This window comes from Oryctolagus cuniculus, chromosome 1 (genome assembly GCF_051225735.1).
Source record: "Oryctolagus cuniculus isolate XC-2025 breed Fujian yellow rabbit chromosome 1, ASM5122573v1, whole genome shotgun sequence".
NCBI classification, from domain to species: Eukaryota; Metazoa; Chordata; class Mammalia; order Lagomorpha; family Leporidae; genus Oryctolagus; species Oryctolagus cuniculus.
In genome coordinates this window covers 29735402-30197262 of record NC_142867.1, presented here as the reverse complement: position 1 = coordinate 30197262, position 461861 = coordinate 29735402, and the positions used below count along the sequence as shown (strand labels likewise).

Here is a 461861-nt window from a genome sequence, read left to right as displayed (position 1 = left end):
CTAAGGACCCCACCTGGGAATTCTTATTAAATCCCTTCTGCTGCAGGGGAAACAGGCCAACGGGGGCACAGAGCAAATAGGAGAGAAGGTAGCAGAGCTGGAGTTTAGCCTAACACAGATCTGTCTGCCTCCAAAACCCAAGCTACTATTTTATTTTGCTGATTGATCTTCTTGTCCCAGTCAGCAAAGAGACCCCTTTGCTCTGGTCAAACCTGTGGACTCCCCTACCCCAAACACACCCCTCTGCCTCCCTCCTCCCCTCCTCTCTTCAGGCAACGGCCCCTGCGCAGAAGGGCCTTGGCTGTTCTCTCCAACCACTGGAAATTCTTTCCTTCCTCGTAAGCCCACCTCTAGCTTCTGATTCTGTCCATGAAATGCACCAAGTCTGCCACCCAGAGCAAGCTCTCAGCTGGGCCTCTCTTTCCTTTTTCAATGTTGGGTTAACAAGTGCTACTGTGTATTTGTATAAGAGATGGTCCATGTTGCAGCACACATACTCAGCGTAAACTGAGCGTGCCCGGCAACCGGCCTTCCCCTGGTGTTTGGAGCCCCCCAGCGCCTCTCATCCAGCTCTTTATACAGAACAGACGACATTGCTATGAAGTGCTGTCACCCCACTGTGCTGCGGATCACCACAGTGAACTCCTGACTGCATCATTCCTGCCCTACACAAGGTCATGGCTTTCCTGCGGGTTTTAACTTATCTGCATTTAACTCTTGTCATTGACCATTAGATCTTCCTTGGACCCATTTCTGGCTGGTACATCTCGCTGTCTCAAGGAATGAGATCTGACACTGGGGGGACTTCGTCCCTTCCAGGAGCCACTTCCTGTAGTTCCTTGTTCCCCTATGCTCTGTGAGCCAAACTGGGCATCCCCTCCGCTCCCCAGCCCCAGCCCTGCCCCGCTCCACCCCCCATGGCTCCACTCCATAGGGTTTACATCCTCTCTACCTTGGCTTGGGCCATGTCCTCTGTCTGGAGTGCATTGTGTCTATCCAGTAGCAGCAATTTTTGCTTGTGTTTTAGCTCCTTCAATGCCTGTGGACTCTATGCTGCCAATGCCCAAGTCACACCCCACAGCACCTGGCACAGTGCCTAGCCCATAGGAAGTAGTCAACGAATGTTTGTGGAATGACTAAATGAATGAATTTTCCTCTAAGTAGACTGCAGTTGGATGTACTCTCAGGACCAAGGGAAAAAATTATCCATGGGGCAGGTGTTTGGCCTGATACTTGTGATGTTGGGTAGCACCTGCACCCCTCATATCAGGGTGCCTGGCTTCAATACTCATCTCCAGCTCCTGATTCCAGCTTCCTGCTGATGCAGACACTGGGAGGCAGCAGGGATGACTCAAGTATTTGGGTTCCTGCCACCTACATAGGAGACCTGGATTGAGAGTTCCTGGCTCCTCGCTTTACCCTTGGGCCAGCCCTGGCCATTGTGAGCATTTGTGGGGGTGAGCCAACAGGTGAGAACACACTCTCTCTCTCCCTCCCTCCCTCTCTCTCTCTCAAATAGGTAAATAATTGTGGGGAGCAACTCGGACTATACTGTTACTGGAATTAAGACTTATTCTATGCATCTGCTCTCCCACAATATGGCGCTGGGAGAGGAGAAAACAGCTTCTACACAGCTGCCTCCAGTTCAGCCAATAAACTGTAGGACTCGCTCCTGATTGGAGGAGAGCAGCGTGCTCGGCGTGTGGGCAGCCGAGTTGGGATTGGCGGAGGAGGACTATATAGGAGGAGAGAGATGGCATGGTGGTGTGGGTTGGTTGGAGAGTGCGTTGGAGAGTTCGCGGGGAAGTTCGTTACTTCGTTCTTTCTCATTTCTCTCTACTCATTCTTGCTTTGGGAGTTTGCTGTTTACTTATTCTTACTTTACTATAGAAAGGACTTGTAAAAAAAGGGGAACAACAAGCACCCGGTCCGGTGCGGCTCCTCCGCGTGCGGAGGAGCAGCAAATAATAATATATTTTTAAAAAATTCAAGCACTTCTTTGGAATGCATCTTCCAACAAAATTGGAAAAATTGTAAATTTTACAATCCTGCAAAGTAGAATTTTACATTTGGTGAGCCTCACACTGTTTTAAGCTATTTACATGACTATTGGTCTCTCATGCATTTTAAATCTCTCATGTATTTTAATTTTGGTGCCTGACCACAGACAGTGTTGTAAAGCCTAACATTTTTTTTTTCTACAATCAGTAGCACTGATAATGAAACCCAGAGTGTGCAACTCCACCACCCCTCCCCACCACCACCACCACACATCCAAAGGCTCAGGTCGGGCTCGGGCAGGCTCCCTGCTCCTGCACTTTCAGGGTTAAATTCAGATAGATGGTCTGGCCTGGAGATGGAGAGTCCTCATGGATAATTGAAATCTACAGACACCTCCATTGCACTTGACAGCTTTGACCTTCTCTCCTGATCAAGTGTTAATAAGTCAGAAATAGAGGACACTGAAGTGTGTCCCCTCTGCCTGCCTCAACCCCAGCCAGCCAGAGTTGTGGAATGTGGAATATACCCAAAAGGCACGGGAAGACAAAACAAAGCTTTCACCCACCCACCCCTCCCCTGTTACATACACACCCCAGAGTTAGAATAATAATACTTGTAAATGATCCACACTTTATGAAAACCTACCTGCAGAGACAGTGTTGCCCAATGATGGGTACAGGCACTAGAACAAGCTGACCTGGAGTCAAGTGCAGGCTCTACCACTAACAAGTGGGAGGTTCCTGAGCCTCTCAGAGCCGTAGTTGCGCCATCTGTAAAATCCCACATTGTGTGAGTTTGGACCAAAGTCATAACTGCAAAGATGCTTCATGAACAGTAGCTCTTCACATCTGCACAGGCTCTGGCCCTCCTCCCACTGGACTCCCGTCCTGCAGGCAGGATGTGCGCACCACTCTCTCCTACCCCACCTTCCGACAGAGAGAGAAATGGCAACACAGACAGCTGCCCCCTACACTGGACTTCTCTCTCCTCCTCTCGGCCCTGCAGGCTGACTGTCCTGTTGTACATGCCTCCCAGATGACTCTCACTTCCCTGGAGGCGCTGTAGAGGAACAGCTCAGCTCCTGGGCTTTGGAGACACATCGCAGGGGTTTAATTCTGGCTCTGTCTAGGATGTCCAACCACCTTGCTCGCCCTGGTAGACTCAGGTTTAGCATGGGAAGTCCTGGGGCCTGAGCAGGGAGTGACATTGGTCACCCTTGCCCCAGTCCATCATGGGCTGTGATCCTGGCTAATTTCTCCTCTCTGGACCTTGGAGATTCTAGCAATTCCATAGTCATCCTTGGTCATTGGAATGAAAGAAGCAAGTGTATGGGACATACTGTCCCAGAGATTCAGCCAACTTTGAGTGTCTACCTTAAGCTCATACCCACACCCAGGAGCCTCCATTCTCAGGTTGACCTGCCTTTAAGAAGCTGTTGGGTGCCTGGTATCAAGATCACCTTTTCCCTTAGGGTGGGACCGCCATTGATGAGTGCTCAGCTGACACCCTCCCATTAAATCTTGACTCTCCCCAAGCCAGAATGAATCCAAGGACATAGGATGGCCAAGGAGTTGGAGGAAATGGGCAGTGGTAGGGGCTGAAGGTAAGGGGAAGGTGAACAGATATGGGGCAGCTACTTCCTGTTCATGAGAGCAGGGCTGTTGTCTTTCCCAGGACCACATCCACAGCACTAATGAACCTGGAAAGCAGTCCTCTTGTTGTGTAGGGGGTTGGGCCAGGTCAGCAGCAGCCCTGGCTTTCTAATGCCACAGCCCACAGGGAGCCTTGCAATGGCCCCTCCAGATCCACATTAGCCTGTGAGGTGCAGTCACCACCTGCTGTGCCCACTGACTTGTCCCAGGATGGCCTTCTGCTTTTACTGCTCTGCAATTTACAGCTTGCTGGGTGTTTGGGATCTTGAAACTATTCTTCTAGGTGAGCAGTACCAATATCTCCATTTGCCAGATGAAAAAAAAAATCTAGGCCTGGAAGTCAAAGAGATTTTCACAGCTAGTTTAAAGGGAGTGATTGAGAACAGTGATCTTCAAACTCTCCTATCTCAGAGTCCTATCAGAAAAGTGATTCTGTCCAATGTATAGGTATGATTTGTTTATAAATCATAACTATGGTTAATGTATTAATATGGCATAAAACATAAAAGTAAAGTTTATAAAGAGTGAGACTACACATATAAACTCAATGTTCAACGTTTGCTTATTTCACCCCAGTAGATCACCTTGTACTGTTAATGAAGTGGACACTTTGGAGACACAAGCCCAAATGCCTACTAGGACCAAACAGGCAACATAAAAACATGGAGTGGGCTGAGGGTAAAAGATCCAATAGTCCAGGCAGGATAAGGAATGGCAACTTTAGAACTGGGGGCAATAGAGAGTGAGGGGGACTGTGGCCACAATGAGAGCAAATCTCCATCCGAAGTGGGTGGCTATTACTCAGCTTCGATCAATCATTGCAACACAAGAACGAAGACTGGGATGGGAGGGGTTTGGCACAGGGGGTAAGTCACCACTTGGGATACCCACATCCCACGTTGAGTCCCATCTCTGTTTCCCATTTCAACTTCCTGCTAATATAGGCCCTGAGATGCGACAGATGATGACACACGTACCCATGTAGGAGACCTGGGTTGGGCTCCTGGCTCCTGACTTAAGCATGGTCCAACCCCAGCAGTTATAGCCATGTGTGGAGTAAATTAGTAGATGGGAGATCTTGCTACATCTGTCTGTCCATCTCTGTCTTCCTGCCTTAAAAAAAAAATTAAAATTAAAAAAAAAGAAAAGGAAGGTAAGTTCCCGGATTTCCAATCTTTCAATTTTTCAATGGAAGTTAGATATCTAGATTTTTATGTGAGATTACACAATCTTATGATGTTGGCCATTGATTTAATTTTTTTATAAAATTCTTTAGGTCCAAGTGAGTCAAAATCCGTTTATTGACCCCCAAAAGACAGCATGTGCTCAGCCTTTGCAGCTAGAAGGTCCTCATTGTAGATCAGATTTCTATCTTTAACAGGTAATTTAACATCTGGTGTGTCAGTTTTCAGGCCAGTAAAACCAAAAATAATAGGCTGCTTATTAAATGCATATAAAACATTTAACACAGTACTATAGTTTGAATATGAGTTTAGGTGTTCCCCCAAGGCCCGTTGGTAGGGGTTTTGTCTCCATGGTCTTCAGATAGTAGTTAATGCTTTAATGTTCATGATTAATGGATTAACAGTGTAGACTTAATCCACCTGTGATGTCTGAAGGTGAGATCTTTGGGAAGTGACAAATGGATTAAGTTCTTAGGATCCCCATGACCTATAAAGAGAGATGCAGGGACTTGGGAAGAGAGCATACTTCCGTCTCTCTGATCCCTGGCTCACCATATGATCCTTCTTCTGTACATGTTCCATCCTCCTTCCTCATCAGACACAATTCTCATCAGGCCACCAAATCTTGGACTGTGAACCTCCAAAACCATGGGCTGAATTGAACCTTTTCTTTTCTTCCCTCGTGGTTATCATGATGAAAAGCTGCTACACACACAGTGTCTGGCACACAGCAGAGGCGGGTCTCACACTCAGCCCTGATGACTGCCAATCCAGGTCTCTTTCCACTCCAAATGTATTCAAGAGAAATCCTACCCCCATTCCTGGGACACAGCTTCCAGTCCTTTGCTTTGCAGAACTCACTTGTCTTTCCCACTCTGGTCTCTTCATTCCCAAGAAGAATCCTGAAACAACGATTGGGCTTTCCTCTAGGAGGCTGATGTGGGGGGGCGGCAGGGGACAAGGAATGAGTACTGGAGTGGTAAGAAGATCACCCAAGCCTGAGCCCTGGCTTTGCCATGTGAACTTGGACAAGTGACTGAACTACTCTGGGCCTTTTATAAAGTGGACGCAATAATATCCAGTTCAAAGAGTAACCTGTAAAGTTGTACATTGGACTAGATATTCTCCATCTGCCTCCTACCTCAGACCCTCTTCCCACCTTTATAGAAAAAACAGTTTTCCTCTATAGTCACACCCAAACCAGGACAATTCCATGACCATCTAGGGCTGGGTGGGGGAGATTTCCCACACCAAACAGCTCTCCACTTCTTGGTGGACACAAACTGTCCTGCAATTCAACTCAGTTCTGACACTGTGTACCTGGAGACAGTGTGAAATCCCACAGGTTCAGAGCTGGACCTCGGGTGCCAAATGCACCACCAGCTTGTCCCCCTGTGCTTCTGACTGACTGGATACAGATGGGAGGTTCCTGTGACCCCCACCTATATTGGATCATTTGCTAGAAGAGCTCACAAACTCAGATAAACAGTTTACTTATTTGGTTACCCCTGTATTAGCCTCATAAAAGAACAAAACCCAAGACCAAGCCAATGGAAGAAATGCACAGAGCTACATACGGAGGAGGGTGTGAAGCTGCCATGCCCTCTCCACATGTGTCACCCTCCCAGCACCAGCCTGTGTTCATCTACCTGGAAGCTCTCTTGCCCCTTCCGTTTGGGTTTCTATGCAGGCTTCATTCCATGAACATAATTTGTTAAATCGTTGCTACTGGTGATCAAGTCAACTCCTGGTCCCTCTCCCCTCCCCAGAGGTCAAAGGTGATGTTCAAAGTTCTAAGCTCAAATTACAATCAGTCCTCTCATCCTTAGGGGATTTCCAAAAATCGCCTCACTTAATAAGCTCAGGTGCAGTGGGAGGGACATGTCATGAGTAGTGAGAGACACTCCATTCACCTTTCCCACTCCCACCACTTGGGAAATTGAAGACCAAATCGATACTTCTCAGTGCAGGACTGCATCACTCTCTCCTCCCCACTCTGTGCCCTGGAGTTCGATCTCGTTAAGGTTGTGAAAATGAGCCCCCAAAGGCTGGTGCCTTGACCCACCGAGAGGCCTCACCCCCTGCCTTAGAACCAGGGTCCCTCTGACTTCCCTTTGCTTCTCCCCCTCTCAGCACAGGAAAAGGGTTTCTGCACCCTTCCCATCTCTGCCTGACCAAATCTGCCAAGAGGAGCACAGTCTTCTTACTGAAATTTCATTAACCGACAAAACTAAGATCACAGGAAAAATGACTGACGTCAGTCAACACACCTGGCCAAATCATTGTCCGCTGGTTCAGTCCCAGAGAGGATCATTTGCAAACTGTAGTCCAACCTATCGGCCAAAAACACTGTGTCCCAGGCCACTGGGTGTTCTCGAAAGCTGCTGAGTTCCCCCAAATATCATTTCCTATTCCTCTAAAAATGTCCTACACCTCCACCCATAGCAAAGGAGAGACATAGGCTTCCACATCCTGGATCACGAGTAGTTAACACTACGTGCAGGTAACAAATGTGCATGCCTTTTCTCCAGTTCAATCTCTTTATCAGTTAATTCCAGCAAATCTCCAGAGGGCAGAGGAGAAAGCACTCTTCGCCCATGCAGTCTAAATGGACTGCATAAATGGGGCTCTTCCCTTCCGGTGTCCAGCAAATGAAATGCAGCAGCAGGTGACCAGTGGGTGGGAGCCCAAAGAGGTGAGCATTCCTATCCCACAGCTCCCTCTGGGCTGGGCCACTGCTGGCAGTGCTGTGCCTGCCCGGGGCCTACAGCTCCAGTTCCAGGCCATGGTCCAGTTGTACTAATAGTTTTTCTTATTAGATCAGTTTCCTCCCCTTACCCTTTCTACCCCGAGGTGGTAACAGCACCCCAGTTTTACTAGCCCCAGGGGACTTCACACCCCATATTGGCTTCCTTTAACCCTGCCACACCCTTGGAAATAGCCCCCTTACTAAGCCCTCTTCAATTACCCTGGTAGTGCTGTCTGTTTCCGGTGGGACCCTGACCACCACACAAGTAGCTTCTGCTTTTTGTCTTTTTAACCTTGGACATGGAAACCACTCAAGCAGTGTTTTTGGAATCAATTCGAAATCATAAACTTTTCTGCTTCTCCCTCAGGCTCCTGGAATATTCAATTAACCTAAACCCTCCTTCCCCGGGTGCCCAGTCCACTGAGGCCCAAACACCATGGGAGATCTGTTCACACCTCTATCATGTACCAGGTCCTGAACATCCATGTGAGATCAAGCAATGTTTGAGTCCTCTTGAAATTTTGTGTCCCATGGACATGGGAAATGCGCCCAAGGGGCATCCTCTTTGTAGGTCATCCTGACACCACTGATTGGTCAGAATTCCCAAAGCTATGTGAGCCCAAGGTGCTGCCACGGACTTTTGTGCATTTATGGTTACTGCTGGCGGCCACCACCAGAGCTGTCCTTCCTCCCATCCAGAGTTACTCGCCGCCTTCCAGCTGGGTGGCCATGGGGCACAGTTCCAGCCAATGAGACTTAAGCATAAATCTCCAGCTTGGGGCTTCCAGCCAATGAGACGTAAGCATAAATCTTCAGTTTGGGGCTTCCAGCCAATGAGATGTAAGCATAAATCTTCAGCTTGGGGCTTCCAGCCAATGAGACACAAGCATAAATCTCCAGCCTGGGGCTTCTGTTATGACTTGAGACAGACACCACTGCTATAAACTTTCATCTCTTTTTCCCTTTCCCTGCTTAGACAAAGTAGTGATGCTTGGTAGCTCAGTGACCATCCTATGACTGAGACTGAGACACAATAAGGCAAAATTCTAAGGGTGATAAAGCTGAAAGACAGGAAGGGCTTGGGTCTTAGAGTTCACTGAGCTGCACATCAGCTCTGGACTGTGTAAGTCTGGACTTGGATAAGATAAATAGAGCCTGGGCCAGCGCTACGGCGTAGCAGGTAAAGCCGCCACCTGTAGTGCCAGCATCCCATATGGGTGCCGGTTTGAGTCCTGGCTACTCTACCTCCAATCCAGCTCTCTGCTATGACCTGGTAAAGCAGTAGAAGATGGCCCAAATCCATGGGCCCCTACATTTGCGTGGGAGACCCAGAAGAATCTCCTGGCTCCTGGTTTCGGATTGGCCCAGTTCTAGCTGTTGCAACCATTTGAGGAGTAAACCAGAGAATGAAAGACTCTCTCTCTCTCTCTCTCTCTCTCTCTCTCTCTGCCTCTGCCCCTCTGTAACTCTGCCTTCCAAATAAATAAATAAATCTTAAAAAAAAAAAAGCTAGAGCCCTGTCTGTTTAAGTAGGGAGTGATTCTGTTACATATTTTTAAGAGAACTCCTATGTGGAAGGAACCCTAAAAATCATCTGGCCCAACTTTTTCTTTTTCATATGAGAAAACTGAGGCTCACAGAGGGAAAGAATGTGCCCCCAAATCACAAAGCCCAACTAGAGTGCCTGCCTTCCTGCCAGCCCTCGTCTATGTTGACGCCTCCTACAGCCCTGAGGATGGGTGAGCTCTGTGTGGCTCAGCTGTTTGGAAACAGAATTTGTCTTTCTCACTCCTGCCTGGTCTCCTAAAACAGCCCAATGGAGTGCTCACGCAGTAATCCTATGGAGGTCCAGCCTGGTTAACTCTGCTCTGGGATATTTCAGATCTCCAAAGAAATTCTTAGTGCCTCCCAAACGCATTTTTGAGAACGAATTAAGGACAATAGAGGTTATTGGTTGAACTCTTTAATTAACACACAATTATTCTTAGGTGTTTAAATTTAACTGAAAATTGATCCCTGTTAAAAATAAGAGTGGGAATAAGAGAGGGAGGAGATGCACAGTTCGGTACACATTCACTCAGACTTACCCCTAAATGGTAGAGCTAGAAATGCACCATGGGACTCCAAATCCCATTAAGTTAGCATGTACCAATGCCATCTTACTAGTTAAAGTGATCAGTTTAAATTCATAATTGATCATAAAGATAGGATTAAGTTCAAAGGGTTCACACAAACAAGACCAGTTGTCTGCTAATAATAACTGAGAGAATTAAAAAAGAGAGAACGATCCTCCATGGAAAGCAGGATACACAGCAGACTTACAGAATGGCAAATGCCCTAAATAGCACTCTGGCCTCAGAATCAGCCCTTGAGTCATTTGGATCTGGCTAAAAAGCCCATGAGAGTTTCTCAGTCGTGGAAAGCCAAGACACTGTGGCAAAAATAAATGACCTAAATGAAAGATCTCTGTGAGTGAGACCCCAGTGGAAAGAACGGGCCATCAAAGAAGGAGGTACCTTTCTCTGAAAGGAGGAGAGAACTTCCGCTTTGACTATGGCCTTGTCTAAATAAGGTCAGAGTTTGTGAACTCAAGAGGCTTCCATAGCCTTAGCAGCTCATGACAAGAGCCTCAGGTGATTGCTGATGTCATAAATAAGAGTGTCAATTGTTAAATCAACAACGGGAGTCACTGTGCACTTACTCTCTATGAAGGATCTCTGTCCTTAATGTGTTGTACTATGTGAATTATTAGTAAAACTACTACTCAAACTGTACTTTATACTTTGTGTGTTTGTGTGGGTGCAATCTGTTGAAATCTTTACTTAGTATATATACTAAGTTGATCTTCTGTATATAAAGATAATTAAAAATGGATCTTAATTAAGAATGGGATGGGAGAGGGAGTAGGAGATGGGATGGTTTGCAGGTGGGAGGGTGGTTATGGGGGGAAAAACCACTATCATCCAAAATATGTACTTTCAAAATTTATATTTATTAAATAAAAGTTTAAAAAAAGAACAATAGAGGTGGGGCTGGTGCTGTGGCATAGCTATCTGCAGTTCCAGCATCTCTTATGAGTGCCAGTTTGAGTCCCGGCTGCTCCACTTCCAATCCAGCTCTTGGCTATGGCCTGGGAAAGCAGTGGAAGGTGGCCCAGATATTTGGACCCCTGCACACACATGGGAGACCCGGAGGAGGCTCTTGGCTCCTGGCTTCAGCTCGGCACAGATCCAGTCATTGTGGGCATCTGAGGAGTGAACCAGCAGATGGAAGACCTCTATCTCTCTGTTTCTCTCTCTCTTCTCTTTCTCTCTCTCTCTCTCTCTGCCTCTGCCTCTCTGTAACGCTGCCTTTCAAATAAATTAAAACAAACAAACAAAAGAACAATAGAGGCTCTCTGTTTTTCTTTCCTGTCTCAGGGCAGACAAGATTTTTGTGGACTGTGCTTAATCCCATCTCTGAAGCTCCTTACCTTGAAGTTCACAATTCTCCAGGTGCCCCTGATAGAGATCTGGCATTTAGGGAGTGAACCAGAGGCTGGAGGAGCTCTCTCTGACCACCCCTCTTTCCCTCTCCCTCACTTCTCTCCCTCTCCCCCCCACTTTGTGAATAAAATGAAAACCACATATACTAGATAACTATGTAAGACATTTGTTATTCTCTTCCTTCCTGGCAGGCTGGCTTCCAGCCAAGCCTCGTGGCTCTGGGCCTCCATAAAGTTTCCCTTTCAGTTGAGGAGGGGAGAAAATAAACATAGAAAGAATGAGTAAAAATGAAAGAGAGAAATTGAATGGAATGCAATTAATTGAATAGAATGAAAGGAAACTGAACATGAAAGCCCCATGCAAGAGAGAAGTCAAAACAACCCGTTTTCATGGTGTCACAAAGTCCTTTGTTCTTACTTCCAGTGTTTAACCTAGCAGTCAATCACGTTATTTTCTGGAAGCTAATTAGGCAACTCAGAACATTTAGAGGGACTGTCTCCCAAGCTGTCATCCATGGATTCAAAATACAGGATCCTAGACCCTTGCAAAGGTCTCCCCCACTTATCTTTCTCACCTGCAGCTGAAACCCCCAAGTAAAGGTGCACCCCCACGACCTCACCAGGCAAATAATGGAGAAGCTAATATGCAAATAGATCCATTTTTTGTGGATAAAGAAATTCAGACTATTTGAATACAAAAAAAGGAAGGTGGTAATGTATCAAGTAAGCTGCGCCCTTCAACCTGGGTTCTCTGTGCTCCTGAGTTCATGCCCCCTTGAGCCCTACAGGCAGCTACTGCAATTGCAAGCAAGGAAGAAAACAGAAGCAACATTTTAAAAAAATTCAACAGTGACTTTAGTGAATTCAAGACACGCGGCTTCCCCTTTGGGGAATCAAACCCCAATCTCCAGCAGGCGGGATCCAGAGCCCCACTCTCCAAGGGCGTCACTGACTCCTTCTTGGTTCAGGTGCTGTGCATTGGTATGACTCCTCCCAGCAAACATGCAGAGGGATGCCCATCTCTCTACCGACACCGAAACTGAGTCATCACAGCCGGCGCACCGCGCTGATCCGATGGCAGGAGCCAGGAGCCAGGTGCTTTTCCTGGTCTCCCATGGGGTGCAGGGCCCAAGCACCTGGGCCATCCTCCACTGCACTCCCTGGCCACAGCAGAGGGCTGGTCTGGAAGAGGGGCAACCAGGACAGAATCCGGCGCCCCGACCGGGACTAGAACCTGGTGTGCCGGCGCCGCTAGGCGGAGGATTAGCCTAGTGAGCCGCGGCGCTGGCCACGTCTCTGGATTTTAACTACCCTGCCTGCTCTAGTCTCATTAGTCAGGCAATCTTGATTGATTGCCTTCTGGGCACTAAGAACTGTGCCTTGCCCAGTGGCTCCCAGAGAAGGGCAAGTGAACAATGATGATGATATAATTTATATGGTGAAAAAGCAACTCGTAAGGGGTGTCTCTCTCAAATTGAGTCACTTGTTCACTATTGAATAAATTGTAATTTGAAAAGCTGGTAAAAGTGCCTTCTTTCTGTGAGCCAAGCCAATCAATACATGCGGCTTTAAATTCTTTCTGCCTCGGTCCTGTGCAGAACAGAGTGGAGAAAAGGCTTAGATTACTGGGCTAGATTTCTTAATGGAGTGATTTTTTTGAGTGGTTTGATTCTAAAGAATAGGCGGCTTAGGCTGGCTGAGTGGACACTCTCCTGGATAGTTGAAGACACTTCCTGGGCTTGCTTGTTGTCTGGTCACTGGGGAGATGAGCAGTAGGTTGGGAAGTGGGAGGAGCAGCTCTTGTAGACATCTCCTATGACAGCCAGCCACTGTGACTGGCCCTAGGGACCCATCCTAGCAGCTGTCATCAATATTGATCAGCAACAAAAGGAGATGCTAGGACAGAAGATCTATTGTTATAGGATGCATGTACAATGGCACCTCAAAAAGTTCATGGAAAACTAGAATTGAAAAATGAGTCAGGGCCAGTGCTGTGGCATAGCAGATAAAGCTTCCACCTGCAGTGCCGGCATCCCATATGGGTGCCAGCTCAGGTCCCAGCTGCTCCACTTCTGATCCAGCTCTCTGCTACGGCCTGGGAAAGCAGTAGAAGATGGCCCAAGTCTTTGAGCCCCTGCACCTTCGTGGGAGACCTGGAGGAGGCTCCTGGCTCCTGGCTTCAGATTGGCGCAGCTCCAGCCATTGCAGCCATCTGGGGAATGAATCAATGGATGGAAGACCTCTCTCTCTCTCTCTCTCTCTCTCTCTCTCTCTGCCTCTGCTCTCTGTATCTCTGCCTTTCAAACAAATAAATAAATAAATTTTTTTACAAGAAAAATGAGTCTATGTTGAGTATTTAGCCTATGGGGTTATGAAGTAGGTGTCTTAACATTCTATATCAGAGTGTCTAGGTTTGATTCCAAGTTTTGGGCTCCTGACTCTAGCTTCAAATGCCCACACTGGAAGGCAGCAGGTGATGGCTCAAGTAATTGGGTTCTTGCTACCCATAGAGGAGACTGGATTGAGTTCTGACGGAACAAGGACATAGCCTCTGCATTTTTAGGCTGGCTTGGTCCTACACCCTGTATTCTTCTCCCTCTGTATTCTTTTGGTCTGTTTGCATGTTTTTGGTTTTTGTTTTGTTTTGTTTTTGACAGGCAGAGTGGACAGTGAGAGAGAGACAGAGAGAAAGGTCTTCCTTTTCCGCTGGTTCACCCCCGCCATGGCGGAAGCAGCCAGCACGCTGTGGCCAGTGCACCACGCTGATCTGAAGCCAGGAGTCAGGTGCTTCTCCTGATCTCCCATGTAGGTGCAGGGCCCAAGCACTTGGGCCATCCTCCACTGCCCTCCCAGGCCACAGCAGAGAGCTGGACTGGAAGAGGAGCGACCGGGACAGAATCTGGCGCCCCAACCGGGACTAGAACCCCGTGTGCCGGCGCCGCAGGTGGAGGATTAGCCTATTGAGCCACGGCGCCGGCCATCCCTCTGTATTGTTTTCCAATTAACTGGCCCACAGAGAGGAAAGCTGACTGAGTTTTAAAAGGCCAGCTCCCAGCCGGCGCCGCGGCTCACTAGGCTAATCCTCCGCCTTGCAGCGCCGGCACACCGGGTTCTAGTCCCGGTCGGGGTGCCAGATTCTGTCCCGGTTGCCCCTCTTCCAGGCCAGCTCTCTGCTGTGGCCAGGGAGTGCAGTGGAGGATGGCCCAAATATTTGGGCCCTGCACCCCATGGGAGACCAGGAGAAGTACCTGCCATCGGATCAGCCTGGTGCGCTGGCCGCAGCGCGGCGGCCATTGGAGGGTGAACCAAAGGCAAAGGAAGACCTTTCTCTCTGTCTCTCTCACTGTCCACTCTGCCTGTCAAAAAAAAAAAAAGCCCAGCTCCCTGTTAATACACCTAGGAAAGCAACGGAAACTGTGGGACACCTGGAAGAAGCTCTTGACTCCTGGTTTTGGTCTAGTCCAGCTCTGGCCATTGTGGCCATCTGAGGAGTGAACCAGCAGATGGAAAACCTCCCTCTCTGTCTCTCCCTCTCTCTGTAACTCTGCCTTTCAAATAAATAAGAAAATAAATAAATAAATTTTTCAAAAGCGAAAAGCTAGCTCAGCTCTACCACTGTGCCCCACCCGACCCCCACCCCCACCTTCTCCCCCTCCATGGCTCTTACCTGGCTTATGCCATATAAACTCCACCTGTAGGGGCTGGTGCTTTGGCATAGTGGGTTAAGCCTCTGCCTGCAGCTCAGGCATCCCATATGGGTGCTAGTTCAAGTCTCAGCTGCTTCTCTTCTGATCCAGCTCTCTGCTTATGGCCTGGGAAAGCATTGGAAGATGGCTCAAGTGCTTGGGCTCCAGCATCCACATGGGAGAATCAGAAGAACCTCCTGGCTCCTGGCTCCTGGCTTCAGATCAGCCCAGCTCCGGCTCTTGCAGGCATTTGGGGAGGGAACCAGCAGATGGAGGACCTCTCTCTCTGTCTCCCTCTCTCTGTAACTCTACCTTTCAAATAAATAAATATTTACAAAAACAAAAAAAACCAGCCTGCAGCTAAATCCTTGCTCTCTGCCTTGTGTTCATTCTGTGCGCACAGCAGCAGGTAGCCACCTCTGGGAATTTATTTTCCCTTGAATAAATTCATTTTGGCTGTGAGTCTGTGTGCTGTCTCCTCTTTGTTCTGCCCCTCTTTCCTTAGAGGTTCTCAGCTCCTGACTTCAATGCATCCCAGCCCTGGCAGCTGTGGGCATTTGGGGAATGAACCAGCAAATGGGAGCCTTTTCTGTCTCTGTCTCTCTGCCTCAGAAATAAAAAAATTAAATTTGAAAGATAAATCTGTTTTAGCAAAACCATTTTTGAAATCCGTGCACAGCTTGTGCATAATATGCATTTCCCATGAACCTTTTGAAGACCCTTTATATGCATGCCTCTCAAATGTTTTGTACCAACATAAACTTACCTTTCATTCCATCTGTCCATGAACTTTTTGCAGTCCCCTCATATTCACATATGAAATGTGGAAACTTTTGCTCTGAGATCTTGAAAGGGGTTGTCTCTGCCTGGTGAGAGTAGGCGTGGCTGCTTTTCCTTCTTGCTTCTCTGCGAGCCCTCATTTGGCTTCTCTGGACCTGGATCAGCAGCAGGTGTCAGTGGGCTTCTCCGCACTCTCTCCGCCCTGTGTTACCCTTTCTGTTCCCCTTACAAAGCGGAGATTTTTTGTTGAAGTCCTGCCTTCCTGCTCTCCTCCTCGAGTTAAGGGGAAAAGTCTCCCTCTGCCCTCTCCACAGGAGCATGAGAGGACTTTCTCCTGTCCTTTGCCGCAGGCCTGCCAGCCACATTCCTCTCGATGTTCCACCTGGCGAGGAACCAAGTGTCCACTACCCAGGCAAGGGCAGATTGCAGGCACAAGCGTGGCCCGCAATCCATCCTGCACACTTTCCTCTTCCCGAGCTCCAGGACGCGTGGGGCGGGGCCCAGCAGTGGGCCTCGGATCCAGAGTGCCTTCTGAGGCTCAGAGGTGTTCTGGACTTGCTGGTTTCCTCCTTTGTCAAATGGAGAGACCGCTGCCTTGTGCCCCACAGGTCTGCAATAAGGACCAGACGGAGTAATGGACACGAAGTGTTCCAAAAGGTCGCAAGCCCTGCACAAAGACTGGCTGGCTTCCGTCTCTTCTGCACTCCTGCCCCTCTGGCTCTCCTCGCAGCACCCCTGCTCTCCTCTGGTCCCCACCGGCCCTTCCCCTGCTCGCTGGCTCCCCCCCCCCTTCCTTTCCTCAGTGCCAGGCGTCCCTGAATGCCCAGCACGCGCTCGCGCTCTCTCTCTCTCTCTCTCTCTCTCTCTCTCAAATGCTCTGCAAACTTCCAGAGTCTTCTCCGTTACCACGACCACAGCAAGATGCTTAGCCTGGTGTAGGAGGCAGGATTCTGAGACCACCCTTCTGACGCTCAGCCTGGTATAATCCGCTGCCCTCTGGAGTGGGTGGGACCTGTTCACAGGCTGAGCCCGAATAAGGAGAGGATCCAGCTGGGCCTAACTTAATCAGGAGCCCTTTGAGCATAGAGGGTTTTCTTGAGCTGATAGGAGAAGAGGAACTCAGCAACTAGAAGCACCAGGCGGATTCAACAAGAGCCAGCAAGGAAATAAGGCCCTCAGACCTGCAACCACAAGGAGCTGCATCTGGCTGACAACCTGAGTGAGCCTGGAAGCTGGTTTCTTCCCCAGCAGTCCCACTTCTGGCTGTTGATACAATGAGACAAGAACTCATGGTATCAAAGAGATACCTGCACCACCATGTTTATAGCCGCACTGTTCCTAGTAACCAAAATAGGGGATCAACTAAGTTGTCCATCATCAGATGAATGGAGAAAGAAAATGTGGTATTTTATACATAATGGAATGAAACTCAACTATGAAAGAATACAATCCTGTCATTTGTGACAAAATAATGGAACTGGAGGCCATCATGTTGAGTGAAATAAGCCAGACACAGAAAGACAAATGCCACCTGTTCCCCCTTACATATGGAAGCTAGAAGAAAAGAAACAAGGAAGGGAGAAAGAAAAGAGAAAGAAAGAAAGAAAGAAAGAAAGAAAGAAAGAAAGAAAGAAAGAAAGAAAGAAAGAAAGAAAGAAAGAAAGAAAGAAAGAAAGAAAGAAAGAAAGAAAGAAAGAAAGAAAGAAAATACCATTATTGTGGCTTAATGGGTTAAGCCATCGCCTGTAATGCTGGCATCCCATATGGGCAACAGTTCAATCCCGGCTTCTCCACTTCTGATCCAGCTCCCTGCTAATGTGCCTCAAAAAGTAGTGAAGGATGGTCCAAGTCCATGGGCTCCTGCACCCACGTGGGAGACCAGAACAAAGCTCCTGGCTCCTGGCTTCAGCCTGGCCCAGCTCTGGCAGTTGCAGCCATCTGGGGAGTGAACCAGCAGATAGAAGATCTCTCTATGTCTCCTTCTCTCTGTACTCTGCCTTTCAAATAAATCTAAATCTGAATACTCAATGTTGATTACTAAAGGCTGGGTGGGGTGGGAGTGATAAAAGAAGTTTGGATAAAAAAGAAACAGGGGAAGCTGCCTGTGGTTCATTAATGGTAACAAAGGTGACAGATCCCAATATGATCTATTAATAGGGAAATGAATGAAGAGTATAGGGGAGCCCTCTGTATTACAACTCCACAGTTTATTTTTTAATAAATGTAAAACCATTGATGGGCATTTAGGTTGGTTCCAGGTCTTAGCTATTGTAAATTGAGCTGCAATAAACATTAGGGTGCAGACCTCTTTTTTGTTTGCCAATTTAAATTCCTTTGGGTAAAGTCCAAGGAGTGGGATGGCTGGGTCGAACGGTAGGGTTATCTTCAGGTTTCTGAGGAATCTCCAGACTGACTTCCATAGTGGCTTGACCAGTTTGCATTCCCACCAACAGTGGGTTAGTGTCCCTTTTTCCCCACATCCTCGCCAGCATCTGTTGTTGGTAGATTTCTGCATGTGAGCCATTCTAACTGGGGTGAGGTGAAACCTCATTGTGCTTTTGATTTGCATTTCCCTGAATGCTAATGACCTTGAACATTTTTTCATGTGCCTGTTGGCCATTTGGGTTTCCTCTTTTGAAAAGTGTCTATTGAGGTCCTTGGCCCATCTCTTAATTGGGTTGTTGGTTTTGTTTTTGTGGAGTTTCTTGATCTCTTTGTAGATTCTGGTTATTAACCCTTTATCTGTTGCATAGTTTGCAAATATTTTTTCCCATTCTGTCGGTTGTCTCTTCACTCTCCTGACTGTTTCTTTTGCAGTACAGAAACTTCTCAATTTGATGCAATCCCAATAGTTGATTTTGGCTTTGACTGCCTGTGCCTCCCGGGTCTTTTCCAGAAATTCTTTGCCTGTGCCAATATCTTGAAGGGTTTCTCCAATGTTCTCTAGTAACTTGATGGTGTCAGGTCGTAGATTTAGGTCTTTAATCCACGTTGATTGGATTTTTGTGTAAGGTGTAAGGTAGGGGTCTTGCTTCATGCTTCTGCACGTGGAAATCCAATTTTCCCAGCACCATTTATTGAATAGACTGTCCTTGCTCCAGGAATTAGTTTTAGATCCTTGATCAAATATAAGTTGGCTATAGATGTTTGGGTTGATTTCTGGTGTTTCAATTCTGTTCCATTGGTCTATCCATCTGTTTCTGTACCAGTACCATGCTGTTTTGATTACAACTGCCCTGTAGTATGTCCTGAAATCTGGTATTGTGATGCCTCCGGCTTTGTTTTTGTTGTACAAGATTGCTTTAGCTATTCGAGGTCTCTTGTGCCTCCATATGAATTTCAGCACCATTTTTTCCAGATCTGAGAAGAAGGTCTTCGGTATCTTGATTGGTATTGCATTGAATCTATAAATTGCTTTTGGGAGAATGGACATTTTGATGACATTGATTCTTCCAATCCATGAGCATGGAAGATTTTTCCATTTCTTGGTATCCTCTTCTATTTCTTTAAGGTTTTGTAATTTTCATCGTAGAGATCTTTAACGTCCTTGGTTAAGTTTATTCCAAGGTATTTGATTGTTTTTGTAGCTATTGTGAATGGGATTGATCTTAGAAGTTCTTCCTCAGCCATGGCATTGTCTGTGTATACAAAGGCTGTTGATTTTTGTGCATTGATTTTATACCCTGCTACTTTGCCAAACTCTTCTATGAGTTCCAATAACCTAAATGCCCATCAACGGTAGACTGGATAAAGAAATTATGGGATATGTACTCTTTAGAATACTATACTGCAGTAAGAAACAACGAAATCCAGTCATTTGCAACAAAATGGAGGAATCTGAAACACATCATGCTGAGTGAAGTAAGCCAGTCCCAAAGGGACAAATACCATATGTTCTCCCTGATCGGTGACAACTGACTGAACACCAAAAAAAGGAAACCTCCTGAAGTGAAATGGACACTATGAGAAACAGTGACTTGATCAGCATGGCCCTGACTGTTGGTGGGCAACTTGGTACATTGTCCCTCTTGGTAGTTTTTTTGTCTGTTCTGCTTGGTATGACTGGTTTAATTCTGTAGTTAATACACAGTTATTCTTAAGTGTTGAAAATTAACTGAAATGTGATCCCTGTTAAACATAAGAGTGGGAATAAGAGAGGGAAGAGATGTATAATTTGGGACATGCTCAAGCTGACTTGCCCCAAATGGTAGAGTTAGAAACATACCAGGGGATTCCAATTCAATCCCATCAAGGTGGCATGTACCAATGCCATCTCACTATTCCAAGTGATCAATTTCAGTTCACAATTGATCATAATGAAAGGACTAAGAGTCAAAGGGAGCACATAAACAAGTCTAATACTTGCTAACACTAACCGATAGAATAAATAAAGGGGAGAGTGATCCAACATGGGAAGTGAGATACTCAGCAGACTCATAGAATGGCAGATGTCCTAAATAGCACTCTGGCCTCAGAATCAGCCCTAAAGGCATTCGGATCTGGCTGATAAGCCCATGAGAGTATTTCAGGCATGGAAAGCCAAGACACTCTGGCAAAAGATCTCTGTGAGTGAGATCCCAGTGGAAAGAACAGGTCTTCAAAGAAGGAGGTACCTGTCTCTGAAGGGAGGAGAGAACCTCCACTTTGACTATGACCTTGTCTAAACAAGATAAGAGTCGGAGAACTCAGAGGGCTTCCATAGCCTTGGAAACTCATGACCGGAGCATAGGAAGATTACTGATGCCATAGACAGGAGTGTCAATTTGTAAAGTCAACAACAGGAGTCACTGTGCACTTACTCCTCATGTAGGATCTCTGTCCTTAATGTGCAGTGCATTGAGATTTAATGCTATAATGAGTACTCAAACAATTAATTCACTTTGTGTTTCTATGGGGGTGCAAACTGTTGAAATCTTTACTTAATGCATACTAAACTGATCCTCTGTAAAAAAAAAAAAAAAAAAGAAGAAGAAAAGAAAAGAAAAGAAATTATCAATTCCCAACTTGACTCTCACTGGGATTAAACATGACAATAGGTCTGCTCTGATTTCATCATCATTTAAAAAAAATCATCTATTATTTTTCACTTTATGTTTCTGTGTGGGAGCAAACTGTTGAAATCCTTACTTAATGTATACTAAGCTGATCTTCTGTATATTAAGATAATCAAAAATGAATCTTGATGTGAATGGAAGGGGAGAGGGAGTGGGAAAGGGGAGGGTTGCAGGTGGTAGGGACGTTATGGGGGGGAAGCCATTGTAATCCATAAGTTGTACTTTGGAAATTTATATTCATTAAATAAAAGTTTTAAAAAAATGTAAAACCATTTTGAAATAAAATGTTAAAAAGGAAAAAAATGGCTGTTAGACATAATTGGGACAAATCTACAGATGTCTGAGGCAGGAAATAAATATTCCCACCACTGTTACTATGTTGGTGTATTTTCTTAGTCTTATTTTTGTATATGTGTGAGTATATATACATACATATCTATGTAAACAGTTGCCTTTCTGAGCATAACTCTGCATCCTAGTCTGCTCCAGGCATCTATCTGCCTGAGAAGCGATTAGCGTATGTTCACAGAAAGAATCCAAAGGGAAAGGACAATGCAATGTTTAGCTCTAGTCTCATAAAATAGGATTATGCAGAAAACCAGGGTATTAAGAGATGTTCTAGCCAAAGTTCCTGTATTAGTTTCCAATTGGTGCTGTAACAAATTACCATAAATTTACTGGCTTAACACAATACAAATTGATCCTCTTCTGGCTCTGGGAGGCAGACTTCTGCAATGAGTCTTACAGGGCCCATGGTGCTGCTGGGATTCCTTCCGGGGACCCAGGGGAGACCCCTGCTTTCCTCTTCCGGCTTCCAGAGGCTGCCCTCATCCCTTGCCTCATGGCTGCATCCCTCTGGTCTCCGCCTCCGTCATCGCGTTGCCTCCTAGCCTGGACCCTCTGCCTCCCTCTCACTTGGCTCCTCCTAGTTCCCTTGGACCCACCAGGATAATTCAGGGCACTCTCTCCAGGTCAGGGGCATCAGGGTTCTCTACTGCTCAGTGTCACGGGACCAAGTCAGCTTGCAAAGGGGAAGATTTCAGAGCTGTACAGTGCGGTGGAGAGGAGTTCCTTAAGGCTGCTGTGAGGAGCCATGGTGTTTGGAGGGAGCCCAAGAACAGGAAGCTGCTAGGGAAGCAGTTCTCAAACATTATTATAGCAACAGCTGTCATTTATGGAGCTTCCACGTGCCAGGAGCTATAGTGAACCCTCTTTTAGAACAGTTGCTAGGAAAAACAACATCGAAATAGTCACAATCTAAAATAAAAATGGTCCACACTGCAATCACCTAATTAAATCATTTTAAAAAGTTACTTGTTTGTTTGTTTAATTATTTAAAAAGCCAAACGACAGAGGGAGAGACAGAGATCTTCCATGCGCTGTTTTACTCCCCAGATACCTGTAACAGCAAAGGATGAGCCAGGCTGAAGCTGGGAGTTTTGCAACTCCATTCGGGTCTCCTAGAGGGGTGGCAGGGGCCCAAGTACTTGAGCCATCATCTATTGCCTCCCAGGTGCATTAGCAGGAACCTGGATCTGAAACAAAGGAGCCGGGGCTAGAACCAGCACTCCAATATGGAATGCCAGTGTCCCAAGCAGTGGCTTAACCCACTGTACAACAATGCCCACCCTAAATCAACACTTTCATTTTCCACACACACACATACATTTTTCCATGTTCATTATGATATAAAGATTTATGGATATAAACTAGGATGTTAGTTTCTTTATTCTCATTTTTAATTTTTGCCGTAATTAATATTTCCAACTTGCAGAATGTCACAGTTCATCTCCCTCTCCTTTGTTTCACTTCCACTACCCTGGAACCAGGATTCACAAGCTGAAGACATGTCCATGTCTATTTGCTTACAACAATAATAATAACAATGAACATTACTGAGTGCTGTAACAAGGAGGCGTTGCTTTCACCTCAATACTTCCTCCTGGCATTCACTTAACCCTCACAGCAACCTTAGGAGGAAAATACTGTTGTCATTGTCAACTTACACATAAAGAAACCAAGGTTGGACAAATATACAAAATATTCAAAAATGTAAGCAAATCTGTAGACACAAATAAAGGTGTTTTTTTTTTTTTTGGTCATCTAAAAAATGTATACAGAAAAAGATGAGCACAGTAGTTTTGAAGTATAGTTTATCTTGCCATCTCTCAAGGGTAATAGATCCGGCTCTAACTCATTTTGAAAGAGCAATACAAGTCCCCATTGTCTGAATATATCATCATTTATTGGACCTATTGATAAACACTTATGTTGTTTCCATTTTTCTTTGGCACTATACATGATGGTACAATAAATGCCTCAGGATATAAATTCTTGGGTGCTAATGCTTTTATTTCTACTGGGTAGATCCTGTAGATGTTAGAGCTGAATTTGGAACCTTCCATGGGAAATAATAAGCACAGCCAAAAGCTGAGCCAAAGCAAAAGGCTCTCCTGAAATATGTGAGCTCCACCTAGGTCAGGGAGGGAAGATACATCATGTCCAAGGCCAAGGGTTCAGCAGCCAAAGAAGACACAATGAAGGTGGCCCTGAGCTGACACAGGAGGAGTCCCAGCCTCTGTGCACAGCCCAATCAATTACATGAGTTCCTTAGACATCTCTGGAGCAGGTAGAGTTGCAGCAACTGTGCTGCCCCAGTTCCAAAGTATCCATCTTCCACTTTCAGTGCACTCATTCCAAAGAAAGAAAGAAAGAAAAATGAAATCACTCATTTTCCCTTTCTGCTGGGTTTATGTTGCGACAAGCCACAGACTGGGTAATTTATAAAGAAGAGAAATTCATTTAACTCATGATTCTGAAGATTGGAACAGTCCAAGAACATGGCATTGTCACCTCGTAAGGGCCTTCTTGCCACATCCTCATGTGGTAGTGGCCATTGCGTGGTGAGATGGGGCAAGTGTGCCAGGGAGCACTTGCTTCTACACCAAGCCACTTCCTCAACAGCCCATGACTCCAGGAATGCATTGATCCATTCGTTAGGGCACAGCTCCATGGCCCATTCACTTCCCAACAGTCCCACCTCTCAACATTGCTGCATTGAGGGCCACATGTCCAACGATTGTGGGACGATTTCAATCTGGAACACATCCCTGGGGAACTCTTGTGTCTAAGAACCCACAATAGATGGTGCATCAGAACTTCCTTTTTCAATAGTTGAATCACTGCATGAAGTTTTTATTGATTTATTTTTATTTGAAAGGCAGAGAGGGTGAGACAGACAGAGATCTTCCATCTGCTGGTTCACTCCCTAAATGCCTGCAGCAGCCAGGGCTGGGCCAGGGTAAAGCCAGGAGCCTGGAACTCAATGCAGATCTCCCACATGGGTGACAGGAACACAAGCACGTGAGCCATCAACTGCTGCCTTCCAGAATGCCTATTAACAGGAAGCTGAATTGGCAGCAGCCAGGACTTGAATCAGGTATTCAGATAGGGGGTGCAGGCAGCCCAAGCAGCATGTTAATTGCTACACTAAATGCCTGATAAAGATAACATCATGTTAGGAAAAAAAAAAAATGGAAGAATATATAACAGATAGTTGAGGAGAAGGAAGGTGACAGAGTTTTGAAAGAAAGAATAAACATTATTTTGGTTTGTTTTTTAAATATGTATTTATTTGAAAGGCAGAGACAGAGAGAGACAGAAAGATCTTCCATCCACTGGTTCACTTGCCAGATGGCTGCAAAAGCTGGGGCTGGGTCAGGCTGAAGCCAAGAGCCTGGAACTCCATCTGGGTCACCCACATGGGTGGCAAGGACCCAAGCACTTGGGCCATCTTCCACTGCTTTCCCAGGTGCATTAGCAGGGGGTTGGATTGGAAGTGTAGCAGCCAGGACTCTAATCAGTACTCATATGGGATATCTGCATTGCAGGCAGTGGCTTAACTTGCTGTACCACAATACTGACCCCAGAATCAATGTTGTTGACTTTCCTGGTAGAAGAGAAAATAGTTAAAGAAATATTTACAATAGTTTGATATGTAGAAAACCAGATGTATGTATTCATGTAGGAAAATATTTTCAGGTTACAAAAACAAATTGAATACTGTAAGTCTCAGGGTTTATTTTTCTTACATGACAAGAAGTCCAGACATAGGCATCTGTTGGTTCAACAGCTTGGCAATATCAAGTCCAGGATCCATATGATGAAAGGGAAGATGCATTAATACTCTTGCTAGGCGTTCCCAAATCCCCCTACCTGGGGCAGGGGGGATTGTCACATAATTTTGAATTATCTGAAATGTAACATACATGCCCTGAAGACTCACATTCCTAATGGAGAAAGAGCTTGTAAAAACTGAGAACACCAACATCCCTAAGGAAAAGTAGGCAGAGTATGTAATCAATGCATAGGGGGAAATGTAAAAGGCCATTAAGTATATGGTAAACTCAACTTCCTCAAAATACGAAAGTGCAAGTTCAAACAATACTGAGATATGATATCATTTCTCACAATCAGGTTGGCAAAACCCCAAAGTCTGAGACCGTGCTCTGTTGATAAGGTAGTTGAAAAAGTGAGTTCTATTGTAAGTTGGTAGAGGAGACGCCAAAGGTCAGAACCTTTAGGGAGAGGAATTTGGACCATCCAGCAAATCACAAATTTCTTTGACACAGCAATCCCACTTTTAGGAATTGACCTCAAAAACAGACTTGTAAAAACACAAAATGACATCTGCACAAAAATATGTTATCAGTCATTTTAGTAGTAAAATAATAAACACAATCCAATGTCCATTGTTAGGGGATCAGTTGAACAAACTATGGTGCATCCGTACAACGACATGTTATAGAGCCATAAAAATGAAGAAGGACATCTAAACACTATGTAAAACAATTTCCAGGACATATTGTTAACTTGGAAAAGCACAGTGTTTTCAGTACGCTCTCTTTTGTTTAAGTAGAGGGATTATATGAAAGTATAAATACATTTGCTTATATTACCAAAAAGTAATATTGAAGGGATAAACCAAGAAATAGCCAAAATAGAGACCCATAAGGACAGGGAATGAGCAGAGTAGATGGAAAGGTATAGACCCTAGATTCACCTGAAAGTAATTTGTGGTGTGAGGATCCTTCAAAATTCATGAGAAAATCCCATTAAAAGCTGTTTTATTTGGTGCAAAAAAGTTTTGAAACACACACATATGGAAAGCCAAGACTCTGTGGCAAAAAATATCCTACACGGAGGATACCTGTGAGGCTTCAGTGGAAAGAAGGGGCCATCAAAGAAGGATACACTCTTCTCTGAAGGGAGGAGAACACCCACTTTGCTTATGGCCGTGTCCAAATACCGATGGAGTCTATGGTCACAGAAGGCTTCCATAGCCTTGGCAGCCCATGGCATGAGCCTTGGGTGATCACTGATGTCATAAATAAGAGTGTTAATTGTTAAAGGAACAACAGAAGTCACTGTGCACTTACTCCCCATATAGGACCTCCGTCCCTAATGAGTTGTACTATGAGAATTGACTGCAAATTTTGTTTCCAAATTGTACTCTATATGTTGCGTGTGTGTGTGGGTGCAAACTTTTGAAGTCTATGCTTAGCATGAAGTTGGTCCTTTGTATATAAAGTCAAACTAAAAATGAACCATAATGAAGAAGGAGATGGGAGAGGGAGGTGGGATGGAAGTTGGAGGTGGGGAGGGTGGTATGGGTAAAGAACCACTATATTCCTTAAGTTTTATCTATTAAAAATGCATTAATTAAATAAAAACTTAAAAATAGAACCACATGCATAGTTTTTTCATGATATGCACTTTCTATTAAATTTTTCAAGACCCCTTACATACACGATTTCAATTTTTTTGTACCAGAATAAATTTATTTTTTGATTCCATTTTCCATGAATGTTTTGAAGTACCTTCATATATTCTGATTAAAGATGCAAATAAGAATTTATAAACGTTGGGAAAATGGCAACAAATGACAAAAATTGTATATTAAGTTGGTGATTTAGCCACACAAAGAAGAATTTTTGCAAATGACTCTATTCAGTAGTATTTTGAATATTTTAAATATATCTTAAGGACCAAAATGAACCATGAAGAAATCTTAAGTTATGAACACTGGTTCAAATATCAACTGCTCCATTTTCAATCCAGCTCCTTGCTAATGCAACTGGAAAAGCAGTGAAAGATGGCCCAAATGCTTGGGCCCCTGCCACCCATGTGGGAGACCTGGATGGAATCTCCTGGCTTCTGCCTGACCCAGCACCAAGTTTCACAGTCACGGACATTTGAGGAGTGAACCAGCAGATGAAGATCTCCCACTCCTCCCCACCCTGCCCCAGAATTCTTCTTTTCAAATAAATAAGTAAATCCATAAATGGAGAGTTACAGAGAGAGAGGAAGACACACACACACACAGAGAGAGAGAGAGAGAGAGAGAATCATCCTTCTGCTGGTTCACTCCCGAGATGGCCACAATGGCTGGGGCTGGGCCAGACAGAAACCAGGAGCCAGGAGCTTCATCTGGGTCTCCCACATGGGTGGCAGGAGCCCGAGTATTTGGGTCATCTTATGCTGCTTTCCTAGGCCCATTAGCAGGGGGAGCTGAATAGGAAGTAGATCAGCTGGGACTCAAACCTGCATGCACATGGGATGCTGGCATCACAGGAGGTGTCTTTACCCACTAAGCCACAATGTTGGCCCCATAAATCTTTTTTAAAAAAGAAATCTTAAGTTGCATTCAGTTGTATCTAAAACAACCTAGGTATGCTAGGTTATAGTAACAAATAAACCTGAATCATGGCTCCTCTGACGGCAGAAGCGTCTTCCCTCCCTTAATACTTGCTTATTGTGTGATGGTGATTTTAAAAGTTCGTGGAAAATGCACATAATCTTTTAAATCTGTTCTAGCCATGAATTTGTTGAAATCTGTTATACGTTGACTGAGTTTCTGATCCATTTTCTCTTCTCTCTGTGACTCAGGCTGGGGGAGGTATCTCTGGTATATTTTACCAGCCACGAAGGAAGAAAGAAAAGATACTTAGGCTCTTTACATCTTCCTGGAAATGACCAACATCGCTCGTATCCACTCTCGTTTTCTTGGAAGAAAGTCACATAGCCTGAGTTCAAAAGGTCAGGGATGTATAATTCTCTGCAGAGACTGGCACCAAATATGGGTGAGTAATAACACAATCTAACATGGAGAGTAGCACTATTGATATTACCATTTTGAAATCCTCCTGTGTATATCACAGAATTGCCAAATAAGCACTTTCCTTAATATAATTCTGAACCAAGACTCTTTAGTATAAAAGACAAGAGATATAAGTGAAACCCAAATCAGTGCCAGCATCATGGTGTAGCAGGTAAAGCTGCCACATGTGATGCCAGCATCCCATATGGGCACTAGTTGGAGTCCTGTATGCTGCACTCTGATCTAGCTCCCCGCTAATGCAGCTGGAAAAGCGATGGAAGATGGTCCAAGAGCTTGGGGGCCCTGCCATTCACATAGGAGACCTGGGAAAAGCTCATAGCTCGTGGCTCCTGGCTTCAGCTTTATTCGGCTTCCAATCTACCCTCCTGCGAATGTATTGTGGAAGACAGCCAATAATGGTTCAAATGCTAGAGCCCCTGCCATCCATGCAGGAGACCTGGATGGCATCCTAGAATCCTGGTTTTAGCCTAGCACAGCCCTAGCTGTTAAAGATATTTGGAGAACAAACCAGCAGATGGTAGCGCGCGCTCTCTCTCTCTCGCTCTCTCTCTCTCTCTCTCTCTCTCGTGCAAGTATGCACATGTATCCTCCCCTGCCCTTCTACTTTCTGCCATGGGATGGTGCATCATAAAAGTCCTCATCAGATGCCAGCCCCATACTGTTGGACTCCTTGCATCCGGACCCGTGAGTCAAATGAACATCTGCTGGCTACAAATCACCCAGTCTCAGGTGCTCGGTTATAGCAGCACAAAATGGACTAAGACAATGGTGGAAGCACTGAATAAGATCAGGAGCAAGGAAGTCTGGGGGAAAGGTCAGTGACTAGACCTGTGGAAGTGGGCAGAAAGCATGCAGTTGGTGTCTGCAAGCCTCTCTTGTTGCCCCAACAATGCTTGCAGGGTCCAAGAACAAGGCAGCCATGAGGCAGGAATGGGCCCCCAGCCGTAGACTCCTCTACATCACAGCTGTGCTAGCTTTGGGAGTGAACGCTCAGCCTACGAGCAGTAGACACTGATCATGGGCACTCATTATGGTACCATTTTGAGGGTTACTAGCTAGCAGCCAGGTGTCAAGTAGATTGTCAGGCTCCTTTCATTTTGGAGAGGAAAGAAATTCTTCCTCATCAAAATCAGTGTGTACTAGAGATATGGGTTTGTTGTCGCTTCCTACAATGTCACTACCAACACCACCATCCTGGGTTTGACAGGATGCTTGACCTATTGGCAACTTATCCTATACCACATGATCACACATTAGAGGGAATAGTTTACTACTGACTAGGTATGACACAATAGACTAAGCCACAAGACACAGTAGTCTTCCATGTATCTCATCACACAGGTAAAATAAATAGTAGAATGGCTTCATGAACTCTTAGCTAAGGGGATCAGTTCAGGGACTCCTTGCAGGGTCGCTACACCACTACACTGAACCAGATCCAACATACAGTGCTGAAACGCATGGGTCCAGAAACCAAGTGGTGAGAGTAGAATTGACCTTCCCACTATCACTCCCAGTACTTCCATCTTTTGTTTGTGCCACTGTAGTCTCTGTTGGATTAGAGATCTTGGTACCTAGACAACAAGACTTTCACAAGGGTATGTGGTAAGGATTCCATGAACTGGAAGCTACAGAGCTAAAATGGGCAGAGGAGGAGTGAGATGATGTATACTAATTCTGATCACGAGACAAGCAGATGTGGCTTTGTTTGCTAAGTTTTTTGGATTTTTGAGCAAATTTCTACTGACCATCACCTGAAAAAAAAAAACTAGACTTGCACTTTCCCACTAAGGTAAGAAGTGTGGATAATTTGTTCTCAATCTTGTAAGCACATCTGAGGGTCTGAGATGCAGATGGAGAGGATGTACCAGACCCAGTTAACGCACTACCCCAGGTCTGCTTGGATCATTTATACCAGTGGGCCACGGCCACTTGCCTTGCTTCCTGGCCACCATTGCCTTAGCAACAGCTGACACTCATCTCAGTGTAAAGCTATGTTCTTGACCCCTTGCACCAGCACACACTGAGGAGCCCCCGTGCATAGCAGTGAGTGCTAAGACAGACACCCTGGGTACACACACTGCTGGGCTGGCCAGGTGGAGACTCTGGCTTCCCATACAACTGTGCTGGGAACTGAGAAACATAACTCAGAGATGCAGAGCAGGGAACAGCATGTGAGACAGCACCAGGCAGACCGCTCTCTCTGGGATGCAGCTGCTTCATAACTCCTGTCTCAAGAGGCTCTCGGCAGCCAAGCAATTGGCTGTGTTTATGTGAAGCTGTGGTAGCCCGGCAACGCCTCCCCTTATGTTTTGTCTCCACCCCAGCCTGGCCTCCTTGGGTTTGTACTCTCCTCAGTGAAGGGACAGCTGCAGTCTAAGAACCTGTTTTCTAGAGGACCTGAGCCAAGACCGGGGCTAATTCCTGCTCTGAAGAAAAGTGGTACACAAGATGAGCTTGGGTCCCTGTGCCAGAAAGCCAAGGAAATGATCAAATATTAATGATGTTAAGTCAAAAGGACACAGCAGCCAGCTCAAAAGGGCTCCCACTGGCCAAAGATGGGACAATTTGGCATCAAAAGAAATATTGACTGCGATGGATTTCAAGGCATCAAATGCATTTTTAAATTATGAATTCCTAAAGTACTAAGTAAATACCATTGGTAAGCAATCTTGCCAACTTAGTATTCTGGAAAAAGACTTATGTATCTAATTTTTTTATTTTTTTACTAAATAGTAGGTGAGACAAAGTTCTTTCTAGAAACATTTTATTTAATAAATGCAGAAGGAATGATAGATTTGGAAAATAAGCATCTTGCAAATCTGAATGAAATAATAAACTTGGCAATGATCAACAAACACTAACCGTTAGATGAAAAGCTAGTAGAGAACTTGATATTGGCAAGTTCAAGCCAATATCTCTGATGCTATTGACCATTCCCCACACTCCAGAAAATGGGAGAAGATACATTGCTTCTGGAAAGTGATTCAGGAGAAGGCATCACACATGAACCTAACCAAGCCTTTAAATCTACCAACTACTTTACAGGAAACTCAGGGGACAGGAGGACAAGTTCAACAAAAAGATGATGATGCAATCCATCAATTGATGCTGTCAGCCAAATCCAGAATGTATGAAATTCTGTAAGAGGACGAATGACCCAGGTTTTACAAAAATAAATGGCATATACAAACGTTGCTTGTCTCCTGATTAGAGCTAAATCAATTGCTAAATCAGTTGACATGTTTGAGGCACAGGGAAATTTAGAAATGGGCCAGCACAGGATGTTATTGAAAATTTTTAAAATTTTCATTGGATATGATAAGGGAACTGTTGTATTAGTCTTTCATATCTATTATGGTTGCACACTGAACCATGTGCGCAAACAATGTGATTTCTGAGATTTCCTTTCAAATACTCCAGAAACAATGGGGGAGAAAGAGGTGACACAAGAATGGGGAGCCTTTGGTGACTGTGGAAGTTGGGTGTTGGCCACACCAAGAGTTGTTACTGCCCTCTCTACTTCTGAGCCTGCTGGTTACTCTGTTTTGCCCCTAGATCCATTCTCCGCTCTTCTTGCCTTGTCCTGTATCCTTGGAGGCCAAACTTCCCGAATCGAATCACCCAGATAATCTGGTTGACTTGGTTCTGGCTGTGCTTGGTCAGGGAGAGACAGAACAATCAGGGGGGTTGTTCCCCCAGGGTGCTCTCTGCCATCCTGCCGTTGTAACAGTAGCTCCGTCCCCCTGGAGCAGCTGTGCTCATTTTCAAGAGTGCCGTCACAAAGCACCACAGCCTATGTGACTAAAGCACCACAGACTATGTGACTAAACAACAGAAGTTTATTTTCTGGTTCTGGAGCCTGCAAAGCAACCCAAGATCAAGGTGTCAGCAGGCTCCGTGTCTTCCAAGGCCTTCTGCTTGGCATTTCGATGGCCATCTTCTCCACGTGTCTTCCCATGGTCTATCCTCTGTGCGCTGTGTCCTACATTCCTATCTTTCTAAGGACACTGGTCATATTGAATTAGACTCCCCCTATGGCTTTTTTAAAATTATTTATTTATTTGAAAGTCAGAGTTACACAGAGAGAGGAGAGGCAGAGAGAGAGAGGTCCTCCATCCGATGGTTCACTCCCCAGATGGCCGCAACAGCCAGAGCTGCACTGATCCGAAGCCAGGAGCCAGGAGCCTCTTCCCAGTCTCCCACGTGGGTGCAGGAGCCCAAGGACTTGGGCCATCTTCCACTGCTATCCCAGGCCATAGCAGAGCTGGACAGGAAGTGGAGCAGCCAGGTCTCAAACCGGCGCCCATATGGGATGCCAGCGCTTCTGGCCAGGGCATTAACCCACTGCACCACAGCACCGCCCCGCCCCCCCCCCCCCGCCCCCCCGCCATGGCTTCTTTTTAACTGCATTCTTTCTTTTATCTCCTTTAAGATTGTATCTTCAAAGACAGTCCTGGTCTGAGGTTAGACTTCCATGTATAGATTTGGAGAGAAAAATAATTCAGCCCATAAGAGCTATGGTCAGCAAACTTGTTCTGCAAAAGGCCAGAGAATGGGCTGTGTGGGCAACAGTCTCCGTCACCATCACTCTCTGCGGTTGCACCTCAGAGCGCTGCAGCTGTGATGTAATGTATGTCATGTGAATGAGTGTGGCCGTGTTCCAATAAAGCTTTATTTACAAAACAGGCAGCAGGCCCTGCATCCGACAGGAGCTCCTTTCTCTGCGTTCACTTCTCGGTGGTCTCTGCCCCTTCAGGCAGAGTTGGTAACGGCTGCTCACTGCTGCTGTTCCCCGGGCATCACTCATTCCTACTCCGCTCCACTCACCCTGACGACACCTGGCTTGGTCCCTGCATTCCGTTCTCAGTGCCTTTTGAGCGTTTCGGTGTCTGTGGCTAGTTAGACCGCTGACGGATATTACGTGTGTTTGAAATCAAATGGTCGACAGAGTTCACGCATGCTTGGACTTTCCTTCAAAGAAAGCTAATGAGAATAAAGGAAAGATTTGCAAGGCAACAATGATACGACCTGGCTCTTGGCTCTGCAGTGGCTAACATGACAGTGGCTAACATGACAGGTGCCTCCAAGTGAGAGCCAAGATGGCGCTGGCCAGGCCAGGAGAACACCCAGGACCCGAGTCAATCGAGAGAGGAACCGAACCACAGAGTGCACCAACCACAGGCTTCCGTAGCTGCCCCTTGGGAGCCAGCCTCAGTAGATCCCAGCAAGGGGCACGCCAGACCAGCCATCTTGCAGGGGTGACCAGTAAGGACCCAGAGGCCACCCCCTCCCCCTGCCACTGTGCACCCCTGCCCCCCAGACAAGCAGGAGAGAAACCTAAGGGAGTGGGAGGCTTTTTTGTTTCTTTTTTTTTTTTTTTTAAAGAGACTAACACGACTTCTAAAAACTTGCATTAAACAGCAGCTGGGGGCCAATGCAGAAAAGCAGAGTGGTCTGGCCTCAGAATCAGCCCTAAAGGCATTCGGATCCGGCTGAAAAGCCCATGAGAGTATTTCAGGCATGGAAAGCCAAGACACTCTGGCAAAAAAAAAAAAAAAAAAAAACCACCACCACCTAAATGAAAGATCTCTGTGAGTGAGATCCCAGTGGAAAGAACAGGTCTTCAAAGAAGGAGGTACCTTTCTCTGAAGGAAGGAGAGAACTTCCACTTTGACTATGACCTTGTCTAAATAAGGTAAGAGTCGGAGAACTCAAAAGGCTTCCATAGCCTTGGCAACTCATGACTGGAGCATAGGGAGATTACTGATGCCATAGACAGGAGTGTCAATTGGTAAAGTCAACAACAGGAGTCACTGTGCACTTACTCCTCATGTAGGATCTCTGTCCTTAATGTGCTGTACATTGAGATTTAATGGTATAACGAGTACTCAAACAGTATATTTCACTTTGTGTTTCTATGTGGGTGCAAACTGTTGAAATCTTTACTTAATGTATGCTAAACTGATCTTCTGTATATATAGAAAATTGAAAATGAATCTTGATGTGAATGGAAGGGGAGAGAGAGCGGGAAAGGGGAGGATTGCGGGTGGGAGGGAAGTCATGGGGGAGGGGGAAGCCAATGTAGTCCATAAGTTGTACTTTGGAAATCTATATTCATTAAATAAAAGTTAAAAAAAAAAAAAAGAAAAGCAGAGTGGTTACAAAGAAAGAAATGATACTTCCTCGGCACCCCAGGAGAACACCGGCTACAGCTGTGTCTTCCCCGGCTCAGCCTCAAGAGGGAAAGAGGAGGCGGAGCTTCCAGGGCAGGAAAAGGAGATCAAAGGGCCTTCAGCTGCAAACGCGCTCTTGGGGAGAGCGCTGGGACCCGCGGGAGCTGAGCCAAGCCTGGCCGGAAGGGAGAGACAGTTCTGCGAGCGGCCAGCCCCTGGAGCCAGTCCTCAGGTCTCGCCCAGGCCGCTTCCAGGCAGAGGGCCTGGGAGGAGCTCTCCTCCGTCACACGTCACTCGTCCCCAGGAAATGCAGCCAGCGGCTGCCAGGCTGCCTCGGCCCTCCTCCTTCCTCTGCTTTATGAGGCTCGCTCTCCTCTGTGTTTCTCAGGAAATTGCACCGATTTCCCGTGCCTGACAGGACAGCTGTTGGCCCGCTCACCTGCCACCTGTGGCCGCTGGGGGTGGGAATGAGGAGACAGCCAGTAGAAGGGGATGCAAGGCCAGGGCGAGGGCAGAGCCAAGGGCATGGGCATTGGGCAAAGCCAGGATGGTTGTGGTTTTTGGTTAATTTGAGAGGCAGAGGGTGGGGAGAGGGTTGGGGGTAGGGAGCGGGAACTCGGGACGGGGGCTGGGGTGGGACTTGCATCTCCAATTTGCTAGTTTACTCCCTAAATACCAGCAATATACCCCACCCCCATTCCCACCCCCAGGGAACTCAATCCAGGTCTCCCACTTGAGTGGCGGGAACCCAATTAATTGAGCCATTACGGTGGCCTCCCAACGGCCGCATTAGCCGGAAGCTGGATTCAGGAGCCGCTGCCAGGAACGGAACCCAGGCATGCCGACGTGTGACGCAGGTGTCTTAGCCACTAGGTCATTCTCCCGCCCCTAGTTATTTAGATTTGATGGTGGGCCTCTTCCCTCTTGAGGGTTTCCCAATCCCAGATGTGTTTATAAATCTGTAGCCAAACTGCTTTTGTTCATCCGGAACAATCCGGTGGGGAGAGCACTGTCCTGGCTGGGCAGGTAAGGGTTTGCAAAAGAAATCACCCAAAACCACTGACATCTTTTCACTCATTCAGCCGGGACTGGCAGCGTTCCTGATTGGAGCGGGTGCCTGTTTTAGGAACTGAAGGTAGGATGATGAAACAACAGGCTGGGAGCAAGACATAACCTCAGGAGTGCGTGCGGTTAACTAAACACGAACCTGTGGGTGAGCACGTAGCTAGTGTGCGCAAGGCGTCCTCAACAAGTTCATGGAAAAGCTTCATCACGGAAAACCTATGCATGCTTTGAAAAAACTGCACCAAGATAAACTTCTAAGTTCCTTTTTCTTTTCTTTTCTTTCTTTCTTTTTTTTTTTTTTTTTTTTTTTGGTGGACTTTTTGAACTCTGTCCTGATTACTCCACTTTCTGGGGCTATGGAGATTCTTTCTTTCTTTCTTTCTTTCTTTCTTTCTTTCTTTCTTTCTTTCTTTCTCTCTCTCTCTCTCTCTCTCTTTCTCTCCCTTTCTCTCTCTCTCTCTCTCTCTCTCTCTCTCCCTTTCTCTCTCTCTCTCTTTCTCTCTCTCTCTCTTTCTTTCTTTTTGACAGGCAGAGTTACACGGTGAGAGAGAGAGAGAGAGAAAGGTCTTCCTTCCGTTGGTTCACTCCCCAAATGGCTGCTATGGACGGCGCACTGCACCGATCCAAAGCCAGGAGCCAGGTGCTTCTCCTGGTCTCCCATGCAGGTGCAGGGCCGAAGCACTTGGGCCATTATGGAGATTATTTCACACAAACACACCCACAACCCGCTGTGCTTCTGTTTCCTTAACTACAAAACGGGAATGGACAGAGTCCCCACTCCCAGGGATTGCTGGAGGATGACGTGGAATGACATCTGTAAGGTGTTTGACCACAAGTAGGCACTTAGGGCTGCTGCTGTTGGGGTACTCAGACCTCCGCTTGCAAGTTGGCAGGTGACAAAGGGCTCGCGGGTCTCCTGTCCTGCCCTGCCGCGGCTCCCCAGCTGTGGAGCCCTTTCCCTGCCGCCCAGTCCTTGTATCAAGAGAGCCCCCACCCTCAGGCTGAGCGAGCTGAGCAGAAGTAGCCCCTTAGAGGAGAAGGCAGACCCTCCCTCAGCATGGGCCTCCTTTGTCTTGTGTAATCCTGTGCCCCCGGATCACGGAGGAGGAGCACCCCATCTCCCCACAACACCGTGGATACACCTTGATGCCGCACAGACGGGGAGCGCTTGGCTGAGGAAGAGGCAGGCCAAATGGCCTGGAGGCGAGGGGCAGGCCACGAGATGCCTTTCTGAACCTTCCCTGCTGACCTTCCCCTCGCTCCATCAAAAGCTGCCACCCTTGGGACTCCTAACCTCACAATAAGAATAACAAGAAAAGCCAATGCAAGAGAGGGAAGAGCTCAGCGAACGTTTACATTGAAGCAAGGTTTGAACTCCATAGCGGGAGGCCCAGTCTCGGTGCCTTTGTCAGGCCCATTAATAGACCCTTTGAAGATTTATTGCATTCTGGTTAGGGCAGGGGATATAGAAGCTGGAGAAAACTGAAGCTCAAGGCATTTATACGTCTAGTAATATCCTCCTATTGAGATCATAAATATATTTCTTAAATCAGAAAAAAATGCTGTCACATACGTCATGAATTTAGCACCATAAATAGTTACCTGACCTCCCTTCCGGTCCACTAGCCTCAAGCTAGAAGAGATATTTAGAGAGAGTGGGGAAGGCCAATAGAAGCAGAATATTAAGAAGTAATAATTCCAACTGATATGGGGGAGAAAGTTAAAAAAGGGTTATTCGCATGGATATATTGCACATTCACCCAATCACAATTTAAAATTTGCCAAACCTAACCCGTTTTCCATAAATCCATTTACTGGCGTCTAGAAACCCCACTGAGAAATCTATTTCTGATCTCCTTTTGAAGAGTTATTTAATTCCCAGGGAGCATGGCCCAGTGGCAAGATATTTCCAAGAAAAGGGAGGGGAATCTAATTCTCTATTTGGTTTAATTTTGTTCTGGAACACTTGCGAAGGCTCAAATCCAAGGGGAGAAAAAATACCCTCCTACTTCAGGCAGCACAGCAAGGACATAAAGAGAAAGCAAAAATTTTCCTGTAAAAGGAAGCAGGCACAAGCTTGCCCATATTTGCACCACCTTATGAACTTACAATTTGCTTGCACTGGAAGGAAAACAGGATTTCCAAGGGCCAAGGTTAGGTGAAGAAGGTGGAACAAATGAATGTTTCCATGCTGCAAAGGTTTGTGAGGAAATACACTTTTTTTATTTTTTTTGACAGGCAAAGTGGACTGTGAGAGAGAGAGACGCAGAGAAAGGTCTTCCTTTGCTGTTGGTTCACCCTCCAATGGCCGCCGCGGCCGGCGCACTGTGGCCGGTGCACCGCGCTGATCCGAAGCCAGGAGCCAGGTGCTTCTCCTGGTCTCCAATGGCGTACAGGGCCCAAGCACTTGGGCCATCCTCCACTGTGCTCCCAGGCCACAGCAGAGAGCTGGACTGGAAGAGGGACAACTGGGACAGAATCCAGCGCCTAGAACTAGAACCCGGTGTGCCGGCACCACAAGGTGGAGGATTAGCCTACTGAGCCACGGTGCCGACCGGAAATACACTTTTTAAAAAGATTTTATTTATTTATTTGAGAAATAGAGTTGCAGACAGTGAGAGAGAGACAGAGAGAGAGGTCTTCCATCCGCTGGTTTACTCCCCAAATGGCTGCAATGGCCAGAGCTGTGCTGATCTGAAGCCAGGAGCCAGCAGCTTCTTCAGGGTCTCCCACGCGGGGCCCAAGGACTTGGGCCATCTTCTACTGCTTTCCCAGGCCATAGCAGAGAGCTGGATTGAAAGTGGAGCAGCCAGGACTAGAACTGGTGCCCATATGGGATGTCAACACTGCAGGCAGAGGATTAACCTACTGTGCCATAGCACTGGTCCCAGAGGGAATATACTTTAACAATGACTGATGGATGGACAGATGGAAGGATGAATGTCAGGAGGGAGAGGGGTTTATTAGTGAGCAAACAGAAAAGCAAGCGAATGTGTGGTTGTATTTGTGGATGAGTGGCTAGGAAGGTGGATGCATGAATGGATGGACAGGAGGGTGGATGTGTACACAGGTAGATGGAAAGGTGGATGAGTGTGTAAGGGAGCTAGGTAACTAGCTAAATCCTGCTCTTGCTTGAGTTTAGCTCAACCTGAATGGTCTGTTGAAAACATTTGAATTAATTGCTCTTATCTACAGCACAGAAAAAAATTACCTAAAAACCAGACTTCTGATTTCTCTTGAAAACTCAGGAAATCCAGCAAAACTGGGACCACATTTCAGCCAACAGCTGATCAGTACTGAGTAATGGCTGTCCCCTTTGGACAGGGCATGCATGCCTCAGTGCACAGAGTCCCTGCCACTCTACATTAGCTCTAGCACCTGCTAACGTCACTTTTTCACATCATCTGCCTGCCCGGTGGGAGTTTGATAACACAATAAAGGTCCTAATAAACACAGGTCCTGTCTGAGTTGGTTGAGGCTGCTGTGACAAATGACCTTAGACGGGGTGATGTATGAATAATAGAAGTGCCTGGTTCGCCGTGTTTGAGGGCTGGGAAATCCACAGTTGAGGGCAGCAGCAGATTCTGCCTCTGGTGAGGGCTCACTCTCTGCTTCTTGCTGTATCCTCAGAGCCTGGAAAGCACCAGGAAGCTTCCTTCAATCTCTTTCATGGGACCACTCGTTGCCTGCAGGAGGTCCCTGCCCTGGTGACTTATGCACCCCCTAAACACTCCACCTCTTCATCGTACCACAGTAGGGGCTGGATTTCACCATGCAGATCTCGGTGGGACACATTCACACCACAGCAGAACTTTCAGTAGGAAGACCCCCAGCAAGTAGTTCATTCACTGTGACCTTGGATCCCTAAAAAGCCTCCCTGTGTCTCTCCTCATCAATTGTGCTGTCACAGTCCAAGTACTAGTGGATGGAGATGGAGGTTTCTCTGTGGTTACCTAAGACTTACATCCTTGCCTCTTCCTACACCTCTTCAGGGCCCAAGTTCCTACAGAGCCATCCAACCCTGCACATCAGCTACATTCTATCCACTGCCAATTAAAATAGTGTAACGGACTTTCCTGGTAGGCAGGGCAGGAACCAGCAGCTCTTTGCCTTTGTTTGTGCTGTTTCCTCTGCCAGGAACAGGCCCTCCCAACACTTGTGGTCTGTCTGGTGAACTCTTCCTCCTTTAAGCTTCAGCTCAAGCCTTCCCTCTGTCTTGGAGCCTTCCCTGACCACCCTCTGCAGACGCAGTGAAACAGTCCCTTCTCTCCGCCTCACCCCGGTTGGACAACTACACAAACACAGTGGCACATGACTGACTGTCTCCCCCAGGAGCCACAGCACCGTGCCTGGATCCTCAGGGCCCTGCCCTGTTCTTGGCATGTGGTTGGTCTCCATACATGTTTGTTACCACCTGCTCTTCGAGACATGAAGGAAATGCTTTACTGCTGTGTTCACTCAGGTTATGCATGGAGCCCCCCTGGGTCATGTACTACACAGCAGCATGGGTGACCTGCCCATAGCCTATCCTGGCCCTAGAGAATGTGGTTCTTCCTCCTAACAACACCTGGAGACTCTTTCCTTCTCTTCGCCGATGTTACCCAGCCCAGAGGCCCTCACGGAGCCAAAGGGATGTTCTCCAGTTAATGTATTCCACACAGAGCTTCCTGCCTCTCCCTCTCATCCTTTGTACTGGGACTTAGCTCCTGATATCCTGTTGGGTGATTATCTGCAAGTTTTAATTTTTTTTTCAGATTTACTTATTTATTTGAGAGGTAGAGTTATAGACAGATAGACAGAGAGAAAGGTCTTCCATCTGCTGGTTTACTCCCCAAATGGCTACAATGACCAGAGCTGGGCTGATCTGAAGCCAGGAGCCCAGAGCTTCTTCCGGGTCTCCCAGTGGATGCAGGGGCTTCCAGTGCTTTCCCGGATCTCCCACTGCTTTCCCAGATCATAGTAGAGAGCTGGATCAGAAGAAGAGCAGCTGAGACACAAACCAGTGCCCGTACGGGATGCCAGGGCTGCAGGCAGAGGCTTAACCCGCTGTGCCGCAGTGCTGGCCCCTCTGTGAATTCTTTTCAACTTGATTACAAAGGTGGAGCTTGCCAAATTATTTTCCATACCCACCCCCAATCCTGCCTTCCTTACTCATTCCTAAAGCTGAAGGTTACATCTCTCCCATCCTCAGTTTACCCATTGTCACAAGGATTTGGACCTACAGTTAGTGGGATTTTCTGCACGGAAAGAAAACAGCTTTTCTTCCACAGGAGTTTCCAATTAGAGTGACATAGCCTAGAGCTTACATAATTTGAGACAAGTCCGCCCTCCCCTTCCTCCTTTTTGCCACTGGATTACATCAAGACATTTACTGAGAGAATCAGAGTTTGGAGATGAAAAGAGAAAAAGATGTCAGAGAGAACCTGAGCGGAGCCAGCATTGTGGTATACCGGGTTAGTTGCCACTTACAACAATGGCAGCCCATGGCAGAGAGCCAGTTTGAGTCCCTGCTACTCTGCTTTAGATCCAGCTCCCTGCTAATGCCTGGGAGAGCAGCAGAAGGCGGCCCAAGAACTTGGGTCCCTGCCACTCATATGGGAGACGCAGATGGAGTTCCTGGCCCTACTTTCAGACTGGCCCAGACCTGGCCGTTGTGAACATTTTGGGGGATGAACCAGCAGGTGGAAGCTCTCTCTTTCTCTCTCCATCTCTTCCCTCCACTCTGAGGTCATTAAGGAAAAAATATATAGGAGCAAAAGTGAGGGAGAAGAGTGGGGATGGGTTGAGAGGGTTGCAGAAGGAAAGCGGACATCCTACAAGATCGAGAAGATTCTCGCAACCAGAAATCCCTTTGCCTCCTCTCATCCAGCTGCAGCTATGCTGTGTTCTCTGTGTGTGAAACTTTAGCTCCTGCCCCAAGCACTCAAGCCCCCAGGTTTTGAGGTCAAGTTCTCCCTGTGGAGAAATGCAAATGGCCCAGACATTTTCCCATGTCCCTGTTGGACTCAGTCTTTGTGCAAGATGCCTCACAGGTTGGCAATCAGTGAATGGATTGGCTGTACTTGGGCCAGGGAATCAATTCCCCTGTGTGCAGGGAGATGCGAGTCACAAGGTGCCACCTGGGAAGCTTAGAAGAAACCCCCATAAAGGAGGCTGAGTGGGGCAGGCAATTGGAACAGTGCCCATCCAGGTCCACCTGCCATCCGAAATTGGATTTTTTAATATTTAATATCTATTGATTAATGGGCAGAAAATACTGAGTTGTTTATTTGTAACTAACTCATACAGAGTCCCCAAAATTAAATAAAAGGGAACTAGGCACATGAGAAGCAAAAAGCAATTTCCTCAAAAAAATTTAATTTGTTTTGTTCTCTGCATCTGATTTCCTTTGGGTTGGTCCTGGTCTCCCAAGACCAGGACCTCGCAACCCGAGACTCCGCTCAGTGCTGGATCTGAGGCAGGGTGAGGGCCATTTCTCCAGCCAAGAACAGGGAGCCTGGCTCGACAGTGAGGTCTCCCTGGGATACAGTGAGCTCTCTCAGAGTGCAAAAGATGATCAGCTGTTAGATTAAGTCCTCATAAAATATCACTTAGGCCAGTGCAGGTTAGCTAAGTACATGGTCTTAAGCATTAGACAGAGCTTCCCTTTGGGCTCACAGGGAGAGCAGAAAGGCAGAGCAGCAGGGGTGGACTCATGCGGGGGCCTTCAGAGTCGCTCCCTGGCCAGCTGCCTTACTCGAGGGTGACGCTAATGCAATGAGAGGACTGAGGTCTCCCCATCCCCACCGCTGAACTAACTAACCTTGCAGGTTCCTCCAGCTTGGGTGGATGTCGCTCCCCCACTTGCGGAGGAATGACACCGGACCCTGCACTATTCTCTTTCCCCAGCCCTTCCCAGGTTTGCTGCCGCTCCCCACCCCCCACCCCCACCTCTGCAGAGGGGCTGCACCCCCGCCGCTTACCCGGCTTCCGCGGAGGAGCGGCACACCGCTGTCCGGCTCTCTCAGAGGTTCCTCAGATGTTCCTCCTGCATGTTGTCTCTCTCCTCCTTTATAGTCCTCTTCCACCAATCCCAACTCTGCTGGCGTTCTCTCCCCACGCGCGCTGAGCACGCTGCTCTCCTCCAATCAGGGGCAGGGTCAGCTCCTGCAGCTTGTTAGTCAAATTGGTGAGGCAGCTGTGTGGAAGTTGTTTACTCCCTCCCAGCGCTATATGGTGGGAGATCAGATGCATAGTGTTAGTTTTAGCAGTTCCAGTAGTTTAGTCTAGTCTCGGTAATCTCAGTACTTATTTGTCTCCCAGGCGCCAGGTCCTGCCATGTTACGGGAGACGGGCCCTGCTCCCCACAGGTGGACATCAGCAGAAACCTACAGGGCCCCTCCTTCTTCCCTAGGGACAAAACCCAGCCTCCAGTCTCTGTAGACTTGGTGAAAGACGTCGGGAGCGTGGAGTATGGAGAAACATGGAGTGTGGTGAAGACGTTTGACAGAAGTAAGACAGCAACGTTTGTTTGGCCTTGAGAATGCACAGACATTTATGTTGCCACAGAAGGAAGTGTGCTAGTCAGTGCTGTCCCCACATGGCCTTGGCTCTCCCTGTGCTGGTTTCCCCAATATTCGTGGAACACACCTGATACCCCCACCTCAGGGCCTTTGCACTGGCTGCTGCTTCTGCCTGGAATGCATCCCCTTCCCCTTGATAACTATGTGTTTTGTTCCCTCACTTCCTTTAGGCCTTTACACTAGGCTGCCATGAGGCTCGCTCTGGTCACTCTGTCCAAGGACTCAGCCACTCCAAACTGCTGCTCTTCACTTTGCCTGCTTTATTTTTTCCTCCTTAGCCCTAATCAGTTCTTACAATTGAGGCACATCGCTGTTTGGCTTGTCTGATGCATTCCCTCTGGTTGAACAGAAGCGTCACGCAGTCAGGTTGTCTTGTCCATTTCATCCACTGTCATACCTTCAGCAATCAGCACAGTGCCTGGCACATAGTAGGTGCCTCATAGACAGTTGCTGAATTCACGAAGACATTGAAGGCAGCCAGTGTTTGCAATCAGATCTGGGTTTAGATGTGTGCCGGGGCAGTTTCAAAGCACAAGGCACAGGTGCATTGCTTCACTTCTCAGAGTCTCTGTGTCCTTATCTAAAATCAGGTGTCAGGTCTATGCTATGGGATTACGGGAAATGTCAGTAACACCTAGGAAGCGCGTAACCCCACGTGGGGCTGGGAATCCAGGCGCTCACTGCTCTGTCACTGTCGCAGGAAGAGTATGCGGTTGCAACCACTGCGATGCTTGAGAACAGTTCAACAGAAAGGCAAATAAATACCTCCACCTCTGCCTGGTTTAGGGACAGGGACAAAGAGCTTCATGTGCAGAGACAACTGGGTCCGTGAACATCTGTGTGTGGGCATGCACATGTGGGTCCCAGGCAGGTAGAAGTCACTCTTCACATCCCACTGCAGTTATTCCAAGCTCTACATTTGAGTATTTTTTTTAAGATTTATTTTATTTGAAAGACAGAGCTACAGAGAGAGGTAAAGCCAGAGAGAGAGGTCTTCCATTCACTGGTTCCCTCCCCAAGTGACCGTAGTGACTGGAGCTGTGCTGATCCGAAACCAGGAGCCAGGAGCCTCCTCCGGGTCTCTCACATGGGTGCAGGGGCCCAAGGACTTGGGCCATCTTCTACTGCTTTCCCAGGCCACAGCAGAGAGCCGGATCAGAAGTGGAGCAGCCGGGACTTGAACCGTAGCCCATATGGGATGCCAGTGCTACAGGCCAAGGATTTAACCCGCTGCGCCACAGCACTGGCCCCTACATTTAAATTTTTTATTTTTTTTTTTTATTTTTTGACAGGCAGAGTGGACAGAGAGAGACAGAGACAGAGAGAAAGGTCTTCCTTTGCCATTGGTTCACCCTCCAATGGCCACCGTGGCCGGCGCGCTGCGGCCGGTGCACCACGCTGGTCCGATGGCAGGAGCCAAGTACCTATCCTGGTCTCCCATGGGGTGCGGGGCCCAAGCACTTGGGCCATCCTCCACTGCACACCCTGGCCACAGCAGAGAGCTGGCCTGGAAGAAGGGCAACCGGGACAGAATCCGGCACCCCAACTGGGACTAGAACCCGGTGTGCCAGTGCCGCAAGGTGGAGGATTAGCCTAGTGAGCCGTGGTGCCAGCCATATTTAAATTTCTAAGTGTACACAAGTCTTGTGACCACTACACACAGACACACACACACACACACGTGTGTGCATATGAATATACTTGCACACATATGTGCATGTATGAGCACACGTGTCCCTTCACCTCCACCCCCGAGGGAAAGGCTCTGTAGTAGGGTAGCTACTTCACTATTCCTGCTTGGAGGACGTGGGGAGAAATTTCACCCTTATAGCCGTGGCTGCATTTGAGCTTCTTCCTAGACACTGTCCTGGTCCCAGCACGGCGTTCTTTCTCCTCTGTGACCCTCTTGGCACCCCAGACTGCACACCTCCTGAATCTTTTGAAAGGACTCCTCCCTAAAGCCCGAGAGCCCCTCTAGTGGTCTGGCTGCCAAGGAGAGAGGGAGAGCCCCTGGTAGACACGTGTCAGCCCCAGGCCCAGATGTCGTCGGGAGAAGCCATCAAGCAGAGGTGCAGAACCACAGAGGTGAGGCCCTCTGAAGTCCAGGCCGGGAGGCAGCTTGGGTGGAGCTGGCACCTGCTGCGGACAGCTGTGTGAGCCAGCAGGCCCCACTCAGAGCCCCCATTCCACCCTGCCCCGCCCTCCCTGCCACAGGGAAAGGAGCATCTTGGTCCGAGCACCAGGTTTAGAACCCGGCAGTTTGTGGGTTGGAATCCCAGCTCCAACACCTGCCAGCTGTGAAAACCTCAGCAAGTGACTGAGCCTCCCTGAGCCAGAGTTTTTATCATCCACTAAGGATCAGAACCCTTCTATGGGACGGAGGGGAAGAAATTACCTGAACTCCCTGGTAGACTATTGAGAAGACTGAAGCAGGGGTCGGTGTGGAGTTCTGCTCAGACTGCACCTGGCCCAGTTCTGGGGGCCATCGCTAAAATGGGCTCCCAAGCCTAGGACAACGCTCGGATTGGTCAGGACCCAGCCTGCACCAGCTTAGGTCATAAGACAGCTGTGAGAGAATGGACTTAAAGCACCTGCTACAAGGCCCAGCACTCATCAAGTGCTGAATAATTGGTATTCACAGGCAGGCTTATTCATCCCACTTTATTCTGGAAGAGTACCCACGTAGCCATTGCTGACACATGATGTCTCGGAGGAAGTCATAGCCATGGGACTACACGAGGCGGGTGCCGAGGTCTGATGTGATAAGGGAATAGATCTTCCCTGTTTTCTTCATGGAACCCAGAGTTGAAAAGGTTTCTCCTGGCTGTCTACCTGCTGGGCATTTTCTCGCTGAGCAATGAGCTGTCTTGCAGTGGCAGGATATGGATTCTCAGAATCATTTAGTCTTAATGAGGCGAGAGTTTATTTAAATGGAGTATAATTGTCCTTATCCATTCGAATAACGCTTTTAAAAACTAAAACAACGTAAAAAGCCCCTTTAAATATGGTCGACTTATAAAAAGGAGCCTCATCTCCAACCTCGACTCTCCCTAGTCTTGCCAACTGCCCTTTCTCTACCCTGGCTTTCCGATGAGGCCAACTGGTGGGAGTCCAGGGGGCACACCTGAGGGGGATGGGTGAGATGCCTACTAAACACAGGCTTGGTGCCACCAAAAATGCCAGACCTTAAGTAAGCACACTGCCCATACCTGGGTCCTACAAAACTTGGAGAGAGACTCAACCCACTCCACCGCAGGCAAGAATCCCAAGGGTTTTAATGAGCTTAGAAAGTTGGCTTTAAAATACGAACAGCTGGAAGTTCCAAGTGAAACAGCCAGCTCCCTCCCCACATGCCTAAAGTGAAATGCAGTAGCTGGCACCACACCAACAAGCAGAGAACTTCTGGTCAGCTGCTTAGAGCCCTACTCCGAGATGTCCATCCAATAGTAAAGGACAGAATTTGACATGGCAAGGGAGACTAAAAACAACTTCCAGGGAGAGTGAGATCGAGAAAAAGAAAGAGAGAGAAGAAAGGGAGAAAGGGAAGGAGGGAGGGAGGAAGGAAATATCTAACTGAGAAAATTAGTGCAATGCAGGGAGAAAAATAACACTTTCCAACAAGTTTATAATCAATAGCCATAAGAAGAAAAGACACTACAGCCATATTGGGGCAGGCACCGTGGCATAGTGGGTTAAGTCGCCGCCTGCAGCGCTGGCATCCCATATAGGCACCCGTTCGAGTCCCGGCTGCTGCACTTCTGATCCAGTTCTCTGCTAATGTGCCTGGGAAAGCAGTGGAAGATGGTGCAAGTGCTTAGGCCCCTGCACCCACGTGGGAGACCTGGAAGAAGCTCCTGGCTCCTGGCTTCAAACTGGCCCAGCTCTAGCCGTTTGGGGACTGAACCAACAGATGGAAGATTCTCTCTCTCTCTCTCTCTTCTCTCTGCCTCTGCCCTTCCCTCTCTGCAACTCCACCTTTCAAGTAAAAATAAATAATTTTTTTAAAAAAGATACTACAGGAGAAGGACCACAAGAAAAAAACATAGGAAAATTGAAAATGCGGGAGCAGAATTAAAAAAAAAAAAAGCAATAGATGGAGGAGAAGATATAACTGAGGACATCCCCCCAGAAACCTTGCAATAGACAGAAAAATGAGAGAGAAGCAATTTGTATGGAGATCCAGAGTCTAAATAATCAAGAGAGAAAATTGAAGAAGGGAAGTGTCAAAGAAATAATATAATGTTTTCTAGAATGGAAGGATGTAAGCTTCCAGATTGAGGGGCATTGCAAAGAGCCTAGCATGATGAAAGAATTCTCACATCAGTGCTGCTGTCCTAAAACTTCCAATCACCAGAAATGCAGACCATCAGGGAGGAATAGAGAATAGAGATTAGAGTGCCACCACATAAGTCTAACAGGAGAAAAAAGACTTCCAACCTTGAATTCTATCTTCTCATACTCTCAATAAGGTATGAGTATAGACTAGAGACATTTCTAGAAATGTAGCTCTTCAAATTTTACTTCTCATATTCCTTTCTTTAAAAAAAAAAAGATTCATTTGAAAGGCAGGGTTTCAGAGAGAGAGAGAGAGAGAGAAAGAAAATGAGAAAATCTTCCATCTGTTCCTTTACTCCCCAGATGGCTGCAATAGCCAGGGTTGTGCCAAGCCAAGGCCAAGAGCCTGGAGCTTCATCCAGGTCTCCCATGTGGATGCAAGGACCCAGCACTTGGGCTATCCTCCTCTGCTTTCTCAGGCATATTAGCAGAGAGCTGAATTGGAAGTGGAGCAGCTGAGACTCGAACTGGTACCCATGTGAAATGCCGACATTGCAGGTGGCAGCTTACCCCATCACACCACAACTCGGGCCTCACACATGTACCTTTCTAAAGAAGTTACTGAAGGGTGTGCACCATCAAAACCAGGCACGCGCTGAGGAAGATGGAATAATGAGATAAACAGCACAGGAGAGAGGAGAAAAGGAATTTCTGAAAGAATGGGAAAGAGAAGACCTGCAAAACAGCTGACAGCCATTCAAGAGGAAAACTGATCCAGAGTAGAATAGGAGAAGAGAGGTGTCGAGGCCTGCGCTGCAGCTCACTAGGCTAATCCTCTGCCTTGCGGCGCCGGCACACCGGGTTCTAGTCCTGGTCGGGGCGCCGGATTCTGTCCCGGTTGCCCCTCTTCCAGGCCAGCTCTCTGCTGTGGCCTGGGAGTGCAGTGGAGGATGGCCCAAGTGCTTGGGCCCTGCACCCCATGGGAGACCAGGATAAGTACCTGGCTCCTGCCATCGGATCAGCACAGTGCGCCGGCCGCAGCGTGCCGGCAGCGGCGGCCATTGGAGGGTGAACCAACGGCAAAGGAAGACCTTTCTCTCTGTCTCTCTCTCACACTGTCCACTCTGCCTGTCCAAAAAAAAAAAAAAAAAAAAAAAAAAAAAGAGAGGTGTCGAGGCAGGTGCCTCTAGAGGTAGAAAAACAAAAGTGGCAGATAATTGTACTAAAGATTTCACCAGAAATTTAAAGAACACCAGACAATATTTTTTTAAAAAGCAACTAAACACAACAAAAATAATGCTGTACAATTACCTCATACAAGGACTGTTAAAATGTTCTCTTCGGGGCCGGCACCATGGCACACTAGGTTAATCCTCCGCCTGTGGCGCCGGCATCCCATATGGGCGCTGGGTTCTAGTCCCGGTTGCTCCTCTTCCAGTCCAGCTCTCTGCTGTGGCCCGGGAGGGCAGTGGAGGATGGCCCAAGTGCTTGGGCCCTGCACCCGCATGGGAGACCAGGAGGAAGCACCTGGTTCCTGGCTTCAGATCGGCGCAGTTCCAGCCGTAGCGGCCATTTGGGGAATGAACCAATGGAAGGAAGACCTCTCTCTCTCTCTCTCTCTCACTGTCTGTAACTCTACCTGTCAAATAAATAAAATCTTTAAAAAAAAATCTCTTCATAATAGCTCGTGAAAAATTAGAACTCTTTTCAGACAACTATTATCTGTCTTTCACTTTATTTTTATTTCGGGGCTAACAAATTTTCATACAGAAGCACAATAAGTATTTGCAGAAAGGAAAATATTGGGAAAGTGGAGCTACTTGCTGTTTTGGGTGAGCCCAGTGTACTTTGCTCTGCCAGGTGCACCCAACAGACCTTCTGCAGCGTTCAGTGCATTGGGTGCCCATGCTGATGCCATTGTTTTGAAGTGTGCTCGTATTTAGTCTTAAAGGTGTATCTCCATGCCTTAATTATATTTTCAAGTGCAGCTTGAGTAAAAGACAACCCAAGCTGAGCCCAAAATATTGGTGAAGAACCTCTTCCAACATTGCACACACATTTGCTCTTTCTCCTTTGGGGAAAAAAATAAGCCTTCCTTATATTACCTTACCTACGTTGACCGTGCCTATTTCCTGCTATTTACTTTCAACTTGCTGTGTATTATGAACTTAACCTTATTTTTATTGCTCAATTGCTATCCGTTTCTATCTGTGAGGATTATTTAGGTCTCTCAGGTTGGGCTGGGATGTATCAGTACTTTCCCCACTAAAGGTAATGGATTTTTTTTCCATTTAACAATGTTTCAGTTAGTGGCAGGGTTTCCAGGGTCCAATTTAAATTCTTAGAACTTACAGGTGCTTAGGTACAGAAGTGTAAACACGCTACCTGGCCCAGCAGTGCACAGCTTGCACCCTGGGAGGCAGCAGCGAGAGCTTAACTAATTGTGTGCAATGCTCCTGGTCAACATCATTGTTTGAATGGATGCATTTCCCCTCTTAACGTGTGTTGAGTTGGGGTTCTGTCACAGGCGAGTGAGCACCTATGTTATTGATGTATACTCAGCATCAAATATTTCAAGCAAAACACAAAGGTATAAAGTGAAAATTAAATCTTTTCCCTTCTCATCCCCTAAACGCGCAGTGCAAACACCCTGGAGATAGATGATCCCCTCCACACAGTCACTTAAACATGCTTCCAAAATGTGTCTGTGCATCTGCAAATATCTCCATTTTGAAATACACCAACAGGACCATGCTATGTATACCATCCAGCACGCTGTGTCTCCTACACCACCATGCCTCACCCACATGTAGACATTTCACATTGCTGTTTTCTATCGAAGGGTCATTTGTAGTCTAGCCAGTCCTTTACGGATGGCTGCTTGGGCTTCCTCCGGTTTTTGCTCTTAGAAAGCAGTTTCAAAGAGCATCCTCCTGCTTTATGCGATGAATCCACAAAGCTGAAGAAATTCATGCTTCTCGTCCCTCTCGCTCAGACCCCTCCCAAGGGGATGCATTTAGTTCGCTTTTGTGGGGGTGGGGGCTGGAGTATGCTAACTGCACAGTGTAAGAGGGGCTTCCAGAACCACTCCTAACTCCCCTTGTGCCAACTCACAGGAGTCAAGACACAAGGTTGCAGGGCCACGGGTCACCTCCCACTATAAACATTGTCTGAGCACAGCAGGTGCAGAATTGTGTGGGAATGGAAAGGAAATGTTTTGAAATGCACAGAACCAGAAGCTGGTCTGCAGAACATTCTTTCAATTGTCAGAAGTATGAAAAGGGTTTTGATTCTCATAAAGTCTGCCAGAAACAGACTTGATAATGCAGCATATACAACTACAAATGTCCCATACAGGGTTTTTTTTTATGGGAACCATGGAGAACAGAATTTCTCTCTTTGTAGCAGTACTGCAAACAGCAAGTATATGTCTGTACAAAGCGGCGTGTTTTATGCATTGCAGTTACCAATAATCAAAAACAAATTTTGATTTACCATGCCATAGGAAAGACTGAACTCTCTTCCTACTCTTTTTATATAAAAAAGGTATTTCAAAATTGCTGTTACATGAATAAGAAGCAATCAAACAGTATGCGGCCCAGAAAGTGTAGCAAAAGAAGTATTATCAAAGCACATCAGACTGTAAATTAATAAAAACATCATGTTAATTTTCTGAATTTTGTGATGCTTTGTGGCTTTTGTGCTTCTTCAGATTTGTAATTTAGGGAGTGCATTTTCTCATTGTAATTAAATATTTATTTTTGTGCCTCACTTGTATTCTTCATGTTGTGTTCTTTAAGAGAGTGTCTAAAATCTTATGAGCATCAGGCTCTACAAAACTTGCTTCTGTGCCTACAAAGTGGCTGAATACACAGGGCCTGGAGCAAGACCACACAGCTTCAAACCTCAGCTGGGCCACCTACAGACTGTGTGAGGCTGGGGGTGGGGGTTGCTTTGCCTCTCTGTACCTGCATTTCCTCCTCTATGAAGTGATGATGATAAGCTCAGCAGGTCATAGTGAGGACTAAATGAGTTAATACATGAAAAGAACCTTGAACTTGGCCATCCATAGTAGCCAACATCAGGTATGTTTGTCTCCCATGCACTTGGCATGGTTACTTCAGCAGGATGGTTTCCTAGAAAAGCCAAGTGCCCTCCAGAAAGCTGCACCAACTTATCTTCCCACCATTACATGGTGCTGGCCAGAAAGTCCACCACCAGGAGCTCCAGGTTTTTGCGTTTTACCCCATTCCCAACTAGCCTACTTCCGTGAACCTGCCCAGGCCAACTGGATTTGGTAGTTCACTGAGATTGGGCGTCCTGTCCCATGAATCCAATGAGAAGCCGTATATTTTAGTGACCACTCTTGGCCCTGTAAGGTTAGGCAGGCCAGGCCAGGGGTTATTAACATATGGAAGCAGAGACTGTGGCCGAGGAAGGGGCTGTGTCAAGGTTACGCCAGCAGGTAACAGTAGGGAGAGGAGAAAGAATCCTAATGCGTTTCACACAAATACCTTGCGGCCTCTCAAAAAAAGAAAAATCTTCATATTAAAATAAAACCGTATGGTTTAAAACGAAGTACATTCACAATGAAATATATTCTTGTCTCCCGGTTAGTTGTGAAGAGTAGGTATTAAGACTATATTATACACTCAGAGGGCACTTCTTAGAAAAATAAATTTAATTGCAGCCTCTTGATTCAAATCAAATCCACTCCGTTCTAAACTTTCAATTATGGTAAGATATAGCTGTAGAGAGTGTGCTTTCCATCCTAATTTGAGACCTCAAATGGCAGCTGCTTTTGTACTTCTATCTTTAAAAACCTGCCTCCCCCAGCCCCCAATCTTGTTATCTTCTCTCTGACTTGCCAAACAAATCTAGTCCAAAAAATAGAACTGATTAAATGCCTACAGGAAGGAAGAGAAGAGCTCAGATCGGTGGAGTCTGTTCCCACATGTTCAGGCTAATTTAACTTTTCTCACATGACAAATTAGAAAAGGAAAAGAAAAATTTGCATAGAAGGACAATTAAGAATAAACCAGCAGTGTCATTTGTCCCAAATTAGGACCGGATCTCATAATTTGCTTTTTCATGGATGGAGTAGGTTTCTGGCAAGCAGGAATAATGCGTGGATGCTTTTGTTCTCCCGTGTCAGCCAGCAAGTGGGAGCTTAATCACAGAGTGAGGATTAGCCCACACTGAGCCGTGCCTGGGGCCTTCCAACAGTTGTGTGAGTGCATTTGTCCCTGTGCTGTTTAGTTTGTGTAAGATGTAAAACTGGCCAGGGCCTATGGAAGTTCATTCAGCTCTGGTGATTAATAGAAGATAGAAAGAGATAGATAGATAGATAGATAGATAGATAACAAGTAGGTAGGTAGGTAGGTAGATAGATAGATAGATAGATAGAGGGATTTAGTGGGGGATGCAATACAGTAGCCCCCAGGACACCTTCTGGCCAACCAACTTTGATAATTTTCAAAGACTATGTCTGTCCTCAAAGCTCTGGGAATACTCAAGGGACCTGCGTGGCAAGTGTGGCTATAGGGGTACATTTTTAACCCACAGGACTTGGTATTCCATAGCCATTTCCTGTTCCAGCAACCATAGAAAGTTTCTCTCTCTCCTTGGAAAGAAAAGGTGCATACGCATGGAGATGTTGCTTTCTACAGTATTGAATTATCTGGAGATTCACCTTGTAAAATGAGCTGAACAAGACTTCAAAGGTCCGTGAAACCAAAATAAGAGCTGGAAATTCTCCATCCCCTTCAAGGTGGACCAGAAGTAAAAATACACAGAGTGGAGTCTGACTTTGAGCATCTGGTTGGGTATCAGGAAGAGTTCACTTGGTCGCCTTCTTAAGAAGTAATAGAAAGGGACTCTGGGTAGTTTAATAAAAACAAAATGCAGGGATTGATGGAAAGGATACATGACAGCAGAGAAGTCTAGGAAACACTAAACCTAAGGACTTCATCAACAGTAGGAACCCCGGTGGCTCTGAGAATCTGTATAAGAAAAGCACACAGGTCAAAGATCTGCCTTCCAGAAAATTTGATGGCAAATCTTTTTCCCATCATGTGATTCCACCTGATGCACATTGCTGGGTGAGAGCATCAGATTAGCTCAAACTTGGCTCCGGCAGGGGATATAAGACACAGAATAAGAAGACAGAAGCCTGTATCCAGTGGCACGGGAGTGATTCCCCAAAGAGCAGCTGCTATTAGGTCTCTATTTTGAAAATGGCTAGAGGTGGGCATTGTGATGCAGTTGATGAAGCCACCGCTTGAGATGCCTGCATCCCATATCAGAGCACTGCTTGAGTCCCGGCTGTTCTGCTTCTAATCCAGCTTCCTGCTAATGCACACCCTGGAAGGCGGCAGATGATGGCTGAAATCCTCGGGCACCTGCCACCCACATGGGAGGCTCAGGTGGCATTCCAGGCTCCTGGCTTTGGCTTGGCCCAGCCAGTGCTGTTGTAGGCATTTGAAAAGTGCTCCATCCAGTGGATGGAGCATCTCCCTCAACTTCTCCCTACCCTTCAATCAAATAAATAAATCTTTTTTGTAAAAAAATGTCCAAATGAATGCAAACAAGCAAAGGCCACTCATATCTTTTATGAGTTAGTTTCTGCTATAACCCAAAGAAAGGGCTAAGTTTTCCCACTTGAAGTGTGTCCTTCTACATGTGTCCAGTCCAAAGCATGAAATACCCAGTATACCATTTTTAGAAACTAAGGATTCCCCATCCTTATCATGGGGCATCAGGCACAAGCTCATGCATTAGGCACAAGCTCACCTAAGCCTTCAAAGGAGATAAGGGGTAGGAGGCATGGACAAATGACCATGCCAAGCACAAAACAGTACCATAATAGCTATGATGGGGAAGAGCAGATACTGTGGGAACACAGAGCAGGTGCACTGGCCTGATCTTGACTTAGGGAGAGTCAAGCAGATGTTTAGTGTGAGCGCGGAGTCAACAGTCTAAAAAGAAGATGCCTGAAGGAGCACGTGATACCTGGGAGGAGCTGCAAGTGGGCTGTTGGCCAAGAGCACAAGGGCTTGGGGTAAACTATTGGTCCAATTCTGCACCACCCTCTGCAGCTTCAGTCATGCTATGGCCAGGGTGTTGAGAACTTTCCTCCTTGACTTTGGCCTTTGGCTTGGCCATGAGATGTGAGAGATAATGCTGGTGTGCCAAGCCTTAGAAGTATTTTAAGAGCCTGAATCTTAGGCTTCAAGCATTCCACGTGCCTTCAGGAGCCACTTGCTTGGGAAGAACATGTCCCAGACAGCCTGTTGACCCCGGGAAAGTGAGAGACACATGGAGAAGAGCCTTCAGGTCACTCCTAGAGGTGCATCTAGAAGATGAATCTAGAGGTACATCCAGCCACCCCACTCTAGACCACCCAGCCACCTGCCATCCAGGGCCTGTGCATCTGCTAACCTGCACTTTCTCCTAAGGGCAATGGATTCTGCTGAAAGGTTTGGGAAGTCACATCAGAGTCACGTCCTAAAAGCTCACTCTGGGTATTCTGTAGCAGGGGGAGTGGAGAACAGATTCTTTGCAGCTCCCAACCTTACTTTTTTAATGCTTACATGCCTTTCTGAGGATATAAGATCATCCTTTTATTATGAAACAAAAGAATCCACATTGTCTATTTATTATGAATTCAATTGCATGCACAGAAAAATATGAAACAAATGTGAATAGAAAAAATATGCCTGAAGATTCCCAGTGATTATCTCTGAATGGGATTGTGGACGATTATTATTTTCCTCTTGATATGATTTTCAACACAGTCACGTGACATTTTTAGTATTGTAAAATAAAATATTGCCTCCATTTACTGGACATTTATGACACTTTGTGTATTCACATTTAATTCTTACTCCCGCTTTTCCAGCTGAGAAGAGTGCCTTCTAAGGAGAACACTTTGTTTCCCCAAGATCAGCCCACAGATAGCGGCAGAGTCAGAACTTGAACCTAAGTGTATCTGACACCAAAGTCTGCGATTTTTGTTTTTCTGTTACGTGTTCTGAGGAAATGCTCAGACCTGAGGTTCAGTTTGTTAAGTTTTAACAAGGGTAGATAATAAGTAACCTACATCCCTAGCAAGACACAGAGCATTTCTGGTTTTTGTTTTTGTTTTGTTTTGTTTTTTTTTTTTGACAGGCAGAGTTAGACAGTGAGAGAGAGAGACAGAGAGAAAGGTCTTCCTTCCGTTGGTTCACCCCCAAATGGCCACTACGGCCAGCACACTGTGCCAATCTGAAGCCAGGAGCCAGGTGCTTCCTCTTGGTCTCCCATGCGGGTGCAGGGCCCAAGCACTTGGGCCATCCTCCACTGCCTTCCTGGGCCACAGCAGAGAGCTGGACTGGAAGAGGAACAACTGGGACAGAATCCAGCGCCCCAACCGGGACTAGAATCTGGGTACCAGTGCCACAGGTGGAGGATTAGCCTAGTGAGCTGCGACACCGGCAACACAGAGCATTTCTATGACACAAAATTTCCTCTTCCCAGTAGGTCTTTACCCTCAACCTGGAGTTACACCATTGTGATTTCTTTATATACAAAATTATATAGAAATACACTCTTTGGATTCCATTTTCTTTCATTTGGCACTATATTTGACATTCTTATGTGTATTTATTTTCTTGTTTATTATTGAGCAGTATTCCAATTACCCGAATGTACTGGAATTTGCTCATTCATTCTCCTATTGATGGACATTTGGATTGTTTCCTTTTTAGGGCTATTGTGAAAGAAACTACCATAAACGTCATACATGCATATCTTCGTGTAGGTATGTGTTTTTACTTCTCTTGGGTAAACATCTAAGGGTGGAAATGCTCGATCATAGAGCAGATGTTTATTTAATTTTGTAAAAACCTGTGGAGGCCATCTTTGTGACATAGTGGGTTAAGCCACTCCCTAAGATGCCGACATCCCATGCAGGTGCTGGTTCTTGCCCTGGCTGTTCCACTTCTGATCCAGCTGCCTGTTAATGGCTTGGAAAACAGTGGAAGATGGCCCAGGTTCTCAGGCTTCTGCATCCATGTGGGAGACCCAGAAGAAGCTCCTGGCTCCTGGCTTCAGCTTGGCCAGCCCTGGCTGTTGCAGTCACTGTTGTGGGCATGAACCAGCAGACTGAAGAACAATCAGCCGATCTCTCTCTCTCTCTCTCTTTCTCTCTCCACCCTCCCCCCTTGCCTTCTGTCTGTAACTCTGCCTTTCAAATAAAAATAAATGAGTCTTCTTTTAAAAAATCCTGTGGGTGTGGACATACTGTGCAGGAGTTAAGATGCTGCTTAGCACACCTGCACCCTGTATTGGGGTACCTGGATTCAAGTCTCGACTCTAGCTTCCTGTGAAGCCACTTTGGGAGGCAGCAGTGAGGACACGAGCACTTGGGTCCCTTCCAGGCATGTGGGGCACTTGGATTAGGCTCGCAGCTCCCGGCTTTGGTTTGGCCCAGCCACAGCTGGGGAGTGAACCAGCAAGTGAAAGATACTTTCTCTCTCTCTCTCTCTCTCTCTCTCTCTCTCCCCTCCTCTCCCCCTCTCTCTCCCCCTCTCCATTTTAAAATAATTTTTGAAAAATTAACTGTGGAGCTGGCACTGTGGCGTAGCAGGTAAAGCCACCACCGGCAATGCTGGCATCCCATATGGGCACTAGTTCAACTCAGCTGCTCCACTTCCAGTCCAGTTCGCTGCTAATGTGCCTGGGCCCCTGCACCCATATGGGAGACCCAGAGGAAGCTCCTGGCTCCTGACTTCTGCCTGGCCCAGGTCAAGTTATTGCAGCAATAGCTCAGGAGTGAGCCCAGTTCCATGGGACAGAAACACCTGCTCTTGCGACAATTCTGGAGCTCGCCCTGGGCTGCTTTCCCTCAGTCTATCTCCGAATCCTTTATCATGTCCTCTATCATCAACTAGTAAACATAACCAAGTGCTTCTCTGAGTCATTCCAGCAAATGTAGAAGCTAAGGGTTGGGCTGTGGGAGCCTCCCTCGCGGAGCCAGCTGGTCAGAAGCACAGACGACAAGCCGAGACTTGTCTTCAGGAGCAACTGGGGTCTGGAGTAGGGGCAGTCTCCTCCTCGGCCACAGTCCTCGCCCTGTGGGGTCTCGGGCTAACTCTGAGTCAGAAGCTATTTACATTATAGCACCCCCAGTTGGGATCTGGAAAGTTAGAGAATTTTTGTTGGGTGGAAAAAATCCATAGATTTGGTGTTAGAAGTGAAGCATTGTGAGAATGCAGAAAAACAAGTTAATTTTTTTTTCTCCTTCACTGTTTTCCGAAGTGTTTATACCACTCCACACGATCACCTGCAAGGTCTGAGAGTTCCACACACATTCCACAGCTCCCCAGCACACAGTGTTGTCAGCCTTTCTGATTTCAGGCCTTCTGGCGGCTGGGTCCTTGTTTCTCATGATGGCTTTAATTGACTGTTTCTTGACAGTGATGTTGAGACCCTGTTCACGGGCTCGCTGGCTAGTCCTGTATCTTTGAGGAGTAACTGCTCAAGTCTGGTCATTATTTGTATTTGATTATCTTCTTTTTGAGTTGTAGGAGCTCTTTATAGGAGGAATCTTCAGAAAGTCATGGAAATGCATATTCTGAACAAATTTATGAATGGATTTCAGAACTTTTTTTTAAGCAAACTAAACTGATCTTTTTATTACATTTTCCATGAACGCATGAACGCTGTAAGGTGCCCACAGGTGTTCTGGATTCTTTGTCAAGTCTGTGTATGTAAATATTTTCTCCCAGGGTATGTATTTCCCACTGACTTTTTAAATGATATATTTAATGAGCAAAAGTTTTCATTTTTAAAAGATCTGATTTATTAAATTTTCATTTTAAGGCCAGAGCTCTGTGTTTTCTAAGAAATGCTTACCTTTCTCAAATTAGGACTTATATTCTTGTATGTTGCTTCTGGGAACTTTATAGTTTTAGCTTTTAAGTTTAGATCTATGGTCTATACTAAACTAATTTTAAAATATGATTTATAGGGAGGCCAAGATTCCTTTATTTCCACATATGGACATCCAGTCATTCCTACACTTTAAAAACTTGTTTTACCTTTTTCAATGAATTGCCTCAGCTTTAATATAAAAACCCAATTGACCATATATTTTTAAATCTATTTTCAGATCCTGTACTCTGTTCTATTGATCTATTTATTTTCACACCAATACCACACTGTCTTGATTACTGTAGATTTATAGAAATATTTGAATATGGCCTATAAATCATCTAACTATGTACTTTTTCAAGATCATTTGATTCCTTTAGAACTTTGTGCTTCCACATAATGGAAGAATGAGCTTGTCAGTTTCTACAAAAGGAAAAAAGGACTGCTGGATGGTAATTGCAACGTTACGATAGATTAATTTGGGGAGAAGTGACATCTTAACCGTGTTGAATTTTTCCATCCTTGAATATGAAATATGGATTTATTTAGCTATCTAATATTTCTCAACAGTGTTTGTGCTGTTAAAAATGGGTTCTTAAATCCCTTTCATTATCTTTGTCCTAAGTATTTCATTTGGAGGATAGTGTGGTAAATGATAATGAGTTTTTCATTTCATTTTCCAACTGTTTGTTGCTCTTTGCTATAAATACAATTGATTTTTGTATACTGCCCTAATATCCTGCACATTTTCTGATGTTAAATCTTACATAACTGGGGTAAACACTATTTGGTAATAATGTATTATCTCCTTTTGAAATATTCATTTCCTTTAACAGTGTGTAAAGAAATGTTGCATCTAGACACAAAAGGGGTATTGGTGTGTAATTCTCTTCTTGTAATGTCCTTAGTAGAAAGGTTATGCCTAACTCACAAAATGAATTGGAAAATGCTCCTTCTCCCACTGTTTTCTGAAAATGTTTGTGTAAAATTGGTATTATGTCTTCCTTAAATGTTTGACGGAATTTACTGTGGAAATCGTATGGCCTGAGAGTTTTCCTATGGCAAGTCCATTAGTTACAATTTTAATTTTGTCAGCAAACGATAGACTTCTTTTATTAAAAATTATTCGTCTTAATTTTTTATTTATTTTATTTGAAAAACAGAGACAGAGAGAAAGGGACAGAGAGAGGAGAGAAAGAGAGCAAGATTCTGTCTACCAGTTCACTCCCCAAATGCCCACTGCAGCCAGGGCTGGTCTGGGCCAAAGCTGGGAGTTGGTAACTCACTCTAAATTTCTCACGTAAGTGGCGGAAGTCCAACTAAGTGAGCTGTCACTGCCGCCCCCAAGGGTTTGTATTGGCAGGAAGTTGAAGTTAGCAGCCAGAGCTGGGTATCAAATTCAGGTACTCTGATGCTGGATACTGGTGACCAAAAAGTATTATCTTAATCACTTGCCCAAATGCTTGACCCTCCTTTTTTTCTAAGTGTTTAAAAAATTAATTAATTAATTTGAGAGACAGAGAGAATGTCACAGTTTCTTATCCATTCTTCCACAAATGGTTGCTTTGGTTGGTTTTATATCTTGGCTATTGTGAATAATGCTCCCTGACCATGGGAGTACAGACCTATCTTTGACATACTGATTTCTTTTTTAAAAAAGATTTATTGGGCCGGCGCCGCAGCTCACTAGGCTAATCCTCCGCCTAGCGGCGCCGGCACACCGGGTTCTAGTCCCGGTCGGGGCGCCGGATTCTGTCCCGGTTGCCCCTCTTCCAGGCCAGCCCTCTGCTGTGGCCAGGGAGTGCAGTGGAGGATGGCCCAGGTGCTTGGGCCCTGCACCCCATGGGAGACCAGGAAAAGCACCTGGATCCTGGCTCCTGCCATCGGATCAGCGCGGTGCGCCGGCTGCAGCGCGCCGGCCGCGGCGGCCATTGGAGGGTGAACCAACGGCAAAGGAAGACCTTTCTCTCTGTCTCTCTCTCTCACTGTCCACTCTGCCTGTCAAAAAAAAAAAAAAAAAGATTTATTTACTTACTTATTTGAAAGTCATAGTTACACAGAGAAAAGAAACAGGGGCTGGGAGTCTTCCATCCACTGGGTCACTCCCCGTTGGCCACAACGGCCAGGGCTGGGCCAGGCCAAAGTGAGGAGCCACGAGCTTCATCTGGGTCTCCCACTTGGGCCATCTTCCACTGCTTTCCCAGGCACATTAGCAGGGAGTTGGATGGGAAATGGAGCAGCCGGGTCTCAACCGTCACCCATATGGGATGTCAGCTTCACAAAAGGCAGTAACCACTATGCCACAATGCCAGCCCTGCTGTCATACTGATTTCATTTCCTTTGGAGATTTCCTTTGGAGATATGTAGGATTTGGGGATCACAGGCTAGTACTATTTCTTTAATTTTTAATTTATTTATTTTATTGGTTTGAATAGCAGAGAGAAAGAAAGACAGAGACAAATAGAGATCTCCCACCTGCTGGTCCACTCCCCAAACACCTGCAAAATCTGGCCCTGGACCAGGGTACAGCCAGGAGCTGGGAACTCAATCACAGTTTCCCCACAGGGGTGACAGGGACCCAACTCATCAAGCCTTCATCTGCTGCCTCCCATGGTGTGCATTAGCAAGAAGCTGGAAGTGGGAACGAGCCAGGACGCAAACCCAGGCACTCATGTATGGGACACTGGCACCTCTAGCAGAAGCTTTGATCACTGTGTGAAACACCAGCCAAGAAAGTCCTATTTCAACTGTGGGAGTAGTACTCACACTGCTTTCCATAATGACAGAATGTTGCTGCCAACAGTGTACAGTTTCCTTTCTTCTACATCTTCACCAGCACTGAACATCTTTCAACTTTTTTATAACAGCCATTCTAACAGACATGAGCTGATCTCTCATTGTGGTTTCAATTTCCATTCCCCTGACTAATGGTGTCGAGCATTTTTCATATACTTGTTGATCATTTGTATGTTTTTTTAAAGATTTATTTTATTTATTTGAAAGACAGTTACAGAGAGAGGTACAGAGAGAGAGGTCTTCCATCCTCTAGTTCACTCCCCTGATGGCCACAGCAGCCTGAGCTGTGCCGAACAGAAGCCAGGAGCCGGGAGCTTCTTCCAGCTCTCCCATGTGGGTGCAGAGGCCCAAAGACTTGGGCCATCTTCTACTGCTTTCCCAGGCCATAGCAGAGAGCTGGATTGAAAGAGGAACAGCTGGGACTAGAACCGGCGCCCATATGGGATGCTGGCATTTCAGGCCAGAGGTTTAACCCACTGCGCCACATTTCAGAAATGTCTATTCAACTTATTTGTTCATCTTTTAAATCAGCTTATTTGTTTTCTTGGTAATGAGTTGTTTGGATTTCTTACATAACTTGGATATTAACACCTTATCAGATGCACTGCTTGCACGTGTTTTCTCCCATTCCGTTGATGGTCTCTTCACGCGGCTAATTGCTTCCCTCACTGTACGGAAGCTTTTCAGGTTGATGCAAGCCATTGTCTGTGCTTTTGAGCCAGTGCTTTTGGGGTCATATCCCCCCAAAAATCATTGCCCAGACCTGTATTTAGAAGATATTTCTCTATGTTTTCTTCTAGTAGTTTTACACTTGCAAGTCTTATGTTTAATTCTTTAATTCATACTGATTTGATTTTTGTATGTAGTGTGGGATGAGCAGACAATCTCACTCTTCTGCATATTGAATACACTGTCCTCTCGCCCACTGTATGCTTTTGGCACTATTGTTGAAAAATCAGTTCATTATTAATGCATAGATTTTTCTCTTCAAGCATTCTCCTTTTTTATACAAACATTAAAGCCATAACTTTTACTCTAAATCCTTCTGTGAAACCACACATTTAGCTTAATAGCTAAAATGCCTCTGCTCCACATCAGAGCACCTGGCTTCGATTCCCTCCCAGTACAGACCCTGGAAAGCAGCGGTGATGGCTCAAGTAATGGGGTTCTTGCCACCATTATGGGTGACCCACGGTGCATTCTTAGCTTCTGGGTTGGGCTCTAGCCCAGTCCCAGCATTGCAAGCATTCCGGAAGTGAACAACCCACCACCAGATAGGAGCTCTTTCTCTCTCTGTCCTTCTGTCTTTCTCTCTGTTTCAATCTCTGTCTCTTTCCTCTGTCTCTCTGCCTCTCAAGTAAATTTAAGAAAATATTTTTCAGCCAAATCTCACAAATATGTGTATGTTATGGTTTTTTATCAGGTCAAAATATTTTCTGATTTTTCATGCTGTCTTTGATTAATGGGATATTTAGAGGTGTGGTTTAACTTCAGTGCATTCATAGTTGCCAAAGATATTTTTGTTCTTTATTTTTTATCAAAAATATACTCTTTAAAAATTTTTACAAAATTTTAAGCTACCACATGAAAATTATACATATTTGGGGCCAGTGTTGTGGCATAGCAGGTTAAGCCCCTGCCTGTGACACCAGCATCCCATATGGGCTCCTGTTCTAGTACTGGCTGTTCCACTTTCTATCCACCTCCTTGCTAACAGCCTGGGAAAACAGCAGAAGATGGCCCAAGTGCTTGGGCCCCTGCATCCACATGGGAGACTTGGAAGAAGCTCCTGGCTCCTGGCTCCTGGCTTCGGTCTGGCCCAGCCCTGGCTGCTGCAGCCATTTGGGAAGTGAACCAACAGATGGAAGATTTCTCTCTCTCTCTCTCCCTTTCTAGTTCTGCCTTTCAAATAATTAAATAAATCTTTTTTTTTTCCTGTAGGAACTGGTGTTTATTTTCCATCAAGCTCATTTCCATCTTTGCTTCAGAGACCATGAAGAACAGCTTAAGACCTCTCAGTGGCCGGTCTTTCCTACCCACTCGGTGGCCTGAGCCGTGGGAGCTGCAGCCCAGTCTTCAGTGGTGGGCTCAGCACTGCGGGCTTCACTGGGCTACTGCTGACTGGGCACAGAGGGCACCTGTGCGCCTTCAGATCAGTCGGCAACCTCAGGGTGAGCAGCAGTGAACTCAGGAGCTGGGGCCGTCCATCCCCCCTGAAATCCCTCCTTGGTCACAGCTTTTTCAGCCGCGGCCTGCTCTTCGTTCTCCATCAGGTGTGATCTAGTATGACTTCCCACGGCTGTTCACGGGAGATGGTACCAGGCGTGTGCAGAACCTCCTGGGCCAGCATCCACCACATCAGACCCACTGAGTGGGCTCCCTTGCTGTTGCATGGATGGCAACATCCACAGAGCACAGAGGAGAGTCTGAGTCGCACAGAGCTGTGGCCAGCAGGTTCACATAAGATGCCTCTGTGAGAGGCTGTGGTCAGCCTTGGGATAGGGAACCACCAGAAGCCGTGGTTCCCGGGAGGCTGCCTGAATCTGGTTGTGAAGGTTCCAGGCGTGAAGTGGCCAGCAACAGGAGCAGCTCCAGGGGCAGCAGCAAACTTCAGCACAGCCCTGAGGCCAGTGATTCTGGAGGCTATCACACCGACATCAGCAGGGTTTTCAGTGGCCGCAATGGCACAAACCACTGACAGAAGTTCTCCCAGGTCCTGTTCAGATTGATGATGGCGCTGCCGTCGCTTTTCCTTATGTGGATACACTATTCCATTTGGAAGCCAAGGTCGGTGTCACCTTTGTGGGCTCCTGCTGCAAGAAACGTGAGAACCTCCTCCTCCTTCATTTGCAGGACATCAAGGGTCCTGCATATTGTGACAGCTTCCCTTTAAGTTACGCCAGGAATCAAGAACAACAACGTATGCCCCCTTCGCCAGGCACTGCAGAAAGGAATAAACCTTTTAAAAAATTGTATGTATTTATACATATTTGTGGGGTACCATGTGATATTTGATACATATATACATTTCATAATGTTCCATTGGGGTAAATATTTAACCTTTCTTTATTGTGGAAACATTCAAAATCCCTTCTCCCGGTTCTTTCTATAGTAAGCTACACAGTATGCTATCATCATCTGTAGTCCCCCTTCCCTGCAATAGACCACCAGAACTTCTAACTCCTATCTAACTAACAAGGACCTAGTAATCAACCTTTTCCCATCTCTCCCTCTCCACTTCTTTATCCAGCCTCTGGTAATGACCATTGTGTTTTTAACTTCTTCAGTGTTGCTGCAAATGACAAGATTCCATCGTTTTTACAGATGAGTAGTATTCCATTGTGTGTATGCGTTGCATTTTCTTTGTCCATGTTAGACCCCCGGAGTGAGGATGCTAACACATCGAGAGGCACACCCCAGAGACTCAGACTCCACACTGATGCAAAAGCAAGAGGATTTATTCGGCGTCTGCGCAGATGGGCCTCCTGAACTCGGGAGTCCAGAGAGCGCCCCCAGTACAAGCCACACGGTTTATATACCCGCAGCAACCAATCAAAAGCACTATAGAGTCCATGCACACAGCAGTCCAATCCGTGAGCTGATCATGTGAAGGGCATGCGTCTTCTATCCAATCAGCTACGAGATCACATGGGAAGCATGCCCCTCGTCGCCATTTTGTTGTTTACTTCTTTAGTATACCTTTCCCTGCCAACGCCATCTTGTTCACCCTGAGGGGGGACGACTTCTCGCTCCCTTTGTTCCCCTGGTGGGAGAGCGGCGTCCCGCTTCCCACACCGTTATTTGAGTATTAGGAGACATACAAACTGGGTTAGGTCTTAGCACAGCCAGGCACAAGTATCGCAGCTAGCTAAGCATAGCATCCCTTATTTTATAGCTGCACCTAATTTTAGCTTTGGGGGAAAAAATTTAGGGCTGTAATTTTAAACTTTAATTTTTATTTGGGGCAAAGGTGACTTCTTGTTTTTAATGGTATTGGCTTAGGTCACCCCATCTTGGTTTGATTTTTAAGGTTCTTCAATCCATTTATCAGTTGTTGGACACCTAGGCTGCTTCCATTTCTTGGATATTATGAATAGGGCTGCAATAAACATGGGAGTGCAGATGTTTTTGATGGAATTTAAATTTTTCCTGTGGCTATATATCCAGTAGTGGGATTAAGGGATCCTACAGTAGTTCTGTTTTTAGCTGTTTTAGGATCCCCTGTTTTCCACGATGGCTGTACTAATTTCTATTCCCACACCACAGTGTGTGTTGGTTTCCTTCTGCTTTTGTTTCCTCAGCTTTTAGTGTCTGATCCAAAAAAATCTTTGCCCGTTCCAATATCCCCAAGAGTTTCCCTCTGTTTTCTTGTGGGAGTATCAATGTTTCAGGTCGTACGTTAGGTTTTTGTCCATTTTCCAGTTGATGTTTGTACATGGTGAGTTATAGACTAGTTGCATTCTTCTGCCTGTGATTATCCAGTTTTCCCACCCTCATTCATTGAAATGCCGTCCTGTGTTAAAGATCAGATGGCTACAGATGTGTGAGCTTACTTCTAGTGTCTCTATTGTGTTCCACTGATATATGTATCTGTTTTAACAGTAAGAGTTTCCATGGCGTGATGGCTAACACTCAGAACTCTAAAATAGGTTGTGCCATATTTTAAAGTCACATCGTGTAATGCCTCCTGCTTTGTTCTTTCTGCTCAAGATTGTTTTGCCTATTTGGGGGGCTTTCATGGTTCTATACAATTTTTAGTAGCGGTTTTTCTACTCCTAGGAAAAATATCATAGATATTTTGACAGGGATTGCATTGAATCTATAAGTCACTTTGGGTAGTTTGGACGTGTTAATGATATTGATTCTTCCAATCAGGAACATGAGCTGTCTTTCCTTTTTTTAATGTGCTCTTCCATTTCTTTCATCAATGCTTTACAGTTTTCATCATAGAGATCTCTCACCTCCTTGGTTTAAATTATTTCTAGGTGGAGTTCTTTGGTAAGTATTGGAAATATATTGACTTCTTGACTTATTTTTCAGATAATTCATTATTGCTATGTAACAATACTACTGGTTTTTGTATGTTGACTTTGTATCCTGCAACTTTCCTGAAATCATTTACTAGTTCTAATAATTTTTTGTTGGAGAAGTTGTGGTTTTCTAAATATGGGATTACGTCATTTGCAAGCAATCACAATTTAATTTCCTCCTTTCCAATTTGGATGTTTTTTATTTCTTTGTCTTGCCTAATTTCTTTGGCTAGGACTTCCAGTTCTATGTTGAATTGTGGTGAAAGCGGGCATCCTTGTCTTATGTCACATCTTAGAAAGCCTTAAGGTTTTCCCCATTCAAGATATTGTTAGCTATTGGCTTGTCATATATGACCTTTAGTATTTTGAGGCACATTCCTTCAATACCTAGTTTGTTCAGGGTTTTTATCATGGAAAGATGTTGAATTTTACCTATGCCTTTTATACCACCATTGAGGTGATTATGTGATTCCTTTGACTTTCAGTCTGTTGATGCGTATCATGTTCATTGATTAGCCTATGTTGAACAATCTTTGAAGCCATGATATGAGTCTTCACTTGATTATGATGAATAATCTTTTTAAATGTGATATCAGATTCTATTGGCTAGGATTTTGGCATATATGTTAATCAAAGATATTATCCTGTAGCTTTCCTTTTTATTGTGCAATTAAGGTATTAGGATTAGTTTTTGCAGAATTCCCTCCTCATCTGTTTTCTGATCATATTTAAGTAGAATTGATGTCAATTCTTTTTCACATGTTTACTGGAATTTACCTGTGAAGCCACTTGATCCTGAATGTTTCTTTTTTGGGAGACTTATTGTTACTGATTTATTCTTGCTTTCGTTACTGGCCTGATTAAGCATTTTGTTCTTCATGATTCAGTCTTGGTAAGGTGTATGTTTCCAGGAATTTGTCCATTTCTCTAAATTAACAAATGTGTTGCCCTGTAATTATTTGTAGTAATCTCTAGCAATCTTTTGCATTTCCATGGTGTCAGTTGTGATGTCTCCCTTTTCATATCTCATTTCATTTGTTTAAAACTTTCCCCTTTTTTTTCTCTTATTCTAGCTCAGAGTTTGCCAATTGTATGTTTTCAAAAAAACAGTTCTTCATTTCATTGATTGTTTTTCATTTCTATTTCACTTATTTATGCTCTAACTTTATTATTTCTTTCTTTTTCCTCACATGAGTTGGACTGTTCTTGTTTTTCTAGTTCCTTGAAGTATGATAAGTACAGTTGTTTATTTGAGCACTTTCTGCTTTTTGATATATAGGCATTTTTTGCTATAAACTTTCCCCCTTAGCATTGCTTCTGCTGTATTCCATAGGTTTTGGTATGTTCTCTTTCCATTTTCATTCACTTCAAGAAATTTTAAGGAGCCGGTTCTGTGGTGTACTGGATAAAGCCACCCCCTACAACACCAGCATCCCATATGGGCACCAATTTGAGACCCAGTTGCTCTATTTTCAGTCCAGCTCCCTGATCATGCTCCTGGGAAAGCAGCAGCAGATGCTCCCAAGTGCTCGGGCCCCTGCACCTACACGGGAGCCCTGGAATAGGCTCCTGGCTCCTGAGTTCAGCCGGGCATAGCCCCAGCCACTGTGGCCATTTGGGGAGTGAACCAGCAAATCGAATCTCTTTCTCTCTCTCTCTGTTTCTCCCTTTCTTCCTGTAATTCTGTATTCCAAACAAATAAATACATTTTTTAAGATGGTGGCTTTTAAAAAATATTTATTTATTTGAAAGACAGAATTACAGAGAGGCAGAAACAGAGAGAGAAAGAAAGAAAGAGAGAGAGAGATCTTCCATCTGCTGGTTCACTCCCCAAATGGCTGCAACAGCCAGAGCTGGGTCCATCTGAAGCCAGGAGCCAGGAGCTTTTTCCTAGTCTCCCACGTGGGTACAGGGACCCAAGGAGTTGGACCATCTCCTACTGCTTTCCCAGGTGCATTAGCAGGGAGCTGGATCAGAAGTGGAACAGCTGGGAATTGAACCATTGCCCATATGGGATGCTGACACTGCAGGCAGCAGCTTTACCCACTATACCACAGCACTGATCCCAAATAAATCTTTTTTTTTTAATGAATTTTGAAATTTTCTTCTTAATTTCTTCCTTGTTATGTTGGTTGTTCAATAATACATTGCTTTACTTCATGTATTTATTTGGTATTAAGGTAATAGAATTAGATTGAAGAATTCCCTCATTATCTATTTTTTATAATATTTAAGTAGAATTTATATCAATCCTGTTTTTTTAAGATTTATTTTATTTATTTGAAAGTCAGAGTTACAGAGAGGAGAGGCAAAGAGAGAGAGAGGTCTTCCATCCAATGGTTCACTCCCCAGTTGACCGAAACAGCTGGAGCAGCATCAATCCAAAGCCAGGAGCCAGGAGCTTCTTCTGGGTCTCCCACATGGGTGTGGGGGCCCAAGGACTTGGACCATCTTCCACTGCTTTCGCAGGCCATAGCAGAGAGCTGGATCAGAAGTAGAGCAGCCGGGTCTTGAACTGGCGCCCATATGGGATGCCGGCCCTTCAGGCCAGGGTGTTAACTTGCTGCACCACAGCACTGGCCCCTCAACCCATTTTTAAACGTTTAGTAGAACTTACCAGTGAAGGCATCTGGTCTTGGATTTTTCTTGTTATCAATTTCTAGTTTAACTGTGTTATGGTAGGAAAAGGTATACGATATGATTTCTATTTTTAAAAATTAATGGAGACTTGCTTTGTGACGTAGTATATGATCCATCCTGGAGAATGTTCCGGGTGCTGTTGAGAAAAATATTATTCTCCTGCTGTTGGATGGAATATTCTGCAGATGTGTGTTTGGTCCAATTGATCATGGGTGCAATTTAGTTCTGCTGTTTCCTTGTTGACTTTCTATCTAGACCACCTGCCCATTTCAGAGGGTGAGATGCTGAAGACCCCCTGCTATTATTGTATTGAAATCTCTCTCTCTTTTCAGGCTTATTAGTATTTATTCTGTGTATTTGGGTTATCCAATATTGGATGCATACGTATTTACAGGTGTTATTTCCTCTTGCTGGATTGAATCCTTTATCATTATGTAATGGCTTTCCTTTTTACTTCTTTTTACTGCTTTTGATTTAAAAATCTATTTTATTTGGTAGAGGTATGACTTCTCCTACTTTATCTGAGGTTCAATTTACAGATGGAATATCTGATTCCAGTCTTTCACTTTCACTCTGTGCATGTCCTTAGAGGTGAAGTGAGTATCTTCTAAGCAGCATATACATGAGTCTTGCGTTTTATCCATTTAGTCATTTTATGTCTTTTAATGGAGGAGTTAAGCCCATTTGCATTTAAGATAATTATTGGCAGGTAAGTACTCACTACTTTCATTTTAAAGCTTGCTTTCTAGTTTTTGTTGTGGTGCCTTTGTTTCTTTCTCTCTGTCTTACAATCTTTGTGATTTTTTTCTCTGTTAGTATGTTTTGGTTTCTTGCTCATCGTGTTTTGTATCTCTACTATAGATTTTTGCTTTGTGGTTACCATGATGCTTACAAAAGGAATCTTTTTGTTATAACAAAGTATTTTTTTATAAAGATTTATTTATTTATTTGAAAGACAGTGTTACAGAGAGGCAGAGGCAGAGAGAAAGAGGTCTTCCATTCGGTGGTTCACTTCTCCAAATGGCCACAATGGTTGGAGCTGCGCCAATACGAAGCCAAGAGCCAGGAGCTTCTTCCAGGTCTCCCACGTGGGTGCAGGGGCCCAAGGACTTGGGCCATCTTCTATTGCTTTCTCAGGCCATAGCAGAGAGCTGGATCAGAAGTGGAGCAGCTGGGACTCGAACCAGCACCCATATGAGAGGCTGGCACTGCAGGCTGAGGCTTTACCTGCTACAACACAGCACCGGCCCCAATACAACAAGGTATTTCAAAATGGTAGCAACTATACATAGCTTATAAAGAAAAGAAAAGAAACAAAAAGAAAGAGATAAGTAATACTGATAAAGCAATTTACATTTGCACTCCATTGCTCCTCATGCTTCTAATTTTTGAATTTTCATTTTACTTCTTTCTTTATTACCTCTTAAACATATTTGTATAATTACTACTTTGTGTAATTGTTTCTTAATCTTCAGACTAGAGATGGATGTTTTATGCAGCAGATAAATGCTTTATGCAGCTTCATCTGTGACTGATCTTCCAGAAATTCTAAGCAGTCTGCTCATTTGTTCTCCATTTGTGGTCACTTCCGCTATTTCAGCACTAGATGGCACCCTACATTATTTGCCACAAATCTATTGTTGGTATGTTTTCATTGCCTCAGTCCTAGAAAGCAGCTCAAGCTCATATTTGTCCTAAGTCCACAGCTGGTGTGTTGCTCACATGAACCTGGGGGCAGTGCCTACAAAAGGGTAATCCATGCCTGTGAGCATCTTTCCTGGTGTTTGAGTGGGCCCCAATACCTAGCCCTATGGCCACCTACACTGTAATGCTAAATTACATTCAGACCCCCAAGTCCACAGTGCTATGATCTCTCTGCTGCTCAGGTACACTCACAGCCTGAGGGCCCTCCTACCAACCATGGGTGACACTGGATGGGATGTAGGACCAATTGACTGGGGCCACAGGTCCCTACTGCCTGGGGAACAGGGACCATTAGCATCTGCCCAGTGGTAGGCTTTATCAATCAAGTACTAAGTTTCAAGTCACAATCTTTGCACTCTGCACAAGGGTGGAGGGTGAATGATGGAGGCAGCCACTCAGCTGCCCAGTTAGGCACAAGTTGGGTCACACCTGGGTCTCACACCCATCAGGCTCTGCACAATCTCAGGGGTGCACACCTGGCCCATGTGAGACCAATGGTAATGCAAATCAAAATGAGTTCTCCCCTCGGGACCACAGGTCTCTGCCTGCTGCCAGGACAAGTCTAAATTCTCCCTCTGGGATAGTGACCTGGAGACAGAGGCCTTTAAAGCCTTACTGGGGGCTGGATCTCATAGCAGCAGGTCCAAGGCCAGGTCCTGTGGTCCTTTCCTGGCCCTACTCTGGTGGCTAGAGTTGCTCCACTGTCTGTTGGAGGTTGGGGTAGGGATGGTAGAGGCAGTCTCTTGACTGCCTGGCTAAGAAGAGCCAAAGACTCATTCTGCAGATACAGACCTGGGGGCAGGAGCCATGGAGTGTTCCTGGTACTTAGATTCAAGTCTACATTCTGGACTTAATTCCCTCTCCCTCTGGCATGTGGAAGACTATTGGTCTCTGCATACTGTACTACTTGGAGCTGGGGTAAGGGTGATGTGGGCAACTCCCTCCTGCTTTCTTCAATGCATGTGGTCCTACTATCACCCTAAAACCAGGCACGGGGACTTCTCACCTGGCTTCCACAGCTCTTCTGAAGATGACCTTGTACAGGTGTCTCTGTGGAAAGAGGAGCACCAGGACACCTTACTCAGCTGCCACCTTGCTCCACCTTTTCGGCGTATGCTTTTTCAATCCTCAGAAATTGATTAAGGTATGTTTTATGAACCACCATAAGGTTTGTTTTTGTGAATGTTCCACATACATCTGAAAATAATGTGTTTTCTGCCAATGTTGATTAGAGTTTGATAAAAATATCAATTAGTTTTTTTGTTCAGAGTACTTCAAACGCTCAATATCTTTTCTAATTCTTTGTTTATAAATCCATCAATTACTGAGAGACAAGGGTGAACTTCAATTCTTATTGTGGGTTTGTCTAATTCTTTCAATTCTGTCATGTTACATTCCTGCATTTTTAAGCTTCTTAATAAATGCACATTCAGGAATTGTCTTTTCAATGAACTGGTTATTCAGTGTCCCTCTTTATTCCTGGTATTATCTTTGTCTTTGTATGGTATTATACCTATTCCTTTGTTTTTACAGTTAATCATTACCTGCTATCTTTTTCTACATTTTTTTACATTTAATATGTATGTGTCTTCATATTTAAATAATGTTTCTTACAAATATCATTTAATTGAATTTCACTTTAAAAATTCATTCTCTTTGAAATCTATTCTAATCTCTATTTAAATGTATTCTAAAGCTGATGCTCTTTTCAGGTTTCTTTTTTTTTTTTTTTTTTTTTTGTAAAATATTTGGTCAGTTTAAATGGAATGTAATTCGTGATTTGGTGTGGTTTTATTCTACCATCGCGCTATTTGTTTTCTCTTCATTTATTTCTTACGTTCCTGTTTTCCTTTCTTCTCTTGGAAGCAAGTGAGTATTTTCTAATATTTCACTGCTAGCTTTTAAGCTATGCCTTTTTGTTGTAAAGTTTAGTGGGGATTTTAGCATATTTTATCACAGTCTACCTTGAATTAAGTTTATATCATTTCACAAAAAAGGTAAAAATTTTATAACAGTATGTTTACATTTACTCCGTTTAAGTTGTGCTATGGCCAGAGATTTTGCCTCTACATCCGTAACACTCCTCACAATAGTTTGCTACTATTTTTGATGTAAGTAGTCAAATGTCTTTTAAAGAAACTAAGAAATAAGAAGTACCTTTTATATTTATGTCCCAGGAATTTTCCATTTCTAGTATTCTTGTTTATAGAGATCTGATATCATATAAAATTATTTTCTTTTTGCCAGGAGAACTTTAACATTTCTTGGGATGCACGTGTGTTTATGATTAATGCAGTTTTTGCTTTTCTAAAAATGTCCTTATCTCATTTTTACTTTTTAAGCCTTTTTACAAGATATAAATTTTTATTTTTTAAAGATTTATTTATTTTTATTTGAAAGTCAGAGTTACACAGAAAGATGAGAGGCAGAGAGAGAGAGAGAGAGAGAGAGAGGGTGAGAGGGAGAGGGAGAAAGGTCTTTCATCTGCTGGTTCACTCTCCAATTGGCCACATTGGCCACAACAGTTGGAGCTGCGCCGATCTGAAACCAGGATCCAGGAGCTTCTTCCGGGTCTCCCATGCGAGTGCAGGGGCTCAAGGACTTGGGCCATCTTCTACTGCTTTCCCAGGCCATAGCAAAGAGCTGGATCAGAAGTGGAGCAGCCAGGACTTGGGATGCCAGCCACAGCGCTGGCCCCAAATAAAATTTTTAGATTGCCTAGAGTTTTGTTGCAGTTTTGTAATATTTATTCATTTCAAAGATGTTGCCCCATTATCTTCTGACTAGTTTTATGTCTGACAAAAAATTAACAATTAGCAGAATTTTTAATCCCTTGTACGAAATCGGTCTTTTTTTCTCCTGGTGACTTTTGAAATATTCCTTATCTATAGTTTTCAGCAGTCTGATTAACTTGTCTAGCTGTGTTTTCTCTTGTATTTATCTTAAATGAGTTTCATTTAGTTTATTGGATCAGTACACAGACAACTTTTCATCAAATTTGGGGAAATATTGGCCATTATATTTTCAATTTTTTTTCTACCTCATTTTCCTTCCTCTATCCATTGTGACTCCTCTTCCACATGTATTATACTGCTCAATGTTTCCACAATAGGTTACTGAATCTTGGTTCTTTAAACCCTTTTTTTTTAATTTCTGTTTTGTTTTAATACTCCCTCCTAGCCTGTTTTCTTCTGCATTGTCCAGTCCAAAGTTAGATTCTTGAACTTCCTTGTAATGGCCTTTGTATGTTACTGCCATGTCTGTGTCATCTGTGGATCTGTTGCTGCTGATTTTGTTCTTTGTTCTCAGTAGGTCACATTGCATTGCTACTTTGTATGTCTGGTAATTTCTTATTCAATGCTGGACATTATCCATATACAATGTTGAGTTTGGCTTCCTTTGTTTCCCTTTAGAAGACTGACTATTGCTTTGGCCAGCATTCACATATTGTTCAGTTTAATCCTGTTAAGACTTGGTTTTCAGTTTTTCTAAGGTGGGCCAAGAATATGCCCATCTGCTGAGGCTGGAGTAGTCCAATTCTAAGTATTGGCCTTTCTGGTGTCTCAAGTGGAAATCCAGAGGGTTCAGGAATATAGCTAAACAGTGACTGGACAGAAATCTAACATCTGCCAAAACTATGTGGCCTCAAGAGTCTGATTCCAGGACCAGTGCTGTGGCGAAGCAGGTAAAGCCACTGCCTGCAGTGCCGGCGTCCCATATGGGTGCCGTTTTGAGTCCTGGCTGCTCCACTTCTGATCCAGCTCTCTGCTATGGCCTGAGAAAGCAATAGAAGATGACCCAACTGCTTGGACTTCTGAACCCATGTGGGAGACCCGGAAGAAGCTCCTGGCTCCTGGCTTCGGATCAGCACAGCTCCAGCTGTTGCAGCCAGTTGGAGAGTGAACCAGCATATGGAGGACCTCTCTCTCTCTCTCTCTTTGCCTCTCTTTCTCTCTCTGTGTAACTCTGATTGTCAAATAAATAAATAAACCTTAAAAAAAAAGTCTGAATCCAGCTCACAGTATTCTCTGCTAGGCTATGCAGGGTCTTGTTACACACATGCAACTTTGCTTGTGGCCAAACACTGAAGATTCCTGGGGCAATGTCTCTGTCCAGCATTTCTTCTTGGACACATTGCCCCACAAACTCCAGCCACCTCACGGCCTGGCTCTGATTCCATCCAATGAGACCACTGCTGTCTGTATGGCTCTGCTTCCCTGTGTTGCTGTTTGAAAAGTTTAGGGACCAGCATTGTGGCATAGCAGGTAAAGCCATTGTCTGTGATGCTGGCATCCCATATGGGCACTGGTTTGAATCCTGGCTGCTCTACTTCCCATCCAGCTCCCTGCTAATGTGTCTAGGAAAGCAGCAGAAGGCAGCCTACATGCTTTGTCCCCTATACCCACATGGGAGACCTGGAAGAAGCTCTTGGCTCCTGGCTTTGGCTGGCCCAGCCCTGCCCATTGCAGCCATTCAGGGAGTGAACCAGCAGATGGAAGATTCTCTCTCTCTCTCTCTCTCTCTCTCTCTCTTCTCTTTCTGTAACTCTGACTTTCAAATAAATAAATAAATCTTAATAAACAAAAAATGAAAACTGTCCCTGGCAGGAGCTCACCTCATGAGTTTCACTGGCCACATTTTCAAATCTTTTGGCATACCTGTGAAGTAGATACTTAGTAAGGAGAGTGTGTGATGAATTTGACTCACTGTAAGTCATTCTTCTGGAAATACCCACACAGCTATTCAAATGGTCTATCTAGAGAACCAGTCTCCGTCTCCTCCCCCACTCCCAGCTCCCCACTCAGGGGTAACCAATGTGCTTGTCACAAGCCGGCGAGCAAGATTTTTTTTTCTTTTGTGCATTTGGGTTTTCCAAGCTGTAAAGCTTTAGGCATGTAGAGAATAATCGGAACGACACTCATCCACCGTTCAAGATGCACACTGTTTTCTTGGGGATTTGATATTCTTTTCCCAAATCAGCTAAGCACTTTCTGCAAGAATTATTGGTGGGGGGGGGAGTCTGTGAACATCTTAGCATAAATCACCAGTCAGAATGCATCCTAGGGGCCCTGTGTACAGTTTCTCATGCTACCAAGCAAAGAGCTTTGGAAGCTGCTCAAAGAGCGAGGAAGAAGGCAGCTCCAGGGAGTGCCCTCGGAGGGGAAGGCTCAAGATGGAGGAACTTGGGTGAAAGACATCCCCAGCAGACACCTCCTGGATCCTCCCCTTCACTTCCAGCACCCTAGGCAGCCTTATCTGTCCGGGCCCCATTTTCTGGCCCAGTGAACCAAGTGAAAGACGGCCCACTTGCTTCTGTTTTCATCTTGACTGGAAAGAGCAAGTCTCCAAAGGAAGGATTATTTTAAGCCTGCTCTGGAGATGAGGTTTTGGATTCTTCACACTTTGCCATGATCTATGGCCTCACCCCCACCACTGCCACACGCACACACACTCACAGCGCCTCCTCCGTGTCTCCTCTCCTCTGTGAACCACGTGTCACTGGCTGCATGGCCCACTGATCCCATTCTTGCTTCGAGGCAATTGGAGTCCAGGATTCCTGTAGTGTAGCTGCTGGAACTTGCCCTCCCACCAATATTTCCTGTTCATCCACGAGCACGTTCCTCTCCATGCTTGTGTTTTGGTTGAAAAGCAAGAGACAAACAAGAGATTGAAAAGAGTAAATGTGCGAGAGTTTTAATTTTGCTCTGGGGGAAAAGACAACAAGTTATAATTTTCTTCCAAGCAAACAAAGTGTTTCCCATATGCCTGCAAGAGGACATTGAGTTTCTGTTATTCTGCACGTTCCATGGATAATTCCAGTGGGGAGAGCCCAGGAAGCAGCCTGCTTGCTTATGTTGCAGGAGAAATGTGTTTTCCAACTCAGTCTCTAAGCTCTAGCAATTGCCTTTAGGGGGCCCGCTCCAGCTCCACCTCTGAAAAGGAGCCAGAGAAAGTGGAGGAGCCAAGTTTATTTTCTGTGAGCTTTGAGGGTTGCTAGGCGGGAGCCCAAGGAGGCCTGGCCCCACGTTCTGAGCCGGCTGCTGATGCATGCTCCTCCTGCCCCTGCCCCTGCCCCAAAATAGAGTGCCGGCCCCTCCTCAAGGGATGCAGCTGGAGGACTGTGCATCCTGCAGAAACATGGTGCAGAAACCATCTCTGGGTGTTGCCTTCCAGATGCCGGCTCCTGGGGCACATCCAACCTTGGATGGGGAGCCTGGGATGGCCCTTCACATCCTCGCCGGGACAGCAAAGGCTTCAGCACCCGATCTTGTCCTTACCCTACTTCAAAACCTTCAGTGACTTCCCACTGCTTTTTTTTTTTTTTAGGAAAAATTCCATTTTCCCCAGATTTTCTCAAAGTAGGTTCTTAACAACCAGACTCAGACAGCTCACCACCCCTGCTACTTTTGTCTGCAGCCCATTGAATGCAGCTTGGGGTGTTGGGGGCCAGAACAATGCACTCAAGCACATCATGCAAAGTCCAGCAGAGGACTGCTTCCTCCAGGAAGTCTTCCCTCCAGGCTGGCTTGGCCATCCCTCCTACTCACTACTGTAGGTCACCATGCTTACCTCACTACACTATTCATTTACAATACGAAGTCTTTGGTATACAGTGGGAAGGAAGAGTAACTAACAAAGTCAAACAAATAAATAAATGAGGAAATATGATTTCTGGTGAGTACTGGAGAAGGTACAGATCTGGAGAAGGGAAATGAGGTTAAAAAAGCTACTTTATCCCCATTACACAGCAAACTCTCCCCATTATACAGCAAACTCCTCCAGAGTGGAGACTTGCATTAATCGTCTCTTTCTTTTAAAACATCATTGATGTGGTTGAAAGGCAAACAGATAGATGAAGAAATCTCCCATCTGCGGGTTCACCCTCCAAATGTCTGCAGCAACTAGGGGTGGGCAAGCCCAAATACAGAAGCTGGGAACTCAGTTCAGGTCTCCCATATGAGTGGCAGGAACCAAATTCCTTGAGCCATAACTGTTACCCTCTGGGTCTGCACTGGGGCCAGGAGCCAGAGCTGGGATCAAACCCACATTCTCCAACATGGGATGTGGGCATCTCAACCACCCACTAGGGTCAATGTCCACTCCCTCGCCTCTTTGTTTCTAAGGTGCCACGTAGGACACAGTGTATAGAACCATTTCATCGGTTGGCACCACGGCTCACTAGGCTAATCCTTCGCCTGCGGTGCCGGCACCCTGGGTTCTAGTCTGGTCGGGGTGCCGGATTCTGTCCCAGTTGCCCCTCTTCCAGTCCAGCTCTCTGCTGTGCCCCAGGAGTGCAGTGGAGGATGGCCCAAGTCCTTGGACCCTGCACCCCATGGGAGACCAGGAGAAACACCTGGCTTCTGGCTTCCGATTAGTGTGGTGTGCCGGCTGCAGCACGCTGGCCGCGGTGGCCATTGGGAGGTGAACCAATGGCAAAAGGAAGACCTTTCTCTGTGTCTCTCTCTCTCACTGTCTAACTCTGCCTGTCAAAAAAAAAAAAAGAACCATTTCATCAGAGTTGGTAGTATGAACCATAACCAGTTCCTGCTCTATTTCTGGGCCTATTTTCAACTTTTCTGGGAATTGGAAACTTTCAGTCTCTCTCCAGGAGGGACCATCTGGGTCATTAAAGGGACAGAGAAAAAAGACACTGGCCCCTTTGGGAATCAGCCTGCTTCCCCAGTCTGCAGTGTATGAGGAGACTTCAAAGCGCTTGTGGGAAAATGGAATTAAAGAGTAATTAACATTGGTGCATAAAGTTTTGAAATCTATACATTTTTTTTCATGATATGCACTTTCCATGAACTCTTTGAAGACTTCACTATTGGTATGGTGATATGGTGATTTTAAAAGATGCCCTTAATGGGGTCAGTACTGTGGCGTAGCAGGCAAAGCCAACACCTGCAGTGCCAGCATCCCATATCAGGCACCAAATCAAGTCCCAGCTGTTTTATTTCCAATCCAGCTCCCTGCGATTACCTGGGAAAGCAGTGGAAGATGGCCCTTGTCCTTGGGCCCCTGCATCTGTATGGGAGTCCTGGAAAAAGCTCCTAGCTCCTAGCTTCAGATCAACCCAGCTCTGGCCCTTGCGGCCATTTGGGGAGTGAACCAGCACATGGAAGACCTCTCCTTCCATCTCTGCCTCTCTATCACTCTGCCTTTCAAATAAATAAATAATTTTTTTTTTGACAGGCAGAGTGGACAGTGAGAGAGAGAGACAGAGAGAAAGGTCTTCCTTTGCCGTTGGTTCACCCTCCAATGGCCGCCGCGGCCGGCGCACCGCGCTGATCTGAAGGCAGGAGCCAGGTACTTATCCTGGTCTCCCATGGGGTGCAGGGCCCAAGCCACAGCAGAGAGCTGGCCTGGAAGAGGAGCAACCAGGACAGAATCCGGCGCCCTGACCAGGACTAGAACCCGGTGTGCCGGCACCGCAAGGTGGAGGATTAGCCTAGTGAGCCACGGCGCCGGCCAATAAATAAATTTTTTTAAAAATGTCCTCAAATTCTATGACAACATTCCCTCAAAGGACACAGCCTAATTCTCCTCCCCTTGAGCCTGAGCTGGTCTGGATATCCAGCTTCCGATGAGCAGGATATTGCAGAAATGAATGATGTGCTCATTCTGAGATAAGATGATGAAAGACAGTGTATCATAGCCTTCATCTCGGTTTCCCATCCCGCTCTGTGGGCAGCCAGCTGCCGTGCTGTGAGGACAGTGCGGTAGCCTACAGAGAGCTCCACTTGGTAAGGAAATGGGGCTTCCTGCCAGCACACAGTGAGTGACTGTATTGGGCACAGCACCATTAGCCCCATCAAGCCTTCAAATGTCCGAAGCCCCAGCCAAGACCTTGGCTGCAAGCTCAGGAGAGATTCGCAGCCGCGGCCTCGCAATCGGCCTGCTCCCAGACTCCCAGTGCGTAGAAATCTGCAGATAATAAATGCTTGTTTAAACCACTAAGTTTGTGGAGTAATTTATTATGTGGCAGTAGATAATTAACATAATTTGTCTGCACACTTGAGTTTATACAGCAGCTGGGGCTCCTCTGGGACAAAAGGCACTTGAATGTCCTCAGCTCAGAAGGGCAGTGCAGTGAGCTACATGGTTGTGCCCGCCTCCCAAAATTCGTAAGTTGAAATCTGATCCCCAATTTGATAGTCTTTGGAGGTGGGGCTTTTGGGAGATGATTAGGTCATGATAGGGAGATCTTACCAATGAGACTGTTGTCTTTATCAAAGGGACCCCAGAGAGCTTTCTTGAAGATACCAGGAATGGTGGACAGTCTGGCAACTGATTCTCACCAGCAGCAACCAACAAAACATGTTGGCACCCAGGTCTAGGATTTGCAGTCTCCAGTACCGCAAGAAATAAAGTTCTGCTGCTTTTAAGCCACCCAGTATGTGGCACTTTGTTAGAGCCGCCAAAATGAACTGAGTGATCACTTTCTATCAATACACTTGATCTTAGCCAAAAGGCCAAGAAGCGAATTTCTATCACTCCAAAGGGAGACCGGACCAGCCGTGGGATCCTGAGTTTCCAGCCCTTTCCGAAGCATTTCCTGTGACTCTCAATGACTTGTGAACATAAGCAGCATGTAATTGGTCACATGCTTCTTGAAAACTTACTGAGTGCTCAGCACAGTTCTCAAGGGCTTTGCATATGACTGATATAATGTGCATATACATATATATATATATATACTTAATTTATTTGACAGAGTTAGACAGTGAGAGAGAGAGACAAAGAGAAAGGTCTTCCTTCCGTTGGTTCACTCCCCAAATGGCTGCCATGGCTGGAGCTACACCGATCCGAAGCCAGGAGCCAGGTGTTTCCCCCCCCGCCCCTGGTCTCCCATGCAGGTGCAGGGGCCCAAGCACTTGGGTCATCCTCCACTGCCCTCCCAGGCCACAGCAGAGAGCTGGACTGGAAGAGGAGCAACTGGGACTAGAACCTGGCACCCACATGGGATGCTAGCGCCGCAGGCGGAGGATTAACCTAGTGAGCCATAGTGCCGGCCCCTATAATGTGCATATTATAACTCATTCAAGCCTCACCTCCACCCTGTGAGACACTAACATTGTCCCCACTTTACAAACGAGGAAACTGACGCGCTGAGCTGTTAAAAAACTTACCAAGCAGGTTTCTGATATTGGAAACGATAAATAATCTATATCATAACCATTTTAGCAGACACTTTCATCTTATTTCACTTAATCCAAAATCCAAACCTGCAAGGAATAGCTCAAAACTTCTTCTTTTAAAGATAACAAAACTGAGCCCCAGGGAAGTTTAAGTGGCTTGCCCATGGGCACACAGGAAGTGGCAGGTGCAGGATGAAAATGTCCAGGTCAGCCACTTCCAAAGCTGTTTTTTCATAGCACCCAGCTGCCTCCCTGTTCCCACTACCACCTCCTGCTCTCAGCCTCAAATGCGTGTTTGGCAAATCCAGAAAGATCATCCAGATGACTGCCAGTTGCCTAAATGAGTGATGAGGTGACAGCCATGAATTCACACTTCTCCAGGTACCCTCACAGCTGTTTCCTGTACCCACCTCTATGCCAATGCACTTGACTGCAAGCCTTGGGTGAGAGATGAGAGAGCAAAGCTGGCAGGAAAAGAACAAGATAAACAGGGTACATAAACCCCAGTTGATTTCTCTTGGAGCCAAGAATTCCGTAAATCCAGAGACACCTGCGCCTGTGACATTTCTGAGGCTGAACCTGCCTCCTGGCTTGGCTCTGCTTCCTAGGATGCAGCAGGAATTCAGAGGGCATGGAAAGAACAGACGTCTTCTGACTGTAGCATGGGGGAAGGACACCCTTCTAGAAAGCCCGACAGGCCAGCCTCAGAAGTGGGGCAATGGCAGACATTTGCTCTGTGAGTCTGTCCATCTGCCTGCCTGTCTCATCCGCGTGGGGGGAGCACCTGCTTCCTGGCACACAGCAGGCATTCACTCCTCCGTGTTAACTCCTTGCCTTCCTCCTTCGCTCCCTCCTTCTTCCCCAGTGATTGAGGAACTCATAGGCTTATGTGGAAGCCAAACGGGCTTTCTCGTGAGCTAGAAACTGCTAGCTCTCTTGGCGTTTCTCTAAGGCATGGTTGGAACCTCTTTCTGGGATGACAGAGTTTGGCCATAATGCAAGAGGAAGGGAGCTGTGTGGCTCAAACCTTGGGAGCTTACAGATCACCGGGAGAGCTTGTAACAAACCCAGACTCCTGTGTCTCCATGAACCTGTGTTTGTAAGCTGTGTGCTGGCCGGTCTTAGAGAGCTCTGGATTAACAAGTGTTCCAGACAGAGCCAAGCAAACCATCTCAGATCCATCTCCTGCTGAAAAATTGTCAAAGCCCTGGTCACGGTGGTTATCATAAGGAATAGGTGAGAGGGGGCTCTTGAGGTGCTGGTTACCCATGTGTCCAATATGATAAGATGCACCAAGTTCCACATTTATGACTTGCAAATTCCTCTATCTATGTATATTACATTATATATTTTAACATTTATAAGAAAAGATTATAAAAGATCAATTCCTGGAGGACAGATTAATAAGACTACATTAAGACTCATGACTTTTAAATAACAGAACCACACTAAAGGGGGCAAAGAACTTGGAAAATGGGGATCTGCTTATATACTGAAAAAGACAAGGGCAGAAAGATTGGCATAGAAATATTGAATCACAGCGAAGTAAAATGCATTTCATAAAGGACACGGGTTATTCTGAAACCATCTGTTGTGTATATCAGGTTTGAACAAACAAATAATAATTGTAGATGCCAATAGCCAGGCTTTCCACTAACAAAATGAGGGAAGTAGGAGGGATCAAAGGCATTCATGTGGTGCTGGATTAGAATCTGTATGATCAGTATAAATTCCTGGCTTTTAATATGCACTCACCAAGAAGGCATAGGTATAGAAACACCAATGGGAGTGCATGTGTTCTTCACATAAATGTGTACCTCCTAGCTCTTTTCAAGGAGACACCTAGAGGCAATGGGTGCACCTCCCTAGAGGTGCTTCACCCCGGGAGCAGTGAGTACACCTAGCACCCAGACCTTGTTCTCTAAACACCACCCTGCAATAAAAGGAGCCAGGGATGCTTGGGAAAGAGATTGGCTCTAGCGTGTGGATAGGGAAAGCATAAGATAAGCCTGGAGCATCTTGTGAACCCAAAATACGGTAGGGGATGTGGAAAGGCATCTACCCAAAAGAACAACTAATGCTTAAACCTGGGACAATTTGAACAAAAAATAAACATTAAAGAAGTGGGTTATTAACCACAAAATAAAATAAATATTTGTGAATCCATTATTGATATAATTGCATAAATAAATGGGGGACAAAAGGACAGAAGTTCATCACAGCAGACTTCAAGTTAATAAATGTGGGAGGAATTATAGAAACAGAAAATCACCATTAGACAAACAACAGGTTGATAATTACTCCAACCCAGAATTATCAAGGGATGCTAAAACTAATGGGTGAACATCTAATGAGAAACAGGATATATGTCTAATCTCAGGTAACTCCCTACAGGATATTTATTAGAAACAAAGGCAAACATAGTAACTCCTGTGGAGCTCTGGCACACAGGACCTTAATCATCAGATCGAAATAAACCTGATTGGTAATAATCTTATAACATAGACTGTTTGATATGATGCACTGAGAAACTCTTTCCAAAAAGCATAACCCAATCTAATCATTAAAAAAAACTGACAATATCAAGTGCTGGCAAGGATGTGGAGCAACTAGAACTCTTCTGTAACATTGGTGAGAATGCAAAATGGCGCAGTCACTTTGAAAAATATTTAGTAATAATACACATAGTTAAACATACACTTAACCATATAATCCAGCAACTCCAAGCTGGTATTTACCACATATAAATGAAAGCTTGCATCCACACAAAGACTTCTATACAATGTATGGTGGTCTTATTTGTCATTGCTAGAAACAACCCAAATGCCCACCAACTGGTGAATGGCTAACCAAATTGTGAAACACCCATAGAGTAGAATACTATTTAGTGATCAAAAAGAATATATCACCAGTAGAATGAAATCAATGTATCTCCAATGCATTATGCTAGGTGACAGACATCAGATTGAAAAGACGCTAAGCTATGCAATACATAAATGGAAATGCTTGAAAAATCAAAGCTATAGGAATTTTAAACAGATAAGTAGTTGCCTGAGGTTGGGGTGAGGCAAGAGCTTGATTACAAAAGGACAGGAGTTGAAGAACTGTTTTGTATGTTGACTATGAGAGCATAAATGTTTGTCAGCATTTAGAGCAGTACACTATAACGGGTGAACTCTACTGCATGTGGATTATAAATTATATCTCAAAAGCCTGACCAAATAAAAGACCCGGTAAGCCAACACTTCATAAATAGCCCAGGCCATTGGTGATTGATGAGAAAACATCAGACATGCCCATACTGAGGGACAGTCTACAAAATAGCTCTTCAAAAATGTCAAGGACTTAAAAGACAAAGAAGGCTTAAGGAACCATCTCCAGTTGGAGGAAACTAAGTATATGTAGTAGTTTAAAGCATCCTAGATATCAAAAACAAAATGTCAAAAACTGTCAAAAACAACAATACCATTAGGGAACAATTGGCAAAATGAGAATAAGGTCTGTAGATTGGTTAATTGTGTTGCGACAATGTTAGCTTTCTGACTACAATAATTGTACTATGGTTATGTCATATGTTACTCTCAGGAAAAGCTGAGTGAAAGGTATACAGGAATTCTCTATTGTTTTTGTTAGTCTAAAGTTTTTGTGAGCTAAAATTATTTCAAATTAAAAAGTTTTAATACATTGACAATTTCTGCTTATCAAGACATTTCATGAGAGTTGGGTGTTTGGCACAGCAGTTAAAATACCACTTGGAGGGCTGGCGCCATGGCACAGCTAGTAAAGCTGCCGCCTGCAGTGCCGGCATCCCATATGGGTGCTGGTTCGAGTCCCAGCAGCTGCACTTCTGATCCAGCTCTCTGCTATGGCCTTGGAAAGCAGTAGAAGATGGTCTAAGTCCTTGGGCCCCTGCACCCACGTGGGTGACCCAGAGGATGCTCCTGGCTTTTGGCTCCCAACTTTGGATCAGCACAGCTCCAGCCATTGCAGCCATCTTGAGAGTGAACCAGCAGATGGAAGACCTCTCTCTCTCTCTCTCTCTCTGCCTCTCTGTAACTCTGCCTTTCAAATAAATAAATAAATCTTTAAAAAAATATTTGGGATGCTTGCATCATATATAGAAGTGCCTGGTTCAAGTCCTGGCTCTGATCCCAATCCAAGATTGCCGCTAATGCGTGCCCTGAGAGGTTGTAAGTGTTGGCTCAAGCACTTGGATCCCTGCTACCCATACAGGAGATGTGGATCGAGTTCCGAGTTCCAAGTTCCTGGCTTTGGCCTGGCCCAAGTCCAGCTGTTGCAGGCATTTGGAGAGTGAACCTGTGGATGGAAAATCTGTTTCTCTCTCTCTCTCTCTCTTTCAAATAAGTAAATAAAATTTTTAGAAAGATAACATGAGAATGTCAAAAGGAAATCCACAGCATTCATAGCATCACAGTGTTTGTAGCATCGATATCCAACAAAGAACTCATTTCTGTAATTTATCAAGAAGTTGTACAAATTAATAAGATATATATAACAGTCAAGGGGAAAAGCACTTCATAGAAGAGGGTGGCCAAGTGCCAATAAACATAAAAGGTATGCAATGTCATTAGTCATCCGGAATATACACAATGAAACTCCAACGAGATGCTGTTATACACTTAGCAGAATTGCTAATTAAAATCCAGTAATACTAAGTGCTGGCCAGGATTTGCATTAGTACAACAATTTCATACCCTTTTGAGGAAAGTGTAAATTGGGTCAATCTACCAATGGTGAACATACGTATACCCTAACTTCCAACACTGCTGCTTCTACCTCTATGTAACTAAGACTAAGAAAAACACAGTTAACCATTCACCAAAGGACTAGAATGTGATAGCACTATTTGCAGTAGCCCCAGACAGACACAAACCAAGTGGTCACCACCATAACGTGTAGTGTAGTCATAGAATTAGTATGAAACAGTGAAAAGGAGAAACCATCACTATATTTGACAACACAGATTCATCAAACAAGCAGAATGTTGAGCAAGACGCACATTCGTCTTGTTGATAGAAGTCAGAATGCTGGTTACCTTAGGGAAGAGACAGGAAGTGACAGGGTGGGGCGCAGTGAGATGACCCATTACACAGATGTGTCCACTTTCGAGAAGTGCATTGAGCTGTGTTTCTGCATATCTGTTACACTTACAAAAAGGTTTGATTTTAAAAATCTTTGGAAGGTGAAGGACAGAGGAATAAATAGACATGTTTTATTGAAAACACTGAGAAGTCATCTTTTTATAAAGAAAATCTAGTTATTCTGCCTAAAATACTTTCCTCTATGAGTGAAGAAAAACATCTAAGATAGCCATTTTAAGTATAGGTATTGGGGTTCAGTGTTGTGGGGCAGTGGGTTAAGCCACCACCAGTGAGGCTGGCATATCAGAGTGCCAACTACTCTGCTTCCAATCCTGCTCCCTGCTAATACACCTGGGAAGGCAGCAGAAAATAGCCCAAATACTTGGACCTCTGCACCCACATGGGAGACCTGGATGAATTTCCTGGCTCCTGGCTTTGGCCTGGCCCAGACCTGGCTGTCGTGGTCATTTGTGGCATGAACTAGTGGATGGAAGATATCGCTCATCCCCCACTCTGCCACCCCCGGTTGCTCTACCTTTCAGACAAATAAATCTTTTTAAAAAAGTAGATAAGTGTAGGTATTATGCAAAACCCGGAAAGTCTATAGGCTGCAACAGCAGCAGCAACATGAACACACACCAAAAGCAAGTGAACAGAAAATCAGAGACAAAAGCACCCGTACACATCTGGAGAACTGAAGGCAAACGAAAAAAAAAAAAAAAAAAAAAAGAAAATTAGCTTTCAAGCAATCAAACTGTAGAAGTGAAAATAGCATGTTTTATAGACTAATCGAGCCACCATGCCCAAGGTGATTCCGGGTGAGAACCACGGGTTCCTTTTGGGGGCAAGGATATAGAACAAAAAGACGCACCGCGTAAAGAAAGGGCATCCGAATGAAAGAAGATAATTCCCTTGGACATGAAATGCAATCAAGTCAAGACCCATATTTTATCTCCGCTGGAGGCATTCTTATTTGTTAGTAAAGTGCTGGCATAATCAGCCATTGTTCTCCCTGCCAAGACTGTCAAAGCAAATACAAGCTGCTCTGCTCCGTGCTAAAAATGGCTGCGCCTTTGGAGAACAGCTGGGCAGAAAGCAATCTTGTTCAATTTCAGCACATTTTTCCCCAAGTATTAGGCTGTCCGAATGCAACCGACATCAAAGCAGCGCAGGCACCCACTGCAGGGACAGACCTGTCATGAGAACACAGCCCATCAAACTGGAGCAAGCAGGACGCACAATGAAACCACTTTAAACTTGTCCAACTCCCTGTCTAGAGGAGCAAGGACTTTGAAGCACACAAAAAAAACCCCTATCCTGAACAGATAATTCCTTTGAGGTGCTTTTTATAAATATAAAAAAAAAATGTTGCTGCACTTGCAAAACACGATGTATTGCTAACACCCTGAGAACATGAGAGATGATTTATGATCTCTTGGCTTCCCAAGTCAACGTTGCTTAAGGGAGAGCCTCTCATAAACGTCTGCAGGATTGTCCTCCCCGCTGTTAAGTCAGCTCTCACTAAAGCGTGTCTTATTTGCGGCTTTGTGTTTGGTGTTAATTGGGAGGTATGTCAATTAGCATGTTTGGGCATACAAGTAACTAAAAATCACAAACCAACTGTCTGAAGCAATCAGATCTTTTCTTTTAGCAAACAACAAGAACCTCAGAGGTAAAGCAGTCTGCAATGGGTTAACCCAGTTGCTCGAACAATGTCCTGGAGGCCTCAAGTTCTTTCCATCTTAGTGCTTTTCCATTCCCAGGCTACAGCCGCTCATGGTCGTAGATGACTGCCACGGGTCCGGACATAACACACAGATACTAAAGTGTCTAGAATAAGAGGACCCATCCTGTGAGTCTCTTTTTATCAGTGAGTTGTTCTTTTTTTTTTTTTTTTTAACAAAACCTCTCAACAGATTCCCCATCCCATTCCATGGGCCAGAATTGTATCACAGGCCTGCATCTAGGCCAATCCCCAGAAAGGCAAATAGGATGACAATGCAGCAATCAGAATAATTTACTTCTAAGCACAGAGCTGGAATCACCTTTCTATGGCTGAAGTGATGGTGGGGTAGACACCCAAATAAACATGGAGACCAGGGGCCAGCGCTGTGGCTCAGCCAGTTGAAGCTGCCACCTGCAGGGCTGGCATCCCGTATGGGCACCAGTTTTAAGTTCCAGCTGTTCCGCTTCTGATCCAGTTCCCAATAATGTGCCTGGGAAAGCAGTGGAAGACAGTTCAAGTACTTGGGCCCCTGCACCCACGTGGGAGATATGGAAGACACTCTGGGCTCCTGGCTTTGGATTGGCCTAGCTCCAGCCATTGGGGGAGTGAAGCAGCGAACTAGAGATCACTCTCTCTCTCTCTCTCTCTTTCTCTCTCTCTGTCTCTCCATTTGTAACTCAGAGTCACACAGGGAGAGAGAGACAGAGAGAGAGGTCTTCCATCCGATGGTTCACTCCCCAGATGGCCGCAACGGTCGGAGCTGCACCCATCCGAAGCCAGGAGCCAGGAGCTTCCTCCAGGATTCCCATGTAGGTGCAGGGGTCCAAGGACTTGGGCCATCTTCTACTGCTATCCCAGGCCATAGAAGAGAGCTGGATCGGAAGAGGAGCAGCCAGGACTTGAACCGGCACCCATATGGGATGCTGGCGCTTCTGGCCAGGGCATTAACCCGCTGCACCACAGCGCCGGCCCCAATAAATAAATCTTTTTTTTAAAATGTGGAGTCCTGCCAGTTAAGGGGAACAAGCTGCTAGGCAGGGTACTGTCTGTGTCTGCTACAATTGGAAAGCAGAATGAAGTAAGTTTGGGGTTAACGGAATTTTTTAGCTTAACCTTGGAATATGCAAAATCTGTGATCCTGGCTACTGAAAATCACTCTGCTATGTGTTCATACGCTTTCCCCTTGCTATGTGATATGGAATGCCACCCTTGGTGTGTTGGCCCCTAGTGCAATGCTCTGGCGTCAGCGCTGTGTTCTCTTTCTTTATCCCCATTCTCAGGATTGTAGGAGTAAGCCTCCAGCAGTCATGGCGGGACCTCCCGGGCCATAGGTGAGCAGAGCAGAGGAGTGCAGGAGGTGCTTGCTGGGTCTGTCAGCGCCTGTTCTTTAGGTGTCTGCAGTGGGCGCAGTGGCTAGTGGCATCAGATGTTGATGGAACCTGTCCCATAACCTCTAATCTTGCTGGGCAGTTGTTTCATGCCATTTGGGCTGTGAAAAAAAAAAAAAAAAGTGTGTTTGGGGAAGCAAAAATGAAACAGATACAAAGGAACTTCTGAAAGTTCATGAAAAATGTGATCAAAAGATAAGTGTAGTTGGGTGAAAACACTTTCAAAATCCATGCATAGCTCTTCCAGAATACGTGTGTTCCATGAAGAGTTTGAAGAGCCTTCCTGTGGGGAGAAGTAGAGACAAATTTGGCCCTGAAAGCCCTGCTCAGCCCCCACACGTCCAAGTCCATATCCAGGCCAGCTTGAGGTAGTTGATGTCACTTGGAACCAAAACTCCTAACCAAACAGGACACAGTGTCCCTTCTCAGGGATGACTGGGGGCCCAGCTTAATGTCAGGGTCATTGCTACAAAGTTATTCAGAACTGGGCGTGTGGAAAACTGGAATCCGTGAGTCACACCTGTCTTCAGCTTACCCCAGGGCTTGCTACACAAGTCGCCTTGGTTTGATGTAAGCTTCCACTGTTAGTTCAGTTGCTGATGTATTAATCCTTTACCCTATTAAGCATTCAGCAAACAATCAACAATAACAATAGCAAATAACTGGGTACTATGTTTGAGGCCTGTGTTGTGGGATTGGAGGAGAAGACAAAGGAACTAATATGCACTCCATTCCAGCTATTTGCTTCGCTTATATTGTTACTTTAATACTTACCAATGCTATGTGGTAATCCTTCTAAAATATAGTTTTAAATTTAATTATTAGTTTTCATTTTATCTAAAAGAGAGACAGAGAGCTCTTCCATCTGCCGGGGCACTCCCTAAATGCCTGCAACAAACAGGGCTGGGTCAGGCTGATGTCAGGAGCCTGGGACTCCATCCAGGTCTCCCATAGGATTGGCAGGGGCCCAAACAGTTGGGCCATCTTCCACTGCCTTCCCAGGCACATTAGCAGGGAGCTGGAGCAGAAATGGAGCAGCCAGGACTCAAACCAGCACACCAACATGGGATGCTGGTGTGGCAAGTGGCAGCTGAATCCATTGCACCACACGCCGGCCCTGAGAATAGCAATTTTTTTATCAGCTTATTTCTAAAGGTGGGAAAAAAAAAAAAAAAAAAAAAAAAAAAGAAGAAGAAAAACCAGGGAAGTTGAGTGAGGACACAGGATCGTCAAGTGGCGCCCCCTGGCGCTCGCTGGCCCAGTAGGTGGACATTCTGAAGCTCTGAGGTTTCTTGACTAATTCACTGAGATTGGGGTTTGAGAGTCTGGCTTTGTTTTTGCCTCTCTCCGTCCTTCACAGCCTCCAGCTCATGCACCGTCTGCTGGCTGCACTAATGTGGGAGAAGATGTAGCTCTGCCTATAACCAGCCTAGATACCCCCTTGTCAGAATGAGATGAGTGAGATCCAGGCCAAACCATTGTACCCCGGTGTGGTTGGTTCCGAGCAAAACACTCCAGCAACTATTTAAATTAAACTTTCCCAATGTCTCAGAAGTGACACAGCCACATAAAACTGTCTGTCTGGGCTGTGCTGCAAATCAGAACCAAACTTTCTATCCTTTTCTGCAGCTGTTCTGTAGGCCGGTTCATTCTTGTCCACATTGTTTTATTTAGATTTAAAGAAAACATACACAGTTGAATTGTTTTTGTTTACTACTCAACGATTTACATACTTATTTCGATACAGTCCAACATTACAAATGTAGGATGCAGCAATGGGAAAATTTAGATTTAAGTTTTGGGGTATTTTATGTTTTGAAGGGTAACTTATTTGTATTTATTTGAGAGGCAGCGTGACCCACACGCACACACACAGAGCTCAGAGAGAGAGAGAAAGAGGGAGAGAGATCCTCCATGTGCTGGTTCACTCCAATGCCTGCAACTACAGGGGCTGCACCAGGCTGAAGCCAGGAGCCCAGAATTGGATTAGAGTTCTTTATGTTGTCAGTAGCCCTTCCTATAAACTTTGTCAATGTCGGGACTATCTTAAAGAATGTAAATGACAGGAAAACTCCAATTAGTCAAAGTGTCCAGGGAATAGGAGACCCCAGGTTATCTCAAAGCTAACCAGAACATCCTTTCCACACCAACTCCTGACGTTGGAGCTGAGTTTCCTGCTTTAAGAGGCACAGTTTGCTCCAGGACAAATTGGGTGTTTGATAGCTCAGGGTCAGGCTGACTCTCCTCGACCCCAATTCCCACTGTCCAGACAAAACAAAACAGAACTGGAGTCTGGGTGGGATTTGCACTTGACCCTAAGACATGTTTCGAGGCTCTTGAAATGTATTATATTTTGTTTCTTTCTCCTTGTATCTCTGTGTGTATTTGCTAAACTTGGAGTTTTGCCTAAACAAATCCCATTTAAATCAAGATTCTCCCATATTTAACTTTTTTCATTTAGTCCTTATGGAGGATGTAACTGATGCCGTGGCCATCAGCAGCTGGGAGCCGTCCTTCTGCACTCGGCCTAGTGTCCAGTACAGGGGATTTGGAGAAATGAGTCCCTCCCCTAGCCACCCCCTACTTGCTCCCTCACCAGAGCAATGCGGGTCTTGCACCTGATTGCTTCTGCCAATCTCTTTCACTGTTTGGATCAGGGACACTCAACCTGGGCAGGACTGAGACTTTGGGTTGGCTAATTGTTCTGTTGTAGTAGGAGGCGGTTCTGTGCTCTGTGGGACGCTTAGTGACACGTCTGGCCCCTGCCCACCAGAGGCCAGCACAGCTCTCTCCCCACGTCCTCAGCTGTGACAACCAGACATGTCTCCAGACACTGCAAAATGCTCCCCAGGGGGCAAAATTGCCCCCCAGTTGGAAATTACTGGTCTAGACGGAAGCACAATTATTCTTATTTTCTCCCTCTTGTCGAGGTTAGGTGTTTCCTTGACCTTGGCAAGTAATTTCATAACATATTTCCTGCTATTTCGTGGAAGAACAAAAATAATTTTCTGATGAAAGTAATATTTGGACTTGAATTGTATGAGGCAAGCCTTGTTAAAATATGGCCATGGGTTCTGCGTTGTTTTCGGAAGGAAGTACATTTGTTTTCGGCATCAATCCTGATCTCGATTTTAAATACCGAATTTTCATACTTGTAGAGATTTCCCTTGAGGTCATTGTCATTAGAGACATCAAGTCGGTACCCGAGTTGCGGCCCTTGGTGTTGTGCTGTCATCCTCAATTTCACTTCCGCATCTGTCTCAGAAGCATGTTCTCTGCCTTTGCTGCTTTCTGAGCTTAATACGTTTTCACCCAATGTGTGTGTGTGTGTTTTAAGAAATCCGTTATCATTCTCTCCAGTGGATTAAGTTGTTTAAATTTGTTGTTATCGAAGAATAGTTTGTATCTATCTTTAAAATATGCTAAATTGGTTAAATTTGGTTAGTTCAGAGCCCCAATTTTAAGCCAATGGTGGAAAGTCTGCTATTAAAAGGGGTAGAAGCTAAAGTGATTTCGAATAAGCAGATTCTGTGATTAGGAGAGTTACAAACACGTGTTGATTATCAAATTTCAAGCAATTAAATTACTATGTTCTGGCATAATATAATAATGTACTGTATACATATACCATTTTTCAGGTTCACCAGATTTTCTGTCATATGTTTATTTAACCTGTCAAAAAAAACCAGAATACAAAACTATAAGTGCTATTAGACTCTATGGAAAATTTCCACAAACAGACAAAGCCTAGATGATAAAAATTGTAATAGTTGTATTGATTATAGCTGATTCTTTTCCCTAACCAAATTTTCTATGGATTATTGCTTACATACATTTAAGGTAGCTTATATTTTTCTGATCTTAAAAGTAACATGTCCACAGGAAGTTCACTGGAAATACAAAAAAGCACAATGAAAACCTGCTGTGTCATCACCTCCCAGAGACAATTCCTATAAACATTCGGGAAATGTTTCCTTCCATCCTTTTTTTCCTCTTACAAAACTTAGATCACCCTGAATAAGCAAATCTTTATCCTGATAGGTTTTTTTTTTTTTTTTTTTTTTTTTTACAGGCAGAGTGGACAGTGAGAGAGAGAGACAGAGAGAAAGGTCTTCCTTTGCCATTAGTTCACCCTCCAATGGCCGCCGCGGTCAGCGCGCTGCGGCCGGTGCACCGCGCTGATCCGATGGCAGGAGCCAGGTGCTTCTCCTGGTCTCCCATGGGGTGTAGGACCCAAGCACTTGGGCCATCCTCCACTGCACTCCCTGGCCACAGCAGAGCTGGCCTGGAAGAGGGGCAACCGGGACAGAATCCAGTGCCCCGACCGGGACTAGAACCCAGTGTGCCAGCGCCGCAAGGCGGAGGATTAGCCTAGTGAGCTGCGGCGCCGGCTGGTTTTTAATCATAGTTAACATGGATAGAAATGCATGGTTGGCTCTGGGTATCCGTGGGGGCATTGGTGCCAATACACCCCTCCCCACTCCAACAGATTCCGAAATCCTTGGATGTTCAAGTCCCTTATATAAAATAGCAGTATTTGCATGTAGCCTACTCACATTTTCCTGGATAATTTAAATCATCTTTAGATTACTTGTAATACCTAGTACACTACAAGTGTTATGTAAATAGTTGTCAGACTGCATTGTTTAGGAAAAAGGAAAAATGCTGGTCCATGTTCAGCACAGTTGCAACTGCTGTAGGCCTGACTGTATTTTTCGTCTGAGATTGGCTAAATCCATATGGAGCCCATGGATGGGGTCCAACTGTAACTAAAATAGTTAAACTGTCCCACCGGGGCAGAGGTTAAGCTGCTGCCTGGGACACCCACATCCTATATCCAAGTATGGAGGTCTGAGTATTGGCTCTGATTCCAGCTTCCTGTTCATGCTCATCCTGAGAGCAGTGGTAACAGCTCAAGTACTTGGATCTCTGCTATCCATGTGGGGAACCTGGGTGGAGTTCCTGGATCCTGGCTTTGGCCTGGCCTTGCACCACCTGCTGTGGACATTTGAGGAGGGAACCAGCAGGTGGAAAAATCTGTCTCTCTGTCTCTCTCTGTCTCTGTGCCTGTCAAGCAAATATAAAAATAAAATTAAAACTGCCCTACAGTGTGGGACTTCAGTGTGAGCTCCTGTTCTCCAGCACACAGCAGTGAAGATCTCAATGCATAAATCTTTGCAGACATGTCTGTGTAGCACTTGCAGCTAAAACTTGAAAAGACAAGTACAGGGTCAAGAGGTAGGAATTGCTAAGACTCCATTCATATCGCCAAATTACCTCCAGAAGGCTGTGCCCATTTTCAGTCTTTCTTTATTGGCAATCCCCCTGAAGGGCTTCCATCTCATTCTGTCAGCCTCCAGGCTCATGAAGACATTTCCCCAGGGACATTCTTCAGCTATGTCAATGTAATGAGATCCATCTCGAGATATCTGTCAACAGCCTCCCTGGACCCATCTCAGAACCATCTGTCAATGGCAACTCTAATATATTTTGGGAAGATGCTGATGCCGTTGTCAAAAACAAGTTTGCAGTTGAATCAGGTTTTCCAATCAGCTAGGTTGCAGAACTGAACTGTGTTATCCGTATGTGACTATGTTCGTGGGATATCCGAAGCCACCATGTAGGATCATGTCCTTGTAAATCTAAGGGCAAGTTGCGAGATAGGGGATGCGGATGACCTTTCATGTGGATTCTGTACGGCTCACACCATCCCAACCATGTCAAACATTTGGCAGCAGCAACTGAGTGCCAAGCCTTAGCTCCAGGCAATACTGAGGTGGAAAACACCACTCAGACGCAGGGCTGTGTTACTTAGAGAGGCACAGTGGCTTCGTCTGATTATGACACATGCCATGGATTTAAATTCCACGCCACTTAAGGATCTTTCAGCAAGACCAACCAATGTGATGTTATATGTGGTTCCAGGAAATATAAAGGGTCGGCTTCCTCCACTACATGAAAAAAATTCTGTGACTTGCAAAACATCATACGCAACCATACATATGTATGTGAATGTATATGTGTGTATCACTGTCAACATGGTATTATAGGCTGGCGCCACGGCTCAATAGGCTAATCCTCTGCCTGCAGCACTGGCACACCGGGTTCTAGTCCTGGTTGGGGCGCCGGCTTCTGTCCTGGTTGCTCCTCTTCCAGTCCAGCTCTCTGCTGTGGCCCAGGGGGCAGTGGAGGATGGCCCAAGTCCTTGGGCCCTGCACCCGCATCGGAGACCAGGAGAAGCACCTGGCTGCTGGCTTCGGATCAGCACGGTGCGCCGGCTGTAGCGGCCATTGTGGGGTGAACCAACAGAAAAGGAAGGCCTTTCTCTCTGTCTCTCTCTCTCACTGTCCACTCTGCCTTTCAAAAAAAAAAAATGGTGTTATTAAAGTTCTCAACTGACTTAAAATTGCAAGTGCCAGCGATTGCCTGATCTCATCCCCTTTCAGACCGTCCCTGGACACTTGACCTCCACAAAGAACGATGGACCCCAAATCACCGAATCAGTCTACCTTTCAAGGGGAAGTTGCAGGTTCCCACCAGTTGGATGACCAGAGAGGTCTCTGCCCTCAAAAGGATGATGGGATCACAGGTCTCTTTCCTCTGTACCATTCACAAATTGAGTCACTTTCTGAAGGGTCACAGATAGCATGAAGTCCTCAGTATCCAGAATGTTCCTTCCCCAGCTGGACCCCATCATTTCCTTGGCATTGGTCTAAATGAATCAAACCACCACAGCCAGAGTGAACAGGGAGCCCGAGGAACAGACAAAAGTCAGGTGCCTCTCCCCCTTGCCGATACGGCAGCCTGGAAAGGCAGGCCTGACCTGAAGCTCCTGTCGCTGTGAGTAGCTTCAGTAGGAATGAGTTGTACCCAGCCACCCCCAGTGCGAGCTCCAAGCTGTGCTAGTGTGTCTCCTGCATGTGTCTTGTGGGGGATGATGGGAGTGGCCTACACTTGATGTCATCACCCTGCAGCCAGCTCTCGCCCCAATGACATTCTCATGGAACGGAGGCCAGAAACCAGATGATTTCTTCTGCGTGTGTTTTGGAAGTATTCCTGACCTGAGTGTAGGACGAGAGAATGGAGATTAAAAGCACCAATGTTTTGAAAGTCCTGTTAGCTGTTCGATCACATGTGCTTGACCACCAGTTCTGTGAGCCAGGGCTTGTCTCTCTTGGAGAGAAGAAGACACTGGGCCCTCAGAGGTTAAGTGCTTCCCCGTACATCACACAGGAAAGAAATGGCAAAGCCAGGAAGTAAACCTCAGGCTGCCTGATGGAACGGGCTCTTCTCTCCATCACAGCACAGCCTGACTCTCAAGTAAAAATGCTCCTCCTGGACTGACTTCTGGCATGAACTTGGGGCCTACAGATGCACCATCCTGTCCCGCTGCCTTGGCGTTGCCATTGAACTGTTGGCAGAGCAAATCCCAGGGAGATCTGAATCCAAACAAGGCCTTAGATTTCATCACTTTGATGAAAAAATTACCATTAGAAGCCACGGTATAGTGCTTATAAATCAGTGTGATTTTTATGTGTCAATTTTTCTATCTGAATGAACCCAATGCATCCTATGCCAATGTTACAAATTTGCATATCTGGGACAGGCATATGGTGTAGCGGTGAAGACGCCCACATCCCATATCTGTGCACCTGGGTTTCAGTCCTGGCTCTGTTCCCATCTAGTTTCCTGCTAATGCACACCCTAGGAGGCAGTAAGTGATGGCTCAAGTAGTTGGATCCCTGTCTCCCACATGGGAGACTTGGATTGAGGTTCTGATTCCTGGCTTTGATCTGGTCCAGCCTTGAAGTATGTTTGGGGAGTAAACCAGCAGATGGGTGCTCTCTCTTAGTCTGTCTATCTCTGTATCTCTCTGCCTCTTAAATAAATAAAAACATTTTCAAACTTGCATATCTGATTACAAGTTTTTTTCCATCTCCCATTCCTCAGACATGGGAGCCCTGCCCATCATGATACACCTAGGCTTCAGAACTGCCTCTCCTCTTGCTTCAATCCTGATTTGCTGTGGATTTCAAGGTCAGTGTGGACGACTCAGGAGAGGATGGTTACGGCAGAAGCAGGCTGCCCATCCAGGGCCACAATTCCCAGTCCCCTCTGTGCCTAGTGGGACCCATGTGCCCAGAAATAGCCCACACACTGGGATATCATTTCCACTCCAATGTGGTTAAGAAACAGGGGTGCGGCCGGCACTGCAACTCACTAGGCTAATCCTCCACCTGCGGTGCAGGCACACCAGGTTCTAGTCCCGACTGGGGCACCGGATTCTGTCCCGGTTGCTCCTCTTCCAGTCCAGCTCTCTGCTGTGGCCCAGGAAGGCAGTGGAGGATGGCCCAAGTGCTTGGGCTCCTGCACCCGCATGGGAGACCAGGAAGAAGCACCTGGCTCCTGGCTTCGGATCAGCGCAGTGCGCCTGCCGTAGCAGCCATTTGGGGGGTGAACCAATGGAAAAAGGAAGATCTTTCTCTCTGTCTCTCTCTCTCACTGTCTAACTTTGCCTGTCCAAAAAAAAAAAAAAAAAAAAAAAAAAAAAAAGAAAAGAAAAGAAACGAAACGAAACAGGGGTGCTCCTTCACACTTCCTCTTTTCCCTTCCTTCTGGAGGCAACAGAACTTTGGGATAGTAGGGTAGTAGTTCTCAAACTGGGACACACCTCAGAAACTTCTGGAAGGCTGTGAAAACACAGATTTCGGGGCTCCATCCCCCAAGTCCTTATTCAGTAGATCTGGGTGGGACCTGAGAATTTGCATCCCACAAGATTTCAGATGTTGGGGATGCAGTGGTCTGGGGACCACACACTGGGGAGCCACTGCCCTAAGCCAATGTCTTCTTGAGGTACCGGCTGCACTTTGGACTCCTCTGGGGCTGTTTTAAACATTTGGATGCTCAAGATGCGACTCAATCCAATAAACTCAGAATCTCTTGGCTGTGGGCCCATGCATTAGCATAACGCTCCTCGTGTAATTACAAAGTGCAGTTAAAGTTGAACATCGCTGCCTTAAGGTGGAGCCTTGAGATGGGAGAAATCTGGGTTCTTAAATCACTGAGCGCAGGAAATCAGCCTGCCAGTGAGAAATGCCCACTTTGGCTTGTTATACGAACGGGAGATAAACTTTTATTGTGTTAGGCTGCAGAAATTTTAGAGATGATTTGCTGTTGTAGCCAGCGTTATCCTAACTAATCCTATAATGTTGACTATTGAGAATGAGCTTTCAAACATTCTCGGGCTTCTCCTCTTACCTTCTGCTTTGTTCTTCTCTGAGAGTATTGATCTGATTGGCTGGATGCCAAGACACTCATTGGCCCACATTGTTCGGAAATGGGACTTCCAACATAAACAAGGATACGTTAGCACGTGAAACACGGGCATAGTCTCTCTTGTTCTGTCTTCCTCTTTGTGGCCGCAAAGGCAGGGCAGCCCTAGTTCATTTTTCCCCCTCTCTCCACTCCTTCACTTTCTCTCTCCTGGGATGCGTGTTAATCCTTCCACCTGCCGGCAAATTCAGAGTTCTCCACCACACCTGAAAGGACCTGGCTGTGCTGTTCTGCAAACAGTCCAGGCCAAGATGCCACGAGGCTGTCCTCTCCTTCCCTGATGGATGTGGAAAAGTAAACATCGGTACCAAAAGAGCCACAACAGAAACTCTGACCCAATTCACATCACCCAGTGCCAGGGGATGCAGAACTGGAAATCCCCGAGGATTGGGTTGAACAGCAAAAGCAGAGAACCATGACAGTCGCTCTTGAGTTTGTCTTTCGGTTTTGCACCAAAGCTCCCTTTTCTGAAAACACAGCTCTCCTTACTGCTGCTAGGGAAACACTGCTGAGAGATGGACTTAGTAAACCTAAGGCCAGATTCAGGTATTTCTGGGTCCCTTCACCAAATATCCTCACACATCACCCTCCAGCTAGAGACGCGATTGAGATGAGCTAGGCATTTAAAAGGCATCGTCACCAAAACCAGATATGCATAACTGTTTGCATTTCTTTTTAGAACGTTTATTAATATAAACAGAACAGAGTTCATGTATTTCATGGGTACAGTTTTTTTTTTTTTTTTAACAGAGTGGACAGTGAGAGAGAGAGGCAGAGAGAAAGGTTTTCCTTTTTGCCGTTGGTTCACCCTCCAATGGCCGCCGAGGCCGGTGTGTTGCGGCCCGCACAGCGCTGATCCGAAGGCAGGAGCCAGGTGCTTCTCCTGGTCTCCCATGGGGTGCAGGGCCCAAGGACTTGGGTCATCCTCCACTGCACTCCCTGGCCACAGCAGAGTGCTGGCCTGGAAGAGGGGCAACCGGGACAGAATCCGGTGCCCCAACTGGGACTAGACATGGGTACAGTTTTTAAGAAAACAACCATACTTCTCCCCCTCTCCTCCCTCCTGCAATCCCTCTCCTTCCTTCCTTTTTTCCTTCAATTTTTGCAAAAACTTCAATTCAATCCACCCCGTAATCACAGGCTTAGTGTACCACTAACCATAATACTCAACAAGTAAAAAGTAAAAAGACCACAGTTGCACAGGAGTACAAACAAGGGCTGAAAGCAACACGGGATCAGCCTGTGCCTGTGTTCACTTTAAGGCAGACTGAGCCATCACTTGATATAATAAACTGGACGGGGTGCCCCTCCCCATGGAAATGTCAGTTTTAGATGGAAGGGAATGGAAAAGCTAATGGCTCTGAAAGCGTACGGCTTTGCAGGTTCTGCCTTTTTGTGATAACGTAGGGGGACACGTGGCCTCCGAGGAGAATCCCTTTCCTGGAGGAAGAGCTCTGAGCCGACCCGTCTCAGCTGCTGTTGCTTCTTGCCACTTCCCCTCAACTTTCCCTCCCGGGTAACAGATAACACCTTCGGGTGCAAGAAACAGAGAAGTCAACCCCAAAGGGTGCGCAAACTTATTGGATCATGCAAATGAGTGTCTGAAAGCAGACAATGATGGAGTCAGGAGCTCAAGCAGTGTCCCCAAGACCCAGGGTCTCTCCTGTCCTCTTTCTGGCTTAGCGTAGTCTCATGCCCACCTCTCTCACTGGTAGCAAGACAGCTGCAGCTGCTCCGACCTCGCCTCTTACCTCTCTTGCCCAGCAAGGGCACAGTGAGAATCTCCTGCCCAGACTTCCTCGTGCAAATCTCATTGCTTCTCTAATTGGCTCTAATTAATCACAGGGTTATCAAACAGCCAATCACTGCAGGCCAAGAGAATGCAATGTCTTGATTGGCTTAGGCCTAAAGAACACACCCTGCTCCAGAGACAGTGCTGTGATTCAAGTAGAATCAGATAGCCAGTGTGGGCAATTGGTCCAGTGGTTAAGACACGGCTTGAGATGCCCAGATGTCCACATCAGACTCTTTCCGGTCCTGGCTCCTCTGCTTCTGAGCCAGCTTCCTGCTGATGCACACCCTGGGAGGAAGGAGGTGATGCCTCAAGTATTCGGGTATCTGTCATCCAATGGGAGACCTGGATTGTGTTCTGGGCTTCTGGCTTCAGGCTGGCCTAGTCCCAGCTGTTGCAGGCATTTGGGAAGTGATCCAGCATATGGAAGATCTCATCTGTCTCTGTCCCTTTGCTTTTCAAATGAAATGAAAATAAAGAAATAGAAATTAGAATCAGATGACCATGAAAGAGGAAGTGATTGTGGAATTGGCAAAAGAAAAGAATTAGATCATGGACAGCCCAAAACCCCCGGAAATCTGCATAGTATCCCTAACTTGCAGGATCAAGGCCAGAAAATTCCTCCACTGTCACCCACCGAGAGGCAGCTCAGCAGGCAGCCCTGATTCCTTACACAGCTTTTCCAACCAGCCACAGGACAGGGGGAAGAAGGAGGCAAGAATAAGCTGAAAAGGGGACAGAACCCCGAAGCAGAGATCTCCAGGGAAGGGAGGAAGAAGACTGCCGGAATGGGGACTGGGTTATCCCATCTGGACAGCAGCATTTCGCCTGGCAGAGCAGCCCACGCGCACAGGAACTGGATCCCCGGTGTGGGTGGTACCCTCTTTCTAATGGAGCCCGCCAGGCCCTGCTTCCTGCTGTCCTCTTACGATGCTCCACGGAAGCCAGAGATGGAACGAAGCAAAAGTGCGGTCAGAGGCACCATTGTTCTCCCCAGTAAGATACCCGACCCCTTGTTAATCTGTTGCCAGCCTTACATTTCTCCCAGACAGATCCCCCTTGAACAGAGGCTGCAGACAGGAAACCTGAACCCCTCAGTCATCCTTTGAGTTCCTTCTTGTTCCTGGGCAGCTGCAGGGTATTCGCTATCACAGAACTCGTGCTTGAGTCCCAGTGCAGACAGGAGCAGATTACACTGCTGAGAGAGAGAGAGAGAGAGAGAGAGAGAGAGAGAGAGAGAGAGCATTCAGAGCAGAACACGCACTTCTTCAAAGGGAATGCAGAAATGAGGCTCAGAGATGAGTGAAGAGGCACTCCTAATAGGTGACAGATTGCAAGGAAGGTGAAATAACTTGGTTTTATTTCATGTACAATCAGCAGGTGCACACACTGCAGCCATAGGAAAGTGTAACATTTTCTTCAATGCCTAAGTCCAGCTGGAGATGGACTTTTAATATTGACAATATGGGCACTTTAGGGTAATAAGAAGCCCATTTCAAAGCAAGACATACTCAGAACTACTTCTAGAAGTGGCTTATGCCAGGCTCAAAGGATGCCTCCTTACAAAGATGATGCCATGCCAGTGTTAAGGCCTGGAATCCAGATTGCCCAAGCATGAATCCCAACTCTGATACTCATTAGTTGTGGCAGTTTGGGAACTTACCTAACCATTCTCTGCCTCAATTTCCTCGTGGAGGAAAACAGTGGCTTCTACCTCATTGAGTTATTGTGAACCTTGTGTAAGTAACTATGCAGAAAGTGCTTAGAAAAATGACTAATATATAGAAAGTAACCCTATCACTCGAGACTCCCTTCCTGTCCAGGGCACAAGGAACCTTCTGCATAGCAGGCGAGGGCTGAGCCCATCACTAGATCAGTTCTTTATCAAGTCCATATTTCCCTAGGGACCTGAGATATCTACCCACACACTCACCTCACCCCGGACTCCTCACCTTCATCCCCTTGTCTGATCTGCCTGTTACCAGTCTGATTAACAACTGGATTAGCTCTGAAACCTTTCCCACAGGACTATGGTCTCAGCCTCTAACATCAGGAGGTTCATTATGAAGGAACACAATGGCCAAATGCCAGAATGGTTTTCAAAATCTGGTGATCCTCCTTCCTTGAGAATGAAATCTCTTTGCAGGTGGGGCTCTGTGCATTTTGTTCACCACTGTATCTCTGTCTAGAACTGGAAGGCACTAGATTTGCTTGTTGAGTGGATAAATGGTTAAAAGCAGCCTTAACTTTCACCCACATGGAGCACCAACCTTTTAGTGTGGATTGGGTTTGTCCAGTTGACTTCCTTAGAGATGCCTGGGGTGGGGAAAGCTTAGACCTACTGGTCCTTTCCATAGCCTGCCTGGTCTCTGCTCTACGACTCCTGAAAGCTACCTCCTCACATGTCTGAACAACAAAGAGTAGCCTAAATCAGTTCAGAGAAGCCTACATCAGTTTGGGGAAACCGAAAAGTAAAATAAACCAAGATTGCCTGGGAAACAGGCCCTTTAGCAAATGAAACATTTCTCACTGTAGAGAAGGACTTTGAAATGGACCCAATCAATTACTGAGCACATTCAACGAAAATCTTAAGTGTTGTCTTGAGCATCATTTTAGGTTATTGAATTCCGAGGGATCTGGGCACTTTCCATGGCCCTGAGCGGTTTTATAACTGTCAGTTACAGCTAGCTGATTCATAGCAATATAAATGCTTCTTTTCTACAAAACATGAACACCAACATACTTCCAAAACTTCATAGAAAATGGAATTTAAAAAATAAGCTTGTTTTGGTGCAAAAAAAATCTAAAATCCATGCTTTTTTATAAAACGCCTTTTGCACAAAGTTTCTGAGGAATTCTTATATCAATTTTCCTCTTGGACTAGCAGCTAAATAAAATATAGTTTTAGGGGCTAGCACTGTGGTGTACTGGGTAAAGCCACTGCCTGAGCTTCCGGTATCCCATATGGGTACCAGTTCCAGTCCCGGCTGCTCCACTTCCAATCCAGCTCTCTGCTATGGCCTGGGAAAGCAGTAGAAGATGGCCCAAGTGCTTGGGCCCCTGCACCTACGTGGGAGACCCAGAGGAAGCTCCTGGCTCCTGGCTTCGGATCAGTGCAGCTCCGGCCATTGCAGCCATCTAGGGAGTGAACCAGCGGATGGAAGACCTCTCTCTCTCTCTCTCTCTGCCTAAAAAAAACCATAGCTTTGTTCTCTTACTTTCTGTGGGTCAGGAATCCCAGTGCAGGCTAAGTGCGTCTCCGGCTCAGGGTCACAGCAGGTTGAAACCAAGGCATCCATCTGGACTCCCTACTTATTTGTGCCTGGGGACTCCCTTCCATGCCTGCTGTTGGCAGACCTCATCTTGCAGTTGGAGGCCCGAGGCCCCTCTCCCTGGCTGGCCATCAGGGTGGGCTGCACTCAGCTTCTAGAAACTGCCTGGCCTTCCCTCCCCGTGGCCCTGTCTGCAACTTAGCAGTTTGCTTCTCAAACACCAAGGAAAGCGTTCCCATTTCAAATCTTTTCCTTTTGGGATTTGCTTGATTAGATCATGCCTGTGCGGGACTTTTCTTTTGATGAAGGTATCTCGAGATTTCATTGCACCTGTAAAATCCCTTCCCCTTTGTCCTCTGGTGTAACCTGATCATGCGAGTGAGATCCATCAGACTCACAAAAGGAGGGCAGCCTACAGGGTTCGCATCCTCGGAATCTCAGAATTCTGCTGTGCACAGCATGCAAATGAATTTTGAAAATTGTCCCCACTACCCTTCCCCCTTCCAGTTCTGCAGCTGTTGGGTAACTGTAGTTCAGTGTCCTTGATTGCCTGTGTGGGTGCTACCTGCTCTTTAAACTCTCCCTTGAACCTGCTGTAACATTTCCCTGCTTCTCTCATTAATCAAGGTGTTAAATAAAATCTTTGGTGTATATCCGTTTTATATTTGTGTGTCATAATTTTACTTTTAAAAGTATTATTCGTTGGCCAGCGCCGAGGCTCAATAGGCTAATCCTCCGCCTGCAGCGCCAGCACACGGGGTTCTAGTCCCGGTCAGGGCGCCGGATTCTGTCCCGGTTGCCCCTCTTCCAGGCCAGCTCTCTGCTGTGGCCGGGGAGTGCAGTGGAGGATGGCCCAGGTCCTTGGGCCCTGCACCTGCATGGGAGACCAGGAGAGGCGCCTGGCTCCTGCCTTCGGATCAGCGCGGTGCGCCGGCCATTGGGGGGGGGGGGGTGAACCAATGGAAAAAGAAGACCTTTCTCTCTGTCTCTCTCTCTCACTGTCCACTCTGCCTATCAAAAAATAAAATTAAATTAAAAAATTTTTTTTAAAAAGTATTATTTGTGGGAGCCTGAGCTGTGGCTTAGTGGGTAAAGCTGCTGCCTGCAGTACTGGCATCCCATATGGGTGCCCATTTGAGTCCCAGATGTTCCACTTCTGATCCAGCTCTCTGCTGTGGCCTGGGAAAGCAACAGAAGATTGCCCAAGTCCTTGGGCCCCTGCACCCACATGGGAAACCTGGAAGAAGCTCCTGGTTCCTGGCTTCAGATCAGCGCAGCTCTGGCCATCGCAGCCGTTGGAGAGTAACCAGCGGATGGATAGACCTCTCTCTCTCTCTCTCTCTCTCTCTTTTTCCTTCTTTCTCTCTCTCTCAGCCTCTGACTCTCTGTCTGTAACTCTGCCTTTCAAATAAATATATAAATCTTTTTTAAAAAGTGTTATTCATTAACATAAGCTTTTATATTTATATTTATTTCCCAGTTTTTCTTAAAACCCAATGGATGCATTGCTTATATCACATGTACAATTAAAGCACTTTTTATTTCCTTCCAGAAATTACCCCAAAGAAGGACTCAGCCTCTAGCTCTGGAGAGCTGATGTTATGCTGGTTTGACAGGACGATGTTTCTGGCTTATGCTGTTATGTTGTTAGCAGTCAGCAGCCAGTCCTGGCACCCAGGAACTCCACCACCATCGCCTTAGCATCAGGGGAAGGCAGACAGCACCCCCACCTCACCACTCCTAGGTGAATTCCATTTGTTACAAACAAAACCAAGAGCCCTGCTGACACTTTCTCTTGGAATCCCAGGCAGGTTCAGGATTTTGTTGTGGGATTTTCTTCTCTCTGTGATCAAAATAATGCACTTCCTGACCACTCACATGTCTTGGGGGAAATAAATGTCAGTAAAATGAGCTGTTAGCTACCTCGGCCTAGCACGGTGCCTGGTGGCTGAAGCAGGTACACAGCACAGGGTAGCCCTCTGCATCCTTTCTGGCCTTGTTACTGGATGCCAGGAGAGAAGAGAGAAGGCATGAAGATTTATTTATTTATTTGAGAGGTAGAGTTACAGACCCTGAGAGGGAGAGCTGGATTGGAAGATGAACATCGAGGACTCGAACCGGCGCCCATACAGGATGCCGGCCCCGCAGTTGGAGGAATAACCTACTACGCCACTGTGCCACAGCACCGGCCTGGATCAAGGTCTTAGAAGGCGGGGCTAATTTTTCTCAGTGAAGACAACTCTTCCACAGCCCACTTCTGACCACTTTCCTAAGCAAAGCAAAATCTGGCTCCTACCTCAGCCACAAACGAAAGCTGAATCCCAGTTAAATAATACATAATGGTGAGAACATTAACCTCGCTTCCCAGTCAGCTGACTTCGCAAGGTGCAGACACGGATGGATCACACAACATCAAGTGGCTTGAAGCATCATAAAGCAGAGGAGTGCTTCCTATTGCTCAGTGGGGCAGCACCACAGCCACAGGAACTGCGTTTTGCTTCTCTTCTCTAATAAGGAGTCCAGCTGCCCTACTGGACCCTCATCACAGAGCAAGTTTTCTGTCCAAGTTCAAAAGCCATCCATCCAATCTTTATAACTTGTTCCCCCGTTCACCTCCTATGCGACCCCCCCATCGAGTCCCCCTGTTCCCCCCTTCTCTCTCTCTCTCTCTCCCCCTTCAAAAGCAGGGGCCACATCATCACGGCTTTTGCCTCCAAAGCCATTACCAAATATTGCACAAAGCGTGTCCTAGAGAGAAATCCCGCTTGACTGCCTTTATCCATTTTTCATTAGTATGTGGTAAGCATAGAACAGCAAATTAATTTAGAAAAAGCATTGAAGAGGAGGCTGAAGATGAGGAAGGAGGTATGGTCTGCAAGTTTGCAACATAAAAAAGAAGGCATTCAAGTGTGTGCAATGCAAATCTTTGAAATTGCTTCCGAGTCCACTATTATGGGTTACATTGCCAGCTAACTGTATTGATTATTTTTATGTAATTTATTTGTTCCACTTTCTGCTAATGGACACTTCAGGACTATCTTTTGCATTTAATGTATCTAACACTCATTGATCAGGTCATTGGCTTATTGGTTATCTCCTTTCCTGCCAAATGATTCTCTGTGGTTGCTTTTTTCATTATACCTTTTTATTCCAGGAGCAGCTTCTATTGTGTCCCATTAACTAATGGAAATTATTGAATGGAAATTACCAGGCACTGAGTTTGCGAAATCTGTGATGCATGATCACATCGCATTTCTTCAAGCTGGAGGTGTTCTTGTATAATTAGCAGTAAATATTGACATGCTGGTGAAATTAGTGAATTTAATTCAAAGCAAAAGAACAAGAAACATCTGCAGAAAAAGGAAACTCCAAATATTTTGCAAATACGGAGATTTTGGTAAAAAATAGATACAGTGAGTTTGGTGTTTATGTTTAACACTTTGTATTGAACATTGTTTGGTATTCCAAGCTAAACCCAAGAGTGTTTCTGAGCATATTTATTGTAAGCATGTCCATGTTATAACGACGTTAGCCCAGGTGACTGGTATCTGTGTTATGTTGCCCAATGTTAGCCACTAGCCACATGTAACCGTTGAACTCTTGAAATGTGGTTAGCCTAAAATGAGACATGTTGTAATTATAAGACACACATCAAATTTTGAGCTTAATATGAAAAATAAGGTAAAATATCTCATTAACATTGTTATTGATCATATGTTGAGATGATACTATTTTGAAGTCAATAATAAAGTAGTATTGAAATTAGTTTCACATATTTCTTCCTCCTTTATTCTAATGTGACCACCAGAAAAACTTAAATGACACATATGGTTCACATTATATTTCTATTGGACACCACTGGTTGAGCACAGTTGTAACTGGGTAGTATGTGGCATTTCACCATCCAGTGTGATAGCAACTAGCCACATGTAAAAATACATTTAAATGCAAATTTTTTAAATTAAATACCCTATAAAATTCAGTGACTCAGCGTACTAGTCAGATTTCAAATTGCAACAGTTTGGGCATCCCTAATCCCAAAATCCAAAATGCAAAATTCTCCAAACTCTGAAACTTTTCAAATGCCAATAGTATGCTCCCAGTAGAAAACTGCACACCTGATCTCACGGGATAGGTTGCAGTCAAAACACAGGTGCATGAAAAATATTGTATGAAATTACCTTCAGGCTATGTGTATAATGTATATATGAAACATAAATGAATTTTGTGTTCTGATTTGGATCCTATCCCTAAGATATCTCCTTATGTTTATGCAAAGACTCCAAGCCTCCCAGCCTCGCCCCAAAATGTGAATCTGAAACACTTCTGGCTGTAACCATTTCGGATAAGGAGTATGCAATCTGTGTTGCCATATGTGGCTGGTTAGCTACCATCCTTGGCAACACAGATGCAGAAGACTGACATCATTCCAGAACATTCTATGGGAAAGTGCTGGTCTTGCACCTCACTAAGCAAGCATTAAGATTAAGAATTCCTCTCTGCTAAGCCGTTGTCCAGTGAGACTATAATGAAATGACATGAAAATAAATGTGCCACACTAAAGGTAGAACTGTGCAAATAGTGATAGCATGTGGTTGACAGTGATGGTTATTAAAATAGGCATTTGCCCTTGGAAATCTTAATCTCTAAGTGCTGCTCAAAATACAGCTTCGACGGTGATATTTATTGATACATTGAGGTGCCTTTAACAGAATAAAAAGATGCACAGCAGGCAGAAAGAACTGGAAACACTTGTGGCGTTTTAATGAGCTGTACAGAACAGGAACTTCTATTTCAGCTCTCATCCTCCCTTTGGAGAGTTCTAGAGAAGTTAGGTGACGGGGCCGGTGCTGTGGCATAGGGGATAAAGCCACCACCTGCAGTGCCCGCACCCCATCTGGGCATCAGTTCGAGTCCCAGCTGCTCCACTTCCGGTCCAGCTGCCTGCTGGCGTGCCTGGGAGAGCAGTGGAGGATGGCCCAAGGTCTTGGGCCCCTGAATCCACTTGAGAGACCCAGAGGAGGCTTAGGGCTCCTGGAATTCGGATCAGCCCAGCTCTGGTAGTTGTATCCATTTGGGGAGTGAACCAGCAGATGGAAGATCTCTCTCTCTCTCTCTCTCTCTCTCTCTTTCTCTGCCTCTCTGTAACTCTGCCTTTAATAAAAAATAAAAATACAAAAAGAAGTCAGGTGGTGAACCAGGACCTGTGGTCCTAACAGCCAGACAATGCCTGTATTTGTTTCTCTGGGCCTTGTTGCCTCAAGGTTAAGAGTGATGAGGATTGTGTGTTTGTTTAGGGGTCAGGGGCCTGAGGTGAATCTAAAGTTATCACTTAAGCAGAACTTTCTGTGAAGCCAGGAGTCTAGATTATTCTTAAACCTATATTCTTAGAATCACAACCCAAGGGCAGGAGTGAGCCCAGTGGTGAAGACAGCCCAGTCCCACATCGGAGTGTCTGGGGCTCATGCCCGGCTCCAGCCTCTGGTCCAATCAAGCCCCTCCCTGACCTGACCCCTACCCATCTCCCCACTAACTATGTACCCGGCTCCAGCTCCACACCAATCAGGAACAAGGACTATTTAGACCCTACCCATGAAAGACCCTTCCTGCCCTATTGGGATCTTCCCCAGTGGTACTCATGCCCAGAATAGCCCAACGTGGCCCTCCCAGGGTGGCACTAGTGAGCAACACTGCCATTTTGAGTGTGGCATGTGCCCCCCAAAAAAACAACACCTGAGTAGAATACCAAGCCCAGTGCAAAGTGAAGTGTCCTGTGCCGAGGGGCAGGGGCCAGATCTGCAGGCCAAGTGCAGATAGAAGTGTCACATGCCAAGGAGAAACCACCACACCTCCTCAAGCCCGGAGAAGCACCTGTCAGAATGCCAGGCCTCTGGACTGTCTCCCTCACTCTGCCATAAACCTCCAGTAAACCTTTCCTAGGATGCGTGTTGACCTCTTGTCAATTTCAATTTCCAAGTGAGCCAAAGAACCCGGGGACACAGGACAGCTGCCTGCCAGTGCAGACCCTGGGATGCAGCAGCTGGGTCCTTGCCACCCTCATGGGGACCTTAATTGTGTTCTCAGCTCCTGGCTCCTGGCTTTGGCCCCGCCCAACCCTGGTCCTTCTGGGGACTTGGGAGGTGAACCAGTAGGTGGGAGATCTCGCTCTCTCTCTCTCTCTCTCTCTCTCTGTTCCTCTGGATCTCAAATCCATACATACATCATACATACACCCATCACCAAGTAAAAATAATCACAAACCAAAATTAAGTCTTCGGTTTTTCTTTGCTATCAGCTGTGGCCTTCTCTCCCCGACAGCGACAGAAGGCGCAGGTGTTGTCAGAGAAAGTTCAGGGATTAAGTGAACTGGAGTTCCTCAGTGGCTTCCACCTATTTGAGTTAATTTGAGTATTAGGCGAAATTTGAATGTATAGGTGATGGAAGTCCTCTACCATTTCGTACCATTCATTCCATCAAGGACATTATGCCTCACCAGGGGCCTGCGTGTTCCTGTCCCCAGTAGCTAGTGCTAGTGTCCAGGTGGCTAGGTCTATTGCTCAAGGTCACAAGTAAGGAAGAGGAGTTAACCCAGGTCTCCCTCCAGCCACACTCTGCATTACATCCCAATAGCTCTCCCGGGCACCCTTGGGTAGGCCCCGCGGGATTGCCGGCTGCCCGCATTAACGTGGCTATAAATGAGCTAATGCCTATATTGCTTCCAAGGCGCAGGATTTCGCCTGCGAGGGTCTCCGTGGACTCTGAGCACAGAGGCTGAGGATCTTCGTTGTGTCGCTGATAAATGATCTGCAGCCTCTTAATCCCGATTCCGTCTTCCTCATTTGTGAAGCTGCTGGCACGTTTGCACCGAACAGATCGTTCTCGCGGCCGGCTTAGCTTCACGTGGCAGTTCGAGATAAGTTTCTTTTTCTCTTTAAGATTTCATGAAGCTGAGTGTAAAATGAGAGTGTTTTCATAAACGCTTAAGCATCTTTCGGGAAACTAATTTATACAGTGCAAATGTTCCTCTCCGGCGGTGTAAACCCGAAGTCCTCCGCGGTGGGGGGTTGGGCCCCACAAACAGGGAACTGATCCGGTTCATTGTTGCTGCTCAACGATAAAAAATTAAACGGCCTAAAAAGTGCAAGTCAGAGAGAATTTTTTCAATTCCAGCCTCTAAATTTGAGCGATGGTGCTGAAGACAAAAATTGGCTGCTTCTCTTCCCCTCGCCTCCTCCTCTGCCCGCCCCAGCCCGGGACCTGGCAGCCACGCCCTGTACCTCCGGGGTGACTCAGCCGCATGAGCTTAGTCAGCTCTGCCACCCCCTTGCCTCCCAGCCCTTCCCTGGGGCGTGCGCTGTGGCAATGGCAGTGGCGTGACCGGGGGTGAAGAAGCCGGATTTTGCGATCTAGCTGGTTGGTGCAACCTTGCTGGCTGCCATCTTGCACAATGTGCTAGAGAGCGTAGCACTCAGCCAACGTCTACAGGAAGGTTCCCATGGCAAGACTTTTTTTTTTTTTTGAGCTACTTTCTACTTCTATTTTATATCCCCATCCTTATTTTAGCATCTGTTTTTGTTTCCAAATGATGAGACAGCATGAAGTCTGCCTTCTGTGTTCTCATATGGAATCTGGCAGCATAGAAATAAGTAGGTATTTAATGCTGCATCAGAAGGGAAGGGCTTTCTCCTCCCTTCTTATCTGTGGCTCTAGGACCTCAACATCCTCCTTTTGCCCTTTGTTCACCAACCCTACCCACACCCAAAAGATATTCAGTCTTCTCCGGATGGTCTGATTCTGTTTTGTTTTAATTGCATACAGCTGACACCATCCCAGCCTTCAGGTTACAAGAGTGTGCACTGTATATTTTTATAGAAAGCTTTTATTTAATAAATATAAAATTTGTAAGTACAACTTTTAGATTATAGTGGTTCCTCCCTCCATACCTGTCCTCCTACCCCCAGACCATCCCACCTCCTACTTCCTCTCCCATCCCATTCTTCATTAAGATTCATTTTTAATTATATTTATATACAGGATATCAACTCTATACTAAGATTTCAACAGTTTGCACCCACACAAACACACAAAGTATAAAGTACTGTTTGAAGACTAGTTTTACCATTAATTCTCATAGTACAACACATTAAGGACAGAGGTCCTACATGGGGAGCAAGTGCACAGTGACTCCTGTTGTTGATTTAACAATTGACACTCTTATTTATGACGTCAGTGATCACCAAGGCACTTGTCATAAGCTGACAAGGCTATGGAAGCCTCTTGAGTCCACAAACTCTGACCTTATTTAGACAAGGCCATAGTCAAAGTGGAAGTTCTCTCCTCCCTTCAGAGAAAGGTACCTCCTTCTTTGATGGCCCATTCTTTCCACCAGGATCTCACTCACAGAGATCTTACATGTAGGTCATTTTTTGCACAATGATTTGGCTTTCCATGTCTAAAATGCTCTCTGGACTTTTTAGCCAAATCTGAATGCCTTAAGGGCTGATTCTGAGGCCAGAGTGTGCACTGTGTAATAACAAAACTAATCAAACAACTAACACTTAACAAGCACTGTGCTGTGCCAATGCCCTATAGAAGACACCTTATCTCATTTAATTCTCAGGACATTCCTGAACAAGTATCACAGTCACTATTCCCAATTTGCAGATGAGAAAACTGAGTCTCGAAAAGATTCTGTAATGTGTGCCAGGCCACACTGCTCGTCAGTGGCACAGGAGGGCAAGCACCCTGGTCTGCATGTCACATGCCTTCCTAAGTGGAAGCTCAGTTGTCCAGATCAGCCAGCATGGAAGAAGCAAGATGTTCCTCAGGCTCACCTCCAGGCTGACGAGACGAGATAGCACGGCAAATTCGAGTGCATTTCATTACCTGAAAAGGCTATGCATTTGAAGACCATTCGTCCAGGATAAGCTAAGCTCCACTGCAATAATGAAGCCCTTGCATTAGAGGTTCAGCACAGCCAAGTCCTATACCTCACTCACGCAAGATCTAGCACGGAAGTGCAGGGCAGGTGAAGAGCAGGTGCCCAGGCTCCAGTCTACACTCTGAGCCATCCCATGCCAGGCCACAGGTGGCTATTCGTGTTGCTATGGACTGAATGTTTGTGTCTCCTCAAAATTCATCTGTTGAACCCCAAAGTGATGGTATCTTGGAGATGAAATTTTGAATGGTGATTAGGGTCAGATAAGACCATGAATGTGGGGCCCTGATCTGATAGGATTAGTGTCTTTGTAACAAGAGACAGCCAAGAGCTTGTTGGCTCCCTCTCTCCAACTACAGGAGGTCACAGCAAGAAGGGGGCCCCTTGCAAACCAGGAAGAGAGCCATCGCAGGGAAGCACATTTCCTGCCATCCTAATCCTGGGTTTCCCAGTCCCTAGAATAGTCAGAAAGTAAATGTACTATTTTTTTTAAAAGATGTATTTATTTATTTGAAAGGCAGAGTTACAGAGAAAGAAGGAGTTACACACACACACACACACACTCAGAGAGAGAGAGAGAGAGAGAGGGAGGGAGATCTTCCATCCACTGGTTCACTCTCCAAATAACCACAACAGCTAGGGCTGCACCAGCCCGAAGCCAGGAGTCTGGAACTCCATCCAGGTCTGTTAACGTGGGTGGCAGGGTCCTGAGCACTTGGGCCATCTTCTGCTGCCTTCCCAGGTGCGTTAGAGGAGCTGGATCCGAAGCAGAGCTGTTGGGACTTGAACTCACATACGAAGCTAATGGTGGATTAATCTGCTGCAACCATCCTGTTTTGGTATTTTGCTCCAGCAGCCAGAGTAGACTAATACATTTCCCAGCTAAAGCACCAAATACCATAGAGTGGAGATAAAGCACCTGCTGTGTCTTGACCAAGGGCCTGGCCCACAGATGCATGAACTGGTTAAAGTCATTGCTGCTCGGAGGGTGGCTGCTTATGAATCACAGATAACGTGAACGTGCATAATAGATTTGCACACGCCATGGGGCCTGACCTTCATTGCTTCAGCAAATATTTACTGAGTGCACCTTAGGAGCCAGACACCATTGTGGGCATGTACCAGTGACCTACACATATCTCTCTGTCCTCATAGTGCTTACATTCTATAGAGATAAAAGGGTTGTTTCTTTGAACCGATTGTTTCAATCTGTTTTTCTAGTCACAAAAGTAATACTTGCTTATTCGAAACAATTTGGGCAATATAAAAATACTTAAAATATTAAAATCCTTACCGAAAAGAATAATAATCATGCAACAATTAACCATGTATGACTAGCATATTATAGTGTTACCTTGTAGTCACATCTGCACAGTATTCAAACTGGAGTCACTTTATAGACAGTTGGCCCTTTCTATATGTTTGTTCCATTTCTGTGGTTTTGACCAACAGCAGATCAAAAGCACTAAAAAATACTGCATGTGTAGGAAGCACATATAGACTTTATTCTTGTCACTGTTTCCTAAATAACACAATATAATAACTATTTACGTGGTATTCGGTATCATCCAATCTAGAGATGATTTAAAGTATACAAAGGGATATATGTAGGTTACGTGCAAATATTACACCATTTTAATAGCAGGGATTTGAGCATTCTTAGATTTTTTTTCTATCAGTAGGGATCCTGGAACCAATCCCCGTGTGGATATCATTGAATGACTATATTCAGTTTTATATCCTGCCTTTGTTTTAGCTTAGAATTATTGGAGTCTTTTCCTCATGTCATTAAAATATGATTTTTAATGGTGGTGTGTTGTCCTAGCCTGAAGCAATACCAATTATTTAACCATTCTGCCAACTATTTTACATTTCAGTTCATTCGATTTCTCACTGTGAGAAGCAACGTCTTGCAGAACAACCTTGTACATGAATCTTTGGCTGAATCTCTCATCCGTTCCTCAGAATATAATCAAGAAAGTGGGATTCCTCGTTCAAAGGGTATGCAAATGCTCAAGTTCTGAATAAATATTGCCAGATTACCTTCCAGAATGTTAGCACAAATTCACATTCTCACCTGTATTTTAGAAGACACCTTTCAGGTGTTATTGCCAATATTCAGTATTAGAGTGTTTTTAATCTTTGCCAATTTGTTACATTAAACAATGGCATTCTGTTTTAAGACTGGTTCACTGCCTATGTTGTTTAATAATTATTTAGCTCTGCCTAAACCTGAGTATTTTAATATTTCAAATATTATTTAGCTTTGCCTAAACCTGAGTATTTTAATCCTAGCTCTGGCACCTTCAAACAAAATATGTAACCTCTCTAAGCCTCAGCTTTCTGTCAAATGGTGATATTTATCCTGACTTCTTGGGTTATCCGGTGGATTAAATGTGTTCTAGTTCATGAAGTGTTTAACACTGTGCCTCTCACAGAACAAATGCCAGCTCTTATGACGAGTGTGACAATTCAAACTCAACACTTGACTAGTTCCAGCCTTTTTTTCCTTCTTCTGCACATGAAAGAAGACCTTGATTTTCCTTCATCACATTTCTTTCCCTGTTCACCCTCTGAAGAAAAGGCTGACATCCGTTTGGGCTTTTATAAACTAGAATGAGGAGAAAGGAGAGAGAAGGGCAAGACTATACAGGCCAGGAGCAGACCACCTACAACCGACGGCCAACAACAAACATTTATTCTCTGGCACCACCTCCCCTGTTGACTAGAAGTAGGTTGACCAGGGCTGGGCTCAGCTGACTGGTTCTGCTTCCGGCCGTGGGCTCATTGGGCTTGAATCCAGGTTGTGAATGAGTTCAAGTTTGCCCTGTGTGTGCTTGATCTTCACTGATGGAACAGAAGATACTGAAAGCATGTTCTCATTCGAGATCACCAGGGCGCGTGAGGTCAAGCCACAACCCACAAGCAAATTGAAGACCTGTATACCTGTCACATCTGCTACTATTTCTCTGGCCACAGCAAGTGGCCCAACGCCGGCCCAACTTCAGTGGGACGGGAGTCTTCTGCCACAGTGGGAGGGGAAAGGAACTGAATTTTGCTGAAGAGATCATCAGAATGAATGGTTCTTGCTAACTGCAGGAAGAAGATACTAGATAGTACAATGTGAGGGAACCGCCCACTCCTGGGAATATACCCAAAGGAAATGAAGTCAGAATATGCAAGACACACCTGCATGCCCATGTTTATAGCAGCCCAATGCACAACAGCAAAGATATGCAATCAACCTAGATGTCCACCAACTGATGACTGGATAAAGAAAATGTGGTGCATAGACATGATGGAATATTACTCAGTCATAAAAAGAAGGAAATCCTGACATTTGCAGCAGAATGGGTGGAACTGGAGATCATTTTATGCTAAGTGAAATAAGCCAGACCCAGAAAGACAAAAACACATGTTTTCTCTAATTTGTGGAAGTTAATACACAGAGAGAATATATATAAAAGTTGTGTGGCTGTCACATGATTTGGCATATAGTTACACATATTGCTTCACTGAATCGCACAGTATACCCTCCGTTCCCCATGTATGATCATTGTCATGAATCCCTCACTTTGTGATATTAATATCTCTGTTTTCAAAACAAGGACATATGTGTATGTGCATAATATCTACATTTGAAGTGAAGGTGGCAAAATGCTAAGATGCTTTAAAATTAAAAATTATAAAAAATAAATTTAAAAAGAAAGTAGAGAAAAGAACAGTGATTGTGACATATTTGGGTATGTGTGGGATTTCACAAATCAGATTCCCCTGAATTTCTGAAAGAGTGCGACTCAACTCAATGGTGTATTAGTTTTTGTGTCGTGCACTGACTGGGCTTTGTGTAATATTGTTTCCCCGCGAGACTGATCTCATGGGCCGGTGGTTTTACGGTGGTTACAGAATGGACCATACTATTTTTTTCTATAGCCATCATTCTACAAGGCTCTTCCTCGCTGGACGTTTTGGAACTTTTGAGCATTTTCTCATGGTTCTATTTCTTTTCCTCCCACTAGTAGGAAAAGTACAGAGAGCAGCTTCCTAGTTGTGATTTACCAAGCAGAGGCACGGTCTCCACAGGAAATGTGTCAGCTGTCCCGTTGCCATCGCGTTTAAAGTAGGACACACATCATGCTCGAGAAGGCTTGGAGAGAGGGGCCCACGACCAAAGAATAAGAGCAACCAAATGGGACTCGGTCATGACTCACAGCCTCCAAATTCAGCTCCAGAAGCTTCCAGTGAAATCAGATTGATTGTGCGCACAGGGCAGATCCCTAATCAGGTACAGCTGAAAGAAAAGAGTGTTCGTTTTTGCAGCTTCATCCTACATCAAAAGTTTTCCTTTGCCTCTTTGGAGATGATTTGCTCAGAATCTAGACAGGTGGCCGAAGCCTGCCAGGCTTGAGTTTGCTTAGCTCTGCAGCTGACTGGCCCATCACACCCAAAACACGCCCCCACATCCCAGAGGTGTGATGGGCTGTAATCGTAAACGCACCCCAAAGCCTGCTGCTTGTTCCCTCTGAGTCCAGCGTCTTCAGCTCTGCTCATCTCTGAACATCATCTCTATCCTGTTTTTGTTTTGGTTCAGAGAAGGCAATGTTCTCAACTTCTCAAAAAATCCAAGCTGAAAAGACTCATAGCACAGAGAAATTGCTTTTCAGATTTGGTGCTCAGCTTTCCTGGAGCTGTGACGGCGGGAAGCGTGAGTGGCCTCCGTATCTGTTGGGCTTTCATTGGGATAATGAGTAACACGTGTGCTTTTCAAAATGCATGTATATTTAAATGTTTGGGGGTAGGGAATTGTCTGTAACTTTGTCTCTCCAAGTCATTTTTAAGACATTTTCCAGGAATTGTTTTTTAATCTATGGCTAGATGGGCTGTATTTTGCTATTTTGACAATAAAGGAGGGTGAGTATATTTTTTTGCTGCTACGGCCGGCGCTGATCCAAAGCCAGGAGCAAGGTGCTTCTTCCTGGTCTCCCATGCAGGTGCAGGGGCCCAAGCACTTGGGCCATCCTCCACTGCCTCCCCGGGCCATAGCAGAGAGCTGAACTGGAAGAGGAGCAACTGGGACAGAATCGGTGCCCACATGGGATGTCGGCACTGCAGGTGGAGGATTAACCAAGTGAGCCATGGCGCCAGCCCCCGGAGGGTAAATATATTTAAATTTCCCTAATATTGTTCCTCCCTCAATCCCACCCACCCCCTAAGTGTTGCTTTTTTTTTTATTGGTTTATTCTCTGAAATCCCAGCACAGGACTATGTTAATATGGCTTCAACCTTAGACTCCAGATTTGGATGAAACAGGGTGAATCTTCAGCCATTCCCTAGCTCTGCAGCCTGTAATAAGGCACTTTCCCATCAGAATCTTCTTCTGAAAAGGCAGGGAATAGCAGAACCTCTCTAGGCAATGGAGCTACTGGCACATAAGAAAGCCTGTCACGTGGCCCATGTAGGGCTGGGGCTGGGGGTGGCCGTAGTGGACAGGTTCCCTTCTCCCTAGCTGGGCCCCTTCCTTAGCACCTACCATGATTCTCAGCTTTTCTGCCTTAGGAATTTTTCCAAAGTGGGACAAGCAGGAAGTATTACAGTTAACATTCAACCAATGGCGGCCAGGAGACTGGGAATAAATGTCTCATCCTCTGATTCAGAAAATAATTTTTTAAATATTTATTTTATTTATTTGAAAGGCAAAGTGACACAGAGACAGAGCAAGTCAGAGAGACAAAGAGGTCTTCCTTCTGCTGGTTCATTCCCCAAATGGCCCTAACAGCTGGATCTGGGCCAAGCTTAAGCCAGGAGCTATGAACTCCATCCAGGTCTCCTACATGAGTTATAGGGACCCAAGTCCTTGAGCCATCTTCTGCTGCTTTCCTAGGTGTATTAGCAGGAAGCTGGACCAGAAGCAGGCTAGCAAGGACTTGAACCGGGGCTCTGATATGAAATTGCAGGTGTCCCAAACAGTGGTTCAACCACTGCACCAAAATACCTGCCCCTCAGAGAGGTAATATGAGGTGCAGTCTACATAGACCCCAGAATTCACATGAGAATTGAGCCTGAGTTGCCCTCAGCATTAACCAGCTCAACAAAGGCATTGACTTTTGTTGACTTTTCTCTCACTGTTCTTCCACTGTCTTCACTCCCTCACTTCTGCTTTCTGGATATCACTTCCTAGCACCCTATCTGTCTGTGTCCAAGTCTTCATCTTAATTTTGCTCAGGGGAACCCACACTAAGAAATCTCTCAGCAGATATTTGCTGTTAATATTTTTATGGGAGGACATTTCTGTTGCTTGGAATACCATTAAAAAAAAAAAACACTTTTATTTAAAGAATGCAAACTTTGGGCCAGCGCTGTGGCTCACTTGGTTAATCCTCCACCTGCAGCACTGGCATCCCATATAGACGCCGGTTCTAGTCCCGTTGCTCCTCTTCCAGTCCCGCTCTCTGCTGTGGCCCGGGAGTGCAGTGGAGGATGGCCCACGTGCTTGTGCACCTTCACCCGCATGGGAGACCAGGAGAAGCACCTGGCTCCTGGCTTCAGATTGGCGCAGCTCCGGCTGTAGTGGCCATTTGGGGAGTGAACCAACGGAAGGAAGACCTTTCTCTTTCTCTCTCTCTCTCACTGTCTATTACTCTACCTGTCAAATAAATTTAAAAAGAAATACAAACTTCATGCATCTCTTAAGTATAACTTTATGAATATAGTGATTCCTCCCACCATATCCGCCCTCCCACCCACACTTCTACCCCTCCTCTTTCTCCCTCTCCTCTTCCCAGTCCCAGTCTTCACTAAGATCCATTTTCGATTAACTTTATATGCAGAAGACCAACTCTATACTAAGTAAAGAATTCAATAATTTGCACACACAAAAACCTGAAGAACACCATTTTTGGAACCAAAATTCAGTGTATTTTATTTAAATTGAAAGCTATACAAACTGATAGGCATGGCTTCATTTAGTGACGTATTTAGCCAATCCCATGAAATCAGACTGTCACCCACCCCCAAACTGGAATTTGTGGCTTCCATACCCTATGCCTTTCTTGTCCTTCCTGCTCCCTTGTCCCATGTAGACACTTGGTCTCAATTCCTTGCCTGGACCAGGGCAAGGTTTGGGTCTGATTTATCTTCCTCATCTCCTTTTTGGACCAAACAGCTTAGTGCCTAAATACAGCTGGTACTTAATAAACCCTTGATTAAGCAATGAATAGATGGGTGGATAAAAAAGCTCACTGAGACTTCCAAAACTGGCTGCCCAAATCCTCCCACCCTGTTCCTCCAGCTGATCTGATTGTCCTTCTCTGAACTTGGCTTCTATGTACCAGCCTATAGGTCAAGACTACCCTTGTCACACATGAAACCCATATTACTGGTGTGCTATCAATGTGACAGGTGCTCCATAAAGAGTTGCTCTGTGAATTAGTAACTGAATGAATGAATGGTAGTTATTTGCTACTTTCTCTTAGTTCAGAAATGGTATTCAGGAGGCATGGCACCAACCAGCTGGAACTTGGTCCCCTGCTGTATCTGGCTTTTACTCTTAAATGTCCACTGATTCACAGGGATGCCACAGGCTCTAGGGGGGAGCTGGGGAGCTAGGGTGATGGGGGCAGTTTTTGGGGGGCTTGGCCTTATTTACCAACTGGTCAAATAGCATTTTCTTATTTCCACAGCTGGCTGGCTGTATAGTCACCTTCTATCTGAATGGTGGCACTGATTGACAAGATTGTTATCAGGTCTTTCAAACTCTAACCCAATTCCTTTTTGCCCCCAAAACACCAGCACTGGCAGGATGACTCAGCAGGATGAAGGTTCTAGCCAGGATCATAGAGTGTTTTTTCTCCTGTCAGTGCAAAGCCAGCTGGCCCATTCCAGGATCAACCTCAACTTTGGCTTCTTTGGTACTGTGCTGTGAGATTTGAGCCAACTGGCTCTCATGGACGGCTTCTAGTATTACCACAGCCCAGTCTTTACTACCTTGGAAATTCTCATTGTAATTACTCTGGCTTTTGTGAGATCAGGCTTATGATTATAGGGCAGGGACCCGATCAATGCGGTGTGGACTGGCATATCTTTTCAGATGGACGATCCTGGGCAAGCATCCTCCTTCCAATTCTCTCTGAATTCAGTCTCTCCCCTGGCTTGGTCTTGGGCACAAGCTTTGCCAAGGTGACTATTGTGTGGATCCCGGAGCACTCTCCCTTTTGTGTATGCATGTAGTTGTGTTTCCTGGAATTATTATTTCTGGTAGGACTGAGGTTGCTTTCTGGCGACCTAATATTTTTCCAGCTGAAGCATTTTATTCCCTCATTCTGACATTTCATGAAGCTCTTGGAAAACACCCATCCTGCTCTCAGAAGGCTGTTTGGGGAGGATGAGGCTGTCCTCAGCTTCGCCTTTCAGGCCGGGGTGAGATACGAGAACGGAGACAAGAGGCTGCTCTGACATTTATTGACTGGAGGATTTGGGGGCTGAAAACTTGATTTCTCTGAGTCTTTGTTTCCCCAGCTATAAAGTGGACATAAAAAGACCACAAGAGTTAATGGGAATGAACATAGAAAGCAATCTAAATAGTCATGCTTTCATGTCAGTCAGAGCTCCCGCCGTAGAGAGCAGTGGTTTGGTGGTGGGGGGCGTGGGTGGTGGAATAACACACTAATAAATAAACAAATAAGATAGACTCATACATCCTACCGACAGGGGTAGATGCAAGGTATTTCAGCAATACATGGAGACCGGGCTACACTCCCTCTTGAGGGTCCCTGGAGGGCTTCCTGCAAGGAGCCTAACGAGAGTAGCAGTTACTGTAGTAATGCTGGTTATACTCAGTGCAGGGCTTGCTTTGGGCCAACCACAATGCTTAGTACTACTGCCTTTAGATCTCACAGTTGTCCCTAGAGTCATAACTCCCATTTTATAATTAAAGAAATTGATTCAGAGAAGTTACGTGACTTGTGCAAGGATACACAGATAACTGGTATTGTCAAAGTTTGAATTTAAGTTTGATTCTAGGGCTCTTTATTTTAACTGCTATGCAACTCTGTTCAAACCAAATCCTTGCTTAAAACTGACCATCTGTGGCTTCCTCTTGCTCATAGGATAATGACTGAAGTCCTTACTGAGCCCCGAAGTCTCCTACCTCTCTCCTGGCCGCACCCTGTGCCCCTTTCTCTGCTCTTCTCCAAACAACCATCAGCCTTAAGCAGCAGTTCATGCAGGATGCTCTTAGCTAAGCCTGCACTTGCATGGGCAACAGGGATCCTTGAGGTCTTAAGTAGATTGAGCAGAAGCCAGACACGATGGGAGAGCCACTTAGGAGGCAGTTGAAGCAACTGAGGCCCAAGCACATGGAGTTCTGATGGGCAGAAGCAGGGGGGGAAGGAGGGGATGTGCTGTTTTCCAGTGGGGGATCTGCAAACCTCAGAGACTGATGAGGTGAGACTGATGAGATGAGACTCAGAGAGAGATTTCGGACTTGAATGAGAAGGCATTGGGTAGGGCCGGCGCTAAGGCATAGCAGGTAAAACTGCTACCTGCAGTGCCGGCATCCCATGTGGGTGCCGGTTCGAGTCCCAGTTGCTCCACTTCTGATCCAGCTCTCTGCTATGGCCTGGGAAAGTGGTGGAAGATGGCCCAAATCCTTGGGCCCCTGCACCCACGTGGGAAGACCCGGAGGAGGCTCCTGGCTTCTGGCTTCAGATCGGCCCAGCTCTGGCCATTGTGGCTGGTTGGGGAGGTAACTAGCAGATGGAAGACCTCTCTCTCTCTCTCTCTCTCTCTCTCTCTCTGCCTCTCCTCTCTCTGTTTAACTCTGACTTTCAAATAAATAAATAAATCTTTTTTTTAAAAAAAAAGGAGCTGCTACAAAGGCCTAACAGAAGCAAACAAAGCCTGTAATTCCCCTGTGTTTTCATTACACATGGGGTGAAGGGCCTTGCCTGTGTCTCTTGTCCACTCACCTCCACCCTCAGAGTGGGAATTTGCTGGAATCTCAGCGGTTTTCCAGCCCCTCGGTCCCCTCCCTAGTTCAGCTACAAACCCACACACCGTCCCAGATTAGGCAATCAAACAGCACCTGGAATTAAGCTTTTAAACATGAAAATCAATCAAGCCCAAAGAACCGAGTTTGAAAATGAAGAGGTGTTTCAAAAAAGGAGGCTGAGGTACACCGAGAAAAACAACCTAAATTATTAAAGCCGAGTTTTCATAGTGCAGGGGAAATGTTCCAATAACGTCATATTAAAAATGTAAATCTGTTTACCTTCCAGATGGTTTTCAGGAGTGTTCTTATTAAAGTCTGCTACTTACCTGGTTGTCTACGAAAGAGGGTATGTTACTTAGGGAAGGTCATCAGGCCGAAGCGTGCCGTGCCAGATCCACTTTCTCCCGGGAGTCCCTGACTGTCCCCGTGACCTCCGGCTCCATGGCAGATGCAGCTCTCGTCCAGTGTTGTGTTCTTCCCTGAATTCAACTGTCAAACATTCATGTTGACTAAAAAGATGGTTTCTGTCTCCCCGATCCATTTCATCCCCTCCTCTTGATCTTGTGATGCATTCGTAATACTGAAATTACGACATGAAAATCACTTTCACGTCAATTGACTTTGATGTCTAGAATGTAAGGTCAAGAGGGGTTTGAGGCAGAATGAGTCAGATGGAGAAACTGGGAAGGAAGAAAGTCCTTTGTGAATCAGTGATCTTCAATCTTATTTATGTATTTATTTTTGACAGGCGGAGTGGACGGTGAGAGACAGAGACAGAGAGAAAGGTCTTCCTTTTTCCATTGGTTCACCCCGCAATGGGCGCTGCGGCCGGTGTACTGCAGCCGGCGCACCGCGCTAATCCTATGGCAGGAGCCAGGTGCTTCTCCTGGTCTCCCATGTGGGTACAGGGCCCAAACACTTGGGCCATTCTCCACTGCACTCCCGGGCCACAGCAGAGAGCTGGACAGGAAGAGGAGTGACTGGGACAGAATCCGGCGCCCTGACCAGGACTAGAACCCGGTGTGCCTGCACTGCAGGCGGAGGATTAGCCTATTGAGCCGTGGCGCCTGCCCTTCACTCTTATTTTTAACTCTGATGCAGGGAACTCTAAAAGAGTATGGGCTCATTCATGAAATAAAATAACGTCTGTTTCCGTGCCATTCAAAAGAAGTGTGTTTCGAGCCCAATATGCAAGCATGCATGACATTTAAATTTTTCTAGTAGCCACATTAAAAAAAGCAAAAAGAAACCCATGCTATAATCTTTACTATTTTATTTTTTATTGAAAATATTTATTTATTTAAATGGCAGAGTGGCAGAGAGAGAGAGAGAGAGAGAGAGGAAGAAACAGTGAAAGAGAGAGAGAGAGAGAGAGAGAGAGAATCTTCATCTTCTGGTTTGCTTTCCAAATGCCTACAGCAAGTGGGGCTAAGCCGGGCTGAAGCCAGGAACCAGGAGCCAGGAACTCCTTCACGGTCTTCCACGTGGGTTGCAGGGGTTCAAATACTTGGTTCATTTTTTTTTTTTTTTTTTTTTTTTTTTTTTTTTTGACAGGCAGAGTGGACAGTGAGAGAGAGAGACAGGGAGAGAAAGGTCTTCCTTTTGCCGTTGGTTCACCCTCCAATGGCCGCTGCTGCAGCCGGCGCACCGCGCTGATCCTGGCAGGAGCCAGGAGCCAGGTGCTTTTCCTGGTCTCCCATGGGGTGCAGGGCCCAAGCACCTGGGCCATCCTCCACTGCACTCCCTGGCCATAGCAGAGAGCTGGCCTGGAAGAGGGGCAACCGGGACAGAATCCGGCGCCCCAACCGGGACTAGAACCCGGTGTGCCGGCGCCGCAAGGTGGAGGATTAGCCTATTGAGCCACGGCGCCGGCTCACCAAATACTTGGTTCATTACACATTGCCTCCCAGAGTGTGAATTAGCAGGGAGCTGGATTGGAGGTGTGGAGTAGACTGGACTTGAACCAGCTATTCTGAGATGAGAAGGGGCTTGACTGGCTGTGCCCCAATGCCCACCCCTAATATTATGTTATTGAATTCTATCTAGGTTGAGCATCTTAATCCAATATGAAATGTCCTCAAATCTTAAACCTTCTCCACACCTACAGGATAACACAGCATTTCACATACCTAACCACGTTTGAGGGGTCACACGGTGCAGAAGTGTGCACATTGCATAAAGTGTGAATCAGAAATGAATTTCGTGTTTAGACTTGGGTCCCACCCCCCCAAGATATCTTGTTACATATAGGCAGTACCACAAAAATCCCCCCAAATTAATTTATAATCCTTTGAGTTTCTCTTGATCTTAGCCAACAGGCTGAGAAATACTAAGGGATACTCAATTTGCACATTCCGATTCCATGTGAGCACTAGAAACTTTACAGAGACCTTTCATGTTCGTTTTTGTTCTATATCTTTGAGACCCAGCTTGCACTGAATATCTGGAGCACATCACCATCAGAATGGCCTCACTGTGGCCAGATGCTGCTCATGGCTATAGCATACTGGGGGCTGCAGATCTATGCAGAACAATGCCCTCCCCCCATTGACAGAACAAGAGTCGATTTAAACATTTAATCAACCCACCTTTTCCCCCCTCTAACTGAGAAAAAAATGCAGTTGTAGTAAAAACAACAACAACGACGGCGACAAATGATTCTCTGGCTGAACTTCAGGCTAAAATCTTTCTCGTGTCATTATTCCTTGGGCTCAGGACTAGCCACACATGAGAAATCACCCTTTTAGCAGAGTAGACTACTTCCTTCAAGGCGCAATAAAACAGAGGCATTAAAAAATAAATAACAAACCACACGTTCCAAAAAAATGAGGGGTGACTATTTCATCATTGCGGATGGTGCAGATTTTTCACGAATAAACGTCAGCAGGTGTCTCTTCAGCAAGCTTGTGGCTACATTAAACGTGAATTACAAGAATGCGATTGGTTCCAGCAATATTTTTCTGTAGATTAGTCTGACAATTTCAAAGTGTGTGTAAGTGTGTGTGTGTGTATACATACATTTGGCATCTCTAAGATGACTTTAATTTCTAGCTGGCAGAAGTCTCATGTTCAGCATTGGGAGGGGCGATGGTGGTGACTACACCAATTGGATGCATCTAGAAAACTTTTCCAGGAGTTGACTTGTGTCACACAATGAATCAAGTTGTGTCTGATGTCCTGGGCTCTTTAGCTCTCCAGGCCCAAACTCAGGGGATGTGTTACCTTTCTTTTTTTTAAATTTTTATTTTTTATTTATTTATTTTTGACAGGCAGAGTGGACAGTGAGAGAGAGAGAGAAAGATCTTCCTTTTCCGTTGGTTCACCCCCCCGTTGTGTTACCTTTCAAGGCGCAAGTGAAATCTGCCCTTTATGAATCGAGGGTTGCTTTGCTGGGGGAATCTTTTGGAATTAAAGGAATCTGGCTTGAGAGCTCAGCCACTCCCTGGATTACTTTGCGCCGGTCACTTAACCACTGTGAGGTTCAGATTCCCCATTTGTGTAGAAGGAGCCATAATGTTATTGTGAAGATCACATGCCATTGCAAGTGTATGATGCCTGAAGCAGACACTTGATTGGCGAGGGTTCTCTCGCTCCGCCCTCCTCGGCCCGCTGGTAGATAGGATTCAGGCATGCGCAGTGCTCACCGACTCCATGATCACCGTAAGGCTTTGTATATTGTTGTCTGTTGTATGTAACAAGTTACCTCAAAAATTCATGGCATAAAATGACAAATGTATAATCTTCCTGTTTTTCCGGGTCAGGAACCTAGGGGCAGGTCAGCTGGACACGTCTGCTGTAAGGTCTCTCGGAGGGTTGTATTCGAGCTGATGGTGAAAGCTGTGTTCTCAGCTGAAGGCCTGACTGGGGGAGAGCTGCTTCTGAGTGCACTTCTGTGGCTAGTGGCAGGAATCAGTGCCTCGCGGGCTGACGGCTGGAGGCCTTCCCAGTTCTTTGCCACGGTTCCCAACATGGCTGCTGGTTGCAGGGGAAGGAGTGCCCGGAGAGAAGATGGGAGCCAGGGTCTTCCTGACATTCAACCTTGGAAGTCACATTACTTTTGCCATATTCTATTTACTGGATTGGGTAACTACATCTAGCAACACTCAAGAAGAGGGAATTGCCCAAGGGAGTGGCTCTCTGGAGAGGGAGTTTATTGGGGGCCATCTCAGAGGTTGCTTCCAGCACCTTCTTCTGCAGCTTTTGTGTCCATGAACCTTGGTATTGCTGTCTCCTCACAGGTGGGTCCTAGGTCTATAATGGAACTAAGAGTTGAAAATATTGGAACTTTGCACGAGGACTCTGATAAATGCTTCACCCTCCATTGGGACATCCTGTTCCCCTGTATGACACTGCATCATGTGGACATTTGTGAATTTGCTATGTGTCAACACCCCCAGTTACACAGTGAGTTCCAGGAGGACAGGGATTGGTTTTGTTACTGCAGCAGTCCAGAGCTTGGAACAGTGTTGAGCATGTATTCAGTTCTCCACCGATATTTGTTGAATACATAAGGGAATGAGAATCTTCTTGTTCATGCAACAACTCTAGGAGGTAAGACAAGGAAAATTAAGATGCCCATGTCTATTTTTTTCTTAAAAATTTTAAAGACTTATTGATTTATTTATTTGAGAGGCAGAGTTACAGAGAGAGAGCGAGAGAAGGAGAGACAGAGAGATATTCCATCCTTTGGTTTTCTCCCCAAATGGCTACAATGACCAGGACTGGGTCGGGCTGAAGCCAGGAGACAGGAACTTCCTCCAGGTCTCCCACATGGATAGAGGGGACCAAGGACTTGAGCCATCCTCTGTAGCTTTCCCAGGATCATTAGCAGAGAGCTGGATTAGAAGTGGAGCATCCAGGACTTGAACTGGCACCCATATGGGATGTTTGCACTGCAGGCCATGGTTTTAACTCATTGAGCCACAGCACAGGCCCCTGTGATGGCCATTTCACAGAAAACTGAGACTCAGAGATCAAATGACTTTCTTAACCTTGCTCAGCTGATAATGGTCGGACCCAGGAGCTCAACCTCCTCAATGCCAGCTTTCTAAGTCACTTGACTTTGTGGCTTTTTGATTAAAGGGTAGAGGTAGAAAGTGTGTGTGTGTGCTCTGACCTCAGCATCAGCTCTTAAGGCATTCTGGTCTGGCTGAAAAGCCCATGAGAGCATTTCAGGCATGGAAAGACAAGATACGGGGGCAAAAAATAAATGCCCCTACATGTAGGATCTCTGTGAGTGAGACCCCAGTGGAAAGAAGGGGCCATCAAAGAAGAAGGTACTATTTTCTGAAGGGAGGAGAGAACTTCCTCTATGTCTATGGCCTTGCCTAAATACTGACGGAGTCTGTAGACTCAAAAAGCTTTCATAGCCTTGGCAGCTCATGGCAAGAACCTCAGGTGATCCCTGATGTCATACATAAGAGTGGTAATTGCTAAATTAATAGCAGTAGTCACTGTGTACTAACTCCCCATGCAGCACCTCTGTCCTCAATGAGTCATATGATGAGACTTAACTGTAAAACTTGTTCTCAAACAGTTCTTTATGTTTTGTGTGTGTGTGTGTGTGTGTGCAAATAGTTGAAATCTTTACTTAGCATGGACTTGGTCTTCTGTGTACAAAGTTAATTGAAAATGAATTTAATGGAGAATGGGACTGGAAATAGGAGAGGGAAGAAGAAGTGAGGAGGGAGTAGGGCTGGGAGGGCAAGTATGGTGGGAAGACTCACTATATTCCTAAAGATGTACTTATGAAAGTTATACTCATTAAAAGAAGGTTTCTTAAAAGAAAGCAAAAATTACAATTAAAAAAGTGTATATGTGTATGCATGTGTGTATGTGTGTACGTGTGTGTATAAGTGTATATATGTGTGCATATGTATATGTATGTGTGTGGTGTATGTTCTGAGAGGGGCTTAGTGATCTTTTTCCACCATGCAGTCTCTCTAAAGGCAGTTTTCACCACCATGGCAACTTGGAGTGCAGCAAGTGGTTCTGGCCTGAATCCCCAAATGAATTTGTTTTCATTACAGCCCAGAGAGAAGAATGAAAATCAGATGAAGAGAGCATGGAGCCCTGTGAAACCGTGAGCCACAGAGGTGACCGAGGAGCTGAACTTCTCTCCTGTCTCTCTGCCTGAGCTTTAAAAAGCAAATGAAACCAGTGCTTACTTGCTTTCTGTAAGCTTTTTGTACATAAGGTGTTGTTCTGGGTCCTGTCAGTCCCTGCCTCTTTTATGCTCTTGTTACTTCTGACGTGAGTCTACTCTTACTCAACCTCAAAATACTTGCTTCAGAGGGCTGGGTCTTAGGTGCTTTGGAGGACAGGTAATGATACTGTCAGTAATAAAGAAACAATTATAACAAAATTAACATCTGTTGAGTGTTTGCCACACATCAGACAGAATTCTAAGTATTCCCATGTACTAGGTATTGTCTCATTAAAAAAAACTCTATGAAATCATTAAGTCAACCTACGGATAATAAAATACATGTGTTATGTCTGACAGTTTCTGTGTATCAGGAATTGGAGGGTGGCTGGGGTTCCATTCCAGCTCATGTGGGGGGTAGTCATGCTGGCCAGGTGTACAGTTGTCTGAAGACTTGACCGGACTGGATGTGTGCATGTGTGTGCATGTGTGTGGGAGGCTGGCCAGTTGGCAGGAGGCCCCGTTCCTTCCCAAGTGGACCTATCCACAGGGCTGCCTGAGTCTCCTCACAGCATGTGGCTGGCTTCCCCCAGAGCAAGTGCTCAGACACAGCAAGGAAGAAGCTGCTATGTCCTTTGTGACCTCGCCCTGGGATGTCACCCATTGGCACTTCTGCAGTCGCCACTGTTCCCACAGTGTGAGGAGGATTACACAGGGCATGGAAAGCAGAAGGAGGGATCTCTGAGAGCCGTCCCAGAAGCTGTCACGTTGAAATCTGAACGACATCCAAAACCACTGCTCACTTGTCTTGAGCACTTACTACGTGCAGATAACGGCTTGTACAGCACGACGGGCCAAGGCCTTTAACGTGCATCATCGCCTTTAGTCCTGACAGCAACTCTTGGAACCCGGTGCTCCTGGGAGCCTCAGTTTCCAGATAAGGAGACCAGTAACTTACTCCAGGTCACAGGGCTAGTAGGTGGCAAGTAGAATGAGCATCAGAACACTCCTCAGACAGGCCTGAGTGCAAGTCTGGCTTGTGCTACTTCTACCTGTAGCGTCCCTGAGGCTGGCGCGAGGAGTGAATGAGAAAATGGGACCTAGAATCACTTTGAAGACAAACTGAGATAAAATTCTTTCTTCCCTTCCTTAACAGTGTGAAACCATGTCAGAAGCATGTACCCAAATGCAGGGTGCCTTTTGGTAAATGAGAGACATAAAGCTCTCTGCTTTTGATTCTTATTAAGCCAACCTGCAGACTGTGACCACCCACGGGACCTGAAGGACTGGCATCGGATCTCATCACTTCTCCTGAAAGCTGAATGCCTTGTGCCTCTGCTGGAATCATAAGGAACTGGGGAAGAGGAAAGTGGAGAGTAACAAAGTACAGGTTGAGTATCCCTCTTTCAACATGCTTGCGAGCAGAAGTGCATTTAGGAGATTTTGGAATAAGCACATATTTATACTGAGATAGCTTGGGGGATCAGATCCAGGTCTAAACATGAAATTCATTTCTGTTTTATAAACACTTTATACACATCGCCTTAGGCAATTTTATACAATATTATAAATAATTCTGTGCAAGAAGCAAAATTCGTTGGTGTGAGATGTTCTGCTTGCAATGCTGTGTTGGTTTCAGATTTTAGAGCATTTTGGAAAATTGGATTTGGGATGCTTTACTTGTATAAACAATAGCTTTATCTCCTGCCCAGATTATATGGTGATGAGGTGGGGAGTGATTTAGGGTAAGATAAACAATTTAAATCACAGAGGATTTTACATTTGTCCAGATGATTTCAGAACATTAATATATTTAAAAGAAATTGTGTGTGTGTGTTTGTGTGTGTGTGTGTGTGTGTGAGAGAGAGAGAGAGAGAGAGAAAGGCCAGTAATCCAGGCACATTGGATCATCCCCAGAGTTGATGTTCATATGCTCGAAAGAAACAAGGACAGCACTGGGTCTGGGCCATTGTTCCGTATTCCTAATATTTGAAAGCCAATGAGTAGCCGTGGGAGAAAGTATATTTTCCTCCTTGGGGATCATTACCAAAGTGATGGGGAGGTAGATCTTCCCAGCGTGTTTCCTGGAAAACTGCACAGATCCACACACACTGGAAATTTTACATAAAATTTTAGGCACTTTAAAACTCCCTGAAGCCTGTGGAACAAGCTTCTTAGTGTTCACAGGTCCCAGGAGAAACTCCCCAATGCTAAATCTTTTGGAGAATTTATTTAGAGTTTCCACACTTGACAGACTACTTTGTAACATGGAACTTGCTAAACTTTCCCACACCATGCCACATTTTCTCATGACCTTGACCCATCATTGGTATTTTAAAATTTTGACCTGACCCATTTCAGCCTTCCTGGATGCAGACAGAGCAGGCAATTCAAAAAGCAAGCCACCGAATTTCAGCATCCCTGAGACTCTATGGGGCAGCCCAGTCCAAGGCACACATCCCCTAAGTAACTCCCCTCCCAAGTAGTCAGTCAGCCACATTACCCATGGTAGGGACTCTAGGGGCCTCCGACCAGGAAAGAAAGAAACGTAAATGATGTAAGTCCCCAGGAACCCTGAGGGAGGGGGTAAGGAGAAACACACACAGGTAACCTTCAGGGATTGTTGCATCTGCCTAACGGAACTGCCTGAACATTCTTCCAACTTCGCGCAAAACAGGCTATTCCAATGTCAGTTTTATGATTGGTTCCTATAGAATACCTTATTAGCATACATCTTGACCAATCAGGGAGAACTACCTGCTTTGGACACACAAAAAAGCCTGAGCCAGGAAGTCTTGAGAAGCCGCTCAGGATAAGAAGCCCTGCAGGGTGAACAGCCAGTGGAAAACTGTGCCACACGTCCCTGCGAAGAGACCCAGACTCCCCCTGCCGCTCCTCCTGTATCACCCACACCCTCCCTCCTGCTCCTGAGGGGCACAACTTACAGTGAACTTCGCCCTCCCACTGGGTAAATTCTTTGGGGCTCTCACCAGTGCTCTCTGGATGCCCCAACTTGCTGCACTGGGGACAGCTGTGGTGTTTTTGTTGGTTTTGCATTAGAGTGCCTGTCTTTCCTTACCTTTCCCGAGAACGGGAGCTCAGGCGTCTTACTGGTCCAGGTGGACGCGTGTGGACGAAATAACCCTCGCGGCCACGTTGGGGCAGGGAAGGTAGCAGCCTCTCTGCTCCACCTGTGGCTCGCGGATCACGCGCCTGTGAATCACCCGCGCCCGCTGATGGAGACAGCATCTTAAAGGCCCCGAGTGTGGGGCCGCAGATGCAAAGTGTGAAAAGCATGGGAAGTCCTCCACGGCCGCTGCGAAGAGCAAACCGCATTTTCTCTTGTGATTTGCTCTTTGTTACAACTTTCTCTGTGCCTCCGTGGGGTAAGCTCATTTTGTTGGGGAGTCCACACGTCAAGTTTGGGGCTGTGGAAGGGGTGAGCTCCGCACCTTCGGAGGCTGCAGGGGCGAAGGAGGTGGGAGAGGGGCGGAAAGAGGCTGCAGACTGCCGGTCTCCAGGCGGCGGCTGTTGTGAAAGCCTCGCACGCAGACTGGCGAGCCGGCGAGAGGCCGCAGGCCGACCCTCCGAGCCCGCCTCGGCGGCGCCCGGGTGCGGGACACGCGCGGCGCGAAGTGGGCGGCAGCCCCGGCGCCTGCAAAACTTCGGGGAGCCGGGCCCCGGCCGCCCGGGACCTGGGCGGGCCAGAGGGAAGAGGAGGAGGAGGAGGAGGAGGAGGGACGGCCAGGAGGGCGGGGCCAGCGCGGCGAGGGGCGGGGTCAGCGCCGAGGCCGTGGGGGCAGCAACGGCGCCGGGCAGCGGGAGCGGCGGCCGCGCCATGTGGCTGCTGGGGCCGCTGTGCCTGCTGCTGAGCAGCGCCGCGGGTGAGTCGGGGGGCTGCCGGGGCGAACTTGGCGCGGGGCGCGGCGGGAGGGCTGCGGCCACGCGCCGTGTCCGCGCACGGGCCGCGTCCCGGCCCGTGGGTGTGCGGCGAGGGCGGACCCCGGCGCCGGGCTGGCCGGGACCCCGCCGAGGGGCCGCCGCGGGGTGCGCGCCGTCCTATTGTGTGGGCGTGCGCGCCGGGCCGGCGGTTGTGTGTGTGCGCGGGCGGGGCTTTGTGTGCAGCCCGGCGGCGGGGAGCCGTGCGGGCCGCCCCGATTGGGCGTAGCTCGAGTGTGTCTGTGTGTGTTGTGCGTCTTGGGGAACCGTGGAGAGGCGGGGAGAGAGCTCCTCCCAGACGTCTGGGCGCTCAGGGCTGCGCTAGCCTCCCCAGGGCCTCTTCCCGGGCCTCGCGCGCGTGTCTCGTGCCTCAGTTTCCCTACCTGCACTGCGGAGATGCGGCGCACCGGCGCTTCCTTCCACTCCTCCCCGGGACTGTGTCTGATTTTGGCCAAGTGCGCGGAAGTCGGGCCCGACCTGGGTGCGAGTGATTAGTTTCCCTACACCGATCTTGGCAGCAGAACCTTTGATTAAGTCGTCCGCGATGGGCACCCTGGCCGGCATGGGGCGTTAGGACTGCGTAGGGGCTTCCTCCCGCACCCTAGGGCTCAGTGTCCTTGCAGCCTGCGCATCCGGGGGGCCGTGAGAGCCACAAGCCTCTGTCCTTCCCAGACATCGTGCTGTTCCCAGGAACTTTTCTGCTGATGTGGGCACACTCCGAATTCCAGCCTGCAGCCCATGCCGCTGCACGGCCCCTACCCGCGGGCCACAGCTGTCAGCTGCCCCTCCCCTCCCCGCCTCCGCCGGCCCTTGGCCCCCTGATGTTTATTTCTGGGCAGCTGATGCCCAGAAAGTGGGTGACAGGGCCTAGTGGACTTCCAAGCTTGCTTGGCGTTTGTGACACTCACATGTCTCATTTATGCCCGATTTTCCCAATGGTTTCTGGCAGCCTTGCCTGGTGAGATGGCTTTGGAGGGGTGTTGGTTGGGGAAGTGGAAGCTCACTTCATTCTGAGCTGCTCTTTGCAGATGTGAGTGCTTTTCCTGAAGCTCTGGGCACCATCAGAATGCCCTGGGCGGCCTCTCCCGCGGCGCCCCCTCCCCCAGACCTATGACATCATTCCCGGCTCTGAGACTCTGAGACTCGGTTTAGATGTCTGTGGGTTTGCTAGGTTTCCAGTGAGGGTAATCAGTCTCCTGGTGGCTGCTGTCGATTTTTCGCCAGGTCTGGCCAGCATACACTGCTTCTCCTGAACTATTATTGGGCCCACCCTAGGGCGCCTTGGACAGCTGCGAACAGGTGGGAACTGTTTGGAGAATGTTGGATTGTGCAGGTTTCCAGGGCAGTTCTGATGTGAAGACCTGCCTCCCTCAGCGTGCGTGGCCACCTTGCACACCCTGCCAGCCCCCGAGGCCAGTCTGGAAGGCAGCTCTCTTGAGTGTCCTTGGACAGCTACTTGTGGCTGGGTGGACACTGTTGTGTATTGTGGTTCCCAGTTGCTACTGGGTTGCTTTGGTTGAGCCTCCAACTCTGTAAAAATAGTTGTAAAGTTAATTTTGTGCCTCTGTGGTTGGCATGGTTGTTTAATATGTGTGCGGCACATACAACACAGGGCTGAAACAAATGAAGTGGTCATCACCGGGAGGGGGGAGCCAGGGGCACAGGAATGGCCCAAAGGAAGGTTGTCTGTGCTTTGCGAGCTCTGAGTTCCCTCTGTTGTTGCTGTTCTAGAAACTTCAAGGTGGGGTGGGGCCTGCATGTCTCATACTTAAGCATCCTCTTTGTAGCGTGGAGTCCATTTTGACCTGAGTGTCGCGGGAAATCGGGCTGCTGGGTTCTCCCAATGCTGGCTGCACCGCTGGCCCCGACGCCCCACCTTTCTGTTCTGTAAGCTACACCTCAGTCCTCTCGTCAGAAGTTGATCAAACAAGAGTGGTCATAAAAGCCAGCGCTTTGGGTTTCTGCCTCTGGTTGGAAGTCTGTGCAGAACCTGGGGTCAGAGCCGAGCCCTGGTCTCAGTCCCTGGTCTCAGTTCCTGGTCTCTGGGGGCTTCGAAGGCCGTGAATGAAGTTCCACAGCACTTTGGAGGCCTCGCCCCTCAGGAACCTTCTCGACCCCTTCATGTGTGCTGTGTTGTTTGTGGCAGGGAAGTGAAGCATTGATTTGAGCTGCTGTTTTTTTTTTTTTTTTTAATGTAACCTGGGAGACAGACCCAGCCCAGGACACACCACATGAAGTCCAGCTTTCCTGCGTGTGGGTGATTGGTGGCTGTAGGCACGTGAGCCTAGAGACACTTCTGATGGGAACCAGGCAGGGAGTGGGGTGTCCATCTTCTCGCTGCCTCCTGGGGCTGACCTTGGCTTAGAATCCCTGACATTGTCCTGCGGTCATAGAAAGGCTGCACTGACCACGCTCACCCCTAGGAGGGCAGGTGCTGGCCTTTCCTGCTGGAACAACCTGCTTGCTGGGGTGAGGGGTGGGTTTTTATGTCTTTGAAAGGAGCTGAGTGGCTTTGCAAGGCCCAGCACCGCCTGACCCCCTGGGTGAGGCTGAGTGTGCCCAAGTACAAATAAACATACCTTGTTGCTTTTCATCTTCAAAGACTTGGGACTCTGGCTCCCTCCTGGGGTGCCAGGTGTTTTTTTCCTGATAGCCCACAGAAGCCCTTGACCCTGGGATCGGCTAGGGAAGGAACAGGAGAGGCCATGGGAGGTTTCTGGGCCTTGAGGACTGCTTAGAAACCTTTGGCTAAAGTCACCAGGATAAAGTCACCAAGTGGCTTTGCATTTGTAAGGGTTTAGGGAACGTGGGGCTTAGGAACACTGGCAAGCAAATCATCTCATGAAAGATGCAACCTTGGCCGCTTGGCCTGTTAGCCTGGGCTGAGAGGGAGGGGGCACCTATGTTTGCGCAGTGTCTCCTCTGTGTGTAGGGGCTTTGTTCCCTACTTCAGACACCTGATCTCGTGGACGGGAAGTCACTGTAGGGTTCAGGAGAGACCAGTAATACCCAGGGTCCCACAGCAGGAGCTGAAACCCAGGCTCTAATTCAGGTTTGTCTCAGTCCTCACCCGGGCTGCTTCCATTGCTTTCAGGGTTCCTGTGCCTTGCAGGCTGCTGTGTCTTCCCGAATGCTTTTGTGAATTAACAACAAGGCGGTTTTCATCCACCACCCCGTGCTCACACCTGTTCATTGTGTGGTCGCTGCTCTTGGTCAGTCGATTCAGCAGGAGTGGCGGTTTTCCCTGGAGGACATGTCACACACCACTGTTCACGGTCCATAAGTAAAAATAAATCCCATGGTTTTGAGTCAAGATGGAACTCTTTCAAAATAATCCTCTTCTGAGGCAGCCGTTTGTGGGACATCTGCATCCCATATCCGAGTGTTCTTCCACTTCCAACCCCGTGTCCTGGTAATGTGCATTATGGGATATAGCAGGTGATGGCTCAAGTACTTGGGTCTCTGCCACTCTTGTGGGATACCTGGCTTGGGTTGTAGGCTCCTGGCTTCTGCCGGGCTCACCCCTGGCTGCTTTGGGTCTTTAGTGAGTGAATTCATGGATGGAAGATCTCTTTCTGTCTATCTCCATCTCTCTTTCTCTACCTTTCAAATAAAATGAGAAAAAAAATCGCCCTGTTCTTTTTGCTGTGTGGAAGAGTGGGAAACACCACATGCAGGCCAAGATTTTATTTCATGACCTGAGCTGCATTGCACAAGCTTTCCTTTTTCTTCAGGAAACTCTGTGTTTTCCCCCTTTCTTCAGTGTTTCTTATATTTTATAACTGAAAAGTAAAAGATACTGTGTACCATGGAGGGATTTTGGAGTGATGGGACTGTTTTTAGCTGTGGGATAGCCCCTGGGACAAACTTATTTTTGGTTGTTGAATTTTCTTGTTTGTTCTCTTCTCTCTTTGGGATACTTTGGAATGCCTGGGATAGCCTATCCGTGCAGTTTTTTAAAAAAATTATTTATTTATTTGAGAGATAGAGTTACAGACACAGGGAGAGACAGGTCTTCCATCTGTTGGTTCCCTCCACAAATGGCTGCAACGGCCCTGGCTGGGCTGATCCAAAGCCAGTACCTTCTCTCCCATCTCTCATGTGAGTGCAGAGACCCAAGGACTTGGGCCATCCTCTGCTGCTTTCCTGGGCACATTAACAGGGAGCTGGATCAGAAGCAGAGCAGCCAGGACTCAAATCGGTGCTCCCACCTGGAATGTCAGTGTTGCAGATGGCAGCTTAACCCCCTGCACCACCACCTCTACCCCTGAGCAGTTGAGCTTTTTTGTTTCTTTCTTTTTTTTTTTTTTTTTTTTTTTTTTTTACCAGGCTAGAGCATCCACCTGCCAATGAGGGAGGTTATTCAGATGGCCTTAATATGTTTCTGTAACTGTTGTCAGTGAATCCACTTACCTGGGAGCTAAGGCATGTCCTTGGAAGTGTTTGCTGGGAGAACCCCAGCCAGGAATTTGGAAGCTGCAGCATTTGCTTGTCCTGTCACTTGCTTGCTGACTGCTTATTGCGTTAAGTGGACTTTTGCCATAGGGTACCTGCCAGGTCTGAGGGAGAGCAGGTGTTTGTTTCAGGTAGGTTGTTAGAGTTTCCCAAGCTGGTTGCAGGGACAGACTTAGTCTGGTGTGGGATATCTCAGCCTGGTGCTGTTGCTGTTTGAAGCTGGGAAGTTCCATGTTGTAAGGACTGTCCTGAGTCCCGCAGGGTGTTTGGCAGCCTCGCTGGTTCTATGTGCCAGCCTTAGCTTCCTCCCCACACCCCCACGGTGACAGTCTCCAGGCAGTGCCCATGTGCCCTCTTGCCATGCACCTCCAGCGTTGCTACTGCCGGTCCTTAAAATATCCTCAGATGTACCGGGTCAAGATGGCATCCCGCCCCAGGGGACCAGCAGGCTTCTGCTCTGTGCTTCTGCAGCTTTGCAAGTTCAACGTGGAAACCCCTTTCTGAAGGAGAAATGCCTTCAGCATTGACCCTTTCCCTCCTGTGTACCCGAGGGGCCAGAGTGAGAAGTCCTGGAATTTTCCAGGGTAGATTTGGTTACCCTGGGAGGGACATATGCTGAGAGAGCAGGTCACAGGCAGGTGGCAGCTGACGCCAGAAGCCACCTGGTTCCCTGAATGTGGGGCGGCGCTTCAGCAGGCCCTGGGGCTGGAAGAACAAGCTGCCTGCAAGTCAGCTGTGTGTTGAAATCTGCACCCAGGAAGTGCCTCTTCCTCTTCTCTACAGAGCTGGCGTTGTTCTCGCTCTGGGACCTCCTTCTCCCAAGCCCTCAAAAGCCTTCCCAACCTGAGAAGGCCTTGCAGGTGCTGGGGAGAAACGTCTGTACCAGCGAGCAGCTGTTTTTTCCAGGTGTTCATTTTTTTTTTCTTTTTAAAGATTGATTTATTAGTTGAGAAGCAGAGTCATGAAGAGAGAGTGAAGGAGAGACAGAGAGATCTTCCACCTGCTGGCTTATTCCTCAAATGACTGCAATGGCCAGAGCTGGGCCCATCCAAAGCCAGGAGCTTCATCCGGGTCTCACACGTGGGAGTAGGGCCCACCCTCTGCTGCTTTCCCAGGGGCATTAGCAGGGAGATGGATCGGAACTGGAACGCCCAAATAGGATACCAGTGGTGTAGGTGGAGGCTTAACCTGATACGCCATAGCGCCCGCCCATCAAGTGTTCGTTTTAGGCTTTTTGAAGTCTTCCTAAATAAAGTTAGGCTCTGTGTCGTCCTCTGACACTGAGCTCCCGTGGGACACTCTGCCTTCCAGCTGTCGTTTTTCTTTGTTCTGTTCCCAGCCCTCCTCAAGGCTTTGACTTCCTCCTCTGCCTGCTCAGGCCAGCCCCCTGCGCGTCTGCTGCTGTCCTCCATAGGGTGTGAATTTGCAAGGTGAAAGGTGGCTCTTGGAGGAGGAAGCTGGCCTTCGGGGCCTTCAGGCACACTTGTCTCAAATCGCTCCCTCTCTGCAGAGCCTTCTCCAAGGGCTCTGGCTTCCCAAGTGTACGGTTATCACTGTTTGTCTTTGGGTAACTAGAAACGTTTTAAAGTTTTATTTGGCTGTTTGTTAGTGTGGTGCAGACGCTGTCGCACCAGCCTCAGGAGTACAACGGTGTGTCAAACCTGTCCTTTGCCCTTGGAGATCCCGTGGAGGTGAGACTGTTTATCTTTTGCTGGTATCGGCAAGGCCTGTAGGCACCAACACTGCAGGCGTTTCTGAGTGAAGTGTTCTAATGGGTCTTGGACCGTGGTGGGAACAGAGCTGCATGGATGTCCCAAGGAGACCCGGACACCTGGGCTTTGGGGATATTTACTTGGTCATTGCTCTTGATCAGGTTTCTGAGAGGGTGACACCTGTCCTGGCTGCTACTTTGGTGTTCTGGGTAAAACCTGGAGATGGGTTGGTGCTCTGAGAACTCTTCTAGCTCTAGGCTCCTGATACTGGAGCAAGACATTTTGGCTGGGGCTTTTGGACAACAGTGTTGTTTATGTTACGGTCACACACAGTGTGTGTATACAGGGTATTCTCTCTTTATCCGCAGGAGATAGGCCCCAATACCCCCAGCGAATACCTGACACTGTGGATGGAACCAGACCCTATGAGGGTACTTCAAAAAGCTTGGGGAACGTAGAATTAACAGATAAGTTTATTTTGGTATGAAAAAAAAATTTTTAATCCATGTGTTATTTTATTTTTTTTAAAGAGCTTTTTTTTTTTTCTTTTAAGATTTTTATTTATTTATTTGACAGGTAGAATTACAGACAGTAAGAGAGACAGAGAAAGGTCTTCTTTCCGTTGGTTCCTTCTCCAAATGGCCGCAATGGCCGGAGCTATGCCGATCTGAAGCCAGGAGCCAGGTGCTTCTTCCTGGTCTCCCATGCAGGTGCAGGGGCCCAAGCACTTGGGCCATCTTCTACTGCTTTCCCAGGCCATAGCAGAGAGCTGGACTGGAAGAGGAGCAGCTGGGACTAGAACCGGCCCCATGTTATTTTCATAATATATATTTCCTATGAACATTTTGAGGACTCTTTGTATGCATGGATTTCAAGATTTTGCACCAGAATAAACTTAACTGTTGATTTTATTTTTATATATTTTTTGGACATGAAAGGCTGGAAAAGAGAGAGAGAGAGAAGAGAGAGCTTTCATCTGCCCACAGTGGCTTTGGCTGGGCCAAGCTGAAGGTGGGAGCCTGAAGCTCAATCCACGGCTCCCATGTGAGTGGAGGGATGCAATCATTTGAGCCATCACCTGCTGCCTCCCACAGTGCACAGCAGCAGGAAGGTAGAATCAGAAGTGGGGCTGGGAGCTGCAGCCAGGCACTCGGATACGGGATGTGGGTGTCCCGATTCACGGCTTAATCAAGCCAAACGCCCACCTCTCCCCTCTTTTCCTTAAACTTCTTTGAAGTTCCTGCATATATAATACTCGTAAACTCGTGTATCCTGAGTGTGTGTGTATACTCTCACAGCCCCTAATCCTACTAGACTATGAAGTCCTTGAGGGCTAGAATTCTGTATTAAATGCTTATGTCACATTTCTTACTCCTTCTGTGCTGTCTGACATCACATTCATTGAAGGTTTACTGTCGGGCAGAGTGCCCAGCACTGTACTGGCAAACACTCAAACAAAATAGAAGTAATGATAGTAAAACATTAAACTCTTCCTTTATTTTTCTTTTGCATTTCTCTTCCCTCCCTTAAGAAACTACTACTGGCTGATATATGTCAATTTTATATAGATATATATGTATGTATATGTGTATATACATATACCCTCACACAACATAATTTAGGGAATTTATAATTGTCTATATTTGTAGTTTCTTGATTTTTTTTTTACTTAACTACTGTATTTCATCATTTCTACTTTTAGGCATACAGATGGACCACGCCTGCTTCTTGTTGAGACATTTTGGTTATTCTAAAGTGTTTGGCAATTTTTCTCACCTTCATTTGCATAGCTTGTCTTGTGAATGGTACTCCTTTTTCTCTCTATCTTGCACAATGTATAGCTTCTGCTATTTATACTTTTCTTTTTTAAGTCTCTTAATGCACTTGGCTTTTGGTTTACAACAAAATATGGAATTGTAGTCATTTCTCACATAATAGATTTTTGCTTTGCTATTTTCAAATTTACAGTGTTTTCCCTGCCATTTTGTATACACAATTGCAATGCCCAGATTATAGTGCTGTCTTTTACATTCTAAATCGCTTTTGGCCTGAGTATTAATTACCAGTAGTGCACAGAACTCTACAGAAATGATGACACTAAGGACTGTGACCAGGTTCACCCAGGCATCACCAATGACCAGTGAATCACAGCTTTTGCCCATCCTTTGTGGTCAGAAGAGTGTAAAGGTCTTAGACATGGCCTGGTGTTGGAGATATTACAATATCATAGATGTGTCTTCTTGGCTATCTTTGTCAGTTCATTTAAGCACAGATTTAAAACCATCTTTCTGACGTGTACTATAATTTATTTAATACTTCTATTGCTGATGGAGCTTACTGCATTTTCACAGCATTTGATTCAGGTAGCTGGTATACTCTGCCTCATTTTATAGATGTGGCAACTGAGAGGTTAAGTCATTTTCCAAGCGCTAGGCCAGTAGGTGGTGGGTTCAGAATTGGCACGTGGATCTGCCCAATGGGGCCACTCAGACTGGTCGGAGGATGAGAAAGCACAGGCCAACCTGGGGTGGAGAATCCTGTCACTGGATTGTGGTGTCAGCATTCACTCCACGCCTGTCATGTTGGCTAGAACCATCTGCTGGGGAGCTGTTGGGATGGGGAGTGTTCTGCCTTGGTTTTCCTCAGATGGTGTCTTTGGCAGAAGGAAACTGACGATCCAACTGCCATTCCTCTGTGTAGCGAACGCTTCATTGTGGGCACTTAAACTGGCCTTGGCAGAGGCTTGACTTATTAAACAAAGCAGTCTCAACAATAAGCAAATTATGTCAGTGCTGTGAGATTTGGCTTTGGATGTGTTAGTGGTGGAGACATTCTCCTTCCTCTCTGATGGCAGCATTTTGTTGGAATCCCAACCAAAAGCAATTTCTTTTCAGTCAGCACTTCCCTTATATAGTGCAAGGCACCCAGTGGAAGGGCCCACTATGGGAGTCTAGAAATAGATTTTCTAGACAGAAATACAGCACTGATGATAATGCTGCCTATAAAAAGAGATTTAGGTTTATTACTTTTTGACATTGAGCTTTAAGCTTAAATGGTTCATATATAGGAGAACTTCTCTGAACTTCTGATTGATGTTACTTACTGTGGAAGGCAGAATTTTTAAGGTATTGCTCCAGAAAGGAGCTAGACACGATGGAGTGTATTTTGTTGCCTCAGACAAAGGAGCTCTGGTGGGCACTGGTGCCTAGTGAGAAAGCAGCGCCCTGGAAAACATTAGAACTATAGGCTGAGGCCCGTGTCGTGGTGCAGTGGATTAAGCTGTGTCCTGTGACACCAGCATCCCATATCTGAGTGCTGGTTTGAGTCCCACTGCCCCACTTCTGATCCAACTCCCTGCTGTTGCACCTGGGAAAGCAACAGATGATGGCTCAAATTCTTGGGTCCCTGCCACCTTGCTCCTGGCTTCAGCCTGGCCCAGCCCTGGCTATCTGGGGAGTGAACTAGCAGATGAAAGATCTCTATCATTCTGTCTCTCCTTTTCTCTCTCTCTCATTCTGCCTTTCAAATAGCAATAATTAAAAACAAAACAGCAAAGTTCCAGACTGACCAGAACGAACCTCAGGATTTTGAACTCTTGCTCACAAGGTCTCTTCAGAGAACCAGGAACTGGGCTGCCTGTACAAGAGTCACTGTGCTGGTGAGAGACTGGTGATAAGTGGAGTGAATTCGCTGATGCCCAGATCCAAGTGTGATTTCGGACAGACAAATGGAGCAGTGTGCAGACGAGGCCGTCTCTGTCTTGGAGAGCCGCCACAGGGAGGGGGCAGCCATTTCGCTTACTCTGGAAGAGGCCGTTGGCACTGGGCTGCTGGGCGATGCAGGCTTTATGAATAACTTGATTTAGAAGACTTGCAAACCCAAGGTGCCAGTGTTCCAGGTGGCAGTGGGACACTCGTGTGTTTGTTGGCAGAGAGAAATGAAAGCATAAAGGGCGTTTAATTTTATTGCATTAAAAATGCCTTCTCATTATTCTAAGGCCCAGGGAGGGTAGCTGTGGGACTGTCAGGAGTGTGTCATCTTTGATGGCATTTACTGGAACATTTTCCTTCAGCATTTTAGCCTTGAATCAGAGCAGTGTTCTCCAGGAGTCGTGAAACTAATTGGAAGTGGCTGATAAATGAGCCCTCGTCACACTTGTTCCATATTCAATTGAAAAAAAGCCTCTTGGTTAGTCTAGAAAGTTCTAAATTTAACTTGCTTTATTATTATTATTGTAATAACACGATGGGAGAGTATGGGGATGGTGGATGAGTGATTAACAGCATCAGGTCTTTCATCAGGCTAAAGTCGTCCAAAAGGGTTGGCACTAACAGAACGCAGAATGGAACTGAATGAGGCGTTTCAAAAACAGGTTTATGGAAAGAGCAATGTAAATCACAACAGCAAGGATAATACTAGCCAGTGAGCCCAGCTGATAGTGTTGGGCCCTGGGGAAGTAGCACCAGAAAGAGCTGTCCTTAGCAACTGTCTAAGAGATAAAGCTGGGAGTGTTCTGTATGAATGAACGATGAAACTAATCTCGTGACCATTATACAGAAACGATAGACTGTGGTGGAACCTTGAAGGGAAGCAGTGATACAATAGGACAAAGATTTAGCATTCCCCCCAGTTCATTCATGTTACCCAAGTAAATGGCAAATAACTTTGCAAGAAAAGCTAATGGATATGGAACATACGAGCAAGCTGTTGATTGCTTGCATAGTAAACATTCCAGAGGACTTGGAGGTGATAACAATTGGAATATGTATCAAGAGAAAGGAACATTGAGAATGGAGGGGGCAATGTCAGCATCTTTTGAAAGTACCCTGGCCGGCGCCACGGCTCACTAGGCTAATCCTCCGCCTTGCGGCGCCGGCATCCCGGGTTCTAGTCCCGGTCGGGGCACCGGATTCTGTCCCGGTTGCCCCTCTTCCAGGCCAGCTCTCTGCTGGGGCCAGGGAGTGCAGTGGAGGATGGCCCAAGTACTTGGGCCCTGCACCCGCATAGGAGACCAGGATAAGTACCTGGCTCCTGCCATCGGATCAGTGCGGTGCGCCGGCCGCTGCAGCCATTGGAGGGTGAACCAACGGCAAAAGGAAGACCTTTCTCTCTCTCTCTCTCACTGTCCACTCTGCCTGTCAGAAAAAAAAAAAAAAAGTACCCCTAAAATGTGACTCAGCAACAGTCCTGAGCGGAAAAAACGGCTGTTATCATGGGACTAAAATTTGGAGGACGATGGTGTCTGTAGTGTTGTTTGGTGTCTACCTTATTTGCTGTTAACCCCGATGCAGTGCTTGGCTCCATGTCGGGCATACACCAAGGTTACCTGTGAGTACTTAGAAGGAACAGAGGCAGCCACCAGAGATGTGGTGATGATTTTGAAGAAGGGAAGGAATTGATGGAGTCCAGTGAGGCCAGGCTGAGTGAAATCTGCCTGGCCAGCCTCGCTGCCCTCTGACGACACATCCTGTCTCCTCCTCTTGATTTTGGCCTCATTGATCCTCACAGACCTGCAAAGCTCTTATCTACAAGAGACGCTCTTGGCTTGAGCTATTGAAGAGGGAGATGGATTACAGCAGTTTGGTATCAGGTGATAAATTAGACAAACATCTGATGAGGCTAGCATGTGGCATATCGGAATGGTTTCTGACAGCTTAATGAAAACTATGCATCTTAATTCCTTTTAATGGGAGTTTATGTAGTTTACGGAATGAATAAGAGAAGCTATCAAGAGGGGAAAAAACAAAGACTCTTCTATCAAGTATCAGGGTTAAAAATGTTAAATAGTAAGAAATTTCAGGTTATTTTTCTGGTCTGGTTTAAAGGGAAATAAAAAGCTTGCTGGTGAAACCACACAAATGTCCTAGGAAGGAAATGCATCAGTAGGTATAATCTTAAAAGTAAATGGAGGGTGATAGAAACACATCAATTATAAGACTAAATGTAAAACAAAATGTCACTAGCTCTTATTTTTACAAAACCACTCATCTGTTCATTATAGGAGATGGAGTAAAAACCAAGGGATATAAAGCGAATGAAAAGTTCAAGAAATAAAGTCTATTATGCCAGGATAACTTTAATGGTATCAGAGAAGTAATTTCCTAACATTAAGATAGATAAATAGGGTTACTGCAAATGGCAAAAGGTTCATTAAACAACAAATATCTGATCACCCCAAGTAAAAAGACTTGACGAATTAGGAACATCATGAAAGGGTATCGAAGCTTCTTCAAGCATAAAATTAGCTAGTGGTTGCCAAATTTGGGAAGAGTACAATCTTTAGAGAGTGCGTAGGTTTAACGTTGTAAAGAAACCTATGGGAACAGGGGTCTGAAGTGTGCTGGGGACTTGGGCGTCTGCAGCTGACAGCGGTAGGTGGGCTCGCCGGGTCCTCCGTGCACCTGCTCCAGATCTGTGGAAGTGTTTGCTAATGGACGCATTGGGGAGGAAATCTTCCCTGCTAATGAGATCAGAAGGCTGATTAAGCTTGGCGTGGGGCTTAGTGAGTCTGACACCAGCGGCTCCTCTAGAGGGGGGGCGAATGGGTATCAGGCCTATCGTGTGGATGGGGAAGGAGAGCCTGAAGACTCCTGAGAAGGAAAAGACAGTTTTGCTTTTCTAGATTCACAAGCACTGCCATTATTTAAATGCTGGGGAAGCATGCCCTGGAAGAATAGAGTGTATTTTCTGTCTTTAAGAATGTGGATTTGCAGCCGGTGCCATGGCTCAATAGGCTAATCCTCTGCCTTGTGGCGCCAGCACACCGGGTTCTAGTCCCGGTCGGGGCACCGGATTCTGTCCTGGTTGCCCCTCTTCCAGGCCAGCTCTCTGCTGTGGCCAGGGAGTGCAGTGGAGGATGGCCCAAGTGCTTGGGCCCTGCACCTGCATGGGAGACCAGGAGAAGCACCTGGCTCCTGCCTTCGGATCAGCGTGGTGCGCCGGCTGCAGTGTGTCGACTGCAGCGGCCCTTGGAGAGCTGCACTCCTCCAAGTGCAGTCTACGGAGCCATAGCGTCATCATCACCTGAGTTGGAGTCTGCATTTTTAACAGAATCCTGACGTGATGCCCGGGCACATGAGGGTGTGAGAAGTGCTGATGTGGTGGCTGAGAAAATAGACTTGAGAGTGGGTCTCTCTGGGTTCAGGTTCCAGCTGCCTGCCTTGACCTCGGCTGCATTTCTTGGACTTTTTCAATTACCATGTCTTCCTCCCTAAATAGGGAGAGAAATGCTCCTTCCCGTGCAGAAATGAGATAATACATTAAAGCACATGACCATTATAATCACCCAGTAAATGTCTTATCAACAATATTCAGATTTATTATAAAAATTTGGACATCTAGCTTCCCATGTTGGATCGTTCTCTCCCTTTTTTATTCTGTCAGTATTTGCAGACACTAGTCTTGTTTATGTGATCCCTTTGGCTCTTAGTCATATCATTATGATCAATTGTGAACAGAAATTGATCACTTTGACTAGTGAGATGGCATTGGTACATGCCACCTTGATGGGATTGAATTGGAATCCCCTGGTATGTTTCTAACTCTACCATTTGGGGCAAGTCAGCTTTAGCATGTCCCAAATTACACATCTCTTCCCTCTCTTATTCCCACTCTTATATTTAACAGCATATGTTAACTTAAAGTACCACAACTTAAACATTGTAAACACATGGTTTATTTTCCTTTAAGTTTTATGTAGTTAAAACACTTTTTATTTACTTATTTTAAATTTGAGGGGCAAAGAGAGAGCAAGCACGCTGCCATCCTCTGGTTCACTCTTCAGTGCCCCCAACAGCTGGGGCTGGGCTAGGCTGCATCTGGGAGCTGGGAGCTCAATCCAGGTCTCCCGTGTGGGTGACAGGGCACAACCATTGGAGCCATCACTGCTGTCTCCCAAGGTCCACATTTACAAGAAGCTGAAGTCAGAACTCCAGCCCAGGTACTCTAATTCAGGATGTGAGCATCTTAACCAGAGCGTAAACTGCTAGGCCAGACACCTGCCCCCAGTTTTACAGTTTGATCATACATGGAATAGAATTTCATGTTTTTTTTTCGCTTGTGAATACAGCATAAGCATTTTTTTTTTATGTTAAAAGAATCCAGAAGGACAAATAGCCCAACACTATAGAATGGCTGTGCATCTTCTTTGAAACTGATCGTGAGAATCATCTAACCCAACGAAGCCAGTGACATGCGCTCACTGCTTGCTTTCTGGTCTGTATGTAGGAGAAGATCTTGCCTGGAACATCTGGTTTCACTTGCTAGGTGTGAGGATCCAGTAGGAATCAGGTATGTGAAACAGCTGGGAAAAGGTGAAATGCTGGAAACAGCTATGGTATTCTAAGTGGTCTCTCTATGTAGGGAAAACCTAAGCATATCGTTACCCAGTGACCCCACGGTTCTACCTGTAGGCCTCTATTATGGGATATGCAGAACATGTGGCTATGAGGGTATTTGTGGCAGCGCTGTTTATGGGGAGGAAACACTGGAAGCTAATGGAATGCTCCCTGGTAAGAGTGAGTGAGCTCATCAGTATCCACGCATACCTTGCAGACACCGGGGATGATGCCACAGGCCTGTGCTGTCCCAGAAGATAACCCCATAGCCACATGGAGCTACGTAAATGAGTTAAGTGGAAAATCCAATTTCTGAGGCGCACCCAGCCTGTTGCAGGTGCCCAGTGGCTGCTTAACTGGATAGGAGAGACATAGACCATGTCTGTCATGGCCAAAAGTGGACAGCACTGCTCTAGAGTACTAAATCTTAGGGGAAAACAGAATTCTGACAAAACGGAATGGTTCATGTTGGTATTGTGTGTGTGCAGGTGTAACTTCCCCCTGGTGCTTGGGTCACAGCCTGACGTTTCTTAGTTGTTCTAAATCCAGTCAAACTTGGCCCTAGTAGTCTTCACTCACCAAATTGAGAGTTTTGGTCTTAGTGGGTGAGTCCCCTCTTCCTGCAGGTTCTATTGGAAATCTACATGTGTGTTGACCATCAATAATCTGAAAAGCTCCAAAATTCCAAACCTTTGGGGTACTGACAGGACACTTCAAGTCGGAAATTCCACACTGGACCTCATGCAGTGGGTTGCTGTCAAAACACACAAGCACTAAACATATTGTATAAAGCTAACCTTCAGGCTGTGTGTATGCAGTGTATATGAAACATAAATGAATTTCATGTTTGGACTTGAGTCTCTTCCCTAAGATATCTCATTATGTGTACGTAAATGTTCCAAAGACAAAACACAAAGAAACCTGAAAATGGGAGATGCTCGGCCTGGATTGCTTTTTGCTGTAAAACCCGTTGCCTGACTTCAGCCCCTGCAGTCTTCCAGCTCTTCGGCCCCTCCCTTTCCACCAATTAACCACTCCCAGATTCTGCAGCAGTGATTTTTCAAGGGTTGGAGGCAGAGGCAACCACTCTGTGCCTCCTCCCTCATTCACATTGGTGGGAAAGTGTTAGCCATGGGGTGTGGGGACTGGGAGACACCTGGAAACCGTATTCCACGAGTGAACAGTAACAACACCCGGACTCCTCTGGATTCGTTTGCAGGTATATGCTTTGCTTCTCTAGTTTGCACACCTGCAAGGGTGCAGGGTCCAAATCCCCCATCCCCTGCCAGCAGCTCCAGGCCTCCAGGCACCAGGCCTTGCCCGTGGACTGTCCTGATGACCCTTTGGTTCCTGCCAAGTCTTTAGTGCACAATTGTGGCCAGCTTGATGGAGCAGAATGCTGACTCCTAGCCTGTTGCTTTTCCCACGGCTAGATGCAGCCTTACGCAGTGTGTGCCCTCGGTTGCCCTCTGGTCTCCCTGTTAATTAAGGCTGTGACTGTGCTTGTAGACCCTTTCTCAGAGGAAGCTTCCTGCTCACCCTTCCAAACCTGCCCAGTAAATCTCCCTTTCTGGAAAATGGTCCTCCATGCGGAACTCCCAGCCACGCCGGGCATCCATGGCTTTTCACCAAGCAGATCTTACCTTGTCTTTGTTTGCATTGGAACTAGCCCATGGCCTTGCTGTCTCTTTAGTGTTTTCTATACTGGAATAGTAATAGAAACTAGCTGGTGATAAGAGTAACCTGGGTGCCTTGAAATATATACTTTCTGGGGGGCACCGTGGCTCACTTGGTTAAGCTTCCACCTGTGGCACCGGCATCCCATATGGGCGCCGGGTTCTAGTCCCGGTTGTTCCTCTCCCTGTCTAGCTCTCTGCTGTGGCCCAGGAAGGCAGTGGAGGATGGCCCATGTGCTTGGGCACCTGCACCCGCATGGGAGACCAGGAAGAAGCACCTGGCTCCTGGCTTCGGATCGGCATAGCTCCGGCCGTAGCGGCCATTTGGGGAGTGAATCAACAGAAGGAAGACCTTTCTCTCTGTCTCTTCCTCTCACTAACTCTAATAAATAAATAAATAAATACATAAATAAAGAAATATATACGTTCAAATCACTCTCAATTCTGAAGTGTTGCAAATATTGTAGAAGAATTGAGACTGCAGGAACGAGAACTAGTGTGCTGATCACAAGGGTTTATCTGATGTTCAACATGATTTTCTTTAAAGCAATAATGCATCACAGATACTATTAAAAACCTTCTCTCAGCCTAGAGCTTTCTCTTCTCGAATCCACGGTTCTTCTCAAGTTAGCAAACATCCTTTCCATCCATGATTTAATCTTTTACCACCTCTTTATGCGTCTCTTCCCAATGCATCATATTTTAGCATTTTTGAAAAGCTTTATTTATTTAAAAGTCGGAGTTACAGAGATAGAGGGAGAAACTGTAAGAGAGAGATCTTCTATCTGCTGGCTCACTCCCCAAATGACCATAACAGCCAGGGCTGGGCCAGGCCAAAGCCTGGAGCCATAATCTTCTTCCAGGACTCCCACGTGAGTGCAGGGGCCCAAGGACTTAGACCATCTTCTGCTGCTTCCCCAAGCCATTCAGGGAGCTGGATCAGAAGTGGAGCAGCTGGAACTCGAACCTGTGCCAATATGGGATGCTGGCTTTGCAGGTGGTGGCTTTACCTGCTGTCACAACACCTGCCACTTAGCATTTTTTCAAAAGGATTTCCATTTATTTGAAAGGGAGGGATCTTCCATCTGCTCAAATGAGCACAACAGCCAGATCTGAGCCAGGCTGAAGCCAGGAGCTTCATTCTGGTCTCCCACATGGATAGCAGGGGCCCAAGCACTTGGGCTGTCCTCCGCTGCCTTCCCAAATGCATTGGCAGGATTCAGGATCAGAAGCAGGACATCAGGGACTTAGAACTGACACTCTGTTATGAGATGCTGGCATGGGAAGCCACAATGCTGGCCCCAAATACATAGTATTTTAAAGTGTACGTGTCATTTTGCTGCCTAAACTTTGCAACTGGCCTTTTTCATTGACTTACAATTTTGAAGTCCATCCATGTTGCTACATAAATAGTAGATACATAGTATATTCTAACTAAAGAATATTCTGTTGTATGAATATTCTACAGTTCATTCATCTATTAACAAAGACATTTAGGTTATTACCATGAGTAGCCACACTGTCGTGAAAATCCTTGCATATAAGAGCAGGCTTGCTCTATGGTAATGTTCTAGAAGATGAACTGCTGATTGAAAGGTTTGCACAACCTTTTTATATTGTCAGGATCTCTGGGAAATGGTTCTACACGTTTATACTGCCATTAGTGGTTTCTGAGAGCACCTGTTTGCCCGCATCTCTCCCAACCCTGGGAATACAGAGCTCTTCTTTGGTTTCCTCAAGGTGCAGAAGGATGTCTTGTGCTGTGGTTTTAGTTTGCCTTCTTCCCCTGATTTCTAGTAAGGAGAGGGTGGTAGGCAGTGGTCAGGAAGTAGATGGAGAAGCATCCAGCACAGGCAGATTGTTGCAGTGTTGTCAGGGCAGGAATTTGCAGGCCCGAACTCCAGACCCCAGGGCTGGGTGATAAGATCTGAATCTGCCAGATGGCAGAACGTTTCCCACCGACAGGGTTCTGAGTGCCTGTGTGGCTCAGCTCGGAGGGGGAAGCTGCAAGCCCGGCTCCTGTGCTCCTCTGTCATGGTGGGCGTCCTCCCTCTGAGAGCTGCCGAGACCCCTGACTGATCCTGATCAGGGTTAGGATCTTGATCCCAGCAGTCTGGGTGCAGATCCAGCTGGGTGACTTTCGGCCGTTTTCAGAGCCACTCCGACTCAGTGGGTGTTTGACTTGGAAGTGGCGCATAGTTGTCCTGGGGAGAGTAGGCGATGCAGGGTACCTAGCTAGAACCTGGTGCTAGGTGAATATTCACATGCTTACCAGTTGGTGCACTGGGGCTGGATTTGAGGGTTGGGGTTGTCATTTGTCTCAGAATCCCTGGAGCCTTACCTGGTGCTGGCATTGAGCAGAGACTCAGTAAATGTTTGTTGAATGAATGTATGAGTTTCTTCCTAATGACTCCTTAGCTGTGCTTTTTTTACTTGACAGGTAGAGTTATAGACAGAGAGACAGAGAGAAAGGTCTTCCTTCTGCTGGTTCATTCCCCTAATGGCCGCCACTGCCGGCACTGCGCTGATCCGAAGCCAGGAGCCAGGTGCTTCCTCCTGGTCTCCTATGCGGGTGCAGGTGCCCAAGCACCTGGGCCATCCTCCACTGCCCTCTCGGGCCACAGCAGAGAGCTGGACAGGAAGAGGAGTGACCGGGACAGAACCAGCGCCCTGACCAGGACTAGAACCTGGGGTGCCGGCGCCTCAGGCAGAGGATTAGCCTAGTGAGCCGTGGCGCCGGCCTTCACATTGCCTTTTAAGAAGACAATTTTCCCATTTTCTCCCTCCTTCCATCTGCCTCTTCTTTTGGTCTTTTTGAAATAGTGGCAGCTTTTTTCCTTTGTTGGCTGTAGAATCCCCAGGTTTCTCTGTCTGAGGCTCTAGGACGTACTGCAGCAGCAGTGGGTGCTCCTTAAGATGCCGGAGACACAGTCCTGAGGATTCTGCCTGTGCATGGGTACTCAGAGTGTCCATGGAAAACGGAATCAAACGACGCTTAGTTTTTGCAAGAAATTTTGAAACCCACACATATAAGGAATCGTCAGAAAGTTCGTGAATAATGGGCATTATGGGAAACTATGCATGGGTTTCAAAATTTTGCACGAAAATTATCTTGAAGTTCCACTTTGTATAAACATGTGGACATACATACAGTACCCTCATACTGCAGCTTTGCTGCACGTCTCCCACAAAGTTACCTTTTCCTGTCCCAAATTTTGGATTGAAGCGAGCGGAAGCCAGCCGCTGGAGCCCTGCTGAGGTCTAGGTGGCTGCTGCTGATTTTCTGTCCGATTGTGGGCTGACCTCAAGGGGCTGAGCGGCTTGCTTCTGGGTGGTTCGTTGCATTTCTCCAGGGCCTGTGAAGCACCTGTTTAAAGGCGTTTATGCAGTAGATGGAAGAGCCTCAGAGATTGGAAGTAGAAATGCTCTTTTGGTAAGTGTATTTTGAGAAAGAGACACTGACTGTTCCCTTTCTTTGATTTATTTGAGAATGGGGGAGGGGGAGGGAAGGAGGGAGGGGGATGGGACAAATGGAGAGAAATGAGCAATCTCGTCAAACTTGAGTTATTTGTGTACAGAGGTCACCCTCCAAAAGGGCATCGCGTGGATTCAGCAGCCACCGTGGGTGGGGAGCAAAGCAGAGAGTAGAAGCCGGGCTTTGTAAAATAATAACGCTGCCCCCAGGGAATGGGGCTCTCAGTGAAGATGTGGAAATCATGTGGTGAACACTAGGCTTAGAAGAAGACAAAGTCAACACACAGAGATAAGAAGGACAAAGATGTAATTGTTAGTGGGAGAACAGAGTAGACTTATACCCTACCAGGCGGCCAGAACTGTGGGGGAGGAAGACCCGGCCCACAGGACAGCGGGTTTGAATATTAGTGGATTCAGTTTTTACGACTGCCCACCTGCATGGCCTGAGATTTGGAGATGAACACACAACGTGTATGTGTGTGTGTATGTGTGTGCATGCACGCATGTCTGCCTGTGTGTGTGTGTGAACGCACGCATGTGTGCACACCCGCATAGAGGCCTTGTTGGCTTTGGCACTAGAAAGCCCTCCAGCCTTGGAAACCAGAGATCTGCCTCCTGCATCTGCTTACCATCTATTTTAAATGACATGTTTGGGATTATGTCCCTGGCTTTTTTAGAACGACTGTTGGTCATCTACTTACTTGTAAAGCAGCGTAGTAGCTGCGGTTGGGTATCCAGCTGTCTCCCGGAGCATAAGCAAACCTGAGCCTCTCAGTAGAGGGCAGGTGTGCCCAGAGGAAGACGCTGTTTGGCAGTGTGGCGGAGAGCCCGGTGTGGCCCAGACTGGATGCTGGGGGACTTCAGTGAAGGACTGTGTTTCTCTGGCTGTGATGCGCAAACGGGGGTCATGGAGGACCCGATGCAAGTCCAGGGTAGCGTGCACTGGGTCCGCTAGGTGGGAAGTGTGCAGCGCATTTGGAGAGCCGCAAATACTGCAGTTGTGCGGGAGTCCCAGGAAGCAGTGGGAGACAAAGTCGGAAGGAGGGCAGCCTCTGCCATGACTCCTTGCAGGGTTTCCAGTTGGTCCTCACTCAGCCGTGTGCCAGGCCCTGGGCAGGTGCTTCCCATGCTGGGTTTTGTCCGATCCACCCAAGAACACTGTGAAGCAGATGGTCAGAATCACAGCTTGACCCAGTAGGAGGCTGGGGCTCAGAGAAATCGGGCAACTTGCTGGGACTTGGGCAAGAGGTGGGCTGTACGCCCCTGCCTTTGCAGCTCCCAGCCTATGCTCTGGGGGGCTGGGGTGGTGCCGAGGACAACTGAGGCCATGCTGGGGGTGGGGGGGTGGGTTCTGTGTCCAGGGCACTGGGAAGCCCTGCCTTGGTCGGGGCTCTGTTTAGAAACATTGAACTTGACCTCCCTTTGGAAGGCTCTGGCGTGTGTGGTGAGCAATAGCAGGGGCCTGGCCTGAGCTGTCAGATGGCGGCCGGAGAGAAGAGACCTGGGTTTAGGGACCTTAGCGGGAGCAGTTTCCCTGGAATGGGAGAGCAGAAGCTGCATGTGTGTATGTTGGGGTTGGCAAGGTGGGCTGATGGCCCGGCTTGGACTGCTGGGGGTCTGTGGGAGTGAGCCAGCACATGGATGAACTCACTCTGTTTCTGTCTCTGTTTCTCTCTCTCTCTCCTTTTCTTGCTTTGCCTTTTAAGTAGAGGAAAATAAATGAAGATTTAAAAAACAAAACAAAACAAAACCAAACCAGTGCAACTGAGGAGGAAGTAGAGGTAGCCAAACTCAACGGATGAGCCAGGTCCGGCAGTTACCACACTTGGAGTTTATGGGCCAGTAAAATAATGAAAAAAAGTGGCGTTCCTGGTGTTGGGTAACCCAGTTTTATTGGATCAAACAAGAGCAATAAAACAATCATCCCGTCTCATACCACCATGGTTTTATGCAAGAAATCGCCGTGCAGCAGTGGCTCACCCTGGGAAGGAGGGCTGATCCTTTCCCTTCGGTCAGAAGCTCTGTTTCCTGTTCTAGGATGAGCTCACTGCACCTGTGTCTTCCTTCGCTGCCATCGTCACTGTCCAGCGAGCGCTTCCTCTGGGCCAGGGTGTTCTCGTAGCACACAGTGGGGAGCCGTAGGTGGAGACTACTGTGTCCAGAGGGAGGAGGCCCTAGGCAGGTGGGAGGTTACAGGTAATTGGCATTCAGGATCCCCTCCTCAGGAGCCCAAAGCCCAAGGAGCCAGGGGTGGGGGTGGGGTGGAGAGACACCCCCCCCCCCCAATATTCCAGATGCAGCCAAGATTCGATCCCCAGCCTCTGCTTTCTCGGTCAAGGCTCTTTCTACCTCATGTCCATGGACGATTCCCCGCTCAGCGTTGGCGTGAACCCCAGGGGGGCTTTCCGGGGAAACTCGTAATGGAATCTTTGAACAGCTGCCCAAGGATGGTTTTCAGATTTTCAGCCATTTTTCTCTTTTAATGGAAGCTCTGACTGACTAGTTGGTTAATGGGTCCCAGGTTCTCCCGGGCCACTTAACTTCCTAATTTTCAAGCATTATCCATGGAGAAAATCCACTCTGCAGAAGCTTACGACTTAATGAGCTCAGTCAAAGTCATTCTCAAGTTGTGGGCAGCCGCTTTGATCGTTGTGATGGGGGTTTTGGTTTCCACTGCAGGGGGAGGTGTGGGGGGGAAGGCTTGCCCATGATTTATTAATCACTTCCTTGGCCCAGCCGGCTCGCCTGGCTCTCTCCCCGGAAACCCCAGAGAGGAGGCTGCACGGGATTGAGCCTCAGCGTGGGCTTCACGCTCCAGTACAGCCGGCGGGGCTTCCTGGGCTGGGCTTCTGGAAGTTTCCGCTCAGCTGGAAGGCAGCCAGGTGTTGGAACCAGAAGTGCGCACCTTGATTAAGCCCCCACCCCCCACCGCATTCAGAGCAGCCCGCGGGGTTCCTTGTTGGCAGAGCCGGCTCCTCCAGGCAGGAGGCACGTGGGGCCCACGTGTCTGTGCAGAGCCTCCGCAGGGAGACCCCCTGATAAAATACGGATGTCATCCACTTGGTACTGGGTCCTGGCTTGTTGGTTTTTAAAAGTCTTAACAACACAGCAGCCAAGAGGTTGCCGGCTTGTTAGCGTTTGGTTTCTCGCTTGCGGTTTTTGTTTTTATGAGGAGCAAAGTAGCCGGGCCTGCTCCACTGGGAAGGAAGCCGGCTGTGCTGGAGAATCTGCTCTGTGTGTGTGTGTGTGTGTGTGTGTTGGGGGGGCATCCGTGGCCCACGGAGCACATGCTATGTGTGCCCGGCTCTGTCCCCAGGGCTTCGGGGCCAAGATCTCTTTATTCCTCAGACCCCCTTCTCGGTAGGCATAGTGGGTTCAGTTGTGCTCCCCCACCGCAGAAGAGGTGCCCAAGTCCCAAGCCCCCAGTGCCTTATTTGGAAATGAGCTCTTTGCAGATGCCATTTGTTGTGATGCAGATAGTTAAGATGAAGTTACTGAACTGGGGTGGTGGTGGGGGATCCCGTTTCCAGACACTAGTGTCTTTATAAGACAGTGGAAGCAGCCTGCATCGTGGCATAGTAGGTAAAGCTGCTGCCTACAATGCCAGCATCCCATATGGGTGCTGGTTCTAGTCCTGGCTACTCCACTTCTGATCCAGTTCCCTGCTGATGTCCCTAGAAAAATTAGTGGAAGATGGCCCAAGTGCTTGGGCCCCTGCCACCCACATAGGAGACCAGGAAGGAGCTCCTGGCTCCTGGCTTTGGCCTGGCCCAGCCCTGGCCATTGTGGCCATCTGGGGAGTGAACCAGCAGATGGAAGATCTCCCTGTCCCTGTCCCTCTCCCTCTGTCTCTGTAACTCTTTCAAATCTTTTTTTTTTTTTTTGACAGGCAGAGTTAGAGAGAGAGAGAAAGGTCCTCCTTCTGTTGGTTCACCCCCCAAATGGCCACTATGGCCGGTGCACTGCGCTGATCCGAAGCCAGGAGCCAGGTGCTTCCTCCTGGTCTCCCATGCAGGTGCAGGGCCCAAACACTTGGGCCATCCTCCATTGCACTCCCTGGCCACAGCAGAGAGCTGGACTGGAAGAGGAGCAGCCGGGACAGAACCGGCACCCCAACCAGGACTAGAACCCTGAGTGCTGGTGCCGCAGGCAGAGGATTAGCTTAGTGAGCTGCGGTGCCAACCAAATAAATAATTTTAAGCAAAAAAAAGACAGCAGGATACCCAAGGGAAGATGGTCGGATGAAGACAGGCAGGATGGGGAGTGATGCCATCTACAAGCTGCCGAAAGCCACGGAGTGAGAGAGGCAAGGAAGGACTGTCAATGAGTCCTTGGGGAGTGTCACTGTGTTAGCACCTTGACTCCAAACCTCCAGCCTCCAGAACTGGGAGAGGATGGCTTCCCACTGGGTTAAGCCACCCAGTTTCTGGTAATTTGTTATGTCAACCCTTGGGAATACTACAGTGAACACTGCCTTGGGTGATTTTAACCCCATTCCGTAGATGAGCAAGTCAAGGCTCAGGGCAGGTGGGCCTTGGAGACAGACACATCGGGTATCAGCATGGTGCTGCCAAGTCCATGCTCTTGTTTGTGGCACCGAGCGGGCCAGCAGGTGGCTTTCTGTTGCAGGTTATCTAGCACACCAGCGGGGCAGTGTTGGTTTGGGTGGAATCGTCTCACTGCGGTGTCAGTGCGCTTCGGTCCTGTGTTCGGCTGCAGGTTGTCCTGCGGAGCTCTGAGGAGCACCTGCCTTTGCCGAGAGGACACCGGCCTGGTGTTTTCTGCCTGCGGCTTCTAAGGGTGGGATGGAGATGTGATGCCATCTCTCCTCCTTTAGTGCTGCCTTTAGGGAGTAATGGGGGGAAGGAGCACAGGATTGAGGGTCCACAGTGACTTCAACATATTTTTAATGGTTTGATCCCGTGTGCCTGGGTTTAAGTTCCATCTCTGCTCCCAGTTGTAGCTTCCTGTGAGTGCACATCCTCGCCAGAGGCAGCAGATGATGGCCGACGTGCCTGGGTCCCTGCCACCCATGCAGGAGACCCAGTTGGAGTTCCTGGCCCAGCACTGGCTCTGGTGGACATTTGGAGAGTGTGCCAGCAGATGAGAGCTCTCTCTCCCTGTCTTACCTGTCTCTTTCTCTTCTGCCTTTCAAATAGATAAATAAGTAAATAAATAGATAGTACAGAATTGGAAGGAGAATGCGATGGAAAAGTAGTCCCCTTGCTCACCCTTGCTGCCTCGGTGCCCGGGTTAGCAGCCACCAGTTCTCCAGCCTGGAGGAAAGTGTCCCTGGGATTCTCGTGTCCATGCGTGTATGAGGGGCCTTCACAAAGCTCACGGAGAGTGTCCATTATTAAAAAAACTACACATAGATGTTGAAATTTGTATTGTTTCTAAACAAACTTTTTATTCTTGTTTCCACAAACTTTTGGAAGCATCCTCCTATTATGGATATAGTCTGACTTGGATTTCTTTACTGAAATTGAAGCATACCCATGCATGCTGCTCTATAGGTAATACATATTTAAAATTGGAATTTCATTTTTTAGCATTTATTTATTTGAAGATCAGAGTTACAGAGAGAGAGGGAAAGGGAGAGAGAGGGATTGTCCCTCCATTGGTTTGCTCCCCAAATGATCATAACAGCCAGTTCTAGGCCAGGCCAAAGCTGGGAGCTTCTTCCAGGTCTCCCGTGGAGGTGCAGGGTTGCTGAAGCAACAGCCATCCTCTGCTGCTTTTTCCAGGCCATTAGCAGGGAGCTGGATCGGAAGTGGAGCAGCCAGGACATGCACTGACACCCATACGGGATATTTTATTGTTGTGACAAAGAAATGGAACCATATGGTTCAGGATTCAGAGCCCACGTGCAAAGCCTGCCTTTCACTCTGAGCCCAGCCTCCCTGGAAGAAACTCGGTTTTGTTTTGGTTATTGTTGTTGCTGATTTACTAAATATATCTCAGAGATCTGTCTGTCAACACAGAATCTGTTTGTACGATTTTTGGTATTTTGTTATGCAGATGCACTATAAATTGTTTCACCAAACTCTTACCAGTAGACAAGTAAATTCGCATCTTTGCTATGACGACAGAGTTTATTGAACAGGCTTGGTCTAAAAGTCATTCTAAGAATCTGTAGACATGGGATGGTTGAGTTGAAGAGACAGGTACATTTGTGTTTTGTGTGTGTGTGTATGTGTGTTTAAAGATTTATTTACTTATTTGAAAGTCAGAGCTATACAGAGAAGAGGCAGAGAGAGAGAGAGTCTTCCATCTGATGGTTCACTCCCCAGTTGGCCACAATGTCTGGAGCTGCGCCGATCTGAAACCAGGAGCCAGGAGCTTCTTCCCGGTCTCCCACGTGGGTGCAGGGGCCTACGGACATGGGCCATCTCCTGCTGCTTTCCCAGGCCATAGCAGAGAGCTGGATAGGAAGTGGATCAGCTGGGTCTTGAACCGGCGCCCATATGGGATGCAGGTGCTTCAGGTCAGGGCGTTAACTTGCTTTGCTACAGCGCCAGCCCCGAGACAGGTGCATTGTAATTTTGATTGTCACTGTCTGATTGTCCTTTGAGAGGCTGTCCCAGTTTTCTCCCCACAGTGAATGAAGGTGCCAGCTTTTGTACAGCTTTCCGGCTCACTGTATTATCACACGTTTTGATCCTAGTTGGTGTCTCATTGAGTTTCTCACTCATAACATGAGCGAATATCTTTTCATAAGTAGCAGAACCACTGCAGTTCCTGTTCTATAATCTTTGTGCTTTTTTCTCCTATTGAATAGTTGATTCTTACTGATTTATTGAAGCTTCTTCTATATTAAGGATATTAGCCCTTTGTGATCTGAGTTGCAGGTGCCTTCCCCCTTTAGTCAAATTTGTTACGTCTTTCATAGCTTCTGGACTTTCAAGTTACTCTATGAAAGGGCTCCTCCCTCCTACTTTGCAAATTAGGAAACTTGTGTTTTCCACTTTGACTTATATTTCATATTTAAATCTTTCATTCATCTGAGGAATATTTTGGTGAGTGTGAGAGATTCACCCCTCCCTGCCCCCAGGTGGCTGTGCAGTTGTTCTGAGCATTTATTGAAATGCACTCCTGCTATTGACTTGACCTGCATTCATTTTCTGTTGCTGCATGACAGTCTTATCACAAACTTTGTGCCATAAACAACCTGTGTTTATTATCTCCTCATTTCTGTTGGGCTAGGTGCCTGGGCTCTCAGCAAGGCTTGTGGTCCAGGTGCCGGCTCAAGCTGCGGTCTCAGCTGAGGCTCGGCTGGGACGGGTTCATTTCCAAACTCCTGTGGTTGTTGGCAAGACTCTTGTCCTTGCAGGTATCCGGGTTAAGGGCCTCGTTTTCCTGCTGGCTGCTGGCTGGAGTTCCTTGTCTTGTGGGTCCCCAGCATGGCCGTGTCTTTCATCAAGTCAGCAAGAAAGAGACTCCAGCATGATGAGAGCTACAGTGTGCTACAGTGTGGTCATTTTTGTCTCATTCTGTCAGTTAGAAAGACATCCTAAGTCCTGCCCACACTGAAGGGAAGAGGATCACGTGGGAGCATGACACCTGGAGGTGCAGGCCATGGAGGGACCTTCAGTATCTGCTTGCTACTATTTTAATTTTTTTAAAAAATTTTATTTACTTGAAAGAGTGGCAGAAAGGTAAAAAGGGGGAGGGTGGATATCTTGCACCTGCGAGTTCACTACACAAATAGTTGCAACAGCCTAGCTTGGGCCAGGCCAAAGTCAGGCATCAGAAACTCCACGTGAGTGGCAGGGTCCGAAGGACTTGGGCCATTATCCGCTACCTACCCAGGTGCATTAGCGGGAAGTTGGATCGGAAGCTGAGCAGCCGGGACTCAGACTGAGGCACTCCGATATGGAATGCTGGCATCTCAAGCAGGCGGCTTAACCCGATGCACTACAACACCAGGCCCTACCATACCTTTATTATACCAAAGTGCTGTGTGTGTTTGAACCTATTTCTGTAACCCCACCAACCTTGCAGGAGTGAGTAAGGAAGAAAAGCCTGCAAAAAGATAGGAAGTAGGCACCCTGGAGCTGTGGTCATCTCTCCCGATGCCCTGGCCTTGGAGCCTCACGCTGGCCCTCTGTGGACCTCATTGCACTGAGACCCGGGGCAGCTGGCTTCACTCCTTGGCTGAATTCAGTCTGCAGGCTGCCTGCTGACTTCACGTCCACACTCCATGTCTCCTGGCTGAGATGACCTAGGAATTCGTTAGGCATAGTGGAAGCTTCCAGCCCTGCTCCTGTACAATTGGCCCTGAAATCCCGTGTTTTGTTAGAGATTCTGCTCATATTGATAAGTGTCACTTTTGACTGCCCCACTGCCTCTTGGTGAAATCGAGTGTGTTTTTGCAGCCTGAACAAGTTAGCCCAGTAGAATGCAGTCACAGGAGGAGCTGTGGGTGGTTGAGATGCTGGTGGATTAGTGCCAGTCTTTATCTCTGAAGAATAAGAGCATGCAGAACAGACATCTGGAAGGAGAATGGAAACCTGGCAGCTACTCTCCATTGTTTGCCCCCACATTTCCTTAAGTCAATTAGGTTACCCATAGCTGGTGTCCAAAAAAAAAAAAAAAAAAAAAAAATCCCCAGTCCCTTTCCACAAAGTCCTTCTGGATTGATTGGCCTTTGGGAATAGAGGATTTAAAGTCTAATTAAAAGGCAATGGGTAAGGGAAGTTGACAAACAGCAGTGCCGAGCAGGATAGGAACTGCTATGCTCACGGCGCAGGTCTGGCACTGAGCCTTACGGGGCGGGGAGGTGCAGGATGGTGTGGTGCTTCTCCATGGGGGCGTGGAGAAGGGAACCTGTAGATGGGCTGAGCCAGAGAACTGGCCTGGAAAGAGGAGAGGGCGTGCTAGGGGATTTCTGAAGATGTGGAAGGGAGGAAGGCCAACCAAGAGGATTCCATTGGTGTTTGGCTGATAGTGATGGTAGCAGAGACTTCTCAGAGCAAGTTGGTAAAGATCTGGGTGCCCGAGCTCAGGGGAATGGCCGTAGAGAAGATGGCTTGGGCAAGGATGAGCCTCAGTTGGTGGAGAGAACATGCGTAGTGAGATCAGGTGCAAGGGGTTGGACTGGTGTGTGTGTGTGTGTGTGTGTGTGTGTAGGGTGACTCATATTTTTAGGAGGGAACTGGACTTGGGCCTTCAAGTAGAAGTGAGGTGGCTCTGGAGCTGAGGGCCAGTCTGTACAGGGTGAGGTGATATTGGCAATAAACCTGATGGGCAGTCCTGTGAACTTGTCTTGAGTGAATTGCATCGCAGGAGAATTTGAACTTAGCACGATCACGGGAGATCCATTTGTCCCTCTCTCAATCCGACAAGGCATAGTTGTAGGAATTAGTTGTGTGTGTGTCCAGCTCTTCTGGGGGTGATGAGGGTCAGTGTAGTGTGAAAAGGAGGGTCGCAGCTGGCTTGGGACTTAGAGATGCTGAGGCTGGGAGGTGCTTCCCCATGGCAGGGGATGGGAGAGCCCCGGGGGCTTCTGATGACGATGGCGTAGCAGAACCAGGAAGGGGGCCCCGGGAGAATGGGTGAGTGTGTTTCCTGGAAACAGGGGCAGTCAGGAAGGGGGATGCTGGATTTCCTGTGTATAGTTAACTCCTTTCCCCCTGTCCTGGGCCAGTAGATGAAATTGATTTCATTCATCACCAGGCATACCGTGTTCCAGGCATTACTAGACCCTTGGGGTTACTGAGCCAAGTCTCTGCTCTCTAGGAGTTCGTTTTTGTTGGGCTGGGGAAGGATACTCCCAAGTATATCTGAAATGGCATCACAATAAATGAGACTTTCTTTCCCAGAAAAGTCTGTTTTAGTTGAATTGTGTTGTGTGCCAAGGTGGACAGTAAATTAAATGGTATCTGTAATGTGTGTGTGTGTGTGTAATATGTGTGTGTGTAGAACTGTGTTTTTGGCTTTTTGTTTTTCTTGGAGTCTTGGAAATATGCGTGCTTAGAAAATACTTACGGGCAGGCGCCGCGGCTCAATAGGCTAATCCTCCGCCTTGCGGCGCCGGCACACCGGGTTCTAGTCCCGGTCAGGGCGCCGGATTCTGTCCCGGTTGCCCCTCTTCCAGGCCAGCTCTCTGCTGTGGCCAGGGAGTGCAGTGGAGGATGGCCCAGGTGCTTGGGCCCTGAACCCGCATGGGAGACCAGGAAAAGCACCTGGCTCCTGGCTTTGAATCAGCATAATGCGCCAGCTGTGGCAGCCATTGGGGGGTGAACCAACAGCAAAAGGAAGACCTTTCTCTTTCTCTCTCTCTCTCTCTCTCTCTCACACACTGTCCACTCTGCCGGTCACAAAAAAAAAAAAAAAAGAAAAAACAAAATACTTACGAACTTTGGTTTTCATTGAGACCCATGCTCACATCCGATAACTCCATTTTTTTTTTTTTTTTTTTTTTTTTGAAGCATAAAAATTGCATCTGATGGGCTGGCGCGTGTTAGGCCTGTTGAGTGGCTTTCAGAGCCTGCTGGAGGTGGGTCATCAGGATGGCCCCATGCCATCAGGGGTATCAGCTCCTCTCTTACATGTTCCTTAGCTCACTACCTCATGAGCCAAGGTGACTGCTTGAGAACCAGCCATGCCATCTGGATTCCAGCTGGAGGAGGGAGGATGGCACTGAAGAGGATGAACTTTCTCTTACTAAGGATTCTTCCTGGGCGTCTCACATAGAAGCTCTGCTTCCATCTCACTGGCCAGAACTTAGCCACGTGTCCACCTTCTGTTGCAAAGGCAGTGTGGGGCCCCTGAGTAACTAGAAGAGAAACACATAGTGCAGGAGCTCATCATGAGTGGGAGGGGCCTAATTCCTGAAGTTCACTTTGGAGAAGCTGTCTTAGGAAAACTTGCTTAGCAGGAGCAGGGCTGTCTCGCCCCCGAGCTGCTCTAGGGCTGTGCTAGGAGAGTCCGGTCGGGAGAGACCCAGTGTGCCGCATGTCTTAGTCTGTTCAGGCTGTGTCACAAAGTACCGCAGCCCGGGCCGTTCAAGATCTGTGGAAGTGGAGTGCCCACAGCTCTGGAGGTGGGGAGCCCGGGATCAGGGCGGCAGTGGATTCACTGTGTGATTAGAATTCTGCAGAGAGCATGCAGAAGACGCAGCCCTCCTCTGCATCCTTCCAGGGCACCGAGCCCGAGCCGGAGGGTTCCTGGAGCCTCTTTTACAAGGGCGGAACCACCTCCCAAAGGCCCCGCCTCTTACAGCCCTTGCACTGGAGACTGCATTTCACCAGCACATGGATGGGGAGGGACACAAACATTCAGTCCACAGGGGCTTTTGGGTAAAGGAGCTGGTTTCCAACCTGAAGCTCTGGGCGGAAGAGGGTCACCGTGCAGACCCCGGGGTTTGCAGGGCAGCGACTTCTCCCATGCAGGAAGGCTCTGGACAGTCATGCACTGATCTCGAAGTGGCTTAGGATCCTGTAGAGGGAAGCTGGCTGCTTTAAAGCCTTGAGGAGCTCTCCCCACCTTGCAGGAGAAGGGACATGTCCTCTGTAGCATCAGGGACAACATCCCAGCTGTAGCCCTTTGGAACCCAACTCTTGCCCATGTGCAGCCTGGTCCCCCCTCGAGGTGTGCGTGCCTGCAGCACTGGGCAGCTGCAGCCCCCTGTAGTGCTGGGCGGGCCAGCACACGGCAGCCTCATCCGTCATTGGCATGGACACACGCACCACTCTGCTTGCTGTCCCAGCTCCTTGGTTCAAGGTGCGGCTGTTTCTGCCACGCTTTTGTGTCAGGGCCCTAGGTGTGAGGGCCTCTCCCAGCGTCAGTCCTGCAAGGCCTTCCCTGTTCCTTGGCTTCACGTCTCACCTAAGCAGGGGGTATTGGTTTACTTGGAGCCGACTACAGAGCTGGAAAAGACGGTTAAAAAGTAAATGGATCACCAGCTGAGTCCAGCAGAGGCACTGTGGAAACACTGACATTTAAACACCCACGTTCAGGGCTGTCTGTCTCACAGTGCAAGTGCTGAAGGCAGGGAGAGGGAAAGGGAGTTCTTTCCACTTTGCTTATGCTGATGCCTGGAGGGGCACCACCGCTGGGGTATTGCTTCCCTGAATGTGGGCTCTTTGAGGGCTTTGTCCAGTGGTTGTGCACATTTCTTTGTAAAGCACCCTCGTGGCAAGGCTGGCTGTGTTCAGCCATGTGCTTGCATTTCCCCTCATACTTGATTCTTCTTTCCCTCTACTGAAGGATGTTGCACTCCACATGCGGGGTGTCTGTTGAGGGTGTGGGTTTCATAACCATGATGAGGAAAGAAAGGGAGCAGCAGACCCAGTGTAGACACTGGCCTGGTTGCGAATGCTGGTGGTGGCACCAGGAAGTGCAGTGATGTAGTTTTTGGTCTGAGCACTCCAGCGGGGGCCCCAGGTGGGACAGCACCGTGTTAGAGAGTGGTGGCTGGCCTGGCCAGGCAGAAGGACTTTCTGAGTGATGTTTGCGAGACCACGCCCAGCTGCAGTCCCTTAATTGGCTCCTTGGTTGTCTTGGCTTGTGCTATGGTCCCGCTGTGTTTTGTCCCCCAAGGTTCGTGTGCTGGAAGCTTGGTCCCCAGTGTAATGGTACTGAAAGGTGGTGGGTTCTTTAAGAAGTGAGTCCCAGTGGTTGGTGATGGGGTCATGACCCCCTGCACCGTGGGATTAATGCCACTCTCAGAAGAGTGAATCAGTGAGAACCGTTAAGGAGGAGCGAGCCCGACCCCTCTCTGGTTTCTTGCGTCCTCTCTTCCCCTTTGTGAGCTCTTCTGCAAGTGACGCACATGGTTCTTACAGGTGCGTGCGGCTGTGATGCCCTCCTCTGTGTTTGATGAAGCCAGGGGGCCCCGTGCCAGACACTGGTGCCATGCTGTTTGGATTTTACAGCCGCCGGAATCATGAGCCAAGTAAACCTCTGCACCTTATTAAGGACCCAGTTTTAGCAGCACACAACAGATCACGGCAGCTCCTCTTGGGCATCACCCACCTGTGACCTCTTTGACCTTGGGAAGAGAAGTTCTCAGCAATGCTGATGGTTGAAGGGAGGTGGGTGTCTGAGAAGGCGCCTTGAATCCTGGAGCTCTCCTGCGGAGAGAGGTCATGGGCTTGTTCTCCCACGCAGGGTGGGGTTAAGTGAGTGTCGAAACTGTGGGTCTCAGAGCTTCTGCTCCTTTTGTGCCAGGGTGCTGGAGTTCATTGGCCTCTTCTGGAGGCACTGGGAGAAGGTCAGGTTAGTTACTCTGAGAGAATGTGTAAGGCAGTGGGCCCTACAGCTGTGTGCCGAGAGCTGGTGGTTGATGTTGGACCTGGGACAGGGCTGTTGAGCCAGGGCTGCATTCTCCTTGGGGGGAACTTCTGGTCTCTTGGGTTCAGCCTTGCTTGAGCTCTGTTGCCAGATATATCCTTGCCCCTTCTTTTTCTTTTTTTAAACATTTTATTTATTTGCAAGGCAGAGAGAGTGTGACTGAGGGAAGAAGCAAATCGGGGAGGGTGCTATCTCCCACCTGCATGTTCATTCTCCAAATGCCTGCAACAGCCAGGGCTGGGCCAGGCCAAACCCGGGAGGCTGGGAGGCAGGAACTCAATCCTGATCTCCCTTGTGGGTGTCAGGGACCCAAGCACTTGGGTGATCTCCTGCTGCCTTCCAGGGTGCACCTTGGCAGGAAGCCAGGGAGCTGGGATTCAAACCCAGGGACTCTGAGCTGGGATGCCTGCTCGTGGAGCTGTCTAAACGGCTATGCCAAATGCCCACCCCTCCTTTCCCTTTCTTATTGGCCAACTGTTTATCAGAGAAAGGCCCTGTGATCCTTCATTAGAAACATCTAAACAGGCTTTAAGTGTTCTTGTCTTTAAAATAACAAGGTGATAGAAATTTTTAAAAAACGGAGCCTCTTAGTTGAACCTTAATTTCCATTGAAGTAGCTTTATAAGATTTACAACTGTGGTTTAGTAACTCTGTAATGATGCTGCCGATTTGCATAATGCTGATTATTCAGGCAATCCAAAGTAATTTATAGCTCTGCCCTCATTATCATGCGGTGGATATTAGCCCATTTAATCTTTGGGGAAACCGAGGCTTCTTGGAAAGAAATAAATGACCCATAGAAGTCCCCAGGAAGAAATTAATTGCTCAGAGTTCGGGACATCCTGGCATCTCTTCACGCCTTTCGTCACTGACTTTCTCTGCATGGGCAGGGTGTTTTTGGGGAGCTAGTCCACGTGCCAGTTGGGTGGGTTGACTTACTCCTTTTGCTTGTGGGATTTCTGTATGCAATGAAAATTCTGGTTCATGTAGCTCCCTGCTGTGAAGGTTAATGAATGTATGTGAACTTTGCTAAGCAGTTTAGGAGAATGACATTATGAGAAGTGTTATTTTGTTAATGATAAACTTGAGGCCTGCCATTGGGCCCCTTGAAGGCATTCACTGGTTTTCCAAATGTGAATGACACAGTTGCTTTTGAGTCCTTGTCCACTTACTACTGCTTGATTCCTGCCATAGACCACATGTGTTGAAATATCTTTATACTAAATCTCAATGTTTAAATAATTGTTTGTTGCATTGTTAAAATATTAATGAAAGGTGCTTATAATTGTGAGAGCGATTTTTATTTCAGCCAAGAACAAAGATACTTGCTGAGCCAGTTGCCTAGCATTTAGATAAATGCACAGTTTTTGTTGCTGATTTTGCACCAGTCTTAGGAATCTTTGGCATCCCTAGCAGTCTGGGGACCCCAGTTTGAATTCTGTTGTTGGAGACCCTTGGGTCACTGCTGACCCTCTAAGGAGTCACACCATAATCATATTGGTTAGGGGAAATCTATACTGTAGTTCCTCAATTCCCTTATCTAGGGGGACTGTTGGTTGATGCCTGAAATTGTGCAGGGTACCAAACCCTATATATAACTGTGATGGCTACTAAATGGCTAACAGGAAGGAGAATATATAGAATGGACGTAACTGGACAAAAGGATAATTTGCCTCCTGGCTGGGGATAGAGGGAGATTTCATCATATTACTCAAAGTAGTGCCCAATTTAGAATATATGGGTTGTTCATTTCTGGAATTTTGAATTTATCTTTTTTAAGATTTACTTATTTTACTTGAAAGTCGAGTTACACAGAGAGAGAAGGAGAGAGAGAGGTCTTCATCCACTGGTTCACTCTCCAAATGGCCAGAGTTGCGCCGATCCGAAGCCAGGAGCCAGGAGCTTCTTCCAGGTCTCCCACACTGGTGCAGGGTCCCAAGGACTTGGGCCATCTTCCACTGCTTTCCCAGGCCATAGCAGAGAGCTGGATCAGAAGTGGAGCAGCCGGTACTTGAACCGGCACCCACATGGGATGCCGGCACTGCAGGCTGTGGCTTTACTCGCTACGCCACAGCACCGGACCCGGAATTTTGCATTTCATGTTGTCCAGCCACGGTTGAGTGTGGGTGACTGGAACATCAGGAAGCAAAACCCAGGGTGAGGGGAGGACTCTGGACCAGATCAGGAAGGAAAATGTAGAAACCCTGCCTCCAAGGCTGTGGTCTGCTTCAGGTTGCCACTTGGCACTTGCAGTTGTTTGCTCTGCTGCTCAAGGCTGCTAGCTCACCCTTGGAGGACATACAGAGCAGAAGGGAGGGCGGGGGTTAGGGTGCAGGGGAGGGCTCTGTTAGCACGGCAGCCTGGGCAAGGACTGGGCTGTTTCTCAGCTCCGTGACCCTGGTCACGTTCCTTATCGTCTGTACTCTGTTTCTTCATCTATAAAATGGAGACTGTGTCTACCTCGGTGTGTGGTTGTGAGGGTTACGTGGGATAATGTTTGTTTAAAACAAAAGGGTGGAGAGAACGGCCCAGGCTCGTGAGAGAACTTTAACAGAGTATAACTCACGGAGATCTCATATCTTGTTTTCATTCCTCAGAGTCTTTTTTGTTTGTTTTAAAGACTTATTCATTTGAAAGGCAGAGGTATACAGAAGGGGAGAGAAAAAAGAGGGAAAGAGAGCTCTCTTCCATCTGCTGGTTCACTCCCCAAATGGCTGCAATAGCCAGGGCTGGGCAGGAACTCCATCCAGGTCTCCCGTGGGGGTGGCAGGCGCCCCAGCACTTGGGCCATCTGCCACTGCCTTCCCGGGCGCATCTGTTCATTCGATGGTCCTGATGCTGGGAACATCACCCCTTTCTTTGAGGGAGGAAATTCAATTGCAGTGGGCCCTCTCTTGCCTTTGCAGTTTGCCAAGGCTGCTGTTGGTACAATTTCCTGGCAGGATGGCCTTGGGAATCCAAGGATGCTTGGCACCGCCCACCCAGTTGGCATTGCCTTGGAGATTTTTGCCTGTGGTGGGAGCCAGTTGGAGTCCTGTTTGGCCCAGGCCGTGAACATGGCGTGTGGCAGGTATTTGAGGCGCACTGTCATTGCATGTCAAAGAAACTGTTTGCTGCTCCTGATTCTTCCACTGAATGCTTAAGGACAATTTACGTCTTGATTTGGTCTCACGGCCTGGGAACTGGACTCGTCGATTCCGACTGTGGTCGAGTTCTGAGGGGTAGGACTCTGCACATGGGTTTGGAGGGCCCCTCACAGTTCCATGCATGCGTCCCCTTTTTCTGACTTGAGCAAAGTAACCTTGTACTCACCAAGCCCTGGACTTGCTGGGTGTGCCCAGACGGGTCACCTTTGAGCAGCTGACCTGAGGGCACCTGCCCCGAGGTTTGGTCTTCCTCCATCAAGCCCTCTTCCTGTCCGGGAAGCTGGAAGGCAGTGCAGCTCTCTGCACGTTGGCATTGTCCTCTGAATTCCTGGCACCCCCGTCTATTTTTTCTCTCTCAAGGCCATGGCTCCAGCACAGCCTGGTGACAGTTCTTGTGTCTGTGTTTAGGCCTGGTGCTGCTTTTCAGCTAGTCCTGGGAACTTGGTTGAATGCTTCATATATTCAAACCTTATTTCCTCCCCTCCTTTGAAAACACTTGGCAGATAAGGACCATATATATCCTGTGTTGGGTACAGTGGGTTAAATAATATATATGATTAAAATGAATTGCACCTGTTCCTTTTTGTAATTTGTGATGTGACTTCTAGAAATGTTTAAGGGACTTTTGTGGCTGGCATTATGTTTCTGTTGGACAGCACTGGTCATTGTTCTCTCCCCATATTAATGTAGCAAATTGCATGGAGCTGCCCAGGCTGTGAGGCTGAGCTGAGAGTTAGGGAAGGAGTGAGCCAGCTTGCTTTTCGCATGGTGAGGCTTAGTCCCCTGCAGTGTATTGAGTGGCGGCCCCCACAAAAGATGTGGCCACCCAGGTGCTATGAATGTGACCTTGTTTGAGAAAAGCTTAACTAAGGATGTTGAGGGGCCGACATTGTGTGTAGTGAGTTAAGCTGCTGTCTGCGACACTGGCATCTCATATGGGTGCCGGTTGGTGTCCCAGCTGCTCCACTTCTGATCCAACCTTCTGCTAATGGCCTGGGAAAAGCAGCAGAAGATGCCCAAGTGCTTGGGTTCCTGCCACCTACATGGGAGACTAGAATGGAGTTCCAGGCTCCTGGATTCCACCTGACCCAACCCTGGCTGGTGAAGCCATTTGGAGATGGAACCAGCAGATGGAAGACTGATATACCTCTCCCATCTCTCTCTTTTTCTCTCTATAACTCTGCCTTTCAAATGAATGAAAAATAAATCTTAAAAAGAATCTTGAGATGAGGTTGTCCTGGGTCCTCAAGGTGGGCCCTGAAGCCAAGGACCAAGATGCTTGCATGCCAAGGAGAAGACGGCGACAGAGGAGAAGGTAGCAGAGATTGGTGTGATGTGACCACAGCCAGGGAACACCAAGGGTTGCTAGCCACCACCAGAAGCTAGGAGAAAGGCCAAGAGGGGTCCTCCCTCAAGTTCCAGAAGGAACCCACCCTGAACAGCCCTTGGTCTTGGTCCTCTGTCATCCAGAACTGTGAGGGAGTAGACTTCTGTGGTTTTAAGTCAGCTGGTTTGTGATCGTTGCTTAGGGCAGCCCCAGTAAACCAACATGTGGGGAGATGGGAGATGGCAGAGCCAGTGGGGGCGGGGGGAGGTAGTTCTCCTCTCCAAGAACCAGAAGCCATCAGTGCAAAGGGGCTGGGCTGTCAGAGACCACAGACCCCCGCCCGCCTTAGAGGGTCCTTGTGAAAACTGCAAGTGGTGATGTATTCAAAGGGCCTGGCACAGTTTCCGCAATGAGGGGACTTCTCCTTGTGACGTTGACAGGTGCTAGGCTGCTGGTCTTAACCTTGAAGGTGCATTAGGGGAGCATGCCGCCGTGCCCGTGCTTGCCGTAGTCTCGTGGTATCTGGTGTCTAGGCGTTGTGAAATGATTGGGTGTTTTGGTTATTTTATGTGTTTGAATAGTTGGCTGAGGAAAGAAGAGGAGCAGTTTACTAATTATGTGGGTTTTTTCCTGCCTGATGAAGTATCTGTTGTGTTCCTGGTACTCATTAAGGACTCACAGAATCGAATCGCTCCATGTTTGGTAAAACAGCGTGAAAGGCTGGTTTACCTAGAGGTTTTGGGCTCCCACCAAAACTTTTAGAAAGGGGCCTCACACAGCTAATTGCAAAATAAACATCTTCAGTCCCATGTGCAGCAGACTTATTTGGCCAGTACTTATGTTTACAACGCAGAGAAAGAACAGTTGTTGACTGTCTGCCGTCCGTCAGGCATTTTCTGCATAATCGTGTAGTTGAGCCTCGTGCCAGGCCTGTGAAGTGTTACTGCTCCGGTTTGTAGATAAGGAATCTGGCTTCTGAGAGGCCAACGGTCTTGTTCAGAGGTGCACATTAAGTGGGAGAGCCGAGGGAGAGCCCAGTCAACCATCAAGAGGCCTTTCGTCCAAAGAAATCTGGATGTCCAAGCTAAATGTGTAAAACCAGTCATCTAGGCTGCTTTGGCTAGGTGGGAATTGGGTGTGGTGAGGTGAAGGTTGGGGCTGAGCCCCATGCGCCTCCCGGCAAACTGCACTCCCAAGCAGGCTGGGAGGCGTCCTTGTAGAGCAGGTTTCAACAGTCTTGCCTTGGTGCCTCCCACACGCTCCCTCTCCCTGATGTGCGGCTTCTCTTTGCGTGTGTCACTTAATAACCCTACAGCCTTTTGAGGGTGAGGTCTTCCGGTTGGGAAGCGTAGTGGGCTCCCTGGGAGAGGGTCTTTCTGGCCTGGCTGGGGTGGTGGGAGTTGGTGGGGATTGGGATGGCCTGCTGAAATTCTGCCACAGGGAAATTCTGCCTTCCGTTTCTGGGTCCCCGAGCGAGCCAGAGGTGGGGGTTCTTTGCTGGAGTTCATGCGTGAGGAAGGAGCAGAATCCTGCCTAGGGTGTGTCCCAGGAGAGGAACAGCGGACAGCACCCCAATGCCAGTGTCTGCAGGAGCGGGCGTCTGATAGTAGAGTCACATGGCTGGGTTTGGGTAAAGTTGCCCCTTTCAAGAGATGTGGGGGAGGCTGAATCCGGAGAGGCCTAGAGGAACTTCCTGAGCCTGCCTGGAATTTGAAAACCTGTCTTTAAGTTTCAATTCCCTGGTAGCAAACACCCCAGCCCCAGGGCGCTTTTGCCTAACGATCATTAAGGTGGTAAATAGGAGTGGCTAAGACCCTTTTGCATCACATCACACCACCCCTTGCCCACATCCGCTTATCCGCTCTGTACCTCAGCTATATATACACCTCCCTTTTACAATAAAGTGAGACCCTGCTTCTACTGGGCTCCACATGGCACCTGATTGTCCCCCGGGTTTGGGGAAGGCTGAGTGGCAGGTGGCGCACTTCCCCTCCTCGGTCAAGGCAAGCTGCGGGCAGCCTGCCTAATTCTCCGGCGGTGATGAGGAACAGTCACCGCAAAGAGAGATGTTCAGATAGAAAATGTGTGTGAGATCCTGGAAGATCTGGGTTCCTATACAGGCAAAGATAAACAAGAATCTCTGCTCCCCAAGGAGGTGCTCTGAGGTCAGCTGGTAACTGTCTCCACGAAGCTCAGTTGTAAGCACTTGGCATTGGGTCGGTTACTGCAGAGCTAAGGTTTGTTTGTTTTTTTTTTTTTTTTTGTATCCTTTGTGGCATAGAAGGAAATGCATCATTTGTAAAGTACTTGTATAAAGCATCATAAACTTCCGTCAGGATATTCTTGATGCTGAGGCTCTAGAATTAACTATCTTTACCTTGGAATTTAACCTGTCATTCCTTGTGATTTGCTCATGTGAGGATGTGTGTTAGTGTTGTAGTTTGGGGTAGCACAGATCTTTGCTGCAGTAACAAATGTCCCCGAATGTTAATTGGTACAACACATTGAAGTTTAGAGACCCCGCAGGCTGGACGGCAGGAGATGTGTGTGAGGTTCTCTTCTGAGTTACTTTGCCCTGGCTGAACCTATCTGCATGCCTGGAATGTGGCCACAGTAGGGAAGAGACTGGAGGAGCCCTCCTGTGCTGGCTCTTCCATTCCTTCTCCCCAGAGTGATACACTCCTGCTCCCCCACAGCTCATTGACCAAAGCATGGCCCCACCTAGCCTGGAAAGCGGGTGGCATGGGTGAACCATCTACAGGTGCCACTACCACAGCCAACACAGAGCATGCCTGTGGGAGATTAGTCCATTGCATCTGGATAAAAGCTCAGGTATGAGCAGTGTTAGGTCCATTAAAATAAACTTTTGGAAGGTAGACTCAGAGATCTAATTGCTGGTCCATTTCCCAAGTGCCCACAAGAGCTGGGGCTTGGCTGCACCAAAACCAGGAGCCCAGAACTCAGTCTGAGGTCTCCCACGTGGGTGACAGCGACCCAACTACTTGAGCCACTATCTACTCTGCTGCATCCCAGGGTGTGCAGTAGCAGGAAGCTGGATTGGAAGTGGAAAAGCTGAGACTTGAACCAGGCACGTGGGTGTGGAGCGTGAGCATCCCAACTGATGATCACCCACTGTGCCAGACGTTGCCCCTGGGCCTATTTTATGTGATGGGGAAATTAAGGCCTGAGTGAAATATAGAAAATTGATAATAATGCCAATAATTCTTATTCATATAATTAATATTATATTAATATTAATTAATATTCATCAATATCCTGTAAGCTACAATGGGTTTGGCCTGTGGATAAGCCGATTTTACGTCCAATTCTAAGTTTTTTTCAGTATTTCTTAATTTTTTATCTATATGTAGTTCTTAGAATTTAATTTTGAACCTGTTGTACCATCTTCTGGTTTTCTCATTAATTGCTAAATTAAAATATTTGACATGAAAAAAAAAGGGGGGGGGTGGAGAATGAGGATTTGAGCTCTTCGAAGTCAAGAACTGTGTCTGTCTGTCTCTCACCCCAGGCCACCTGCCTCGCGCTTTCTCAGCGCTCAGCGTGTGTCGGTGGAGTGGAAGGAATGAGGCATTTAAAATCTGTTCTGGCTTGTGATTCGATTCACCGGGCTGCTGCTCTTACAGCAGTCTCGCTCACGTAGCTGTCCTGCCTAGAGAAAGTTCCCACCACTCTGGAGGTGGGTAAGATACGAGCCGTGACAGATTCCTGTTTTGTTAGCAGGAAGCTGCTGGGGTCTGTGTGCTCTGGGGGGAGTCATCTCTTTATAACCTTCTAAAAGGAAAACCGTCGTGAAGACACGGAAAAAAACATGGTGTCTTTTAGCTGGTAGTTAGGGCATGGGCTTTGTTGAGAGGTAGACGAGCTTGGCCCCAGTCCTGGTTTCTTCACTGGCTTGCTATTTGATTTTTGTCTTTATAAATAATTTATTTGGGAGAGACAGAGAGAGATAACATAGTCAGCTCTCTTCCCTTGGTCACTCCTGGGACTGGACTGGTCTAAAGCTGGGAGCTGAAACTCAATCCAGGTTTCCCACATGGGTGGCAGCCATCACCGCTGTCTCTCTGCATCTGTATTAATAGGAAGCTGGAGTGAGGAGACAGAGCTGGTACCAGAACCCAGACACTCTGACAGGAGATGTGGGCCTCTTAACCGTTAGACCAAACTTCCGCCCTCCTGTATGATTTATTTGAAAGGCAGAGTGACAGAGAAGGAGGTACAGAGAGAAAGAGATCTTCCACCCACTGGTTCACTCCCGTGGCCAAGGCTAGGCTAGGCCGAATCTAGGAGCCTGGAACTCCATCCAGGTCTCCCATATGGGTGTGGGGGTCCCAGTACTAGGGCCGTTTTCAGCTGCTTTCCCAGGCATGTTAGCAGGGAGCTGGATCGGAAGCAGAGCAGCTGCCCTTGTCACAGGAGAGGGCTTACCCCACTGTGTCACAGCACCAGTCCTGGGTGATGCGATTTAGAACCAGTTCATTCGTCTTCCTGGGCTCTGAAGGGACAGGAGGATTGGAAATGCCTAACTCTAGAGTCACTGTAAAAATGTTATTCGTAGATTTATTACTTTCCTAGGACTATTGTCACGGATTCCTACAAAGTGGACAGCTTAAAACAACGCGAGATCAATGCTGTCACAGTTCTGGACTGCAGAAGCTAAGGTCAGGGTGTTTGCAGGGTTAGTCCCCTCTGGAGGCTCTGAGGGAGAGTCTGCCTCTCTTAGCTTCTGGTGGTTTCTTGCTACCCTTGGTCTTCTTGGCTTGCAGCTAAGACTCCATCCCTGGCGTTTGTTCCTGTGCCTGTGTCCAGGTTCCCTCCTCTTTTAAGAATACCAGTCATTGGAATAGGCTCCACCCGGGTCCAGTGTGATGACTTCTTAACTTGTTTCTATCTGCAAAGTTTCTCTTCCCAAATCACTCACAGGTTTGGAGGTTAGGTCTTGAACATAATCTTTCTGGGGAAGCTCAATTCTACCTACCTTAATCATGTGGTAAAGTACTAACATGGGACCCATACATAATAGGCTTCTGTTAAATATCATTCCCAATACTCTTCTGTGTAGAATATTTGGGAAAGCAATCGTGGAACTTTGTAACTGAATTTTGCTGTTGCGTTCAGACCTATGAGGTTATAGCATCAATAAAGCGAGAGCATTTGCTGTTGTACTTTGGTAATGCACAGCTTTTACTTGCAGAATGATGTTCTTCTAGGGTGTGCACGGGAGCTGTCATGCATCTCAATTACAGAGTAGGTTTGGCATTTGGATTTTGAGCGACTTCAACCCAGTGCTGTGGTAGTTTCCTTCGGGCACTTTTGTCTTGCTTAACAATGCAAAACAGAAAATGCACACAAATGGCTACCCAAAATGAAGCCTGTCCTGATTGCTTCTTTTACCTCCGGGACCCCAAACTGCAGAAGCTTTTTCACCGCCAGGCAATGAGGGCTCTTAAATCTCCCACCTCCATATATTACACTCAGCGTTGCAGTTGAACATGGTGAAATTAATTGTGGCCAAGGCAGGGAAGACAGGAAAAACCTATAATGGTTTATCATACTTTGTAGGCTTGGTGAGGGTCATAAATTTAAGGCATATAGGAATTGTGTTTATTCCTTAGATTTCACAAATTTGTCATGCTCCCTTTTTCTGTTGGTGGCAGGTTCTTCTAGACACCAGGTCTTTGTTGTAGTCAAGGGGATGACGGTGCAGAGCTGCCTCCCTCCAGCTCCTTCAGTTGCGTGTCTGTTAACAGCTGAATTGTTAATGCAGGTTTGCGGGTGGAGAGAGCTGATTTTGACCCCCGCCTCTCCTCTTACACCAGCTCTTTAGTACCTGCAATTGTAGGAATCATGTTCCATAGGGAGTGGTTCATAAAATGAGCAGTTTGTGTGTGTGTGTGTGTGTGTGTGTACAGCAGGGGAGGCTTGTGGGTCTGGCCTCTGTGTGCCTGTATGTTTGTGTGTGTCCTTTGTCTGGAACCTTGTGATGAAGAAATTGACATCTTGGAATGAGAGCTGGCTTAAACAGGAACATTTACCCATTACCAAATTCTCCTGACTTTGCCTCTCAGCGTGAAGTGCCCCGTCTCAGTCTACTTGGATGATGAAGATGTGTATTTCAGATGTTGAAATTCTCTGACATGACGGTTGCTTAAGGTGATGGTGAGCCAGTTTTGGCCATGAAGACTCCCATGTGGCCGCGTGAACAGGAAGGCAACCTTGGTTTGGTGGTCTTTATTTCCTTTTCCAAAGCAAAAGTCCTGGTACCCCCAGGCCTCCAACTTTGTTGACAGTGACTTCTGGAAGCATATTGAAAGCTCTTGTAAAAGTCTGTATATGAATGGTTCATAGCAGCATTATTCATGATAGCCTGCAAATGGTAGCAGCCCAGGTGTTGCTACCATACGCAGATGAATAGGTAAATAACATTTCATGCAGTGGAGTATTATTCAGTCGTACAAAGGAGCAAAGTACTGATACTACAGCATGGATGAACCTTGAGAACATTGTGCTAAGTAAGAAAGTCAGTCTTTCACAAAAGGTGACACACTGTGCAATATTGTTTATGGAAATTTCTAGCACAGGAAATGCATGGAGACAGAAAATAGCTTGGTGGTTGCCTATGGCTGGGTGTGGTTTGGAAGGAGATGGGGAGTGACTGCTAATGAGCGTGGGGTTTCCTTGTGGGGCAATGAAATGTTCTAAAATTGATTGTGGTTGTAGTTGCATATTTCTGTGAATATTCTAAAAGTCATTGGTTGTAGACTTTAAATGACTGAGTTGTATGGTGTGTGGGTTTTATCTCAATAACGCTATTAAAAATCCCATTTACATTGCAAACTAGACCATTTTTATAAATTTGAACTTTGCAAAGCCTACTCTTTCCACGTCTGCTCTGTTGTTTGTATTTTATTTCTTTAAAAAGTTCCTGGATGTGACCTCTGTGATTGAAGCCATAACCCACACTTTTATGGATTTTTCTCCATTTGCCAGATGGAAACACTGAGTCCCAGAGCTTGAGAGGTGGGTGTAAGGTTACACAGTTTATTACCGACCGAAGCAAGGCTACTGACTGAGCCCTCTCACTCCCTTTTCCGTCTACAAGCCAAGAGGTTGGATGTTCTTTTTATAAGATGGAGCAAATGTCAGGGTTAAAACAAGGTAGTGGCAGTTGCCTCCTTGTAAACACCTTCACGTGGGGACTGGAGTGGGTGGAGGGGCTGGGGAGGTACTGGATGTGCGTTCTACATTGAGTACGATCCGTGCCTGACAGCCGGAGCTGCCCCAGCTTATAGAGGACGTCCTGTTTGTTTATTTTTCAGGCAAAGGTGCTATTTTCTCAACATTGCAGAGTAAAAATGTTCACAATTCCTAGCTGCCTGCCATTTAGACGATTTGGCTTCCAGCCCTTCTGCCAAAAGCGAAATGTGAGACAGCGAGTGACAGAAAAGGAGGAAACGTTCAAGCAGGAAGTGAGGGAGAAAACAGGGGTGCGTGTCGCCCATGGCCCTTGCACCCCCAGGGGGCACTGGTTGATTGTGCCCTGGTGTAGCCCATTTTATGCCGCTAGAACAGAATACCACAGGCTGGGTGATTTATAAAGAGACAGAATTATTTCTCAAGTTCTCCCAGTTCTGGAGGCTGGGATGTCTGGTGTCCAGGAGCCGACAGCCGGTGAGGGCCTTCCTGCTGCGTGGTAATGTGGCGAGGGCTTCGTACGGTGGTGAAACACAAGGGTAGGGAAGAGGGCAGGATCGAGGAAAGGCTGATGAACATGAATGTGCTTGTATCAAAGCTGTACCTACAGTACCAACCCATCCCATAACTAACCCACTCCCACGAGAACCCATCCCATAACTAACCCACTCCTACGAGAACCCATCCCATAACTACCCACTCCCACGAGAACCCATCCCATAACTAACCCACTCCCACGAGAACCCATCCCATAACTAACCCACTCCCACGAGAACCCATCCCATATCTAACCCACTCCCACGAGAACCCATCCCATAACTAACCCACTCCCACGAGAACCCATCCCATAACTAACCCACTCCCACGAGAACCCATCCCATAACTAACCCACTCCCATGATGACTAACCCATTCTCACAACTGCCTACTCCCATAACTAACCCACTCCTGTGATAAGTAACCCACTCCCACAATAACTAATCCACTCCCATGATAACTAACCCATGTCCACTATAACCCATTCCCATGATAACTAACCCACTTCCATGATAATTAACCATGATTAAGAACCCACTGCTGGATTAAGAGCCTCAGTCTATCTGTGCCCCAGTCACCTCTCAGAGGCCCCAGTTCCCAGGACTGTCGTGGTGGCAGTTGGACTTAAACTTGAGTTTGAAAGGAGACATTGAACCACAGTCCTTGACGACGCAGCCCTGGCCAGAGATGCAAAGAGCAGAGGATTTTAACTGGAGTAAAAGATGGGGTAGAGGTGTGGGTGGGAGCGGTGGGGGAAGTGAGGCGCCCACAAGGTCTCCAGTTAGCCTAGGAGTGTGGTGGGGTTCTTAGTAGGGAGAGGATTCACAAATTAGGAGCTGATTTGGACTCGCTGCCCCTTCCAGGGTCTGTGAGAGGCTGTTTCATGGCCAGGGCTATTTTTTTTTTCCTCCGAGTTTGCTTAGCGTTTGGAAAGAACACTACCTCCTTATTAATTTGTGCATAAATATTTGCTTCTCTCCAGCAGGACCATTTCCTGTGTTAAAAAAGGACTCACATGAATTTGAAGGTTTTCTTTTCTCCCTCCCATTATGAATTTAGTGCTGGTAAGAGGCGCCATCTCGGGCACAGAAAACCTCTGTGTCTGGGAGGGTGGGAGGCGTGGGCGTGAGAGGAAGCGCAACCTGGGTTTCTTCAGGGTCCCGAAGGTCTCCTTCATAGCTGGAGGGAGGTCTGCCATTGGCCAGTTTTCAGGACAGCAGTGGAGAGGCCACTGTTGTGATGCCCTTGGATCAGGACTTGGTGTCTTTCCCTCCCTGATTAACAGGCTAGGGGGCCAAGAACAAGCTGAAGGGAATTGAAGCAGCAAATGCAGACGATAGTAACACAGCAACGCCTGACTTTTTAGGTTGAAAGTGCAGGCCCCCATGCAAAGTGTGCGTTGTCCCATTCAAACTCTGCAGACAGCAGCTAAGAGGCCGATCTAGCTCAAATCCTGGCTTCTTCCTGTGCGTCTTGGACCTTCCTTTCCCAGCCCCAGGGTCTTGTCTGTCAGATGAAGATTAGGTCCTTTGCCTCAAGGGGTGGTAGGAGGCTGAAACTAAGGTGGTACACACACAGCTCTTGGCATGCAGAGTGATCCTTAGTATGTCCTTGATAAGTGGTGGCTGGGTCAGGTGTGTGGCCTGGCAGTTAAGATTCTGGTCGGGACACCTGCACCTCCCATCAGGAGTGCCTGAGGTACATGTCTGGCCCTGGCTTTTGACCCAACTTTGTGCTGATGCAGACCCTGGGAGGCAGCTGTGATGTGTCAGGCGTCTGGGTCCCTGCTACCCTCTCGGGAGACCTGGATGGAGTCCCCAGCTCCTGGCTTCTGACCTGGGTGGGGCCATTTGGAGGCATTTGGGGAGTGAACCAGTGAATGGGAGTCTCTGTCTGTCCCTCTCCTTTCAAAAGAAAGTTTTTTATGTGTAGTTGGAAATTGCTTGCTCCCATTTTACGTGTCAAGAAACTGAGGCTCAAACGGATTATGTTACTTGCTCAAGGTTCATAGCCATGAGCTAGTGGGGCAAGTCCTTGAGTTCTGGTCCATCAACTCTGGACCTCATGTTTTTATCACTGTCCCTTCCCCACTTGTCACGTGATAAGTGGCTGATAATGTCACCTGCAGAGAAGGTGTTGTGCTAAGGGCACAGGTGTTGATGGAGACTACTCATCAGGCAGCCCTGGACCTGTTGCCTTTTCCCATGAGACAGTCTGTTCTAGAAGGGAGTTGACTCACCCAGGTGGCCTCAAGGAGCAAGGTGAGGGTGTGGTTTGGAGGAGGGAGGTGACACAGCCTGTTATTGTGGCCATTGTCCTGCCCCTCCCTCTTCCCAGCTAAGCCTGCAGTTGCCATAGCTGAGGAGGCTGTGTTTTGCCTCCTTTCTGAAGAACTCTCAGCTGATTTTTGGTTGTGCAGATTCCCTTGTCATCCAGTTAAATATGTGTTTGCTTTTTTGTTCCCATTGCCTGTGAGAGATCACAATCTATTGCTGCAGATCAAAGCCCTCCACCTCCTCTTTGATGCTTGCAAACACTCCTAGGGTGCATTGGATGCACCCAGAACTAGAATACACATTTAATGCTAGATTGGTTCTCCGGGGCCTGCCCTGCCAGTGTTCTTCCAGCCATAGCATATTCACTCTTTTATCGGGCTTGTGTGCTCAGCTATGTGAAATGACTCACAGACTGTTAGGCTGGCTGCATAAAGAAACAAAAAACAATCCAGAATGAGCCTGTGGAGAGGATTATCCTGAATTCCCTTGGAAAATGTATTCCGTGGTTTCAGGGAGGTCAGAGATGTGGGTCTGGGGCTCCGTGGTTTGTATAGACTGCAGCTATCTAATTGGGGCCTTGCTCTGCTGGCTCCTGGAGTCTTTGGACTCGAGATAGTAATAGTAATGGCAATTTAAAGCAGGCTCATTACTGGAGCAGTTATTGCTTTTGTCCAGAATGGCCCATCTAAGTCAGGCCCTATTAAATGCAGCAATTTAGCTGACACTTAGCATCTTTAGGGAAATAAATTATCCTTTGGCCTGGTCACCTCCACTTTGAAATTTGATCATCGGTATGAGCCCTGAGAGAGCAGTTCAGGCAGATGCATTTGTTCATGGAAGCCCACACTGCACTCATTCATTCAGCATGCATTTAATGGGGACTGACTCTGTCCCTGGCGCTATGTGAAGCTCCTCCTATGTCTGAGGAAAATGATGACGGGGCCCTGCTTATAGGGAGCTCACATTTTTTATTTACTCATAAAACATGGACTGAGCACCGACTGTGTGCAGAGCTCTGTGCACACACAGGTTGGTGGCAGTGTGTATGTGCAATCTCATGTGCAGGCAGACCTACAGCCGGTTACGTGGGTGAGCCTAGAACCAAATGTGCATTGCCAGAGAGGTGCAGGACTTGCAGGTGTGGAGGCTGGAGAGCTCTGTGGTGCAGGTGGCATCTGCTGATCTCTTGAAGGATGTCTTCTCTGGTGAGAGTCAGCAGAGTATCTGGAGGAAAGGAGGGCTAGTGTAGGGCTCCTGCAGGCATTCGCAAAGCCGAGTGGTCTCTCATCCGTCTTTCTTGCCACTTGCACTGTCATTCTCTCTTGGTGTTCTCAGCTTCTCTTTGCATGGCTGCTGTGTTCTCATCCACGCCCACTTCAAAGTTTCATATCCGTGGCCACGCCAGTCCCAAATCCCTCTCATGCCCTTCCGGCTCACCTCCTCCAGCTAATCGGCTAGCCTGTGCCCTGGGTGTGTCACTAGGATTGTGTGTGCCTTGTTCATTTTCTCTGGCTCCATATATGTCATTGGCCCCTGGCAATCCCATCTTGGATCAGAAACCTGCCTCTGGTGTAGTCAGCAGTGCCAGAGTCGGGCACAGGCAATGGTGCAGCCCACTTATTAGGGGTCCAGGCACAGGGCACAGGCAGTGGTGCAGCCCGCTTATTAGGGGTCCAGGCACAGCAGTATCTAGGGGGGATATGCCATACATCCTGTGGATCCAGCGTGCTGGCTCAGAGGTCTCTGTATGCAGTGGGGCTGAGTCCAAGGGCGTTGATTGCAGGTGACTGAAATAGTGGAACATTGGAAATGGCCTCATTGCCCATCTAAGGGGACTGGTGAAGTAAATGAGGACACTGCTGTGAAGTGGAATGCTCTCCAGCAGCTAACATGAATGGGCAGTGTCTTAGTATACATGTGGCTAAGCCTCTGTAGGAAGTTCGAGTGAGAAAAAGGATGGATCTTTATGGTAGTAGGCCACTTGAAAGCCAAACCAAACAGTATACATTTGTATATATGTATTCATGACATTATATACACATTTATAATACATATGCACCCCTATATAGTTTTTATAGTATGTGTCCACACATGTGCATTGACACACATGTGTACTACTGAACAAGTAGAAAGGAAGATAGGCACTGGGCTTGTGGTTGCCTCTGGGGAAGGAACAACAGAAATGAGAAGAGGCGTGGGAAGGTGTTATAGACAGTGAGAGAGAGAGACAGAGAGAAGGGTCTTCCTTTTCCATTGGTTCACTCCCCAGATGGCCGCTGCAGCCGGCGCTGTGCCCATCCAAAGCCAGGAGCCAGGTGCTTCCTTCTGGTCTCCCATGCGGGTACAGGGCCCAAACACTTGGGCCATCCTCCATTGCCCTCCTGGGCCACAGCAGAGAGCTGGACTGGAAGAGGAGCAACCGGGACTAGAACCTAGTGCCCTTATGGGATGCCGGTGCTGCAGGCGGTGGAGGATTAACCAAGTGAGCCCTGGGAAGGTGTTCTTAACCATCTATCTTCATAATATATTTTATTCTTTAAAAAAGTAAATATGATGGATACTCATAGTTATGAATTTATTGGTCTGGTTACATGAGAGTGTCTTATATTTGCTTCTTTACATGCTTGAAGTATTTCATGTTTTTAAAAAGGATGTTCAAAGAGTGAGCCTGTATGTGGGGTGTCTGGAACTTGGTGGATGGGGGGGCCGTGTCCTGGATGATAGAAGCTGGAAGGTAGGTAGGACCTTCGGCACGCAGACCGTGGATCTTTCAGCTAGTAGGGTTTTAGTTGAAGGTGCTGGGAGACAGACATTGGAGAGGGGGACAAGTTCTGTGCTCAGTGTGGAGAGGCTGGGAGGGGAGGATCTTGGGTGGGGGGTGTCAAAAGTTTGGGTCAGGGGCTGCTGTTGGGGGTCCACCGGAGAGCCCCAGGTGAAGCAGAAGGACCTGGAAGGGTGGGATGTGGGTCCCCACATTCTGCTGGAGCTATGGCTCTGCTCCTCATGTTGGCTGCTGAGGTGGTAGAACTGCGTTACCCAGGCCTTGAGGGGCTCTGCGACGTTCAGAGGTCCTGTGTCCATCAGGAAGCTTCTGGGAGAGCACATTACAGTGGGAAGCGAGCCTGGGGAAACACAATGACTGTCGGGAGAAGATGGGCATTTCCCAGAACGTGACAGCCACGGTGTTTAAAATACCCATTGTATTCCCAAATCCCAAATTAGGATGACACTTGATACAGAAGGATCCTTTGGAGGAATTCTTTTAAGTAATGAGCTTCATGTATGCATTACTGGGTAGTTTGTTTATTAAAAACATCTTTTATTTTAAAAATTAGGGAGAAAAATGCCCTTTTTTAAAAAAAAAAAAAAAGATTTATTTACACAGACGCAGGGGCCCAAGGACTTGGGCCATCGTCTGCTGTTTTCCCAGGCCATGCAGAGAGCTGGATCAGAAGTGGAGCTTCCAGGACTAGAACCAGTGCCCATGTGGGATGCCAGCATTGTGGGCGGCGGCTTTTACCTGCCATGCCATGGTGCCGGCCTGGGCAAATGGTCTTTAAAGATCTCTACCCACTTTGATACACTATTAGACAATTTGGTTCTGTGATGGTCTTTACCTCCCTGCCATTCTAGAAAATAACTTGTTGCTGTTCTTTCTGTTTGTTTATTTATTTATTTTTTGTTATAGAAAATGCAGTTAATAGGAAAGAAGAATAAACGTTACCAGTGTTCTTACCACTCAGAACGATTTTGGCATATTGTCTTTTCAGTCCTGCTATATGAGCACAAGGATAATTCAGAAGCACGCAGGAGTGAGCTTAAGCCTAGCGGCTGCGAGCCCGCTTCCCACAGTGGAGTACTTGAGTTTGATTCCTGCCTATGGCTCCGGACTCCAGCTCTCTGCAGTATAGACCCTCGGAGGCAGTAGCGATGGCTTCAGTGGTTGGGTCCCTGCCACCTGCCTGGGAGACTTGGATTAGGTTCCTGGCTTCTGGCTTTGGCTCTGGCATTTGGGAAGCAAATCAGTAGGTGGAAACTTTCTGTCTTTCTGTTTCCCTACCTACATTTTGTTCAAGTTCATGGAAAATGGAATTAAAAGACACTCATTTGCCATGAACTTTTTTTTGAAGGTTTCTCATATGCCTGGATTCAATTTATTTTTTAACACCAAAACAAACTTACCTTTTAATTCTGTCTTCCACAAATATGTTGAGATACCCTGAGTGTATGTGAACCCCTTTTTCATCGTATACGCAGTGAACAGACTTTTATTAAGAAGAGCACTTCTGTGTTGGTTTTTGTCTCTGTCCCCTTTATCCCAGCACTCTTGGTCAGTGTCATCCTTGCAGTGTAGACTGTGAAAACAGTTGATTCTAAGTTGTCTCCTAGCTGGGAGCTCTAGTGTAATATCAGTCGATTTTCCTAGCCACCGGGTACCTCTTTTGACTGCTCTTCTTTGAGATTGCTTCAGCATTTCCTCCAAAGCAGCCGTAATGGTCACATATTGAATTTCATCTGGTAAATGTTCCAGAATTTAACGATTCCCTAATTTTGGGCTTTTATATTGTTTTCAAGTTTCTGTTCCTATGAGCATCACTGAGAATGACGGACCTGTTGCTGTTACTAGTGTGTAGTCATTTCTGTAGATTATAAGAGTTCCCGAGATTCCACGTCCATTCCTGATCCCGGAATCGCATGGCTTGGTGCAGAGACAGCTGCCAGGCACTGGCTCCTATGAGGCAGGAATTCAAGAGGTCACTGGATTGTGTGTGTGTTGTCACTTCTTCCTCAGTCGTCTCTTTCATCCCTTTGACAAGAGCCTTAGCTAGTGTTGCGTTGCTCTAAAGCTGTTACAGCCCCACTTGTAGAGGCACATGGGATCACTTCAAAGACGCCATTGATTCCTTCCATCAACATCATCTCTTCCTGGTGCTGTCTCAAGTTCTGGCTTGTCTTAGCGGTCACCCAGGGTCACACCGGTTCTACACTGAGCGCCTCACGTCCTGAGGACGGTCCCCTGGAATCCCATGTGGCTTCAGGGGGATGAGCATGCCAAGGTCCCAGAAGCTCTTACACGATTTGTATCTTGGCCTGCTCAGGTGGGGCAAGGGTCCCTATTATAGTGCCCTCACCCCAGCGCTTCCCACTTCCCAGTAGAAAAGAGAACCAGCCGAATAGCAAGTTGGTATTTACGCCACAGAAGTTCACAGACTTCCTACAAATTCCTGTATGGTGGTGCCAGCTCTATTCGTTAGCTTTCTGGCATCTGTAGCGGTACATTTGTTTTTAGGTTGCCATCACATTTGGTTAGGTACGACTGTACACATTGCCCGTTAAGATGAAGAGTGTGCAATTTCCTGAAGTCAGGATTGAGGCTGCGGTCTTGAGTGGTCAAGAATTCCAAGTTGAATTAACCCATTCAGTCGTGATTCCTAGCAGGAAAGGGCCTGACAGAGACAGAGGTGATGAGAGCATGCTCTGGCTGTGACAGACCCTCTGTCGATGGCCAGGCCTGGTCTTAGCTGGCTGGTGAGTGTGTGTTTCTTCTGGGAGCCGCCAAGCTCTCTCCTAATACCCCCTTTCTCTGTAAGTGCAGACAACACACAGATGTTGCCATTGTCAACACAGTGTGTTGCTTTTCCTCCTTGTTCCCTGTATTTTCTCAGCCTTGATTTCTGCTAAGTCTGACATCCCTGTCGTCAGGGGGCCCATGTGCTTTGCAAGCTGAGTGGAGTTGGGGAAAAAAGGAGGGAACCTTGATTGCGTCTTCCAGTGAAGAATCCTGCCACACCCTGCTTCTGGAAGGCGGTGGGAAGTTGTCCGTGCCTCTGTGCTGCAGGAGGGAGACTTTCCGCTTAGAGCACATGGCCTCCCCTTGGCTAAGACGGGGTAGGGCCCTACTGATGCGCCTGAGCCCTTATGTCCGCTGAGAGGAGGGGATTGCAGTGAGGTAGAAGGAGAACCAGATGCTGAGTAGCCTCAACACAGCCTGCCCTCAGTGACCAAGCCAGATAACACCTGAAAATAGCTACTCACTCCCCGTCTCACCAGAAATAGAGGAACCCTGAGGTTCCAAGATTGGGATTTTCCTTCTGGCCAAAGCCAGTCAGCTCCTTCTGATCCATTTTTCTCCTGAAATCATGTAGGCGCTGGAGTTGCAGTTAACTCAAGCCATGAACTTAGGGGGCATGTAGATGGGTTAATGTTTCGGCTCTGCTGCCTACCAGCTGGATGACTTTTCTCAGCACTGGGCTCCTCAGGGTGCAGTCAAGGGGATCAGACACCTCCCGGGGTGGTGGTTAGAATTACATGGGGTAGCCTCAGTGAGAGCACTGGACTGTGTGCGCCAGGGATGTAAGGGGTAGATGTTGAATGCACCTGCAGTGGCATCTTCTGCCTCCATGCAGCCCTGCTGGGTTTACAAAGTGGCCATGGCTCAGCACATGGCTCCTGGTGTTCAGAGTGCGGGTGGTAGAGTCGGGCAAAGCTGGGCTCCACTGCTCTCGGAGCCTGTGAGCATAGCAGATGATGATCTACTCCTCCGAGCCTCATGTCCTCCTTCGTGGTTGTAGCACCGGTTCCTTGCTGCCTCAGTGCCCGGCATGTGGACAGGACTTTACGGGGAATCTGCGTGTGAGCTTGAGCCCATGGATCCAGACCTCGCTTGCAATTGTGTCTGTGTCACTCCAGCTGGGAGCCATTCTTCTCGCAGGGGCATCGGCACGTGCAGCCTAAGAGGGAGGAAGTGGCTGCTGGGGCCGCCATACCTGGGTGAGGTTTTCAGCCTCCTGCCTCCCTTATTTGTGCCTTGATTCAGGTCTGTCTTTGCTCAACCCTTCATACACAGCGACTTTCTCCATCTACAGGGAGAAAGTTACCAGTTTTAATTCTGAGAGCTTTGGAAAAGTCCCACCTACCCAGCAGGCATTATTAATGTGTGCTTTCATCTCTGTAGAGTACTCAGGGTTGCTGGGAGCTCTCTAAAAAGCCCAGAGTAAGTGGAAGTTGCACATGCACCCGAAGTAATTAATGCACTTTCTACCGGCGAGGGAACATGTAATTTGCAGGAATGTGTGTCAGGACCCACCCCGCTAAATTTATACCCCGTAATTTGCAACGTTTGCTGGCACCGAATCGACAGATTGGTGAGTCTAGTCTACCTGCTTTGCAATTACTTCTGCCGGCCGGGATGGCGGGATTGAGTAACTGAGCAGACGGGAGATCTCAATCACTTAAGTAAATTAGAACCGGCTCTGGGGACCCATCTGAGCTCACCCTCTGGTAGGGGAGGCTGCTTCATCATGTTTCCTTTGTGCAGACTTGAGAGCTGATAAGGGCAAGGAAGGGAAGAGGCCAAGCCCCGAGTCCTGAGGCTTTCCTGGGAGTGGACAACAGCAGTCTCCCCTTGGAGAGCCCTCTGGAAGAGGACAGCACGGACCGGATGTAACAGAAGTGGCTGTCTATGCTCTGTTTTATGAGCCGCATCAGCCCTAATAATTGGCTCTGGGGAGACTCTTGTTAGTTTTCAAAACTGGAAGTCACTTTGCCTTTGTAGACCAGTGATCTTTGTAAAATCCTCGTATATTTTCTTTTCTTTTTTCTTCTTCTTCTTCTTCTTTTTTTTTTTTTTTTTTTTTTTTTTTTTGAGAAACCTGTAGGACAATCTTAAAGACTTCTGGCTGGGGGCTAGGAAGCAGGTGGGAGATGGCTGGGTTTTCCCATGGGTACGTTGCTGTGGCCAGAGAATGATGAAATGCCCTTTGGACAGACCCAGCGCTGTGTGAACCCTCGGTTCCCTGTGCCTCAACGTCCCCACATGGCCTTTCCTCATCTGTGAGATGGAGCTAATGATTCCTTTGATTAAAGTGGCTACAGGTATTAGATGTTTGCGAAGGTGGCAGGCACATGGAGAGCACCAGTAAGTGGTAATTATCATCATCGCCATGTATATGGGGGGAGGGATGAGCTACTGATTATCATCTGTAAGGAACGCTGGGCTACACAGCACAGGCAGAATGGTCAAGACACTGGGGAGAGGCCTTACATTCTTTCAGAAGACCCTTAGCAGGTGCGCCCTGAGGTCTGCCAGTGTGGATGAGGTGCAGACAGTGCTGTTGCTGGCGATGGGCTTGTGGCTAATAAACCTCAGCCATCAGGTCTGCAGGGTTCGCAGAAGAGGTACCTGACATTCTCACTTGGCCTTTGGGTTGTAACCAAGGGTGCAGGGCTTCAGCAAAGGGAGGTGAGGGGAATGCAAGCAGAGACTCTGGAACAGTTCACTCACTTGAGCTTGTTGTACAGAGTAGGTTCCAGAAATGCTTGTCTTGCAACCTCGTACTCCGAGACCCCCACAGACGGGGAAAGGTCAAAGCTGCAAGAAGCAGTGAATTTGAGGCGGATTTTTGAAGGCAGGACATACCAGATGTGTAATGCAAGCAGGAAGCACCCTCTGGCTCCCCCTCTTCCACATCCTGGACGCTCTCCTAAACCTTGTTTTAAAAGTCCTGGCAAGATGATTCTCTGGGAAATCAATCTTCCTTCCTTCCTTCCATGTTTATTTTTCATTTACTTGGAAGGCAGAGAGAGAAAGAAGAGAAAGAGGAATCGTCCATCCTCTGGTTTGCTCTCTAAATGGCCATACGCGCTAGAGCTGGGCCACATAGAATCCAGGGTCCTGGATGTTCCATCTAGGTCTTCTGCATGGGTGTCGGGGACCCAAGCGCCTGAGCCATTCCCTGAGGCCACCTGCATTGGCAGGGAACTGGGGGGAAAGTGAAGCAGCTGGGCTCAAAGCAGTATTCTTTTTTTTTTTTTAAAGATTTATTTATTTATTTGAAAGAGTTACACACACACAGAGAGAGAGAGAGAGAGAGAGCTTCCATCCCCTGGTTCACTCCCCAGTTGGCCACAATGGCCTGAGATGTGTCAGTCCGAAGCCAGGAGCCAGGAGCTTCTTCCAGGTCTCCCACGTGGGTGCAGGGGTCCAAGGACTTGGGCCATCCTCCACTGCTTTCCCAGGCCATAGCAGAGAGCTGGATTGGAAGTGGAGCAGCCGCGTCTTGAACCGGCTCCCATATGGGATGCCAGCACTGCAGGTGGCGGCTTTACCCAGTAGTCCACAGTGTAGGTCCCTCAAAGCAGCATTCTGAGAGGGGATGTGAACACCCCAAGAGTCAGCTTAACTCACCGCACCACAACCGCTGTCTGCCCAGGGTGACTGTTTGTTTAGGGAAGTGTACCTTCCCACTGTCTCCTTCGTCACAGTCAATGCAGCTTTCCGTGGGGCCACTCCCGCTCGAGACTGATTATGGCGTGACAGACCTCTTATGCCTCTTATACTGGACCCTTTCAAAGCTTGAGAAATAAAAGGAGAAAGTTAGAATCTGGGGGGCAGAGCCTTTGTCCCAGGAGCCTGTTGGAATCAAGAACTGTTCCTTTAAAATGCTGTCCTGTGGCAAGGTTGGGCATGCAGATAAGGAGTCAGTTCCATGGGTGTCCGTGCTGGTGGGCTGAGAAGGGCTGAGTAGTGTGTGTGTGTGTGTGTGTGTGTACACACACATGCCTGTGTCTCTTCCTACTAAATATTTATGGGTTGGCAGACTGCAACTGGGCAAGGCCTGTCTTTAACTGGCTAAATGTTAATAAGCATATTGAGGAGAGCTGAGACCTTTGTTTTTTTCAGAACCGAATCTGAATGCCTTTGTTTTCCTTGTCGGCTTTCCAGCTTGGACTCGATTTCCATGGAGGCCTTATTTTTAAAAATGTGTTTTTACCGCAGCATTACCACCATGGAGATTATAGTGGTCACTTGCACGTTCCGTTGTGAAAGTAGTGTGTGCTGTGCTGATTCCTTCTGATTGGCCATTTGCTTCGCTTCCCCCTCCTCCACGTGGGGATGGGCCAGGACTGTCCCCACTGGTGGACACCAGGTGCACACCTGCCCTGCTCGCCCGGCTTCCTGGCGTCCAGGGAGCTGAGTCCACATGTCCAGCGTTTTCCAGCTCCCGTCTGTGGCTGTTTCTGTTCCTTTCTCCCTAGAACTTCCCTGAAGGGTTCAGGTCCTTATCTTGGCAGTGCTTCCCAGGAAGAAACTCCCTTTTCTTTTTTGTTTCGTTGATCAAAGGCTTTTAAAATACTGTTTAGCTCACAGGTTTGGAAGCAGCCATCTCAGGCAAGGCTTTTTTTTTTTTTTCTTTGAGACTTACTAATTTTTTTTTGTTTGTTTGTTTATTTGAGATACAGAGATCTCCCCAAATGGATGCAGTGGTCAGGGCTGGGCTGGGATGCAGCCAAGAACCAGGAATGCAGTCACTTTTCGGGGTGCTCATCAGCAGGAAGCTGCAGCTGGGAGCAGAGCCCGGGCTCTGAACACAGGCACAAGACAGGGGACACAGGTGTCTGACCTGTGACTCAGCTGCTAGGCCAGCTCCCTGCCCCGGGACTTGGTTGGCTGTGCTGGGCACTTGGCTGAAAGGAAAAACATACAGAAGATAGTGCAGGATTGTTTTTCACTTAATACCTGAAAAATTAGTTTCCATCAGAATTGAGGTGGATTTTCTCTGTGCCAAAGGTTTCGGCTGAAAGATGTGAAGGGAACTGGGAAGATGCAGTGACACTCCTAAGCTAAGAGTGGGTCTCTCATCCCCACTGCAGTCCCTGCACAGCCCCTCCTACCTGGGCTGGGTGCTGCTGGCGTGCACATGCCCTGCTTTTCATGTTGATTTGCTCACCGAAAGTTGTGCGGATTTAATCCTTGAAGAGAATGCTTTGTATGAGTCACTTCATCTCCTGCCAGAGCTTTATTGTTACTATTACTATTGTGGAAAGGGATCTAGGAAAACACTGTTTTCAGATTGTTTTATTTGTCCTGAGTGCCATTTCATTTCTGGAAATTTGTAACCAGTATCCGGAACTTTCCAGCTTTCTCTGCATAGCCACTTATTGGGGTCTGCATCTGTTTCTTACCTTTCTCTCCATTTTTTGTCCTTTGAATTTTAAAGGAAAGTAGTTAGAATTTTTGATGGAGTGCCCAGGTCTTGAAAAATATTATCAGCCCAAGAGAGTAAATAATGTCATCTATTCTCTTGTATTTGTGTCTGGATTTTCTGAATACTAAAATTCGAAGCCCAGCATCTCCCTCCTTTCCACTTGCTGCATTTTGGGATTGCCTGCCCTTTGCTCAGAGAGTGTAGGCTGAAGAAATGCAAATAAAACAGCATTAGCCTGAGCAAAACATATAACTGGGACAGTGGATCTGCTGCCAAAAATACCATCTGTTGTTTTCCAAAGCCAAAGATTGATGACTTGAGTTGTCTCTGCCTTCAGCAAATAGTCAAAGAGACTAAATGTATTTATTTATTTTGTTTGACTAGCCCTTCATAATATTTCTCATTAGAAGGGGGATACAAGTTGCCGTTAGCAAAGGAAGGCTCAACTCTTTGATTCCCAAATAGATGCCTGAAAATTTCCAGCAGGCTTCACATTGGATGTCCTTACTGTTTTCCCCTCCCAGTCTCTTTCTACCCAGGGCTGCCAGTTAACCTACCTGAAGCATGACTCATGTAGTGCCACACCCCTGCTCAAAGACTGATGATGTTGACCTCTCATGGTGTATAAAGTCAAGTCTGGGCTCCAGAGCCTGGTCTTCGAGCTTTTCCCAGCCTCTCAGCCTCACTCCTCTGCCTCAGCGCTTGCTGTCGCCTCCGTTTAGCTTGAATGCAGGTCGGCATTCTACCCAACCTGCAAAACCAACCTGGTTGGAAATTATTCCAGGAAGCTTCCCTGGAATACATTTCTCCCTCTGGCAATTGCTGCGTCCCGTTTCCTGTTTCACGACACGCGCAACTCTTATTATTGAAGCTGTTTCTGTGCATGCTGTCTCCTAGTCAACTCCAGGTTCTCAAGCCTTGTGTTCCCTACAGCCTGGGGGATAGTAGGAGTTCACTGCGTTCTTTCTGGACGAGTGAATACATCAGTGAATGGGATGGGAACACACGATAGGCAGTGGGCACGTACGAAATACGCACGCCTTGTCCTGTAGCCCTGAGGCAGTGCAGCCTGTCAGTGTGGAGGACACGGCGATCACCAGTGTGGGCCACGTTCACATTTGGTGGCCCCTGCCCCGACGTTTGAGATGTACGGTTAAGTTAGAATTTGTGTATGAAGACTCCTTTCATCTCAGCCCTTCTCAGATCTTGCCTTTTAAAGGAGACAGAACCGTAAGCAGTGGCAGGGCACTGGTCTTCATCCCAGGGGGGTCTGTGTTTGCTATTTTAGGACCCCTGTGTTGGAGAAGCAGATAGATATTGCTTTGCATCCTTGTTCTCATGGAGCAGTTTGTCATCCTGAACCTCCGTGTCTTCTGTAGAGTGGCATACACGCAAGCATGAGTTCTAAGGGGAATTTGAGGGGTGGCCTGTCACCAGCCTGGTCTGACTGCAGCTGCGGTAGGAGGTAGGCAGAGCCATAGTTCTTTCGAATTTGAAATGTTTAGTGCTTCTTTATTTTGTTATTGAAAGTAGTTTTGGACTATTGTTTCTTTTTTCTTGTTAAAGATTTATGTATTGATTTGAAAGGCAGAGTTACAGAGAGGGAGAGAGAGAGGGAGAGAGGTAGAGAGAGAGGTGGAGAGAGAGAGAGAGAGATCGATCTTCCGTCTGCTGGTTCACTCCCCAGATGGCCACCACAGCCATCTGAAGCCAGGAGCTTCTTCCAGATCTCCCATGTAAGTGCAGGGGCTCAAGGACTTGAGCTATCTTCCACTGCTTTCCCAGGCTACAGCAGAGAGCTGGATCGGGAGTGGAGTAGCCAGGACTCGAACTGGCGCCCGTGTGGGATGCTGGTACTGCAAGCGGTGGCTTTACCCACTACACTACAGCTCTGTCCCCTGACTGTTGTTTTTAATTATTAAGTCAGCTTAGATTGCCTTATGTCTGTATTCCACATTCATGAAGAGTTAGGAATTCCAAGTAAAATGTTTCTATTTCAAGATGGGAACCTTTGGAATTTGGAGACTAGAAAACAACTGGGTGGGAAACATGGAGAGAGGAAATCCCCTGGTGCCCGGACACAGGGCATGGACATGCATGTGATGTTTAAATTCTTACTACTTCTTTGTGGCGCTGAAGTTACTCATTAATTTTGAAATCTGAAAAAGGCCCGTGATGTGTAACTTGGCTTGCCCAGAGATGGCGGTTCCAGTGTGTCTAGATGGTGGTTCCAGTGTATCTAGAGGGAGAAAGTCTGCTCTTGCTTATTTGGGCAGACCTCTGGAGAAATACCTTGTGTTCTAAACATTCCTGAGCCTTCTTGTCTCTCGTCCCTGAAGCAGTGCTGGGGTCGGTGCCCGCTCACAGGGAGAGTTTGGTACGAACAGGTTTTGCAGAAAGTGTGTGCTAGTTAGCAGGGCCGCTGGGCCTGGCGGCAGCGTGGGAATGCAATGGGACACCAAGGACAAATACCAGTGTCCTCAGACGATGTTTTACCCAGATCTGTTCCCTTTGCTCGTCGGGAGTTCGTAGCCCCCAGGGGAGCCTGTTTTAGGGGCTGGGTGACTGACGCTGCCTGTTACTGAGTGTTTTGCTGAGAACTCCCGTTGGTGTGTGTGGTGTGTGAGGTTGGGAAGGCACTGGAGAACAGCGGGGGGCCAGGCTGGCTTTGCTGGCATCCTGAGCTCCCCCGTAATGAAGCAACATCATTTGTAAAGTCCTCGGTTGGATCCTCTGGTAAAGCCTCTGCAGTGTGGTGCTTGGAGCTGCAGCTTGGCTCAACTGTGAGGCTGTGACCCCTGGGCACGGGGAACGTGGTCCAAGGCATTCCTCCCGCACCTCGCCGCCTCCCTGTTCTCAGAACCTGCGCTTGGAGCAGCCCTTTCTGTGGCTGCACAGGTTGGGGTTTTTGGACTGAGACTGGGAGCTGTCTGGAGACTGAGTTGCCCTGCGCGGAAGTTGGAGCAGACGCTGTTTGTTCTGTGGGTACTCAAGAAGCTCATCTGAGAGAGGGAGGCAGGCGGACGGTAAGCCCCGGTCCTTGGCTGTGACCCATCTGTGTCTTCAGTTTTGCTTTCTGTACTTTGCAGTTACCTACGGTCAGCTGAGGGCCAAAATTATTAAGTGGAAAATTCCAGAAATAAACAGTTTGTATTTTTTAAAGACTTATTTATTTGAAAGTCAGCATTCCAAGGGGGTTAGAGGGACGATCTTCCATCCGTTGGTTCATTCCCCAAATGGCTTCAATGGCTGGGGCAGGGCCAAACCAAAGTCAGGAGCCTGGATCTGCATCTGGGTCCCCCACGTGGGTGGCAAGGGAACAAATACTTGGACCATCCTCTGCTGCCTTCCCAGGAGCATTAGCAGGGAGCCGGGTGGGAAACAGAACTGTTGGGATTCAAACCAGTGCTCCGATGTGGGGTGTTGGCATTGCGGGTGGCAGCTTGGCTTACTGCGCCACAGGACTGACCCTAATTTGTGTTTTTAATTGCATGCCATTCTGAGTGTGATAAAACCCCTGCCATCTCACTCCATCCCACCTGGGATGTGGACCAGCCCTTTGTTCCACGTATCCATGCTGTATCTACTACCTGCCTGCTAGCTAGCCACTTGATAGCTGTCTCACATGCTGGTGGTATCACAGTGCTTCTACAGGAAGCTTCAAAAAGTTCGTGGAAAGTCGAATTAAAAGATGTGAATTTTCATGAATTTTGTGAAGCCCCCTCATAGAATTCGGTACTATCTGTGGTTTTAGACATCCATGGGGGTGTTGGAACCTGTCCCCGCAAATCAGAAGGTCTACTGTGCCAAATACAGATGGATGGCATCTCCAACATTTATTTATTTTCATTTTATTAGGCAATCAGAGATAGAGACAGAGATCTCCCAGCTGCTGGTTTACTCCCCAGATGTCCCAAAGCAGCCTGGGCTGGGCCAGGCCAAAGCCAGGAGCCTGGAACTCATTCCAGGTCTCGTGTGAGTAGCAGGGACCCAACTACTTGAGCCATCATGTGCTGCCTCCCAGGGCACGCATTAGCAGGAATCTGGAATCAGAAGGAGGATTCTACCCCAGGCACGCTGATAGGAGTTGCAGGCATCTCAAGCCGTGTCTTAACCCCTGCACCGAATACCAGCCAGTCTAGCCTACGATGAAAATGCTGTTGCACTGTCGTGGGAGATGATGGTTCCTGTTGTGGCCATGGGGTGAGACCGGCTGGGAGGGGGAGTGGTCCCCGTGACGATGCCCAGAGTACGCCCAGCATCACCGGCTGCCCTTGGCTGGGGACGCCCCTGCTGGTGAGCTGAAATTGGCCTTCCTGTCCCGAAACTTGTGGGCAGTGGTGGTGCCTTGGCAGTGCCTTTTTGAAAGCATCTGCATCTGGGTCTCCCACCTGGATGGCAAGGGAACAAATACTTGGACCATCCTCTGCTGCCTTCCCAGGAGCATTAGCAGGGAGCCGGGTGGGAAGCAGAACTGTTGGGATTCAAACCAGTGAAAGAGTTCTTACGGCCAAGCAAGCACACACCTGCCTCAGACTTTTCTCGGCTGCAGGCAGAAGTCAATCCAAGTCCCTAATGCGGGCATTCATTGAGTGTCAATCATTCTGTGTAGATTGCACAAACCTTGTTTTTCTTTGTGCAAAAGAAGCCTTTTCTTTAACAAAAGAGAGGAGGAGCCCCCAAACTCACTACATGGAAAGTTCATGAAGACCCCTGAGATCTATCCCTGATGGCCAGGAAGGACCTCAGAAGAGTTATTGAACGCTCTGATAACTGGAGCTGAAACTGGGTTTCGGGGAGGGCCGGCCCCACCCCCGGGGCAGCGTCATTTTGGAAAGGAACGCCAGGGCAGTCGGGTAGACTTTTCCAAATGCATCCTGGTGTCTGGCTCTCCAGCCAGCCTGCCATAGATGTGACCATGGAGCCGCGTGCCAGGCCTGAGACGTCTGCATGCTTGGGGTTTATCAGGGCGTGGCTGATGCCGTTTTGGGCATCGGAGGAGGGCTGCTTCAAGTATTAGGGGAAAATGAGCGAATCGATTAAAAATAAATCCTGCACATGCCGTTCCCCCTCTGCCCCCCACCGCCCTACTGCCTCGTGAACTGTGGGACGTGCTGCGACTTTGACCAGTGAGCTTGACTGTGGCTCAGGCTGTGGACGCAGAAAAGGAGAGATTGAGCCAGGAGCGGACCAAGGCAGTGCTGCAAGCCAGTGATGCTGGTCAAAAATACTCTTGTTTTTTCTTCAAGGAAACTTTTGTCACACTGTCACACACCTTTTGGGAAGTGCACAGGTGTTAAGTGGGCAGCTCTGTGACTTTTCATGAAGGAAACCCATTGTGGGGGGGCAGTATCCCAGAGTCTCCAGGTGGCCCTCACCCACCCCCACTGTCCTGACTTCCAGGGGTACCGACTCCTTTTCTTGGTTCTCGAACTGTTAGGAGTGTCTGGCTCCGTTTACTCCACATTGAAATGTCTCATTTCCTCCCGCTTTGCTGGGTGGTGGTGGGATGACCCTCCACCACTCGCGATGCATGGACAATCTCCAAACCTTGGCCCCGACACCAGCCCTGGGCCCCAGACTCTGGCGCTCTTGCCACAGGCGCCCTTGAATGAGCTCCTCTGTCTTCCAGCAGAAACCGTGGCCCGGTGCCACCTGGAAGACCCGGTAGCGTGGAAACAAGAATCCAGAGCAGGCTAGAGTTGTGGGCCCCCAGAGGGTACAAGCTGGGCTTGGAGAGGAAGGCTGCATTCCACATGGAGGAGGACGAGTCAGCTTCGTATCCCCAGTCCCATTCAGAGCCCCACATAGGCCAACAGGGTGCGGGTCTCTGGGGGGGACTGGCTGGGGGCCGCTGAGATGTGTGGCACTCGTAGGCTCACAGCATGCAGCACGTGGTCGTCTCCCATCAGCGCTCAGGAAGCCACAGCCAGACACAGGCTTCTGCTAGTGATTCCTACTCAGCTTCTCCACGTCGTTGGAGCCGACACTCGGGACTTAGCTTCATAGATGTAGATGTCAAAGAGTCTTGTTCTAGGCCGGCGCCACGGCTCACTAGGCTAATCCTCCTCCTGTGGCGCCGGCACCCTGGGTTCTAGTCCCGGTCGGGGCGCTGGATTCTGTCCCGGTTGCCCCTCTTCCAGGCCAGCTCTCTGCTGTGGCCAGGGAGTGCAGTGGAGGATGGCCCAAGTGCTTGGGCCCTGTACCCCATGGGAGACCAGGAGAAGCACCTGGCTCCTGCCATTGGATCAGCGTGGTGCGCCACAGCGCGCCGGCCGCAGCAGCCATTGGGGAGTGAACCAACAGAAAAGGAAGATCTTTCTCTCTGTCTCTCTCTCTCACTGTCCACTCTGCCTGTGGGGGGAAAAAAAAAGTCTTGTTCCAAACGGGCCTCTCAAGTTTTAAGGAATACCGTGGCTTTTAAAATATTTTGCAATTTGGTGACTAGGATGACCTTTTCCTTTTGGTTTTGTTTCTCAAGATAAAGGAGCTCCCTCCCTCCCTCCCTCCCTCTCTCTCTCTCTCTCTCTCTCTCTCTCTCTGTGTGTGTGTGTGTGTGTGTGTATTCTGAGAATGAGCAGCACTGTAAGGTTCCTCCCCAAAACGTCTCCCTGCATGTTTACTATTGTGATGTTTCAAGGAATTGGTTTTAAAGAAAAGACATCTTGGCTCCTCCTCGGGGTAGAGGTTCTGCGACTTTGCAGATAACAATGTAGATGCAGGTACAGACGTACCAGACGTTCACCTCTGGAGACAAGCGAGCCCGAGATGCGGCTTCTGCTGCTTTGTGACTTGCCTTCCCCGGGGACTGTATTCCACGCGTTCTCCACATTCTCCGCGTCAGTGCCTCCTGGCGCCCAGGTCCTTTTCTTTCTAAGGCGGCACAGGGCTGCTGTGGACGGGGCTATATCATGTACACATTCCTCTCTGGGTGGGTTTGTAAGAGCTCCTACCTTTTGGTCTCTTACAAATAATGCTGCAGACAGTCCTTAGAGGAGGTGTTTCTCAATGCATTTATCTGTTCCTAAGAATAGATTCCTGGAAATAGAATCAGAGGATTCAAAGGTAAGATCCTAATAAATTGTGTTGGGTACTGCCAGACAGCCCCCGAGACGCCGTGCCCTCCGCAGGGTCTGGGAGGCTGCCTTCCTCGCCTCCCTGACAGCCTCTTGCTATTACCTAGCTTCTTAACTTCCGCCAGTCCAGTTCTTCACATTGTCATTTTCACTCTGATTTATTTAACTCCTAGCGAGGTGGTTTGTTTATTATCTCCTTGTTTGTTTATTATCTTTATTTTTTGTACCATGTGTGTTCATTTCCTGTGTTCATTTTTCTCTTGGTTTGCTTGCAATTTTCTTATTGATTTTTAGGGAGCTCTCATTAGAGACGCAGAGGATGGTTTGAAAAGATGCAGTTAGCAAGAAGAAAAAAATGGCCTTGATTTGTTGGCATTCCTGGCTAAAAAGCTAATTTAAAAAGATCAAGTCGTCCTCTGTCTTTTTGGCTGTGAGTAGAGGCCACTGCTTTGTTATTTCATTAGGTGACATTTCCCCTACTGGCCGGAGAGGGCCTGCTCCCTGTAAGCGTGGTGCCCTTGGTGCCGCACGTGGAGGCTCGGGATGCGTGGCAGGAAGTGAGCCGACGGTCCCGCCGTGCCCCTGTTGCTAGCAGAAAGGCCTGGGAGCAGCAGCAGGAGAGGCGGAGCATCTGTGGCATTGTGGGGGCAGTTGTGGTTCCTTATGCTTCTGTGTTCCGTGGTCATGGCCCACAGCAGTCTTGCTCCCTAAAGACTCTTGGCAGGTGCACGTGGAGCCAGTGCTCTGACCTTACATCCAGAGTGCGTGGAGAGCTGCCACCTTCCCTATCGACAAACACCGGGGCTGTTTGCTCAGAGGACTGCAGGGCTGCCGGGGACCGAGGCAGCTGGAGGCCTGCTCGTGCCCTTCCCATGACCCATGGTGACCAGGCAGGCCCCGTGCTGAACCCCTTAAGGCTACACCCCCACCTTCTCCATCGCAAAGGGCTTGCGTCTCTGCCGGCTCTGGAGGAGAGTCCCAGCCCCAAATGTCACCATGTGCAGCTGTCACTACTCCCTGGATACAGAAAGAAACAAATAAAGGCCAAGGGTAGGGTGCCGATGGCTTGGGATTCACTCAGGGTGCGGGCACACCAGCTCCTCTGTGGGTGGGGGCCTCCAGGCTTGGTGCAGAGGCTGTCTCAACCCAGCACAGCGCAGAAAGAGGGCTGGTTCTTAGGGGTATCATCAGCAACTGGTGCACCTGGGCCTGCCTCTGCTTCCCCAGTAAGGCATCTTGAGAGCTGGCGCCGTGGGAAGGGGTCATCTCAGAACACTGGGTTTGTCTCGTCACATGATGCTGACAGCCCATGTCACTGTATCCAAGCCCTTGTGCTTGAGAGCTCGGGATTAGCTCCTACCTGCAGAGGCTGCCGTCCACAGTTGGGCTACGTATGTCTTTTTCTTTTTAATTTGAAAGGTAGAGTTGGGGCCAGTGCTGTGGCATAGAAGGTTAAGCCTCCACCTGCAGTGCTGGCACCCCATATGTGCGCTGGTTTAAATCCCAGCTGCTCCATTTCTAATCCAACTCCCTGCTAATGTGCCTGGGAGAGCAGCAGAGGATGGCCCAAGAGCTTGGGCCCCTACACACATGTGGGAGACCCGGATGAAGCTCCTGGCTTTGGCCTGGCCCAATCCCAGACCATTTGGGGAGTAAACCAGCAGATGGAAGATCTCTTTCTTTCTCTCTCTCACACTCTCTGCCCCCTCCCCTTTTCTATTTCAGAAGCAGGGGAGCGGAGGGAGGGAGCAAGGAAGGAAGGAAAATCGTTCATCCGCTGGTTCACTCCCTAAGCTGGGCCAGGCTGAAGCCAGGAGCCTCATCCAGGTCTCCCACATGGGTGCAGGGCCCCAAGCACTTGAACCATCTTCCAGTGCTTTTCCCAGGTGCGTTAGCAGGAAGGCAGATTGGTAGCAGAGTAGCCGGCACTTGAGATGGCATGCATGGTGGATGCCGGCATCAGAGGCAGAGGCCTAACCTGCTATGCCACAACACCAGTCCCTACATTTGCGTTTTGCTTTGAGCCATGCAGAAGTACTGGTTGACATTCAAGCTCACCTTCTCGGGAAAGAGATACAGATGTTCCCTGACTTACATCCCAATAAACCCATAGTATGTTCAGAGTAGCATTAAGTCTAAAACACACTTCTTCTTCTTTCTACTTTTTTTTTTTTTTTTTTTTTTTTGAGAATCAGAAGGACAGTCAGATGGACAGACAGAGCCCTCATCCGCTGGCTCACTCCCTAGCTGGGCGGGGGCCAAAGCTGGGAGCTGGAAATGCAATGGAGGTCTCTCAGAGACCTGACCTCTTGAGCCCTCACTGCTGCCTCCCAGGGTCTGCATTAGCAGGAAGCTGGAATTGGGAACAGAGCCAGGACTCGAACCCGGGCACTGTGATAAGGGAAGCGGACGTCTTCACCAGTGGTGTTACATGACACTTACATTAGCCTACAGTTGGGTGAGATTGCCTAACACAAAGTTGTAGAATAAAGTGTTGAGTATCTCGTGTAATTTATGGAGTACTGTACTGAATGTGAGAAACAGAATGCTTGTATGGCTCTGCTTTCATGCCATCATAAAGTCAAAAAATTCCAAGTCAAAACAATGTACATCAGGGACTGTCTATAAATAAAAATATTTTTGATTCTTACTCCCCCACCCCCAACTCCATTTTTCTCGAAACACATGAGTTCAGGTCAAAGTCATTATCTGGGCAAGAGGAAACGTGCTTTAGTTTTATAAATCTTGAACTGTGCACAAACGTAGCCTATGCACAGGCTCGAGGAATAATCTCAGCTTGCAGGAATAATTCACAGCATGTTTGGTCAAGTGCTTTCCATGGTATTACAGGACTAAGAAGCAACCATCCGTGTATCCCTGCCTCCTTTCTTGTGTCTCTCCCTGTCCCTCTCTCTCAGCTTTGACAGACATTCTGCCCGAGCCCTGGGCTACGTTAGGACACATTCCCTCTGCTGGTGTCAGAAGTTGCTTGTGGGATTATGGAGGGAAGGCAGGCTCACAGATACAAGTGTGCAGGTGCAACATGTGTAAGTGAAGAGATAGAGGCTGCTGAGGAGGGGGACATGGGAACTGTCCTGGGGAGCTGCTGGGGAGACCCCTGGAGAGGTGGGCTGGGCGGGCCACACAGGACCACACAGTTGTATGAAGGACGTCTTTAAGGGGCCAAGCTTTAAGGGAAAGCTATGGAGGAAGTCATTTGTGCAAGATGGATAAGAGAGGAAGACTGGCACTGGGGTTGTGCATGGCAGGGCTGGAGAGGAGACAGATGTGGGAACCTGTTGACTGGCATGGGGGCAGGGGGAGGGGTGGTCACTTGCATCTGCCGAGTGATGGAGAAAGAACAGGTTTAGGTAATGAAAAGTTCTGTTTCGAACATGTTGAGTGTCTGCTGGGGATGGAAGTGTGGAACCCTGGGTGGAGGATGAGGGGGAGGGGGAGAGAGAGCTCAGGGGGTGCTGTCAGGGTCGGGGTCAGCCCTGTGCAGGTTGCAGCGAGTAGGGGGCAAGATGGTTGATCCACGAAGGTGCATCTGTTGCTTGAGTCAGTGGGAGCAGACCTGGGGCTGCTGTGAGGCGTGGGTGCAGGAAGAGGAGCCTCTGGGTCACCGAGAAGGCAGGGTAGGGAGCCGGGTAGGAAGGGAAGGCAGGGGGCCGAGTGGAGGGTCAGGAGAAAGTTCCCTGGCTGTCTGATGCAGCATAGCTGTGTACGGTGAGGGGGCAAAGCAGCCTTTGGGTTCAGCCAGGGGGAGGCTGGGGAGGCCACTAGTGACCTGCTGAGGACAGGTGCAGGGAGGCGAGGGGAGTGGGAAGCAAACCCCTGTGTAGGTCAGTCATGGACTCAGCACTGACCAAGCGTTTGACCTCTCACCAGCTGCCCCCTCAGCAGAGAGCCCCGCGGGAGCTGGAGCCCTGGAATTGGAGCCACTCCTGGGAGTCGGGGGTGGGTGGGGCACTGCTTTCAACGTAGTGGAACAGTGGTTCCGCCTCCTGCTCTCACCTGGGGCGATGCCTGCGCCTTGAGTTTGGGGTGGATCCTCGCACAGTTCAGATTACCCTTCTTCTGGTTAGCACTGCATTCTTTTTTTTTTTTTTTTTTTTTTTTTTGACAGAGTGGACAGTGAGAGAGAGAGAGAGACAGAGAGAAAGGTCTTTGCCGTTGGTTCACCCTCCAATGGCTGCCGCGGCCGGCGCGCTGCTGCCGGCGCATCGCGCTGATCCGATGGCAGGAGCCAGGTACTTATCCTGGTCTCCCATGGGGTGCAGGGCCCAAGCACTTGAGCCATCCTCCACTGCCTTCCCTGGCCACAGCAGAGAGCTGGCCTGGAAGAGGGGCAACTGGGACAGAATCTGGCGCCCCGACCCGGACTAGAACCTGGTGTGCTGGCGCCGCAAGGCGGAGGATTAGCCTATTGAGCCTCGGCGCTGGCCTAGCACTGCATTCTAACGGTAGGGCTTAGGGAGTGACACACTGTGTACGCACATGATGTCTAGAAGAATACCTGTAAGAAGGCTCTCTGGAGAGCCTCGTGACCTCTCTGCCTGCTGTACCAATGTGTGTGATGAACCTACAAGTTCCCAATCTGTAGGATTTTTTTTTTCCCTAGGAGGTTTTCTGGTGAGTGATGCCCAGTGAAAGCGTCACGTTTGTGACTGTGACTCCCATCCCCAGATGGACCAGACAGCCATTTGGTTGCTTAGGGAGCTCGCCAAGGTTGTGTTTGGTCTTTCTTTTACAGGTGGGGAAACTGAGGCACAGAGAGGTAAGTCATCCCTGAGATTGGAAGGAGTGGAATTAGGAGTTCATGGCTCCAGCAGTGATTTGCATGAGGAGAGTATAATCCCTCTTGAATTTTTAAACAATGCTTTGTTTTCTGTGGCCCATCTGGAAAACCCAGGCAGGTTTGTCTGCACGCTTGCTAGCCCTTCAGTGTGCCAAATCCAAAGAGTTGCTTGCAGAGGTGAGAATGCTCGCTCCCGAGCTCCGAGAGCCCGCAGACGTGAGGGCTCCGGCAGTAAATACTGCTTAGCTCTGGCACTTGCTAGATGTACAAACATCATTTGCTCCTGAAGTCAGCTAATTCCTCATGATGGAGAGCCTGCCGGCGGGCTCAGCGCACAGGGAGGGTGCCCGCCTGAGCCGACTGAAGAAGCGGAGAAGCGGGAGGGACCGGTTTAATGGATTATGCTACTTAAGAAAATTTAAAAAGACGCACCGGTTAATATGCATTCCCCCCCTGCTTGGCTCTAACAGGCTGGCGGCTTTTGATTTCCCTGGCAGAGTCCCTCCGCTAATCGGAAGTGATAAGCCAAACAATCGTTCATTTGCTGTGACATGATGGGAGATTGTGGATAATTGAAGCGAACCGGAGAGGCCTTTAATCTGCAGGAAGTGGGAGGCAGGTCTGAGCCCCAGCTGCTTGGAGGTTATTTTCTCCTGTTGCCAGGGGGAGCGTGGGACCAGCCAGCTCCAAGAGGAAGGGCGGCAAGGAGGACCCAGGCCTGAAAAGCAGAGGCCAGAACTGAGTCTCAGCGGGGGACAGAATGTGGGTTCTGAGGCCAGCGCCAGTCCTGCGTTTGACAGGCTGGGGCAGAGGGGCTCCCTTCAGTACCTGCTTCCAGGGGTGTGTGTGGTTCTTTGCAGGAAGACCTGTCTGTAAATCACAGATGCGGGATGTATCTCAGACAGATGGTGTGTGTGTGCTTGCTCTGGGGACTGGGGGTGTGTGCACAGAGACAGGCAAGGAGCACGTTGAGAGTTGAAGGTGGACATCATCTCTCACAGCCTAATGTGCACCCAGGGAAAGCAAGGCTCGGCGTGGCTGAAGCGGTTCCTCCAAGTGCCAGTGGTGAGCCCCGTGCAGCCCAGTGTGTCTTTCTCGCTTGACCTGCTTCGTAGCCAGGTTGCTGGGAAGGGCTGATGCGTGTTTGTAGTTGGGCCGCTGTTAAAGAGCTGTTGGAACCGTCCATGGAGGGCTGGTATTTCTAAGGAAGACTGGAGCTGGGGCGACCTTAAGTTAGAAGATACTCAGCACTGAGGGCTCTGTGACTGTGTTCCTCAAACCTGGTGCTTGTCCCCGTGGTCTGCTTTTCTGGGAACCACTCATAGTACCAGCTCGGTGAGGAGAGTCAGTGAGAATGTATGGAGGAGACAAAGGAATAGCAAGCACTGGCAGTATGTGCTCAACCCCCGGCATATACCGCCTGCTCTGCTATGTACACGTGGTCCTCTGTCCATCCATCCCTTTACCTGTCCATCCTTTTGTCCCTCCCTCCATCCCTCTAAACTTTTTCCCTCCTGCCATCCACCCACCCATGCATCCCCCTATCTTATACCCCTCTGTCCTTCAACAACACTGCCAGAGAGGTAGAATTGCCTCATTTTCACAAATGGAGACTTGAAGCTCAGAGAGGGTGACTCACTTGTCTGGAGTCACCAAGCTCATTAGAGCTATAAGAGTCAGGTGCTTGGACCCAGGGCTGGCTGACTCCTGAGAAAGGATAGAAGCAGGGATTGGGCTTTGCCGCATGGTTGCCTTGCCTGACCCCGCCCTCCACCCTTACACTGCCCCTCCCCTGCTAGCCACCCTCAGCTCCTCACGCACGGTTTGTGCCTCCTTAGTGGCAAAAGCCAGGGGGCCCTAGTCACTAAATTGCAGCCTCAGCTGCCCCCAGCTGTGCCCGTCTTGGCTCAGCCTCCTGCAGCCCCCCCTTGAGGGGCCGGGAGGGAGCAGGGGTGGACTCTGGTAAGGAGGACAGCTTTACTGTGGCTTGCAAAGCCTGCCTTCTCGGGGCATCCGTAGTCAACAAATACCTGACCTGCTGCTGAAGCCCTACTGTTTTTATTTTTGGAATGGCATGGCTTAATGAGGTGGGTGGGTAAATCTGTTTCATGCAATATATTTATTTTTCTCTCTACAATCGGTTTCTGTCACGCAGTAGTTGCTACCTCTCAGAAAATGAAGAGTTGGAAACAGGTGGAATCTCCCAGGTGCATACGCCTGCCTGCACTTTCTTTCCCAGTGTGGACCTGTATCCCCTTTAATCTCTCTCCTTTGTAGTGGCTGGGGTTTTGAAGCTAGAACATTAGTGGGAAATGGTTCCATATGTCTTTCTCAAATATTCTTGGGCTTTTGTTCCTTATAATATGTTGTGTTAATGAAACATTTTAGAAGAGTAACACTACTAAGGATAGCACAGAGAAGGACTTTGAGCCTACCACCAGGCTCCCCTGAACTTCAGTCTTCTGCCAAATTTGCTTTAGGTTATTTTATTGTTTTTAAAGATTTATGTATTTGAAAGGCAGATTTAGACACACACACACACACACACAATCTTCCATCCTCTGGTTCACTTCCCAAATAGCTGCAAAGACCAGGGCTGGGTCAGACTGAAGCCAGGAGCCAGGAGCTTCTTCTGGGTCTCCCACGTAGGTATAGGGCCCCAAGCACTTGGGCCACCTTCCACTGCTTTCCCAGGCGCATTAGCAGGGAGCTGGGTCAGAAGTGGAGCAGTCAGGATTTGAACTGGTACCCCTAGGGATGCTGATGTCACAGGTGGCAGCTTTACCCTCTGCATGACAACACCAACCCTGCTTCAGGTTGTTTTAAAGAAAGATGTTTGGGAGCAGAGGTTGTGGTGCAGTGGGTTGGGCTGCCTGGGATTGAGCTGTGCCTCTGCTGCTGATCCAGCTTCCTGCTAATGGGCCGCCTGGGAGGCAGCAGATGATGGGATGAGACCTGGGTGGCGTTCCTGCCTTGTGGCCTTAGCCTGGCCCAGCCCTGGCTGTTGTGTGCATTTGACGGGGTGGACCAGTGGATGTCAGACCTCCCTCTCTTCATTACTCTGCCTTTCAAATAAATAAAATGTGTTTAAAGAGATCTTGTTGTTGAAGTTCATTGTGTGTGCTTTGTGACCTCAATGGCCAGAAGGAACCGCTGCCCTGAATTTGGTGTTTATCTTTCCAGTTCATTGAAAGTGTACTTTGACATCCGTATGTACCCATTAAAACAGAACGTGTCCAAGCTGAGGAGGCTCTGCTTCTTGCTTTTGCACGTAACAGTGAGTTTCTCAGATTGATTGATGCCATCCTCATTTATTGAGCTGAGGCTCTAGGTATTATTCTGCTGTTTCAATGTCCCCTTTTCTTTTGTCCGTTCTTTGATGGAAGTGGAGTTTGTCTTGCAGCTTTGTATAACAGCACTGCTAAGCAAGTGTGATCTTGCTGTCTTCTGTGCACCTGGGCGTGTTTGTCCCCAGGCCTCGGGTGTGTCCCTGGAGTGGACTGGCTGCATCCAAGCACGGGAGCCTTTTCCTCTTCATTAGGAGCTTCCAGATTGCTCTACAGAATGCTCCCCTAAGTGCGACGCGGGAGTTCCCATTGCTCCTCATCTGCTCGCCACTTGAGAATGTCAGACTTCAGATTTTTGCAAGGGTAATGGTTGGGAAAGAGAGCTTCCTAGTTTCATTATCTGTGCTTTGATTACAAGTGAGGTTGAGGATATATGAAGTGGCTATTGGCGCTTCCTCATCAGGAAAAGTACCTATTCATTTGCGTTGTCCATTTCTCTGTTGGCTTCCTTGTGTTTTCTTTCCCAGTTTTGCTAGAAAATTCTACAGGGGGATACTTTTTGGGTCCTCATGTGGCAGATCTTTTTTTCCAGTTCATAGTTTATCTGTGACTTTGCTTACGGTATTAATGACCAGAGTTTTGCATTTCAGTGCAATTATATTTAAGTCTTTTCCTTTATGGCCTGTGTTTTTATTCAGTCTTATTTCGGAAGTCCTTCCATATCCAGAGCTCAGAAAGACCAGCCTTGGGGCCTAAGTGGAGCTCCTTGGGCTTCTCTGGCCTCACTCCTTGCTCGGTGTTGGTGTTTTCCACAGTTGCCCTACCCGGCGGTATCCGTGCAGAGCAGTGGCCGGGCCGCAGCAGGCTTCCCAGGGACCGTGGAAACTGTCGCCCTCCTCCCTGCACACAGCAGCTGGACTGAACCTGCGGCCGAAGCCAAGTCCCCCTTCTTGACCCCATGGCTGTTTCTCAGAAGTGCTGAAGTGCGGGGTTCGCTGGCCCCCGCCTGAGCCTGGTTTTCGAAAGCCTGAAAAATTGCTCATGAAGTCTCTGCCTTCCTCCTTCAGTTAAACCCCGCAGCCCACCTGTTGCTGCCAGGGCTGGGAGCTAAGAGGCAGGGCACCCCAGGACAGCTGCTGTTCCGGCTTCTGGCCCCGGTCTTGGGTGCGGCAGGCTGGCAGTGAGGATGTGGGTATGGGACACAGAGGCGCTTCTGACAGCTCTGCCTCAAGCTCCTTCCTCCTGTGCTGCTGCCCCCAGGAGCTCAGAGTGACCCCCAGGCCCTGTCTCATTGGATTTTGCATGAGGAAGTAGGAGTTTCCATCTAGTTTAGATAAGGTCCAGGAATGTAGGAGGGTGGGAACAGCAGGATTCTTAGGTGTGAGCAGTTTCTGTTCTCCTTGTTTGGCCCGCAGGCGTGCAGGTGGGGTCTGCCGGGTGCCCACACTGGCTAGGGGAGAGGCTGCCGGGGCAACAGCATGGCTCAGGCTTCTGCCTTCAGGCGTGGGGGTGGGAGCAGCTCAAAGACAGCAGCAGGCTCCTTTCAGTGTGGTGGGTGCTGGGACAAAGGGGGCGTGCCTGGGGATTGGACACCTTTGTCCCTACTCTGCGCAGACCCATTGTCTTTGAGTGCAGGGGTCGGTGGGCAAGCCAGGCTGGAGTCTGCCCCCACCTATTTTTAGATGCTTCCCAAACAGGGAGAGGTTTTTATGTTTAAATGGTTGGGAGGAAAAATCCAGATATTTGCAATAGATTTTAATAATAGGGAACAGTAACTTTGGACCTCAATTAAGTAAAATGGTAATTACCCTTTCCCCAAAGTAGTAGGCATCTGTTTCAGAAAGTTGTTCTCAGTGATTATGCAGATACTTTGCATTTCCTCAATAGAAACTTGGTGGGATATTGTTTTCTGTCCTTTATATAAGTACCCACATAACATCCCTTTGGCTTCTTGGTCTGCACCTGCATCACCTGGAGCACTCCGGGCTGGCCGTTTGCTGACCTATTCAGAGTGGCGATGGGCAGGTCATTCTTCAGCCTCCGTTTCCTCATCTGCAAAATGGGCATAGTTTCTCCCTCGTAGGGGTGGTGTTATACTGGACAAAAATGAACTGATGCTTAAGCCATGGTTAAGTAGTCTTCTAGTGAAAAGTCAGCAACGATCAGTTTCTTGCGGGTTGTGAAAGGGAGCCTAAGATGGGGTGGGCTCCAGGGTGGAGGCTGGGGCTTGGTGCTCCCCGGCAGGTTGGCACCATGATGACAGTATCCTCCTGTGCTACCGTGGGGCCCCCAGAGCCGTGGCCCTCAGACCATGCCAGCCTGCGTGCCAGCAGCTGTGCGAATCCTTGCTGCATTCATGCCGCTCTGACATAATTTTCTTTATGAAACGCAATGAAGCATAACTAAAAAATGTAAGTAACAGCTTCAGGCTCTTAATGAGGCTATAAATACAGGGAAAAATAATTTATAAAGCCGTTTCCTGGTGAAAAACTGTCCTTTTCCTGGACCCCTCCACTCTCTCTCCGCTCGCCTCATTAATGCCAGCCATTGGCTTTCTTTGCTAACTTGCTTTCTAAGAAGAAAACAAAGCATTTATCACTGTGTAAGGTGGCTGCTTCGCAGCCTGTGGAGACGTGCACCCCGAGGCTGTGCGAGGTGCAGACAGTGGGTGCACAGCCCAGGGCACGTATTAGCTGGGTCCTTGCCCCACCCACACGTTGTTCCTGTTGCAAAATTACATGCGGTCTTCCTTCAGGGTAATGGTCACTGTAATTATGAAACCCGTGAGTGCCAAGGACCCCAAGAAAGCTGGGGTCCCTTCAGACCTTCTCAGCTACTTGTCCAGGTTATATTTTCCTGGAATAGGTCGGTAAACCAAGGAGGAGACGCTGAAATGAGATGAGAGGTCGGGACCATGTGCAGAGTTTAGATGGAGCTGGAGGCCAGGCTGGCTCTGGGGCTTGGAGCCAGACGCACGTCCATGCCGCAGACATACATTTTTTCATGACTGCTCCCTTTGGTTGACAGCTCCTACAGGAAGCAGTGAGCTTGATGACTTCCGAATGGCACTGGGAAGTACGTGGGACAGACGTCTCTGGTTCTGTCTGATCCTTGGTGCTGTGAGGAGGACTAAGTAGTCTAGGGTGGAAGCGGCCTGTTGGGGTTTCTAGGGATGTTTACAAGCATATCATTGAAGACCAAACTCCCTTGGTGGCCTTGTCTATGCGTGTGTGTATTTGCATGCGTGTGTGTGTGTGTGTGCATGTGTGTTTAAAGAAGTGAGCCAGATGAGGAATAGACGATTTCTCCCAGTGGCCGTGTAACACTGTGTGTGTTGGCACCAGGCAGCAGGAAGAGTTGGTTCCTTCTCTGGGGAGGCTCAGGAGGATCTGTGTGAGATCTGCAGAAGTGAGTGCTGAGCCGCATGTGCATCTGGTCCTGTGTAAGTGTGTGTGTGTGCGTGTGTGCATGTGTGTGTGAGTGTGTGTCTTGCTTGCTGCTCCTGGAGCCTGCAGACCCAGATTGTCAGGAAGCAATGGATAAACTTGAAGGCCACCTGGAGAAAGTCTGAAAGCAGGGCCTGCGGATGGGTTGTGGTGTCAGTTCTACCTGGCACATGGCAAGGGGCGCCCTCTGGAGAGAGACCAGCAGAGGGAGAGGAGACATTCCAGTGAGGGTGGAGTTCCCACTGTCTCCGCTGGGGACTTCACCACTCACTGTGTGTTCTGGAGTGACCCAGGCAGGAGCGCACCAGCCGTCTGCGTTCTTGTCGGTGCCCCGCTTTTGGACCCCTTTGACATGAATTGATTTGTGGAAAGCTTGGGAGAAGCTGCTGTGCAGACTGTTTGCCTTTGTCCGTGGTGGAGGACTTGGGATTTTTTCCCCCTATTCTTGGTGCAGATGGTGTAGTTATTTTAAGCGAGTGATGTGCTGCAGTGGAAATGGGCTTTTTCGTTTTTCAGCTTAATGAAGAAAAAAAAGGGAGGAGGAGAAAGTCCAGCTAGCCAACTTCGTGCTAGTGCTTGTCCTTTGGGGATTCCAAATGTGTCCCAGGAGATGGGATGGATATTTCAGCCCCTAGAAACTGTTGCTGTCAGGCTGACGAGATTCCTAACCTCTCTTAAAGCAGACACGGTGCAGAGCCAGACACCCCCATGTCCCTTATCTTACCCACATATGTGCGGCTGTCACTCACCTCCTGAGACAATAGGGCACAGGGAACTTTCCAAACAAGACAGGGAGGGAGAGTAAGTGAGCGGAGCAAACCTTTGATCCTCTTGTTAGCAGGCCACGGGATTTATTGGAGACCCATGGAGGAGGGCCTGAGGCCAAGCTTGTGAAACTGAATCAGAGGGAGGCGCTCTGCCTTCAGGGAGCACTCGGTCAGGTGCAGCGAGGTCAGGTGCAGCGATGGGGAAGTAGTTGGTGAGCATGAGCTGGGAGAAAGGAAAAGCCGGACCGTGGCCTGAGTGAAATACGGGCCCAGCTTCAGATTGGGTGTCAGCGTAGGGATCGCAGAGCGAGTGATTTACGCTGGAGGCTGATGGATGGATGAGGGGCGAGGAAGGGCGTGGGTGCACTGGGCTGCCATAACAAAGGATGACAGACTGGGCTGCTTAAGCAACACAGCCAATCTGCTCACACTTGAGGAGGCTGGGAGTCTGCCTTCAAAGTGTCCACGGGGTTGGTTTCTGCTGAGGCCACTCTCCTTGGCCTGTAGGGGGCGCTATCCTGCAGCGTCAGCTCATGGTCTCCCCTCTGTGTGTCTGTGTTCTGCTGTCTTTAAGGACCCCAGGATAATTGGATTAGGCCTCAGCATAGTGATCCCATTTTTAAAAACTTTTATTTATTTATTTGAAAGGCAGAGAGAGAGGTTGATTGATTGATTATCTCTCTGCTGGTTCACTCCCACATGCCTGCAACAGCCAGGGTTGGACCAGGCTGAAGCCAGGAGTCAGGAACTCCATGTGGGTCTCCTACATGGGTGGCAGGAGCCCAAGCACCTGAGCCATCGCCTGCTGCCTCCCAGGTGCACACTGGCAGGAAGCTATGTCTGAAGTAGAGGTGGGGCTTGACCCCAGGCACTCTGATACGGGCTGGGGGCATCCCACGTGGTAGCGTTCATGGTCTCTTTTAAGACCCTATCTGCAAAGCGAGTCACATCGCGAGGTGCCCAGGGTTAGGACATCAGCGTGTAAGTTTCAGAGGTGGGGCGAGTTCAGCTCATGACACCAAGTGAAAGACTGGCAGCAGAAACATTTAGAACCCGCGGACAGCATGCAGGGAGGCCTGGCCCCAGGGCAGACGTTACTGGCTTGGAGGAAATGGTTTGAATCGAGGTTGCAGATTTAGGCCAAGCCGGGTCTTGCTGGGCTTTGCAGCCCATGGCAGGAGTCTGAGATTTATTCTAAGGGCACAGAGGAACCGTCGGTTGCTTTGAAAAACCTCACTATGTGTAAAGAGAAGGAACTGGAGGGAGTGAGAAGCAGCGGCTGGAAGGGGGTTGAAACCGGGGTGTCCTAGCGTCGGCACCTGCTTCGTTATGGTGCGGGACTGGCCTGTGCATTGTGGGGGATGTGTGACTCCGTTCCTGGCTCCTGTGTACTGCCTGTCAGTAGAACGCTTCCTATCCCCAGGTACCAAGCACAACTCCAGACTCTGCCCTTGGTTCCCAAACCACACCCTGCCAGGAACCACAGGTTGAAAAGGGGTGGTGTCAGGTTCATTGGGTTTGCGGAAGGTTTTGAAGGCAGAATCAACAAGGTTTTCTCTTGTGGCCTAGGTTTCTGCTTCTGCTTTTGAGGCCAGTGGTGTGGTTCTCTCTTGCAGAGGGTGGGGAACAGCCAGCCCGCAGGCCATAGAAGGCCCATGAAACCATTTGGTCTGGTCCTGCCCAAGGCAGCTGCAGGCGGGACTCAAAATTCCATAAATCTATAGCAGGGTAATTTATAAGTTGATAATTGTACATGCCCACGAGTGATGTTATAAATATCCAAAGAGGTCTTGCCAGAACCAAGTTGCCCCACCCCCGTTAGCACATAAGTCTGTGTGCCCCCTAGTGGAGTTGCTCAGAAGAGCACAAAGAATGTGGCCTTCTGTTTTCCGCCACGCCAGGGAGCCCTGTGGCTGACAGGACCACCTGTGTGTAACGGATGTGGTACTTACTCTGCATCCACCACCTTGTTTGTCAAGTCTGCGTGCCGCTGGCCTTATTGGCTCTCAGAGCAAGCACTTTGCAATCTAATCTGGCTGATTTTCTGGCTCCAGAAATCTGTGTAGCACAACAAGATGCCACGGTTGCAGTGATTTCTCTCTAGGGGCTTGCCTTTGAGGAGTCAGCTCTACAAAAGCAAGCCTAAGTGACTTCCAAACCAAAGAGAATGAAGGTTACAATCGGGAGCCCTGAAGAGCCTGCTGCTTGCGGGTGAAGCCTGAAGCGGTTGTAGAGTCAGCTGGAGAGAGTGTGCTTTCTGGGCTGAGCATTTGGTGTGCGGCTGGGACTCAGCCCCTGGCCAGCCCTCCTAGGTTCCCTTCCTACGAGTCCTTCTGTGGATGAGTCTGCACCTACAGGTGGTGAATGGGTTTCATGTTCTTTTGGAGGCTGGTGGTGGTTTTCTGCAGACCAGCCTTAGGAGTCTGATGTTGCATCTGGGCTCCTTGGAACAGGATGCTGTGATTGATTAGTGATGTCTGATTGGTCCATAGAATTGAAGAAAGAGTAATACAACACATTTGCAATTCCTAAGAGAGCTGCATGTTTTTATTCCATACCCTGGGCTGTGACTTCCTACACCAAGTCTTTGCTGAACCATTCCCTCCCTCAGCCTCAAGCCCCATCTCAGTGTATCCACCCACTGAAAATGCTCCCTCTTTCCCGGAATCTGCCTTGATTCCCTGGAATTTTATCTTAACACTGGGGAGCCGCTCAGTGGCTCTTAGCAGTGAGAAAATGTCATGATTTAGTGGATAAGATGGGAGGCAGGGAGGTCGTGGCAAGGCAGGAATCCTGGTATGAGATGGTGGCCACTTGGGCTGGCGCTGTAGCTGTGGCGATGGAGTCTTGGGTCTTGACCATCTGCAGGGGTGATGGAGTGAGGAGCGAAAATGGGACATTTGTAGGTTCTGATGTGAGTAGCAGGCATGGTGGAATTCCTCTCTGTAGCTCTTCTAGAATTCTCCAGTGAGCCATGGAAGCCCGTTTCAGTAGGAAAACATGTGTATGTTATTAATACGGTATGGCACGGCTGATGCTCTCCAAGGGAATATCCATGGTGTGTGATGGCTGCCGTGTTGCGCTTGTCTATGGCTGTGCCCATTCCAATTGGCTGTTGTCCACTTGTTCCAGTTGAAAAACACTTTTAGCATCACCCCAGTCATCCCATCACCAGCCACCAGAGTAAGTGCTCATTCGTGCTTGGAGAAGCCAGCGAATACTTCTGAGGGAAGGCAGCCTAGAAGGCATTTGCTGAAGGGTGTGTAGGGGTTTGTAGGAAACCCAGCAGGTCAAAGGTCGTCGCTGGTGGCTCATTCAGAGCACGCTGGCAGGAGGATGCGAGCTCGGGGATCAGAAATCCTGAGACAGACGCTGCTCTTGGGCAAAGCTGTGAAAGATGGGCCCTTCTCTGCTGCTGTTACTCCCGGGCAGATGTGGAACTACTGCATTGTTAGTATGCCTCTGTCTGTGTGTGTGTGTGTGTGTGTGTGTGTTTCCAGCCTGGGGAAGAAGCCTAGCTTTGCATCTGTAGGACAGAGCCCAAGTGTCTGGTCGTAAATGTCCCATGAACGCTTACAGAACGACTCAGGAGGGAACCCTGGAACTGTGCTGTGCCAAGAGACTGGTCTTTTTTCCTCCCTTCCCCTGAGACTGTTTTACTTCAAATGATTCCTCGTCTCCCAGCAGATGATCACACTGGCGTGGACAGATCTGGTAAAGCAGATCCTGGCTATCTGGAAAGATCTGCCTGCAGGACCCCTGTCCCCACTGCCGTAACCCTGGCCCTCTGTTGACTTTGCAGCCTCTGTGTCGGTGGTTGTGAATGGGGGCCTTGGTGCCTTGTGACTGTGTCCTGCAGACTTGGGGCTCGGTGCTCGGCCTCCAGTAACTTGGTTGGGCAAGTGCTTCAGGGACTGTGGCGGCCTCCTGGGGTTAGAAGGCCTGCGTTCAGAGCTGTGCTTGGCCTCGCCTCCCCGGTCAACCTCGTGCAGGTCGGTTTTGTAGGACTGAGCTGCTTCCTAGAGTGAGGCGATCTGGAATTCCTGCCAACTTGGCCCCAGTTCAAGAACTCTGTGATGGTCAGGACCAGAGAGTGAAGCCCAGAAGGACCCTGCCACCTCCTGTGTTGGAGGTGTTGGGAGTCCAGTGCTCACTCTTGTCTGGAACTTAAGTTTGTAGACACTGGGCCGGCGCCACGGCTCACTAGGCTAATCCTCCGCCTAGCGGCGCCGGCACACCGGGTTCTAGTCCCGGTCGGGGCGCCGGATTCTGTCCTGGTTGCCCCTCTTCCAGGCCAGCTCTCTGCTGTGGCCCGGGAGTGCAGTGGAGGATGGCCCAGGTGCTTGGGTCCTGCACCCCATGGGAGACCAGGAAAAGCACCTGGCTCCTGGCTCCTGCCACCGGATCAGTGCGGTGCGCCGGCCATTGGAGGGTGAACCAACGGCAAAGGAAGACCTTTCTCTCTGTCTCTCTCTCTCACTGTCCACTCTGCCTGTCAAAAAAAAAAAAAAGAAAAAAAGAAAAAAAAGGTTTGTAGACACTGATGATGGTCAAAGAACAACATGATTTTTTAGATTGATTGATTGATTTGAAAGGCAGAGTTATGAAAAGAAAGGGAAGGAGAGACAGAGAGATCTTCCATCCACTGGTTCACTCCCGAAATGGCCACAACGGCTGGAGCTGGGCCAGGCCAAAGCCAGGCGTTTTATTCAGGTCTCCCACGTGGGTGCAGGGTCCCAAGCACATGGGCCATCTTCCATTGCTTTCCCAGGCATGTTAGCAGGGAGCTGGACTGGAACTGGAGCAGCTGGGACTGGAACCGGTGCCTATATGGGATGCCAGCACCACAGGCAGTGGCTTTACCTGCTATACCACAGCGCCAGCCCCGAACATTTGATTTTACAACCAGTCTTTTTGATGGAGATTGGACAAAACACAAACACTTCTTTGGTACCAGGCAGACACCAAGGTGCTTTCTCCTGTTTCTCCATTAGCCCTGCAGGTGGGGTACGGCAGATTATCTGTGCATTTCACTGAGGGAAGCGAGGCCCAGTGAGGGGAGGTCACTTACCTGCAGTCTCACCTGTGCTGAGCGTGGCCCTCTCGGTGGGATGGGGGCTCGGGCCCTGGCTGTGTGTCTGACCTCCCTGTCCCCCCTCTCCACAGAGAGCCAGCTGCTCCCCGGGAACAACTTCACCAACGAGTGCAACATCCCGGGCAACTTCATGTGCAGCAACGGGCGGTGCATCCCGGGTGCCTGGCAGTGTGACGGGCTCCCCGACTGCTTCGACAAGAGCGACGAGAAGGAGTGCCGTGAGTAGTGCGGCCTTGGGGACACGGCCTTGGGGCGCTGGAGCCACAGCCTGGGGAATCCAGGGGATCCCCCCAGCCCCAGCCTAGGGTGTTGCCTTTGCAGCCTGAGACTCCCCAAGGTTATGTCACTGTGGGATCTCGGAGCCAGCCAGAAGCACACCTAGCTTGGGAACCCAGGAATGCTGACCCCAAGGCCCATGCCTGTACCCATCCCACAGTACATCGTGGTGTTTTCTTGACAGGTAGCAGTGGCACAGCATCATGCCAGGTGTCCTGCACCCCATGGGTACTGAATCCATCGTAATTCACATCCCCCAACCCCTTTTGCTGTCACAGGGACATGGCCTGGCCCTTTGCCACCAGGTTCTGGGGGTCTTTGTGATCCTCCCCTGCTCACCTCCTTACTCAGCCTGTTCTGTGCCCCTGAAACACGTGTGGGATTTGTATTGGCGATAGACCAGCCCTGGGAACAGACACTAGGATGTGAGTCGAGAGGGCACGGGGGTCAGATCCCAGTGACCCCTGCCTCATGGGGGTAGAATGCTTGTCCTCCCAAAGTCTATCTCTGCAGGGTGAGCTCGGCCACTGTACTTCGAGGTCATCCTCCTGGGGGGCCTGGCAGTTGGGAAGCAAGTGGGGGCACAGGTGTGTGCGAAAGGCGACTCCTTGGGGCCGCGTGGCTGGACAATAGTTCTTGGCTCTTGGATGGGCTTTGGGCACCTGACCACGAAGCCTCTTTGTCAGGACAATTGTGTGTTCTGGTCCCAAACCTGCAGGCCCCCTGAAGGCCAGCTGAAGAAACGGCTGAGTGCAGAATAATCGTTTGATCTCTGCACACAGCTGTTGCCGAGTTTGGAGACTGCTTTACTGATGCACAGGAAGGAGCCCTGGGTTTGGAGCCCACCCTCTGGGGCCAGCCACTGCCTCCCTTCGGTTGGCTTCCTTTGGGCCAGCCATCCACTTGATCCTAGCCTGTCACCCAGCAAAGGGGTCCCAAGTCCCCGATGCCTGCTCATGCTCTCTTCAGAAATTTCGGGGAGGGGAACATTGGGGGATTCTTGGGGAAGGGCCTGTCAGGCTTGTTGCTTGTAATTTTCTAGAATAGGCCACTCTATGTAATGCATTTTTGCTTCTGCAGACTTGGTTTCAAAGCGTGTTGTGTCTCTTGCAGCTTTGCCCTATTTCTTGCATGGCTCCTAAGTGCCTAGATGTGTGACATTTGCAGTTGCAGCTGGCAGTGAGAGAGCGGTGAGAGCTCCGCCTTCTGTCCAGTTCTGAGGATTACTAAACACTGGACAAGTACGCGCCATGGCCACTCGCGGGGTGCAGAGTGCCTGTGAGTAAGGGTTGCTGTTAGCAGAGCTGGCATGGTCAGCTCATGAGGAGTTCAGGGAACAAATGCAGGATTAGGTCAGGCCCTTCCTTTGGTCCCAGCTTTGTCGCTAGCAGCTGTGTGACAGGACATCTTCTGGAAAGTTCTGTGTCCTTTGTCGGTCTAGCCCTGTGGCTTTAGAATCCATCACCAAACTGGAAGATGTGGCGGAGAAAGAATAGTACTAGAAGTACTGGCAGCTGCTTGCTTTGGTTCTTGGCTGCCAGCCTTCGTTTTTTTCTCCTCATTTCCTACCCTTAACCCCCAAGTGTGATGGAGACTTGCCCACCAGTTATTTAGTCTTTTGATCAAAATGTACTTTTTTTTAAAAACATTTATTTATTTGAAAGTCAGAGTTACACAGAGAAGGAGAAGCAGATAGAGAGAGAGAGAGAGAGAGAGAGAGAGAGAGAAAGAGATCTTCAATCCGCTGGTTTACTTTCCAGATGGCTGCAACGGCCGGAGCTGTGCTGATCCAAAGCCAGGAGCTAGGAGCTTCTTCCAGATCTCCCACATGAGTGCAGGGGCCCAAGGACTTGTGCCATCTTCCACTGCTTTCCCAGGCCATAGCAGAGAGCCAGACTGGAAGTGGAGCAGCCGGGTCTTGAACCAGTGCCCATATGGGATGCCAGCACTGCAGGTGGCAGCCATACCTACTATACCACAGCTCTGGCCCCCTTTCATTTTAAATTTTTTACATATTCGCTCCTCATCTGAGCCCTGGAGAAGGACTGTCTCTGTCCAGATCTGAACATGCCCTCCACCCTTAGCGAGCGATTTGATTTTGAAAGTTTCTAGAATGTTCTAAGCTTCAGCCATGGGGAGGAGTCAAGAAATCTGTTTAATCTCCTGGTGTCTCAATTTCTCCTCTCTGAAATAGGCATAATTAAGTTGCTGATACTTGGCCTTGTTGAGAAGTGTTAGCATGTAGGAAGCATGCAGCAGGGTGCCATGCCTGTATACAGTAGGTGGCTTGCAGCTGTTACTACTGGTCAGTCTGCACGTGCTGTGGTACACGGTTGTTGTCAAGGGGATGTCTCATTGAACTGTCAGTTTCTGCTGAACATTCAAACCCCTGGGCCACCTTGTGATACTGAGTGTTCACAGTTGCCTAGTGAGACTACTAATGCATGCTATAATGTGTTGGGTGTTGGGTTTTACTCCTGCTGAAGTCAAAATGGTTAGGATTGCCTGAGATAGTCATCGATACTTAAGTGACAAAAACACACCATGGTTTCAGGCTGAGCCAGGAAGGCAGGGCTGAGGTCTCCAGGGTGGGCAACTTGACCGTCTTTGCCCCGTGAGTGGCCCGTGTAGAATCCATGGTACCTGCTTCAAGGGAGGGGAGTGGCTCCATGTCTCCCGCCATGAGTCACAGAGCCCTTCTCGGATTCTCTGGAATGCCCGGGTGTGTACCTGGAGGAGATCGAAGGTGTTTCCTGTTCTCACGTCAGAGAGGCCATCGCCTCAAGCGCTCTGAATGCTTTGGCACTGAGCAGATTACTGCGCTTACCAAAGAGAGCGATGGAACGTGTGTCCTGCCCGCAGAGGGTCTCGTGGTGGGCTGTGAGCCAGCGAGCGGCTCTCTGGTGCCCAAGGCCGAGGGAGAGTTCTCACCAGACGGGAAGGAATGCTTTGTCCAGGGGCTTAGTGAATCAGATGTTGTAGAAACGGGGGAGAAGGACTCCCACACTGCTCGTGTCCTGGCTTATCTGCTAATAACACTGTGCGAGTTTTCATTCAGGCTTTTCCCCAGTGGCCATCAGTTTTAGATTGCGATCTGTTTTCCATGTCAGCATTGAACAGTATTTAGGTTTCATTTTTCATGTTCCTCTTTGTCATCTTGGTGCCTACACAACAGCACATCGGCTTGGTGTAATACCACTTCATTATGGATTACCGGGCCCTCACCTTGTTTCCTGTCTTCCACTGTCTGGAAGTCACGCCCACTGCTCAGGAGTCGAGGGCAGGCGCCACCTTCCCTTGTGCAGATGTCTTCTTTGCCGGATTCTAGGTTCTCCACCGTGAGGCCGCCGATTCTCGGGGCAGGAGCCTTTGCCGGCACTTCCCACAGGCTGCGCACTTGTTTGATCTGTGCCAGTTTGCTCTCTCCCTGGCGAATGTGTGAAAACTGAGACCATGTTTGAGCCTAGTGTTTTTTCTGGTTAATTTAATAGAGAAAAACAGTTGTATATTTTCATTTTAGTTAACAAAGTTACCTCGTGAGGTTGTTTCCCCATACTTCTATTTACTAGCCGTATTTCCTGATGAAATACTGATTGATGGACAAAGACAATTTCCAGCTGGGTTTGAGATGTTAAACTTCCCTCCTGGAGAATCTGAAAAATTCTCCTTAGAACTTTGGGAACAGATTCTTTTTGGGGGATACTTTGAGTGTCTTCCGGTTCTTGGTTAGTGCAAATGCCTTAAGTGATTATTTTATCTCCATTACTTTTGTTTGTTTTGTTTTGTTTTTTGTCATAAAAGGGATAGGGATTCATTTTAGGCTGGCGCCGTGGCTCACTAGGCTAATCCTCGGCCTTGCGGCGCCGGCACACCGGGTTCTAGTCCCGGTCAGGGCGCCAGATTCTGTCCCGGTTGCCCCTCTTCCAGGCCAGCTCTCTGCTGTGGCCCGGGAGTGCAGTGGAGGATGGCCCAAGTGCTTGGGCCCTGCACCCCATGGGAGACCAGGATAAGTACCTGGCTCCTGCCATCGGATCAGCGCAGTGCGCCGGCCGCAGCACACCGGCCGCGGTGGCCATTGGAGGGTGAACCAACGGCAAAGGAAGACCTTTCTCTCTGTCTCTCTCTCTCTCTTACTGTCCACTCTGCCTGTCAAAAAATTAAAAAATAAAAAATAAAAAAAAGGGATAGGGATTCATTTTAGAAAAATATGGCAGCTTCAGCAGGAAGGCAGTAGTTGTGAGAAGCGCGGTGGTGTGTGCTTGTCAGAGCTTCCGCTGGGCCAGTCTATCCCGGGCACTTTCCATTATATTAATGCTTTTGATCGTCACAGAAGCCTTATCCACAACGTTGTCATCTCCTGAGCCACAGAGTGGACACACAGAGCTTTCTGTCGGCCCAGAAGGAAGTCTGTGGGGCGGGTGCTTTGTACAGTGGTTAAGAGGCTGCGTCCCCTACTGGGATACCCACATCCCCTGTCGGAGGGCCTTGGGTTGAGTCCCGGCACCACTCCAGGTTCCAGCTTCCTGCTAAGGTGCACCCTGGGAGGCAGGAGTTGATGGCTCAAGTATTTAAGTCCCTGCTACCCATGTGAGAGACCTGGATTGAGTTCCTGGCTGCTGTCTTCACCCTGGCCCAGTCCCAGTGTTGGTTTACATTTGGGGAATGAATTAGAGGGCAGGTGATTCATGCCTTTTGAATAAATTAAATAAGAAAATTAAAAATGTTTAAAAAGAAGTAACCCTTTTCGGTCAGGGAGCCTCCATGGGGTGAGTCCTCCTGGCCCTGACCCTGCTGAAGGGATCTTACTGTGTATTATAAGGACTGACACATTTGGAACCACCAGTGACGTGTCTCCATGTCGATGCTTTTAAAAATGGCTTGCAGTTCTGCAAAAGTCTCTGAAGTATTTTCCTCAAAGGGAGTGCACTTCCGTGAGGGCCACCCGCTGTTCTAGAGCGCCAATCTGGGTTTCCAGAACCCATGGGTGACCCGGAGTCGGAATCAGCAGGCCTCCTTCCAGGCCTGTGTCGGATTTGAGCAGGACACAGTCAGCTTCTGGGATCTTGTTGGACTCTCTGGCCCTTTGAGCCACGCGTGTGGTATGGGGAGGGTGGGCAGTGCAAGGGGACTAACTTGGGAGACCTTGCCAAATGATGACTTTTTTTTTATTTTTTATTTTGAAAGGCAGAGTGGACAGTGAGAGAGAGAGAGAGAGAGAGAAAGGTCTTCCTTGGCCGTTGGTTCACCCTGCAATGGCCGCCGCGGCCAGCACGCTGTGGCCGGCGCATCGTGCTGATCCGATGGCAGGAGCCAGGTACTTATCCTGGTCTCCCATGGGGTGCACCGCACCTAGCATTTGAGAGTTGTGCGTTTCTACCACCCGCAGCCATTGCCCATGCAAGGCCTCTCCTTGCTGTGGCGTGAGGCCAGTGACCCACCGGGCAGGGCCTTTGAAAGGGCACCGTTGGAGTAAGGAGCGCCACAGGGGAAAGAAATCCTCTTGCCTTGCTAGCGCCGGCCTCGCCTTCTGCCTCTAGGTGGCGCCACACATGAGGTTTTCTTTTCAACCTGGTGTGGCTGGGCAGGCCGAGATGAGGGTAAAACCTGGGTTCTGAGTTGTTATCCTGGCTGGGCTTCGAAAGACGTCAGCTGTTTCACGAAGGCGTCTCGTGCTCGGCTCCACCTGGCACGCTCCTGGACATGAGGAAGCTTCCGGGGCATGGATACAGCTCATGTCCGCTCTCAGAGAAGGGGCTGGGGACAGCTGGCGTGCCGTGGCCTGGGAAGGCCACCTGTCCATGGCTTGTGGGCGGCGGCTACCAGACAGGGAGCCTCGCCTTCAGTGCCTGGAAGGCACTGTTGTTGTGGGTCAACTTATGTTTCTCCACCCCAAATTCCGGTGTTGATGTCCTAACCCCCGGTGCCTCCCGCTGTGACTCTGTTTGGCGGTTGGGTTTCTAGGGCTAATTGAGTTCCGTGGGGTCCTGAGGGAGGTTCTGATCCCGGGGGATGGATGTCCTCAGGCACAAAGAACTTGGTGTACAGAGATCTAGAGGGATGACTGCCATCTGCAGGCCAAGGAGAGAGGCTGCGGTTGGGGGCATTACTCTCTCAACCCTCAGGAGGAACCACCTTGACCTCTGACCTCTGACCTCCAGCGCCATGAGCCTGGGCATTTGTGGTGATTCCGTCCAGGTCTGCCATGTGGGTGGCAGGAACCCAATTGCTTAAATTATCATTGCTGCCTCGTAGAGTCTCTGTGACTAGGAAGCTGGAACCAGGAGCAGAGCCGAGACTGAAACCCAAGTATCCCAATATGGGCCGCAGGCATCCTCCTGCCCCCGCTGTGCTCTTTGAAGCCGTGACACAGTGAGTGACAGCTGTCCTGCGGGGGTGTTCACAGGCATCCGGCTCCTTTCCTTCAACAGTCTGCAAGTACGACTCTGACTCTTGGGGATCAAATTGTCTCTCTCAGACTTGTTCAGGCCCTAATTGCCGGTCGCAAGGCTGTGAGCTTACTCATGCTGGCAGCGTAAGGAACTAGGCAGAGGGCAGTGGGACAAGCCCCGGATCCCATCCGAGTGGTGGCCTCCAAGAAGCTGGCTCTGGGGCGGCCGGTCATCCTTGGGGTTCCTTGGCCCCCAGCTGCTCGCCACAGTCTCTGCCTCTGCTGTCACATGGTACTCCTTGCTTGCAGGTTGATTCTACGTGAACTTAACCTCATGCCAACTTTTCTAAAAGGCCTCTGCTAGGTTTTTGAAGATGATGGTTTTTTTGTTTGTTTATTTGTTTGGTTTTTTTTTAAAGATTTTGTGTTTGAAAAGCGAAGTCATGGGGGTGGAAGGCTCTTCTACTCACTGGTTTACTCTTCAAATGGCCCCATTGGCTGCAGCTGGACCAGGTCAAAGCCAGAAGCCTGGAACTCATGCAGGTCTCCCCACATGGGTGGCAGAGGCCCAAGCACTTGGGCCATCTGCTGCTGCTTTCCCAGGCTGATTAGCAGGAAGCTGGATCAGAAGTGGAGCAGCCAGGACTCCAATCGGTGTTGCAGGTGGCGGTGTTGGTGGTGGCAGCTTAGCCTGCTGTGCTACCACTCCAGGCTTAGAAGATGTGGTAACTTTAAGCTAAGTAGAGAACTACAAGGTGCTCTAAACTGCTCTGAGTGTCCGAGTTTCCTGGGGCCACTACAACAAAATACCATAAATGGGGTGACGTCAAGCCACAGAAGTGTTTGCTCACAGTTTCCGGTGCTGGCCTTGCCCCCTCCGCAGGCCGTGAGGCACAGTCCCTTAGCGTCTGGTGGCCACTGGCCAGTGTGGCCTTGCCCTTCGGCTCTCGGCTGTGTCACCCCCACCTGCATGGCGCCCCGTGTGTCTCTCTCAGTCTCTACACTTCCACACCCAGCTCTCCCTCCTCTGACAAGGATGTGATCCTTGGCTCAGGGCCTGCCTAATTGAGATCTGCAAAGGCCCTGTAGCTAATGAGACGGGGTCCGCAGGTGGCAGTGCAGTCGATCTGCCCACTGTCCTTGGCAGATACAGAGAAGGGAAGGTGCCAGGTGGACGGCAGCTCCCGCAGCACAAGGCCCTCACACTCTGCCCCGGCCCTGCCCTGCTGTATCTACTCACGGGCATTTCATGGTGGCCCAATATACCCCTTCTTTGATAGCACAGTGCTGTGGAACAGGACCAAGCTTGTCCTTGGAAGAAGAGTAGTTGGAAGCCTGGGAAGAGTGGTTTCAATGAGAAAATAAACTTAAAAAAAAAAGTCCTTCCACTGGTGCCGCAGTCTGGCCACTCGCATGAGGAAAGCTCTGGATGCTGGTTGTATTGGCAGCCTGGTTTCTCCTGTGCCTCTAAAAGTCTCAGAGTCTAGGACTGGTGGGGGCGGGGCAGATGCAGTAGATGAAACACCTGTCTCATGGGCCTGGGAGCTGGGAGGGTCCCGCTGGGGGTCCTGGCTTTTTTGGGCTGTTGGGGTGTGTTTTCCCTGTACAAGGCCGCTGGAAGCTTGAACCCGTTGTCCATGTTTATAAACTCGGAGCTTGCACCTAAAAAATGGGCTTGTCACGTTTTCTGGAAAAAGCAGATTTCACATTAGAACATGTGTGCACACACAGGGACCCCGATGCATCTGTCGTGTGTTTCACCATCTTGCTCATTCTAAGACCTCCAGGATTTCTTTAATTCTAAGAAAGCATTTTTTTTTCCTTCCTGACATTTTTCCTTCCTGATATTTTTTCTTCCTGACATTTGATACCAAGAAGAGAACTTGGTATCCTCATTTAAGTGGCAGTGTGAGTTCTTAGCTGTACATAAAATAGTAGCGCGCATGGCGAGTAGTGACATCTTGGATTCAACGCCGTCTGATGGTTTTCTCCGATTGTTAGCATCTGATACTTCAGCCGAAGGTGGTGAACGTTTCCAAACACTTAGCTGCACCATGTGTGTATGTTTTCCCGGGGGTGCTTTGCTTGGGGGGGCTAAGAGGCAGGATGCGAGTGGGAAGGGCCTGGCTCTGGAGCCCCAGTGTCTGCATTGAAGCCTATTGGAGCTGTGTGACTTTAGCAAGGAGCAGCTGGCACGTAGTAAGCACTGGGTAAATATTAGCTGTACTCGCATTGGCAGCGTGGAGTCACCGTTTCTTTATTGAGTTCCCAGCTCTGCGTATGCTTGGAGGGTCCCTTCTCGGAGTCTCAGTTTCTTCATCTGTGAAATGGGAGCAGGTGTGAGAACAGACAGGGAAGTACTGGTGTCTCGCACCAGCAGGCACTTCCTAAAATACCCTTTCCCCCTTCTCCCTGCCCTGGAGACGCATCACGCTCTGTGTGTGGGGGGCGGGGGTGATGCATCACGTTCTAGATGTATGTCGGGGGGGGGGGCGTCTCTAGAGTTGCTCAGGCTCCTTCAGACATCAAAGATGGATCTCACTGCTGGGCATATACCCAAAGGTATCAAAGAGATACCTGCTCCACCAAGATACGTTCATAACAGCCAAGATGTGGAATCATCCAAGGTGTCCATCGTCAGATGAACAGATAAAGAAAAGGAATATATTTTATATATATATATATTTATATTTATATTTATACACACACACACACACACACACACACACACAGCACTGTTATTCAGCCCTACAGAGAATGAAATCCTATCATCTGCAGCAAAATGGGTGAACCGGAGGACGTCCTATGGAATGAAGTAAGCTAGATACAGACGAATACCTCGCTTCAAACTTTGTTTTAAATCATCTGACAAGTTGATAGGAATTGCATGCTATTATAGTTTAGTGATTTTTGTGACCATTTAAGCCTCTTCTTTTATATGAGTGAGGTTGAACGTGTTTTCCTTCGATTGTTGTGCTCACACCTATTTTCCTGCTGGCTTATGGTCTTGTCACTTTTTTAAAAATATTTATGTATTTGGAAGAGTTGCAGAGAGGGAGGGAGAGACAGAGAGAGAGAGAGGTCTTCCATTTGCTGGTTTACTCCCCAAATGGCTGCAATGGCCAGGAGCCAGGAGCTTCTTCCACGTGGCACTGGGACCATCTTCTGATGCTTTCCCAGGCGCATCAACAGGGAGCTGGATCAGCAGTGGAGCAGCTGGGACACAAAGTGGTGCCCACATGGGATGCTGGAGGCCCTGGACTTTTCACTTCTTATTTGTTGAATTCGTTATTTAGTGGCGCCAGTAAGCTCCGCTAACTGTGAATTTAATGTACATGAATATGAATTTTTGTAAATTAAAATGCTATCTCAGAAAATGCTTGTTTGTTTTTAATAGATGGCCCACATGATGCTCCCACAGGGTCTCGGACCTTGCTGAGAGGTGGTGTGAGCCAAGAGAGGACTGTTGGGTTTCAGAAATCCCGGGAGGTGCCAGTGGGCAGTGCCTGGTCAAAGTCAGTGCTTCTCTTTCTTTGAGCCATTTCAGGAAGTGGACCCCAGGGACCTCATTCTGGGGATTAGGATCGGGGCAGCCTTGGACTAGGAAGCCCCTGCTGACCACCATGCCCCCACCCCCCTCTCGCCCCGGAAGTGAGAAGGGCGGCCTGGTGCCACCTCCCCTGGACCTGAGACCCAGGACGCAGACTCGGGTTGGGGGAGGGGTTGAGGCACGTCCTCCCTGGTGAGGCTTCCTGGAGCCTGCAAAGGGACCTGGAGGAGCCGCATCTTCCTGCAGACGGGCAGCTCTCTCCTTTCTGAAGGCACCACACCTCCTATTCTCAGGTTTGGCTCCGTTGTTCAGTGAGGGCTGCTCGGCCCATGTCCCGGCTGTGGCCCTTCTAGTCCTGTTCCGGCGATGACAGGGAGACTTGGACGACCACTGCCGGAGTCCCCTCAAGCCCACTTGAGCTCCTCCTGTCCCTCGCAGGTGTTAGCAGCTGCTTCTTGGGACCTGCCACTGCCTTCTTGGAAACCACCAGTCTAAACGCCAGCACTGTCACCAGCCAAGAGCCTAGTGGCTTGGAGTCATTTTAGAGCCGTCATTTGAATACAAGTCTTTGCACAAATACCAGCCTCGTGCCGTTCCTCCTGTCCTTGCCATGTGCAGAGAGCCCTGTTACCATCAGGGCTCTGCACTGCCTTTTCCCTCCCTGCGAGGGAGACTCCTGAGCTGGACAGAGGGAGGTTGGTGGTTCTGCGTGTCTGGGGTGAGCACGGCCTGGTCGCCAGGGCGCCTGTTGTTCCAGCACATTCTCACTGCCAGGACTTGGCTGTGACTGCAAGATACAGTCAGCGGTAACGGGCTTAGTAATTGCTAATAAAATTTAAATGGCTGCAAAATCACAGGACATTAAAAAGATTTTGTTTTCTTGGCATATCCAGACAGATTTTGCTGATCCAACTTAGGCTGTGACTATGCACTTTTAATTTTCAGGTTTTTTTAAATGCAGACTTGCATTTTCATCCGCGACACAGCTAGGTTGCAGTTGTCTGATGGCTTTCTAGAAAAACTTCAGAGATAGAAGGGAAAATAATTTTAAAAAGAAGTTGTGGTGCTTTCCTCTAGTTCTAGGACGTGAGAGGGAGAGTCGTCGGCAAGTCACACGCCTAGTTAGCTGAGGGTTCAGAGCGGAAGGACAAGGTAGAGAATCTTTGGGGTCACAAGGTAACTGCAGACTCCTCCTTAGAAAGTATTTCAGGAACTGCTGGCTTTTGGCGTGGTTAATACCAGGTCCCTTGTTAGGATCCCTGCAGGCAAGTCCCTTAAAGCATTAGGCCATTGTGATTGCAAAAGCAGTTGCTTCAGTGAGCACCAAATTGACATAGTCTCTGTTCCCTCCAAAGGGCGTCCTTTGCATGAGCCTTGGTTGGTTGTTTCTAGCATCCGTGCCTTTTGGTTGTGGAGGTCGAAGGTGGGGAGGCAGCCAGCAGCGTCTCGGGTTCTCCATGGGTTTGACTATGGAGGGTCAAGGTGCATCTTGGCTCCCACTGTGTCTTGGCAGGTGGAAGGTTTGTCTGCTTCCCCTGTTCTGTTGGATTCTGCCAATACAGCCTGAGACGCGTGCTGACCCCCTGCCCAGCAAGGGCAGAGAACCGAACTGAGATTTTTGTTTCTGTCCAGGAAGGAGGGATAGAATTGTCTGGAATTGTCCTGAGTGTGGGAGCGTTGGGGATGGACTGGGCCTGTTGGCAGAATGGGTGACCCTGGTGAGGAGGGTTCCAGGTTTGTGCCCTTGGCCAGGGAGAGGTGCCCCTGTCGCAGGATCCTGCTCACAGCTCTGCCTGAGTCCAAAGCCTGTATAAGGCTGTCACCGTTACCCTGCTGCGTGTCCTTCAATCTTGTCCTGGGGAGCCCCCTGCACGGCCTGCACAGGGACACCACTGTCAGTGCCCGGGTAGCAGGACGGCAGCTGGCTGGGCAGCCAGTGGTCCCGATGTGGACTGTGCTGGGTCTCTGACGTTAGAGTCCAAACCAAGCTTGCTCCTGGTTCCCTGCAGTGGAGGCCCCCGGCTAAGACGTGCTGCCGAGCGACAAGGGTGCGCGGCTGCTGCCTCCATCCCCTTCCCCATCTGCATCCCTGCTGTCACTCAGGGCCCGCCTGTGGTTTCTCAGGAGAGGAACGTAGAGGTGAAGCACCTCGCTTTCTCTGTCTCTTCTTTCACTCTCCTGAGCACGCCGGGCTCTTAGCCCAGCCAGGCTGCTAGAGAAGAATCCGTCTCTGGGTGTCAGAGAAACGTGGATTTCTCACAGTCCTGGAGCCTGGGACGTCCAGGGTCAAGGGGCTGATGGGCTCAGTTGGCTGCTGAGGCCCTATTCCTGGTTCCTGGACAGCTGCACCTCCTGGTTGAGGGAAGGGGTGAGGTCACTCATGCATTCTGTCCTGATGGCTCCACCCCACAGCTGAATAAACTCAGAAAGGCCTCATCTCCTAATACCCCTTGCATCTTGGGATTTTACTCTTGGGATTTTATTCTGTGATTTTTGGGGATGTAGACAGTCAGCCCATAGAATCCGGGGTGCTGACATGGAGACGAACCTGTTGGGCTGCCCTGATTTTGCGGGTGGCGTGTGAGCAGCAGGCAGGACAGAGGCTCTGCCAAGACACCACTGGACGTTGAGGAGTTGACCTGGGTGGGAGAAGGGGAAGACAGGGAGAGCCTCCGACAGTGGTGTTGATGGAAGGGGAGAGAGAGGAAGGAGGAGAAGGCCAGGAAGGACCTTGGACTGCACTGCAGGTCTGAGAACGGTGAGGTTGAGCCCGTGGGAGTCCTGGAGCCACAGGTGCCCTTTGGAGGAGGCCTGGGTCTTGCAGGTGTGGGCCTGTCATTGGCTGAGCCCACGGGAGAAGTGGCTTTGGCCCAAAGAGGCAGTGGGTGGAGAGGGACAGTAACTGGAGTGGTCCCTGCCTGAGAAAACCTGGGTGAGCTGTTTTCTCGGTCACCGTAGCCACCGTGAGCCTTGTCCACGCGTTCATTAATTCACTTAACACATACTTTCAGAGCGCAGCCTGTGTGCTGGACCCTGGATGACCCCTGGAGGACAGTGGTGAGCCGGGACATCCCTTACTTAGAGGAGGCCTAGGGCAGCTAAGAAGACAAGCCCATCACCGGCAGGGCTGCCCCGTGCTGCCAAGGGGTCCTGCTGGGCACTTCAGGGTCCTGGGGGAAGGACGCTGAATGGTATCCAAGGGTAGCCAAGTGCATGCAGGCTGAAACCGGAAGGCCAGGACATCTGACCTGGTGAGGGGCGTGCCTGTGTCCAGTTGGGCTGCTGGAACAGCGTGCCACAGACTACTTGGGGGGCCCAACCAAGAGCATTGTCTTGCTTTAAAAATTTTATTTTAAAAATTAATTTTCATATACTTGAAGACAGAGACTGAGATATCTTCCATCTGTCGGTTCACTCCCCACTTGCCCACCACAGCAATGGCTGGGCCAGGCCCAAGCCAAGAGTCCCGAACTCCATCCAGGTCTTCCATGTGGGTGGCAGGGGCCAAAGCACTTGAGCCATCACCTGGTGCCTCCCAGGGTGCACATTAGAAGGACAGTGGATCCAAGCAAAGGAGTCAGGACTTGAGCCTGGCACTCCCACAAGGGACACAGAAGTGGCAGGGGGCAGCCTAACCCTCTGCACTATTGTGCCCACTCCAGATGTGTATTTGTCCTGGTCCTGGAGGCCCAGAAGTCTGAGTTCAGGTGGCCAGTGCAATTGGGGGCAGGTTCAAACCCTCTTGCAGCCTGCTGATTGCCGACTCCTTGTCAAATCCTCAGAAAGAGGGCAGGGGACTCTCTGTCCCCTTCTAGGGCACTAATCAGCCCTTCAGGAGGGCTCCACGCTGCAGAGCTAATCGCTGTCCAGAGGCTCCAGCACCTTATGTCTTGCCGTTGGGTTTCAGCAAATGACTTTCTGGGAGACAGACGTCTTCAGTCCCAGGCGGGGTGCAGAACTTGCATGGAGAGCAAAGGCTGCCTTGCAGCGCAGAGGGTGAAGCAGAGCGCGGTGCATGCGGGTGCACTTAAGCTCCTGCACGAGGAGGAAGAGGAGAGCTTTTCGGGGGTGCATAGGAGCAGTTCAGGTGTCGTGGGCTTGTGAAGATCTAAGGACACTCTAATGTCATGCTCCTAGTGCAGTGCCTGTCACACCGCAGACATTCCGCGAGTGGCAGTTGTGGTTCTTGTCCTCACGGCGGGTGCAAGCTTCAGATTCGCAGGACAGGCTTCAGTGCATGCCTGCTGCTGCCCAACAGTCGCCCCATGCACCAACAGGACGCATCCCGTTGAACCACGGAGGTGACGGTAGCTGCTCACACGGCGTCTGGCTTGCTCTGCATCCTTCCGCCTCTGGGACTGCTGTGAGGCGTCCCAGCTGTTGTGCTGGCCTCGGGCACACAGTTCTGAACAGAGCACGCCTTATAAGTAGCCTGGCGGCCCTGAGATTCGGGCCAGTGCTGTGTTGTGCTTTCCCGGCTAGCTGTGTGCACTATCTCCTAGAGAAATCGCACGGATCCTGTGTGTACTCATTGCAGTGCCCATGAGAGAAAATGGCTTTATCCGAGCCAGAAATGAAGTTCTCAGCAAGAGGTGTCTAGCCTTTGGAAATCTCAACAAGTATTGCGGACAAGATTATATCCCTGTTAACAGTGGGTCTCCCTGGGAGGTGGGATAATGGGTAGTTTTTCTTCCTAACTTATTATTTTGCACAGGAGGTGGTGTGTGGGGTGCCTGAGTGTATGCAGTCCTGACACAGGCTGGCCTGGGTTTGTTCTGGTCCCAGTGCATTCTGATTCTGTTATTTAAGCCCTGTGTGCCTCAGTTTCTTCATCTGTGAAATGGGGAAATAATGAAAACCAGGGTCAACCTCACAGAGGTTAAATGTATTAATGCCTGTTCAGTATTGAGGACAATGCTGGACCTTTGCTTTGCTCTGGAGAAGAACTGGCCATTATGATAACATGATCATTTTTAAGAACATGCAATTGCCAGTCCTTGGGCAATTAAAAAACAAATTAAAGTGTAAAGAGAAAGACTGCCGGAGCACAGCACTAGTGTGTGCAGGGCCTAGGATGTCTGTGGTGGGAACCAGCTGGGGCTCTGAGGATCCAACCCTCTGCCGTGTGGCCTGGCTTTTCATCTGCACAGTGAGGGCCAGGGCTGCTAGCAGTGTTTTTCATGTTGTGCCGGTTGGATGCCAAGGACCCTGCTCAGAGGGAGAAAGGGGAGCTTGGTGGTGGTGGGGGGGGGGGGTCGCCTCCTTTCCTGCTGAAAGCAAAGCAGCTACCAGTCTTTTGTTTTGTTTTGTTTTAATCTGCTGAGCTTTGCATACAGTTTTATTTTCACAGACTGTTCTGTGGTGTTCAGACAGAAAGGTTGGTTTTCACTTGTTTCCTAGGCATTCCCCCCTTTTCTTTACTTAATTTCTTTAAGCAATTTATTTGAAAGGCAGAGTGACAAGATTGGAGGATGGGATGAGAGACAGAGCGAGAGAAAGAGAGAGATTGATCTTCCATCTGCTGGTTCATGCTCCAAGCACCCGTAGGAGCCAGGGCTACAGCAGGCTGAAGGCAGGAACTAGGAACTCAGTCTGGGTCTGTATGTGAATGGCAGGGACCCAAGTCCTTGGGCCATCCTCTATAGCTCCAGGGCTCGTTAGCAGGAAGGTGGGTTGGAAGCATTGCTGGGACTCAAATCCGGGCCCTCCTATGTGGGATGTTGGCGTCTGCAATGGTGGCTTGGCCCCCCGCCCCCCAGTGCCTTCTTGGTATCTGAGAGGCCAAAGAGATCACCATAATCGTGCTTTTCCAGAACAGAGCTGACTTCCCACTATCGCAGCATGAGTGTACTGAGAAATTTATTTCTTGTAAAGAGCCCAGATCTACTTTACGCAACTCTTTAAAGGGAGCGATGGGGCACCTTAGGTGCTGGTGAGTTCGTTATTAGACACGCCCGGGCTCGGGCTGATTTGAAGTCCCGGCTTCAGTGATGGCTGGCTGGGTGGCCTGGAGCTCTCTCCACTTGCGTGAGGAATAACAACAAGGATGCTGGATCCGTGCAGGGCCGCAGCACCACTGCCCTGCGTATCAGGGGCTGGTGGCCCTCTCCCTGGCATTCTCCCCCGTGAGCCTCGGGCTACTCAGATAGACCGGTTCTTGATGGCGATGGTGTCTGAGCCATGCCATTGAACTCTTGCTTCAGTGCCGTTGACCTTGCTGATGGCTCATGCACCATTAGGAAACCAGATCATGGCTCAACAGGCTAATCCTCCGCCTAGCAGCGCCGGCACACCGGGTTCTAGTCCCGGTCGGGGCGCCGGATTCTGTCCCGGTTGCCCCTTTTCCAGGCCAGCTCTCTGCTGTGGCCCGGGAGTGCAGTGGAGGATGGCCCAAGTACTTGGGCAGAAGCACCTGGCTCCTGGCTTCGGATCAGCGCGGTGCGCTGGCCGCAGCACGCTGGCCGCAGTGGCCATTGGAGGGTGAACCAACGGCAAAGGAAGGCCTTTCTCTCTGTCTCTCTCTCTCTCACTGTCTCCACTCTGCCTGTCAAAAAAAGAAAAGAAAAGAAAAGTAACCAGATCGTACCTGGCAACGTGGTGTGAGCACCTCTGGAAAACCGTGGCTCCCTCTTTGTCAGGAATCTGGCACCCGCAAACAGGGTGACAGGGACAGAGTTCCTGTGGAGCTGCTCCATTCACACACTTCCCATGGCCCCATGGGGCAGATTTCCCAAGAGAACACGCGCCAAGGACCGCGTAAGCATGCCCTGCTACGCAGCAAACTTTGGCGAGCGTGAACAACAATGCAAATGCTACAGACACCGAACACAAGCTTTGCCTGGGCGCTCTGTTTAACAGACGCTCCGGGTCTCATGCCGGGGCCTCCCCTTCTCTCTACTCGCTTTCTGCATCTCAAAAATATTTTTGTTTTCTCTTGCAGCCGGTGGGGAGTACAAAGGCAGATTTGTGTCGTCACGTAATTTGTTAATTCTGCCGGGCGTTTTCTCCTGCCAGTCTTTCGTTCTGGCAGCCTTTGATGTCAGGCTGGCCTTGAGGATAATTACATGGGAGCAGCCTGCTACGGAGCCTGTGTGTGTGTGACTGCAGAGCTCGGGCGAGAAATCCAAACACAACAAGCAGTTAGGAAACAGCACCGCGGCTCCCCGAGTCAGCTCTCACAGGCCGCGGAGCAGGCGCTTTCCTGTCCCGACCCCTCACGGAGCTCCCGCACTTCTGAACTTTCCTCTCCTTCTAAGCAGAAATGAGCCCGCTGGCAGCTTCCCAAAGGTCACTGGTTATTTACAGGATTGACATCACCTCGGGCTTTGACGTCTCTGCTGAGGAAGGACAGAACCGTAACACACCTGTGACAGCCAGTGCTTCAACAAAGAAGGAAGATGGATGGATGAGTGGACGATGGGTGCGTGGGCAGGGGCATGGAGGGGGTGATGGGGATGAATGGATGGGAAGGTGGGGGGATGAATGCATGAGTGGGTGCGTGGGGGGATGAATGGAAGGATGGGAGAGTGGGTGGATGGATGCGTGGGTGTGTGAGTGGGTGAGTGAATGGATGACTCAGTGGTTAGATCCGTGGGTCAAAGGATAAAGACAGGGGCCTCCCATTCTGCAACCGCCTCCCCTACTGCAAGCCTTCTCTCCCTTCCTCCCAGGCTAGGTGGATGTCCCTTGTCCCTGCTCCCCTAGCACTGTCCTTGTCTATCTTTGACGCGTAAAGAGGTGTATAAGAGGGGACTTCAAGCAGATCATGGGAAACTCACATTGTCTTTTCATTACCTTTTCCATGGACCTTTTTCACCTGCCTTGTGCAGCGAAGGGCTCCTGGTACCATCTCTCAAGGGAGACTGGTCGCTCCAGGCATCCAGGGAAGAGACTGCGTGCATCCTATTCACCGACTTCCCACGGCAAGCCAGGGCGGCTCCTGGCACAAGGCAGATAGATGCTCAGCAGGCACTGGCTGAATGACTCCACACATGAACCATGGCCATGGCCCAGGACGAGGGGGCGCATTGGTGCTTGTATCCATTCTTGTCCCCTCTCTTCTACTGTTGCTTGCTCTCAGCTGCTTTGTTCTTACCAAGGAGCCAGGGGAACTGCTGAACAAGAATAGGGTTCGTCCCACCTGAAACACACACTCCTCACTCCATCTCTTTATTTATTTCACAGGTAGAGATACAGACAGTGAGAAAGGGAGACAGAGAGAAAGGTCTTCCTTCCTTTGGTTCACCCCCCAAATGGCCGCTACAGCCAGCGCTGCGCTGATCTGAAGCCAGGAGCCAGGTGCTTCCTCCTGCTCTCCCATGCAGGTATAGGGGCCCAAGCACTTGGGCCATCCTCCACTGCCTTTCCGGGCCACAGCAGAGAACTGGACTGGAAGAGGGGCAACCGGGACTAGAACCCGGCACCCATATGGGATGCTGGCACCACAGGTGGAGGATTAACCTCGTGAGCCACGGTGCCGGCCCCCCTGACTCCATCTCCCCCCCCCCCCACTTTCTCTCTGGACTTAAAGGGGCCACCTGATTAATGGGCTTTACCTGCCTTTCCTCATAGCCTCCCTGACCCCACCGCCACCCTACTGATGAATCTTTCTTCGGAAGGTGAAGCTTCTCTCCTTTTCCTGTGAGTCCTCGCAGGTGTGATGGCTGGGACAGTCTGTCTGTCTCTGCCTCTGCCATCCTCAGCACTGCTCACTGTGTCCCGATATTGTGCTTGGATTTAAGGGCCAGAGGGAGAGACTTATGAGGGGTAGGGTCTTTCGTGTTCAGGGGTGGATGAGGGGGCACACCTGGCACCTTCAGTGCTTTCTCCTTTTAATTCCCAGCTTGTAGGGGATTCACTGTGCTTAGCAGGGCCTGGGGGCGTGGCAGGTAACACAACAGGCCTGGGGGAGCCAGCCCTCCGCACTCAGCCCAGCCGTTCCCTGGGCAGCCGTGGCGCAGGGCAGAAACCAAAGCGAATACAGACATTTGCTGCTGCTTGTCCTGGTTTGGTGCAGAGAACTCGCTCTTCTAGGTCTTGGTTTTATCATCTGCACACTGGCTCGGGCACTGCCAGGCATCCAGACAGCTACAGACAGCTGTCATTTTGAGTGAATACAGTGTCCTCTTCCTTGTGAAAATATAGGATGGTGTCCTGCCACACAAGCCGCACTTGGAGAGGTGGGCTCAGGGCAGTTTAGGGCTATGCAGAAGGGTGGAGACCCTGCGTGCACGTGTATGAGGGGTTCTGGGCCAGGCTGCCTGCCTGGACACATGGAGAGACTCTGTGCTAGGTGCCGTGCCTCATGCTCTTTGGACAATTGCATTGCATCCTCACACCACCCTACAGAGTAAGCCCTACTCGTACCCCCTCACACAGCTGCAGAGTTGAGGCTCAGAGAATTTCAGTAAACAGCTGAGGCTCTTTGGACTGTACAACCAAGGTTTCCAAACCCCACCTTCAGACGCAGGCTGAGTGCTGAACCACTCTGCTTTGCTGCCCCCTGCAGGCACATCCGTGCCATGGCAGCTCTGGGCACAGGTTCACGCAGAGGTTTTCAGGGTTCACTCACTTCAGGGACAACCCCCTCCCACCTCTACACTTTGTCTGTAGACATGGCTGACTTTGCTCGTTAATCCCAGAGCAGGCAGCAGGAGCATGGGACCTCAGAGTCATAGTGGGAGTTTCAAGACCCTGTTGGCTATGTCCTGTGGAAGGCAGCAGGGAGATCTCGGGCGCTACTGGGTGCCCAGTGCCTCTCTCTGCCGAGACCCTCCCCACGTTGCAGACCACTGCTTCTCAATATTGTGTGCATTTACAAGACAGGGGGGGGGTCCCAGTAAAATGAAGGCTGTGACGTGATGCAGCAGGTGCAGGGCGAGGCTGATGGCTGAATTGCTAGCAGGGCCCCAGGTGATTGTCCCTGATGCTGCTCTGGGGACTGCACTTTGAGCCGGGAGGGTCCTGAGTGTGTGGTTTCCCGGGGTCTGAGCTGGCTGGTCTACAGTCAGCAGCTTCCCAGAACGTGCCTGGGACGGGACCCAGGAGGCTACCGCAGGTGGTCCAGGCCACCGTGTGAGAAACACTGCTCTGCTCCATGATGCCTGTGACTGTGAGTCCCCGGTGGAAAGGTTGGGTTGTGGGTGTGGGGCTGGGAAGGGGACCAGGAGCCCACAGTGCCCTGTTTCCCCAGGTCTGACTGACCCCACTCAGGTTTGCAGAATTCTTCCTGTCATTGCTCACCTCTTTATGCATAGTCTCTCCCTGGCCCCACGCTCTCCCTCAAACCAGAGCCCTTCTGAGTCTTGTCCTTTCTGTTCATAGCTGAGATGTGAGTCCTGGCCCTTGGGGAAGATCACCAGGAAACTCCTTAATTGTCAGAGCCAGCAGGTGTTCAGATCTCTCACTACACTGAGCAGCCTGGGCACTGCTGACCACACCCTCCTGTTCTCGCCTTGACCCCCAGGACTCCCTACCCCCACCCCATCCCCAGCTCCTGGCTCCCTCCTACCATCTTGATCTTCCCTGGGTTATGACCCCTGCCCTTCCATCTAATTCCTTCTCTTCCACTCCCGGGAACGGACGAAGCCCAAGTGTTCGTACTTCCTGAATGAGCTTCCTAAGCCACGCATCTCTGGTGTCCCCGTTGGCTTGCTTCGCACAGCGGCTGTGAAACCCTTGTGGTCTGGAGAGTCAGCCGGCCTGGGTCCCATCCTGGCCCTGCCCCTGCAAGTCGCTGGATGCCTGCAGGCTGTGTTTTCCTGTCTGGAGGAGGGGGAGGTATTTCATCTGCAGGGGGTTCCAGCGCCGATGTTGACATACTCTGAGCACACAGCAGATGTCAGCTTTGATTTTTTTTCTCCAGTTGTTAATAAAAAGGAATAGGAATTCTAATGGTAGCTTCCAGATCACCCATGAAATCACGTCTTACGAGCTCTCCTGGCTGGTCCCACCTGTCTCGTCAGCTACAGCTCCTTTCATTCTGGACTCCACCCTCCTGCCCTGTCCTATATACCACAGGGCCTTTGCACGTGCCGTTTCATTCTGTGTCTCTGGCTCTGCTTCAGTGCCTCGTGGAGCCCTTCTTTATGCTTCTACTCACTCTGAAGTGTGTGTCCTGTACTGACTTGCCTGTATGTCAATGTCCTTGTCAGACTGGGCACTTGTGAAACTGAGCTTGTATCCCTCACATTAGGTGTGGCTGAACTTTGAATGAGGGATTAAATGACACTGAGATTCAAAAGCTGACCCACTGGCATAGAAGGCAGACTCCCTGAATGTGTGAGATGATCTTACCTTGTCACATACAAGCACGTAGAGATCATCCCAAGTCCTCTGTTTTACTAACTGGCTCCTCTCCCTACTCTGACCCATTAGCAAGCCCACTCACCTCTGCTTCTAATGTAGCAGTCTCACCAGTTGAGCAACCCCCAGGGTATCTGGAGATACTTTTGGTGGCTGGAGATGACGTGAAACTCTTCCCATGCATGGGACAGTGCCCTCCACAAAGAACTATCCGGCCCCACCTGTCAGAAGTGCCAGGGTTGGGATCCCAGACCTGAACTCCTCAGCCTCCTTGGCTGCTGTGCATCTCCCTGACTAATCCTGACACCATCCTGCCATGGCCATCTTCCTGCCTTCTTCCTGTCCAAGTTCTTTTCAGGCTCCTGGTATGTTCCTGTTCATTCTGCCTAGGCTGCTGTCCTCTCTCACCCTTGCTTGGCCTGTTGCTTCTTGTCTTGTAGATCTCACTCTAACTGCCTCTGCCTCTCCAGCTCTCCTCATTTTGCAGGCTAGCCACATTGCCAGTGACAGTCACGTTTCCTTAAATCACAGCATAGCACTTAGCTTCACTTTGTCTCATTGGTTTTTCTTACTCTCTTTTCTTACTCTTCTCAAACCTTTGCATAAGGCTCTATCCGTACATTGCACAATGCCTAGCATGTAGTCAGTTTTCAGTAAACAGTGATAGGTAAGATAGGTAAGAGTGGTAACAGCTTACATGTGCATAGTGGAGTCTAAGATCTGCTCCCAGGGCTTTATTTACATGCAGCCTCCACAATAGCTTTGTCAGCAGGGTACCACCACCACCACTACCATCATCACCATCATCATCATCTTCATTTTACAGATGAGAAAGCTGAGGCACCAGAAGTTGTGTAACGTGTTGAAGATGATGTAGCCAGAAAGTGGCAGGGCTGAGGTTTGCACTTCAGCCATCTGACTCCACCACGCTGCTGAGGAAGTGAGCGGGGAGCGTGAATGATGGTTCACAGTGTCCTCTCTGAGAGCATGCATGGAAGGGCAGCACTCACATTTCTATTTACTTGCTTGTGTCATGGTGTTACAGGGCAGCGATACCAAAAAGTCTTCTGTCCCATCAGATGTGTTTCTGATGACCCCGCACGTCGCCCTGCCCTGCCCGCTGATGGCTTCTTGTGTTGTTTTGGCCCTGATGCCATATCTTACTTTATGGAATGCCTGTTACCTTCTTCTGCCTTTCCCCATAGCACCCCATTTTCCTGATTTTTAACTGATGTCTTTTACTAAACCAATTCAAATACTTTATACATAAATTATGAGTTGATAACAAAAAATTGTCGATGTGAAGAGTTTCCCCGGGCAGATTACCTGATCTCTCCAGCCCTCAGTGTCCCTTGCACAGTGCCAGTGATCCGTCCCACCCCCGTGTTTTGATGGTGTGAAAGGGGGTAAAAAAGTCCACAGAAACCCATGCTGCACAATAAGCTTAAAAGTGTTAGTGTGTTAAGGAAATTAAAACAAATTTTTTTATGTGAGAGGTAGAAAGAGAGAGTGGGAGATCCAGTGAACCTGGGAGCTGGGTCTCACACGTGAGCAGGCAGGAACCCCACTACGTGAGCGGTCACTGCTGCTCCCCAGGGTTTGCATTAACAGGAAGCTGGAGTCAGGAGCCCACACTGAGTACGGAACCCAGGCTCTGTGATAGGTGTGGACGCTTTAACCGGAGTCTTAAATGCTAGGCGAAACGCCCACGTGGAAGGTGGTTTTAAACATGGTTTATACCGCTTCTATACAATTCTAACTGACAGGCTCCATTACAAGGGCCCACAGCAAATGACAGGCTGTCATCTTGCCTTGTTTTTGATGGTAATTTCCACTACAATGAATTGGTTTTTGAGTAGCAGAAAGACAGTGGGTCTAGTCAGTAGCAGAGATTCTGACACCGTGCAAGGGGTTTGCATACAAAACCCAGTCCGATCCACAGAAAATGTTTGCCAGAAAGAAAACGAGCCGGGCCATGGGACCTTTGTATTACTATGATGATGGAGTAAGGAGCTGGCCTTCCTTAAGTTGATTATAGCACAGCAGTGAGGAATGTCAACTGTTATGTCTCGATTTCTCTATCAGCTCAACTTGTCTCAGTTTACATAAATAATTGTTACTGGATAACATAGTCCTATTTTGTGATGACCTAATCAACCATTTCCTGGTACTAAGCCACTTCAAGAGATTAAAAAAATAAAGAAAAAGCTCTTAGCCCTTACTGGTTCTGGGAATCTTGTCATTTAATCTTCATAACACTTTGTGAGGTCAGTTTCATCATCCCGTTTTAGAGATGAGGAAGTAAAGTCCAGGGCAGTTTGCTAGCCTACCCAAGGTCATGGTTTTGGCAAGGAGTGGATCCAGGATTTGAATCCAGGTCTGACTGATTCCTCGTATTTTATTCTTAACCATTAATATAAGTTACTTCTTTAAGTTAAAAAGGCAGGAAATTAAAGAATATCGATCTTCCCTTAGAGAAAAGTTCCCCAGCCTGGCATTTGGCGGCCAGATAAGTCCTAGTTTTAGGGGCATGTCTGGTGTGCTATAAGATGTTTAGTGGCATTCCTGGTTTCCCCTTTAGATGCAAATAGGACATCTGCTCAGCTTTGCCCCCAGATAGCCCGATGTTGCCTGGGGAGCAAACCAGCAGAACGAGGGAGGAATTTGACTAATTTCATGCCATCCTGGAAAAGAGTGGTTCATTCATTTCTGATATCACCAGTCCTCTTAGAACTCAAGAGTTCCCAGGAAGTTTGCTTCTTTATTTGGTTATTTTAAGCGAGAGCACAGTTGTTGCCATGATCTAATTTTAGAACATTTTCATCACCCCAGAAGAAACCCTATACCCATTAGCAGCCACTCCCCATTCCTCCCTCTCCCGGTCTGTGGGACCCACTTATCCACTTTCATCTCTGCAGATTGGCCTGTTCTGGACATTTCATACAAATGGAATCTAAACTTGTGGTCTTTGGTGTCTAGCTTCTTTTGTTTGGGTTAATGTTCCCAAAGTTCATCCGTGTTGGACTGTAAAATGGGACTTCATTCCTTTCTCTTAGCAGTAGTCCATTATCTGGATGCAGGGCTGTGGCAGGTGAATTTACAACTATCCTAGTCATTTGTTGACTGTCCCTTCCCCCGATGAGTCTTCTTGTCAGGCTTGTAAGAGTGAAAGTTTATCTCTAGGCTCTCCGTTTTATTCTGTTGATCTATGTGTACCAATGCCACAAGGTCTAGATTGCTGTAGCTTTCTAGACATTTTCATGTCTAGAAGTGTTCTTCTTTTCCACTGTGGGTTTGGCTGTTCCAAGTTCTTTGCACTTCTATATAAATTTAAGACCTGCAAAGAAATCAACTGGGATCTTAATTTGGGAATTTTGCCATCTTACCAATAGTAAGAGTTCCAGTCCATGAACATGGGATGTCTTTCCATTTATTTTAACTTTCTTTAATTTCTTTCAATGCTGTTTTTTAGTTTTCTATTCTTTTTGACACTTACAAGTAAATGAAGTTATTTAATTTCATTTTAAGATCATAGATTGCTGTTATATAGAAATGCAGTTGATTTTAATATATTCATCTTGTGTTCTGCAGCCTTGCTGAATTTGTTCTAGTAATTTTTGATGAGTTTAAGATCTTTATTCTTTCATAATATAGGTACAGCTACAGATTTCCCTCTCAACCCTGCTTTAGCTGTAATCCGTAAGTGGGTGTTTGATATTTGTTTTCATTCATCTCAGATTATTTTTGAATTTTGTTTGTGATCTCTCCCTGACCCATTGGTTATTTAGGAGTGATTTAATCTTCATAGATTTGTGAATTGCATAAATTTCCTTCTGTTGTTGACTTCTAATTTTATGCCCTTGGGGTTGTAGGACATACATTATATGATTTCATTTCTGGTCTGTTCTGGAGAGTGGTTCGTGTATACTTGAGAAGAACACACTCTCTTGTTGGGTGGAGTGCTCTAGAAACATCTGTTAAGTCTAGTTTGTTTATGGTGTCTTTCATGCCTCTGTTTCCTTGTTGATTTTCAGCATAGTCACTCTATACATTACTGAAAGTGGGGTATTAAAGTCTCTTACTATTACTTAGTTATCTAATTCTCCCTTTAATTCTGTCAGTTTTTGCTTCCTGTATTTTTGGGGCTCCACTTTTAGGTGTAGTTAATTAAATTTTCCTGTTGGGTTAACCATTGGTACTAAAACTACCATTTTGTCTCACATGTGTATAGCCCCTTGATGTTGAATTGTTTTGTGTTTTAAAGCCTGCTTGTGTGTTCTAGGACAGAGCCAGGACTGAGGGTCGCTGTTCTTACAGGAGAAGTTACTGGCAGAGAGTCAGTGTTTTATCTATAGGTAGCTACAGCTACCAAGAGATGACAGCCATGGGATTATCTGATTCCCGTGACTGGTGTCGAAGGCAACGTAGATACTTCTGGACGTCTGGTAAAAACCTTTCCTGGAGCAAGATTTGTGGTGGGCTAAAGTGCTGTTTTCCTGAATTGGTTTTCAAGGGACGGACATTACGGCAGACAGAGGATGTTCTCCTGCAGAGCCTGTACATCAGTGCGGTGCCTCGTTGAGACCCCTCATGTCTGTGGATGGAAGTCCCTCTTCCTGTGGGTATTGCAGTGGCTTAGTGCTCACATCATAGGCCCTTCTCTCATTGGTTGCAGATCTCGTAGTAGCAGAGAAGGAGATGAAATCTGAGCTCCCAGGACACCACAGTTTATGTGAATCATTTGGGTAGAGCCAGGTAAACCTCTCAGAGACACCTCTAGAGAGCTCATCGGAAATGAGCTTCCTCCTCCTATGTCTGAAGGCAAAGACTGTGCACAGAAATGCAGGTGTTTTAAGAAGAAGAACCTCAGTGTTTGCCAGAAGCCAGAGGGGCAGGCAGCTCTGAAAGGTAAAACTCTCTCTTGGCGAAGTCCAGTGAGTTGGAAAAGGGTCTGGAGTGGAGTCTTCTTTATCCACGGCTATTTGCATGTGAAAGCGATCTTTGATTCTCACCCTGGCCCCTGCTGCCACTTTCTGGGAGCTGCCCCTTGGATGTGGCCTCTCACAGAGCCTGTGGAGCTGGGTAGATACAGGCACCAATGCTGTTGTTAGGTAGCAGCTCCCTGTCCTGTATGTGTCTCTGTTCTCACATCTGTTCTTAATCCCAGGCATTCCCAGCTGCCGTCAGGAAGTTTTCCCATCAAGTAGTGAGAAGTCTCCAGAGGCTGAGTTATCTGGCTTGCGTTTATTTATTATCTTTTTAGAACTTTTCCTTTTGCAATATGTTTCTGCAGAAGCATCACTCGGGAATGTCTTAGTCTACTGCTTATGGAGTCTCTGGACTTTTCATCCCAGTTTATGTGCACATAAACATAGCCTCGCCGGCGCCGCGGCTCACTAGGCTAATCCTCCACCTAGTGGCGCCGGCACACTGGGTTCTAATCCTGGTCGGGGCGCCGGATTCTGTCCTGGTTGCCCCTCTTCCAGGCCAGCTCTCTGCTGAGGCCAGGGAGTGCAGTGGAGCATGGCCCAAGTGCATGGGCCCTGCACCCCATGGGAGACCAGGAGAAGCACCTGGCTCTTGCCATCAGATCAGCATGGTGCGCCGGCTGCAGCATGCCAGCCGCGGCGGCCATTGGAGGGTGAACCAACGGCAAAGGAAGACCTTTCTCTCTCTCTCTCTCTCTCTCTCACTGTCCACTCTGCCTGTCCAAAAAAAAAAAAAAAAAAAAAGAGTAAAAAAAAAAAAACATAGCCTCACAGCCTCACGCATGTGTGTGTGTGCCTTAGAAATGGCTGACATAAATAATCTGAAAAAGCTGTTTGAATAATAAATAATTTCCTAATCCCAATCTTGCTGGGCTTTTTGCCTTTCCTCCCCTGTTCTTAGTAATAAAATTACTTTAGAGGGTGATGACAGCCACTTTGAATTCTCTGGCAGTTTATCGTGCCTTCCTTTCTAAAAGCCCAGAGAATATTACGGGCTCATCTCTCTTCAGTTCTCTCGCAGCTTTCTTTAGGGTAAGGAGGACATTTCTTTGACTTCCATGGGCTCATAATGTCCTGTGAGTCCATAAAAATTTTCCTTGTAAAAAACAAGTCAGATGCATTATGTGCTTTTATCAAGATGATTGTTGGCTCCTGGAGTAAGTCCAGACTCTTGTCTACCTATCTCCCCTCTCCTGCCCCCTGTGCTGTGTTCCAGCTACCCTCCCCTTCTCCCAGGTCTCTGTTCAAGCTGTAAGAGGGCTCAACCCTGAGCTTTTGCTCGTTCCATTCCTTTCTCCTGGAATGCCCTTCCCTGTCCTGTTTTCACCAACATGCCCCCAAATCCTCTTTCATACCCAACTGAAATAGCACTGCTTCGTGAAGCACTTCTGGGCTCCCTCAGTCCGAGTAAAGCACTCTTTTTGGGAGGTTCCCTTCACACTCTGGCCATTCCCCATATATTGTATTGACTGAACATCTACTGCTGGACAAAAATTGAAATTAATAGGGGCAGATGTTGTGGCGTAGCCACACATGGTACTCTCATATCCTGTATCTGAGTGTTGCTTTGAGCTACAGCTTCTCTTTCTGCTGGTGTGCCTGGAAAGGCAACAGATGCTGGCCTAAGCTGGGCCCCTGCCACCGATGTGAAAGACCAGAATGGATTTCCTGGCTTCTGGTTTTGATCTGGCCCAGCCCCTTGACTGTTGCAACTGTTTGAGCAATGAACCAGCAGATGGAAGATCTCTTTCTCGCTCTCGCTCTCGCTCTCTTCCTCTCTCTTGGTCTCACTTCCCTTTGAATAAATGAATCTTTTTAATATATGTAACAATAGCTAATGCCCCATTAACCATCATAGCTAATGCTGTGGTCTAGGAAGTTTTCGGCAGTTACTGTATTTTTTCATTTACTCTTTACAGCAATCCAGCAACATCGATAGTGCTAATATCACCATTTCCTATCGAGGAAACTGATTAAACTCCCCATAAATCATCCATCCAGAAAGTGGTAGAGCCAGGCAGACTGACATCTGGCCCTGCATCTTTGATAGCTGCAGTTAACCACCGGAAGGCACAGTGTGTTCAGCTTACGTAGCATACACCGTATCTCATTACAGTGACTGCGTGGTGTCCTTTTTCTTCTTGATCGGGCATTCCTTGGCTAGGGACCTCTTGCTACCAGAAACGCTTTATTCTCTTTGCCACCCCCATACTCGGTTCTATGTGTGCCGTGAAGAGAGTTTGAGAATTAATGTTAGTGGCATGAGTGACTGAAAGAGTTTAGGCTGTCTAAGGATTCCATGGGTTTCTGCTTCATTTTTCGCAGAGTCAGGCACCTCCATGAGAAAGAGCAGTTTGTGGAGCCAGGACCAGTCAGGGCGGGGCCTTTATTGAATCCCAGCGAGGCGGCAGACATGCTGTTGTCTTCTCTGCATGCAACATCTCATTTTATTTTCACAACTGAAGTTCGATTGGGGCCGGTGTTGTGGCATAGCTGGTTAAGCCGCTGCCTGCAATACCAGCATCCAGTTTGAGTGCCAGTTGGTGTTCCTGGCAGAAAATGGCCTGGGTGCTTGGGCCCCTGCCACCCGTGTGGGAGACCTGGACGGACTTCCTGGCCCCTGGCTTCAGGCTGGCCTGTTGTGGCCATTTCAGGAGTGAACCAGCAAATGGAAGATCTGTCTGGCTCTTGCTCTTCCTTTCTGTGTGCAACTCTGGCATTCAAATAAATAAAATTATTAAAATTTGGACTCTTTTACTCTTTTTTTTTTTTTTTTGCTAATTTATACTTTGGCAACTGAGAAGCTGTGTGCTGATCTCTTTTTGCCCCCTTTCCAGATGTGAGCACGGAGGCTGAGGGAGGTGCAGTGACTTACCCCAGGTCTCAGCGATTACGTGGTAGAATGGGAGGCAAATGCAGGTGTTTCTGAACCCTGAGTCGTCTGATCTCTTAACCCCAGGCTGTCGACCCCCTGCTCTAAACAGAAAAGAGGAGAACGTGGAGTTTTCTGTTCATGAATCTTCTGGCAAAGGTGTTTCAGCTGAGTGCCTTCTTTCTCTCTCTCCATTCCAGTTGGCTTGTGGTCTGGCGCTCTGCATTCCCAGTGTGTGTGTGTGTGTGTGTGTGTGTGTGTATCTGAAACAGCCGGCGGGGAGGGTTTGGGAGAAATAATACATTGCCGTATCTGATCAATGAAAACCTGCCATCTATGCCAATACTCATACTGAGTTGAACTGCTCAACAAGCAAAGGGCATTTTGTGCAAGCGATAATGAATGTGCACAAGTTTGAGTTCCATCGTGGCATTTGACTGGCTGAGCTGTTTGCTATCTGCTTTGAGGCCGTACTGAAGGAACCCTGCTGCCCCTCCCCCAGACTTCTTAGTCCAGACTGCTTGTTTTTTAACGTCTGCTATTTTTATAGGGCTTTCTTTGCTTTTTTTTCCCCAGCCAGGAAGTCAGTTTTGACCTTTTCAAGGACTCCCCACAATCCTTTTCACAAAATTGTTGCAGAATGAGCTAGGGGACTGAATATAGTAGCATTTTTAGATCCACTACATTTTGCAAAGTTTTTAGCCAGTAATGGCTCCTTGTGGGATTCTCATTGCAGGATGTGCATATTGATTCTAATTCTGTGAATTTTACAATTTAGACTTTTTTTTTTTTTTTTTGCTAATTTCTACTTTGGTGTAACACTTTCCGTTCTCTTGCATTTAGAGTGTTCTATATTGCAACTGATTCGTTGCACATTTCTTACAAGAAAAAAAAAGGTGTTAGTTTTAATTCTAGGAAAGATGGGGTATTTTTACAGATATGAGAAGCGCATTCACACTTACACCCCTCTAAATTTCCCTGTTATCACATTGTTCCTGCCTCTGGGCCTTTGCATATGTGGTTCCCTCTTTCCACAATCCCACAAGCACTGCAGTTTCAAGTGCGGGCTGGCCCCATTGCCTGTGTGTCTTGTTCTCTGCAGGCAGAACACAAACAGGATTTGTGGATTAGCATCCTGGGGTGAATGACTGAATGAGTTAGGCTTCAGGCTGCCTCAGTGTGAGCGCTGGTTTCCACCTTGGCTGCTGTGGGGTGGGCCCTTTCTGACCTCAGTCTCCACTCCAGCTTGAGATCAGGCCCCCTGCAGGTTCCCGCCAGGACGCACATTGCATTGCATGCAGAGGCTGTTTCGCTGTCTTCTGGTATCAGAGGATCCATCTTCCGCACTCTGCGTCGCCACACCCCCAGCACCTGACGCTGTATGATGCTCGGGAGTAGCTTGTTACTGGCCAAGAAGGGGTAGGGTTTTGTGGTGGTGGTTTTTTTTTTTTGGCCCCTTTAATCCTGTTTTGTCTTATGTGCAGGTAAAGTGTCAGTCCTTACAAAGTAGATGGGCTGACTATCAGTTTTCAAACTCTAAAAGGACCTTTTGGCTAGGACCACAGCGTTTGTATAGGAGCCCATGGATTTTTGTGTGTGAAGCAGAAACATTATGTGTCTTGCACATGAACATAGAAGAAGAGAGAACTTGTTGAAGTGGCCAGGGATGGTTCAGAGGCCCGTAGTCCCTGCTAGACACTGTTCTCATGATAACTGCTGTCTCTCTGGGATGTGAGTGGTGACTCAAGGGCACAGTGTCAGAGCAGGACCCACACTAGCCCTGTAGCCATGGTTCTTGGGGTGGCTGCTGGTTTGTGCAGTGGCAACGGTAGGAAGAAAGGGATATTGAGGTCATGTGCTCTGTGGATGTAAGACGTGGATAGAATCTAAATAGCGTTGTATTAGTGCTACTGTAATGAAACACCCGAGGCTAGGTAATTTTATAAAGAAAAGAAGCTCATTTTGCCTCACAGTTCTGGAGGTCCAAGGCCAAAGGACCCTGTCTGGTTCTGGTCTTCTTGCTGAGTCCAGAGGCGACTCGGGGCAGCACATGGCAAAAGACAGGGCATGAGTGTGTGTGTGTCTTCTGGTCCCTCTCCCTTCTTTCTATAAAGCCACCAGGATTGCATCATGGGACCCCTCTTGATGACCTCACCTAATTCTAACCTCATTCCAAAGACCCCACTGCCAGACACGGTAGCCAGACCAAGTTTCTGTCCTTACCTCTCAGTGGAATTTGCAATTCAGCGCCTGAACCCTCGGGGCACATGCTGAAACCACATCCACGCACAGACAGGGTGTAGTGTCCACTGGAATCCTCGGTGTGCTTGATAACGATGCAGATTGCTGTAGGAGCCAGGCCCGGGGCTCGCCATTTCCCAGGCACCCCCGCGGACTCTGCTGCAGGTGCATCACTGACTCGCTGTTTTGTGAAACTGCCTTAGAGGGTGGGGAATTCTGCAGAAATGCTGGCAGGTTGGACGGGCGTGGGATCAAGAACTTGGCCTTTATCAGGGCCCACAGACGCAGGGGAGAGTGCAGTATGGGAAAGACAACTCCAGGCGTGCCTCCTGGAAGGAGGGGCCCTCATTGCACTCCCCTCGCGCTTACACAAGTGGACGCCCTGCACCCGGGGCGGTTTAGAAAGATGACAAGGACTTCACAATTTCTGGGGCCAGACAGGAGTGTCCTGTGAGGCAGAAATGCACAGATGATAAAATGAGGAGAGCCCAAGATGGAGAACAGAGGGCATGGCAGCAGTGAAGGACTGACTTAAGGATACCGCGGACCTGTGGGCTGCTGCCCGCCTCTGCACATGTCATCTTGCCGGCAGGGGAGAGTCAGCCCGTGGCAGCCCGCCCTGTGCTGCAGGCTTTGCTCCCAGCCCCCGCAGCTCAAAGGCAGCACCAGCTCCTCAGGAACGGAGGCGGTCAGTGATCAAAAGGATTCCAAATGTGAAGTATGCATAGCTGTTGACCTAGCACTTGGACCTCAAGGAGGCTTTTTGCACAGTGGGAAAAGCACTGTGTGCATCTGGATGTGCACTGTTTGTTGAAAACTCCCCAAGTGTCCCTCGGTAACGGACTTGATGACTCACGGGTACCTAGAGGCAGCGGGTCCCCCTACTCATTCCAGATGAGGACGTGGACCAGTGAGTGTTGACACGAAAAGGTGCTGCAAGCTTCAGACTAGCATGCATTTTATGGGTGCATTGAAGTCACACTTGCAGGCTGATTTCTCCTTATTAACTCCCCCAGTCATTGTTGAGTCAGTCACCTATGTGCTGGGCACTGGAGGCAGAGTAGCTAACTGGACGGTGGCCCTTTGCTCCTTGGAAGTGGAGTCCTTGCAGCCAGCAGCGTCGCTGGGAGCTTGTGAAGAGTGCAGACTCCCAGGCCCTGCCCCAGACCTGAATTTTAACAAGGTCCTGGGGTGACCCATTTTCAAAGCCATGCGTCAGGAGCATGTTGGCTCACATGTCCGTGGTGTCCTTCCCTGGGTAATGGCAGTTTGTACATTCGCCTCTGTACGGTTATCTGCTGTTTGAATTTTTCACAGTGAGCTATGACTTATTTGAGTTTATAAAAGCCAGGATGGTAATTGTGCCTCTGGGTCTCTGGGTTGGCTCGGCCGCATGCTGACAGGATGGTGGGACAGGAGTCAGAGGTGAGTCGCTGTTCTCATTTGGCTGCCCACCAAGGTCTGGAAGAGAGACCCCTGCATACCCACAGCTATGGCTGGAGCTGTGGCCACCGCCTTGGAGACACAGCAGGTGTACTGAGCTGGGTACATGGCCGTCCTAGCTGAACAGAGGGGCTGTAACATTGCTACTTTGTCCAGTTAGTCTATGATTGCTCCCTGGGCAGCAGCCCCAGAGAGCAAGCCCATGCAGGACTGCTGGCAGCCTGGAGCCCCTCCCGGGCAGATTGGCTGTCTGGTGAAGAGCCTTCTACCCAGGCCTGGAGCATGCTGCCTGGGTGGAAAAGGAGCGTTCAGTCTCATGAGCCCAGTTCTTAAATCTGATCCCCAACAAACAGCACGATCACAGCCAGCCCTCCGGCACCCTGCCTCCATCCAACAGTGATTTGAAAGATTCTGGACCTTGGAGAAGATCTAGACCAGGCTGACCCTCAACAGCTGGTGACATTGGGAAAGGGTTGCCTTAGCTGTGGGGAGCAACTCGGACTAGACTGTTACTGGAATTAAGATTTATTCTATGCATCTGCTCTCCCACAATATGGCGCTGAGAAGGGAGTAACAGCTTCTACACAGCTGCCTCCAGTTCAACCAATAAGCAGCAGGACCTGCTCCTGATTGGAGGAGAGCAGCGTACTCGGCGTGTGGGTAGCAGAGTTGGGATTGGTGGAAGAGGACTATAAAGGAGGAGAGAGACAACATGCACCAGGAACATCTATCTGAAGGAACACCTGTGCAGCCCCCGAGAGAGCCGACCGGCGGTGTGCCGCTCCCCCGAGGAAGTGGGGAAAGTGGCAGGGGGAACCGCCCTTCCACGGAGGTGGAAGGGACGGTAACCAACCCGGGAAGAACCAGCAGCAAACCCGGGAAGGGCCGAGCAGACGAAAGAACAGCGCAGGGTCCTGTGTCGTTCCTCCACGAAGAGGGGGAGCGACACTTAGCAGGTGTGTGATGGCGCAAATGCAAGTCAGGACTGCGCTGTCTGCCTTAGCATCAGCGCCTGCCAAGGCGGGCAGTCCCATCAGAAACCCTGAAGAGGGCACAGGTGCAGAGCGGTGGAGCTGGTTAACTGAATGGTAGCTAATTCACTCCCAGTCATTCATATTCCCACTCTTACTCTTTGTCTCATGAGCATAGTCCTTTTGGAGCTGGACTGGGCCTTAAGAGATATCCAAGGAGGCAGCGGAGTGAAGGAGGCAAGGGAAAGGTGTGAGTCTTAACCTTGTTAGCATTATGAAGCTGCTTTACGTCTGGCCCTCAGCCTTCTCATCTACAAAATGGGTTCTTGTGGGGGAGTAAATGAAATGACATCTGTCACACAGCACACAATGCTTAGCCCATTTGAAGCATTCAGTTAATGCCAGCATCATTTTCTGATCTCAGTGTTCACTTTTATAGGTTTATTTGTGTACTCAGCAATGTGAATAAATAAGTTGGCAAAATATTGATTAGGTACTGGTTAGAAGCATTGCACATGGTACAGCTCCTTCCAAAGTGGTGAGTGAGGGTATTCTTTTATTTTTTTTTTAAAGATTTATTTATTTATTTGAAAGAGTTACACACAGAGAGAAGGAGAGGCAGAGAGACAGAGGGAGGAAAAGGGGGAGGGAGGGAGAGGGAGAGGGAGCTCTTCCATCCTCTGGTTCACTCCCCAGTTGGCTGCAACAGCCAGAGCTGCACCAATCCAAAGCCAAGAGCCAGGAGCTTTTCCTGGGTCTCCTATGTGGGTGCAGGGGCCCAAGGACTTGGGCCATCTTCTGCTTTCCCAGGCCAGAGCAGAGAGCTGGATCGGAAGTGGAGCAGCTGGGACTCAAACCTGTGCCCATGTGGGATGTACTCCACAGCGCCAGCCCCTAGTGAGAGTGCTGGGACATGGAGAGGCAGGGACGTTAGGAGACAGCATGACACGAAGCCAGTGACGCCAGGCTATGACAGGTTCTTGGTGCAGGGAGCAAGACAGGGGCAGTCACGGTCTGAGTGGCTGAAGGTGGGAGTGGAGGGTGCTGCTGCAGACAGTACAGTGGTTAGAGCTCTAATTAAAATGGCCCTTGCCGAACCCTGGGAGAAGGAATGGATCGTGCAAAGGCCCTGAGGTAGGAATGCGCCTGAGGGTCTAAGATGCAGCCTTTAGGTTTCATGCAAAGGTGACAGGAAGGCAGCGACATTCTCAGTGGAGGAGTGACATATCAAACTGTATGCAGGAACAGGCTCCGCTAAGATGTCAGAGCCACTAGGCAACTGTTCTTGATTCCTCAAGAATAGCAAAGCTGGCTGATCCAGGCCAGTGTGTCGGAATCTGGCGGGGTGGGGGCGGGGGGCATGGTGGCAGGAGAGCCGGCAGAGGAGCGGACTTGACCCTGGGCAAGTGGAACGCCTCCACTCTTCCGGCACTGCATACTTCGCCCCTATGGAGCCAGAATGCTCATCTGCACACAGGCGACGGACGTAGCAGGCGTCTATGCTGGCCTTTGAAGGTCCGCTCGGAAGGCAGGCGTTGGCTGCCTGCGGACCTCTCCCTCACTGAGGGGAGAGGCTCCCTGTGCCTGAGCTGGTCGTGCAGACAGCATGGTCTGGACCGCTTTTCCGCCAGGAGTCTGGAAACTCAGGTGCACCCACGATGGCCACGTGACCAGTGGCCCCAGCACAAACCCCAGGACCTAGTCGCTTAGCAGCTTCCCTGCTGGGTGTTATCACAGCTTCTTGCTGGGGGACTTGGGCAGGTCCTGAGAGACCCTGCTGCGCGAGGACTTCTGGGGGCTTAGCCCTGGTTTGCTGCACTCTCTGCCGCCTGGGCCATTTGTGCGGGCTGATTTTGCTTTGTGTCCCTTTGCTCCAGGAAGTCTTAGCTGCACAGACAACTCTGTGCAGAGCTCTGTGAGTCCTCTTAATGAATCACTGAACTGAGGGTGGGCTTGGGACCACTTGGGACCACCGACACCGCGTCTCTTCAGTGGGAGCCTGTGATTCCAGAATGTTCTAGGTGGAAACAGCTTTTTTTTTTTTCCTTTTGCAGCCTGACGCCTGGTAAATATTTGATGAACCACCTCCCCTGTACTTTTTGGTGAAAAATGCACAGACCTTCCACTCGGTACTCCCCTCTCTAGGAGTCTGACCTAAGAATGTTATTTGAAATTCAGGCAAGGCTGTACTGCAAAATGTTCTTTACAGGGTAACTTAGGAGGCTGAAACATTATTTTTGAAAGAATTTTCTCTTTATTTGAAAGACAGAGTTGTTGGAAGGAAGAGAGACTTCCAACTGCATGTGACTTTACCCCAAAATACAGTTGAATTGAACAAACCCCTGAGACATTAATTATATGTGTTCTGTTGTCAGCATAAATATGATGCATAGAAAGGTGTGAATTGTGGTTATTTTGGAGTGGTGGGATTACAGGCAATTGATCTATCTTCCAGCTTCTGGTTTACTCCCAAATGGCCACAGTAGCCAGGACTGGTCCAGGCTGAAGCCAGGAGCCAGGACCCCAGAGCTTCAACTAGATCCCCCCATGTAGGTGCAGGGGCCCAAGTACTTGAACTGTCTTCCACTGCTTTCCCCAGGCCATTCATTAGCAGGGAGCTGGCTGGGGGGACGTGGAGCAGCAGAGTGGTGAACCCACACCCATATGGGATGCCAGCATCCTAGGCAGTGGCTTGCTTAATCCATTGTACCACAGTGCTGGCCCCAATGCTGAAAATTCTATCGTAACTAAATGTTATAACTAAATGCTGGAGGCCATGTAATCTGTAAAGAAAAGAGGCTTATTTAGCTCACAGTAGTGGAGGTTCAAGAATGTGGTGCTGTGTTTTGCTCAGCTTTGTGGCAGGCGCATGTGTGACAGTGAGAGATCACACGGCAGGATGGGAAGCCAGAGTGTAGGTCAGGGGTCGGGGTCAGGGGTCAGGGTTAGGCTTTGCTCCTTCTGTAACAACTCAAGCTTGCAGGAACTGTTTCACTCCAGCATTCATCCCCTTCTGAGGAACATACCCTAGTGACCTGTTACTCCGCACTAGGGCCCAGGCCTTAAAGGCTACACTACCAGTGCCTAGAGGGTTAAACTTCAACTTCTTCTTCTTCCTTCTCCTCTTCTACTTACTTATTCATTGGAAAGACAGAGTCACACAGAGAGAAGGAGAGGGAGGGAGGGAGGAAGGGAGAGATCAAGATGGAGATCTTCCGTTGGCTGCCTCATTCTCCAAATGACTGCAATAACCAGGGCTGGACCAGGCCAAAGCCAGGAGCCTGGAACTCCATCTGGGTCTCCCACATGGGTAGCAGGAGCCCAAGCATTTGGGCCATCTTCTGCTGCTTTCCCAGGTGCATGAACAGGGAGCTGGGTCAAAAGTGGAGCAGCCAGGCTAGATGCCGGCATCGCAGGCAGTGGCTTAAACTTCTAATGCTTGAACCTTTGGGGAACAGATGACATCCACACGTACCACTAAGTGCCCCAGGTGGGGAAGTGGTAAAATACCTTGCCATCTCACTAAGATGAAATATTTTGTAGCCATTACAAAGTTTGGGAAATATTTATGTTGTTGTGACAAGTGAAAGAATTAGTGCACAAAAGTGCATGCTTTCTCTGGGGAGACTTAAGTTCAGTGAAAACAAACCATTCCCCAAAGGTTGTATACTGTCTGATTCCATTTCTGTAACTTTCTTGCACTGACGAAAGTGTAGAAATGTAAAACGCATTAGTGGCCACCAGAGGCTAAGGAGGAGATGTGCAGTTAGTGTGGCTGTAGCAGGACAACAAGAGGAATCCTCGTGGTGATCTTGGTGGGAACAGGGTCGCTGTCCTGCTGGTAATGTCCCATCGTTTACAAGATGTTACCATGCGGGGTGGGGTGGGGAGGAGTAGGAAAAGGATCCTGGGGGTCCCTCTGCTGTTTCTTCCAACTGCATGTGACTTTACCCCAAAATACAGTTGAATTGAACAAACCCCTGAGACATTAATTATATGTGTTCTGTTGTCAGCATAAATATGATGCATAGAAAGGTGTGAATTGTGGTTATTTTGGAGTGGTGGGATTACAGGCAATTTTTATCTTCTAAACTTTATGTGTTTCACAAAGAACAATTCTTTCAGCTTTTTATTTTGAAGTGATTTTAGATCTATAGAAAAGCTGCAAAAACGGTACTGGGAATTGCCATACTCATTAGCTATAGCACAATTACCAAGGCTAAGAAATTAATGTTGGTGCAGTACTATTAATTATATTCTGCAACATCAGTGGTGTTTAACCAGTTTTCCACTAATAACTGCTCTCGTTCTGGGATCTCACATTGCATTTAATCTTCATGTCTTCTTGGTCTCCGCCAGTCTCTGGTGGTTCCTCAGCCTGTCTTTGTCCTTCCTGACCTTGGAGGTCACTGATCCGGTTACACTGCAGACTGTCGCCTCCACTTGGGTCCCGGTGTTTCCTTGTGGTTACCCTGATCCTTGCACGTGGGCAAGAATGTTACAGAAGAGATCCCGTTTTCTGTTTTTCTGTCCCCGTCTCAGGGGCTGTAGTGTTGATACGTCCTACTGCTAGTGACGCTTGCTGCTAGTGATCTCTTGGGTAGGGGGCTGTCCACCAAGCTCCTCCACTATCAACTAATGTTTTGCAATTAATAAATGTTTTGGGGGAGATACTTCAAGATTGTGCTTATACCTGTTTTTTCTCAAGTTTTTATCCTCTGATTGTAGCATCCACTGAAGAATCTTGCCGATAGCAGTTATTAGCCTGGTATTTGCTGAATGACAACTTTTCTGTTGCATACTCCCTTCTACATTTATACATGGGAATTCTTCTCTAGGGAAGAACTTTTCCTTCTCCCCTGTTCACTAAATTTCTTAACAAATTTATATTTAACAAATATATATTTATATATACACATACATGTGTATATGCCACAGCAATATTTTAACATTCATCAATCTATCCACATGCATGTACCTACATATTATCTATTCACCTGGATCTGCCTATCTACGTCTCTGTCTCTATGTCTGTTTGTCTATCTGTCTAGTTCTTTAAAGCTCTGAGTTGATAATGATACCTTCAATTCCAGCTTAGCACCTCAGAGTTTATTGATCCTTCCCCCTTTCCTTATTGATAACATTTTTTTTCTGACATCAAGAAGTTCTGCCCATATTATTTATTTACTTATTTGTTTAACTCTAGTACACACAGAAGGTAGTTTGAGAACTGCTAATGAAAATCCTTGTAAGGTGTCAATTTCACTATAGTATGGAATTTGTGGACAGTTCTTTTTTCCTTAGCCTTATAGAATCCAGTCTGAATAATGTTTTCTAAGGTTCCTTCTCTTCCTTCCCCAACCCACCCCTGTAGATCACTAATCTCTTGTTCCCGGTTTATCCTTTCTGCGTGAGTATTTCTTTGGCACAGAAGCACGTATATTTTCTTACATCTCGTTTTCTTGTATAAAAGGCAAAGCACCGTAGATGCTATTTTGCATTTTGTTGTTTTCTCTTAACACTGTCTCGTAAATCACTTTATATCGATTCTTAGAGATCTCCCATAATGAGCTTTTCTACCTTTGGCCATCAGAAAAAAAAAAAAATTAGCCCCAAGGATCAGTTTTAAAATTCTACAAACCTAGTGATGATGATGATGATAAATAGCACAGGTATTAGCATTATTTGAGCATCTCTGTGCCTTGCTCCTACTAATTATGTTAGTTTACGTGGATGAGCTCACTGAATCCTCACCAGAGCCCTGCGAAGTGGGTGTTGCCTAAAGCAGAGACTGGAGCTCAGCAATATTTAGAAACTTGCTCAAGGTCAGAAAAAATCGAGCCAGAATTTGAATCCAGGACTCTCCCGAGTCTGTGCTTTGAGAAGAGCACGCCAGCACTATCACAGAAGTTCCAGGTTGAAACAAAGCCATGGGGGGATTTTTAAGGCGTGCCCCAGGCCTCAAAGCCCTGTTGGTTGTGAGTCAGCCGCTACTGAAGTTGGCGTATCACAGATGGCAGGAGCATGGGGCTAACTGGCGGCGTCTTTGTACCCAGGAAACGGCCCCCTCCGTCTTGCAGCACCACGCGTCCTCTTCTAAGACAGGAGGGGAGAGGGATGCTAGGTCGGGCGTGTTGCCTGGATGTGGTGCTACGTCTGGTCTCACGCCTCCTGACTGTGGGCCAGAGCCGCCGGCACGTTGACAGCAGAGTGCCTTACCCCACAGGGCTGTTTGGTTTAGCAGGTCACTCGGGCAAGGCCAAGTTGCGGCAGTTTCTGTTGGAACTGTTAGTACCATGGGAGCAGGAGTCTGGCTTTTGTTGTGAACCATGACAGCCTTCACAGAGCAGCAGTGCCACTGAGTGGGTGGTCAGGGCGTCTGGCCTCTCTGTGCCCAGGGCCTTGCCTGGCACTGCACGGTCTAGGGATGAGACCTCGGGCAGCAGGCTGCTCCACCTTTCAAAAACACAGCTTTTGTGCGGGTTCCCAAGCCCACCGTCAGGTTCAGTGACTGGGAGCACAGACAACACTCAGCGTGTGATTTGTTACAGCAAAGGGACACAGGGGTGAAGGGGAGTGGAGTGAAGTAACAAGTCGTAATGCGGTGTGGGGGCTGTTGTCTACCAGGGGTCTCACCAGAGACTGTGCCCAGGGATTTTCCCCTGGGTTTGATCATCTGGGCACCCTCTGCCTAGCTTGTACCTAAGTTCCAGACCCCAGGAAGGACCGCAGGGGTCAGGCATGACGGTACTTTGTGCACAGTGCAGGCCCAGTGGGCCACTCTTAGCAGTTGGTGGGGGGCACTCCCTGAGCCTGTGTTCCCCGACTCCAGCCAAGCAGTAGCCAGCCTCGCGAGCAGCCCTGTGTAAGGATACTGACTGACTTGTTAGGCTCCCCGGTTTTCGCGAGCCGTGCCGCTGGGTAGCTGCTGCGTGGGTTAAATGAGATGATCCATGCAGAGCACCTGGCACAGGGCCTGGTATTGTGAGCACTCGCTACCCTGATGGCTTCAGCAGTCAGGGGGTGAACTGTGATGAGTTCTTGGGCATCTTAAGAAACAAGCTCCATCCATCATCCAGGTAGTCATGCATTATTCCGTCGATTCCTTTATTTGGGACATTTTGACTGAGCACCTGCTGTGTTTTGGCCTCTGGGGCCCTAATGAAGCAGCAGGATTAGCCTTTCCCTCCTTGAGGTTGCCCCCATGGGTGTCTGATCGGGTGGAGTATTTGAGGTGGGCACTGGGAGGTGGACTTCAGGGTGGATCTGAAAGCATTGCACGTTCAGAGTGGGGTGAGCGCACAGCGATCTGAGAACTTGGCCTCCTGATGTCTTTCTGTTTGTCCCCTTCCCCCCTGCAGCCAAGGCCAAGTCGAAGTGCGGCCCCACATTCTTCCCCTGTGCCAGCGGCATCCACTGCATCATCGGCCGCTTCCGATGTAACGGGTTTGAGGACTGCCCCGACGGCAGCGATGAAGAGAACTGCAGTAAGTGCCGCGGACACGGGTGCTGCGATCCCTCATCCTGTCCCGCCAGCTGCACGTGTCCACGCTGGCTGCTCTGTGCGATTCCGACACCCGGTGGCTCAGGCGTGCTCTGCTGTGGCTCACGTTCGGCTCCTGGCCTCTCCTCGCGCGTGTAAATATGTAGATGCTTACCTGCCGTTTATTGGGAACTCCACTACGAGCACCGAGCCTGAAACGTACTCTATTTTCAGTTCTGACGGTAGCTGTGCATGTGCAGTGTACTCTCCCCAGGGAGGCGATCGGGACTCCCAAGTGTAGAGAGGAAGATGAAGGCACCCAGGGCCACACGGGGTGTAAGTAGCAGAGCCATCTCGGATCCGCGTCTGGGCCCCTCTGGTGCAGCACTCACGTTTAGGTGCTTCCTTGCTCTTCTTACTTTGAAGTCTTTCAAAAAAGTATTTATTAATGATATAGCCCGTGCTGTGGTTGGAAAGTCTGCCCCCCACCTAAATGCAGGAGGTTAGCCCCCACAGCTGTAAGGGAGTCATGCTATGAGGGTGCAAAGTTCATCCTGCTCTGGGGTTTGGAGGCGGGGGCCTTTGGGAAGGGACTGGATTAGATTAGGTCAGTTAGGATGGTGGTTGGATCCTGGTGGCTTTGTGAGAGATAGGTGCTCCCTGTCTTTTGCTGTGTGGTGCTTGGTGCCACCCTGGGACTCTGCCACCAGCCCCAGTGGCCAAACCTGTGGGAGCTGCCGGATCTTGGACTGGACTCCCAGAACCGAGAGCCAAAATCAGCCTCTTTGCTCTATCAGGTTAGGCTGCCTCAGATATTTTGTGATGTAATGGAAACTGAGGAACTCTAAGAAGACTTTCTTGAGAAGAAGGTCCAAGTCATGGAGATGAAGCTAAACAGCCCCTTGACTATGACCGCCGTGATTTGTTTACCTGCTGTACAATGTCCTATGATATCAGCGTATACCTAGACACACATGTGCACACACACCCCGCCCCCATCACGCTCACTCTACTGCACCTGGCCTGTTGGCAGTCTCAGGGCTTCCCTTCCCCCTGGGTCCCTGCCGTCCGTCTTTCCCAGCATCCCCCTGTCCACAGTGGCTCCACATACAGCAGCTCAGGGACCTCCACGGCGTCTCTCCCACCTTCAGTGTCCTTCCAGCTCTGCCAATGAGTTGCTTTGTAGCTGCCGTGGGTCCCTCTGGTCAGAGATGCCTCCTCTTTCCTCTCTCCCCAGATATTAGACCACCTGAGCCTTCATAATTTCCTATTTTTTTTTTTTTAAGGAAGTTTTAGGTTGACAGCAAAAATGAGGGGAAGACACAAATTTCCCATAACCCCTGCCCCTACCCACACACAGCCTCCCCCTGGTCAGCATCCCCTGCCGCAGAGGTGCACTTGTCACAGTCGGTCAGTCTGCACTGCAGCACGTGGTCACCTGACGTCTGTCCTTGACATTAGGGTTCACTCTCTGTATCGCGCATCCTATGACTTGGACGATAGCATCACGACACGCATCCACCACTGTAGCATTGCTCAGGAAGGTTTCTCGGCCCTGATCTTCCGTGTGCTGCCCGTTCCTCCTTGTCTACCCTCGTTACACAGATTAATAACAGTTTTTGTCATCTGGTTATTGTAAAGAACTTGCAAAATATAAAAAAAAATGAAGTATAAAGAAGACAAAATTGCCAATAACCATGTAAATTAAAATGAGACACTGTTAATGCTTAGGTTATTTGGTGCCAGTTTTCTTTTTCCCTTCCTCTCTCTCTCTCTCTCTCTCTTTCTCTTTCTCTTTCTCTTTCTCTCTCTCTCTCTCTCTCTCTCTCTCTCTCTCTCTCTCTCTCTCTTTCTCTTTCTCTTTCTCTTTCTCTTTCTCTTTCTCTTTCTCTTTCTCTTTCTCTTTCTCTTTCTCTTTCTCTTTCTCTCTCTCCCCACACAGACACACACACACATACTTCCCAAAGTTTGTTGGACTTTTTAATGGGGTGGGCGCTGTGATGTGGTAGGCTAAGCCTCCACATGGGGCACCTTTCTGAATGGGTGCTAGTTCCTGTCCCAGTGGCTCTGTTTCTGATCCATTTCTCTGCTATGAAAGACAGAGGAGACAGAGAAGGGGGCGGGGGGGAGAAGAGGATGCCGGCACTGCAGGCGGTGGCTTTTACCTGCTATGACACAGTGCCAGCCCCGCTGTGACTGTTTTCCCATGTGATTTTTCCCCTATACATACGTTTCAGTGACTTTGGTGGTGGTTTTGCTCAATTGATTCTCCCTAGTCTGGTGGTTCCACTTCAGGTCCCAGAGGAGGCGGGCAACTCCGCGCTATTATTGTGTCCTTGCTGGGAGAGCCCATAAACCACAGCTGCCTCGCAGTAGGGGCAAAGGACGTTTACAGCTCCCGTGTAACTTCTCCTGGGCCTTACTGGGTCCTCCTGGTACAAGTAGAGAAGCCTGGCACAGCCACCAGGGTGTTGTGTGGTTAGGAGAGTGACCAAAACCCAGGGTCGCAGGGAGCATGCGTGCAGCCGACAGGGCAAGAGCCTGGGTGTGGGGCTGTGTTCTGCTCTAACGATGCCTGAGTTGGGCTCCCTGCATGGTGTCCTCGTCCCTCAGTGGGGTGTGCCAAGAGCCAGTGTCCTCCAGTTCCTGTGAGGATCGGATGTGTGATATCCAACATGTGTTTGGTATCTTGGCCGGCCCAGAGTAATTGAATGAAGAATAAATAGTGATTTAAAATGAAACCATGAGAGATTAAAGGAGGACCATTTCTACTAGAAGTTTGCCTTTGGCTCTGGGTCTAGAGGACATTCTTTTGCGTTCCATTTAGTCCTCCTGCCTGATCTCCGCTTCCTGCTGTGCACGGGGGATCTGATAGTCTAAGTGAGAAATTTTACACAAATACGCATATTTATATATATTCATACATCCGTATAGTAATTTCATGGTAATAAAAGCCAGGCGTGACGCATTATAGGGTGTACGTTCAAAATGATTGTATCATCCTTTGCACCCCCTTTCAGAATTGGAAACCTTGAGTGATTTAAATGTTCGGATATTGATGTTTGCCAACCTGAGTACAATTATATCCATTGCAGGCTATGTCAGTGGGGGTTAAGCCAGCATTTTCCACGTGCATAGGTGCCATTTATAAACAGACTCAGGGGCAAGCGTGGGACAGCAGTTAGGTCGCCGCTTGGAACACTCACCTCCCCTGCTGGAATGCGTGGTTCACGGCCCAGCTCCGCTTTCCTGTCCAGCTTCTTGCTGGTGCACACTCTGCGGGGCAGCGATGATGGCTCAAGTGCTTAACGCTCTTGGGAGACCCGGACTGAGTTCTGTCCTCCCGTCTTCAACACTGGCTGTTGCAGACATTTGGGGAATGAACCAGCAGATGGAAGACATCCTGCCTCTCCCTCCTTTTCTCTTCTCTTAGCGGCTGTTCTTCAGTGAGACAGAATTTTGTTACCTCAGCTCCCTGATAAAAGTACAGTTCACACAGCAGAGGGAGAATAAGTGGTTGATTCTCTCCTGCTGTCCACCGGTTTTTAAAATACTAAGTTAAAAGTCACTCTTTGTATTTACTTCTCAATTTTTATTTGTGTTTCTTATTTTACCTGCAGATGGTGAAAACCCCCGAGACGATATTTCCATTTTTGCTTTATACTTTTGAATATACTGTGTAAGAACGCCAGTGGAGAACATCGTGTTTACCCAGACTTTCGCCATTCTAGTTGCTCTTCCGTTCTCCCTGATGCTCGGGTTTCCTTCTGGTATCATTTGCCTGCTGTCGGAAGAACTTCCTGTGGCAATCGTACATCATACACAGCCGCTCTGCGAGCAGCAGATTCTCCTGGTTTTCCTTCGTCTGAGAACGTCTTTATTTCACCTTCACTGCTGAAGGATGTTTTTACGGCGTCTAGAATTCAGGGTTGACAGTTCTTTTCTCTAAACACTTTAAATGTGCCACTTCCTACTGGCTTCTGGGGCTGCCCAAGAGAAATGTATAGTCATTCAAATTGTCCCCCATAGTTTCTCTATCATTTTTCTCTAGACGCTTTGAAGAGTTTTGTTTTTTTTTCCTGTCTTTAGATTTCCATGCTGAGATCACCATGTGGCTGGGTGTGGGTTTCTTTGAGTTTATCCTGTTCAAGATTCTCCGAGCTATTTGAAACTGTAGGTTTTCTTCTTTCACTGTGCTTGGTGTGTTTCAGCTATTATTTTTAAGGTTTTTTTTAAAGTCCTATACTCTTCTTTCTTTACAGGATTCTAATAACAACAATGTTAGATCTTTTGTTGTTGGCCCATGGGTCCCTGCGGCTTTGTTCATTTTCTAAAACATTTTTTTAAAGGATTTGTTTTATTTATTTGAAAGGCAGAGTTAGAGAAGAGAAGAGATGAGAAGAGATTGATCTTCTGTCTGCTGGTTTACTTCCCAAATGGCTGCACAGCTTAGACTAGGCCAGGCCATAGTCGGGAGCCTAGAACTCCATCTGGGTCTCCCATGCGGGTGGCAGGGACCCAAGCACTTGGGCCATCTTATGCTGCTTTCCCAGGTGCATTACAAGGGAGCTGGATCAGAAGTAGAACAGCCAGGACTTGAACTGGTGCTCAAACTGGGTACTGACATCGCAGGCAGCTTAACATGCTATTCCCCAGTGGGGCCCCTGTGTTCTTTTTAAATCATGTCTTAAGATTTTATTTGAGAGGTAGAGTTAGAGACAGTGAGAGGGAGAGACAGAGAGAAAGGTTTTCCATCCGCTGGTTCACTCCCCAAATGGCTGCAACAGCTGGAGCTGTGCTCTGATCTGAAGCCAGGAACCAGGAGCTTCTTCCGGGTCTCCCACACGGGTGCAGAGGCCCAAGGACTTGGGCCATCTTCCACTGCTTTCCCAGGCCATCGCAGAAAGCTGGATCGGAAGAGGAGCAGCTGGGACTAGAACCAGCATCCATATGGGATGCCGGCGCTGCAGGCAGAGGATTCACTACGCCCCAGTGCCAGCCCTGAATCATGTCTTTTCTTTTTATTCAGGTTGGATCATTTCTGCTCACCTCTCATCAAGTTCACTTCCTGTTCCCGTTGCTGGGTACAGTCCGCTTTTGGACCCATCCGGCGTTGGGTTTTGTTTCAGTATCAGTTATTGTATGGCTTAGTGTTCAAGCTTCCCTTAGGTTCTCCTTTCAATTTTCTGTTTCTTTTTCTCTGAGCTTCTGCGTTTTTCCATTTATTTTGAGAGTGTTGGCGGTTGCTTCTTAGAGTATTTGTGTAACAGCTGCTTGCGCATCTTTGCCACAGAATTCTGGCATCTGTGTCATCCTGCCCGTGGTGTCTGTTGATTCTCTTCCCCAGGGGAATAAAAATTTTCCTGGTTCTCCCTGTGACAAGTAAGTTTGGAGAATGTTCTGGATGTTTTCCCCTGTGTCTTATTTAAATCCTATAGAGAATGCTTATATTTTTGTCTTAGTGGGCAAATGACCCCAATGGGCCAGGCCACGAGTTTCTGCCCTGTGTGGGCTGCGCTTGCAGCCATCGCCATACCGTTCTTGTAGTGCTGTTTGGATCTGCCCTGTGCGTGCACCGCCCAGCCCTCGTGCCTGAGTTCAATTCTGAGTGCCTTCTAGGCACCGATCCGTGTGTATGTGGCCCGAGGATCAGCCTAGGAGTTCATAAGGACTTCATGCCATTGCTGTCCTGAGCTCTTCCTTCCCTGTGATATCTGTCCCCCCCCCCCCCCCGACGTCCTGGGGCTCCAAGAGGGGAAAAATGGTGAGTTCACCATTTCCGCAATAGTTCAAACTTTGATCTTCTTCCCGAGTTGGCCTGCGCCAATTTGCTTTTCCAAAGCTAAAAACAGCTGCTGCCTGCATTCCATGTAGGTTTTTAAAGCAGCATTCAGTGGGTGAGCTGGGGGCGCCGTCACCTGCATCTGATCTGAAACCAGCACCTCTCGTGAGCCAGGTTCAGCCACACACACAGAGAGGCAGCCAGGCCCCATTTGCCCTCTCCCTCCCCCCATGTCTTGCAGAGGGGATATGCATCACACTGTAAGGTCACAGACATCCCGCCTGAATCCCACGGATCCTCTAGAGCCAGAGCACAGGAAGCTCGGGACTGTGGAACATGTTAATGACCCCCACAGGGAGGCAAGCTGCCAGGGCCACAGTGTGGGGACTGCCTCAGGCCCAAGTTTACCCATAAAGAAATTCTAAGAACAGAAATGTTAGTGGATTGAGATTGTAGATTGAGAGAGATGAGACAGATCAGCCAAATACCATGCAGGGACCTTGTTTGAATCCTGACTCAAGTGAACCAGTTGTTTAAAAACATTGAGATGGGGGCCAGTGTCCTGGCACAGCAGATTAAGCCACCACCTGCAACATCGGCATCCTGTGTGGGCACTGGTTCAAGTTCTGTCTGTTCCGTTTCTGATCCAGCTCCTTGCTAATGCTGAAGAAAGCAGTGGAAGATGGCCCAAATCTTTGGGCCCTGCATCTATCTGGGAGACCCAGCTGGAGTTCCAGGTTCCTGGCTTCAGCCTTGCCCAGCCCTGACTGTTGTCACCAATTGGTGACTGAACCAGTGGCTCTCTCTGTAACTCTGCCTTTCAAATACATAAAATAAATCTTTAAAAAATAAAAAAATGACATAATTGGGGACATCTAAATTGTGGTTGGATATTTGATGACATTAAGGTATTGTTGATTTTTAACTATGAGAATGGTACTATTCTTTATTTTTTTAAAATGTACTTTCTGAAATGTATTCATGTTTTATTTCTAAAGTGTATACCAGAGTATATAAAGATAAAAACATGTGATATCTGGGATGTGCTTCAAGCCGGTTCCATCAGTAGAGGGGGTAGTGGGTGGGAACAGGATTGAAAGAGCATCAGTGACTTGTTCATTGTTAAAGCCAGGTGATCAGTACATGGGGGTTATTAAAAAGGTCTCTGATTTGGCCTGTGTTTGAAATTTTCCATAATAGGATGATAAGAAATAAAAGAGTGGTTTTACTGGGTGACATATTTTAAAAATTGTTTTATGTCCTATTTTCTTTTTTTGTTTACAAAGTGTAGAGACACAGAGAGAGAGACAGACATCTTCCATCTGCTGTTTCACTCCCCAGGTGCCTATAACAGCAGGGCCTGGGCCAGGTTGAAACCAGGAGTGCAGAACTCAGTCTGGGCAACCTCCGTGGGTGGCAGAGACCCAAGCACTTGAGGCATCATCTGCCACCTCCCGAGGTGCACATTAGCGGAAAGCTGGATCAGAAGCAGAGGCAGGACTCAAACCCAGGCTGTTTGATCTGAGAAGTGGTCATCCCAAGTGCGGGCTTAACTGCTTCACCAAATGCCTGCCCTGAGGGTGATATCTTGACTTTAACAGATAACTAGAGAGCCATATTTTTAAAGCACTTCGGTCTACAGATGTGTACTTTCTCAGCATTGCATTTATTTTACACTAAGGAGTAAGGATAAGCAAGCACTGGTATTTCCTTTTAGTATCACAATGTTGAGATTTAGCTCTTCATTTTCTTCCTTTCCCCCTCTGGCCGGATTTGCCCTTTCTTCCTTGTCCCTTGTGCTCAGACATCCCCAGCTGGTGGTGAAACCCTAACATAGGGACTCTAGGCAAGACTTGAGATGGCAGAGGGTCTGGGTGACTGCCACAGGAAATTGACTCAAGCTGAGGATCTCGTATTGATGCTTTCAGAGTAGCTGTGCTCAGAAAATCCATGAGGCCCTGGACTGCATCTCTTCTACTGAGGACAAATTCTTGCCTGTCCCCATGAGCACAACAGAATCGTCCTACTCGTGTTTGTTTTGCTCACCCCACTAGACTGTCCTGTCTGTGGCTCTACTCATACCAGTCCAGATTCCTGTCTCCCTCTCTTGTTCACTCCTCAGCTGCCCCATCCGTTGTTGGCGACAGGAAATGCACCTTCTGTTGGGTGGACTGGGTGAACTGGGAGTTGCAGGGCCATCTTCCTCGCAGCACTCCAAAGGCATGGCATCAAGTTCTCCTCAAGGACTCTTGGATGACCTGCTTAGGTTTCCTTAGGAAGCATTCCTGGTTGGTTAAGGCTGGGCTGAGTTGTCCCCCTGTAGGTCCCCACACTCCCCTGGGCCTGCCTCCCCGATCTCCTACTCTTCCCCACCCCTTGCCTCTTCCTTGATTTTCTGTCTTTGCTGTGACATTGACAGCCACAAGGTGGTATCATAGGGGCTCACAGCTGTACTCCCAGTGCTTAGCCTTAGCATGCAATAAGTAAACATTGAATAGGTAGCACTGCCTATACTTGATCTTAATGGTCTGTTGTCCTGTGCATCCTCCCCATGAGAATGTAAGCTCCTTAGGGACTGCGCTTTGCTTTATCTTCATTGCTTACTCAAGTGCTTTATTTAAAGGCAGTACTCACGGCGCCTGGGTTCTAGTCCCGGTCGGGGCGCCGGATTCTGTCCCAGTTGCCCCTCTTCCAGTCCAGCTCTCTGCTGTGGCCCGGGAGTGCAGTGGAGGATGGCCCAAGTGCTTGGGCCCTGCACCCGCATGGGAGACCAGGAGAAGTACATGGTCCTGGCTTTGGATCAGCGCGGTGTGCCGGCCACAGCGCACCAGCTGCAGCAGCCATTTGGGGGGTGAACCAACGGAAAAGGAAGACCTTTCGCTCTGTCTCTCTCTCTCACTGTCCACTCTGCCTGTCCCCCCCCCAAAAAAAAAAAAAAAAAAAACAATACTCAATAAAAGTCTGTTGAACATGTGAACCACCAAGTAACTGATTGAAAGAAGGGTTAAATGAGGAGGACAGATTTGGGTCGGCGACCCTGCCCCAGTCCCTCCCAGCAGTCAGGATATGTTCCTAGCATATGGATATCTGGACCCTTGTGTATGTCTTCCAATGTATAAGTATTTTTAGGCCTTATATTGTTCATTAGTCCCAGCTCCTACCTTCTTTCTGTGCCTCCTCCCACCGTCTCCATGCCGGATGCCATGCATCGTGCTGCAGGGGGTACAGAGATGAGTCAGAACCTGGAGTTCTTGAGCTTGTTCTCAAGCAAGGGAGACAGTAGTCCTCGTACGCCGAGAATTACAGTGTGGAGTTGACGTTAGTGCTGTGGGGATCAGTGATTATTTCCCTCCAGGCTCATCGGCTGTTGCAGGAGGTGGGCCCAGGAGCAGCAGTCTACCGTGTGGGCATTTGTTGTAGTGGTTAAGGTGCCAGTGGGGATGCCCACATCCCATACCGGAATGCCTGGATTCAAGTCCCGGCTCTGCTCCCAATTACACTTCCTGATAATGCACACCCTGGGAGGCAGCAGATGATGGTTCCAATAGTTGGATACCTGTCAGCACCCACATGGGCGACCAAGGTCAACTTCCTGGCTTCAGACTTTGGTCTGACCCAGCCCTGGCCATTGCAGGCATTTGGGGAGTGAACCAATGGATGACAGTTCTCTCTGTATCTCTTTCCTTGTCTTTCCAACAAATAAAATGAGCAAGTCAATTAAAAGTTTAAAAGCAACAAAAGTTGGCAGTGCAGTCCCATGGGCTGTTTCAGGCTTGGGGCCCACGAAGAGGCGGGGAAGCCTGCAATCACTGAGCCCTGTGTGTATATGTGCTTCTGTGTGGATGATCTCATTCTGGGGAGGCTGTATTATTGCCCTTCTCACAGATAAGGCAGTGGAGACATGGGAAAGTTAAATAACTTGCTTAAGTAACTTAGTTGCCAAGTTGGGCCATTAGCCTCAACAGTATGAGTCCAGAGTGCAGACTCTGAGCCACTACACTGATATACAGCCCCAGGGGTTATAGTCATAATCTGCCAGGGTTGGGCACCTGCTGTGGGCCACATGCTGTCCTCCATGCTTGCCTGCATTGGTTCATTTAATTTTTACTCTGTCTTATGACGTAGTCCCTATTTTTATTCTCACTTCGCAGATGAGAGAATCAAGGCTTGGAGAAGTTAATCATACAGCTAGTGAGCAGTAAGGCTGAAGTTGAGTCCAGGTGGTCTTCGCACCCTCACTCGGAACCACTGCAGCAAAACATGTGCTTCAGTTGAAAGACTGGGGCATGCCACGAGAAGTTAATATCTTGGGGCCGTATTGATATCCAGGGAGGGGCAGTTAATACTGAGCAGGCAGGTGCAGATAGAGGAACATCCATGAGGGCTGATGCCTGGTGTGCTGGGGCGTGGAGGCACCTTGTCGGAAGTGGGACTACAAAAAGGAGTAGTTAGGGAGCAAGGTGGATAAGCAGGTGTTTGAGGTCTGGAACTTTCTGACAGTGGAGTCCAGGCAGCGTCTGGAGAAGGGGGTGCTGATTGTTGGAGGGAAAATTTGGAGAGATGTCCACAGATGGGTGGTGATTGAAGCACTGAAATTGGACTTGTTCCCTGGCAGTGACAGATTTAGGTGTTGGACAGGGGATAGCCATGCCCAGGAAGCCGTCACAGGGGAAGCAGCAGCAGTCAAGAGCAGTGATTCCGACTTCTGCAAAAGGCCTGTGGGGACTGAATTTTAAAATCATGCGAGTCTTTGGAAGTAGGTCAAAGGCAGGTGGGTGCAGCACAGTTGTGTCTCACCGGCTTGCTCGGAGGGGCAGCCTTTGCCTCCTGCAGACAACGAAGAGATCTGAGCTCCAGAACATGGCTGCACACAGGTCTTGCTCTGTCCTGGTGGGTGCAGGGCTGCTGTGCCAGGCCGTGGTGGCCCTGGTGCTGGGCCAGGTCCTGCCGAGCAGACTTTGACAGGGACGTAAGAGCTTGGGGCTGCCACAGACAAACCAAGGTCAGGTGGCATCCTTTCCAAGCTCCAGCATGGCTGGGATGGTCCCCTAAGGTCACTCAGTGGGCTCAAGTTTCTTGGGCCAGGCACCCTCCACTCTGGAAAAGAGGAGGGCTTGGTGCAGCTCCACCTCTCCCCAGCTGCCTGGTTTCCAGGGAAACCGGGGCTGGGAAGCCAAGCCCCCCACCGGAGGCCATGAGGTTGGAAAGTGGGGTCACCACAGGACAGAGGAGCAGGTGGGAGTTGTGGGGGCTGGCGACAAGGAGTCCCTCGTGCTTGTGTTTCATCAAGGGCCCTTTGAGGTGGGAGAGGGGCCGCGTCACAGACTTTGAAGGAATGAAAGCAAACATTCCCGAAGTCCCGCGGAGACAGGCTGCCTCGTTTCCTGTCTGGAAGCCGGTCAGTTGGCCGCTGGGTGACCGCAGCATTCCCCTGGCCGTCTCCTTTAGATGTGGCTGAAATGGACGCCTCCGGTTTAATGGCCCACTGAGCAGTTCCCTTGGAGAACTTGGAGAGCCCAGCTGGGGCTGGGAAGCAGCTCTGTGGGAGCCCGGGCTTCCAGGGGTGATAACCAGGGAGCTTCTCAGCCTGCGGCTGGGCTTCTGCCGTTCACTGTGCAAACGGTTTCCTGCACCCTCGGCACAATCAATGCAGGGAAACACAGTGTTCATCTCCCGGGGAACTGAGCTGAGCAATGCAGTTCCCAGGGCCTGGGAAGTCCTGGCAGGGACAAAGCGCACACAGGTGTGTGGGGACCGTGGAGTGCTACCAGACACTGGGACAGAGCATCCTGACGCATGCGCAGTATGAGCTGTTTGTTGAGCAGTCCTCAGGGTTCTGGGCTGGGAAACCCCTAGGACCTGAGCCCTGTGTGCCCCACGCTCACAGTGTCCTCTGCCTTGTCATGTGTGCTCTGAGACCTGGTGGAGCCCAGAGCTTAGCGACAAAGGCCCTGGAAGTCACGCGAGCAGACTTGAGCTGGCTGGGGGGTGGGGGATGGGGGTCGTCTCTGGGGGAGGTGAGTGAGTCGGCCTCATGCCCAAGCGTGTATGTCACTGCCAGGAGTCTCGCGATGTTTTGTGTCTTGGCTACAGCAGCACTGACCATTTTTGGGGACAGCCCAGGTGCAGCCTTAGAAACTTGATCTTTAGACTGGCTGCCGTGCATGGTTGCCTTTGTTTTCCTTTGTAGAACCTTCTAGTCTGTTTGGACCCTGTTTGGTCCCTATGCTGTTGGAACTCCTGCGGTTGTTTTTGTAGCTCTCCTGTCCCTTCCCATAGCTGTTGGCCTTTATTTCTGGCTGCCAGCCTTTTCCCAGGGTGGTGAGTGGTCTAACCCCTCCCTTCTTATTTGCTTTGTCCTTGGGCACTGTAGGTCAGAGTTCGCTGGAATGTGCGTAAATGAGAAGCATAGACCCGCAGGCAGTGAGGGCCCATCCCAGGGGAACTCGTGGGTCTTTCCAGGCAGGAACACCGTGTCAGGAAACACCATGCCTTTGTATATTTGCCACTGCTGGGTTTTGGGTGCGTTTTCTGCCATTTTCTCCTTCTGTTCCTCTGCCTTGCTTGGCATTTTTGAAGGAGTCATTGAAAAGGAGCAGTGCTGGAAGTGGCTGTTGACAAGTGTGTGTGTGTGTCTTTGAGCCGCTGTGCACCTGAGTGTGAAGGTGTTGTTTCTTTCACTCGTTCTAGTTGACGTGTAATAATTGGACACATCTATGAGGAAAGCCATGGTATTTCTTTTCAGAAAATTTATTTCGTTGAAAGGCACAGTGAAAGGCAGACAGCTAGAGACAGATGTCCCATCCATTGGTTCACTCCCTAAATGCCTGCAACAGCCAGGGCTGGGCCAAGTCAAAGCCAGGAGCCTGGAACTCCATCTGGGTCTCTCATGTGAGTGGCAGGAACCCACGTACTTGAGCCATCACCACTCCTGCCGCGGTGTGGATCAGCAGGAAGCTGGTTTGGGGGGAGCTGGAACTTCCTCCCAGGCACTCTGATATGGGATGCGGGTGACCCGAGCGGCATCTTAACCTCCGCGCCAGCTGTGCCAGCATGGTATTTCAGTGCATGTTTACATTGTGTAATGATCAAATCAGGCAGAATAATTAGCAGCATCCCCATCACCTCAGACATTATCTTTGTGTTGAAATTCAAAATCCTCTCCTGTAGCTGTTTTGGAATAGACAAGAAATGATTTTCCAGGGTGGTCAGTGGGCCACAGGGGGTGTGTGGTGGGAGAGTAAAGGAGTAGGAAGGCAAGTACTCACCGTAGCATCTCTGCCAGGTGTGACTCCAGTCTGGCAGTGAAAGTTTTCAGATACATTGCAAAGGAAAAGTCGAATGAAGTGAGCACCTACGCTCCCAATGCTCTGGTTTTTAGAAAAACACATGACCACAGTGCCTCACTTGCTTCAGCTTTTAAAATAGCGAAATGTCATCAGATGTGATTAGAAGTCTCTACTGTACCCCTCCTAGGTGCAACCCTCCTCCGTTCTCTCTGGAAGTATCCACTGTCCTGAACTTGGGGCCTTTTATTCCCATGCACATTTTTATTTCGGTATATATTTCTGTATCCTTCAGTAATAAGTGGCATTCTTTTGCATGAGTAGCTTCCTATAAAAGAATGTAGATAGCTTGGGCCATCCTCTAAGGCTTTTCCCAGGCCATTGACAGGAAGCTGGACTGGAAGTGGAGCAGCCGGGACATGAACTGGCACCCATATGGGATGTTGACATTGTAAGCAGTGGCTTCACCTGCTACACTGTATTGCTATCCCCAGTGCCGGATTTTTTTTTTTTTTTTTTTTTTTTTGACAGGCAGAGTGGACAGTGAGAGAGAGAGAGAAAGGTCTTCCTTTGCCGTTGGTTCACCCTCCAATGGTCGCCGCGGCTGGCGTGCTGCGGCCGGCGCACCGCGCTGATCCGATGGCAGGAGCCAGGTACTTATCCTGGTCTCCCATGGGGTGCAGGGCCCAAGGACCTGGGCCATCCTCCACTGCCTTCCCGGGCCACAGCAGAGAGCTGGCCTGGAAGAGGGGCAACCGGGACAGAATCCAGCACCCCGACTGGGACTAGAACCTGGTGTGCCGGCGCTGCAAGGTGGAGGATTAGCCTAGTGAGCCGCGGCACCGGCCCCCAGTGCTGGATTTTTAACTAAGGACTTTGTGACTCTAAAACCTGAAGTCTTTGCAACTCTCCCTTGAGCTGTCCATTGGAACACCATAGGAAGATTTAAAAATAAGGAAAAACAATGCCTCTTAGAACCATATTCTGAGTTAAAAAATAATAAATGTAATGAAATATATCATGCACTTCAACACTTTGAAGTGTATAATCTACTTGCTGCATTCACAGAATATTTAACTATCACTACAATCTAATTTTAGAACATTTGCATCCCTTGCTTGGCCTGGCAATAAGTCCCTGGGTTCATAACCTCAAGGGCACAGACCATATAGGAGTCTTAAATAGACTTGAAATGGTTTGTGAACTTTTTCTAGGATGCACAGCTTTCATTGCCTTCTCTGAAAGAATAGAAATATAGCCCTGAATGTATTAAATTGTAGACAAGGGTAGCCACACACTGTAAATTGCACATGGATCACTGAGGCCCCTTGCGAAAACTGAGTATAAGATTCAGTAGGTTTATTGTGGGACCAGACCTACTGTCATCAGTTTTTATGATAGGTATGCTACATTTGGGGGAGGGGTGGCATTGTGGCACAGGAGGTTAAGTCACCACTTACCATGCTGCCATCTCATATTAGAGTGCCAACTTGTATCCTAGCTTTTCTAATTCCTATCCATCTCCCTGCTGATGTGCTTGGGGTGGGGGGGTGCAGATGAGGATGGCTGAAGTGCTTGGTTCCCCATCACCTATGTGGGAGACCTGCAGGGAGTTCCATGCTCCTGGCTTTGGCCTGCCCCAACCCTGAATCTGTGGCCATCTTGGGAGTGAACCAGTACATGGAGATCTCTTTGTCTCTCTCCATATTAGTCTATCACTCTGCTGTTCAAATAAATAAATAAGTAAATATTTTCAAATTGAATACTAAATTTGGACCTTATAGAATATAGATAAATAAGTAAAAAGTGATCAGTACTTCTCACTGTTATATTTGTGAAACCTGTGCACCTTGACACCGTCTCGGTCATTGTTTACTGCTGGACACCAGTGGTTGACACAAGGTGGCCTGTGACTTAGATTTTGTCTGCTGCCTGTTTTTGTAAATAAAGTTTTATTAGAATACAGTCACACCCTTCATCAATGAGCTGTCTATGGCTGTTTTGCATTGCAATAACCATACTGAATCCTTACAACAAGGACCCAAATGGCTAGCAGAATTTAGCTCCTTATAGAAGTTAACCAAGCTTAGAGTATCCCATTGTGACAGTATACAGCCTTGTATATGTTTTCTTATAGGTGAACCTTTGGGTCATTTCTGACGTTTTTAAAAATATATTTTTTATTCATTTTTATATGTTTGTTTATTTGAGATACAGAGATGGACAGAAAAATATCATCCATCCACTAGTTCACTCTCCAAATGCCTACAACAACTAGGGCTAGGATAGGTCAAAGCAAGGGCCCTGGAACCCACCCAGATCTCCCATGTAGGAGGCAGGGACCCAAGTACTTGGGCCACCCTCCACTGCCTCCCAGGGTGCACATTAGCGGGAAGCTGGAATTGGAAGTGGGACAGGACTCTAACCCAGGCACTCTGGTAATGGGATGTGGGCATCCCAAATGGAATCTTATCCAGTGTGCCAAATGCCTGCCTCATTTCTAATTTTTGATTTTATTTTTTTACTTTCCCAGTAGTGGCTTCACTGAACATTTTTGTTAAAGAGTTTCTGAAGAATATAACAGGAAGTGAAATTACCAGACTGTAGGTTATGTGCACCTTAAAGTTTACTAGATATCGTAAATTGGGCTCCAAAGTGGGCCTTCCAATTTGTACTCCCACTTGGAGTCTGTAAGACTTCATCTCACTCCACATCTCTGCCAACAGCCTGGGGTTTTATTCCTTTTTTTTTTTTTTTTTTTTAAAGATTTATTTAGTCAGAATTAGGAGAGACAGAGAAAGAAATCTTCCCCCAGATGGCTGCAATAGCAAGAGCTAGGCTAGGCCAAAGCCAGGAGCTTCATCCGGGTATCCCACATGGGTGTTGTGGCTGAAGCAGTTGGGCCGTCTGTCACTGCTTTCCCAGGCACATCAGCAGGGTGCTGGATAGGAAGTGAACCAGTGCCCAAATGGGATGCTGACATCTGAGGCCGTGACTTTACTCATTACATTACACCACAGTGCCGGCCCCTTGGTTGTTTGGACCCTAAGTTTGGCAGATCTGATGCATATCACGTGTCACATCATTGCTAGTGACGACACAGTTTTTCATGTTTTTGTTGACAACCATTCCTGTTACGTGATGTGCCTGATTACATCATTTGTAAGGGCATCTTTTGAGTTGCCCTTTTCTTTTTGATTTGCAAGGGTTCTTTGCATATTCTGGCTATCAGTCATTTTAATTCTGTGCATTAGAACCGTCCTGTGGTGTGGCTTCTAAACATGCACACTTATCTACACACCCGTGAGTATGTATAGTATGCATCGATACAGACAGAGGAGCATACGCACAGGACTTTGCCTTGGGAAAGTCTGTGAGATTGGAAGAAGCTACGACTGGGTGAAAGGTGGGTAGCTGACAGTGGCCCCAGCAAGGGGGATGCAGCCTGGCCTCGCCCACAAGGGTGCTCCCCTCAGCTTGAGTCTGCCTCGTATTGGAGCAATTCAAATGCCTTTCCGAGGCTGGGTTTGTGTGAGCTGATTGTCACTGAGGCTTTAGAGGCATGAACGTGACCCACAAGGCCCCAGGGATGCAGAAGGCCGCCGCGGTGGGATGCCGACGGACGGGAGGATTTGGAGGGCTGCCTCAGACGAAGAGCCTTTGTGATTTGTGGTTTCTGGCTTCCCCGTTCTGGTTTTGGCTGAAGCCAGACCTTGGTTTCACTTTAATGAAGTTGCACTGCTCTCTGGCCCACAGCGGTTTAAATAATTAAAACTTCCATTTTCAGGCCGGACTTCTTTGGCTGGACTTTGAGACTGGCCCATCGTCCTCAGAACAGAGCTCTGACTCTGCAACCGTGTACCTTCCTTGGAAAGTTTCAAAGCAAACTTTCTGAGTTCAATAAGAAAAAGAAGAAAAGCCTTTGGGTCCACATAGTCCTGTGGGGTTTTAACAAATCCTTGTAGCCAGGCTCCCCGTGCATCTTAATAGCTCAGTGGAGCTTACCGAGAAGATCGATCGGGTTGACCTGCTCCTAACCCCAGAGCAATCTGCTGTGCTGAGCCTGGCATCCACCTTGGTGCTGTACCCCCACATCAGGGCAGGTACAGGCCCAACTCATTACTCAAGATCCAGGGTGACCCCTCTTCATCATTGCCAATATTGCTTCTTTGCGAGAGGGTCACATCGCATGGATCTGAGACACACAGAAGTAGGGGCAGGGGTGGCACCTTCCCTGAATCTCTGCTGCTTGTCAGACTTGGCACTGCCGGCTGATTTGCCGCTCAGGTCTGTGTGCTGTAAGAAGCAGGGTCAGCTTCCTGGCTCTGTAACTTCCCACAGTGGTCCAGGACCAGTGCTTTGCTTCCAAGGGCACCACACTTGGCTTTGGGCTCTGTCTTTGCCTCCTTGACTGTTTTCATAATGTTTGAACAGTGGCCCCACGTTTTCAGTTTGCCCTGGACCTGGCCAACCATCATCGCTGGTCCTGTCCACAGATAAAGCAACTGAGACTTGGAGCGGAGAAGTAGTTTGTGTGAGATTGCACAGCAGGTGCATGGCAGAGCCCGGATTGGAGTCGTTTCTACTTGATTGCTTAACTTGTTGTAGACAGAACAGTGGAGTGAGCCTTATTGAATGGCACTGCAAGAAGGGGAAGCTAGGGATATTGCTCTGTAGGGCTACTGATTTCCTGTACAGATTGGCTTATGTGTTGCTAAGCCTTTATGCACTGGCTTCTTTCTCTAGATAGTCGCCTCCCTTCTCCTTGACTGGAGGGCCCAGGTCTGTCATTTCCTGTGAGGTCCTGCAAATGCCTAGAGCAGGAAGGCTCAGGAAACAGTTCCTGGCCAGCTGGGTCCATGGTCCATTTTGATTACAGGGAAGAAATGGAGACTACTGAGTTTACCTTGGTGAGTCATGGAGAATAAGTGAGGCATTAAAAAGGCTGGTCCATAGTCAGGGAGCTGGAAGGATCCTACAGAGTCCTTGGGCCAATCTGATCTTGCAGCACTTGCTTGATGGATCAGGTTCATGGGCCTCTGACCCAGCGGCTCCTTGTGGCTTTGCATATCTCTTATGTGTCTCATGTGCTACCAACCATCACACTCTTGGGTCTCCCAGGAGAGAGTCCATAGGAGTCAGGTTTGCCCCTTACCCAGTGGTGGCTGCTGGCCAGTCTGGGGGTTGACCGTTTGAGCATACCATTGACCTCTGGCCACCTTGGTGTGGTTACAGGACACCAGAGTAAGGCTTGTCCTGTCCAGCCTCCTCGGATGAGTTCGGAGTCTGCCAGCTTAGAGGATGTGTTCACTGCTTCCTACACAGGGCATGCCCATGGTTGGAGGAGGGTCTGGGGTCCCCAGGGTGCCACCCCGGCCTCCCTGTGATCCGCTCTGTTTTCCTTTCACAGCTGCTAACCCCCTGCTCTGCTCCACCGCCCGCTACCACTGTAAGAACGGCCTGTGCATCGACAAGAGCTTCATTTGCGATGGGCAGAATAACTGTCAAGACAACAGTGACGAGGAAAGCTGTGAAAGTTCTCAAGGTAGGAGTCTCCGACGCTCTAAAAAAATAATCACGCAGTAGCACTGAAGGAAATGTGAAAGGGAGAAAGCAACACCCGTGTCCTCCTCCGAACATAACAGCTCTGTTCGTTTTTGCACTTGGCTAACAACAGTGCGCCTAGCATTTTGTATTTGGTGGTATTCGTGCATTACATATTGAGACTGTGTTTCCTCTTCAAAGCCATCTTTGCCTCTGGCCATATCATATCCTGGCCAAGTCCGTTGCATTGTTGGGGGTCAGGTCATTTGTCCCCGTTGACTGTGCCTCAGGATAAATTCGCAGAGAGCGCCTGTGAGGTCTGAGACTGCTGTTGGAATGTTTGTCTTCTGGGTGTTTTTGAGTTCCTATGGTGGCTGTCATTGTCTGCGCCTGTCAGTTTGACTGTCCTGTCTCAGACACTCACTGCCTTCCTTCTGTTACTGCAAATCTAGTAGCTGTGGGATGTGGGCCTCCTCAAGGGCTTTGATTTGCATCTCTGTGATTAGGAGCAGAGTTAACATTTCCCCCTCGTGTTTGTTCACTGTGTTGTGGATTGTCTGCTCCTCTCTGGCTCTTGATTTGGGAGCCTTTTTAATAGAGACTGAAGGATGCAGCTGGGGTTAGAGGAAGGTGAGCTCTGTGAAGGGACCTGGGAGGACGGAGGGCCCTGTTGAAGCCAACTGGGAGCCAGTCTTTGCTGTTGACTCGTCCTCAGAAAGCATGTTTCTTTGGTGATTAGGAAAAAAGTATAACAATTGTGAAATGTGCATCTATTTTAAGTCACCCCGAAGAACTGATGTCATCTATAGGTAATCTTTACTCTTTTCACTTAATACCTTATTGCCATGAATCACCCGTATTATTGTTTGGCAGTGGAGTTTGTTTGTTTTGAGTATTATTTAATAGGATTATAGCACAGTTTATGGCTTAATGAGGAAGAGAATTTAAAGCAAGAAGAAAGAAAATGTTAGTAAACTGATTAACAGGTAGACTTCTGTGTTGAGAGGTAAAATAAACGGGGTAAGTGTGATGTATTTAGATGTAGGTTGTTTTCAGGGTCCTAGCTTTTATTTTCATTTGTGTTTATAGTGCTTTTAAAAATGAATGGAGGAATCCATCACTGGGTTATGCTTCCATGAATAGTGAGAGCAGGCCACAAACCAAGGATTGTGATCAATCCAGATCGGAATGGCTGGCACCCATAGAAAAGACTGAATGTGTGTCAGCAGATACTTAGCTGGGGTTTGTGCAGAGAGCACCCTGCAAGGTGAGTGTGGAGCAGAATGACCTTCTGCTTGTCCTTGGCTAGGCAGTCCTCTTCTAGGGCCCTCTCTGGCCCAGGGGTCCTCACAGTGGCATCCATAGTCCATCAGCATCATCGGGGAGCTCTTTGGAAATGCACACGCTCAGGCCGCATGCCAGACCAAGGGACTCAGCTGCTGAGGGTGGACCCTCCCCACCCCCAGGTGAGTACTGCACAGTGAAGCCCGCGCTCCAGTACCACACCAACCCTGGAGGACTTCCTGAACTTAGGACTGAACCGAAGAAGATATTGCGATATTGTACACAAAGTCAGGTTTTTGTAAACCAAAATCTGCCCCAGGGTGCAGCCAGGGATGCTAGCAGATGTGGAATGGTCCCAATGCTGAGGGACTGTTGGCCTGCGTAGGGGTGATTGAGGAAGATTCCCCCATAAATACTGCTTCTTAAATTGTTTCTTATGTGTTGATGTGTCCTAGACTCCTTCTTGCTGTTCCAAGATGTTTCCAACACTCTCCTGTCTGAGAGTGGAGGTTAGGGAAGCTGATGGTTTGGGCCACGCCCCTCACGACCTTCCTGTACCTGTCTCCGTGTTTTGCTGAAGCAGATTTTTCTTGTCCCTAAGAGGAATGGTTGGTCTCTGTAGGGTGGTTGAAATTAGTTTTTCTCAGTTTGGCTTCTTTCTGTCACTCTGTGTTCCACTCTGCTAACTAGGATATTCATAGAAGAGCCTGGTGCAGACATGGACGTGTGAAGCCCACCCTCTTGGCAGGTGTCTTCCCTGGACTCTCAGCTTTGTGTCTTGTATACCCAAAGAACATCCTCTTAGAGAAAGCAGGCCCCATCTGGCAGTGCTGTCCAACACCTGTCCCGTCGCCATCCATGTGACACTGGCCTCGTGGTGGCTCCCACTGTGGAAGCCACCACTGTTCTCCACCTCCGAGCAGGAAGTGTTCGCTTTTGCCTCTCCATTCCCGTAGAACCCACTTAGTAGCTCAGTGGGGGGCACATGCTGAAATCTGTAGGATGCTGTCACGCCGAGTCTAACTTGCACCCTACATGGTGTTACAGCATTTGTGCATTTGTGTTATGTGAGTTTAAGTACCCACCATCTATTGAAATAATAAGTACTATTATTGTCTAGATAGAGTAGAAAGTTCTGCCATTTTCTGAATGGGAGTACACTCTACCTGGGTTTGAGAGACAGAGCTCCAGGCAGTGGCCCCCTGCAGATTTCTAGAGGCATCTTGAGCAGGCAGAATGTTGCCTGTTGCCACGCAGGATTTGCCACTGTCCTCTGAGGGGTGGTGAACCTGTGTGGACCAGGCCTCATGCTGTACCAAGGGCTCTGCCCAGGAGCTCATGGAGTCAGAATATGTCCTACCTGCCTGCTTAGGCTGAGCCTCCAGCCCACGACAGATGCTTCTTTGCCCTCTGATGACGTGGGAAAAGAAAATTACACTTTGTAATCTTTATTTTGATGGTGCAGAAAGCTGGTCCCAACACAGGAAATACGGTGTCCGAGGCACTTCACTTCTAGTTTGATTAGAGTGTGAAAAAGTGGAGTCTACTTTAGGATATTAGCCACTTCCCACGTACTCCCCTGTCTAGCATTCAGTCCCCTCCATGTCCTTGGCCTCTAAAACCAGCAACCCACCCTGTAAGGAGTGGGGAGAGGGGCTGGGACCCTGTCAGGGTAATCAGTACTGCATCTTTGTATCCCGTAGTGGGAGGTGTCAGAAACCCAGGGACGCAGTTGTGGAACTGAATGTTAATGGGAACCTCATTGATTAGAAACATAACCTGCTCGTAAGAGAATTCCAGAAGCAGGAGCTCTGGGACAGGCTTGTGGTGGCTTTGATGTTGCTCGGGCACTGTCCTGGGAGGGGCATCTCTGGGAGTTAGCAGGTGCAGATGTGGGTAGATGTGGCCTCCAGTCATCTGGGCGTTGTACCTTCTGAATGTGGTCTGGACCTTGTGATTTGCACTTGTGTGGCAAATACAAGTAATGTAAAATTTACCATCTTCTCTGTATTTAAGTGTATAATTCAATAGTGTTAAGTATATTTGCATGGTTGTGCAACCAGTCTCGAGGACTTTTTCATTCTGCAGATCTGAAACTCTGTCCCCATTAAACAACTGTTAGGCCTGCTCAGTAGCCCTTGGCTTTCTGTCTCTATTAATTGGATAACTCTAAGTGCCTCATATAAGTCGAATCTTCCAATGTCTGTCCTTTTGTGACTGCTGATTTCACTTTGCAGGCCTTTGAGGTTTTTCCTTGTTGTAGCATGTCTCAGAACTTCCTTCCTTTTTAAGACTGAATGATATTCTGTTATCTGGGTAGACCCCATTTGGCTTATCCGTGGTATTTCAGCGGAGAGGACACTCTTGTAAGTAATGCTTCTCTGAACAGGTAACAAATCACACCCTGCTTTTCACCAAGGCACTCCAGTGAGAGTGGTGATGTGTGTTCTGAGACTGGCTTACAGAAAGATTCTTGCACACTCTCACTTACGGTCCGTCTTGCTCTCGCGGAGGGAAGCCAGCTGCCACATTGTCAGCTGCCCTCTTGCAGACACCCGTGTGCTAAAGAACTGAGCAAAGCCAGTGAGGAGCTGAGCTCTGTTGGTGGAGCCCAGCCTTTAGCCCCGGCCCCACCCCCGTTGCAGCCTTGAAAGAAACAGCTTTTTCTGGCGCTCTGACCCACAGAAATCCCAAGATAATCAGTGTTTGTGTTCTAGGCCTCAGAGTTTAGGGGGAGTCCACTGTGCAGCATTAGCAATACCTCTCTGTGGGCCCAACTCTCGCTGCTGTGGTCTCTGACAGTTTCCGATGATGCTGGCTGCGGTGCTGGGTCAGCGCTCTGGAAGCAGACCTGCGGGGGTTTGTGAGCGAGCAGACTGGGGCAGCCCAAGCCGGCTGCCATTCACCGCTCTGCTTGTGTTTTCCTGTTCACAGAGCAACCCCTGCCCCAAGAGTAGGCACGCTGAGCACCCCCCCATTGTCCATATGCACGAAACTGAGAGCACAGACATTGTTCCTGGCCGGATCCACACAGCCAGCAAGTGGCAGAGCCAGGATGGAAGCATAGGCCATGTGATGTGCAGACGGCCGTGCTTGTCACCTGTGACACTGCTACCTGGTGACACGGAGCCAGGTTGAGGAGCTGCAAGTGTTGGTTCAGTGCAGCCCTTGGGGCCGGGAGCTGGTGGGGGAGGTTTAGCACCAAGACAGCTTGTGTGCCTCTCTTTGTGCTCAAGGGCTCCTTTCAGGAAAGAAGAAGGACATGCTGTTCCCCTGCCCACCTCCTGAGGGACGCTGGGATACTGGGAAGCAGCCACTGATGCCAGGAGAGTGAATTGAGTGTTTGGCAGCTAGGGCGCAGTCTTTTCATCCTGCTTGCTGCATCCTGGTGATAAGGCTTCAGGAGAGGTTGGGAAGCTGGCTCTGAGGTTTGGCACCTCACCAGGAGCCAGCAGGGGTGGCTTTGTCCGGTTGGAGAGAGAGACTTAGTTTGGCAGAGAGTGTGCGGTAGGCAGGTTGTAGGCTGCCTCCCCAGGCCAGCCCTCTGTGCTGGGTACAGCCTTCTCAAATGGGCTCTTCTCCAAGCCCCCCGTTCATGTGTTGACATCTTGAAGCTCAGTGCTTCAGAATGGGACCTTACTTAGAAAAATGGTTGTTGAAGGGCTGGCTGGCATTGGGGCACAGCAGGTAAAGCTGCCACCTGCGATTGCCAGCATCCCATATGGGCGCTGATTTGTGTCGGTGCTCCACTTCCAATCCAGCTCCCTGCTAGTGCACCTGGGAAAGCAGCGGAATGTGGCCCAAGTCCTTGGACCCTTGCAACCACATGGGCGAAGCTTCTGGCTCCTGGCTTTGACTTGGCCCAGCCCTGACCATTGCAGTCATTTGGGGAGTGAACCAGTAGATGGAGAATCTCGCTCTCTTTCTGTCTCTCCCTCCCTCCCTCTCTTACCCTTTCTTTCCCTCCCTTTATCTATAACTCTGCATTTCAAATAAATAAATAAATATTTTAAAAATTTTAAAATAATATGAGTGTTGCAGATGTCACTAGTTCAGACAAGGTCACACTGGAGTGGGGTATGACCAGTGTCCTTATAACAGGGGAGTTCACACACGGACACAGGCACAGGGAGGTCGCAGGTTCACAGCTGTGAGTGTGAAGGCATAGAGGGGGATCATGCATGTGCGAGCCAAGGACCGTCCTGGATGACTGGTAGACCACCAGGGGCCTGGAGGGAGGCACAGAACAGCTGCCCCTCACAGCTCTCAGGAGGAACCACCCAGCCGGCACCTTTATCTTGGACTCCCAGCCTCCACAACTATGAGACGTAGATGGCTGCAGTATAAGCCGTAGTCATGGTGCTTTGTTCCAGCAGCCCTCGGGGAGTAAAGCAGTGCCTGAGAAGTGCCCCCAGGCAGAGGAAATAAACAACCCTGGGGGTGTGAAACTGCCCTGGGAGAGCCAAGGGGAATGAGGACCAGCAGAGGATGTGACCGGGTTGGGGAATGAGGACCAGCAGAGGATGTGACCGGGTTGGGGTTTGATGCGTTTGGGAATCATAACCCCGGAAGAATCCTGCTCATGTGAGAGGTGCTGGGCCCGTGCCGTGTGAGTGCTGGTGGAGGCAGGCTGGGCTGGTCGGGCCCCTCTCAGCCTGTGTTTCCAGATGTTCGGCGTCTATACCCAGTGCCCAGGAGTCCTCGGCTCTCTTTCCAGCACAGCCTTGGAGCTGGAGTCAGTGGAGTCAGATCCCCTCCCAGTTCCCTGAGCACCATGGCCAAGTGCACCCCCACCTCTGCTTTCTCTTGTGGCAGATGGTTGCCCCTGGGTCTCTTACCATCCAGTCCTAATACCCCAGCCACGCCAGGCAGTGACCAACCTGGATGAACTGCTAGAGGCTGGGCTCCGAGTAAGGACATAACTGACAGAAGACAGAAGTAGGGGTTGCTTTTTGCCCTGTCCTCTCCAGTACACACCTCAAATAAAACCTGGCCATTGGAGAGCTAAGGACGAGGATCCTTATGGATACTTGGGAGAAGGGTTCCCATTTCAAGCCATTACTTTGTGACCTGGGGCTGCTCCAATTTGTTGGCGTTTAGTGTCCTTTCCCTATGGAGTCCACGCTATATTGGCTTCTGTCTTTGCTCTCTCCCTCTGTCCTCTGTGACCTGTAGAGTGGCCAGAGGAAATGTCCTTGTCCCCTGGAGGCTGGGCTGTGTTGGATCAGTGGAAGATTGGCAGAGGTGAGACCAGAGGCTTGTAATGTCCTGGTCACTTGCATTTCAGAGATATATAATGAGGTGAACATAACCTTGAGTAGCCACTGATCCAAGAAAGAGGTGGTGGCTCATGGGAAAGACCTGAACCCAGCTCACAGCCCACAATCCCCCACCAAGGCCAACCTGCAGACCATTGGAAAACCATCCACCTTTTACTGAGATTTTAAGATATGTTTACTATGCAGCCAAAACAGACTGATATTGAACTCTTAGGAACTCCGTGTGCCTGTATGTATTTAACAAGTGTTTACTGAGTGCTGCTAGTTCCTAACCACCATCCCAGGAGACACGGGGACAGTGTTAAGGCTGAAGGTGCAGGCCGGCGCCACGGCTCAATAGGCTAATCCTCCGCCTGCGGCGCTGGCACACCGGGTTCTAGTCCCGGTCGGGGCGCCGGATTCTGTCCCGGTTGCCCCTCTTCCAGGCCAGCTCTCTGCTGTGGCCCGGGAGTGCAGTGGAGGATGGCCCAAGTGCTTGGGCCCTGCACCCGCATGGGAGACCAGGAGAAGCACCTGGCTCCTGGCTTCGGATCAGCGCGGTGCGCAAGCCATTGGAGGGTGAACCAACGGCAAAAAAGAAGACCTTTCTCTCTGTCTCTCTCTCTCACTGTCCACTCTGCCTGTCAAAAAAAAAAAAAAAAAAAAAAAAAAAGGCTGAAGGTGCCATCGTGTGGGAGATCCACCATCATTTTGCTTCGCTATAAAAGGAGCAGTGCCAACCATTAAACCGTGACACACCGTGGATTTTAAGATGCATCCCAATTCCATAATATTAGAATGTGAGCAAGCTGTGCCCCTTAGAACTGAAGGGTTGTCATGGGGACAGGATGAGTGTGGGCTCTGCTCTGATGGGTGCCCCTGGTCATCAGGGAGAAGAATGCATTGCAGGGTGCTCCGGACGTGATTGACAGGGATGCTCTGGGATGCCGTAAGGTGTACATGCTGAAGGCTTCTGGTGAGAGTGATGCTGGAGTTGAAACCGGAAGGACAGGAGGAGCTAAAGGCAGGAGAGGGGAGGGTGGGGGCAGGAGGAGCCTTCTAGCAGGTAGGCAGATCCAGAGAGGAGAAACAGGTGTGCATTAATTTAAAAAGCCATGTGGATGCCTGAGGGTGACTTCAAAGATAAACCAGTGCCAGACAGCAGTGAAAGCAGTAAAAACAGCTTACACTCAGAAATACAGGTGCAATAGAGGAGAGAGATCTTAGTGTAGAACAGGACTCGGTTCCAAGTGCCACAGAGGCAAATGGGAGTTCATAGCCGGGGAGCAGATGGGGGCCAATGGATGCAGAATGGCTGGGAGGAGACATCAGGGGTGCTGAGGTTTGGATACAGCTTGAATGTGTCCTCAGAGTTGGTGTTGGAAGCTGAGTCTGTAGTGTGGTGATGTCAGAGTTGGTGAAACCCTGCAGAGGGGGGCCCAGGGGCAGGACATGTTGCGAGTGCCACCGCACTCAGAAGAGATTGAGTTCCCATGGGACCCAGAGTGAGTTCTCCTGAGAGCAAGTTGTTACAAAAAGGAGCAAGACAGTCGCTTCAGTGCTCTTGCTCTGGCCTCCATCTGGCCCTATGATCCCTCCCCCCAAGATACCATCCCCCACTGTGTGATGCAGCCCATGGTAGGCTGGGGGAGGGGATCCTTACCAGAGGCCAAGCCAGTGGGACCCCCCGACCTCGGGCAGTAAACCTTCAAAACAGTGAGCTAAATCAAACCAGGTGTAGTAACAGAAACAGAAAACAGACTAATATGAGGGGGATTGGAGGACTCGTTAAATCCATCAGGCCGGGGTGACCAGACACCTCACCTGGGGGATAGTGGAGGATGCAGGTCCCACCCAGATACAAGGGGTAAGTAGATGCAGAGGGTGTGAGATCCTAGCTAACCCCAGCAGGCTTCTTGCTAGAATCAGATACAGCAGAGAGGAACACAGAAGCCCAAATGTAGAGCCCAGCTGAGGACAGACTTCAGAAGAACCCAAGTTGCTGTGGCATAGCTGGTAAAGCCTCCGCCTGCAGTACTGGCATCCCATAAGGGTGCTGGTTCGAGACCTGGCTGCTCCACCTCCAATCCAGCTCTCTGCTGATGGCCTAGGAAAGATGTAGAAGATGGCCCAAGTGCTTGGGCCCCTGCACCTGCATGGGAGACCCAGAAGTTGTTCCTGGCTTTGAATCAGCCCAACCCCAGCCATTGCAGCCATTTGGGGAGTGAACCAGTGGATGGAAGACTCCCCCTCCCCCCCAACTCTGTAACTCTGCCTTTCAAATAAAAAATCTTTTCTTTTCTTTTTTTTTTAAGAAGAGCCCAAGCAGAGTTTGGTCAAAGAGAGAACCTTTGTCATGGACAATGAGAGAAGGGCCAGGACAGAAGCTGGGAGGGGTCGGCCCTGTGTGATTGGTGGTCCAGGTATCCACATGAAGGATTTTGCACCTGCTCCTGTGAGCAGAGGAAAGGTGTGGGTGAGACACGTGAGGGCTGTGACAATGCCAACAGATAGGGTAAAGCTGCAGGAAGTGTTCCAGGCCAGAATCACAGAGACTGGGCGACAAACCAGATGAGGGTGGCAGGGACGGGGACAGCCCAGGGCGAGTCACCATGGGATGTGAATTCTGTGGAGCCGGAGGATCTGCTGTGTGGTTTTCCAATTGTGCTTGCTTTTCGCTTGGCTGCTCCAGGCCCTCCCACGAGCCTGGGTAATTGAGGATAAAAGGAGCTTATGGTGTTGGAAGGGACCTTTGCTTTCTGTCGCCAACCGCAGCCAAGTGACCGAGCAGCCAAAGACAGTTTCTAGAGCACTCGGGGAGGGCATGTGATCAGAGAAACTGCCCGTTTTCAGTTTAGTTTTTCAAGTATGGGTGGAAAAGAGCTGCTTTAGAAAAAAAAAAAAAATAAAGGTCTGGGTTTCAGGGATCTGACCGAAAATGCCACAACCTGGAATTTGGTGGGTGGTCAGTGTTTACCCCAGACCTTGTAACCAGTGATGTTAGGGCATCTGTACAGAGGCCTTGGGAAAGAAGCATCAGCCTTTAAGAGTTCATATAGCTTTACTTAGAATGAAACTGCTGGAGGTCCGTTTAACAGGAGGAATGGGAAGCCTTTTTTCCACTTTTAATTTAGGAGTTTGAAAGCCCAGCTGGACTGGGAAAAGCAGAAATGCTGACTTTGTTGGAAGAAACAGAAGGAGGCCGGGAGAGGTTGATTGCTGCCTTTCTATCCCCGTGGGGGTTTCTTCCTAGTAATTGAGTGTTTATATCCCCAAAGCTTCCTTTTTAACTGCTGCAGCAGGAGTGTGAGGATGTCTGAAGTGGCTATCATTTAGAAGCAAATCAGAAGGCTTCTGGTCTGGTGGCCCCTGGTGGTCGTCGGCCGAGCTCTGTCTTCCGAATCCCCCATTCCTGTCTTGGCCAGCTCCCTCCCTCCTCCTCTTCCTTCTCCTGGTCCCTGCCCTCCCTCCTCTGTCGGAAAGGTGCAGTGCAGCCTGGATACCTGCAGAGCTGCCTCCTCCTAGGGCAGATGGACCAAGTCTTGTGACTCCAGGCGTGGGATTGGCTGTCTGTCCACAAGTCTGCCGTGAACGCTGTCAGAGCCCCAGGACCACTGTGTCATGCAAACTTGATTATGCAGGGGACATTTATCTGCCCGTGGACTGACCACCCTATGGCCCGCAATTCTCAGACCTCCACCAATGTCCTTTGAACTCTTGACCATTCCTGATATTCATTCCTTACACTCACTTGTGGAGTGGCTAATATCACGCAGCCCCACCCAGGGACTGGAAGAAGGGCAAAGCCACATCAGATCAAAGTGGCTGACATTTTTGCAAGATGAAAACGTATTACACTGCACTTAATTACTCTACAGCGTGATAAACGCTGTAATAGCGCAGTGAGCAGCCGGCCGTGGGAGCGTGAGACCGGCCAGCGATGACGGTTTTTCCTAGGGGGATGTGGCAAGGCTTCAGAGAAATGAAAGCTCTGCCCAGTCATTCAGGATAAGTAAAAGAGGACCCAGAAATGAACAAGAGGCTGGGCCTCTAGCCAAAGGCAGTGGTATATTCAAAGACAGAGCTTCGGCGAGGCCACAGCAGACTGCATGCATGCATGGGTGTAGGGGCGAGAGATGGCTGTCCGGGTACATTGAGGCTGACTGGTTGAGCGCCCCGCCCCCCAAATGCTCCAGTGGGAAGGTGGAGCCAGAGGAGGAGACACAGGAAAAATGCCATGTTCGCCCCAGGCAAGGAATTCATTGGAGTGGCTTGGTGTCATTGCACACCGTGAGAATTCTGATTATCAGTGAGTCTGCTCTCCTGCCGTCATGATGAGCCTCAGGGAAGGCTACATTCTGTGAGAACCCCTGGATGGCAGTAGCTTGGAAGTGTAGGTGAACGTGGGCTGGACATTCCTGCCTCTGACCTCCAGTGTAGCTAGAAGAGCTTCCTTGGGTCATGCAATCCAGTTGATTCTCTCTTTTCTTGACCTCAGTGTAATGACCCAGCAGTCTAGTGGCCTGTGAAAAGTGGAAAAGTGCTTGCTCTGTGGTGCAAATAGGTCCAGTCTCTATGTCCCCTGAACGCTCCAAGCACCCATTTCTTGCCCCTCCTGGTTTCTCCGTGGAGACCCAGCAGCTCATCAGTCTGTCCTGTCACTCTCTTGAGCCATGAGTTCTTGTCCTTACCATGCGCCCTGCATCATGGGTGTGCCACTCGGGTTCTCCCATTGGCAGAGCACATGACCGGGTACTGAGATGTCCCAGGAATTCCAAGGGAGCTATTCCATTCCACTCCGAAAGCTAATTTTTCAAAGAGGAAAAACAGGAATACACTGTAACTCCTTTTACCATTTCTATCTTGAGAAATGTCACACGAAGCCTGTGTTTAAAATTATGGATCAATTCCCATGCATCCTGGGTGCTGAGGTACAGTAGATATGTAGTGTGAGTTTCTGTGTCCTGAGCAAGCTCCAGGCCACGGGCTCTGCTCATGGTCTCCAGAAAGGGGGTAGCTGTCTGCTCTCAAAGGCCCCTCCCAACCACCCCAACCACTACCAAACCATCAGTGGGCACCTGAGCCCAGGCTGGTCAGTTCACAGGCTGCCCAACAGCAGATCAGAATGTGTCTCCCATACAAAGACATTTCAGAGCCGAGTCGGCCTTGGGATGCCAAGCACATCCTTAGCAGGGATGGGACACAGCCACAGGGAGGCCACAGTTGAGAAGAATTCATAGCAGAGAGTACCGGTCTACCTCGAGGCCAGAGGTGACAACCCGCAGAGAGATGGAGAGAGTATTTGTTTTTGTGCTGACGGCTTCCCTGTATCCCAGGAGGCTGAACAGCTCTGCCTTTCTGTGAGACCTCCTGTGTTCTAAGTGGAAACTTTTCCTTTCGTTTGAACTGATGTGAGTGGGTTGCAAGTTATTATCCAGAGTTATCAGATCCAGTCATTGCTGGAGTTGTGGGAGATGAGTATTGAGTACTTCAAACAGACGGGAATGGCAAGATAGGGAAAGTCCAGAAGACACGGCTCCTTGTGAATCTCTTGGGAGAGCTTCAGGATCCAGTTTCTAGGTTTCTTCTATGATTCTTCCCAACGCTGGGTTCTGCTGCAGAGATGTGACGTGATCCAGGCACATGTGTGTGTTAGGACAGAGGCGAAGCAGTTCTGACAAACAGCCCCCATTGCACAGTGGCTAAGGTAGGACGGAGGTTCTTGTTTAAATGAGATGAAGTCTCCTATGGAAGACCCCAGAGATGAGCAGTGGAGGCCAACAGAGGGCTCCTCCCTCCTCGGCCATTCTTTCCCAGTCTTCAGGACGGAAGGAAGAAGCGGAGGACCAGGACAGGGAGCTGCATGTTTAAGGACGTGGCCCCGGAAGTGGCAGACATCACTTGTCCTCATGATCTAGTGGCGTGGACTTACGCACAAGCCACACCTAGATGCAAGGGAGGCTGAGAAGTGGGCTCTTGGAAACTCCGGAGTTTCTCTTACGTAAATGCACAGAGAGGAAGGGATGAGTGACAGGGATGTATTAGACTTGGTCTCTGCCACAGACTCTTGAACTGGACCAAAGCTTAGTTCCTGCCCAGGGCATGCCCTCTAGGAGTTTTTTTTTCTTTTTCTCTGACTTCCATTGCTGTTCTGTCAGACTAGCGTTTGTTCCCGCAACCTGAGAACGAACACACACTTCTCCTCCTGCGGTTGCCTTTAGTGACCTGGGCCAGAGCTGGCGTGCTGTACAGTGCCAGGAGGGAGAAACCTGCCTGTCAGCGCCAGGGACACGTCCAGCAGTGGCTGTCCCTTGCCTGCACCGCAGATGTCAGGTGGCAGCAGCGCTTCACCTGCTGCCGTCTCCCTTCACAGCCGCGTCGGCCGTCAGCCTGCCTGACCACGACAGCCGGGCTTTCATCTCGACTGTGGAGTGTGATCAAGGTCGCAGCCATTCTTCAGGTGACAGGAGCCTGGCGTGGGCTCCGCTTTGTTCACACAGCTCCTCGGGCCTCAGATTCGGGCCAGTTTGCTTCTCCACCGACGGAGGTTTCATCCTCATTAGCTGGTTGGTCAGGCAGCCTCCCACGTGGCCACAGCCTTTTGTAGATTCTCTCTCATTTTGGCCTGCCAGTGCCTGCCTGGTGCCCTCTGGAAATGAGCCTTATATTTGCGGGGAGAACAGAGTGCGCTCCGTGTCCGGTCTCCAGTCCTGTTGCCTACATCTTGATTGCATCCTCAGCGTGGCAGTTTTAAAGCACATCTCCAGACTCCGTACTCCTGCCGTCCGGAGGTGGCCCCTGGGTCTCCTCTCCTGGAAACCGGGCTAACACTTGGAACTGTGTTGACCCATAGTGTGATGCGACCCCAGTACCTGGGCTATGAGGGCTGCGCAGTACTTCCTTGCTGCCTAGAGCACACTCTCTTGAAAGCCTTGGTCTCCATGAAAACGAGGTGCCCGGAGGCTGCCTTATTTGGAGGAAGTCCAAGCTAGTCTGCTTAGAAAGACCACGGGCAGAGAGAGATGGATGCCTGGGCCGCCCCTGGCAGCGTTGTCCCACTGCTGTTCCATCTTCAGCCTCTGACTGCAGCAGCCTGGGAAGCCACAAAGCAGACTGCCTCTCCCTTCCAGAATCCCTAACCCTTAGAAGCCAGGAGAGAGAATCAAATGTCATCTCTTTAAGCCCTTCAACCTGGGAATGACTTGCTATACTTGCTATACAGCTCATTGCAAGCTCAGTCTAGAAAATCGGCCCTCGCTGCAGGGGGCAGCTCTGGCCCTTCCCTGGACCCCTTGTTTCCCAGGAGAGCATTTGCACAGCCCTTGTGTTCCTAGGCTCTCGGAGGTCCTCGCCCCTGGCGTTGAGCGTGCAGGCCAGGAAGGCTGCTGACCGCTGGGCTCTGGTGTATTGTGACTCAGTTGCACAGAGTTGTTCCTGGTCACCCTACAGTCACATCCCCCAGGTGATGCCCCAGTCCCTCCTCTCCTCAAATGTCATCCACAGAGGCCATGTACAGCGATTCTGACAAGCCGAGCCCAAGTCCCTAACCCACTAGGTCCTCAGATTGAGGTGGGAACCCGAGAGAGCCACCCTTCCCCGGGGGCCAGCTCTGTGCTGCACGTGAGGGAGACAGAGGAGAAAGATGTGAAGAAAGCTTTTAAAATTCCATCTGGCTTCAGGTGCACATTTTAGGAGCAAGCTGATTTCCTGAGGCCTCTCTGTAACCACAGCAAGTCTGTTAGCATATTCATGACATAACACGTCGAGAGCCCAGGCTTTGGGGTAGTCAGATGGCCGCCCTGCCCATCAGTAGCTCTGTGGGTTTGCACTCTGAGCCTCACCAACACAAAGGTGTCCAGGCCTGCCGCCCGCATTGCTGGGAGGAGAACGAGAGCAGGCCACAGCCCCCTTAGCAGGTCCCTTAGGTGTGGGTTCCATTGCCCTGCATTTCCTGCCCAACCAGCGACTGAGACAGCTTCCAGCCTGAGCTGCTGTTTTTCTGGAGAAATACCCAATGCAGAAGAACCAGGTGAATCCTCCACAGTGCCCGGGTCTCTGACAGCTGACAAGCATTTGCTTCTTCCTGCCAACCAGCAAGGAGCCAGGGCTCAGGGTTGGTGCCATCTGGCATCTCGCTTCCTGGCCTAACAGAAATGGAAACGCCAGAGGAACATTGTAGAGTGTGAGCGTTCAGATATAGCAGAGGCGGGAACAAGCCCTCGTCCAGGAAAGCAGGGCTGGGGCTTGCTCAGGAGGGCCTCTGTTCTCTAAGTTGCCTGCTAACTCCTCCAGTTACATCCTTGGAGAACCGTTATTATGGATAAGTAACAGAGGTGAATCTCATATTAGCCTCATTCCTGCAGTGAAAACTGTTGGGGGTGGGGTGGACATAGAAAACACCTGTGCCCAGTAGCTCCTGGCGAATATCAATTGTATTCATTATAGCATAAATGATGAAGATGAGAAATCCACTTGGCTCATGGTCCTGGCGTCGGGAAGTCCAGGAGCGTGACGTCAGCATCTGTTTGGCACCTGGTGAGAGTTCTATGCTGGGCCACAGCATGGCAGAGGGCATCACACAGTAGGACGGAGCTGGGCTAGCTCAGGTCTCTTCTGGCTTAGGTCTCTGCTGATGCCATTGTGGGGATGCCACCCTGTGACCTCATCTAATCCTGATCACCTCCCACAGTGCCAGTTACCACCTCCAAGTACCACCAATGTGTGCATTTAGGGATTAGGTTTTCAACACGTGGACTTTTGGGGATGCATGCCAACTTCCGGACCACAGCAGTAGGAGGCGTTGAACAAGAGGGACCCCCTCATCATGTGGTTCTCTCCCTTTCTGAAGGCTGGCACCAGCTTAAAAGTTACATGCAAATCTTTTTTTTCTTTAAAATTTATTTTTAATCCTTTGAAAGGACACAGTTACAGAGAGGGAGATCTTCCATTCACTGATCAAATTCTCCAAATGGCTGCAAAAGCCAGAGCAATGCCAGGCCAAAGCCAGGAGGCTGGAACTCCATCCGGGTCTCCTACGTGGGTAGCAGGCATCTAAGCTATTGGGCCATCTTCTGCTGATTTCCCAGGGGCGTTGGTAGGGAATTGGATCAGAGGTGGAGCAGCCAGGACTTGAACCAATGCCCATCTGGGTAGCCGGTGTCACTGTGCCACAAAAGCCACATGTAAATCTTGATTCGTTTGAACAAGCAACTTTATTAAGAACAAACACTTGCCTTTAGGTTGCAAGGGGTGTCTTACAGCAGATGCTGTGAAGTAGAACCTGGAAGGAAAAGGAGGGAAAAAAAAAAAAAAAAAAAAAAACAACTGCTGGATCAGTGATCCATTCTGGACGACCACACTTTTTGAGAGAGTTGGGAAAGATGAGTCACCTCAGATTAATTTATGGCGTGTTTTCCATTAGAATTGCAAAATTCTCACAGTCGGAGGGTGTTAAAATATGACTTCACATCATATTAAATACGCACTATATTTAAAGCTAGGATACGAAGTGAAACATGAAGCAAAAACTCAAAAGAACCATACTGATTTGCCGAATTCCAAACTAATCTTGGTGCTTGTCGTCGCTTTTGTCGCCATCGTTGTGACTTAATTGTATTTCATCAATGTATTTTCGATCTGAACCGTACCTAAAGTTTTCAGATCACTCAACTGGAACAAACCCAAAGCATCAGAACACTCCGGCTGAGCTGGAACCGAGCCAGCGTGGTGCAGGGCCCTGGATCCCACCCGGCCGGGCATATGACAGACAGCGTGAAGGCCAGGGCTGCTGAGGTGTCCAGGGTCTGAGGTTCCACTCCGGTGCAAGGGCAGTGTCAGTGCTGGAGGAAAAGCTGCACACAGTGGATTCTCTGCACTGTCAGCCCTTCTGTTCCCAGTCTGGTAGTGCAATTCAGATGATTCCATAAGATATTTATATCCTTGGTGAAAAGATCTGGAGGGTGGAAAAAGAGTGTGATCAGGGTTCTATGGAGACAGAGAGTGATTCAAGGAGAAGACAGTGTGGGTGGCATCAAGGAATGTTGGGAGCTAGAGGAGTTCCCCTGGAGGGCTACTGACAGTGGTGGGAGAAGGTGGGGAACAGAGGGGACATTTAGCGGTGACGTTGGTGAGCTTCGTGATGTTAGGATGGCCGGTGGAGACGTGATTGGCATCTGGTGGATTGGACAAGGGAATTTAATATCCCTCCTCGTGGGTAGCCTTACGAAGAATTGCCCCATGCAGGTCTCAACAGTGCTGGACCAGAGAGGTGTTTAACCAACTTTCTGAGTTTGTAAAGGAGGAAATGGAAGGCCAGGGAGGTGATGTGATTTGCCCAGGGTCATGCAGCTTGGACCTGGCCAGAGTGGGACAGGAGCAGATTCTTCAGACGCTCACACTCAGGCCTGCCTCCGTGATGCTCTTTATTGTGGTGGGGAATAACCTAAGGTGTAGTCAGTAGAAGGGGCAGGTCTTCTGGGTGCAGTCCTGGTGTGCTGCCGGCTGTGCCAAGTGACACAGAGTTCTCAAACAACAGAGAGGGATGAGGAGAGAGAGGACTCACCTTTTGCCAAGTGGAGGCCCTAAACTGAACTCTGCACCCAACTGGAGAGTCTGAGCACTGCTTTAGAAGATCTTAGTCGGTGCGTATTTCACTTTGAGATTTTTCAACAGTTTTATTGAGCTGTAAATCACATATTATATAATTCACCCATTTAAATGTATAATTCAGTGCTTTTTAGTATGTTCGCATGGCTGGACAGCCATCACTCTCTCTAATTTTAGGACGTTTTCTTCACTCGAGAAAGTAGCCCTGCACCCATGAGCAGCCATTGCTCATGAATAGCCTGCAGCCCTCCGTCACCCACTGCCAGTCCATTTTCCGCCTGTTCTAGGTGCTTCCTGTAAGTAGAACCATGTACGAGATGTGGTTGTTATACTTAGCATCCTGTTAAGTTTCACCTTTGGTGTGATATATATCACTTCTTCCTGTCTGTTTCGATAGATTGATTTGAAAGGCAGAGTGACAAAGACGGAGACAGAGAGCTTCCATCCCCTGGCCCATTCCCCAAATGGCCACAATTCCAGCAGAAGCCGGAAGCCTGGAACTCCATCTGGCTCTCCTGCATGGGTGGCAGGGACCGTGTTTGGGCCCCGTTCCACTGCCTTTCCAGGCACATTAGCAGGGAGCTGGATCAGAAGCAGAGGGACCAGGACTTGAACCGGCATTCGTATGGGATGCCAGTGTAGCAGGTGGTAGCTTAACCCACTGCACCACAGTGCTGTCCCCCTTCGTGTCTTTTTGTTGCTGAATAATATTCCAGTTTATTTGTCATCAGTTGGTAGACGTTTGTATTGTTCTTTTTGGCTTTGATGAATCGCACTTCTGTGAACATTGGTGTACGAGTTCTGTATGTGCTGGTGTCCATTTCTCGTGGCTGTGTGCTTAGGAGTGGAGTTGCTGGGTCAGAGGGTAACTGGGTCTAATTCTGAGGAACTGCCAGACATTTTCCAAAGTGGCTGTGTCATTTTACATTCCCACCAACAGTGCATGAGAATTTTGATTTCACCACAGTTGTACCAACACTTTATTAAAATTTTTAAAATTTATTTCAAAGGAAGGGACAGAGACAAAGAAGCAAGTCTTCCATTCTCTGATTCACTTCCCAAATCCTCACAACAGCCAGGGCTAGGCCAGGCTGCAAGAACCTGGAACTCAATCTGGCTCTCTCTTGCGTATGTCAGTTACTCAACTACTTAAGCCATCATCTGCTACCTCCCAGGATGCACACTGGCAGGAAGCTGAACTGAAAGCAGAGTAGCAGGACTTGAGCCAGGGACTGTGCTGTGGGTTGTGTTTGTTCCAAGCAGTGACTTGACTGCTGTGTCACCTACTTCCCCTGGTCTTTTTTTGAAAATACAGCCATCCTGGTGGGGGTGGAATAGTATCTCACTGTGGCTTTGATTTGTATTTTCCTCATTATTAGTACATTGAGCATCTTTTCATGTACTTACTGGGCAGTTTGTATTTTCTTTTGAGAAATATCTATTTAAATCCTTGGCCCATTTTTAAATTGGGTTTTTTATTGATGAAGTGTAAGCGTTCTTTTTAGCATCTCCAAGTCAGTCCCCTATCAGATCTGTGACTTGCAAACGTTTCCTCCCATTTGACGAGTTGTCTTTTCGCTTTCTTTACAGTATCTCTTGCAGCACAGAGGTTTAATTTTCATGCCGTCCAATTCATCTATGTTTGCTTTTGTTGCCTGTGCTTTTGGTGTCACGTCTGATAAACCACTGCCTGTTCCGAAGTGCTGAGGATTTGCACCTGTCTTTTCTTTTAAGCTCTGAGTAGTTTTGGCCCCAAACTATTAGGTCTGTGATCCATCATGGGTTCCTTTTCATGCTGTGCGTTAGGCAGCCCTTGTCTTCCACTTGGGCATCCAGCTGTCCCAGCATCTTTTGTTGAAATTGGATTGTGTCAGCACCCTTGTCAGGTTGGTTGCTAATAAATACAGTACATGCACTCCCCCGGCTGTAGTTCTAGTCTCGGGACAAAGGCATAAGCAGTGTGTGACAGTCCCTTCTTTCTGGAGATTTATGTTCAGTTAGGACAAGCCAAGGAACAGACAGGAAGGGAGCCGAGGCTACGTGATGACGTCACGTTTTTGAAGTGGGCAGGTCCCTTCCTCGTCGCGTGGCCTCATAACGCCATGCACCCCTCTGCAGGTCCTTTGCCAGAATCCAGATTTGCAGCCCATAGAGAGGGCTAGTTGGGGCAGGAGTTGCCGTGCTCAGAACCAGTCGGGAGTGTTCACCATGTTCCAGGCATTTTTCCCAGCACTTCATACATCAGTGTTCCTGCAAACCTTGGGAGAACCACATGAGGTAGCAGCTCCTATCTGCGTGTTGCTGGAGGAGAAATGAAGTGCAGAGATGTTAGTTGCTTTGCCCTAGGCCGCTCAAATAAGTAGATGAAGGGGCCGCGTTGGAACCCAGCAGCCCAGCTGTGTGTGCCAGGCTGTGTGGCTGGCGGGGAGCCCACACTGCCTGCTTTGTCTGAGCGTTTGTTGTCTCCCTAAAGCTCATACATTAAAATCCTAACTGCTGACATGATTTATCAGGAGGTGGGCCTTTCCAGGTTTGGGGTCGGGGGCAGTGAGCAGGTCATGAGGGTGGAACCCTCCCACTAAGTGAGGACACAGTGAGAGGCTCCCCCCATGAACCAGAGAGCGGCCCCCACTAGAGGCTGTCACCAGCACCTTGATCTTGAGCTCGCCAGCCTCAGAACTGTGGGAAATGCATGTGGCTAAGCCGCCCAGTGTATGATGTTTCGTTTCGGCAGCCTGAGCTAAGACACTGACTCTCTTAGCTCACTCTCGGTCCCCACTACCCAGCATGGAGTTGGCACTCCCGAGCCGTTCGTTGAATACACATGTGGTTGAAGTGAATAGATGACTAGAGGAACAATCCAGACAGGATAGCAGCAGCCAAGGGAAGGGGCGGGGGGTGATTTATGGGAGAAAATCAGAGGAGTGAAATCCATAGATAGGATTTGCTTAAGTGAGAGCGATGGCTGAAGGCAGAAGGCGCCCAGGGGAGAGGACTTGCTTTACGTGGTAGTCAGAGGGAGGAGGACGGATCGGGCAGCAGAGCACACAGCCGAGGCTGGAATAGCAATGAGGAGCCATGCGCTGACGTCACAGCCGAGGCTGGGAGTGTGGAAATGCCATCGTGTAAGCGGATACACCCAGCCCGCTCTGCCCCCTCATTTAGAGGGTCTGGCTTTGAGGAGCTGTGGTCTGTAGGGGTCCAGGCAGACCCGCGAAGGGTGAGGGCTCTCCTTGGACCCGGTGAGACGGCGATGGCTCCAGGGAGCGGGTGCTGTGTATGTATCAGATTCTCGTTCTGGAAACAGTTGGCTGGCCGTGGGATTCCGAAGTGGTGTCTCAGAAGAGCAGGTTTGCAGAAGCGCTCAGGCAGGCAGAGCAGATTCTGTAAACAAGGAGAGCTGATGGGCTCTCTGGGGAGACGGATGCCAGGGATTTTTGGCCTCTTTGTAGCAGATAAGCCCAAAAGATCACCTCCAGCTTGCAGAGGACCAATCCAGACAGACCTGGGCTGTGCCCAGGTGAGGGAGCAGACAAAGCCGGGAGGCCCCATTTCTCACAAACGCAGTGCCTTCCAGCTGCAAACTCATGGAAAGAGAGAGAGAGAGAGAGGTCATGGATGCTGCTGTGTCCCAGGCACCAATGCAAGCTCTTAACTGCCGTCTTCTAAAGACAGGAGCCCCGCCCACTAGCAGCTTACCGTTTGGTTTAGGTGAGCAGGTGGGCAAGTAGAAAGCGACAGCTAAGGGCTGTGCTGCATGCCCCAGAGAGGAAGCGAGGGATGAGCATCAGCAGTAGCTATACAGAATCCCGGTAGTCAGGACATAGAGGCCCAGTGTCGGGGAGACAATGGAAAGGGCTCTTGCCGTACACATGAGAATTAGGGACTGATGAGGTGACCTCCAGAAGCCTCGGTTTACTCATCTGAAAAACGGGAATAAGACCTAGCTTCTCATTTATTGTCACTATCAGTTAAGTTAGCAAAGAGCTTCGTGCAGGGTCTGCAGGAAACACTGTGTAATAGTGGTCGCTGTTGCCCCTGGTTGCGGTGGTTTCTGCAGGTATCACTAGTATCCAGCGGGCACTGTGGTGCTGGGAAAGCAAGACAAATGAGATCAGCGCTAGCTCGAGCCGCCAGCATGGCCTGCAGCCTAGGGAGGGAGATGAGCGTGGGAGCGAGTGGCAGCTGTCCAATAGCTCACTCCCTTTTCGGTTCACTCCCTGTCCCCTGATAGAAAGCACAGTACATGGGGCCGATGTTGGGCACAGGCATTAAGATGCAGCCTGGGATGCCTGCATCCCATGTTGCTGTGCCTGGGTTCAAGGCCCAGCTCTGCTCCTGACTCCCGCTTCCTGCTAATGTGCACCGTGGGAGGAGGCAAGGAGAGCTCAGCTACTTAGCTCCCTGCCACCTCTTGGGGAGACCTGGATTGAGTTCCTTCTCATGCCTTCAGCCTGGCTCAGCCCTGGCTGTTGCAGGCATTTGAGTAGTGAACCAGTACATGGAAGACGGATATCTTTCTCTCTCTCTCCCTCCCCTTTCAAATAAAATAAATTAAAAATAAAAGTGTGGTTGGTAGAAAACACTCAGGAGATGGTGTGGCATCCTTTAAGCGTCAGTGCGTGCTTTTGAATGCAGTGTGGTCTGTGCAGCACGGGAGTGGACCCCAGCCTGTGGCGGCTGATGGGTCAGGCACAGCTTCCTCCTGCAAGGTAGGGTCAGCTTTGCTCTCCCTGTTTCTCTTTTGTCCTGGGAGCGATGGGCTACCCCTGGCCTAGCTTTCTGAGGTGGTGTCAGGGACAGAAGCCCCAAGGCCAGCTGTGGAAGCTTCCTGTCGGCTTCCACTCACATCACATCCTGCTGTCCCACTGACCAGAGCAAGTCCCGGGGCCAAGTCTCAGATCGATGCGGTGGGGAAATGCGCTCTGCCTGTGGTGAGAGGCTACGAGGAGGCGGCTCGGGCAGGCGAAAGGCTGGGGGTATCAGTGGCTGTGGTAGTGTCATGCATCCCTCCCAGTGGCATTTGGCACAGGAGGAGGCCTCAGCCGCAAACACCTGCCCCTTGGCCTGGCAGAGTGTTGCTGTCCAAGAGGCCAGCCAGGCTGCAGGACAGCGCCGTCCCTCTTGCCTCCTGGGCAGGAGGCTTGTGCCAACCACCCAGACTCCCAGAGGCCTCCCGCGGCCGTCCAGTCGAACTCCGGCTCAAGCCAGTGCTGCCTTTTATTGAGTCTGCTTCTGACTCATTATTTACATAGACCGTAAAATAAAGCTTAACTCAAAATTACCGTAAGGCAGCGCATCCGAGTGGAGCCGGCAGCTGGACTTTCACAGCTGAGAGCAGACTAAATACAAGCGGGAGGGAGCGAGAGCGAGCTGCAAATAAAATGTCAGAGAATGCTTGATTATATAACGGCTCCGCGTCTGCCTGCGTAATTGTCAGAAGTGGCTGATGGTGGCAGCTGGCAGAGGGGGCTGGTCTGCACTCCGTTTATGTGTTTATCTGGTGCCTGTCACCGTGATGGCTACACTCCCTGTTGATCACCGATGCATTTTACCTTATTCCTCCTGTTCCTGGGCTCTGACTGTATCACTCTCACTGGCGCCGCTCAAACAGGGAGCCTGCTGAATCAGAGGCAAAGGCGTGGGGGTTTGGAGGCTGGCATTGTGGCACAGCGGGTGAGGCCACTGCTTGCAGTGCTGGCATCCCGTATGGGAGCGCCGATTCGAGTGCCGGCTGCTCTGCTTCCCAGCCATCTCTTTGGTAATATGCCTGGGAAAGCAGTGGAGGGCGACCTAAGTATTTGGGCCCCTGCTACTCACACAGGACACCCGGAAGAAGTTCCTGGCTCCTGGTGGCAGGCTGGCCAGGACCCAGTTGTTGTAACCATCCGGGGAGTGAACCAGTGGATGGAAGATGGGGAGCAGAGCCAGGACTTGAACTCAGGCACTCTGATAGGGGACATGGGCATCTCATCTGCCAGGCCACACGCTGCCTGGCCCTTCATATTTTTGACCACAGCAGTTAGCCATTGTCGATTTGTCTATTTTTAGTCTCTAGCCTGGCCTGCACAGGTCTTGTTTGGTTCTCCCAGGTGTACCTGGGTCCTGGTACACACAGAGAGCTGTGGAGCATGGGCTCTGGGTTCAAATCCCAGCCCCGCCCCTTACTGTGGTCTGTGTGACTTCCTCCTCTGCCCTGCCTTGGGCTGTTAGATGGGCTTCATTAACTGATGCATAGAATGCTGTGGGTGCTGTCTGATGCACGGTGCGCCCTAGGTGGGAGTCAGCCGCTCTTACTGTCATCATTAGCAAGAAGGCTATTATTAGCAGATTGTAGGTCTGTGACTGCTGTGTGTGCAGTGCATGGCGAATGAATCCCTAAATGTGGTTGGGAAACAGGCCGCATAGACCTCTCCCCCACGGTCCCCGATCTCTCCCCTAATCCAGCTCCCTGTACAAGTGTTCCACCCAGCAGTGACATGGCTTTCTCTGGTCCTAGGCCAGTCCCCACTCCTGGGCACCCAACCATCCAGACCCTTGACTGCTGGGTAAAGGCAAGATTTGGGAGACCACGTATGGTGATTCTGTAGCCCTGTTGGGCAGAGTGCTTTTGCCGGTGGAGGATGGTGTTTTCCTGCCCTGCCGTGGGCCGAGTGATTCCAGGCCATGTGGATAGTGTGACTGCTGGGCTCCGAAGCCCTGCTGCATCCTCTCTGGCAGCCCCACCCCACGCCATCCATACTCCAGGGCCGCTCTCCTTGGGAAGCAACTGACAGCAGCGCTGAACTGTGTCGCGGCCCACACAGGACCCAGCAAGGCTGATGTGGGCTGCCCTGGAGCCGAGTCAGCGTGCGCGCCGGGATCCGTGCCGGTGATGCTTCCTTCTGCCCTTCCCATGCACTCACGTTCAGAGGGCCCAGCCTGCGCTCCGCTTTCCCCGTCGCCAGCAGCCAGCCCCCCAGCAGCCCCCAGCGAGCACTGGTCCTCCACGCTACCCTCCATTCCGCTCTGCCCCTGTCTCCTGCGGACCCCACTGCCTGCTCCCTGCATCTGCCTCTGTGGGCCTCGAAAGGCGCCGCATCCCCCTGCAGTTCCGGGGTGTACGTCTGCTCATGGGGCACCATTGGCCTTCTCCGACCCCGTGCCCTGTTCCTGACAACCGAGCTGACACCCGCTGAGAGCAGAGCTGCTTCTCTCCAGGGTGATCACCCAGGGCGAGCACAAGGGTCAGATCTCTCATTGAAGAGAGGAAGTTACTGCAAAGACCCCTGCTGACCCCCACCTCTTAGCTGCTGGAGGTTTGGGAGGAAGGGGGAGGGGCTGGCCCTTGCTGCCTCAGGAACAAGATAGGGGGCCCCAGAGCAGCTTTTGGCTGTGACTTTGCAGCAGCGAGGTTTGGTGGTGCTAGGGCTGCCCACCAGGGCAGTGGATCTTGCTGGGGTTTTCCAGTGGAAGTTCATTCACGTATCCTGTAACGTGCTGTTGGGTGGTCTAAGTGGCCCTTTATTTTTAGTCTCCAAGAACTCCGTACTTGGTGTCAGTTGGGATTTAATTTCCTTTGAAGCCAGAGCAATGTGAAGCTATAGTCTGCAAAGGAGCCCTGTTACAAGACCAGTGGGTGTCTTGAATGGCAGTAACATGCCCCTGCCTAGCCATCCTGAGGTTCAGCCTGCTGCCCAGGGAGCTCGACTTCATAAACAGAATTGTACAGCATCAGCCTGCAGGAAAATTCACCAAAACGCTAGCATGGTCATCCCCTGGTGCTGGGTCGTTGAGATTTCATGTCTAATTCCTTACCTTTTCCATTTTTTTTTTACACTGAGCACATTACTTTCATGTTTTACAAAAGAAAGATGCACATAAAAACATAAGTAATACCCATACTCCTGACCACTTGATCTTGAGATCTTACAATAGGAGATTAGAAAATGACAGTTAGAAGCTACCAATGCCTGCAGTGCTGGCATCCCATACCAAAGCACCAGCACCAGTTCCAGTTCCAGGCGCTCCACTTCTATCCAGCTCCCTGCTAATGGCCTGGGAAAAGCAGCAAAAGATGGCCCAAGTGCTTGGAGCCCTGACACCCACATGGGAGACCCAGATGGAGTTCCAGGCTCCTGGCTTCCACCTGGCCATTGTGGCCATTTGGGGAGTAAACCAGCAGTTGAAAAAATGCTAGTAGCAGTACAATTACAATATAAGTTAATGAACTTGGGTGGAGTTCCTACCATCTGTGAGCCGCCATGCTCAGTTCTTTGGTAGGCGACCTCATAATTTACTCCTCATCCTACACCATTCACTCTGTCCTGATCTTCCTTTGTCGATTAACTTGCAGAAGGAACCAACTCAAGGTCACAGTGCTGGGAAGAATTTGCCCTTGACTGCAAAGCTCATGCTGTGGACCTCTGCTCAGTGAGCTGGTGTTCTCCTGCAGGTGTCCAGAGAGGTGCAGTTGCCTTCCTTGGGTCAAAGTTCTGCTCGGTGGTGGTTTTGGCTCTTGCAAAGGGATGTGTTGGGAATTTCTCCAACTGTTGGCGCAGAGCAGAGTTGAAGGAGGCAGGAGCTGCCACATGCCCTCTCACCTGCATCTTCAGGCAGCCAGCAGGCTCATCACTCAATTCTTGTGTGCTGATGGCAGTTGTGTGTGTGTGTGTGTGTGTGTGTATGTGTGTGTTTAAGAAATGTAGAGCAATTATATGGCTTGCAATTAATGAGGATTGAAGGATGGAGAATTAATTTCATGTTTGTTTGTAGTACAGTGTCTAGGCAGTTAATCAGCATCTGTATAAGTACCTATCCTGAGGGGTGGGGCCCGGTGAGGTGGCTGCTCCGCCTCCCGTTAGCTGGAGAAGGTTGGCCCATCTCACACCTTCCCCTGCAACTTCCTCTGCCCAGCTCTGTGCTGGGGGCTTTGACAAAAGAAAATTACTGCACTGCTATGCACAAATCTCCCTCTGGGGCTTGCAGGCAGAGCTATCAGAGGGCCCTTAACAAAGGGCCCTAGAAGCTCCTGGACCAGTGGAATTGAACTTGATCCTTGGAGCAGGAACAGCCTAAAGGGAGAGGTACGATCAACTTTCCACCTAGATAAAGCACTCCGGCTGACTTAAAGCAGCCCTGGCCTCCAAGGTTACTAGGGAGACACCTGGCGGGGAGGCTGGCTTGGTGGTGCTAGTGCAGGAGGGTGGTGGTTGGCCCTGTCAGGTGGAGGGAAGTGTGCTCTTTGCAGAGGTGTGAGGGCGCCACACTGAAGTGGCAGAGAGGCACTGGCCCTGGGAGAGCTGGCTCCTGTCTCTAGCTTGAGACACCTAAGGGACCTTCCCAGGTCAGAGTCCTGCTCAGCCATGAGGAGGGTAGTTTAGAGGAGCACGTGGCATTAGCTCTCTGCCTGCCTCCAGGCAGAGCAGTTGTACCGCTCTGTCTCCTCTAAAATGAGGACGTGATAACATCCCAAGTAGCGGGCTTGCCTGGATCCATGTGGCAGGCGTCGCTGGGGGAGGCTGCTGTGAGCCAGAACTGGTAGGTGAGTGGTCTGGGACTTCTGGCAGACCACCCCTGAGCCCTCATTTCCCACCTGCTCTGTACCCCTGGAGGCCCCTCGCAAAGCTGATCAAGGAGCCAGGAATGGCTGCTTTGCCATCGTCTGGCGCCGGGGAGGTGAGCCAGCCTCAAATCACAGTGTGCTGGGGACTCCACAGGGAGTGCTGGGCCCAGACCTTGCCGAGTTGCCTTTGTGCCGGCTCCCTGCTCAGGAGCTACAGGGATGACGCAGGCTGCCGTAAGGAGCCCCTGTGGGCATGCAGGAGGAGCTGAAGTTGGGGAACTTTATGGAGAGAGCAGCTGGGGCCCACAGGGCCCAGGCGCAAAATGGCCCTCACTGGGTTAGCAGCAGTAAGGAAGGCCTCTCTGCACTCCCAGACCTGCCTGGAATGTTCTTCCCTCCAAAATCCACCTGCCCCACTGGGTTCTTCTCAGTGACCACCTTCCCTGACCTCTGCCGTCAAGCTGCGTCTTCTGCCTTCCCTGCCTTTGTGCTCCCTGTAGCATTGGTCACCATGTGGTCCTTCCATTCCTTCTTGTTTGTCTCCCCTGTAAAATAGAAGCCCCAGCAGGGAGCCTGTCCATTCCCTTCACTGCTCTCCACGGCGTCCTCACCCCGCAGTGCAGTGCCTACGGTTCAGGAGGTGTGGCGCGCATAGCCATGGAATGGAGAGTGGTAATGGCTTTTGCGCCCCGAGAGCCTATGCTCATCGTTCAGAGAGGTTAAAACAGATGATGTGACTGCTACAAGGGTACTTCAAAAAGTGTTTAGAAAATGAAATTACAGGGCCCAGTATTGGGGCTCAGTATGTTAGGCCACCACGTGGCACACCAGCATCTCATATTGGAGCACCTCTTTGTGTCCCAGCCACTCCACTTCTCATCCAGCTCCCTGCTAAAGTGCCTGAGAAGCAGCAGATGATGGTTCAGGTGCTTGAGTTCCTGCCACTCAAGCAGGAGAAAAGGGTGTGGCTTCTGGCTCCTGGTTTCATCTTGGCCCAGCCCCAGCTATTGTGGGCCTTTGGGGAGCAAAGCAGCAGATGGAAGATCAGTCAACCAATCTTATCTATCCACCCCTCTCTTTCATTCTGCCATTTAATTTATTAATTAGTTAATTTATTTTTTAAAAGTTGCAGGGTACGGAGCCGGCGCCATGGCTCAATAGGCTAATCCTCCACCTTGCGGCGCCGGCACACCGGGTTCTAGTCCCGGTCGGGGCGCCGGATTCTGTCCCGGTTGCCCCTCTTCCAGGCCAGCTCTCTGCTATGGCCAGGGAGTGCAGTGGAGGATGGCCCAGGTGCTTGGGCCCTGCACCCCATGGGAGACCAGGAAAAAGCACCTGGATCCTGGCTCCTGCCATCGGATCAGCGCAGTGCGCCGGCTGCAGCGGCGGCCATTGGAGGGTGAACCAACAGCAATGGAAGACCTTTCTCTCTCTGTCTCTCTCTCTCACTGTCCACTCTGCCTATCAAAAAAAATTAAAAAAAAATTAAAAAAAGTTGCAGGGTACGTTTCTTTTGATTCAAAAAAATTTTTTTTTGAAATCCATGCAGACAAGGAGGCTTCCCAATGATCATGAAAAATGTGTATCATGGTGGCTCAATAGGCTAATCCTCCACCTTGCGGCGCCGGCACACCGGGTTCTAGTCCCGGTTGGGGCGCCGGATTCTGTCCCGGTTGCCCCTCTTCCAGGCCAGCTCTCTGCTATGGCCAGGGAGTGCAGTGGAGGATGGCCCAGGTGCTTGGGCCCTGCACCCCATGGGAGACCAGGAAAAGCACCTGGCTCCTGGCTCCTGCCAGGATCAGCGCGGTGCGCCGGCTGCAGCGGCGGCCATTGGAGGGTGAACCAGCGGCAAAGGAAGACCTTTCTCTCTCTGTCTCTCTCTCTCACTGTCCACTCTGCCTGTCAAAAAAAAAAAAAAAAAAAAAAAAAAAAAAAAAAATGTGTATCATGAAAAACCAGTGTATGGATTTCTAAATTTGTAGCTAACGTCTGGGTCATTGGTTGCAGTTTGCACACCCACATCTGTAGCACAGGACTTGATTCACTGGACTCACCTGGGGCCTGAGGCCAGCTGGGTAAAAGCCCCAGGAGGCCCAGAGCTGGGTGGTCCTTGTTTCTAGCATGTTCTAGCGCCATCTAGTGTCTGTGGGGCCTCGTGCCAGCAGGGCTAAGGAGGCTGAATTTCCCTGCTGCCAGCCAAGGCTCAGCAAAACGCAAATGACTTGAAAAGAGCACGGGGAGATGCTTGTCTCTTTAGATCAGCTGCTTGCTGCTTTTTCCCCTCTCCGCTCTGATCCCATGGAAACTTGCAACTGAAATTTGTTTCATTAACAGTCAGAACACCTTGTCCCTTGAAGCTCCAACAGGGGGAGATTAATATGAACCCAGTATTAAGCTATTAAGCATCAATTTGGCCAGCCTATTTATAAAGGAAAGCTGGAGACAGGAAAGAAAGAGGACTGCATTAAATGAGGCTCCCGTGCCAAGTTCCCTCTCTCCTGTAGAAAAACGTGACTCAGTGGCCAGCTCGTGTGTGTGTGTGTGTGTGTGTGTGTGTGCACGTGTGAGCGTGAGCTCTAAGGCCGTGTGGTTATTCTAAGGGGTGAAAATGCCGTGTGGCTAAGCTTTTTCAGGGCTGACCCTGTTCTGAAAGCTTTTTATGTAAACTCTCTGATCTGCACAACAGCCCCAGAGGAGCGGGTTTATTATTTCCCCCATTGACTGGATGAGGATGCCGAGGCCCAGAACAGTTAAGGACATCATTGAAGGTCACAGAGGTGCCCTCGGTGTTCCGTGATGTGGAGGTTCCCGGGGCTGTGGCAAGGCGTGGCGGTTTGAGTTCCAGGCCCTGGTGCATTTTCCCTGCCGCCCTTTGCTGCCTGGGTAGTCCGGGCTCCTCTTACCCAAGGTACTGTCTGGATCCAGGCAGAGAGGGCCTTGCCGGAGCTTGTTCAATGAATGTAACAGTTCAAGCTGTTTGGGGTTTGGGCCTTTAAAAAGAAAAATATTCATTTACTTGAAAGGTAATTACAGAAAGAGACACACAGATCTTGAATCCACCGGCTCACTCCCCAGATAAATACAGCAGCCCAGACTGGAGCAGGAGCCTTGGGACCCAAGCCCTTGGGCCATCCTCTGCTGCTTTCCCAAGTGCATTATTATCAGGGAGCTGGATTGGCAGTGGAGCAGCCACGAGTCAAAATGGCCCTCCTGTGGGATGCCAGCGTCACAGGTGGTGGGTGCACCTGCCCTGTCAGGTCAGCCCAGGGTCTGTTCCTTTTAAGGAGCTCCCTGGGGACAAGGTCATGAGGGGCTTGTGTGTGGAGGGAAGAAGCCACCCAGCGCTGCCGTGTTCTGTCTTCAGCCCAGAGGTTTACCCGCCTCATAACTGTGAACAAGTGATTCGTCTCCCTGGCCATGGCTCCTCCATTTTAGGGGATAATGAGTTTTATTGTGTGTCTGAGTTGTGTGTGTGTGTGTGTGTGTGTGTGTGTGTGTTTAATTTGGGCAGGATAAATGAGATGATGGTGAGGGTAGCCCCTTTGCAGTATCTGGCGTGTGATATCACTCATTAAATTTTACCTGTGTGTGTTTATCTGATGAGTTAATATCCTGTGTGTGGTCCGGTGGCTCTTGTGGGGACAGTGCAGCTGCCCTGCCACCAGGAAGGGCTGGAGGACAGAGCAGTCCATCTCCCAGTGCCCCAGCCTCAGTGTCACTCTTTGGGAAAGCAGTTTGACTTTGTCACCTCTGTCCTCCCTGCACATTTTCATAGATTGTGAGTGTGTGTGTGTGTGTGTGCACGTGAGTACACACACATGAGTACTTTGAAAAGTTTGTGGGAACATGGAATTTAAAGGAAAGCTGATTTGGGCTGATTTTGAAATCCATGCATAGTTTTTTCATAATGCACATTTTTCATGAATTTTTGAAGTCTCTTCATATGCATGGATTTCAGTTTTTTACAACAAAATAAACTTGCATTTAAAAAATAATACTATTTATTTGAAAGACAGAAGGGGGAAAGAGAGAAAGATAGACACCTTCCATCTACTGGTTTGCTCTCCAAATGCCTGCATCACTTATCTACAGTAACTGGGGCTGGGCCAAGCAGAAGCCAGGAGCCCGCAGCTCATCCAGGTCTCCCACATGGGTGGCAGTAACCCAGTTACTTGAGCCGTCACCTGCTGCCTCTCAGGGTGTGCATTAGCAAGAAGTGGATCAGAAGCAGAGAAACTGAGACTTGTATCAGACAGTCCAAGATGGGATGCAGGCATCTAAAGCCACATCCTAACTCCTGTGCCCAGCGCCTGCGCCTAAACTTGGGATTCGGTTCCATTTTCCATGAACTTTTTGAACTTCCTCCACACATACATGCATATCAACCTGGACAATCTGGGATCAACAAGAATGGTATAAACCAGCAGGAATGGATGACCAATCACTGGGTTTGAACATGTATGTTCCTCTAAGTGTTACCTCCTACACGGCATAATTATAATACCCTTGTCATTGGCCGGCGCTGCGGCTCAATAGGCTAATCCTTCACCTGCGTCGCTGGCACACCGGGTTCTAGTCCCAATCAGGGCACTGGATTCGGTCCCAGTTGCCCCTCTTCCAGGCCAGCTCTCTGCTGTGGCCCAGGAGTGCAGTGGAGGATGGCCCAAGTGCTTGGGCCCTGCACCCACATGGAAGACCAGGATAAGTACCTGGTTCCTGGCTTCGGATCAGCACGGTGCGCTGGCCGCAGCGGCCATTGAGGGGTGAACCAACGGAAAAGGAAGACCTTTCTCTCTGTCTCTCTCACTGTCTACTCTGCCTGTCAAAAAAAAAAAAAAATAGCCATCTCATGTGGAAACTGTGAGGATGGGTATCCTAAGCACTTCCTGCAAGCGAGGACTAATAATTATGGTGCATTATGCAGTCCTCATTATTGCAGCTTGAGATGTGTACGGCGTCACTGTTGGTCTCCTTAATATGCAGCGTGTGCTGTCGTTGGGTGAACTAACAATATTAGTGGGCACGCTCAGCAGTTGCTGAGTTCTCCTAATCCTATTTTTTCCATCATGTGGTAGGCTGCTCATTCCTAGAGTCTCACTCGGTGGGATCTGTAGCATTTGCATGTCTGAAGGAAGTGATTTCTTAATCTGAAGATACAAAGCTCAGAGCGAGTGTGAGAGAGGGAGAGTTCTACCTGTGATCTCAGTAGTGGTGTGGAAATGAGATGCTTCTGTTCAGGGAGCCCCCCGGGGGCCCCCCCCGCACACCTCCGAGGAGGCAGCAGTGCAGTTTTGCAAACAGGAGCCCAGCCTTTCAGCTGAAGGGGAGGAATTGCTACACCTGCAGCCACACAGGGTGTTTGCCGCTGCCCTCCTTGGAAAATGGAATTAGCCATTTCCTCCTGGGCTCATTCAGTTACAGTTCTGCTTATGCCACGCTGGGGAGCCTCCCATTTGCTGGAAAAAATCTGGCGTTTGCTCTGGAGAAGGAAGAGTAACTCCGGGTGGGCCCGCTTGTTGTGACGCTGTGGGCTGAGTATGCAAGAGGCATGTCCCGCCCGGACTGGGAGAGTTGAAGCACAGGTGGCTTCCTCCAGTCCTCTGTAGCTCTGGGCCCCTGTCCGTTCTCCTTGCCTGCTCTCTCTCGTGTCCCTAGCCCCCACTCTCAGCACCCCTCTTGCCTTGAGTTTTCTATCTTCCCTCCTCACACACACATACACTTTCTCTTCCTGTTAAAGGAACAGCAAAATAATGATGGGATGTTTAGTGGAAGTGTGGGATACCCAAGCTGCCACCTTCTTTGGACTCCACCCCAAGATGCGGCCTCAGTACTTCCCCATGGAGATCTTTGAGACAGAACGTTGCACACACACAGTGTTGCACGCACTGCCTTAGGTCATCTTCAGAACATCGCCGCTAGGTAGATCTTCCTTCCTTAGTTCACAGAGGAGCCCGCCAGTGTGCAGACAAGTAAATAGTCGGCTACCCAAAGCCCCCCAGGCAGCAAACAGCACGGCCAGAGCATAACCCCAGGGTGTGACTCCGCCATCCCACGTCTCGGTTCTCACTGGCCACTGAAAAAAGTGAATCGGGGGCCTCCCTCCTGCCACTAGCTACAATGCCAGCATCCTTTGTCCACCGAAACACCTTTTCAGGCTAAACGCAGGGTTCAGTTCTCATTCCTCCAAATCCCAACTTCTAATGGCATAACCACATGAGCTCATTTTGCCTGTGACATCTCTGCCTGAATTTGAAGATCCTCTACAAGGTGAAGACTCTGGTGAAAATCGGCACAGGGCGGAGGTGGGAGGGTGTGTGGATTCTGAAGGTCCAGCAGCCCCGATGGACCCAGTCCACGTGCTGCCCACTCCACGCCTTGCAGTCAGCCTGGATCACTCTAATTGGTTTCCAGGAGGGTGTCAGGTTCACAAGAACAACTTGGCGGAGCTTAAACTGGTATTAATAAGCATGCCCCATCTCCATGGATGACACCGTAGATCAATACAATATACACGGCAAATGCAGAGGATTAATGACTGCCATTATGACCTAATTAGCAAGCCTCATATTTTGAACGGATAAATAGTAATTCCACCATGTAATCCTGAACCACTTCTTGAAAAATGCCATTAACGCTGGCCTCCCCTGCTGCAGGGATGTAGGCAGGGGGAGCAGAGGTGCAGGCAACCATTTACATATTTATTTGCTTCTGAGATAGGTAACTGTTCTGTCTGCATTCCCAGGCTCCCCCAGCTCTGCTGTGCTCATTATTTTTTAAGATTAGGTAATCGGGAAGTGTTCATATATTTCCTTTAGAAGTCAGACGGCCGCTGGCCGCTGGAGGATGGAATTGACGGGGCCATGGTTAACTCAGAGACTGCACCTTCACCCTTGACTCTTTGGCCTTTGCGTGGCATCAGCCTGACTCTGCGACAGCAGATCCAGGCATGGGGCCCATGGCCGGCAGGGACCCAGCTCCCCCCTCCCCCCCCAAGCTGGCTACCCTTTGCATAAGGGCCACCTGGCACCTTGTGGCTGAGGACATGGGCTCTGGAATCAGAGAGCCTGGGTTCAAATCCTGACTCTTTTTTTTTCATCTGAACAATTTTATTGAGCAAAATAAAAGATTACATGTTTATTTTATCTTCAGGAATGTAAAGGTCTAATTATTCAAACAGTTTTTATTATAAAACTAAACTCTGAAGGTGTCTACAGAGTTGGCTTCTTTTATTTTTCTCTCTTTAAATCAGTAGTCTAACAAGGATTAGAAAAGACAAAACTCGTATCCTTCTTGACTTTGTAACATTTACTTTGCTGAGAAGCAAGGAAAGGGAGTTGATGATGGTACCTGCTTCCTTGGACGGGTGGGAGGCTGAAAAGAGAGTATGTACATCTGGATCGACGCTAGGTAGTCTGTTTCATTTTGTAAAGCGAAGTGGTTAGGCCAAATTAGGGGCTCCCACACTGGAGTCTTCAGAGTCCCAGGGTTCCATAAGCATATGGATGGGGTGGCCCACAGGCTGTTTTCAGGCTTCACTAGAAGTCCCCATGTCTTTGCTCCTGATGGACTCGTCCAGCTTCAGAGAAGCTCCTGGAGTCTCGCGCTGGTCGGAGACTGCCCTGCACTGACATTTGCTTGTGGTGAATAAAAAACAGAATCAGATGAATTCGAGCTTCATCACTGCGCTGTGGTGTCAGATGTCGCGTGACTACCCTCACACGTCTCACCTGGAGGAGGCCCGCGGCTCAGACAGTGCCATTGGCAGGACGTGTGGTCCCCGCGGGAGCTGAGCGGTGGTCGCACGATGCCGAGGATCCGTGGCGGTGGGCGTCTGGGGACCCTCGGCCTGCGTGGGCCTTTCCAGGTGACTGTGAATGCAGCCGGTCTAGAAGGCACGGCTTGGTCACCCAGCAGAGAGTCCAGGCGGCCACCGCCGACCTCAGATGGCCGCTCTCTTGCCCGCCTGTGTCCCTCCCACCCAGTATCCCCCAGCTTGTGGCCCTGATTCAGCCAGGTGCACATCCTTCCAGTCTCAGGTAAGAGCCACTCGCTCTGCTCCCTGTCGTCCCTGGCTCTGCCTGAGTGGTCGCTGTCCCGTGACCTAACACAGGGTCCCCCAGCCTTGAAACTTGGGGGCTTTTTGGACTGGCAAATTCTTGGTTGCATTGTAGGATATTTAGTAGCATCTCGGACCTCAGCCCATTAGATACCAGTAGCACCCTGGTCCCCAAAGTGGTAACAACCAAAAATGTTCCAGGGCACCGCCAGGTGTCCCCACCCCAGGGACCAGGCCCAGTTTGCTCAGCCACCTTCTCTGTGGAGACCTCAGTGGCAGTGCACGGAGGCAGCGGTGAGTTGGAGATGACCCTGGCTTTGGTCAGTGTGCGTCCTGGTTCTGTCTCTCCCAGCCAGTGCTTGCCAGGAGAAGATGTTTCTCTGCAGACCAGGTGCTCGCTGCTGCATTGATTTGCAACGACAGCCCCTTGGCGTGCCGTCAGCTCCTGTGAGTTTGGTGCTTGGTATTTCCCTGTCCCCTCAGGCATTTCTCCTCTTCTTTCTTATGACTTGTCTGAAAACAGAAGGTATCTGAGCCTGAGAAGGTGCGTAACTTACGGCTGGTCACACAGTGGCCAAGGGCAAGCCTGCGCCTTTCCTACTCAGCCACTCAACCCGGCCAGTTCAGGGAGGCTGGCAAGAAGGTGTCTGTCTCAGCCCGTGTGAGGTTAGGAGACCCCCAGTGGGCGGTGCTCACATTGTCTGCAGGAGACCTGGGAGAAGGGAGTGCTGTTTCCAGATGGGTGTTGGGAGAAACTAGGTTGGAAAATAACAGGTGGCAGTCCCCTAGATAGCCAGCGAGAGTGACTGCTCTAGAATTGTGGCGTGGGATGCTGGTTGGCTGTTGGCCGAGTGAAGCATGCGGTCACCTGACGTCCTTGGGTGTGCCCTGGAAAATGACATTGCTTTCATTGGAACAAGTATCCTCCTGTCGCGGAAGAGTGGATGGTCCCTCTGGCAGCCACGCAAAGACCCGTCCACAGTGACAAGTCGGGGGGGCTGTGGCCGTTGCCTCTGAGTGTGGTGTTTGTCCTCAACAAAGCCTGAGCTGGGCGGTTCACAGTGCCGGAGCCTCGGGGGAGAGGCTTGCCGTACTCCGCCCGCAGGGCTCGCTAGTGAAAACCTGCCAGCCCCTTCTCCTGCTGGGGAAAACTTGTCTTACTTATTTGAAAGACAGAGTTACACAGAGAGAGGTAGAGCCAGAGAGAGAGAAAGGGCTTCTGTCCACTGGTTCACTCCCTAATGACTCCAACAGCCAAAGCTGAGCTGATCCAAAGCCAGGAGCTTTTTCCAGGTCTCCCACGTGGGTATAGAGGCCCAAGGACTTGGGCCATCTTCTATTGCTTTCCCAGTCCATTGCAGAGAGCTGGATAGGAAGAGGAGCAGCTGGTACTGGAACTGGTGCCCATATGGGTTGCCGGCACTGCAGGCTGGGGCTTTAACCCACTGCACCACAGCACCAGCCCTCTCCTTGAGTTTTTAAACAGAGAAAATGTTGGTTTGTTAGGAGGGTGATAATAAAATTTGTATAGCACACACATCAATACTGTATGTCTGTGATGCGTGTCATTACGTATATGAATTTTTTTTACAGCGGCCTTGGGACAGGCACTTGGTCTAACAGTGGAAGACACCACTTAAGACGTGTGCAGAGTGCTGGGTTTGAATCTCAGCTCGGCTCCTGATTCCAGCTTCCTGCTCATGTGCACCCTGTGGGGGCAGAAGGGGATGGCCCCAGCCCCGGCCGTTGTGAGCACTTGCTTTTGGAGCGTGAACCAGCAGCACAGAGCTCTTTCCTTCTGTGTGTCTCCCTGCCTCCATGCCTCTCAAGTAAATAAAAATCTAAGCCTTGATATGGAAATAAACTTTAAAGTAATAAAGGAAACTCAAGGCAGTGATTTCCTAGCAACCATGGGGGTAGAGGGGTGGACCGCTCAGTATGGTTGAGGTGGAAGAGGAGACCTTCATCTTGCCTTATCTGCAAGGTATGAGTGGAAGAAAAGATTGGAAAGGTGGCAAAATCCTAGCAAGTGTTAATTCAAGGTGCTATTGAGCATAGTTTATTTTAGTGTTTTTCTCTGTTTAAAAAAAAAAATAGTTGCACCCTTAGGGGAGCTAGGTGTGGTCCTGGCCATGCCTCCCGTGTGGGCTGTCATCTGGCATTGGGATCCGGTGGTGGCGGGAATAGATGTGAAAACACAGTGCCAGCCGGGACGCAGTGCCAGGCGCAGGGCCGTGTTTACCTTAGGAGAATAATCACCCATCAGGCTTTTCTTTGGTCCTTGGCTAAGTACCGTTTGTAGCATTTGGAAGCCTGGGAGGGTTTGCAGTGATTTACACGCTCCATACCTTGCAGTTCATGTTCGTTTGTTTTGCAAAAACTCCCCAGAGCACACGGTGGAGATAAAGCGGAGATAAAAGTAAAGGGAAAGCAGGGGTGGAATTTTTATGTGTGTCTTGGAAGGCTGGGGAGGATGTGGGAGCGGATGCTGCCCTCCAGGACAGCAGAGACGGGTGCCTGCGCGGCACCCTGCGTGGCGCCCGCCCCATCCCTGTCCCGAGGCCCAGGGTCTGATCTTCCTGACAGTGGCACCCCAGAAGCAGATCCCATCAACTTCAGTACCTGCTTGCTTGGCCATGCTGTGCACGGCGCCTGGGATAGGAGAACGTGGTGGGGAGGGTGGAGGTGGAGTCAGTCGATAAAGGGAGACGGGAGTGGAGAGGAGCAGACGTCCACTAACCAACATAAACAAAGGGCAAGTCGAAGAGTGGTTTCTATGATGACATGTGGGCTGAGCCAGGTATCCCCAGCCAGAGGAGACAGCTGTGCTAAGTGCACAGCGCTGCCCCTGCCTGACGAGGTGGCCGGCTGGGCGGGTGGATGGGAAGTGGGCGGAATCGCTGGGCGGAAGGCTGAGGCACACAGCACAGCCTCATCTGCACTTCTAAAGGCCGTAAATTCTCATTTAAGCCGCAGTATTGATCTGTTCTGTGGAATCACGGTATCAGTGATTTTTTTTTTATAAAGTCGTGGGATTGGAACCTTTCTCTGAATCTCAGGCAAGATGTACAGGAGCTAATTTGTTCCATTTTCTTTTCTTTTCTTTTCTTTTCTTTTTTTTTTTTTTTTTTTTTTTTTTGACAGGCAGAGTGGAAAGTGAGAGAGAGAGACAGAGAGAAAGGTCTTCCTTTGCTGTTGGTTCACCCTCCAATGGCCGCCGCGGCCGGCGCACCGCGCTGATCCAATGGCAGGAGCCAGGAGCCGGGTGCTTTTCCTGGTCTCCCATGGGGTGCAGGGCCCAAGCACCTGGGCCATCCTCCACTGCACTCCCTGGCCACAGCAGAGAGCTGGCCTGGAAGAGGGGCAACTGGGACAGAATCCGGCGGCCCGACCGGGACTAGAACCCGGTGTGCCGGCGCCGCTAGGCGGAGGATTAGCCTAGTGAGCCGCGGCGCCGGCCTAAATTTGTTCCATTTTCTATAAAAAATTAACCTGTGTTGCACATTTCCTGGGGGAAACCATCTAGCCATGGCTGGGGGGCGTTAGACAGGCACTGACCATGCTTAGCAACCCCCATGGGCGTCTACCAGGGACACGCTGGACACAGTGATGTGCTGGACTCACCCCCTGGTTTGTGGCCTCTCTGGTGGTTTTGCTGTGACTTAAGGATGGACTGCAGTGTATACCTCATTTGGCCCTCCCACTGGGTATGAGAAATGAGCTGAACAGGTAGCTGCAAAAAACCACGTGTCTGTGCCTGCCTGTGACCCTGCTGGCTGTCTCTGATTGGAATCATGTTCAGTTTGATAGCCACAGGTTCACTGTCAAGGTCAAGTTCCTAAAAGTACAACCCGTCCACCTGCCCGCCTTAAATGAGGCTCGTTGTTTCACTCTGAATGTCTGCTCCCTGCCTCTAGAAGTCTTAGCCTCTCATCAGAGCAGGTGAGATTTGGTTACTTGATCCACGGCTCAGGCTGAACCCACTGTCTGCATCTTGTTTGCTCCCTCCCTGCACTTTGAGCCATTCATTCAAATGCCCAAATGCCATGTGGGGTAGAGTGGCATCGCTGGCCAGGTGGGACCCACGCACATTGAGGGGCACATGGTCCAGGAAGGGGAACCCCCTGTACTCCACGCCATCCAGGCCCCAGCATGGAGGAGGCACTGTGTATGTTGCTCAGTCTTCTGCTTTATCACAAGGGGTCAAAGGTAGGCATTTTTATGCAGAAGCTCTTGGCTTTTGCATGTCAAGAGGCAAACGTAAAATCTTTATAAACACTGTTGAGTCACACAAAATCCAGCTCGTGGGGCCGGCACTGTGGCATAGTGGGTAAAGCCGCTGCCTGCAGTGTCAGCATCCCCTAGGGATATTGGTTCAAGACTTGGCTGCTCCACTTCCCATCCAGCCTCTGCTGTGACCTGGGAAAGCAGTAGAAGATGGCCCAAGTCCTTGGGCCCCTGTACCCACGTGGAAGACCTGGAAGAAGCTCCTGGCTCCTGGCTTCAGATCAGCTCAGCTCCGGCCATTGCAGACATTTGGGAAGTGAACCAAAGGATGGAAGACCTCTCTCCTCCACCTCTCTCTCTCCCCTCTCTCTCTCTGCCTCTCTGTAGCTCTGCTTTTCAAATAAACAAATAAACCTTAAAAACACACACACACACACACACACACACACACACACAAAAACCTCCCAGGCCAGTATAACCCAGAGTGTGAGAATGTGAGAATCCAGACTATCCTATGAGAGTCAGGAACTGAAGACAATGCCAAATCGGTTCCCTCTTTTATGAACATGCAAAAGAGACACCTGTCACACACCCACTGTGTGGCAGGCAGCAGGCCAACACTGGTCCACCCTCGAGGTGGAGGGGATTAGCTTCATTTTAGATGGGGCAACTGAGTCCAAACTCGGGGAAGCACTTTGCATGGGGTCTCCCAAACCTGACCCAGTGGCCACAGTCTGCCTCCTGAAGCTTTGCTTCCCCTGTCTAAAAGCCACAAGGAAAGCCAGGCATCAGGCTGGGTGGGTCAGACGCTGGCTGGGGCATCTGGGGCCCCTGCCAGAGTACCTGGGTCTGAGTCCCAGCTGTGCTTCTGATTCCGGCATCCTAAGTGACATCCTGGGAGGCAGCAATGATGACGCAGGTACTTGGGGCCCTGCCACCCAGGTGGGAAACCAACTGAGTACCAGGGTCCTGGCTTCAAACTGGCCTGGTCCAGCCACTTCAGGTATTTGGGGGAATAAACCAGCAGATGGGAATGTTCTCATTCTCTCATTCTTATTCCCCCCCATCAAATAAGGAATTTTTTTAAGTCACAAAGAACACCCTGGCCTGAAAGAAATGCAACCTCGTGTCTGCTCCCTTCTTTGTCCACAGCGGTGGCTCTAAATGAGAAGCCAGAAAAGGCTGGCCCTGCAGCTGAGCATGGCCCTGACCATGCTCCGTCCCCAGGGGGCCACGTGGACCTTCTCCAGAAGGTGGTGGTGCCCAAAGCCTTGGCCAGGTGCAGAAATAAGGTCCGTGGGCAGGAGAGACCTGCAACCCAGAATTACACATTCCCCTGTTTCCTGCTGGTGCCCAGGGAAGAAGTCAAGGGAAAAGCAGAAACCGCCGCCCTGCTGTGTGTCTCGGCTCTGGCTACTGTCACAAAAAAACTCTGCAGCCTGGGTGGCTTCAGTGACAGGAATTTCTCTCCCCACAGTTCTGGACAGCGGAAGTCAAAGATGCAGGTGCAGACAAGTCTGGTTTCTCCTGAGGCGAGTGTTCTGGCTTGCAGGTGGCCACCATCTCACCCTGTCCTCACGTGGCCTTTGCTCTTCTTTCTCGTAAGGACACCACTCGGCTCAAATAAGAGCCTGCCCTAAAAATCTCATGCTAACTCCAGCACTTCTTTAAAGACCTTCCCTCCAGACATGCTTATGTTTCCTGAAGTGTGGGGGTCCTGAAACTTCAGCATATGAGCTTAGTTCAGCCCCAAAGACGAAGCCAGTAGCCAAGCAGAAGGAAGTGGTGAGAAGCTCCAGGAGAGACCCACACTCTTACTCAGGTTCCGCCATCAGCCTCCTGACCACGTTGCAGCTCAAGTTGCCCGTCTGTCAAATCAGAACAGTGTCCCCTGAGCCATCACCTCCCCAGATTATTTTGACAGTAAGATCTGCTGCCTGGCTGCATGGTTTTGCTCATAGCTCACCCATCAACCATAAGATGGTGTGTGTGTTCCTAATAACTTTCTCTCTTTTGATAGAAGTAACACACACCCATCGCTCATCCTTTTTTATGTAACTGAAGCTGTGCCGTAGTCATATAAGCTTGCTTCAGCGTCTCATAGTATATTGGTTTCTTAGAACTGCCATAAATTACTACACACTTGGTGGCTTAAAACAACAGAAATTTATTCTCTTGCCATTCTAGACTCAAGTGCAAAATCACAGTGTTGGCCGGGTGGCTTTCCTCCCCAAGGCTGGAGAAAGAATTCCCTCCAAACCTCACGCCTCGCCTCCAGTGGCCTGTGCTGTCCGTGGCATTTCGGGCTGGCAGACACGTCACTCCAGTCCCTGCCTCTGACTCCATCCAGCCTTCTTCTTTGCTGTGTGTGTCTGCCTCCCGGCTCTGTGCTCCCCAAGAACACCACGCATCAGATTCTGGGCTCCCCCTGCATCAGAGACAAAGATCCTCAATGCCGTTTCATCTGCAAAATCCTATTGCCAGTTAAGGTCATATCGGTGGGTGCCAGGAGTTATACAGTCACCACACTGCAGCTGTTGTTGTGTGAGCTCTCTCAAGTCTTTGAAGCTCCCCAAGCCAATGACTGTCAGAGAATGCCACTGTCATGTAGTTCAAGACAGCAGTGGCCCTGGTGCCAGGCTGTTGTGACTCTGACCTCTGCGTCTCTCTGCTGAGCAGTCCCTGGCTTCTCTGTGCCCTACAGTGTTGCAAGGGTGAGCCACCAGCCTGGTCTTTTCAGTTTTTTAGTTTTTTTTTCCCCCACTCAATATTTTTAGGTGGGGTGGACTGTCGCTCCCCCTCTTCGTGAAGGAACGACACAGGACCCTGCGCTGTTCTTTTGTCTGCTCGGCCCTCCCCGGGTTTGCTGCTGGTTCTTCCCGGGTTGGCTACCATCCCTTCCACCTCCGTGGAAGGGCGGTTCCCCCTGGCCACTTTCCCCACTTCCGCGGGGGAGCGGCACACCGCCGGCCGGCTCTCTCGGGGGCTGCTCAGGTGTTCCTTCAGATAGATGTTCCCCGTGCATGTTGTCTCTCTCCTCCTTTATAGTCCTCTTCCACCAATCCCAACTCTGCTACCCACACGCCGAGTACGCTGCTCTCCTCCAATCAGGAGCAAGATCAGCTCCTGCAGCTCAATCAAATTGGCGAGAGGCAGCTGCGTAGAAGTTGTTACTCCCTTCTCAGCGCCATATTGTGGGAGAGCAGATGCATAGAATAAGTCTTAATTCCAGTAACTTAGTCTAGTCCGAGTTGCTCCCCACAGTGGACCTTGAGGTGCAGCAGGTTAAGCCACCACTTGGGTCACCCACATCCCATATTGGAGTGCCTCGTTTGAGTCCCAGATACTCTGCTTCTGATCCAGTTTCCTGCTTCTGTGCACCCTGGAAGGCAGCATGTGAAGGTTCATGTGCTTGGGTTCCTGCCACCCACAGGGCAGTCCCTACCTCCTGGTCTTGGCCTCACCCAGCCCTGGCAATCACAGGCATTTTGCTTGCTCTTGTTCTCTTCTCTTCTGTTCCCCTACCCCCCCCCCCATTCCCCATCCCCCATCAGTCTGCCTTTCAAATAAATAAAAATACATGGAAAGATCTTGATGCTCCTTAATACATAGGGGTACACATTTGGTAGAGGGGTTTGGAGTGATGTAGAATAAGGGAGGGGAAGCTGCCAGCTGGGGGCTACAGTGAGGACACCGTCCTCCTGTGGTCTGGTGTTCCCCTGCTGTGGCGGACCTGGGCTCTCCTTTCTCTCCCAGTGCACTCGGCGCTGCTTTCTGCAGCGACTCCGGGGACATCTCGGTTCATTTAGTGGCAGGTCCAGCTTTCCTGTTCCCTAACTGGGGCTTTGCTGCCTGTGTTATTTTTCTGCCGCTGCTTGCATTGGGGTGGGGGGAGGGGGTGCTCCTGATGGTTGTGTTTACCAGTGGGACGGGAAGGGCAAGCTGCAGTCTGATTGATGGCGGTTCTGCAGAGCAGTGTCTGGGCAGGGGGTTTGGCAGTTTGGGTGGGATCTGAGCGGTGGCCGCAGAGAGGAGGGAGAGAGGACCTGGGCTCTGTCTTCAGATGCTCCTCAGACCAGTGCAGCAGCCAGCGGTCCTGAGCCAGGACTTCTGCATCCAGCAAGGAACACCATAGAGCATTTGCTTTGTTGCTTCTGCTACCCACAGCAGAAAACCCCGTGAGAAAGGCGTCCCTGGGCATGGGTAGCACAAAGTGTTGTCGAGGAAATGAAATAACATTTGCACTTGAAGCCTCTATGACCTGTTGTGGTGGCAGCTGCTCTAGGAGAGGTGAATGTAGCTGGTGAGATGGGCCCTCATTTAGTCCTGTTGGTCCATCTCCTAGCCAACCTGGTTGGAACCCAGCAGGTGCAGACTGCCCTGGACAGAGTTAACTTGGCAGAGAGCAAGAGGGAAACAGGAAAGGAAGCAGCCAGTGGAGAGACAAGGACAGGACAAAGCAACCCAGTGTAGAAGGACCAAGGAAGACAGGCAGTTCTGGAGAAACTGCCAGTGGTCGACACACCAACCTTGCATGGCCACGCCTGCTGGCTGGTGAGAGATAAAGACAGGAAGAAGTTTGAGGCTGACCTGCGCTCAAAATATCCATGCTGCAGATCTGCTTCTCTATGGGTGGTCAGGAACCCACAGCCCGCAGTACCTTGGGTGCTGCCTCGTGCTTCTCACACAGTAACTGGGAAGAAAACCTTGGCCTGGGGCTCCGTGGCTGAGAGTGAAGGCAGGAGCTCCTGGAAGTGCTGGGCTCTTCGTTATGGTTCTGCACCTGTGATCCCTGCATTGAGTCTTAAATAAATAAATAAATAAATGACAAGGAAACAGATGCCAGCTAATGCTGCCCAGCTTCATCACTTCCTGGCTCTGTAGCCTTGGGCAAAAACACCAGTATCTGTAACGTCAGTTTCCCCTGTGCCATGGAGCTAACAGTGCGTGCCTCTCATGGTTGTGCCCCCATGTCCCTGCATTGCTGAGTGGAGAGTGAGGGTAGCAGCCCTGCCCTGTCTTCCAGCATTGGTTTTCTGTACAAGAGGCCTGGGCAGCTGTGGGCAGTACAGGTGAGAGATCTGTCTGTATCTCTTTGCCACTTGAATTAAAAAATATTAATAATTAATGAAAAAAATAATGATCAACAGCAGGCCAAGGACTGGTTATTCTGGCTGGCTTCTGGAATTTTGGGTGTGCTCCAACCCACCCTACTGATGAGGGTCTGAGTGCACCTGCTTTCCTCCCAGGGGTCTGGGAGGTGGACACATGCTGGGCTTGAGGGCACCTGTGCCACCAGCCTCTGATAGAGACCTGGGCACTGAGGATCGAATGAGCTTCCCTCGTGTCACCCCCACTCTCAAGAGGCGAGTGCAATGCATTTTTGTGACTCTGTGGGGAGAGGACCCCTGGGTTTCCCCAGACTTTGCCACCTGTACCTTTTGTTCCCGTGGCTGATTTCACTTTGTATCCTTGCGCTCTAATAAACGATGCCTGGCCTGCAGCCCTGTGCTGGAATCTGTGAGGCTCCCAGTGGATCAGCATATCTGGGGGTAGTCTTAGCACACCCCCCACCAACAAATGGGGTGACAGTGTTCTGTCAAGGATGCCATCAAGCAACACTTTCTCTTCTCTTAAGCAAAGTAGGAATAAGCAGGGCTTACAGATGAAGACTGTGGGGTCCTGCTCCCCCAGGCTCCAGTCCTGACTGCCTTTTTGCCCTGTGTTTGGGACAAGTGACTTCCTTGATCTGAGCCTTGAGATGTCCAGCAAAGGAGCTAGCGATGCTCATGGCTTCAGTTCTTGGGGGATCTGGGGAGACGCCCAGCAGAGGCAGCACTGGCCCTGTGTGTACTCAGGGAGCCGACGGACGAGCCGTGTGTTGTCAGCGCTGAGCCCTGCTTCAGAGCGCAGGGCCTCCTGCTGCATAGTTGGCCCCTGGTCAATATTAGTTGAATTTATACTCCAAGAGTGAATAAATGCCACCTCGCGTCGCTGTGGGAAACACCAGCGAAGCACGTGAGTCCAGGAGGGACCCAGGGTTATTAAATTCAAGTGCAGTGAGTAAATTCCACGGGAGATCCAGTCTGAGCAGTGGCTGGCATTTGGTGGCTGCGGGAGAGAACCTCCTGGTGGCCCCTGTGGGGATATCTCCCTTCCCCTGAGACCTCCCGCTGGGTCTGCTGGCTCCTCCGCAGGGCTGAGCGAACCTTCTCTCTGCTGACCTTGGCTTCCATTGGTTTCTGGATTGGTCTGCTGAGTTGTTGTAAATGTAGACCATGTTAGCAAGTGCACAGTCCTATTAGTAAGATACCGTCTTGAATCAGCCACCTGCACAATCCCCAGGACCCTTTCCCCAAATACTCCTTTTCTCTTCACGGTTTTCTCTGCCTCTGAGAAAGGAGGCAGGAGGAAAGCAGCCGGGTGGGTATTTATTTGGTGGGCAGGAGGTTCCATTGCCACCAGAGGGGGTTTCCCTGGCTTGCTTTGCTTGTCAGTGTTTCTTTTCCAGGATCAGTGATGTGGCAGTGTCATCATAAACCAGTAGGAGATGGGTAGGCCATGGGAAGGTGGGGCTACCAGCCTCTCCCGCAGCCCGCCTGGAGAGTTTTAAGCATTGGTCTGAGCTGCACCTTGGCAGGAGGAGGAGATGGGCAAGTGGAGGAGGGTGCAGACTGTAGTCGGGAGCCTTGGGCTCTGGTTGTGTCTCAAATGCTAAGTTGTCCCACACTTTGGCCTAAGCCATTCAACTTCCTTGGCCTCCATATCTCTGGCTTTCTTTTGGAGCGCGGTTATCACAGACTCCACACCCACTGAAATTCAAATTCTGCACTCAAATCCACTGCCATCACCAGGGTCCCCAGGTTGAGGATAAGACAGAACAGGTTCCACCTTTTGTGCCTAAGAGAGGAACAGACACCATGTGGCACAGCCCAGGGGCTCTTGGCCCCCGTGGAGCCCTTTGGCACCTACGTAGCTTTCCTAAGGGGTATCTTGTGGAACCCTAATCTCCGGGCAGCTGCACTGTGAATTTGGAAGACAACACCCTGCTCCCAGAAATCACCACAGAGGGCTGAACAAGTCTTACGGAAAAGCCTGTCTGTTGTTGCTGTCTCCCCGATGTCCCCTGAACTTGATTGACCAGCAGGCCCCTGGTTCTCCCTTTTCTGTACCCTTACCCTCCTGTGCAAACCCTTCTGAAATGCTGCAGTCAGCCGGTAGCTTACCTGGGCTTCTGCTCCGGGCCTCACCATTCAGCTCCTAATAGCTCATTTTCTTGGAGCCCGTGTCAGAGGGACCTCCATGTCCATCCTGCTGGCAACCTCATTTGGGACAAGATTTTACCATCTTGGATAAACAGAGCCAGGTGATCTCATGCCCACCGCCCTCCGCCCTAGGACCCGCCATGCTGGGCTGTCCTGTCTTCAGGCTCAGTGTACCTGTCGGTGTGCTGCTCTCTCCCCTCCCCTTCCACCTTCCCTGCTCCTCTTCTCCCCCGTTTCCCTGTTCTTCTTTCCCCTCCCCCACCCCTCCCCCCAAGCATGAGCTCTGCTGGGAAGGGGCTGGCCTTTGCCCTCAGACCTGCCACCCGTCCAGGTTCCGGCTGCTTTAGTTGCCAATATTTGGTTGCTCATTGATCAGCAATTAATCGGTGGCTGACAGGCTCCCCAGCGTGGGCCACGGCAGTGTGGGAAATGTGCTGATCGAGGATTCTCAGGTGCCTTGAACAACCCGGGGAGCAACCTGCCAGGGGTTTTCTTTGTTCAGCCTGCTCTTGGCACTGTGGGCTCATGGTCCGGCCACTCTGCCTTGTCCTCTCAGGGACGTTCGTTGTTTATTCCAGGCCTTGGAAGCCAGGCCCCAAAATGTCCTCAAGAGTTCTCGATTATGTGGTTTTCTTCCTCTTTTGTGCAAAGAAGTGTCCGTAAGAACTTGGTGTGGAGACAGCCCAGTGACGTCAGAGTTACCGGCTTCAGTCCTGCTCCCCGGCTCATTCCTGCTGCCTGTTCTATCTGTACCCTGGTCCCAATGTGGAGACAAATCAGACTTGGGCGCCTTCCTAGCTGTGTGATCCTGAGCTGATTGTTCAGTTTCAAAGCTTCAGCTAGCATCTCCCTCAGAGACTGATGGTGAGGCTTACATGAGACAATGCACAGAGTGACAGCATAGTTGTCCATCTCTGTAGGAGATGGCAAGGGCCTCTGGTTCATTCCCGTATTTCCAGAGGTGCCTGGCACATAATCGATGCCCCCTGAAATTTTTACAGTGACCAAATAAAGGAACAGGGTGTGCTCATTGCAAAACTCCTCTCTCAGAATCTGGGCCCTCAGAGTCCTGAGCCTTCCAGGCTCAGCCTTCCAGGCTGCACCTGCCGAGTTCTTTGGGGGAAAGGGCTTTGAGCCAGGGGAAATATATTCCTAGCTAAGTCATTTTCTGCCTCACCATTTCTTTAGCTGTCCTCAATCCTAGCTGCCTGTTAGAGGCACCCAGGGAGCAATTTTCTATAATAGCATTGGAGCCATCCCCAGAAACATTGGCTACTGGTTTGGAGTGGGCACTTGTGACCCTAAGGTGCCGCCAGTTAAAAACCTTTTGCTTCAATTGGAGGAGAACATACTGAGTGGCCATTGTGTAACTTTGTGGATGGCCGAGAGCATGAAGGGATGAAGAAGTAAATGGCTTGCAGTCTTAGTTGGGGCTTCCAAGATTGAATCAGAAGCAGCTCCTGCAGACTCAAAGCCTGAGCTGTTCCCTAAGAGCTGGCGCCTCTTCGTATAAGGAGCACCGGAAACAGCAGCACCTGTTTGCTGTCCTTGGCTTGGGCCAGAGGAAGTCGGATCTCCTGAGGTAGAGGAGGCAGCCGCCTCCTGAGTGCCTCTGAAATACACAGATCAGGTTGTGTTTGTTTATCCACACAGCCTTGTCTGTGGGGAGATAAGGCGTGGAAACAGTCCCAACACTCACAGCCTGAGGTGGCATTATTTGGAAACAATGACTTGTTCATCGGCCACTCCCCTGTGCCACCCACACTGCGGGAGGAAAATGACAAAAGGAGGAAGGTCAGAGTCGTGGTCCAAAGCACAATGAGTTTCAGAGACTTTTAGCGGTGTGATGGGCAGTGCTCGCAGACGGCGACATAAATCACGTTGTAGATTTTTTTTGTCCTGTAGAGAGAGACTGAATCCATTGGGGAGAGCACGTGTGTCAGTCACAGCTTCTTTGTGTCTACTTGCAAAGCCACAAACATACCCCCCGCCCCCCATCCCCACATAGAGTGCATCGGGGTTGTGTTGATGAGGTCACAGTTAGTGCAGCTCTCCTTGGGGGCCACTGAGTGACTCTGGGGGAGGCTGGGAAACAGAGCAAGGACTGTAATTTTCAGCCTGGAATAGAAGCAGCAATTTTAGGCAATTTAAAAAAATTCTATTAAGGGCAAGCTGTTGGTCTGTTGCTAGAAGGCGGGGAGCCTGCTAAGACCATTCTGGGTGAAACCCAGCCTCTTGTACCCCTAAAGCCATCACCTAGAACCCCACCCCCCACCACCTCAGCCCCTGAGCACCCTTAAACGGGAACATTCATAATTTCCTGCTCGGTGCAGGATGTATGTTGGAAACTGGAAATGAGTTGTCCAGATAAAGCAAGACGGGGGCGGGGGGGGGGGGGGGGCAGACAAACTTGTCCGAAAAGACAAAATGGGGCGAGTTGCCTGAAGAGTTTCCCACACTGCAACGGCAGTGATTATGCGATGCTTTTGTTGATGTACATCATTTTGCCGGTCGTTTTTAAAAGTCCCAGGTGAGCCACGGATCCTTGCCCAAGAGAGCAGATGGGCATTGGCCGGGGAGTTGTTTTCCAACAAGCCGCCCGTGAGTTAGAGGGCCCTGGGTGGAGAGGCGACATGGTAGGGAAGTGGGGCCCTGTTCTCTGTGCTCACTGTAACGAGAGGTGCAGAATTCTAGTGGAGTGGGGGCTCTTGGGACCACGGGGCAGGGAGCTGCTCCACTGGCATGAAGCTGGTATCTGTGTCCTGCAGAGTGGAGTGTCTACACGTCCTCCTTCCTGAGAGAGGCAGCGCCTGGGGGTGGGGGTGGGGGACAAGCCAGTGTCGTCTTTTCTCTGAGCCTCGGTTTTTGGAGCCCAGGTTATAAGGGACATGGATCTCCAAGGCAGATGAAGGCACTGCCACAAGAGCAGGATGTGCGCCCTGTGGGTCAGCAGCTTTCAGGCTGTTTGGACCCCAGTCCCCACTAAAAAACATTTTTTATAAAGATTTTATTTTAACTGATTTGAAAGAGAGAGAGTGAGTGTGTTCCCATCTGTTAACTTACTCCCCAAATACCTGTGGAGCTAGGAACACAATCCAGGTCTCCCATGTGTGTGGCCGGGACCCAGTCACTTGAGCCATGACTGCTGCCTCCCAGGTATTCCTTAGCAGGAAGCTGGGCGTTGAACCCAGGCACTCCCATATGGGATGCCAACTGGCGACTCAACCACCAGGCTTACCAGAAATACTTTTTCATCACAACGGAATGCAGTAGGCCCTCTTTATCTTCGGGTTCTGCATTCATGGATTTGACCTACCCTAGACTGAAAATATTCTTGCAACAAGCATTGTGTCTTTATTGACCATGAACAGACCTTTTTCCTGAAAGGTAGTCCTTAAACAGTGCCACGTCACAACTGTTTGCATGGCATTTCTGTGATGTGAGGATATTCTAAGTAATCTGGAGGTGATTGAAGGTGTGCAGGAGGATATGTGTGGATTACCTGTAACTCTCACACCCTTTTACATAAGCGGCTCGACCCCCATCCCCAGCAGACCCGTTGGAACACGGTCCACATGCAGCACACTGGCATTTGTAACGTACAGGGGCACCTCAAAAAGTTCCTGGAGGAGCCCGCATTGTGGCATAGTGGGTTAAGCCGTCGCCTACGGTGCCGGTATCCCGCATGAGCACAGGTTTGAGTCCCAGCTGTTCCACTTCCAGTCTGGCTCCCTGCTGCTGTGCCCCAGAAAGCAACAGAAGATGGCCCAAGTGCTTGGGCCCCTGCATCCACACGGGAGACCCAGAAGAAGCTCTTGGCTCCTGGCTTTGGATCAGCCCACCCTCAGCTATTAGAACCATTTGGGGAGTAGATGGAAGATCTCTCTGTCTCTCAAATAATGTTTCTGGAATGTGTTTTCCATAAACTTTTTCAAGACTCCTCATATTCTGTTTCCTTCTTTTAGTTATATGCTAGATCTGAGCCACAGTGTCAGTTTCTCTGCTTGGCCATTTAGTTGAGGCCTGGTGCTTAAAACCCGGCATAGGATTTGCTACGAGGAGGACCACAGTACTGCTGGAAGAATTCCAGAAACATCACTGTCCCAGGTTCATGCCCTTTGAGTCTTAAAGGAAAAACCCCCTTGCTGTTCCTCAAACATACCAGGGACAGTCCCACCCCAGGACATTTGCAGGGGCCGTTGGTGCCACTGAGAACACCCTTCTTCTAAATATCCCAAGGTCCGTCATCTGTCCTTTATCAGATGTCACCTTCTCCATCAGACGTCCACCCTGACCCCCATTGCCCATCCCCCCACCCTACCCCTGCCCCGCCTTCATTCACTGACCACGCTCTGGGGGTTGGGGCCGCAGCAGTTACTGCCTTCCCGAACAGACACGTGCTCTGTTACTTGCCTTCTGCACTCATTGCCCAGCCCTGCCTGCTAGCAGGCATTTTTCCTTTGCCAGAGGAGTGCCTGCCTTGCCGTAGGTGCTCATTTTGTTGAATGAGTAAACGAATCCTTTTTAAAACGGACAAAACTAAAGGAAGGTCTGAGCCCTCCCCTGGACTAGAGTAGAAATGAGGATAAGGAGATGGTGACCCTGAGATGGGGACAGTCCCAGGGGGCAAGGGATCAAGGCAAGAAAAGGCCTGTGACCTTGACCCACAGGAAAGACCCACCCCACCCCCTAGGGGCACCAGGCTATGAGTCCCTTCTCCCCCTCTGTCCGAAGCCCCAGCCTTCCATTCACAAGGAGCCCCGTGGTGACTCCCCCAGCCTCCCATCAGCAACTCCAGGCTGCAGAGCTGCGGGTAGCCTCCCACTGGCTGCGTGTTGCTTGTGGTTGATAGGACCATCCATCGCAGGAGGATTTAGAATTCCGCCGCCTGCCTGGCTGTTGAGTAAGGCAGATAAGCAGCGCTCTGACAAAAATGAAAGCGCCTCCCCCGCTTGGCTTCCCTTGCCTGAGACACAGAGAGTAAACCTGGATCTGGGTGGTGTGTGCACGTCCTGGGGAAGTGAAAGCGATGGAATCCCAGGCTGCACTTTGTGGGAAGCACTGCCAGCTGTGGCGACTTTCTTCCCAGACCTCTCTCCATTCTCTGTGCGGGCAGCCTCAGGGCCCCTGCCCACCGAAACCTGCCAGAGAATCGTGCTCCAGATAGAGCGCCCGCCTGCTTTCCCAGCCAGTGGAGATAAGGCCGGTGGGGAGTGGATTTTTGTTGAACGATGCCTGTTGGGCAAATCCACCTTGAAATGTTTGATTATTAGATACATGAATGCATATCCCACCAGTTCTTTTTTCTTCTTAACCCACATTCAGTCCTGCAGGGAAAAAAAGAGTCTTTTAATTAGGCTCTCAAAGGTCAGTTTTCCCCTAAGAAGTAAGCCAGGAATTCTGCTTATCAAAGAAGAGGATCTTAGAATAAAATAATGTAGATTCTGGTGCTAGCATTGTGACGCAGCAGGTTAATCCACCACCTGAAATGCCAGCATCCCATATCTAAGTGCTGGTTTGAGTCCTGGCTACAGTGCCTCTAATTCAGCTTCCTGCTAGGCAGCCGAAGGTGACCCAAGTACTTGGGCCCCGGCAACCCACGTGGGAGACCCAGGTGGAGTTCCAGGCTCCTGTCTTCTGCCTGGCCGAACCCTGGCTGTTGCAGCTATTTGAGGTGTGAACCCCAGGGGATAGACAGTTGTTCCACCCCCCCCCCACCATCACTCTGCCTTTCAAATAATAATTTAACATTTTATATGATTTTCAGTTTTAAAAAATATTCACCTAGGAAAAAATCGAGCTTGAAGATATGTTAGCGAATGGCCCCACATGTGCAGTGACTTAGTGAGACCCAGGATGGAAGCCGGATCTCTAAACTCCCAGGATGCTCATGCCTCCTTCTCTGCTCCCCAACTCTCTTTCCTCAGGGGCCGGGGAAGATGCTTAGCAACTGGCAAGAGCTTGTTGGGTGCCAGGCACTGTGTGTACAGCGCCTTTCCTTACATAACCCCATGAAATCCTCCCGGGAATCCCACAGAACAGGTGCTATTATATCCCTTTGCCTCATTGAGGAAACAGAAAGTCAGCATCATTGTAATGCAAGTTAGCCATCAGATGTTGGCATCTGAGGCCCTGCAAGCATGGTAATAGGAAGTGTTACAAATGGAAGAGAGGCCACCAATTTAACAAGAATCCCTTACCATGCAGGGTCCACATTCTATGGGGTCATTTCGAGAGGGATAGATGCATGGATAGACGGGTGGGTGGGTGGATGGAGTTCTGAGGCCTCAGAGGACAACTCCATTTCATTCCAGGAATAATCAGCTCCTGTTTCTGAAGGGCTAGAAAAGATTAGGAGACTAACATGAGGGTTCTTCAGAAAGTTTATGGAAAATGGAATTAAAAGATAAGTTTACATTGGTGCCAAAAATTTTTGAAATCTATGCATATGAGAGGTCTTTGAAAAGATTTCAAAATGTGTTGCACTGAAATAAATGTCTTTCAATTTCATTTTCCACAAACATTTTGAAATACCCTTGTATACATTTCCTGACTTATAACATGAGAGAGGACAAGCAGAACTTCGAGGCCGGTGCCTTGGCTCACTTGGCTAATTCTCCGCCTGCGGTGCTGGCACCCCGGGTTCTAGTCCCGGTTAGGGTGCCGGATTCTGTCCCGGTTGCCCCTCTTCCAGTCCAGCTCTCTGCTGTGGCCCAGGGAGGCAGTGGAGGATGGCCCAAGTGCTTGGGCCCTGCACCTGCATGGGAGACCAGGAGGAAGCACCTGGCTCCTGGCTTTGGATCGGCACAGTGTGCCGGCCATGGTGGCCATTTGGGGGTGAACCAACGGAAGGAAGACCTTTCTCTCTGTGTCTCTCTCTCACTAACTCTGCCTGTCAAAAAAAAAGAAAAGAAGAGGAAGAAGAAGTTCTTTGAGGACACAGGCCCATGCCCTCATCAGCTCTGTGTGTTCCACTGTACCAGATGCTTCATGGGTGCTCATGAAATGTTTAAATGAATGAAACACATACATCAGTTAACATGAGGCTCTCTGTGAATGAATTAACATCTATCAGGAGTTGTGCAGTCTGCAGACTTAGAAATATCCAAAAATAATCACCCCTGGAGAGCTTGCTGTAAATCAGCAATGAAAGAGCTAAAGTAAAACTATAAATCATTCCATTACGGTTTCATACATTTGTAAGTAAGTGGTTTGGGAAGCAAGACTGGTGTAGAAGCTGTATTTAGTGTTAGTGTGCTAAGCAAATTTGGACCAAATATAAATCCCTGGCGTGGGATTTTTACCGGGGGTTGGGTGCTAGGGGAGAAGTCTTGGAGGAGCATCCGAGCTATTTTTGAAAGTTTAATCTACATTTTTAGAAAGCTGCATTTTTGAGGAACTGGAATATCAATCATCACCTCTGGCAGGATTCTTCATTAAGGGGAAAATGACAGCATGCCCGGTCTTCCTCGAGTCTCTTCCGATCGCATTATTAAAATGGGCTTTGTCGCTGCGCACCATGTGTGAGAAGAAACCCTTCCTTGGCACACCTCTCTGTCCTTTACCACCCTATTTACAGCTTGCAGTAGACGTGGTGAGTGTGAAGCAAGAACCCAGATGGAATGTTAATGCCGAGAAACGACACGTGAGCCCGCGATGCCTGGGCTTTGAGTGCACGTGACGGAGGAGAGGCCCAGGCAGCCGTGGCTCTGCTCCTTGCATTAGCTTTGATTTGCTAGACGTTGCATGAAGAATGAAGCAGAGCCTGAGCCCTGAGCCCTTCAGACAGGAGCCGAGCGATGGCCCTCAAGTCTATGGCTTCCTCCCTGGGACCGACTTAATTAATTAGCCAAGGTCCTGAGCTTGGCTAATGCTGAGCCCAGTGAATACTTGATTTGCAATGGAAATTCACAATTTGGTATGGAGCTTCCATTTTTTAAAGGCCTTGGCTAACTTACAGCTTTCCACATCCCCTTCTCCCGATATCGTCCTTTCTGGACTATCTTAAGTGTGATGGATGCATCAGGTAGTTGTTAGAACTGGATCCTGTCCACCAGGGCCCAGCAGTTGTGGTGTTCACCAGGATAAATATAGACTCCAGAGGTCATACAGCTTCTTCCCAGGTAGAAAAAAAAACACAAATCGCACCACCTTGCCTGTGTGTGTCTGCATGGGTGTTTGATTATCAGCATAAACTCTAGGGGCTAAATTCAGGGGCAGAAAAAGCAATGCAAATGCATTAGGCAGAAAGCCAGAGCGGATCAGGAAGAGCTCTGGAATTATAGGAGGTTGAAGATAAGCAGTTTTGGTTGGTTTCCAAAATGGGCAGTTGCCTGCGTTAATGTCTGGATAAGAACTTGCTTGTAATGGGTAGATGGATTGCTTGGATGTAAATGGAGCCTGAAAAGAATCTATTTCCTTTCAGCAATTAAACCTTCTCCACTCGGGCTGTTCAGCAGGCTCTTTCTCCTTAGTGCACAGTGCAGAGGTGTTCGCAGCCCAGCCTGGTTTGAATTTGTTCAGGGGATCTGCATTGATAAGGTTTGGCCGTACCTCTCTGCGTATAATGTGTGATTAGGTATACTGTAGTCCCCAGGGTAGATAAATGAATTTTGGAGGTTGCTAATATAAGACACCTAGCGGTAGAGGTCATTTAAGTATTATTTCCTTCAACTAGACCATAAAAGCAGAAAAATGATCCTTTTCTTTCCTGTCCCATCATTGCCACACCAAGTGGGTGACCTGTTGAGTATTTAGAACAGTTTTGCAAGGAGGGTTATATGCAAGGTGATTGGTTAGTTTCTGGGTAAGTTGTTGTTGTTGTTTTAACCTTTAAAAAGAAAAGTTTTATATTTGATATATAGGTTGATGGGGGTCATATATAGAGTGGGAGTCAGTATCCATATACTGGGATATGGTTTCTTGCTAGTGTTTTCTCGATAGTAACAGTCAGAGCCCACTGGTTTGGAGAGGTGAATGAGACGCCTAGATTTCCCTCCTCTCTTCTCCTCTGTCAGCAGTGCTGAGTGGCTTCACTTTTCACTGCTTTGATCTGTGTCCTGCCTGACTGGGTTGCAGAAATAGAGAGCTAGAGCTTGCAGGGAGAAGTCGGTGACATGACTGAATTAAGACATCTCCCCTGCCTCTCGCCACTGCCCTCAGTGACGCCCTGGGTCACACAGGAGCTGACATGGTGATTGAGTGCGTGGCTCTCGGCCATGCTGGGTCCCTAGGCTCCTCAGAACAAGCTTCCAAGACGATTACAATTGTAAAGATGCCTTCTGTGAGGTCTGTGAGCAGCGGCTTTGCCCATCATGAGCGGCCTGCGGCGGCAGCTGCTGCTGCTGCTGTTTAACCTCTTTGGGTCAGCCAAGTATCGCTTCATTTCAGATTGAACAAGAGTTAGCCACTTAGAAAATGTATCAATAAGCTCGTGGCTCAAAGAAGACCGTCCTCCTGCCTTACACACCTTGCATACGGCCTTAAATCGCTCATTTCCAGAAACAGATGGCTTGCTTCTAACACTTTTGCTTGAACGGGGTCAAAAAGCTGGAGACGGTCGCACAGGTTTGCCAAGAAAGGAAGATGTGTGATTGGGAGTGATGGCTGGCAAGGAGCGCCGTCCGATCCAATCCACGTCTGTCCATTGTGTGTCCGTTCCTCAGCCCTGGGTGGCAGATCCTCTTGCACTGAATGAACGAGAGCAAATGGAGCATCCGTGACAGCTGTCTGACACGTCCTGGAGTCCAGTGGTTTAAACTGACAGCTCTGATGCGGCGTTTCACTTCCTCAGTGCGGTGCTGTGAACTGATAGAGATGCTTTGCAAGCAGGCAGCCAGCCAGCTTCTGTGTCCCAGATCTGGATGTTAGATTAGAAAATGTGGTATTTACAAATGTGTTTCACCTTGAATTAGCCATGGTCCAGTTCCTACTGTTTATTGAGGGGGACGTCTTTTAAAATCTTTTCAACCGCACAGAAGACTCCTGTTTCCATTACGAAAGTGCACACACTCATTACAAGGTGTTTGGAAAATATAGAAGAGGGGGAAATTATCCATTTCCTGCTTCCATAAGTAATCATTAGTGTATTTCCTTCCATATTATTTTCTGTGCATATGTAATGCAATCATGATTTTTTCCTATTTTGTTCCTACTTCTATTAATAAATGTTTTCCCATGTTGTTATAAATTCTTAATAAGTGTTCTTAATGGTTGCACGGTGGTCTATCAAGTGGATGAACCTGATTTTTCCTAGCCATGCACCGATTGCTGAAGAGTGGTTACAGCAAAGCTCTGATGGTCTTTAAAGCTTTATCCCTATTGTAGATGACTTCCTTAGGGTAAGTGTCCATGGGACTTGTAGGAGGCAGGGACACTCCTGGGGCTCCTTGCGTTTCTATTACTAAAGGGTTTGCCAAAGGGGCTTTGTCATGAACACCCACAAAGGCGATTGGGTAGATTCTTTATTCACCACTCCTTGCCAACATGTAGGACATTATCACATTCAAAGATCGTTCCTGCATTGCTAAGTAAGAAATAGTATCTGATTGGAGGTTCTGTCTAGGAAGAGCCCATTGTGCTGTGCAGAGTTCCTGGAAATCCTAGGGAAGTGTCTCGAGGGAGGAAGTCATTTGTTTCCATTCTGCCTTTGCAAAGCTCTCATCTGCTTTTTCTCCTCAGCTCTAAGTCCTCTTACGTGGAAAAAGAGGTAGCCAAGCCACAGGGGCAGGAAATTAATGCCCCAAAGATTCCGGTTAAGATCGACACCCATTTTTCAGGCAACAAATGACCTGACCTATATTTTCGTTTTTCCTTCTTACACCTTTTAGTCAGTAGCCATTGAGTACCTACTGTTCCAGGTCCTTAAAGTGTGCCTGGCATCCCTCCTTCCCACCTTCCCTCCCTCCTCCTTGCCTCTGCCCTCCCCACGTCTGCCTTCTGTGAAGGCCTGACAGAGGGAAATTAACTGGCTAATCCATGTGCAGCAGCCCCTGGTTCCCGCTCCCCTTCCCGATGCACATGATTTATAGTTGTTTGGCAGAAGGTCAAAGTCTGATTCCTGGAGGGGGGTGGGGGGGGATTGCAAGAGTAGATATTTGATTTCTTTGACACAGATCATTAAAAATTCATATGTATGGATCCGAAAATGAAACATTTCTTCATGTCAACATGAGTTACAGCAGGAGCCTAGAGCAAGACTTGGGTATTGGAGTGCGACACTGTCACCAGATAATCACATCAGCATAGCAGTGGCTCTCAATGAGACAAGAAGAGGGAAAGGCAATCTGCACTCCAGAGGTTGGAAATGAAATCTTCCTCTCTTTTGCCTTGAAGCTTTCCTTGTAAACAAAGCCCGTTTATTAGAAAATCTCTACCTTGAAGAGCCCACTTTATTCATTTTTCTCTGATCCATTTGACAAATGGTTATCTAGTCTCAGCTATTGGTATGGTGCATATTAATTCATTAGTAAGAAAGGTGTCTGTTTTAAAACTTCCTATTTTCTACTTTCTTTCTTGGCTCCTTTTCCTTGACTCTTTAGAGTGGTCTTTTACAATGTCTAGACCAGAAGCCTTTTATTATAAATTCTGTTGATGGTTGGAAACATGATCTTCTGGCCTGTACTTCTCATGCTGTAATACACAGGGGACTCCATGTTTGGGGTGTTAGGTTCTCACAAAGTAGATCCGGGGTGGGTGGTGGTGCTTCTACCAAACTCCTGGGAGCTGCTGCAACTGGTGATAATCCAATCACCGCACTTGGAATAATGAGGCTGCAGGCCACCATGTCTTGTCATCCGAAAATGTATGTCCGCTCGAGCCAGTGAATGTTACCTTATTGAGAAATAGGGTCTTTGCCAATGTAATCAAGTTAAGATGAGTATGCAGTCAAGGTTCTCCAGGGAACCAGAACCAATAGGAAGGAGGGAAGGAAGGAAAGAGAGATATTAAGGAGTTGTGTGATTTTGGGGACTGGCAAGTTCAAAATCTGCAGGGCAGACCAGTAGACTGGCAACTCAGGGAAGAGTAGATGAGTGTTGCTGACTTGATTCAGAATTCCTTCTTCCTCCAGGACCCTTAGTCTTTTCTCCTACGGCTGTCAGCTGATTACATGTAGGTCACCCACATTATCTGCTTTACTCAAAGTCTGCAGATTGCCATTTAGTAACGTCTACAAAGTACCTGCAGGGCAACACCTAGACTGGTGTTTGACTTAATTCTGGGCACTCTGGCTTAGTCAAACTGACACCCAGAAGAACCAGGCACCCTAGTGAGATCATCCTGGATTCTGGTGGGCCCCAAAGCCAGCGTGATTGTGGCCTGTATAAGAAGGAGGAACTTTGGCCGCAGAGATGCAGACACACAGGAGTATGTGGAGACAGAAACAGAGATTGGAGTGATGCCATCCACAAGCCAGGCAATACCAAGGATTGCCAGCAAGCCCTGGAAGCTGTGCGGAGGCAAGAATTCCTCCCGGGGGCCTTCCCAGGGAGAGTGCCCGGCTGGCAGCTTCAGTTCAGACATCAGCCTCCAGAACTGTCAAAGAAGACGTTTCTGTTGTTCTAAGCCACCCTGTTTGTGGTGCGTTGGTGCGGGAAGCCCCGTCTGTGTCCTCTTCTGTCTCTTGCCCTGCTGCCAGGTTGCAGGGCAGCCCCGTGACCGATGGGGAGGAGTTCAGTTTGCTTTACTTTGAGCAAACTGTCCTAATTAAAGTATGCCCCACTGGGATTGTCGCTCACCATAAGTAATGCATATTTCATTAACATTTGCTTTAAAAACCAACAAGATCGTAAAGTTGAGATTGCATTCGCCTAAATGCTGTCCAGATTTAATATGCATAATATAACCTCCCAGCCTAGCAAGAAGCTTGAGCAGGCAGTTTTTGCTGCTTGTTTTTAATAGGAGGAAAATCGATACCGGGTGAGAGTGAGACTAACAACGTGAGCTGTCAAGATCCCAAGAAATAATTAAGGTTATAATATCAACAAAGCAACACAGTTGTAGAGGAATGGATAGATGATTTTATTATGGTGTGTTGGTTTTTTTTTTTTTTTTCTCCTGCCTGCCTCAGGCACTTTTGTTGGCATTTTCAGGACATAGAATCGGGAGGTATTTTTCTGCTCAGGACTGGGGGAGTAAATGTCAGTGGTGATCAATAGGGTCGCTCCACGAGCAAAGCCACACTGGAAATGTCACTCATCTGACCTTTCAGCAACAGTTGGGTATGGATGTCCGTTTGCGCCGAAGCCTAAAACGACTGACTTCAACTTTGGCCAGGGAGTATCAACCAGCATCGGAGGCAAGGAATGCCAATTACCCTGGAACCGTTGAGTTTCTCTAAACGGTGTTAGCACAGAGAAATCGAAATTCCAGATATCCTGATTTCCCAGCTGTCTCATTCATCACATTGAGACGACTCTCCAGACTGCCTGGAGGTGGACTTCAGACAGAACTCAATCTTCATGTTTCTTTTGAGCTTGAAAACGATGCATCTGAGTGTTTGGACATCGAGGTTGAGGTGTGGTTCTGAAGAATGACATGGTAGTAACTCTGTGTTCCCACCAGAAGACTCACCCTGTTGTGTGGCTCTCCAAAAAGAGCCGCCTTATTCCTGATTTGAATCCATGCAAACTTTTGTTATCCACCATTAGCAGGACTCCCACCAGAACTGAGGCAAAGCAATGTTGAGTCCCTACTCAGGCCCCTTTCATAAGCCTTCTTTACCTGTTAGATGACGAGTAAGCTCTTCACCCTGGATTCAGAGCTATGCATTTGACTCCAGTGAACTTCACCCCCAAGCCCAGTGACCCATCAAAACTGGATTCTTGTTCTCCAAACACATCTTCCAGAATTCTCGCGGAATACTCTGTCTCCGTTTCCATTTGCTAAGTGTTGCCATCCATCTCAAATGCCACCTGCCTGATAACTTGGGTGCTAATTCTCACTTCTTTCGAACACCTCTAGCATTTAGTTATTTAATTCGTAGTGCTTTTCCAACGCTTAGGTACGAGCACTTACGTGTCTGACATTTGCTTCCTGTAATTTGTCACCTGTTTGGTTGTAAGCTTCTTGAAGTGCAAAGAAGTAAGAGTACTGTGTCACCCAGAGTACAGGTTGTTGGCCTTGGCTACTGGAAGCCCTCCTTAATTACAAACTGGATGGACTATCTCTGTAGGGTAGGGAACTTTCCCACTGAAGAGTAGGCATTTGAGTCTACTGGAACAAACTAAGTAGGCAAATTAACAGAAGGGAAAGCATACAAATTTACCACCATGCACATGTGCACAGGAGCCATACAAAGGATGAAACTTAAAGAAGGGCCAGGTGATTGAGACTTGAATACTGTCTTTGTAGGGGAGAGGGACCAAGGGGCCTGTGGACAATTTTAGAAAGATAGCGAGTGAGTTTTAGGGGAGAAGACGAGCCTTGAGAATAGACAATGGCCTGAGCCAAACTCCTCTGGGCTCTAGGAATGGTGTTTGATTTTCAGTCTCTCGCTCCATGATCTGAGTTAGCTTAATCTTCCTTGGTTAATGAAATTTCAGTAAGAAGATTTGAAGGCAATCGTATTGCACTTTGGCAGAGCCAGTCCTTAGGTGGATCAGGGAATGTTCCGGGCCCTTCCAGGCTGCATCTGCTGCTCCCCAGGTGCTCTCGGATTGAGGTCCACGGTGGCATATTTTGAGGTGTTATTTTCTGAGCCCCAGCATTAGCTTATTGTTCCCTGACTTGAACAGCAGAACTCTCTGGCTGCTACGTGAAGCCCAGGACATTCACTGAACTCAGATTCTTGGGTTGCATCGTTGGAAATTCTGAATCAAAGCCTTGTGCCCAGACACCTGTATTTTTTCACAGGCAGCTGAGAAGTGTGCTGTTGTTGACATACCTCTGGGGAACAACAGGTGCAACTACCACAGAGATCTGAGTTTGAGTCTGGGTCTGCAGACCTCAGCAAGCTCCTCATGTGTAAAATGAGGCTGCATGCGCCTGCTGAGGCTCCTGGGTGGGATTACATGAAAACAGCCTATGTGGGGTGGCCAGCCCAGCTGCCTATCAGAGTAGGGGCTGTGAGTGCCATCTCCTTCCCCAAGGCCACGGCCAGCTCTGCACGCTGGTTTCCAGGTGGGTCTTACTTCCCTCAGTCCACTGTCTGTGTCTTCACCCTCGGCATTATTTAAGGTCCCCTTGCTTCCTCAGCCAGCTACACCTCTCCTGCTGGGATCTGTCCACCTCTTCACCCCTTTCTGCTGCTTGTGGTCCTGTGGACCCACATCACGGGACACAGCTGTGAGGCAGGTGTCCTTGGAATGCCTGTTTGTTGGCATCATTTATTCAGCACGTAGTTGTTGAGTGTCTGCTCTGTGGGAGACTGTTGTAGATGTCAGGTGTATAGCAATGAATGAACGAAATAAGCGAAGTCCTTGTCTTCAAAGAGCTTAAAGTCTAGACTGACTGCAAACATAGAACTCAGTGGGAAGCTAAAACAGACTGAGGGGGAGAAGAGAAGGGACTGAGAATAGACAGGCAGAAGGTGGGGACTGGATGGTGAAACCTTCAGAGCCATAAAAGGAACACTGGACTCGACTCTAGGTGAACTGGAGCCAGGGGAGGGATTTGAGCACAGAAGTGAGGAGACCAGGGTTTTCAGAGGATCTCCCTGGCTGCAGTGTTGAGAATTGACTGTAGGGGGCAGTGGTGGGAGCGAGAAAGCAGTTAAGAGGCACTTGCCACACCCCAAGGGGCATGGGATGGTAGCCAGCAGGGTACCAGAGGAGCTGGGGAGAAGTCGCTGATAGGGGCCATGCTTCCAAAGGAGGGGCAGTTGGAATTGCTTGTAGATTTGAAGTGGAGGGTGAGAGAAGAGTCGAGGATGGCACCGAGGATTTGGTCCTGAGGAAGTGGAAGGCTGGAGCTATCAGCAGCAGAAGTGAAGTGCATGGGGGTGGGGATGGGAGTGGGGGGAGGACACCGCAAAGGAGCAGACCAGGGTGAGGGTGGCCTCGGAGAGCTGATCTCGGGGACAGACTGGAAACTCTTTCGCCTGTCTGTGTTTCAACGTGAAGGTTTTAGTGTGCTCAGGAACCAAACCCTCGCAATAAAATACTGAAGCTCTGGTGGGTCTTTGTGGCAGACCATCCCTGATTAATGATGGCTCAAGTTAGAAGTTTCTGGCTTTGCAACGCTGTGAAGACAATACGCATTTGCTAGAACTCGTCCTTAGAATTTTGAATTTTGAAAATCTTTCCCCAGACTGACAAGGTGCGGGGAGTTCCTCTCCGGTGACGCGGGCCAGCGGCCCCCACAGTGGCTCCTGGAAGCAGCCCACACTTGCCTTGCACCATGTTGCTGTGATGGGATGTTCTGTGGCATGCTTTTGACTTACAATGGGTTTATCAGGAAGAAAGCCCATCATAAGCCGAGGAGCCTCTGTAGTTTACAGAACTCTTTTATATATACAAGTAACATAGGCTTATGGTTAAAAAAATTTTAAGCACAAAATTCCAAGAATTACAGGGCTAACATGAAATAATGTCTTCCTTGCTTCCCTAGATCCTTGGGGTAATTGTTAAAATCACTTTTGGGGATTTTTGCAGCTAACATTTTTTTCGGTGGTTACTGTATCCTAGTCCCTAAACTGGTAAATGCTGGGCAAAGCCTTCCCTCACTGTAGTTCTCCTAGGAACTGTGGAAATGCAGGTGGCTCCATGAACCATGTTTTGCAGATGAGGGCCAGCGGTGAGGCTGGAGGGGGCAGGCCCTGAAGCACAGGTCATCAGACCACAAGGCCCAGCCCTGCACCACTGTCCTGGGGTCACACTCCCTGGGCTGTCATGAAGCAGCCTCTGTCACCTCCTGCTGTAGGCTGGATGCAAGCTGTTTCATGTAGACCCTACCTAAATTAAATTAAAATTGACTAATTAAATATGGCCTCTTTGAAAAGCTTCATATTTCTAATTACAGCTTTTCTTCTCTCCTGAGAAGGCAGCCCAACCTTGTTTTGAAAAGTTGCTCAATTATTAATGGTTGAAGAACACTTTGAAAATGTAAAGTGTCATTAAAGTGATAATAAGAAGGCCCTGAGAGAGGCTGGGAGGCAGTTGTCAGCTTTCCATCTCTCGGATACTCACCGTCAACCCAAAGCATCAGAAAGGAAGGAGCAGTGGGTGGGCGGGCGCTTGGCACAGCAGTTTAGGCACCACGTGGGATGGCCACATCCCACTCCAGAGTGCCTAGGCGCGAGTCCTGGCTCAGCTTCTGATTGCCACTCCCTGTTGATGCACACAGTGGGGAGGCAGCAGGTGATGTCTCAGGTGGGTGAATCCCTGCCACCCATGTGGAAGACCCAGCTTGAGTTCTGGGCTCCTGGCATTGGCCTGGTCCAGTCCCCGACTACTGTGGGCATTTGGAGAGTGAATGGGTCAGATGGGGAAGATCTCATCTGTTTCTTTCTTTCCCTGCCCCTCTGCCATTCAGATAAATAAAATAACTAATTTTCTTGAAAAACGAAAGGTCAGGATGGCTGATCTTAGCTGCTAAAAAACCTCTTTTCTGCCTTCCCTCCCTCCCTTGACTTTGGCCCTTGACACTTGAATCTGAGCTGGCAGATGACAGAAAGGAGGAAGCTATGCAGACTGTTGAGGGTGGAAATCGCTGATAACAAAGCATGTGGCTAGGGGAGCTAAGGAAGAGACACTGATTAGCTTTGAACAAGAGATGGCTCCGCATTCCTCTTGCGTGGAAAGGATCCCTCCTGGGGAGTAAATGTGTCTGGGTGCGAGCTTCTTGCCTTGTTGCCTGTGTTACAATCCTCCCTACCTGGAAAACACCTGGAATGAACTGTGCAATACTCTGCACTGGAAAGTATAAAGGTTCATGGGTTTCAGAGCTAGAAAACACACACACACGTAACATAGAGACTGAGCCATTAGTGAAATGTAGGTGGAAGCATAGTCCCTCTGAGTGACCTTCTTCTGAGTTTAGTCCCCAACACCCAGAATGTCAGCATCATCTCAAGAGGTTTTGGGTTTTTGGTTTTGGAGTTCCATTCACACTGCCCCCACACACTTTTTTTCTATAAAGGTTTTATGTATATATTTAAAAAGCAGAGTGACAAAAATAGAGGGAGAGAGAATAAGAGGGGTATCTTCCATCCCCTTGATTTGCTCTCCAAATGGCCACAGTAGGTGAGGCCAGGAGCCAGGGACTCCTGGGCTAGGCTGAAACCAGGAGCCAGGGATTCCACCCACGTCTCCCACGTGGGTGGCCATGATCCAAGTACTTGGGCCATCATCTGCTGCCTCCCAGGCACATTAGCAGAGAGCTGGATCAGAACTGGAGGTGAGACTCCATCCCAGTGTGTGTTTATGGGATGTAAGTGTCCTAAGTGGCAGAGCCCTCCCTCATTCTCCAATTCACTTTCCCCTAGTCTGCTCTCCTTTAAGAAGACAGATGATGGATTCCATTTCTGGCCCTGTTGGCTGCTGATTAGTGAATTTGCAACTCCAGGAGACTTGTTTCTCTTGACCTCAGGAGTTCCACACCCCTCTGGAGTTGGGGCTGTGGACCATTGCCAGTTGCTTTCTGTTCCTTGCTTAAACTCTTGCAGACTTAGGAAAAACCTAAGTCATAAAGACTCACATAAACCCTCCACCGCATCTTTGAGAAGGCACACTTGGAATCACCAGGGACCGTGTATCTGTATAATAATGCAGAATTGTACGGTGGTTGGACACATGCAGAAGGATATTATATTAATCATTAAGCAAGGAGCCAAGCTAAGAAGTTGTGTTAAGAAGTTGCTGTCATTATAGACATGCAAGGCATTTGGAACATAGGGGATGAGAAACAGGAAGCGGTGGGGTCTACAAAGTTGAGGCCACCATTCACAAAGATTCACCATTTCCTAATAATGGTTCCCAGTTTTTGAGCACTTATACTGTGCCAGGCTCTGTGCTGATGCAGATCACTAGGGGTGTAGATGATGGGAGTCCCTATTTGGAAAGTGAGGAAGGCAGAGAGGGGATGTGGTCCACCATAGATATACAGCAGTAACTAACTGTTTTGCTAGGCTGCCTGATGTGGGTGAAAAAAAGTAGCATATGCTTTTACCAAACTCCAAATAAGCCAGGATGGTAAATGTCCACCCACTCAAAGCAAAACTAGGGGTCATGGCTTGCTTTGCCCAAGGTCACATGCTTTGGAAACACAGAATTACTGGGTTTCAAAACATGTTTTGATTTTCCCATCAAAAATCATACTGGATTAAAGTAAAACATGTTGAACATAATGCAAGGAGGAGTGTAACATGTTGTGCTGAGCTATTCTGGGTGGGAAAGGTGCGTCAGTGACAGGTAATGTGGTTTGAACAAAAGGAAAAAGTGAATTTCTGAAGATTGCCTCCCAGACGTCACTGTTTTAGTAGTACTCAAAATATGGATGGCTTCCATACCTGCTCACGTTGCATGTTCCTGGGACCTAACTTAGTCCAAAAGAATCAAAACAGGTGAGCTTAGAGCTGTGAGATTTATGTTTTAATCAGTGCCAAAGATGATTCTGTTGCATACCATTATTTGGATTTCATTTAGACCACCTCACTCAGTTAACCTCATGTTCACGTTTCCCACCTTTTGTGTCTCCCTGCTGAATCCTAAATAATTCCTCCTGAGCCGTCTTTCAGTTCATTTATTCTCTTTTCATCTGTGTCTAATCTGTTGTGTGACTGGTCCATTGATTTATTTTGATTTTAGTTAAAGTATTTTCACTTTAAGATGTTCTATTTTGTGTCTTTTCCAAATCTATTTCATTGTTTTCTAATAACTTACTGTTCCCTGAAGATGGGTTTATTCAAGCTTTGCTTTTTTCCCTCCCTCCCTTCCTTCCTCCCTTCCTCCCTCCCTCCCTTCCTTCCTCCCTTCCTCCCTCCCTTCCTTCCTTCCTCCCTTCCTTCCTGCCTTCCTTCCTTCCTTCCTTCCTTCCTTTATTTGAATAGCAAAGAGAGGGGGGAGACACACACACACACACACACACACACACACAGCAGGGTGGGGGTGGGGGGAGATCTTCCATCTGCTAGTTCACTTCCCTGAAATAGCCACAATGGCCAGAGCTGGGCCAATCCAAAGCCAAGAGCTTGAAGCTTCATCCGCATCTCCCATATGGGTGACAGAGACCCAAGTATTTGAGCCATCCATTAGCAGGGAGCTGAATTGGAAGCAGAGCAGTTGGGACTCAAACTAGTGCCCATATGGGATTTCAGGATCGAAACCTGGTGTGCCACACACTGGTTAATTTTCTTTCTTCTTTAAAGCTTTATTTATTTTTATTTGGAAGGCAGGCAGGCAAACAGAGATCTTAGATCTAGTGGCATACTCCCTAAATGCCCACAATAGCCAGGGTTGGACTAGGCCAAAGTCAAGGATCCAGAACTCAACCTAGGTCTCCCACATAGGTGGCAGGGACCCAAGTACTTGAACTTAGCTGCCAGGGTGCACATTAGCAGGAAGCTGGAATCAGAAGCAGGGCCAGGACTCAAACCCACACACTTCAGTATGGGATACAGGCACCACGAGCAGCACCTTAATTTCTGCACCAAATGCCTGTCCCTCTTTTATTGCTTTTTTCAAGATTTATTTCTACTTATTTGAAAGACAGAGTTACAGAGAAAGGGAGAGATAGAGAGATCTTCCATCCTCTGGTTCACTCCCGAAATGGCCACAGCTGGGCCAGCCCGAAGCCAGGAGCCAGGAAATTCACTTGGTCTCCTATGTGAGTGCAGTGGCCCAGGCACATGGGCCATCTTCTGCTGCTTTCCCAGGCACATTAGCAGGGAGCTGGATCGTAAGTAGAGCAGCCAGAACTCCAACTGGCACCCATATGGGATGCTAGCATTGCAGGTGGAGGCTACACCCATAATGCCACAATGCCAGCCCCTCTTTTATTTCTTAATAATATCAAAAAATTCTTATGATTTGGTCTGTTAATTTTAATATTTGAAGTCTTTTTGTGTCTTTTTCAGATGTCTGCTGTCCAATCTTGGTGTCTTGGTTCCCAAACTATGTGGGTGATTTTTTTTTCAACTGTATTCCACCCATGCCTTTGAGAAATTAGTTTTGGGGATTCCTAAAGTATTATGATAGATGCCTTTCTCCATGCTTTCTGCTAGGCGCCTGGGAGTATTACCAGTTTCAGCACCATTTCAAACCCATGTTTATGTGGGCTCCTAGACCCTCTAAGTAATGCAGGCCTGAGGTACATGATCCATTAGGGGGCACCCATGGGAATAAACTGCTCCACAGCTCTCCTGCTGCACCTGTTGCAAAGACAGCCTTCACTGAGGCCCCCTGGTGAGAAAGAGAAAAGTTTACTCCTGCTTTGTCCTTACCTAAGGGTGAGCTCTTTGGAGTCCAAGCATGAAGGAGGCTCTCTCAGATTTGCCACTTTGGGCAGCCCTGGCTCTGCGTTTCTGTTCTTCACAGTCTTTGGCAAATTGGAAACACAAGTTTCTGTCATTGAGAAATTTCCACCCAAGGGTTCGCCTTTTGTCTTTGTGAGAGAAGGTGCCACACTTTTCTGGGTACTTGCCTATCACTTCTTCTATGAGGTTAAGATATTTTAAGAATATGTGTTTCTCTAGAATTATGTTATTTTTTCCCAGTGGGAAGGTTGTGTTGCGTGTGTAGCCCACAGCATTAAATCAGAACCATTTCCTCTGTCTCCGCCAGCCCCCAATATTAGAGACAGAATGAGAGCTCTGCTCTGACCTGTAGTTGGGCTGTTGCCCAGTCTCACACCTCTGTGTTCCCTAGATGTGTCCAGGTATCACAAATGGAATGGCTCAAGTCTTAAAGCAAAAGTTACATGACTGCAATGAAAAAAAAAAAAAAGATCAAACAGTGCTTGGAGAAGGAGGCAAAGGGGACAGATACCATAAAGGTTGAGAATCATTAGTGCTGAGGCTTCAAGGAGTAGGAACCGCAGCTGTTCCGATGAGCCTGAGCTAATCTTCCCTCCCACGATCACCCGGTGTCTCCAGGCAGTAAATGTAGTCTGATTAATGCAGTGGCACTGGATGGCGGGTGAGAAATGGGGGTTGGAAAGAGCCCTCCAGTTTCCGTCAGTGGGACGCAGGTGGACAGCCTGTACCCAGGCTCCGTCTTCTCGTTTTCATTCTTCTCTCCAAGGGATTAATTGGCCTCTTGGGGAGAGATTGCCACTGGCTCTGAAGGATGCCTCTCTTGGCCACATTATTGCTCGCCCTTCACTCCGCTCCTGAAAGTCACTCTTGAAAACACACATTCCTCTCCCGCTTTGAAGCCTGATTTATCAGCCAACTCCTCCGAGAAGAAACAACAAGATAAAAACCTCGGGCTATAAAACACTGTTAGGCGTGATGCTCTGCTGGTTTTGTGTCTAGACAGAGCTCAGAGACTCCTTTGTGGCCCTTGCGGTACCCAGAGATGACTGCGTGTTTACCTCTTTTTAGAAGAAAGATGGACTTGACATTTTTATGTATTGGACCGAGGCCACAAGGACTGGCAAAGAAAGCTCTAGCTAGGAAGCCAGGAGGTGACACTTTGAATCCAGGTCTGCCTGCCCTTCCCTGAATGAGAAAATGTGGAGTTTTGCAGATAAGAACAGATTGAGAGGTCTATTGCTTGTTAATTCTGGCACCTGGGACCACTTACTCATGTCTCTCTGCCTGAGCTCCCCATCAGTGGGGTAGACACACAGTAGCACCTGTCTCACGATGCTGTTGGAAAGATAGATCATGGCAGGTGTTTAGAACATGATGCTTGGCATATACTAAGCACTCAGTACACGTGAGCTATCCTGATTATTATTCCAGCCCAGACAGGCCATATGCACATAGTGACCATGCCGGGAAAATAGTCCTTGTTCCAGTGAGTCATAGAAGCTAACAGCTCCCATTTGGAAAGGGGAAACGGATGGTGGTAGGCGGGTTCTTTGAGAGAGTTGGGCTACCTCCAAAACGCTCTTCAGCCAGGTACACTTTTTGCCAGACTGATTGCATGTGTGGTCTAGGATGATCATGTTCATTGCCAAGAAACACGTGAGTCATGGAACCAGGAGACACTCAAAGTAGGCGAGTGTAAAATTAGTGAGTCTGAGAGAAATGCAGGCAGACAATGCGCTAGCTCCACCAGGCAGATCCTGAGGCCGGATTAGTGAGGTGGATGGCGTATGAACCCCATGCCGACCTGCAGCTGGTCATCGTGGTCTGAAAGCCATCGTGGCCGTGAGCTGGGAAGAAGCACACCTGCTAGCAAGCCTGTAGCCGCCTCCAGCTCCTGCCAGTCCTCGCCTCGTCACCATCCGTCATTCCCTGGCTTCTTATGACCTTGACTTCTGTTCACAGATTCTATTTTCTTTATGACTATTAAAATTTACATTTAATCTTTGCTTTTTTATGATCAGAAATAACATGTGCGCATTATGAGGAAGGGCAACCACACTGGAACTGTATGCAATAAAACGTGAGTCCTTCCCACCCCTAGTCCGGTCCATTCCCCAGCAGTGACCACCGTGAGAATGCAGCCAGAGCTCTTCTCTGTATGTCTCTCTATGTGTCTATAGATCAGTATAATACAAACCTACATGTAGATGCGTGGACAAATGCCGCACATACATAGAGGCTTGTCATATTACTCATGGTTCTGCTGCCTGGTTTTTAAAAATGTTTTTCTTTATCTATTTGAAAGGAAGAGAGACAAGAGACAGACATCTGCTGGTTCACTCCCCAAATGCCCACAGCAGTGAAGGCTGAGCATGGCCAAAACCAGGAGGCCAGAATCAGTCAGAGTCTCCCATGTGGGTGACAGGGATCCAGCTACTTGAGCCATCAGCCAGCACCTGCTGCCTCTGGGATGTGCATTAGCAGGAAACTGGCGTCTGAAGCAGAGCCAGGACCTGAACCCAGGCACTCTGATACGGAGATGCAGGTGCCATAACCAGGTGCCCTGCATTCTTATTTTTATCACTTAAGACATCAAGGCATTGTGTAGCACTACCACCTCATTCTTTTTCAGTGGCTATGATACAGCCATGGTTTGAGTATATTTAATCCCTCTCTTCCTTCTGTTTCTAACCTCAGTCAAGGTGGATGTGTAGGTCAGCTGAGAAACAGCCAGATTTGGAATAGGTTCCATTTAGGAGTCCCCCCTCACCCTCTTCTCAGCCACACCCTCTAGGGTTCTGGGTGTGTTTGTCAAGGATGTGGAACCCTGATGGCCGTGGCAGCCCATTGGGTAGTGTTGGTGAGATCGGGCGTGCCACAGGGGTGATGGATGCAGTCCCCAGAAACAAGCCTGTCTCTCCTGAAGACGGGCCAAGGTGATGTTAGTCAGAAAGTGAGATTTTTTAAGACATAGTAAAGCCTTTTGTTTTTGTAGTACTTTATGCTTTTGAAGTGCTTTCACAGTCATTATCCTGTTTGATCCCACTGAGAACCCTGGAAGGATGTAGTTGATAGCTGTTTTCCTGTGGCTACACGAGGCCAAGGGTAACAATGAGTAGGAATCAAAGCTGGAATTAGTCTCTCTTTTCCTATACCTGGTCCTTGTTCCTTCTGCACTAAAAACTGCCCCACACCCAGAAGAGCTTGGTAGCCACAGTCCAGGACACACTGTACCCCACTGAGTGTCACTTGCCTGAAAATCCAGGTGCTTTCCATAATTGAGGGGAATGAATGACATAACTGCCTGCCCTCAAGGCTTCTAGTGTGGGCCTGGCATTGTGGTGTGTTAAGCAGCCCCTGTGACACCAGCATCCCATATAAACACCAGTTCAAGCCCCAGCTGCTCCACTTCTGATCCAGCTTCCTGCTGATGTGCCTGGGAAGTTATCGGAACATAGCCTGGGTACAAGAGCCCTCTGCCATCCATGTGGGAGACCCAAGTGGAGTTCCTGGCTCCTGGCATAGGCCTGGCTATTGTGGCCATTTGGGGAGTGAAGCAGCAGAAGGAAGATTTCTCTCTCTCTCTCTCTCTGTGCACCCCCACATCTGTCTCTCCCTTTTTCCCTATCACTCTTCCTTTAAAATAAATATTCTTTAAAGGGCACCAAAAAAATACAATGAAAAGTAAGTCAAACACTTCTTGTGTAAAATAGCAACTTGAACACACATTTTTTATACTTCCTCCTACGAATGCACTGAAATGATTTCTTAGAGGATAAACCCACAAGGACAAAGACAAGAAAAAGGGGAAATAAAAAATGCAATAGAAATGTGGGGAGGAAATGGACACATAATACCTGACTTGGTGCACTGAGAAATGGCATCCTGAGCGGGCCAGGAGAGCTGAGGCGCAGCCACGTGTATTGCAGCAGGCCTGGGGTCAGCGGCATGGGGTAGACAGAGCCACAGGGGTGCCAGGAACAGGAAGGTGGGTGGAGGTTCTCCTAGGAAGCCACCACGCAGTCACACCCCCTTACTCTGCACAGGCAGCTGCCCCTCTCAGAGCCAGGCCGGAGACCAGCGTTGATGCTGCAGAAGGTCTTGGGAATGTCAAGCCTGCCTTTTCTGAACACAGGCATTTAGTGCGAGGTGATGTAATAAATGTTGAAGCTGCCAGCCTTTTTACTCAAGTCAGTTCCCAGAATACAGCCCACTGGGCTCCTGTATCTTCCGAGCAGGAGTGTAGACAAAACTTCCGGAGGGTAAAGAGTTAAGATGTCCCCAGTGATGTGGCCCAGCCGAATCATCTTCCGGTGAAGCCCATAGTCCTATACCCACAGCCCAGGGCTATGGAGTGCCCCACACTCAAATATGAGTGGAAGCCCAGGATCACCAGGCCCTGGACAAAAGCCTTGAATGTGGAACACAGAACACATACACACCTTCAGAAGCAGGGCTGGGAACAGAGGGAAGCAGCGTGAAGGAAACTGGCAACTTGAAGAGCAGAAGACTTAGCACAAATGAAAGAACTCTTAAGAGGTTAACTGAACATGCTGCATTCTTGAAATAAAAACAGGATGTCCTCTCATTTTTTAAAAAGAGTAAACAAGAAAGGACCAAGAGAAATGAAACATATGAAAAGCTTAGGACAGGGGCCGCAGTAGTGGCACAGCAGGTTAAGCTGCCACATCCCATGTGAGCGCTTGTACTGGTCTGGGTTGCTCCACTTTCAATCCAGGTCCCTGCTAATGGCCTGGGAAGGCATGGAAGACAGCCCAAGTGCTTGGACCCCTGCACCAACATGGAAGACCAGGATGGAGTTCCAGGCTCCTGGCTTCAGTCTGGCCTGGCCCTGGCCACTTCAGCCACTTGAGGAGTGAACCACCAGACAAAAGATCAATCCATCAATCAATCAATCTCTCTCTCTCTCTTTCTTTCTTCTCTCTTTCTCTTTTCCTCTTTTTCTCTCTTCCCCTCCCCCTCCCCCCCTCCATCTCCTCCCTCTCCCCTTTCCCTGTAACTCTCAAATATTTTTAAAAGAGAAGAACTTGGGACCTAAATCTGAGCATATATTCTGTTTCTTTCTTGGACAAGACATGAACTATAAGCTAGAAAAGAAGGTAAGAAAAGCTAAGGACCTGGTTAGGAGATTTACATCCAAATAGTATAGGAATTGTAGAGAGAAAAAAGAAAATGAAGAAACTGAGGAAGCTTTCCCTGACCTAAACAACAGTGGTGTTCAGATCGAAAGGGGCCCACTCGGTGCCCTGATGAATGAGCTTCAGTGAACCACACTATTAATGTCATCGCGAAATTTCAGAGCATTAGACAAAGATCTTACAAGTTTCTAGAGGAGGCATTTAAAAAATAAATGCACAAATAAAAAGCTTTTTGGATAGATTCAAGAATGAAAATCACACCAGACTTCTTCGCACTGACGACGTAAGAAGACCACGCTGAGCTGGGTGCGCTGGCACAGCAGGTTAAGCCACCGCTTGCGATGCTGGTGCCCCGTATCTGTTTCTGATCCAGCTTCCTGCAAATGCACCTGGGAGGCTGCTGGTGACAGCCAAGTGCTTGGGTCCCTGCCACCCATGTGGGAGACCCAGATGGAGTTCCTGGCTCCTGACTTCAGCCTGGTCCGGCCCCAGCTCTTGTGGGCATTTAAGGGGTAAAACATGGATGGGAGTTCTTTTCCCTCCCCTTTCTGTCTGTATTTCAAATAGACAAATAAATACATAAATCTTTTTAAAAAAAAATGTCCTGAGATAAATAATTTCAATTCAAACTCTAGGCCTAAAAACATTCTCAGAAATTATTAAAGGTCACTGCCATACAGGCCTTTCAGGGAGCTACTAGTAAGTACAAGACCTTCAGGGGCCGGTGCTGTGGCGTAGTGGGCTAAGCCTTCAGCTGCAATGCCAGCATCCCATATGAGTGCCAGTTTGGGTCCCAGCTGCTCCTCTTTCAATCAGGCTCTCTGCTCTGGCCTGAGAAAGCAGTAGAAGATGGCCCAAGTCCCTGGGCCCCTGTACCCACAGGGGAGATCTGGAGGAAGCACCTAGCTCTTGGCTTTAGATCAGCCCATTTCTGGCCGTTTGGGGAGTGAACCAGCAAATGGAAGACCTTTCTCTCTCTTTCCCTCCCTCTCTGTAACTCTGCCTCTCAAATAAATATTTTTTTAAAAAAAGATCTTCAAACATTCATTAAAAAATATTATGGGAAAAACTATACATGGACTTCAAATTTTGCACCACAGTAAACATTTTATTATTTCATTTCCATGAATGTTTTTGAAGTAACCTCATAAGCTTGACCACAACCAAGGGAGTCAACCAAGAAAATGAAAAACACAAAACATGGGGCCATGGGGATCCACCCTACGTGGAAGTGGAAGTGAAAGGGCATCTCCAGGATGACAGTGATGGTTTCCATGGGGCCACAGCAGGGCACCCATGGTGGACAGCAGAGGGCTGTCTACCAGCAGACGCCTCTAGAGTCATGAAAGGGCACCACAAGGTAACAGCAGGCACTCCAAGGGTAACATTGAAGGGCCGTCATAGAGTAACAGCTATGGATCAGACCTGGGGAGCCCCCGTTTCCAGACCGTAGTAGGTCAGAAGTCTTTGGAGAGAGACATGTATAAAAAGACGTTGCTGGAATACCTAATGCATAAGAACACATTGAGAGGAGAATGACAATTACAATTGAGAGGGGGAAACTATGGAATACAGGGTGAGCACCTTTAATTCAAACATCTGAACCCCAAATGTTCTGAATCTGAAACTTTCTGAGTGCTAACATCATACTCAAAAACTTTCACATTTCAGATTTCAAATTTTTGGATTAGGGATGGTCGAATGGTCAAGTCTATGGAAATAAATATTCCAGACTCCAAAATCTGAAATAGTTCTGGTCCCAAGCATTTTGGATAAAGGATATTTATCCTGTATGATGCAAATGAAGGAAAAGGGAAAGGCTGTGTTAACACGACAGTTTTCCCAGGGAGAAAAGTAGTTAAAGCATGCTACATTACATGCTGTATCTCTGAATAGCATTTTCTTGATCAAACTAACAAAAACATTTATTAGCAAAAGTTGTTCTTTAAGGAGGGGACTTGAAAATGGGTATCTGTGGTGGCAGCCGACGGGGAGAAGGTAGAGCTAAATTCTCATTTTCCAAAGTAGGAAGACAGCAGATAATCCGTGGGACTGGAAAATCAAGGAACACAGTACTATAAGTGTGTTATTTAGAGATACAGAGGTAAATTCTCAGAAAACCTAACTAAAGGAGTAGGAAATAGTTGCTTCTGGGAGATGAGGGTCAGAAAGGGCCATTTATTTTATCAAGCCTCAGACAACCAGTTGACTCTTTAAATTGTGTGTCCCTGTGACTTTAATGAAAATAAAAATAGAATTTCAAGAAGGCACTGGCAGAACAATGAGGCTGTAACAGCACTTGCAATATAAAAGGAAGCTGCCAGAGAAAAACCTCTTTCAAGGTTCTGTGGCCTCGCAGCCTCAGACGGCCTGGGCACGCAGGATCCCTCTGCCCCCCGCTTGTCTTTCCATCTCGGCCCCACCTTAATGATAGAAGCACCGACACAGTGGTGACATTGCAGAAGCCTGTGACCTGACTTTTTTCTCTGCAGGATAACTGAAGGATGAGTGGTTTGTTGAAAAACGCAATTCTGAGCATTTTGGTCTACCACAAACCAGAGGAGATGGCAGAGGTGCCATCTAAATGGGTTTGGGTCACACACAAAGCATCCCGAGGCCCCTTTGTGGGGTGAGTTCTAATGCTGCCCTGGTTTGCAAAGCAAAGCCACAGCGCACACATCTGGGGAGCGGGAGAAGAGCTGCCTCTCTCTGCTTTCCTGCTGCTCGGAAGCCTGGATGAGGGACAGGACGCCGACGGGCACCTTCCTTTGGAAGCTGCAACACAGAGTGTGTTGGCTGAATCATCTCCCCTGCCCCTGCCGGCGGGAGCCATGGAGGCTGCTTTTCTGAGCTGAGGCCCTGCCGTGTGCTGCCGGAATGTGGCTGGGACAGCCAGAGCCTCGGGCCCAAAGGCACCGTGTCATTAGTGTTGGTCTGGAGCCCGGGCTTTGGAACCAAACTGAGATGAAGTCTTGACTTTTGCTGTTTACCATCTGCATGAGGCTCTGAGCAAATGGCTTCACTTCCCTGAGCCTCTGTTTTTAATTCTGTAAAATGGGGACAGTGCTAGTACCTAGCTTGTAAGATTAAATAATACTCAAGGTTTGTGTTCTTAGAGTGCCTCTGTCACGTGTTAGCTCTACCTGACTGTCCTAATACCTAGGTTGGAAAAGCCCCTGAATCTGAGCCTCAGCACCCTCATGTGTAAAATGGGAATAATGCTGCGCCCCCAGAGATCGCTGTGAACATTCTGTGAGCTGAGTGTACAAATTGCTCTGCCCAGCAATATGGCAACTAGCGAGAGCTCAGTGCATGAAGGTACAGAAGCCTACCCCTTATCTGGGGATACCTAAGAACCCCAGTGGATGCCTGAAACTGTGAAAAGTACCAAATCCAGTATATATGCTGTGTTTTTTTTCCTATACGCATATGCCAGTGATAACATATCAATATATTGTAATAAAATTACCAACATCACTAATCTTGCATTAGGGAACCATCATTCAGTAAACCAAACGTAACTCTAACACAACACTGCAATACCACGTCAGTCCATCTGATCATCAAAGACAGCTCCTAGGTGACTAATCGGAGGGTAGCACATACTATGTGGATAGGCTGGGCAAAGGAAGGGTTCATGCCCCAGGAAGGACAGCAGGAGATTGCGTTCCACTACTCAGAACAGCACATGACTTAAATTTAGGACTTGTGTATTTCTGGAACTTTCCATTTAATATTTGCAGACTGTGGTGAACTAAAACCGTAGACATCGAAACCACAGACTAGCAGGGACTACTGTAATGACTACTTACCTTCTTGCCCATTTCCACAGCCTCTGTCCTAATGCAACCCAGCTTTCCTTTTGCCTGGCCAAACAGCTTGTCTGGACACCCTGAAATTCTCTCTTCCTTTCTGCTAAAGCTTCTACAGTGACCAGAACGATTTCTCATAAACACTGCTTTTATCATCTTCCAGCCCTGCCGAGGAACACGCTGTGGTTCGAAGATCAAAACACTCTGCCTGTTTAAACTTTGACACTGCTGCCCCCTCCTCTTCCTCCTGTCTGTCCAGGCAGACGGCTCCTTCGTCTGCTGCCTTTGCAAGGCCACTGTGTGCTGTGCCTTGTCGCAGACCCCTCCCCAGCTTCCCTTGTAAGCGCATCCCTGATTATAAGGATTAATTACCAATGAATCCCTTTTCCATCCACGAACCTCACCTGACACCTTCACGGCTCATCACTCCTTCATGGCTGGTTTTGGCAGCCCTTTGTGCTATAGCCCGCACTGGTCTCGTGTGGTCTCAAGTCCACTTCTGTGGCCCCCAAAGCCCCAGGGTATAGTGGGAAGGAACTTGAGGCTCTGGAGGTCTGAGAGATTTGGATTCAAACCTTAGTTCTGCCACCGATTGGCAGAGAGACCTTGGGAACGTGATGTGACCTTTCAGTGCCCTTGCTAAATAGTGTCATTATTCCCAGTTTAAAATGAGGGCCTCATGAGGTAAGATAGAGATAGTTTACATGAATCCTTTAGTGACTCACCTGGTGTCTAGCTGCTTCCCTTTTTGTTTTCTTCCTCCTGTTGTTTCCTATACGTGTGGTTTGATGCTTTGTTCCAATGCACGCTCCTTGGGTGCAGGGCCAGGATGCTTGGTTTGCATAGTGATCCCTCCTTGGCAGCCATCAGCTGCCCGGGGATGCCGTGGGCCCACATATCGCTGTTCAAAACAATACAGGGTTGGTGCCACGGCTCACTAGGCTAATCCTCCCCTGTGGCACCGGCACCCCGGGTTCTAGTCCTGGTTGGGGCGTTGGGTTCTGTCCTGGTTGCTCCTCTTCCAGTCCAGCTCTTTGCTGTGGCCCGGGAAGGCAGTGGAGGATGGCCCAAGTGCTTGGGCCCTGCACCCACATGGGAGACCAGGAGGAAGCACCTGGCTCCTGGCTTCTATCGGCACAGCGCGCCAGCCATGGCGGCCATTTCGGGGGTAAACCAACAGAAGGAAGACCGTTCTCTCTGTCTCTCTCTCTCTCAGTCTAACTCTGCCTGTCAAAAAAAAAAAAAAAACAAAAACAAAACAAAACAAAAAAAACAGATCTGTTTCTTGGTCAGCCTGCAGGTACATTATGGATTCATAGGGCAAACTCTTCTCAGCCTAGTTGCCCAGCAAGCTGGGCCCTCTTATTTCACTGGCCAAAGAAAGTCACATATCCGAGGGTAACTTTGAAGAGGCCAGGCAAGTCTGTTCCTGTTACATATTTGGAAAGACAAAGATTCAGACTATTTGGCAACCACCTAATGCCCACTATAACCTGCAAGCCCTCCCCAGTGCCTCGTACCTGAAGATTCCTGTTTGAAGCCTGGTGTCACTGCTGGGTCTGTAGTTCTCTCCCAGGCACCTGGAGTCTTGGTTTGATCCAGTCCTGTTCTCCATGGGTTCATGGTTTCCCAACTGCAGCCCACAAGATTTGCCACAAACCCAGCATGAATCCAGTTTTCTGAAGACACACACATACCTCCAAGCAGTAAGACCCATGGAGAAGGAAGACTTACCCTGTCTGCAGTTAGGACCAATATTCAGGACCCCTGGGTCTCTAGAGTTCCATCAGCCTTGACTCATTCATTCATTCACTTTGTAAATATTGTATTTCTCAAAACTTGCCATGTGCCAAGGACTATTTGTCAACAATACAGTGACAACCAAGATGCAGCCCCTGCTGGCTCAGACTTACAGTCAAGCAGAGAAGGCAATAGATTGAAATGGTTCTGAGAAAGAGCTGTGGAGTCCAAAGTAGCCACCTGGGCTTACGTCACTTCCTGGCAACCTTGGCAAGTTCTTAAGCCTGTCTGTGCCTCAGTTTTACCATCTGTAAGATGGGAGTGGTAACCATACTTCCAGGATAGGGCTATTATAAAAAGGAAATGAGATAGGTAGTTCATATAAAGCATCTCATAAAGGTGTTGGCTTAAGGAAAGCCCTTGGTAAATATTAGCCACCAGTGCTATTGCCATCATTAGTAGTATTTAGAATGAATGGTGGTAGGAATGGCAAGACATTGAGCATTTTCCTTTAAGAATCACATCAAAGATATTGTTTGCATTCCATGTTAGTCCGTCAGAGCCTGTTTGTTTTTTTTTTTTTTTGTTTTTTTTTTGTGGACCTGAGGCACAATGTGAATGCCACGGTCACAGCCACCTCTCACCCTGTTTATAACATTCAGCGTCCCCTAATCCCCCATTATTGGCTATTTATGTTGCTCCAGCTGATCTTCTATTGTGCCCTGAAGTCTTTCCATCTAATCCCTTTTGGACGTTCAAGTAGCTTTTCCTTATTAAGCTCAAGTGTATGGAAAGAGCAGCCAAGTCGGAATTGTTTTAAAAGAGAGAGAGAATGGCTCATAGCTCTGAAAGCCAGGCTCATGGTGTGCAAAACAGCTCTTGATCCATCAGGTCAGTGCCTGGGTCATCATTCTTAAGGAAAAACATATGGAGAGTCCCTCTGTGGCTCCCTTCCTCTGTCACCCAGGCCACATGCCCAAGCAGTGCCAGGTAGGCACCACGGCAAGACGGACTGGGTAGCCAGAGGCATACTCCTGTTAATACATGTGTGTAAAGTACATGTGTGAGTGCGTGAGTGTGTGTCTACTATTTAGGACCAGTGAGTGGGACTGACACCGTGGTACAGCAGGTTAAGCTGCCACCTGCAATGCTGGCATCCCATATTGGAGAGCCGGTGCGAGTACCAGCTGCTCCACTTTGGATCCAGTTCCTTGCTAATGTGCCTGAGGTGGGGGCAGGTGGTGGCAGCAGAAAATGGCCCAAGTTCCTGGGTCCTGCCACCCTTGTGGGAGATCCAGATTGAATTCTAGGCTCCTGGCTTCGGCCTGGCCCAGCCCAGACCATTTTGGTCATTTTGGGAGTGAACCAAAGACAGAAGATCTCTGTCTCTGTCTCTCTCTCTATCTCTCTGTCACTCTGCTTTTCAGATAAATATCTTTTTTAAAAAATAACCAGAAAGTAAGGAAAGGGAAGTTATCCTCTACTATTGTCCATTAGTCAAATGTCACCTAATCAAAGATGTCCCTAGGCCACCCTTTACCAAAATACCCACCCCAAAAGGGGGGAAAAAAAAAAGTCCACTCCATCCAAAAAACTGGCCTAATTAAATGCTGACAGATGGCTGCTCTGTTTCACAGCTGCCTGGTAGCTGGGTCTGCTTCTAAACTCTGGCAGAAATAGGATACATCTGGCTTCTAGGAGTTATTTAATATCTTTGGCCTGAGCCAGGAATGGTAGAAATGGTAGAAAATGTATTCTTTTCTTACTTCAAGACACAAGGGAGTTGGAAAAAGTACATTTTTCTCCCTCCTGATTTTAACATGATCAGAAGGAAAGAGAGAGAAAGAGGGCAAGTGCACGGACAGCCTTGAAACATCCCTTTGCATTCCGTCTGTTGGGCCACGCAGTCGTCAGGGTGTGGGGAGTTGTGCAGGCTTTGGAATGGGGTGGCCGCTGAGCCGTTTAACCATATCAGGTGCTTAATGAAGTGAGGCCCCACCTCATCGGTATTCAGGGTGGCACCAGCATCACAGCCGCTAATCCTGAAACAATAAACTCTAAGGAAGGCTTTATTTCTTGGTTTGAGGTGAATGGAGCAGCCTGAATTACTCCAGTTTTATCTCCTGCCTTAACCTGAAATGATGCCAGCGTGTTGGGTTTTACCCCGGAGAATTTGTATCATGTGAAAAACTTAAATCAGGTCTGTCTGCCGCTACGCAGGGTCCTAATCCGTTAAATATTTCTAGCTAACAATGCTCACGGGGCCCTTTAGCTCCACACACAGTCGTGTTCTGCTAAGACCATGCATATATAACTACCCCTGCCTGCTTTTTTTTTTTAAGGGAAAAATCAATAATCCCCCATGCCTACATGGTTTTTCCCAAATCCCCCATGCAACTCACAGAGCACTTGGCATGTCTTAACCTAAGCAGTAGCTCCCACTCTGTTCTTTAGGGTCTGGCTCTTTGGCTGTGGGCTTGGGAAGCTTTCACATGAAGAATTGTCTTTCTCTTTGATTAGCCACTTAAGAGGAGCCAGAACCCTTGGCTTTATCAAGTTATAGGAACTTGAGCCCAGAGTTGGGGCTGTAGAATGTCAAGAGAATGGCATTGAACCCTGCCAGTTGCCTACGCCCTTCAACTTTCAGGAAAATTAAAAGCACTGGGACTTGAGTGAACCTTGTGTGGGGCATTTATCTTTAGAGGCAAGCTTTGCTGTCTGAAAAAGAATATTTCTTCCCAGGAAACCCTGGTGTTTTCAGAATGACCCCATTTATTCTGATGGTTTATACCTAGGGGAGTGGTTTTTGTATTTCTCTTTATCCACAAATGGAGATGAGTTTAAAGCCCTAAGATCTTAGATCTCAGCCAGAACTCTCTAAGTGTGAGCTGTGGCCATCTTTGGACCTGCATTTGCTGTGGTCAATGTTATTATTAGCACCACCATTGCTAGAATGGTACAGAACTACACACACACACAAATCAGAGCAGATCCACTATGGCTCCCGTTCTTATGGAGGAAGGCAGATGCTAAGTAAAACATGGAACTAAACTGTAACAGCTGTGTTGGAAGAAGGGTAACTACAAGTGTTCCTCACCTGATGATGGGGCCACAGCCTGAAAACCCATCGTTAAGTTGAAAATGTTGAGTCAGAAAGGGCTGGCGTTGTGGCACAGTGGGTTAATCTGCCTGCATCACCAGCATCCCATATGAGCACTGGTTGGAGCCTTGGTTGCTCCGCTTCCTATCCAGCTCCCTGCTAATGTGCCAGGGAAAGCAGTGGCAGATGATCCAAGTACTTAGGACCCTCCCACCTGGGTAGGAGAACCCAGATGAAGTTCATGGCTGTTGGCTTTGGTCTGGCTCAGCCCCAGCTCTTGAGGCCACTGGGGGAATGAACAGCAGATTGAAGATCTCTCTGTCTCTCCCTCTCTCTCTGGAATTCTGCCTTTCAAGTAAGTAAAATAAAATTTTTTTTTTTTTTTTTCAAAAGAGGGGTCAGCGTTGTGGCATAGCAGGTTAAGCCTCTGCCTGTGATGCTGACATTCCATATGGGTGCTGGTTCGAGGCCCGGCTACCCCACTTCTGATCCAGCTCCTTGCTCATGCACCTGAGAAAGCAGCAGAAGATGACTCAAGTACTTGGGCCCCTGCACCCACGTGGGAAACCTGGAGGAAGTTCCTGGTTCCTGGCTTTAGCCTGGCCCAGCCCTGGCCATTGTGGTCATTTGGGGAGTAAATCAGTGAATAGAAGATATCTCTCTCTCTCCCCCTCCCTCCCTTCCTCCCACCTTCCCTCCCTCCTTCCCTCCCCCCTTCACTCCCTCCCTCCCTCTCTCTCTCTCTCACCCTCTCTCTCCCTCCCTCCCTCTCAAATAAATAAGGAAGAAAGGAGGGAAGGAAGGAAAGAGGAAAAGCAAAGCATTCGATACATTGAACCTGCCGAACACTCCAGCTTAGCCACGTGCCACCTCGCAGATGATTGGTTGTTTCTCCTTGTGACCTTGGGACTGACTGGGAGCTGTGCTCACTGCTGCCACCCAGCATCACAAGGGGGAATCCTGCTACTTCACTGGCCTGGGAAGAGATGCAAATTCTGCATTCCAAGGAAGGTTTCTGCTGAATGTGTATCACTTCACAGAATCATCAAGTTGAAGAATTGAACCGGCTGGCGCCGCGGCTCACTAGGCTAATCCTCTGCCTGCGGCGCCGGCACCCCGGGTTCTAGTCCCAGTCGGGGCGCCGGATTCTGTCCCAGTTGCTCCTCTTCCTGTCCAGCTTTCTGCTGTGGCCCGGGAGGGCAGTGGAGGATGGCCCAGGTCCTTGGGCCCTGCACCCTCATGGGAGACCAGGAGAAGCACCTGGCTCCTGGCTTTGGATTAGCGCAGTACGCCAGCTGCAGCGGCCACTGGAGGGTGAACCAACGGAAAAAGGAAGACCTTTCTCTCTGTCTCTCTCTCTCTCTCTCACTGTCCACTCTGTCAAAAAAAAAAAAAAAAAAAAAAAAAGAATTGAACCAACATAAGTCAGAGACCATCTGTAGTTCCAAGTGAACACAGGCAAGGGGAATTGTCCCCATCAGGAAGACCATAGAAGGCTTCCATGAGTGGATGATGAACCCTGGGGGTGGAGGTTGGGGTGGGGGAGTCATTCACTCATGGCCAAGTTAATTACTGAAGGACCAAGGCCTTTTGCACACACCCCATGTCAGATCACCTGGGTTTGATTCCCAGCCCTGGCTCCTAACTCCACCTACATGCTGATGCAGACCTGGGGAGGCAGTGGTGATGGCTCAAATAATTGTCACCCATGGGGAAGACTTTGATTGGGTTCCTGGCTCCTGGCTTCACCGTGGCCCAGCCCCAGCTACTGTTGCAGTCATTTGGGGATCAGAGCTCACTTGCTGTCTCTCCTCAACAATATTAAAAATAATTAACAGAGAAAATACAACAAAATCACCCATAATCTAGCCATCCCATGATAGCCATGTCACTACATACCGTTACTCATCTTTTTTATGAGTGAATTGAAACACATGCACATGTTTTCTCATCAATGGAAATGGCCCCCTGCTCTTGGAAAACAGACTCTTCACCGAAGTGCTCTCCGGCCCTGAGCAGATGATGCAGCTGCCGGCAGTCAGGGCCGACTTCCTGAGAGCCAGAGCTGCCCTGGGCCTTCCGGCTCCATCTGTCACCGCCCTGCCACCCCTCCCCCCGCCTCCCCAGGAAGCTGGACGTTTCCGCACCTGTGAGCAGGCTTCCATTTCTCTGCAAGGCTGCCGTATGGCACCCAGGCTCCCCACTGTGCACTCTCCTGACCCGGACAGAGTGTGGCTGGATACAAGCACCTAATCTGAGTTGGTGACCCATGTTTATGAGCTTATCTAGAACCTTGGGAGGGCCTGGTTGCACATTTGGATGGCAGGCTTATCCACAGGTGCATCATCCTACCTTTGAAAAAAACCCCTGATGTTCCTGGAGCCTAAATTCTGAAGGATCCCTGTTAAGGAACCTGCCCCTGGAGGAAGAGGAGAGTCCTGAAGAGTACTGAGGCTTAGTCGCTAAAGTCGCTGTAAAGGAGATGCTTTTATGGACTGAAAAAGAAATGAGTGGCTTTGTGCTCTGTGAATCGGCTTTCTACCTCTTTCTCCTCCCCTTCCACTCAATAACAGTTGATTCATTCTTCTGTGGTATGATTGAAGACATATCTGCTCTCACAGTAAGGGCTGCTATTAGCATTATGTTAGGAATAGCAGGTGAATTCGGTTCCCACTACAGTAGTCCTCCCTTGTCCTCAGAGAGTACCTCCCAAGACCCCCAGTGAATGCCTGGAACCCCCCATAGTTCTGAATACTGTAATCTAATGCCTTTTCCTTCTTAATTAAGCACTTACCACACCCTGTGGCCACAACTTTTGGTGTTTGAAGTGTGTGGCAAAACTAGTACACGTTTCTTTTCCCTTCCTCGTAGTTTCAAACATGAAAGATGGATTCTTTACAAAAAAAAAAAAAAAGATTTATTTATTTATGTGAAAGAGTTAGAGAAAGAGAATGCTTTCATCCACTGGTTCACTCCCCAAATGGCAGCAACAGCCTGAGCTGGGCCACTTCAAAGCCAGGATCCAGGAGCTTATTCCTGCTTCCCCATGCTGTTATCAGGGAGCTGGATCAGAAGTGGAACAGCCAGAACTCAAACCAGTGCCCCTATGGGATGCTGACACTGCAGGCAGAGGCTTAATCTATGCCACAGTGCTGGCCCAGAAAGATCGATTCTTACGATTGATCTTAGCAAGCTCAACACAGATTTTTTTTTCTTACTAGGTTGAACGCTTTCACCTTTCCACTTTACAGAAGCATTTTATGTTATATGCAAATTGCTGGCATCACTACTCTTGTATCAGGGACCTTATTAAGTAAAAGAAGAATGACTTGAACACAAGCACTGCAATACCACCATGGTGGATCTTATAACCAAGATCACTACCAGGTGACTAATGGGTGGGTAGCATATATGGCATGGACACGCTGAACAAAGGGATGAGTCACATCCCGGAAACAGAACAACATGAGTTTTCTTCACACCACGCAAAATGGCCTGCAGTTGAAAACGTAGGAGTCATTTTATTTCTGGAATTTTCCGTTTAATATTTTTACATCAAATTATTTTGAGTAGCTAAAACTGAAGAAAGCAAAACCATGAGGGAGGGGAGACTACTGTGTCCATGTCTGCGTATACCTGTACAGATGCGTATCATGACTGGTTCTAGGTGAGTTGACAGCAGCTGCTTAGCATGGACTAAGCTTCAGCCAGTTAATAGTAGCCTTCCCAGCTTCCTTGGTGTTACAAAATCCTCTCTTCTCCCTCTTTTTTTTTTTTTTTTTTTAAAGATTTATTTATTTGAAAGAGTTCCACAGAGAGAGAGAGAGACAAAGAGAGGTCTTCCATCCAATGGTTCACTCCCCAGTTGGCCACAGTGGCCGGAGCTGTGCCGATCCGAAGCCAAGAGGGTCTCCCACGTGGGTGCAGGGGCCCAAGGACTTGAGCCATCTTCTACTGCTATCCCAGGTCACAGCAGAGAGCTGGATTGGAAGTGGAGTGACCGGGTCTTGAACTGGCGCCCATATGGGATGCCGGCACTGCAGGCCAGGGCTTTAACCCTCTGTGCTACAGCGCCGGCCCTTCTTCTCCCTCTTGACTTGGTGTTTTCACTTACCTTCTCCTTTATACTCTCATGGCTTAACCTCAAATCACTCCAGAATATATTAAGGAAAGTAATCAAGATCATTCAATAAAACGGTGGGACAATGTCTTAGTCTACTCAGACTGCATTTAAAAAAATAGCGTAGACTGGATGGCTTAAACAACAGAAATTTCTTTCTGCCAGTTCTGGAAACCAGAAGTCCAAGATCAAGGTACCAGCCAGTTCTGTCCCGAGTGAAGGCCTTCCAGGCTCATGTGTCACCACCTTCTCACAGTGCGTGCAGGCAGAGAGAAACTTAGAAGCTTTCTGCTATCTCCTCTTGTGGGGACACTAATCCCATCATGAGGGCTCCGCTGTCTTGACCTCTTCTAATTCTAATTAGCTCCCCAAGGCCCCATCTCAAATACCATCCCTTTGGAGGTTAGGGATTCAACATGTGAATGGGGGTGGGGGCTGACTGTTCAGTCCATCACAAGCAGGCTGCAGGACTCAGGGTTAAGAACACATGTTACCCAGAGACCCTGGCTAGCAGAAGATAATTGTGAAGGGCACCCAGAGCGAGAGAGAGGGGCAGCATGGTGCAGTGGAAAGAGTGTGCTACCAGGAGCCAGCCCTGCCGCTCACCAGTTGTGTGGCGGAGATCTGTCATCTCTCTGACCTTGCCTTTCCTTCTCCATAAAAGTGGGGCTGATGACCCTCACGCCGCAGAGTGGACGGAAATATTCTTCACTCACTCAGTCGGTAAATAGCTCTGGCTTCAATGATTGTCTGCTACGTGGCGGATACTATTAGGTACTAAAATTAAATGACACTCATGCCTGTGACTAAAATCAAGCACACGGTGGCCATTCGGCATAGCAGTTAAGATGCCGCCTGGGACAGCGCATCCTGTCGCAGTGCCTGGTTCGAGTCCCAGCTGCTCTCCTGATTGCAGCTTCCTGCTGATGTGCAGCCTGGGAGGAAGCAGGTGCGCAGGCGCTTGGGTCATTGCCACGCAGGTGGGAGACCTGGATTGAATTCCTGGCTTCTGGCTTCAAGCCTGGCCCAGCCCCAGCTGTTGCTGACATTTGAAAAGTGAACTCTGGGAGATGTCTCTTCTCTCTGTCACTCTGCCTTCCAAATGAAACAAACACAAAAATAGAGTTGAATGCAGTACAGGGTAGGCACTTGATGACTATTTCCTTCCTCATCCCATGCAAAACCAGGAAGATTCCAGAAACAGGAGTAGTGCGAGTGACTAAAATAGAAGAACTGTGGGAACAGGATGCAGAGACAGAGTGGGAAGAAAGAAGTGTTTCCTTATTGTTTGCTAAGCAGAAAAGTGAAGTTTTTTGTGTGCAGTTAAATCCTGAAAATGGGCACCAGGAGAGATCTTTGAGGGAAGAAGTGGGATGGGGTGAGCAGGCCATTGGCAGGCCCCCTCTCTGCCCATCAAAGTCTTTGTCGCTAGAGCAGAAAATAGAGCTGTGACTTCTGACCTGTTATTACAGTTTGACATGTAGAGCCCTGTGCGCCGGTTAGAAGTAATCACCTTGCATTTTGAATGCATATCATAACTCTGAAAAACCAAGTTTGCCATAAGGGTTGGCAGTAGAGTTTTTGTGTTGTGAGTTTGTTGGGGTTTTTTTTGTGTCCTTTAAATTAATTTTCAATTAGGTTTAGAAAGGACAAAGTGTAAAATTAACTAACTTGCAATTAATTTCAATGGTAATTATGCAAAAATTCTAGGCATGTGAAAGATGGGGAGCATGGAATAATTAGTTGTGGATTTTTTTCACTCCCATAATTACAGTGATGAATATGCATGAGGCCGTTGGGGAAAGGAAGGCACAGCAAGCAACTGTGTGTAATTAAACTTTGAGCTGGCTTAGCTCGGCAAGCCTGCATTGTGTTGTTGTTGCCTTGAACTGTTAGCAAAGTCCCTACAAAATAGCCCCCCAGAATATAAAGGAAGCAGTCACTGGTATCATTTTTTCTAGCTCTTCTTTTAATTGTGCAGACTGCTAGCTGCCTGGGACCTTAGGCATGGCTTGCGTCGTTGTCCAGAGTGTGGCCTGAACAATGTACTTTGCAGTACCCGGTTGATTGAGTTCAGCCTCTTGTCCAAGTCCCCTTCGTTGAGTGTTTTTTGAGGCATCCTTATCTGTGGTGCAGGATCCAGCAGGGCCGTCACCATCAGTGTGCTGACCTCTTGATATGTCCATTTGATAAGTCATTTGAGTCTCCGCTTTAGGCTGCCGGTGGAATTTATTGAACTTTCTAGCCTTTCTGTGTTCATCCTCTGACTACAGATGCATGTCCCAAGGGCTACCTGAGCCAATAAAGCAAGTCCACTGCCCCCTAACACACAGGAGCCATGAAGAACAACATGGCAGAGGTGGTGGTGACGGTGGTGCTGGGAGAGCAGCTGTGAATATCTGTGGGCTCCTAAGCTACTGGCTGGCTACAGTGCTGCATTCTTGACAACGACCAAATCTGATCCTCACGAGCACCTCATGGAATGGATGCTGTTGTCCCCCATTTTACAGATGAGGAAAACTGAGCCTCAGGAATTTAAATAACTTTGCAAGTTTACAGAGTTCGTAATGGGAGAGCCAAGAGTTGATCTTTCAACCTCTAGAGCCTGTGGTCTCTGCTGGATGTCACTGCATCATCTTCTCAACCTCTTTTTATGTCCATGGGTGATATTTAGATGCTTGCAAAGAATTTCCTAGAACTCCATAGCATAAAATTTGGGACACAGAGGTTGCATGACACTGTAATTGTGATGGGCTCTTGTTTCTGTTTACACAAAGCACTTTGTCTAAGATTCCCATTGTAGATGCAAAACCCCCAGGAAGCCGCTCCTCTTAGCCCGCTGTGTGAGGCCAAGTCCTCCAACCAGTGGCTGACTCTGATTGGTGAAGCCCTGGTGTGGAGGTCGGCAGGCACCCTGCGCATTGTATGTGATTCCTAACAGCAGGTACAGCTCACCAGAGGGCCTGGGATGGGCCCCGGTGAGTGCTGGTCCCACCGTGCTTTTCTAGTTCTCATTAAGCTCCATGGCTTTTAGTAAAAAGAAAAAAGAAAATCCATTGCAGACAAGCATTCTGCGATTAGCAGAACGGGGAAGAACCTCCCACCCGGGAAGCCATTTCCTCTTTCTGTGGGGCTGAGTCTGTCTGCGAGCAGACTTGCTGAAGTGAGGCGGAAGCACTTTGCGGTGCCCACGTCAGGCAATGCAGGGGCTCAGGCCACAACGTCCGCATAGCCTCTCACCAAAGACACAGCACTGCAAGCGGGCCAGGTGCTACCCCTTCGTGATGCTGTGTCAGAGACAGCATGGTGGGGATTGGGAAACTGAGGCCTGAGAAAGGGAGTGAGGCGGGAGCCAGACTGGTGCAGGCCCCACCCCCCACCCTCCACCCCCACCTCCCTGCTGAACTGCTGACCCTTGTCGTTTGGGGGTTTTCTTGTTTTCATTGGTGTTTCCTTTTCAGTGGTTACGGTTTCCTCTGGCTGTTGCATGTGCAAGGTTTCCCAAGGCTATCATTTCTTGATCACGACATTGCCGCTTGGGTGCTGACATCAGCACTGGCCCCCACAGCAGTCCCTTGAGAACCAAGGGTGATGGGCTCGATAGCCACCTATGCACACCCCAGCCCCAGTGCAGAGCCCCCTCCTCCCTCCAAGCCACCGCGTCTTCCTCCTGTTCATTTAGAAGTGACCTGAATTCTCTGGAACTAAGATTTGTATTTTGAAAGTTCAGCGGGGACTTAAGATCAATGTTCTGTTCATTTTGGATTTGCCTTACTCTTAATTCTAACAAGCCCTGTGAGTTAGAAGTTAATGCACCAGGGCTCCCTGCCATGGTCTCCATGGGCACGGGACATCCTCCTTCAGCTGGGTGCATGCACAGTCACCTGTCACAAGCATGAAAGCCCAGAGGCAGCGTGTGGCTTGGCCATTCATAAAGTGTCCTCTGTTCCTTTCCTTTGACCTTCAAAGGTGACCTTTGAGGAGTGGCACAGTCACGGGCTTCCCAAGGCTGGCCCTGTCATTGCTGTGGCCTCCAGTGCTACCCACATTGACGGGCTGTTCACACAGCATCCTTTACCCACAGAGAGACCAATGCGGGTGGAAATGGCACACGTGACAGCATCTTTAGCTTGAGACTTGGAGTAGAAGGATCGTCTGAACCAAAGGGAGCAGGAGAGTTAGCAACACTGCCTCTCATTCCCCCTCAATCTTTGTAGATCAAAAAGGAGTTAAGAGCTTGTTTATCTGCCATCAAACAAGACGCTTCAGCACAGCTCCAGTTTAGGCTCATACCGCTGAGACCACAAGGGAAGTTTCTAATCATGACTGATTACGAGTTTTCCTCCTGTGAAGCCAATGAAAAAATACAATTAGCCGAGCCTCCCTTTCTCTCCCTCATTTGCGTGTTCAATTAGTGCAATTGGACATAGATGCTGCTGCCAGAGGAGCTTCGCTGGGAAGCAGCGGCGGGGTGGGGGGAGTGGGGGGGTGGAAGCAGCCTCGGTCTCAGAAATGTTGAGTCGAATATTAATCAACAGGAATCTGGAAGTTCCTGCACCCTGGGTCTTTAGGATGGATTTTCTGTTGGTAGTAACAGCGGTGTCTCTTTGTTGCTCTGGATGGGAGAATCACCAGAAGGCACATTTGGTCGTATAGAAACAACAGCTTGAAGCCAGAGGCCATCAGCTTTTGGGCAGGAGTTATGTCTTATTTCCTCTAACTTGGAGATTGTAAGATTGGAGAGGAGAGTCCTAGGGAATCCAGAAAATACAGTCCTTGTTAGAGAAGGCAGCATTCATTGGCAAAATATTGAGTGGTGATAATCATGCTTAGAGCAGCCAATACTGTGTGCAGTGCGCAGTGGGGCTGTGCGTAGATCTAAGCCCATAGTTTAAGGCCTGCGATTACGTACTGGCTTTACAGATATCATCGAGTACCTAATATAGATGTGGAAAGCTGGGCTTAGCACTTGGAAGGGAGAGAGATAGATAACAAGCGTGACTGAGGTGAGACTCCATCCCTCCGGAAGTCGAATGTCTTCTGTATGGGAAGCTTGCTATGTCAGTAACTCTCCAACACCGGAGAGGGTGAGACATGCCATGACCGGATTCGGGGGCTGGGCGGTGGGAAGCCATAACAAAGAATGGTTATTTCTAGAAAGAGAGCTCAGTGAGGAAGCAGATGAGTGGCTCCTGGAGTCCTAAAAACTGGCCAAGTGTGGGCAAGAGGCCAAGACAACAGCAATCCTATAAGGGAGGGACTTCCAGAAAGAGTGGCCTGTAGAGCCCTGTAGCTGTCAGACCTCTTAGCTCTCCTAAAGGATGAATTTCTTTGTATCCTTTGCACACAATACCTCTGGCTCAAGATCTCTCATGAGGTGTTGGTCCTATTGTTGGCTGCAACTTTGATCTCACTAGAAGGCTTGAGAGGGTAAGGCCCTACAGCCAAACTCATGCACATGGTTGTTGGCAGGATGCAGTTCCTCCTGAATTGCTGGAATGAGTGCCTTCGCTGTCGTCGGCTGGAGGCCTATTGAGTTCCTTCCCACATGGACATCTCTGTAGCATGGTTCCCCTCATGGCCCTCAGAGCAGTGAGCAAGAGGAAGCCCTTCAGATGAAACATAAGCCACAGTCTCTTTATGACCTGATATTGGAAGTGACATCTCATTACTTCTGCTGCGTTCCATTCATTAGGATGAGAGAATGAGCCTGATGCTGACTGACAGGAGAGGGATCCCACAATGGCTTGAATCCCAGGAGGCAAGGGGGAGAGGAGGCCACCTTAGAGGTTGCCCACCACACCGTGAGGGGAGGTAAAGACCATGTGTGGGTCAGAGAGAGAGCATGCTGGGGTGGGGGCAGGGACACTCAGATGGAGCCTCATAGGCCTTTGTAAAGACTTTGGGTTTACTTTTGCAATTGCTTAAGTGTGAAATGACCCAGCTACAAGGGAAGACTATAATGGGAAAAGATTGGGAATAGGTCCTAAATGCCCATTACATTGATTCTGGATACATAGTGGCATCTCTGCACATGGCACACTCAGTGTCTAGCTATTAAAAACAGGTAGGTTGGAACTGGCATCATGGCATAGTGGGTAAAGCCGCTGCCTGCAATGGCGGCATCCTCTGGCACATGCCAGTTCACTTCCTGCCTGCTCCGGTTCCGATCCAGCTCCCTGCTAATGGCCTGAGAAAAGCAACAGAAGATGGCCCAAGTGCTTGGACCCCTGCACCCACGTGACAGACCTGGATGAAGCTCCTGGCTTCTGGCTTCAGCCTGGCCCAGTGCTGCCTGCTGCTACCATCTGAGGAGTGAGCCAGTGGATGCATGATCTCTCTCTCTCTCTCTGACTTCCAAATAACTAAATAAATCTATTAAAAAAAAAAAAAAAAAGGTGGGGTAATTTCAGGCCTAGGGCTGAGAAAGGCAAGCAAGATGAGCCTCAAGCATCCTCTGCCAGAAAGTGAATAGGTGGCGCAAAAAGGCAAAAGACACAGGATGTGTTGAAAGGTTACAGACGCCAACTTGGAAGAACAAACTGTAGCCAAAGTTGGAGCAACTTGGGCAACAAATTAAATAAAAACATCTTAGTCCTTTTGATTCTGCTGTAGCAAATGCTTGAGACAGGCTCATCTCTAAAGGACAGAAAGTCAGTTCTCACAGTTTTGGATGCCGGAAGTCTGAGATCAAGACACCAGTACATTGTGTGCCTGGCGAGGGCAACTCTTGCATACAAGGCAGTGCCTTATGGCCGTGTCCTCTGGAGGGGATGAATGCTGTGTCATCAAATGGCAGAAGGCAGAAAGGCAACCTCACTGAAAACCACACAAAGCGTCCCGTAGAAGGACCTTAACTCCACTCAGGAGAAGGGAGCCCTCATGACCTAATCACCCCCTAAAGGCTTCACTTCTTAAGACCACTGCATTGGCAACACCAGAATTTTGGAGGCGACACAGTCGAGCCATAGCAAACAGTGTTAGATTACAGCTTAGACATTAAAATATCCCTAAGTCCATCTGATACAAATAAATAAGAAACCAAGGGGTGGGGGGAGAAAGAGGAGGGGAGAGGAGAAGGAAGAGGAAGGGACAAATCTTTTCCTAAAATTCCAATTAGTGAAATGTAGAAGGAATGAATGGGGTAATTTGAAGGAAAAAAAATCCCCGTGAGAACCATGCAGTTAATAATTGCTGCGGGCAAGATCGGCGATGAATGCTGAAATTAGTGGGAGAAAGTTTAAGTGAAACAGGATATTTGCATGGTTTCAAAAAATCTCCCCCAAGATATTTATTAAAACTACAGAGGGGAAAATAGTAACTCCGCAGTGAAGTATCCTGGCAGGTGTCCCTTTCGCCCAGCGATCAAGGTCGAAACCTCCACTACCCCTGCCAGGTTACACCGAATATTCTCTGCAATTCTTTTCAGTGACATGCATCTGCTCCATGGTGAAGCCATAGCAGGAGAACCCTAACTGAGGAACATTCTACAAAGTAACTTCTCAGTCCTCTCCAAGCATTAAAGTCCTGAGGGCCTGAGGACCCATCAAAGGAGACACGTGCAATAGGGAAGCCTGGATCAGACGCTGGGGCAGGAAGAGAAGATTCTTGGGGAAAATGCTGCAATCTGAATAGAATTTTGGTAACTCAGTTAATGTTAATTGTTCCAAGATAAATTCTTAGTTTTGGCCTTCGTTCTGTGGTTAGGTAGGGGATTCGCCGTAGCAGAAGCTAAGTGAATGTTCGTGGGAATTCTCTGGACTATTTTTGCAACTCCTCTGTTTTAAATCTAAATTTATCTCCAAATAAAAAGTTATTAGAATTCGAAAAAAGAGGGAACCTGGCACATAGTAAGTGCTGTGTAGTTACTTATTAAATAGATAAAATGGTGTTTGGTTTAAAGAAAATGTGTACTGATGTGTTTCATTAAGCAAAAACACTAGGGTGTTGCTGTGTGTGTTAAAAGTATTGCCATTTGCTAATGTATGGCGAGAATGCATCTGGGTATCCACACATGAAAGAAATTGAGCAACAGAAATAAGTTCCAGTGGTTGCCTCTGGGGAGGGGAAGCTGGTGGTTTAGGACACAGATAAGGAAGCAAACTTTACCTTCTCTACAAACCCTTTCTTACCTTTCAGATTCTGAGACTTGCCAATATCACCTATTTATTTGGAAAATAAATTTTAGATCATCTGAAGAGCCAGGATAGCCCTGACGTTCCCAGAGTTTTCTCTGTCTTCCACGGTAACTCCCACTGCATAACCATGACTCAGACCTTTTGGAACCCTGGCTGGTTCATGGTCGGTGCCCAGCAAGTGTCTAATGAACAAACAGGAGCTCACTGCTGTGGTCCTCTGTGGGATTTGTCTCTGTATCATGTTGATCCCATGGCTTCTCTTATTCCTGTTCCTAAGGAGGCCAGCATGGGCCCTCTGATAGCAAGAGAAGGCTTTGATTTCTTCATCCACTTGTTGTAATGCAGCCCTATTAATGTTTAAAATACTTGCCTGAACTCTGCAGCCTGTCTTAGGTCTGGAGAGCGTTCAGCAGGGATGCATGCATTTGGCAGCAGCCTCAGGGATACTTGGTTATTATTTTCCCCTTCAAGATATAGCAGGGACTTTGCTCCCCAGCCACAGACCCTGTAGTTAATCATCTATTATGGTGAGCTCCTGCCCAGGAGGCCCACTGGTGTTGGGATGCAGCCTCCAGCACCTTGTCTGGAACACTAAAATGCTCCAACAAGTCTTCGTATCAAGAAGCACAAATGTGAGACATCCCAGCCTCTCTCAGAAGATGGGGTTGCACAGACAGGCTATATTGTTCTGCCAACCTGAGGTGACGGTGGTAGAGGGCAAACTGATTGACCAGTCAGTATTTCATAGCCAAGGTGGAGACCAAGTTTGCCATTGCTTCTAAGATCATTTCCATAGCTCAACTTTTGTAGTCAGCAAAAGCAGGAGCCAATGGAGAGGCAGCAGAGGAGAGGTGCACTTGACTTATGTCTTGATTTCCTGATCTGCCCATTTATCTACTTTCTATAGCAGCCTCACCAAGCTTGCCATGTTTTGGATATTAGAATAGCTTCCCAAAGACACTACACTGAAGAAACACAGCTAGTACACACTCAGCTTATTGCTTATTATTATTTTTTTTTTTGACAGGCAGAGTGGACAGTGAAAGACAGAGAGAAAGGTCTTCCTTTTCTGTTGGTTCACCCTCCAATGGCCGCTGCGGCCGGCGCTCTATGGCCGGCGCACAGTGCTGATCTGAAGCCAGGAGCCAGGTGCTTCTCCTGGTCTCACATGCGGGTGCAGGGCCCAGGGACTTGGGCCATCCTCCACTGCACTGCCGGGCCACAGCAGAGAGCTGGACTGTAAGAGGGGCAACCGGGACAGAACCGGTGCCCCAACCAGGACCAGAACCTGGTGTACCAGTGCAGCAGGCGGAGGATTAGCCTATTGAGCCACGGCACCAGCCAGCTTATTGCTTATTATAACATCAGTCTGCTCAAGGAACCAAAATTTAGACCTTTGTGGTCCTGTCAGCATCTTAGACTTTGTCAGTCTTAAAATCGCAGCTATTGCCAACCAGCAACTCTTCTGATACAGCATGAAAGCAGCCTTGGGAAATACATAAATGAGTGGGTGTGGTTGTGTACCAATAAAGCTTTATTTATAAAAACAGGCAATGGGATGGCTTTACCCTGACCCTCCTTCCAGGCTAGAGCATGGGGTGTTAGAAGTCAAATGGGACAGGATCAGAAAACCGAAGTCAAAGGCCAGAGCACAAGCCATTGTTAGGAGTTTGGATTATTTGAGTCCAATAAGCAGCCATCAAAGGATATAGAGCAGGAAATGCACCATTTGCTTATTTTCTTCCTTTACTAGCATTTTGGATTTTGTGTTGGAAATGGAACAGAGTAGGACAAGATCGTAAATTGGGGAGACCAACTGAGAGGTTCATAAGGAGTTCGATTGGGCAGATGGTGGTAGCTTGTCCCATATTACAGAACAGGATGGGCAGGACCTGTCCCTGAGCTGAGCATGGATGGAAAAGGAAAGGAAGGAACCAGGGCACTCGCTGAGGCCTCCAGCTGGAGCGACCGGCCAGGAGTATGGTTGTAGGATCGGAATTGGTACTTAGAGTTGTCATTTTTCTTAGGTCCTGCAAATGAAATTTTATCTGTGTTGACTGGCAAGCCTGAGGCAGGTTTTTCTCTCGCTGGTTTTCAGGGTTCGCCTTGTCCTGCAGTGCTGTTTGTGTGTGATTACCCCATACTCACAAACTGGTCAGAGCATCGCTGCTCCCTGCATCCCACTTGAGTTAACAGCATTCTCCCTGGCCGCTGACGCGGCAGCCTCAGTAAACCATTGCATTGTAATTCGCCAAGCCTTATTACTGGACTAGAAACCACTGACCATTGAGTTCAAAGAGTGTCTGCTAAGCATTTAAATTTTGCTGCTTCCACCAAACACTCCAGGTAAATGGCTTCAGTAAGCGATAGAAACAGTCATTCTGTACAGCTCTCCTTATTCAGCAAAATCCAAGAGGGACATATATTCATTTTAAGCACATTGCTTGCAGGTGCAGCCCAGGATGTCACATGCAAGGAGCCTGGGTCTGCTGCAGTCACTGTGCTCAGGAGAGAGTTGGCTCGGAGGGCTCCCCGTTCATGGGTAGAACGATTACAGCATGGGTACCAGTACATGAGCCCATTTCCGAATCCCACACCCTTCCCATGCTGTCTCTCATTGGTTTTCACTATTTTGTGTGTTGTCCTGCAGGAGGACAGGTAGTAAAGAACTCCCACTCCCCACCTCCACTGCAGTCTTCTGCTGGCAACTTTCAAGCAATTACTCAATTCAGCAGAGTTCTGAAAAGACCACCAGGGCCCTAGCTGCCAGTTGCCCTCCACACCAGGCTTTGGTAGCAATGCGAATACCTATTAAAAACACTCTCGTCTACCTGAAATTGCCAATTAAGTGCCCTACCCTCCAGCCACTTCTGTCACTGCCCTGGGCCTGTGTCTTAGCCGAGAGGCCATTAGCCAGCTAATTCCCTGGGTTATCACTGGGCTTCCTCTTCAGAAGCAGACATCAGGCGCGGAGGGTGTGCAGTGGCTGTTAGCAGGCTTCCGAGAGCTCTGAGGTCGCCCGGGCTTTGCCAGCCATTCTGAGACGCTGCCCTTCAGCTTCTAACTGAGGGCCCAGGGCACCTGTTGGAGGACAGAGTGCACAGTTCTCAGGGGCACTGCCTGGGCAGATGGTGGTAACTTGTCCCATATTATGAAACAGGATGGGCAGGACCTGCCCCTGAGTTGAGCTTGAATGCCCAAGGGTGAGCCCCCTATGGGCTCGCTCGCTCACTCTCTCCCCCCACTACATTCCTACCCCACCCCCAGTCTCATTGTGAATTCCATCTTAGAGCCCTTATCCACTGGCATTTCCTGGTCCTAGAGCCCTCCTGCCTCTCTTGGCAGATGGGTTCCAGGACCACTCTGATTCCTCCCTGGCTCAAGGCCAGGATGGCTCCTGCTGTGGTCTCGCCAAGGCTGGGCAGCTGGAGTTTTCCCATCACCCTCCTTCCGGTTAATTTTAGCAACTTGGGTTGCCATGGTAATGATTCCGTGGAGTTTTCCTGGTTCTCTTTTGATGCAGTCATTTGCCGGTCTGCCCTTTAAATTAAACTTTTTCAATCCGGATCTAAATTGGGACAGGAGATGTGCTTGGAATAGGGATCCACACAGGCGCTGCAGCCCTGGTGGGGTCCTGCTTCTCCAGAAGAAAGTCAGGGTGGATGCGGGGCTGGCCTTGGTGCATGGTGGCCAAGACTCGCGAGAATGGGACTGCAGGTGCAGAGGAGGCCCGTGGTGGGAAGAATGCCAGGGCCACTTGCAGAGTGGGCACTTCGAGGACGGGCCTGTGTGGTTTTTGTTTCTGAATCTCGGCCTTGAGCACAGGGCCCACCCCAGGACCCAGGTCCCTAAGTACATGACTGCCTGTGGCCCCTGCTGGACTTCCCTCCCAACTCTGGGCACCACCCTTGGAAGCTGGCGCCTCCGAGTCCCTGTGCATCCCGCGGTTCCTCTGCCCCGCTGCTCAGTATTCAGGGAGCCCTTTTCAGTCGGTCTTTGCACAGATAAAAAGAAGCCACAGGAGCAAGCTCACTGCAGCTCCACTCGGCTTCAGTTTAAGACCGTGTCGATGCGGTGGTGGGCAGAGGTGTTCAGTTTTGTAAACAAGGCTTAGAATGTTGGAGTAAAATTTACTCAGAGTCCCTTACCTGGTCCATGGCAAAACCAGGACTCTCCCCAGACTCAATCTCCCCGCCTAGACTGGGGACCATGCACCCTGTCACTTTTCCATTACACAGACCTGTCCTCGGTCCTACTCACACCTCCCTTTCCTCTGGGAGTAGACTCTAGGTCTCTGTTAATACGGTGAGTCTGCGCAGACTTAATCTCCGTGGCATGGGCTTCACAGATGAAGAAATGAAGCATTAGACTTGCCTGGGGTGTCACAGATGCAGAAGGGGTTTCTGGGTCAGCCCTGGGGACACGGGTTAGGTTGTCACTGAGAGGCTGAATCTGCAGACAACGACCTGACCTGGTCAGGACTCGACCCACAACCTACAGCAGCCAGGCCAGGAAACCATTATGCGCAGTGACCAGCCAAGGAAGCCAGCGTGCTCCCAGTCAGATTGCTGTCTCCAGGGCCGATCCAGCAAGCCAGTCATTCTCGCAATGACTGGCTCAGAACGGCAGGGACTTGGTTAATAGGTGACAGCTTCTTTAGTTTTTGTCTCTGATTGAAATGTCTGCTCAGCCAGAGAAAGCCAGAGACCCTTCCCTAGCCAGTCCCGGGGGAGGCCCCTTCCAGTTAGGCAGCGTCCAGCGTCCCGGACCCTCAGGCCAGTCAGGGCCCTCCCAACGCCTTCCCTTTTCCCCACTGTAACCCTTTCCCGCTCTCCTGTCTGCCTCCGAGCATCTGCCACAAATCAAGTGGTGGCGGTGGATTCCCTTGCTGTGCAAGCGCTCGTAAATAGTCTTTGCTTTCTCTGCTTGGGTAGTTTGTGTTTCTGTCTCAGGGCAAAGTGGACACCAGTCCCAGCTCTGAAGGAAGGTGATTCCCTGGGCAAGGCCACACACACCGCTGGTCAGCACTGGACAAGACAGTCAGTGAGTTGTCCCCAGCCCACCTGTGTGCTCCTTGCCCCTCTGTGTGCTGGCAGACGTAGGTGGAAAGCAGGCGTTCTCAGGGGCAAGGTGGTGGCTTGCCTGAGACTCAGAGATGTTGCATTCCAAGAGAAGGGACAGTGGAAGACTTCACCGTGGTAATGGTACTCGAGCGAGGGCTGGGTGGCCGGAAGTGCCAGGTGGAGACGGGGAAGAGGCTGAAGAGCCAGACAGAGGAGCAGCCAGCCCTGCCCTGGGTGCTGGCAGCAGGCCATCTCCATGCAGATCTGTGCTCCTCCCTGCTGCACGGGCCACTGGCCTCCCTGGGCTGCAGAAGTTGGCGTCCTGGTGTTTGTCCAGAGGAAGCACAAGCAGGAGGTTGGAGGGTGGGGAGAGGGGAAGGGCAGAGTATTTGACTGTCAGCAGTGGCTATACTGCTCCATCCAAATCCCAGCTGCCGGTAAGGAGTGCTCACTCCCAGTGGTCAGAAGCTCTAAGCACCATGATGAGGCTGCAGAAAGTTCTGGAAGGGGTGTGAGGGGACAGAGCCAAATCCAGTCTGCAGGTGCCCACAGGGTTGGCCTGGCACAGCTCAGCCACTTTGGAAGAGGAGACCAAGCCCTAGCCCTGCAAGGTGGTGGCTTTCTGGATGATTCCAGGACAAGGTTACTTTGCCCACACCTAATTGGTAAGAAGGAGGATTCTGGAAGGTGAGAGTTTCTTTTTGTACAATGAACACACGTCTTCTCTCTAGTTCCGAGCTCTCCCTGCTGCCCACGGTACAAGTACTTTAGCCACAGGGTGGTTTTCCATTCCCCAGAACTGGTCACCATGATGACCCGGTGTGTGGAGTGGGGCCTGTCCTCCCACCGCGTGTTCTCTCTGGACAGCTCTGCCACTTCCTGGCAGCATGGCCTGAGGCAGCTGTCCGCACTTCCTTTCGTCCTGCCTGTCTCACCTGTGAGGCTAATGCAGCCGCCGGCCTCGAAGAAGCTCAGAAGCCTGTAAAAGCTGCAAAGGCCAAGATGGAGCAGGGCTGCAGAGTTAGAGACCCTGTGCCCATGCAACACTAGTGAGTTGCTAGTGTTAGGGGCATTGAAGTTCTCACAGGGAGTAAGGCAGAGTCCAGCTGTGGCTGCAAGAGTTGCATCCGGTAAGAGAAAGATGACGAAACACAGATTCCAACCACAGGCAGCGCCAAGGGCTGAGAGCGCCCATTGGGACTGAAGCCCTCCCTTCAAACCTGGCTTAGGCAGGAGACTAAAAGTAGGATGTGAGTGACGTGAGTGCCAGGGAAAGCCAAGCTCAGCAGAGCACACAGCCAACGCTAAGCCATGAGGCAGGCACGAGCTCAGTGTGTCCCAGAGTCCCAGCAAGGAGACTGCAGGGCAGGACAGGGGTGACGGATGCTGCAGCAGGGAAGGAGACGAGGCATGGGCCGCAGGATACAGAGTCCCGCATGGCTTTGGGTGAATCTTGGCTCCACCTCCCAGGCATCCAAGCCCTGCCAGTGCTGGGACCAGAGGAGCTGGTGTGTACAAAACCACAGCCCTCCCATCTGGGACACCAGAGCCTATGGCCATTGTGTTCAGATCTCCTGAAATCTCCAGAAGCTGTGAATTCATTCACAGTCAGTCAAGCTCCCCTTGGGATCCCCACTTGTAATGCTTCTGTTAGCAGCCCATTCGCCTGAATTATTCACAAAGTTTTCTGTGCTCCCAAGCTCCCAGTGTGCGCACTCAGCATTTCCCCTGGTAATAAGGTTTCCCTTGGCAGAAGTCGCAGTGATGAGCCGATTATGCAGGGGCTGTGACGAGCTCATGGGATCCGGAGACTACAACCGGGGCGGCCATGGGCTCCTTGTGAACTTCAGCAAGATCAGCTCCTGCCTGCTTGCTGTATGCTTGTCAAATCTCAGAGAGGGCAGGGGTGTTGTGCAGCCCTCCAGGGCGGTGGGGGGAGGAGGGTTGGAGCAGCGGCACAGGCACAGGTGGAGGTGCACAGCAGCTGGCTGGCTTCAGTCAATGAGGGTGACACTGGTCTGTCACCTGTGTGCCCTTGGCTACGGCTTTGCTGCAGTACGGGTTTGGAAAGGCTGGGCTGAGAAGGTCGCTCCCCAGCTGCAGCCCCACCTGTCTCCAGCAATACACCCTGGGACACGCCCCATCTGAGGCCAGGACGGCCCCAGGTGATTTGTGGGACCTTCCAGAATGTTGGGGAGGTGCGCATTTGGGATGCGCCATGTGTTCCGTTCCATCAACCTAGCAACGTCATGACGTCACCACGTCCTCTCACCAAGGCTCCAAATGAACATTTGCCTGATAAAAGCTCTGAAGGTTCCAGTAATGCAAGCTCTTAACAGTAGCTGAGGTTGCTTGAATGCTTACTCCATGCCAGATGCCTCTGTAAATATTGCTGTACTTAGTTTTTTTGTTTGTTTGTCACAAAATAACCCTCATGGGGTGAGTTAGATTATTGCTGTTTTACACATGGGGGATTTGCTGCCCAGAGAGGTAAAGGAACTTCTTCTAGGTCACACAGCTAGTAAGTGACAGCTGAAATTTGGATCTGTACAATTGAGTTTCCCTGCCAGCTCTTCGAATAGCTACACAGGAAGCGGCTTCATTTGTCTGATTCAGTTTTCTTCACCCTGTTTGAACAAGGTACCCTTAAGAAGCCCCTCCTTCCAAACCATGGAACACACTTTGTACATAGTGCTTAGAGTTTAGGGTTGAGTTTCTGTTGGACTTAGAGGGGGTGCTTGTGCAAGAGCAGGGACATTGGTGACAAATGGACGGACGTGGGAAAGGCACTGGGGTCGGGGAGGTGCTGAGAGAGCTGCCAGGCCTGGCGTGATGATTTCTGGCCTCGGACTCCTGGGCCCCAGTGCGAGGTGTACCCCTTGCTTCCTCTGTGACCTTCCAAGCTGCTCGACCTTGCCTAGCGTCAGTTGATCCTCCTGTAACGCTGTAAGGAGAGAGTTAAATCTCGTCTGTTGGAGGAGATCAGAAGCAGGAGGTCCCAGGCTCACTCCCTAAGTCCAAGGTCCGTTACCCTCGTCCTTGGTCAGTGTTTTCCTTCCTGTAGTTCAGACCCTCTCTGTAAGCCAAGAGAATGGGACTTAGCTTGGTGCCGTGTGTCAGAGCTGGTTCCTGGAGTCCCAGCATCCTTGCAGAGTGCCTGCTGTGTTTACAAGGTTGGCCCCGAGGAGAGAGCCCTGTCTTTGTCCACCAAGAACTTCATTTCATGGTGAGAAGTTCCAAGTCCTGATTTTAAGAGCCCAGATTCTGGATCCACATGGCCTGGGTTTTTCCTGGGTCCTCCACCTGCTCCCTCTAGTAATAGTTAGCACAGTCAGCCCTGTGTAGCCACCACTCTAACCAAGCAGGGATCTAAAATATTTGTCAAAAATGTGTTTGATAAAGAACATGGACCTACTGTTTTCCCTTTCACATTGTTTCCCCAAACAGTGCAATGTAACAGCTGTTTAGCTCTTACGTTGTATTGGGTGTAATAAGCTATATAGAGGTTACGTAAAGTGTGTAGGAATTGGGTGAGGGAGGCATCATGGGGTAGCATGTAAAACTGCCACCTGCGACACAGGCATCCAGTGTGGGCGCCAGTTCATGTCCCGGCTGCTCCACTTCCGGTACATCTCTGCTAATGTGCCTGGGAAAGCAGCAGAGGATGGCCCAAGTACATGGGCCCTGCAGCCATTTGGAGGTTGTACAAGCAGAGGAAAGACTAATTTCTCTCTCTCTCTTTCTCTAATTCTTTCAAAATAAATAAATAAAAATTTTAAAGTAAAGTATATAGGAGGACATGTGTAGGTCCCATGCAAATATTATACCATTTTATATGGTACCCATGGGTACTCCTGGAATTGAGCCCCCACAGAGGCCAGTGCTGTGTGGTGATCACTGAAGTGCATGGAGCACCTGTGCGAGTCCCTCAACCTCTCAGTGCTCCCGTTTCCTCATCTGCCATGGTGTTTCAGTCCCTTTCCGGGGCTGTCACAGAATCCTTGAGACTGGTAATTAGTAAAGGGAAGACGGAGGCTGGGAGAGCCAAGACCGTGGTGTGGTGAGGGCCTCGTGCTGCTTCTGCTCAGACCAGAAAGCAGACGGACAAGGGGGCACGTGCAGCAGAGCCAAGCTCCTGGGAGAAGAGATCCTGGCCGGCGCCGCGGCTCACTAGGCTAATCCTCCGCCTTGTGGCACCGGCACACCGGGTTCTAGTCCCGGTCGGGGCGCCGGATTCTGTCCCGGTTGCCCCTCTTCCAGGCCAGCTCTCTGCTATAGCCTGGGAGTGCAGTGGAGGATGGCACAAGTGCTTGGGCCCTGCACCCCATGGCCACAGCGGCCATTGGAGGGTGAACCAATGGCAAAGGAAGACCTTTCTCTGTCTCTCTCTCTCACTGTCCACTCTGCCTGTCAAAAAAAAAAGAAGAAGAAGAAGAAGAGATCCTGGCTCTTTAACAGCCTGCTCCTGCCGCGACTCTTCAGTCCCATGGCAAGTGCACTGATCCCTCCCAGTGACCTAACCCCACGTACAGGCCTCATTTCTCGGCCCCATTGCATTGGGAGTCACATTTCAACGTGAGTTTTGGAGGGGACAGGCCGCCGTCAAACCATAGCAGATGGTGTGCTCATTTCCTGGAGGTGCCACACCAAATTTACCACGCACTTGATGCTCAGAGCCACATTATGAGAAGGTTACTCTCATGAAGTTCCAGAGGACAGAGATCAGAAATCAAGATACTGGCAGGGTTGGTTTTTCTCCCTGGAGGCCCGGGACCAGAATTGCTTCCATGCCTCACACACTGCTTGCCTTGGGACTACCTGACTTGCGTCTCTGCCCATGACTTCACGTGGCCATCTCCCCATTTGTTTCTGTGTCTTCTTTTTCTGTCTCTTAGTAGGACACTCACTCTTGGCCTGAGAACCCACCGTATTCTGCGGGAGCTCATCTTCAGACCCTCGCCTTAATTTGATCTGCAATGCCTTCATTCCAAATAAGAGCACATGCTAGGGTTCGGGGTTGATGTATCATTCGACGGGACACCATTCAATTAACTATCAATGGTATATGTAATAAGCTAGTTAATATGTGTGGACCATACAAGGTATTGCTGGGAATAGCGTAAGAGCTGCTAGGATAATTATGATATTGTTATTGCTTCTTGTTTTCAAGTTCAAAGCAACTATGAATAATCATGGTGATGGTTAGTATGATTAGTTTTATTAGTTCAAATCAAGAATGAGGGATTTATCATAGGCAAATAGTGTTCTTCCGTCTCCTACCCCTGTGGGAGTTAGTGCTGGGAAACTGAGGCAGGGCAGACTGCAGTCTGTGAATGCGTGGTCGATGGTGTGAGACGGTGAGAGTCTGTAATCAGAGCATTACCAAAGCCACACAGGGACACAGCACAAGGTAATGTTCAAACTAGTGGCGCTAACAAGAAAACATTGTGGAGTTCAAAGAGCCAAAGCTGGTAAGACCAACAAGGAAGTTTCTCTTCCTAGCCCAGGCCCAGGCTGGAGAAACGCTGCACGGCAGCAGAAATTGACCACGTGTGGTGTCTCCGTGTGCTCAAAGGAGAGGAGAGGGCTCAAGACAACCCCGAGGGTTCAAATCAGGAGGCCAGGTGGTCAGGGAAAGCACTAGGAATTTGTCCTGAGGTTGCCCCAGTGACCAGAGATCACTGATTTATGCAACATTTGTGTTGGACACCGATACAGAGTTGTGGACAAGCAAGCCTGGCTCTCCCACCTTCACCAGCTCTCAGTCTATCTAAATGTTGCCCTAGCACCGTTTGTAATCACCGCAAAAAGAGGAAGCAACCCCGGGGTACTTCAGTAGAGGGCTGGCTGAGGAGATCTCAGTGGATCTAAGTAGTGGGATCTGAATCAGCTACTCTTCAACAAAGGAGTGGCTGATAAGGAGAGGTGTCCATGTGCAGCTGTATAATGAGAAGAAAAGTAGGTGTGAGTGCAGGTGTAGGGGGCAGTTTTCACAGATCTACACTGTGTGTCAGCAGCCCACAGCCAGTGGGCCACATCTGACCTGCCAGCTGTTTGTGTAATAAAGGTTGATTGGGACATAGCCACACTCGGTCACTGATGCATTGTCGGTACTCTTACGCTACAGCGGCAAGGTTGAATGGTTGAGACTGAAACTGTGTAGTCCACAGTATAAAGTGTTTATTATCTGGCCCTTCACTGAAAACGATTGCCAACTCCTGGTCTACACCAGACTTAACTGTGTTTCTATCTAGTGGAATTCTAGTGCATTTGGGGGAAGAGGGAAGGGAGGCGTTTTGTCTGCCTGGAACATTTCTGTATTACTGTAACTTTAATAATTAGCTTGGAGTTTTTGGAATCAGAAGAAAGGTTCAATATGGAAAGGAGTAAAAAGGCAAGCAGGACTTAAGCTGCCTGGTTTCAAGACTTAACCATAAAGCTGTGGGTACCAGCATACTATTGGCATAAAGATGGGTGCAGAGCTCAATCAAACAGAAAAGAGACTCTAGAAATAGACCTAGACTTGTATGGCCGATTGATTTTCAACAAAGGTGCCAAGGCAATTCAATAGGCAAGGATAGGCTTCTCATCAAATGGTGCTGGAAAACTTGGATATTTAAATAGACCGATAAAAAAAGAAAACCTTGACCTTTACTTTGTACCATAAACAGAAATTAACTTGCAATGGATCACAGACATAAATGTAGGAGCTAAAAGCTATAAAGCTTTTTCTAGGCTAAGATTTAGGAGAAGATTCCTTGAATAGAAGATAAAAAGCACAAACCATTAAGAAATAATTGATGCAATGGACTTCATAATTTTTTTTACATGAAGAACTCTTCTTCAAAAAGACATTGTAGAGAAAGTGAAAAGACAAGCCATAGACAGGAGGAATATAGTTGCAAACCTTATTTATGATAAAGAACTTGCGCCCCCAAAATATAGAAATTATACTCAATAAGTCAAACAATCCAATTTACAAATGCACAAGAGTTGGACAAACACTTCATCAAAGAAGGTGTGTAGAGGCAGATCACATGAAAAGATGCTTAACCACATCAACAACATGAGTCCATAGAGGATGCAAATGAAACCTCAGTGAGATACTGCTGTGTGCACCTGCTACAATGGCTGAAAATAAAGACTGGCAGTACCAAGTGCTGTTGAGGATGCAGGGCAACGGGAAGTCTCCTACATTACTGCTGGTGTGAATGCAAAATGCTACAATGACTTCGCAGGATGGTGGGGCAGTTTCTCGTAGACGTGCACTTTCCAAAGGACCCCACAGTCTCAGTGCTTGGTATCCTCCCAAACTGTGAAAGTATAAGGTAGCCCAAAGTGCTGCTTCCCCCCCCCCCAAAAAAAAAAAAAAAAAAAAAAACACACACAGAGAAACAACTCAGACCCTCCCTCTAATGTAGAGTACCGCCAAGACTGGGTCCGCTTGCCTGATGGGTGCAGGTGCGTCCCTGCCACTGACATGGTAGACAACAACAGGTGTTCATTTCAAGTGCAGAGCAAGGAGCCAGGCAGCCAAGCACCCCAAGTAGTTGGGGTGCTGGTTCTTACAGGTTGAAATTGAGGAACTGAGAGGTGCATGTTCAGCTAGTGTCCAAGTTCCAGGTTGGTCTGCCGTGCTGTGGTCCTCCATGTTTGGTGATATTGTGTCCTTTATGGAATTTTGACACGGCAAAGTGGGGCTCCAGTCAGTCTGGGGACTATGTGCAGGTGGTAGTTACTTTTTACTTGGGGCCTGCAGTTTCTGGAAAAGAAGCCCCCCCCACCCAAGGCAAAACTGAACATCAAGATGTCATCTCTAGGGGAAATAGGTAACCTCATAGTGGTTAAGGATGTTGCAGGCCCGGCTGCACCATTGCCTGTTCCCATGATTTACTTTAGTAATAGGTGTTTTGCCATCACAGAAGCAGGGCAAGGAAGCTTGAAGCTGAAGGAGGGAGGCCAGGAGGCCGTAGGAGACCAGGACCTGGCAGAATCGAACATCTTCATCCAAAGCACTGGGTAGGAGCTCGGTTCCACCTAAACTGTTGAATCAGTGAACAAGTTGGATGACATCCATGCAACTGGACATTACTCCTCAGTGATAAGCAGGAACAAAGTATTACAATTCACAGAGGGGCTGGCACGGTGGCACAGTGGGTTAATGCCCTGGCCTAAAACGCCGTCATCCCACATGGGTGCCATTTCGAGACCCGGCTGCTCTGCTTCCTGTCCAGCTCTCTGCTATGGCCCAGGAAAGCAGTAGAAGATGGCCCAAGTCCTTGGGCCCCTGCACCCACGTGGGAGACCCGGAAGAAGCTCCTGGCTCCTGGCTTCGGATCGGCACAGCTCCGGCTGTTGCGGCCAACTGGGGAGTGAACCATCGGATGGAAGACCTCTCTCCCTCTCTCTGCCTCTCCTCTCTCTGTGTAACTCTGACTTTCAAATAAATAAATAAATAAATCTTTTAAAAAAATTCACAGAAACATGGCTTAGCCTTTAAAGCAAGATGTAGATGAAAGAAGCCAGCACAGTGGACTGCATGCTGTGTCAGTCTAGTCATACGACTTTCTGGGGAAGGTGACTCTGTCTGGAAGAAAACAGACCATTGGTCTCCAATGGCTGGGAATGAAGGGCTGAGCTTGACTTCACGGAATGTGGGAATTCATGGGAATTGGGACTGGGTGGGGAAGGGGAGGGGTGTAGTTGTGTATCTTGGTGGTAGAAGTGGTTATGCAATGGTTTCATTTTGTCGACTCATGTCACTGAACATTTTTTATAGGGCAGATTTTATTGTGCTTAAATTATACCTAAATTTACCTGATTTTTTAAAATATGTAATCTGGAGAAAAACTTTTACAATGCTTTAAAAAAAAGGCATAGAGGAGTCGATTTTTTTCAAAGGATGAAAAGTCAGTGTGAGATGCCACCAATCATCCAGAATAGAAATGCTGGACTTAGGAGGTTGGGCTGGAGGGTTAGGCACCAGTCCCCAGGAAGTCTCTTTCCAGTTGGGGTCCCTGAGGAGCCCTCACCTCTACAGGGAGAGAAAGAACAGAAGCCAGGGCAGAGCGAAGGAGGAGGACCATGTGTGTATTTCTTTTGAGTAGGCAGATGGCGCTAAGTGGAAAAGAGGAAACAACAGCGTTGGGCTGTCTCCTCTCCCTGGAAGCCCCAGTGTTGCCACTTCCACATGTCCTGCCTGAAATAATCGATACATCCTTACATCAGTCGGTTTTGCAGTACTGTAACAAAGTACCTGAGGCTCCATAGGATTGTAAAGAAAAGAGGTTGATGTAACTCACAGTTGGAGGTCCACAGTCAGGGCCCACATCTGGTGATGGCCCTCTTGTTGGCAGGGTCCCAGCAGGGTGCAGGAGATGGGGAGCATGTGTGTGGATGGAGCGGTAGCCTCTGGTCTCTCTCCCTACACAGCCACTGGGATCCAGTCCACCCTGATGGCCTCAGCCAATCCTCATCACCTCCCAAAGGCCCCACCTCAGCGCATCGTAATCAGATTAAGGCTCCACCCTCTTAATCCCCATGGCAGAGATTATATTTCCACATGGGAAGCTTTGGAGGCCACACTCAAACCACATCTAAGCCATAGCCATTCTCTAGAGAACTTCGCTTTTTTTTATTAATCAGTATGTGCACCTTTCAGATTGCTTCACATGAGTGTATATAAAACTGCCTTAATTTTTAAATAGATGTGATATTCTATAGCTGCACCATTATTTAGCCAGTTTGCAGTAATAGACATTTATAGATGGTTCCTGATATGTTTTGCTGTTACAGTGCATACATTAATCCTTGTATTTAAAAGTTATTTCTCATTGTGTGAGTGTGTCTGTGAGATTCTTTAGAGAGGTATTACTGTTTCAAAGAATATGTTCATGGATGGGTGTTTGACCTAGTGCTTAAGAAGTCTCTGTCTCAGCCAGCACCACGGCTCAATAGGCTAATCCTCTGCTTGCGGCGCCAGCACCCTGGGTTCTAGTCCCAGTCGGGGCACCGGATTCTGTCCCGGTTGCCCCTCTTCCAGGCCAGCTCTCTGCTGTGGCCCGGGAGTGCAGTGGAGGATGGCCCAAGTGCTTGGACCCTGCACCCGCATGGGAGACCAGGAAAAGCACCTGGCTCCTGGCTCCGGATCAGAACAGTGCACCTGCCGCAGTGCGCCGGATGCAGCAGCCATTGGAGGGTGAACCAACCGGTAAAGGAAGACCTTTCTCTCTCTCTCTCTCTCTCACTGTCCATTCTACCTGTCAAAAAAAAAAAAAAAAAAAAAAAGAGTCCCTGTCTCACATCAAAAAGCCTGGATTCAGGGCTGGTGCTGTGGCACAGTAAGTTAAAGCCCTGGTCTGCAGTGCCGGCATCCCATATAGGTGTTGGTTCAAGTCCCGACTGCTCCACTTCTAATCTAGTTCCCTGCTAATGTGCCTGGGAAAGTAGTGGATGTGGGAGACACAGAGGCTCCTGGCTTCAGATCAGCTCAGCTCTGGCCATTGCAACCATTTGGGGAGTGAACCAGCAGATGGAAGACCTCTCTCGCGCTCGTGCTCTCTCTCTCTCTCTCTCTCTCTCTCTCTCTCTCTCTGTTGATACATCTCTCTGTAACTCTGTCTTTCAAATAAGTAAAAAATAATAATAAACCTTTTAAAAAAAAAAAAACTACTTAAAAAAAAAAAGCCTAGATTCAGTACCCAACTCTGGCTCCTGATTCCAATTTTCTGCTAATGCAGACCCTGGGAGGCAGCAGTGATAGCTGGGGTAATTGGGTTCCAGCCACCCACAGGAGAGACCTGGATAGCTTTCCCAGCTCCAGGCTACAGACCTGGCCCAATCCTGGCCATTTCAGGCATCTGGAAAGTGAACCAGCAGATTGGAGGGGAGGAGTCGGGGGAGATGTATATGTGTCTGTGTGTATGTCTGTCTGTCAGCATGTCTCTCTGCCTCTCAAATTTTAAAAATAAAAAAAGACACATGAACTTTTTTATTTTCACAACACTGTTAACTCTGCTGCCTCCCTGGGTTTGTACCCACTGGCCATCTCCAGTTAGATGCCACGGGTGGATATAGCTGTTTTGCCAATATGTGGCCAGCAAAATGTGACATCAAACTTGGCTCTTGCCATTCTGATAGAGAAGAAATAGTGTCCTGTGCAAAACTGAATTTGCAGCCCGAAAGGCAGTGCTGCAGAGGTGAAGGAGCACCATGTCCCACCACTCGACTGCTGTAGTCCTTCAGCCGGTAGAGCCAGCACTCGTGGATGAATTAGTCAGAGGCTCTCTTGCTGCAGACACTCGGCTACCACCTGCTAGACAGCTGTCAGGACAACTCCACGAAGGTGTGATGGCTCTGACCCTCCAAGCATCCCCACATTGTACACACAGCCTGCTCCACCACACGTGGCTGCAGGAGCCAGCAGCCATTCTGAGAGTACAGTGGTCTCTAGGTAGGCTCGGAGTGCCTGGAAGTGCAGAGACAGGAATTCAAGATGTTTGACAGCAGAGCATGAGGGCATTAGCTTGAGGGACAGCCAGAATAAATGGGAACTTCATTATCCACGGATTATGCACTTGGAACTTGGGTCCCAGGCAACTCTGATATTAGTAATTTGGCTAGCAGGCTCATTAAGCTCTTAAGAAAAGTGGGCCTAGTTAATGAATTAATACAAGATGACATTTTACACACAGAGCAAAAACGAGCCCAGGCACCAGTGCGTTATGCAAGATCATAATTTCTCCAGCAGCTGTGATCTCTGCTTGGCGCCTGCCAGAGGGGGCAGGTTTGGGGAGAGCCTGCTTGCAGATGCATAAGTGAGATCGTTCCACTCCACAAGCGTCGTACTTTCCACTCCTTTTAAAGGGCTCCCACTTGTATTCTCAAACCTCAGATGGCTAACCCAGAAGTGAGCTTTTTAAAAATCTCTGCCCTCATTTGTTCTCCATGTAAAAATCTGTCTCGAAATTTCTTGCATGGGTCCAGAGAAATTGGTAAAGGATAATACTAAGAACATGAATGCTAAAAAAGTGGCATTTAGGGGCAATGGAAAATTCTGAAGATGGGGGGGAGAGGGTAGTGAAGGTTGCACAGTGAGAACGCACTTATGACACTGAACTGTTCCCTTAAAGACAGTGCTTAGTTAGCATGAGTGTCAGTATTTATGACTTTCCATGGGTGAGAACTATTGCCTTGTGTGGCTGTACTGCATTTCATTTAACCGTTCGCCTGCTGATGGGCGTTGGATGGTTCTCGCTCTGGGCTGTTGTGAATAGTGCTGTGATGAGCATTTGCCTGCAGGTCCTGATGAACACAACTGGGTAACAGTGCCCTTCTCTGTCCTCTCTCCGGGTTTTCTCAGAACCAGGCAGCGGGCAGGTGTTTGTGACTTCGGAGAACCAGCTCGTGTACTACCCCAGCATCACCTACGCCATCATCGGCAGCTCTGTCATCTTCGTGCTGGTCGTGGCCCTGCTGGCCCTGGTCTTGCACCACCAGCGGAAGCGGAACAACCTCATGACACTTCCGGTTCACCGACTGCAGCACCCTGTGCTGCTGTCCCGCCTGGTTGTCCTGGACCACCCTCACCACTGCAACGTGACCTACAACGTCAACAACGGCATCCAGTACGTGGCCAGCCAGGCTGAGCAGAATGCCTCAGAAGTAGGTTCCCCACCTTCCTACTCAGAGGCCCTGCTGGACCAAAGGTGCGTGCTGGCAGGGAGAGGTCGGGGGGGAGGGAGGGTGGGAGAGGTGCGTGGTGGCAGGGAGAGGTCGGGGGGGAGGGAGGGTGGGAGAGGTGCATGGTGGCAGGGAGAGGTCGGGGGGGAGGGAGGGTGGGAGAGGTGCGTGGTGGCAGGGAGAGGTCGGGGGGGAGGGAGGGTGGGAGGGGAATACGTGCAGACAGCTGGGTTCCCAGGTCTTGCCGAGAGCCTGGATTTGGCTGCTACAGGCAGCGACAGAAGGTGAACTGTTCTGAGTCCCTGCAAAACACCCCATAGGTATCCTCTCATTTAACTCGCCTCCATTTAACAGATGAGAAAACTGAGACCCTGGGGTTTAAAAGTCCCTGTCTGAGGAGACACAGGTAGAATCTGGGCCAACCTGAGCCCCGTTTCTCCCTGGGAATGCCCCAGTGGCACCCTTCCAGGCGCTGCCTGGGTGGGGCATGAGGCATTTTGCAGACCTGTTCCCAGGTGGCTGGGCTCCTCCTCGGACCCTCTCGTTTCATTTTCCCTCCCCCTTGGAGGAAACACAAAGCGTCAAGCCTGGGGAGAGAGCAGAACTCGGGGTCTTTTTGCAGATCCGTGTAACAGTGCGGCACCTCACTCACCTCTTTGTTGGGACCATCCGAGTAGAGGAAGCCTGACACTGCTGATTGCTGACTCAGAGTGCTGGGCTCATGTCCCAACAGTGCCGCTGACCCGCTGTGACCTGGGCAAGCCTTCCAGTGTCCCTGTGCCTCCGTGTCTTCCCTACAGTGAGCATAGAAGGCACACCAACCTCGAAGTGTTCCTGTAGGCATTAAATAAGGCGGTCAACCTAGGTGCCTGGCTCGAGTCGCCCAGAGCAGAACAATAAAATGCTGTCCTCATCACTTCCTATAAAGAAAGGACAGGGGGTTGAGAGCCTGTCCTCTCACCTGCCCACGTCCGCACAGCCAGGAAACCCCCAAATTCTGTGGCCCTGTGAAAGTCCCAGTCAAAACACCACCTGTCCAGTCAGCCCTGGGGGCTGTGAGCTGATGGACAATAGGGGTCCAGCAAAGCCAGCTGGCAGCCTCACCCTGGGCCCAGGCCTCATGCTGGCCCTGGACATGAACCGGCCTGAGCCCAAGGGCCTCTCCTGCTCCTTTTGCCTTGTTTCAAACCACTGGCTTTCCTGGTCCTTGAATTTCTTGGTCCTTATATTTGGAAAATCTCACTCCGCTCTTGAAGTGTCAGCTCAGAAACAGGCTGGCGTTGGCATCAGGTGCCCATCGCCCGCCTTGACTGCCTTCTGATGTGTTCTCTTCCCTACCCTGTCTATACCCGCCCTTGCTGCCCCAACCTGCTGTTTCCACTGCAGACCCGCCTGGTACGACCTCCCTCCGCCGCCCTACTCTTCTGACACGGAGTCTCTGAACCAAGCTGACCTGCCGCCCTACCGCTCACGATCCGGGAGTGCTGACAGTGCCAGCTCCCAGGCCACCAGCAGCCTCCTGAGTGTGGATGACACCGGACACAGCCCGGGGCAGCCTGGCCCTCCGGAGGACACCCCCCAGTCTAGGGACGCTGTGCCCAGCCAGGGCACTGAAGACGTATAAGATCCCGTTATTCCAAAGTTCATCTGGGTTCATCTGCTCTGACTTGTTGCTACGTCCTAACAGCCCATGAGAAGCTCTCTAAGCACCTTGCCAGGTGTGGCGAGCTGCAGAGGGGGGTGTCAGCTGTCCCTCCGTTCCCTGCCCCTCCTCACCCCCGGATTTCAGGGACAGTCTTCGGCGGTGACCTGGCAGTTGTGCCGGCCTCTCAGTTGACGTTATGTATTTGTGCCTCTTGGCTGTGAGGTCGCTCTTCCTCCCATCATCCTCTTACCGTCGGGCTTCCTCAGTCGGAGTTGCAGATCTGCAGGCGGCAGGATACAGCGGTCTTTCAGTAGCCTTTGAGAAAGCCCGTGTTTCTGTGCCATGTCGGATGTTCGGAGAAAGAGAAGACCCTGGCCCGGGATCTCCTCTGGGCTGCTACCTTATAGCTGCGTTCTGGGCCTTGGGTGATCCTACGGGAGGCACTCCTTGCTGGCCACTCTCAAAAGAGTGCAGCTGAGCCCCAAAACCTGCCTTGCCCTGTAGTGTGTATTGTTCCCATTCGGGTACTGGCAGTGACCAAAGAAGACCTTTGATGAAAACACCCCCCTTCTGCTATGAGCAGCGTCATTTTGGTTTTGTGACGGATTCTGAAACCATCCTGCAAAGATTCTGGCTTCACAAAGTTTCCCAAGAAGCCTCACTTTGAGGGCTTTCTCTGGCAGTGCTGGGGCATCAGCTTCCTCCCAGAACAGGCAGGGAACCCCTGCTGTGAGTTTCTCCAGGTTCTCAGGCCCTGATGTGCAGGCCGACTTGGCCCCACAGCCCCTCCTGGCTCCTGGGTTGTCACTCTCCCAGCTGATCTGCCCTCCCCCAGGGAGGAGGACCCAGCCTGAGTTGGCCAACTCTCTGATCTGGCCACCTGTCCCTCCCTGGAAACCACACCCAGCCTGTCTTCCTCGTTCAGACTGCTTCTACAATAGGCTGCTACGTGCCTGTAGCACTTGGAAGTCTATTTCACCTGTGCATTTGAACTTGAGGACGCTGGGTTCTAACACACACGAGAGCCACGTGAGTCTCCTGCTCCCTGCACTGCACACAGTCCTCCTCCCAAGGCCCCAGGACCAGCACCCCTAGTGACGGTTAAGATCAGGCCTCTCCTGCCATCCCCAGTAGTTTCTCCTCTGAGACATGGGCAACAGACATTTTGGAGCCAAGATTTCCCATTTGGATTTTTTTTTAAACTTCCTTAGAAATGCATTTGAAACAGTGTGTTTGTTTGTTTTCCCTTCTAGTTAAGGGACTATTTATATGTGTATAGAAAAGTGGTCTCTTTTTGTTTTATTTTTCTTTTAGTGAGGTCCAAAGAGAGCTGCACAAGGAGATCAGACCTTAGCCTACCCAGGCCCTGGTGATAACAGGTCGCCCCAGACTAACCTGTGTGCCAGGCCCTTGTGCGCGGCCGCACTCTGAGGTCATTATTTATCAAGGTCTCCAGGGGTGTCCCAAAGGGGTTGCCTTGCTCCCTCAGTTTGCAGTCCCTGTATCTGTGCTAGTTTTCCTCTTTCTCTGCACCCAGCCAGCTGCCGGGGGACCCACCCCTTAAGGAGTAACGGCTGAAAACGTAGGCATTATTTGGCAAGAAACCACACGGCCCAGTGAGGGACGAAACTGGAACCAAGTGGAGCCGCTTCGGACAGCTGGCACCACCCATTCGGGGCTAACCTCTTGGATGTTGATTAACACACGGCCCGCGGGAAGGGGGATGAAGTGGCCTTCGATGACTCTGTTCTGAAGACTTTGCCTTTTTGAACCAAATCCAAAGTATGTTACAGGGAAGCTGCCCACTTGGCATTTTTCTGTGTCTTTTTGGGTTTTTTTCCCCCCTAAAGTAAAGGAATGGAACCTAGTGCTAGCATCTCTTATTTTTGAATAGCACTCGAGTTAGTTTCCGAGTAAGCCAATAAAGGCGAGAACTTTGATGGCAGCCCGGGTGTGTCTGGCTGAACGTCTCCTCTCCTTTGATGGCCCCGACTTCTTCCTGGTGCTCTGGAAGTTGTTTGGAGGAAAGGACTGTAACTTTAATTAATGGTGCAGCGAGTTAATCTCACGCACTTTTCTGCTTCCAAGCATTTTCGGAAAAACAAATGGTTTTAGTAGATAAGGGGAACCTATTAATGTTGTTTTTTGAAACTAACACAGGGACATTTTTATGACGGATTTGATTTTTTTAAATGAATTTTTTAAAAATAATCTAAATAGGACACCAAAGCTGCAGAGTTTTCTTTCATTTTTTCTTTGTCCCCCTACTCATGATGGCAAATAAATGACCTGCAATATTTTTTAGCTCATTTCAACCTGCATCTTTTTTTAATCCATTGCCTAAAACTATGCCAACTAGAAAACCATCTCTGCTCTCTTTTCTCAAGTGAGATCAGTGTTTTATTCTAGCATTAAATTAGTTTCACTGTGATTGCCAGCTTATTGCGTGCCTCAACTCCCTCTACCTTGAAATTGACATTTTTAAAAAAATGCTACCAAGTGGCTGATAAGTAATGTGTGCTGTTCAAAGATCATGTAAACTGGAAAGGTTGCGTGTGGTTGCTGTTCATTTTTTGGATAGATTTGGTTGTTTTGTTTTTTAATTTTTATACTTTCAAATAAACTTGCCGTTTCATTCTTTTTATTGGTGTACATGGCTGTGGACACACTCTTCTCCCCTACAGCAATATAAAGAGTAAGCAGTCACTACTTCTGCGATGAATGACTGCCATAATAAAATGAGAAAAGGGAAAGCTGTGTCGATGGGACCTCAACATGTGACGGACACAGAAGCGTGGTTCCCCCGCCGATGTGACTGGAATTACAGAGGTGAAGTGGTGGGTACCAGTTAGTATCGGGAGCCCTGAGAAGGCAGTTGGAAAGGAAAGAGGTGCTTGGTTGTGACGACTGGAACAGATTCTGTCCGCTCACTCGGAGACGCATGCTAGCTCTTGTACTGGGATGCTGGTCATTAGCTTCAAGCCACAGATGGCTCAGGTTGGCCTCCCCGGTGATAGGAGCATCCTTATGCACTTTAGTCGAGGAGCCTCATGTTGACGTGTGAGCAGGGATAGTTGTCTAGGAAGTCAGGATACCTGGTAGGTCACCACCGTCACCACTCAAGAGCAGGAAAAGTAACTCCAACCTGAACCAACAGTCAAATCCACATGGAAATCCAAGTATAAGACCTATCCAGCCAAGATTTACCCTCCTCAGTGCTCCAATTGCTTTCAAAGAGAGGACTTTGCTATCTCAAGTTTATGCGATGCTGCATCTTCCCCCAAGTGGTCGGAAGTTTTCAGAGATACGTGTATCTCATGCCCCAGGGTACCTGATGAATACCATGTTTTATGGATGCCTGGGTGAGGAAATGATTCTAAAGCACTATCTAGAGCAGGTGCCAGCAAACTTCCTGTAAGGGGCCAGCTAGTAAACATTCCAGGGTTTAGTGCCCAAGTGGTCTCGAGCAATTACAAAAGCAGCCATAGAGAATACAAATGAATGGTTGGGAATGTGTTCTAATAAAACTGTCTACTAAAACAGACAGCTGGCTGGAACTGGGCCATGGGATGATACTTGTCAAGCTCTGTCCTGAAGGATCACTCCCAGGTTGGGCTCATGCAATATTGTAAGGAGGGGAAAAAGCCAACCAATTATGTTGTGACTTAGAATATTAGAACACTTGAAATGGCACAGGAGCAGGCACTATGCCGTAATGGGTAAAATCTACCACATGCAGTGCCAGCATCCCATATAGGTGCCGGTTCAAGACCCAGCTGCTCCACTTCCAATCCAGCTCTCTGCTTCAGCCTAGGAAAGGAGTAGAAGATGGCCCAAGTGCATGGGCCCCTGCACCCATGTGGGAGACCTGGAGGAAGCTCCTGGCTCCTGACTTTGGATTGGCTCAGCTCCAGCAGTTATAGCCATCTGGGGAGTGAACCAGTGGATGGAAGACCCCCTCTCTTTCTCTCTCTCTTTCTCTCTCTCTCTCTCTGCCCCTCTATAATTCTGCCTTTTAAATAAATTAATTAAAAAAAAAGTTTTCAAAAAAGAAATGGGCACCAAATGCCTACCAAAAAATATTAAAAACAAAAGAACACACAGAGCAAGCAACTCAAAGTCCTTTGAAATGAAGTGGAATTAACCCCATCACTATTTTCCAATGAGTAGGAAAATACAGGATTATGATGAATAGAGCTTTCCTGTTGAAGTCCGGAATAGTTGGGCTGGACGTGGAAACTGTGGTCAAAAACTGAGCCCAACTCGGAAGAAATTCAGCTCTTTAGGATCACAAACTCAGTCTGTCTTCTAGGTAAAGTGCATGCGCATGTATGCTAAGTCTGAGTGCCTGAGTGACCTGAGAGGCGTTGTCCATTTTCTCCATTTAGTTTGCAACCCACAGGTGAGGCAATAGCTTCAAACAGTAAACTGGAGGAGAAAGAGATTCTAATGTCTGCCCTGGAGGTACAATGAATGGGAGGGACCCATTGAGAGCCTCAGGAGACAGGTCCCATGAGAAAATATCCTCCATTCACATGCTGTGGTTTAACAAGTTGATGGGATGTTAACTAGAACTCCTAGATATAAATAATACAAATCCAACTCATGATTAATTGCATTGATTTTTACAAGGTGCATTGTCTAGTGCAACCAAGTTCAAGGTTACAGAATTTGAAGCAGTACTGGATCCTGTTGCTCGTCAGCTGTCTTTAGGAATCTGTGTCTCCCTTTCCAGTTTTGCAGTCCTGCTTTTCCTAATGTTGGCTTCATGGAAAAGAGGATCCCAAAAGATCCACGTTCACGATCTCAGGAGATGCAGTCCCAGACTCTATCGCAAGTCCTTTAAATGGACAGTGGCAGAGCCAACGCTGTGGCCTAGCAGGTAAAGCTGTCGCCTGCAGTGCTGGCATCCCATATGGGTGCCGGTTTGAGTCCTGGCTGTTCCACTTCTGATCCAGCTCTCTGCTATGGCCTGGGAAAGCAGTGGAAGATGGCCCAAGTCCTTGGGCTCCTGCACCTGCGTGGGAGACCTGGAAGAAGCTCCTGGCTCCTGGCTTCGGGCTGACACAGCTCAGGCCATTGTGGCTAATTGAGGAGTGAACCAGCGTATGGAATACCCCACAGCCCTGCCTCTCCTCTCTCTGTGTAACTCTGACTTTCAAATAAATAAATAAATCTTTTTTTTTTAAATGAACAGTGGGACTCAGTGCCTTGACTGACAGCCCCTATGAATTATATGGAGCAGGAAAGGGGTAGTTTTCATATGGAAGAATCTGGTATAGACCAAGGAATGGGATCCACAACAGACTGGTATAATTTTTTAAGACTTATTTATTTGAAAGGGAAAGAGACAGAGCAAGTCAGAGCAAAAGAGAGATCTACCTGCTGGCTCACTCCGCAAATGGCCACAACAGCCGTGGCTGAGCCAAGCTGAAGAAATAGAAACTCCATTTGGGTCTCCCATGTGGGTGGTAGGAATTCAAGTACTTGATCCATCATCTGCTGCTTCCCAAGTGCATTAGCAGGAAGCTGGATCAGAAGCAAAGTTGTCAGGACTCAAACCAGTACTGCAATATGGGATGCAGGCATCCCAGATGGATGCTTAACCTGCTGTACCAAAATGCCTGCCCCTGACTGGGATAATGTCTAATGCACATAAGAAAATAGCATACAACTACAAGCTCTAGGCAACATCGCCACAGAAATTAAATGCTTTGAAAGGAGAGGTGATGTTATGAAGAAAATTTCAGGAAATTCAATAACCTTTCTCTGTATCTAGGAGACAAGATCGGTTTCAAGTTGTAGGCATATTGGACTTGAGCCATGTGTGCTTTTCTGAGATGGTCACCTGGGGTTGGTCACCTAAACATGGATAAAGCCCTGCAGGAGGATTGCTACCCTAGAGATACCTGAAATAGCTCATTGGCTTCAGAACTGTCCCCAAACCACTGAAAGTGCTAGAATAGGGAAATCTCAGAGAGCGTTCCTCCAACTGCACAGTATTTTTAAGTGATGGATCACAGAGATATGGTCTCATTTATTATACCCTTGTCAAGCTGCTCAAGACCTGCTCTCAAGTATGCATGTGATTAACTAGGCTTTCCATGGTTAATCCTTTTATCTACACCTGAGAGCCAGGACGCATCTAGAGAATCATCCCTTGGAAATTCTGAGACATCTGGTGTCACAGGAGCTGAGTTGCTTAACTGTCATCAAGTTCAGAGCTTGAATGCGTGCCCATGGGGACTCGGGTGAGATATTTAGGGAAGCATGTTTGTTTAAATCTGGCTGATGCCTCATCCAGACTGGATTTGTGGTCTGAGCAAAAATGATTCACTCTAAAATTCCAACACCAGCCTGTATTTCTCTTTACAAGCTTCTCAGGTTCACCTAGGTGAATCGCCCCCAGGAGCCAGCATGGGAAGGGCTCATGAAGGAGTGCACATGGGCTGCAGTGCTCAGCTTTCCACTCCCATTCCATTGCCCAGAGCCTAACCAGACCCATGCTCTCTCCTACCTATGACAGAGGCTGAGCACATGGCTAACTGTGTGTCCACAAAAAACCAGGAGTGGATCTTAGTGCTGGTCACCTCTTGGAGGAAGACTCTAGACCATAGCCTGCATCCCATATTGCAGTACTGGTTTGAGTCCTGGCTACTCTGCTTCTGATCCAGCTTCCTGCTAATGCACTTGGGAAGCAGCAGATGATGGTTCAAGTACTTGAGTTCCTACCACCCACATGGGAGACCCAAATGGAGTTTCTATTTCTCAAAGACTCAAAGTGCAGGGGCTGTGGTAGTCAGAGGCACCACAGACATTAGAGGAATAAGAGACTTGGATGTGAGGGTGATCTGGCTGTGACATCTGTCACCCCATTGATCGCCAGGGTTGATTCAGCTGATCTGGCTGGCTAGGCAGGTGTCCCCTTCCTCCCTCACTGCTCCATGTGCGTCCCTCCCGAAGCCGTGCGCTCGGTCGAAGAGGACGACCTTCCCCACTAGAGGAGGACCGGTCTTCGGTCAAGGGTATACGAGTAGCTGCGCTCCCCCTGCTAGAACCTCCAAACAAGCTCTCAAGGAATAAGAGACTTAACGTGGAAATTGGCGCTTACCCTGATGTGGGACTAGCTGGTGAAGTGATACACTACAAAGTTAGAGCTGGAGGAGCCATACACAGGCTCCAAGGACACCAGCCTGTAGTCTAGCCCAAGTGCAGAATCCAGACCTTGCAAGGAAGCCAAGAGGCTACTACATTAAGTCTCCAAAAGGGTAGTACAACAGGGAGCTCATGGGAATGACTATGATGTCATGTGTCTGACCACCCCAATATGTTGAGAAAAATGACTTCTGCAGTACTTCTGCCTTTCAGACCTCACATAGGCTCCTTTCAGTGGCACACTCTTCCCCGGAACCATGGAAAAGAGGGTCAGGGGAAACGTGGTCCAAGAGTGGAGACAGCAGTCATCACAGCCCACCTGGAGAACCATGATCTTGAACCATGCAGGTGGTTTCCAGAAGAGACACTCCACCCTCCAGGCAAAAACCATTCCTGTTTTATAGCAAATTGGAATCGGGGATTCTTAGTCTTTAATTTATTTGTATTTATTGAAAAGGTGGTTTTATTTTTGACCTTTCTAATGTTTCTAGGCATAGCCAATAATTGGAGTATATAGTTTTCAAAATCCAAAAAATTCCAATATATGATTTAGGATAAGCTTTGATGAGTTATTTGAACAGTTTGCATGAGCCTAACTTGTGTTAGGAAATGGCATGGCTTTAGAGCCATTTGTATTAATGATTAGTTCGGAACCTGAACAGAACCTTCTGCCCACAGTGAGGCAGAAAGGAGCAGTTGTGGGTGTTGGGTGAGCAACTTCATTAAGATGAGAGTAAGTGACTGTCTGGATTCCCCTGACAGAAATGGCCAGGATGTTGCCCATGGACTTGACTGTTAAGTCAGATGAGTTAGAAGAGAAATGTTGCAAAGCGGAATGCTGATGCCTCACATCTTGGTTTCTCTTTCTTGCTTACTTGCACCTTCTCTTGAGAGCAAGTTTACTAGATCAAGAATTAATCAGCCACTCCTGGGAACATATCCGAAGGAAATGAAATCAGTATATGAAAGAGATACCTGTACCCCCTGTTTATAGCAGCTCAATTCACAATAGCAAAGATATATAAAGATATGGAATCAACCTAGATGATCAATCAGTCCATCATCTGATGACTGGATAAAGAAGAGAGAGAGAGAGAGAGAAGAGAATGGAATCTTACTGAGCCATGAAAAATGAAATCCTGACATTTGCAATAAAATGGATGCAACTAGATATTATGCTATGGAGACCACTGTGAAATAAGCCAAAGTAGAAAGACAAATATGAGATATTTTTCTCTTATTTGTGAAAGTTAACATGTAGATAGAATATAAAAATTGTGTGGCTGTCGTATCATTTGGTGTTTAGTTATAAATATTGCTTCACTGAGTTATACCATGTAAATAACAATATGTTCTTCTTCACCCACATTGTGATCATTGTCATCAGACCCTCTGTGATATTAATATCCTTGACTTCAGTGGAAAATAGTCCAGATGTGTATGTGTATAATGTCTACATTTAAAGCACATGAGGCAAAACATTTAAAAATTGCAAAATAACAGAAAGGAAATAGGTTTTAAAAAACACTGAATTGGGTAAAAATACCAATTAAGCCTGTCAACCAGAGAACAGCTTGCTCAAAGAGGGAAGAGGGAGCAGGGGCTTCCGAGTTCCCAAAAGAAAAGAACTGGTCAGCCTGGAAGAGGTGATGCAGATCTGCCCGCTCTCCCATCTCCCCTGCCCTCCCTCGCCCTCCTGTCCTCGCCCTCTCTCCCTGTTCCTTGGTTAATGAGTTCATGCTCCTGGAGCAAGCAGGGTGGCTGCATGTCCTCAGAGTTTAGTCCACAGTCCTGATTCTCCTCCCTGGAAGGTTTGATTTGAGAAGTAGAAAGTCAGAAGAGACTCCTCTTCGGATTTCAGTCAGTAGCCCCGTGTTTTCTATCAGCGTTCACTGGAGAGACATACTCTAAAATGGAGTGGATGTTTGCTATTAAAAATGCTATCTTGATTTTAACTTTGGCTCATCTCTGTACTCAAATATGAGCTGGCAAGCAAGCAGCTGGCGAGGGGGGAGGGGGTGGGTATTGAAGCCCCAATACACTTTAATTGGCATATAGACTCTTTCTCTTCCACACTCTCTCCCTCTCTTTAATCGTCTGTCAACAATTGAAGTTCAGGGAGTTCAAATAAAGATCTGGATCTGTGGCTTCTCTTAAAGGACCAGAAGCTCTGGCATCATTAGGCTCCCTAAGCAGGCAAATGTGCCAGGATTCACCAGGCAACTGCCCCGTGCAAGTGGGCCAGATCCTCTGCAGTTCATCCCAGTCCCCACTTCTCCACTCATTTAATCACTTGCCTGGCCCCTGCCCCATTAGTCAGAGCCCAGAGGGAATAGGACTGAGGAATGAACCACCCAAAGGTCCAGCAGTCACTCCCATGACCTGGCTGGAAGGAGCAGTCACCAAACTTGCCACTGAGTTGTCTCGCCACTTGATGTGCCTCTATTTCTCCTTCTCTGAAATGAAAAACCTAAGATCTTACAGTGGATATTATGGTTTGAACAGGATATGGCTCCCAATGTTATGCATGTGGTTAATCCCAGTCACAGGTTGATGGGTACCAAGAGTGGGGTCTAGTGGGAGATCCTTAGGTCACTGGGGGTGTGCCCTCAGAAGACAGCTCTCACAGAGGTTGGTTGTAGAAGCAGGGCCAGCCCCCACCTTTCTCGCTGTCTGCTGCCCAGTTTACCACACGGTTCTCCATGCACACCTCACCATCACCATCCTCCAACCTCACCAGACAGTCAAACCAGTGGGGCCCATCTGACCTTGCACTGTGAACTTCCAAAACCAGGAACAAAGTAAATCTCTCTCCTTCATTAGTAGCCTGTCTCAGGTACATCACTGTGGTAATGAAAAGCTGCAAACACACTGGACATCTGACCTCTATTTTTTATTGTGATATGATATTCATGACATATCGCTTGCCTTTGTAACTATTTGAAACAAACGGAAGAACAGCCACATTGTGGTACAACCACCACCTTCACCCATCGCCAGAATTTTTCCTTCTTCCCAAACTGAAACTCTGTACTCGGTAACTTCTCACTACCCTTTCCCTCCAGTCACTGATAACCACTATTCTACTTTCTTTTTTTCATTATTATTTAATTACTGTATTGACTTGAAAGGCAGAGAAACAGACAGAGAATGTTCTCCATCCACAGATTTACTTTCCAAATGCTTATAACAGCCAGGGCTGGGCCAGACTAAAGCCAGGAGCCTGGTCTCCTGTGTGGGCAATAGAGACCCAAGTACTTGAGCCATTACTTGCTGCCTCCCAAGGTATACATTAGCAGGAAGCTGGAATGTCAGTGGTACTGTCACTTGAACTTAGGCACTCCTCTATGGGATGCAGGCACCCCAGGTAGCACCTTATCCACTGTGCCAAATCTCTACCTCTACTCCGCTTCTTGTCTCTATGAATTCAATTTAGCTAGTCTATGTACCTCATATAAATGAACTAATACGATATTTGTCCTTTTGTGTCTGGCTCATTTCACTTAACATAATGCTTTCCTAGGTTCATCCACATCATGTGTCTTGGGATTCCATCCCTTTTTAAGGCTGAATCACATTCCATTGTATATCTGTAGCACATCTTGTTTCTCCATTCATCTGGCGATGGACATCTGATTGCAGAATAATGTCACTATGAACCCGAAAGTACAAATATTTGTTCAAGTCCCTAATTTGACTTATTTTGGGTGTGTACCCAAGTGGAGTTACTTTAGCACCATCTGAACATCCTAGGCTTGGAGAGTTCTGTTCCTCTGAGTCTCGCTTCCCCAGGGAAGAGGCCAGTAACTACCCAGGTTCCCTGAGAATGAGGCCCAGATAAGAGGCTCAGCTAACAGGACTGCATTTGAAAGATGGTAATGTGAAGGAGGAGGCACCGTGCAGGACAGGTTTTGAAGGTGTGGAGGAATGTCAGGCTTTGGGCTGCAGCAGGGGCAGGACTGTACAGGTGTTTGGCATGGGTGGTGCCAGCAGCAGTTCCTGCACCTGAGACAGCGCAGGGAGCATCCATAACCAAGCACCCAGGATTATCACTGGGGTACCATATTCCCTACCCGGCCTTGAGTCTGATTCTCTCAGAAATTCTCCGAACCACTCATTTAGGAATTCCTTTACAGTGTAAACCAGCAAGGTTTTAATCGTTGTAGCAAAGATCCCGACTAATTCAATATTCAGCACAGATGGGATGTGGGGGGATGAGAATTGGATTTAGAATCCAGAGATCTAAAATCAAGCCTCAGGATGAGTGTTGGGCCCAGTGGTTGAAGACTCCACTTGGGACACCCACGTCCCATCTTGGAGTGTCTGGGTTTGAGTCTTGGCTTTGCTTCTGACTCCGGCTTCCTGCTAATACGCATCCAGGGAGCAGCAGGTGATGGCTTAGCACTTGGAACCCCGCCACCCACATGGGAGACGAGATAGAGTTCCAGTCTCTTGGCTCCTGGCTGGCCCCGTCCTGGCAGTTGCATCATTTGGGAAATGAAGCAGAGGTTGGAAAATCTCACTCTCTTTCTCAATCTCTCTCTCTTTCAATTCAAATAAAATAATAAATAAAAAATTATAAAATCAAGTCTCAACGCTGCTCCTGACTCTGGGTATGACTCCACACAGTTGAGTCTCTTTCTAAGGCTCAGCATTCCTGTCTGCAAAATGGGTGTGATAGCTTTTACCTCTTCAATGAGAAATCACACAGTATTGCAAAGGTGAAGTATTGCCCTGGTGAAGGGCTGCAGGAATTTTTAATGGGAAGTCATGCCTTTGTTCCTTTGCTGGCAATGCAAACTTCCCGGTGCTTTAAAATGCTAAGCGACTTGGGAATTGGTATTCTTCAGACCACTTCAGGGCAAAATTTTGAACGCATGTGCCGCCAGGAGTTTAACTAGGTCCACTCACATGCCCGTTTTGAAACTAACCAGTCAGTGATGAAAGCAGAGGGAGAGGAAGTAGAGTTGTTTAGTGGGCAGCTCCTGAGGATCCAAGTGGCTAACTGCAGGGCAGCAAGGCCAGTGGTGGCAGCAGTAGCAGTAGAAGGAGGAGCATTTACTGGTCAGTTATTTTGTGCCAAGCACTTCACATAACCCTCTGAATAGGGGTTGACAAATGGCAACCACAGACCAAATCTGGCCCTTGGCCCATTTTTGAAACATATTTATTGGGACACACTCGTGCCCATTCATTTACCATTTTTATAGCCACTTTGTGCAGAGTTGTAGCACAAAACAGAGGCCCTGTGGCCCAAAAGCCTAAAATATTTGCTATCTGATCCTTTATAGAAAAGGTTGCCAACCTCTGCTCTGAATGAACCCAGGGAGATGGATTCTATTAAGTCACCCATTTGCAGATTGGAAAACTGAAGGCCAGAGATATAATAGAGCTTATTCTAAGACCCAAGGCTAATCAATCCTCAACCTCAAATTTGAGCTCAAAGGCTGGGCTCCCATCACAAGTGTTAAACTCACCCATCATTGTATGTGAGCGATGCCCCTTCTTTCCCTCCCTGTTCGTTGTCACCTCTGGGGAGGCAGGTGCATGATGGCGTCGTGCCCAGATTGAAGTGTCCACAGCCTGCCCTCCATCAGAGCTGGAGGTTTCATCGTCAGGTTATTTGCTGCCTTGCTGCTCTCAGAATCAATCAGCTGCCCCCAAAGCCGCACTGCTCTCCTTCTGCTAAGTAGTGGGAAATCCATGCAGATTCGGGGGCTGAAAACAGAGCCTGGGAGAAAGGCAGCTCTGCCAGGCGGGGCTGGCTTGGTGGAAACCCTTCCTTCCAGAGCATGAGTTTAGCTCTTAACCACGTGGATGTCCTCACACCACATACTCAATTTAGGAAGCTCTGGGCCCCGGAGGGTGACTTGGCATTTTGTTCCACTTCCCACCGAGTCCAAAGCTTCCTGGAGACAGATCAGTCTGACAGTAAACAACACAGACCATTGGTGCCATGGCACATGCTCCCTGGAGAGGGGCTCTCAGGGCTGGGTACCCACTCACTGCCTCTCAGGGCAGAACTGCAAAGGCAGGAGCCCAGCGGCAACCACAGACGAGGATCCACAGTCCCCACTCTGCCATTCAGTTGTGTCTTCATATCTGTGGTTTTTGATGGACTTTGTCATCTTAATTCTGGGGTTCTGAAATTTCAGGGTTGGGGAAAACAGGTGCCAGGAAGCATTCTGGAAGCACCTGGCCAATGCGTCTGCTAGGAAGTGGTTGGCCCATTGGTGTGAAGTCTGAGAGAATGGGTTGGTGCCCGAGCTCTGCCTAGAAGCCTCTGCCAAGCAAATGAATGCCGACAGAATGATCCTGAGTTTCAATGTAAGATTCCCACGGCCCTTACTACGGCTCAGCATTGGCTCATTTGTCATCGCAGGCATACCAAAAAAATACTCCATGAAGCATGATTCCCAAAGATAGACAAGCCCACAGCAAACCTGGCCTCTGTAGGCCCCAGAACTTTCCCTGTGTGCAAGACCAGCACCCTATCTGTAAAATGGGAGAACCGCTGGCCAGGAGGAGCCCAAGAGACTTCCCGTCCAGAGAGCTTGAATCCCAGGACACATGCACAGAGCACAGCAGCACTGGCAACACAATTCTGCCTGCCAAAGGGAAGGCAGAGGGCTCTACAGAGAGTCTCTCAATAGGCCTTATATCTTGAATAAATTGCATGTTGGAATTTAATTTGGATTCCCTGCTGTTTCCTTGATGAACGCAAACCACACTGCAATTAGAGTGATGAAGCAGGCTGCTGTGGCTCCTGACAAGGGTGATGGGTCTGAGCAGGGAGGGTGAGGATAGGCAGTTGGCAGGTGGCTGGTGGCCCCGTGCTGGGCCGGTGCTCAGCATTGCTCCCTGATAGGGAAAGCCCTCAGGGAACAAAGGTTTGTGCATTCTAACAAGTCGAGGGACAAAGTGGAGGTGAGGGCTTCAGGGGTCTTTTTTTGGATTGCATCCCATGGCCAACACTGGACAGCTGATTCAGTCCAAGACTTGCGTCTCAGAATCTTGCCTCCTCCACTAAGCCCTGGGGAACGTTCAGTTTTGCCCAGGAGCTCAGAGAGGGAGAGTGGGTGCTTCAACCCCAGCCCGATGCTATCGCTGTGATGCCATTGGAAGGTGGGAGGCGGTGTGTCCCGGGTTCCCAAGAGGCAAGAGCCAACAGAAAAGAAAAAAAGGAGACAAAATGTTAACTCAGATAAAATAACATGGAGTTAAAAAATTCATGACTGTAGCCTGACTGTTGAGTTCAAGTCTGAGATGACGGTTTGCTAGTTTTCTTAGAATAGGCTCCTGAGATCTGTGGCCTTCCGGATTCTCATCTGCAAATGGCCAGAATCATCACATCCATCTCCCAGGGGTTGCCTACCTTTTCTATAGTTTTTCCACTAGAAAAGGAAATGAAATTTATTGGGAACTCACCACCTGCCAGGCACTGGGCTAAGCGCTCTGAAGACATTCTCTTATTTAATCTACCAAGCAACCCCACGGGATAGACACTCTGGTCACCTCATATAGATGAAAAACCCATGACTCAGGTTTAATAATTACAAGCAAGGTCCCAGGCTCATAAGTGATGGCAGTAAGGTAGGATCTGAACCCAGTAGTCTGGGTCCAAGTTCACTTTCAGCTTGCCCAGGCATTCCCCCAAGGCCCCAGCCATCCTCATCCAGGGGTCTCTCCTTTTAAAGGATCCCTGATCCCTCAAGTCCCAAATTATCATATTCTCTTATTGAATCTGCTCACTTCTTAGCCTCTTCCCTGCTTCTTCCCCACAGGAGAGGGGCGGGTCCCTTAGCAGGTGGATGCCCTTAGACAAATCAGCCATTCACGGGGCCATGTGACACAGGTGCAGTGAGCATGCTCTGCCCTCCCAGTCTTATAGAAGGCCAACTACACAAAAGCCCCTGCTAGAAGCCAGAGCTGGGTGTTTGGTCTCCCGGAACTAGATGGAATCATCAGGGTGGTTGTTCTTGCAGAAAAATAACAGGTAGAGGCAGCAGAAAGCCTCATTTTAATGTCGGATCTGAGCTGCATACTCTCAAAGCTGATCGTTGAGCCCAGTTTTTTCAGTTCTTTGCGTTGACACATTCTGCCCCAGAGTTCAGGAGAGGCAGAAGGGGCTATTGCTTCAAATCTAACCTACAGTGCACAGGCACGGGAGCTGGATATCTCTGCTCCCAGGCTGGAGGTACTGTGGCAGAGTGTCGCTCCCCGTCTTCATGGAGGAACGACACTAAACCCTGCCTAGGCTTCATATCCGAGTCACGGCACCATTATGTCGCTCCCCCTCTTCGTGGAGGAACGACACTAAACCTTGCCTAGGCTTCATATCCGAGTCACGGCACCATTATGTCGCTCCCCCTCTTCATGGAGGAACGACACAGGACCCTGCGCTGTCCTTTTGTCTGCTCGGCCGTCCCCGGGTTTGCTGCTGGTTCTTCCCGGGTTGGCTACTGGTCCTTCCCGGGTTTGCTGCTGGTCCTTCCCGGGTTGGCTACCGGTCCTTCCACCTCCGTGGAAGGGCGGTTCCCCCTGCCACATTCCCCACTTCCGCGGGGGAGCGGCACACCGCCGGCCGGCTCTCTCGGGGGCTGCACAGGTGTTCCTCTTAGATGTTCCCCTTAGATGTTCCTGGTGCATGTTGTCTCTCTCCTCCTTTATAGTCCTCTTCCGCCAATCCCAATTCTGCTACCCACACGCCGAGTACGCTGCTCTCCTCCAATCAGGAGTAGGTCCTACAGTTTATTGGTTGAACTGGAGGCAGCTGTGTAGAAGCTGTTTCCCTTCTCAGCGCCATATTGTGGGAAAGCAGATGCATAGAATAAGTCTTAATTCCAGTAACTTAGTCTAGTCTGAGTTGCTCCCCACAGATCCCCCTTTCTTTTTATTTTTGGCGTTGATACGCGCCTGTCTTCGGTGCCCCGCGGCACACACTCTGCTCTGCTTGCTAGAGTTGCCCACAGGTGCTTACAAGTCCTATCAATCAGGCAAACCGAATCCGGGTCCTCTCTTCGCCATGTTGTGAGGAGGTTTTTAGGCGCTGATGCGTACCTGTGTTTGGTGTCCTGCAGCGCATGCTCTGCTCTGCTAGAACTGCATGCAGGTGCTTACAAGCCCTATCAATCAGGCAAACCGAATCCAAGCCCTCTTATTGCCGTATTGTGGGGAGACTTATTGGTGTTAATAACGTGCCTGTCTTCGGTGACCTGCAGCGGGTAAGCTGCTAGCCGCCCGCAGGTGCTCACCACCTTCCTAATCAGGCAGACCGAATCCAAGCTCTCTCATTGCCATGTTGTGGGGAGGCCTTATTTTTCTCTATTTCTCTATCTCCGGGCATTCCTATTTCTCCCATTTTACTTCCATCTGCCAGCATTCCTATTTCTCTCATTTTACTTGTAAACTTCTATTTCTCTTATCCCTGCGGCTTCCCGGCGCCCGCCCCGAGGCTGCTTCTCGGCACCTCGCCCCGCGGCAGCTTCATGGCTTTGCGCCGCTTCAGCCCACGCTTCTCTCATCTGCGCGGCTTCCTGGCGCCCACCCTGCGGCGGGCTCCCGGCTCTGCATGGCTCGGCTTTGCGCGCACACTCCACGGTCTCCACGCACTTCGCGCCTGCACCACGGCCTCGCGCCAGCCCCGCGTTCCCTATCTATTCACGCCCCGTGCTCTCTCTGCACGCGGCGGCTTCCGCGAATCACACAGCGTAGCTCACGTTTCCGCCACTGGTATTCAATCCAAGTTCCCCGGACTAACCTGGCGAATTCCAACCTGGCGGCCCACGTCTCTGCCTCTGGTTCCAGATATTCGCCTCTTGCTCCCCGGGCTGACTTGAAGAATTACAAGCTGGCTTACGTCTCCGCCTCGGCCTGCACTCGCGGCTTCATCCTCCCTAACATTTTTCTCTACCCGGTATGTTTCCCTAAGTTTTCTTCCAACAATATTCCTCCCTCATTTCTCCTGGCCTCTCCCCACAGTCCATATCCAAGTCTAAGTTTCTTATAGGTTTCACTTTCACTTTCAACCTGCAGTCCATATCTGAGTCTAAGTTTCTTCTTGCTTTCACTTTAAATCCTAACTTCTTTCCCACAGTCCGTATCCGAGTCTGTGCCTAGGCTTTCAATAGCTTCTTCCGGCACCTTTTCCGTCCGGCTTTTCCCTAGGCTCTTTGCTAGTCTCTCTCTCCGGTATTTTCCACTTCTTCCCGTTTCTTCCCTCCTAAGTTTCCTATCCGAGTCACGGCACCATTATGTCGCTCCCCATCTTCATGGAGGAACGACACTAAACCCTGCCTAGGCTTCATATCCGAGTCACGGCACCATTATGTCGCTCCCCCTCTTCGTGGAGGAACGACACTAAACCTTGCCTAGGCTTCATATCCGAGTCACGGCACCATTATGTTGCTCCCCCTCTTCATGGAGGAACGACACAGGACCCTGCGCTGTCCTTTTGTCTGCTCGGCCGTCCCCGGGTTTGCTGCTGGTTCTTCCCGGGTTGGCTACTGGTCCTTCCCGGGTTTGCTGCTGGTCCTTCCCGGGTTGGCTACCGGTCCTTCCACCTCCGTGGAAGGGCGGTTCCCCCTGCCACATTCCCCACTTCCGCGGGGGAGCGGCACACCGCCGGCCGGCTCTCTCGGGGGCTGCACAGGTGTTCCTCTTAGATGTTCCCCTTAGATGTTCCTGGTGCATGTTGTCTCTCTCCTCCTTTATAGTCCTCTTCCGCCAATCCCAATTCTGCTACCCACACGCCGAGTACGTTGCTCTCCTCCAATCAGGAGCAAGTCCTACAGTTTATTGGTTGAACTGGAGGCAGCTGTGTAGAAGCTGTTTCCCTTCTCAGCGCCATATTGTGGGAAAGCAGATGCATAGAATAAGTCTTAATTCCAGTAACTTAGTCTAGTCCGAGTTGCTCCCCACAGCAGAGGAGACTGTTCCAGAAAGTGTCCCATGACACTCAAGCTAAGGACATTTCCTGCTGCCCTCCCAACACTCACTCTTCCCTGACAGGCTAAATCCTGACCATCAGAGAGGAGACATAAGACTCAGGGAGCTCCCAGAGCCAGAAGCTGAGGCAAGCAAAACAGTTTCCTAGGAGAGTTCACAGACAGGCAATGGGCCCTAGGGAGGTGGAATGAGCACTGATCTCATTGTCAGTGGACCTGAATTTAAATCCTCGCTCTATCCTTAGCTTGCTGGGTGGTCTTTCTGGGTTTAGCTTCTACACGGGTAAAGACAGTTAAATAAGTAACCTTTAAGGCTTTAGAATTCTATGACTCTGGTGTGATTAATAGACACACAAAAGCCCAAAGCAATAGATCAAGAGATCTTGAGTTCTCATGGTGCCCTCCTGCTGGAGACAAATAGCAATTTATCTCAGGTCTCAGCTTCAGTCATTCATTTGACAAACAGAGTAGAGGCCTGCAATGTGCTGACGGTGCCAGGAGGTAGGAATTCATGACGAAATCAGCCGGGAAGAGGAAGAAGAGAAAGGGAGGGCACCATCCGAGGCTGCACGCCCCACTAATGCTCAGGTTCTACTGACCATTGCTTAGGCATATGGCCGAACCAAGCTGCAAAGGCAGTTGGGAAGGAAGTGTGGAAAGGAAGTGTGGGCTTTCTCTGGGCAGCCCAGGAAGTTCCCATTAAAGATCTGGGATTGGATTATGATGCAGGGAGAGTGAAGAAGAGGGAATACCAAGCACCACTGCCGTACTTATTTTCCCCCTAAACTGAATAGATCTAGCCTGCCATGGAGTCAAGTGCCAGCCTGGTCCTAGAGAACAGAGTGCCCACCCTCAGAACACGTTCGCTGGTCAGAAACCAGCAAATGTACACTGTAAGACGCTCTGCAGTGCCTTTATAGAGAAAGGCCAGCCTCAAATGTAACTATCTAGCTATTCAGCACAGAAAACAGGTTACACAAGCAGCGGAAGATCTGCGAAAATCAACAACCCGTGATTAGAAAACCACAGGAAGTCAATTCACTCGAGGCTGGAGGGACCAAAAGAGGAGGCAAAATCTGGTGGTGGCTGCCCAGTGGGAGCCAGGCATCCAGGACAGGCTGCCCAGCAGGAGCTGCACCAACAGAGAGAGACAAAGCCACCGTGGGAGCTGCCACCAGAGGGAAGACAAAGAAGCATCCTGGCTTCTCTCCTCTCCTCACCTGTTTCCAAAGCTGCCCATCGGTCAAAACTAGCTGGAAGGCAGCTGGAAAGAGATTCTGGAAAGGGCAGTTCTTTCCTGCAGTGTACTGCACAGCAGGTGTGTGGATCTGAGTACAAACAGTCTAACCCAGAACACAATAGGGCCAGAAACACCCAAGGGTCAGGCATTACATGTATATTGGCAAAATCCTACATTCTCCAAGCTAGAACTATTCAATATAATATGGTATTTTTTTTTATTTTTGCGAAATAAGATAGAAGCTCTAGCCCTGATTTCAGAAAAGAATCAAGCACCTTAGGAAACAGAAGGCCCATGGGACTGGCACTGTGATATAGCGAGCAAAGCCACCGCCTGTGGTGCCAGCACCCTAGATAGGCACTGGTTTGAGTCCCAGCTGCTCTACTTCTGATCCAGCTCCATGCTAATGAACTTGGGAAAGCTGCAGAAGTTCTGGGGCCCTTGCACTCATGTGAGAGACCCAAAGAAAGCTACTGGCTCCTGGCTTCAGCTCCCGGCTGTGGCTGTTACAGCCATTTGGGGAGTGAACCAGCGATGGAAGACCTCTATGTCTGTCTCTCTCTATATATAACTCTGTCAAATAAATGAATAAATCTTTAAAAAAGAAAATAGAAGGCCCTTGTTTTAGTATCCTATTGCTGTTGTAACAAATTGTCATACATATAATGGCTTAAACAGCTCAACTATTACTTTGCAGTTATGGTGGGGGGGAGGGGTGTCGGTCATCTTACTGGGATAAAATCAAGGTCCTGGCAAAACCGCATTCCTGCTTAGGACTCCAGAGAAGACTCTCATTTTCAACTTTTCTGGCTTGTAGAGGTTGCTGCATTCCTTCACTTGTGGCCTCACCCCTCCACCCTCTACCTCTGTTGTTACAGCTCCTTCTTACTCTAGGGCCTCCCGCTTATAAAGACACGAGTGATTGCATTGGGCCCACCCAGACAATCCAGGATAATCGCCCTATCTCAGGATCCTTAATTTACTCACAGCCAAAATCCCTTTTGCTTTGTAAGGTGGCATATTCACAGGCTCTGGGGACTGGGACATGGGCATCTTCAAGGAGGTCATTATTCTGCCTGCTACAACCCTCATCTCATTTTCCTTCTAAGTATGAATCCAGGCTCCCAGAGATTCTCAACATGCAGAAGTGATTACATCTGAGCCTCTTCAGCCCCATAGTGGGGGTCCTATAGGAACTATGTGTACCACAGGCCCCCTCTGTCCTTGTTATCAGAACAGCAAACTTTTCTAGACCACCACTCCAGTAGATTTCCACCTACATTTCATGGGCCTACAACCATTATGCCACCATCCCTAGCAGCAAGTATTTCTGGCCTTGAGAGTGAAGTTGGGCAAGGAAGAAGGCAATTAGGTATTCAGTCAAGGGACTAGCACTGTGGCATAGCTGGTAAAGCCTCCACCTGCAGTGCCAGCATCCCATATGGGTGCAGGTTCGAGTCTCACCTGCTCCTCTTCTGATCCAGCTCTCTGCTGAAAAAGCAGTAGAAGATGGCCCAAGTCTTTGGGCACCTTCACCCCCCTGGGAGACCCAGAAGAAGCTCCTGGCTCCTGGCTTTGGATTGGCCCAACTCTGGCTGTTGCAGCCAGTTGGGGAGTGGACCAGTGGATGGAAGACCTCTCTCTCTCTGCCTCTGCTCTGCTTCTCTGTAATTCTGCCTTTCAAATAAATAAATAAATCTTTAAGTAAATAAATAGGTATTCAATTAAGCAAACTAAAGAATCAGTCACCAATAACTTCCTTGGATTCATTTGGTTTTCTCATTGAATTTGAAAAATTGCTGGGTTGGGCTGATCATGCATAGCAGAAGCTTTCATCTCAGCTTTCCTCTTTTAAAATCCATAGCAAGTGAGCTCCTTAGAAAGACCCATGAGCAGTCTACATCCATGGTGCAACCAGAGGCCCCCATGGACTAGCAAAACAATGACTGATGATGATGAAGGTGCTTGTTAAAAAAAAAATCCATGTAAGGTAAATTCTATTATCCTTTCCATTTTATAGAAGAGGAGACTGAGGCATGAAAGAGTTGAATGACCTGTCTCAAAGACAGGTCTATAAAGAGCCACAAGATTGTGGTCGCCATGCTACACTGCTTCCTGGAATCCACTTTCTAGGAGAAGACCACAAAGCAGAATGACTCCCAGGCTACAAAAGCCAGGGAAGGGATGTTGCAAGATTAATGATCCAAGTGATGCTGCCAGTGTCCAACATTTGTTGCATGTGCAGCATCGGTGGACTTGGAACGTGATCTGGAGAGGCAACAGGCACACCACACACTTAGCCTTGTCTCACAGTTCATTAATTACCCTCAGTTGTCAAAAGCATTTATCATGATGAGTCTCAGCCCATCCCTGGTCATAATGGATTTGTTTTTTAATAATGCAAATAGAAAACCACATCTTCCCTTTGGCTTCTACATGTTCAGGTCCAGAAGTCAGACCAAGTCACTCATTTAATAAGCCTTTATTGAGCACCTACTGTGTGCTAGGCACTGTTCAAGATGCTGGAAATCTATCACGGATACAAATAAATTAAAATGCATGCCTCCTTGGAGTGTAGGTGTCTCTCCCCTCCAGGGGTAAGAGAGGCAGTAAACAAAATAAGTAGGAGAGATATAAAGATTGTTACACAGCATTCCCACATTCCTAGGAAAATAATAATTGCTTTATAGTCATAGTAGCGAGTTTCCACTAGAACTGGTTTTAAACTTGTCTAATCCATCTCAACACTTCTATAGTCTTAGGCTCAAGGATTGTTTCTAACAGCTGGCTTAAACTTGGACAAGTTGTTAAGTGTCAGCTCACTTCAATGAACACAGCTCTGAAAGCCAGCCGATCGCAAGAGCCTCATTGAAGAGGAACTCAACCAAAGTGCTGGTGGCCTTGCTGCTGTGAACAACTTCTAAGGCTGAGAGCAACCCACTCCTGCTTCTGAAAGCACCAAGACCCCAAACATACTCTCCCCAACAATGCTATAAGAGACTGGCAGTTTGCTTTATTCACAGAAATTTCCCTAACATGGTTTCTTCCTTATGTAAACTTGAGAAGGATTTTCAGATTTGGGGCAGTGTTCTCCTTTGATACATCTGGAAGGCCCAGCGAGATTGTTTTGAGAAGCCTCAGTCGGCAGTATTCTGCAAGTCTCTTGACAAACAGAGGCTCTCACCAGGTCGTTTGTGCCTCAATTCTAAGGATTTTCCTGACATGTTTCATTAAAATGTCTTTGTTGTCTTTATTTTGATATTCTGAGATTTATAAGCAAATGGTTCTTTGTAGAAGAAAATTATACCTCATTCTTACTGTGTAATTAGAACTCTTTTTTGGAAATGCATCATTTGGTGCGTGTTTTGTCATTAATTGTATTCTTTTCCTGATTGTTTTGCTTTGTTTTTGTTTGACTATTTGTACAAAGTCTCATCTAGTGGTGCTTTTTGTTTTGATCTGGGTGTCTTGTGCCTATTAAACGCCTTAGAGAGTGCTCCATGGGGATAATTGGAGATGTGGATTCCAGTCCCATTGAAGTCAGATTCCAGCACTGCAAGTTGGAGGTCCAGGAAATCAGCAACAATTCTTGCAAAAGTGATGGGTCAAGTCTTACCCTAGGTCCCTTCAAATGTTTTTGAGGTCACACTCTATCTCATCAATTGGTAAAGGAAGGTCACTTGGTTTGGTCTATTCCAAGGTCAACCATCGTTAGGTTGGCTATCACATGGTCCCTGCCTTGCTCTGCTGGATTGGGGAATCTGAAGCACCTTTCCCATGCCCACACCATTTTGACTAACCGTAGTGGTCGCTGACACGGATTTGGCTGTGTCACAGCTCCAGTCTCTCATGACAGAATTCCTGCTTCATGTATGACTTTGCATTTAACTTAGTAATTGGCAAAACAAAATGGTTTAACTTAGTATATTCATTTTTTAGGATTGCCATATCACAGTACCACAAACTAGGTGTTTTAAACAACAAAAATGTATTGTCTCACAGTTCTGTAGGCTGGAAATCCACATCATGGTGCTGGCCAGATTGGTTTTTTGGAGGTCCTTCGCCCTGGTTTGCTGACGGACATCGCCCTGTGTCTTATCATGGTCCTTCCTCTGCCTGTGTCTTAATCTCCTCTTCTTACAAGGACATAACTCAGTGAATTATGGCTCACCCCAAATACCTTACTTTTACATGATCACCCTTGGAGAGATTCTATCTCCAGAGACAATCAGATTTTGATATAGTAGGTGGTTAGGACTTCAATATGTGGGTTTTGAGTAGGACAAATTTCATCTCATAACACTGATCGTTGAACCCTAAAGAACTGATCATTTAGGGGAAATTTTATCTTGTTAAAGTTAAGAAATTAATGCAAGGAGCTTCAAAAAAGTTCATGGAAAATGCATATTATGAAAAAAGAATGTATGGCTCTCAATAATTTTTGCATCAAATTAAACTTGCCTTTGAATTTCATTTTCCATGAACTTTTGGAAGTTTCCTCATACATTTAAGAATACTTGGGGCGAATCTCAAAAAATATATTCAAAATTCAATAGTTACTTCTCTGATTGATATGTTAGGCACCCAAAAGAAAACATTGACACCAGTAGAGTTTGTTCTCAATGACTCTGTATTTCATTCCTGCTCAAGCTTTCAGAAGTCTAACTGCTGTCTCTACTTTATCATCCCACCCTCTTCCATCCCTCTGTGCCTTTGGCTCTTTTTCCCTGATCTTCTAAGTGAGTTTGTCTCAGGAAAAGAACAATCACATTGCAAAATAGCTCTCAAAACTACTAGATCAGAAGACATTATATTTAGAAGTGGAATTTAAACCATAGTCTAGAACTAAATTGAGAGCTATCATTAAAGTATTTTTGAAACCACAGGAAGGAAGATGGGAATTTGTTGTGAAACTGGGATTCTGTTACATTGATTGTTCTGGGCTATCAGATTTATACCAACCAGTTCCCTGAATTGTTAGACCCTCAGGCGAGGGAAAATGTTAAAAGTAGCAATGTAGGAGAGATAAGGAGAAAAACTAAATAACCCAGCTATGCCACAATTTTTAAAATGGTTCTGGAAGGATAAGAAAAATAGGCAAGTTACTAAAATAAGGACATTTCAGAAGCTTTTCCTTGGAGGCAGCCAGCCATGTGCTAGTAGGTGTTTAACCCCCAACTCTCTGGAGGTTTGGAGACTGGAGGAAAGCCATGAATTGTAGCATTTTCAGATTTCCTTGAAATAAGTGCTCCCACCAGCGTCAACTTCAAGCTGATAAGATGATATTCTTGAATGCACCAGCAGTTAGGTAGAGAGGCTCTCAGAGCCACGCCCAGCACCTGCTGCTTCAGGGTGGTGTGGACAAAGATTCAGATTTGTGAACCAGGTTGAATCAGGAGGGACATCAGGAACCTTTCAAATGATATTCTGGGCTGAACCCACAGCCCATGGCAAAAAAGACTCATTTTCTTCCTTTTGAAATGTCCTCTAACCTAAAATAGGGGAATTAGAAAAAATAAATTGGAAGGAAAAGATGCCGATTTAGAAATTTTCCAGTGTGTAATAATCTTACAGAAATGGAAACAGACATCCTGTTTTCTGGGTTAAACAACTGGCCCAGAGATCAAAAGACGCTCTGTTTGCTTACAATCCAGAACTTGGTGGAGGATCATCTGCAGATGTAGCAAGCAGGACCATTGGTAGAACTAATATCCCACAGCTGTGCAAAAAACTGGAGAACAATGGTCAAAATCCATCAAGATGCCTCTCACAGAGACATCAGCATCCAGCCATTCTTTCTCTAAACTCTGTGCTTTCCTGCCTGCCCAGGTACCTCTACCTCTGGAGTCAGAACCCTCTTCACATGAGAATGAGCTCCTCCACCCTCTGCTAGCCCAGCAGGTAACTCAGGGTGTTGGTCAGGAAGTCTTGCTCCAGGGTCCAATGATGCGCAGGCAAGTGACCCAACCTGGGCTGGTCAGACTCCTCCTTGATCTCCAGGATTTTTAGGAAAGTGTTCTTTCAGTGGACTTGTTGGGCTACTTGCTGCCAGCGACCAATAATAGTGAAAAGACGATGCGTTTTGGAACTGAATCATCCTCTTCCACTCTTGGAGAATAGCTTATGATGTGCTCTGAGATGGCTACAGCGCTCCACGTTCTGCTCTGAGCCATATGTTTTTCTAGTGCATCCCCAGGCCCGTAACCTTGCTCAAATGGCCCCTGTGCAGTCACAACCCCAAGGGGCCTCTGGCTCTCAGCCAGAGCCAGGATCCAGAATCAGCCAGCAAAGGAGGGGGCAGAGGCAAAGCCAGCTGTCTCCTCGGGAATGGTAAACACCCAGCTGAGGCCTAAACCAGAAGATACACAAAGCATCCCCATTGATCAAGGCCTCCCCCCCACTCCCCGTTCCATTCAGAACATTGTGTGGCGCTTCAGAAAGCAGCTGGGACACGGAAGACAGAAGAGACAAAGGGCCTGACACTCCCTTGCTCCTGAAGGCTGCTGGGCAAGTGGGAGAGAGAGGGTGAGCCAGGAGCTGCCTCAGTACCTTCCGTGCAGCCCTCAGCCCCACCCTCCACAGGGGTCTGAGTTGAGACTCCTTTCCTGTCTCTAGCGCTGTGCTGCAAGCCAAGGAGGTTGCCTGGGTGAGCACAGCCCAGGTACCATGGTGGGTTTGGAGAACCCGCCGTGGCGCCACTCTGGTGTGGTACAGGAGAGTCCCAGGGTGGGGGGGCAGCTCTGGGAGCAGGGCTGTCTGGTCTGAACACTGCCTTCCTGTGGGCTACGCGCTTGAATGACTTAAAGAAAGGGCTCTGGAGACTGCTCCCCATGGTGGAAAGAGCAGACCTGCTGGGGCCAGAGAAGCCTGGGACTGAATCCAGCCCAAGTCCCTTGCAGTGGGAGCTTGGCTAACTTACCTGCCACCCTCCCTTAGCGTCTCAGTGTCCCTGTCTGCACATGTGCAGTCTTTCATTCTCCCTGCATCAGCTCCTCCCTTGTGGGACTCAACAGAGCTGGGGCTAAGGCGGAGCAAGTGAGACCCTTGCCTTAGGAGTCTCATAAATTTCAGGAGGTGCAAGAAAGCTCAGGAACCAACAGAATGAATATTTTAAAGCAATATTTTTTAAAATCAACATAATGTAAAGAAATCTATGACTAACAAAATATCAGAATTCTAAACAAAGACAGGACCTGCCAAATAAATAGTTGTGAACATTAGCAGTCTTTATGAGATGTTTTCAGAAGTCTGGGAAAGTGGGTCATAGCTCCATGAACAGCCCTTGCTGGCGAGCTCTGGCCCAAGTTCAAGTACACCATGCCTGGTTTGCACTGTCTGATGGCAGTGCTTGAATAGGCATGAGGGCCCAACAGACCCACGCCTGAATCCTGTCTCCACTGCTCACCCTCTGTGTGACCTTGAGTAAGTCCATTTGCCATTCGAAGCCTCAGTTTCTTATGTATGAGTTAGAGCTAAGGATAACGCTGTCCGCACCAAGCGCTGGCTGTCTCGCAGGACACCGGCCGCTAGTAAGTGCTCAGTCACGGTGGCTGTCATTACCACATCATTTAACAAACATCGGGATCAACGTGAAAGACTCCTTTGGCTGGGCTGCTGATAAAACAGGCTGGCATTTTGTGGCTGCCTGCTTGCTTCCTTTGTGAGTCCTCCCGATAAGCTGCATCCGCACGGCTCTCTTGTTCATCAAACACACAGCTGGCCTGGGAGCTTCTAGCCTGGAGCTGCCTTTACTGCTGAGTCTGCTGCCATCTGGATATCAGACAGAGCCCAGGGAAGGGGCTGGATGCGGAGGCAGGAACAGCTGGAGCGGGGGCCAGGAGAGACCAGGAGGCAATCTGTTTGCTGCACACACATTTGAGATGCCTGGTTTTTGGCAAGGAGCCAAGCAGCATCCACGGGCTATGTCCAGCTCCCGTCTCCACCTCCTCCTTGGTGTATAGGGAGCAGGAGGCTTTGGTCCGCTTTGGACCAGTGATCTGCTCTGATGGTTGAGCTGTCCAGCTGAAGGAGAGCTAGGGTGTGGGTGGTCACAACAGAACAAAAGAGGAATTGTCCTAAGCATTTTGAGTGGGTTTTCTCCTTTGGATGCCTCTGACATCAGATGCAAGAAAGGCTTTGAACAAGGGTTAGGCACAGGTGTCAGCGTTAATTTGTTCATTTGGTGAGCTACTGGCACTAACCAGGAGCCAGGAAGATGGACCGACAGACAGGAGAAGTGGAGTGTAAGGGACTCCAACTTCAGTGTGTATCAGAATCAGCTGGAGGGGCTGTTCAATAGGAGAGTTCCGATGCAGCAAGCCTGGCTTGGATGCAGTGGTTTCCCAGGCGATGCTGATGTTGCTGGTCCGAGAGACACAGCTATGACTAGATCTGGGCTCCGGTGTGAGTCTGCCTGTGTCTGCCTTGAGACCAGCTCAGCTCCTTGCTGGTGGTGGGACCTTTCAAGGCAAGTTAATATACGAGAATCAGTTTCCTCGTCTGTACGATGGGGATGGTGATGATAATAGCATTGACCTCAGGGGTTTTGTGTGAGAGCGAAACAAGTTAACAAACAGGAACTACTCAGAATGAATGGTGCTTGGCACATAGAAAACACAAAATATGCGTTAGCCATTATGATCTGTAACTGAACACTTCCACCGGGAATTCTTACGCGTGTGCTTTTATAATAAGCCACAAAAGGTGACGAGTTAGAGATCCTCAGGTACCCTGTGTATGCCAGGTATTTGCATATCATCTCCAGGTGCTCTTAGGCCACCTGGAAACACATCGTTCTCTGCCCCTGGTTCAAGGAATCACAACTATCATCATGGAGTCTCCTCTTCTGTGGCTTGAGACGTGGCAGGTATTTCATAGTTCATTTTTTTAATGTTTGGTTTTTATTTTTTCTAAATTACATCATTCAGTCCCTACTATCATTTTTAAGGTAATCACCAGGATTCCCATTTTACAGACAAAATAACTGAGACTCAGAAAATTGCCGAGCGGGCCGGCCGGCGCCGCGGCTCACTAGGCTAATCCTCCGCCTTGCGGCACCAGCACACCAGGTTCTAGTCCCAGTCAGGGCGCCGCATTCTGTCCTGGATTCTGTCCTGGTTGCCCCTCTTCCAGGCCAGCTCTCTGCTGTGGCCAGGGAGTGCAGTGGAGGATGGCCCAAGTGCTTGGGCCCTGCACCCCATGGGAGACCAGGAGAAGTACCTGGCTCCTGCCATCGGATCAGCGCGGTGCACCGGCCACAGCGCACTGGCCGTGGCGGCCATTGGAGGGTGAACCAACCAAAGGAAGACCTTTCTCTCTCTCTCTCACTGTCCACTCTGCCTGTCCGAAAGAAAGAAAGAAAGAAAGAAAGAAAGAAAGAAAGAAAGAAAGAAAGAAAGAAAGAAAGAAAGAAAGAAAGAAAGAAATTGCCGAGCGGGCGTTAGAGTCAGGACTGGCACCCAGGCCTGCTGGCTCTAGGTCACATTGCCGCTGTTCACTTTCCCAGGGCTGTGGCACCACCCATGGAGCTAGGACGCTTTCGGCAAGGCCAAGGGGTCAGCCCCGGTGGAAGGAAACAGAGGCTGCAGCTCATAGCCCCCCACCACCACAGAGCTGCATAAGCATCCTAACTGCGCGGTGGTGGGTTTCCCTCAGAAATCCAAGAGAACAAGGAGGAGGCTGTGACGCATTAGCACAGGGTCACTGCCATCATATACCATCTAGGCCACGGAAGTCAGCCCTGGGCCGGTGCTGTGGCGTAGTGGGTAAAGCCTCTGCCTACGCAATGACGGCATCCCATGTGGGCGCCGGTTCAAGTCCTAGGTGCTCTCCTTCCAATCCAGCTCCCTGCTAATGTACCTGGGAAAGCAGCAGAAGTTGCCCCAAGTGTGTGGGCTGCTGCCACCCATGTGGGAGATCTGATTGAAGTGCCTGGCTCCTGGCTTCGGCCAAGCCTAGTCCTGGCCATTGGGACTATTTGAGTAAAGAGCCAGCAGGTGGAAGATTTCTTTCTGTCTCTCTGTCTCTCTGTCTCTCTCTCTCTCTCTCTCTCTCTGACACTTTCAAAAGAAATAAATAAATCTTTTTTAAAAAAAAAAAAGTGAGCCTTGACTCAATATTGGAGGCTTAAGCAAAGGTAAGAATTCCAGGATCACTGGGAGTCATCTAGAAGATGGTTCAGCGAATATGTGAAATTCTCCAACAGTGCCTGACTCCTGACTCTGATTACAGCTCAGTGAGCACTAAGCCTTTCTTTAAAAAAAAAAGATTTATTTATTTACTTGAAAGGGAGAATTACAGAGAGACAGAGGGAGAGAGAGAGGTGTCTTCCATCTGCTGGTTCACTCCCCAAATGGCCACAATGGCCAAAGCTGCACCAATCTGAAGCCAGGTGCTAGGAGCATCTTCTGGGTCTCCCAAATGCGTGCAGGGGCCCAAGGATTTGGACCATCTTCCATTGCTTTCCCAGGGCATAGCAGAGAGATGGATTGGACATGGAAGAGCTGGGACTGGAACCAATGTCCATGTGGGATGCTGGCACTGCAGGCAGTGGCTTTACCCGCTACACCACAGCACCAGCCCCTTAACCAGCACCTTTTTTTTTTTTATATATAAAGATTTTACTTATTTATTTAAGAAGTAGAGTTACAGACAGTGAAAGGGAAAGACAGAGAGAAAGGTCTTCCATCCACTGGTTCACTCCCCAATTGACCATAACGGTCGGAGCTGAGCCAATCTAAAGTCAGGAGCCAGGAGCTTCTTCCAGGTCTCCCACGCAGGTGCAGGGGCCCAAGGACTTAGACCATCTTCTACTGCTTTCCCAGGCCATAGCAGAGAGCTGGATCGGAAGAAGAGCAGCCAAGAATTGAGCCGGCGCCCATATGGATACTGGTGCTGCAAGCGAATGATTAATGTGCCACAGCGCCGACACCTTAACCAACATTTTAACCACTAGGCTAAACATCTGCCTCAACACCAGGGTTTTTATTGCTAATAGAATGATCAATAAACTCTAGCTCAAAGCTCCAACCTTTCCACTGCTGTACTCTGCATCACTTGTTCTTCAATGCCCTTCCTGAGTGGCACCCAACTGTACAAACATCTGTTTGCCTGTTGTGCCAGACCCTGTGCCAGGTACTCAGCTCCTGGAGGGTAGGGGTCCCACCTGGGTACCTCTGTACTGGGGTAGGACTACTCCAATAGAAGCACAGAGGGGCAGGCAGTTAAAATAGTACTGGGGACGCCCACATCCCATATCCCAGTGCCTGGGTACCAGGCTCAGCTCTGCTTCTGATTCCAGCTTCCTGCTAATGCGCACCCTGGGAGGTAGCAGATGATGGCTCAAGTGGTTTAGTTCCTGCCACCCATGTGGGAGACCTGGACTGAGTTCCAGACTCCCAGCTTCAGCCTGGCCCAGTCACACTCCACATGTGGTGGAGTGGTTAAGACCACAAACTCTGGAACAAGGTTGTCCGGGAGCAAATGCCAGCTCTGTTTCTTACTAGCTGTGTGACCTCAGGCAAGCTACTGAACTTGCCACACTGCAGTTTTCTTACATGTGAAGAGTGGGAGGGGCCGGCACTGTGGCATTGAAGGTTAAGCTGCTACCTGCAGTGCTGGCATCCCAAATGGGTGCAGGTTCTAGTCCTGGCTGCTCCACTTCAGATCCAGCTTCCTGCTGATGGTGCCTGAGAAAGCAGCAGAGGATGACCCAGGTTCTTGGGCCCCTGCACCCATGTGGGAGACCTGATAAAGCTCCCTGCTCTTGGCGTTGGCCTGGCCCAGTACCAACTGTTGCAACCATTTGTGGAGTGAACCAGTGGATGGAAGACCTATCTCCCTGTCTCTCCCTTTTTCTTTCTCTCTCTAACTCTGCCTTTCAAATAAATAAAATAAATCTTTTTTTTTTAAAAAAAGAGTGGGAATAACGGTTCTTATTTTATATGATTGTTGTGTGAATGAAATAGTCTAAGCATTTAAAAATCGTAGGGCGTGGACGTTCAGCCTTGTGGTTGTGGGTTCAATTCCCAGCTCTGACTCCTGACGCTGGCTTCCCACCAATGCCAACTCTAGGAGGCAGCAGTAATGACTTCAGTGGTTGGGTCCCTGCCACCCACGTGGGAGACCTGGATTGAGTTCCTGGTTCCTGGCTTTGGTCCCAGCCAGAAGCCATTGCAGGGATTTGAGGAGTGAAGGAGAGATGAGCGTTCTCCCACCTCTCTGTTCTTCTCAATTACATTTTAAAAAAATTCTTAGAACAGTGAGTGTCTGGCTCGTAGAAAATGCTCAAAAATATTAGCCCAGATTTTCTTCTCAAGTCACCCAGGGAAGGGGATCACGGAAGAGATAAGGAAATAAGGCAAGAAATAGATGCATGACCAGCTCTGGCCTTTCCCTGACCTTTTGCAATTTGGAGGCAAAGCCAGTGCAGACCCATTCATGATGTCGGGCACCCACGTGCTCCTCACCAGCTTCTCCCGAGAACAAGGCCCCTGGCAGCCCCTCTCCCCTCTGCCCGTGTTCTTTGCCTTGGTTTCCTTTCCCAACTCCCATTGTTTGTTTGGGATAAGCTCAGGGGTTCCCTAGCAGGGCTTGCCTTCCTTTGATGGGCGAGTGGCAAGGGAAGAGGGTCTGGGGCCCAGGGGCCTGTGCGCGGAGGCTGGAGGCAGATGGAGAGGAGGGGCAGCAGGCAGGTAGAAGAAATCAAAGGGCTCCACATCAAAGGGAAGAGGAGTGAGTCGGCAGGAGGACTCTCCGCCCTGTGAGATTGGATCCGCGCTCCACTAGGAATCTTTGCTACATTTTCAAAACCAGAAGGGGCCGCTGGCCTTCCTGCCTAAGGAGCCTGTTTGTTGGAAAGATTCAGGGGTGTGGCCGTGAGATGGCGCCAGGAGCTTTGCTGAGTCGGGAATTCAAGTTCTAGAGTGTGGGGACCCCGGAGGCCCTGGGGCTCGCCTTCTCGCGAGAGGAGACAGACCCTGCCCCCCTCCAACAAAATCCTTTCAGAGAGGGCGAGGCGTGAGGAATAACCCACTGTGCTGCTCGGGACTGAGTGGCCCAAGAAGCCTCGCTATGCTCGTCCGTCCATCTGGGTGAAACCCTGAGCAGCATGCGGGGATCTGGGGTGGAGGGTGGGGGAAGGGTACATCAGGGAGAGGAAAAGCAGGTGCGGAGAGATTGCATCTGGCTCCTGCCATCGGATCAGCGCGGTGTGGCGGCCGCAGCGCGCCAGCCGCGGCGGCCATTGGAGGGTGAACCAACAGCAAAGGAAGACCTTTCTCTCTGTCTCTCTCACTGTCCACTCTGCCTGTCAAAAAAAAAAAAAAAAAAAAAAAAAAGGCAGCAAAGGTCCAGGTGAGGCTGTAGCGCGCAGTGGGCCATGGGGCCGGCCTCCAGGCTGCCTCGGGCAGTGCACCTGCTACCCTGAACCCTGTGGTGGGTTTTAAGTTGGGAGTGACAACACCTGATGGGTTTAAAGTGACAGCTTGGTTTCTACGTGCAGCCTGGATTTCTGGGGGCTGCAGAAGTAGGGGAGCCCATGGGAGGAGTTTAAGTGTTCAGGCTAGAGGTGCTGTTGTGTGCACAGGTGTGGACTGTGGAGCTGGGAGGAGCCCCACTGTGGGCACAGAGGACCCTTGCTTGATGATGTCACAGGGTAGGGCTCTGAGAAAAGGGGGTGGGTCACAGCCAGGCCCCACAGTCCAGAATAAAAAGGCGGGGGGGAGGTTTGAGTTCTCAATTCCCAGTTTCCCCCTGGGACATGATGGGCAGCTGCAGGCTGGCCTTCCCCCTGGACAAGGGCTCTACCTCCACAAGTTCACGTCCAGCTTGCAAAGTGAGAAGCTATGGGGCATGGAGGTGGGCGTGTGGTAGATGAGGTCCAGGGTCCAGGGTGCCGTGCTGGGAATAGCCTCTGGGTCCTAGAGGCCTGCCCTGAGGTGCTGCTCCCCCGGCTTCTGCTCCTGGTCAGGCAGGGCCGGGGCCCATCCACCTGCAGCACCCTCTGGAGGGAAAGGTATTGGATGGAGCCCAAAGGAAAGGACGTCACCCACAGAGGCACCTCGGGAGGTAAAGCATCGGCTTTTAGCATGCCCCCCTGCCAGAGCCAGAGAGCACCCCACAAGCCAGTGGGCATTTCCTGCCCCCATGCCCCTCTCCCCCTTCCCAGTCTTGCCCCATGCGGGAACAGCATTCAGCCCACCGCTGCAGCTTTGCCTTCAACATTGTCTCCTCCTGCAGTTTCTTCTTTGTTTCCCTCGTGCACTCCCACCTGCTCCTAACATCACCAGGTCCCCAGACCCTTCACTGGCTTCTCTGGCCTCTGGCTAGCCTGGTTCTCAGCAGGAAGGCAGCCCAGAGCCTGCGGCTTCAGCTCACCCACTCCCCTGGGAGACAGTTCACTGATGTTTCATCTTCCAGGGTTGATTCCATTTCACACTGTAACTTCCCATGCCTGAGTTTGTGCAGAATTGGAAAACCCACTGGCCTGGGAGCCAGACCTCATGGTGCGACCCCCTGTAGGCACCTTCACACCCCCACGGCGCTGCTTCCTGGTCTGACAACGTGGGGCTCCAAATACCAACTACTGAGGGGCGTAGTGAGGACCTGGTACATTTCCCTCCCTGGGGCCCGCTGTTAGTGCTGGAGGTGCCCTGGCCTCCACGCAGTGGATCTCAGTGAATTGATAAGAGGTGCACACAGGCTCAGAGTGTGCTGCACGGAAGGACGGTGCTCAGCGGCCGGCACCTGCTAGCCCTCGGCCCAGGCTGGGTGTGCAAACGTGGGCAGGGCCTGTCCTAGGAACCAACGCAATTCCTCCTGAGGAGGCCGGCCTGGCCCCTGGGACAAGGCTGTCTTCAGCCCTGGCAGCTGCCTGTACTGGAAGCTTTGACAGGCCCAGAGTCACTTTGCAAAGAGCCAGCAAAAAGGAGTTGAAACTGCCAGATGCCTTTATCGTGGGCGGAGCAGAGCAGAGGCTGGGCCCCAGGGCAGCTGGAGCTTGATGGGTGAGGTTCCTTCTGGGAGTGGAAAGCGAGGGAGGCAGTCAGCCCCTGCCTGCACCCAGAGAGGCTGCTCACCCAGGAAGACCACAGCCCACAGGCTTTCCTGAAGTCTGGCCACACCCTGCTGGGCCTCATGGTATGTGCTGTCACTCAGCTTTCCATCAAGCACCTGCTGCATCCACTGAGGCCCGTGCCAAGCACTGGGGATCCAGCATGACCTAGAGCAGCCCGGCCCCCACTTGCACACCTGTTGATTCCCCAGACTCGTTCTCTTGAGAAGCTGATGCTGTCTCGCCCTAAGCAGCACCAGGCATTCCTGACCCCCACACAGCCCATCACAGCCCACCCAGGACAGCAGGAGCTCTTGTTTCTGTCCTTGAGTTTCTCCTCCCTGGCTTCTGGGTCCAGCCCTCACATTTGCTGGGATCTTGAAGACCGTCTGTCCCATGCCCCTTTCCTCACGGCGGGCTCAGTGCTCGTGTGCGTGCCGCGATGCCCAGTCCAGCTGGAGTCATCTTGTCCTGGCTGATTCCGGACAGACCCAGCAAGGGGACTGCACAAGCCAGTCAGGGCAGGGTCACAAAAAACCTGCAGTGGATCCCTATGGCGTTTGGATTGCACTGGGGACAGTGAGAGCCCCTGGCAGAGGAAAGCTGGGCAGAGACATCATAGATTTCCCACTTGCTTGTTACACTCATTTCACAAATATTTATTGAGTGCATACTCTGTGCCAGGCTGTGCTGGGGCGTCCTCACGGCACACTGCGGCGTGGAGGCAGCTACGGAACAAGGTAAGTTTGTTGACTTTGTAAGACTGTCTACGGGCGCTCTTCAACTCAGGATGGGGTTCCATCCTGCTGACGCCACTGAAAGCTGAAAGTGCATTGAACTCGCCTGGCCTAGTGAACAGCCTAGCTTGGCAGCACAGCACGTGGTGGAGCATCAGTGATTTCCCCTCATGGTTGCAGAGCTGACCGCCAGCTGCGGGGACCCGGCATCTGCAGGGAGAGTGGCACTGCACGTCCCGAGCCCAGGAAGAGATCAGAACTGAAACTCTGGAGTTTGGTTTCTACCGAATGTGTGTTGCTTTTGCACCATCGTAAAGTCCAACAGTTACAAGTCAAACCACTGCGAGGCAAAGACCATCTGTCTCGGGGGAGGCACAGAAATAAGCAACTGTGCTGCAACTGTGAATAAAAGGGAAGCTCGAGAAAATGTCTCCAAGGAACAGAGCTGTTAGCGGAGGCCTCGACAGGGAGAAGGAGCCACCCTTTCGAAAAAGGGCGAAGAATGTTCCAGGTGGTGGAAGAGTGCAAAGTTAAGTGCAAAGGCCCTGTGGCTGGATGGGCTTTGGAGGACCCTGGAAGCTGCAGGAATGGTGGTTGCATTGGCGCAGAGCGGGAGGCAGAGCAGGTCTTCATGACGGGGGCCCATCGCCAGTGAACAATGATGGCGCTGTATGTGCAGCTGGTGCAGACACGCAGAGAAGTGGGCTGAGACAGCGAGCAGGGCCTGTTAACGGAGTATGTGGGGAGAAGGCGGGGCCAGCCTCAGGGAGAGACGGGAAGGAAGGAGTGATTTTTCCCCCTCAGTTTCTGGTGCGAGCGCTTATCTTCTGACATGACAAAGCCTGGGAAGGTAGGACCACGTTTGCCAGGAAAACAGAACCACATTTACTTTATGGAAAGCATTGAGAGGCTGGCTTCCAGAGGACGAGCCCAGGGCAGGGAGCCCGCTTAGAAGCTGAGCCAGGACGCCCGGAAACAGACGAGGAGGAGGATGACCCAGGGTGGTGACAGCGGGGATGACGGGAAGACCGGTGTTCCTGCTAAATGATCAAGGAGAAGAGCTTCCCGCCTCTCCAGATGCTGCGGATTTCCGTCTGGGAGATGGCTGAGCGGGCCAACCGGAGGCAGGAGTCCTTTTTGGAGAACGTTGAAGAGCAGCCACCATATGGAGGGGAGTGGGGGCAAGTGATGTGGAAAATGGGGTCGCAGGAGAGGCCAGACGAGGCTGCGGCACTGCGGCAGCTCCTATAGCCGGCTGTTTGGCACGGGAGAGGGGACTCTGGAGCCATTTGTGCCAGCGAGAAAGCCATCCTGGGACGCAGATGGCCAGGCAGCCACGCCCAGGCCCGCTGGCTGAGGGAGGGAGGGGCTGGGGCCTTGCAGCGAGGGTGACTGTCCTGGGAGGCAGGACGGGGCCCTGGGATTCCTGCCCTCCACATCATCACTGTCTTTCCCCGGAAGCTGGGCCCTGACTACGCAGTGACAACCTCTCCTTGTGGCCTTGCTGTCCTCGGAGTGCATCTCTAGCCTCCCAAGTTAGCAAAACGCAGGGGCTAGTGAAGCCTGGAATGACAGCTCGGTCCACTCAGGGCCCTGCCTGGACAGTCATCTATCCATCCATCCTTTCATTCATGCTGGTATGCATCTAACAAATGCTGACTGCTGCAGAGACTGCCCGAGGCCTGGGGACAAGACAGTGAGCAAGACCCAGACCCTGGTCCCCAGGAAAGCAGACGAGGACCCAGGCTTCTCAGCCCCTTCTTCCTCACCCTGTCCCAACTTCTGGTGTTGGTTCTCAGAGCTGTCCAGGGTGAGCTCCCAGAACTTTCGCCTCCAGCCTCTGGCCCTCACACTGTAGTTTCTGACTTAAGCCGCTGCTTTCATTTTTGTTTCATGAAACTAAGTTGCAGGCAAAAATCAGGTTGTACAAGACACTGACTAACATTTCTCTGCATTTGGCATTCATGCGGAGGGCTTTGAGAAGCCATTTAAATGCCGTACGCCGTGGGACGTCCCATTTGGAAGACACGTGCAGCTGGGAGGAGGAAGGCAGCGGAAGGGAGAGAAGGAAGGCAGGTCTGGAGGCGGAAGAACCAGTTAGGAGGCCTTTGGGATAATCCAGATGAGAGATGACACAGGCTCCTGCACCCCTGCCCCAACCTCGTCAATCACCCCAGCTCACAGCGAGAACAAACGAGGCTTCTGCCCTGCGGAAGGGCTGGCCCCAGCAGAGGCCTCTGCCTGCTTATTCCAAGTTTAACTAACGTTGATGGGGCATCTTCGCTTCTCAGACACCTTCATGTATAATTAATCTCCTCCAAGCTGTGTTGTCAGGGAAAATTAAACTGACTCTCTTTTTTCCCGAGATGAAGAAGTGGAAACCAAGGTCTAAGCAGGTTGGCATTTGAATCCTGGCTCCAGCCCCTGCCCGAGGTGCAGAAATCACGCTGTTGGCCCAGCACCGGACTTGTGAGGCTGCTGGGGAGAGATGGGATCTGATGAGCTCTCAGGGTGGGATTTCTGGCATCTACCGGTAGGAGGGAGAAACAATGAGGATAGAGTGGGTGCTTCTGGAACAGGTCCGGGGAACTGTCATGAACGGCTTTCCTGGATGGGCCTGGGCCTGGGCCTGGGCCTGGAGGCTTCTTTTGCAGGAAGCTTCTCCCCTCACCAGGCTCCTAGGAGAGGTTTGCCCACCACCCCCCACCTTCCCCACTCTTGGCTGGTCTTTGTTTTCCATAGTAGGCCAGCGTGGAAAGATAAGAACAACTGCGCCACCTGCTGGGCATGTAGGACAAGCACCAGCTGTGTCCAGGGGAGGAAGAGGTGGAAATTTCCCTTCCGGTTTGGAATTTGGGCCTTAAGAACCTTGGGCCACCAAACAGGGTATGACTCTTTGACAAGTAGTCCCGGGGACAGTCCTCCAGTTCAGCTGGTGGCAGGAAATTCTCAGTTGGTGGACGGTATCACACATGTGCAGTGTGATGAGAGCAGTGACGGGGCAGAGAAGAGAACCAATGAGGTTGACTTTGCAGGCCTGAATCCAGAAAGATGAGAAGGAGTTAAGCCAGGGTGTAGGGAGGGCTTGCTAGAGAGGGCACAGCAGGACAAAGGCCTGGCAGACTGTGCTGTCATCTCAGCTCCAGCCCAGGGCTAATCCCGCCCTTCTTCTCCCCTCCCTCACTCCTCTAGCTGCTTGGAGATGCTGTTGCCTGGGCTCCATAGTAGCAGAGTGTAGCCAGCATCTGCCCCACTGTCACCCAAGCAGCAGGTTCCTCTTATTTTGACCCAAGGCTCGCATCCCTTCCTCTTTCTACTCAAGTGAAACTTAGTGTGGCTGGAAAACCATGCTATAAGCAAAGATCCCTGCGCCCAGAGGTGCCAAATCAGAAAGCGTGGCTACAAAGGGAGGTGGCAGCATTGGAGACTGGTCCTTGTTGGTAACTCAGGAAAAGCAGCTCGAGAGAATGCTAGTTCTGCCAATCTGCCAGTCTGTGTGTGTGTGTGTGTATGTGTGTGAGCAGTTTTACGACTTTAATCCATTCTCCTCCACATCGACTGTCTGTAGATTTTTGAAAGTGATGACAGGTACATAGGTAACCAAACTGTAGAACTTGTTTTGGCGAATCTTCACCCTCTTTATGTTTTCTGGACAATCTTGTGTGACTATGGTATGCGACGCCCCTTATTCCTTTGGCCCAGATGGCTTTATTGAGGCTGGTATCAATGCGCATATCTGAACTCCCCTTGTCTTTCAAGGCAAACTTCCAGATCTCTTTGAGTGCCCAAGGGGCACACTTCTGGAAGCCCACTCCATGGATGCACTTGTGACTGTTGATGGTGCACTCTCGGGTCACCACTTCATTGATGGCGGAACTTGCCACCCTTCTTTGCGGGAGCCACCTTGTAGGACCCTAGTTGGAAAGAAAGGGAAGTCAGATGTTCAAATCCATTCAGTAGATTTCAACCATGAGTTGCAAAGTGGGAGAACTTCAAAATTTCATGGAAAAGTGGAATGAAAATACAAGTTTATTTGCCAAAAAAATCCCTGAAATTCATGTGTGTTTTTTTCATAATATACATTTCCATTAACTTTTAAAATTAACTTCTGTTTACTAACTCATTTATTTAATTTATTTTAAAGGCAGAGACAAAAGACCGACAGAGGGGCAGAGAAAGAGAGAGAGAGCGAGCAAGCGAGCTAGCTCTCCCATCTGCTGCTTTACTCCCCAGATGCTGGCAACAGCTGGAGCTGAGCCAGACTGGAGCTGGGAGCTGAGAAATCTGGATCTTCCATGTGGGTGGCAGGGACCCAAAAACTGGAGGCATCACCTGCTACCTCCCTGTATGTAGCAGGCATCACCTGCTACAAACCCTGTATGCATTAGTAGGAAGCTGGAATCAGGAGTTGAGTGTGGCTGTGACATTGGCCCTCTGATTGATATAGGACATGGACAACCCAAGTGCTGTCTCAGATGTTGTGCCCAACACTTGTCCCCCATCCACCTTGTAGGTCAAATCCTGTGTTAATTGCTGGGAGAAAGTGGAACACGAGTGGATATCTATTGGGCAGTGTACTGTGTGTCAGGCACTGTGGCAGCTGCTGTGGACACCAAGCTAATGGGACAGCCTCCAGAAGCATCCACACCCCCCCCCCCACACACAGTGCCTTTGTGTTCTCTTTTCCATCCCCATGAAACCTGCTCTCAGGAAAGCAACTGATCCATTATACTGAGCAGTAGTCAGCTGAGCTGGTGTTTGTGACGGTGCCAGTCAATTGTCCCTCACCACCCATTCCTTTATTTTAGTAGCAAACCCCACCCACTTTCTCCCTCCCATCCTACCCCTAGTCCAATGAGCCAGACACATGACCACCGGTCAGAGACTGCCTTTCCCAAACCGCCTTGCAGCTACGTGCAGGCCACGTGACTGTGCCAATGGGATATGGATGGACAGAGTGTGGCGGCTCCTCTTCCTCTTCCTCATGCTGTGCTCCTGTGGCTGAGACAGCCAGGGGGAGCATAGTGGCAAGCAGGCTCTGCTCACAACCGGGGGAGTCACACCTGATGATTGGTGGAGCAACAAGATGGAAGGAACTGGGAATCTGTGAGCCAACTCCTCCTGCAGCAGAACCATACTACGCCCTCGAACCTTCTCCCAGCTATGACTTTCACACAAGGGATGTACTTCTAAATTCTTGAATGCAGGGAAATTGAACTTTTGTTGAAGCAAATTGATATTCGAATTCAGTGACTCTTGCTCCTCGAAGTTAAATAAGCAAATCAAAACCCAGCTTGAGTAGGAGCTTCATCTAATCAGAGGCCAGTCCCTGAGGATGGGGCTCCTGTGTGCACAGGGACCCCAGTGTCCACTGAGGTTCCTAGATCCCTTTATCATTCAGCTTGTGGGGTCAGAATTTGCTGTGTGGCTTGTGTCTAAGGTCATATGACAAGGGCAGCATTGACACCAATAGCCAAGAAAGTTCCATGCTTCCACCGGTAATGGCTCTACGTAGTTTACTCTAAATCTGTGAGATGCATCACTGAGGGGTTTCTTCTACTTCCACGTAAGGCACAAAAGCTCATCAGAGCCTGTCCCAGCACCCAGGGCCGCGGAAACTCAGTCTTACAGACTCACCTTTAACAGCTCTTGACATTTCCTCCAATAATGGTTCTCTCTCCTTGGAGATTAAGTTTCTCTGGCATCCACCAGGGAATACTGTCAGGACATTTTTTTTTCTTTCTTAAAGTCGTTGCAAAGCGGACAGTGGAACCACAGCAGTGTAAGCACCAGCCAGGAAGGAAGTTGCGCCAAGGTCAACATCAGGTGCTTGGATGTTAGGAACTCTGAGTCGTTGGAAGACAGTGGTTACAGGTTCATAACAGTTCTTGCCAATGTTCGACTGCTGGAAAATGTTTAAAATGCCAGGTAACCAACAGTTGAAAAGCCACTCTCGCTTCTGAGAACATCTCAGCTTACTGAACACAGTAACAGAGAGCTTCTCTCATGCTGGACCTGTTTCCTGGAAATCTGTCAACACAAAATCACAGAGCTTGACTAGTGACTGGAGGGAAATGGCTTAGGTGGGAAAACCCCAAGTGTCTGGTCCTCATGCCAATTTGGGGTCGGACTTGAACATGACCAGACAAGGGAGGCAAGGCGAAGGATGGATGACTGTGGTGCAGGTGGACGTGGTAAAGCAGGACCGAAGGCGGAGAGAGCTGGAAGTTGCCAGATCCAGGGAGCTTGGTGATCTGCGAGGAATCACAGATTTTCTTTTTCCCCAAAGTGCAGCAGGAATGAGGAAAGCAGAGGGCTCCACATTGGAAGAACTAGACTCAAGTTCTCACCCAGGCTTGGGCCAGCCAGAGCTGATCTTTCCCCGCAAAGTGCACCAGTTCTTAGGAGCGGATGCTCCACTGACTGCCAGGGGCTGTGCTAGAGAGGGAAGAAAATAGCTGGTAAACTATTTCCATGTGCCACACAGCAGGTGGGGCTCCTTGGGAGAAAGGACATTGAACTGAGATTCATGGTCTTCCATGAATAAAGCTTTGGTTTGTTTGTTTATAAGTGCAAGCCAGCATAAACAGAAGAGGAATCTTTTGGTTGAAATGCTGCAATATCAGAGTGCATCACACATACTCCATTTCTCTTCCTTCCTGGCTCACAGGAGCATTGCACTCCCCTGCCCTCTCTAGGGTTGGGTGTGACCATGACTTGCTTGTCATTTGTGAGCAGAAGCTTTAAGATGCTGAGTGCAATTTGCCACATGCCCCAGTCCTGCCTTGGTGACTGCGGACGTATGTGTTGAGATGACATTTCTGTCACCTTGGTCTCTCATGACTACAGTGAAGAGAATACCTGCTTTCTGCCTCCAGCCGTCACTGCGCGTGGAGCTTTGGCCATGAGACTTTGCTTGTGTTAAAAGCCATTGCAGCCTTAAATGTGCTACTGCAGCTTAACTTTGTATTCACTGTTTTTATTTTCAATATTCTTGATGCTCCAATGTTTGAGGTCTTGATCCTCCAAGGGCTAGCTAATTCTTAGAGAGAGCAACCAAGTGCCCTGCAGCCATGTCTTTGATGTAGAGCCAATCCCAGAGCCTGCATTCCCAACCATCTCTTCTATCCAGCTCACACCCCAAGCCATATTCCTATTGCCCTAAATCATCCGAGGGCCAGGTACTGGATAACTAGGAACCACTCTTACAGTACAGGGGCCATCAATATTATCCAAACTCCCCAACCCTAAACCTTCCCAGTGTACTTTCCTACCTTACCCATTCCTTCCTGTAAAAACCTGAATGGAGGCTTGGGGTCACCTTCTCCCCTCTCCCCTCTCCCTGATACATGGCCCTGCATGGCATGGCTTAGTGTGCCTGTCTCCTCTTTCTAGGGCTCTCTGAACATGAATTTCTTCCTTCATGACAATCATTTCCACGTCTTTGTGTCTTACCAGTCCTCATTAAAACAAATCCTGGGGGCAGGCGTTTGGCCTGGCAGTTAAGCTTCCCACATTGGAGTGTCTGGGTCCGGTTCACGCCTCTGGCTCCTGACTCCAGCTCTCTGTATGTGCCCCCTGGGAAGCAGATCAAGTAGCTGGGTTTCTGTCACCCTTGGAGGAGACCTGACTGTTCTCCCAGCTCCCAACTTCAGCCTGGTCCACCCCTGGTTCTCTCCCCTGCAGATATTTGGGGAGAGAACCCGTGGAGGGTCTCTCTCTCTTAAATAATTTAAGAAGTACACAAACACTTGCAATACATCTTGGATATGTAATCTTAGGGTGATTGTCCCAGTGAGGAGGGTGTTTGCAACCAGGGCAGATGCTGTGTCCTTGGACTGCTCTTGAGTCCCACCAGGCCAGCTTGGCAAGGCCTGCTGGTTGCTGGAAGTGCTTCCGCTCGACAGCTGGAGCACTGTGCTCCTCCTTCGTTAGTGCAGCCACAGGCCCCCAGCCTAAAGTTGCAGAACGGAAAGCTGGGTCCTCCCCCAAAGTGGCCCTGTAGCTGGAGTGTCAAGTGTCTGGCACCGAGCCCTCAGGGGCCCTCATCACATTCCTCTACGTTGGAGGCTGTCCAGGATCCAGGACACGGTGCCTGGGGTTATATAGATAATTAGCTACATCCACTTTTCTTTTTTTTTTTTTTTTTTTTTTTTTTTTTTTTTTTTACAGGCAGAGTGGACAGTGAGAGAGAGAGACAGAGAGAAAGGTCTTCCTTTTGCCGTTGGTTCACCCTCCAATGGCCGCCGCGGCCGGCGCGCTGCGGCCGGCGCACCGCGCTGATCCGATGGCAGGAGCCAGGAGCCAGGTGCTTTTCCTGGTCTCCCATGGGGTGCAGGGCCCAAGCACCTGGGCCATCCTCCACTGCACTCCCGGGCCACAGCAGAGGGCTGGCCTGGAAGAGGGGCAACCGGGACAGAATCCGACGCCCCGACCGGGACTAGAACCCGGTGTGCCGGCGCCGCTAGGCGGAGGATTAGCCTAGTGAGCCGCGGCGCCGGCCATCCACTTTTCAAAAAAGTCCCTCTGAAGGGGACATGGCGCCCCTGGAGCCAAGGGCTGAGTCTGAGCCCCTGATTAGGCATCACTGACAATGAGGCCATGTGGGTCACTGAAATGGCAGCACCTGCTGTCAGGATGCTCTCAGGGGCACTCCACGTGCCATTCCCCCCTTTCCCTGTGAGCTGCGCTGAGTCGAATTCCAGCATGTTCCCGTCTTGGGCGAGTGCTCTGCCCGCACCCCCACTGACGTGTCAAGGGCCATTTCTGGGGTCATCATGAAGGTCTCCTCAGAGGACCCTGGCACCTTGCAAATGGTGATGGGATCACAAACTTCTCTGCTATTCCTTCCTGCTATTGTCATGCTTGTTCAGAAACGCAGTGGCATGGAAGAGGCCCCCTCCCCAGGGACCAGTGGCTCCAGGGAAAGGTCTCCCCAGAGAGCCCTGAAGGAGTGGTTCTCTCCCACACGGCCCCGCCTCTGTGAGTAAACGTCTTCCTCGTGACAATCATTCCCATGGCTGCACATCTCCACTTTGGACAAATCCTGGTGCACTTCAGCACAAACCTTGTCTGTCCCGCTGTACCCACCAGGAGGAGGAGTGGGATTGGCATCAGGTGCACTGAATTTTTCTCATTGTCTTCCCAACCTTTGGAGTCAGGAGGCCTCTCCAACTGTGAGTGGGCTACTCTGTGTGGCAGGGAGATGCCCCCTGCATGGCTGGCCTCCTGTCAGAGCCAAGAGGCAGGAGATGGTCTTGTCTGATGCTGACTCCAGCAGATAAAGCCATAGGGAAGGACAAATGGGCCCAACTGGAGTCAGGGCCACACATGAGACACACTCTGTGGCACGTTACATTGATCAGGACTGGCCCAGGGGCTCTTCCACCGGGTAGGTGGAGAGTGCTGGACAGAGGGAGCACTCACCACAGAGATTGGTCATTGCCCATCTATAATTAGAGTTTGGACAGCCCAACCTGCTGAGCCCAAGGGATAGTCCGCACACAGCTGCTTCATTGCAAAGTACCATTGGGAAACCAGACCAGCACTCAATCAGACAACTTCCTTCAAGATAGACAGGTAGAAGTTAGAAGGTCCTTCTGAGAGAGTGTCAGGCCAACCAAAACTAAGCTGTTTCTAAACAGTCCATCATCACCAACTGTGCAGAATAACTCCTTTGAAAGAATACATGAGCCAATGATTGTGAACACTTACTGACTTTTCTAGTTATGTTTTTGGTAAAGATTTATTTATTTGAAAGGCAGTTTCAGAGAGATAGGAAGAGACAGAGGGAAGAATGAGATCTTCCATCTGCTGATTCAATCCAGATGGCTGCACTGGTCTGGGCTGTGCCAGCAGCCTGAAACTCCTTCCAGTTCTCACATGGGTAGTGGGAACATGGGTACTTGGGCCACTTTCTGCTGCTTTGGCAGGCACACTAGCAGGGAGCTGGATCAGAAGTAGAGCAGCTGGGACTCAAAAGGGTTCTTGGATATGGATGCTGGCATCACAAATGATGCCAGTCCATTTTCCCCGTTATTTACCAAATACCCTCTATATGTCACTCGGATGGCTCTTCAGGTAGAACTGGCTAGGGGCCCATACTGTGGAGTATCTGGTACAGATGCTGGTTCAAGTCCCAGCTATTCCACTTCTGATCTAGCTCCCTGCTAATGGCCTGGGGAAAGCAGCAGAGGATGTCCCAAGTGTTTGAGACCCTGCCACTCAGGTGGGAGACCTGGATGAAGCTCTTGGCTCCTGACTTCAGCTTGGCCCAGCACTGCCTGTTGTAGCTATCTGAGGAGTAAACCAGTGGATGAAAGATCTCCCCTTCTCTCTCCTTCCTCTTCTCCTTCTCTCTGTAACTCTTTCAAAACAAACAGAAAGCCAAAAAGAACTGGCTAGAGCAATGTCCAACTGGGCTCCTTGCTTCAAGCTAGTTTTTTGTTTTTTGTTTTGTTGAGAGGCAGAGATAGAGATAAGACACAGATGTACACACAACACACACACACACACACACACACACACAGGAGAAGGGTGGGGGGAGGAAGAGAGATCTCCCACTCGCTGGTTCATTTACCAAACGGCCACAACAGTTGGGGCTTGTGAAATCCAGGAGCCTGGAACTCCATCCAGGTGGGAGAACATGCATAGGTGGTAGGGGGATGTGCATTTGGGTCATCCTCTGCTGCTTTCCCAGGCCATTAGCAGGAGCTACATCCAAAGTTGAGCAGCCAGGGCTCGAACTGGCACTCATATGGGATGCCAGTGTTGCAGGCAGTGGCTTGACCTTCTGTGCCACAATGCTAGCCTCTCGAGCTAGTTTTTTCAGATGCGCGTGGTAGCTCAAGAGAACAGGGAGGTAAAAATCTGTGTGCAGGTCACAGGTCACAGGTCACTACATGGCGAGGTCAAACTCAACCTGGGGCTAAAACCAGGAGCTCTCCACATGGCTTCTAGGGTCCAAGATCTCTTGCAAAAAAAGGATCAGCAGCTTTCACCAGATTCTCAATGGGCACAGCCCCCCAAAGGCTAAGATCCACCATTTCAAAGGCAGGCAGCTCAGCTTCCAAGAGAGGAGGGGGAGCTTGGAAGGTTTCTTCCCTCCTTTCTTAGCATCTTGGTGGGCAGGCAGGGTTAAGATTTCTGGTCTCTACTTCAGTTTCAGCATTTTCCAAATGCAGCCAGGCACAGAACCCCCTTTCTGTTGCAAAGTGCCAAGCAGTAGAGAGAAAGCTGGAGATTCTGGGCCCAAGCCTTAATGAGGCCATTTAGCAGCAGGTGGCTAGACCTCAATGAGCTGTTTCCCTCGTCGATAAAGAGAGGATAATAACATCCACTCTCATACCAACTCTGTTAGAGTCGACGAAGCAATGAATGCAGAGCTCCCACTCTCAGTCCCATGAATAATCAGAGCTAATGTGACTGAGCCTTGCCCATCAGTCATAACAACACGCAGTGCTTTTACTTATAACATTTGATCGTCACAGAAGTCCTGTCAAGTAGGTATTATGATTACATCCACTTAATTTTAAAACCGGGGGAGAGGATGGGTGGGAATTGAGCCTTTGAGGTCAAGCGCCTTACCACTGAGAGGCAGCGCTGACTCCCAACCCCAGCTCCCTGACTCCTGAGTGGGTATCCAGCCTGAGTTTGTATCTCCTCCATCCATCCCATACACAAACAAACCAAGTGCTCAGACAGCAGGCTGCAAGCTGGTGCCCTGAGGGTGACCCAGATAATGAAAGGGGGGAAAGTGTCATGTGAGGAGTTGCTGTGCTGTGTGAGGCCTGTGATGGAGAGGATCTCATTTGAACAAGCTGTACATGCCTTCATCGTAGTTCTGTAACTGTCACCCCTGCTTTCTTTTCATCCCCAGGACAGGTGAAAACATGGCAAGTAGTGAGCTTGTTCTGCCTGGTTTTATGTCACGCCAGCGTCACCAGCTTGTCAGGCAACTTGGAAGCAGGGATCACCTTTAAGCACAAGAGACAGCACTGGCTAAAGGCAACAACTCAGGCAAAGGACAAAAACCACAAGAATCATGACCAGAATCGTAAAAGTGTTATTTATTTCCAATTACTCCCACTTCCTTACCCAGCAATGGTTGCATTACATTAGGCAAGGGGCCCCTGGCTTCATGAACAGAATTAGCAATCATTTCCGACTTCCTGTGCTAGACAGATGGTCCAGCAGCCTGAGGGGGCTCAGGCCCTGCTCCATGGGATTTGCCCGGCTTCTCTGAGAGAGGAGTGAGAGGTGCTGGCATCATCCATCAGATGTGTTCTGGGGCTGGAAATGAACTAATAAGGCTTTTCAGGCAAGCTCCACAATTTGGATTTGAATTTCCCAAAAAGCCAAGCAGAGACGGCTGACAAAGCAAAAGTCCTCTCCCAGTGGCACAACAGTAATTAAGTGGCGCAGAGGAGCCTCCTAAAGATGGAGGCTTCAGCTTCAGAAAGAAGAAACAATGCCAGAACAGTGAAGGGCCTGGGCTGCTTCCTCCTGAGCCATCTATGTGTACTGGATGGCAACAAGTCCCTGTGTCTCCATCCTCCTCCTACTGTCAGCCACAGCTGCTGCTGCAAGGGCTGCCTGTGTGGTGGGTGGGGCTTCACTGCTGATCGGCACTTGGACGCAGCAGTGGGCACAAGCAGGTGCGCAGCTCACTTGCTGGCCACGGCAGAAAGCTGGTCACGAATGCGGCCCAGCCCATCTAGCATAGTGTCCAGTGTTTCCTTGCTCAGTTCCATGGTGACAGCAGAGACGGAGGGCTTGTCCCCACACAGACTGGGATCTTCTTGGATCTGCAAAGACAATGAGGCTCAAGAAGTCAAAGCTGCTTTTCTTTCCACCTCCATGTAAGTGAGCCCTGGACCGGGAGGCCCGCCCCAGTGCTGCTGGACCCCTACAGAGAGGCCCCTCGAGTAGGGGGTCCTAGCCTTTGAGTGGTTTAGCAACAGAGAGAACGAAGGAGAGGCCGCACAGGCCTGGGTCCTTTTCCATTTGCAGTTGTGCAGTGGGTGCGTTCCCAGAGAAGCCGAAGTCCAGGCTCACTCCCCTCTGTGCCACCTGACTTGTAGCAGTCAAGTGAGAAGGCATTTCCCGTGCTCACACAGGTACTTTAAACACAAGAAGTATGGGTGTGTAAGAACATCCACTGAGATACAGGAAAAGTACTATAGCCTCCAGTTATATTTATCTGTATCTTTAAAAGAACTACAGATATGAGCTTTACTGATACTTAAAACTTAGCTGCTGGAAGCATCCTTACTTCATTTTCTTACAGGTGCTGAATTCTGGGCTTCTGGTTTTAAGTAGATACAGCATTTCATTATTTAAACAACCCTGCAAAATGGATATGTGGTTTGAAAAGATTCCCCAAAAACAACGACAAAGGGAAGGCAATACCAGTGAGGCAAGGGTGCATTAAAACGACAACGAAGAACTGACATTTCTCCAACTGCTAATCAAGGTCTTCATCAGCCACACTACAGTGACAGCCTGATCACACTGGACAAGAGCTTGACTAAAGTATACCAAAACTGGGGTGGGCATTTGGTCTAGTGGTGAAGCCATCGGATGTCTGAATACCATTTCAGAATGCCTGGGTTTGAGTCCCAGTTCTGTTCAATGTACATACATCCTGGGTTGCAGCAGGTGATAGCTCAAGTACTTGGGACTCTGATACTCATGTGGGAGACCCACATTGATTTCCTGGCTCCTGGCTTTGGCTGGCACAGCCCTGACTGTTTCAGGCATATTGGGGAGTAAACCAGCACGTAGGAGCTGTCTGTCTCCCTGCCTGTCAAATAAAAATTTTAAATAAAAAATGTGTATAAAAATTATCAAGAGGGCTATTTGAAACCCAAAAAGCACACTCATATTGCTACAGCTAAAATTCTCATTATGTGTACCTGGTAATCTTTTGGTGTTAGCCAAGTTATTTTAAAAATATGCTCTGCATTTGTCTCATTGTTTTAATACTTCTCCTTTGGTTTTTTACATCTACAATGTATTAACACAGTAGTAAACATATACTTTTTGAACACTTTTTTTTTTCCTATTATAGGGTTAGAGGTCCCAAAAGTCCAATGACAAGAGTTTCAGATAGCCTATGGAAATGACAGGAGTGAGCCACTGCTTCCCCTCTAATGAGGAAGATGTCTAACGTACCTTCATCTGGAGCAGGCAGGTGGGGACGGCCATGCGGCTGATGCTATCTGAGGCGGTTTTGATGTCCACTCTCCAGTCCAGGTCAATCAGGCGTGGCAGAGAGACTGTGGAGAGGACAGCTCAAGTCAGAACTCAGGCCGCTGGTGTTTCCCAAGTGTTTGCCGTGGAATAGGTAGCTTTAGGGACTGTGTACAGAGAATGCACTTGATCTCCACAGCAAGTCTCTGCGAGAGTCAGACAGCAGTCGTGGGCCTTACCCATTGCTCTGTGCCACCTGCACTGGTGCTGATTCACAGGGAGCAGCAGCTGCAGCTTCTACCTACACACCCCTGTACCCCTGTCCAGGTGTCAGCACAGAAGGAGAAGTGGACACAGGGAGAGACGTCACAGCCTGAGTTTTAGGAACTCTGTAGCACCAGCAATAATGGGTATCGGTTCTACCACTTATCTAATCTCTAAGCTTCGGTTTTCTTATCAGGAAAATGAAGATAATCTCAGCTTAGGCCACAGGTTTGTTGGGAGGACTGAGTTAACACAGATAAAGTCCTTTAGCAATGTGACCAGCTCAGTCAGAAAGAACAATGACCATTCATTACACACATATTTTTAGTCAATCTTTCAAAGTGATTTCAATTACTGTTCATTTCTTTTCCAAATTCAAACATAATTAAGTACTTCACATTTTGCTTTGAACGTTTCTGTATTTTTTTTTTAACAACATGGCTTCTGTAATGTTTAGAATCAGAAAAAAAGTCAAAAAAAGAAAAAAAAAACCACAACACATAGAGCTTGGTTTCACTTGCTTTGGGATTAGAATGCTTCCCTTTGATTTTTGGTTAATCTTCCCAGCCACCTGGCAGATTCAGAGCTGGGTCCGGGAAAGAAGGAGGGAGGGGCATATTTCTTGGTACTCACTCTGATTTGCTTGGGCTTCAGTTCTCCACGTGGATCTGTTTAAGAGGGAAAAGTAAGGAAAAAATAGTGGAAAAAGGATGAGATTGAGTCCAATAATGAGAGAGGCCCTTGAACCTGGGCCTCTGCCTATTTTGTTTTGTTTTGTTTTTTTTTAAGATGTATTTATTTGGCAGACAGAGTTACAGGGAAAGGAGAGACAAAGAGATCTTCCACCCACTGGTTCACTCCTCAAATAGCCACAATCTGGCCCAAAGCCAGCAGCAAGGAGTTTCATCCAGGTGTCTCACATCGGTGGCAGAGGTCCAAACACTTGGGCCATCTTTCACTGCTTTCCTGGACACATTAGCAGAGAGCTGGATCAGAAGTAGAACAGCTGGGACATGAACTGGCACTCATAAGGTATGCCAGTGTGGCAGGCAGTGGCTTAATCCACTGTGCCACAACACAGCTCCCAGGGCTTCTGCCTTTCTGAATCTTGTCACCACCTCCTAACAGAAGAAGACCACAGAGACGGCGTCTCCAAGCAACAGTCTTTTGTTTATTTGTTTCACAAAGCCCAGTGACGCTAAGGCCATAACTGCTATTAGTTTTTATAGTTTCAGAAAAAAAGAAGAAAAGACCGAATACACTGAAACCTTATTGTGCTACTGTGCTTACAGACAAAACAGAGAAAAGGTCAACTTATCCTCTCTTTATTGAGCACTGACTACCCTGAGTATTACCTTCTGTACAAAAACGCATCCAGACAAACATGCCTGATGCTACAGCACATCGCATCGCAGTGAGACATCAAGTAGCGTCAGAACACAATGGGGTCCTGTATACAGAAGTTCTTAAACAACAAAACCCTTGGTAAAAAGGCCTCCACAGGCCTTGCTATTGAACAAAAGGTCTGCTCAAGCCTTCTGCTAACCAATGGTTAATTGAGTCTACCTACATTGTAAGTGTTTAAAAGGATCTGCCCAGCCAAGATGACACACAGAAAATTCACAAAAGAAATAAAAATAATCAATGAATACATGAAAGAGATATTCAACATCACCAGCAGCACAGAAACGTACATTGAAATGAGGTATCATTTGTCATTCGTGGGAGTGGAAAAAAATGCAAGAAAAAATCTCCTGAGTGAAGGCATGGGGAGAGGGACACACGTGTGTCCTACTGGCAGAAGAGAGTTGGTGGACCTTTCTGAGGTCATGTGCTCATTGTGGAAATAATGAAGCACGTGAGCAAAGTTTCCACTGGAAACTGTTCACTGGTGTGAAAAACTGCCCATACCCCAATACTACTGAGGAATTTTTATATTAAATTATATGTAACTTTATCAGATAGTAGACTGCATTTTATATTTAACAATTAAAAATGAGACTTCAGGTAAATAATTATTGACCTGAAATGTCATTAATGTTAACACTGTGGGTGCTGTGAGTGTTGCAGTGGGTTAAGCCACCACCTGCAATGCTGGTATCCCATGTGGGTACCTGTCCAGGTATTAGCTGCTCTACTTCTGATCCAGCTCACTGCTAATGGCCTGGAAAAAGCAGCAGAAGGCCTGGGTGCCTGGACCGCTGCTACCCAAGTGGGCGACCAACATGAAGCTCCTGGCTCTTGGCTTTGGCCTGGCTCAGCCCTGTTGCTGTAGCCATTTGATGAGTGAACCAGCAGATGAAAGGTCTCTCTCTCTCTGTGTCTGTCTCTCTCTGTAACTCTGCCTTTCAAATAAATAAATAAATCTTTAAAAAATTAGTGTTAAGTGAAATTAAACAAGTTATAAAATGGCATGACTCTATTTTGCTAAAAACAAAATATCAATCTCTCTATAAAAGTGTAAATAACAAAAATAAGCAAGCTCCCAAAGCCCCCTATTATGGAATTAATATGGCTAACCTCTGGAAATGAGATCTTTTTGCTTATCTATGTTTTCTAATTTTTCAACAGTGAACACATTGATTACTTCTAGGGAAAAAAAGAATAAAAATATAAAAGGAACACATAAGAAATGAACACTTACACATGTTCTAGGATGATTTTGGTCAGCAGGTTTTTGAGGTTTTGGTGGAAATTTTCTGGAAAGAGAGCCAGAATGGACTCGGCAGAGGACAGGTCACGGAATGTTGCCAGCCTGGTGAGGCGGTGTAGAGCCTGGAGCAGCTGCAAGAGATGGGGGCAGCCTTGCAGCAGCAGAAGTGGGTACGAGATAGGGCAGGAGCAGGCCTCTACCCTCCCTACTCCTACTGTTGCACACAGCCAAGGACACTGAACTGACCTTCACTCGGAGTGCAGAGGCCACCATAGCATTCACTGATGCCCCAGTGCCTCGATGCCTCTGAGTTCACTGCAGCTTCCTGACCCAGGATGCTGCCAGCTTGCAAAAACTCTCTGCTGCGGGCAAAGCCTAACATATCGCTTTTGGGGGTAGGCATCTGGCCTAGTGGTTAAGGTGCCCGCATCCCATAATGGAATGCCAAGGTTCAATACTCACCCCCAACTCCTGACTCCAGCTTCCTGTTAATGTAGACTCTGGGAAGTAGCAGTGATGGCTCAAGTCACGGGGTTCCTGCCACCCAACTGGAAGACCTGGTCTGAGTTCCTGGTTCTTGGCTTGGGCCTGCCCAATCTCAGCCATCATGTATGTTTGGGCAATAAACCAGCAGATGGGAGCTAACTCTGTCTCTCTTCCTCTCAAATAAAAAGAGGAAAAAAATTTAAATATCCCTTTCCATCCTGCATGAGAATTTGACCTTCAGTTAACTTTCTGGTGTTGTTTCCCTGGTAACCCAAGAGAAGTGGAGAGTCAGCTGTGTTACTAGGCAACCCTGTGCTGGTCCAGTGCCTCTGGATGGAGAGGACTGCAGAAGCACCTGAGGGCCCGTAGCTTTGGGGTTCCCTGAGTGTCAGTGCACCCTGCCTGTGAGAACCTGAAGTTGTGTTTACTGAACTGTGACAACAGATATGGACCCCTGTGGAACATGGACTTGGAATCCAGGGTGGTAGGAGTCTCACGTAGTTGCCCTTACACTGTCACCTGGGAACGCAAAGAGATCCGACAGCTCCTGGCTGGCTGTGTGAACTCCTGATGTGGAGTCCTGCCTGACCCTGCCCTGCTGTGTCACCAGCATGTCCTTCTCAGGGAGTCTGCAGCTAGTGAGGCTTACGGTTGATTTGTAAATACAGTAATGCTTGGCTGAACCTAAGAAAACTCTCCAGAGGTAACTGTTTCTCAGCTTTAGGGCTTTTTCTGATGCCATTGAAATTTGTCTCACTATAGGTCGACACAACTTGAGCAGGGGTGGCTGTTGGTGGCTGTTGGAGTGCCCTGGCCTCTGCTCTCCCAGGAACAGTTCTGAGTTGTGCTCAACTTGGTTTATCCCTGGATCCCAAACCCAAGCCCCAGCTGCCCACAGCAGTTGCTACTCATCAACATACTCTTTTACTGCTTTGCCTGCCATCCCCGCTTGATTGTCCCCATGCTCCTCTGTGCTTTCCAGAACCACCTCCCATATAACTACCTGCAACCAAATCCTCGCCTCAGGGTCTAGTTTTGGAAGAGCCCAATCTAAGTCTCTATCACTTCTATACGCTTGCTCCTGCCTTTTACTTCTTTTTAATCACTGATTTCAATGAGCAAAGCTCCAGGTAAAATAAAAAATAACCACCTGGGCCCATTTTGGAGAAGATGTTCCTGTTTTATAGAAATCTGCCCTTGGAAAGAAAAGGGTGCCAGTTCTAATTCAGTAAGAGTCACCTTGTTCTTCCTCCAGAAGGTGATCTTAGGTAAGCTAAGAGAAGGGGATTTTATCTGGCGCAGAGGGTTGAGCTTGGAGTTTGGAACACAAAACAACCCTTAGGGAGCCTGATCAAACCCATCCTGATCTCAATGATTAATCCTCCTCAGGCCTTGAAGCTTCTGTCCAAAAGCTCCTGAAAAGTCTTCCTGGAGCTATCCAGGTGACATGTATCAGCATCAGCAGGTTATACACTGGGAAAGAAAATGAGAAAAAGGGTGGCTCATGTCCACCTTGTTTAGATATTAAGTATGAATAGAAAATGGTCAGAAGTTCTGATTCTGGGTGTAGTTCTCCCATCTATGACTCATTTATTACAAGGGGTTAAAAGATAATAGCTTTTAAGTTTACTAGCATTAAAAACCAAAAAGATCTTAAGTTTGTTATATTGTCAACACATGTTTCTGGGAGAAATTTTCCTTGAATGTAGCAATAACTGGAAAATCAAGAAAGAGACTAATAAGTTAAGTCACTTCCTTTTTTTTAACATTTTAATTTGTTAAGTAATTAATTAGAAAGAGGGAGGGAGAGAGCGCCAAAGACAGAGACAGAGACATCTCCCATCTGCTGATTCACTCCCCAAATGCCTGCAACCTCTGGGGGAGCGAGGCCAAAGCCAGGAGCCAGGTATTCAATCTGGGTTTCTCACATGGGTGACAGGAACCCAACTACTACAGCCTGATTCCCAGGCTGTACATTAGGAGCAAGCTAGAATTGAGAACAGAACTTGAACTTCAACCCATGCAATCTGATATGAGAAGTAGGCATCCCAACCAGTATTTTAACTGCTGTGTCAAACACCCATGCCCCTAAAGGTCATTTCTGACCATACTTACTTCTTTTGCCTCCTCCTGGGTCACAGACAAGCTGGAACATGTAATATCCAAGAGATTTTTTGAGCCAAGTGCCGAACTGGAAAAGCTCTCTTGACATAGCTGTCTCACAACATCTTTTGAGGAGGCCTACGGATAAATTCACAGATGGGAAAAAACAAACAAACTCAGTCTCTGAAGACACGTTTTTGAATAATACTGTTTTCTTCATTGTGTGACATCAATGAGACTTAAGATTTAAAAGTATAGGGTACCTCTGTTTCTAAATGATAAAATACATGTACTTCTCCCTATTTTTTTCTGCTAAGCACAAATAAAACCCCTAGGTGCTATACAGAGAGCAAACAAAAGATGACTATTGAAGGGGGAGGGAAGATGGCATATCTGCCAAGAATCTGTCGAGGCAGATAAGACCCAAGGAAAGACATAAATGGTGAGTTCCCCAGGTATTCTGTTTGCCTCATATATCCCAGATTTTAAGCTGAAAAAGAAGACAACCTAGAAATGCCAATGGGTATGGGGTAGGGTGGTCGTTGTGGGTGCAAGGGGATTCCCAGCAAACACTTGCTCTCTTTAGGTAAAGGTCAAAGGGAAAGCCTAGTAAGACAGAAAACTTTCAGAGAATAACTGTTCCACTCTAGCCAAATATCACAGAAAGAACTCTGGCCTTGCTTCTATCCACGTCAACAAAAGCTGAATAGGAAGCCTAGCTTGTGAGGCTGTACTGATCTGCCCCAACACCTATACAGGGGGTTGGGGGAAAGTGGTGTCAGAGAAGGCCAAGCAGGGAGCTAGGATCTTCGTCTTTACTAATCAGTAATGAGCCCCATCACCCCGTGGAATTAGTGGGACCATTGAGGACAGAGCTTCTACTACCCAGTAGTAACAAGGAACATCTGCTTTCAGGTATCCTCATGAACCACGTGGGAGACCTGGACTGCTACCCCCAAATGGTAGTAATGAAGTGGCACCCCCTTTTCCTGCTGGAGTGGCATCAGAGAAGGCCAGCTAAAACATAAGACTTAAAAAAGATGCAGAATCTCAGAACATAGTATGAAAATGTCCAGGTTTCAATCAAAAATCACTCATCAAATCAAGAACCAGAGGATCTCAAGCTGAATGAAAACAGGTTAACAACACATATCAACACCATGGTAATAGATGTTAAAATTATCTGATAATTTCTATTTTTAAGTTATTTTTTAAAGATTTATTTATTTATTTGAAAGGCAGAGTTTACGGGGGGTGGGGAGGGGGCGGGGAGAGATAGAGGTGGAGACAAAGAGAGATCTTCCATCTGCTGGTTCGCAAATGGCTGCAACAGCCAGAGCTAGGCTGGTCTCAAGCCAGGAGGCAGGAGCTTCATCCAGGTCTCCCATGTGGGTGCAGGGACCCAAGGACTTGGGCCATCTTCTGCTGTTTTCCCAGGCACAATAGCAGAAAGCTAGATCAGAAATGGAGCAGCCAGGACTTGAATTGGCACCCACTCCTGATGCTGCAGGCTGTGGCTTTACCTGCTACACCCCAACTCTGGCTACTACCTGACAGGTTTTAAATCAGCCCTGATAACAATGCTTTAATAATTATGAACACTTTTGAAACAACAAATATTTATCTTAAGAAATACGAGAGATAAAAAAGAGCACAATGGAAATTTTAGAACTGAAAAATAAAATGACCAAAGTAAAAAAAATCAGTAGATGGGTTCAGCACAAAAATGGAAAGGGCAGAGGAAAAAAAGAGTCAGTGAATAAAGAACAACAGAAATCACCCAATCTGAACAGAGAGAAAGTAGATCAAAAATAATTATCAGAGCCTCAGGGACTGGTGGGATTACAACAAAAGATCTGTGTCACTAGAGTCCAGGAAAAAGAATGAAAGGCCTCAAGGCCAAAAAAGTATTCAAAGAAATACCAGCTGGAAACTTTCTGAGTTTAGCTATTGACATACTGGTTGGTATACATTCCAAGAACTTGAGTTAACTTGAAACAGAATAAAAAAAGGAAAAAAATCCACACCAAAACACATCATAATTAAGTTCAAACAATGAAAGGCAAACAAATCTTTAAAGAAAAAAAAAAAAACAACACTCTACTTATAGTAAACAATGAGAATGACAGCAGCTTTCATATTAGAAGCCATGGAGGCAAGAAAGAAGTGGCACAGTATTTTTCAAATGCTGAAAGAAAAGAACTATCAACCTACAATCACACACTTAGAAAAAAAAAATCCTTCAGGTATGAAGAGGAAACTAAGAAACTCTCAGATGAAGAACTAAGAAAATTTGTTTCAAGATCTACCCAAAAAAAATTGTTAAAGCAGAGTTCTCCAAACAGAAAACAAATCATAAAAGAAAGAATCCTGGGACATCAGGAAGAGAGACACAATAGCCAAGAAAAATATGAACAAACTAATAGTCTTTCCTTTTCCTCCTGATTTTTCTAAATTATGTAAGAAGGTTGAAGCAAAAATTATTATATTGCCTGATGTGCTAATATTATATAAATTATATATAGACTACATACAACTATATAGAGAAAATATTTGAGACAATTATATTACAAATGAGTAAAAGTAAAGAGTTAGAGAGGGAAATAATATTTCTATACTTCATCTTAACTGATAAAATGATGACACCAATAAGCTGTGATGAGTTATGTATATGTAATAAAATAACTAGAGCAATCATTAAAAGGGCTACAAAAGGAAATGCATTTTCATACTACAGATAAGTAAAACTGGAACTCTAAGAAAGTACCCAAATAACTCATGGAATGGCATCAAAAAGCAAAATATAAAAATCAAGAGAAAACAGCAAACAAAAAATAAAATGGCATACTTAGCCTCTAACATGTCTATAATTACACTAACTATAAATGGTCTAAATAGTCCAAAAAAATAAAAAAGACAAAAATTGAAGGTAGGTGTCTAACACAATGGTTAAGATGCCACTTAGGACATCCACATCCCACATTTGAGTGCCTGGTTTTGAGTTTTAGCTCTGCTCCAGATCCCAGGTTCCTGCTAGTGGAGGGCCAGGTGATGGCTCAAGTAGTCAAGTCCCTGCCACTCATCTGGGAGATCTGAACTGAGTTCCCAGTTACTGGCTTTGACTTTGTTCAACCCCAGCTCTTGTGGCATTTGGAAAGTAAACCAGCAGATGTGAGATTTATCTGTCTGGGTCTCTGCCTCTTTGCCTTTCAAATAAATAAATTAAAAAAATAAAATGTTTAAAAAGCAGAAATTGGCAAAGTGGATAAAAATTTGAACTAAATGCTATCTACAAGAAACAGCAGGGACTGGCACATAATGGGCTAAGCATCTGCTTGTGGCTTATGGGCACTGGTTGTAGTCCCAGCTGCTCCTCTTCTGGTCCAGCTTTGTGCTATGGCCTGGGAAGGCAGAAGATGCTCAAATCCTTGGGCCCCTGCACCCATGAGGGAGACCTGGAGAAGTTCCTGGCTCCTGGCTTCAGACTGGCCATCTGGGGAGTGAACCAGTGGATGGAAGGCCTTTCTCTCTATCTTTATAACTCTACCTCTAAAATAAATAAAAATCTTAAAAAAAAAAAAGAAATAGCAAAGAAAATTAATAGAGATAGGAAGAGATATAACAATGAAAGGTTATACCCACCAAGAAGACACCCTAAATGTAGGTACTCAGCAAGAGAACTGCATAAATATGTGAAGCAAAACCTGATATAACTGTAAGCAGAAATAGACAAAATCCATAAATACAGTTGGAGACATCAAAATCTCTCTTTCAACAACAATTGAACAACTAGACAGATACTCAACAAGGACAAAGAAGAACTCAGTAACACCACCAACCAATCTAATTGATACTTACGGTACACTCTACACAGTAATAGCAGAATACACACTTACCTCAAGTGTCTACTTAACAAATACCAAGATAGATCATATTGTGGACCATCAAACAATTTCAACAAAGTAAAAAGTTAACTGTGATAACAGAATGTGCTTCTGTAACCACATGGAATCAAACTAGAAAAGTAACAGGAAAATATTTCAACACTTGCAAAGTTAGATGACATTACTTCCAAATAATCTATATTTCAAAAAGGAAGTCTCAAGGAATATTTTTAAAAGTGCACTGAATGAATGGAAATGACAGAAAAACATATAAATACTTGTGGGACACAGCTGAGAAATTGTTGAGAAGGAAATTAATAACATTCAATGCATAATGTTTTCCATTATGCTGAGTGAAATAAGCCAATCCCAAAGGGACAAATACCATATGTTCTCCCTGATCGGTGACAACTAACTGAGCACCAAAAAGGAAACCTGTAAAAGTGAAATGAACACTATGAGAAACAGTGACTTGATCAGCCCTCACCCTGACTGTTGATGAGCAACTTAATATGTTATCCCTCTTAGTATTTTTTTGTTTGTTCTACTTAATACTTTTGGTTGAATACTGTAATCAATACACAATTATTCTTAAGTGCTGAAACTTAACTGAAAAGTGATCGCTGTTAAATATAAGAGTGGGAATAAGAGAGGGAAGAGATGTGCCATTCAGGACATGTTCAAGCTGACTTACTTCAAATGGTAGAGTTAGAAACATACCAGGGGATTCCAATTCAATCCCATCAAAGTGGCATGTACCAATACCATCTCACTAGTCCCAGTGATCAATTTCTGTTCACAATTGATCATAATGATAGGACTAAGAACCAAAGGGATCATATAAACAAGACTAGTGTCTGCAAATACTAGCTGATAGAATAAAAAAGGGAGAGAACGATCCAACATGGGAAGTGAGATACACAGCAGACCCATAGAATGGCAGATGTCCTAAACAGCACTCTGGCCTCAGAATCAGCCCTTAAGGCATGCGGATCCGGCTGAAAAGCCCATGAGACTATTTCAGGCATGGAAAGCCAAGACACTCGGGGGGGGGGAGGGGGACAAAAAACCTAAATGAAAGATCTCCGCGAGTGAGATCCCAGTGGAAAGAACGGGTCATCAAAGAAGGAGGTACCTTTCTCTGAAGGGAGGAGAGAACTTCCACTTTGACCATTGCCTTGTCTAAATATGATCAGAGTCAGTGAACTCAGGGGGCTTCCATAGCCTTGGCAACTCATGACAAGAGCCTAGGGTGATTACTGATGCCATAAACAAGAGTGTCAATTTGTTAAGTCAACAACAGGAGTCACTGTGCACTTACTCCTCATGTAGGATCTCTGTCCTTAATGTGCTGTACATTGTGATTTAATGCTATAACTAGTACTCAAACAGTATTTTTCACTTTATGTTTCTGTGTCGGAGCAAACTGTTGAAATCTTTACTTAATGTATGCTAAACTGATCTTCTGTATATAAAGAGAATCGAAAATGAATCTTGATGTGAATGGAAGGGGAGAGGGAGTGGGAAAGGGGAGGGTTGCAGGTGGTAGGGACGTTATGGGGGGGAAGCCATTGTAATCCATAAGCTGTACTTTGGAAATTTATATTCATTAAATAAAAGTTAAAAAAAATAACATTCAATGCATATATTAGAAAAAACTCAAGACTTTTCCAAGATGGCCAAACAGGGAAGGAGCTTACTGCTCTAGTCTGGGGGAAGATAAGTTTAAAAAAAAGTGGAGAGTGCAATCACAGGGAAGAGTTAGGAAGAAAACTCCACACAAATTAGAGGGACACTGTGGACCTACGTGGAGGGTGTGAATGTACACAACTCAGGAAACCAGTAGCCAAGACACTCAGCATCAGCTATGGAGAGTGAAGTGAGACCAGATTACAGCAGCCCAAGCCACTGGCAATAAAGCTGTGGAAAGACCCTGGCATGAGTCTGGCTTGGAGCCCTGTGGGAGACAATGTACCCGCCAACCTAAAGGGGGAAAAAGTGGGGGAGGGGTCACGTTTCTTGCTCCCTGACCTCCCACGTCGACATCCTATAACTAGCCAAGAGACAGCAGGTGCCACTTTGGACATATGTAACAGCTGCACCAGTTCATGTCCGCATACCCAGCAACCAGCCAAGAGGAGGTGCTTAAGTCTGGCTTGGAGAATTGGGAGCTGGGTGCTCATGACTGTGGGAGCCTTGTGTGCCAGGACTGTGAAAACACTGTTGGCTGCATGGGAGAGCACAGGGTATGGTTGGAACTTTGGGCAGTCACTGTGGGTGACTCCACATACTCGGGGCTCTCTGATTCCCTGGTGAGGGTCATTGTTGTGGGATCTGTGCTCAGACTGAGGACTGCACAGATTGTTTGTGTGGTTCTTGTGGCAGCATGTACGAATATTGTACCCACTGGGGCTAGTGCCCAGGCATTGGCCTCCTTGGAGGAGGTGAGCATGAGACTATGCCAATAAAGCTGAACAAACCTCCCCTCTAATAAAGAGAGAGAGAGAGAGTAAGAGAGAGTAAGAGAGAGATTGATTTACCACATCCAACTTGGGTGTCCCCTCACCCTGGAGCACTGAACAGGGCTCCCTGACCATACCTCTGGGTATTCACTGAAAGAGCAGACACTCTACTAAGCCACAGAGGAATAGTCCAAAGATAAAAGCCAACACATGGAAAAAAAAAATCAGTATCTCCATAAATGCCTAATAACAAATGCAGCAATTCAAGAAACAAGAATAAGGAAGACAACATGCAACCCCAAAGGAACACAACACTTCAATACTAGAATGTGAAGATGAAGAGATTGAAGAAATGCCAGAAACAGAATGCAAAAAATTGATCTTAGGATCACTTAGAAGTAATCAGAAGCAAATCCATAAACTAAAGAAATCCGTACATGACATGAAAGAAAATTTCTACTGTGGAATTGCGATTTTTAAAGATTTTAAAGTTAACTGAAAATAGATCTTAGTAAAAAATTAGAATGGGAATAGGAGAGGGAGGAGGAAGAGGATAGGACTGGAGGTACGGTGTGAAGAATCATTATGTTCTTATAGCTGTACTTATGACATGTACGAAGTTTGTATTCCTTAAATAAAAGGTTTTATATTAAAAAAAAAGATTTAAATAAAGGTTTCTGGGGAAAGAAAAGACCAAATCAGTAATCTAAGCTTCTACCTTAAGAACTTAGAAAAACAAAGAGCATAATAAAACTAAAGAAGCCAGAAGCAAGAAAACGACATGGACCTGAAATTGATGAAATTGAAAACAGTGAACTAGGGAAATCAATGAAACAAAGAGCTGGTTCTTTGAAAATATCAATAAAATTGGCAAACTTTTAGCAACACTGACAAAGTTAAAAAGAAAGAAGACACAAATTACCAATATCAGAAATGAAACAGGGGATTTCACTATAGACCTATCAAAAGGGTAGTAAGAAAAACCCTAAGAAAAGGTCTATACACATAAATTTAACAGTTTAAGCAACATGCACCAATTACTCAAAAGACACAAACAACTACAACTTGCTCAATATGAAATCAATAATTTGAATAGCCCTGTAACAAGCAGGAAATTGAATTCATAATCTGAAAGCTCCAAGAGCAAATAATTTCACTAGAAAATTGTAAGGAACACTTAAAGAAAGAATTAACTAATTTTACATAATCTTTTCTAGAAAACATAAGAGGAGGGAACACTTCCCAATGTTTTTTACAGCTTTATTACCCTGATACAAAAGCCAAAAGTAGTCAAACAAAAGAAAACTACAGGCCAATTTCCCTCATGAAACCAGACACAAAAAACCTTAACAAAATATTTTCAAGTAGAAATCAGGATTATATACTATACTTATTCCAAGATACAAAGTTGGTTAAATATTTGAAAATCTATGTACTCTATCAAATTAATAAGCCAATGAAAAAAACAGCATGCTATTAGTTAACACAGAAAAACCACTAGCTAAAATTGAACATTCACTCTTGACAAAAACTCTCAGAAAAACAGGAATACTGGAGAACTTCCTTAAATCGATAAAAGATACCTCTGGAAAAATCTATGGTTAACATTATACTTCATGGTGAAAAACTGAATGCTTTGCCTTAAAATTGGGAATAAGGCAAGGACGTCTTTTCTCACTACTCTTATTCAACATAGTTTGGAAAGTTTTAGCCAGTGATATAAGGCAAGAAAATGAAATAAAAGGTATATAGTTCAGATAAAAAGAAACAAAACTATTTGGTTTTCCATTATAACATGATTGTTTATGCAGAAATTCTCAAGGAATGTACCAAAAAATTCCCTGTGAGTTCTGCAATAGTGAACAGAGAAGATAAACACAAAAATTAGAATAGGTGCTTGGTACTACTCGAGACACCTGCATCCCAAATCCAACTGCTTAGGTTCAACTCCCAATTCCATTTCTGCTACCAATTCCAGCTTCCTGCTAATGCACACCCTAGGAGGCAGTGGTAATGGCTCAAGTACTTTGTCCATGCAAGGCCTATACTGAGTTTCTAGTTCCTGGATTCATCCTAGCCCAGCCCTGGTTGTTGTGGCCATTTGGAGAGTGAACCAGTGGATGGAAGGTGTCTCACTTGTCTCTCTTTTTTCTCTCTTACAAATAGATAAATACATAAATCTTATTAAAAATACAAATAGCCATTAAATTTCTATATACAGATGCTCCTCAATTTATAATAGGGTTACATCCTGATAAATGCATCATACATTGAAAAACTCATGGGTTGAAAATGCATTTAATAGACCTAATTTGCCTTACACCATAGCTTAGCAACACAGTGTATGGTAGAATTGTTTACCCTCCAGATCACATGGCTGACAGGGAGTTGTAGCCTGCTGAACTGCCCAGCACCATGAAAAGCATCATACTGCACACGGTAATCCAGGAAAAGACAAAAACTCAAAATTCAAAAAACACTTTCTACCAAACATTTTGTACCATCAAAAAGTCAAAAAATCTTAAACCATTGTTTAATAGTCAGGAACCATCTGTACTAACAATGAACAGGTAGACACTGGAATTAAAAATATAATTTGTAATTGTTAATAAACACACTACAGAGGAAAGAAATCAAAGATCTAAATAAGTGTGAAGACATATCATGTTCATGGACTAGAAGATTCAACTTTCTAAAGACATCTGTTCTCCCCAGTTGATATATATGTAGGTTTATTACAATTCCATTAAAACTTCAGCAAGTTTTAAGAAAGATATATAGGGCTGGTTCCGTGGCATAGTGTGCTAAGCCTCCACCTGCAGCGTCAGAATCCCATATGGGTGCCAGTTCAAATCCTGGCTGCTCCTCTTCTGATCCAGCTCTCTGCTATGGCCTGGGAAAGCAGTAGAAGATGGCCCAAGTCCTTGGGCCCCTGCACCTGTGTGAGAGAACCAGAAGCAGCTCCTGGCTCCTGGCTTTGGATTAGCTCAGCTCCGGCTATTGTGGCCATCTGGGGAATGAACAAGTAGACAGAAGACCTTTCTCTCTGTCTCTCTGTCTGTAACTCTACCTCTCAAATAAATAAAATCTTTTAAAAAAAGACTTTCTTTTAAAACTAAATAAAAATATAAAATAATATATATATATATCCATATCACTCTGAAATTTACATGGAAAGGCAAAGGTACTAGAATAGCTAAAACAATTTTGATAAAGAAGAGTGAGGTAGGAGGAATCAGTCTGATTTCATGATTTACTAAGCAGCTCCAATAATCAAGAATGAATGGTACTGTCAGAGGGAGATACCCACAGATCAATGCAACAGAATGAAAAACTGTGAAAAAGACTCACACAAATATGCCCAGTTGATCTTGAAAAGGTAGACATAGAATTCAGCAGAGGAAAGAAAGATAACCTTTTCAACAAGTGGTACTGGAACAATTGGCTGTTCATAGGCAAGAAACAAATCAACCTGTGTCTCACACACTTTAAACAAAATTAACTCGATGCTGTGGCATAGTGGGTAAAGCTGCCGCCTGCAGTGCTGGCAACTGATATGGGCACCGGTTCAAGTCTGGGCTGCTCCATGTCCAAGCCAGTTCCCTACTAATGTGCCTGGGAAAGCAGGAGAAGATGGTCCAAGTACTTGGGCCCCTACACATGTGGGAGACTAGGAAGATGTGCCTGGCTCCTGTCTTCAGATCCTGGCCCAGCTCTAGCCGGTGAGTTGGGGAGTGAACCAGCAGATGGAAGACCTCACTCTTTCTGTCTCTCTGCCTCTCTGTAACTCTGCCTTTCAAATAAATAAATCTTTAAAACAAATAAAATAAAAATGTTAGTGATAACACCAAATACTGGTGAGGATGCGGAGACATGAGCCACTCATACACAGCTACTGGAAATGTAAAGTGGTACAGATATTCTGGAAAACAGAACCACTGAAACACACAATGTGGATGAATCTCCAGAAAATTAGGCTGAGTGAAAAAAGTCAATATCCAAAGGATATATACTTTATGATTCCATATCCTTTTTTAAAATAAAAATTATTTTACTTATTTGAGAGGCAGCATAATAGAGAGAGAGAGAGAGAGAGAGAGAGAGGCAGAGACAGAGACAGAGAGAGTTCACTTCCCAAACTGGTTTCAATAGCAAGCGCTGGGCCAGGCAGAATCCAGGAGCCTGGAACTCCATCCAGATCTCTCGGGTAGGTGGCAGGGGCCCAATTACTTGGATCACCTTCCACTGCCTTACCAGGCACATTAGCAGGGAGTTGGACTGGAAATGAAGCAGTAAGGACTTGAAACAGCACTCAGATATAGGATGCCAGGTCATAGTCCACTGTGCCACAATGCCAGCCCCCATTTTCCCTTAAACAAAGATTTATTTTTTATTTGAAAGTCAGAGTGACAGAGAGAAAGACAGAGGGGTAGACAGAGACAGAGAGGCAGAAACAGACCATTTCTATAATATTCTTGAAATGACAAAATTACAGAAATGAAGACTGTCATGGGCTAAGAAAAGTGTGGAGGCACAGTGAAAGTGGGTTTAGCTAAAATAGGGTGGTTTGAGATCTTATGGTAATGGAAATGTTGACTGTATCAATGTTAATACCCTCACTAGGACATTGTTTTAAATTTTCCTGGACGTTACCAGTAGAGAATATGATCAATAGGATTGCTCTGCATTCCTATAACTGCATGTGAATCTCTATTTCAAACAAGTTCAAGCCATTTTTTAAAAAGAAAAACATAGAACAATACTTGTAGCAATGAAAATGAATGAATGAATTATTGTGAGCAAAAGAACCCAGACACACATCCAAAATTATAAGCTATAGTATTCCATTTATGTGAAGTTCAAACATAGGCAACATTAAACTGATTTCGTTAGAAGCAAACATATAAGAGTAAGTAATAGAAGGGGAATAGGGGAAATTATGGGGTATTGGTAATATACATACATACATTTGACTGATTATTGATTGATTGATTGAAAGGCAGAGATGGGGACAGGAACATCTTTTATTCACTGGTTACTCCCCAAACAGTTATAACAGTTGGGACTAAATCAGGCCAAAGCCAGGAACCTGGAACTTAATCTGGGTCCCCCATATGGATGGCAAGGACACAAGTACTTGAGTCATCACTTGCTGCCTCCCACTGTATGCATTAGCAGGTGACTGGAACCGGTAGTGAAACCAGGCCTTGAACCCAGGCAATCCAATGAGAGGTGGGCATCCACATCAGTGCCTTAACTGCAATTAACAACCCCATGTTCCAACTTTTTATCTTGGTGGTGCTTTTATAGGTACATAATAAATCATTAAGCTGCACATTTTTGATTTCTGCATTTTCTGTATCTGTGCCACACATTAATTTTTTTAAAGTCCATTAAAGAAAAAAAAAAAGTGGGCTGGCGCTGTGGCGTAGCTGGTAAAGCCGCTGCCTGCAACACCAGCATCTCATATGGGTGCCAGTTCAAGTCCTGCTGGTTCACTCCCCAAATGACCACAACGACCAGAGCTGAGCTGATCCAAAGCCAGGAGCCAGAAGCTTCTTCCAGGTCTCCCACGCGGGTGCAGGGGCCCAACGACATGGGCCATCTTCCACTGCTTTCCCAGGCCATAGCAGAGAGCTGGATCAGAAGAGGAGCAGCCAGGACTAGAACCATACGGGATGCCGGCGCTGCAGGCTGGGGCTTTAACCTGCTGTGCCACAGCGCCGGCCCCTCTCCTGGGTCTTACATCCTTGTGAGTACATTCTTGTGACTACAGCCAGACGCATGTCAGCTAGTGACAAGTTCTGCAAAGGAAAATAAAGCTGCCTTTTTCTGTAGGGAACATCTTAAGTTAAATAATTCCAACCCATCACTTCATGTGCCCTTTTGACATGGCAGTCTTTCAAATGGTTGTCAGGAGAGTATTCTGGCCAAAGCAAGATCAGAAAGCCGGGGCTTCGGGGGAACAGAGAAACACACACTCACTGCACCGGAAGAGCGGGCTGAACCAGCTGAGCGCAGAGGGGCGGCGGGACCAAAGAAACGCGGAACCGGTAACGCGGTCCTCGCGGTTACCACACCAAGGCACATACTTCAAAAACCAGCCCCTGAGACTAATAGTAGGGGGCATTTACACGGTGCTCGCAAGTCCATTCCCTCACTCCTCCCACTTCTGTCAGGGCGCTACGGTGTTCCGTTTATAAAGAGCTCAGGGAGCCTCAACAATTTGCCCGGGGTCATACAGATTAGTACTGGCAGAGCCGTAGCTCCAAACCTGGGCCAATTCGTCCCCAATTCCAGCACGGTCTCAAATCCCAGAAACAACGGGCAGCCTCCTCACACAGTCCCCACCCCTCCAGGTTACCTTCAACAGGCTCTGGAGCGCGGCGAAGTGCTCGGCTGTCAGCGCGGCCATCTTCCGGGGTCACGTGACCACGCTGCCCGGTCGCGTGCTCTGGCCGCCTCCGCGAGGCATGCCGGGGGCTGTAGTCCCTCGGCGTGGCGGGAGCCGTTTCTTTCTGGCGCTGTGGACATGGGCGGGACCAAGAGAGACTCGAGGCTTGGTAGCTAAACCCGGGGTCTGCCTGAGGGGCTTGGAAGACGCAAGCAGAGGATGGTTTTCCGGGTGGGGTGTAGGGGATTGGCTTGGTTTGTCTACTTACAAGTCAGAGAAATTCTGGGTTTCTCTGAGCGGGCTGGCTGATTTTGGGAATGCAGCTGCAGGCTTGGCCGCCGCCTGGGAAAGTCCCCAGCCACTTGGAATTAAAGGGAGGCTGTGCATCTTGGAATTCACAGCACTGGCAGCCCTAGTCAAAGACTATAAAATTGCTTTCACGTGTATAACTTCCTGTCTGTGGCATAAGTAGGAGCTGGTATTATTATTATTATTATTAACCTTATCCAGATGGGAACCTGCAGCACTTAGGGTTTTCACGGACTTCCCCGTAGTGGTGGGAGAGGGATCTGAAGAGCAAGTGAGGAAGTGTTAGGGAGGGAGGAGAGGAAGAGGGGCATGTGAAAACCATTCCCTGGCTAGGGTCTCATCGCAGCCACGGCAGCGCTGGGATGGGGCGTGGGCCATGGAAATCAATTAAATGATTTATTCAAGGAGGTAATTATAATGTATGTAACGAGTGCTGTTGAGTGGGCGCACTGGACTCTGATCTGTCAAAATGGACTGAAATGGTCAAGACCTGGTACTCGCACTGAAGCGACCAGCTTGCTCTGCCCCCACCTCTACCCAGTCCTGGCAGTTCCTTTATCCTTTAGTATTTGATTAGCTCTTCTCCCTTCTCCTCCCCTCTGCCCCCTCAACCCCCACCCCATCACCAACTTCCTTAGGAAAACCTGGCTTAAAAAACAGGTTCTGATAAATTCAAGCTAAAGGAAGACAACTTAATTGTGAAATTCCAAACATTGGCAAGCTGCAGAGGATGCTTGTTCTTCTGCCTCCTACTTCTTCCCTTGCTCCTTTCCTCCCCCTTTTTCTGTTGGGACATTGTCAAGGCCCAGGAAAACAAACCCTGGGTTGTTTAAGGATGAGCCCCTATCTGGAATACAAGGCTTTAGAACCACGTGGTCATGGAGTTCTGATTCCAGTGCTCTCTCCTGGCCTGTCCATCTGTTCCAAGAATCCACATCGCCTGATTCTTGTTTTCCACCCAAACTTGCTGTCAGCTCTAGGTTTAAACCCTGCCCATATCCTTAGGGTAGGGTGCATTGTTTTGGGTGATGAGTAAATATTTGTTAAATAGACAACAACCAAAAATGGTTATACTAAAGTTGATTTGTGTGACTTGTGTGTGATGATATTGCCTTATTATTTGCAGGACTGTGCCTTCTTGTCTTTAGAAGCATGGGGAGTGGGTTTTACAGGCTCCAAATGGCTCCCAATGATTCCTGCCTTCTTGTAGTTTTACCCTATTAAGGGCCCTTCCCCTCTTGTACCTGTGTGACTAATAGCAGATGACCAAAGTGATAAAGTGATGGTATATCACTTTTTTTAATAAAGATTTTATTTATTTATTTATTTGAGAGGTAGAGTTACAGTGAGAAGGAGAGTCACTTCTTTTTTTTTTTTTTTTAAGATTTATTTATTTGAGAGGTAGAGTCAGAGACAGTGAGAGGGAGAGGTCTTCCATCCGCTGGTTCTTTCCCCAAATGGTTGCAACAGCCGGAGCTGCACCGATCTGAAGCCAGGAGCCAGGAGCCTCTTCCAGGATGCCAGTGCTGCAGGTGAAGATTAATTTATTTGCCACAGAGCCGGCCCCAGGTATATCACTTCTGCGATTTGGTTATAAAAGACTGAAGGGGCCGGCGCCACGGCTCACTAGGCTAATCCTCCGCCTTGCGGCGCCGGCACACCGGGTTCTAGTCCCGGTCGGGGCGCCGGATTCTGTCCCGGTTGCCCCTCTTCCAGGCCAGCTCTCTGCTGTGGCCCGGGAGTGCAGTGGAGGATGGCCCAAGTGCTTGGGCCCTGCACCCGCATGGGAGACCAGGATAAGTACCTGGCTCCTGCCATCAGATCAGCGCGGTGCGCCGGCCGCGGCGGCCATTGGAGGGTGAACCAACGGCAGAGGAAGACCTTTCTCTCTCTCTGTCTCTCTCACTGTCCACTCTGCCTGTCAAAGACTGCAGGAGGACTGGTGCTGTCGCATAGTGTGTAAAGCTGCTACCTGCAGTGCCAGCATTCCATATGGGTGCTGGTTCAAGTCTCGGCTGCTCCACTTCTGATTCAGCTCCCTGCTAATGTGCCTGGGAAAGCAGCAGATGATGGCCCAAGTACTTGGGCAACTGCAACCATGTGGGAGACCCTGTAGAAGCTCCTGGTTCCCAGCTTTGGATCAGCCCAGCTCCAGCCATTACTGCTGTTTGGGGAGTGATCCAGCGGATGGAAGACCTCTCTCTCTTGCTCTGCCTCTGCCTCTCCCTCTCCCTCTCTCTAACGCTGCCTTTCAAATAAATAAATAAATCTTTAAAAAAATAATTAAAGACTGCAGAGACAGGGGGAAAAAAAGGCTGACGCTCCTGTGCCTTACCTTGTGCACTCTCTCATCTTGTATCTCTTGCTCTGGGGGAAGCAAGCTGCTATGTTGTGAGCAGTCTTCGGCCAATGTGCTGAGAAACTGAAGCTTCAGGACAACAGCCAGCGAGAAACCAGGACCTGCCAGCAATCTCATTACTGACCTTAGTGGCCGTTTCTCCCCTTGGCCAATATTTTTGACTGCTATAACCTAGCTATGCCACTCCTGTATTTCTGGCCTTCAAATACTGTAAAATATTTTCCACATTTGCTCTTTTAAGTGTTCAACTTTGGGGGTACTTTGTTATACAGCATTAGTAACTAATGCATGGAAGCAATCAAGCATAGGGGCATTGGAAATAGACTTAAGTTTGAATCCCGATTCTACACCTTCTTAACTGACCTTGAACAAGTTCCAACTTTTCTTTTCCTCAGATTCCACATCTGTACAATGGAGTTGAGCAGAGTGACAGGTGCTGCCCCAGTGGGAGGAGACCCCACTTGCTTTGCTCCAGTGGGCAGCTTTGGTAGGAGGGAATCTTCTGGACTCCATTCAGTGTGTGGCAGCATGTGCCACCCTGCACGGTGCCATCTCGTATTGGTAAGGCTGCCCAGATAGTCAGTGTCATGTTGCATCTAAAGGTTTGTCTATGCCCTGGAGAACTTCTAGTAATTCTTAAACCATAGACAATATCGTGGGAAGGAACAGAACAGAACTTAAGAGTGCATTTTCATGATTTGGTCTCTCTGTCTGCTTGTTGTTAGGCATATTCTGATTTCTTTCCAATTCTGAGTATAGAAATCAGTGCTTACCTTGATTATTTAATGAATTTGCTGACTGCCAGGCTCCATTCTAAGCCTCTATTGATTTATTTACTTCCCATAACTTCCCTATGTTATAAATCATAATATACACATATATTTCTAAAAACACACAGGAAAGAACTATGTTTCCCATTTTAAATATGGGGCAGCTGGAACACAGGTTAAGTGACTTTTCCGTCATCACACAGATAAGTAGTACTAAGTGTAGACTCAGACTTGTGTAGTCTTGGCTCCTGAGGCTGTGCCGTTAACCACCAAACTGTACGTGTCTCCTGGTGTTTTTAGGAAAAGAACACATTTTTCCTGTTTGGATGTCTGACTACCCCTTCCTCAGATGGCAAGACAAAGCTGAGAGTGTTCCTGGACAACCCAGCCAGTGGTGTGGTGAGAGAAATGTGGTGAGTAGAAGAGGGATCTCAGGCTTTGTGGGAAGACCCAGTTCAATGTCTGGCTCCTATGTGCTCCTGACAAGCTCCTTCACCTATGCTGAACCTCAGTCTCCTCATCTGTAAGATAGGAACAACCATAAAGTACATTTTGGCCATTAGAAGGAGTTCATAGATGTCTTGTATCCAAAAGAGGGAGGCATTGTTTGTACAGGTTCTCAGTTGTAGCCATTGGCAGTCCCAAAGGTCAGAGCTTTCCTGTTATGAGCAGCCACTCAGTTTGTCCAGGAATGAAGAACTTCCTGGATGCAGGCTTGCAGGCCAGCGCTGGGACAGTTCTGGGCAAACCAGGCCAGTTGGTCACTGTAGTTTGAGCACTGAGCCTGTGAAGGAAACCATCCTTCTGGGGCACTTGTCCTGTTGTCGCCAGGGGAGCAGATGTGAACAGTGAGATATGGGCACAGAATATTTTTATTAGAAAATGTTTAGCAGTAGTAATCTTAGTTGTGGTATTTTTTGTAGTAATACCATTATTGAGATATAATTTTTATTCACATACAAGTTACCCATTTAAAGTTTACAATTCAACAGATTTTAGGATATTCACAGTTGTCTAATTATTACCAATGTCAATTTCAGAGTACCTTCATCATCCCAGAGAGAAATTGCAGACCCTACAGCTATCATCCCTAAGCGCCATCTCACACACAATTTTCCCCTCACTCCCAGCCTGGGAAACCACTAACCTACTTTATAGATTTGCCTACTCTGGACATTTCATATAAGTGAAATTGTGTGATATGTGTTTTTCTCTACTATGTCTCCCACTTAGCCCAATGATTTCTTCAAGGCTCATCCAAGTTGTAGCACATTCAAGTTTTCATTGCTTTTTTGCTGAATCATTAGTCGTTGTATGGATAGACCACATTTAGTTTTTCCATTCATCAGGTGGTAGAGACTTGGGTTGCTTCCACCTTTGGCTATTGTGAACAATGTTGCTATAAACCATCATGTGCAGGTTTTTATGTGGCTGTGTGTTTCATTTCTCTTGGGCTACATGCCCAGGAATGGGAATTTTGGATCAGATGGTAACTCTACACGGAACTTTATGAGGATTTGCCGGGTTGCTTCCCAGAGTGACCATGCCATTTTACATTCTCAACAGCAGTGTAGGAGGGTTCCAATTTCTCCACATCATCACCCAACACTGACTATTATCTTTTTGATTATAGCCATCCTAGTGGGTTTGAAGTGGTATCTCATTGTGAGCAGTCTTGTCTGGAAGTTGCATTTGCATAGCAAGCACATTTAGTCACTTAGACTACTTAGGTTCATTTGTGGTGACTGATGGAGGTTCTGGGAGCTTAACCCTTGGTCCCTCCATTAAGTCCTGGCTGCCTTCTTTATCAGAGGAGTGCCTGCAGGGGGTGGATTAGGCCAAGGAGCTAAGATCCTTTACGGAGAGTTCCCTACTTCCCCCTTCATGTCTCTGGTTTCCTGTTTCCTTACCCCCAACATATGGACTGATACGAAGGTGAGTTGCAGGGAGAAGTTGCTGCTCAGTTCTTCTGAAATCTACTTTAGGTCAAGGAATCAATTGGAAGTGGCCCGATGAACTCACTGGGTTTCAGTCCAAATGGGTTACTGTGACAAAATACCATGAACTGGGTGATTTGTCAATAACAGAAATGTATTGGTCATAGTTCAGAGGTTAGAAAGTCCAACATGGAAGCACTAACTGATCCCTTGGTTGGTAAGGGCAGTTTCTTAGTTGTCTGGCAACCTCTAGCCATATTCTCACATGTCAGAAAGGAGCAAGGGAGTTCTCTTGGGTCTCTTTAATAAGGGCACTAACACACTCGGGGCTCCATCCTCATGAACTAATCACCCTCCAAAATCCCCTCCCCACAACCCTCGCCTCCCAATACCACCACTTTGAGGGTTAAGGTTTCAACTTATGCATTTAGGGGAGAGGAAAAGAAACATTCAGAAGCTTAGCACTCAAGAGATGCAGGCAAGTTGGAGATAAAAATTCTTGAGTATTAACAAGGATGCCCTGGCTTCAAAGTGCCATCTGTGCCAGAGCAGGTATCACAGCTGCATGAGGTGGGCATACTGTGCACTAACAATGTTGTGTTTGGTCTAGTGTTTCAAAATTGGGAAACAAACACCAAAGTTTAGACTACTAGCCTGTCTTTGAAAATCGGTAAGCTTGGCCATGCTGTGCCCACCTTTCCATGTTGGCTGTCACTGAGCCCTGGCTGTCCCCTGAAGACTGGCCTGTGCTCTGTAGACCCCATAGGCCTCATGACTCACTGATATATCATAATGGGTCCTTGCCACACATTTGTCATCTGGCACATCTTGGAGAGTATTGTTAGTGCTTGGTTTCCTTCATGGAATAAACTCAGGCATAGTAGGTGGCAGGACTAAATATGGGTACCTAAAATTCTGAATTTCCATGCCATCACCTCATGAATCTGAGCAAGTTGTATGACAATGTGGGCATCTACCACTCATGGTTCTGCCATTCATGGTTCCTGATCACTTTTTATGGGATAAACACTCTTCTAAGAGTTTTGTCTGTCTTAATTCATTTAATTCTCACAGTAA

General features: G+C 48.6%; 2 protein-coding genes, 3 long non-coding RNA genes and 1 pseudogene across 15 annotated transcripts; 2 read left to right on the top strand and 4 right to left on the bottom strand.

Annotated features, from left to right (window-relative positions):
• Positions 1-124833: 124833 nt before the first annotated feature.
• Positions 124834-130974, bottom strand: LOC149128332 (uncharacterized). 2 transcript variants are annotated; one of them, XR_016217752.1, is made up of 2 exons: positions 130835-130974; positions 124834-126154 (listed from the first exon to the last, which is right to left on the bottom strand). It is a non-coding gene; the product is annotated as an uncharacterized LOC149128332 (long non-coding RNA). The 2 variants fall into 2 exon arrangements; XR_016217753.1 differs by lacking the exon at positions 130835-130974 and adding an exon at positions 130701-130830.
• On the top strand, positions 130563-390482 carry LDLRAD3 (low density lipoprotein receptor class A domain containing 3). Of its 9 annotated transcripts, XM_089309609.1 has the most exons (7): positions 131031-131141; positions 146088-146150; positions 214675-214821; positions 255998-256123; positions 274598-274732; positions 385876-386221; positions 387582-390482. In XM_089309609.1, the coding sequence occupies exons 3-7, from the start codon at positions 214734-214736 to the stop codon at positions 387817-387819; spliced, it is 933 nt and encodes a 310-aa protein (XP_089165735.1). In that variant the 5' UTR covers positions 131031-131141; positions 146088-146150; positions 214675-214733; the 3' UTR covers positions 387820-390482. The 9 variants fall into 9 exon arrangements, with proteins under 9 accessions (XP_089165742.1, XP_051708289.3, XP_089165769.1 ...); XM_089309616.1 differs by lacking the exons at positions 131031-131141; positions 146088-146150 and adding an exon at positions 130563-130723; XM_051852329.3 differs by lacking the exon at positions 146088-146150 and having other exon boundaries at positions 131010-131141.
• On the bottom strand, positions 283564-308495 carry LOC149128331 (uncharacterized). Its single transcript, XR_016217756.1, has 2 exons — positions 303198-308495; positions 283564-302757 (listed from the first exon to the last, which is right to left on the bottom strand). It is a non-coding gene; the product is annotated as an uncharacterized LOC149128331 (long non-coding RNA).
• Positions 390483-423387: 32905 nt separating the features above from the next.
• Positions 423388-426897, bottom strand: LOC149128330 (large ribosomal subunit protein eL31 pseudogene; annotated as a pseudogene).
• An 8121-nt stretch (positions 426898-435018) lies between these two features.
• Positions 435019-455445, bottom strand: COMMD9 (COMM domain containing 9). Of its 2 annotated transcripts, XM_008269787.5 has the most exons (6): positions 455380-455445; positions 442682-442807; positions 440072-440211; positions 438061-438095; positions 437146-437249; positions 435019-435776 (listed from the first exon to the last, which is right to left on the bottom strand). In XM_008269787.5, the coding sequence occupies exons 1-6, from the start codon at positions 455428-455430 to the stop codon at positions 435636-435638; spliced, it is 597 nt and encodes a 198-aa protein (XP_008268009.1). In that variant the 5' UTR covers positions 455431-455445; the 3' UTR covers positions 435019-435635. The 2 variants fall into 2 exon arrangements, with proteins under 2 accessions (XP_008268009.1, XP_089165730.1); XM_089309604.1 differs by lacking the exons at positions 435019-435776; positions 437146-437249 and adding an exon at positions 437595-437669.
• On the top strand, positions 455438-460271 carry LOC127492438 (uncharacterized). Its single transcript, XR_016217738.1, has 4 exons — positions 455438-455578; positions 458473-458638; positions 459148-459260; positions 459888-460271. It is a non-coding gene; the product is annotated as an uncharacterized LOC127492438 (long non-coding RNA).
• Positions 460272-461861: the final 1590 nt, after the last annotated feature.

Coding starts and splice junctions, on each gene's coding strand:
- LDLRAD3 (XM_051852329.3), top strand. CDS start 131,033: ATGCAAAGTGTGAAAAGCATGGGAAGTCCTCCACGGCCGCTGCGAAGA. Junction 256,124..274,597: donor CAGCGATGAAGAGAACTGCA/GTAAGTGCCGCG, acceptor TTCCTTTCACAG/CTGCTAACCCCCTGCTCTGC. Junction 386,222..387,581: donor GAGGCCCTGCTGGACCAAAG/GTGCGTGCTGGC, acceptor TTTCCACTGCAG/ACCCGCCTGGTACGACCTCC.
- COMMD9 (XM_008269787.5), bottom strand. CDS start 455,430: ATGGCCGCGCTGACAGCCGAGCACTTCGCCGCGCTCCAGAGCCTGTTG. Junction 437,250..438,060: donor TGAAGCCCAAGCAAATCAGA/GTGAGTACCAAG, acceptor TCCTCTCCACAG/TCTCTCTGCCACGCCTGATT. Junction 435,777..437,145: donor CCTGCCTGCTCCAGATGAAG/GTACGTTAGACA, acceptor TTGTCTTTGCAG/ATCCAAGAAGATCCCAGTCT.